Source organism: Cotesia typhae, unplaced genomic scaffold (genome assembly GCF_013202065.1).
Source record: "Cotesia typhae breed Kobodo isofemale line unplaced genomic scaffold, CoteBio_Ctyphae contig_5, whole genome shotgun sequence".
Classification (NCBI taxonomy): domain Eukaryota; kingdom Metazoa; phylum Arthropoda; class Insecta; order Hymenoptera; family Braconidae; genus Cotesia; species Cotesia typhae.
This window is the reverse complement of record NW_027423757.1, coordinates 7483723-7949617: the sequence shown is the minus strand read 5'-3', so window position 1 is coordinate 7949617 and position 465895 is coordinate 7483723. Positions and strand designations below refer to the sequence as shown.

The 465895-nt window shown below is 29.6% G+C and overlaps 59 protein-coding genes and 1 long non-coding RNA gene across 123 annotated transcripts; 33 read left to right on the top strand and 27 right to left on the bottom strand.

The window, feature by feature from the left end:
• Positions 1–12837: 12837 nt before the first annotated feature.
• Positions 12838–33417, bottom strand: So (SIX homeobox 1 protein sine oculis). Of its 2 annotated transcripts, none has more exons than XM_074247606.1 (5): positions 31888–33417; positions 29293–29575; positions 28969–29203; positions 15576–16047; positions 12838–15420 (listed from the first exon to the last, which is right to left on the bottom strand). In XM_074247606.1, the coding sequence occupies exons 1-5, from the start codon at positions 32182–32184 to the stop codon at positions 15139–15141; spliced, it is 1569 nt and encodes a 522-aa protein (XP_074103707.1). In that variant the 5' UTR covers positions 32185–33417; the 3' UTR covers positions 12838–15138. The 2 variants fall into 2 exon arrangements, with proteins under 2 accessions (XP_074103707.1, XP_074103708.1); XM_074247607.1 differs by having other exon boundaries at positions 29293–29554.
• A 13789-nt stretch (positions 33418–47206) lies between these two features.
• On the bottom strand, positions 47207–49316 carry LOC141531397 (CLIP domain-containing serine protease HP8-like). The gene is made up of 5 exons (XM_074249201.1): positions 49232–49316; positions 48786–49023; positions 48399–48589; positions 48148–48246; positions 47207–47750 (listed from the first exon to the last, which is right to left on the bottom strand). Exons 1-5 carry the CDS (start codon positions 49293–49295, stop codon positions 47431–47433), a joined length of 912 nt encoding a protein of 303 aa, XP_074105302.1. The 5' UTR covers positions 49296–49316; the 3' UTR covers positions 47207–47430.
• On the bottom strand, positions 49295–51149 carry LOC141531398 (UBL fusion protein SDE2). The gene is made up of 2 exons (XM_074249202.1): positions 50984–51149; positions 49295–50695 (listed from the first exon to the last, which is right to left on the bottom strand). The coding sequence occupies exons 1-2, from the start codon at positions 51083–51085 to the stop codon at positions 49937–49939; spliced, it is 861 nt and encodes a 286-aa protein (XP_074105303.1). The 5' UTR covers positions 51086–51149; the 3' UTR covers positions 49295–49936.
• A 318-nt stretch (positions 51150–51467) lies between these two features.
• On the bottom strand, positions 51468–53374 carry Sgf11 (SAGA associated factor 11kDa). The gene is made up of 2 exons (XM_074249198.1): positions 52983–53374; positions 51468–52692 (listed from the first exon to the last, which is right to left on the bottom strand). Exons 1-2 carry the CDS (start codon positions 53197–53199, stop codon positions 51920–51922), a joined length of 990 nt encoding a protein of 329 aa, XP_074105299.1. The 5' UTR covers positions 53200–53374; the 3' UTR covers positions 51468–51919.
• Positions 53375–53649: 275 nt separating this feature from the next.
• Positions 53650–56825, top strand: LOC141531394 (uncharacterized). The gene is made up of 6 exons (XM_074249197.1): positions 53650–53800; positions 53864–54303; positions 54380–55187; positions 55375–56018; positions 56102–56210; positions 56527–56825. The coding sequence occupies exons 2-6, from the start codon at positions 54168–54170 to the stop codon at positions 56750–56752; spliced, it is 1923 nt and encodes a 640-aa protein (XP_074105298.1). The 5' UTR covers positions 53650–53800; positions 53864–54167; the 3' UTR covers positions 56753–56825.
• Positions 56826–56963: 138 nt separating this feature from the next.
• LOC141531396 (3'-5' ssDNA/RNA exonuclease TatD) lies at positions 56964–59041 on the bottom strand. The gene is made up of 2 exons (XM_074249200.1): positions 58909–59041; positions 56964–58500 (listed from the first exon to the last, which is right to left on the bottom strand). The coding sequence occupies exon 2, from the start codon at positions 58475–58477 to the stop codon at positions 57539–57541; it is 939 nt and encodes a 312-aa protein (XP_074105301.1). The 5' UTR covers positions 58478–58500; positions 58909–59041; the 3' UTR covers positions 56964–57538.
• A 741-nt stretch (positions 59042–59782) lies between these two features.
• LOC141531393 (uncharacterized) lies at positions 59783–61212 on the top strand. Its single transcript, XM_074249196.1, has 3 exons — positions 59783–60048; positions 60126–60299; positions 60377–61212. The coding sequence occupies exons 1-3, from the start codon at positions 59882–59884 to the stop codon at positions 61146–61148; spliced, it is 1113 nt and encodes a 370-aa protein (XP_074105297.1). The 5' UTR covers positions 59783–59881; the 3' UTR covers positions 61149–61212.
• A 322-nt stretch (positions 61213–61534) lies between these two features.
• Ltn1 (E3 ubiquitin-protein ligase listerin) lies at positions 61535–67559 on the bottom strand. Its single transcript, XM_074249195.1, has 7 exons — positions 67297–67559; positions 66980–67189; positions 62698–66737; positions 62270–62618; positions 62016–62207; positions 61789–61956; positions 61535–61699 (listed from the first exon to the last, which is right to left on the bottom strand). Exons 1-7 carry the CDS (start codon positions 67336–67338, stop codon positions 61640–61642), a joined length of 5061 nt encoding a protein of 1686 aa, XP_074105296.1. The 5' UTR covers positions 67339–67559; the 3' UTR covers positions 61535–61639.
• A 364-nt stretch (positions 67560–67923) lies between these two features.
• Positions 67924–72711, top strand: LOC141531207 (uncharacterized). The gene is made up of 2 exons (XM_074248812.1): positions 67924–68159; positions 68389–72711. Exons 1-2 carry the CDS (start codon positions 68040–68042, stop codon positions 71758–71760), a joined length of 3492 nt encoding a protein of 1163 aa, XP_074104913.1. The 5' UTR covers positions 67924–68039; the 3' UTR covers positions 71761–72711.
• LOC141531208 (uncharacterized) lies at positions 72440–75470 on the bottom strand. 2 transcript variants are annotated; one of them, XM_074248814.1, is made up of 9 exons: positions 75304–75470; positions 74541–75197; positions 74271–74461; positions 74096–74195; positions 73847–74017; positions 73505–73713; positions 73237–73425; positions 72965–73153; positions 72440–72699 (listed from the first exon to the last, which is right to left on the bottom strand). In XM_074248814.1, exons 2-8 carry the CDS (start codon positions 75048–75050, stop codon positions 73006–73008), a joined length of 1518 nt encoding a protein of 505 aa, XP_074104915.1. In that variant the 5' UTR covers positions 75051–75197; positions 75304–75470; the 3' UTR covers positions 72440–72699; positions 72965–73005. The 2 variants fall into 2 exon arrangements, with proteins under 2 accessions (XP_074104915.1, XP_074104914.1); XM_074248813.1 differs by lacking the exon at positions 72440–72699 and having other exon boundaries at positions 72781–73153.
• A 438-nt stretch (positions 75471–75908) lies between these two features.
• On the top strand, positions 75909–78306 carry Tim23 (translocase of inner mitochondrial membrane 23). Of its 2 annotated transcripts, none has more exons than XM_074248820.1 (5): positions 75909–76070; positions 76438–76702; positions 76777–76946; positions 77202–77292; positions 78095–78306. In XM_074248820.1, the coding sequence occupies exons 1-5, from the start codon at positions 75992–75994 to the stop codon at positions 78102–78104; spliced, it is 615 nt and encodes a 204-aa protein (XP_074104921.1). In that variant the 5' UTR covers positions 75909–75991; the 3' UTR covers positions 78105–78306. The 2 variants fall into 2 exon arrangements, with proteins under 2 accessions (XP_074104921.1, XP_074104920.1); XM_074248819.1 differs by having other exon boundaries at positions 75910–76070; positions 77202–77325.
• Positions 78307–78459: 153 nt separating this feature from the next.
• LOC141531209 (uncharacterized) lies at positions 78460–81045 on the top strand. 4 transcript variants are annotated; one of them, XM_074248818.1, is made up of 4 exons: positions 78460–78833; positions 79684–79975; positions 80232–80439; positions 80732–81045. In XM_074248818.1, the coding sequence occupies exons 1-4, from the start codon at positions 78830–78832 to the stop codon at positions 80960–80962; spliced, it is 735 nt and encodes a 244-aa protein (XP_074104919.1). In that variant the 5' UTR covers positions 78460–78829; the 3' UTR covers positions 80963–81045. The 4 variants fall into 4 exon arrangements, with proteins under 4 accessions (XP_074104919.1, XP_074104917.1, XP_074104916.1 ...); XM_074248816.1 differs by having other exon boundaries at positions 79626–79975; positions 80232–80436; XM_074248815.1 differs by having other exon boundaries at positions 79626–79975.
• A 3049-nt stretch (positions 81046–84094) lies between these two features.
• Nak (Numb-associated kinase) lies at positions 84095–95844 on the bottom strand. 3 transcript variants are annotated; one of them, XM_074248809.1, is made up of 14 exons: positions 95560–95837; positions 95270–95451; positions 94280–94395; positions 93788–93921; positions 93478–93589; positions 93188–93391; positions 92997–93100; positions 92780–92912; positions 92076–92703; positions 91635–91989; positions 91406–91544; positions 90865–91114; positions 90733–90780; positions 84095–87111 (listed from the first exon to the last, which is right to left on the bottom strand). In XM_074248809.1, the coding sequence occupies exons 2-14, from the start codon at positions 95382–95384 to the stop codon at positions 84965–84967; spliced, it is 4485 nt and encodes a 1494-aa protein (XP_074104910.1). In that variant the 5' UTR covers positions 95385–95451; positions 95560–95837; the 3' UTR covers positions 84095–84964. The 3 variants fall into 3 exon arrangements, with proteins under 3 accessions (XP_074104910.1, XP_074104911.1, XP_074104909.1); XM_074248810.1 differs by having other exon boundaries at positions 91415–91544; positions 95270–95844; XM_074248808.1 differs by having other exon boundaries at positions 95270–95836.
• A 1698-nt stretch (positions 95845–97542) lies between these two features.
• Pbp95 (proximal sequence element A Pbp95) lies at positions 97543–100805 on the top strand. The gene is made up of 3 exons (XM_074248915.1): positions 97543–97631; positions 97699–97757; positions 97896–100805. The coding sequence occupies exon 3, from the start codon at positions 97929–97931 to the stop codon at positions 100641–100643; it is 2715 nt and encodes a 904-aa protein (XP_074105016.1). The 5' UTR covers positions 97543–97631; positions 97699–97757; positions 97896–97928; the 3' UTR covers positions 100644–100805.
• A 412-nt stretch (positions 100806–101217) lies between these two features.
• Positions 101218–104929, bottom strand: LOC141531247 (lipase maturation factor 2). Its single transcript, XM_074248920.1, has 10 exons — positions 104795–104929; positions 104533–104636; positions 104028–104211; positions 103840–103941; positions 103370–103563; positions 103062–103240; positions 102723–102972; positions 102201–102647; positions 101894–102110; positions 101218–101811 (listed from the first exon to the last, which is right to left on the bottom strand). The coding sequence occupies exons 2-10, from the start codon at positions 104624–104626 to the stop codon at positions 101532–101534; spliced, it is 1947 nt and encodes a 648-aa protein (XP_074105021.1). The 5' UTR covers positions 104627–104636; positions 104795–104929; the 3' UTR covers positions 101218–101531.
• Positions 104930–105084: 155 nt separating this feature from the next.
• LOC141531263 (ubiquitin-conjugating enzyme E2 J1) lies at positions 105085–107376 on the top strand. The gene is made up of 5 exons (XM_074248959.1): positions 105085–105843; positions 105957–106162; positions 106243–106433; positions 106625–106745; positions 106844–107376. The coding sequence occupies exons 1-5, from the start codon at positions 105807–105809 to the stop codon at positions 107075–107077; spliced, it is 789 nt and encodes a 262-aa protein (XP_074105060.1). The 5' UTR covers positions 105085–105806; the 3' UTR covers positions 107078–107376.
• Positions 107377–107514: 138 nt separating this feature from the next.
• LOC141531266 (uncharacterized) lies at positions 107515–109997 on the bottom strand. The gene is made up of 8 exons (XM_074248963.1): positions 109603–109997; positions 109445–109531; positions 109330–109378; positions 109193–109239; positions 109073–109106; positions 108901–109007; positions 108723–108832; positions 107515–108426 (listed from the first exon to the last, which is right to left on the bottom strand). Exons 2-8 carry the CDS (start codon positions 109498–109500, stop codon positions 108164–108166), a joined length of 666 nt encoding a protein of 221 aa, XP_074105064.1. The 5' UTR covers positions 109501–109531; positions 109603–109997; the 3' UTR covers positions 107515–108163.
• A 313-nt stretch (positions 109998–110310) lies between these two features.
• On the top strand, positions 110311–113262 carry LOC141531254 (ectonucleotide pyrophosphatase/phosphodiesterase family member 5). Of its 2 annotated transcripts, none has more exons than XM_074248942.1 (9): positions 110311–110448; positions 110590–110808; positions 110876–111119; positions 111251–111349; positions 111424–111787; positions 111954–112163; positions 112238–112489; positions 112587–112686; positions 113151–113262. In XM_074248942.1, exons 2-9 carry the CDS (start codon positions 110690–110692, stop codon positions 113221–113223), a joined length of 1461 nt encoding a protein of 486 aa, XP_074105043.1. In that variant the 5' UTR covers positions 110311–110448; positions 110590–110689; the 3' UTR covers positions 113224–113262. The 2 variants fall into 2 exon arrangements, with proteins under 2 accessions (XP_074105043.1, XP_074105044.1); XM_074248943.1 differs by having other exon boundaries at positions 112913–113262.
• Positions 113263–113583: 321 nt separating this feature from the next.
• On the bottom strand, positions 113584–115915 carry LOC141531255 (KICSTOR subunit 2). Its single transcript, XM_074248944.1, has 9 exons — positions 115868–115915; positions 115689–115788; positions 115250–115396; positions 114966–115117; positions 114722–114862; positions 114527–114665; positions 114253–114446; positions 114009–114159; positions 113584–113930 (listed from the first exon to the last, which is right to left on the bottom strand). The coding sequence occupies exons 2-9, from the start codon at positions 115767–115769 to the stop codon at positions 113640–113642; spliced, it is 1296 nt and encodes a 431-aa protein (XP_074105045.1). The 5' UTR covers positions 115770–115788; positions 115868–115915; the 3' UTR covers positions 113584–113639.
• Positions 115916–116554: 639 nt separating this feature from the next.
• Tnpo (transportin 1) lies at positions 116555–125761 on the top strand. 2 transcript variants are annotated; one of them, XM_074248913.1, is made up of 13 exons: positions 116555–116713; positions 117385–117460; positions 117583–117765; positions 117832–118764; positions 118839–119150; positions 119229–119466; positions 119555–119844; positions 119933–120031; positions 120132–120227; positions 121258–121333; positions 122077–122251; positions 122328–122454; positions 122924–125761. In XM_074248913.1, the coding sequence occupies exons 1-12, from the start codon at positions 116609–116611 to the stop codon at positions 122433–122435; spliced, it is 2691 nt and encodes an 896-aa protein (XP_074105014.1). In that variant the 5' UTR covers positions 116555–116608; the 3' UTR covers positions 122436–122454; positions 122924–125761. The 2 variants fall into 2 exon arrangements, with proteins under 2 accessions (XP_074105014.1, XP_074105012.1); XM_074248911.1 differs by lacking the exon at positions 122924–125761 and having other exon boundaries at positions 122328–122698.
• A 6031-nt stretch (positions 125762–131792) lies between these two features.
• LOC141530372 (uncharacterized) lies at positions 131793–135805 on the bottom strand. The gene is made up of 4 exons (XM_074247431.1): positions 135628–135805; positions 134999–135352; positions 132247–132495; positions 131793–132133 (listed from the first exon to the last, which is right to left on the bottom strand). The coding sequence occupies exons 1-4, from the start codon at positions 135803–135805 to the stop codon at positions 131793–131795; spliced, it is 1122 nt and encodes a 373-aa protein (XP_074103532.1).
• A 3416-nt stretch (positions 135806–139221) lies between these two features.
• LOC141531370 (uncharacterized) lies at positions 139222–142821 on the top strand. Of its 4 annotated transcripts, none has more exons than XM_074249161.1 (3): positions 139381–139520; positions 139588–140999; positions 141086–142816. In XM_074249161.1, the coding sequence occupies exons 2-3, from the start codon at positions 139635–139637 to the stop codon at positions 142592–142594; spliced, it is 2874 nt and encodes a 957-aa protein (XP_074105262.1). In that variant the 5' UTR covers positions 139381–139520; positions 139588–139634; the 3' UTR covers positions 142595–142816. The 4 variants fall into 4 exon arrangements, with proteins under 4 accessions (XP_074105261.1, XP_074105262.1, XP_074105264.1 ...); XM_074249163.1 differs by having other exon boundaries at positions 139382–139520; positions 139621–140999; XM_074249162.1 differs by having other exon boundaries at positions 139382–139520; positions 139598–140999.
• A 420-nt stretch (positions 142822–143241) lies between these two features.
• On the bottom strand, positions 143242–148374 carry LOC141531372 (protein rolling stone). 4 transcript variants are annotated; one of them, XM_074249166.1, is made up of 2 exons: positions 148218–148374; positions 143242–144710 (listed from the first exon to the last, which is right to left on the bottom strand). In XM_074249166.1, the coding sequence occupies exons 1-2, from the start codon at positions 148357–148359 to the stop codon at positions 143833–143835; spliced, it is 1020 nt and encodes a 339-aa protein (XP_074105267.1). In that variant the 5' UTR covers positions 148360–148374; the 3' UTR covers positions 143242–143832. The 4 variants fall into 4 exon arrangements, with proteins under 4 accessions (XP_074105267.1, XP_074105270.1, XP_074105269.1 ...); XM_074249169.1 differs by lacking the exon at positions 148218–148374 and adding an exon at positions 147310–147368; XM_074249168.1 differs by lacking the exon at positions 148218–148374 and adding an exon at positions 146061–146502.
• On the top strand, positions 148265–155588 carry Ca-ma2d (Ca[2+] channel Muscle-specific alpha2/delta subunit). 2 transcript variants are annotated; one of them, XM_074249158.1, is made up of 14 exons: positions 148265–148393; positions 149165–149697; positions 149779–149860; positions 150257–150522; positions 150593–150975; positions 151075–151394; positions 151599–151859; positions 152375–152503; positions 152817–153178; positions 153261–153465; positions 153554–154139; positions 154208–154563; positions 154651–154947; positions 155019–155588. In XM_074249158.1, exons 2-14 carry the CDS (start codon positions 149627–149629, stop codon positions 155316–155318), a joined length of 3618 nt encoding a protein of 1205 aa, XP_074105259.1. In that variant the 5' UTR covers positions 148265–148393; positions 149165–149626; the 3' UTR covers positions 155319–155588. The 2 variants fall into 2 exon arrangements, with proteins under 2 accessions (XP_074105259.1, XP_074105260.1); XM_074249159.1 differs by lacking the exon at positions 152375–152503 and having other exon boundaries at positions 155019–155587.
• Positions 155589–155658: 70 nt separating this feature from the next.
• Positions 155659–163823, top strand: Stj (voltage-dependent calcium channel subunit straightjacket). Of its 4 annotated transcripts, XM_074249154.1 has the most exons (17): positions 155659–155931; positions 156243–156429; positions 156500–157444; positions 157516–157839; positions 158034–158090; positions 159038–159118; positions 159188–159262; positions 159350–159454; positions 159525–159596; positions 159701–159845; positions 159945–160011; positions 160087–160253; positions 160335–160458; positions 160797–160829; positions 161354–161637; positions 161718–162061; positions 162141–163823. In XM_074249154.1, exons 1-17 carry the CDS (start codon positions 155849–155851, stop codon positions 162777–162779), a joined length of 3732 nt encoding a protein of 1243 aa, XP_074105255.1. In that variant the 5' UTR covers positions 155659–155848; the 3' UTR covers positions 162780–163823. The 4 variants fall into 4 exon arrangements, with proteins under 4 accessions (XP_074105255.1, XP_074105257.1, XP_074105256.1 ...); XM_074249156.1 differs by lacking the exon at positions 158034–158090; XM_074249155.1 differs by lacking the exon at positions 160797–160829.
• Positions 159015–165530, bottom strand: Mrf1 (mitochondrial translation release factor 1). Of its 2 annotated transcripts, XM_074249165.1 has the most exons (4): positions 165371–165530; positions 164931–165277; positions 163931–164854; positions 159015–159142 (listed from the first exon to the last, which is right to left on the bottom strand). In XM_074249165.1, the coding sequence occupies exons 2-3, from the start codon at positions 165244–165246 to the stop codon at positions 163959–163961; spliced, it is 1212 nt and encodes a 403-aa protein (XP_074105266.1). In that variant the 5' UTR covers positions 165247–165277; positions 165371–165530; the 3' UTR covers positions 159015–159142; positions 163931–163958. The 2 variants fall into 2 exon arrangements, with proteins under 2 accessions (XP_074105266.1, XP_074105265.1); XM_074249164.1 differs by lacking the exon at positions 159015–159142 and having other exon boundaries at positions 163864–164854.
• Positions 165531–166231: 701 nt separating this feature from the next.
• On the top strand, positions 166232–170567 carry LOC141531244 (scm-like with four MBT domains protein 1). Its single transcript, XM_074248914.1, has 7 exons — positions 166232–166418; positions 166560–166621; positions 167183–167598; positions 167689–167778; positions 167873–169244; positions 169331–169980; positions 170095–170567. The coding sequence occupies exons 2-7, from the start codon at positions 166576–166578 to the stop codon at positions 170254–170256; spliced, it is 2736 nt and encodes a 911-aa protein (XP_074105015.1). The 5' UTR covers positions 166232–166418; positions 166560–166575; the 3' UTR covers positions 170257–170567.
• Positions 170568–171112: 545 nt separating this feature from the next.
• LOC141530370 (neuroglian-like) lies at positions 171113–171823 on the top strand. The gene is made up of 2 exons (XM_074247430.1): positions 171113–171555; positions 171693–171823. The coding sequence occupies exons 1-2, from the start codon at positions 171495–171497 to the stop codon at positions 171821–171823; spliced, it is 192 nt and encodes a 63-aa protein (XP_074103531.1). The 5' UTR covers positions 171113–171494.
• LOC141531257 (neuroglian-like) lies at positions 171823–173191 on the top strand. Its single transcript, XM_074248948.1, has one exon. The coding sequence runs from the start codon at positions 171886–171888 to the stop codon at positions 173032–173034; it is 1149 nt and encodes a 382-aa protein (XP_074105049.1). The 5' UTR covers positions 171823–171885; the 3' UTR covers positions 173035–173191.
• Positions 173192–173695: 504 nt separating this feature from the next.
• Nrg (Neuroglian) lies at positions 173696–182544 on the top strand. 3 transcript variants are annotated; one of them, XM_074248889.1, is made up of 9 exons: positions 173696–174174; positions 175071–175141; positions 175378–175401; positions 175933–176059; positions 176509–177924; positions 178002–179776; positions 179870–180142; positions 180476–180568; positions 180755–182544. In XM_074248889.1, the coding sequence occupies exons 2-8, from the start codon at positions 175090–175092 to the stop codon at positions 180565–180567; spliced, it is 3759 nt and encodes a 1252-aa protein (XP_074104990.1). In that variant the 5' UTR covers positions 173696–174174; positions 175071–175089; the 3' UTR covers position 180568; positions 180755–182544. The 3 variants fall into 3 exon arrangements, with proteins under 3 accessions (XP_074104990.1, XP_074104992.1, XP_074104991.1); XM_074248890.1 differs by lacking the exon at positions 173696–174174 and adding an exon at positions 174539–174858; XM_074248891.1 differs by lacking the exon at positions 175378–175401 and having other exon boundaries at positions 173697–174174.
• Positions 182545–186279: 3735 nt separating this feature from the next.
• On the top strand, positions 186280–191273 carry Shf (WNT inhibitory factor 1). 2 transcript variants are annotated; one of them, XM_074248952.1, is made up of 6 exons: positions 186280–188131; positions 188260–188502; positions 188588–188782; positions 189045–189197; positions 190113–190208; positions 190745–191273. In XM_074248952.1, the coding sequence occupies exons 1-6, from the start codon at positions 187963–187965 to the stop codon at positions 190969–190971; spliced, it is 1083 nt and encodes a 360-aa protein (XP_074105053.1). In that variant the 5' UTR covers positions 186280–187962; the 3' UTR covers positions 190972–191273. The 2 variants fall into 2 exon arrangements, with proteins under 2 accessions (XP_074105053.1, XP_074105054.1); XM_074248953.1 differs by having other exon boundaries at positions 186281–188131; positions 188588–188731.
• Coq7 (ubiquinone biosynthesis protein COQ7, mitochondrial) lies at positions 189241–192328 on the bottom strand. 3 transcript variants are annotated; one of them, XM_074248970.1, is made up of 3 exons: positions 192310–192328; positions 189878–190043; positions 189241–189812 (listed from the first exon to the last, which is right to left on the bottom strand). In XM_074248970.1, the coding sequence occupies exons 2-3, from the start codon at positions 190035–190037 to the stop codon at positions 189376–189378; spliced, it is 597 nt and encodes a 198-aa protein (XP_074105071.1). In that variant the 5' UTR covers positions 190038–190043; positions 192310–192328; the 3' UTR covers positions 189241–189375. The 3 variants fall into 3 exon arrangements, with proteins under 3 accessions (XP_074105071.1, XP_074105070.1, XP_074105069.1); XM_074248969.1 differs by lacking the exon at positions 192310–192328 and adding an exon at positions 191735–191908; XM_074248968.1 differs by lacking the exon at positions 192310–192328 and adding an exon at positions 190760–190877.
• On the top strand, positions 192039–199294 carry Ewg (DNA-binding protein Ewg). 7 transcript variants are annotated; one of them, XM_074248925.1, is made up of 8 exons: positions 192039–192164; positions 194119–194457; positions 195162–195286; positions 195368–195793; positions 195894–196184; positions 196433–196576; positions 196668–196809; positions 198482–199294. In XM_074248925.1, exons 2-8 carry the CDS (start codon positions 194277–194279, stop codon positions 198808–198810), a joined length of 1638 nt encoding a protein of 545 aa, XP_074105026.1. In that variant the 5' UTR covers positions 192039–192164; positions 194119–194276; the 3' UTR covers positions 198811–199294. The 7 variants fall into 7 exon arrangements, with proteins under 7 accessions (XP_074105026.1, XP_074105029.1, XP_074105031.1 ...); XM_074248928.1 differs by lacking the exon at positions 192039–192164 and adding an exon at positions 192706–192875 and having other exon boundaries at positions 194119–194439; XM_074248930.1 differs by lacking the exon at positions 192039–192164 and adding an exon at positions 192706–192875 and having other exon boundaries at positions 195894–196082; positions 196436–196576.
• Positions 199295–200948: 1654 nt separating this feature from the next.
• On the bottom strand, positions 200949–202154 carry Cox5a (Cytochrome c oxidase subunit 5A). The gene is made up of 2 exons (XM_074248971.1): positions 201846–202154; positions 200949–201416 (listed from the first exon to the last, which is right to left on the bottom strand). The coding sequence occupies exons 1-2, from the start codon at positions 202057–202059 to the stop codon at positions 201166–201168; spliced, it is 465 nt and encodes a 154-aa protein (XP_074105072.1). The 5' UTR covers positions 202060–202154; the 3' UTR covers positions 200949–201165.
• Positions 202155–202584: 430 nt separating this feature from the next.
• On the top strand, positions 202585–209034 carry Zmynd8 (Zinc finger MYND-type containing 8). Its single transcript, XM_074248908.1, has 6 exons — positions 202585–202727; positions 202787–203583; positions 203654–203975; positions 204052–204232; positions 204349–206064; positions 208633–209034. Exons 2-6 carry the CDS (start codon positions 202919–202921, stop codon positions 208956–208958), a joined length of 3210 nt encoding a protein of 1069 aa, XP_074105009.1. The 5' UTR covers positions 202585–202727; positions 202787–202918; the 3' UTR covers positions 208959–209034.
• Positions 209035–209134: 100 nt separating this feature from the next.
• Rps8 (ribosomal protein S8) lies at positions 209135–210386 on the bottom strand. The gene is made up of 4 exons (XM_074248964.1): positions 210271–210386; positions 209862–209992; positions 209516–209767; positions 209135–209415 (listed from the first exon to the last, which is right to left on the bottom strand). Exons 1-4 carry the CDS (start codon positions 210272–210274, stop codon positions 209176–209178), a joined length of 627 nt encoding a protein of 208 aa, XP_074105065.1. The 5' UTR covers positions 210275–210386; the 3' UTR covers positions 209135–209175.
• A 761-nt stretch (positions 210387–211147) lies between these two features.
• Positions 211148–218031, top strand: LOC141531260 (acyl-CoA Delta-9 desaturase-like). Of its 2 annotated transcripts, none has more exons than XM_074248955.1 (6): positions 211148–211486; positions 215820–216043; positions 216143–216273; positions 216355–216746; positions 216832–216901; positions 217173–218031. In XM_074248955.1, exons 2-6 carry the CDS (start codon positions 215851–215853, stop codon positions 217422–217424), a joined length of 1038 nt encoding a protein of 345 aa, XP_074105056.1. In that variant the 5' UTR covers positions 211148–211486; positions 215820–215850; the 3' UTR covers positions 217425–218031. The 2 variants fall into 2 exon arrangements, with proteins under 2 accessions (XP_074105056.1, XP_074105057.1); XM_074248956.1 differs by lacking the exon at positions 211148–211486 and adding an exon at positions 213308–213454.
• A 1359-nt stretch (positions 218032–219390) lies between these two features.
• On the bottom strand, positions 219391–221173 carry LOC141531262 (acyl-CoA Delta-9 desaturase-like). Its single transcript, XM_074248958.1, has 5 exons — positions 220850–221173; positions 220633–220763; positions 220348–220553; positions 219954–220139; positions 219391–219734 (listed from the first exon to the last, which is right to left on the bottom strand). Exons 1-5 carry the CDS (start codon positions 220989–220991, stop codon positions 219425–219427), a joined length of 975 nt encoding a protein of 324 aa, XP_074105059.1. The 5' UTR covers positions 220992–221173; the 3' UTR covers positions 219391–219424.
• Positions 221174–221967: 794 nt separating this feature from the next.
• On the bottom strand, positions 221968–227888 carry LOC141531258 (acyl-CoA Delta-9 desaturase-like). Of its 3 annotated transcripts, none has more exons than XM_074248950.1 (8): positions 227759–227888; positions 224625–224938; positions 223643–223773; positions 223350–223555; positions 223031–223216; positions 222871–222940; positions 222383–222419; positions 221968–222304 (listed from the first exon to the last, which is right to left on the bottom strand). In XM_074248950.1, the coding sequence occupies exons 2-8, from the start codon at positions 224884–224886 to the stop codon at positions 222078–222080; spliced, it is 1119 nt and encodes a 372-aa protein (XP_074105051.1). In that variant the 5' UTR covers positions 224887–224938; positions 227759–227888; the 3' UTR covers positions 221968–222077. The 3 variants fall into 3 exon arrangements, with proteins under 3 accessions (XP_074105051.1, XP_074105050.1, XP_074105052.1); XM_074248949.1 differs by lacking the exon at positions 227759–227888 and adding an exon at positions 226717–227002; XM_074248951.1 differs by lacking the exon at positions 227759–227888 and adding an exon at positions 225793–226544.
• A 5965-nt stretch (positions 227889–233853) lies between these two features.
• LOC141531256 (acyl-CoA Delta-9 desaturase-like) lies at positions 233854–241761 on the top strand. 2 transcript variants are annotated; one of them, XM_074248947.1, is made up of 7 exons: positions 233854–234166; positions 239796–240085; positions 240169–240299; positions 240377–240582; positions 240666–240848; positions 240920–240989; positions 241128–241761. In XM_074248947.1, the coding sequence occupies exons 2-7, from the start codon at positions 239803–239805 to the stop codon at positions 241407–241409; spliced, it is 1155 nt and encodes a 384-aa protein (XP_074105048.1). In that variant the 5' UTR covers positions 233854–234166; positions 239796–239802; the 3' UTR covers positions 241410–241761. The 2 variants fall into 2 exon arrangements, with proteins under 2 accessions (XP_074105048.1, XP_074105047.1); XM_074248946.1 differs by lacking the exon at positions 233854–234166 and adding an exon at positions 237292–238084 and having other exon boundaries at positions 241128–241760.
• A 1331-nt stretch (positions 241762–243092) lies between these two features.
• Positions 243093–247593, top strand: LOC141531242 (aminopeptidase A). 2 transcript variants are annotated; one of them, XM_074248909.1, is made up of 8 exons: positions 243093–243600; positions 244117–244555; positions 244630–244777; positions 244863–245136; positions 245313–245483; positions 245577–245674; positions 245736–245870; positions 245951–247593. In XM_074248909.1, the coding sequence occupies exons 1-8, from the start codon at positions 243375–243377 to the stop codon at positions 247397–247399; spliced, it is 2940 nt and encodes a 979-aa protein (XP_074105010.1). In that variant the 5' UTR covers positions 243093–243374; the 3' UTR covers positions 247400–247593. The 2 variants fall into 2 exon arrangements, with proteins under 2 accessions (XP_074105010.1, XP_074105011.1); XM_074248910.1 differs by lacking the exon at positions 243093–243600 and adding an exon at positions 243865–244003.
• A 63-nt stretch (positions 247594–247656) lies between these two features.
• Positions 247657–253637, top strand: LOC141531253 (uncharacterized). 2 transcript variants are annotated; one of them, XM_074248940.1, is made up of 6 exons: positions 247657–247886; positions 248442–249024; positions 250131–250586; positions 250817–250951; positions 251076–251334; positions 253457–253637. In XM_074248940.1, the coding sequence occupies exons 1-5, from the start codon at positions 247797–247799 to the stop codon at positions 251303–251305; spliced, it is 1494 nt and encodes a 497-aa protein (XP_074105041.1). In that variant the 5' UTR covers positions 247657–247796; the 3' UTR covers positions 251306–251334; positions 253457–253637. The 2 variants fall into 2 exon arrangements, with proteins under 2 accessions (XP_074105041.1, XP_074105042.1); XM_074248941.1 differs by lacking the exon at positions 253457–253637 and having other exon boundaries at positions 251076–251967.
• Positions 253638–256272: 2635 nt separating this feature from the next.
• On the top strand, positions 256273–268909 carry LOC141531248 (pyrokinin-1 receptor). 2 transcript variants are annotated; one of them, XM_074248923.1, is made up of 6 exons: positions 256273–258766; positions 259826–260232; positions 265397–265614; positions 265692–265937; positions 266019–266163; positions 266273–268909. In XM_074248923.1, exons 1-6 carry the CDS (start codon positions 258189–258191, stop codon positions 266524–266526), a joined length of 1848 nt encoding a protein of 615 aa, XP_074105024.1. In that variant the 5' UTR covers positions 256273–258188; the 3' UTR covers positions 266527–268909. The 2 variants fall into 2 exon arrangements, with proteins under 2 accessions (XP_074105024.1, XP_074105023.1); XM_074248922.1 differs by having other exon boundaries at positions 265692–266163.
• Positions 268624–273037, bottom strand: LOC141530369 (uncharacterized). The gene is made up of 8 exons (XM_074247429.1): positions 272962–273037; positions 272103–272249; positions 271835–272002; positions 271370–271673; positions 269925–270064; positions 269280–269447; positions 269024–269163; positions 268624–268897 (listed from the first exon to the last, which is right to left on the bottom strand). The coding sequence occupies exons 1-8, from the start codon at positions 273020–273022 to the stop codon at positions 268730–268732; spliced, it is 1296 nt and encodes a 431-aa protein (XP_074103530.1). The 5' UTR covers positions 273023–273037; the 3' UTR covers positions 268624–268729.
• A 1789-nt stretch (positions 273038–274826) lies between these two features.
• Positions 274827–276552, bottom strand: LOC141531268 (glutathione S-transferase-like). Of its 2 annotated transcripts, XM_074248967.1 has the most exons (5): positions 276394–276533; positions 276197–276304; positions 275688–275825; positions 275425–275592; positions 274827–275354 (listed from the first exon to the last, which is right to left on the bottom strand). In XM_074248967.1, the coding sequence occupies exons 3-5, from the start codon at positions 275818–275820 to the stop codon at positions 275044–275046; spliced, it is 612 nt and encodes a 203-aa protein (XP_074105068.1). In that variant the 5' UTR covers positions 275821–275825; positions 276197–276304; positions 276394–276533; the 3' UTR covers positions 274827–275043. The 2 variants fall into 2 exon arrangements, with proteins under 2 accessions (XP_074105068.1, XP_074105066.1); XM_074248965.1 differs by lacking the exon at positions 276197–276304 and having other exon boundaries at positions 276394–276552.
• A 1403-nt stretch (positions 276553–277955) lies between these two features.
• On the top strand, positions 277956–288942 carry LOC141531239 (uncharacterized). 7 transcript variants are annotated; one of them, XM_074248902.1, is made up of 15 exons: positions 277965–278109; positions 281557–281671; positions 281753–282133; positions 283328–284710; positions 285431–285606; positions 285691–285957; positions 286035–286631; positions 286707–286848; positions 286933–287111; positions 287210–287357; positions 287448–287533; positions 287863–287962; positions 288091–288260; positions 288351–288468; positions 288608–288942. In XM_074248902.1, the coding sequence occupies exons 3-14, from the start codon at positions 281857–281859 to the stop codon at positions 288444–288446; spliced, it is 3621 nt and encodes a 1206-aa protein (XP_074105003.1). In that variant the 5' UTR covers positions 277965–278109; positions 281557–281671; positions 281753–281856; the 3' UTR covers positions 288447–288468; positions 288608–288942. The 7 variants fall into 7 exon arrangements, with proteins under 7 accessions (XP_074105007.1, XP_074105003.1, XP_074105000.1 ...); XM_074248899.1 differs by having other exon boundaries at positions 288351–288942; XM_074248901.1 differs by lacking the exon at positions 277965–278109 and adding an exon at positions 280518–280653 and having other exon boundaries at positions 288351–288942.
• A 489-nt stretch (positions 288943–289431) lies between these two features.
• On the top strand, positions 289432–290569 carry LOC141531272 (activating transcription factor 7-interacting protein 1-like). The gene is made up of 4 exons (XM_074248972.1): positions 289432–289762; positions 289840–289936; positions 290019–290185; positions 290244–290569. The coding sequence occupies exons 1-4, from the start codon at positions 289736–289738 to the stop codon at positions 290337–290339; spliced, it is 387 nt and encodes a 128-aa protein (XP_074105073.1). The 5' UTR covers positions 289432–289735; the 3' UTR covers positions 290340–290569.
• A 669-nt stretch (positions 290570–291238) lies between these two features.
• Positions 291239–296648, top strand: LOC141531251 (uncharacterized). 3 transcript variants are annotated; one of them, XM_074248932.1, is made up of 7 exons: positions 291239–291488; positions 291561–292451; positions 292581–292691; positions 292827–293964; positions 294068–294230; positions 295437–295759; positions 295876–296648. In XM_074248932.1, exons 4-7 carry the CDS (start codon positions 293101–293103, stop codon positions 296158–296160), a joined length of 1635 nt encoding a protein of 544 aa, XP_074105033.1. In that variant the 5' UTR covers positions 291239–291488; positions 291561–292451; positions 292581–292691; positions 292827–293100; the 3' UTR covers positions 296161–296648. The 3 variants fall into 3 exon arrangements, with proteins under 3 accessions (XP_074105033.1, XP_074105034.1, XP_074105032.1); XM_074248933.1 differs by having other exon boundaries at positions 291239–291883; positions 292218–292451; XM_074248931.1 differs by having other exon boundaries at positions 291239–292451; positions 292781–293964.
• A 6081-nt stretch (positions 296649–302729) lies between these two features.
• On the bottom strand, positions 302730–304413 carry LOC141531274 (uncharacterized). Its single transcript, XR_012479894.1, has 2 exons — positions 303223–304413; positions 302730–302978 (listed from the first exon to the last, which is right to left on the bottom strand). It is a non-coding gene; the product is annotated as an uncharacterized LOC141531274 (long non-coding RNA).
• Positions 304414–304655: 242 nt separating this feature from the next.
• On the top strand, positions 304656–342626 carry LOC141531246 (uncharacterized). 4 transcript variants are annotated; one of them, XM_074248917.1, is made up of 4 exons: positions 304656–305478; positions 334176–334318; positions 336856–338037; positions 339330–342626. In XM_074248917.1, exons 2-4 carry the CDS (start codon positions 334237–334239, stop codon positions 340376–340378), a joined length of 2313 nt encoding a protein of 770 aa, XP_074105018.1. In that variant the 5' UTR covers positions 304656–305478; positions 334176–334236; the 3' UTR covers positions 340379–342626. The 4 variants fall into 4 exon arrangements, with proteins under 4 accessions (XP_074105018.1, XP_074105020.1, XP_074105019.1 ...); XM_074248919.1 differs by lacking the exon at positions 334176–334318; XM_074248918.1 differs by lacking the exons at positions 304656–305478; positions 334176–334318 and adding an exon at positions 329314–330849 and having other exon boundaries at positions 336856–337953.
• Positions 342627–354907: 12281 nt separating this feature from the next.
• Positions 354908–361763, bottom strand: LOC141531236 (uncharacterized). 2 transcript variants are annotated; one of them, XM_074248888.1, is made up of 4 exons: positions 361100–361759; positions 360597–360884; positions 355714–359800; positions 354908–355269 (listed from the first exon to the last, which is right to left on the bottom strand). In XM_074248888.1, the coding sequence occupies exons 3-4, from the start codon at positions 359771–359773 to the stop codon at positions 355250–355252; spliced, it is 4080 nt and encodes a 1359-aa protein (XP_074104989.1). In that variant the 5' UTR covers positions 359774–359800; positions 360597–360884; positions 361100–361759; the 3' UTR covers positions 354908–355249. The 2 variants fall into 2 exon arrangements, with proteins under 2 accessions (XP_074104989.1, XP_074104988.1); XM_074248887.1 differs by lacking the exon at positions 354908–355269 and having other exon boundaries at positions 355276–359800; positions 361100–361763.
• Positions 361764–362138: 375 nt separating this feature from the next.
• LOC141530368 (glycerophosphodiester phosphodiesterase 1) lies at positions 362139–363761 on the bottom strand. Its single transcript, XM_074247428.1, has 5 exons — positions 363693–363761; positions 363396–363571; positions 362766–362967; positions 362471–362700; positions 362139–362280 (listed from the first exon to the last, which is right to left on the bottom strand). The coding sequence occupies exons 1-5, from the start codon at positions 363759–363761 to the stop codon at positions 362139–362141; spliced, it is 819 nt and encodes a 272-aa protein (XP_074103529.1).
• A 1052-nt stretch (positions 363762–364813) lies between these two features.
• On the top strand, positions 364814–369515 carry Strump (WASH complex subunit strump). Its single transcript, XM_074248907.1, has 10 exons — positions 364814–365152; positions 365221–365323; positions 365390–365581; positions 365650–365864; positions 365928–366294; positions 366373–368110; positions 368168–368351; positions 368428–368648; positions 369026–369179; positions 369257–369515. Exons 1-10 carry the CDS (start codon positions 365031–365033, stop codon positions 369405–369407), a joined length of 3447 nt encoding a protein of 1148 aa, XP_074105008.1. The 5' UTR covers positions 364814–365030; the 3' UTR covers positions 369408–369515.
• Positions 369516–369755: 240 nt separating this feature from the next.
• Positions 369756–370919, top strand: LOC141531273 (uncharacterized). The gene is made up of 3 exons (XM_074248973.1): positions 369756–369966; positions 370266–370543; positions 370633–370919. The coding sequence occupies exons 1-3, from the start codon at positions 369949–369951 to the stop codon at positions 370691–370693; spliced, it is 357 nt and encodes a 118-aa protein (XP_074105074.1). The 5' UTR covers positions 369756–369948; the 3' UTR covers positions 370694–370919.
• A 126-nt stretch (positions 370920–371045) lies between these two features.
• Positions 371046–396142, bottom strand: Shab (Shaker cognate b). Of its 6 annotated transcripts, none has more exons than XM_074248895.1 (9): positions 396011–396142; positions 391495–392559; positions 386619–387465; positions 385991–386292; positions 381173–381256; positions 379843–380436; positions 378886–379120; positions 372197–372881; positions 371046–371629 (listed from the first exon to the last, which is right to left on the bottom strand). In XM_074248895.1, the coding sequence occupies exons 2-8, from the start codon at positions 392401–392403 to the stop codon at positions 372208–372210; spliced, it is 3645 nt and encodes a 1214-aa protein (XP_074104996.1). In that variant the 5' UTR covers positions 392404–392559; positions 396011–396142; the 3' UTR covers positions 371046–371629; positions 372197–372207. The 6 variants fall into 6 exon arrangements, with proteins under 6 accessions (XP_074104996.1, XP_074104997.1, XP_074104993.1 ...); XM_074248896.1 differs by having other exon boundaries at positions 371046–372881; positions 385991–386109; positions 386185–386292; XM_074248892.1 differs by having other exon boundaries at positions 371046–372881.
• On the bottom strand, positions 395919–398625 carry Tcs3 (Probable tRNA N6-adenosine threonylcarbamoyltransferase Tcs3). Its single transcript, XM_074248957.1, has 4 exons — positions 398365–398625; positions 397523–397964; positions 397272–397450; positions 395919–397177 (listed from the first exon to the last, which is right to left on the bottom strand). The coding sequence occupies exons 1-4, from the start codon at positions 398477–398479 to the stop codon at positions 396906–396908; spliced, it is 1008 nt and encodes a 335-aa protein (XP_074105058.1). The 5' UTR covers positions 398480–398625; the 3' UTR covers positions 395919–396905.
• A 147-nt stretch (positions 398626–398772) lies between these two features.
• On the top strand, positions 398773–402987 carry LOC141531252 (uncharacterized). 5 transcript variants are annotated; one of them, XM_074248938.1, is made up of 5 exons: positions 398773–398863; positions 400423–400486; positions 400924–401754; positions 401884–402041; positions 402188–402987. In XM_074248938.1, the coding sequence occupies exons 3-5, from the start codon at positions 400927–400929 to the stop codon at positions 402753–402755; spliced, it is 1554 nt and encodes a 517-aa protein (XP_074105039.1). In that variant the 5' UTR covers positions 398773–398863; positions 400423–400486; positions 400924–400926; the 3' UTR covers positions 402756–402987. The 5 variants fall into 5 exon arrangements, with proteins under 5 accessions (XP_074105039.1, XP_074105037.1, XP_074105038.1 ...); XM_074248936.1 differs by having other exon boundaries at positions 398782–398959; XM_074248937.1 differs by having other exon boundaries at positions 398782–398959; positions 400354–400486.
• Positions 402988–403755: 768 nt separating this feature from the next.
• LOC141531264 (zinc finger C4H2 domain-containing protein) lies at positions 403756–406102 on the top strand. Of its 3 annotated transcripts, none has more exons than XM_074248962.1 (5): positions 403756–403896; positions 404243–404414; positions 404502–404683; positions 404870–405070; positions 405248–406102. In XM_074248962.1, exons 1-5 carry the CDS (start codon positions 403838–403840, stop codon positions 405375–405377), a joined length of 744 nt encoding a protein of 247 aa, XP_074105063.1. In that variant the 5' UTR covers positions 403756–403837; the 3' UTR covers positions 405378–406102. The 3 variants fall into 3 exon arrangements, with proteins under 3 accessions (XP_074105063.1, XP_074105062.1, XP_074105061.1); XM_074248961.1 differs by having other exon boundaries at positions 404858–405061; positions 405248–406101; XM_074248960.1 differs by having other exon boundaries at positions 404858–405070; positions 405248–406096.
• Positions 406103–447169: 41067 nt separating this feature from the next.
• On the top strand, positions 447170–458648 carry Oamb (Octopamine receptor in mushroom bodies). Its single transcript, XM_074248686.1, has 8 exons — positions 447170–447690; positions 447857–447994; positions 449249–449347; positions 449864–450135; positions 452949–453243; positions 455906–456067; positions 456406–456716; positions 457033–458648. The coding sequence occupies exons 1-8, from the start codon at positions 447430–447432 to the stop codon at positions 457136–457138; spliced, it is 1644 nt and encodes a 547-aa protein (XP_074104787.1). The 5' UTR covers positions 447170–447429; the 3' UTR covers positions 457139–458648.
• Positions 458649–458784: 136 nt separating this feature from the next.
• Positions 458785–462157, bottom strand: LOC141531144 (uncharacterized). The gene is made up of 3 exons (XM_074248689.1): positions 462032–462157; positions 460508–460667; positions 458785–459939 (listed from the first exon to the last, which is right to left on the bottom strand). The coding sequence occupies exons 1-3, from the start codon at positions 462038–462040 to the stop codon at positions 459239–459241; spliced, it is 870 nt and encodes a 289-aa protein (XP_074104790.1). The 5' UTR covers positions 462041–462157; the 3' UTR covers positions 458785–459238.
• Positions 462158–465895: the final 3738 nt, after the last annotated feature.

The following is a 465895-nucleotide window of genomic DNA, read 5'->3' as shown; positions in this document are numbered from 1 at the left end:
AATTAATGAAAATAATTTATGCTTAATAAAATATTACTGTCCTTAGTTTGATAAACAGATAGAAATAAAAAATATTAAGAGTGTAAACCGTGAAGTAATTTTATCGATTAATTTGTCAATTTTTATTTTATTTTTTAGTTTCATTGAATGATAGAAGAAGAAAAATATCAGAATTTCTTAGACACCAGGTTTGTTGAAACCGAGAAAAATTCTCCACTGTCGCGGTAACTGGTGAGTGTTTCTTTAATTATTTTTAATAGTACTTAGATTTACAAAAATATAATTTCAGTATAAAATATTTGAAAAAGTAAAAACTATTAGGATATTTTATGAAATAATAAGATTAAGCGATAGCTGATAGATAAATGTTAATATTCAATTTTAGTTTTTTTTTCGCATGAAAATGTTAGGACACTTATTTATAATTTTATCTATAACACCAATCCTTAGACGTTTTACTTCTTCCTACTTAAATAAATTACTGCAAAGGATAATCGATCTGGTTATATACATGCTATGCGTAGTTAAGTTAAACGTTTAAAATTAAAACGATTAAATAGTAATGTTAAAGTGAAATAGAGATAGTTGATTGAAATGATTCCTTAGACGGATAGGATGCGATCATACCCAAGTTGAGTTAGAGAGCATCACGCTAGAGGATTATATTAGCACATGCACATATATCTATATAATATGGCTTTCTCTACACCTATCTTTATCTCTCTCACTCTATTTCTCTTGTACTCTACACTCAGTAAAAGCCGGATCGGATCGTTTAGTTGCTGTGGCAGGTAATTTGACGGGCGCGTATAATACGACGTTAATAGAATGGAGTATAGGTCCCTCAGGCGTGCCCATAAATCTTGGTTAATTTGGCAGAGTCATTGAATACGCTCCCGAAACCGCTGTACTGTGCACCATCGCAGTTTTATGTCCTTTTTTCTATCTTTCTGGTCATCACTATCTCCATTATCTTTATGCTAAAGTGTTGTTAGATCCAATCATTTTCCGATGATGAGATTCGCCAACTTAAACTTCAATAACCGCCGCACTAAATTCCCATTCCAACCTTCTGACTCCTGATTTTAAATTTCCAACTTTATTTTGTATATTATTGATTTAATTTTCTGGCCAGTCATAAATTAACTCAGTACTTTACCCTTCATTTACTGCTTATACTTTTTTATTCTACACTCACTTTAAGTATAATACAACTCAGACATTGAGAAATTTTATTTGACTTTCAACAAATTAAATAAAAAGGTACACTGATAAAAAAATGAACTTGACTTAAGAGCCAAAATCTTGAACCAAGAAAATCAATTTCTTCAAAATAGTATTCTTGGTTCAAGATTTTGGTTCTTGAGTCATGTTCATTTTTTTATCAGTGTATTATATCTGAAGTATTTGTTATTACGACATAAAATGCACAAACAATAAATAAAACATCTACATCAATGATGAGGCTTTCATACCATATTATTATTAATATTATTATGATTATCACTTTATACGGTCTAGCTTTGTTATTATATTTTTTGATTAGTTTCTTTTTGCGTCTTCGCTTTGTGACCAGCGTTCCACAAGCCACAACAAAAATCCGCCGTTAAATAAACTATGACGCAACGTTTCTCAGCAAGAGTTCACTTCAGATTTAACACCGGATATACCATGTGAATTAAACAAAAGCGATATTGATTATCTTCGCCTTTTATTTATACATTCATCGACTAGCGAATAAATATATAAATAAACAAGCGAAGACATATTTGTTTTAAATAAATCAAATGTTTGAATTTGTTTCTTTTCGGGTGATTTTATCTTTTATTAGGGGAGAAGACTACTTGAGAAGTCATAAGCTCCCCTTATAGCTTGCATGATCTATCAAGAAACCTATACTGATCAAATATGGATTTCATTCTATTAGAAAAATGTTTTATACGGTTTGATTTTAAAATTACATGTAATATTTGCTTTTTTAATTAATGCTCACTAAAATGCGGACATATAAGTGTCTTGTTTTTTAATTTGAGAAATTTTAATGTGTATAATGTAAAAAATTGAGCTTAAGAATGACTATTACTTCAAAATTATAGATTTTAAAAAATAGGAACTATTAAAATTTATGAGTATGGGTGACATCCAGAGGTTGTTTGATATATACATATATAATATGTATATATTTATGTGGCATATTTATATAATGCAGCGTATCCTTTAATTTGGAGTTAATTTACGATTTCGGCTAGATAATAATAAGCAAAGTTACTAAGAATAGAAACGTTGGGGAGGTCTCTATAAGAGAGAATTTATAATGTATAAAATTATAATGAAAATTAAGCAAATTACATGTTTGAAGAGTGAAGAGCACTTGGTATTCGTTATACTTTTATTATGTTGAGGGATCGATCTCGATCGGTTCTGATCGATTGCTCAGATCGCCGGAGATGGTGCCAGATGGTCTACGGAATATACGCGAGAATAGGGAACCCAAGCCATTACGGTTTTTCAAGCACCCGTAATGAAATTATAAAGTCACTAGACCGTCCTTCACTTCTTTTATTTTTAACCTCATTCACTTTAAACTGAAAATTTACAGTTAACTTACGAAAAAGGTTAGTTCAACGGCAATATCGGGATCAAATAATTTAGTATGTGCGATATTAAACGATTCGTCGATGTATTTTTATAAAAATGTTCCAGTTTAAACAAATAGTCCCTGTCTTCTGCTAAGAAAATTTTGTACTTATTAGAGATTCATTTTGATTTGACATTTATATTAGGTATACTGAAAAAATTTTATTCTAAAATTTTTTTTCCTCTTAAAAATCAATATTTTGAATTAATTGCTCAATTTTCAAACAAGGTGATATTTCTTGAAAAAAAAAACATAACAATTTTTATGGTTTTAAAAAAATAAATAAATGACTGAATAATGAAATTCATTTCGCAAAAAATAATAAAATCAAATATTAAATAACAAACAATTTATCAGTTTAAAAGTTAAAAACTGCAATTACTCTCAGAGTATTAATTGTAGAAACTTTACTTTATTTAATTAACGAGAACTTTTTTTTAAAGTTATTTATATTATTTACATTCGGTACATTGTTTTTAGAACTCATATTCTGTAAAGTCTAGCAATCAGCAGAATCACCACAAGAAATGCAAGTTATATAAAATAAATATACAGTCTACTTCATTTTGCCTAGAAATAGTGTCAATAATTGCAATTTTTACCATATAATTATACTGACCGACGACTTTGATGCCCAGAGACCCAGAATAAAGACGATATGTATATATATGTGTATAATACAGAATTTGATCTCAACTTGTATACACTCGACGGAGGAAGTGAATGTCGCCCAAGGGAGGGATTGAAGCAAGTTTAAGTATTAAGTAGCCGTTCCGTCCGCTGTCAGTCTACGCTCTAATTAATCATAATTGACGTCCGCGCGAAGCTTGACGCGCATTTGTCGCATAAGCAGTCGGTCGACGTCTTTCTTTTACCTTAAATATGTTCTTGCTTTAGGACACTCATGTTAATATTTACTATCAGATTTTAATTATGTCAATCTAAATTACTCCAATATTTACATACATACTAAACTTTTATAATGTATTTACAAGCAATTATCTTCAATAATATTTAACCTGAATAATTATCAAATCAATCTTTTACTTTTATAAAAAAGTTTGCATTGGTGTTGGTAAAAAAAAATTTTTAAGCAATTTAGAACATAAAAAATTGTTTCGTCTTTCAATTGATTAATTAAGAACAATTTTCTTGAAATATTTATAGAGTAAAAGAAGTATAATAAAAAGATTTGAATTATTTATAAAATTCTCAGCGATTAAATAATAAATTATACAAATTACTAATTTGAATAATAAATAATTATCTTAATTAATGGTATTATGCAATGCTACTAGTAATTAATAATTATTAATTATTAATTGTTGAAATATACAAATAAAGTATTGAGTAATATAATAGTAAATTATAAAGACAAATTAAACATCAAGATGAGTTGAGTTTAATTGCAGCTGCATAATCGCGACATAACCGAGTAAAGAGGAGCATCAGCGGGCCGTCGGACAAATATGATGACTGGGTAGTGAAGCTCGTCAGGATAGAGTATTTAGATGAGTTGACTCCAATTGGCGTGGTACCGTGAGAATTCCATATCAGTCATTCTCGCAATAATATTCGACGTGTGTGAACATCATAATCATAATCATAATCGTAATAGTCGTCATCATCATTCATACAATGTTTATAGCTTTGCATCAATGTAAACCTCCATCATCGACGTCCGTCGTTTTAATCATGCAAATTGGAGCTATAGGGACTGCTGTCTTTTCGATTCATCAGTTGCGTAATATTTTAACTAAAGACTTTTAGCTTTTTACTTAAAACTAAATCTAAATAACAAAACATTAGTGCACTTCAATCTTGACATAGTATTTCGCGTTTTTTATTTTGAGTAAAATGTTATTGTTCGTTGAGTTGTTCAAACGCGCATTGTAGTCTGTAACATACATGGTGATTAAGAAAATAATAATAATAATCAATTTGAAATGAGCAACTGGGTACTTGTACTGGGGCTGAAATAAAAAGAATTAAAACGATCAGATGGAGAAGTGTCAAACCGGAGTTTGTTTCGTCATAATGATATGGTTTTCGGTTTCTGCATTGAAACACGATTCTCAGTGGGATAGGTCGTGCCTTATACCTTTGACTCTTATTTTTCTGCCCAACTGAGTTAAAGAAGACAAACACAGCCTATTTATATTTCAAGTGTCAAATATACTGTAGATAAATGTTAAGTTTTTTAAATACTGCAGTTCCATAACAAAAAGTCACAAAAAAAGTTTCAAAGTAACATTTCATGGAAAAAAAAATTTTTTTTTTTTTTTTCAAATCGAATTACAAAATAAATTTTGTAATTAAAACAATCCATTTCACAAAAGTGTCAGATTAAAATTTTATACAAAAAATTAATTTTTATAAAATTTGAGTTTTTAAAAATAAAGTTTATCACTGTTGATATAAAATATGACTGACACACATTAAATACTGAAATTAAAATAATTAAATACGCTATAAAAAAATATTGCAAATGATGGAAGTTAAAAAAAAAAGCCTGAGAAAATTGTCTTAGAATCAATTGTTTTAGAAAGCCATTATTAAATTTGAAACATATAATATTTAAAACAAAGATTGTCTTTCAAATTGAATTATAAGTCGCATTACAAAATCCATTATTGATAGTCTATCCTTGATGTAAAACGTCTGTAATGGTAATAGATAATAGGTAATAGTATCGTATATATATGATAGCTTTTATTCAGAGTCTTTTCTATCTCTTCTCAGAAATAGCAATCATTTGTCTGGAGTCTATACCGTAAATTTTTCAGTAATTCAAAAAATCTAAATAAATAAAATAAAATAATATAAATCCCTCTGTACACGAGGATTCCAATTGCAGTATGTTGTTATAACGAGGAGGTAACTTTAACTCGGATTGGGTTGTATTTCAGCCAATCGTGTGTCGTGGAGTCTGTCTCCACGCGAGTAAGCCAGGTGAAAAAGGAAAAAGAGGTGGGTTTTTTATAATATTCTCTCTCTTTCGTGCTTCACATTTTGTATATCCTTCTTCTCTGTGCACTCGCTTCCCTTTTATTTGCTCACTCGCTGTTCCCTCTTTACTATCTTTGTTTCATTTTTATCCAGTGCGTTCACACATACACATATCTACACATATTATATTTTTGTTCTATACTTATACTCATGAATAAGCTCAAACAGACTTAGAAAAATACATGAGTTAAATGATGCTTTCTGTTGATTACAAATTACAAACAATTTTTTAAATTGTCATCTTTTCATTTTATTGATTGATAAAATTTACAGTACACATGTCCGTAATTGTATTTATATTGCGAATCAAACGGAGAGAAACAATAATAATTGATAAGAAACATTCCTCACTTACTAATTTATAACTTTTTGATTATGTATTTAACAAATTTTACCAGTTACAAGAAAAGTCAGAAACAATTTTCTGATATTTAAGGCTTTCTTTTTGGAGCTTGAAAAAAGATATATCTACTATAAATCTTATAAAATATATATGTGTACATAGAATGAAATGAAAAATAAAATAAAAGTGTTAGTACATATTATACCAAGTGCATATATGTGTGCTGTATATTGTTCAGCATTCTTGATATCTTGGATGCAATCGGTAGTTACTTAGCGCCTCTACCGCGTGCCCGTTCGATTGCTATCGGGCACAACCGAACCGGTGAGCCGGCTCTTCAAAATCCCCTACTCTGGCTCGGAGCGACGTATGGGGAGAGACCACCTCATTACCCCATCAATTTATTGTTTCCCCTTCCTGTTTCTATGGTTGAATGATAAAACATCTAGATTGTAAACTGAAGCAAGCGCAAATGGTACTTTATGATGACGGATTTACGCTCCAAAATAATAAGAATCATCGTTTTGATAGTGTCGGATTATTTAGATTTATAAAGAAATTATTATTAATTTTCTTTATTCATTTTATGTTTTTTTCTGTATATTTATGATAAGAGATACAACGTCTTACTTTGATATTAAAAAAATATTTTTAATTGGAATTGAAAAATGGAGAGTAAGTTTTTATTTCAAAAAGTTACACAGCGTGCTATATATACTTACGAATATTTTCTGTTAAATTTTATCATGAATATTCATTCTGAAGATAAGTATAATTTATTATCACTGCAGCAAAGATTAAACTGCAATTATCTTCAATTATGCTTTTCAAATATGTATAAATAATAAATGGGTAAAAAAAGTACAATAAATAAATTTCGGTCGGGCATTCGGCGAAATGTTTTTAACAAATACATAGAAATAAAGTTTTGGATTTTTTATAACGAGTTGATATGCTCTTGAATGATTTTGATGTAAACGCGAAGCGATTCACTCACAACGAGACAAACGAATGAAACGAGGGGAGGGACGAGGGCGTACAGAGACGTGTGGATGGGCCTGAGGGGCCCTAGTATGTAACTCGACACCCGAGTCCTTGTCGGGTAGTACCTCCCGTCTTCCATCTACCACGACTATATGTCAGGATGCCCCCTATTCACATTTCTCCCGTCGTATTCGGTCTACTCACTACTCACTACTCGTATCCTCGCGACCTAAACTAAATCATAACCATATTATGCTGGTAACAATAGGCTTACCAGTGAAAAGCCGGCTCTAGTCCGCCAGTTTATAAACATCTTGCTTGCTATACCACATATATATTCTCCAGCTAAACTTTATTCCCAAGTTCAACCGAGTCTATAATCAAGTATTGTCATAATCACCATTTTATTCTACGATTATCCTTAATCCGTGTAATCTCTTTAGAGACTAAATATACTCATGGATTTATTGAAAAAGTCGAATTATATTCATTGATTGGAAAGTTTATTAAATGTTTATAAATTAATTTATTTAGAAACAATTTTTTCATTTATAAAATGTAAATAATTGTTTTTCAATTTTTGAGGATGTTTATTAACAACTTATAAATATTTATAAACAGCTAACAAATATTAATTAAAAATAAATAAATTTTTTTGGAGTGAATGTGGAGTGAATACCATCACCTTTTACGATAAAATATTAATAAAAATTTTATTGAATACTTTAACGTTAAAAAATCATTTATTGACATTTAATAAAGCATGTTAAATATAAAAAAATTTCGATTCTTCTCTAAAAATTTATCAAATTTATATTAAAATAATTTTTTATTTAAATTTAGAGACGTATTTAAATATCAATGCATTAAAAAATGAATAAATAAATATGGAACTAATTATCAATTTTTAGATAACCATATTAATATAAATGGTTGGTAAATAATTTAAATAAATAATTTATCATAATTTTAAAGTAATTGGTAAGGTACACGAAGTATTCACATATACAAGTATTTAAATAAACATAATTATACTTTATCTACAAATAATATCTAGTATGTAATTATACATTGATAAAAAATGAATTAGTAAACATGAACAAACATGGTCATAAATAAATGGTTGGTACGAAAAAAAAATTGCCACTGAATGGCTGAGTATTTTTCGATGAAACTTAATCAATAGAAATTAATAAAAAAACTAATAAATAAAAGCAAATTAAATAGAATAAGAAGATGATAAAAAGTGAGGGAAAGAGCAAAAATAAGGTAGAATAATACGTGGTTAAAACGTCGAGGTCGGAATTTAAATTTCACAAATTAGTCCTTCCATTACACCCCTTCTCCTTTTGAGTGTACAATCGCGTTGTCTGATCTGCCCGGCGGCCGGCACTCACTTTTACCTCTCATCCTCATCCTATTCCAGTTATCATCCGTACGAGGGCATGAGCAGCAAGAAAACGAATGAACGAACGACCATCGGGAAGTTCCTGGAAAGCGTAGGTGCCCGCTCCACGCAGACAGGATCCAGGATCTAAACCCTCACAAATCATAACGCTCCCGCAAGCTACGTCAGGATCTCAGATGCGAGACAAAGATCATCTCGAGATCCTCTTCCATCCTCTCTCCTTCACTATCATCCAGCCCGACAAATTGTCTCCGCGTTATTATAACGTCCGCGTGAGCTCTAGACGTACTGATTACGTGGAAAAACGCGTCTTTATTTGTGCTCACAACTACAATACCATAGAAGCTGTTTACTTTTTTTTTTTTTTCATTTTTATTTTTATTTTTTAACTCATCTTTTACTTTGTAAACCAACAAAAGTATACATTACATTTTTTTCTCTTTCATAAAATATAAATGTCCTCGTAAATCATGTCTTCGTTACATTTTCTTTAACATTTATGTAATATTCATCTCATTATTTATTTCATAACTTTTATTTTGCAAAAGTTATATTATTTTTTCACAAATGTCCTCAAATTAGGAATAAAGTTTTTCAAAAATAGTTCTTGTTATGATAATTTAAGGAAAAAAATTATTTTTGACTATAGAATAATTTTTACTCAATAAAATTTGACAAAAAAATGAAGTATAAGATCACAAGAATAAAATGAGTGATTATTCGTATCATAAATAAATTACTTGGCAGCCTATGCACCGGCATAAATGAATTTCAGATGGTTAGGTCCATAAATATTCCTTCTCGAAATCACTCGGGGAGGTCGTACATATGACCAACACTACTACTACCACTACTACATATACTAACTACACGATGCGATCACACTTAAGACTTTCTTTTTTCCCACTACACTATCACCTTTTTATTTTTTCTTACCTTGTATGCAGCTCCCTCTCAATAATTCTTTTTAAATCCAAACTCTATCCTCGTAACTTACGTCGACAACCCAGTAAACAATACGAGACGTCAAGATTAACGCTTGCTCATCGAGATCCCCAGCCGCGATACATCGATAACAAGCTATTTGATCGAGATACCGCTGATAGGAATCAAACCGGCTGCTATTTGTCACATTTAAATTCACAAAATTCTCGATAATCGTTTCTTTTAAAGGAGAATTTTTTATAAAGTTTTACTTCTATATATTTAACGCTTTACAAAACAAAAATTTATTTTTTGTTATAAATTTCAATTCAAGACTTGAAAGTTTCCTCTTTATAAATTTTTTCTTTAAATTCAAGGGGTCTATTTTGATCCCTTGCCCTTATATAATAATTAAAAAAAAAAAAAACTGTAAGTTAGGGATATTTTTTTATTGGTGTGATCTAATGCAATGAAAGTAAGCTTATTATTATGATCGTGTTGAAGGGAAGTTTGTAGATACCGTAATTATTTTGGACAGGCTGAGAAGGGCGTTAATCTCTCGTATAGTAATTTCTATTCCACTCGGTACGGGATACTATTGTTGTTGATATTCGATCTACGCTGTTATGTGCTATGGTACAGAGTGTAGTACAGCTAAGCCGAAGAGAAGAAGAAGATGATGATGATGAAGAGCAAGAGACAGATGCAATCCATAGGTATACACACTTATATGCGGAACGGCACGAGGCTATTACTTGGACATCATGCCTCAGTGCACACTCATTACTCTACTGTATAATATACGTGATGGCCACATTGTGCTTATACATATTATTTTATTTTTATCTTTCTTGCATTCAGTAGTAAAATACATCGATAACAATCTCGAATAATACATACTCTATCTTAGATAAGCTAGATAACTGTTAGCAATATTTCATACATGCATTTTTCATTTACAATCTATAGAAATAAAACTATTTAAAGAATTTGGTGATAAATTATATCTAAGTATCGATATTTATTATATTTTAAATTATGAGATTAATGAAATGTGATGAAGACGAATTTTTATTCACTTAACATTTAGTTAAGCTGTAAACCAGAATCAGAATGAAGCGTAGGTTTCAGTAGTCAAAAACAATAAACGATAAATGATCCATTTTAGATTTATTCCATGTTAGATTCCCATTTTTTATCGTGAAAAAAATAGTTTTTCTAAATTATGATAATGATAAATTACATCTGTTAAATATATTTAAATATTTCTCATCCTAAATTAGGATTGCATTGATCAGAAAATTCGCTTTCGACTTTAAGCAATGGAAGAAACCTGATAAAGTAAATTACAATATTAAAAATAAATGACTACTCGATTAATACTAAAATAAAATTGAAACGATTATAAAATAATAATTGTAATCCCTTGACGTATTATACAATGCTGAAGAATATAATCGGTTGGGTGTTATTAGAGCTCTTGGAAGCTTCTTTAAAAGTAATCCAGCTGATGATAATCCTTAAGACATTTTTCTGGCCTTTCGCGTCCATGTAAAGAGTATTTGCTCATTTATTATTACCTTTTTTTATATCCTCTTATATACACTTTTATTATCCTCATTCTTCTATTACACAGCCTTATTTTCCATCGAAATAAGGGCTTGGGCTGAATAAGTGTTCACCGAGTTTTGGCGCAGTGCGCCAACAAGTAGCCTTTGTGAGTGCTTCGTGTCAAGAACGGTATACTTGACGTGGTCTATTCTCCTTAAGAGAAAAAAAAAAAAAAGTTGTAAAAAAAGGACTAGGAAAGGTCTTCTTCATCTCTGATTTTACTTCACTCGTCTCTTTATTCTCTTCCTCACATTATCCTATATCTTTTTCCATTCGACTCTGTCACACAACGCAGGATCTCATGAAATGAAAGGAGTCTGTGGGGTCCGGGGCGGCTTAACTTTACGATCTCTCGAAATCCCGGCCGATCACACACACACACACACACACACACACACACACACACACACACACACACACACACACACACACACACACACACACACACACACACACACACACACACACACACACACACACACACACACACACACACACACACACAGAGAGAGAGAGAGAGAGAGAGAGAGAGAGAGAGAGAGAGAGAGAGAGAGAGAGAGAGAGAGAGAGAGAGAGAGAGAGAGAGAGAGAGAGAGAGAGAGAGAGAGAGAGAGAGAGAGAGAGAGAGAGAGAGAGAGAGAGAGAGAGAGAGAGAGAGAGAGAGAGAGAGAGAGAGAGAGAGAGAGAGAGAGAGAGAGAGAGAGAGAGAGAGAGAGAGAGAGAGAGAGAGAGAGAGAGAGAGAGAGAGAGAGAGAGAGAGAGAGAGAGAGAGAGAGAGAGAGAGAGAGAGAGAGAGAGAGAGAGAGAGAGAGAGAGAGAGAGAGAGAGAGAGAGAGAGAGAGAGAGAGAGAGAGAGAGAGAGAGAGAGAGAGAGAGAGAGAGAGAGAGAGAGAGAGAGAGAGAGAGAGAGAGAGAGAGAGAGAGAGAGAGAGAGAGAGAGAGAGAGAGAGAGAGAGAGAGAGAGACATATACAAAGTATGTATTATATTATGTAAAAAAGGGCCCACCCGACCAAATGGAAACGAAATTATAACACGCCGATGAGCATGCGTCGACTGCTCTTATTCCGCCTCGTTGACAGGAAAAAGAATTTTGGACTCAGAGGTGCGTTAAAATTTTATTCAGAACTGTGTATTGATACGTCTTAGTTTCGAAGAAAAGTAAATAATTTAATAACAACTTGTTGATCATAAAGATTATTTTGACTAAAGGTATACTCTATAGATACTTTGTAAATTATATTTTAATTGTAAATTAACAGCAGATGAGATAAAGTCTTCATTTTTTAATGTTGATGTTCTTTTACTGGCACGGCTGAATCTATAAAAGATGTTATATGTATTTGGTGTGCTGAAACCCGGACGATCTCCGCGTGGATAAGATACGAATTGGAATAGATACAAAAGAACCGTCTGCCCTGTAGAGAGAAAACGAGCCAGATGCGCTTTTCGGTGCCCATTCAATCGAAGAGAATTCTTTTTAAAATGTAGTAAAGAGCAATCTTTATGAGATAAAGATATATAGATGTATACATACTGCTATCATTAAAGATCAGCAATAAATGACAGGTAGGCACTCTTCACCTGGTAATTTTCAAAGAATCTTTTGATTTTATCTAGTTATTGCTCTATTTTGGTGAATAAAATCCAGATTTCGATTCAATTATTAGACATCATTGGTACAATAGAAAAATTTTATCTTACTCAATATTTTTTGATCTCTTGGAATTTATCGGGAAATAAATATTTACAATAATTCAATTTTTTTCGGACATGAGTTAACAATTGGAAAAAAAAATCAATTAGATTAATTATTAACTCGAAAATTAGTATAACTGTTTTTTAATTAACAGCAAAATTGTGCTAATTAAAGACTTTAAAAATTATAAAGATTCGTAAAAATCTAAAATAAAGAAACAAATTTATATGATTTTAAATAACATCAACTTTATTTGATAGATTAATCATTACATTTTAATACTTTTATTCTCGACAATACACAAGTATTGTTTTCATTTATTTATTTTATTTTAATATATTTTTATTAATGTGTGCTTTATGGGATGTCTGTAGTCTATAAAGAACACGCTTCTTATTTATTTATTTTTTTTTTTTTCTGTTATAGAATACAACAGTTATATTTATAATTGACAAAAACGTAAGAACAGAAAATATCAAAATTATACATATACATTAGCGTATATATATAATGATAATTTTAATGCTGTCTTTATAAATTATTTGTTAAACATTTATTTATTATTTGGCAACTATTTATCCCTTTGTGCGAAAAAAGTATTTAACCACATTACAAGGGATCGTTAATACATATATTTACTATTCATTGTAGTGAATAAATATATATTGTTGTACAAGAAATGATAGACATGCGTTTCATGCCGTAGGTTTATTAATTTCGCTAAAAAATATTCATTCTTCGGAATGTTGTGTGTAGTTTTCATAAATTGTGCCAAACAGGGCCGTGTAAAAAATTGTTGCGCGTTAATTTCATAAAATTAAAAATTAATTTTCAATAAATAAATGATTGAAACAAACTTAAAGGTTTACGTTTTATCATATTATTACAACATTTTTAAAATGTTATTATTTATTTTATTTTTTTAATCGTAATATGCGTGTCCCCCTATAAGATAATATATTTATTTATATATATATATATATATATATATATATATATATATATATATATATATATATATTTATAATCATAAAACTCTGGCTTTCTACCCTGTTTTGTCCCATGGACTACTATCCTTGTTCCGATCATTTAATTCGTTAACTCGTATAGAAAAGTCCGGGACATGATCAATCTTTCATTTTATATTAATCGAAATCATAAATCATTTATTAGGATTTTTAATTACTAACTACAAAAAAAATCATATTTTAGATATTTTTTTTACAAGGACTTGGTTTTTCACAAAAAAAAAAAAAATCGGAGAATTTGTGTTAATTTTAAATAAAAACATATTTAATAAAAATTAAAAAATTTATAGTTAACTATTTTTTTTTATAAATTTCATTTTTAATGAAGTGAAAAAATACGGTCAAAAGTAATTATTTCTTAGCTGAAAAACCAAGTAACCCTATAAATAAATATTATACATTTTTTTTTTGAAAACTAATATAAATATTTTTAAAAAATATTTAAATTACGTACACTTGAAAACATTAAATAAATAAATTTTTCTAAAAGTATCACATTCTCTCTTACATTAAAAAATGATTAACTCTAATAATAAAAAGAAAATTTTTTTGAGCCTAATAAATATTTATTAATACCTATAATTGTTTTATCTAGCTCCGAACTTCTCTATTTAACGAATTCATTTGAATGTTTGATTATTTACACTTCAGATAACTTTTTATAGAGTATTACTTACTACATAAATTTATATTTGTTAATTACTTATCCACTAATTACGGGGAGATCTAAGTAGAACGAAAAAAAAATATAATAATGACCATGTAATAATAAATTGACGCGTCTAATCCAGAGACTATAAAACCTAATATCTACATATATACAGAAAGACTCGAAAGCTCAAAAATTTAGACAATGTCTTAACGAAAAATTATTTAATTATAAATTATTATTTGTTATAAATCATAATTTTTATGATATTCTAACTTCAATAAATTTATATTACATTCGCGCAATATAAAGGAACGATTTGAACACGGTTGTATTATCAAAAAAATGGACGTTAGTATATGTACTGATTACTTTGAGGAATAGAGTGCGTTAGTTGTGTAAACAATTATGCAACAATCATTTATATACACAACTGAATATGAATGTACTTGTAGTAAGCTTTTATTTGACCTGTATATTAATATAATAATCCAAAACGAAAATGCTATTTTATCTTTTGCTATAACTGTTGTCTATTTGTTTTTTTTCAATTCATCAGTTTAAAAAAAATAATAATAATATTCTAAAAACTGAACAATCGATCGCTTGTTCGATACAATATAACAAATTAAATATTATATTTTTATTCTGTTTGTAAGATTTTTTATTTTATTTATTTTTTTTTTTTTACTTTTTGGTATGTTTGTTCTACTAAACTAAATGCCGCGATAATTTAAAACGCAAATGCTTATAGTAGTACACATTAAAAAAAAAAAAAGCCAATTATTTATAAATGACCTAAGTCTTTTCTTGATTGTGCTTGCCTTGATTTCCTGGAACCCAGGGTCACAACGAGTGGTAATCACCCAGTACAAGTCCACTGTGATACCCAGCATGCGACGAGGCCATGCCCATTGAGCTCATGCCTTGATAAGCTCCCATCCCCATGTTCATCGACATTGCATTCATTCCATTAACGCTCTGCATTGAATTTGGTATCATTGATGACGGACCCATGGGACTCAAGCTGCCCATTGACGGCGCTATTGCTCCCATCTGCATCGACGTTGCTGTGTGAGGCAATGATTTTTGGATGTCTGCTGATGTAGGTGTGCCAATTAGGTAATCCTATGGACAAAATATTTTCAATTTATGTACTAACAATCTACAATCATTACATAACCGTCGACAATTCTAAATTATAAATAAAAGAAGAAAGGGACATCAAGATAAAATGAAAATTGATGTTCAATTTTTGTCTAAACACTACATCAATTAATTACCTGAGGACTGTAGTATTGCATATAATCCAGTTGGCTTTTTTGCTGCGCACAACTGGGCGGAGGTGGTGGTAAAGTTGCTGTAGGGTGAACTAAACTGTGACTGGAATTGTGACCAGGTTGTAAATGATGTTGCAGTTGATGATGAATATTTCTCTTATCATCACCGCTATCACTGCTGGTATCATGGTGCATATGATGAGTGGGCGTATGAGAGTGACTCAAACTCGAGCTCCCATGGTTTTGATGATATGACAAGGGACTAGGGACAGAAACAGGCGCAGGAAGTTGGTACATGCTCGACGATTGTTGATGATCAACCATCCGCGGTTGTTGTTGTTGCTGTTGTACTACACATGGGGAGGGCTGTTGAGGCTGTTGCGACGAATTTACAGATTGCCGTTTAGTATCATCTCCACTTTCGCTACTAGAGTCTACTAGTCCTCCACCGTGACCTTTGTCCTCTCTTTGACCACTGAAACAGATCAAAATAGGTCATCAAATTTCTGATTATTTGTAAATAGTTCAGAAATTTTGGCAACAAAATCGTACCATTGATTAATTGGTATGATTTTTAACGAATTTTCGATTTGAATATTGTATCATGTACTGAAAAAAACTACTTGATCCAAGAAAAATATTCTCTTCAAAATTTGATTCTTGTTACGAGATATTCAGTTCAAATTAGTTCAAGAAACTGATTCTTAAATCAAGAATATAAAACTCTTGGATTAAACTTTTTCATAAACCAAAAAGATAAAATTCTTAATAAAGAACGAAACAAGCATTTGATTGTATCTCACGAAGATAATTTACTCTTGATCGAAGTTTTTGAATTTTTTAAACCAAGAAAATGATTTTCAAGACAAAAATTCTTGAATCAAATAAATTATTAAATGGTTTTTTTTTTTTTTTTTTTTTTTTTTTTTTTTTTTTCGTGTAGTGGTGAGAAAAAAATCAATGGAAAGTTGTATAATTAAATTTATAACATAGTGTTGGATTAATCAAAGTTTATTGATAAAGTTATATCATCCATATATTTCGTTGTGGAGGGACGGACGAAGAAGCCTCAGTCTTGAATAACTTTAATGTATATACGGTGATTTATAACAAGGATATACAGTATGGGCGTGAGAATTACGTGCTGGTTGTGGAATACTGAAATAAATAGAATGGAATAAAAATAATAATAAAAGACAAACAAAGTTGAATAAAAGTGAGCTAAAGCGAGAGCATGCCACAACTCCCTCTCGCGGTGACGTCTCGTAAACTCAATTTAGCAGAGCAGACCTCCGGAGAGGACCTGCGGTGCTGCACGCGCAGCTATTTCCAGCCTGACAACGGGCTATCGTTAACCGCTTGTTTTACAAGTCGTTCTGACCCACGGGGCTTTGACACCCCGCGAATTAAATACGTGTACAGGGTGTGTTTTTTACGATGAATTTGCACGAACCAACACGTACTTTACTGAGCTTTAATTTAATATAACTATGACCGATAAACTATTTACAAAATACACACTATCGCTAATACCTTTGACGAATTACTCGTTTTATTAATTTTGTTTTTTTTTTTTTAACTAAATTCCTGTTATATTATACTTATCTGATTTTTATAAATATATGTACGTTGCTGATATGAACATAAACGGCCGTGTCGAAAATCACGTGGGAATCAGAAGTGAGATCGATAATGTCACTAGACAGATATCTGAAGAAATGACTCCCGTTATAGACACGATGGAATATAAGAATTATTTTCGTGAGACGCGATCAAGATACAGAGTCTTCTTCTTCTTCTTCTTCTTATTTTTTTTCATTATTTCGGACCTGGTCTGTTATATTCCTGGTGCCTTATTGAGAAAAGAGAATGACTTAAAAGCAGAAAAACAGTACATGAAAGAAGTATTTTGGTGCCACCCGTTGCATCCGGGGGGCCTATATAACCCGAATGAGGTGTCCACCAGGTATGTCTTATCCAAACATCTTAGTAGTAAATTTGTCCAGGCTCCTCCGCGACGGGACATCCCAAGAACCGCGACACGAGACTTTTCCCTCTCTTCTCCTCAGTCTTAGTCTTATTTTTATTTATATTTATATTTTTATTCTTATTCTTTTTCTGCGTTTTGGTCTTGGTCTTCGTCTCCTGTATCCCATGTTTCTACCGTTTTGATTAGAATTCTTGACACGTACCATCGAGATATGTTTATCGCTATTCACGTACCGTGCCACTTTTTTTTTTCGTCAACTCAACCATTTACTATTATTTTTTATTATATCTAAACTGTTTGTATTTATCGTAATTAATTAATTTTATTTTATTTATTTATTATTTTATCTCTTTTTGGACGAGGCTCTTGATTCTTGATGGCCCAGGGTAGATGGACCACCATCTTTATATGCATATGCGCGTGCGACCATTGAAGCTGAGATTTCGATCGGGTTAGTGTTGTGGATTTTATTAATCGCTTGGCACATAAATTAACCACCCGGACCTATACGAAATTCTTGGGCCAGCAGTCGGTCGTTGGACACTTCGATTCACTGAACGATAAGTTCCTGTGACTCTTCTTCGCCTGCTTATACATGGACACGCGTGAGATGTATAAGACAAATAATAGATGTGAAAAATTTCATTACTATACATTGTTTCACAATTTTTTTCCCATTGCTAATACCACTGTTTTGGGCATTATAATGTGAAGGTAGATAGATGTCTATCGGATTATAAAAAATGCTGATAAAATTTTTTTAGTTAATCCAAGATAATCGCTATAAAATTATTGAATTCGCGTGTGAAAATTCATTTAATCATTGCTGAAAACTAAATCATTTTACAAATACTTCATGATGACTTGATGTAGATTGTAACAATCCCTCTAAGTAATAACAATTCAAAAATTTTATAAAAATTATTCTGTATAAAAATACGATTAATATAATCATATGTAAATTTAAACTACTTAGTACTTTTTCTAAACATATATGATCGGTATATTAAAATGCCGATTATTGGCGAAATTATTTTAAACTACAAGTAAACATAACTGCATAACCAGCATGAATAATTAATGAACCCAAATTGAATATTTAAGCTGTAGTTTTATCATAATTTTTTATTAACCGTACAATTTGTATAAATAATTAACTACGTCCCTGATCGTATGCTTAGGTCAAAAATTCGATATAATAATTTAATCCTATAAAAAAAATATAAGCGAAAGCCGAATAAAAATTTCTAATCGGACTTCTATGCGTATTATACTTTTGTATGCTACTGAATTAATATGAGAAATCCAGTACGATATTTGATTGCACTTCAAAAGTTGGTCATGGTGTGAAACTAATAGCAGTGCACGGCGATGAAGAAACCGACATACGATATCACATCTATGAACATGAACATTATAGAAAAAGTTTTTTATTTGATTTGATCATATCAAAACATTTCATTTATTTTTAACGAAGAGAGACTGAAATCATTTAATAACAAAATTTGAAATTTTGGTTCAAAATTACAAATAGAAGCCTAAAATATTTATTATTTGTTGGAAAAATTTTAAATATTTTTAAAAGTATCCCTAGAAAACAATTTCAAAAGTGTACTTATATTTTTACATAACTTTCTTCTGTTACTTTATTAATATATTAAAAAACTCTTGAAGTTACTGTGGGTAAAACAGCAGGTGAGCCTTCAACACTTCTACTTGTATCGCGTCGGCTTTTAAGCTAAACGGTGAGCAAAGATACCAAAAGGCAATCTCATCGGGCTTGGCAGCTGGTTCTATAAGTTGATGGTTCGGTAATGGAAACATTATTATTTGACTTTAAACAATATCCAGATTTGTTTGGTCAGGTAAATAAAAAAAATTTTGTTTGTTTATCGATCTCAATACGTTAAAATAGGTCTAAAGAAAATATGCTGTTGTAGGAAATAAAATTTTTTTATTTACGTAAAAATCATTTTACTGTTAGATAGATTATTTTTGAGCTACTATTAAAAAGTAAAAAAATGAACTTAACCGTAAAGATGCGCGGGATCATACTAAAACACTTTTGGTGTTACAAAATTTTATTTAATCCGGATTACGGTGAACCTGCCAATATACTCAATAGTCCATATCCTTCTATCTTTTTAGCTCACCCAAAAAGATATACATTACAAAACTATAAAAATAAAATGTTAAATAAAAGTCGTCTGACAATGATAGAGCGATAAAAAAATTTTTTTACGAGTGTATATAAACGTTATGTGTTTATGTGTAGGTGTAGAACCACTGATTATCGTACTTGTTGTTGATCCAAGATTAGGGAACACCCACTGTGACTTGACGAACTCTATATTATACATATATTTACAGTCAGATGTATTATTGAAATCACTGATAGGAGTAATTAATAATTTTTTAGCTTCACTAAAATTTATATATTTTGTTTTACTGATATTTATTTGAATAACAGTCAATAAATTTCCTCTTGTTTCAAGAATTAATTTTTTTTTTTTTTTTTTTTTCAAATTAAATTTTTCTATCAGTAAATCAGTAAATAAATTATCCTCAAAAATTTAATTTTCCCAAAAGGATCTTTATTATAGTAATTTTCTTACTTAATCTGAAAATGTTTTCTTTATGTTAGAATGTTTGAAATCAGTTATAATAGAACAATAATTTTAGTAATTTTCTTCTAAAAATAATTTGATAAAATCAAATAATTTACAGTTTTCTAAATCGTTATTTTAGTACTAATCGAGTCAGAAACTAAATCTTTTATCATAAAATCAGTGAATTTAAATGCTCGAAAATTCTAAGAATTTTTATTTCCGTTACGGCTTCCAAATCAATTGTATTTATAGTGTTGACCGAATCTTTGAGCATTATAAATGTTCAAAAATAGCTTCAAAAATTTATTTAAAAATGTTCACAACTGTTTGCAATAAATTATAAAATTTTTTTTCACAGAAAGCGTGAGAAGACGGAACAACAACAAATTGCATATAATTCAAGTTCGAAAATTTAAATCCGCGTATAATTAGTCACACGTCCCAAGGATCAAAATTATATTCTCCCGATTATCAAAAGAGCAGCTTATTTAGCTTTGTATAAAGATTAACACTAAGACATAAAATAGTATGGGTACAAAAGTAACACAAATATAAAACGTGACCGTGAGACAAATTGTTAGTTAAGTTATTAGATGAGCCAGACGAGACAACCTCGTAAGAGTCTTAATCGTCTCATTACATAACGCCTAGAGACTAGACACTGTATATTAACAATTATATGTCTAATGTACGTATAGCATTATAATGTGTATAAGCATAAATTAATATATCACTAAATCAACATGTAACTTGCAAAACATCTTTCTTTACACTTGCTACTGCTCCTGCACTTAAAGTTCACTCAACTGTCGTTATGTTCCAGCAATATACTTATGATTTTTATCCAATAATTAATCTGTAACATAATAATCATTTAAGCGGACGATGATTAATAATCAAATGAGCTTTTAATTTGAGTGCAATAATCGGAATATTGTAATTAAATATGCGCGTATTACCGTTGTATTTTTTATGTATGCATTTCAAAAATATTTAACAATCTCATATACGACAATATATGTATATATGTGTGTTTATAACCACACTCATCATGTACACATGCATCATCTGCATATATAGCTTACAGTATATGCATGTAACTTGTATCCGTGAAACGTAACATAAAACTCAGACTTCGTTAAACGAAATAATAGGATCATTATCCTTGCCAATGGCCGTAATCGCAAATTGGATGCGTCTGCACGTGGAGGGTGTAGCTCTCTCGTTCACCCGGTTTCTTTATATTGAAACGCTTTTTTATTTTACGATGTTTTAGCGCACATGTACATCACACATGCTCATATTATACATTCTGACTGACATGACACATCGTAAAAAAAGAAAGATGTTACTGAGAACGCGTGCATGAATGAATGCCCCCTCTGTCCCCGTTTACATGTAGCTGCCATAAATGAATAAGAAACATAGTTTTTTGATTTTTGTAAAAAATTTACGAATACCGAAAGAGATTTAATTTTTAAATTTATTAATATCAATTATATATATTTATGGAGTTTAATTGATTTATCAGTAAGTAGTTTCATTGCTCGCATGTTTGCTATTTTTTGTTTACTAAGATTCAAGATAAACCTTTTTAAGTCTAAAATTGTAGAAAAATGAAGTATTTAAATTTTTTACGGTATTAAAGGTCAAGATCATTTTAAATAAATGTTTTAACATTTTATTTAAATGAAATGTTAAAAAAGTACTGAAACTTCTCGGATCGCCGAAAGATTGCAGTATATCCAACTCAACATGTACGCCCGCGTAAAGTTGTTACAACGCGAATTACTCTGAAACTAAGAGAATATAACAGCAAAGCTGTTTTTTTCTCCAAATATAACTTTCCTCGTCCTAAAGGTCCATTCACATTTTACGAGTTTTTATGTAATATCCAACAACTGGTGTAATAGCTCTCTGGTTTCAGTTACATTAATCTCTTTTGTTTTTTTAAAATAAACAGTTACGGGATTTTTGTGTGCAGATACCAATATACTGCAAGATGGTAAAAGTATTTACTGTTCATGTTTAATTACTAATAAAATTTGGTTTACATAAATTTTTTTGAATTTTAAAAAAAGCAGACAAATTCTTCAACTAAGAAATTCTTCTTTTCAGTGAATAAAAATTTAATATTGTTGAGAGTAATTTCTTCAATTATTTCTCAGTCTGTATAATTTTTTAACAAAGTAATTAGATTAAAACGAATTTCACTAGAATCGATAGAATATGATTGAAATAACATGAGATAAAAAAATCTATTTATGCGGAATATTTAAGTATAATTATTGAGTTAATACTTAGCAAAGTTTTAAGTCTAAATGGATATTTTTATCCTTGTGAAATAAATAACTCTTCATCGTAATAATTAAATTGAATATTTGTATTAAATTCACCATTGGTATAATTTCAAAATGGTGGTCTTTAATGTTGATACCGAGCACACTGGAGATAAGCAACGGTAAGCGAGGGCGTCGTAACGAGGGATGGAGCCGGATGGTAGTTGGTCGCTAAAAGCTAAGGGAGATTTCTACAAGGGGTGGCTGCGCCAATATTTACTCTCCAGGAAAGTCGTAAGAGCTTCAAGAAAATGTCAAAAGCGGTCCTTTTTTTTTTTTTTTTTTTTTTTTTTTTTTCAAGGTACATTATATGTGTATTTATATACTGCAGATACAACAAGCTTCCCCTTATTGTTCATCAAAATTAAACATTTTTTTAATGAAATAAGCAACCGTCATTTTTTGGTCAGTAAAAATTTGTAATTTTGTTATGGTTATATTATTGAATTAAATTCGAATGAGAGCCAGGTATGTTTTATGTTGCAAGAATAATTCATACGAAACATCCAGAGTAAGAGCAATTATATCTGAAGGAATGTTTGTAAGAAAAAAGTGTGTATTGTTCGGTGTAAAAAAAGAGAGATCAAATCTTTAGAGCCGGTCATATATAAAAGGGCCATATCCTCCTCTTTGAGCCCTCATCTTTAGCCTCGACATTCGTTCTATCCGTATTTGACGATGCTTTACAGTGCTCTTTACATTAAAAAAGGGAGTCAGTAGTGCCCAGATAAAGAGGGGCCTGTAAGTATAATGTGCACATACACAGTGACAGGATGACGGGAAAACAAATACGTTTTCGTATACTCACACGTGTCCGTAAAATTAGTGCACGCCCACGCGCAGAGAGTATGGTGGTCTTTGGGGTTGGTATGTACGCCATCAGTAATGTTTTGTTGACATACTACGCTACGAAGAGGCCATTACTGCCACCGCATTCACCCTCTTTTGTTATCATATTCAGAGGAAGTGAAGTAATATTGAGATTTTATCTTTATCAACTCAAATCAATACTACTCAGAAGTTAAAAGTTGTTTTAGTTTTTTCGCTTAAAAAATATTAACAGCAAACTATAAATTATTACTACAAAACATCGTTTTTTGTAGTCTTACGCAATTGATTTAATCGAGTATAGAGAGTGTGATCTTATTCGAAGTCAGTTTATAAATATTTGAAACTATTAGTACGGCTGTACTAATCCAATAGCTGCGAAATGAAATCAGTAGATGTATATTTTGAGTAATGGTGATTACTACTTGTTTGTCTAATTATTCAAAGATTTGAACTACTTAATTGGAGTTATTTACTAAAACTATTGTGAAGTTTTGGTAAAAATGTATAATTATTTAGTTAATGGAGATATTACTGCAATTTTAGAGTATACTCTAATATACTTTGATATTCTATAAAATTTTTTTGAAAGATCGCAAACATTTCTGTTTAAAGTGCAAAAGAAAATAATCATAGTGTAAAAAATTATTATGATACAAACAATAAAGTAATCTTTTAAGAAAATCCCAAACTAATAATAATCTTAATTTAATCATAAAAAAAATCAAATTTTGAACCACGCAAAAAACAAAATTTATTTGAACTATCAGCATTTTTGAGAAGACTCAAATTGTTTTTTAAATTTTTTCAAAATTTTTTTTCTGCATCAATTCAATTTTTCTGTCCAATATAATCGATAAGCATGATAATTAGAATGACAACAAAACTTATCACTACATACAGCAATACATAGATTTGTCAGCAGTTACTTATCTATATTGGAAAAACGATAAGCATAACACAAATAGTAGTAGTTTACATGTAATAAATGAGGAATTTCTCAGTAAAGATATCATATAACTGATACTGATGTAATACTCAGCTACTGAAGGCCTTCTCAACTTGATAAAAAAATGCTGAGGTATATTAAATAGAGTTTCTCATGAAATCATGACAGACATACTGCGCGAACTTTGTATTATATTTGTAAAAAGTTAACTCGCGTTGTATACAAATCGTCTCATGGGGCAAACCAGGTGTTATATAAAAGGGTACATATCTATGCTTGTTTTATTTCTCATGGGGACAAACGCCCACGAGACATTCATTCCCCCGTATTCTTTATCCCAAGAGAGCATTTGGCAGCCGCCCCCTGTAACATCCTACAACCGTTTATCTCGAAACTATATTATGTATCGCATGTCTGGTAGGTGTTTTCAGTCATTGAAAACTACTTTTACCTTTTACCACCCAATAAATAATATACACAGTCAAATCTAAGCATATGTTATGTAATCAAGTCACAAATCACGACCTATATTAATGTCTTTTAATGCAAACACGGATTTTTTACAAGCTCATATGACAAAAGAACTTAGGCTGAATGATTTTTTGATATTTAAAATACTAATATACGTAGTTTGAGTACTTATGAAGTAAATTTAAAAATAATATTGCTATGGAAAGATCAATTATCAATAATTTAATAGAAAATTTGACAGATTGAAATTTATAGAACTAATAATCTATTTGAAACTTCTAATATAGAACCAAAAAATATATATTAGGTAAAAAAGCACATATTACGTCCAGACGTTTCTAATAATATCAAATTTAACTTTAAAAGCCCTTTACTATCATAAAAATACGCTAGAGAGAAAATTATCCTTACTTTTAATTATACAGATGAAAATGTAAAAGGAATTTGTTCTATGTAACTTTTATAAAAAATATAACATATTTATCCATTGTAATGTAAATATTTTTCTTCAAATGAGCAATATCCTCATTAACATTGATATTTAGTTCATTCTTTGAAATTCAATTCTGTCAAAATAGATGGCTTAATATAATAAAGATGTAAAAAGTCCAAAAATCGATTTCAAACAGAAATATTCTGTAGGATTTCCTGTAATTAATATACCTATCTCTGGAAATACATATATTAGTATAGCACATGAAATTTGTGGTTTAATATATATGTGGAAATGTATAGAGGAGTGAGGACGCCGGCCACACGCTGCCATGGGAATACACAGAAGCCATAAGAAATTCGATACCGTTCCCGTCGACTTCGCGGCCGTTCCGCAGTGGTGGTGCTTCCCACTTCCTCTCTCTTCATTATAGTATGTATACAAACCAATCTAGTAAACATACATACCATGTCTAAGTGTAAGGATGCGATGTCTTATGACAACTTTTATATCTTTAAACTGCTGTACTGTGGCAGATTCGCACTAGGCATGATCGCGTCTCGGAAGTTACGATCGAGTGTCATACGCTCTCTTGCTGCGTGATTAAATTTATTTTCCCATACCACCCTCTACTGTCAAAATACCACTTTTTTTTTTTTATCCTTCCTAATGAAATTTATTTTACTGTCCATCAGCGCAATAAACTATGGAAACTTACAGATAAATCTTATTTTAAAGTAGTCTATAAGCTGTAACCCGAGGTCAAAATACTTATCTATTTTTTTGGAAATCTACCAAAATTACCATTTGTTAAAACACGAGTATCAGATTTTATTACATTGCAGTTGGCTGCGAATAACTTTTGGCAAGAAACCCGAAACTTTTCTTAATAATCATCTTTAAATATATCTTTCAATCAAGCTAACCCAAAATTTTTGACATCGATGATTGCATTTTGTCTACAGACAAATATAGATGCCAAGTTTTATGACTCAACAATTAATTTATAGTAAAATTAATCAAATTTGCAAGTTCTCAACTAATTAGTAGTGAAATTACTTCCATTTTTAATGGAATAAAGAACAAGAAATTGATCAATAACCTCTCATTAAAAAAAAATTGAATAATTCTAAGTTTATTATTATGCAATTATACTTTTTGAATGAAAAGTTCAATCTTGCAATTTCCTCTTTAAATTGAAAAAAAAACTTGACTTGAGAATTTAAACAAAAAAAGTGAAATTTTAAGAGGCTTCTAGACTCCTTTAAACTTTTGAATTAAAACTTTCAACTAATCCTTCTTCAATTAAAAGCAAAGTAGAGTTATTAAAAAAGTAAATAGTTAGGTCTTGTTTATAATTTGAAGCTAATACTCTTTGATGTTTAAATAATATTGTTCCGCGAATTAAATTTGATAAAAGTTGGGTTCATTTACCCCTTTGAAATTTGTTTCATAACATTGATTGCTGATTACGCTTAACTTCTGAGAAACGGATTGTTACTTGTTTAAAAATTCCTTTAGTCATAACAATGATAAATAGAATAAAAGTTTTAGGCGTATATTCGCATTGAAGATACTGATAAGAATCAATTATTGAATTCTTTTATTAGTACAACTTAATAAGACAAATTTTTATTCATTGAAATATAATATCAAAATAAATTTTACTTTTTCACTGAGAACATGAAAAATTATTGTTCTACGGTTTACAAAAATTTCGTATCACAGTTATATTTTACGCCACCCACAGTGAGTGTTGGTTCTGCATTTGCATTTACTAGATTACTTAATTAATGATTAAATTATTCATAGAATTTTTCTTCCATAACAACTATAATTGAACAATGATAAAATGTTAAGTAAAACCAAAGATAATTTGGTATTAAAATTCAGAATTGAGTCATTATATTTAACCTCAGTTTACAATTTCAAAAGACTAAAACATCTGAAATTCCTGCATAACTTTCCTACAAAAATGGAACACAGCAGTATATTACTCGAGAATCTCACCCAGTATAAGCCTATATATATTCTTAGTGCTTTTCCTGTGTCTCACAAGCAAACGCTGTGGGGGAGATGGTAATGCATTACGTTGGGCTCGACTCAGGTCTAAAATCGGATGTGGAGCAACGACCTTCGGGACAACACGGACCACAAGTTAAGTCTTGTGTTTTCAATTCCGACACTTGAGCACCCGGGATATGTGATAGTACTTCCGAGTCACTAATTTCATCAACGGTCAAGTGCTGAATGATATATTATAGCGAATGTATAATAATAATGTTTAAAAATATATAACAGTCATCAGCTCTTTGAAGTAACATCATGTTTCTGACCAGCAACATTCAAAACTTATAAATTTTATACCAAAAATAAAAAAAAAAGAAATTCTTTCTTTACTTAATCAACTTATATTACAAAAGCGTTTAAATTTTATATACTAACTATCTAAAATAATTACATTCACTAAATTTATTTGTTGTAATAAAATAACCGACATTTACAGATCAAGATAGTGAAAAAATATTTCAAAATTATTCCATTAAATATTTAATATATTCCTCAATTTAACGAAAATAAAATAAAATTTACTGTCATTTTAGCGCTTTTTTTAATTTGATCTGTTAATTTACTGAAACGAGTACAAGATAACATCTTTACTCGATGTTATTATTATCCATCGACACAAACACTCGTCAAATTAGTATTAAAAATTAAAAATGTAATAATTTATTGTAATTACTTGTAAACATTTTTTTATCAATGATTCTACTATCAAATAAAAATCTTAATGCAACAATAAACTGTTTGATGTATTGTCGTAAAATTCACCTGAATAGCAACTAATTTTTTAACGTTGATTGATTGATAAAACAAATAAGTTATCTACCAGAAAAACTTTTTTTAAAAACAGCTAAAGAATAAACAATATTTCGCTGAATATCAGAAAAAACTGAGGTTAATCTATATGCGTTGGATATTTTATAAAAAGTTATCCATCTGATTGAACTTCCATAGCGAGGCTATTTATTAAAATATATGTATTTTTATTTGGTTTTATTATTTTAAAAAAACGTATGCTAATTCAAAGCCTGCGGTCCGTGATCGCTATATTCATTGGCTCGAAAGAAAACGTGTTATTTCAACAGCGCTAGGTATACACTGTATTCGAAGATTAAAAATATAAAAAACTATAACCACACTTCAACGGTTTATGTTTTATATTTGTTGCTTTAATCTTCTAAAAAGTATGGAAAATCCAAATCTAAATGAAAGTTCAAAAGCTTCGACAAATTCTACATATTCTTTGGTTCAATCACTTCATTATTCCCAAAATGAAAAAAATAAAACTGGTTACCGAAATTAGGTATTCATTATTTCAACAAAAATAATTAATTTAGTCTTTCAATACTTATAATTTCGATCGTAATCCGTAAGTCAAGAACAAATTCTTAGTTGAAAAATTAATTGCTTGATTAAAAGTAATCAAAATCTCTAAAATGATATTCTTGATTCAAACTTTTTTTACTCTAATCAAATAAATTTTTTAATTAGTATACTAATGTAAGTAGTAAAAGTGGCATTGGTTTTTATCGTATCTCTTTTTATCATTGACGTCAATATTAAACCATAAGTTGTATTAAGAAGACTAAAAATCTAGATACACCCACCAATCCATTTTTATACAAAAATAAATAACAATAACAATGACTTGAAATATTATTAGGGAGTAGAAAAAATAGTATATTAAATTTAAAAATAAAAATTATGACAAACCTTTGCTCAGCAGCTCTATCACGTTGTCTTCTATTTTTGAACCAGTTGCTGACTTGTGTAGTAGTCAACCCAGTGCTTTCAGCCAGTTCGCGTTTCTCTCTTGGTGACGGATACGGATTTGAAGCGTACCATTCTCTCAAAACACTTCTCGACTTTTCTTTGAAACAATAAGACGTTTCTTCTCCGTCCCAAATCGTCCTTGGTAACGGGAACTTCCGTCTTACTCGATATTTTCCTACAAAAAGCCAATTTTATCATTAAATATAAAATTCAAAATTTACATTTTCATAAGCACACAAGTATGAAGAATAAAATAGAACTTACCAACAGCTCCAAGTGCTCTGCCACGAAGTCTTTCAGCTTCGATGTAATGAGCTTTCAGCCACAAGGCTTGGAGCTTTGGATGATTGTGGGGGCTGAAGGAGTTGCTTTCGAGAATTTGGTAAAGCTGCTTGAAATTACACCGATGAAAAGCGACAATTGCCTTGGCTTTTAGCACACTTTCATGCCGCTGAAGTCGTGCACACTGCGGTAATGACCAGAGAAACCTGCCAAGACGCTCTATGGAACCGGCTTGCTGGAGTACCTGGACAGATGACACCATCGCCTTGAAGACGATAGACAGGAGGGGCACACTGTTAGTCGGCAAAACTCATCCCGATCTCCTCTAACTCTAGTATATCTTGTATATATTATCATAACCGTCACTATCTCTATCGATTACTGATAGTTTATAGATCCTCTACAACCTCTTAATTAACCTCCTGTTATTTTATCATTATTATACTACTATACTATATCTTACTCACTTTGAATTTATTAACAACCTCTATTCTTTATCATCTAAAAAGGATTAACCTTTCATTATTTTATCGCAATACAAGACAACTAGCGCCCACATCACACGGATCATTAACAAAACAATTGTTTCATTGCTTTTAATATTTATATTGAGTCCATGGTTTATCATATAGCATTATTGCTAATTTAAATAATTAAGTGCTCCGTGTGACGAGAGCAAGGAGCTAACACGTAGCCGTTATAAGCGCTAATTATTTATTTATTTTTTATTCTTATTTAATTTAAAGGGTCTAAGAAGTGATTTTTAATATTAGTTTATTTTCTTATTTTAATATTTCGTAAGGAAAATGTTTGTCATGGCAAGCTCAAAATTAAGGAAAAATTCAGAGAACTTTTTATTAAAAAATGTAAACTAAAAACTATTTTTGATTATTTCGTAAATTTTTTTTTTTTTTCGTTTTTTTTTTCTTTTTCTATTTTCTTTAAAAAAAAAACTTTCAATAAAGATTCAAAAAATGTTAAAATAAAAAGATTAAATAAAGTCCTAAACTTTAAAGAATTTTGAACTTGATAATGACGAAACATTTTGAACTTTATCGAAATGACTTTATTTACATGGGACTAAGTTTTATTTATTTCAAAAAGTAAACTATTTTTCTTTAAAAAATTATGAGATACTTTCATTCATTTGAAAAATAAAAATATCTATTAAAGTAATTTAAATTTAACGTAATGATTTTATTTAATAATAAAAAAATATTTGTGTGAAGTTATTGACTGATACGTTGTAAATATTATATTTTTCCAATGAAGAAATAAACCTTTTGAATGGACGTATTCATCCGCCAACGTCGGATCACTCGCTGACAAACTTAGCGGCTCAAAAATAGTCATATGAAGATCTAAATGATATAATAAAAACATTTATTTTATTTTTCGTTTGTTATTGGACCGAGAAGTATTGACGAACCCATAAACTTTCATATAAAATTTTAAAATAAAACAAACGCTATTTCGTGTTACATAAATATTTTCAGTGTTTATTTTCATAAAATCAACGTTGATAATCTAACAAAAGAAATAAATAACAATGGATTATTATATCATTCAGTAATTTAATATTCATAAGATAATTTTGAGCAAAAAAAATGCATCCAACCAATTGTTTAATTTTGAGTGCATGAAGTGATGAAAAATATTAAAATAATTTGTGCTTCAATAATTCTTTTTATTTAATAGTTATTTACATAAAAAAATTGAATTTTACTGTTTTCTATTTTTTAAATTATAAAAACAAAAAGAAATTTAAAAAATTTTAATTACTCACTCCAAACGCTCAATGTTTTATGTTTATATGAAAATCGCCAGTTCTAAAATTTTTTTTTTTTTTTTATCAAACTCGCGTTAATGTGAGAGAGACACTAATAGGACTCATAACGAAACTCGACTGTCTGATTATAATTATTAAAAAAAAAAAAACCATTTTTTCAAATGAAAGAATCAAAGAGCTGTCAGATGTATATCATGAAGAGAAAAAAATAGTTTTGATTCCTATGTAGAATGATAACTATTACTATGTAATATGGTAACGAATATTTGAATGAATCCTCACACCAAAAGACATAAACAAAATTAAGAGTCTCCGGTACCGAGCGGCTGCTATCGTTATCTAGCGTCGGCGCGCCCGTGTGACAAAATACAAATCATCAAATCAAAACTATTATTTTCTCTTGTAATTATCTTTTTTTATTATTCCATCAAATAGATATATTTTTCTTCAAAGTTCAAATTGATGCATTTTTTTAGATTACATCATCGTAGAAATAAAAGTTTTGCCAAGATTAAACTCAAGAAAATCATCAACAAAATTATAACGGATCATAAAACAGAAAGTGTTTGAGGTGTGCAATAAAATGACTAACAAAAATCCGTCTATAGACCCAAAAAGAATTTATTAAATATGAGTGTAACTCTCGAAATAGTTTTCCCAGTCAAGTCCCAAAACTATTGACATACATATGTATATTTTTACGGAGCCTACATGAGTCAGTCGGCGACCGAATTTTCCTGAGCATATATGAAGAACAAAACAAACAAGCCAAAAGAACAAGGACTAACCTCACAAACGCAGGCAACTTGCTCCTGAGTAAACCCGAAGGTGGGCAGCTTTTCATTATTATTGGCACTGGCTCCAGCAGAGCTGGCAGGACTGTCTTGGGGGCTGTAAGTGGTAAGGGCCCCGGCACTCCCGGGTATATTGTAGGTGCCAGCAGGATCGACGGACCCCGTAGGGTGACCACCCAGGGAGTTGGGGGTACCCTGGGGACTGTAATCACCAGTTGAACCGAGCACATCAGCTCCCGAAGAGGGTCCCATAGCGCCACTGGTCCCCACGGTACCACCGTAGCCCATCATCACCTCATTGGGGCCAACGACGCCCCCAGGTACACCGTTACCTCCACCCTCCACTGTGAACTTGACACCTTCTCCACACACTCTCACCAGCACTTTGTTGTTTCTTTACTTTATCAATATTTTGTGCTCTTTTTTTTACAAAATTCCCAAAAATCTCAAACTATTTTCATTCTACCTTGTATTCTTTCAACCCTTTAAAAATTCACTACCCAAAGTCCTTATTTTCCATCAGTGAACACCCAAAATTTCAGCATTGTTCACGACATAAATGTGCATGTTCACATATAAACAAATGATTTTTCAAATTTTTACAATATATTCTCAAAAAACTTTAGCGACATTCGAGAAATAAAATAATAATACTAGTTTAACTTTATATAGAGTTAATATAAGTATACACGAACTTTTAAAAGGTGGATATTTTTAGTCGAGGCACTGGTGCTGCTGGCTCTTACTCTGTATCTGCCTACTATCACGTATTCTAATACCAGGGATATTTCTCGAATTACCAAACTACAGCGAGGTCAACTACAATTATTGTCTAATCCGTTGGCCTCCTTTGCTTCTTATTAAAAACATTATTTCACTCATGTACGATTTAATTGTCTTGTATTACTAGTGTATTTCTAGCTGATTAATCCCACCGGATTTAGTGTCTAGCAACAATCTAGGATTTATACCTTTTTTTTCCCTTACAGGAGTAATAGGTTATTTTACAGGTTGTAATAAGAATATATATGCATATATACAACCCCAGTCGCTTGAGATGCGAATACACGGTATTTATAGACTCATATTCTCGTCTCTCTACTTCCTAAATATATTTTTCTCAAGCGAACCAGCACTCTATTATTAGTTCAGCCACTAGCGAGAATGTGATATCCCAACTCGAATATCGAATTAAACATTTTGTTTTCTTTACGAAAAGCTCTTTTAGATCCACATGTAACACTTTTCATAACGTTCTTTGATATTTATTTTAAAGATGATTTCATATGCGATACAATATTTTAAACACACCAAATAAATTCACAAAATAGAACACTAATCTATTAGTATTGTATGTTCAAATTAGTGATTTTTGGTAATTATTGATTACAAATATTAGGCGTCGTCATCACAATTGTGATTATTTATCATTACGATAATCATCCCTGGCTAGTCCACTTTGGGCGATGATAAAAACAGCACTTTACTGAGCCTTACAACACATAGAGTCACCACTGTGATGACGTTCGCTAACGCACGCATGTGAGACGACTGGTTCGCGCACAACATCTTAACTGCTCCGCTTCAGCATCCGCGTGCCTCCACCAGATCACACATTGGTGGAGGCGGCGCATTTCAGCATGTTCAGGGCCCAGGAATAAAAATTTCCATTGGTTAGCAGGCGTGGTTCGCTTTGGAACGCCTCTGTACTATTGGCTACTGACAAAGGTTACCGAGTAACAAACTTGTTGTTAAACCCACTATTTCACCCTTTCGCAAAAGCGAATCCTGATAAAAAGTTAAGGGTATGAGCATGTGACTCAGAACTTTTCTATGTGACTCCAACCTCTGCCTTTTGTTCATTTACACCAGGATGTTTTGTTGTTATTGTAGATATTTTTGTACAATATATTTATGGACCAATTTTGTTAACTAACATTGTTGTGTTTGTCAAGACAATACTTATATTTATAAGAAAAGGTGAAATTTTAATTTTTTAATGTATTATTGGAGTTTTTGATTGTAATTCCAACGTGAGGCAGGTAACAAGTCTGATGTAAAATTTATTTGTCAGTGACTTTATTAATTGTAAAAATTTAACGTGAAATTCATAAAGCTTCACACAGAAAAAAAATTTATTTGGAGCGAAAAAATTTTCTTTGCTCCAAAAAATTTTCTGACTTAAAAGTAATTTTTACCTTCATAAATACTTTTTTTTTATTCAAGAAAATTTTTTTATAGAAAATAAAATGTACTTGGCACAAAAAATACTTAAAAATTTGTTGAAATGAATTGGAAACTAGTCAAATTTACATAAATAAAACAATATTAACATTTTCAGTAAAAATCAAGAAATAAAATGCGCTCCAAATGAATAAAAGGCTTTACATATGTTGAATGAAAACTAAAAAAATAACTAACTAAACCAAGAAAATGGAACATTAAACGTCATATTTTTAACAGTGCAGGCAACTGTTCCAAAGAAATATAGAATCTAGTAATGGAAAAACAAGTTCCCGAATGATATGTGTACTCAGCTCGCGACTTTTCTGCTCCACAAACACAGAATATTTTTTCAGATTAAAGATAAAAATTAAAAAAAAAAAAAAAAAAAAAAAATATGTGTCATGTCGGAAGTTTTCAAAATAAAAGCTTATCTAAGTTTTCGGGTACCCAGTTGATGGGTTAAAAACCAGATTTCAGGGACTGGAATCCTTTCCGCCGGCACAAGAGAAAAGGAGAAAGAAGGGAAAACATCAGGCCCTGACAGAAGAACAGTCGAGCCGTTTGTTTTACGCATGCAACTAAACCTTCTTCCCCGCATTGAGCCAGTTTGATTGACACGGGACGACGTGGATGTCTGGTGTCACTGATGGAACTTATTCCACGTGTTAAAGATTCAGCCTCTTCATCGGTTTTTTTCTTTATTTCATTTCAAGAATTCATCTTTAAAAGTTTTTATTTACAGCTCAATTTTGAATGCATGACTATTATATCAATTAATGGGGCATTCCAAGCTGAATCGAACACTTTTGAACTCGAGTCAAAATTTTGAAAAAAAAGCCCAGTTAAGTCGATTTTTAACAAATCTTAGATATATAAAAATAAAAAAGGCTTTCCAAAAATTCGTAACTTTTTTTTAGTTGAGTAAAAAAATTTGGAATCAAAAGGGCTCGTGTTCATAAAAGACCAATTTGGCGTGGAATACCCCATATATAAATATAACATTTAATTACAGTGAATATATAAAAAGTTTACTCGAAAAACATAAATAGTTCGAAAAAGTATGAGGTAAAAGCAGTAGCATATGTTTATTTATTTTTTTCCACAAATCACACCTGAATAACTGACATATTTTATATCCAATTTGTGTTCAAAAAACCAAGACCACTGCATTGGGATATCCTGCTGTGACCTCTTTCAACAGAGCCGTCAGACAGAGTGCTTCTGAAATCTCTTCTGCTTTCTTTTATATTCTTTATACATATATATGTATACATAATAACTATATAACTCACATATATCATAATCTTTCAAAATTTAAATCCAAACTACTCTGACCCTTGAGCGTTGGGCAGAGGAGCATATGTCAGTTGATGATAAAATAAAATTGGATTTAAAAATTAAATTATTATAAAATTAGTTCATTATACTAATTCTCTACAATAGAAAGATTTTCAAGTGTTAATTTGTTGAAATACCGAACTGAAAACGGTTTAAAATTCCGATTGTAGTTTATTTACTTTTCCTGACAAATTCAAATTTAATTTTCAAAATTTATATATTGTAAAAAATTTTTTGTACTCAGTGTGGGATAATTACTTGTGAAAATTTTGGATTCTTATGATGTGAAAATTACATCAAACACTGTATTAAATTTAGATGGTTTCAATTTACTTATTTATACCGTCAAACGTATGAATGTATTAGTGATTATAAATTTATATTTTGAATATAAATATTGTATGATTTAAATATTTTACCATTTCGAAGTCTACATATTCATGTCGGATGTAGCCATCTAAAATTGCGCTTTTTGATTTAAAAAAAAAATATGTTTAAAATTTTGACTCGAGTTTATTTGGTGAAAAAACAATAAATAATAACGAAAGATAATAAATCCATGAATACATAATACATTAAGTATAATAGAAGCAATAAATGATGAACATATGTACATTAATTCCCATGTTATTCTGATGACCAACGGAAGAAAAATCCATTCGATATTATTGCACAACAATGCGAACTAGGGAACAGTATCCCTTTTTAAAAAAAAGATAGAGGATATAAAAGAATGAAGCAAAAATGAGTGAATAGCAGATAGAAAAACCGTAAAAGAGAGCATCTAATAAAGTAAACGTAAAAAGTACAATATGTTTACATGCGTATATACACATATATTGGTTTCCCATGTAAGAAATAAGAGCGTAGATCTGCTACGAGGAAATACTTTGGGGAGAAACTCATCACTACAGAAGCAGTACATGTTATTTCGCTTGTCAACTGCTATCGTTTGTCTACAAAAGCTTTACAGAGGCGCCAGGTATACGGTCCGGTTTTGAAGGGGCCTCATGGCGAGTCTGAATACCCACGTAATTGCGCCACATCCTAGGACCTATTCACGTCATTGCATTTTCGACTAGCTTAAATATATAATATAAAGCAATCCTAGCATTTACTTATGCGGTGTATATCCCGCTATGAAATAACCGAAGAACAACCAACGATTCTTATTGTGTTTATCTCAAAAGTGTTGAGGTTAACTACATTGTTGGTGCCTGTCAAAGATTCAATCTCAAAATCATTACAAAAAACCCATATCATCGCAAAATTATAATCGAAGAGCCTACGTTCTGACACATTCTCTCATAACTATTCACTACATCGTTTTCTAATGACGTCATGACAAATTGGTTCTGATACTTCAATTTTGGAATCATAACTATCAACATTTTTTAAAGAATTCAATTATTTTTTCAAAGCACAGCTTGTTGTTGTCAAAATTGCACCATATGACTTCTGTCTTCTGACATGCAGCCTACATCTTAAAGTCAGTTTGCTATTTCACATATTGAAAATGTAACAGTATACCTGCTTCATAATTTTTGTGTGACAATTTTCTCTGAAGCAGATTTACATGTGCTTACTGCTATTCGCCGATTAGTGATAAAACGATGATATAGCGTTACCTTTTAAAAAAGAAATTACTAAAAAATATTATTGATAGAAATAAATTTTAACGATATGCAGTTTGTTTCTAAATATAGCCCAAAAATATTGTAGATAGTTAGAAAGAAAGAAAAATAAATAAACATTACAGTTATACTATTCGATCTTGACATGCTACATGGTAGTATTATTCAATACAAGTAATAGCTTCTGCAATTGAAACATGAGCTAAAAAGGATTCACATAAAAAGTTATTTTTGTAAATTTTAATTGAAATAAATTTTTAGTGTAGAAAAAAAATTTGATAATGGATCTAATCTTAAATAAGATTTCTTAAAAAAATTAAAAATACTTTTTGATTCACATTTAGTGATGAGAAAAATTACTTTTAGTTTAAAAAAAAAAATTAGATCATGACGCAAATATGTGTAACTTTATTTTGGCTCAAAAACTAGTTTTGAATAGTGATTAACATTCCTTTTAATTGATTTTTTTTCATGATTTTATAATAAAATTAAACACAATTCAATGAAGAGTAAACGAAAAAATTTAATACGCCAATGTCAAAAAATCAAAAATGTGGTGATTTTTTTTTTTTTTTTTTTTTATTAACTTTGTTTTCTACCGTTAGAACAATGATACGTTTCTACAATTATAAATATATATCTAAAAACAAAATGGAAGTCAGAGCAAAACGGTGCCCGCATTTCGCATGCTCCGTAAAGCTGACAGAAGCCGTGCGACGAGCAGATCGATTTTCACTCCGTGGTAGAAGCATCCATGGAAACCAGGGACCAATGCGAAACGAACTTGCCATTTTTTTGTCTTTATTTTGCAAGTTTAACGATTTTTCACCCATATTGAATGGTACTGGAGAATTCAGTTATTATCCTGCTGTATAACTTTATATGTATATGATGGAAAAGTTATATCCATTTATTGTCGCACACCCTTCTGTAATGAGATCATCTCGATCCCCATGAGTGCAGAAACACCATTCGTTGAAAACCGAAACCTCAAGAAGTAAGTCACTTCCGAGTTTTCTACACCACCTAGCCACAGGGGAATTTCTATCGCGATTGTTTTGTTCTTTGTGTCCTGTTACTCTATTTAGGATAAGTAATTCTTTGTCACCTCGACATTAAATTGAATTAAACAAGCTGTCAATTTATTTTTTTTTATTACTCTCGTACAGCCATGATAAAAATCTGTACTACTTAAATTTAAAATGATGATTTTTATTTCAGAATAATGAATTTCACGGTGACATTTTTTCATTCAATATATGAATTCACGTAATTAATTCTTAAGTGAATTAATTATATTAGTATTGATAATAATTATCTTATTAAAATTCATAAGATTTAATTGTTCTAATAATAAAAAATTTTTTTACAATAATTCAAATTGGAAAATTAGAAAGTAGTTTTTAAAACTCGAACTTTTCAGACAACAAAAAAAAACTTTGTTAGCAAATTTATTACAATTTAACAACTGTTTTTTGCTAAAGTTTCGATTAGAGTGATGGAAACTTTCAAAGTCAATAAATCATATTTAATAAATATTAATATTAAATTAATGATCAATAATAATACAGTAATAAAATGTTTTTTAATGCATTTTGCATTACCATGCTTATACATGTGTATATGTGTATATATTATGATTATAATATGATAAAATAGCTGTATAAGAGTATTGTGTATGATCGAAGTTGCGTTCTCTATTTTCCCTTTGGGATGTCTGTATGGAAGCCGTCTGCGGGACATGAATACTAACGCTCTTGATGTATCAAATTACCGACATCATCGATTCTGTCGCACACGAAGATAGTATGATCGTATTCGAGACATTTTTTTCGATATTCGACCACTCGACAGTCACGTTTATGAATTTTTTCAACATGTAGCTTCCCGTATTTATATTGTTTTATTTTTGTACCTGGAAAACATGGATATAAAAAACTAATCGTTGTTTTCTGAATATCTCTATCTCTTAAACAGTATTCCAATTCACAGTAGCATGCGATTTTTCAGAATTATTGACCGTGGAACAAAGATAATGATTAAAAAATATACGTCAGCTTGTTTATTCTATTGCAATTCTAATCAGAGATCGAATTTCGCGCGTTATTAAAAGATGACGTTAACTTTTGAAGATAAACTGGTATGATGAAGGATATGAGTTGTTTGAAGAACTACTCTTAAGAGTTCTTAGTATACTTGTGCAATAAATGTATGCAAGTAATTCATTATTGTTATCTATGCTATAGAATTATACATGATAGAATTTTGAGAACTGAATAAATAGTTATCAAATCTAAACATTGCATACAAACTTTATGCTGCTGATGATAACTTAATTTTTATAAATAATTTTCAAGAGTATTTCCAAGTCAAAACATTAATTCAAAATTTTTATAGAAATTTATAACTGATTTTTATAAAATTTATAAATTTATGACTTACTTAAGCTGCTACCAACGTAATCAGTCTTTAATAGTCATAATTTGTTTTCTTTAAATCAATTATATTATTACTTGGTTAAAATCATTTAAAAACACCATTTATTCATAAATTGTTTCGAATTATTTACATCAAAATGATGTCATTTTTGTATTAGTTGACGGTACAGTCATAAAATAAAAACATCCGTCATTAATTCCTTAAAATAGGTATATTTCCTAATTGAATACAATTTGTAAGACAAAAAATATCAATGATACCCATTTTTATTTAAATTAACTCGGCAATATTTATTCGTATAAAAAAATAAAAAAAAAATAAAATTATCAGAATCAGCAAAACTTATTTAATAATCAAATATATTTAAGATGTTTATCACTGATATCAGCAAACATTTGTCCAGCTCTCACTCTATAATCTGATAATGAAATACATTCCTTTTATATTATAAAAAAAAAATAATTGAAATTACTTCTTCATAAATAAATATTGGTAAAAAAGGTAAGAAAACGAAAGGCTTGATATAAAATTCATTTCGATGGATATTACGTACATTCCCATGTGTAAAAGTCAAAGCAAAACAGAAAGATAAAATCACGAGTGTGAGTGAGAAGGGAGCCTGAAAGTTACGACCTCGTAGACTTTAGCTAAAGAGAGAAGAAGAGAGAAAGAGATACAAAGTATCTAGTGTGAGGGGTCGAGAGACTCGAGTCGTCGTGTCAGACCGGTCTATAATTTGTCGGGGTGAGTTACCGCCCTTGTCGTTGCTTAGTGTTGGGCGTTCGTTCCGTTGGCTCTGCTTCGATGCTATCGGTGCATACCACACTTGGACAGGTGGCCATCTCGTGACTCCCACACTCTCAAACCGGGAAAAACACGCTCAATCTTCTCTTTTTATTTTTAATTTTTATTATTACTTATTTTTCTTTTTTTTTTTTTTTTAACTTATTATTTTTATTCCTGACTTATAATGGGTGCGTGAGACACGCGTGTTTAACCGCAGCGTTAACCATGTTTAAAAAATCAAATTTAGTTCATAAACGATCAGGATATGCATCCTTTAATTTTATTACTCCTACCCACGCATTTATGTTGGGACATAAAATTACATTGACATTAGTATCTAATTTATAAACATGTCGATTATTTGCGTAAATTTAAACCCCCCAATTTTAGCGATTATTTTTTATATTATAATTACAAACCTAACAAAAAAAATAAATATAATTTAACAGGGATTTAAACAAAAATTAGATGATATTGTCTTTACATAAGACCGGCAAAAAAAATTTTTGATATGGAAATATACGAGGCTTGTATAAGCTCTTATATAATTTTTCCACCAAAAGTAGTATCAAAAGTCTCCGATAGAGAGCGCATGATTGCTGAATTTTCTCACTACAAGAGAGTTAAGTCCACGATTCTTTAACTTTAAACGATTCCTTAGTTTCAAACTGTTAAACTAAGTTAATAATTTTATTAATTGGTCAATTGTCACTTCGTCAATTCCTGTTAGAGTCGTATCCTTAATCTCATACTTCTTAAGAATTTATATTTTTACACAGGTGTAATTTTTAGTTAAAAAAAAAAAAAAGAAAGAAAGAAAGAGTTATCATTAGAACGATAAGAGGACGGAAATGGGAAGAAATAATTTAAAATGGTAAACATAACACCAAATAAAAATAAATATAAACAAGAGGAACAAATGACGGGGCATATAGCAGCAGGTTTAGTTTAGGTAGTACATGCGTTGGACATCGGGCACCACGTTGAGTTTATGTGGCCTTGGTGTTCATCGCCCGCCCACATCGACGAACCTCCCGATTCTCCAGACACGATAAAGATCCCGCGTGCTGCTGCAAATTTATCGTTCATAATTTACAGAGTGAGAGCTGGCTCGTTAGTCCCTTCGACTCATTTTTCTTCCATTACCAAACAAAACTATCAAACGGTCTTTTGTTTACACGCTAACTAATTTTTTAGTCGCGCGCTACCAATAAACTTGACATTGATTTTTATTTCACTTAGAAAAAGACTTCGAAGTTTAAAAATTTTGAAAAAGTCCCGCTCCAGTAAATTTGTAATTTTTTTTTTTTTTATCAAATTTTTCTAATGCTCAAGTATGATTTTTTATAATGTCACTTAAACATTTTAAAAATAATATAAAACGCAAACTCTTTTCTCTGATCATCTTCCTTGGATTACCGTCATGCATATACGTACGATGTCCAAATTTTTACTCTTTTTTCATCCGTGCACCGAGTCCTTTCCATATCACGTCGTCGTCGACGTTATAACCACCGCTACGTTCACTGCTAGAAGACAGGACAAGTAAAGAGCAAATTTCGGAGGGAGAAAATACTCGACGTAATACAACACCGGAAGCGTCTCGAGCATGACGCCACCCTGAAGTTACAGAACACACGGAAGACTAGAGGGCGGACGAGAGAGAATAAGAGAGATGGGTGTATACAAGTCAAACTTCTATTCTACAACGTCTACGACTCGGTGCTTTTTACTCTGCATTTTATCCATGTACTTATTCCATTTACCTGTAGAATACTACATACTTATGTAGATTTGTTGTATAATTGTATTGTACATTGTATATGCGTCGATGTGGCGCGTGGATGTGACGATTGGACGCATACCCACTCAACATAAGGATTGAATTACCTGTATATCATTGCGAATATATAATATGCCAACTCTCTTTCTCTGGTGATTATAATCAACACATGCATACATACGATACACTCATTATATTGCTTAATAAATCTTTAAAAGTATGGAAAATCTAAAAGGGCACGCCTTGAATGCTCGTTTTTTAGGAATTGGAAAATCTAAACGTTCACTATCATTGGAATGATTGGTTCCATATTTTTTGAGGCGTGCAAAATAAACCTTAGTATGAGTTTAGCAAAAAATATTGACCAACTTGAGTGTACGAAAATTGAAGCAGAAAAAAGACGAATTTGTTTTTAAAATTCGTGGGTGGCAAAAAAGCGCAAAAATGAATAAAGCGAGTTAATGGATACTTTAAGGAATAGAAAAAATGTCGAAAAAAAATTAGCAGTCAATTCTAGACGATCCGTCGAAGGACTAAAGGCTCCTCAGGAAAAAGATGCCCAAGCTGTTACGAAGGAAAGAAGGAATAAGAGTACTACGTATATATACCGCATGGACATTGCGCGGTGGTGGCAAACTCGCGGAGGCACCGAGAGGAAGATGAGGTCGGGGTAACCGGACACCTGGCCACACCAAAGGTAACGTGAGCCCTTACCACTCGCCAGGCCACCACCATGCACTTTTTCTTTCTCTCACTTTTTGTTTTCCTTCTCTGTATATACTGATGATCGAGCTCCCTCATTCTCGTTGTATGTATAAATATATATATATTATATAGGTGGATATATAGATATATGTACCATACTCCTGTCTGTGATGTAGCCCATCCAAATATCTTGGGCTACAAATGAGGCTGTGAAATCTCTAAAGGCTCCTTCATGAATGCAGACGATGGACCAACGAAAAATAAAACAAGCTGAGTGATAAATAAAAAGGAGACAAGCCTACTACTGAAATGAAAATGTCCAGGTGATGAGACAAATGTGTGGAAGGAATGAATTGAAAGATAAAAATATATTTTATCAAAATCTTAATTTAAATGTATTAAAGAAAAAAGATCTTTTTTTTTTTGTGATATAAATATTGAAAAAAGATAACTGTCAGGTTTTTGACAAAAAAAATTTTTTTAAGGATAAAAAAGTTTTCAAAGAAGAAACATGTTTACTTACATATTTTGTTTAGAAAATAATTATTTTTAATATATTTTATAATTAATTTAAGGAAAAATTACAATTTTACCGACGAATTCCTTAATCTACTCTTAAATGTTTATAATTCTAATTTCGTGGATAAATAATTTAATAAATAACAAAAATGTAGGAATAATTTCCCATTTATCGGATACCTAAACCTAATTATAAAGTATCATCAACATCAGCTCACATAATAGGAAATTTAAAATCCAGCTCTATAACACTTTTTGTAGAAACGTGAGATCGCACGTGCCGTTGTTTCGCATTAGACATTTAGATATTTTGTTTTCTCACGTGGTTACATTAACAATGTGTAATGGAGCCAGTATACAAGGTACCGGGGGGATGATGACGCGTGAGAGCATTACCGTATACTACGACACGTGCACTCCCCTCATACGTATTACTGTAACGACTATCTCATTATCCTGTCCAATCAAATTATCTCTCGCAGTACAGATTCTTTATACACTTCCTAATTTGTATACACAACCACTAACATAAGCGCATTATCAAAAAACGTTGCAAAAAACTAAAAAATTTTTAATCAAAAGATTTTATTCTATCCCGACTTAATAAAGTAGAAAGTTTTATTACTTAAGTTAAAAAATATTTAATCAAATAAATTAGTGCCGAGAATAAACTCCATAAATATATATTTATATATTATGCATATATTTTATAATGTGTTTAGCATATCTTGTTTTTAACATAAAACAATTGTAATGAAAGTTGTTCTTGATACCAAATTGTGATCACCGATGCTTCTTCTCTTACACTTTGAGCGTCATACATAAACATAAGCATAAAATAATAATCTTTCTTGGTTATTCGGAGTTGAGTAAAGGTAATATGTATAAGAAGAGACAGTAAGTGCGTGCTTGGCAAGGGAGGTAAAAGGCGTAGTTCATAAATACGCGTAGGTTCAGCAGTAAATCTTGCCACCTAACCGCGAGCGAGTGCCTGAGAAGGTGGTCCCCGTCGTTCTCGTCCCTCTCTGCAGTCATTCTTGTTGTTAATTGCCGTGTTTTAACACCTATCTCTCTTCTATCGATTTTTTTATATGCCTGAGGTATATGTTCTTACCAATGTTTATTTTTATTTGTTTATTCTTATACAATTTATATACTATTCGTAATATTATTATTATTATATTCAAATTATTATCATTAATTGATTATCTACCTATTAAAAATATTGTAAAACAATTTTATAATGAGATTTTAAACAGCTAAATTAATTTGCAATAAATTATTATTATCAATAAATTTTATAGAAATATTATTACACAGAAAAAAAAAATTTCTTGAACCAAGAAAATTATAAGGAAGACTGAAATTATTTTGGAGCAGCAAGAAATTTTCAGTCTTCCTTAAGATTTTATTGATTTAAGAAAATTTACGCTTGACTCAAGACTTTTTTTCTTTTTGTGTACTTCATTTATCTTCAACCTCAACTTTTGAAAAGTTTTTCTATTTTCTAACTTATCAAGTTGAGTCAGAAAATACATCTGGTTTCTAAAGTTTACTTTTCCTTCTCCTTTTTCTAATTTTTCCTTTTTTTTATCTTAATTTATAATATATAGTAGTACTTTAAAGCTACTTAAAAATTGATAAATTCAAAAAAAATTTTGAATTTTACTATTTTTTTGTTAGCAATAAGCAGTGAAAAAAAAAAAAAAATGTAATTTTTTATTTTTAAGATCCCAAGTATAAATAAACTTGAGGATACTTCGAATGAAAGGTGAAGAGCAGAGCAAGGAAGAAATGAAACAAACTACAATACATCATCATGAAAATATTATTTAAAAAAATGTTAATGGGAAAAAAAGCAAAGCAAAAAAAGTAGAGATCGTTAAAACGTTAGTCTTTAAACGACAGTAGATATCGATGTGAGGAGAGAGCAGAAGTGCCAAGAAGAGCCTCGGGGTCATCATAAACAATAGGAACAAGTAATTGATTCTCTAATAACTTAACGCGCTTGCGCGAGTTAACATACGCCAACACTAACTACTTTGCTGTTACTTCAAATTTATATGTATTGCACCCTGATGCCATTATCTTCGGTTCGGGTATTGTATATACATTATATACTTAAAATTATTATTGTGGCATTAAAAATCAAATAATCAGGTCGTTTATTTAAGAGTCTGCTCATTTCAGTTGATAAATTGCGTGTTTTACGATTACACTAATTGGTAAATTAACGATAGTTACGTTGCTTTAATGGTAATATTTCAATTTAGCTGTCGGTATATAAATATTTGAAAAAATATAAGCGTTCCCTTTAATATTAATTAGCATTTTGAAAGATTGAACAAATTAATTATAAATAATAATGATCAACACATATTTAGTCAAAAATAAGAGAGCAAATCTTTAACTAAATCCGCCGAATACAAATTGATAAAAATTTCAAATCTTTACATATTTTTAAAATATTTTTTTATTAAAAATAATTTCAGCTTTCTTAAACAGATTTTTGATTTAAATCTTCAAGTAAAAATTTTATTTTCTCTTTTTACATTAGATTAAATTTATATGAAAATATTTCAAAAAGGTTAATCATAATTTACTGGTAATACTGAAGAGGATTTTTATTTATAAATAATGTATAAAATGATGATCTCTGTATATAAAGACTGAAGAAGAAGCACGTGTCTGATGACCAAAACTGTTCTTTCAAAGTGTTATGAGTCGGTAAAACATGGAACGTGACTAAAAAGGACCTCGTTACAATAATAGTTCAGTAATGTGCCAGCACCACGATTCATTCTCCGTGGTATATTCTTAAAACAGGCAAGCCAACACCTAAAGACGGTTATTACGAACGAGCGTCATAATAACGATCTCATCCAGCCGACTCGAGCTTATATCAAGGAGCCCTTATGACCCTAACTTTACCTTTTGTGAGAGAGCCCTCATCATACATTGTTCACTAATGTAATGTTGTACTTTGCACTGGAAATTCTCCAGTTAACGCACGCAGTTAACTCCTGATTCATGAAACTCCTGAGATAAGATTGCTGTTAAAGCTACAAGTTATTTATATGTATATAACCGCTGTTTGATTTTTTCACATACCTACGGTTCAATCTTTTACAGATAATTTATCTTATTATAAATGAATTTTTTAAAAAATTGCATATTGCATATTGCAGCTATGAAAAATTCGGCTGGAAATTTGAGCATACCTGTCAATGAAATTAATAAAACATGACAAGTGATATAATTGTATAGAGTGAGTAGAAGCCACAAAATAACTAACGCTCGCTCAACGAAGCAATAAAAACAGAGGCTTCGCCTAACAACACTTAATTGTTGGCAAGTGGGGGATATAGGAGTTTTTTATGCATAGTTTCGATAATTAAAAGTTACAGGCCGGATAGTTGATATATTAAAGTAGCTAAGGCCAAACTAGGGTGAATCAGATGAGGGCTACCAACGTATAAGGCCAGGTGCCCCTTTTGCAAATTAATTGATGTATCGATCGTGAGCGATATGCCTCAAGCAGCCGGAATTTGATTACTCCCTTTTATTTTTAACTATTGCCGACAGACAATATACTTTAATTCTTTCGATTCTTATTAAAAATTTATTCTTACAATATTTCCCGATTTTAAAATTAATATGTCATATTTCATGTTATTTAATTTTGTTTAAAATTTTACATTAATAAGTGTATAGAATAGTATATTACATACCTAGCGCAGTAAAGTAAGAAATGTCTCAGATCATATCAAATTTTTTAAATCTGTCATCTCGGATAACGTTACTGAAATAAACCTTTTTAATTATCTTATATATATTTATTTTTTTTTTAAATTATGACATCACTTATAATTATTATCGTTATTCTACGAAAAAAAAAAAAAAAAAAATCGAAATTTCGTAGGTTTTATTTAACTCTGTAAACTAAAATACTTTTTTTTTTTTTGGATAATACCTTGAAAATAACACCCTATAAGGATATCAAATTGTATTTCTGAGTAGACTGCAAATTATTTAAAATTTCATTATAAACTAAAGAAATTATAAATTGAATAAATTTTTATCTGAGTATAAATTTAATAACTTTTATTAAGGTGAGATATTTTCTAAAATCCAAACCAAGTAGCGTGTAAGTCTAGTGTACACAGCAGGCATCGGAGATTGGCCACAATGTTTAGCTCCAAAAGACACAATACCAATTAAGTAATATTTAGGAATATCATTTAGAGCTTCGACTTTCATTAGTGGACCGCCGCTGTCACCAGTGCAGGAGTCCTGGCCAACTTTACCACCAACACACAATTGCAATTCGTCAACTTGAGCTTGATTTTTGAAGGCATTTACACACATGTACGTCTCCAAAATCGGTAATTTTATTGTCTGTAAAATCACACTCGATTTCGGATGATCTGTCAATTATAAAATATTTTTTAGTTATCAATATCTATTTTTTCATTTTTTATAATTAAAACAAATTGAATGTTTGAAAATATAAACTAAAACAAAAATATTTATTTTTTCACATGAATCAAATAATATAAGGTTTATTTTATTTTTTTTTTAATGAACTGTTATTCAATAAAATTGGTTTGATATTTGATTGAAACAGATATTCCTTTATTCTGTGTCAGAAATTTGTTTTTTGAAGAGAGTTTTATGTATCGAGTAATTATTTAAAAAAACTCAATAATTCAATTGAAGCATAGAAAAAATATATTAAACGTTATTCTATTCTATTGTTTGTTATAAAAAAATTTTATTACACAAAAGCTGCAAATTAAATGTGAAAATATTTTAAGTAATTACCGATGTCGAAAATTCCCCATCCCGCAGTTTCAGCTATTCCTCCTGTCAGATTTTTTTCTAATAATTCTCCAACAGGCATGCATATAGGCATCACAAATCCTGTATTGACAAGTAATTTAATAAAAGTGATATTAATAAAATAAATTTATTTTTTATGAAAAAAAAAAAAAAATTAAAAATTGAATAAAAAAATTTGTACGGATTTAAAGTCGGATAATTATGCAATCAATAAAAATAATAATAATACAAACCATTATAATCTACAGGTCGGTCTAATCTGATTAAAGCTATATCATTTTTAAAATGCGGTATATTGTATCGCTTATGGACTAGCATTTGAATAGGTTTAAAGTCTTGAACAGGTTCCGAACAGTAACCATTTTCACAATCTGGATTAGTCTCCGAATTATGTTCCCCTAATCGTATTCCCGTTACTCTGAAGCTAATTGAGTAATAATTTTTAATCAATAAATAAAATGTAGACATTATATTCAGAATTGAAGACATTTGATATTTTAAATAGAATAAAATTCACAGTAACACTTTCAATAATTCACGTCTTCAATTACCTTAATATTTTTTAAAAATTATAAATTAAATTAAAAAAACTGTGATGCATTAAATAAACAATATAATACCTGCCAGGTAAATTAGAGACACAATGTGCCGCAGTTACAACATAGAGTTTATTAATTAAAGTACCGCCGCATCGATATGAAATTTCAGACCCAGTTAAATCACTACTGTATCCGATTCTTGCAATCCATGGGTACATTCCCAATGAAGCATTTTTTCCACCAATTATTCGATCAGTATTCGATATTCCACATTTTTCATGGTCCAAAAGCATCCAACTGGGATGTTTTGTGATATCAGCTTGGTTTCGGTCAAATTGTGTTCCAATAGAATAAAATAAAATACTATTACATATCTTTTAATTATGAAATTTTTTATCGAAACTATATTTATAATTTTTTTTTAATTTTTAATTAAAAAATATGAACTCATTCAAATGATTTAGCCAAAAATAAAATGACTCACTTTTTAAATTTAATTATCTAAGTAAATCAATAAATCGGCTTACCAGTATTACAAGACAGCACAAACTGAATAATACAATGGATAAAAAAATAAATTTGACAGTACATTTTATTTATAAGTAAAATAATAAATAATTTTATTGTTATTTTTTAAAATTGATGGTACAAATACGCTTATAACTGAGTGAACACTACACTCAATCTGTAGCTCAAATCTCAACGCATTAGCATCAAGGTCAGCTTATCTCATTTCTTAAGAACAATACAACTACGAAAGAGTAATTTAAAAGTGCATTCTATCAATAATTGGCTCTGTTGCTACTAAAATGTCAAGATAACAACCTCGTTAATTTAAAACTGAGCTAGTTTGTTATTAAAAAATATTATATTCATTTTCTTATTCAACAAATATTGCTATAAAAAAACTTTTTCAACAAAAATTCTTTAGCTTTGACGTAATATGACAGTGACAGAAAAATACAAAAATTAAATAAGCTATTTTGATAATTATAAATCAAAATTTATCAGAAAAAAATTTTTTTATTTAAATATTAACATACGGTAATTTTTAATTAGATTATTTTTTTTAATTTACATTTACATATTTCAGTTTTACAGTTACTTTATTTTCATTTTAATTCTTTCAAACTTTTTCAGCTATTACGCATTTTCAATCATAATCAATTTTTATTCTAGAAATAGAAAAAAAAATCAATAAATAAGAATTATAGCTTGATAAAATATTCAATTTATTGCGCAGATATTTCTTTTAATTCTTTCGATGAATCTACCGTAGAATTAATAATTTCTTGATCAGCGTCTGAAGATTTATCGATTGAGGATGAATCGTTGCTTTCTTCTGTTGCTTTTTTATCGCTGTTATCATTAGATTCATCTGAAGAACTAGACTGCTTATTATCCGCTGAAGAATCATTACTTTCACACGCTAGCTTTTTCTTTGGATTGACATCAGCATCGTTATCAGAGCTGTCCGACCCGTCGGAGTCATCACTATCATCATCATCAAGAATAGTTTTTCTCTTGACACCTTTAGCAATCTTGACTTTTTTCTCTTCTAACTCCAAATTGTTTACAACAGCAATTTTGAAACCTTGTTCGACAGCGTCATCAATTTTTTCGTCGAGCACTGACCTTTCGTGTTCATAATGTTTGTCCTTGAACTCGTGCTTAGGCTCAGCACAAAGTCTTTGCAATTTCTTTTTCTTGCGTTCAGCAGCTTCTTCTTCCCTCAATGCCTGTTTTTCAATCCATGTTTTTAGACGCTTTTCTTCATTTATATCTCGCAGTCTACGACCACTTAAGTCTCTGCATGCTTCGCGATTTGTTGTTTTCTCAATTTGAGCACCAATCGCCCTCAGCATAGAACCAAATCCTCCCTTGCCGCCAAGAAGTCGTTGAATTAACTTTGCGTTTCCAGAGATAATTGCATTGTCGTCATAGATAATACGTCCATTGTTCAAAATATAAAAATCACTCCGTGATATACCCTAAAATAAATAAATAAAGTGAAAATTAATTATGACATTAAATTTAGCTGTCACTTTACAATTTTTTTTAATAAATAAATTATATCAAAAAATAATTATTAAAAAAATGGACTTGGAGAAATTTTAATAAATTAAAAATGCAATTTTTTAGAACAAATTTTTTTATTAAAGAAAATTAAAAAATCGTCAAGTGACAGCTAAATTTAATTAGCTATAAATAAAATTAATTTATCTGTCACACACGTTTTGTAAACGATTTAAAATTGAGGTTATTTACAAAATACTTACTTTATTTTCAATATCACTCCATATTTTGCTTATAGAAATATCTTCATCATACTTCATTATTGTTAATAAACAATTTACACATTCTAATTGTACTTCCAACATTTTTAGTTAATTCTTATTTATAAAAACTTTCAGATAAATTTTCATTTTATTATTTATTATGACTTTATTGCTTGTGAATGTAAATAAATACCTATACTTACATGTTTTACAGAGCTTATAGCAAATGAGGAATATACCATATTCAACATCTTGTACCGATGAATCACAAGCCCGCTAAATTTGAAAATGTTTTAAAATTTTTATTTATTTTTTGTCATTAAAAATTTTATTTTAAGATAAAAACATTTTAAAATCGGAAAAATTGTTTTTAAAATGAAAATATTCAATTTTTCAAATTATTGAACTTTTTATTAGCAGTGAGATATAAAAATAAACTTTGAATACAACTTTATGATCGTCTTAAATATCTTGATAATAAAAAAAAATCTTGTTTAGTAATCAATTAATTTTATCCTGCAGAATACATATAAATAAAATAAACTACAATGTTAAATTACAATATAAATAGAAAAAAAAAAAAAAATTTAATTTTAATCAATGTAACTAAAATTTTCATGATTGAAACCCTTTTCACCAAAATACATAATTTAATATTCATTATAAATGACGTTTAATGTAACTATAACATTAGCGATAGTGATTAATCTACAAATCTTTATTAATATAACATATTATTACTTCCAATACTTAGTATTGATAAAAATCAATAATTATTATTTTCATATGAAATGAAAACCTGACACTATATTATCGTCGACCAATAAATAATTATTTACACTAAATTTAATTTATAAATTATCAAACTAGGCTATTTAGAGTCATACCAATAAAACAATAACTTAACAACTATGATATGAATAAATAATCAATGAATTAGTCCCCTTGAGAAATAGGGGACACTCGGTCTCGTTTTCCGCCTTTGCCTTTGCCCTTGGATTTCCCCTCGCGTTTTCTCGTGAACGAGGAATTAGAAGTAGTCGACGCAGAATCAGCCGGACTAGACTGATTAGAGCCCTCGCACTCCCATCTCGAAAGAGTTTCTCGCAATTGCTGTCCATCATTTTCATCAAACATGTCGACGTCTATCTGAAAATTATCTTGATTAATTCGTGTGCCTTCACTGAGCTCCAAATTCGCTCTCATTTCTTTCCGTTGGTCGTCAGAATGCTGAGGACAGCGAACAGAACGCGTGCAAAGTTTTTTTGTATGCTCCGAAATAACTCCGCATATTTGACCCAACAATGCTCGTTTATCCTCTAATGACATATTGTCGTAATTAGACGGAGAATTTTCGTTACTCATCTGAAGCTCGCCAGACTGTGCGTCACCATTTTTCTGGGAGTTTCTTGGCTGCTTTGATTTTTTAATCCCATTGCGATCTTTTCTGCGCTTCCTTTTGTCATTGGCGACACTCCAATCAGCATCATCGTCGTCGTCACTGATAATACCACTAAAATTACTCATATCTTTTGAGCTATTGGCTATCCTTCTTGACGCTATTCTCGAACTGTTTCGGCCCATTCCCATGCATTTTTCTAGATGAGTTGCAAATCTGCATGCCGCGACTCCTCGGTCGCAATTCGGACAGTTGCACTCTTGGGTTTTTTTAATTGGATGCTGACCAAACACATCCAATCCCGGTGAATCTAAATAATTAAATTATAAATAATTTGTTACTTATAAATGAAAATTAACTTAGCTGATAGTTGATAATTTTAAGAATTTTTGTAACGAATAAATTATGGCAAAAAAAAATTGACATTTAGAAATTTTGAAAAACTAAAAATGCAATTTTTTTAAAATAATTTTTTGGAGCAAATTTATTTGTTAAAAAAAATTAAAAAATTTTCAAATGACAGCTAACTTTAATGTCATTACTTATGAAATTAAATTTTATTTAAATAATCAGTAAATATAATAATACATAAAAACATACCAACTATAGCATACGACTCATCATCTGGGATACCTTCTTCAACATCCGAACTACCTGTTTTTATAGTACGATGCACATCAAAGACAAAACCCATTAATACTTCGTCCAAAAGATCGTCATATATTTCTTTAATTGCAAGATCAACATTATCAGTCTTACTCATAAATTCTAAAAAACTCCTATCAAGCTCTTGAACTTTTTCTTCCGTCACAGACATTTTCAGTTTATTATTTTTAAGTACTTAACACTGTTATTATCTTGAATCTTGGTTGTTTATATTTACTATTTTTAAATAATTAACTAATGATAGAAAAATTTATCAGCTGATTCACGTGACTCGTTGTTTCCAATAATTTTTTAACCTCTCTAATATGACAGTTTATAAACAACTAAATGGGTGTGTGTCTAGGTGTAAGCTGGCCTAGTCGCCAGGTGACCGTTACCTCGAAATAATCGTCTTCGAGTTCCGCCAGTTTTCCATAGATGTCACTAGCAACTTGTTTTTTCGGTAAAAATTTATTAAATTTATTATGTAAAATAAAAGTTTAATTTTGTAATTATGCGGCAAATAAACAACTCATGTTATAATTTACAATATTTACATTGTTTCAGGAAGAAATTAAAAATAGATTTTATAAAAAATAAATTTGTTTATTTATTATTCATTATAAAAAATCTATTTCAATATAAAAATTCAATTTAAAGTTAAAAATTTTATTTACATAATTGAGGAAAACACTTTACTGATAGAACAAAAAAGTTGCGTTTAAAAATTTTATAAAAAAATATGTTTTAATATAATTTTTATAAATTTAAAGGTACGTTTAATGTTGATGTAAAAAAATATTTAGATTTTTTTTTTAAATCTGAATTCTTTTCAGTTTGATCGGTCATACAGGCTGCGAGTTTCGGTAAAATTTTTTATTTATACACGTGTGAACATTCGTTTATTATTTAAGTATATTTTATGTTTTAACAAAGCTTAATAAAACATAACAAGAATATGAAATCTACGACAATAAACAAAAGAGATTTAAAATTTTGTTAAGTTTATTAATATCAACAATCATCCACAAAATTTTCCTATCATAAAATCACAAACACTTTTGAGGTTATTAGTGGCTATCCGGCTTGATAATAATTATAATTATAAATATAAAATATAAAAAAAAATTATAAATATAAATGAAAAAAATGGCACTGAGTATAAATAGGATATTTAATATGACAATGACAATTAGAAATTTTCTGGGGTCATCACGTTTTACCACTTCTGTGAGATTAATACAAAATTCTAAGAACAATTTTATATCAGAAAAAGGTAAGATCAATTAATAATATAGCTATGTGATATTTATTTAAAATGTAAATTTTATAATAATTTTTATAAAATACAGGCACTAGTAATATATTACAACCACAGCCATTTTCGTTCAAAGAAACGTCAGACATAATGAAGCAAAGAAACCAATTTAAATGGTGCGTATCTAGTTCACAAGTTTTTGAAATGATAAATAATAGCAAGAGTATCTCTGGACACGAAGCCGTTAATGCTCTAAAAGCGTTATGTAGGATTGATAAAGAGAACAAAGGAAGTATCGAATCAATTAAAAAGAAAAAAGAGTTCATAGCATTGTGCGAAGTAATTAAAAAAGAATTACGGAGTTTATCAGAAGGACATGTCGTTGATGCTCTTAAAGTACTATTGCATTTTGATGTACCAGTAACATCTATTATCGTAGAATCATTGCTTCAAATGATACGGCAGTCATTGAATACCCTGACGTTAGAGCAGATGAGTTTTTTACATTATTTATTGACAAGAGTAAAAGTTAAAACCCCACTAGTTGAAACTTTGAAACTGGCACTACCAATTGTATTTGAGGCTCAAATAAAAACAAAACTTGACACTGAAAATATTGACACAATGGTAAATGCTCTAAAATTTCTGTATGTATCGAATAATCGTTATAACGAGGCAATACATTTTGTTGTGAATGCTCTCAAAGAGCATAGTAATTTAAAACTTAAGCATCCTGACCATGCTGTAGATATCCTAATAACTCTATATAATATAAAAGATAGCAAAAAACATTCTGAGTTCACTGAAAAAATCCAACAAATAATCATTCAAAACGCAGACGATATTGATCTTTCAAGATTAGAATTTATTATACGTAAAATGACACTAAAACTTAAACATTTGTGAGTATTGTTTTTTTTTTAATTATTATTATTATTATTATTATTATTATTATTATAAATTATAAATTATCACATGGAGAAAAAAATAAAATTTAGTGGATAGTCATTTTAACAATATATTTTTCTCCGTGCAAAATAAATTTTATTTGTTATAAAATAACTAAAATATATGCTTATTTATTTTTAGAGATCACGATGTTTATAATGAAGCATTAATAGAATCAATTATCCAAACGGTAATATCAAAAAATGTAAATGTTGATTTAGCGTTAAACATTTTGGGGAATTTGAATGAAATGAGATTTGCGTCAACATCATTATTAGATTACGTTGCCGCTAAATGTTATGAAGATAAATCTATAATTAATGAATTTAATGAATATCAAATAGTAGATATGTTGTGTGCGATGTCATTAGCTGACTATAAACCCATATTTTGGGACTCACTGAAAGATTTGCTGCTCAACAAAAAAATTTTTCAATTAAAATATTCTTTGATGGTTAAAACAGCATTATTTTTAGCCTCATTGGATTGCTATTGGCCAGAATTAATAAATCGAATATTTACAGATGAAAATTGTCATGATAAAAATATAGCAACGGAGGCTTTCTTTGAAATTGGAAAAAATCTTTTGCTATTGCATTACACAGTATCAAATTTTAGTCCCGACTATACGGGAAAATTATTATCTGATGATATTCTCGAAGTATTTAGAAATTCTGCGATACCTTCACGGCATAATTATCAATTGAAATCAGCGCTCGAATTATCTCTCGGTGGTCCGCAGTATGTTAAAACTCATGTTGAGACTGAATTCAAATTTTTTATCGGTAATTTTAAATATATTTTTCATTGTTTGGAGCTTCTGTTAGATCTTATTGATAAAAAAAAAATAATTTTGTTAAATTAATAGATCACGTTGTTATTATGAGGAAGGGTGGTTTTCCAATTGCTATCAATCCCGACAATGAAACATCTTCGCTAAATCTTTCTGACCTCCATTTGATTCCAGATAGTCAAGTGTAAGTATTGATTTAATTTAAATGGATAATCATATCATAAAAAGTTAGGAAAATCAAAAAGTGCACTTAAAGTTTTTAAAATTTTCTACAAGTTCAATTTGTCTAAGGACTTTTTTCAATAAAAAAAATCATAAAAATTGTCCGATATCTGCTAAATTCATTTTCATAATTTATAATGTAGAAAATTTATGCTCTATGTTCATAGACAGCACTGACATTTGAATGTTCTTTTGAATTAAAAAAATAGAAATAAATTTATCCCATTAATGAATTTAAAATTTTATAAAAGGGAATTAATTTCAATTTTATGTTGCAGACTTCTTTTCATGTATGTTTCACCAAGTCGTTATGCTCGCAACACTTTACGTTTGACAGGAATTGAGTTACTGAGGATAAAGCTGTTAAAAACCAAGCTAAATTATACAGTTATTCCAGTTATATCATCTATGTGGGATAATTTCACTGACTTGGAAAAATCGCGATACATTTCGCAAGCAATCAAGCTCAAAAGTGAAGAATTATCAACGAGTATCAACTTTTAGATGAATCATGGTTTTATACTTATTAATTTTTTGCAATCTGTTGTATATGAAAATATAAATTCTTTCCTGTTTATCTTCTAAAGTTTTTAATTTTTCATATGAAAACAATCAATTTGGAATTAAAATAAATATTTTTAATTAATGGCGAGATTATATTTAGATGATTTTATTATATGAAAATAGTTGTTAATATTTTTTAACAATAAAATATATTGACTATTTGTAAAATTCATTTAAACTAAGTTGACAGTAAATTTTTATAATTAACAATCGATTGATATTGATGACGGAACTAACTACTGAGTATTTAATTAACAAAAAAAATAATAAATTTCACATACAAAATACATACTATATTAAAAAACAAGTTAGTTATACACAATTACCACGCTTTCAAATGTTTTTAAAATTTGATTAAAAAAAAAACTTAGAATTTACATAGTTTATTGGCGAATTATTATATACTTCAAATATTAAAAAATATAAAACATGTTGCGTTTTAAAATTTAAAAATACAATACGATACATTGATTAGTTCCAAACGTATTCAATTAACATAAAAATCAACAAATTTATTAAAATAATAGCAGCGAAAAATAATATTTAATTTAATGTTGTTCGATTAATTTTTTTTCTTTTATATCACCAGCATTCAATTGATAAGCTGCCTAAAAAATTTATTTTTATTAGCACCGACGAGCACCCCTTGTAAAAGTTTTACAATCATATATCAATTATTAAAATAAAAAGATAGAAGATTTAATATAATTTCAACTGTTAATGAAATCATTGAGTTAAGCCGAAAAGCTTAAGAGCATTGAAAGCAGTGGCTAAAGCTACTTCTTCGGGTGATTTATTCATAAAAGCAGCTATCATTTCGACAATTGCCGGCAAGGCACAAGGTTCATTACGTTGAAAAGTGCAATAACGATGAAGAAATGTCATTGACCTTTCGGTTAATGCTTCTTTTACATGACTTGGAAGTTTGCTAGCTCTAGTATTAGGATACATAAATGGTGCATCAGTCTCAACTAATATTTTATCCAATGGCACATTGCCAGTCTCAAGAATTTGTCGAACACCGCTGTCCGATTTATCTTTACACAAATAACCAGTGATACCAATGTAAAAACCTTGATCGATATATAATTGTGCTTCATCAGCCATCCCGACGAACGAATGAATCATTACCGGTGGCAAACGATTTTTGTAATGACTCAGTACCTCTAACACGTCTGCTTGTGCCCCACGCTCATGAACAATCAGCGGTTTGTTTAGTCTGCAAGCTAATTCTATTTGTTTGTGAAAAACAGCGCGCTGTGTTTCTGGATCTGAGAAGTCTCGATTGTAATCAAGACCACATTCCCCAATAGCGACACACTCCGGATTACTGGCGATGCTCTCGAGTTCATTCAATGTGTCTGAATCTTCCCAAGACTTTGCGTCGTGAGGATGAACTCCAGCTGTTGAATATAGTACACCTGGGTATATTCTTGTCAAACGTAACGCTTCCTTACTCGAACGTACACTTGCTCCAATTACCATTATTTTTTGTACTCCAGCGTCTTTAGCTCGTTGAATGACACTGTCTAGATCACGACTGTACTTTTTGTTGGTCATATTTGCGCCCACGTCAACCAGGATATAATTTTCGTAACATTGACTCATTGGTGACTTGTCTACTGGTTTCTCCTCCCCGCTTGAGCTGCTTTTATTTTCTGCCATTTTTATTTACTTTCATAAATTATCTGAAAATTTTATTAACATATTAACATTCATTATAAATATAATAATATAATGATACTGAAATTGAAAGACATCTGATAATTTTAAGAATTTTTTTAACAAACAAATTATAGCAAGAAAATTTTAATTAAAAATTTCATCTTTAGAATCTCTGAAAAATTATTAATGAAATTTTTATAAATAATTTTTTATGTCCAGTTTATTTAAAAAAAAAAATTAAAAAATTGTCAAGTGTCTGCTAACTTCAACCTCATTAAATATACTGATGTTTATTCACATATGATTATGTCAAATATCATAAACTCATAACCTACAAATACTTATCGCTAATTAATAATGTCATTTTTTTAACGTCTTAAATTTTTTATTAATAAGCACAATTTTTTTTTTTAGTCAAATCAAAAACTTACCTATCATTTAAAATTAATTATTAATGTAAAATAAAAAAGATTTACAAAATCTAGTTGGAGCTGATGATAAAAAGTCTGATATTGTGGCTACTGTACTCATGCGCACGCATTTAAGGGGAGTTTCCTTTTTCTCATACTACTGCATATTTAAACGGCGCGGAATATTTAAATATTTAAATTGACACGTGAGTAATTAATTTTAAAAATATAAATCACTTAATTAAGTATTTTTAAATATTTAAATTGACACGTAAGAAATTAATTTTAAAAATATAAATCACTTAATTAAGTATTCTTTTTAACCTTATAAAATTTTCAAGCACCTATCGACCTCTTTAAGTTGTTGCTGGATCTTTGAAAAAATTTAATTTAAATAGTTTAAAATACAGATAAGTATTTTTCTAAAATAATAAATTATTAATTATTTACATAAACGTAATTAGTGTATTTTTTATTCAAGTGTTTCCTTTAAAAAAAATTAAATTTGCTGCTTTTACTTTTCTGCAATAAAAAACTTCAATAAAATACGTGAAAAAATAATGAAAACAAAAAAAAAAGAGAAAATTAGTAAATTTTATTTTTATTTTACGCTACAAATAATTTTAAATCAGAACTTACTGTATTTATTAATTTTTTTTACTCAACAATTAAAAATTATCAGTATCAAGTAATAAAAACTCCTTAATTATTTATTATTTGTGTTATGTTTTCTTGCACTCTCTGTCAAAAATTGAATATTCGTATCTCTGTCACTCCTGTCGACAATCAATTACAAGAATAAAGATACAACTACTGTCATTTTATACAGAAAGCAATTCTACTTGCAAACAGCAAATAATAGCCCATCTGGTAGTCAGCGCTAGCTGTGGCGAGTTTGCGTATTACCTATTGGAAATCATCTGATACATAACCAACCACATTGTAAAAGCTTATCATCAACTGCAATATTAAACAATTTTATTTACAATAAACAATGGAAGAATATATATCAGCAAAAAAATTTCGTGAATCAGGCTGTTGTGTACCTGGTTGCAGAAATTATGGGAAAAAAGTAGAGGGTGTGCATTTTTATTCATTTTCTAACGTTAGTTACAAAAAACCTCAAACCGAAAAATGGATTAAAGCAATAAGAAGAATAAAGTATGTAATTATCTATTGTCTATAATTAAAAGTTGTCTTTAATATTTTTATTTATTTAAATTGATTATTTTTTTTAGTGATGATGGAACACTTTGGCAGCCGAACAAAGGGTCTAGGATTTGTAGCGAACATTTTATTGGCAACAAGAAATCAGTACATCCGCTTAGTCCCAGTTTTGTACCTTCAATTTTTCCAGAAGCATATTATGGAAAACAGATGAACAAAGCGACTCAAAAACTTCTTCTCAATCGGTAATTAAGCAATTACATTTGTTTATAAAAAGTTGATTTTAAGCATAGTTTAGTAATACGCATTAATTTTCTTGCAGATTTCAACGGACTATGAAGCGACAAATAGAAAAACAGATGAAATCTTTAGATAATAATAATAAAAGAAATAATAATTTGATAGTTATCAAAAGTAAATTAGACATTAGAGATAAGTCCCTAGCAGTTTATTCGGACAAAGTAACACAAGTGGATTTCTTAGAACCCCCAGACCCAGCTCCACTTACATTCATTTGTAATAATTATTTTAATGATTCAAGATCTGATGCTTCAACACAAGCTTATATTCCTTTAATAAAAAAGTATTATATAGCTAAACGACCAAAAATAAAATTAGTTGAAAAAGGATGTGGTACCAGAGAATTGGGGCCTGACTTTGAAAAGTTAAATAGTCCGGTTATTTCTAAGGCTCCTGACGGTTTTCTCGGAATGTCTTCTGTATTATGCGATCAAGAACTATTAGACCTCGCTGGTTTAAGGTTTGACGCATTTAACATTATCCTTAATGTTCTCAAAGAAGCTGAAAGAGGTTATGGCCAGAAAATATCACTAGACAACAGATTACTAATCTTCTTTATGAGAATTAAAACTGGACTATCTTTTTCTGCACTAAGTGTCCTTTTTAAAGTTCATCGAACCAGTATTTCGAGAACTTATCAATCTATTTCGCAAGCTTTGATGAAGAATTTTAAAGATTATGTGACATGGCCTAAAGAAGAAAATGCAATGTCGATATCTGATTTTAAAACAGTATTTCCTGAATTGGTAAAAGCTGTGTACACTAAACATAAGCCTGGTCATTATCATATTTAAATTATGATATATTTCGTCTATGTTTAATTAATAGTAATAAATGATCAGTATTTTATGATATAAATTTCTATTGTGGAATTTTTTTAATTTTTATTTTGACAAATTTTTTCTTTGAAAGGAAAAAAAATTTTCTACTTAACACTTTACTAAGAATACTGGCAAGTCTCATAAACGCGACGAGTTTATATCAAGTTCGTGCAAGTAAAAGTGGTGGAAGTTTAACAATTTACCATCACTGTATCCCCACTGAAAAGAAATACCAGCCATTCATTCAATGACTCCTTTAATCTTTTTTAATCACGTATAACGTAGTAGATTTAATCATGTGTTGAAATAACATTTAGAATGAATTATTCAATGGAATAAAGTTATCATCTATTAATCGATTCATATTATATAATAATATTTATTATCATTATTTATACACATACTTTTTAACATAGTAATCAATAATCGATTTTTATACAAATTTTTTTTATACTTATTTTAAATTAAAATATATTTCGGCATATTGGGCAGGTTGACTTCTGACTTGTGCTGAACCATTTGTACTAAAATGAAATAATTTCTTATAAATTTCTAATCACATTTTAATATTTAATTAACACCTTCCTTGTAGCAATTAGAATGTTTTACTTACCAGACAAGGAGCATGGAATTTTTTTCGGCAAGTATGACATGAAAGCTTTGGTATTTGATAAGTATTGATATGAAATATACTGAAACAAATGTAACACTCTTCAACGCCCGAAAACTTTTTATCTAAATTATTTTTCCACATCATCAAACCACCCCAGATTGATCCATTCTAAAAAAAAAATTTTTTTTTGTTAATGAAATATTTTAAAATAATTTATTTAATTTTACCTGATGATTAAGAAATATTGAGAGCTGCATATGACTATTTTTCCAGTTAGCCGCACCACCAGCATGCTGTCGAGGTTCAACAGTAACAGTACCTAGAGGATAATTTGTCGGTAAAATCATTTTCAATTCTAACTTCGAGTCATCCATCCTATAGACAGCGTTTAACTCTCGTACCGTTGGATAAACAATAATCTATAAATTGGAAATTCATCATTATCTAAATTATAAATTATTTCAAGTATAAATATATTTACCGTCAAATTAGGTACGTCGTTAAGCTTATTCACTGTCAATTCTTCTCGACATAAAATAGGACTAACATAAAGAGTTGTAATTTTTTCCATGGTACTTCCTACACGGGATTCAACTTCACTCCACCACTGTCTTGCTAACACCGGCATGTACCTCAAACAATTGGTATAAACCCAGCAAACTACGTGGTCTAATGTAGAGCTAGTCAAACTATCATTTAAGTTTAACAAAGGTTGATCTTTGAATAAATTTACAAACTCGAACAATGGAGTTCGTTTATCTGTGAATTTAAGCATCTTTGCCGGCATCAATCGGAAGATGTTGTTCATCAATGATGAGAAGTAATCATTTCTGCAATATTAAATATGAAAATTTAGTTTTAATTGATTAATTTACAATTTAGTTAATAGTAATGGTATTAAATACTTACTTGAGTATTTCTCCGTATTGATAACGCAAATCAGCATGAGCATAACTGCACATTTCCAAAACATTAAGCCAAATCAGAATATATCCGAAAGTGTAAGTATAAGAGTCTGTATACAGTTTAACAGTACAAGTTATTGTATCACATAATTTGAAATCTAATAATATTGTATCAACTATTTTTTGAGTTTGTAAAATAATATCTTCAAATTTGTAAATATTCAGTGTTGTAGCGTCAAAGTTTTCTTGTTCAATTGTATTTTTATCATGTTCTACGAGTGTTGGAATCAAACGGTTCAGAGCATGATGAGCAGACAGTTGAAGACTTGGAATTGGTGATAATATAAGTTTCAGAGAGAATTTTATCAAATCATCGGAGGTGACTGTAATTGGAGCATCAGTAAGTTCTTTAAAGAAAATTACTCCGTCGAGTAGCTTAATAGCATTGCCTAGATAATTCAACATAAGAATTGGAGTTAAAAATTCAGTTTCGTTGCTGAACAAATCTGCGTAGTACATCCAAGTGTTTGCTATTTCACAGTTGATGTCATCGGCAAAAATATTATGCCACTCATCCACGAATTCTGTGCGTATTTCTTCAAAATCTTTCTCTGTAACCCTACTTAATAAATTTTTTACAGCGCAAAATAGTTGACTGAGAGCTACGACAAAGCATTGTAGTTTTAAATCTTTGTGGTGAGCTATAGATTTATTCAGAGACATGAGCCATGATGACAAATAAATTACTGCAGCATCTCGCATCTCAGTGGTCATTTTTGTTGGAACTTTTTGTAACGATTTTGTTAATAATCGTACTAATTCAAGTGGCAAAATAAATTCTGACCACGAAACAAAACCAATGTCTCGGTTAAATAGCAAGAATTCTTTGTCCACTTGGTTACGTTTTATTATTTTTTCCAAAACATTTAAAGAAAGAGTGTTACTTTCATCATCATCATCATCATCATTCAAAATAAGTTGCGCTAATATTACTGCATTTACATCTTGTATCAAGCTAACTGAATTTTCACCTTCTGTAGTGTAATAACTTAGTATTTCTTTAGCCTGTGATTTTATTTCTGAAAAATAAATTTTATCATCGGCGTAGTATTGCAAAAACAACGAAAAAGTACTTCCCCATTCAGTCCAATACTTGTCGATATCTAGTGAATCTAAAATTATTTCTTTCCAAATATTGAGTGGTATTTTTTCACGCAAACTCTTACACTCGAAATGAAGTGACACGTAAATTTGTTTGATTGCGTCGGCGTTGCAGAAAAATTTATAGTGATCGTTGTACAACTTACCAAGACTAGTTATCAATAAAATATTTCTAAATTGCTCAGAAGAATTATCGAGACTACTTTTAATAATTGATTCAAATTCATCATCTTCATATTCGTCATTTAATTGCATTATTAATTTATTGATAAGCTTGGTAGTAAATAGAGACCACTTTAAACAACGCATCATTTTTTCTGGCATTCCTTGTTCTTCTTCTTCTGGTTCACTTGACAGTCTAATCGGACATTCCAATGACACACTTTTGATTGGATTTACAGAATTAAAATTACCGCAGACTATTTCCGTATGTAAAATAAAATTTTTCACTTGAGGAACCCACTTGTCCAATGAATTATTTTCTACGTTATTATTAAATTTAATCAAGGACGCCAGAGCCTCATCATAATTGTAATTGTTTGAAGTTTCTAAGAAATTTAATATGAAATCTGTTCCATCACTTGTTTTAAAATCACTTGAGTACATTTTTTCATACATTATTTTCATACATTCCTCTTGAAGTTTAAACAATTCATTTGGAGTTATTTTATGATAAATTGAAATCAGTCCGGTTGTCCAACTAGTCTGTACTGATTCTTTTAAATCAAGTGACAAAGAATCTTTATTACTTATTTTAAATAACGTTTTAAACAGTTTTAATGTTGCAGCAATTAATTTTTTATAATTCCAAATGAGCAATGATAATTGCGATGTAAAGGTGATCAATGATTCCGCTATTTCTTCAGATTGCGTCAAGTAATCACACAAAACATTTAATACACCACAGACTGCTTGCTCGCTGATACAAAAATCATCACCACACGATTTAAAAAATTGCAGTAATACTTTTTTACTCTCTTCACAATTATCGCTGATAACTTTCTCTGTAAGCTGAGATAAATATTCTGAAGTATAATCGGCTTTACGCCAAGATTTAATTACTTTATCATTCATGTTTTTATCGTTCAGTGCACAACTAATAGCACAATTTAATACTTTACTATTATTCATACTCGTTAACGAATTTAAAACACTATTTTTATCTTCACCCTTCATATATTGTAGTAAGGTGAATATTATTTTAACAATTTCATTTACTTTAGCATTATTATCTGCCAGCCAAACTTTAAAAGTTTTATTATAAAACTCCAATAAATTATCACCATTGGTGTATACTTTACAAACTTCTTCAAATAAAAATTGACTTTCAAACTGACAAATTAGTCGGCTCAGTGGATCAATAATGCTTGATGTATTTTTATCATAGTTATTAATTAATTTGATGCACAACTTAGTGACAAAATTATTGATTTCTTTTACCAATACATCGTCTGTAGACTGCTGACTATTAAGTTGTTCCTTTGATTCAGCCGCATCCGTATCTTCAAATTTAATACGCAAGCTTTTACGATTGACATTAGAAGAACATTTTAACGCAGTCAATAATTTAATTTGAGCATCCCAAATATTATCAACAATTACTTTTTCAAATGTTTCACTCTCCCTGTCCATAAAACGATTAAACATTAACTCAAGTTCGTTCCAAAAGATAATTATCAACTCTCCGTAAGATTTATAATCCTCAGAATTACGATTTTTACTCCAATACCTCAGTAGCTCAGCGGCCTCATTGAACAATACTAATTTAACCGGCGTGTAATCTGTAATGAAAGATTCAATAGCTGGAATCAATTGTTCTTTAACAAGTTTTCCGCATAAATCAATGTCATTATTATTCAATAAAATAGTGTATCGAAGACATTCGATGTATGACTTGATTACTGCTGTAATTTCAGACCGACTGACTAAGACATTTTTAGCCATAAATCCTTGGCTCATGTTATTAAAAAAGTTGAAAAATAAATTCTTCTTATCCAAGTCAAACTTTGGAAATTGGCTGATCAGTGGTAACAAATTTGGATAGATAATACTAGCACATCCTTGTCCCCCACTGCGTAATACTCTCCACAATTTCGGCAAAACTAATTTCTCAATACTGACATGAGTGTACCAGTCATCAATTTTGTCAATAGCTATTAACATACACTCCCATACCGCCGAAATAACTCCTGTTTCGTTTTCATCAAGACTGTTCATTATCGATGTTATTGTTTTTTTCTCAGAATCTTTGAGAATATCTTTACAATTTTCAATAAGCGACGTGATAATATTAAAAAATGATATTTTTATCAATGGAATTTCATGCTTGGCTAACTTCCAAAATTTATTACCATTTATAATTTGGTGATGACTGCTAGATGTCTTATCAATTTGCTGATGAGGAGCTTGTTTCAAATAAGAACAGTAACCCTGTAAGCTACAGATCAATATGCGTTGATATTTAGCCTCCAGAATTTCAGGAGCAAGATTCATGGACTTGTGTGTTATGTTCAATAATTGGGGTGTTTGAACATTTATATTGTAGCAAATATAGGATAAAATCTCATCCTGACAGTAGACTATTGCATCGACGTATTTTTTGTCTGGAAAAGTGTCATGCAGTGAATTACTTGCTGCTGAGGCTGCTGGTGGAAACGGATCAAACTGCGATGTAAACCAAGGTCCAGCTAGTTGTTTAAGATAACTGGCGATGCTTTTTCCAACTTTTTTGACTAAAACTCCGTGGGTTATTTGAGCAGCATCGCGTACTCTGTGCTCTACGTCGACAGCCAGTGTGCTGTAGAGCTTTGGCCAGAATGGTAAAATAGCTTCTACCGTTTGGGGTGGAGATTCTTTAACCAAATCAGCAAACTCTTGTAGTGCCTAAAATAAAAAATTGTTTTAATTTTTTTTTAACAAATAAATTATAGCAAAGAAAATTATTAAAAAAATGGACTTGTAGAAATTTTAATAAATTAAAAATGCAATTTTTTTTAAATAATTTTTTAGAACAAATTTTTTTGTTAAAGAAAATTACAAAATTGTCAAGTGACAGCTAACTTTAATGTTATAAAATTTATTCATTTGTTTGTTTAAAACTAATGACGCAATAAAAAATTACATACTTTAAATTTTGTAGTAGCATCTTTTTTATTCATTTTCTTGAAGACCACCTGAAAGTTTGAGTCGATGGCACTTATTTCGACTTCATTCAATTGGTTCAGCGATAAGCCAGGTAAAACCGGTACATATCCACCGTCTTTCACTGCTGAAAATCCCACGAAATTCGGCATTGCGCTGCCCAGGAACTCGGCACTCCGAGCACTATTTGAAGGCTGAATTAAAAATTTATAATTAATTTCAATTGATAAGAAAATTTAAACAATATGTTAGTTCTAAGTCATAACCTATAAAACATTAATATATATAAATTTATAAATACCTTGGCATTATTTTTAGTACGCTGTGCTTTATTTTTCCCCATTTTAAACTAATTTTTAACAATATCACAAATAAAATATCATTTATTACTGCAATTTAAATAAAAATTAAAATTGGTTATGTTTAATTTAAATTAAAATTTAATTTTCTGACAATTATTAAGAAAATATATATAAACTATAAAACAAAAAAAATTTTTATGCGCCCTATTAATTATTAGTCATCAACAATTATATAAATTACGTATCGATGAAATAATTATTTTTCGTGTATTTTTTGGATAAATAAATTGACACACACTATCGCAATTTTTTTTCTAGTTTTACTACACAAAAAAAAAATGTATAAAATTTACCATCCAATGATAAATTTGTGTCAGAATAATGTAACAGTGCCAAATTTTATAATAAATATTTTTTTTATAATTTGAATGGATCATGTGCTAAATGATAATTTATTAATTTAATAACACAAAAAGTAAATTTAAATAATTTATTTTTAATAATTGTTTTAAAAAAAATTCTGAGTAATTGTTAAATATTTTTGGCGGCTTTATATTTTAAAAACCTAGCCAATGATAATTTTTGTTAGCGTCTAAAACACTGTTGCCACGTTTTTTGTTAGAAATCCAATATGTCTGAACGCTTGATGCATTGAGAGGGTTGTAAAAATCTAATGAATATTATTTTAAGAATAGGATTTAGTAAATCCAATTACTTTTAATGATTACTATTTTAAATAACGATGGAAGTGATACCACCATCGATTAGTGATGAGGTGGATACATCCATTGAGCCAGAATCAAATAAAATTAGTGATATAGAAACAAACAATGTCGTTACTATAAATACCGCTGAGTTTCAGGTGAGTTTCGTTTACATTTCAACAGGTTTCATAAATATTATTTTTAGTACGCTAATATATTTACTTATAATTTATGAGTAATTAAAATAAATATAATTGCCATTATTTAAAAATTTTTATTCATTCATAATTTTTTTTTTTTTTTTTTTTTTTTTTTTTTTTTATTTCGTAAGTTTAAATTTTATTATATTGATTGCTTAGCTAATTTAATTGTATATTTTTTATTCAGGATCCGCTGGAGTTGTCACTGGAAATAGAGGCAACATACGGATTAAAACCGTGTTTTGTTGAATTAGAAAGATGCGATAAAATATGGGAAACAATACAGCTGATACGGGATCTTCAGGAAGATCCTAATCCGGAGACGAGTGACGAAGAAACTGGATCCGAGATGACTGGTGACTATTACAATTACGACAATGATACTGCTAATAACCATGACGCTGAGACGATTAACGGTGATTTTGAAAATAGTAATTCCACCCTAATAAATGACGACGAGCCTAGTTCATCGCATCATGATACTGAATCGTGTTCGTCGACCCACAATAATCCTACGGCGCCTTACATAAAGTACCAACCGGTTTTGGGCAATGGAAACACGGCTTTACCGAATTTCCAATTCTCCGTTCAACGAACACGTGTCCTTTATCCATGTGTAACATGTGGTAAGCAGTACAATCATATAAGGTCGCTAAAAGAACACGAAGAGCGTATACATAACATCATCCAGCCGCCGGTCCGTAAAAAATCTGACCACAGTAATAAAAATGAGACTAATTCATCTAATAATCAGGAAAATGAAGTTTCCAATAAAAATAAACCAGTTGAAATTCTTCCTGTCAAAAATATACGCAGTGACGATACAGCTGTTGTTGATATAACCGAGTTCATAAAGTCTGTTATGGCATGTGAACCTGGCACAAAAATAACTTGCTGTTACTGTGACAGAATTTATTCTGACAAATACAATTTGAAGAAACATGTGGTAGCTATTCACGGTGGAGCTCCTGAATTGATTCGAAGTTACAAACGTAAACAGCCTCAACAGAGTCTTGCTGATGAACCTGAGCCGGCAGTTGAAGAAGCAGTTGAAGAACATCAAGAACCGCCACTGAAAAAACGACGTCTGGAACGATCACGAATTTTGAACGTCTATCGTTGCGAAACTTGTGGAAAACATTTTTACTCTCTTAAAAATAAACGGGTACATAATCGAAAAGTTCATGGAATTTATGTACGGTCACCAGCAGGTAAAAATATTAATAAACAAATAGGAAATAATCACAATAATAATAGTAAAAAAATTAATGAAGGAAATAAAGTTCAAACTAAGTTATCTTTATCATCAAGTTTGTTGACATATGAGTCACCGACTAAAAACAATACACCTGAAAATCAAAATTCAGAAAATGGTATCCTTAGAATTTGTCCTATTTGTAATGTAAAAACAACGAAATTGAATTCTTTTAAGACTCACTGTAAAAATCATGGTATCACTATTAAGTTTGATAATATTTATCCACGTGAGCAAGATAAAACTGAACTTGATTGTAAAGTATGTGGTGAGACTTTTATGACCTCTAATCATGTTGTTGAGCATTATTGGAACATTCATCGTCGATGTTTACGTTACAAGTGTTATATTTGTGGAGCACTGTCTCATGAATCCGAAAATTTAGTTAAACATTTATTAAAGACGCATAAAGTGTACTTTTTATTACGAAAACCTATTTATAATTTCCAATGTCATGTGTGTATGAAAAATTTCTCCAGTAAAAGTGTTTATCGTATGCATGTAACGCAAGGACACGGATTGGATTTAAAAACTAAAGAAGTTGAAGAGGTATTGAAAAGTACTGGACGAATAGATGATGATGCATCGCCATTATTGCCGCCACCACCACCACCACCACCATCATCATCATCATCATTATTATCACCAAAATCAGCATCAGCAAAGAAACGAGCCATCAAACGTGGTTTAAAAAGACCGACTCCAATGGAACGGCCAGTTAAAATTGAAAAACCTAGACCACCGTCAACTAGAAATGGATTACGAGAAAAATCAAAGTTTAATTACAATGAAAATATTTCATTATTAGATACCGCAGTGAGTTTGAGTAATTCGTTGTTAGATGATCTTCCCATTGCTCAAAAAAGAACAAGAAAAAGTAGCACTTTATCTCATGATAAAAGTAATAATTTAATTAGTGATGATGTGCCGACGGAATCAAAGCCAAAAGAACCAACTTACTGTATATTATGTTTTAAACATGGTTTTAAAAATTTAAGAAAACACTTTTTAGAATATCATAAAGTACGTGATCCTGAACCGTTGATTGAACAGTCCTTGAAAATGATGCCAACTAGCCCAGAACCTGTTGTAAAAGCTGAAAAAACAACAAAAAAAGAAGTAAAAATAGAAAAAAAAGAAGTTGCTTCTCCAGTTAAAAAAGCAGCGATAAGACGTCGAAGTAATCCTGAAGCACGTAAAATAAACGCTCAAGTAAAACAGCAAGTATCTCCTATAAAAGAGCCATGTATACCTGGACCACTTCGAACATTTGCAGCTGTTAGAGATGAGGATGGTTCACTCAGATTTATATGTAAATATTGTCCACTGGAGCTGAAAAATTATGAGAAGATGCGTCGGGATGAGTATAATCATAGAAGAGAATTTAGCAAACTCGGTGGCGTTGAAATAAGACCATCGAATCCAAAGTACCTTAATATGGATCCAGATTTAATATTGAAACAAAAAAATCGCAAAGCTAATGCAGCATCATTACCAAAATCTAATTTACTGATGGATGATCAAGAATCCTTGCTGCGTAGATCGTCATTTCCACTAGAAAAATTTAAAGAAAGTAATAATTATCTAACACAAGAAAGTATAAAACAATGTCAAGAACCGATAGAGCACAGGTGTTCAAATTGTTCTCGATTATTTCGTAACGGTGATATATTGGCTTCCCATAAAATCTCATGTAAAGTACGTGTTGATCAGCAGCAAATAACAAATGAAACAAGCGATACGCGAGAAAGCAGTGATCGTGATTCTGGAATTGGAATAAGTATTACAATAAAGAAGAAAAATGATTCGTATGAAATAGTAAGTCGTGATAACAGTGACGATAGTAAATCACAAGATTCGGAAATTCGTCCAAATGACTTACTATTAACTGATACTCCTTCTGATGTACTTCTCAATGGAATCATCCCGAATCAAAAAAATAGTGAAGAAGTTTCTACCACGATCAGTAACAACAACGTCCTTGAATTAAGTGAAACTCATGAAGAAATAAAAATCCAAAAAATCGACGATGATGAAAAAATGATTGTAGATGCTGATGACCAAAATGCTATTCCTGTACCTTCTCCAATTATTGTTAAACCACAGGTAACAAAAAGAAAAATGTCTGCTGGTGGTAAAGTACGTCAACTTCCGAGTTTAGTCACGTTGTGTACACATGCACTGGATCGAATACATGCTAATGAATCTTGTACACGAAAATGTTATATTTGCAACACAGATTGGCCATCGGCAATTTCTCGTGCTTCTCATATGACTGGAATTCATAAATCAGGACGTAGGTAATCAAACATTGATAGTAATGTCTTGACATAACTTGTGAATAGATTATTTATTACTTATAGTTTTACTAATTGGATAATTTTGGATAGAAATATATTAAAGTAAAATAATTATTTATAAATAATCTTTTTTTTTTTTTTTTTTTTTTTTTTTTTTAAATTGTAATAGACTGACAATGCCCAATTTTAATTTAAAATAATTCATCAAATTTTTTTGAAATATTTAACATCAAATACTTGAGGTGAAAGATTACTATAAATTTTGCTAGCCTGGCCCTAATAACTGTAAGAAATATGAATATTTGAATTTATTTGTTTTTATATGTTGTGTAAGTGTAAAACATTTGTAATGTGGTCATCATAAAAATCATTTGAAATTTTTGAAAAATTTCAAATAAAATAATTGAAAACTACAGCAAAGAAATGCATAATACAACTTATGTATTATTTCAACAAAACAAGTTTAAAAAAGAAATTATTTAAATTGTTTGTAAATAAATGTATGAATATAAATAATAATTCCAGAATAAGGAGTTATAATTAGACAGTGTTATAACTTTTTACTATAACTGAAATATAAGAATCACATTAATTTTTATTATAATTGTATTTTTTTAATCAACTGGATAAGCATTTATTATTTGTTTTAATGCATTATATTTGTTTATTGTCTACATAAAAACTATTTTTGATTTTTTTTAAGGGAAAATTTTTTACAGTTATTGTTTTTATAATTTAGATGTTTAGGTATAAATTTTTAAAAAATATGACAAACTACCATAGACAATAATATACAAAAATTTTTTCTGTATTACTGTTTTTTTGTTATTTAGACTGAACATTGCTTCATACTTGTCGTATTTATTTTCATTTTGTATGATAATTAAAACGAGATTTATGTCGTTAAGCGTGTAATTGCTAAGAGATGTAAATAAAGAAGAACCTGGAAATGAAATCACATATGCTTATTTATTTTCCTAAAATTAAAATTTTATCATTGTAAAAATTAGTATAGACATTGAAATAAATTTTTAATAATAAGAATAATCGTTTATTTTAAAATTTTGTGATTGATTATAAAGAAATATTTTATTTTTTTTTTTTTTAATGAATCATATTTAATAACATGAAAATACTTTGAAAAAAGAGTCATATTTATATAATAGTATAAAATATTTTTAATTTAAACAAAATATTAATGTTTTTACTTTAATCGTTGTACATTATAGTAAATTAACTTTCTCTATATTTATGCGCGGATTTTAATTGGCAATTTCATTCCACACAATTCAACAAAACCGGCTTCCACAGCTCGCTGGGCAGAACGAGCTTCGACAAAATTAATAAAACCATATCTTTCACCAGGTAATACGGCAACATTGTTAACTTTGCCAAATCTAAACACAAAAATTGTACATATATATTTATAAATATTTAACAAATTTTAACAGTTAAAATTTAATTACATCGTTTAACTTACTCTGAAAATTTCTTAAGCAGCATGCTATCTTTTATTTTAGGAGTCAAACTTCCGACCCACACAGCCTTAGCGTCAATCGTAGTAGTTTTTTGTAAACTTTTTATTGCGTCAATTATATCAGCGGTTTTTACTTTACCACCACTAACTTTAGATTCAATTTTTTTTGCATTTTTAGCTCCTTTTGTTTTTCTATTAAGCAATTAAAATTTTTATTTAATAAAATAACATATTTTCTTGAAATATAATAAAAAATTGTAAGAATACTTACGCTTGATATTCTACTTCAATATTAGTTGATGCTTGCCAAGAATTATCGTGATCATTATAATCAAATACTTCTTTAAATATACTTGTATTACTCGGATTGTCATCACTATCCGATTGAAATATTTCCGTCTCAATATCACTACTTATATTACTGTCATCAAGTTTTTTATCATAATCATTACTCAATTCATACAAAATAGCAATAGCATCCTAAAAAAAAAAAAAAAAACAAAAAATATATATTATAATAAATAATTAATTTAATTAATAATAAATCTATGGATAAAATGATAAAAAGCTAAACGAACATCTAATAGCCTTCAACTACTAAAATAAAACATACCTTTACATTAATCAATGGTGTTTTTCGAAATACTTTCAAAATATATCTCTCAGAAAATCCCATATTAATAAGTTGAACTATTTTCATCCTATAAAGTTCAAATTTAACTGGCAAACAATCTGGAAGAACATTTAATGCTTCTTGAAAACATTTTTCGGCTTCATTAAAATGCTATAATTTAATTATGCATTGATTATTTAAATATATAATATTATTAAACGATAATGATTTAATTTTTTATTTATTTACCTCTAGTCCCATAAATGCTTGTGCTTGTCTACATTTCATAATACTTATTAATACTGGATCATCTGTACGAGAAATAACAAACTTTATATCACTTAGAGCTCTGAAAAAATAATTAATAAAATTTATAATTAAATTCCATAAACCGTAAAATTATAATCAAGATTAAAATACTTACTCAATATAACTACCAACATTTAAATAACAATAACTTCTATTAATATAATGACGAATATCTTCTAAATAATCTAATTGAATAGCCTTTGAAAAATAATATATAGCATCAGCCTTTTGACCTTTCATAATTAATCTAAAACCTTCTTTTCCATACCCTTCTGGGGTTTTATCCCAATCTCTATTGTTTTTGTCCTGAAAAAAAAAAATGTTTAAAAATTAATTAAATATTTTAACCATGCCTAAATTATTAGATAAAATAAAAAAAACTTACTTTCTTAACGATAGTAAATCCTTGTAAATCATCCGATGAATCAAAACTATTGATATTATTACCATCAGATATATTTTCTAACGAATTTTTAATATCTTTGACAATATAGTTATATTTTAATTTATTTCTTTGTTTAACAATTGACTGAACGAAAGCTGATTGCTCTAATGATAAATCATCTATATCATTTTCTATAATTGAATTACTACTATTATGACTATCTATATCATCTATTGTATTATCAATATCGTTTTTTATATTTTTTGAATTAGATATTTGTTGGCTATTTTTATTTGTATTTTTTGATACACGTGAACTTTTATTAGCAGCTTCTAATTTTTTAGCACGTTGCCTTTCTTTTTTTAATTTTTTTTTTGATATATGCACAGACATATTATTTATGTCGATGTTTTCTTGTTGTACTGAATTATCATCATTAATATTTAGTACTTTCAGTATATTTTCACATTCTACAACACTATTATTTCTATCACAACGTTCGTTGTCCATTTCAACTTCTTTTTATTTTTTATTTAAATTTAATTCACAACGTACCGTCAAATAATTTTTTTTAAATATTTATCAATATTATATGTTTGTCGGTCTTGCGTTTGTTATATTTATACATGTATTTAAAAAACAATTGCAGTATTATTTCTGTAAAATATAATAAAAAATGTTAGTGCACGCGTAATACCTTTATCAGTTGCTAGCTAATAGATAATAGGTTATAAATTAATAGAAATAATTTGTAAGTACGTACCGTTGATGACTTGAGATGATCTAAAAATCAAGATAATACAAAATATTTAAAAATATACTTCTTGTGGAAATTAGTGTGCTATCAAACTACTAACTACATAATTAAATATCTCTTGTTTTCAAACATAAGACTTGAAAGAAAACGTTGCAGATTAATTTCTCTTCCCACATTGATAAATATACAAAACAATACTCCATGTGCATTGAAATTTTTTACAGATTCCTGCTATATTATCAGTTGATGTTTAATTTAATTTTTTAAATATTTTTATAATAAATTTAAAAAATCAATCAGAACAAAAAAAAAATGCTTTAAAAAATTCCCAATAATAATTTTTTTAATTTTCACATGTGAAATTTTTTATCAATTTTTTTTTATAATTTTATTGCTAAGAAATTCTAAAAAAATTTTTAATATCTGTCAACTTCAGTGTCATAAAATTTTTCAATTTAACTCAACTCTTATAAATAATATCTCAATTAATTACAGTATATTGATTGATTTATAACATAAAATTTAAAGTAAATTTAACTTTGAAAATAATGTATTTATTACCAACAGAGTAAAATCCATAAAAAATAACTTACATGATATTGAATCATCCGCTTTAGTCACGACCACCACGACCTTTCGCTACCTTCGATGAAAATTTTTGATCTACATCGTGCATTTGTAAATTAGAACAAAGATGATGGGATTTAATAATAACGACTCGAACGAATCATCGTCAACATCCGATTATAATAATGAAAACCTCGATATTTCTTGTAAGTTATAATATATTTTTATAACATGTAATTTATAATTTACTTCAAATTTATATTCTAACCTATCTTTACCATTGATCACATTTATAATTAACTATTTTATTATTTATTATTTATCACATATATCATATGACACTAATTTAGAAAAAAAAAAAAAGTAAAAATGAATACCAATAATATTTCTTTCTCAATTTTTTATTTATTTTCAAAGAATTACACCTTCAATTGAATTAGTCTGATATTTACAAACTATTACAATTAATTTATCATAAAATTATTTATTAAACTCGAATATTTTATTAAACAGTCTTCTCATATTTTTTTATTTTATGAAAATTGTACAATAACTTTTTTTTCTTTTTTCCAGTATCATCGCAACGCCTAACTCCTTATAGTCCGTATTTAAACTTCGATCCGGCATTTTTACCAACAAATCAACCAGAATTCATTACCTCCGATGGATTAGTTATAACTGATGGAGCAGGAAGATCCAGAGGTCGATTTGAATTAGCTTTTGGTCAAATTGGTGCTTCTTGTATGATAGGTGCTGGTATTGGAGGCATGAGAGGATTTTACCGAGGCTTAAAAGCTACCACAATGGAGGGACAAACTGGAAAGCTTAGGAGAACTCAGTAAGAAATATTAAAATCAATTTGATTGCTGAATTTGTAATTAAAAATAATAAAAATTCATATTATTTTTTCAGATTACTTAATCACGTTATGAAAAATGGTTCTTCGGTAGCAAATACACTTGGCGTAGTTTGTGTGATGTACAGCGGTATAGGTGTAGGTCTTCAATTAATAAGAGATACTGACGATTCGATAAATACTATGATTGCTGCTACTTGTACTGGAATGCTGTTTAAATCAACTGGTTAGTAATAAAAAAATTTTTTTATCATTACAAAATCAATTTCTATATTTTAGATTTTATCCTACCAAATTTGATAAACTCACTTTTTTCCAGAACTAAATTACATTATTATTGTCTGTGAAAAAATCTTAATATTATTTGTGATGATAATAATAACTAGCAACCTTGCAGTCACTATGTGACTGCCATGACTTAGAAACTATAAATAAATAAACTTTTGCTTATTCCTTTGATAATATAGATTATTTCTTACAGCGGGACTTCCAAAATGTTTGATGGGAGGTGGTGTAGGATTGGCGTTAGCATCCATGTACTGCTTGTGGAACTGTCGGGACTCATTAACTCAGTTAAGGCATCACAATATGAATCCAGCGTAAGAGTATGTGTGAACGAGCAGTATCTTTAACCAAAACCATACCATTAATATTTGTATCCTTGACAAAACGATATTTCTTAAGAATGAACAAAAATAATTGACAAATATTATACACCTTCAATTATTACTTTACGATTTTTAAATAGTTGTAATTATTGAATGTATTAAATATATATATATATATATATATATATATATATATATATATATATATATATATATATATATATATATATATATATATATATATATATATATATATAGTTGCCATTATATTTCACTAGTCGTATTAGGGTTTTTAATTGAGATTTATAATTTTTTTTATTCATGCTAAATGAATGAAAAAATTGAATTACTATTTGTTTATTTATCTTGTTTTCAAACTGTTGTATAGACTTTGACCTAAAAAAATTAATATCTCTGCGGTAGCTTTAATTGTTTAAAGATTATATTAATCAAAATTAGTACTTCATAAAATCATGGATTTTGTTTTGGTTAAATTTGAATATTGATTTAGAATGTTTTTATATATTTTTTAAGTAATTTAACATGTAATCTGTTTCAAAAATTGAATTAATAATAAAAGATCCCAATGAGATCTAACATTTATTTGTACTGTCTTTTACCTAGTGTGTTTAATTCATTTTTAATTTTTTGAATTATTCATTCGATCAAAAAAATATTTAAAGAGAGCTTAATTACTAATAGTAATAGTAGTTTTAGTAATGTCAATAAAATATAACAATAATTGAATATATAAATTTTATTTCAGATCCAACTGAATGACTTTCGTCGATCAATGGGCTAGCACCAAAATTCTTCACTTTTTTGTAAATAGTTTTTGCCCGTAAAAAATTCACTGATTAAATATCCAATAAATCCAATGCAAACTTCAGCAAGCTATGTTCATATTAAAATACTGTAAATTATAATAATTAAATCATTTATTAAAATTAAAATATATTTCATTTAAAATAAATATAATTTTTCATTTATAAATTTTAAAAGTTAATATGAAAGTAAAAACTGACATTTAAACTTTACATTACTTATCAAAAATCTAACAGTTGAAAAAATTTTATCTGCATAAATTATTAATAGATTCTTGATGTGTTTCAAAAAGTTTCATAAACAATCACAATTATCAACAACACAATTTAATAATGTAGTACACTTTCAAACATGTATTTTAATCTTATCGCATCCTATCTGCGTCAACTTGATATGTAATACACCAACGGAGCCATCAGTTCTATTCACACTTTGATAAGATCAAGACTTATCTCGTGATAGGATTTTGAAAAACTAGTCAATAATTATATTTTAGCCTATACGTGAAAAAGAAAAAAATAAAACATCAATTTTAGTGTAGTATAAATTTTTTTATCAAACCAATAATCAAGTAACTTAAATTAATGTGACCTGTAATTAGAACATTTTTATTACTCGATATATAATTTTCATTTGTGATCGTGATGAGTAATAACAAAAGCTGTATCGTAACAGAATGTGTACGTTACAATTGATAACAAGTGTGATAAATAATTTACTTTTTTACGTGAATCTATTGTATCGTAATTAAAATTATAATTCATATAATCTCATTAGCATATTAATTAGATAATATAATATTTTACTGTAAAAATTGATATTATTTATTTAAAAAATTGAATAATTTTAACTATTGAGTGTACAAATGCTTTACTGACCAAATATTTAAATTTCGCTCTCACAATTTTACACCTCGTTTGACCTTAAATTTTTCTATTTGTTTTTATAATTAGCGTTTACTTTTTATAATAGACATTTCTTCTTTGTTTATAAAGTAACAGTGTGGATTATTACGTCAAAGATGTTATTTAGAAAGTATTAAATTTAAATTAATGGTTTTTAAACCGGGCTGACCAATCTGTTCCATTTTAACTTATCCAAACAAAGACTATTTATAAGTATACAGCTTTTACAAATAAACATATCTGTTGAAAATTATTCAAAATTAAAATTTTCAAATATTACAATTTATAAAAAATAAAAAAATAATAACTGAATAAATTTAATAATAAAATAGAAATAATGGTGTAAAAGATAAGTGAGAACTCTTAGAAAAATTATCAGTCACCAGTTCTCCGGCAACTTTTGTGTAGTTCATATGCGCGAAATAGAGCTCAATACAAAAATTATAAAATTTTTCATCTGAGTTATTTAAATTAATAATTTAACACACTTATATTATTATGGTAAAAAATAATAATTGGATCACATCTGAAAAATAATAAAATAAAAATAACTTAGTATTATTTAAGAGTATAAAAATGAATAGTGCAAAAGCTGAAAAACGTCTGGCAATTCTTTATTCTGCAGCTGCATTGCTCTCAGTGATATCATTTATTTGCATTATAACTACCTGGCAATACTGGGCTTGGACCTTGGACAGTTGTTTTGAGACTGACTGTAATTGTATTTTTTATGGTGTTAATGCATTTAGCAAACTGAGAGGTGGAGACGTTAAAATTTGTCACTTTGCGACTTATGCCGTCATTCCATCTGTTTTATTTAGTATTGGATTCGGTCTTTATCACGGTTATAGAACTTGTATCAATAAAAAATTAAGTGAACCTAAAATCATAGCCAGAAGATCAGTTAATTTTAGCAGGTATTTATTATTCAATTTTGTATATTATTATTTTTAAAAAATTTTTATAAATAAATAAATAATTTTGTGTCCATCATAATTTTCTATGACTGTATTTGAAGACAATTTTTTGGCTGTTAAAATAAAAATACTTTATTAATGATAAGATACTAAATTAAACTGAAATAATGGATTTATTTTTAATCGATAAATTAATTGATGTAATGGATCATCACCCACCTTTGTAATTATTTTTTTTTTTTTTTTTTTTTTTAAGTGATGAAATAGACGGAAATGTCGTAGTCGTAACTCCTAAGAGCCGATCCCCGTGTAAACATTGGACGCCAACAACTTTCTTAGCAGCATTAATCACATGTCTGTCTCTAGCTCACGCTATCGTTATCACCGATGGTTATTACAAAACCTGTGAACAATATAAAAAAAGAATAATTCACGTTTTGGGATCATCAGGACGCGAAGCTGTGGTAAAATATTTCTGATTATTATTAATTTTAATTATTTTAGGTAACTATTATAATGACATTAAAGTTAGCTGTCACTTGACAATTTTTTAATTTTCTTTAACAAAAAAAATATTTTTAAAAAATTGCATTTTTAATTTATTAAAATTTCCACAAGTCCATTTTTTTAATAATTTTTTTTTTTGCTATAATTTACTTATTAAAAAAAAATTAAAACAATTGTGAAGTGACAGCTAAATTTAATGTCATACTATTATAACAATTAAAATTACTAACTTTACTAATTTCGGTGTAGGCGGTCCACAATCGTTTGAGCTGTAGCGCAATATTTGATTACATGGATTACATTGAGCCTGATTCGAACAATTGGAGGCGAGGTGACGAAATGAATACCGGATTAGCATTACTTTTTGCTCTCATTTCTATTTGGTCGAATTTTATCATTTGGATAATTATTTTTATAATTAATTTCGTTATGGCAAGACAGAGGCACAGAAATTCTAGTGAAAAATCTTGCTGCTGTTAATATTTTATCTATAATAATAATTATCTTAAAAACTATAATCAAAAATAAACATATATATAATAATTAGAGTTTTAAAAAATGTATATATTAAAAATTTATGAATTACTTCAAGACAAATCGTATATTTTTTACTCTGTAAGATGTTTTACATATTTCGGTATCCTATAGCCTGAATTATTTTATTTCATTACTAATTTTTTTACATAAATACATTACAATTTATTTTATTTACATTATCATTATTATAAATTTATAATTAATTAACTCACTCATAACTAATGCATCACAACTTATTTATATTTTCATAATTAATACATAAAATTAGATAAAGTCGCCTTAGAAAAAATAACAGAAAAAACGGATTGACACACAAAACAATGTCAACTTAGTTTAATTTTTTTTCCATAATTATTTTTTTATGCTGCTTATGTTGTATACAAATATATTATTTCATCTCTTTTTTAATTAATTAATTAGTTAATTAATATATATCAACTATACATCAGCTATTTATTTTTAAACATTTGTGCATTTCATTCACAAATTCATTTTTATTGTTATTAATATTTAATAATAATTAATAATAATAGCAATCATTTCATAAAATATACTGTTTAACAAAATACAATGTAACAACTCATAATTTTCTACTTATTATTTGTGTAAATAAAACACTCACACAATTATCAAAAAAAATATTACTTCTTCAGACACTACAATTGTTTTTTTATTCACTCTTCATTTATTGTTTTTTATCGCTTGAAAAAAAATATAAGTACTTTTAAAATAAATTTTTTTTATTAAAATAATACGAAATAAGTGGAAAATTAAACTAAAAAAAAAAAAAAATGCACTTGAGTTGAACAGTTGACAAAAAAAAAAAAATATTGCAATATTTGGTAAAGGCAGTGAATAAATCCAAAATAAAGCGATAAATGAACAATAATGATAATGTTAATAAGAAACATAAAAAAACGGGCATGAATAAAATACTATAAAAAATTATTAATTGTAACTGTCGAGGAATGTTAACAAATTAAATTATGTAATAAATAGCTGTAATTTTTGAAATTATACTATTTTTTAAATATTAAGTTAATTTTTTAAATAAAACTTTTTTTATAATTCATAAAATTACGCTGCTTTAAATGAATGTACTTCTTGAAATAATTAATGACAAATAATAATTGAGACAAAATAACTGAAGAAATAACTTTTAGTGTAAGTAACTCTTCTTAAGACTAAAATTGTATTTTCGATCATTTAAATACACTTCGGTTATTTTATCTGTTATTTTGTTAATGTTAATCTTGAGTTTTGATAAAAACTTTTAAAAGTATATTTTCAAAAAATCTCACTGACGTCTTTAATCAATTTCAATATTGGTGATGTTATACGATTGTTATTATTTTATAGTTGCAACTGATTTCTAAATCACACACTACTTTTATAATACAATATAATAAATAATTTATGTAAATAATATTCATCGAGCAGCAGTTTGATAAAAAAAGGCACCTAATTACATACAATTTATGTACTAGTTTTTGTATATAAGTTATACAGAAAATCATTTTTTTATTACAATTGAGATTTTTTTTAATTTTTAGCTACTCTATAAATTTATATATTGTCTCTTTATTAAATTAAACTGATTAAAAAATTTATTTCACAGTCAATTGGGTAAAGGCGCAGTATAATGGTGAATTAAAAAAAAAAAAAAAACAACAATTAGGTCAAGGAATATAAATTTATACATGAATTAAATAACCATTAGAGATGATTATTTTAATTAATGCCCATTTCAAAAATATTGAGTCTAAAAATATTGTTTATAAATAATAGTTTAAGCTCTTAAAAACAGCTTTATTCATTACAACTAATTCATTTTTTTTTGTTATGCATACAATGCTCAAATTTTAGTAATCAAAGTAAAACTTTTAATTTAACGTTAGTAAAATAATAAATAAACTTAAAAATTTATGTTAAATAGCTAAAATTTAAGAAGATCAGTCTTCGATGAAAAAAGCACTTATTGAGAGACTAGATATTTAAAATCAATATTTTTTTAACCATCACTGCGCCTTTTGATGTTAAGTTTTGATGTTTGTTTTTACAGGTATATCTATTATTATTCTATTTAATTTGTTTATAAATAGTTCGACCAGGTGTTTATCGTTAAGAAGTGATTTCTATAAGCATTTAAAAATGTACTCAAATGTATTACAGATTTTTTTAAATATTTACATAATTCTTTCAAAAATGTTTTTTTTTTTTTTTTTTTTTTTTTTTAATTTAATAAATGGTGAGCTGCTTGTAAAATTTACTTTTCATATTTAAATACGATAATAAATACAATATTTATCAAGAAATAGTTAATACAATAGAAATTTACAAATCTTAAAATGTATAAATGTTGTGAAAATGTTTAGCTGCAAAAATAGATGCCTGTATTTACTTTATTACTACTATTATTTTAATAACTAATTTTTTTTTTATTTTTCACTTTTAATCACACTCATTTCTGTATTGATTAACTTGTTTTTGGTTTCTAGATGCCGAGTTTTTTTTTTTTTTTTCTTTAATTTAAACATAAGCACAGTTAGTTTTTAATGAAAACAATTACCAGCTTTTATATTTTATTTAATTATTTTATAGATAAATACTATTTTGTTTTTAGTCATAATTTAATGCACCATTCTAGTCAGGTATTTTTAGGCTCACGATACAATTCGTGAAATATATATATTATTAGAAATAATATAATATTTATTTTTTAGCAATTTATCGAGGTAATAAGATGAAAAAGCGGTGCTTTTTTAATGTTAATATAGCATTATAAATTAATTAACAGAATCTTAACCGAAGAGAGATATATTAATATATTTCTTTTTAAATATTAAAAATCATTATTTTCAAAATTTTTTTTAAGTTGTGTGAGCCACATACTTAAAACAAAATGAGACTCGTTGACTAAAAATAAACAAATCAAAAAAATTTTTTATTATTTCAAGACCGATATCATGGTTGTCAAATGTAGTTCAAAAAAATATAAAAAAGTCGAAAAAAGTGTGCTAATCTCGGTAAAAAACTAACAAAAAAATATTTTTTAAAAATATGAAAAAGGAATGATGAAAAATTTTTATAAAAAAAAAAAAAAATTTTTAATAACTGGAATAAAAATTTGAATCTTTGAATAAAATGCAGTTGATGGTTGATTAAGTCATGGCGTTAAAAGTGATGTACAAAACTTTTTTTGGTAAATTAATTTAATCATAATAAAAGAGTTTAAATAAATGTAATTATAAATAATTAAGGTAAAGTGAAAAAATGGCAAGGTAAAGGTTGATTCGAAATGTCTTTTTTGCAGTCATTGAAATGAAAAAAGTTTTAATATTTAAAATATAATATTGTGATATTCGATTATCTAGTTCATACCTTGCGTAATTAATCAGCAAAAATGTGAATTCAAGTTTTTTTATCCTAAACATAATTTGGACCAATGTCCATATAGTGTCTCTGATGTACTGTATTAATCTCGGAAATAATCAACAAGTGGAAAGTTAATTATGAAATTTAATCAAAAAGTACAAAGTATCATTAATTATTCCCTTTAGTATTATTATTACCTAAGTTAAATGAATGAAAAATATATATTTGAAATATATTTGTATACTCTACGAACTATTTGATAGTAAATAATTTTTGTACATTTATTGACACTTTATATTAAGTATTTTCACACTCGTCTTATAGTACTTGGTATGTAATTTTTTTTAAAAAAAATTAAACAGAAAAATCATTAGCTTTCGTGATCGTTAGATTTTTTAAATATTACTATTACAAAGTAGTAATTCTGTAATGTGAACTACAATTCGAAGACACATGAGATATCGGTATTATAATTAAATAAAGAAAAAAAAATCTTATAAATAAAGAAATAAAAATAATATAATAACTTACAAACAAAGTAGCTTAAATACAACTATCATTGGTGGTTTTTCAAGTAAATGGATTGCTTCTTCGTTTAAGTGATCCGAAACGTTTTTCCGGTTCACGAATAACTTCGAAAGGCGTAACGGCAGATCCACTTACCGTTTTTTCATCGTTTTCATCACTCGGAAAGTCTTCAAAGCTCATATTACTGAATCCAGCAGTAACTGCGCCTTTTTTCGACTTGGGTGTCTTTTTATAAGAAACGCCTTTGGACTTGTGAGGCGTTTTAACAGATAATACATTAATAGCATCGCTACGATTTTCGCCAATGAGATGATACTTGGATTTATCTGACGATTTGGCCTTGTCTTTTTTGTGTTTCAATGATTGATCAGTAACGACTAGGGGTTCAGGTGACATAGGTGATAGAATATCCGGCGATATATTTGATATCGATACACTGTTGGTCGCATTGACAATTATTCTCGCTGTTTGAATCTGTTGTACTTCGGGTTGTTGTATCACATAAACTGATTGAGGTGGTAACTGCTGCTGTTGCTGTAGCTGCATATTCATAACTGATGAAGAAAATTGACAAGAGTGCGTAGACTGGGCACTGCTTGACAAAATGGTATTAAGTGCATTATCTACAAATCCGGGAGATTGTGATAACGGCAATGATGTAGGTCGTTGTTGTTGTTGTTGTTGTTGTTGTTGTTGTTGTTGTTGCTGCTGCTGCTGCTGCTGCTGCTGCTGCTGCTGCTGCTGCTGCTGCTGCTGTTGCTGATGTTGGTTGTTAAGAGTCAAAGTTGCAAATTCGTCAAAAGGAATTGATCCAAAAAGATCTTTAGGTGTTGCATTATTAATAGTTATAATATTTGTATTAGCTGTTACTTGTCTGTAATTAAAAGCTGGAATACTATTAATAATATTTACTTGACTATTATTCTGAGATGTTATTTGACTCGTGTTATTCACACTGAAGTTTGAGTACGAATTAGTATGACAAGGTAAAGACGCAGTTTCAGTCTTTGTTTGGTAATTACCAAGCTTATTAAACGGATTTGTAAAACTTGAATTAAATGGCAATGACCCAAAAAGATCTTTATCTTCTCTAATTACTTCACTTACAAATTTAACAGGCTGTGGACTCATAAAATTATCATTTTCATAATTATTCCAGCTTTCTAGAGGTACATTTGACAATCCAGGAGTTTTTAATACAACGTTTGAATCCGTATTGTCGTCAATGTCAACTAATCTACCAGAAACAATCGGAGAATTCGTTATTGGAGATATTAAATTGATATTTGGTGGACTATTAGGTATACTATTAGTTGATTCAATTATCTTAATAGTATTTTCTTTACTATCACTAATTTTAAGTGAACTCGTTGGTCTTGGAAAAGGTGCTAAAGCAAAAACATCCTCATCAGTTTTAAAAATATCATTTTTAACAATATTAGTCTTATTTATTTCATCGGAAGAGCTGCCATTATCAAGCAAACGAGGCTTTGAACCATACTGATGTCCAACAAAAGGGTCTCCGTGTAACTGGCCAGGTTTAGCTTCAGGATCAAGTTCATCATCAAGTAAAAGAGGTTTTTCACCATACTGGTGTCCTACCACAGGATCTGCATGAATTGTTGGTAACGCTTGATGTTCACGGTGTCTTTTTGGTTTTCTAATTCTGGGATCATCTTCGTGAGTTGCTACTGATTCACATTCTGCATGATAAGCCGAGCTGCCACAAGTGCGAACACTTTCTGAAATAGTTTCATCTATTTTTCGACGATCATCGTCATTTTCATCTTGGTCATCATCCAGTTCATTACCATCTTCGTAATTCATTGCTTTAAGATCACTCGCTGATCCTATTGAATCATCGGACTCATACTCGACAGGCGCTTGACCAGATTCGAGAGACGACACTTCTTTTTTTCGTTTACTTAAAACACCTTTTACACGGCGACGTTTTTTCTTTAGACGCTCTTGGTTTCTTTGTGCTATTTCTTTATCACTGTCACTTGACACATCGTCGGCATTGAAAGCCAGCTTTTCATATTTAGACCGATCTTCAATCGGCACACGCACAAATTGGGGTGATATTGGACTAGATTTTGTTAACAATGATGCTTCATCATCAGCCGCTGGCGGCTCTGTGTCAGGACTCCAGTGAACTGTTGCTAACTTTCCACTTCGTAAATCTGATCCTGTAAAATAAAATTTATCGTTAGATTATTTTATTTATTTAAATAACTATTGTTAATTGAAAATTTTTAATGATAAATTTAAAAAGAAGGAAAGAAAATGTGTAAGATTATTATATTGTCAAGATCGAGCAGGAATTTTTGAGATTATTGTATTGGTGATTTTATTAGTCGGCGAAGCGTTTTTTATTTATCAAGTTTAATTTGTAATAATCGGCGCAGTAATTTATAATCTGGATTTAGATGGAAACTTTAAATACTTACCTAAATAAGTACTGTATTCCCTTACCAATAAATTCATAAATATAAACAGTATATTTACATTTTTTTTTTTCACATTTTTAAATTGTTTTTATACCAGTAGAAATATGTAATAAATTAAGTTATTATATTTTATTAAAGATTAAAAATAAATTACATATTTATAAAAAGACGATTGAAGATTTGAAGTTAAAAAGTTTTTTAATAATTGAAGTATCAGAATAAAATAAAATTATTTTACAAAAATAATTTTAGTTAAAGAAAAATAAACTTTTATTTTATTCTGCGCTGAATTTTAAGTAATTTATAAAAAAAAAAAAAAGTTAATTTTATTAGATAAAAAAGATAGGAAATTCCGATTAGGTCTGTTACAGACTGTGCAATATAAAATTTTGTCATTGATGTGTTTTAAAATTACTTTATAGATGAAAAGATAAATAAACCAAGATAAAGAAAGAGATTAAAAGTTCTGATTGTAAGATATAAAAGTCAAGCAATTGTTTAAGAAGCAAAAAAAACATTAATTTAAAAGTATGAGCGCTATCACTTCGTCTGGAACAGTCCTAATCAGATTTTTGGGGTTGGGAAACGATTTGCAAAACGCAGTAATCACTTTCAAATATAATTTACTTTTGATAATTGTAGTATGTTTAATTTTTGAATGAAAGATATTTTTTAAGTTTATGAAAGTGAATGACGAATAAAGATAAAAAATTATATTAAGAAATTACTGCGTTCTATTGAGAAAAATGATTTGACAAACAAACATTTTATGTGCTAATGTACATTTTTATTGCTTTATAATAAATCGACAAAGATACAGCGAGAACAAAAGTAGACAAAACGAAAAATTAAAAAATTTAATCCTATTGTTTCCTCGCCATTCAGTAACAACTATTAATAATTAATTAAACAATTAATTGAGTGATATAAAATATTTTAATTATAATCATCCGAAAGAAAAACAATAAAATCTGTATATCTTTAAATTCATGTGCGTCTCACTCACTTATAGAAATTATTTATTTTTAATAATATAATTGATTTAATTTTTTAATTATTTATCTTTCTTTCATTTTATTTATTATAAACAAAAAAATAATGTTGACCTTTGCAATTGTTTCTTTTAATCAGGTATTTTATGACACTGGAATAAGGGCACTTTAATAGCCCATATAATTTATAACATAATCATATTAATAGGAAGCCCGAATAAATTAAAAAAAAATTATTTTAATCGCCTCCCAAGCTCATTAGGGTGTTCCAGACAACAGATAGGCAAAAAATTATCAACGGACCACCTCAATTTAAAATTATTATTAATTATTACCTAAAAAATTTATGCTACTGAAATAAATCATTTAAAATTAAATCCACCCCGATTGAATATCTCTGTGCAAAATATTTTTTATACATCGAGAAAAAATATAATACTTATTATTACACTATCAATCATTATTGTTTTTTTTTAATTTTTTTAAGTACGATCTTATCGTCTGGTTATAGATTTGAGAAAGACGCAATACAGTACAGTTTTTATAGATCAATAATTAAATGGTTTGTCATACTCTTACTTTGTTCCGTTCTTTTTTTTTTTTTTCTATATTTATTTATATATATACATGGTTAATTAATTGCATTAATTATTAATTATCTATTAAAGAAGAAAAATGCTTAATATGTTTTTAATTTTTTTCAAAAAGAGCTAATTAAAAAATTTTAGCTCTCAATAATTTTTTATTTTAAATGTTAGTTGATTTTTTCTTTGTAATTTTTTAATATTTAATGTTATTATTGATAAATATATTAAATATTTCGAAAATTTAATTTAAATGCTAGTCGAGCAAAAATCTTTCCTGCCGAGACAATGTATCACAAACGGTATTACCCAGTATACTGTTTTATATAATTATTATTCACTATGATCCAACATTGCAAGTACTTTCTTTTTACTCAAGTATTCTGTTGTTAAAACATATTATGGAAATTTAATACGTATAAAATAATAACTTTAGTGATGATGTTGGTCCATAACGTTTATACACGAAAATCAAACGATGATAGACACGCGATGACAATAATTATTAAGAGGAATAATTAGACAATAATTATAACAGTTTAAAAGCATATTTATGTAACATTTATGAGAAATGTGAATTCGATGTTTTTTTCTTTGATTTGATTTTTATATCATACTATAAGGAATCAAAGATAAAATTTATATCGATAATATTATATACATATATATAGATATATATGAGTATGAAATATATTTTTTAATTTCATTTATTTCATTGAGCGTAACAATAACTGAGCAAAAAAAAAATCACAGTATTTTTTGCTTAAATGAAAATTTTACTACTCCTTTTTATTTATATCGATAACTTAAATTAATTTAAATTTGACGTTTTTTCTAATAATTTTACCGCATTAAAATGTTTTAATAATACTATTTTTTATTAATAAAAATGGAAATAAAACTTGTGATGATTTCAAAAGAAAAAGTAAGACTAGATAATCCATACTGAATTTAGAATTAATCAAATTGGCAACACTTGACTATCATTAAACTTATTCACAAAATTATTTTTTATCACTATGTAAATGTAACATCTATTTTATACTTTTTAATTATCTTTGGTAATGCATAAAAGTGATGTGAAGTTGAGTAGATAATTTCGCAAATATAGTTATAATTTCTTGCCAACAGTGAAATGCAACGAGTATATTATTTTCGCGCAAAAAATTTCTTGATTTATATGTTTGATGATCAAACAAATAAAGTTGATAAACATGGAATGATTCGGTATTTGTTATTTTAACTTTTCAATCAATTTCAATCAAAAAATACTCGGCAGGTCATTTTTGTTGCAAGTAAACGTTAATTGAATGTTAAAATAAATGACCATCTTTACTATATTTGAACTTTACATTTCATTAATTATTTTGTTAATTAATTATTTAATTCCCTGCGCTAACAAACTATTTAACCAACAGATGAATGTCTTTTTTTTTTTTGCTAAGTCTCTCCCGCGTTATCACAACTATACTTTTTGTTTCTTTTATAAAAGACGATTGTTCTAAATAAATTCTAAATAAATTCTAAATAAATAAATCATTAGTAAATTTCAATTTACGCGTACCTCGGGGAGACATTTATAAATACATTTATAAATGTATTTTGGTCTACATAAAATGTTAAAAGTATCACGTCTACTCATTTTGTTTACGTGAAAGACGTTCAACAAGTAAATTCGAAAAGTATTTTTTTTTTTTATTTTTCTTTTCTGATTTTTTTTGTCTTTTTTTAAGAGGAAGAAAAGAGGAAGGATAGAATATACAACGAAGAATCTCAAGCATTACCTCCAGCGATTGCAGTCGTCCTGGATCCAAGTTTTGATTTTTTACCCGCTGAAATTAAAATTTATAGATTATAAATTATTTATTAAATTAAAATTATTAAAATATAATTTTGTGAATGTACAATTATCATACCAGGCAATGAAAAAGGAGCTGATTCAAATGGATCTTCTGGTACTTCTGAGTAAGACATAACTAAACTTTCTCGACTCTTAACACCACCAATACTGCTGTTACTACCCCGTCGAATTTTGTCAAATTCAGCTCCAAAAATATGATCTTCTGTTAATTGGTTAAATGGTTGTGTATCTTCAAAAGGATTCCAAGTTGATACATCAGCACTCAAAGATCGACTTTCTGCACTTGACACACTAGACAATTCACCCTATACCACGTATAAATTTATATTATTGATTTGATTTATTTTTTAAAATTAATCTACGATCTAATTGTGCAGTGCAAAATAAAAAAAAAATTTCTATAAAAAATAATGTTGGAAAATCTAATGAAATGATTTAATTTAAAAAAAAAAAAAAAAAAAAAGTACATAGAACTTAAATAGAAGTTACTCTTTTTTAAACACTTACTAATCCTTGGGGAAATTTTATTAAAACATAGTTTTAAGTACAGAGAATGAGAAAATAATAAAAATAAAATCGTGCATTTGTTTACTTACAACACGTACATGGGAGGCGCTCGTGCCGATGCACGGCCTTCCGTCTGTTTTAATATCTGGTAATGTATCTTCTTCTGAATGCGGTCTCACTGAAGCATCATAAGGTGCCAAAAATTGAGATGTCTCATTAGCAAAAACCCTTAAATAATAATAAATTTTATTTTATAAAAATATTTGACTAATTTATTTTATTTTTGCAATAAAAATTTACTATGCATAAAATACGTACTTATTGAAAGCACTTGTGTCACTAACATTTCTTCGATGCCTTGATGATGACGCTGTCGGGCTATCCGGCGGTGAAATATTAGCACTAATATTTTGACTTAAACTCTCAGATTTATTGGTTTGCTTAGAAGAAGCTTGAGGTGGGAAAGTGAGTGGTGCTTTAGCTTGGGATAATGGAGTATTTATTTTTTGTGGTACTTGAGTTGGTGAAGCAAATATCATAGAAGATCCACTATTTGTTGGAGTCGTTAATTTTGGAAGAACTTTGGTTGATCCTGACTTGGAGGATCCTGAAGCTGGCATTTTACAAGGAGGTGGCATTGACCGAGAATCGTCTTTAAATGGATCTGGATAGCCTAAAAAAATAACAAAAATATTTGATGAAAAAAAATGTCTATACCAATGGAATCATAATCACTAGGTAAAACGTTGATTAATTTACCGGAAGATGGAAATAAAGCTTCTAATTGTTCATCAGCAACTCCTGGTCTTATTTCATGTTGCCTTACGTCAAAATAATATACAGTTTTATCTTGAACTGTTACAGGTGATTGTTGAGTCAGTTGGGATGCATGCCCAGATACTAATGGGCTCTGAGACTGACTAAATGGAGAAGTTTGATTGGGAACAAAGGAGGAAACACTTTGACTTGGAGAAGTAATATGTGGTGAGACTTGAGCGAAAGAGGACTGCATTGATAACTGCAAGGGTTGTGATGGCTGATTTGACGGCATCGTAGGTACTATTTGCACACCTTGAGCTATATACGGTTGTTGTGAGGTATTAACTGTTGCCGATTGATTAACTTGTACGTAAGACACTGAAGTTCCACTCTGCTGTTGTATTTGATTTCCTTGGCCAGATATTTGACTAACAATCTGACCAGTTAAACTAATTGGACCTGTACCTACTCCTTGCCCTTTTGGCCTTTGTCGTGGTGTAACGGAAGTACCTTCAACTGTTGTTGCTACTGGTGTTGGTTTTGAAATTTTAATCGACGCTGATCGTTTTACACTTTCAGATTCGAGTGGTGCACTAGGTAAACTATCAATAGTGGGCGTTGCAACTTTCTGCAAAATTGTTTCCAGCGATTAGCAAGTTTAATAGTGTAAGTCATTTAGGTTCATTGAATAAAATAAAACTCACAAATAAATTTTGTACGGCACATTCTTTGCCTTGAATTTGAAAAGCCACGGACGACACTTGAAAAATATCAGGTCGTAAATCTGGATCAGGTTCTAGCATATATCTTATTAAATTGTGTAATGCTTTACTATATCTGTTGATACAAATTTAAAAAATTAATAATTAGAACTTGAATTAAAAATTGTTTATATTTAAAAGCATTTGCATTAGAATTCACCTTGAATTATCGGGAATAGTAAAATTTCCTGATTGAATTGCAAGTGTACTTTCTCCAAAAGGTAAAGTAAAGAAACACAGTTTATACAATAAACATCCCAATGCCTAAATAAATAAATAAATAAACAAATTAGATAAAATTAATTAGATTATATTGACTTGTGAATTAAATAAATATTATTATTTTATTACCCAAATATCAGCTTTAGTAGTTATAGGTTTTCCACAGTACATATCAACCATTTCCGGAGCCCTGTAACTCAAGGTCGTATATTTTTTTATTTCTTCTTCTACAATTGCTGCACCTTGAACACTTGAATTCAATACTTTTCCCGTAGCCGAACCAAAATCACATAATACATAATGTCCTGAGTCAGCAAGTAATATATTTTCCACCTTAAATAATTCAGCACATTGATATTATTTGAAAACAAAATAAAAATACAAGTCATCATTTTAAAATAAAATAAAATGTAATTTACCTTCAGGTCCCTATGAATAATTGGCGTTTGACAATGATGCAATCGCGAAACTGCTTCACACACATCGCAAAATATTTGTAGCACTTCAGATTCACTAAAACCCGTTTGTAACCTTGGAGAAAAGAAATATTTATCATAAACATCTGGCACGTATTTAGATATCAATTTACTCAAAAAGTAATTTATCACTTAAAATAAACTTAAATCTAATCCAAGTGTTTCTATATAAAATAGCCTTGAAATTACAGATAAAAAAATCGATAAATTATTTATTTTGATAGATATGAGTATGACTTTTTTTTTTCTTTACCTATTATTCATCATTTGAAGGACTTGTGATTTACAATAGGGCATAAGAAGTAGGAGTTCATGGACTCCACCTCCTATATGAGTAATACTACTATCTACATATCCTATAATATTTTTATGTCCACTCAAATTGCTCTGAAAAAAAAATTTATTAAATTAATTAGTATCTTTAATTTAAAAAAAAAAAAAAAAAAAAAAAAAAAAAAATCACTTAAATAAATTTACATCAATTTTTAAAATTAAATTTAATGTTTTACTCTACATTAAAATTTTTAAAGGTCTAAACGATATAACTATTGCAATAATAAGATTAAAGTTAAATAGAAATAAATCAATGGAAAGAAAAGACACTAGACCTATCGAAGTGACCTTGATATTAAATGTAAAACAATACCTACGTAATTTATAAATATTAATAAATAATTTAAATCTTTGAATGAGAAAAAATTAATAATAAATTCTATTCTATTAAGAATTCAAGATAAATACTTACTGCAATTTGTATTTCTCTTTTACATACATTGAGATCATGTTCATTATTGACATACATGCGTTTAAGAGCATATCTACCATTTGATGACTTAACCAAAAATACTATGGCAAATCCTCCTGTAATTTAAAATAATTATTGCTAAAAAAATAAAGTCTAATAACATCTAATTTAACAAGTTTGATCATTAATTGCTAATTATAATTATTAATCTACATTGACCATTAATTGTAAATATACGTAGTTATCGTAAATGTTACGTTAAATTAATAATAATCTAATTTGTAAGATTAAATACATTCTAATTCTTATAAATTAAAGATACATATTATCCAGACATATAAGTAAGATAGCATGCTTAAAAATAATAGATAATAATATAATATAAGCTTGACTAGTAGCAATACAATTTCATTCAGTTCGCAAACAATGATGTCATGAATCAATCATGATTAATTAAGGGACAATGGTCGGTTACACACAGACAATATGACGTTTAAAACATATATCATCACATGTTTACATCTGCGTCTCTTTAAAAAAAAATAAAAATAATAACAATAACAATAATAATGAATAAAGAAAAATAATAAGAATAGAAAATTGTAAATAAATAATTAACATAAAAATTTGAGTAAGATTTTGAAACAAAAAGAAACATTCTTTCGTTATCATATTTATTACTGATAATACAATACTCGAAGCGATAAATCAATTGTTAAAAATTAACGTCGGGACTAATAAGTGTTGAATATGTAAAGAAATAAATTAATTAATACAAGAATAATTAATATTTAAAAATGGATTAATAATGTCCTAAATTATGATTGAAACGTTAATTAAATTAATAAATGAGCGTTGATATAGGTAATGAGGAAGCAGATTAAAGAAATAAGAAGTTAAATACACGTATGGAAAAAAAAAGTTGTAAAAAAAAGATACATAATGAATATTATGCATGTACATATAGATGTTATCTTGTGATGATTTTACCTTCAGCAAGGACTTCCTCAACGGTGACTGTGTGTCGACCGACAACAAATATTTTGCCCAGGTAACTATTGGGCTCTTTAGATGTGTTGTCAATTTTCGAAAAAAGCTTCTTCATGTTGGCACTTGGTCAATCTGACCGATATCGTACGGGGATTGACATAAGGCCTCTTACGGCCGGTTATCTGGAGCACGATTGCGCGTGAAAGCCGCGCGATATATTATTATAATTACTCGTGATCCGTTATTTCCACAGTTTTTGTTATTATATTCTATTGTACAATATTACTCACTTTATTTAGATGAAATGTGATACTAAAGTGCCTTTTGTAGTAGCCAATAAATATTAAATATTTTTGCGATAACTAATCGACGTATTCTTTAGCCAGCCGACATTTTCGGGGCTGTGTAATTTTTTATTGCGCATGCGCCAATTTTACGTGATATACTTGTGTACAAATATATCTGTATGCGTATACATACTTGTACTCATAAAAATACAGAATGCGTATATGTACATTTTACACTTGAAGGAAACATATGTACTATAATAACTGTCATTTCCGGTTATATGTCAAAAATTATAAATTATTATTACTTGTAGCTAATTAATTAAAAATTACTATTTATTAATTTTTCTTTGCATTATTTATGTTTTTTATGGTTTGTAATAATTGAATATTAAAATTATGAGAATTAATTTAGCAGATATTTATTAATTTTTAGAATTTTTTAATAAATAAATTATTATAAAAATAAATGAGAAAAAAAAATTGACATGTAGAAATTTAAAAAAATTATAAATACAATTTTTTTAAAATAGTTTTTCAGAAGGGATATATTTGTTAAATAAAATTAAAAAATTATCAAGTAGCTGCTAACTATAATATGTCATGTTAAAATTGTTTTATTGTATTTGATTAGATAGAAAATGTTAATTATTACATTAATTAAATTTTAAATCTTAATAACATTATGATAGAAAAATAATAATATATATTTTTAGGTCATTTGATTTTATTTTTTTATCAAATTAAAATATAAAAAATAATTCTATAAGAAATTACATTAAAAACTTTATAAAAATTTTTGTTCTTTTCATATTTAATTATTCTACTTCATATAAAAGAAAAAAAAATTTCTAAATGTACTGCTACTAATTCTTGTATCGTGTATTAGCAATAAGGTTTATTTATACTTTTCTTTAGAGGCCTTTGCCTTTTGCGTTAATTTTTACGTTAGTGAAAATTACTTCATTGATTGTTCTATTAATAGTTGCACGAATTCAGTTATTAAACTAATTTACTATTAATTTATTTTAAGGATGATTCAGATGATGAATTGAAAGGGGCGTGTTAAACACGCAGATAAGATTATTAATTTTTGATCAATAAAAATTGTACTAAAAATAATACACGCTTATTTTATTTAAGATAAAATTTTTTGGAAAAAAAATTCAGCTTCTCTAGCTTACAAGAAAACAAATTTTTCGATAAATTTTTCTATATATTAAATTATTATTATTTAATTAATTGTTAATTATCAAAGTTAAGTAGAAAAAAAAATCTAATAAGGATTTTTTGGATTACCAAATGCAGCGTTTCAGCCAAATCTAAAAAAAGAAATATTTTTTAACAAAAAAAACATTTATCGTCAACGAATATACTAATAAACATAAGAATTTTTTTCTCTAATAAATTTTATCCGCTCATTTATATATGATTTATTTATAGAAGTATTAAAACTGTCAGATGTCTACTGTACTATTAATATCATCAATCATTTTAGTGTTTTGAATAATTAATCATTTTTAATTACTTTAATGCTTGAACTATTTTTTAGGTATACTAAATAATTTCTCAATGACAGCGATCAATAATAGTTTTGTCACCATTTTTGTAACTAAATTTAATAATTTCTTGCTTAATAAATTATTTTTATTGTTCATAAAAGTTATTAAAAAAAAAAAATTAAATTGATGATAATTGAAAAAGAAAATACAATTTTATTTTATAAATTATATTCTTGATACTTGATGGTTTATTGAATTATTTCATAAAGAAAGTTAATGATCAAGAAATCACTATTAAATATTAAATATGTTAATTTTTTGTTATTTGTCACGTGTGCTAATTAACATCTCTATTTCTCATAATATAATAAATACAAAAATTCAATGAAATAAAACGGCTCTATTTTGAATTAGCGACTATTTTTGAAAACTAACCTTAACTATTGACAGTAATTATTGTTTACTCAAGTACAGGTTAAACAGTTCATGTGTTTGTTAGTGTTTTTTTTTTTTTGTTGTTGAACATTAAATAATAAAATGTCATTGATTTTTAGAATTATTTAATAGAAATTGGTAATTGAATAAATAATTTTATTATAATATAAATATATAAAATATTCTAATACTTATTAATTTATAGGTTTTCAATCAAAAGATTTCTCTTGTATAGGATACATGCCGGGAGAAATTCAGGTTGTGGTTAGTAATTTATTTAATATTTTATAAAAAAGTACTGTAATAATAGTTTTTAAAAGTTGAATTAAAAATTTAATGACATTCTCTATCTTATCATTGGCATTCTGATATTAAAATATTTTTTTTTCTTGATTATAACAGATTTTTTTGAGTAAACGTGGATAAACATAAATAATGTCTGACAACGAGGATACTCTCGAGGATATCAAGGCTATACAAGAGGTTTTGTCTCAAGATGACTTTGATGATTATGATGATGATCATCATTATGATAATGATGATGATGATAAAAGATTTGATCGTAAGCCTTCAGTTTCACACAATCCATATTCCACGTTTGATTCTGACGATGAATCTCCGGACGATGATGCTCATAAGCTAGCCGTTGAATCATTAAAATCCGTTGAAAATCTTATGCTGCTTTGCAGGCAAGCTGAGCAAGCTATTCAAGCCAAAATCGAAGAAAATGCAAAGAAACGCCAAGAAGTTGATTACCAAATTCATTTATTGGCAAAAGGAGGCAGAGCTAACTGGAGAGTGCCATATAATAAAGCTGGTATGCCGTATTTCAAAGATGAAAAACAGTTTCCAGCTCCGAAAAACGAAGATACCAAGATGAAAGAGAAAAATAACGAGCTTTTAATATCACATTTACGGAGGCCAATCAGGTGGACGTACAAAGATCGAAATTATTTAAGAATTGCGATACGTAAGCAAGCAGCTAGTGACACATTTGATAAAATGATTCGAGACAGCAGCAAAAATGATACAACTAGTTCGGAGTTACAGCCTCCCAAGGATCTGCGTACGATGGTAGGACCTTTGGGAGCGCGTGAATTTGACTGGATGAAAATATCAACGATTGATATGAAGTGTCGTCACACTCCTAATGAATGTCGCGTTATGTGGAACATATTGCTTCATCCAGATATTAATGACAGCCAGTGGAAAACTGATGAAGAAGAATTACTTAAAGCCAAAGCTCGTGAACACAAACTACAGGATTGGGATACCATTGCAAAAGAATTAAATACTGGTAGAACAGGGTATGTTTGTTTCATAGCGTTTCACAGGACATTAGAGAATTCGGTTTATAATGATCGGGCTTGGTCATTGCATGAAAACAGAATCTTATCCGAATGCGTAGAAAAATTACGATTTGGTGATTTTATACCTTGGGGACGTGTAAGTACGTATTTTAATGATAGGACGAAAACCCAAATTTATGCACGTTGGAAGTACAATTTGGATCCATCGTTAAAAAAAGGAAGGTTTACTTCTGAGGAAGATGATTTATTATTAGATAGTGTTGCCAAGTATGGACAAAATTTTCCTAGAATTTCCTCAGACATAATGCCATATAGGTCTAGTGTTCAATTGAGTGGTAGATTTAAATTATTGATGCTAAAAACAAATAGTTCTTATAATTCATGGTCTGTGGCTGAAGATCGAAAATTAATCCAACTTTATGAAGAATTTGGATCACAGTGGAGTATGATTGCCAGCATTATGAAAAAAGATCGTACTTATTTACGTCATCGGTATACTATTGTAACACGTCATATGTCTAAAGGTGTTAGATTGGCAAATATACCTCGGAAACGTCCGATTGATGAGGTTGATTATGAGGATGATGATGAAGTAGATGATCCTGATAGTAGAAATGATAACATGGGTACTGATTCTAGCATCGACGCACAATTGATGAGATATTTTCAAGGTATACAAGCAACAGAAAGCAAGCCTGGACGTAAAGCTGTATATCACACTCCGGATCAACTAGAACTTCGGACTAAAAAATTGGACCAAATATTTGAAACGCTTAACGTTAAAATTGAGATTCCAGATAATTTAGATGGTTATGATTTAAGTGAGAAAAATAAACAATTGTTATCTTCTTATAAAGAGTATATTAATCTCAAGTCATCAGTAAAACCACAAGTTATTGAGGAGTACAGACAGAAAATGTTTGGTGATTTTGATTTGAATGATTTTAGTGAGCCTTTCATTCCACCTGCACCCTTTGGTTTGTTTCAGAATGGAGCAAAACGAATTAATCAACGTAAAAAAGCTAAATTTGATGGCCGTTTAGATGCTGAACCTGTTCAAAATTTACAAATTGTATTGGATATGAATATGGAAACGCCTTCCAATGTGTTGGAAAAATTAAATGAAGAAGAAAAAGAACAATTTGATAAAATATCTCAATTGGTGGCCTCTAAGTGTACACGCTTACAATTTGCTGGTCGATTTGAACAAGCTTATGTTCCATCGGTGGAACTAGCGAGTAAATCGGCTAAAAAATTAAATCCTTCTGATAAATTGAAATTTAAACCGGTGCCAGATTATGAACCTGAAAGTTGGAGGCACGCTTCTTTAAAAAAAGATCTATCTATTTCGCCGAATTATTCAACTTTACTTGGCTATCAAGCGTTATTAAATTTCAGAGAATCACAGTCAATAATGAGAAATAGAACTGATGACTTAACGACTCCGGATCTTGTTAAGCTTACCGATGAGGGTAAACAAGCGTTTCATTTATTTAAAACTCGTCTTCGACGATTGTTCAAATATCCTATCCTCATGTCACGAATAATTCTCAAGGATAAGAAACTACCGGATCGAACTATTCTTAAGGAGGGAGAAGGTATACAGATGGATAAAAAAAGAATTAAATTAATGAATGAAGAGGATAACGAAAATGATCTAAGTAGCGAATTAAATGAGGATTATGAACAAAGTAGTGATTTTGATAATGAACCTGATAATTTACAAGACCCATTATCACAACAAGAAATTAAATGTGAAATTAAATATGATATTAATGAAAATGGGCAAGAGCAAACAAAACGATTTGTTTTGTCGGTAAAATTAGATCAGGTTAAATAGAAAATAAAATATATAGAAGTAGGATAAGAAATAAATGTTATTTTTTTATTTTTTTGTTACCCAAATAGTATAATTGGTATTATTTAATTTTTTAGTTAATATTTATGTAATAATAATAATTTTCATTTTAAATACATGAATACTTTAATAACTTTCAAACAATTTATTTATTTATTTTATTTAATTAGTACAATGCTATTTGAAAAAATAAATATTCATTTGTATAAGTATTATTAGTTTTTGTACATTATAAATGTTTTTAACAGAGTATTTTCAAAAAGTCATGTATGAAAAATGATCTTATGTAATAGGTACTAACAATTTATCAAAATAATAATTAAAAAATGTATTTATATATTGTTATTAAAAATTACCAAACACAAGTTTAGTAAAGACAAATGAAAAAAGATTTACGTTTTATTTAAAGATATACAATGTATATCTAAGAGAATATTAAATACATAATAGGATATTTTGAATAAAAAATAGGCCGCATATAATAACAAATTCTTGTGATTACTACAATGACTTATATCATGAATATGATTTTTAACACATAAAAATAAGGATGGAATTAAATATCTTAGTATAATATTCTACAGCTATTAATATAATTATTATGTGTTATTAATTACTAATATTTATGATTATATTATATACTTTAAATGGAAGAGCCGAAAAAGAAATTATTTTTTAATTATATGTACTAATAAAAAATATTACTAGTGTCGACAGAGATTCACGATAGATTTAATCTATATTAAAGTCTTGATTTATGATTACACACTGATTCAACGATAAGTATTTAAGAAATGCAGTTATATAAAGATATATTATACATTTAACATCACTTTTGCTTACTTAAATTGAATATTCAACTTAAGAAATTTATTTCTTCTTTGATTGAGGAGTTGTTTTAGTCGTCATAATTATTGCACACCCTGCGATGAAAATACTCCACACAAGTAAACTGGGTTCTATTTTTTCAGTTACCATCCTCATATAATCAAGTACTGTCTTCAACATTTTATTTGTTATTTTAATAGTCGCCTTATCTTGAAGAATATTTAATTTCTTAAGGTATTCTAATAGTGGTGGATGGTCGCGACTGAATATTGGGAAGTATTCTCCTACTTTTTCTCTAGTCCACCAGCTTTCTCTGTTCCATCTGTACATAAAATTATGTTATATTAATAATTAATACTCGGAGGAATTATTTAAAAAAATTAATTATTCATTTTAATACTCACGAATTCTTCCACGGTACAAAATGATAATGATAGAGATTACCACGGATATATTTTGGAGGCTTATCACCAAACGGTTTCTGTACAGTATTTAATAAAGATAGTACTTCTTTTTGATTGGTCAGTAATCGATAGGTAAGAGACATAATCCAAGGGTTATTATGATATGTTCCAAGTGCGGCAAACCACATTTGCCAATCCAAACGAGGTGAGTGAGGTGCTGTTATTTAATGAAAAAAATATTAAAATAATATCAATCGATATACTTTATTATAATTATTCAATACTATAAAATTATTAAGAAACTTACCGACAAATGGAAGTGAATGGTTAACATTTCCCGGTTTATAAAGGAATTCATACTCTCTCCATGGTCCTTCGATATCATTACTTCCTTCAATTATTATTTCTGGACGGCCATCAATTCCTGTCATACGCCGGAATAAAGTATAGCTATTAGAAATACGATAAGGTTCAACTTTCATATACATTTGTTTAATTTGCGGTGGAATAGTTATGTTGTGAGATGGATCCAAGCTTGAAAATGGAACCAAACTGGTACCAAAAATCAGACACACAGCAACAGTATAGAACACAGTAGTGATAAAAGTTATTACTGTGTTCATTGATCCCTTGGTTGTTAAAAGTGAATGGGTAATTGAATCAGCAACCGTAAATCCTAATGAAACTATACCGATGATAAATGAAGCGAGAATCACTTTATTGAGATAGTAAGTGAACTGCTGTTGTGTGAATCCTAAAATAAATTTTTTTAATTAATATATACATATTTTTTTATAATTTTTAGTATCTTTGATAAATAGATTATTACCTATTTCAGCATGAATAGTCCAGTTGTCGAGTAGTCGTATTTTGTATAAAACGATTGTTGCATATACAACAGCCGCATAAACTACAAAACATACAAAAGTGGAGAGATAATTTTTCCAACGTGAAGATTCTTGCTTTGATTTTCTCTTGTAGAAAAATTGGTCATCCAATAATCCAATGGACAAACAAATCACCAACAAGTCACGGAAGTTCCAATTTCCTGTAGCCATTATATGGAGATATTGGCAAATCTATAATAAAAGCATAAAATAATTACAAAAAAATAAAATTTTTTAATTAGAATCGAATGTATTAAAAACGTGAAAGTAAATAAAAGTACCTGGATGTAAAAAGCTACCAGATGAACTTTTCTGTTAGGGAAAAAGTACAAAAATGGAATACCCAATTCGAAGACATTAGTGGTGACTGTTGTTAAACGAAGATACCATGATGGTAGATGATGGACAAACCACGATAATACTCCAGGAAGGCATTGAACTTCAAAATGATGAGACAGAGCTGAAATTAAATTTATTAGTTAAAATATTATCGAGGAAAATAATTTATAATTTATTGAACCACTTTCAATGCATATAACTGATGTAAGTAATCGTTATTTATTTCAAAATAATTATATTACATACATACCATCAAGATTCCACCAGACAGGGCATCCTGAAGCTAATTTAGCTACTCCACTTGAGAACATAAATCGGAATAGAAGCCAACGTACACACCAAAATGTAACAGTATCACTGGGAGTGCTAATTTTTGCCTTTTTCGGGACCCAAAATGGTGCAATGAGTACAGACAAAAAACCTGCTTCTAGTAACAGAGTGTCCCTACAACAGATACAATATAAAAATTAAAATATAACTATGAACTAGCAATCTTGTGTTTATCGTTTACAATATCATTGATCTCAAACGTCCTTGATTGTCACACCTGATACTTGTTTAATTTTAGATTAATTCTTGGTTTATCTATCATATTACAAATGTACTGAAGATTATGCAACTAATATCCATTACAATTACCATTAAAAAACATGTAAACATAAGGATAAACCGTAGAATTCAATATTTTATTCGTAAAATAATAAAATTAAAAATAATTACCATTGATATTGCATAAATGTTTGTCCAACTTGATAAAGAGAAAAATAGAGAGCCCATAATGACATAAATGTTGGCCATACGCAAAATCTTTGAGAAATAAACCTGAAAATATTTAAATTATAAAATTTATCAGCTATTATATAATTGAAAGAAAATTAGAGATTAATGAAATCAAGTGGGATATTTACCCTAAGAATGATAGCACAGCTCCACTCAAAGCGATTAAATCAAGAGTATATTCAACATTTAATCCTATGTAAGAAGCAATCCATACTAATGTTGGTTTTTGCTTAAATTTCTCCAAACAGGGCGATTTATCTTTGAGATCTACCTGAGTTCTTGCTGGTAATATCCCATTGTCTCCATAAAGTCCTATTACATTAATAAAAATTTATATTTAATTATGTAAAACATTTCATGAAATATTAAATATTTTTATCGAAATACTCAATTCGTATTGAAGATAATAAAAAGTATTGAGTTTAATTACGATAAAAATTCATGAGTTATCACCAATAAAACAAATTAAAAACTATTCCAAGACATAATACAGATAAAAAAAAACCAGTTATTAAATTTGTATCCAATAATAAGTAAAGAGACATTGATTAACATAAATATAAAGTAGATAAAACTTAAAAAAAATATATAATAATCTATAATAATTAAATTTTTATTTAATAATCCGCTTACCTGGTATCTGAACATAGAAGCTCACAAATGCAAAAAGATAAATGATACAAATTCCACGTAGGAATAGATTACGGGTGTACCGTACTTCGATCATCCTATTAGATCTAATTATCAATGAAACATAAATATATTAATAATAGTGTCATGAAAGTGTTAAATTATTGACTTAAAAATCTCATAAATAGTATGGATTGTTAACTCAATAATTTTATCAAATATTTTCAACAAATATATACAAAATAATGTGTTGCGTTGTACTTACATTAATTACGCTACCTCACTCACTGTTTAGTAGCGAACGAATTATATATAGTGGAACGGTGTTGTACTCACTTCACTTGTGATTTACCGACGACGACGCCGGTCATGCCTTATACACTTCCAACTCTCCAGCACACATACAAACATCGACAAGCTTCGAGTCCTTCTATGAGAATCATCAAGGTACCTTCACAGCTAATAAATAAAGTAAAAGAAATAAAATTTCAGAAAAAAATGTAGCGCGTTTCAGTCAGTGATTGGGTGAAATGTGATGACGTTTAATTATTTTATTCGTGGATACAGCGGAAATCTTTCATGATACTAAAATAGCTGGCATTTGATAATTTTCATGTTATTATGTGATAATGACATGTTATTAGAAAGGATTATTTTAAAAATAGAAATTTTTCAATTTTTTCTTCGTGTGCATAGTTTAAAATTTTTTTGTTGGCTGAAATTTGTTTAAAATTAAATAAATTGTCCAAATAATTGGCGTATTAAATTATATTTTCAGTATAAAAATACACATCCAGAAATATATTGTTAAGTAGTTGTGACAGAAGCTTTATCATCATAAGCTTCATTTTACCAAATTGTATTAAAAAAATATACACACATACGTCCGTAGTCCATATACTTACACTTGGAGATAAGAACTGTGTAGATATATGCAATAAACTTCAATACATATGTACTTACTTTAGTTTTTCATTTTGTTATCTACGTGACAGGACACGTACAAGCAATATTTTAAATTATTTGTTTATATTTTTACAAATATAATATTAAATTTATAGTATTTATAATTATCTAGTGATAATTAAAGTTTTAAACAGCTTTACGTGGATTGTTTTATAAAATCACTAATTTGTTAACTGTATGGACAGATCAATTTTTTAGAGTTAATGTATATAAAGTATATTATGCCTATGATAGTGTCAAGGTCTTGTCGTTTGTATTAGAAAAAAATAAAACATTGTATCAATAAAAACACATTCATAAATTAAATAGAAATGTCATTTGAAGGAAAATATAACACCAAAAGCCCAGGTAATTGCTCGATTAAATTAAATTTTTTTTTAAACAAATAAAAAATGATGATGAAATAATAACTTAATTCTTGTTTGCTAAATATGTCTTTTTTCTTCTTTTTAATTTATTAGCTGTCAAGAGGTTGATGCGAGAAGCTCAAGAACTTAATGAAGCTACTGATGAATATCACGCCTCGCCTTTAGAAGATAATTTATTTGAATGGCACTTTACTGTACGCGGACCACCATCGACTGATTTTGAGGATGGAGTTTATCATGGAAGAATTATTCTACCACCTGAATATCCTATGAAACCACCAAATATTATTTTACTTACTGTAACTATTTATTTTAATTAGTTTTGATTGTGAAGATAAATTTTAATTTAGTGGTGAGTTAAAACACTATAAATTTTTAGCCAAATGGGAGATTTGAAGTTCAGAGAAAAATATGTCTAAGTATTTCTGGACATCATCCAGAAACTTGGCAACCGTCTTGGAGTATTAGAACAGCTTTATTGGCTCTTATTGCTTTCATGCCAACTCCAGGAAATGATACTATTGGTTCATTGGATTATACCGCTGAAGAAAGACAAAAACTTGCTAAAAAGTCATTATAATCACATATAATATATTAAAAAACATGGTTTGTTGTTGCAAGTAAATATAGGCTGGTTCAAAATAATTTTTATTTAATTTTATAGAATTTTTATTAGAAAAATGTATTTAAATGCAACAACGAATATTTATTGAGTGTTTAATTAATTAAATAATAAAAATTTTATAATAATTGTTCAATAGATCGCAGAGCTGGGAATGTAATATTTGTGGAAAAATTGTAGATTTATTATCCAAAGAAGATTCATCAAAATGTAACAAAACTAAGGATAAACCCATGTTTAATTCTGTAAATACATTAAAAGTAAGTGTTATTCAGATTATAAATAATTAACATTTTTTATTTTATTTACAGTAAATAAATTTTATTAATTATCAAACATACAATTTTTTTATAAAAAGGATGAAGAGACTCCATCATCATCATCTAATGCTACAAGAACAGCTATTAGAGAAAGTCTAAGGCAACGTTTAATTGACCCAAATCGTTTAGGAAATCCTGCACATCAAACAAATTCTGTCAATCAACAATTTTCAAATTTATCGTCTAATGATTTCTTTTGGACTATCATAATTGTTTTCTTGGTATCAGCTATTGTTTTCCTTGTTTTCCGACGAACATTTTTAAAATTTTAAACATAAAATATACTAAAATTTAACTAACTAATATAAAAAAATGTAAAAATGTTACCATGTTGAAAAACATCTTTTTGTTTTTATTCGTTTATAATTTGGCAAACGCGTAAATAATTTTATTCACTAAAAATTATTTCTATAAAATAGAAAATGAAATATTTATATTTAAAAGTATTGTTAAAAACTTTTTTTTTAATTTTATGAAAAATATAATTCACAATTAATTCTATTCAAATGAATCACATATAATTTTATAATTACCAATTATGTTATTCTTCTAATTGACTTTTTGATTTACAAAGCTATTATTTTTGATAATTAATTCATTTTATTTGATGTTATATGTATTATATAATATTATCTTACAAACAAATTGGTGCAAACATACAGTAGACTGTTAATTGATTCAACATTTAAGTTTCTATTTAAGCTTTAAATTTGTTTATTTTTTTTTTTTTTTTTTTATTTATATATTCCCAGAGATAAATTAATTTTATTCTATTGAGCGATGGCTCCAATTCCTTCAACATGATTTGTTTCTAGTTACAAACCTTAAATATTTATACATACGCATACATATATTTTTTAATTTTTTTGACCAAAAATATTATGCATTTATTACAGCTTGTGTATTAATATAATAATTTATACAATTATATTGTAGTATCAAAATAATATTTTATTTAATATTGTAATAAGCATTTCAAAATAAATAGTTTAATTGTAAAGTTATTTGATGAAGACGTATTTTTTTTTGTTTAATTTTGAAATTATTTATAAGTGCATTTAACAAAATAAGCACTGTCTTTAAATTGAAAAAGATTTAATTAATAATAATAAATAATGATAGACATTCTATAAATTCGGCAGAATTTTTTTCACAAAATTCAACATTCAGTATACTGATAAAAAATTTTATAAATTCATAATACAATCGAATCATCAGTCATATTTATATTAAAAATAATTGTGATGTCAACATTTTATATTCATGTGCACTTATTAATAGAATAAATAATTCCATACAACACTATGATAAAATATAAAAATACAACCAACCATTTCATAACAATTACTAATTATTAATCATCTAGCACCACTCCATTCACCAGTTTCTTTCAGTGTTTTATTTGTCAATCTTTCAATTTCTGTTAACAATTGTTCTGTTTCAATGTCAACACAAGCCTCATTATCTCCAACCGAATCCCATTCTAAACTATTTGGTGTAGATACTTTCGACCAAGGAGACGCAGTTAAACTGGACGGTTGACTAACATTACTTGACGATTTCGATGGTGAATTATTTGTACTTTTTGGTCTATCGTGATCATCCAAAGGTAATGGCATAACTTAAAAATAATAATAAATTAATAATACTGAACTTAGCAGTCAGCTGTTAATTAAAAAAATTTTTTTAATAAATTAATTACAATAAAAAAATACTTCTAAAAATTTTCACTTGTAATTTTTATTAATTTTTACATGTGAAACTTTTTAATTTAATTTTTTTTTTTAATAATTTAATTGCTATAAATATCTAAAAACATTTTTATATCTGTCAACTTCAGTGTCATATAAATTATCAAACAACAGTTGTATAGTATTATTTCTTTAAAGTTTAAATAAAAAAAAAGTCATTTTTTACCTTCATGTTCCCATTCAAGATCTAATGAAGATGCTGGAGTTGACGAGATACATCCTGGATGTTTTAGTAAAACTCGCGCATCAAGAGTTTGCAATGTATTTAAATCAGATCTATGAATTATATTAATAATTATCAATCGGAAGCAAGATAATTGAATTATTAATAAACAATTAATTACCCAGTTGACGCATTATTTCGTGATTCAAGTCTTTGATATTTATTTGATTTTTTCTTCCAAGTATCTTCAACAAGTTCCAAAGACACTGGTACTCTTCCATGTCTTTTCTAGAGAATAATGCGTTAAAATATTAAAATTCGTTATTTATGAAAAATTAAGTATAAATAGTTACCTTTAATTGTTTTAACGAAAATAATGATAATATTCTATCAATGCAGCAATAAATATTGATAAAAAATTTATAAATAAATTAATAAGATAAAAAGTTATCTTTCATTATTAATCGACTCACTTTTTTGACGAATTTCGATCGTATTTTTGTGACATACAAGGATCCAACTAAATTAATAATAACAAAATGTACAAGTGGTTACGTGTAAAAATAGTAATAATTTATAAATAAATATCTTGTTTACAAATATACTGTACCTCAACTTGTTCTTTCTCGTGGGTATGGGAGCCAGTGTGCCTGAAGTATCTGTAAGGAATAAATATATAAATAAACAATCTATAAATAGTTTTATAAGCGAATAAAATATTTAACCTGAAGGTAAAAGGGTCGGTGACATTGGAAAAACAACGACCGAAACAGCTCCCCATTACCTGTCTTGCTAAAGCTCAGTTGTGTCATCTAAATATTTAAAATAAAATAAATTAATTAATTCAATTATTTAATTTGAATTTTATGAATCATATGATCACCTTGTCTAATAAGTGAATTATTCAAGAACATTTTTATCGATTGCCCACGGCATTGACAAAAATTTTACAGCGTCTACATACATCTACCTATTAATATCTATGTATGTAAATATTTATTTTTTTTTTAATTTTAATTTCTTTTTAAATAGTATGTTAATTTAAACTTTTACATAATCTTTATCAATTGGCAACGAATTCATGACTGAGAATGGAGTCTGGATGAATTTAAAACAACTATTGCAACAATAATGATAATAATACATGCGTATACATTATTATTATTATTATTAAATGTGTACATAACATTTAATTTCACAACATGTATTGGCTCTGTATATCGTAAGTCGAACTTGAAATTTGCACATGGTAAAATCGTAGTTTGATTATAATTTAGTTTACTTGGTAGTGAAAGAGGGCATGAAATTCTTATTGTTTTAAATTATAAGATCCCTAGATTTTGAATTACAATTCATAATAATAACATTCTAAACCAATTACATATTTGCTCGTAATGTTTATTTTCAAAAGCTTAGTTGTTATTTGTTGATAATCAGTCAATTGAAACAAAAGTAATGTTACTAGTTCTATTTGTCTAGCCAATAAAATTGTTTATTTTTAAATTAGCCCTCTCATTATTCCGGGTTATATAAACCAGCCTTTAGTCATAAATTTCATAACACACTGACAAGTATGTACTAAAAAATTGTATTATTAAATTGCACTGAATACTTTTAATCATCAGTGTAAATATAAAATTTAAGGTCGCTAGAGTATGTTCAGGTGCTAAAATTTCATGTTAATTTATTTAACTCAATTATTAATCCATTAAGTAGGCATGTAAATAAGGTAATAATTATTTAGTATTTTTTATTTTTATTTTATATTAAATGTTAAAATTTTTTTTATGTGAAAATAAAACTTGTTTATATTAAAAATTAACTTAGTTGAAATGATATGTTAAAAAAATTTTTTTTTTTTTGTTTACAGAATGCTACAATTAAATTTGTACTATTTATATTATTATTACCACTATTATTATCAAAACATTTAAAAATTTAGTAAAAAAGCTTATAAATTTCAAGTGAAAATGAATAACTTCATCATGAAGTTATTGGTAATAGTAGTTTGTTTATTTTTAAACTTTAAAAATATTTTAATGGTTTCACCTTTTCCTAAATTACTTATTGTGTCTTACGATGCATTCAGGTATGTTATTATACTACATTAATAATATTAATATAATAAATAATTACCATAAAACGTAACTTTTTAGATTCGATTATTTTAATCGTAATTTAACTCCATTTATGAAGCAATTGAAGGAAGAAGGAACAGATGTTGACTATATGATGAATGCATTTGTTACAAGAACGCTTCCAAATCATCACACCATGGCAACTGGTTTTTATATTGAAAACCATGGTGTTTTGGAAAATCGTATGTTTTATGAAAATGGAACAGTATTAGAAAAAAGTGCAGACGTTTTTCACTACAATAACAATATACTTCCTATCTGGGTAAATAATAGATGACTTTATTTTCATTAAACATTAAAAGTTGCTTATTTTATATAACTTCTTTAATGAGCTCTTTAGTTGACTTGTGAACATAAGTCAATATATCGATCATAAGGTGAATTTTTTTTCAGACAATCAACGAGAAAAATGATAATTTGCGACATAGCGGTAGTATGATGTGGCCCGGTGGTGAATTTGATTTTGATGGTAGAACCCAAACATTTTATATGGTTTGTAAAATTAAAATATTTATATCGATTTTTTTATTGTTATTTTATTCAACAATTTTTTTTTTTTTTTTTAGCCGCTAAACATATCTAAGAATTGGGAAGATAGGTTTGATGTATTATTATCATGGTTTCTTCATCCGAAAACACCAATAAATTTAGGAATCTTATATATTGAAGAACCAGATTATCATGCTCATGCCTATGGCACTGATCATCCTGTAATAAATGAATTGTTAAAAAAATTAGATAACTTTACTTACTATATACACACCAAGCTCAAGGACAATAATTTAACTAGTGTAAATGTTATTCATTTGAGTGATCACGGAATGACGGAGGTTAATTTATCTAGAATTATAAATATCTCACAAATTATTGATTTATCGGAATGTCAATTTTTGCCTACTGCTAATACTATCTTCATCATACCACATCCAGGTAGTTTTATTATTTATCAAGTGTTCAATAGTTAGAGAGTACATTATTAATTATTAATAATGAGTAAACAAGAATGAAACTTTTTTTTTTAGTAGTGTAAAAAAGGTTTTTTATGATCAATTGATTTTTATTGACACTTATCAAAGTAAATACTGCTTATTTTTAGGCAAAGAAGATATTCTTTATGATAAATTAAAATCGGCAGCTAATGAAACATCAACGTTTTACGTTTACCGTAAAGAAGAAATACCAGAGAGATTTCATTACGGTAATAACACACGTATGACACCAATATTTGTTGTTGCTAAAAGTGGATATGCCTTTGAATTCCTACGCGATTCATTTGATTACTATCAAAAAACTTTCAATATTACAAGTAAGCATTATAAATTTCATCGATTATGATGTCATGAAAATTTTATTATTAAACCCTAATAAATTTTTTTTTAGTTGATGATAAGTCGTTATTTGGAATCCACGGTTACGATAATGAAGATAAAAATATGCATCCAATGTTTTTTGCTAAAGGACCAGCGTTTAATGCTCATTGTAAATTAGAACCTTTTCACAATGTCGATTTGTACCCTCTTTTCTGCAATATATTAAATATCCAGTGTCCAGAGACAAATGGTACTCTGAATTCGTTTAAAAAGTGCCTAAAATTATTTACTGATGACGATCAAAATAATTCTCACTCTATGCGTAAGTATTTTTAATGATTAATTTATTACTAGGTATTTTTTTAACTTAAAAAAGATTTTAATTTTATACTAATTTACAAATAATTCACTTGCCATAGTTGTACCAGTTTTAGTAGCTTTAGCGGTGGTCGGAACTATTAGTACGTTAATAGGTCTGTATCTAAGAATGAAACGACAAAGGGAAGAAGTTCTTTATCGGTAAGTTAGAAGACTTAAAATAATTTTTCATTAAGTGTAATGTAACTAATTGCTTTAGTGGATTACTAGATTTCTTTCCTAGGTTTAATAAAATTTTTTAGTACTATTAATTATTTAAAAGAATTTTTTTTACATCTAGAGTAGCTTCTTAATCAGTAGAATATAGATGATTTATTATTATTTAGTATAAAAATTTATAATATTGCTTTGAAATGTTTATTTTCAGGAAAGACTATTATCGATGAACTGGACAATTCATCCTCGAATCAGTTCATTTTTGCTTTTACGAATGAGTAGTGCTTGTATAATAATTTTTAATGGCTGTTTATTTCTTCATTGATTGAACTCTAACTATTAACTATTTTTGAATAATAATTTTTTTTTTTGAATTGTGATAATATTAAAGATGCGATATTATATTTTAATAATAGTACATATATATTAATTAGTAAAGTAATTTTCAGAAGAATACTGGATGATGCGAAGATGGAGCAATTATGGGATGAACATCAAGACTTAGAGAATATGTGGCATTGAAGTAGAGTCAAGGCAAAAATACAATCTTTTCGAAAATTATTATTTATTTATTTTCTTTTGATAAGTCATACAAGAAAACGTAAGTTCATGAGTAGACATTTTATTTGTAATTTATGTGCCGTATTTGATACGTAATATATTTGAAGACTACGGGGTGAAATTTAGCTTTTGTAAATCCTTAATCAAAATTAATTATTATTTTTCGAATTTTTTTTTTTTTTACTTAGCCGTTGATTCAGACTTGAATACCCGTGAAAATAATGTATAGATATTTTTTTCATTATTTATTTCTTGTATATTTAGAATACATTTATACTATTAGTCAACATAAATTCATGTAGAAAATAAAACAACATCAAATATGCAAAAATTAATATATTTATATATTTATATATAATTATAATAAAAAAACAAAGTTACTTAGATAATTTCAAACTCTCATAAATTTTATTACACCGAAGTTGTGTGGACAAATCAGTCATAAAAGTGACAATATGAGAGTCTTTATCTTTTTGTTTTCCACTTTCATATGCAACGACTAATGTCATTTTAGGATCGATGTTTGTCATTGCATAAGAACATGAATTTGTATGTACATTTTTCGCACTTTTAATATAAATTATTTTATCCATATTGACAAGCTCACTGTGTTCTTTTATTCCTTTTTTAATATTATCCCAATGTACCGATGGTTTTTGTAAGAATACCTATAAATTTGATAATTCGGACTTTAAATTTAATTATGTATAAATAATCTAAAATATAAGATATTAAATAAATCATACACTTGGACAGCCAACAACAATAGGAAATTCTTCAACTGATTCAGTTTCTCTGTTTGGATGTCGATATCCTGAGCCGGAATTTTCAGCATCTCTTGCGTCAAATATAATTAAAACTGCTAAGAGATCCCATTTCCTTTGGAAGCTCTGTATTCTTTAATTGAAAGTAAAATTGATCTAACAATAACAAAATCCTCAAAAAAAAAAAAAAAAAAAAAAAAAAAAAAAAAAAAAAAAGTTTACTTACTTATGATAGTAATCGATATTTTGTTTGCTCATTATATTTCTCATTTCTCCTGGACTGGCTTGTTGACTCAAAGTCGCGTGAAAATACAAAGAACATTTAGCTAATGTCGCACTTCGCAATTTTACAAGCCATTGATACAATGCAGGTTGTTGATTGGCTTTAAGAAATGTTGCTCCAAATCCAAGTTTCCAAGACTGACAAAAAATTTAATTAATATAATTTGTTAATTAAATAAAAATGTACTTTTAAGAAGCTTTAAAAATTATTTTATTACTTCTTTACTTTGTAAAGTCTTTTCCCATGCAGACATTCGGGCTTGAGCGCCATAAAGTGCCATTAATGATGATAAAAATCGCCAATTTTGTATTTCAACTTGCGCACTTGTTAGTTGAAGTAATATTTCACATTCTAATCTACAAATAACTTGAATAATCACACTGTCTTACAAGTAAATAGTTATGAAACTTACGTGAGAGCAGCTTTGATAGCAGTCAATGCCAAATGAGAACACGATAGTGAATGTGTTTCTACAATTCCTTCAATAATTTGTAATAATTCATTATATTTCATTGCCTTATTACCGATACTTGAATGATACATTTTTTCATAACTTTAATAAAAAACAATTTTAAAATTAGATAAGAATTATTTTACAACATTTTTTTGCAAATAGTTAAATTATAGAACTATAATAAAGGAAAAAAAATACGTACAATTCAATTAATTGAATTCTCGCAGTTATAAATTGACAGAGTTGACTAGAAACGTCAGCTACTGTAGCACCGATTATATTAGTACCTCGTGTCATTTCCTCGACTCTTTTTAAATCGCCTTTCAGTACTTCATAAATTGTTTTTAAAGAATTCTGTAAATAATAATATTTATTATTATTTACAATAAATAAATAAATAAACAGGTGTCATAAATTAGTTTTTATCGAAGAGACAACCACCCCAATGTATCTAATAACATAGAAATAATAATTAATAGCACTTACATCTTTGCGAAGGAATCCTTTGTTTTTCGTATGTAAAAATCCTAAGTCTGCGTAAGAACGTTCTGCAACAACTATCTGAGGTAAATGCATCAATAACATACCCCATGGTCCCATTTGTGTTGAACGACATGATTCGCGTTCTTTTTCCTAAAAATTATTTACATTAAAGGACAATTTATTTTTATGAATTACTATAATACTGAAGTTAACAGTCAGCTGTTAATTTGAAAATTTTTTTTAATAAATCAATTACAATAAAAAAATACTTCTAAAAATTTTCACTTGTCATTTTTATTAATTTTTTTATGTGAAATTTTTTAATTTAATTTTTTTTACAGTAATTTAATTGCTGTAAATATCTAAAAAAATTTTATACATCTAAAAAGATTTTTATTAATCAAATAAAATAATGAAAAATATAAAAAAAGTTAGAAATTACCACTGATTCTTTTGCTTTTTCAAAACACAACTGAGTAATTAGAGTAAAAAATGTGCTTAAAAATTCTTCTTCATGATCCATTTGTTCTCACGATCAGCATCTAAAAAAAAATTTATAACAATTGTAAATAATAGTTATAGTTATACTGAATAATGAATGGTGAGTAAAGATTTATTTACTTTTGTTATTGCTTATGACTGTTTTTGCTGATTGATGTGCTCTCTAGTAGCCAGTAGTGGCATTAAGAGAAAGGAGCGCAAAAAGAGAGAGAGAGAGAGAGAGAGAGAGAGAAAGCTTTGATCCTCTGATTTCGAATAATTTTATAACTTCGTCTATGCAATAATCTTTGCAAGCGTCAGCTGGTAATATAGTTGTGCCTCTTAAAAACAGCAACTATACTCATCAATTAATCAATAACCTAACCTCATCACCTCAATTTAATAAAAAAAATTTTTTTTTTACTTACTAATAATTAAAAATACCATAAAACATTGTCATCAACGATGAAATCATAAAACATCTTACAAAAAAAGTTGCCAGGGTTACCGGAAGTAAGCGACAGTTTCAGCAACTTCAACATTCAATTGTCTATTTCAAAATCTGTCAAAATTAATTAACTCTAATATTTATATAACAATGTTTATTTAAATATAACTTTATAATTATAATTTGAATAATAAATAAAATATATTAATATCATTAAGTAGTATTAATAGATAAAAATTAGTAATAGTAAAATATAGAAATAAATAAATAAATACGTAATGTTACTGTGGTCATGTTCATGTAGTGGTAATGCCATCAGAAGTGGTGGGGAAGAGGTAAACCGAGAAGGGGAGAGCGGCGATGGGAGACTTCCGTTTGTGAAGAATCTGCGACGAGAAAGCTGGTTGCGTTCGGTGGTGCTATTGAAAAACACGATGAAAATGGCGTGGCAACCACAAGAGGAAGGGCTTAGACAAATTTTAACACTTTTACGTGAATCGCAAAGTCCTGATACAGCAACACAGCGTGCTGTACAACAAGTATCCTTTTTTAATTAATAATATTAAATAATAACTTGCTTGTATTACCTATTATTATATTTTTTGTTCATGCTATCATTCACCGTATAATTTGGCTATACATTTGCTCTAACTGGGCTTAGGTATTATATCTAAGGGCGTGCAATTATTGTCAAATAAAATAGACATTTATATAATTATTACTATTAGATTATTATCCGTCACATTATTATTTATATAACTATTTTATAAATTTCATTTTTAATCAATAGTAACACTTATTCTGGCGGCAATTGATAACCTTGAACTGCTTACTTGTCAATACTCATTTACTTGTCTTTAGTATCATAAATCTAATAAAAAAAAATTATAATAATTACATAAATAATTGTAACGTTCAATCAGATTGCTTGTCAGTCGATTGTCCGTTGAAAATGACAGTAATTTTCGACTTCGCAATCTTCATTTAATATTTTATTTAAAATCAATATTTTTTATTTCTTACATTCCGGTGTTTATCTTGAGAATGCGGCTGAAAAGAAAAATATTTATTATCATGTTAATAATAAACAAATTATATTTATGTCCTTAAATTTCAACATTGTTTTTATTTTTTTTTCCTTTTTTTAATACAATACTATTGTTTAATAATCATCATAACAATTGCTATTATCCTTAACAAATGTAATTAGAAATTGGAAGAATTAAATAAATTCCCGGACTTTAATAATTATCTTATCTTTGTATTGACCAAGCTTAGATCAGAAGGTAAGATTTATTTATTTATTTATTAGTCACGTTGCAAATGTGATTCAATAGTGTCTATTGTTTAATTTGTTATCAGGCGTATGACTTATACTGAAAATATTTATAAAAATTTATTATTGCAGCTGATGTGCCGACTAGGTCACTTAGTGGACTGATATTAAAAAATAACGTGAGGACTCATTACCATAAATTTTTGCCAGAAGTTACGAATTTTATAAAACAAGAATGTTTATCTGCGGTTGGAGATCCGGATCCCATGATTCGAGCTACTGTGGGAATATTGATAACAACTATTGCATCAAAAGGTAACATATTCATTAAATAATTAAAAACTACTTAAATTAATATCAATGTTGATTCTTATCATGCAGGTGAAGTATCAACATGGCCGGAATTACTTCCATCATTGTGTCAAATGTTGGATTCTCAAGATTACAACGTCTGCGATGGATCATTCAGTGCGTTGCAAAAGATATGCGAGGATTCAGGAGAATTACTTGATTCTGACTCAATAAACCGGCCTTTGAATGTATTTATTCCGAAATTTTTGCAATTTTTCCGCCACTCGAGTCCGAAGATACGTTCACACGCGATTGCATGTGTTAACCAGTTTATTGTGAGCCGTTCACAAGTTCTGATGCTGCATATAGACTCATTTCTGGAGAATCTTTTCCACTTGGCGACTGACGAAGATCCAGAAGTAACTAAAAATGTCTGTCGGGCATTTGTAATGCTGTTGGAGGTTCAAATAGATCGTTTAATTCCTCATATGAACAATATCATTGAGTATATGTTGGTGAGAACGCAAGATGAAAAACCGCCAGTTGCCTTGGAAGCCTGTGAATTTTGGTTATCTCTTGCTGAACAAGATATGTGTCGTCAGGCATTGGCTCCATATTTACCTCGACTGGTTCCTGTGTTAGTTAGCGGTATGAAATACTCCGACATGGATATAATAATGCTGAAAGCTAACGTCGAGGAAGATGAAATGATTCCCGACCGGGAAGAAGACATCAGACCGCGTTTCCATAAAACTAAAACACACACACTAAATCCATCTACAAACAAACATTCTGATGAAAACGGTGGTTACGACTCAGACGGTGACGATGGATGTGACGATGATTCGAGTGTCAGTGACTGGAATCTCCGAAAATGTTCAGCTGCTGCTTTGGATATGCTTGCTGGAGTATTTAGAAATGATTTGCTACCTGTTTTAGTGCCAATTCTTAGAGAAACATTGTTCCATCAAAATTGGGAGGTCAAAGAATCTGGAATACTTGCACTTGGAGCTATTGCTGAAGGTAATTTATTTTTAAAGTTATTAATTGTGAATATTGATTAAAAACAGAATTATTTAATTAAATGTATTCAATAGGATGTATGGAAGGGATGGTTCCACATTTATCAGAGTTGATCCCATACTTAATCAATAGCTTGAATGACAAAAAAGCGTTAGTACGTGCCATAACATGTTGGACTTTGAGTAGATATGCGCATTGGGTTTGTGCTCAACCTCATGAAACTTATTTGAAGCCTCTGATGGAGGAATTACTCAAAAGAGTATTGGATGGTAATAAACGTGTTCAAGAGGCTGCTTGCTCGGCATTTGCAACCCTCGAAGAAGAAGCTGGTACTGAATTGGTACCATACTTACCATTCATATTAGAAACTTTAGTTTTTGCATTCGGTAATTTATTTTATAAACTTTAATTACCTATTTTAGCAATTCATGAACTAATGTTTATAATTGACTTTATTTTTTTAGGAAAATATCAACATAAAAATTTATTGATACTTTATGATGCTATTGGAACACTAGCAGAATCTGTAGGACCTTACTTAAACAAGCCAGACTACATAAATATTCTAATGCCTCCATTAATAAATAAATGGAATATTTTAAAAGACGAAGATAAAGATCTATTTCCCCTTCTTGAGTGTCTCTCTTCGGTAGCCACAGCACTACAATCTGGATTCTTACCCTACTGTGAACCAGTTTACAGGTGAATAAATAATAAATTTTAATTTTAAAGTACTTTTTTTTAAAAGTAGCTTTAAAAATTTATTTATATTGATTGAATTTATTCTTAGGCGGTGTGTGTCACTAGTCGAACAAACACTGAATCAACATATAGCTAATACACAAAGTCCTGAACAGTTTGACGCGCCGGATAAAGATTTTATGATTGTTGCATTGGATCTTTTGAGTGGACTAGCTGAAGGCTTGGACGGTCACATTGAGCAATTGGTCATGAACAGCAATATTATGCAATTACTTTATCAGTGCATGCAAGATCCCATGCCAGAAGTAAGGCAAAGTAGTTTTGCATTGCTTGGTGACTTAACGAAAGCTTGTTTCCAGCATGTACTTCCCTGTATACGTAAGTATTTTTCTGTAGTCAATATTCGTTTACCACTGACAATTGAATATTCAATTAAATTAAATGTTTTATTTGATGAATTCTCTAGCTGACTTTATGCCGATCCTTGGAGACAATTTAAATCCAAGCTATATATCAGTATGTAACAATGCTTCTTGGGCTATTGGTGAAATCGCCATTAAACTAGGTAATAAAATTAAGTATTCACATAAAATAAAGTCATTAAATTTTTAATTTAATTGAAAATAACTTTGAGCAATAAATATTTGTTTTTATTTACTTTCAAGGGCATGACACAAGTGTATATATTCCATTGATAATAAATCAACTCATTGACATCATTAATCGGCCAAATACACCAAAAACACTTCTGGAGAATACCGGTAAGTCAAAAAAATTATTTAGAATTTATCGCGTGCAAATACGTGTCTTTCTCCTTGAATGAACAATTGATTAATTTAAATAAATTAGAATGGAAAAAAAGGACCCGAAGAATGTTAATAATAAATATAATTTATTCTACGTTTCTCACACAGTATCATCAAAATTTTATATTTTCAGTACCATTTGGATGAAATATTTTTTTCTTAATCAACAATTAAATTATTTTTAAGGAAAAAAACTTATTATTTCCACAGCTAATCATGTTAGGTACTAAAGTAGACCAATGGTGTGGGAGGTCATACACCTTATTTAACTTTAACAGAGTCTCCAAACCATACAAGCAAATTTAAATAATTTTTAACAAACTTTGTACTTGAATATTAAAATTTTATTTAGTGGTGTGCGAACGCCTCGATGTCACGACTTCGTTTATATCAATTTAAATAGTATAATCGATATAACAATTTAACAATTAAATACATATAAATTCGTCGTAAGTTTTATACGACTGTAATACTACAGTACTTAATAACAATGACAACGACTATTACAACTTAAACTTTCAACAATAAAATAAAATCATTGTCATGCTGTAGTTATTAAATAGTAGGCTCGCACGCTGCTATTTAATTTAAATTATTGTTTCAGCAGCTACGATAGCACAATAATAATATACTGCCTATGTTTGACTGTCGGTATCCCATACGTTTTACCTGTGCTTCACATTGTCTATTATTATTATTATTATTATTATTATTATTATTATCATCATTAATATTATTATTTTATTATTGCTATTTTTATGATTACAGTTATTGTTATTATTATTATTATTATTATTATTATTATTTATTATTAATTATAATTAGTAATTATTTAATTAAAGTTTTATTAAGCAGCATATATTCACCTAAGTTAATTGTTGGTTGGCTATCAGTTTGTCTTATTGTTTGTGTTTCCGGTTCACTTCACTACACTACTTCACTTGTCTACTTACTGATACGATAAATACGATTAATTATCGTATAGCCATTACGATCGGTCGCCTAGGTTACGTGTGTCCCCAAGACGTCGCCCCCATGTTACAGCAGTTTGTCCAACAGTGGTGTGTAAATTTTATTATTATTATTATTATTATTATATATTTTCATATTAAATTATGATTATTTTTTTTTTATTATTGTTATTATTATTATTATTAGCACTTTACAACGTATTATTTAAACATCCCATCTAAATTAAAACCCAATCATTAAACGTGCAATTATTATTTAACCCAATATTTACAATTGATAATTTAATTATTTGTTTGTTTATTTATTAATTACTTTGCACATTTAATGTGAAGGTTTTTATTTACGTTAATTATTGTCTATTTAAATTAATTTGTCTCTGTAATTTAGGTTTAATTATTTATTTACCGATAGTTTTTAAATGCATGATTTATTTATTGTCTAATTATTATTGAGTTTTTTTTTTTATTAACAAATGTTCTTATAAATTTGCTACTCACGTTATTAGTTAACACTTAGATGTCTAACCTTATAATGCTTTTTAATATATTTATTATTTTTCTTATAAATTTTTTTTATTTAAAAATTTACTTTCTTAAGAAAAAAAAATGTATTGGGGTTGGACGCTATGACTCGAGGGCTACTTCTTCTTCCCTTTAAACACTTGTTTAATATTATACAAGACTCAATAAATTTAATGGCAATTTATAATTAAGCATACTCAAATAAGGAAATAGCTTTTTTACAATACTTATTAATTATTGTTACTGTTGATTAAAATTAAAAATCTAAGTTAAATTTGCAGTAATCATTAAGATTAATTATTTATCAATAGGTGTTCTTCGTTGAGAAATATACGTGATAATGAGGAAAAAGACTCTGCATTTAGAGGTATGTGTCAAATGATAACAATAAATCCTGGTGGTGTAGTTCCTGATTTTGTCTTCTTCTGTGACGCGGTTGCGTCTTGGGTAACACCTAAAGATGATTTGAAAGAAGCGTTTCAAAAGGTAAATGACTCGTTAATTATTTATAAAAATTTATTGTAGATTATTATCTATAGATAATATTAATTTTTATTTTTAGATATTACACGGTTTCAAAAATCAAGTTGGCGCTGATAATTGGAAAAGATTCTCCGATCAATTTCCTATACAGTTACGCGAACGTCTTCATACTATGTACGGCGTCTGAATGATCCCGCCTGCTTATTGTAAGTAAAAAATATTTAAAGTAAATATTTGAGGGGGTTGAGGCCGTACATCGACATGACAATAGCAACAATTTAAATAAGCTCTGACATGAATTCCAGTGAACAAAATCATCTACTCATAAAATTCACCGTAAAATATAAATTATAATTTTTCAAAATTTCAAATCTTTACGAATATCAAGTTTTGTAAGCAATTTTTACTTTTAAAAGACGTTGTAAATAAAAAAAAAAAAGTGAATGTTAACGTGGTTTTCTTTTTTTTTTTCTTCAATATTTTTTTTATTTTTCATTTATTAAAATAAAATTTATGTAACTGGTTCGTAAAAATCTAATACGCTTTTCATAGTTTACGATACACCTAAAATTTATTTAAATGCCTCAACTATCTTGAATATTGACATAAAAAAAGAGTAATAAATGTAAAAGATAAAATAATAGAAGAAAGTTAAAAAATAATTTTAAATTACAGGCGGCCATTTCTTAAGCAAGGCCGATTGGGGATGGGCGGGGAATAATAAAATGGGTGAACAGGGTGGGTGGGTGAAACCACGGCCTCTTCTCATCAATATCATTTACTTGGTCGTCGTAATCGTATCATGGTTACTGACGAGTCAACGTTCTGGCTTCGTCCTCGTGCTTGAGCTTCGAGGGACGACAGTAGTCATGATGATTGGCTACGGCAATGGAACTGGGTGAGAAATGGATGAGAATAAATAACAAACATAACGAACGACTTAAAAGAAAAAAAAAAAAGGACAGATTTAAATTATTAAAATAAATAAATAAATAACAAGTGGATAATTAAATAACAAACAATGGCCGAGTTACGTGGGTGGGTTTTACGGGTGGGTGGGGAGGGCGGGAGGGAGTATAATCGTAGGAAATAATTCATCAACGATATTCACTTAAAAAGAGAAACAAAGGTATCACAAAAAAAAAAAAAAAAAAAAAATGTTGCAATCTTTTAATCACGATACCTTTATCTATCACTCTATTTTCTTTTTAATTACTTTAATTATACCTATTTTGATTTACTGAAACACGTCTATGGTGTTGAGTATCCTCGCGTTACACCTAAGTCACCACTCCAGCAGCTTAATATCTGATCCAATGTTTTTTTTTTAAATATTTAGATCATTTTAAAACTATTATAACTAAATAAATTGATAAATAATCAGAGACGTCACGTCATAGACTAAAATAATAAACTGTGAGATGCTGATGTTCGATTGAAATTATTAATATTATTTAAGATTGTTGATAAATTAAGTTTTTTTTTTTTTATGTATTTGAGATGAATCAGAGAATGAATGTCGTAATGAAGCAAGATAAGTAATTAAATAAAAATAAACCAAAAGTATATGAGTAATTTATATCTTTTACGTGAAAAGTTGTAAAATGATAATGGACTAGATTTATTTAGTTCAATATTAATAATAATTAAATAAATAATAATTATAAACAAAAGATTATTTAACTAAATAAATTCCATATTTTTGCACGAATAGCTGACTGGACACGTCCGTACAGTGCCATTCCGTTCACAAATTTAAAACTCCACGTACATTGTGATACTAGGTTACTTGATATTTATATTGTTAAATTAAATTAAATGAAACAAAAAAATGAACATTAAATTCATATGTCTTTTTACAGTGAGATTTAAATTATTTTTTTGTATTTAAACAACTAAAAAGGTGTAATTTATTGATTTATTTTTCTCTAAAATATTCACAGATTATTAAGTCTATGACGTCTAGTCTATGGTTAATAGATTAATTCGCGTGGCAACGATCTAAATTTGTTGTTTGATGCTGTCACTATCATCTTATTGAATGTATTTAAATTTAAAAAGAAGAAAAACATGACATGTGATTATTATATTTTTCAACGAGGTTTATTTACTAAACTTTATTTAACGTAATGCAATGGACTTGAGTAATAAATTCCAAATGAAAATGAACATTGAAAAAAGTAGTAATGAACAAGCATTAGATTATTTAATATGTGAAGATGAAGGATTAAGGCTGATTTAGTGAAAAAATTAAATAAATAAAAGCCTTAGTTTTTGTAACATGTAAATGAATTTTTATTAATATCATTATGATTTTTACTCTACTATTATTTTTTATTTTTATTTAACTAGTTGATATTTTATTAAAATTAATTATACAAGCAAGCTCAAGTAAAGTGATTTAGTTCAAGTTTCTGTAGTAAATGATATTAAAAAATAACCGCTGGAATTATTGAAATCAAAGGCGTAGACGAGGACTTGGCGAACATTATTAAAAAAAAAATATTAGTCTACTTGATGAAGTTTGCACGTCCTAATTATTATTATTATGTTATATAAATAAAAGAGAAAAAAAGTAAGAAAATTGATATAATAAGAGAGAAGGGAACTGTTAAACAGAGAATTTAAATATACATTATTCGTGACGCTCCTGACTTAATCCATGTCAATTGACAATTACATTTTTGTCAATTAATAATTTAATCCTTATTTTTTTGTCCTTTCCTTGCTCTGCCTATACTATTTTGTGATATTAATATTTTTTATATATTATTACTATTATTATTATTATTACTATTATTATTGTCGTAAATGTTATTTCATTTATTATTTTAAGAAACTTAACGAACTTGTATGAATTTAAAATGAGTCACGTGTTAAAATTAATTAAGGAATAATTTTTTTTCTTCCGATAAAAATTATTAAATTTTTTTTATTTATCTCGCGTCAAAACAATCGCGTATTTTTTATTTTATCGAATGTATATTTAATTAATTAATTAATTAACTAAATATCTGTAAATATTATTAATACGTTATACACTTTTTATCTTGCAATTAAAAAATAGATTAATATCTTTATAGCAAAATGTAAAAAAATTGAAAAAAAAAAAAAAAAAAAAAAAAATCAATGCGACTATTACATCGACTTGTAATGTATTTTTTTTCTTTGTAGTAGATAAGACAATAGATTATTTCATCAATTACAAGTACGATAAAGCTCAGGTTTTTTTTATAATAAAATATTAAAAATAAAAAAAAAATGCAAAAACAAAAATATTTTCACACAAAATAGATACAAGAGACTAGTGAAATTTTTTAATACACATTTAATGTAAATATTATTTCAAATGATAAATTTATTCGTCACATAAAATACATCCAAAATAAACATATTAATTAATTTATAAATGAATCAAATGCTCGTTAATAAACATGTGACTCATAATCATCAAGCTCAAGTTTCTAATACGATATAAATTAATTAATAAATAAATAAAAAAAAAAAAAAAAACACGTGGCTTTGTCTATTGATACATTTGAATTTTTAAAATGTATTTAAATATTAATTGAAACTGAAATTGATTATTTGATAAGTCAATTCCATAAATTTATTTTGTTTTAAATAAGCGTGTGTTGTGTATGGATGAATTGAATGTGGTTGAAGAAAAAAAGGAATTAATATTAAATAATAACATGATAATTAATAATAATAAAAAAATCAATTTAAAATAATTATTGAAATGAATCTAAAACTATAAATTAAATGATAAACACACGAATAAATATATTGTTGTATTTTTATTATTGTTGTTGTTGCATGAAGACTAGCGTAATAGACTGAGCCTATTACATGGTTAAATAACTATATAACATAATAATTCTTAATTAACATTTTATATTATTATAATTATTATACGGTGGGTATTATTATAATTAATCGTAATGTTTCGTGCGGACAGTATTCGGAGTGGGTTCTTATCCTTTGAGACAATGCAATATAATTTTTTTACACTAAAATTTATTTTTTATTTTGTTAATAATAATTTAGTATATTAAAATGATTTAATTTGAATAATTCACAAAATTAAAAAAAATAAGTGTCTTTTTTCTATATATATACTGCCATTTTTAATTTATCGCTATTTTATTTATTCTCAAAGGATCAGGACTCGGGCTGTTCCTTGTACCTGATAATCCTATCCCTGTGGCACGAATAATCTGATTTAAAATCAAAACGAGCAAAGTATTCATTCCAAAATATTTAAAAATGAAAATTAACAATAAAACTCTGTCAAGTACTCTTGTCTCTTCAATTTTACGCCAATAAAATGCAAAATATTATTTCTTAACCAGTGAACTGCATTGTTTAGTTTTTAAAATATTATTATACCTAGGTGTATTTAATTTAAAACCTCGGTCACTTTACTATTTAAATTTTAAAAATGAACTAACACGTCGTTGTATTATATTCTAAACTAAAAAATTCTATATAAGTAAGCTTAATTTTTCTTCTTAATTATTTTTTTTTGCCATACTCATACTTCCAGACTTTTTTTAAACTATTTTTTGCGCAGAGTTATCTAAATTATAATTACCATTATAATTATAAAATAATAATAATGATAACAATGAAATATATAAAAATAAATATACAAGTGTGTTGCACGTCAATCATAAAACTGTAAATTCATCTTTACAAAAATAATAATTAATAATTAATGGTATAAATATAATATTAAATTAAGAATAAAAATAAAGTATATATGCTTAAAATGACAATTGAGTAAATGATAAATTACTAGGTAATAATCCTCTGACATTATTATAACCTCGATGTATCAGCAAATAAATCAGCAATTGATTTATAAGAATGTTAAATCGTTAAGATGTTACATTGTCCTCACATCATTACACACAAGCTAAATCTGTATTATAGAGATAGAAAGTGAGCGTATTCTTACATACAGACACAAACTAAGTCTGGTATGGCATACTGTGAGCTGGGGGATGAAAACGACTTGGCTAAGTGATTGCTTCTCTTCATTAGACACACTCTCGTTTCGCTTTACTCGCTCTTTATACTCGTGTTATACTACTGGGAACGAAACTAAAGGGACAGGTGTGGTAATGGCCCGTGTCCTATCCCATCCGTATGCTCTGCTAGTCTTCGCTACTCTACGTAAGAGGTACGGAAGAAAAATAAGAAAAAGAAGAAATATAAAAGTAAGATGAAGATGAACTGGCCAACAGTAACAAAACAATAATAGCAACAACGTTAACCCTGGTGCATAGTATAGTCGATTTAACCCTCGAGACCAATATAACTTCGACACTATTACGTGAATTGATTCGGCATCCCATCCACCGTATAGTAGAAGCGTAGGGGTGGAAACATCGCTTAGCTCCTCGTTTCTTTTCTTTATTTTTTGTCCTTGTAACACTCACATACATTTAGCCAAATAAAACTACCCCGTCTATGTACATCCACTTGTGCACTTTCCACTCGGATGCCCATCACAGCGCATCACCGAAAGCTTATACTCAATCGCTCCTCGTGCTAGCACCGTATGTTCCATCACCAAAATTTTTACAGCTTTGATTTTAAATTTAATCTTGTTTACTTGAATTATTAATTCATCAGTATACTATATTTATTTCAGATAAGTCGATTTTGATAAAATAAGAAATTTTATTGCTTTTAGATCTTTAACTTAATTTATTTTAATTAGATAATAATTAGATCTTTAGCTTAATTCATTAAGCCTAATGAAAATGAAGTTAGCCGACATTTCAAAATTTTTAGAAATTTTTTTTTTTTAAGAAATTTCCATTAAATAATTAAAAAAAAAAATGTCATGTAAAAAACTTGAAAAATTATAAACGCAATTTTTTATAAATATCTTTTTAGTTGTAATTTAATTAATAAAAAAAACCAAAAAATTTTAGACGTTTGCTAACTTCAGTTTCATTAAGCCTAAGATTATTTTCTGAGTTTTCAATTATAAATTTTTTTGAAAATTTTGCACTGGAATTATACAATACGAAAATTTCATTGATTCTGAGTAATTTTAGAAAATTATACTGATATAGTATCTTGTAAAAAATAATGTTAGTACTCAGATAAAATAAATTTGTGCCTTTTCACGATTTTTTATATTTTTTATTGATATTTTAGTGAAGTTAATTTTTTATGTTATTCTTAAAAAAATTCAATAGATTATTTTTCGGTAAGTTTATTCTGTCACATTTTCAATTAAATTTTAATAATTGATCCTTTCATGGCAATTTTATTTTTCAAATTTATTTCAAAAGAATCCAAACTAGTTTAAAAATACCAAAAGCTCATAGCTAGCTGTTTATATTACTATCGCGTATCAAAATCAATAAAAATTCACATGGAACATTCAAACATTTTATACATCTGTATAAAATAAAGTTTATTAATAATGATTTTAATACATATATCTAATCGTTTAATATACTATCCAGTACAACTCTTCCGTAGTATTTTCCGCCCCTTAATCTAATCCGAGTATAATCTAAAATTCATGACACACATAAATGCCAAGCGATGATATATCTGGCGGGGAAAGTGAAGGCCCGGGTTGGCCTCGGCCACCTACCCATCCCCATTTCTGTTCTATCTGACTTGACTTCCACCAACTTACCACCACGGGCTCGGTGTGTACTTCGCGCCATGTCCCGGCGAATCTTTCCATATATACGTATGGAAAGAAATACAGATATAGATAATATACGTACTCACGATTGCAAAGATAAAATTTAACTTAAACTGAAATCGAGCAAGCGCAGTTTACTATTATTATTTAATAGAACGTGAGTTACTCTAAATCACAACATATTTCTCAAACTGGTGTAATACTATTCACCGGTATGAACATGGAAATCGAATTTATTTAGACCGTCTATTTTATTTCATCGCTTTTCATATATAACTATATCATACGAACACACATTACATGTCAAATTTTAAGTACATACACTCAGAGAAAAAAACAGTAGCTGCAACTACAAAAAAATAGTAATTTACGAGGACAAATATTTTTCTTGAGTTACGATAACAAAGTAGTTTTAGTTAATGTAACAATTAAATTTAATTTCAGTTACTATTGTGTAGTTAATTCAACTATTTTGTCGTTAATACAACTGATAGTTGTAATAACTATTTTAATTAGTTACAACAACAACTAAATGAAAATAGTTGTTCCTTTTTAGATGTTACAACTATTGGAATTTCTCTCAGTGCAACTAAATAATAATTACATAAAAATACAAAGGCTTTTTGCTCGTTTTAATTTAATTTTTTGTGTTTATGACTAACGCATTAATATTTAATAATATGTATGTATATGCGATTTCTATATATTCTATTCACCCAATGCAATTAATAACCGTTACCACGGACAAGTGGCGAGAACCCCCGTCGAGCAAAACTCACCCCATCGCAACAAAACTAGACTGGTGTATTACAATAGTACTGTACAAGTAATTGATAGTCGTGGATGGTTTTCGCGGGGTATCATTTTGTCGTTACCACCCCTAAATTATAATCTATTATTATACAAGATAGATCTGTGTTTCAACACTGAATTCATCAAGATAAACTATTTAATCATAATTTAAATCCACCTTCTTAATCTTATATCTACTGTGGTAGATTTTAATGCTGGAAAAAAAGTAACCAGTTAACGTGGATGATAAATTAAAAAATAAGGAACGAAATAAAAATAATTATGATGGAATTTTTAGTTCCTCAACTGGTGAATTTAAAATCCCTGAGGAGAAATCGCCAAACGACAGCCAATTTGTGCCGCGCTGAAAAAACTTCTTAAAACTCGGATTAAAATAAGTATAAAGCGAAAAGAATTCTTTAGCTCTTCCTACTTCTCCAGTAGCAGGACTATCACCACCACTGGCAATCTACCTACCTCCTTTCTTTCGTTCTCTTTATTCAAAATTATCCCGAGCGCGAAAAACGGGGAAGTTTTATATTATTCAAGTCTCTCGGGTAAAAAAAGGCGTCTCACAAATCTCCGCGCGATTGCCGATTTTTTTTTACCCTGTCTTTTTAATCGTCCTAAAAACAATTAAGCTATAAATTATAATAAATCTTGACATAATATAGTGAAAATTATATAAAAAAAAAATAAAATAAAATAAAATAAATACAAACCAAAAATTTGTTTGTAAATAAATAATATATCAAAATTTCAATTAGCTGGTGAATAAATTGAGCTTTGAAATTTACTCGTGGGTTTCTGGCCGTCGGCAATTGTCAATCGCATTAAGCTCATTGACTACAACCTAAATACACTTAACCCATCCGTATAAAGTCATTATACACTTAAAAGTACCTGGTGCAGAGTTGCTGTATAAACATACGGTATCTAGTTTAGTGTACAGTGGGTTCGGTGTATAACATAGTGTGTAGTAGTCGAGATATAACGGCGCCCAAGAGACTGGGAGGCTGGTAACGCGATTACACTCTGCTTCTATCCTATCCTATCCAGTGGTATCGGTGTTGCCGGAGCAGAGCCTCTGAACAAAAGCCCAGTTGCTTTTGCAGCTTGATTTATCCGCGTGGTGTTGCGTTATTGCATTAGCGCCCTCGATGCTCTTGCGCGTCGTCTCTATCTTCTGCTCATCCCTCATACTGAACTAAAACTCCGAGCTACTGGATCTGCTGAGCTTACTCGAAAAGTCCAGTTATAAGTGATGTATTTTGATTTCTCTCAAGAATACAACCTATTTCATCTTAACGCGTATAAATATTTTATATATTAACCAATATACTCGTATGGATGAATGATGAGTACGTTTACAACCATAAATTAGAATAATATAAATTAAGAAGTAGAAAATTGAACAATTGATACACTAATTCATTACTCCAACGATATTTCAAATTTTTATTTGTCTGATGAAGATTTAATGAAAAAGTTAAAATGTTTTTAAATCAAAATAAATTAGTATTTCAATTTTATTGCTCTCCTTTATCAAGAAAAGCGAGTTGGTAAGATTATAAATAAAAAATTTCGAATACTTTTTAATTCTTCTAAGAACTTAAATTTTTAAGCATAAAATACTTTTGAAAAGTTTTAAATCATTAAAAAATATAAAATTTTTGAAAATAAATTTGTGATGATGTAAAAGTAATTTTATTTCAATACTTTTCATTACTTTTCAATTTTTATGAAGAATTAAGAAAATAAATATTATCAAATATTCAATTTTTTAAAATCTTTTTTAATCGCTTCTCTTAATCAGAGACTCAATTTTTCTTCTACTTAATTGATATTTAATATAGAAAATGCGAGCACAGTCGAGAAATTATAATTATAATTAATTAATCAATGATAAAACGCATCAGTTATAATCCTAGAAAAATCCCACTCCGAACTCCTGCCTATAATTTTATACAATAATATATGTAAATCATCACAGTACCGCTGTCTAATAATATTAATCGTTATAATAGGTAATAATATTGAACAAAATAAATTTTTAAAAGTAATTAAGTCTTACGCAGGCCTATCAAGTCCCAGGGCTTCTTGATGTCGTCTTGCTTTTAGCCTGAGATCGGCGATGCTGCTGTTTTTGGAGCGCGCAGCGGCCGCTGCGAAAGAAGCTGCTAAGCTCAGCGGATGTACTTGAGGATGTGAAGGCGGTAAACAAAAAAGACCACCAGCTGCTGCATAGTGAAGTACCGCTGGATCAAACGCGGATGAAGCTGAAGTATTTGCACTGACATTCGTTGACGATTGTACTGATGGAGGATGGAGTCGCAGTGCTGGTAAATAAGGCGCTACTCTGCATGGTTCTAAGGAAGTTGGCGGACTTCTTGGTGCTAAGACCATTCCACCTAGTTACAGAAGTAAGAATTGGAAAATAATTAATTAATAATTAATCAGGTGTTATGTCATAATTCATAATTATTAATCATTATGGTGATATAAATTTGTGGATCGAAATTACCTTTGTGTAATTGACTCTCGTGCTTGCGACACTTGGCACGACGATTTTGAAACCAAACTTGAACACGTGCTTCACTCAAGCCCAATCTCTGGCTCAATTCTTCTCGCATAAATGCATCAGGATAATGTGTCTCGTCGAAGAGTCGTTCCAACTCAGCTAACTGCTCTAAAGTAAAGTTTGTCCTCGATCTTCTCTGTTTACCATTCCCACCTCCACTGCCAGTGCTTCCACTGCTACGACAGTTGGAACCTTGATGACGGGTATTAAAAATTCATATGAATTACCAAATAATACCTTCCAGTCTATTAAACTTTTTAAATTCTCTTCACAGATCATTTATTACGTCTCGACAATCCCCGTAAATTATTAAAACTTTTGTTACCAATTCAAACTATTTCGTTTTATCTGAATATTTAAGTTACTGAAACATTAAATTAAATCTCGCTATTTTAATTACATTAGGCGACATTAGTAAGTTTTTTTTTTTTTTTTTTAATTTTTACTTGTGATTATAAATGATGGGTTTGTTTTAACATACAATTAAATTTTGAATTTCTATGAAAATTTTAGCCTTAAATTGTTTATAAAATTATCAAATATTTTATTTGAGTGTTTGAATTAACAAATATTTATTATTTGGTAATGAAATATAATTAATGTCACTGTCAAGTGGTATTCAATAATTACTCTTCAAACTACCACGAGTAATATTGCCTGGAGTTAAAGTACCACTTGAGCAATTACCAAAAGAGTTAATTAATGGACGTTTAATGTAAAGTTAGTGAAGGTAAAGTAAAGTAGGCATACTTTAATACTTGTAAATCCATGCCAAGAGATATATAAGCATACGAAAAGCTAAAGTAAGATACCAACACTCTGGGATTAAGTATATATATATATATATATATATATATATATATATATATATATATATATATATATATACATATATATATATACATTAAAGAGCTCCCTTACTTGACGATGGGCTCGTGATTTATATAATTTAGCAAAGTGCTAAGGTGCGAGTATTTTATACATATATACAAGGTCGTTAGTCACCCCTTCGGGGATTTCACCTTAATCACCCTATGAAAACCATATCCTAGATAGTTAGATACACACTTATAAAAGAGTGAAGAGAGAAAGCAAAAGGAGCTGGAAAACGAGAACCAGTAGAAAATTCAACAGAGCTTTAGAACGTGTATTGCATAATGTACCGTTTTAATCAATTAACTGCCGAGAGTTAACTTGATAAAAATGAAATAAACTTATACGGTGGTTTAGTTTCAGTTTAAGTGACTAAACTAAACGTCTACTTTAAAAGCAATATTACCAATAAATATTATGTATTATCGTTAATAAATTCTGGCTTGTCTGAATCGGCAACAACAACACATTGGCAGTTAAGTTAAACGGTAACTTTAGTTGTATTAGAGAATGAGAAGGAAATACTCAAACTCTGTATAAAAGAGTATTCACCCCTATAACCCGAAGAGCAATCACACTCGGACACGAGGGGTCACTAATTCGATTACCCTACGCACCCTACGGTATTTTTCTTCTCTTACGAAGGTTTACCAGCCCCAGCACCCAGTACCAGCTAGTAAGACCTTATAACCGTAAGACCGTATACCAATTGCATATGCCGCCTCATCGTTGGTCTCATGAATAATCAAAGTCAAGCCACGAGATTTCAATTGAATACCAATGACTTTATTTTTTATTTTAGATTTTTAATTCAATTACTGATACTACACCAGTATTTTTCGGTCTTTAGATTTTAGTCCCGTCCACGAGCAGAATAAACGCCAAAGTGATGGAGATCCGGGTGTAAAAGCGAATCCAAGTGTCGAGACATAAAACACATAAGCTGTCAGAAAGAAAAAAGACTTTGATAAATAAAAGTGCGAGTAAGATAAAGAGATAGAGAGAGAAAGAGAGCGAGTGAAAAAAGAAAGAATAAAAGCTAGGACTGGTCAGTCGAGGACTGATGTACTGCGGCACTTGGTTTTCTTACACAGCCAGGAAAAATGATATTTATTGTTTTACTTTTGTGTAACAGTTTTGCCTGGGAAAGGGGCTGGTTATGTTATACTATGTTTATATATACCTACGTATACAGTGATACGTCCCAGAGCCAGATTGCTTTTTGATTTGCGCTTAATCGGGAAAAGTTATAGACCTGTGTGTCAAGTGACGTTTAATGTTTTAGGGGCGTGCAAACCGTTGTGTCGTAGTGTGTAAATATTAAATAATAAATCTGTGCTGCATGCTAACTTTAAACTTCTATTTCTTCCCCTATATCATCAGTCACCACTCATATCATCCTATAAAAAAAAATGAAAAACGTATTGTCATATATTGTCAATAAAAATAATGTAAATAAAAATTTATTAGTTACTAGGTACATATGTCGCCAATCATGTCATAAACCATTCAAATATTTTACACTAGGGATGACTTGACTGTTTTAAAGATCATCATGATATCTAATCTTTGTCAGAGGCTATTAAGCTTTGGATCAACTCACAGCAGACGAATCACTTCTGAAGGTTATTGGCCAATCTAATGAATTATAAAGAAGCATCGAACCCTCTTATCGTGATGGCTGACCTTCAACTATCAAGTGATGCGAGTCTGTATCGAGTTGAGCCGTCGGATACAGACAGACACTCTTGTGTATTTATCTACTCTCTACTTATTCTATTTATTGTACAGTAGTCGTTGGATCGCCAGTGATAACACTCACCTTTTGTGTTGTCCTCGATGAGGATTTTCCGAGAAGATTTATCACTCCTTGAATCGAATGGCTGAGGCGAGGATACCTTGGTCTCTTGAACGTTGATTGGACTACTTGGTGATGTATCTCGTGAGACCGGCGGCGGCGATGGACTGCAGCCTAGCAATTTTCTCACCGACAATTTGAGCTCTGGAGTCTTCAAGGGAGGCAATGATACCTCGGTATTTTGTTTCGTCGACTCCTTGGTGACTTTGGTGGTGACTGACAGGTCTTCAGGCTGCAGTCGCGACTCTGGTGAGGATGAGTGATGTCGTTCCTCGGCGGGTGAATCGTCTGGCGACTGATCCGGAGCTGGTTTACCATCTGGAGATTATCAAGCAAGTAGTTCAACAGTGTCAGTGTGTTTGCACAATTAGTCAAGACGTCGGATCGAGAGTTTATTTTTAAATCATTTTTTAATTATCTAGAAAATTATTTTAAGTCTTTTTTTTTTTTTTGTGGTGAATTTTTGTTAAACACTTTAGTGAATTTTAATTTTATAAATTAAGCACCGTCACCTGCACAGAATTCCTCTCGACCCGATTGGTCCATCGTAAGAGTAACTTGAAAAATTTATTAAAAAAATAAAAAAATCATACTGGAATCAGTAGAAGACGCATTGTCAATGGAACCAATAAGATGAGCAACACTAAGTGTAATGGTACCAGAAGTGGGACTACAAATAAGATTGGCGGTACGTGTATTATTCCTGATGGACTCCCGATTCGCGTTCGCGTGGTCAAAGCTCTTGGAGACGAACTGGGTTAGCTGCTCCATCCTCGGGGACTCACTTGCCAACGGGGGCGAACATTGCCCGACCAGCGGATCCGGCCTGGCCGGTTGGAGAGTAAAGCTTCACGACGCCACGCGCCCCCTCAGGCCGCCATTCGCACGCCCGCCAATCCCACGATCGGAGGCGTGGAAATTCCGCCCTGTTTTCATCCCCTAATACGCCCTGATGACTGAGAACTCCGTGAATCCTCATTAGCATTTCCACCCATTTCCACGTTCTTGGTGCCAACTACCAGCACACTCCAGTTCCTCCTCCACAAGTTTACGCGGATTCTCGCGTGCGCGGATCCCCCCGTTAAAGCTATCTCTAGCCCCACGAGGAGTCTAAAGGCTCGGCTAACACGACTAAATCTACGATGTATCATCGAGTACTGTACTCATGTCATTTGTTTCTTTATATTTTCATTTTTATTCTATTTTTTTTATCACTTCTCTTCTTCTCCTCTAGTCTTCTTCTATTTTTTATTTTTCTCCTGCATCCGATGGATCAGAACCTGTTAATAAAAATAAATCTATCATCAATAAAATTACTCCAGATTGATTTTGAAACAATAATTTGAATTATACGTACCCAAAATGAAAATAAAATATGGAAAACATAAACTACCACCAGGTTGGTGGGTTTAGTGCTATCAGAGGGTAAAAAAATGAAAGAGTGCGACCCTGGTACGTCATAGTCATAGTGGTGATGTTTGCCGACACCAAACTCGGGAATATTTAAATGCGATTGCATTCGGGAATGTAATTGCCCGAGCAAATATTCCACATGACAGCCCACGGTGGGCCTCGTTGGCTAGTCATTCCATCAGCGTACCACCAGCACCATCACCAGCTGCAAAAGAGAGACTTTTGTACATACGTTCAAATTTAGTGGCAGTAAAGTGACTGAGTGAGACGGAGGATGAAGCAAATTTGTCAGTCTAGTGTGTGTTATTACTACAAACCAAAGCTAGCTAGCTAGCTAGCTGCCTACCGGGTGAAGAGACAAGTGTAGAGTTTGGATAAAGCACAGCGAGAAGCGGATAGTAGACAGGCGATAGGCGATAGGCGACAGTAGGTGCCCATTGCCCACAAGAAAGACACTGAGTTATTCCATTTGATGGACAAGGACATAGACAGGGACAAGGGAAAGGAGAGATGAAGAGGTTGTGTGTGACAACCGAGTAGCAGCGGCCCGAGCCAGGCCAATCAGGACGCAATGCGATTACCTTAACGAGAAATCCGATTACTTATTCATTCCCCTAACTCGAAATCAGTTTAACTAATCGTTTAATTCGGTCGCTTCGTAACTGGGCGAGTGAGACCGAGACAAGACGAGGATGCTGGACGTGGGAAATTGGAGAGAGTGAAAATTGTTACCCGCCAACCCCGTCTAACCCCGGAATGCCAGATCGGCAAGCTCACCGGTGTATCCCACCACCACCACCACCACCACATTAACAATTTAACAATACACTGAGACTACACGACAACTATATCGGTTGGATAGACGCCACACTCTGTATTGCTGGTGCTGGTGTTAGTGATGGTGCTGCTATTGCTGCTACTGCTGCTGCTGCTGCTGCTATTGCTGCTACTGCTGCTGCTGCTGCTGCTGCTGCTGCTGCTGCTGCTGCTGTTACTCCTGTTGAGTAAACGTATATATGAATAAGAGAAACGTGTCTTGTGTGTAAGAAGATAAGGATAGAAATACAGACCGAGGCCTCGTTCAATTCAATTACGTAATGAATTGTCGTGCCTTGAGTAAACACCCTTCCTCACCGCGACTCGTTTAGGGCAAACTACACGGGGGATGAGACTCTGAAAAAGACTTAAGCTCTGCTTGGATAGGCAACATCCGCCACCCGAAAAGTAGGGATGGTGACCCAAGCTGAATCAATCTACACCACCCGTATGTTTCTTCGTCTTCGTTTTCTTCTCAGTTCAATTTTTATTCTTCTTCGTCGCATTTTCAAACTATTTACTGGTAGTATAACCGTGTCGCTGTCGCTTCACTGGACTCATGTCCACACTCTTTATCGGATACGGCATTACCATTTTTTATTTTTCTGTAAACCAACAAAATAAAATTAGAAAACTTTTACAAAATATCATTCCAAAGCTGCTGAGTTGTCAAATTATATATTTGATTTAAATGACACAAAAAGTAGCAGATAACTAAAAATTTTTTTCTTTAAATAAATAAATAAATTGAATATGAAAAGTATTTGATTTTTTTGTTGTCATTTAAAATTTTAATAATTTTTTACTATACAAATGAAGAAAAATAATCGGTACTTGAATTACCGAAATTAAAAAATCAAATAATTAGCAATTTGTTGATTGAATTAATTAATTATAATTAAAGAATTAAATAGACACACAAAATCAATATTTATAATGTTTAATTATACAGTTTACATTTAATTATTTAATTATTTCAGGTGAAACATTTGGGGAAATTAATGAAAAGCAGTAATCGATCGTGTCGGTTAGGTGATGAAAGTTTATTTAAATTAGTGTGATTTTGATCACCAGGTGGCACTAGCTCCTAGAACTAGATGGAGAAGAGGATGCATGACAAGCTGTAAAAAAAGTGAAATTGTATAATTACATTACTAATTACGATGGCAAATTTGTTATGTTCTACTATAGAATCCAGATGACTATGAATTTTACGATAATTGATTATTAAAGTCCATCCTAATTATGATTATAATAATGTATTATTAGAAGCAGCGTTAATTATACAATAATTTCATCAAGTATCATTGATAAATGTAATTAATTATTAACTGACGCTGATTATATTTATTTAGCGTTATATATCTAAGTTGATGTTTTATCATTTATTCAATTGAAACATACACCCATTCAAAGTTTTTAAAACGTGTCTTTTTATGAGTTTCGAATTCAATTCTTTTGTAGTAGTATTTCAAAGTATTTTATTAATACTAATTTATTTCATATATAAAAGTAAAATAAATGTACTGCTTATATATGATAGTGAAATTAACAGACATCTGTCAATTTTTTATAATAAATAAAGTAAAATTAAAAAATTCCACATCTAAAAATTAAAAAAAAAAAATTACAAGTGCAAATTTTAAATAAATATTTTTTTTATCTTGTAATTTTTATTAATTTTCGCACGTGAAATTATTTAATTAAATTTTTTTTTAATAATTTAATTGCTACAAAATTCCAAAAAAAATTTTAATACCTGTCAACTTCAGGATTATTTATATTAGATAATATGTTTATAAATGAGAAAAGTAAACCAGGTGGGTGACAGGTAAATTTAAACTTACCGCGTAATTTACAAACAGCGCCATCTGGTGAAAATTGGCAAAACAAGCTGGTGGTGCCAATTGTAATTTGAAAAAGAAAAAAAAATAGAGTTGTCGTTTTATTGCGAATTCGACTAAAAAGTGAAGGAGGTTAAGTATTTATAAGTACATAATTATTACTACAGACTTATATATTATTTTATATACATAATAATATTAAATAACAATATACGTAAATTTAACCGAATTAGCCTACAAGGCAATGAGACGATCAAATGTCTCGTGACGCTCGTGAAGATGTTGTTTTCACGTCAATAAAATCAAATTTAATATCGGGGATAAATCAATATCACAGAGAAATTATAAATGTTGAAAAAATATTCCAATTTCCAGCTGTGAGTGCTGATATTGACAAGGATTTAACGTATCAGGTAACGACTAATTTACATCAGTTAACTAATAATTATTATTATTGTTATAATAATAAACCAAAGAAAGACTTTAATAGAATAAAACCGTCTGTCGATGAAGGAGCCATTAATTTGATGGAATGGAGTTCGTTTGACCAAGCAAGTTCTGGTCCAACTTTATTACACGAATTGTTAACCCAAGACAAGCACGATGACAGCGACCAACAAACACCAGTGCAAGATGATACTGGGATGGAGACAGTCGATGACATTGAGAAGTGGTTAGAAACATGTACTAATAATTCTCCTGCTATTTCAATTAAAGAAATGGATCCGATAAAGTCTCAGCAGCTCGAGGTCGTCGATACGTACCTAGGCGATGAGATGCCTCATGCGTTCATGGAAAAAGATCCCCTTTCAATAGACATTGATTTGACGGATAAAAAACTGAGTCACAGTCTTGGATACGATCCGATTCTAGAAGAGCTGCAGAGTGAAAAATTCCTCGAGGTTTGTGAAAAAGATGGTTTTACAATGCCGGAGTTTCAGCTCGACCAGTTGGAGCCTTTGACACTTGATCCCAATGACATGATGGTAGCCGGTGAAATGTTGCCATCAACCAGCATCAACAATCCATCAACGATTCTGGCTATCAATGGGCATCAGGATATTTACTCTAGTGATATTAAAAAAGTCAGTTGTATAGACACTGATGATATTTGCGAAAATACGTCCCAAGTTTATGATTTGCATGATAAATTTAATGAAGACGATGGAGCTAATGTTGAAAATATCGTTCATATTATCAACGAGAGTGATTTGAATGACTATGAAGAGGAACGTGACAATGATGATGGTAATATAGATATCGGTGAAGAAAATAAAATATTGGAGGATATTGAAGCGGTTAATGCGGTAATGATTGACACAGTTGATACGTCGTTGTCAAATGCCGATGATAATATATTCAAGGAGTGTAAAGCTATAAGTTTATTGTCCGAGAGTCATAAAGTACCTGATAAAGTGGAGGCTGGTGATGTAACTGAACAGCTTGTTGGTCAGGAAGTACAAGAACAGGACCAGGAAAAAAGCAAAGAAGAAATCATGGCTGTAGTGGCAATTTCGACAGACAAGCGCTCAAATATGACTCAGATTGTTATCAATACTGGAAAAGGCGAACAGATATACAGAGGTAAAACCTCTGAGTTAATGGAAGCTACTGGTTATTTTTCAAAAAGTCCTAAAATCAAAACTAATTTGAGTAATAATACAGTAGAAATTAATCATACTGAGGTTAATGGATCGTTGAGTAATCAAGAAGCTATTATATCAAAGGCACTTGAAGAATTGGGGTTCAGCGAAGAAAATTTAATGTCTGTGACAATGCCTGATAATGGTAAAATGTGGATTTGTCCAAGGGAGGATTGTCGCAGAGAATTTAATCGCTTGTATGCATTGAAAGGTCATATTTTAGCTCACTATGGCGTTCGTCCCTTCAAGGTAATTTATTTTACTATCAATAATAATTAATTAAAAAAAAAAATTTAGTAACTAACTTATATGTGTGTATTATTTTTATTTTTCAGTGTGATCAGGAAGGATGTACATGGGCATTTCATTCGGAATTTAAATTGAAACGACACAAAGAAACCCATTTGAAGCGTAAAGATTACGTGTGTCAAGTTGAAGGCTGTAATAAACGTTTCACTACTGTTTATAATTTATGGACACATGAGAAGTTACACACAAGGCCCAATCGGATTGCGTGTCAAGTGCCTGAATGTGAGGAAAAATTTCAAACTAAACGAGCGCTAGAGTTACACATGAAAACACACGATCAGAGTCACGCGCCATATGTATGTATGCATGAAGGCTGTGGTAAGCGTTATTACAGCAGCAATGCGCTGACATCTCATCAGCGGTGCCATAGTTACAAGGAAGCTGATATCAAATGTTCGTGGCTGGGCTGTGGGAAGATATTTGACAAGCCTTGTCGGCTTAAAGCACACTTGCGATCTCACACTGGGTCCAAACCGTATCTATGCACATTTGCTGGGTGCTCCTGGGCATTTACGTCGTCGAGTAAGCTTAAGAGACACGAAAAAAAGCATACTAATGACAGGAAGTTTATTTGCGATGTTACAGGATGCAACAAAGCCTTCATGCGCTCGGAACATTTAAAGGAGCACAAGCTGACACACTCCGAGGGTCGATACTTTCAGTGTTATATTTGTGAAGCGAGCTTCTCTGCCAAAAGCAGTTTGTATGTACACATTAAAAAACATCAAAATAAAATAGCTCCTGAGTATGCACCTGAGAGTATTCAGCCTTTGGATACCAAGTTGATATTCACCAATGGTGATAACAATTTCTGCCATGGCTTACCAATGGACTTGGAGTCAGAGATGGTAGATAATGACGTACTACAAGAGTCATTTATTCCTGAAAAGTATGTCAACTCTTCGAGTGATAGCGTTATGATTGACAATAAGACAGTAGTAAGTGAAATAATTACGGCAAAACCTAAATTTACATGCCCAATTAACAATTGTACGCGGACTTATATGAAAAAAGTATCATTAAAGTCACATATTGTTAAATTCCACGGTTATTCTATTGAAGATAATGAATTAAGTCAGTCCTCAGAGACAGATTATGTATTGTGTGCTAATAATACTAGTGTAAGTAATAAGGTAGAGACGACAAGGCGTATCAACGTCAACGTAGATGGAGTTATTGATATTGTTGACACAGTAGCAGAGATAACGTGTTTTCCGGAACCTAAGCCGCCACCAACGAATGAAAAATTATTAAAAAATATTAGTAATCGTGGTACAGAAGCTAATAATCATGGATCCGCAAGAACTGGACTGACTTGCGCGGATATTTTGAAAATGAAACGTGATAAAGATGAATCGTTTGATGACTCAGTGATTGGGGCATCTGATGTCGTACTCGGTACTGCAGATTTAGCTGAAAGTTTATTACTGCCAGATGAATTATCTTCGATGTATTTTCATGATGACATGGGTAGTGAATGTCAAATTTTGTTACTTGACTCTACTACTGCTGATTCAGAGACAACTGCATATTAATTCAAATGATCTTTAATTATTATCATTATAATTATTATTTTTACTTTTTTAACTATAAAATTAAACTACCACGTTGTATAGATAATAATCAATACAATTGCTACTGAAATGATTGAAACAAATTATTTTAAATCAAGTATTTATAAGTACTTTTACATTTTGATACTCTAAAACGTCGCAATTAAAAAATTTTAGTGACAAATACTAATTATGAATTATTGGTGTCATTTATTATAAATATTGTTATAAAAAATAATGATTATAAATAAGTTTTAATCCAAAGAATATATATATTTTGTAATTAAAAAAAATTTTTAAATCCAATAATTGCGATGTTTATTTTGTAAATTATATTATATAAATAAATGTTTCAATCTCTTCAATGTTTATACATAAAAATAATATTAATTATCTTTGTAAAACGGCCTGTGATCAAAAAAACTATTGATAATGCATCCATTAACCCACATATGTTAATAATCATCTCATTATTTTAAGAAGGTATGTTTTATTAACAAATAAAAAACAAAATGTTGAATATTTTTTCATAAAAGTGTTACTTCAATTATTTACTTAATTTAATAATAATAATTATTATGATTATTATCATTATATTAAAATGCATCTATGAAATTATCAATGTCAAATAAATTTTTTTACGTCATTCACAAGTCTTTACCATTTATAATAATAATCATATAAAAATTACTACATACAATAATCAATTAAAAGTATTTTTAAATAAATTTTAGCCGAACACAATTTAGCAGTAATCACTTATTAGTTATACACATATGTCTCAACAGAACAAAAACATTAAAAATAATCATACTAGGTTGCTATTAAAATAAATGGAATAACAATTTTATTTTCTAGCTAAATCTATATAGCGAACAGTAATACTTTCTTTGGAATAATATTTATTTGGAATGATTTATGTAAAAATACTAGCAATAATTCACCACTACTTCTTTTTAATCTTTATAATTATAATTCATAATTAATATTAGAATGACAAAATAACAATCATACACATGTTCCGCATTTATACTATTGGTATATAAAAAAATTATTATGTACTATTACATACATCTTACTATGAATATTACAAATTGTAACAATTGCTATACCAACGTAATTATCAGTTATAATTAATATCCATTAATAAAGATGAGCATATTACTATTATTTAGCATGAAAAAAAAAAAAAAAACTAAATTAAATTATTAAAAATAATTTCAAACAATTTCAACATCTCTAACTTTAGTGCTCTGTTCATTATTAGCTGACGATAATGGTGGCTCATGAATACTCTTATCACTGGGCTTCGTAATACGTTCTAGACAATTCGTTAGACCAGTAAGTAGGCAGTGAACTATAATTATAAATCCAATACCACCTAATGATACTAATAATGAGATACCTGGCTTTTTCCAATCTAGAATTTTGTAAATATAGTGAAAGCCCTTTCTATCAAGGCCACCAGCAGCGTAATAAATAACAGAAAATATTAAATAAATAACAATAACAACGACAATCCACCAAAAGCAACGCAACTGTATCGGTACGGCACAAATAAATAAGTCTACTATTATAAGTATACTGTTAAGAGCATGTTGCATTAAATTAACACTGTCCACGAAGTGAATTTTCGGATCGTAAATGGCAACCCAGTAGGCTACTGTAACACCAATAGCCAGCGATGCTGTCACGCTATATAAAAACCAATAACTTTTTTCCAAGCAGGTGTACTTGATATTGTACGGATTGAAATCAGGATATCGTTGATGTAACCATCGTCTTGTTACCAGCGTTGCACTAAGTATCGTCTGGGCAACTCCAAAAGTTAAATGCCAGTTCGTTAAATAAGCAAACCATTTACGAGATCCATATTTGCTTGCTAATGGGTCGACGCTTCCTATCTCCCATACTGAACAAATAACTATTGAAATCCAACCAAGACTCATGAACCAACGATAGTAGACATACCACCAGGGCGCGTAGGTTCTGAACCTTAATTCTGTCAGCAATCTTGGATGCGGAGGTGTCTGCTTTGTTTCTAGCCATGCCCGACTTATTTTTCGACACCAGAGTTTGTTTACCATCGCTCGACGTCCTGAAAAAAATTTTTTTGAATAAGTAAGGAGATTTTTACTCACTGTTGTATATTATTAGACTAGTCAGGTGTCAATAACAAAAACGGGAATTTTTTTTGAAGGCTTACTGTTATCTGATAAGAGATTATTGTCTGAAGAAAAATAAATGCTGTGAGTAGATGATGTGTAAATGAGATTAATTTGAGCTTATCAATTATAATTAAATTAATTTGTTTTACTTTTTTTTTTAGAGGAAAAATATTCGCAGAAGAGATTTGAATAAATAGAAGTCTTACGAGTACATAGTTGGATCAACAGAAACCATAATTCCTTGGTGGATAGTTTCAACATTCTGAATTATGACAGAAAGTTTATTGACACTTGGTAGATGCTTATGTAGATCTGTTGTTAGTCTACATATTTCTTAGATCTATATAATAAATACATTTTTAATAGAAAATTTTGGAGTACTCAAGAATAATCACAGCCACGTTTTTGATTATTTTTAAATGTCAACATTTCACAGCTGACATAATATCTAAACCCCAGTGCCCTCTAGTTGAAACTATTTAAACTACAGCAGGTTATTAAATTTCGCGGCAAGTTTTTATAAACATTTATTAGCTTTGTGTTAAAGTTTTTTTTATTTATTTTGTTACATGGATGACAAGTTAATAACTGCGATTATTTCAATTGATTTATTTATTCTTCAGAGCAAGTAAATTTTAAACTACGCTCCGAAAAAGTTATTTCTTTCAGCGTGATTTATTTATTACTGATAAAGTATTTTTTTTTTTATTTTTTTTTTTAAATATTTTATGAGGTTAGAATTTTTAAACTAAAAAAATTCTTACATTAGCGATAAAAAAAAACGGTGAATAATACTTCTGTTTATAAAAAAAAAAATCTTATGATCAACTTTCGGAGTAATTGATAAAAACATTTTGTTTGCAGAAAGATAAAAATCAATTTTCATTAGAAATTGCAAGAATAATCTACTTCAATAGAATTTGTTATAAAATTTCAGCGATAAAAAGTTTTTTTTATTTTTTTTTTTTTTTTTTCATTGAAAATATTCAAAATTATAATAATAAATTATTATGATCTAAAGTTAATAAATTATTTTTAATGTTTTCAGGACAAGGTCGAATTTTATAAGTTAATAGTGCATTAAAAAATTAAAAGGTATCAAATCAGGTTCACAACATAATTTTTTTTAATCGAGAAGGTCGTGGCTATCATCTAATAAAGTTAATTGACTTCCAATACTAGAATTATTGGAAATAAAAAAAAATAATGTCTATATTTTTCGGTACCAAGAAGAATTATTAATAATTTAAAGATTTTAAAAGTCAAAAAATTTCTATTACCCAACAAATATTTTTCGCTGAATTTCAACCTCGCCGAATATTGTAATTATTTTAATAACAGTGATTATAGATTGTATTAAAGGGTAAACCGAAAGAATATAACGGATGTGGTAAGTATTTTTTTTTTTAAACAATTCTCAATTATTTTTTAGCACAATTTTCAACAACTGTTATTCAACTATAGCGTGACACTGCATTACTAAACTTATTAAATTATTAAACGAATTAAAGATCAGATCACAGACTTTATCTATTTATCTATCTATCGTGTAACGTTTTAAGAATTTTCATTCTTTCACAAAATAATTTTATAGATTTATCTTTTCAGGTTGTAAAGATACACTGAGATATCTATCTATCACTTGTTCACATTTTCCCGATAAATTACACGTTTATTTATTCAGATGAATCATTGTGTACCGTTAGAATTTCCATTATCATTAATTAATGAGCGAAAAACTCTTTTGAATACCTTCAATGAAAAAGGAATCTTATTTAACCAGAAAATTGAATTCCCGGGGAAAAAAAATTGTTTTATCCATATAAAAAGAAGTTCAATGAATGCGGTGAGAATGATTAATCAACTATTTGAATTTAAGAACATTTAGTAGTTCTTAAATAGATATCCCAGAACTAATGTAATTCAATTAAGGAAGAATTATATTAATAATAAAGATAAATTTATAAAAATAACTAATTCAATATAACCTAAGTATATTAATAAAAATAACGAGACAGCAAGAAGTAATTAATAATGATGGTTTGCGGCTCTGAGGTTCACACGACGCGCGACTCACGCCACAAATGTATGTATCAGAGGTCGTGGTCATACGGTCAATCAATCTATACTAATTTAACGTTAATTTGTGACAATCTTGTCTTTATTATTATTATTAACATTCGGTCGCGTGAACGCAGGTAATTTATATTCATATTTGTATGGAATTTTTGCATTCAAATTATTTGTCTCACGATCTCTATTTTATAAATTTTATAATTTACACTCCTATTGTACTCAACCTTATCTTTACTATAAATTTATTACTTCTTCAATTTCTTTTTCTTGTCCACTTGACTTCACAACAAATTTTTATCTTTATTGTTTCCGTGTCGATTTAACTATTACATTTTTTATCAATTTCTCTACTATACAACTGTTCGTAAACAAACGAATTTTTATTATTCTCGTATTACTTCATTTATCAAGTACGATTTAAAAGTACATTTAATTTAGTCTATCACTACTGACCTGGTATACCTGTTATGTGTCTATTCAGTGATTATTAAGTTATTTACGATAATTGAACGAAACAACCTTTTATAAGCTATAACTTCCCCTTTTTTTTCGGTACTCTTTAAACAACTTCCCCTACTCTTTCATTCTTGTTCACATTTGATCTTCAATACTTTTTATACATATAAAAAAAAAAATTTATATATTATATATCATAATCATTGTAAAATATTTATAAACTTAATTTACCGTCATTCAATTTTATTGCGTAGATATTTAAGAGTAAAAAAATTTTTAGCTTGAGAATAATAATTGGGTCATATTAAAAAATCATTAAAAAATTATTTTCAGTAAAAATCTATTGGAATTTTTAAAAAGTAATAAAAAAAAAAATATCATAGTATAACAATTTAGTATGTAATTAACGAACCTCCAAAGATTCTTATCTTCAACTAAGTAATTACACAAATTATATGTAATAAACTGTAACTAACGAGATTTAAAGCTCATTATCTCCTTATCGTTACTTTAAGCTTATCTTAATCAACAAAATTAAAAAAAAAAAAAATACAAATTATAAAACTCGCGTTGAAGCCTTTGGGGAATACAATTCATTTTTGAAGTATATATTGAAGCATGTTATTGATATGGATTAAAAAAAACTTTATCAAATCGTACGATTTTACTATCAAGCCGTCAGCATTTTCGTCACAAGGAAAATTAATTCCACGTTTATTTCTTCCCACTTACCGGTTGTGAGTTTAATAAAATTTAAAAGCAATTAATAAAAAATTAACTGTCAGCAAATAAATTGCTGTAAGCGTAAAGTAATAATTTTCTTTTATCGATTATAAAAATATAAAAAAATTCAATAAATAATTTTCTTCATGCAATAATTTATAAAATAACAATAAATCACGCACCACAAAAAGACGTTGATAAACAAAAGCTATCCTCTTTTTTTTTTTCAGTTGGATTAATACATAACTGTACAGAACTAAACTCAGACGTATCGATATGAATCCCAGGTGGGATTTGTTGTTGCTTGTTAGACTGTCTCTCCATGACTACTACCAATTTAAGTCTGAAGCCCCTATAAGTATGTAATATAAAGGCCTATACCCTCCCTTCTGTAGGTATAGATTATACAGTGCATAGGTATGGTTTACCGCCATGTACTGTATGCGTGGACTTAAAATCAATAATAACAATATTAGCGATAATGTTAATTCATATTATATTATATTACCCCCATTAAAATACGTCAGATCGTGGACATTGAGGACCTGGTCAATTTGATTTGATTGATTTCTTCTTTCAATAGGTCGTTGGACCTTTCTCAGTATGCACGTTGATGCACTGTAATTATTTAACGTACACGCCATGTCACCATGTGCAAGTGGACTAGACGCATTATTTTATTATTCATTATTTTTTATTTTACCATTATTCCTATTATTATTATAATTATTATAACTTAACAATACAATACTTTAATAATAATAATATGCTTTATATTCGAGTTACTTTTTCCGTCAAGGACTGCGTTTAGTTGATAACGAATAGTCAGCAATTTATTTTGTTTATTTTTATGAATGTTAGTAGACTTTTTTTTTTTTTATTTTCTAAATAATAATTATTTTTACTTGTTTACATAAATATTGTTATTAAAATTTTATTACTGCCTTTTAATTCAACACTACTCTAGATATTTTCAAATAATTAATTTGAATTTTTTATCGTCTTCTTTAGTTTCAATTATTCATTTTTTAATTTTATAATCTGATATAAATTTTAATTTATTAAATAGTAATAATAAGTTTTTATTAATTGAAATAAGAAATTTAATTTAATTAATTTTTTTTTTTAGGAAGAAGAAGAAGAAAAAAATGCATAACTGAAGATGGAAAAAAATAGATTGGGATAAATTTATTTTTCGACGCGGAAGCGAAGAAAAATATTTAAAAATTATGTCAGTGGAAAAAGTGAAGAACCAAAATAATACATTTAAAAAAAAATACAACAATCATGAGGGTAGAGAGTATGTGTAAGCTGAACACGTGAACTAAGATTTTATAAATATATCCACTGAGAGAGTAAGAAGACTACGTATACTCCAGCTCTCTACAACCCATCGGGTTCCGTGCACCAAAAATAATCAGAACGAATACGAATGGCTGTAGCCGATGTTTTACTGGTGGTCAAAAAGCAATGACAATGATACATTGTCGATCGAAAATACCAGTTATTCTAATTAACTTTCATTAATTAAGTTATTATTAATAAAATTGTTGATGGTAAAAAAATTAAATACATTGTGGTGTTATTTATTATGTATTATCTGCTGAGATACTTTTTTTTACTAATAATAGCCGGTGTTTGTCTCGCTCGCAACGCATATATGTAAGTAAATATATTTAATTCCCTTTTATTTATAAAACATCCACCAAAAAATAATACATTTTTTTTATTTTATTATTTTAGCGTCAATCGGTGGGCAGAAAACCTCGGTTCTGAATTATGGGAACTAGCAAATGCTGTCGCTCGTCCAGATGAGCTCAAACTCGTACGTCACATTATTTTTTTTTATTGGACCTGTAGTAATAAAATAATAACCGTAAAATTATTTAACGTAACTCTTAATCTTAAATTGTTTTATTTTCCGGTTGCAATAATTATAATGAAAAAAATTGAAGAAGAAAAGATTAGTGATTGCCAATCATAATTATAACAAAAATAATTTTAATTGAGTTTATCAATTAGTATGTCACGAAATTAATTAATCATCTTGGGATTAAGAGGAATGGGAGGTCATCAATTATTTTTTTTCGTCTCCAACAAAAATAATAAACATACGATAATAATTAATTGTTTGCCGCTCACTTACATACACTGCATAAATATATTAGAAGATTTTTATTATTATTACTTAATACTATTTTTATTTAATGTTCACTTTCAGAAATATAAACTAATGAATGCACGTGTTGAGGATAAATCCGGAGAGGAACTTATCGATATTATAAGTGAGAGCGTAGGTCGTATGCTAAGGCGTAAAATGGATGCAGTTAGATGTATTCTCAAGGTAGCTGAAGATGCTGCCGAGGAATACAATTCTACGGCAGCTGGATTTAATATCACGTATGTATCGGGTAAATACAGCACGGTTGAAGATGAAAATCCTCCAGATATTCCTAAAAATATGAGAAAAAATGCTTCTATTTACAGGTAATTTATTTATCAATAAGATCATAATTTACAAAGTTATTAATAATTAATTATATAATTCGGTCCGTAGGAGAATAGAGTTAAATCCAGACTCTCACTTTTATAATATCCCAGTGAATACAAATTTTTCGTCAGTTCACATCCCGACAAATGTTTACGACCTTTCACCAACAGTAAAAAATACAATAAAATGGTCAGAAGCTTTGAATGACGTATTTCGTCAAAATTACCGATCAGATCCAGCGTTATCTTGGCAATACTTTGGTTCGATGACGGGAATTCTCCGGCAGTATCCCGCTATGCAGTGGAAAACGACTGGAAATAATCTTGAAGTGCCAGATCTTTACGACTGTCGGATTCGCAGTTGGTACATTGAAGCGGCTACTTGCAGCAAGGATATGATTATCCTCGTCGATGCCAGTGGTAGCATGGAAGGAATGGGTTATACTATTGGTTAGAGTTTTTGATGTGTCATACTATCTAATTTGATTTTTCTATAAATAAGGAATTGTTAATTATTTGGTACTGAAATGTAAATAATTATGATTATAGCTAGAGCGGTCGTTAATTCTATTCTGGATACTCTTTCAAACAACGACTTTGTTACTATTTTACAATACAACAACGAAACAGACCATGTAGTTCCGTGTTTTGAAGACAAGCTTATTCAAGCAACCCCAGAAAATTTAGACACATTCAGAAAATATATGAAAGACTTGGATCCTCTGGAGAATGCTAATTTGACGAATGCGTTTACACGTGCATTTGAAATTTTGAAGTCGTATCGTGAAACTCGAGGATGCGGTCCAGAGACACCTTGTAACCAGCTTATAATGCTTGTCACTGACAATGTTGCTTCAAATATATCCGAGGTCATTATTAATCATAATTCTTATCACTATCATTATAATTATATAATTGTTACATTCTTATATGACCTATCACGCGACAGTTTTTATCTAATGAATCATATACTTATTTATTTTTATATTCGTCTATTGATTTTTTATTAGCTTTATCATTGGCTTTTGTTTTTGTTATTTTTTGTATTAGTAAATATTTAATTTGACAAATAGGTTTTTGATTTGTGGAACCGACAAGAAAATGGAACACGTATTCCAGTGCGTGTCTTTACATATTTACTAGGAAAAGAGGTCACTAACGTACGTGAAATACAATTGATGGCATGTGAAAATCGCGGATATTACACACATGTCCACACTCAAGAGGAAGCGCAAGAACAAGTACTCAAATACATCCCAGTTGTTGCACGACCTTTAGTTCTTCAAGGTTACCATCATCCAGTAGTGTGGACTCATGCTTACACTGACGTTTCGGTAAGAATTTATGAAATGTGCTGATGTTCTGGCGCGACAATGAGTTGCGGAATACGTATTTATATAATTTTACAAGAGATTCAGCTAATTTAATTGATTATGCTATTAACAGAAAAAAATAACTCAATAAATACGAACTATCATCTTAAAAAAAATTATGTTAGTAATAAATTAATTTTATTATTTGTTATAATATCAGTATAAAGTAATTCGTAGAATTGAGTCTTGCGTGCATTGTGCGTGTCAAAAAAAAAAAAAAAAAATAATAAAACGACTATAATAAGAATGACGACAGACCACCGCATAAGGGAATTGAATTACAAGATAACAAGCAATTTTATGTATCATAATCAAAAGCTAAATTTTTTTATCACAAACTTTTGACGCAAATTGAAGAAAAAAAAATATTAATTTAAAAATTTTTTTTTTTTTTAATTATTCAACTAATTATTTTGTTTTATTGTATTATAACTTATTTTAATAAGGAAGAAAAATAAATAAATAAATCCCATTAGAATCCAGCACTTGCCTCGTGGCTGTGGCTGGTGATGGACCATCCGGAGCAAAAGTCACGGCTACAGAAGTACCTCGAAGGGAAACGTGAAGGCGTGAGAATAAATGAAGATGCCATCTACATCAAGCAGGTTTTAATTAATTACCCCGAAAGATTTGTTTGTCCAAGTGTATTTTTGACACTTATCCTTTTAGGTGCACACACGCTTGGTGGTTTAGATAAATAACTAGTTATCACAGCTCCTTAATTTATTAATTTACCGTTAGATTAGATTAAATCCTTTTTAACGTAATGATTTTTTTATTCCACGCACTTAATTAATTTCCAAAGCACACAGAGTTACATCTCAAAATAAGTACGATTGAGATTTCCATTGGTTGTAATGTTATAAAAAATTAATTGTTAATTAATTAATGGTAATAATGAACATTTATATTTCACAGCGAGCAAGGGGTGAAGATCCACGACTGGATGCGGGACTTTTTAATTCAACTTTGTGGCAAGAGTACCGGCTCCTTACGTCAGTAAGTATCCCAGTGTTTGATCGAAAAGGAAACCGTAATAACGAAACAAAACAAGCAAATTTACTGGGTGTTGTTGGTACTGATGTCCCAATCGAGTCGATACAAAAGCTAACATTACCATTCAAACTTGGCGTTAACGGGTACGCATTTATCGTCTCCAATAATGGGTACGTAATATTACATCCTGATTTACGTCCAGTTAGCGAAGGAAGACTGAAGCGAAACTACAATAGCATTGATTTGACGGAAGTTGAGATACTTGATGACGGACGGAAGCCTAGGTGAATTAATTGTTATTGATAATTAGTTATTTAAAAAAAAAAAAAAACGATCAATTATGTTTTTTTTTTTGTTAATTTTTAGGGATCCAGGACCGGAAATACTTAATTTACGTCAAGCTCTAGTGGATCATCAGTATGGCAGTATGAAAGATGTTCCTGTTAAATTTCACTATGATGACAATAGAAGAGTTATGTTAGAAAAACGGGATTATTATTTTGCACCATTACCTGGCACGCCGTTTGGAATTGCCGTTGCAATTCCTAATTACGGAAAAACTTGGATCAAGGTAAAATTAAAAATCTAGTTTTACAAATTAATCAATTAATTATTTTTGAAGTAATATTTCTTTAAATTTATATTATTCATTACACCAGGTTACTAATGAGATTGAAAAAAACCGTCAAGCAGGAATTAATGTTTCTGATTTTTTTTTAAACGACCGTTGGAGGGTACACCCAGGCTGGGTTTACTGCAGATATCATTATCTAGAAGGTCATGAGTTCCCGAGTCCTGAAGCAGAAGTCCGTTACTTCCTCGGGCGACTCGGTCAGCCTGGCTGGAAATGGTCTGATCAGTACACGGCTTATGATATTAGTATGGAAGAAGAAGAAGAGCCAGACTGTGGAAGACAAGTTTTGGAAGATGATGATTACTACTGCAATGAAGAACTGATGCAATTGTTGGTATTTGATGCGAAAGCCACGAATCAAAGTTACTCTGGAGATTTCAGGTACAAGGATGAGGACTCTAAAAGACTTGCGGAACTTTACAAAGTATTTTTGAGATTCGTGGCAACGCAGAGTGGCTTAACAAAGTGGCAGTACATTGAGTCGGACTATTTGGAGGAAGTTAGAGATCCATTAGAGTTCGGTGATCTTCATAGACGCGCTGTCAATGAACCGTGGTACAAGGGAGCTATTTTTCAACATCAAATCGATCCGAATAGTATTTTACTGACAGGTAAATTCAATAAATTTTTCTCTTTGGTTTTATTATTTCTTCTTTTTATATTTTTAAATTAAATTTAGTACCTTGGAATGCTGGACCTGAAGCTACAGTAACGGCTTCAATGGCAATATTTCCACGTGACGGAGGCAAAAATGCATCAGCAGCTGTCGTTGGTTTTCAGATGCCCATGACGGCGTTTTATCAAAGATTCATAGATATAACTTCAGTCACGAGTAATCCCGATATGGATTGTTCGCACGCTTGGATAGACTGTTACCTAATCGATCAAAATGGGTTTGTTGTTGTATCAGAAGCACACAACGACACGGGTCAATTTTTGGGTGCTGTCGAGGGAGCTGTTATGAAATCAATGATTATTCAAGGTTTTTACAAAACCGTTGAAATTTACGATTATCAAGGTTTATGTAAAACAATTGTATGTTCATCCATTTTTTTTTTTTAATTTTTTTTTTCATTAACTTATTTAATTTTTTGGTACCAAAAAATGATAATTTTTATCCAGGCGCTCGAAGGTGCAGCAAGTTTTTTGAGTAATCCTTTTACCAATATTTACAATCTCATTTCTTGGTTTTTTGTACGTACACTCTGGATAATGTCGCAGTTTGTAAATATACCCGAGACATTTGCAAGGGTGCATTCGGACGAAGACCTACCGGAGAAACCAAAGCCACCGCACGAAATAGAAGTACCATATTCGTGTGATTTAAAGAGAACTCTGTATATTATGAATCAAACTTTGGCTGTGAATCAAATAACTAATACACCAGAACAGTGTTCACGCCCGTTTTTCGCTCAATTAGTGAGTATTTTTATTTTTTTTTATTTTGATATTGATTAATAAATTATTTTATAAAATTTAAAATATTACAGGTACCTAATACAAATCTTCTTCTCGTAGTCGTCGATACATTGTATCCCACGTGTTACGAGCGCTTAGAAGTACTGCCCGTTCATGTAGACCCTAGTGAATATACAAATGACACTGAACCAAAACCATGTCACAAAAAAAAATTAAACGATTTGCCTCGAAGACGTCTTGAGAAATGTTTTACCGAGCACCCAGAGGAAGATGAAATAGACCAATGTGGACGAGGAACAAGACTGCATAATTCAATTCATATTAATATATTATTATTATTTATTCTAGTCACTCTTAAAATTATTTTGTAAGCCCTTGCGAGTGGTAAATTTTATTTAAACTAAATTTAAAAAGTATTTTTACTTAAAATTATATTGACCTCAGTTGAAATTTAATTTTATAATTAATTATTAAGTGTAAGCTTTTTATGTTGATCCGATCATCTGCGCTGTCCTCTGCGTAACATTTGTTGTATCAGCTGTGCTCTTCAGTAAAGAAAAGTTATACAAAATACGTCGGGCATCCCCCAATGCATATTGTTACACGCGCAAGCTCGAAAAAACCGACCCCGTGATCGATAATGGAGTTGGGGAGGCCACACCGTGCTCCTCATTCTGTCATATCACTGTTCAGTTAATACAAGTCACACATAAAATATCTTCAGTGCTCTTTTTTCATCATTACATTTATTATTATTCTTATTCTTATTATTAAAATTAATATTACTATAGTTTTTTTTAATTTTATCATTACTGTGGTAATTTTATTAAAATAAAATATTGGCTTAATTAAAAATAACTGAAAACAAAAAATAATAATCAAAGTGGTTATCAGCAGAGGGATGAAGGAATGCTTACTGCCCATTTTATTTGTTCTAATTGTACTTTCAACTCCAGGAGAAACCAATATCGTCTCTTTTGCTACGTAAGTTACGGTGTATATGATTTTTATATCGCATTATAAAAAAAAAATTGTAACACGAATTATTGTAAATAACTGAGTGATAGTAAAACTTGTTGTGATTGTGGTGCTACTGATACATTTTAAGTAGATTATCAAGGGATTACATGACACGTGATCAGTGAAATTCTTAATAATGTAAAAAAGATCACAGTTTATATTATACTGACAATTTATTATTTTTATAAATTGTCACAACTCAACGTTTTGATTTCCAGTTTCTATTTTTATAAATACTCATTAATGGCGTTCTATTTTTTTTTTTTTTTTGACAGTGTGAAGACATGGGCGCACAAACTGGGCTTCGAACTCTCACAGCTGGGAAAATACGTGACGAATGTTCAAAAATTCGAAGAGAGTTACAAACAGGCTGACGTTAAAGCACATGATGGCAGTGCTCTTGTCCATGAGATTGCCAAAGATATTAAAGAAATGATGGAGTCTAAAATATCAGCCATTAGAGTAAATATATTTATTTTTTTTTTTTTTTTAATAAAATAAATTACTAATTATAATGTTGATTTATTTGCAGAGAATAATGGACATAGCAGAAACATCAGCACTGTCAAATAATGATGCAATACCTGGGCAAGAATTCCAGTATGTCAACGCGAAGAATAATTCTATTGAATATGAATTCAGTCGACACTTTGGTGGCGAAGTAAATGTCACTAAATCAGCAGTTCATGTGCCAACGAATGTTTACGATCGTGCGCCAGATGTAATCAGAGCGATAAAGTGGTCGGAAGAATTGGATCAAACGTTTATCAATAATTATGAACATGATCCTTCAATATCGTGGCAATATTTCGGTAGTGTTACGGGTTTCATGCGTCAATACCCAGCTACAACGTGGAATCCTAAGCCAGTTGACTTGTTTGATTGTAGGACACGTGGCTGGTACATTGAAGCTGCCACAAGTCCTAAGGACATTCTAATTTTAGTCGATGTGTCGGGTAGTATGACTGGAATTCGACGTGAAATAGCGCGGCACGTGGTCAATAATATTTTAGACACACTCGGGAATAATGATTTCGTAAACATTATTCTATTTTCCAATGAAACTCATGAGGTAGTTCCCTGTTTTAATGATACTCTTGTGCAAGCTAATTTGGCGAATGTTCGTGAATTGAAAGAAGCTATAGAAACTATTAAAACAGATAGAATCGCCAATTTTTCACTTGTATTGACGCAATCGTTTAGATTACTCGAGCGTTTTCGACTGAATAAAGAAGGAGCTGCTTGTAATCAAGCGATAATGCTTATAACTGATGGAGTACCATATAATTACAAGGAAATATTTCAAGAGTGGAATTGGAATAATACCGACGAACCAGACAAAATTGATATGCCTGTAAGAGTGTTCACTTATTTGATAGGTAGAGAAGTTACTGATGTCAGAGAAGTTAAGTGGATGGCATGTGCTAATAGGGGTTATTATGTGCATTTGTCTACTTATGCTGAAGTTAGAGAGCAGGTATAATTAATAGACTAATTTTTTTAACCCTTTTCAATAATTATTTACAATATTAACGATTAAATTTTTAGGTATTAAATTATGTACCAGTAATGGCAAGACCTCTGGTATTGCGCAAAGACGATCATCCAACTATATGGACACCAGTATATGCAGATATAACTGATCCCAAAATGACAGACTGGCTTTGGGAACAAAAAGAAAGTGAAATACAAAAAGAATTATTCCTAGCTTATCGTAGAGATAGAAATTTATTCAATTCTAAAGATCAGAGAGATCGTCGGTTTGCTCATAAACCTAAAAAACAGTATCATGATCGTAAAGATACTGATTTACAGGAGTATCAATTGATGACATCTGTCAGTATTCCTGTATTCGACCGGAGGAAAAATGCGGTAAGATTTATTATAATTATTATCATTGTTTAATGATAAAAAAAAATTTTTTTGGAGAGATTAATAACCAAAGGATGGATGAATGAAAGTGAAAGAATTATAATTATTTATAATTAAAGATATAAAAATGAGGAGATAGATATAAATAATTTGAAGAATATTTTGTTTGTATGCAAGTCCATATTTGTCCACAGAATATCACCGAGATGGTGCTGATTAAAGAAGCTTACTGGGTGGCTCAGACAAGAGAGGTTGGCAGCCAAACAAAAAACAACATTTTTTTATTTTTTATTATTTATATTTATGCATAAACGTTCCCTGTCAATTTGAGAATCTTGGATTTTATTTTTCATTTTCATAGATATGGCGTGTAACCGACGAGCCTATAACTATTCTGTCCTGTAATTAATGTCTGATCTACGCTGATAACTCAAATTTTTTATTTTATTAAAACTGACAAAAACAATATGAAAAAGAGTCACGAAAATTTTTTAAAGGAATGAGGATCGTCGGCTACTTACGTTAATTATTTTATAGGTCTACGCTCGTCTTTCTGCTATCTTTTTTTTTTTTTTATTTATTTATTTAAATCAAATTTAAAATTAGTTATTTGTAATTAGGTAGGTTTAAAATTACAAAGCTAGTGAAACCCATTGTCAACGAGTAGAAGATCCTGCCTGGATACTATTGGATTGAAGAGCGAATATATTTATTTTTAAAAAGCTCGAAGTGGTGATTAATTTTGCGAGATATTAATACATAATAAATATAAATAACGCAACCTTTAATGAATCACACTGATCGTAAATAAATAATAAGTTTTTATAAATGACTGATTGTTAGAAGTATTAGAATAATTTTAATTAATCTTTAATATACACATTAAGTTTTATAATGAGAGTGTCATTAAATAGATTTATTAATAATAGGATAGCGTCTGCTAATGATTTTAAAAAGTAGATATTTATGTAATTAAGTATATCGAATTATTTTTAGTATTTATCATTATTAATTAATATTAAATGTACTACATTTAGTTTATTTTTAAATAGACCAGTCTTAGATTTATTGTAATAATAGTTATTCATTAATATTAATTACAGTAGATTTGCTTAAACTAATAACACATGTAATTAAACAGTTGTTTTAATAGTTAAGTAATTTTTTTATTTTACTAATCTTTCAATAATAATTCCAGAGTAGAGTTGCTAATTTGCTCGGAGTCGCTGGGACGGATGTACCGATAGAAGAAATCCAAAAACTTATGATGCCACATATGGTAATTTTATATTTAAAGTATTATCTGAAATTTAGCGTTCAAAAATTAAAGGTTTACTTTTAATTACAGTTGGGCGTTAATGGGCATGCTTTTATCGTGACTAACAATGGTTACGTTCTTATTCATCCCGATCTTAGACCAGTGGTAATTATTTTTTTATTTTACAAACAAATTCTCTTAGAATAAAAAAAAAAAAAAAAAAAAAAATTAATTAGAAAACTTTGATTAAAGTTTCAGAGCATACTAAAGCCATCATACAATGCGGTCGATATGGCCGAAGTTGAATTAATGGACTCGGGTAGAGGTCCACGTGAATTTGACGAAGGTATATTGACGGTAAGTATTTTTATTTATTTATCAAATTAATTATTTTTATGGAAGTTTAATTAATTGAATAATTTTGAAGTTCCGAGATGAAGTTATTGATCAGATGAACGGCAGTGTAATACTACACACAAAATATCACTACGACGACATGGTAATTTGAATATCATTAATATTTATACTGTGTTTATTTTATTGATTATTTTTTTTAGATAACTATATTGTGTGATGGTTTAATGGATGCGTTGTTATTTTTAGAAACGAGTCGGGAGAGTTAAGAGAAAATATGATTACACTGCTATTGATAATACTCCCTTTACATTAGTGGTTTCTTTGACAGAACACGGTCACGGTAGCTATCGTGTTCATGCCACTGAAGAAATACATCGCGCTCATGTTAATGGTATTAGATTAATTACTTTAACCCCAATTACAAATTACAAAGTCGGGTGTAATTGATAAAAAAAGTGATTAAATTAAATAAATTTATTTTATTTTTTAGGACAAAATGCGACAGATTATTTTGCGGATAGCAACTGGCGGATACATCCAGATTGGATCTATTGCAAGTAAGTTCATTAAATTTTAAGGTATCACTGACTTAAAAAATAATTTATAAAATTTTTCAATTTAATTAATTACAGGTATCATTATGAAGATGCACATAAAGACAAATATAATTCTTCAGAACAATTGCTTGTGCATTTTTTGACACGTACCCGCCAGCCGGGATGGTTTTGGAGCGACAGAAAGTTGCCATCTCAACCACCGGAATATTCTGTCTCTGGTTCTGCTAGTTCAGGATCACATTGTAAGAATTTTAATTATTTATAATTTATAAAAAAAAAAACAATAAATTGATAAATTAATTAAATATAATTTTATTTTTTAGCTAATCCAAATACTTCGGATAAAAATTCATATTACTGTGATAGAGTACTTTTACAAAGTCTGGTTCATGATGCTAAGGTAACCGAATGGTTTGCAAACATCAACCAGACTCGCGAAGAAAAAGGGTAAGAGTTAAAATAATTAATGTAAAAGCACTTTACATTACGCGTTTATATAATAAGAATTTTTTTTTTAAAAACAACCTGCAAATATAAGATTAATAAACTGAAATAGTGACAAAAAAATCATGTTAACTCGGAAATAATCAGTAAGGACAGTTTGGAGTCCCATCAAACACACGTCATTAAAAATTAACAATTTAATAACGACGTGGATATTTGAAATAATATTTCAATTCAATATTATTATAAGTAACACACTTTTTATTTTAAAATATCGAATAGTCATTATACACTAGAATGCACTTTTATTTACTAATATTTACAACTTTAACGCCATGCAGACCTTTAGCTAGGCTGATGAACCTCCTGCCCAGGTAACGCCTTCACATCGCACCTTATGTTTTTTAGTAATAATTTATCTTTATCATTAATAATTATTTATTCCTATGATGACATCGTTATCCAAATTTCCTAACTCCCTTAAACAAAATTTCTTTTCAATCCATCATCATTGTTTTACTCCCAATTTCCTGGATAATGGTCAATCTTCGATTGACTGAAGCACATGTATTATTTTACATCACCACTCCATTATAAATATTATTTTCGTATAGAGGGTCCACCGCAGATAGGTTTCAAGTGTTTTTACAGGCTCAATAACCAAGTGATTCGGAAACATAATACAACTACCAAAGAAGCTAATTCATTTTATGTAGTAAATATGTATTGGATTAATCGATTGATGTATTGTAATTCAGTTAACTCAACAATCCTCATTTCACAACAGACAACATTAATTCGACATTGAAAAATAAATTTATCAATTATTGATTTTATAAATTAAAAAATAAATTCGTTTGTTTAATATGAATAAAAACTAATATTAGTTTCTTTGTAGGAAACAATTCCAACAACGTTTTGGATTTACACTTGCATTTATGGCAACTCACAGTGGCTTAACCAGATGGCAAGATTTTCCATTGGATGACTCGGAAGAATCGGCAATGCCACCCGATGAACATTTTAGCAGACTATATCCACGTGCTATTGATGAAATTTGGTACAAACGTGCTGTTGAGCAATACTATGTTCAACCAGACAGCTTTGTATTCTCGGTGCCTCTTGATGAAAAAGGAGCAGACAATACAACTCTCGTCACAGCTAGTAGAGCTATTTTTATAGGTAATTTATTCATCTATGTTTCAATAATTTTATTGTCATGGTAATGAAAAATATTTTTTTTTTTTTTTTTTTTTGATTAGGTCAAGGAAATGCCAAAGCTCCAGCAGCAGTAGTTGGATTTCAATTTCAGCATACAGCTCTTCGAAAACTTTTTCACAATATTACATCGACTTGCGACAAAGCAACGAATTGTCCTCGTAATTGTAATGACAGCAGCTTAGCTTGTTATTTGATTGATAATAATGGATACATAATAGCCTCGAAACTTGAGGCAGATGCTGGAAAATTTTTTGGTCAAGTTAGAGGTCCTGTGATGAATAGCTTAGTTGATGAAGGTATTTTTAATAAAATTAGAGTATTTGATTATCAAGGTGTTTGTTTTAAACAAATTGCAAATCCAAATTGCGGTAGTGTATTTTTTACGGTAAGAATTTTTTTTTTTATAAAAATTTTTTTCATTCTTCAATAATTAAATAATTGAAATAACAATCAACGTTTTGCAGCCAGTAAAAATGATTCAAAAAGCTGCAAGTTGGCTGCTGGCTCAATTAGTATGGACATGGGCTAAAGTAGGATTTTGGCAATCTAATTATGCGTATGGACATACTTTTGATTATGAAAGCGAAGAAGAACATAGTCATAATGATTATGAAGACCATGATGACAGATCGTCGGAAGACAAAGGGGAAAAAAATTACGACGATAGTCGAGTGATTATAAATAAAACTAAACCGCAATCTTGTGATAAAGAAGTTTACCTTTATTTATTGAAAAACGAGTCGACAAAGGTTTATGACGTCGACCTAGACACGGGTAAAGGGTGTACTCGACCGTACGTTGTACAACCGGTCGATTTCAGTAACATGTTATTAATAGTCGTCGATTTAAATTGTCCTAATACAGCAGAGCCATATGTGGATATAGAACCTGTAGAAGTTATTTATTTCAATACCACACTGGCTTGCCAAAAAGCATCTACAAATCTGAAACGGCGGAGACCGTTGTCTTGTATCAGAAACCATCCTCAAGAAAGTGAAATAAAAGATCAGTGTGGTCTCGCGTCGACGATACGACCTAATTCAGGTCTTCTTCTAATAACTATTATTTTGGTAATTACCATCACGAGGCTAATACGTACTTAAACATTTTTATTAATAATTATAAGTATAATTATAAAATTAGATTTATAAATTTCCACAAACGGTTCAGAGCCGATGTCAAATTTTTGATAAGGTAAAATTTAATTTAATTTAACTTGTATTTATTGCGTCGATCGCAAGAAATATTAGTTGCTAAATTCGGATCCGAGTGCTTTTTAAATAAAAAAAAAAAAATAAATAAATAAAAATATATATTAATAATAATTGTTCAAAAAAATTAAACGTCACGGTTTAAATAAATTAATGATGTACAGCGTAAAATATAAGTATTCTATAGAATAAAATTTACAAATTGTTGTACGTATTATGTATAAAAAAGGAAGTAATTTTGTGAACGCTAATGTAACTGTTAATTTTCTTACAAGAGTATATTATTAATTATAATTAAATTAAAATAATAGATAAATAAGAATAAAAATAGTAATTATTAAAAATTAACAAATTTAAAGTCCGCTCGGTATAAACCTGATGTTTTTATTAATCAAAGTACTTTAGTGTACTTATAAAAACAAAATTAATATTAATAATAACGATGATTAAAAAAATCCTTCAATACTAAAATTTAAATGGACCATTAAATGGATATTCAATTAATTAAAAAAAAATGAAGATTGTACAGAATTTAAATAAAATTCCGTAAGTTTCTTAATTAATTAACTAAAGTATTAATAAATACATTTGTCACTTTAACTAATATTTCATCACGAGTTCATCGGATATTGCATTCTCAAATCAATAGATAGGATTTTATAATAACATAACTTTAAATAATATTAAAATCAATTATTAAATAAATAATTACTTATGTTGATATTCTCACTTTGTAAATTCATCGATTTGAGATAATTAAAACTTAATTATTCTTATGATAAATAATTAAATAACAACTAATGTTAATTTTGTAAATTATTGTATCATAATATTTAAGATGGTATGTAAAATTGTGTGCCTTCCATTTAAAATTATGTGTGGCACGCGGTTAAACGATAATCTTGTTGTATGTTTTTCAAAATAAATCATTGGATCCTATTGTTGTAAATTAATTTAATAATTAACTACACTATCAATACTATTATAATATAATAAAATATAAATTTTTAATTATAATTAACAATTTATTTATTTAAATTTACCTTATGTACAGCATTAAATAATTCGTCATTATTTACACTTCTCAATAGTTTCTTGTAAAATTTTAAGCTGGAAATGGTTTTGTAGCTTCTCCTGTAGATCTTTCAAGTCTTCACCACCTTCCATAAAAACCTTTAAATTATGCATCGTGCCATTACTTATCCGATGATCCGTAATACGATCTTGACTGAAGTTATAGGTACGTATTTTTTCATTTCTTTGGCTCATACCACGTTGTTTTTTACGCATTGCAGCGGTCGTTGATTTTTGGTCATTCAGTTGCATTTCATAAAGTTTTGATCGTAATTTAAGTAACGCTATCCTTTTGTTTTGTATCTGGGCCCGTTCAGACTGCGCTTCGACAGCAATTCCCGTTGGAAGATGGACAATCCTCACAGCAGACTCAGTTTTATTGACACTCTGACCACCAGCACCAGTAGAACGTTTTGTTTCTATTTTTAAATCTTTCTCCGGCAAATTGATTTCTAGTTCTGTAGGTTGTGGTAACACAGCAACAGTAACTGTTGACGTATGCACTCTGCCAGCTCGCTCTGTCGCTGGAATTCTTTGAACCCGGTGAACACCACCTTCGTGTCTCAGTAATTCGAAAGCACGATCACCAGATACTAAAATAGTTGCGTGTCTTATTCCATCGATTCCGCTCTCCTTGTCAACATCCAGTGGCTGGTAAGTGAAACCCTGGTACTCAAAGTATCCTTGATACATTTTAAATAAATCAGAACAAAATAACATTGCTTCCTGACCACCTACACCAGCTGTTATCTCAAATATTACATCCCGACAGTAATCTTTACCAATACTTTTCGCCAGTGCTTGTAATATTTCTTCATCTAATTTATTCAAGCTTTCTTGATATGCAGTAAACTCATCTTGACCTAACTTTTTCATTTCTTCGTCATTTTTTCCTATAAATTAACACGATATATTAATTAATCATTCATTAAACATGTTGCCTTAATTAGCTGTTAAAAAGTAAGTTACCAAGTTCTTCAAGACTTTTGATATTTTCTTCAATAACTATCCTGTTGTCTAATAAATGAACTACTTCTCTTTGATTAATAATCGTCATCAGCATCTCGTCATTTTTTGATCGATGTTTATAGCTTTCGGTAAGAGATGTTATATATTTTTTAACATTTTTTTCAGGCAGCGCTAAATTTACTTTCATACAAAAAGTATTGCATTCTAAAATTCTACTATTGAGGTTAATGTTTAAATTCGTCCTCAAATTATTTAAATCTAAAATTTCACGGAACCAACGTCGTCCGAATCTCCATCCATGTACAAAAAATAACATTTTTGTAAATTATTTATTTACTCAGCAGTTACTGGAAAAAATTAAGTATCAATTTAAAAATATAAATTCCAATGTCAACAACTTTTATTTTTTTTATCATCTCTATAAAATAGTTATTACTTACCCACAATTTAAAATTTATTAATAGAAAAAACATTTCTCTTCAATATTTTTTTTTTGTTGTCATTTAATTACTTAATATTATGTGAGTAATTTATTAAAAAAACATTGTTAAATTTGTCCAGAATAGCTATTTTGCTCTTCGACTTTTTCATATTTCGTTCGTTTCAATTCCTTATTCCTGACTTTCTATCATTCCTCCCGTCCAAGAAAATGTTCAACTCGCGCAATTTTATTTGAAAATGTTGACTTTTGTTCCAATTAAATTATTTACTTCGAATTAAAGCTTATTTATATGGCTAAAAAAATATACGTGGTAATTTTTTAATTGTTTAGTTTATTATTCATTTAGAGAAATAAAAATTTCTACATTTCTCTTTTGTATTACACACAAATTATTACCTAAATTTTATTAACCTAATTATCTTAAAGTTACTAAAATTTACCCACCATTTATATTTTATAAAAAAAAAAAATTATTCATTAATGAAGGATGAATTAGTTCTCATTAAAAAATAAGATGATTTAATAATATATTGGATGAATTAAAAAGTGCAAAATAAATAAATCATACTCATTACACTCGGAATTATTCGCTCCGAGCACAATTAACACACACACATATTTTTTGTGAGTTTCAGTGTTGAGTATATCCGTGATTCATCAAGAAGTTCCACATTTTTAAACAGAGGTCGTGTTTCATGGAAAATTTCATGTAAATTATTCGTCGAGAAGTTCCCAAAACGGTCACCCTTGGCGCTAGCTTCGATCTGCTCGGAGCAAATGCACAGAACACACAGAATAAAGGAATGGTGAAACCGGAAAGGATTCAAACCTTTTGTTGGCCGTTCGAGTGTTTCACAAGCGCAGAATAACTTGCGCTGTTAACATATCCATGCCTTTATACTTATATGTGACTTGAAGTAAAAAAATAAATGATAAAAAATCAACATTTATATCGTGCAACTTATGAAAATTTAATAGTAAATTCATTAAAATTATTCATTGAAATTCAATTGAAATAGACAAATAAATTGTTAGAGGGATTTTCGGTGAGTAAATTACAAAAAATAAACTTTATTTTCTCTCTCTTGTAAAATTAAAAATAAGAAATTTATGAATGCATAAAGTTATGTTTCTTTAAGATTCCTCATAATTTTTATTAATTGATTTGCGCTTCTGTTTATGTTTAGATTGTGATCCATTATCATGGAATTGAACAAAAATCAAATGCAAGACAATATGTTGGACGATGGTAATTTACATTTTTGTTTTAATTTTCATTTTTTTTATCATTATAAATTATTATATATGTATAATACATTATGCGCTACTATAGATAGTTATTAATACTCATTAAATTTTTCAGATTATGTAATTATATGAAAATTGAAGAAACTTTTTTTTTTTATTTAATTTTTAAAAACTAGTTTTTGATAATTATTTGATGTATATTTCTACGTCATGCATTTTCAAAACTATATATATCTATACAAAGATATATCTATATATTTTTCCCCTTTTTTCGTTGACTCATTAAAAGTTTCTTACCATAGGTTTTGAGATAACTAATTACATTAGTTTTGAATGACTCGTTTAAAGGAAAATATTTGATTTATTGCGAAGGATTAAAATATTTAGAAAAATATTTTAACTCAAATTTTTTTGTTTAAAAAAAAATTATCATTTTTTAAATTGAATTATTTATAATAAAAAAATTTTTTTCCATTAAATAAATAATTAATACTTAAAAAAAAAATAAAAAAAAAACCAATGTGGTTATTGATAAAAATTAAAATTGTTTATTTATATACAGTTATAGATAATGGATTTGTATGGCAAGATTATCTGGATGCTACAGAGAGCATGGAAGTACCACAAATAATGTTTCCACATGTAGAATTAACTCTTCAAAGTGAAATTGAAATAGGAATGGCACTTGAAGTTCCAACATCTAAAAGTACGAATGAAGAATGTTCATACTGGATAGCCACGATTGTTGTAGCCTGTGAATCCTTATTAAGACTGAGATACTTTGGCAGCGATGATAAATCACTTGAATTTTGGTTCAACCTAAAAAAAGAAACCGGCCATGAGCTGGGATGGTGTCTGGGAAATAATAAAAAATTAGAGCCACCAGATGTAATTTTACAAAAGTCTCCGGATTGTTTAGAAAAACTTGGAGATTTTCTAGGCTCTGCGAAATCAATACCCGTGCAAGTGTTGTCCGGGGTAAGTTATTGATCAAAGCAACCTTTATTAAATTATTTATTTATTTTCATTCTATTAAATTAAATTGCTAATTTTATTTTCATTTTTCAGGAAGAACTGAGTATGGCAGATAGAATAAAACAAGGGATGAAGATTGAAGTTAGTGATTTCTTTCATCCCTATAAATTATGGATTGCTACTGTAAGTACACGACATTTAACAAAATAATTATTAAATAAAAATTTCAAATTTTACAACATGTAATCAATACTATTATTATTATTTTATATTTTAGATAATAAGAAATGTTGGAGGACGACTTTTGCTACGCTATGATGTACCAAATAATTCTAAAGCACCAATTAAAGATTTCTGGGTATTTTGTACTTCAGATTCTCTCCATGAATTCGGTTTCAGTGTTCAATCAAACTCGAGTTGGTTTTTAGAACCACCAAGTTCGATAGTAGACACTCATACCTACGAAGAGTGGAAAGAGTTGATAGAAAGTGGATTACAAAATCAGCCAACTTCATTGAATTTATTCAACAACACACCATCTCCTCCTCGTCATAAATTCACGATTGGTATGAAATTAGAGGCAGTCTGGCCTGCTACTCGTACCAAGATATCCCCAGCAACCGTAGTAAAAGTATTCGACGACTTATATTTCCTCGTTGAATTAGACACATTCAGCCCAAATAAGAAGAGTAATTGCTACGATCCGATGTATTCATACGATGAAAAAACCACATGGCTTTGTACAGCCAACCATCCTTACATATTTCCAGTAGGTTGGTCTAAAGAACATGACTTAAAATTAACTGCTCCCAAAGGCTGGGGGTTGCACAATCCCAGTGAGTTTAATTGGGATGTATATTTGGCTGATACTAATACAACAGCTGCACCTAAAGAATTATTTTATTCACGAGAATCTGCAATTGAAACAGGCTTTGAAGTAGGTATGTATCTTGAAGCCGTTGATCCGCTGAACGACAATAGAATTTGCGCTGGTCACATCAGCAACATCACCGAAGATTTATTGTGGATAACACTTGACAATCATAAAACACGCGCTGTGCATGTTGTTCACATGCACTCGCTAAAAATATTCCCTGTTGGTTGGTGTGAATCTAATCACTATCCTCTGAAAGCACCAAGAGATTTTAAAGAAGTATGCAAAAAATTAGAAAGACCTGAGAAAGAAGATTTTAAAAAAACTATCATTGATTTACCCATACCCGAATCACGATCCTCTTCGTGGTGTCCTAAAATTTATTTCAATTACCGTTGCTTCACGGGTCCAATGATTTCCAAAGGAAAACTTGCTAATTTACCCAAATCTGTGGGTCCTGGACGGGTTAATCTTGTGATGAAAGAAGTACTTTCAATGATTGTATCCGTTGGTTATCGTAGTGCTCGGATTTTAAAAGTTCTTCAATGTGATACCAAGCCTGAACCTGGTTATCATCTAGAAGTTTTAAAAGCTAAACATAAAAACAATACTTACCGCGCAAGTGTTGCTGTTGTTAGTTCTGGTGAAATGGTGTCAGAATTTTGTAGAGCTGTTTGCCAAAAATTAAGTGTCTGTCCCAATTTATTTGGCCCAAAACAAATTCCTGAGGATGACTGTCCTGATAGATGTAATCGATCAACTAAAACTAAATACTGTGAGTAAAATTTTATATTTTTATTACTAAAAAAAATTCCCCATGGAATGTTAAAATAATTTTTTTTTTTTTTCTTTTAATTACAGTAATCGGTAAGCGAGGAAAACCTAAAGGATATACAAGTATTATGGAAGCTAAAACAAAACCGTGGGGTAAAAAACGACGCAAGAAGCGTATTGACGGTAAACCAAAGAATTCACCTGAACCTGAGCAAGATGACGAGGTGCCTTATTCATCTACAGACATGCCTAAAGAAGAAATTGAAGACTTTGATAGCAAACCTTCTTTGTCTGAAACAGACGTAATTATTGAAAAAGATTTACACAAGTCGGACAAATCTGATGATATCAAAACTGATGTTCCTTCGAGCAATGCTTCTGATGATTCTCGTAGCTCGTTTAATGATCGCAAGAGCAAGAATAGTGCTGATAGTCCCATCAGTGATACTAATAAAAGTAAAAATGGCAATACTGTTGCTAATAACAATAATAAATACAATAAAATAGTCAAAAATAAAACGAAAACGAAAAAACGTGAACGTCACTGGGAAGATTGTAATGATTGTAATGAATCTGATAACACTGATCCTGAAGCAGAGCAAGCCAAACCAGCAGCTAAACGCCCAAAAATTCAAAAACTCAACACAAATCCATTATTTTGGAGTGTTGATGATGTATTTAGGTATCTTCGTAAGACTAATGACTGCAAAGATATTGCATACAGAGTTAAACAAGAGGTAAATATTATTTTTATTTAAAAAATGTATTGTTATTGTGTACCATTATTGTCACTATTTTATATTTCATGGTCGACAATTTCGAATAATTAAATTCATTTGTTCGTATTACAGGAAATTGACGGCTTGGCATTTCTATTATTAAATTTACCTTCACTTACGGAGCACATGAAATTACGCACGAATATAGCAATGAAATTATGTCGACATATCGAACAAGTAAAGGTAACCTTTTTCTTGAAACACATCAACGAAGAGAAACAGGAGAAACATTAAAATTCGACTTTAATAGTCAAACATCAATGGCTTTAATAGGCAATCACTGACTAACTGACCAATTTTTTTGTATATAAATAGCTTAAGTGTATTTTATCATTCCGTTACTATTTAGATTATTAAATACACAGATAAATATTACAACTTATTCGTAAGAGTAATACTTCGTATTAAATTATTGTACTGATTGACATACTTACGTATCAGTTAAAAAATATTTATTACCTGTCTTAATAATTATTAAATATAATATAATTGACCATGCGAAATTATTGTGTACATATAGATCTATAATAAATTATTTAAGTATATTAATTAATACTTCATTTCAATTTATAAATTATGTAAAATTAAATTTTTGTTTTTAATTTTACTTGTCCATTAAAAATAATAATATTGTAAGAGCAATTTTGTTCAAGAGAAAAACTATTGATTTTATTTTAATAGCAAAAATTAACATAATATTTAATTATTTATAAATAATGATAGTATTACCAACGGTTGGAAAGAATATAATTTACATATAACTGTGTACAGATAGGAATACCATAAAAAATTAAAAAATTTTGGTTTGATTAGCGTATACATTAATGTAATTGTTGATAAAAAATTTTTTAATAAAAAATAATGTTTTAATTTGACTTTGTGTTAATGCCTTATCATTTCTGTTAGGACCTAAGTTATTTCTAAGAAGAATTCTTTTTAAATAAAAATCTATTTTTGACTTATAGTAAAGATAACTATAGATGATAAGAAGTTTCTTTTTAAAAATAAATATAGATGAAAATAAAAAAAAATTTTATTTTATTCTATTTAAAACTGTTTACAAAAAATATTAGTTGCTTAAAAAGTTTGGATGAGATAATATCTCTAATAACGGAAGTAATAAGGAAGTATAAAACATTGATTATCTATATGATTTCAAGAACTATCAATAATATTAAAAATTCAAAGTAAAAAAAAACAAATGATTCAACAACTGTTTGTGTTTTTAAAATAAGAGATTATCTTAACTGACTGATCAGTTATCTTTGTACCAATTTGAATATAAAAGCAGAAGACCGATGGGTCCGTTTCATTAAGAAGTTGAGCGTATGAAAAGAAGCAATTACCCAACTCGATATTCATTGATCAAGAAGAGTAACTGAATAGAGTAAATTTCAGTATTTAGAAAATTTTTTCCAAAAATTTATAATTGAAAAATAATTGTTTTTTATTTACAGATAGCAAGAAGAAAAATGAAGCGTTCAATATTTATGCTGCTGGCGTTAATCGCCATCGATGCATCCTCCAGTGAAGGTAAGCGTAAAAAAATAACTAAATTTGTTAAATAATTTATGACTAAAAATTGTGTTTAATTTCTTCATTAATTTTTTTGTTAATTACTGTTTCTTCTTCTGTGATTTAAATTAAAAAAATTTTTTATATTCATGCAGAGCTATCACCTCCACGACTGGTAAAGCAACCACCGAAAGATGAATTACTTTTTCAAGTAGCCCGGCCTGATGAAGATCATAAGTCACTTGTTATTGAATGTGAAGCTGAAGGATACCCTGCTCCTGCGTAAGTAATTTTATGTATTAAATTTTAAGGATTTATACTTACAGTTTAAGGATTTAAACTTACTCAATGCTTGTCAATTTAATTTTGGAATATAGATACAAATGGACTAAAAACGGAAAACTTTTCAAGTCATTCCCAGCTGGCAGTGGTAGTCTAGAAATTTTTACACCACAAGATGATGATGAGGGACAGTACCAGTGTTACGCAGTAAATGAGCTTGGAATAGCGACATCCAACTCAGTATTCGTAAAGAAAGTAGAATTGAATGATTTTCAGGATACTGAGATAATAGCAATGACTATTAATGAGGGTGATTCATTTTATCTGACTTGTACTGCACCTGAGGGTTGGCCGAAGCCAATTGTTAGTTGGATACTTCAAGACTACATAGGTAACATTAAGAATATTAATGATTCCCGGATAACCATCGATCCAGAAGGAACTTTGTGGTTCAGTAACGTTACCCAAGAAGATCTATCCAACGACTTTTACTACAGATGTATGACTACGCTTCCAATTCGCAGTGAATTTAAGCTTGGCACCAAAATTTTGTTGAACGTTGTACCTACGAAATCTTCAAACAGCCAAAATAAGCGTGAGCCAGTAATACAGTATGTAACTAATCAAAATGAAGTTGCTTACCGTGGGAAGACAGCTGAATTATTTTGCATATTCAGTGGTACACCTCTCCCAGAAGTTACATGGAGCAAAGATGGTGAAGCTATCAAAACTTCAGACCGTGTAACTTATCGTAACTATGGAAAGTCATTGAGAATTAATAATATTGATTTTAACGACGAAGGTGTCCACACTTGTGAAGCTTCTAATGGTGTTGGGCGCATCGCTTCTTATTCAATTAATTTAAAAATTATGTCAGAACCTTTCTTCACTGTTGAACCTGAAATAGTAAACGCTGAAGCAGGTCAAGACGTGAAGATTCATTGCGAAGCTCATGGTGAACCCAAGCCAGATATTAAATGGACTTACAATGGTAATTCTATTTTAGAAGCACCCTACAATCCTAGACGTGAAATTACTAAAAATTCAATTCTTATTAGAGATGCAAATATTTACGACATTGCTAATTACGGATGCAATGCAACTAATACCATTGGATATATTTACAAAGATGTATATATCAATGTATCGGCAGCAAAAGATGAAACATCTCGACCACCTATAGAGATTTTTCGTGAGGTGCTAACAGAAAAGTAAATACATTACATTAATGTGTCGAGTAATGTATTTTTATATACATATCAAGCGGATCTGATAATTGACAAGATATGTGTAAAATATTATTAAGTATGACTGCAAATTGCTAGATTTATAAAAAAAAACTACATTTATAATTACATTATAAATTATAAGGTTCATGAAAAAAATGTGTAATTATTATTTTATTTTTAAAATAAATAGATTTTGATAAATTTTTAGAATAAAAAATTTTTTAATTTTTAATTTCTTACCAATTCTATGTTTGTTCTAAAAAAAGTTAATTATTGGAAATTTTTATGTAGCTTTGGTAATAATTATAAAAATTATTAAAAAAAAATTAAGTTTTTTTTTTTTTAATTTAGATTTAGATAAATGTTATTAGTTGTTTTTATTGATATTTAATTTCTGTAATAAATGCAGTGTGCAATTTATTTATGAAGAGAAAAAATTCGTCTGATGATTTTTATTTAATATCATGAAAATTAAGTTAGCCGACATTTAAAAATTTTAATAAATTAAAAATGCAATTTTTTAGAACAAATTTTTTTGTTAAAGATAATTAAAAAATTTTGAATCGACAGCTAACTTGAATGTCATAAAAAAGTCAAAAAATTAAAAACGTCGGCTAACATTAGTGTTGTTTAATATCTTATATTTTAGGGATTAACTATTAAATATTAGTTAATTTAAAATTAAAACAAAAATATATAAACACCATGGCGAATCGACCTATGATACCAATTGGGTTATCATAAGTATAATATTATCGAAAAAGATGGCGTTAACAGCGGCGCGAGCGGGCTAAAAAACGATGACATCGACTGGCGCGCTGATCCCGGGAGGGGCTTCGCGTCTTGGATCTTTGGATATCATATATGTATGTGTACGTTATAGGTACAAGTACGCGTGAGTTACCTACACTCTTATATTATTAAATTCTGTATACATGTGTCCACGGATTCGTCATCACTTGAATGTGTAGTTGTAGTACACCGAAGACCGCGAGTGAGACACCTATATCATCTAACTTCATAACGTACGGTACTGTTGAATAAAACGGTGGATTTTTTTAACAATGACATGGTGATACATTATTGAAAAAGTTCTTTTTACCACTTTTAAATTAACTTAGACACGGTGAGTTTGTTAATTGCAATATTGGGTAATAATTGTGTGATATAACAGTGAAAAATTTTTTTATTTCATGTATAAATGTGTAAGAGAAGCCAGTGACAGGATTCTCGATCAATGCTACTGTCGGGTGTGCCCGTTCGCCAAGCCTACAATATCTTATTCCACCGTGTTTGATGTTTATACGTATACATATATATACATCGGGTATATTTTAGCTAATGACTGATAGTATTATTTCCGATAACATTATCAATTAAACAAATATTTTACTTTCTAATTTAAGTGACAATAATATTTAATTTAATTTCATCCGAAATATTTTTATTTTTTTTTTATCTAACAGGACTATTTTTGTTCGATGTTGTCATATTATTCATTTAATGGAAAATTCAACCGCGAGATTAAATGAGATTGAATGAGATCATCCTGAGCGAACTAAACTATCTGTTTCATCAACGAATCCGCGTGTTTAAAATACGTGCCAAGCTCTTATTCCGCAATTACACAATCGGACTGAGTACATATAATACAAATATATGCTCTACAGTGTTATATTAACATCTATGACCACTATATTTCCTCTACATACTCATCAGTGCGGTTTCAACAATTCTCATTCATTTTTAAAAATTCTCTTGGCTGGGTTGATGACATTAAATTTAATACATCTAAGTAACTAAGTACTTTGTACGTTATTACATTGTAGATAGACAAAAGATACATTATTACTATAATTTCTTTTTTTTGCATCTTAACGCGTCTCCAGTAGCAACCGTTATTCCAAAACAGTATGATTGCTAATTATTATATTTAATCGAATTCTGTTTATTTTATTAAGTATTTTAATAATAATAATTTGTACTGCAATTTAAGGATAATTTTTTTTTTTTTTATTCTAGTTTCATCAATACAGGGACCATGAAGTGTTCAATATTTATTCTATTAGTGTCAGCGCTTTACGTATCAGCCGGTAAGTTTAATTACTAAACTCAATCAGTTCATTAATTATTCTATTAATTAAATGAGAAATGAGATAATTCTTGAGTGAGTTGTTTCATCTAGTTATTTAACAATAAATTTGATGAGATTATTGTTTTTAACTCAACTGTTAAATGACTGGATGTTTTAAGGAGTAATTTTCTTTACATATTACTTTTAAGATATTGAATTACAAATATTAATAGATTGTTTTATTTTGAATTATAGTTCGAATACTGGGCTATATGCAAGGTGAAAGACAATTAATGACAGAGATGTAGTCTTGATAAATTTTTGGCTTTTTCTAATCATTTAGAATTATTTAGAAAATGCTACAATATTCATTAAATCATCAATTAATGTCTAAACATATTCCTCAAATTGTCGTTTTTTTTTTTTTTAATAATCTCACGCATACATATAATTAAATTCATGAGTCATGAGTCATAATCCAACTAATTATCGTGCTATTTTTTTTATAAATAAAATCATATCATTATCCACAAGATATATTTTTTAATTAATGATTGTTAATAGTTTTTAGCATAAGATAGACCTAACTATATGTATTTTAAATTTTATTAACCAGTGTGATATTGCCTTGTTGCATTATTGTCATCATCTTTACTTCATGTTTTTATTATTAAAACATATGAAACATAATTCTATTTATAAACACACATGAATACATGAGTGTAGTTTTTCAGCAGTTTGACTGTTCATTTAATTTATTTATCAATAAATGAGATATGAAAATGATAATAATAAATTTATGATTTACAGGTCCATCGCCGCCGCGCATGATAAAACAACCACCGACAGATGAATTACTTTTTCAAGTAGCGCAGCAAAATGAAAATGAAAAGCCGTTTGTTATTGAGTGTGAAGCTGAAGGAGATCCAGCACCAACGTATGTATACACATAAATCGTAATTGTTCTTATTATTTACTTTCTTTTATCAATTCTCATGATAAATTAATGGGGCAGACAAAAATGCAAGAGAAAAATTATCTTAATAATAATTTCATTTATATCACGACATTTGAATTGAGAGGAAGAGAATGCATTAAAGCTTTAAGTAACTAGTCTTAATCAGTTGGATGACCTCATCATAGTCTCGAGTATAAAATTACCACGCCCGGGTGAGAGAAAGAAAGATAAAAAATATATTGCGTATTGACCTTAGTAAATTGTATGACTAAACTTTTATATCTCCACTTTTTTTTTTTTTTTAATGAAAAATAAAATAACTATGATATTTATTATAATAAACTATTTATATTTTTACTTAGAAATATTTTTAAAAACATGATATTATATTATAATATTGACGTCATTTTTTGCCTTTCAATGTTTAGCTATCAATGGATAAAAAATGGTAAATTCTTTAACTATGCTGCGTATGATGACCGTATGTCAACCCAACCTGGTCGCGGTAGTCTTGTGATTGCTAAACCACGAGACGAAGATGTGGGACAGTACCAATGTTTTGCAGTAAATGAGTGGGGAACAGCTACGTCCAACTCGGTATTCGTAAGGAAAGCCGAGTTGAATGGATTTCAAGAGACTGAAATAAAAACAGTGACTGCTAATGAGGGTGATCCGTTTCATCTGACTTGTTCTTCACCTGATGGTTGGCCAAAGCCAAACGTTTATTGGTTACTTCAAGACTATCAGGGTAACATTAAGTCTATTAATAATTCCCGTATGACCCTTGACCCGGAAGGAACTTTGTGGTTCAGTAACGTTACCCGAGATGACGTATCCGAAGACTTTTACTACATGTGTATGGCTATGCTTCAATTTCGTAGTGAATTGAAGCTTGGAAACAAAATTTTGTTAAATGTTATATCAGCTGGATCTTCAAACAGTCACAACAAGCATGAACCAGTAAGACAATATGTGACTCGTAAAAATGAAGTTGCTTATCGTGGGAAGAAAGCCGAATTGTTCTGTATATTTGGTGGTACACCTCTACCAGAAGTAATTTGGAGTAAAGATGGTGAACGCATAAAAACCTCAGACCGTATAACACATGGTAATTACGGGAAGTCATTGATAATAAAACGTGTTGATTTTAAAGATGAGGGCGCGTATACATGTGAAGCCTCTAATGGTGTTGGGCGTGCTACTTCATATTCAATTAATTTACAAGTTAAGTCAGCACCATATTTTACTGTTGAACCGGATATTGTAAATGCCGCTGAAGACGAAACTGCTACTTTTCATTGTGAAGCTCATGGTGTACCTAAACCAGATATTAAATGGATTTTTAATGGTAAACCTATTGCAGAAGCACCTGACAATCCAAGACGAGAAATTATGACTAACTCAATCACCATTAGAAATTTAACAAAACATGATACTGGTAATTACGGTTGTAACGCAACCAATTCTAATGGTTATATTTACAAAGATGTTTATGTCAATGTACAGACTATACCAGCTGAAATAAATCTACCACCGATTGATAAAGAGACAGTTGACGGTAAAAATATTATTATGACATGTAGAGTAACTGGCTCCCCAAGACCAGCAGTCAAGTGGATACGCAATAATCAAGAATTAACTGGTGGACGTTACAAGACTATAGACAGTGGTGATTTAAATATTACTAATGTTGGTTTTATGGATTCAGGTGCTTATACTTGTCTTGCTACTAATAAATTTGGAAAAGACGAAAAGAGTGCTTCACTGGTCGTTAGAGAACGAACAAAAATCACAGATGAACCTGAGGATTATGAAGTTTATGCGGGATCTCCAGCAACTTTCAGGTAATTCTATATCAATGTTTATGTTTTTATTCATTTAAAAAAATGTAAAGATAATTTAATTAAAAAATTATTTACAGATGTAATGCTATCACGGATTCGACTCTTGAGTTAGAAATAGAATGGCTGAGAAATAATAAAACAATTGACTTCGAAGTTGAACCTCATTTTGTACTCACAAGTGATCATTCTCTTACAATAACTAAAACAAGAGAATTAGACTCTGGTATTTATACTTGTGTAGCCAAGACAGAATTAGATGAAACTACCGCCTCAGCAACTCTCACTGTTCAAGACAAGCCAAATGCTCCAGAATTAAAAGAAATACGGTGTTTTGAAAAAGAAGCCCGAGTAAAATGGGCATCTATGGGTGATAATCGCGCACCTATTTTACATTACATAGTAGAATACAATACCAGTTTTACACCTGATTCCTGGGAAGTCGTTCGCGATGATATTCCTGGTACTACTTTAACTTTTGAAGCACCGATGACACCATGGGCTAACTTTACATTCCGTGTTATTGCTGTAAATAAAGTTGGTAAATCACAGCCTTCGTCACACAGTCAAGCTTGTACAACTTCAGCGGATAGACCACACAAAAATCCACTCAATGTTATGGGTAATGGAACAAAACCAGATAATATGGTTATCTCTTGGACAGCAATGCCACAAATTGAACATCATGCACCAAGATTTTCGTACCGTGTTAATTGGAGAGAAGATATACCTGGTAACGAATGGTACAATGTAGATATTCCTGATTGGCGAAAAAATCGTCACGTAATAGAAAATCTACCAACTTATCATAGGTATCAGATAAAAGTTGTTGCGATTAATGAGATTGGAGAATCTTTAGAAGAACCTAAAATAGTTATTGGTTATTCCGGTGAAGATGTACCTACAAAAGCACCGGGTAATTTTACTTGTCAAGAAGTACGTTCGAGTACAACTGCTTTTCTTACATGGACGGCAGTACCTATAGAAACCGTTAGAGGTGAATTACGAGGATACAAACTCCAAACATGGACAGAAAAAGATTCCGAAGAAGGCATGCGTGAAATAACAATTCCGGGTGCTAATACTACACAAGCAGTTGTCGATAAATTTGTTCCTTACACTAAAAATTATGTTAAAATTTTAGCATTTAATGGCAAATATAATGGCCCGCCATCTGAAGCTGTTATTTTTGATACACCTGAAGGTGTACCTGGTACTATACTGAGCTTAGAAGCATACCGGGTCGGCTCAAGTGCTCTTTTCCTGAAGTGGAATCCACCAATCGAGTCAAATGGAGTTTTAACGGGCTACAGAATTTATTATCAATATGTAGATGGTACATCACTGGGACCTTTATTAGAACGACAGCCTCACGTTACCCGGCCAGAGGTAACTTCTGCTAAACTGGCACGTCTTAGGTCGGAAACGAAATACCGTGTACACGTCCGCGCAACAACACGTGCTGGTGAAGGTGGTGATCTTTACATTGATGCTAACACTGAGCGTTCCAAAAAGCCTGATGTTCCACAATTCCAATATCAAGTTATTTCTAAAGAAAGTGGATACGTTACTATTAAAGTAACTTGGTTATCTAATATTCATGGCTACCCAGGAAGTCATTTCTTCGCCAAATATAAGCTCAGGGGTGAGACTATTCCACTCTTAACAGATCCAGAATTTTTGAGCCACGAACTTGAGATTAGAGGACTTTTGAGTGGTGAACTATATGTTGTATCTATTATTGCTGTTGATGGCGATTATTTGACTGAAAGTGATCCTCAAGAGATAGAAACTAGTATTGAGGGTCCAATTATACAACCAAAAGAAAATGTTGCTACTGCTGGATGGTTTATCGGTAATTAACTAAGTTATTTTTTTTTCTTTTTTTTTTTTTTGCTTATTAAATAAACTCAAAATTGTATTTTCATTGTTATTGTTATTACCGCAGGCATGATGTTGGCCATTGTCTTTCTTCTAATGGTGCTGATAATTGTTTGCATAATAAAACGAAACCGCGGCGGTAAATACGCGGTCCATGAACGTGAATTAGCTGCAGGGCGAGGTGATTATCCCGAAGAAGGCGGATTCCACGAGTACTCACAACCTCTGGATACTAAATCAGCCGGAGGCCGTACTTCACTGGCATCATCATCTCATCACGACGGCAAGCATCCGGAATCTGATACCGATTCGATGGCCGAATACGGCGAAGGTGATACCGGTAAGTTATATCGATTCCAAATTATATAATTTTTGTTGTACATATAGTATATTCGCACAAGCTTTTCTGGATTTAGAAAAACTTTTAATTTACACTAGTTTAATCTCCACAAACCACTGTAGAAATTTTGTCTTTATTACTATTACATTTTTTTTTTTGTTAGTTAATTTTTATTAATCATCCCCGTTTAATTTTATTTTTGCAAATTAAGTTTGCTGAAATATTAGATTATCAAAATTTTATCATTTTTTCGGTACCATAATTATTAATTTTTTTATCCATCCAATGTATTGTTTTTATGTTTTTGTTACGTTTCGTTGTAAAAAAAAACAGAAGGTATGAATGAAGATGGGTCCTTCATTGGTCAATACGGACGTCAAAGGAAGCAAGAGCCAAATGCACAAGCATTCGCGACGTTAGTTTAAGGTAGGTACTGACGGGCTATTTTTCATTTTTTATCTCCAAAATTTTTTTTTCTTTTTTTTTTATTTATTATCAGTTTTCTTGATAGTAAGTAGATGTATAAATATTGATGTAAAAAAATAAAAAATAGTTATAGTGCAGTGGTATTGTAAATAGTGTTATTAAATTATGATTTTTGTAAATTCACAGGACGTTTCACAGAAGACGGATCGTTTATTGGTCAGTATGGACCAAAAGGAAGGCCTGATGAAACACCGTCAATTCCAACAGGTTCGATGGCTACTTACGTCTAATTGTCATCGTGTCTTCTATCGACAACTTGATCTTCGTATGTTAAAATTTTCATTATTGTGTATAGTAATAAATATAAATTAAAATCGTGGTCATATTAAATATGAGGCCGGGAATCCTTGCCTGCCGATGCAGCTACTCTGTAAAACACTTTTGCGCCGTGCGCAACGTCTATTCTTTACTGCCAATTTAGATTTTTTATTTTTGGGTTTTATACGTACTAAATCATCTCTAGAGACATTGACTGATCATAAAAATTCATATTTAAATTTTTATTAAATTAGGTTAATGGTAGTTATTAATTTACATGAACAACAAATAAGTATTCTAATGTCGTTTGATTTAGATTTAAAAATAATTTTTTCACTATTATATTTCACTATCAACGATAATACTTGTACAATTTTTATACTGTATACGTAGATTTATTGAAAGCAGAACAAAAGAAATGATGAAAGACTATTTAGAATTATCCTATTTTGTATCAGTCATTACTACTAAAAATTGTCTCTTTATAAAATTAGAAAGAAAAAATACATAAAACCCAAATACTTTATATTGTCCCTTAACCGGTAGCATTCACAACTAAATAAAAAATGGAAATATTTAATGATATATATATAATAAACAATTAATTTTAATATTAGAACAAAAATACTTTCAATAATTAGACTCTAAATAAAATATTTATCCAGGCCAAACATGCCGTATGCCAGCTTTTTATAATATTGTTGTCGATTTATTAATAATTATAGTTAAAAAAAAAAATTTATAATAATTGGTTAATTATTTATTAATCGGTTTCATATGAATTATTGTCGCATAATAATTTAATTATTAAAAAAATTAATTGAAAACGCCTTAATAAAATTTTTTCATTTATTTTCACATTTATAAAATTTATATTTATTACTATTAATATTTAAATTTAACAAAGTTACTAGGGATTATTTAAAAAGAAAAAAATAATCCCACATAACAGGGTAATTGTGCGTTAAAAATTTTTAATTAATTAATCATTTTTAAGTAAGATCTAAAACAAAAATTCTTGAAGACTGCACTTATATAATTCATTATTAATAATCAGATGGTGCATAAGTGCAATCTTAAAGATAGTATTAAGTAAAAAAAAATAAAAAAACAAACTATTTTATCTATTAAGACATTATTAATTATAATGCTAAAGCTGGTGTGACATAATTTGGCCTAGACTGAATTTCTTTTCTTGAATGTCAAAACAATAATTATTATATCTTTCAATATAAAATTTAAAAAATTTTAACAATATTGGATTTAAATGTTTAAAATAGAAGTTGACGAAAATCGATTCTTATTTCGATAATAATAACATCGGTATATAGCAAGTATATATAATATTTGAATAAAACGAAGACGAAAAATAAATTAAATACATTTTCATAAAAATGTACACAGAGGTTTTTTAAATATTACTAATAGTATATATAAAAAGATAGATTATCGTGATTAATGATAACAAGGCCTCTAATTGTTGCTTTTTGTATGTGAAACACGCTTTCGCTAAATTTATTTTTGAAAAAAATAAAAAAATAAAAAAATAATTGATTAAAATTAAATGAAAGTTAGCCTTACTTATAGATTTTTTTTTCGTTTAATTTTCGCTATTAATTTTTTTTTTTTTTAATCATTGGCGCGCTATTATAATTGTAGAGTAATTACAAACATTAAATATTATATATAAATTTATAAATATATATATATATATATATATATATATATATATATATATATATATATATATATATATATATATATATATATGATTATTTAATATATTAAATCATTGAATATATATAATATGAGTTAGTGTTAGAAATTTCGAGAGGAAATGATAACACACATGAGCAGCTATTATATTATGATGGTAATAATTATTATTACCATCGCTAATTATCTCTTATTAAATAATTGCGATAAAGTTTAAGTATATATATTATTATTATTACTTATTGATTATATTTGCACCAAATGCACGTCCCTGTAGTTAATTATATAATAGGTTGCGATGCGTCTGTGTATAGACCAGAAAATGAGAAAATGATATAAAAAATTTTAAAACTGAAAATAAAATAAAAAAAAAAGGGTGCGAGTGAATTGAAATATAAAAATGAAAATAATATTACATGGCAAAGATAACGTGATTAATAGTCAATTTGCTTAAGATTCATCGAACTTAGATCTTTTTTTATTAATGAAAAACCATTAAAAAAAATATATAAAATATTTCATTTTAAAAATAAATAAACGCTCGTGAGAGCATTAAAGTTTGTAATGAACAAAATAATAAAATAAAGACTTATTAAATGCTTAAGAGAAAAAATGTCTGCGCACATTTTTGCAAATTTTAGAATCAAAAATAAAAGATGATTAATAAAATTAAATCTAATAATTATAAATATTAAAGAAAAAAAAATGAAAATAAATGATTCGACTTCCGAGACACTATCACATACTTATCGGCATCAATTCCATATATTTTTCTACCGTAAAATCTCGAATCATTGATAATTATTATGAAAATGACTAATAAATAATAAAAATAAATAATAGAAAAAAAAAAAAAAAGAAAAAAACCTCTTGTCCTCCGTGAATATTTAGAAATTTAGATCTCAGTTTAGATGAACATAACTTTATCGTCTTAATACTATTAATCCTCCATGTTAACTTCCAGTATTTTTTATATTTATTTATTTTTTTTCTTTAAATATATACTTTTATTTTTTTTGTTCAAGTCATGTTGCATGAATCTCACTTTTGATTAACAAAAATTTATTTATATTAAAAAAATTTTTGCCAATTACTTATTGTATATTTAGATACGTCTTTTGCAACATAATTTATATTATGAATATATTTTTTTATGTTATATTTAACTATTATTTCGAATCGCATTTAATTACTAAATGAAAAAGAAAAAAAAATCAAACAAAAAATACCTACTAAGTATTCAGCGTTAATTAACCAACGGTACTCAATTTATTTGATAGCAATATTAACATAATGATATTCAGAACTAACAAAATGAATTTATCATTGCAATAGAGCCATACATGTAATAAATTGCCACAAAGTCTTGGAAGGTCATAGATCTAAAGAAAGGAAAGAAGAAAGAACAAAAAACTAAATGCTTAAATGCTCCGTTGTATTGTTAATATAAATTATTGTTCAATTAGCTTTTATAATAGACAAGTAAAAAAAAAAAAAAAAAAAAAAAAACAAAAAAAAAAAAAAACTGGTGTCATTACGTGAACCACCATTGATTAATAATTTAATTACTTATACTTAAATTATACATATATATATATATATATATATATATATATATATATATATATATATATACTATATAGTAATTGATACGATTTTATTGCAAACATAGATTATTAATCAATGTTGGTTCATTATCAATGGCTTTCATCGTACGTTCTATTGATTAACAAATATAATTAAGATGCAAAAGTAATTTGATTGATATTACTAGCTAAATGTAGGTATAGTTATTTATTTGACTTTTAAATAAATACTATATTTACATTTATGCATTAATAATAATAATGAGCACTGTTTTTTATAAATAGAACTTTTTTTTATACCATATCTCTGATAATAATTTATTGTAAGAAATATCGTTACATAATTTAAAAACGAATCTCAATGCAACATAGGACAAAAAGAATAAAAATAAATTATCAATTCGTCCGAATTTAAAATATATATAATATATTTTTACTTTTATTACGTTGCATAATGTTAAGAAAATTATAATTACTATTACATTATTTTATAATTATAAATTATAAATTATTATTATAATTACTTTATTATTATTATTTTTTAATTATTATTTTGTCTGTATTTACTGTCAATTTTTGTAACGCATTCCATCATACGTCCATGTAACATCTCCCATGTCAATAAAAAAAAATAAAAATGATAAAAAAAAGCATTAATTACTGAAGCTAAATATTTAATAGAAGATGATGGAATAGTTGTAAACTAATATACATATTCGTAGGATCAATCATGAGGGTGTTGGCGTGAAAGAGGATAACGAGACGACTACTTGACCCCCTGCGGCCTCAGTGTGGGATCCTCAGATCTCTCTTTTTGGAGTCTTATTAGTTATTGTGTGTCTTCTCTTGATCTTTGCTATCTCTATACGGTTAAGCTTACACAACTACACTCGTTAAAGAAAAACAAGGAAAGAAGCTAAGGATTAGAGAAAGAGAGAGTAATAAGAGACAAGAGTGCAGCTTCTTGGCCTGGTCGAACGGGTCCAGAGAGTCTGGACAGAAGTCGTGCGAGATCTGACCGATAATGTAATTATGCGGGACAGGTTTTTTGTGGTGTACATGGGCCTTTGCAGCTCTCTGTTGATCTCACGGTATCTCTCTCACTTTGGGGCCCTTTCAACGCAGACAGAGATGAAAATAACTCTCTTGTATACTTCTGTACATCATATAGAGAAAGAATGGAGAATTGCCGATACGATGAGATGGAGATTAACGACGTGGATACAAAAATGTTTATCGCGATCTGCGCACATAAAATTTCATGATGTTGCTTACAGATTAATGTAGACGTATATACACATATATATAGAGTGTATTATTTATTCTTAGGTATACTTAATTTTTTTTTTTCTTCCTTTTTATTCTTTTTTTTACATAAAAATATATAATGTTATGTATTGATCGTATAAATAGCCATGGAAAATATTTTGTATCAAATATCTCGTGTTGGATCTTATATTATTATACGTGTGATCCATCCCACGGATGTATGTATATTATTATATTCGACTTGGGATCAATTGTGCGGTACTATACGTTATACCGTGATTGATATTATTACCAAACACCGAATACATCAAATGATTCGTTTATCTATTATAATTTGTTTCAATTTATATCATACCGTAGATAAAAAAAATAAATAAAGTAATAATGAGTAATAAGCATCATTAATTACAATGAATTAAAGGAAAATAAGCCGACAGACAATAACGTAGGCGATGGTGAATAAGACACAAGAGCCGCGGAGTGTAACATTACCGTGGTTTTCGCAAAAGAATAAGAAAAATAAATAAAAAAGGAAGAAAAGAAAATGCAAGTTATAACAATGAGCCATTTGTTAGGTAAATCCATCCCTCTCAATACTTGGCGAATACAATGAACACTATTATCAACTATTGATCATATGTGCTCTCTTAAACCTGTTGCTCGCGGGCGTACCCTGTGCATCATTTATTACTACATTTAATGTTGTTTATATATATATATATATATATATATATATATATATATATATATATATATATATATATATATATATATATATATATATATATATATATATAATATTCCTTTTTTTTTGTCATCATTTAATCTTGACAGCATTTAAAAGGCCTTTAGGCTTGAGTGGAAAGATGAAGATATCTCTCCAGTCGGCTAGTCGTGTCTCACGAACTCAAGTAGAAGTTATTAAAAATAAATTATGTCTCTGTATGTCGCTAATTGGATTGATTATTTTATTTTATCCGAATTTATTGATCTCGTGTTGATCTTTTAGAAATGATCGTGATTGATCACAATTAATCAATAATAATATTTGTGTATGTATATAAATTTGCCAATTTTATTTATAGATATTAATATTATCTTAATCAACAACAGATCGTTTGCGGAGTTTGTATTGGTGATTATTTTGTGCGTGTGTATCATATGCGTGACCTGAAAATTATTCGATTTGCTAAGTAGCCTCTCACCTACTAATAACTATATAGTAGAGTATATATACTACCGAAGACATCGTGAGAAACAAGGTCGAGGGACGGCGATTTGTGTTGGTCGAGAAGTCTGATCTTCTCTTATTTTATCTTCTTCTCTTCTCTTATAATACTAAATGCAAAGACGAAGGAGACCGAAGAACCAAAGGTGACGTTAAAAACTGGTTCCCTCCTCTCGCATCGGTTACCTCTCCAACGAGCGCGTAAATCCGCAGTCACTTCGCAGCCGGATTCTCAATTTCCCGGACACCCTCTTCTCTTTATATACATTACATACATTTATATATATACATTTATATTACGCATCACCACCACCATCATTATCATTATTATCATCATCATCATCATCCAAACAGTTTCATATCACTATAATTACAATCAACTCATCTTGTTACACGCGAACTTGTTTAACAAATTTCAATAATTTCAACATAATTTTCATCAATATATTATTATTAATACTCGTTATAATAATACCAGTAATGCATACACGCATATTTATGTTTTTTTAAACAAGTGTGAAAAGGTTCAAGTCAGGTAAAAAATTTTCATAATAAGAAAATGTGTCTTGTTGACGTTTAATAGCAGAGGATACTTTTTCTTCTTCTTCTTCTTCTTTGCCTTGTTTTCTTCTACTTCATATCCTTATTCTTTCTTCTTCCTCTTCTTGTTCTTCTTCATCGTTGTCGTTTACTCTTTTATCTTGTCTTGTCTTGTCTCATGGGACTGGTGTATCGCAGCGGGAGTTTTTCGCCGGTGTGCAACAGTGTGCACACCCCCTTATCCCGATATATTGGATGGAACTGGTAGATAGGGATCTCGTGCGGTAAGAGAGCACGAAACACAGCCTGCAGGCCTTTTCTCATTGAGTCAGTCAGTCAGTCAGTCAGTTACTTAGCCGCAGTGAACGTGTCGACACGCTCCCCATTTCTTCATCATCTTCTGTGGACCATCCACTGTGTATTTAGTATTTTGTATCTCCCCCCCCCTCCTACCCACCCACCTTTTATTACCAGTCTTTTGGCTCAAGATTCCACTTCTTCCTCCCTCTCCTCTTTCTTGCTATCAGCACCAGCTTCACCACCACTTCTACTTCTTCTCATTATCATTATTACCATTTTTTTCTTCTTCCTTCAACCGCAAGGTGAATAAAACACCCATGAAATTTTAAATTTTACGCTAATTGAGTAGCTTCACGATAAAATAAGTTAATCAGTCATCATTAACATCTTTATTATTAATTGACTCCCGCTGATAAAAACACCTGTTGCAAAGAGATATGCCGTGGGTTTCGCACGTCATCTTTGCGGCTGTCGCTGCTAGTTTTGCTTCTGTGATTCTTCACACTGAGCAAGTAATTGCTAGGCATCATCGAACAGGTAATCCTCATAAACCTGAAGGTGACATATCACTTTGGATTGATCGGCAACAGATTAAAATGTTTAGTGGTGAGTTCGTAATTTTATTACCTAAAACAAAAAATAAAATAAAAATAATACCAACTACATTACTTAAAAATTAAATTTATTGATAACTTAAACTCTGAATATACTTATCAATTTGAAAAATTTTCCAGGATTAGAGATGGAAATTTATGCGATAAGTGAAGGAAAAGTACTGTCATATTTACTAGATCCAGAATTGGAAAATAAACTGCCAATAATACCTAGTGAAGTGTCTTATGTTAATTTTACGTGGAAATCTGGAGTTAAAAAATATTATTACCACTTTAACCGGTTGAAATCGCTTGACGAGTCAATATTAAAAACACCATCATTAACTATAAAAACGAAAGGTCGTGTACCTAAAAGGCCTAAAGGTAATTTTATCAATCACTGTTGTTATTTTTTTTATTAGTTATTTCCAGTAAGTTAAGATAAATTAAAGGTGATTATTTGTTCCAGAATTCAGCATTTTATTAACCTGCTCTGGCAATAGTTCTGGAATAGTACAATTTAGCATTGGACTGGTGATTGAGACGCGCAAGGGTAAACCTCTAAATGGGACTCCCCTACGTCTCAACTTGAGAAAAGAATGCGCCGTGCGCGGTGAGTGCGTCAGTCGCGCCCAAGATCACCACTTCTCCACTCACACATACAGTTCTGTATCACCAGTAATCATATCACCACCAATTTGTTGCATGCTTTTTGATCAAAATTTATTAATCAAATATTTCTTTTGAATTAGTATTATTATTATCATAATAAATAATAATAATGATACTATTAAATTATTGCATGTTTTACTCTAATGCTAAAAAATATAAAGAAAACTAAATATTCCCACACTAGTTATGGTTTGTTCTTCTACTTGCTGCAATAAATAGATGTATTTAGCTAATAATAAATTATTTTATTTCAGAACCTAATCCAGGACCATGTCCTGATGGTTATATGGGTCCACCGCATTGCAAAAAAGCTCTGTGTTATCCAATTTGTATGAACGGTGGCAATTGTACAGCACCAGGAATCTGTTCATGTCCACCTGGATTTCAAGGACCTTATTGTGAAGGCGGTAAATATATTTAAACTTAATTATTTCAATAAGATAAACATAATTTACTTTATCTTGTTTGTTTTAATTTATTTTCATACTTTATAAGTAATTTGAATACTATATACATTATAATATTTTATCAACGCCAGTCTTTAGTTAGTATCAATTAAATAAAAATATAAACAGATGCAAAAATTCATACGACCTTAGATATCGCAATAGCAGTTTTACATCCTGCTTTGATAATTTTTGTCAGCGCATCATAAAGCGGAGCTTGTTCAGCACCAAGATCTATTCCCGTATCATGATGCTCTTGTTCTTCGTCGCGAAACTTTTTAATCGTCTCCAATAATTCTTGATCAACATCATCTTGATTTTTTTCTTCCATCAATGCTCGTAATTGATCATTGTAATGTTCAACAATAACCGTTTCAACAGCTACTGTGCAAGCCATAGCAGCTTTCTCACCCATAAGCGCAGTACCAGCACCCAAAACAAATCCCGCAACATTCCATATTGGAAGCAAGGCTGTAGGTCTTGCTCTGTACTTTCGAATTAGCTCTTCGAATTTTTCTCTGTGTCTTTTCTCTTGGTCCCACATGTGTTCAATTGTTGGACCCACTGATGTTTTTCCTAATCATCGATCAATATTTTTTAATATAATAAAATTTTTGTAATTAAAAATTAAGTCATAATACCTAAAACAGCCATTTGTCCGGCGTAAATTCTATCAGCTCCTAATTCTCCAGCATGATTTACTCTTATTATCGAATCCAAAAGTTTAGCTGCTTTAGTATCTGCCGTTGCTACAGCTGTTGAACTGGTAAAACGTACTCCGCCACGTCCCAAATGTAACATTTTCTCCTGTAATAAAATAATAAAAGTTATTTATTTATGTATAGTAATTAATAATAAATTTTTTTTTAATTATAGGAATTTGTACAGAAAAATGTTTGAATGGCGGTAAATGTATTCAAAAAGACACATGCGAGTGTCCTAAAGGATATTTTGGTTTACACTGTGAATTTTGTAAGTATTTTTATCTAACTATATCTCGTGAAAAAAAAAAAATCAATATTCTGAACAGTTGGATACTTATTTATAAAGATTATTATGACTTGACTTTAATCGCGATCAGTAAAGGCAACTTTTAAAGTAATCACAAAAGCATTACCACTTTATCAGATTACTATTTATTGACTTTCTCATTATTGATTTAGCTGACGTTCCAGTGGCTTGCCTATCATCATCAAACCCTACCAATTCATACGCTTGAGGCTTCCTAAATACACAGTCCTTTTATATCCTTATCGGGCATCTACCCTAAAAGGTTCATGTGTCAATACAATCCTTTTACATTATTTCCCCTCGTTCTTCCCCCAATCGATTTTTCCCTACTTTTTTCTCTCCCACATTATTCAACATCCAAAGTTCAAATAAAACTTTACGATACAAATTATGATGAAAGTTATTTAAATAAATTTTTTATAAAATTTATTTAATTAAATAATAAAAATTTTTAAAAATAAATTAATAATTAATGTGTGTTATAAAAATTGTTGCAGCAAAATGTGTAATACCATGTTTAAATGGTGGTAAATGCAAGGGAAACAACATCTGTAGATGTCCAAATGGTTTCAAAGGAGATCATTGCGAAATAGGACGAAGATCTCCCCAAAGATCAGCATGTACACGAGCATGCAGAAATGGAACTTGTCAACCTGACAACAGGTGCCTCTGTGATGCCGGATGGTTTGGCAAATTGTGTAATAAAAACAAACCGTGGGCTTAGCATTTTGTTTAATATCGTTTTATTCCAAGTGTATAGTTGTAATAATTAATTAACTCTCTCAAGTCTCCAGTATTTTATTTTTGTACCATCAGATGGATAAAGAGGAGTGTGAGTAACTTAAAAAAAATTTTCGTCGATATTGAATTTCTATAAGAACAAACATAATAATAACAAATATTATTATTAATTATTTTTATTATTATTATTATAGTTTTTAATTATAATTTTTTGTGATGTTATCCTGATCCAGATGTGATATGTAAAGCTGCTTTACACCATTTCTTTAATTAAGATATTAAAAATAAAAATTATTATTAATTTATATATATATATATATATATATATATATATATATATATATTGTTAAATTAATAGATGTAAAATAAATAAATATTAGTAGCATAATAAAAAAAAATATATTTTTTATGCACTTACAATTAATGATACCAATTGCATTAAAAAAAACATAATTTTTTTCAAAATAAATATTAATTTAAAAAAACATTTACATGTAAGTACTAATTTTGATAGTTAAATAATAATGATACTGAAATTGAGAGACATCTGATAATTTTAAGAATTTTTTTAACAAACAAATTATAGCAAGAAAATTTTAATTAAAAATTTCATCTTTAGAAGCTTTGAAAAATTATAAATAATTTTCTATGCCCAGTTTATTTTTCAAGAAAATTCAAAAAATTGTCAAGTGTCTGCTAACTTCAACCTCATAAATAATAATAAATAATAAAATAAAAATGCTTACAATATTTGTTCCGAGAAAAATGTATCAAAAAACGAACAATTTATAAAAATAATAAAAGAGGAATCCTTGACATAAACTTGAGCGTTGGAAGAATGTTATTGAACTGACGAAATATTATGATAGAATCGTGCAATTAAACAGAATAATAATTGTGTTATTGGATTATTTAGTACTGGTGTGATACTAGAGAAAAATAAAACGTTAGGTTAGTCTTGGTCAGTAGTTTTATTTACAACGGAATAAGTTGTATGGCTGACATAATGCGTCACGTGGCTCTTTGGCCAATGGAAAATCGAATAATGAGGACGCCATGACGCGTACCCGAGAGAATATCAACCAATGAAATTATTCCAGGCCCGTATACATGTATATAGTGTTAGTGTGTTCTGTACTGGCTGTTGACTATTCGAGAGAATTGAGGAGTTGTCCGGTAAGTTTTTAATAATTATTAACCCTAAAAATGAAATAAATATAAAAATAATATCGCGAAATAATTGTTTAACAATTGTAGATAGAGTATACAGTGGATTTATTGGTGTAGTAGTATGGTGGGTGGTTTTAATGCGCAGACTCACTCAAAATGGCCGAATACCGTGTATAACCCCGCGTTTGTTGTTGGTTGTGTGGTATGAGCTGTGCAATGCACTAGAGTGTGAGCTAGAGCGAGGCAGCGAAGAGTAACTCCAAACTGAGGGAAAAAGAACGAGGAGGAATGAGCTAGCTCCGCGGCGTATATAGTAAATAGATGGAATGGATGAAGGGCCCGCTTCATCGATCGATACATGAAGCCGCTGACGTTGGCAAAACTGGCCATGGTGTCTGTTGTGCGCGTTGTGTTGTCGAGACGTTGTTACAGGGTGCCGCGTTTATTTCTCCGCGGCTCTAGGTTACTCTTATAATTAATAATTTTTGTTGTTAATTATTAGTGTAACAGTTTATTACTGAGACACATATTCAACGAGTCAGACCCAGTGAAATGTGTGTGCTCCGAGGACGCGGACAACAAGAACAACGTGGTTAGGGCGTGGTGTAAAGTTTGCGCGTTACCGCGAGCTGCTGCTGACGACGGCCTCTCCGCAGACGCAATACCCCTGAGCTTCTGTGCTTCTGATCGGTGGTGACCACTCACGGACCACACAAGGTGCGTACGCAACTCCCGATTTCAACTGGGCCTGCTCCATGGGTTCGCGGCTTCCTTAGTCATGAGCTTAGCGGCCCCCGCATGATTCTTTCAACTCCGTTTACGTTTACTTTTAAACCAAACGTGTGCCCTGCGCATTTTCGTTGCCCCCCATTCTTCGAATAAACGCGCCGTTTCACGTTCGCTTAATAATCGTGCGCGCGATCATCATACTCCAAGTACTCTGTGCAGTGACTATACTTGAGCTCTTTTATTTTAGTTTTGCCAGGACACCAAACACGACGAGACACCAGACAGTAGCCTGTCGTCATCGGGCTCATCACCATCATACCATCTTCCAAACTCTCTAATAACACTATGATTACGACATCCAGACCGCTATCATTGTCTCTTGGTCTGCTCTGTCTTTTCTTGTTATTATTATTATTATCATCATCATCATTGTCATCAGCGACGTCATCTTCTGGCAGATGGTATTTCCCTCAACATCAAGTTACCCTATCACCCCCAACGCACCCCTGTTATTATATTATAATAACTCGCCCCTTGTTGCTGAGCTGAGTCTTAGACATCACTCGAGCAATGAGTATAACTTCGGGTGCTGCTTTTCCCTAGCTAGTTCATCGACCCTTATTGCTCTCAGCCCTCCTGCGACATGACATCGCGTGTTATATTTTCCCTCACAAAATTTTACTTTTTTTTTTTTTTTTTTTTTTTTTTTACACTTTTTAACAGATAGATTTATTTATTAATAATACAATATCTGACTCACTTTGTGTCCTAATTTATTAATAAGTTGACTAAAGTATAGGTCCATGTTTGTATACTTATTAATTAATAATCAACGTACAGAGTATTTATAAAAAAAAAAAAAAAAAAAAAAAATTATAATGCACGCACCCCGTAGGTCAATATTGTAAAATATAATGAAAAGTATATTATACAAAGGAGGGATCTGCTTACGTACAACATATGTTAGGGGTTCTAAGAATGACTCAGAGAAACCATAGGTATCAAGGTTGAACACTATTAGCCCAGTACTGTAATCGATCACGGATAGATAGAAATAAAAAGGGAACTAAAATCGATAATTTAATTATTTAACAGAACATGTAAAGTTGTAACGTTGTTTTATTGCGATTGATTTTTTTTTTTTTTTTTATTATTATTATTTAATAGCCTTTATTTATTTTTTATTTTTATCAGTTATTTAATTTTTATTGTTTTGTTATTTTCTCAACAGGGCCTGGTGATGAATGCTGTCAGTAACCCAAGGCTGATATAGAGTTTTGGTGGGACATTGCAATACGCCAAGTGAAAGGAGAAGAAGACAATTGTTGATTTTAAAATAAATATTTTAATAAATAAAACGCTACGCTGGAGGTGACAAAGAGAAGGAGGATGGTTTCCTTGCCGAGCACTGAATCAGTTACCATGGAAAGAATGGATCGGCTAACCGATGACGATGATGATGAGCCCAGCAGTGGATCTGAGACCTATGAGGAGGGTGATCTGTTATCACACGCTCTGGGTGATGATGTTACGGCCCAGCTTGCCGCTGCAGGTTCGAAAAACGCTAATGGTGATTTCCATTTTTTCCTTTTTTTCACATATGACTTTCTCTAATATCATATTTACTTTGATTCTAAAGTACTAAAAAAATACTTTAATTAACTTGTCAAAATATTTAATCAAACATTAAATTTTAATTGATTCAATCGATGTTAGATGACAAAAAAAGCAAATTTACAAGAGATCCAGTAAGAATTTTTATGTATCAATATGTAAACAATTTTAATTGTTTACATAAATTTTTTGTATTTACTAAATTATTTTTAATTTGTGTGCATTTTTTGTTAAGTTTATTGCATATGTTTTTTATTATTTTTTTTTTGCAATTATTATTGGTAATAGTTTGCTAGATTACTTGTAATAAATTTATAATTTTATTTTTTTTACTTAGATGCATTGCAATTTTTTTTTAACTGCATTTAAATTATCTATTGATGTTTTTTTAATTCATTAGAAAAATATTATTGATTTTTATATTCATTTCGGAATCATTTTACAATTGGATACTTTTTATTTAATTACCATTATCATTATTATTCAACTGCGTGCACGTTCTGTATCACTTCTTGCTTATGCTTTTTCTTATTTTCAAATTTTTTGAATGCATTTTTCTTCATCATTATATTAGCGTGATAATTTTATTATTTTCTTAGTGTCACTATTGCATATTATTCAAAGTTTATTAATTAAATTTTTTTTCCTTGATAAATTTAGGACCTATTGGTGTTGCCGCTGCAGCAGCGATCGTATCTGCTAAGAAACGAAAACGGCCACACAGTTTTGAAACAAATCCCAGCATCAGAAAACGCCAACAAAATCGACTTTTAAGAAAACTCAGAGTAAGTTATCAGATATTTTAAAATTTATATTTGATTGTTATGTATTTATTGGATTAATAATGTAAAAAATTAATTATCCAGCAAACCATAGATGAATTTGCGACACGAGTTGGTCAGCAAGCAATAGTATTAGTAGCCACACCTGGAAAACCAAATAGTAGTTACAAAGTATTTGGAGCAAAGCCTCTTGAAGATGTAGTTAAAAATTTAAGATCAATGATAATGGAAGAATTGGAGAGTGCATTAGCACAACAAGCACCACCACCTGTTCAAGATGATCCATCATTATACGAATTACCGCCATTAATAATCGATGGAATACCGACACCAGTTGAAAAAATGACACAAGCACAGCTCAGGGCATTTATACCGTTGATGTTAAAGTATTCTACAGGTAGGGGTAAGCCAGGTTGGGGCAGAGAAAGCACACGACCGCCGTGGTGGCCAAAAGAGTTGCCATGGGCAAATGTGCGTATGGACGCAAGGTCTGAAGACGAAAAACAAAAGGTAAAATTTATTATTCATAATTCAATTTAGCATAAATGCGAAACAAACCAGTAATAAACACAGCTATTAATTTTTCTACATATGTGTGCATACGTTTTAGATTTCTTGGACGCATGCGCTGAGACAAATAGTCATAAATTGTTACAAATTTCACGGAAGAGAGGATCTTTTACCAGCGTTCAATGACGACGACGATAAATCAAATATTTTGGTTCAGCAAACGACACCTCATTCGTCGCATGCATCATCAAGCCAAGGACAAAATGAACAACAGCAGCAGCAACAAACGGTGGGAGTTGTTCGACTTAGCAGCACGGGTTCATCTAAGGGAAACTCTTCACCACAACAGATTCTTTCCGCGTCACCTACATCTCTTGCCACTGCCACTCAGGTGCTAGTGAGCGACTTTTTAATGAATAATTGCTCTTTTTCCTTTATTTTTTTTTTCATTTTATTTGAGCATTTATTTTTATTTTTTTTTATTATTTTCTTTTATTTTTATTTTCATTCAGTTTGGTGTTTAGTTTCCCAATGTTGAATTTCGTTTTTTATTATTTTATTCTTTTTTATCAAAAAGTTTTATATTGTTATTATATTTATTTTACAAGAGAAAAATAATTTATTTGATAAAATTTTCAGCAGATGACCACACAGTATCCAACAACTGTTTTACAAACGATAACAAATCAAGATGGAACAATATCAATAGTTCAAGTAGATCCAAGTAATCCAACCATACAATTACCTGATGGTACAATTGCACAAGTTCAGGGTGTTGCTACTGTATGTTATACTCTTAAATTTGATAAATAAAGTTTCCTGTTAGTTAGTTGACAACTGAAGATGTATTAAATTAATAATTTCCCTAATGCAGATTCACACGAGTCAAGGCGATGTTCAAACACTAACTGAAGTAGGAGGTGCTGAAGGCAGTGTTTCCGTCGATATAAACAGTGTGACTGAAGCAACATTAGGACAAGACGGTCAAATAATTCTCACAGGAGAAGATGGACATGGTAAAACTGTTTTCTATACGCTCTGCACCGTCGCCGGCCAGGAACTACTCGAGCAGTGATTCACTTAATTGGTTCAGGACCCCTTATTATTTTGCATGCTGCCTGCAGCGATCTATTTTAGAATGAAATATTTTTCAATTTAATTTTTTTTTTTTTTTTTTTTTTTTATATATATTAATTTTATTACTTCATTCAACGAAGTAGAACTATTCTATTCTTTTGTTTTTTCTTGTTAAGTAGTCGTTTTTTTTGTACTGTATAGACCATCACGTATTGGTACTGAGTAGAAAGTAATTTGCAATTACATGCTCGAAAGTTTATGGTCTCATTGAAACTTACAAGCCATATTAAATTAAAAAGTAATATCACGTGTCACAGATTAAATCTTTTTATTCATGTGTTTTTTCTTTTTTATATTATCAGTTCTTGAAGACAAAATTAGGTATTCAGGATTTTAAATTACGCGATAGTGATACAACAGAAGAAAAAAAGATATTTTAAAGAATGTCATAATTTTACGAAAAATAGCATTTATCGATGTGTATAAATGAAGTGTACATAAATATTACTTAAATGATAATAAAAAAATAATAAAGTGTACAATGTTAAAAACCAAACAGTACAATCAAAATGTTTAGTTAGCCTTGTCAAACAATTATTATTTTTTATACATGTTTAAATAGTTAATCACAGTAGAATAACAGGCTGTGGATCGATATATGAATTCTTCTTAATTTAACACTGATGAAGTAAAAGCATAAGAGGGTTAAAACAGTAAAGTTAAATAAATAAAAGAAACCAGATAAATTATATCTCATTAGATAACGAGACAAATTAAATCGTTAATATAATACATTATTAATTACAAAAAATGTATGATATCGTACAATTAAGAGCTAATTTGATAGCTGTAAAAGAAATTATCATCGATTTCTTTTTGGTATATTTACGGATTTTTTTATTTAGTTAGATCAGATAATCAGTTTTGCATGCAGTACCAAAGAGTGTTCTAGATCACAAAAAACAAATACAGGCTACTTTTTTTTTTTTTTTTTTTTTTAATTTTTTTATTTTCATTTGCCATCGTAAATCAACCAAAGTTACTCGGGTCACTTTCATCAGGAATTTATAATCACATTAAATAATATTAATATATATTTTTTTTTTTTTTTTTTTTTTTTTTTTTTTCAAAACAAATTTAATTATTATTATTTTTTTTTTTCTATTAAGTTTATTCAGGCATTAAATTTATTATAATCAACATTTATTAGATTTATTATTAATCAATGATGTGTAATTTTTAATTTTTAAGTGTTTTATTTAATTAGTACCGTATTGAATAATTGCTTATTGTTATTTGATAAAAAATAAGTAAAATAATAATAATTTCTTTTGTGTATTTGTTTTTATCAAACAATAGACTTGAATTGTTTATAATTTATGTGTTTAGTTATCAACGTTATTTCACGCATGATATATTATTATTATTATTATTAATTATTACCATTATTATACCTAGTATTATAGTATTACTTATATCGGGTCCAAGTCAGGCTTATTATAAAAAAAAAGCTGGGTAAAATAATAAAAATAAATTAAAAAATAATATATATAAAGAAAATAAATCCTTAAATCGCGGGTAAGACAACGGACGGTAATTTCGGTGTTTCAGGCTATCCAGTATCAGTGTCTGGCGTGATCACCGTACCAGTATCAGCAAGTATGTACCAAACGATGGTGGCTAATATCCAAAGCGACGGTACAGTTCAAATGGTGACACCAATGGTACAAGTTCCAAAAGTCGAACCAGGAAACGGAGAAACAATTGAAGCTGTTACTATTCAGGGTCATCCGATGACAATGATTAATGCTAATGGTGAACATCAGGTATTACAAGTGATATCGCTTAAAGATGCTAATGCATTAACTAAAGCAATGCAAGGTGAAGTTATTAAAGATGAAGATAGCCAGCAACAGCAAACGGTATCAAGTCCTGAATGAAGCGAGGTTTACTCTATAGTCTTGTCGGAATGATTATTATTATTATTATTACTATAATTAATAACGATTATTAATAATATAATTACTTCAATGGAAATACGACAAATGATTATAGAAGTACGATTGATACTCAGTACTGATTTTGTGTTTTTAACACAATAAATATTCCTTCTTTTAAATTAAAGTTGAGAATTAAAAAAAAACTAAAATAGATAATGATTAAATTCAATAAAAGAAAAAAAAATTGAACTATTTGACGAGTGTGTATGTTAATGTGTGATTAGATTTTTTTGATTATATTATAATAATTAGGCAAAAAATAAATGTATTGAATAATGTGTTTCAATGATGATCAATGATAATGATGATGATGAAAAAGGATTAAGAGAAGTGTTGGGTTTTTTAATGATTCATTCAATTATATATTAAGAATATTATTATTATAATTTTAATATTATTAAAATTATTGTACTTTATTATGAAATGTTGTTTGAAAAAATTTTAAAATCAACATTATTATTAATTTTTGTTTTATTTTTTATTTTATTTTACCGTTCTGTTTTTTGAGTTGTAATTTTTTAAGATAATAGTTAAGCCACGTAAATTTAACGTCCCCTTGTTAAAGTAAACTAGTAAAGTTAACATAGGTCTAATTATTTAATCTAGTCAGAAGTTATATAATTAATTAATTAAATAATAAAAATAACCGAGGGAACGTATAAAATATAAATGGCAACGTGTGAATTAAGTATATTTAAATAATAATTAATTGATACAGTGAGTCTGCAACAATTTAAGTTGAACAGTCTTCGATAAATAGATTAACATATTTTAAAATATTAAATGAATTATTAATTAGTGATGACAGAAGAATAACTTGTTAATAGTCGGTGAATCACTATTTAAATCAGTAGACTTCAATATTGAAGAAAAATATTTTTACTAGTTTAATAATTAATCCAGAGTATATGTTGGGAATATGGGGCAATGTTATAAATTCTATATCTAGTGCATATATTCTATTACTCTGGATACGAGATAATTTATTGGTTTCTTTTTAATTTTTTGATTTATTTCTTCGAGTACTGAAGAATAGAGAAAAAAATTTTTTATAGTTGTAATGATAACTATTTAAGTAAATATATTTAAAAAAAAAAAAAAAAAAAAAAAAACTTAGTTTATTCGTAGACAAAAAAATAAAATAATTAAAAATGTAATACACTATTATAATAATTACGTTAACAATAAGAATTTCATAATCTGTTTTATAGCACCGATAGGAAGACTAAGCATTTCTGACGGGTACAAATAGGATAAGAGTTTTATTCTGATATTTTTTTTTTTTTTTCATTTTATTTATTATTATTATTATTATTATTATTTATGAAAATCCGTATTCGGTAAAAATTGTATCTTTAGTCTTTTTTTATGAGACAATTTTTCCAATTAATTTTTAAGAATTGTGACTAAGAAACCAATAGAAAATAAATGAAAGAAAAATGTAAATGTTTTTCGTTGTTTAATTCTGTGCAATTTTACTTTATAATCACTTTTGATTACGTTTACGTCTAAGACTAAAAATAAAAGTAATTTAATAAAGTATGAGACTAATTTTTCGACTCACATGAATCATTTTCTGTTAAGAATTGATAAATTTGATTATGACTAATAATATGGATTATTCAACGTAAGCCTGTACATTCAACTACTAATAATTTAAATTTAGTATCAATATATCTTGAAATATTTATACATATTAATAATTATTATACGATATAATAATAAGATAAATAATATGTATGTTTACAACTATAACGAAGTAATCGTGTATTCATGTAATGAAAATTGTAAATACTTTGTGTGTCGCCCACTCTGCTTTTGTTATTTTAAATGTAAAAAAAAACAAATATGTAAGAGAAATACCATTAAAGTACGTAAATAATTAAATACATCAACTATCAAATAATATATTAATTAAATAAGTCAGTAGAAGTGAAATAGCAACAAGTAAAAAAAAAAATGAAAGAAAAATAAAAATAAAAAACTCTGGACATTTAATTTAATTTTGTTACTTTTTATCAATAATCAATGTACAACTTAAATGTAAAAGGAAATTTAACTGTAATTACTGTCTTAAATACCTTTACTACTATTAATTTATTGATTATTTATTTGTTTATTAAATCGTTATTATATTTACTCACAATGATATTTTAACAAGAAAATATTACAATGAATTTATTATAGCATTAACTAACTCCAATATATGTTTCAGTTTGACAACTGTTACTTAAATAAGACTAATTTTATCTTTTGGTTGTTATTATTTAAGCAATTATTTTATTTATTATTAATTTACACTTCGTATGGAGAAATAAGAGCTAATTCTGGTTTATCGTATCCCATTTCTTCGGGAGTGAGGATTCCCAGCTCATCGAGAGTTGGTCTGATTTCCTGGACGATGTATGGCCAAATAACATGAGCTTGGTCACCACCTTTGTATCTGACAACTTCAAGAAATCTGACAGCTAATGCGTAATCGTTCAAACGACGACAAGCTCTCAATGCTGCACTTACAATTCTGGGTTCAGGGACAAGATCCATACCTGTAACGTATATGCATTTTATTATGAGGCTAAAGTTAGCAGACACTTAATAATTTTTATAACACTGAAGTTAACAGATATTAAAAATTTTTTTAGAATTTTACAGCAATTAAATTATTAAAAAAAATTTTTTTTATTGTAATTAATTTGTTAAAAAAATTATTAAAATTGACAGCTGATCGCTAACTTCAGTATTATCAATTTTTTGAGTTTTGAAAAATGAACTAGGCATAGAAAATTATTTATAAAAATTATCAGATGTCTCTCAACTTTAGTGTCATATATTTATAATTTGTACCAAAGTATAGAAAGTACTAAAAATTTTTATATAACTGGTGAGAGAATCATAACCTCTTGCAATGATAAAAGCATAATGATTACTGAATTAGTAAATTATTTTACTGATTTAAAATAGTGCTAATGACTTACCAGTTAAATCATTCATTGCAGTACGAATTTCCCAGTGATCAATGTCCTTGCGGTTGAAGTAATTCTCCATTCTAGTATCAAATTCTTCGTCAGTTTCCTCAGGACCATGAGAAGAATTTCTAGTTGAAGTAACTCCAATAGCTGCGGAAGTCTTGGGTACGGCAACAACACCGCGAACAGCTGATCCAATACGTCCGGAAACAAATCGCAACATTGTTACAACTTTGTTTTTATTAATTAACAATGGATTTGTTAATGCAGGCCTGGTCGGGCTGCTTGAAAATTTTTTCAATGGACTATTGCGTAAAAGATATTGATGAAGAGACTTGGCCACCAGAGGGGGATGTGGGGCAATGAGACCACCTGAAGTTGTCAGTTTTAGCTTTAGTTTAACTTCAACTCGTTGACAGTCGGTGTGCTTTTGTAAATGAGACAAGAAACAAGTTGGCCAATAAAACAAAAATAAATTTTTAATTGTTGCCAATTCTAAAAACTACAACCATTGAAGCTTTGTTGCTTGGATTATATTCCAAAAATAATTATAATAAAAAATAAAAAAATATAAAACTAGAAAATTTAGTGAAATTCGTTAATGTCAATCTGCTGACGTTTATAAAAACCTTTTTATCAGTTTTTTTTTAATGGTTATAGCCTTATTAATAATATTTTTTATTAATAAAAAAAAATTGTGAATATTCAAATAAATAATAATAATATTTGGATTGGATAAATAAAGTTTTTGAACTGATTAGTGTAAATTTGTGTTTTTATCTTTTTTCTTTATTTTTTACCGTTAATTATAAATTATAAGTTATAAAACAAGTGCTTAATAAATATCACAATATATATTTTATTACTTTTTATAAGTATTATCAAGTTGAGGTAAAAATAATTTCAGCATAATAATATAAATAATTAATTGTCGGCATTTTATTTTTCAGGGTTATCAAAAATTACAATATAATTGGATATGAATTTTAAATTGTTTTAACTATAAGGAAATATTGGTAATGAATATACACCGCTAATTTTATTGGAATATTTAATTAGTTATATAAATATATTGACAAAAAATGGAGTCGACTAAAAGCGAGAAAATAGAATCTGTTGTTAAAACAGCAGCAGAAAATGATAAAATTAATGATTTAAATAATAAAGCGGTAATTGATTCTGTAAATCATGAAGTTAATAAAAATGGTGTTAAAAAAGTTGATGATAAAAAAATACATGATGTTAATATAAATAGTGACTCTGATGCACAGTGCTGTACTAAAATAAATAACACAGAGTCTTTGGATAAGTTAAATGAAAGGAACACTGATGTAGGGAGTAAAGACAGTTGTGATTTAGTTGATGATGAGCGTGCTGATGAACCAATAGATGACAGTAAAGAAAACGACGAAGCAGAAGCTGAGGAAAATACAAAGAAAAATGAGAATTCAGAAGTAGACCGAAATAAAGATGTTGAAGATGAAAAGGATAAGCAAGAAAAAATAGTTAAAAAAAAAACCGAGGTAGAGGAGAAGAAAGAAGTTGATGAAAACACAAAAATAGATGAAAAGAAAACAGAAGTAGAAAAAAAAACAGGAGCTGAAAATATTGTCGTTGATGAAGAACCTGAAGAAAAAGATAAAAGTACTTCAAATGATTCTCGTGCTCTTTCTGATGTTTCTGTGAGTAATGATGATGGTAAAAGTAAATCTATTGCAACAGAAAAAGACAAAGGCAAATTATCAACGTGAGTATATTTTAAAATAATTAAATTTTTCATCTGTTGAATTTATTAATTGAAATTTTTTTTTCTGTAGTGATGAAGTAGCAAAAAAGGTGGACGGTGATTTGACTAAACCTAAAGTTCGTCCTAAAATAACTAACAATCGAGACATTTACTGTTGGAGATGCCACAGAGATGGTGTGGAAGCTAACTGCAGGGCTTGTCCACGTGCTTGGCATCGCAAGTGTATCGGTGGGACACCTCCAACTACAGACAATTGGATCTGCGGTGAATGTGCGAGTATATTGCAAGCTGAAAATGCATCAACTCGTTCGCCAACCATGGCTCATATTACTGTAGATCAGCTTTGCTTGGTGCTGAAATACGTCATCGGGTGTATGAAACACTTACTCGGTGTAAGTTGATTATTAATTAATTATCTTTAAACTTATTCAAATTACAAAAAATTTAATTAAAAAAAATTTTCAACAGTCGGAACCATTCTGGAATGCTGTTGACTTGAAAGAAGTTCCCAATTACATGGACTATGTGGTGAAGCCTATGGATTTAAGTTTATTGGAAATTAATGTTGATGCTAAGCTTTACGGTAGCACTGATGCATTTATGGCGGATGCTAAATGGATACAGCATAACTGTATCGTATTTAATACATGTAAGAATAGTTTAATAATTAATATCTAAGTTACTGCTCGGGTCCATACTTAAAATTAATTGGAATAATTCAAATTAAATCGCCATATATTTAACAATTTAATGAATTATTTTTAGGTGGTGGAGAGTATACAGACTCTTCAAAATTAACGAATGCAGCAAAATTAATTATAAAAATAGCACGGCAAGAAGTATCTGAGTATGAAGCATGTCCTGATTGTTACTCACGTGGTCGTAATATACCACGAGCAAATCCGTCCTGGTTTGTAGAAGCATGCAGCAAGCCTCATCCGCTTATTTGGGCTAAGCTAAAAGGATTTCCATTTTGGCCAGCAAAAGCTTTACCACGCATTAATGCACTGGGTCATGTTGATGTAAGATTTTTTGGAGCACACGATCGAGCGTGGATAGCCCCTAAAGATATTTATCTTTTCTCTAAAGAACCGCCAACATCTTTGCCTAAGAAGAAACGATATGAAATGATTGACTGTCTCAAAGAAATAAGCCGTCACACTAAAAAATTAGAAATGGCATTTGGACCATTTACTTATGCTCCCAACAGAACTCTTTACAATCCACACGATGAAAATCAGATAAAACTTTTACTTCCACAGTATGATCCGACGTGCTTTTATGATTTGACGTTGATTAATCAAAGCCATCCGATACAGCAGCAATTATCGTTAAATGAAGATACCTCACCCAGAAAAAGTTCGGTGCCGGTGAGTGAAAAATTGTCTGAGAAAGACGTGAGTTCTTCAATTCCTGTTAAAGATGTTGTTCCAATGATAAAAAAAAAAGGTGGTAGAAAACGTAAACTAAGTGAAGATCCGAATCAGGTTGACGCTAAAAAAGTTGTTAAAACAAGAGGAGGTCGCAAAAAATTTTCTGAAAATAAAGGAGATGATAATGGTATTGAAAAGACAACACCAGGGTCTGAAAATTTACCAGCTCAAGAAGATACTCCCCCAACTACAGAAGAAGTAGAACCAGCGGCACCAGCAGTAAATAAAAATAACACTGTACCCGAGAGCAGAGTTAAATCACGTAAATGGTTGTCTAAAAAATTTATGCCTCCTGAAAAACATTTTTACAAAGTAAGAGCTACAAGATTAGGAACTAAAGAGTATTATGATAAGCCTAATAATTTACGGAAAACAAACTCATCAATAAATACTCATGGAAGAGGAGGACGAGCTACTATCGTACGGCCTTATAAGCACAGAGCTGCAAAGATACAAAACTCGGAGCAAGATAAAGCAACTGGTCCAACAACAAGATCAAGTGTGGAAGAAGTACAGGACAAAAAAAAAAGTTTAAGTGATGAAAGTTCAGCTCCTAATCGATCAGAAACTAGCCCCTCTAAGTATTCATCTTCTTCTGTTGATTCAATACGTCCAGATGTAACTATGGAGATAATAAATAATTTATTTGACAATTCATCAAATTTAGTTCCGGGAAAGCGACAGAGTAAAGCAAAAAAATCATTCCCTAATAAACCACCTCAAATTCCGACTCGTTCATTTTTAAGACCACTACTTGCAAATAATAGTAATGAAGTTGATGATAAAAAAATCGACATTCCAGTCCTCAACAGCAATGGAATGGATTATACTTTGCCTCCACCTGAAGCTGGTCCAGTGAGCACTCAATTAAACCGAAGTGCGAGTGAATTGGTGCGGCAAATGGCTAGACTGATGGAGGAAGCGCTTAAAGAGACGGTGAGGAAGACGAATAACCAAGAAGAAGCCGGCAAATTTATGTTTGAGTTGGAAATAGAACGTATGAAATGGGAACATCAGCAGCATCTTGCTGAAATTAAACACAATACAGGTAAATACATATATATACTAGGGTGGGTCAAAAAAATCGAATAATTTATTTTTGATTTTATACTCTGAAAAATAGGTTCGTAGACACCTAAAAAGAATTCTCTCCAAGTATAAGCTCTTAATTATAACGGGAAGGTCCTCCGCTTTGCGGGTTTCTATTTTTTTCGAATAATCAGATAAAAAAATTTATATCTCGCTTCCAACTGCTTGGAAAAATATTCCGTGGCATAGATTTTGTGAGAAATTGAATGCTTTACAAAAAAGGTCTCTTATGACTTTTTCAAAAACTCAACCGATTAAAAGATATTCATAGTTGAAGTTTGGCTATTTTAAGGAAAATATTCGTTTTTATTATGAATTTTATAAGTCGATGAAAAAAATTATTTCGGATTGCGGAACTCATGATTTTGTAGGAAATTTACTGCTCTACAAAAATGGTCTCTTATGATTTTTTGATTAAGTGAAGCCGTTACGAGATATTCATCGTCAAACATTAACGAATATCAATATTTCCAGTTTTTGATCAATAATTCGATAAATTTTAATTTAAACTATGAGTTTCAGGAAAAAATTACATAAATTTGAGTTTCGATCGATAAAGAAATGTTATAATAAGTTAGATAAAGAATTATTGGAATTATCATTGATTTTCCTTGGAGAAATGCCTCAAGAAAAGATTTCTTTCAAACGTCCTGGTGCTGTTCATCATGCTAGATGGATGGCTAAGGCCATTTATAGTTTGAAAATGTATCTATTCAGAGATGAATTCAAACTCTCTCAGAAAGAATTGCATGGTCTTCGTCATTTCTGTATTTTTATAGTCACATTGTATTTAAAAGCTTGGTTTTCATCAACTTCTGCAACAACTGCTGCTTATCATGACTTGCAGTTTATGAAAAATTTATTGGAGTACAAACATATCAATCCTTTGATTTCTTCAGCTACGTGTGAAAAAATGATTTCGCACTTATGGTATTTGAGCGATGAACTTGCCATTTTATCACTGTTTGACGATGGCGTTCCATTAGAAGTAAAAAAAGTATTGTTGAAGCTGTTAATACTCGTGAAGGTACAGATTCTAAAGCTAAAAGATTTGTAATTGCTAAAAAGATTTGAATTCATTGGCGCAGAGAACTCTGAGTGACTTTGTGTCTAAAAAGTCATTAAATCTTTTCAAAATCTTCGATCTACCGTATGACTTTCTTGATGTCGATGTTGAATTATGGCCTACTAATGAGAGTTATCTCGAAAATAAAGAATACTTTCAACAACTAAAAGTTGTCAATGATTCAGCAGAGCGAGCTGTTGCATTAGTCAGTGAATATAATCAATGCTTGACAAAAATGAAGAACAATTCCAGTACTTATTGAAAGTTGTCAAAGAACATCAAAAACATTCCCAAATTGTAATAAAAGAAATTATTTATAGTAATAGCGTACTGTTATGTTAAAAATATAGACAATTATATTGCAATTGATAATTCAATAAAAATTTATCTATAAAAAAGTTAAATACTGGTTGTTTCTCACTTGATTCAATACTTTTCATATTAAATTGGACAAAGAAATATGTCATTCACTTCAAATTAAACTAATCATTGGCTATATGTCGAAAAAAATGCTCTAATTTCTTGTTTTAATGCAATCAAACAAGCTCAAGACTGAAAACAATATTAAAAAAATTGTTTATAACATTTCTTTATCGATCGAAACTCAAATTTATGTAAATTTTCCTGAAACTCATAGTTTAAATTAAAATTTATCGAATTATTGATCAAAAACTGGAAATATTGATATTCGTTAATGTTTGACGATGAATATCTCGTAACGGCTTCACTTAATCAAAAAATCATAAGACCATTTTTGTAGAGCAGTAAATTTCCTACAAAATCATGAGTTCCGCAATCCGAAATAATTTTTTTTCATCGACTTATAAAATTCATAATAAAAACGAATATTTTCCTTAAAATAGCCAAACTTCAACTATGAATATCTTTTAATCGGTTGAGTTTTTGAAAAAGTCATAAGAGACCTTTTTTGTAAAGCATTCAATTTCTCACAAAATCTATGCCACGGAATATTTTTCCAAGCAATTGGAAGCGAGATATAACTTTTTTTATCTGATTATTCGAAAAAAATAGAAACCCGCAAAGCGGAGGACCTTCCCGTTATAATTAAGAGCTTATACTTGGAGAGAATTCTTTTTAGGTGTCTACGAACCTATTTTTCAGAGTATAAAGTCAAAAATAAATTATTCGATTTTTTTGACCCACCCTAATATATACCCACATCAATTTTTCACATATATTTATATATATATTACATATATGTATATATGAAAAATATATGAAAATGCATGTGGGTACTCAAATGAAAGCTCTTGATGAGTGTAACATCAGGATGAGCTTATATCTTTAAAAAAGTCGATAATTAAAAAATTACAGTGCAATTTAAAAAAAGTCATTATTTAATAAAGCAAATTTTTTTCATTGGTCGTTCACAAGTCACGGTAGTCACATAGTGACTGCAAAGTTCCTAGTTGTATTTTAATCAATTACGTTAATTTTTAGATCGAACTTTGAGAGAAATGCGAGCAAGTTTGGAAGTCGAAAGATTGAGAGCGGTTGAAGAAATTCGTAAGGAGACAGAGGACGAAAAGATTCGGTCCATCCAAGAGACGAAAACAAAACAATGGTGTGCTTCATGCTGGCAAGAAGCCTTGTATTATTGCTGTTGGAATACATCATACTGCAACCCATCGTGTCAACAACAACATTGGAAAACTCATATGAGTAAATGTACCCAGAAATCATCACAATCTAATCAACAAGAACCTGGAATGCCGACATTATTATCAAGTGCTCAATTGAACTCGTCAAATGTACGTGGAGCTTAGATAAATGAATTTTAAATAAAATAAAAATAAATGGATTATAAATATATGCCAATTATACATTTTTGTACTGCTTCAATTATTACTTGTTTTATTATCCAATCCAACTGATAATCTTTAAAAGTGAATGAGCTATTTATATTAAAAAATAAAGACGAAATAAAAAAAAAAGTAACACGTTTTTATTATTTTAATGTAAAGTTATTTATTAGCCGTTACATTACTTGGCCTTTTTGCTTTTTATTTTACGCATGTAGAACTCGAGTTCTTTGCCTTCCAAAATATATCCATCAGCGCGACCACATTGACCTGGTCGACTAGCGATGCAGGCTAATACACGTCCAGTGGCGAACTGTTCTTCCAAAGCTTGCTCAACTTTACATATCCGCTGTCTCGCCTTGTATTTGTTTTCGGTTTTCTTTGATCTTTTCTTGTTAAAGATCTCTTCTTCGGCCTCACCCTAAATTAATTTGTAATAAACAATTAATTAATAAATAAATAAATAAATCAAATTATTTATCACCCGAGAAAGTTATACAATAAAGAAAAAAAAAACTTACAAGTTTAGCACCGCGTTTGCGACCCAACGGTACGATGTAATGACTTTCGTACCATTGTCTGAATGGCGTAGCATCAATGGTGACAATGGCATTTTTCACCAATGTTTTGGTTCTAACAAGCTCGTTGTTAGAAGCATTGTAGACTACATCGATGATACGGGTTTTGCGAGTGCTACCCTCACTTGCCCAGGCAAAGTTACCGGTATCAAGACGGAGTGCGCGGTATTTTTTGTTACCTCCACGGGTACGAACCTAAAAAATCAATTATCTTAATTACAACCATATCAAATTAGAATTTAGGATGTCATAAATAAATAAATAAATAATTTGTAAAAATAAAACTTACGGTGTGGATTCTTTGAGCACCGAGTTTGGTGTTGGCAGCAGGTCTACCTAATTCAAACTTCCTCTTCTTCCTGATGGGCTTGCGTTTACCCCCAGTGGGCCGCCGTTTGTGATAATGATCCCGCGAGATACCTAAAATATATCAAATCAATAAATAAATTAAAAGTCACTGATGACAACACTGAATTTATAAATCGGAAGCACACGCTTGACAAAATGAGTCCATAACCTCAACAATCGTTAAATAATGTCTAGCAACAATACTAAGTTGAAATTATTAAAAATATGAAAGTCATTTAGTAAATAATACATTGCTAAAAATGTCTGATTAATTTTGCGGATAAAATATTTAATTAATACTCGGATGGAGATTGATAAAATTATATAAATAACATTAGTCGAATACGCACCCATAGTGGCTTACGATAAAAAGGCCAGGTTGCAAGAGTATTTTACATGAATCACATCAAGTCTGTAGTGACTGGAAATCTTACCGCACTGCCATCTTGCATGTACCAAAAAACTTTGACATAATAATGAGCGACACCAGTCGGTACATAGGATGACACTGAAGTTGGTAGACATTAAAAATTATTTTTAAATTTTATAATAATGCAATTATTATAAAAAAAAATTTAATTAAAAAATTTCATATGTAAAAATGAATAAAAATTACAAGTGAAAATTTTTTGAATTATTTTTTTATTGTAATTGATTTGTTGTTAAAATTTTTAAAATTGACAGCTGACGGCTAACTTCAACATTATTACATAGGTACATACCTATCACAAAACAATTCGAGTATAAAAATAAATAATTAAAAATTCAATCGCAATTATTCGATAACTAAATATTTATTGACACTGTATTGACTCACCGGGAAAATAATTTATTACTCGTAATAAATTATAACAATAAATATTCGAGGTAATAATTAAAAGCGCGGGTTTTCTAATTGCATTTAAAAATGTAACTAGACGTCATAACTGTTAAAAGTGTGAATTTCGACAGCCCGTAGTTACGTTAATTAAGCAATAAAAATGTGTCACGATTGAATTTTAAATGAATAAACAATTGAAATAATTGACGACATCGTTTTATCATTTTGCATGATTATAAAAATGACATCTGATCTCTAACCTTTTAAACTATCATGCCATCTAGTGTAAAAAAAAATCTAAGCAAAAAAAACTTTGTCACTCTTTTTCTTCGGGCTTTTATATACAGAAAAGAGCCCTAAGATGCCGACTTGTATTTAATCTGGCGCGTATTGTCTAGTTTTGTTAGTTCCTATCAGAGCTTCAACACGTTTACATTTATAAAAGTAAAGCACGGTTGTTCTTTATTATTTCAATAGACCAAGTAGAGTCAGTTTGTAACCTTCAACGTTATATTACTTTTATTTATATTATTTCCAAGGGTTGTATATAATTACAAAACCATCAGCGTTAAAGTTATTAAAAATACTAATATCGCTCTCGAGGCCACGTGGATATTTCCAGTATATATATTAAATAATATAATACATATATATACTTGATATACATACTCATACACATATACAGATACAAGTTTGAAGCCTAGAAGCCGGTAGACGGACTTTTTACGGCGTCATCTCAATCCTAGGTAAGTCGGATTATATTTTTTTATTTTATTCGATTACGAAATTATTACTTTTTTTAATTGAATTCTGATTGAAAAATTTATTTTATCTTTTTAATCATTTTTAGATGAGAAGTGAAGGAATATTTTTTTTAAATTAATTCGACAGTTTTAATTTTTTTTCTTCAAAGTCAAATAAAAATATATTTTATTGTAAAGAAACAGTTGCTTGAGTTTATCATGTCAGCATTCAGGTAGAACGTTTCAGTCTACATATATAGTCTATTGTATTACTCTTACAATTGAGTAAACTTGCTCGTAATTTATATGTTCATATTCTCATATATATATATATATATATATATATATATATATATATATATATATATATATATATATATATATATATATATATATATATATATATATTTATATTTACTTGACACCTTATAAGTACAGTTATTTAATACTATGGCACAGGTAATATTTATCGTGACAAAGAAAAAAGACTGCAAGTACAATTTTATAATTACCATTCTAATAAAAAATTGAATAATTAAGAAAAATGTGTTCAATAAAGTTTAAATAAAATCTGGAGTTTTGTCAATGCTATAAAAACGTGAATCGAGCTGTATGAATATTCATAACTATGAATTATATTAACATGTAGAAGCAATGAAGGAAGTGATTGAATATAATAGAATAGAATAGAATAGAATATGATACATAATGTTTTATAAGAGTTTTAGTTGTAAACTTATGTTTTTATCTAATATGAGAAAGTCGTGATGGCGGTATTGTCGAAAACTTCCGGGGAAATTAATGAAATAGAAATTGCTTTTTTTTTTTTCTATACGGGAAATGGCCACATTTTATATTCTATAGCATACTATTAAAAGTATATTTTGTGTCTCATAAAAATTTTCTAATTCTAAATACTAAATACAATTTAAAAAAAATTTTTTTTTTTTTTTTTATAGTTCACATTTATATGTCGAACAAAGCCAAAGATTAGCCATATATCTTTGATTTAAGTATCATAAATAATAAAATTTATTTTATGGTTGAAAGTTATGTAAAAATCATTGAACTCCGGACTAGAGATAATATTTCTCTTCCTTGTATTAAGTTCGCACAATATATATGTATATATGAGTACATAACTGATAAATTCAATGACACGTTAAATACTTTTAGCTACAAGATCAAGGTCACTGTGATTATTATTAATTATTACTAATATTCAATAATATTTCTAACAATAATTACTCCAGTTAAGACTGATGGATAGAAATGATTAGTCATTTGTAATTCATATAAAAAATGGAGTTGGCAAAAACAAAATCATTAGAAATTCATCATCTTTTTAGCATAATATTAGCATTTTTTTTTATTTAAATCAACGTCAATCTTTGGTACGTAGTCCACGTGCCCAATTTAAGTCATGAATTTTTTATTCTGTTCGTTTTTTTTTTTTAGCATCTAGTGGAAATAAATTAATGAATCACAATTGCGTAGATTTAAATTGCATATTGAAGAAATGAATAAATAAATAAACAAATGTTAAATAATGATGAAGAAAGATTGAGGAAGTAAGGAAGGAAGATTGTATACGTGACGTTACCATAATACGCGTGTAACAGCTGTTCCGGTGTGCTCTGGGATTCGTTGATTTTGGGTGGCGCGAGGTACTGGCTCGTCTTCCTATTGGCCGGTTTTGCTTTAACTCTCATCTAATACTAATATTCCCCCGTGCTTGAATAATCTACTCTGGTGATGATACACACTCTACATAGTTAAGTTGTTCCTGCACTTTCGCACGAACACTTTTAAATGTCATTTTGTGTATATATACATTGTTAAAGTATACTAACATACAACATCTAATCATCGTATGATTCTGTTCTCAACTCAACAATCTACACCACAAGATAATATAATTTTATTTTATATTTAACGATAGTTTTTATTCCAATACTCGGTTGATAAAAGGTTTGAAATTTTATTTTTATTTTTTAAATCTATTTTTTATGTTGTGCTAAATTTACACTTTAAAACTAAAATAGTGAAGAATACATATTCATGCGCATACAGATGTATATGTAAATTAATGTGTGCATATATAATTTTATGTTTGTAGTAGTAAGAACCTATAGCGTGTACCGGCTTTTATGACACAACTTATCGGTTACCATGCTTACTTAATAAAACACGTTTTCGACTTTAGACTAAAAAAGATTTAAATCTATTCATATAATATATCTCACTAATTTATCATGTCCAAAAAAATAAAAATTAAGAGAAAAAAATAATTCTATTTACACGAAAAAATTTTTTAGATAAATATGTAATAAAAATTTCAATTTGTTGAATTTCGCGATAAACTGAGTTTATTTTGATAAAATAGATTTGCTTTGTCGTGTAATTATCTACTTTGATAAGAAATAATTTCGGCCAATGTTGGTTGATAAAAAAAAATTATTTTAATACTCTAATTTGGCAATTTTGGTTTTTGATAAATAAGCTTGACGTTAAATTTAATAATTAATATTGTATTTTATATTTTATAAAAAATAGTCGGAAAATTTTGAATCAACTTAAACATGATGAAATAATTTTTTGTTTACAATAAAAAATAAGTGAATCCGATCACGTCGACACAAGATACAACGTACCCTAATGCCACGTAGTATCACGTCGAGTTCGCATGAACGATTTAGTAATGATAACAACTTAATTCACGTACGATAATTTTTTACATGGATAAACATATTATTTCAATGGATTATTTAACCAGCTAAATAATTTAAAGATACAGATTAATTTTTATTTATCAATTTAAAATTAAATAATTATACTAATTTCTCTTTACATTATCCAATTAATTGCTCTGGGTATCATTAAACTTTATTGATCATCATAATTAGCAGTTATCAATTTTAGCCCCCCAACAATAATTGTTTTACCTGAAAATAATCAACAATGAGTAATTAAATAATTAATGAGTAATAATTTTTGTTAAAAAAAAAAAAAAAATAGCTTTAATTAAAGAAGAAATCATTTTTCTCGATATTTCTGGATACTTTTGTTATTTTTCTATGCGCATAGGTATATATAGGTATATTGAAAGGCAGTTGAAAGTACCATGCGTGCTTGGGGCGTCTCATTGTAAGCCTGCGCTCCTCTATTCCCATCAGGATTTATCAGTCAGTCGATAGGTCGTCTCTACAATGCTGAACACGCTCCTCTTCAGTGAAAAAGTATCTCGATAGGGTGATTAAATTTTAGTGGGTTATTCATTCTTATCGCTGAAAAAAAAAAAAAAAACACAATATATCTCAAAGTGATTCTGTATTTTTTTTTAAATTCAAATAGAATAATTAAATTTATTTTATCAGTCGTATCTTTGTCAGACGACTTTTTTTTCTTTGTTTATTTATCAATGGTGAAAATCACCAATCAATTTTCGGATTCTCTTACAAATACCTAGAATATTCTTTATCTATTTATCATTAAGGTAAATTCGCTACAACTTTTTAATAATAAAAATTTATAATCACATTTTTTGTGACATTATTACTTGATAAACTATTTGCGATGGCAATTTGTCAAAGACACGGACACGAAATCCATTCGTGTTTTATATTGCGCAATAATGTAGTTTGTTTGTCAAAGTACATTTGACTGTTTGCATGGCAAAGTTTCTCGATATTATTGTTATCATCATCATAATTGATTTTGGATTGTAATTTGTTTTTATAATATTGTTTTAATTTACAACAACAACAACATCCCATCTTATTTATAAAACAATATTTCACTTTAAATTGTATAACAATAACTTGTCTTATTAATAATTATTATTTAAATATGATTCCGATGATAATGATGCATCAGTGACTTGGTTTTTAATCATATTAACAATTATAATCAATCAATAATGAAATTCAACACGTGATAGATTGATTTAAAGTGTAATTTGCACAAAAAAATCTCTATGAGAATAAATTTATCATTGGTCTATGTGTCTAATTTTTTTGTAAGAAATAAAAAATTTCGCTGATAAACCCATGAAAAATAATATCAGTTGAGCTCTTATGTCACCTGTTATTTAACCAAATTTATCATTATATTAGCAATTAATTTCGTCTTTTTACTATCTTAGTGGTGGAAAAATTTTTATTTTTGGAATAAAAAAACATTGTGCGATAGATAATGTTCCCTTCTTTGAATTTGATAATATCTTGAGTTTCAGATTATCTTATGACTATATATAGATACTTGCAATTATATATAAGTTATCGCCTTCAATATTAATGAGTTCATTTGATGATCAATTTTCATATTAATATTACAGTGAATAACGGACGTTTGACAGTTGAATAACAATGGCTCCAAATGTAACAACAGCGCTTACAACTCTTTGCGAAGAGGATTTAGCTAAAAGTCCACCTTCAAAACCAGTATACAAACGAAAAATAGTTTGGTTCAATGTTTACGCTTTTTGTGTACTTCATGCAACTGCTTTTTATGGAATTTACCTCGCATTTACATCTGCAAAACTTATAACTACTTTTTATGGTAACTATACATTTCTTTATATTGAATTTAATATTATAGTTGATTTTTAAATTTTAATCTAATTTTTTTTTTTTTTTTTTTTAATTATTATTTTCTCAGCATTCATACTGTATCAATGCGGAGGTATTGGAGTTACAGCCGGAGCACATCGATTATGGTCACACCGCGCTTATAAAGCTAAATTGCCACTAAAGATTATTCTTATGATTTTCAACACACTTGCTTTTCAAGTAAGTATAATTTTAAAAAATATCTGTTAATAATTTGATAAATTTGCTTTTACTCATATAAAAAAATCTTGAATTTTATAGAACAGCATATACGAATGGGCAAGAGATCACAGAGTGCATCATAAATACAGTGAAACAGATGCTGATCCGCATAATGCCAATCGTGGTTTCTTTTTTGCTCACGTTGGATGGTTGTTGTGTAAGAAACACCCTGATGTTAAGGAAAAGGGTAAAGGAATTGACATGAGTGACCTGGAAGCTGATCCAGTTGTTGCTTTTCAACATAAATATTACTTAATCTTGATGCCACTCATTTGCTTCATTGTGCCTGGAATTGTGCCCGTTTATTTCTGGGGTGAATCATGGTCGAACGCATACTTTGTTGGTGTTTTCCTCCGTTATGTTTGGACTTTACACATGACGTGGTTGGTCAATTCGGCCGCCCATTTCTTCGGGCACAGACCATACGATAAGTAAGTTATTTATTAGATTAATATTATTTATTTAATACGACATAATTTTCTCATTAAATAATGCTTTTTATTTTTATTTCTCCAGGTACACTAACCCTTCAGAAAATCTTTTGGTTGCATTCGGAGCTCTCGGAGAAGGATTCCACGATTACCATGTAAAGTTTTTTTTTTTTTTTTTTTTTTTTTTTTTAATAAATATGTTACATAATTTGATTTTATTTTAACCTTAAATCATTTTTTTTGACTTGGATTTGTCGTTTTTAGTATATTTTTTGTTGATTTTTAGCTCCTACTTGTCAATTTTATGTTTCTTTAAATTAAAATTACAAATATATTTTAAAGTAAATTAAATTTAATTTAAACTATAAAATAACTGTTCGGTTATACCCAATTCATATTAACTAATATCAATAAATATATTTACAGCACGTTTTCCCATGGGACTACAAGGCGGCCGAATTAGGAAAATACTGGGGAAACACTACAACAGCATTCATCGACTTCTTCACGTTACTTGGATGGGCCTATGATACCAAAGTTGTGAGTCAAGATATAATAAAACAACGTGTCCTGAGAACAGGTGACGGTTCACATCCTGTATGGGGATGGGGTGACAAAGACCAAACACCTGATAACAGAGAAAGTGCTGTAACAACAAATAAATTACATTCTCAATAGAATTTTTAGTAAAAAAAAACGATTATGCGAATAATACAACTCAGGCATTAGAAAAAAAGAAAAAGAAATGAAAAATAAAAGAGTTTAAAATCTCAAAATAAACAGGAAGTACGAACACAAATACAAGGATGGTTCTTCAACCACAGACGTACTTTTTGATTAACCATTTTTTTCTTCTTTTTTTTTTTTTTTAATTATTCATCTGTAATAGTTTCATTAATTCATCTCTCATCAATCAATTTGTGTCAATCGTGTAGAGTATTTTTACGTCTAAGAGTTTGATATCAAGTAATAATTTAGCGATGACAATTATTGATTATGTTTATAAATGCAACATTCATTTCATCTTTATATATTCATCAATATATATATATATATAGTTCAATTCACATGGCATATTATTTAATTAATTACTGTATACTTGTTGTGCGGTACCTGAATCCAATAGTTTTTTTGTTTATTTTTTTTTTTTTTTTTTTTTAATCAACCCATTATATTTTATTTTTTTGAATTAAATTTTCAGTAAATTTTTTAATATTAACAAAGAAAGAACACAATATGGATGTAATTAATAATAATAACTGTACAATGACAACTGATAACATAATAATATTAAAATAGATTAATAATTTATAAAAGTAAAAATAATATAACACAGATAACTTAGTTGGTGTTGATAAATAATACAAACGAAATAAATAATCGAAAGTCGAGAAATAATAATATTGATTATTATTATTAATATTAAAATAATATCATTTTTTCAAATGGATGATTATTATTATTATAACTTTGTACAATCATTTAATTTCATTTACATTGTGAAAAAAAAAAACACTTTATTGGTATCGTATTACAATGAAACAAATAAAATATAAGTATTTAATAATATAAATATATTTTTGATTCAAGTTGTTTTTTAACAGAAATTTTCACCGATACAATGGTCGCATTTTTATTGATGTAAAATTTATTAAATAGTTCAGATCTTAACACAGTTATTTTTTATCTTAACTTGTAAATTAAATAAAATACAAATTTTTTAAAAAATGAATTGACTTTATTAAACAAAACATTTTAATCTATAATGCGTTACAATTAAAAAAAATGTTAGATTTACCTACTAACTCAAGTAACTAAATCTAATTACATAATTGTATGGCCTTGGATCGTAATTGGAAAATTAATAAATTTTTCAAAGTGAATTCAAATAATTTTTTGTTTTATTTTTACATAATTGATCGGTCACCCAATCTTGTGCTTGATGAATTGATTATTCTGACAAGAGTTATTTTCTCATTTAAATTTACAATTTTTTGATATTGCTTCATTCAAAATTACCATTGGAAATTTTCGTTCTTCTTTAGAAAACACTAAATTTAGACAATTTATTATTCAAAGATCCTTTCCATTTATTTTACATAATCGATCTTGAAAAATTATTAGTAATATACTCATATACAATATAAATATAATTTGTTTACTTGGAATTATATTTGAAACAGAATTATTGGTAATATAAATAAGTACATGACTTTGATCAAGTGATTATTTAAAATTTTTTTCTTACTTAAAAATACAATCTTCAGACATTGTTTTATTTTTTTTATTAATGATATCCTGTAATTTAAAATTATTATTGAAAATGATTGTTATATTGGAAAACGCTACAACAAGTACATTATTTACTTGAAGTTTCTTTTTATTTGTTTTATATAATCTTCAACTTGAAGAAATAAATAATTACACCCATATGGAAATAATTTATACGCGGGTAAAAAAAAACAAATAAGTGATATATTTCATAATGCGACGTACAAATTTTCTCAGTATGAGCATATAAATATATAAAATAATTGTTTTTTTTTTTTTATTAATTATATAAGAAACTTTTCCATTATTTCTTCTTATTAAAATCAACTAGAAGCATTAAAGGTACAGAGGTTTTTAAATAAAAAGAAGAAAGTAAAAAATAATTATTATTAAATCAATACATTTTATTAATGATGGTAATGAAGATTTATTTTATCAGCTTCTACAGAAGCTATTTCTTTGACTTCATCCATTATTTCATTGAGAGGTTTCTTCGAGGTAGAAGCTTTAAATAACGCGTCGCGTATACTTTCTGAAGATGCTGTTTTCATTCTATTAACCAAACCAATAATATTTAAAATTTTAATTGTATTCGTAGCCCATCCTCTGTCATAAGAACCATATTCGCTGCACTTCCAGTCCCATGGCAGTAAGTAGTGATAATTAAGCCAGTAAGATTTGTTTATTAAAAATACTATATTGTCATCGGGAGGATATCTAAAAAAGAAAAAAAAATAAACATTTAATCTTCACTGTTAAATTTTTATTTATTTATATGTTAAAGATGTAAGTAATAACAGTCATTAATTAATTAATTATTAATAAATATATTGACTGTATACTCCATCTTTATCAATTACAACAGTGCTATGACTGCGTGGCCGATTAACGAATAATTTAAATATTAATGAATAAGTATCAAGAAGCGATTTTAACTTTTCATGTGGTTTGAGTCCCCAAATGAGCGTTCCACTGTGGATGAGCCAGGTCATGTTTGACAATACTGCAAAACGAAAAAATCCAAGGACTAATACTGAATTAACTATCGATTCTCCCCAGTATTCAGCGGGTGCATTTATTGGTAACAGAATTCCTATGATTAAAAATAATGGCCAATAGAATCTGAAATAATTTTTTAATTTTAAAATTTCTTATTTCTTCTTTTTATAAATGTATTTAATTTTAAAATTTCCTATTTCTTCTTTTTATGAATTTATTTAATTTTTAAATTTCTTATTTCTTCTTTTTTATAAATTTATTTAATTTAAATAAAACTGAAGAATTATCGAATTCCTGATTTTAGTATTTAAAATATTAAAAATAAAATTACTTGTTTTGGAACCAAACGTATCCATCGAGATGGATATCTCGCATGTCTATAGCTTTAACAGTTTGTTCATAGTTTGGTGGTTTAGTCATTGCATTAGCAATAAGATGACAGTGAAGAAATCCTTTGTTTGGATTGAAGGGATCTTTTTCGGTGCCATAATATTTGTGGTGAATTCTGTGAGCCAGAACCCATTCGTAAATTGGCCCCTGAAGAATAGTAAAATTAATAATTATTAAAATTTTAATTATTTTATGTGGTAATTTTAGGATATTTAAACAAACTTACAACTCCAGCTAAAGTATGAGTTATCACCAAAAATAATCTAACATACCAAACGGTTTCATAAGTTTGATGCGCCCAAAGACGATGTGCTCCGATCGTCACTCCCAATCCACCGATATAAATTATCAATAGCGCTAAAAAATAATTTTATTAAAAGTAATAATAATAATACACCACAAAAGAAAGAAGAAAAGTTTATAATTATCCAAAAAATTCATACTGAAAAAGACTGTCATCCATGATGTGTAGAACAAAAGTAAATATGCACCATATAATCCTAATGCGTACAAATGAATATACCAAAGTATAATGTGCCATTGCATTTCTCCTTTTTCAGATTCTGCTTTTTCCGGCTCAGACATTTTTTTTTATTAATTAATAAAACTGTTTTTACACTATTTATCTAAACTAATATTTATTAAAGTCTTAAATAAAATAAAAAATAATTATCACACTAGAGTAACACCAGATCCACAACGTTTTCAAGACATAAATGTTACCTGAATGAATTACAAGAATAAAATAACTATTGAAACGGCTCAATAACGACTGCTAAGCCTCGTATAATGTTTCCTCACAAACCTTCGCTACTCTATTTAACCCTTGTGACCCGCTTTTGAAACTTGATTAAATTCGTACTCCTCAGTATTAATTAACATTGTCATTTCCTTTCAAATGCTTTTTAAAAACAAAAAAAAAAATAGTACAACTTTACAATAAATATATATTATTTAAATAAATTTTTATGACCGACATATATCAATTATCTTATAACATTTTATTTTTATAAATAAACATTTTATTTATTTAATAATATTCACTTATAAATTACACAATATGTTATTTTTGTATTTATTAACTCGAAGAATTAACAATAAAAATAAAGTTTAAATATTTCCAGCTAAATTAATTTTACTCAATGAGTACTGCTGTCGAGTGTTTAAATTGATATAAATATTTAATTTTTACTACTATAACAGCCATTAGTAATAAAAAAATTATAACAAGTATAATTAATATTTATATTATATTATTAAATTGAAAGTATTGTGTACTATCAGTAAAAAAATACTAAAACTTTTAATACATTTAGTTAACAATAATATTGATGACATTGCGATAAATAAATATTTTTTAATGAAGTGAAAAACCTAGGTCATTAAAAGCATGGCTTCAAGTATCCTCGACTCAAATCACGTATTAACTAATATAATAATATACAGTGTAAAAAAGCAAAAAAAAAAAAAAAATTAATGAATAAATTTACAATCATGAATTTATAATATCCAAGACGTTACCTACTTACGGGTTTAAAAACGTTAATGAGAATTGATTCAAGTGTTGAACGGAAAAAAATTTCATTACAATAGTAAATACCCCGTATTTTTAAGCGATTTTTTTTTTTTTAATTTTAAAAAGTACGTAATAAATGATAATTATTGCTATAATTATGATGAAAGACTATGATAGCCCATGGTGTCTATGTCTTTGAGATCATCGCTCGTTAAATCTTCGTCGCCATAGCCCCAGACATTCGGATCCGTATGGCTACCATCACCCGTACGATTGGCACGTCGGCGGATCATTTGTTGTGATGCGTATTTGCAATCATATGCCCATCCAAGGCGGGCAAATGCATCGATAAAACCAGTTGTCAGGTTAAATGTGTAGCTACCTAAAAGTTTGTTAAAAATAAACTTGATTTTAATAAATTCTTTTTAAGATAATATTTTTAATAATTGTGAATACTGACCTAGCTCGCTAGTTTTGTAATCCCAGGGAAAAACATGCTGTAAAAATATTTTTAAAAATTAAATTGAGTAATTTTGTTATTATTAAAATAGTAATAATGAAAAATTAGAAGATAAATTATAAATAATTCACAATAATAATTTAAAGAAGAAAAAATGAAAATAGTAATTGCAATTGAATAAAAAAAAACTTTAATGATAATTTTTAAAGTAAAAAGATGATAAAAAATTTTGATGTAAAGTGAAGTAATAAGTAAAAAATTTAATTTAAAATAAAAAAAAAAGTAACTTATAATTTTAATTTGAAGTGAGAAGAAATGTAAAACTTCTAATTCAAAGTTAAGAATCATAAAAGAATGGAGTTTAAGTGTAAAAAAATACTAAAAATGTTAATTTAAAGTAGATTGCAGCTTAAAGGAAAAATAAGATATTTTACTGAGAAAAAAATTTTAATTTTTAATTTTTGGAAAAAAAAAAAAAAAACGCTTACGTGGTAATTATGTGCGGCTTCGCCTAGCGCTAATACTGATACAAAATTATTCTCTGCTGGAGATATACTTCTGCAATAAAAAAAAAAAAAGTTTGTAAGTTTATTGATTAGGTCATTAAACGGTTCTAATCATCGATTCAAAGAAAAGATATTTACTTACTTATCATAAGGCCTATGACCCCACATATGCGCTACACTATTAACGAGAAATGCAATATTCAAAGTCACGCAGAAGCGAAAATTGAAATTAACCCAAAATGATGTCCACAATGACTCATTCCAAAAGTACCAAGGCACTATAACTGGTAGCCCTATGCAAAGTAATGCAAATAGTGGAATATAATACCTATAACAAATAAAATTTATAATTTTTTTAATAACTTGCTACTAAAATAAAAAAATTCTCCATTGATGTTATCATAGGTGATAAATTATTTATTTCTTAATTCTCTATTAATAGATGTGATAAAAATATTTACTTTTTTTGCCACATGACAATAGGATCAGCGATAAGATCGCTCATATCAACAGCTTCGCGTTTGGCGACAGCGTCTGGATGAGGTGTGATGAATAACCAGCCTACATGAGCAAAGAAAAATCCTCTTTTTGCATTATGTGGATCAGCATCTGTCTCACTGTATTTATGATGAACTCGATGATCCAGTGCCCACGCGTAAACATGCCTCTGTAATTAAAATTGATAATTTATTATCAATGAAATAAACCTTTTTTTTTTTTTTTTTAATTAGTATTAATTTAAAAATTTACTCACTTGGCCTGCTATTGTAAACAAAAATATGAGCAGCAATCTCAGTGGCCATTTAGCTTTGTATGCTCTGTGAGACCATAGTCTGTGTGCTCCAGCAGTTATTCCAAATCCAGATAATTGTATCATGATAAATACTTTGAAAAAAATTTTTCAATTAGTATAATACAAAAGTAATATTAAAAATTTAAATAATTTTCCTTTTGAGGTGTATAATTTTTATATTGAATTAAAAAACTGTAAATTTTAAGAATTTTCTGTTTTTTACCTAAAAAATATAAAATTAAACTTTCTTCATTAAAAAAAAAAAAAAAAAAAAAAATAGTTGAAAATAACTTCACTTGTTAAAAAGCATTAAAATTGATTTAAATAATTAGAAAGTATTTAAAATAATTTTTAATATTCTTTAATCATTCCGTTTAATTAGAGGTTTGAAATTCAAATGATAAAAAATTTAAATCAAGGTTACATATTCATGAATCAAGTTAATTTCTTGTGTCATGTGCTTGAAATTACACACCCTAATATAAATAAAATTTTTATCATTATTTCTTCCAACACACGCAAGTTAAACAACTTAGACTTGATTTATAAGAGATTAAAAGTATCCAAAAAGGTGAAAGGTTTCGAATAACATTAAAATATAATCTATTTATATCTTTGTATTAATAGTAATTTTATATATTCGAAATAAAAATAATGTTTTTTCTGAGTACGGGGTTAAAAGCATATTCGTGACCCTCGTGAGATATTTAGCCTTAGAATATCCAGCATTTTAAGAGACCGAATGAGTCAGTAAACACGCGAGATATTGATTTGTAATTCGAATAATGTTCATGTAATGTCGCCTGTTGAGCAGAGAACTACTTTTTTATGGTCATTTTCTTCTTTTTAATGAATGCAAAGTTTACGTAGACGAAAACATTATTGATTAAACTATTTACTGCGGGGCGAGAGTTAGTGGAAAAAAAAAAAAAATTCAACTTACCCCATAGGCCCGTAAGTAATTTCGCTTCTGTTAAAAGTAGGTAAAGTCCATAAAGACACCCGGTGTGAATAAATATCTGTGCGCTCAGGTCCAGCCATTTTATTTTCGGTGTATAAACTATGTTATTACTGCTATTGTTATTAGTAGTTTTTTCTTGTTTGTAATTATTATTGTTCTTCATTTCATTACTTGCATTACAGTGTATATCATCATCATTATCACTTAAAACAGTCGACTGTGCTTTCGGTTTCCTTGACGACATTGTAAAATATTATATTATTTTATTTATAAAGAACTTTTTACAACTTTAGGCTCTAGAAAAAAAAATAATTAATTAAAAATATAAAATGTGTAAAATAATGATTTTTCACAGAAAAAAAAAATTCTAGACTCAAAAAAATATTAAAAAATTTCTTAAATTAAATCAAAATTTTTTGAATCAAAAAAATTTCTTCTTTTCTTCAAAATAATTTTGATTTTGTTCAATTATTATAAATAAATATAAATTTTAAGTGAGCCGAATTGGTTAGAGTATCAATTGCAATATTATGTAATAATAATAAAAGCGTGATGATATTTAAAATTTGTCATCCGGTATTTGTAATAAGTACGTCTAGTGAAAAAGTAATAAATAATTAAAAAATGACAGTACAGTGCATTACCGTACTGAATTGTGACACGCCACTAGCCTTGGCTATACTCGAAAAAAAATATTCCAGCTATCTGGGAAAAAATTAAAAATTAGTGAAAAGATAATAAATAATAATTATTATCACCAAGGTCGTATCAATTCTTAAAATGGATAAAAATGTGACGAATGTTTTCGGTGATATAAATCAATTTAAATCCTAAGCGAGACAAAAAAATAAATTAATAAACTGTATGCAACCAAGTGTTCGTTCGTTAAATTTATTGGCAATGATTATTGTCAATTTGTATATATTTATCAATCCATCAAACACATCAAAAGTTATTAATTTAAATGTGATCTAATTTAAATGCCACGTGACGCATCTTAACACCGCGATTGGTAAATATTTCCGTGACCGCTCGGTTTCGCTCGTGAACCGCGAATAATAAAATAATTATCTAATGATAAAAAAAAAACTAATTGCACTGAGATATGCAACAGGTGTTAGTAATAAATTTAAAAAGTTGTCAAACTTACTAGTTATAAATTTTAACTAATATTCAATGCCTGATTTAACTGTGACGATTTCGATTGTAAAAAAACAATTATTAAGAATTGATAAAGCTAATGATAGTACATATATATATTTTTTTTTTGATATGATAGTTAATGACAGTGAATCATGGTACGCAAGTGTCACAACACTTATGATTTACAAGGTGTAGAATAGATCGATCGTTATAATCTTGTTTGACGATAATCTGTTAAGAATTATTGTTGTACACCTGGCTGGGACGCATTAATATCTATCGGCTTATCTTTACTGAAAAATTCTTCTTGATAACGATAAACCAACAAATGAATTATTAATTTTAAAATAATAATTTTTTTATAGTAATAATTAGTAAATAATGATCAACTTTTTATATATTTGGGTATCAAATATTATTTGACGGGTAAATGATAATAAACTAGACAATTGGAGCAAAAATAATACGCCGCGCCCGTTTAACTGAAGATATATAATGAAATGTATATAAGCGATCACAAATATAAATATAAAAGTCTTATATTTGTTCAATGACACATTATATGTACTTGATAGTTAATGGAAATTTGTACGTCAGTGATCGATTTTTTAGTAATTTACAGAATTAACATTAGAATTTTAATTTTACAAATTGTGTAATTTTGTATGCATACAAATAACATGTAATTTAAACTGATAAATTGTAAAGCGACTTGAGAATGTATTACACAGCGATTAGACGGCAATGAACGCGCCGAGAAATTTTTCTCATACTTTTATTTTTTTTTTTTTTTTTTTTTTTTCACTTAGAGCTATTGTGCTGATGACACAACAGGAAAAGTAGCTGAATAAAAAAATAATGCCAGAGTAAAAAAAAAAAATACACAACTTCACCGTGATATAATCGTGAATTTTAATAAATATTAACATACTTTTTTTTTTTTTTTAATTCAAATCACTGATTGTTTTCTTATCAAAACTTTTTTTTTTTAATTAAAAAATTTTCACTAAAAAACAAACACTTTTTTTTCAAAATTTTAAAGTTTTTCTTTCAATAATTTACGTTTTATAAATTATTAAACTTTTGTTTTATTGATATAAAAGTTTTAAATAAAACTTGTGAAGAAATAAATTTAAATGATGATATACTTCTTAAAAGAGCGAGAGCACAAGCGTGTGTCAACTAAACACATTGCTGGCATAAACTAGAAGACGAAGGGAACACCCAAGTCCCCCCTTACTCACTAGCTACGTCTCGCCAAGTAAACTTTTATATTTGTATGTACGTTTTTATCCGTATTATAACATGTCAATGTAATTCGTTGTATCATTCTTATTTATAAATAAATATATACATGTATTCATAACTCATTGAGTCAAAAATTAATAGCAATTAATCTGGAAATTTTAATAGCTATTTTAATTTATTGGTCCGCTAATTCTTTATCGGCAAATGGTTTTGTTTTGATGTTTATTGGCAATTATTAAGACGAAGAGATGAACTAATTTGTAATTTTTATTTAAAAATGGGTGAAGCTATTGAAACGATAATCTAGAGATTAAAACGATTACACTGTACGTGACTTTAAATAATTACATGTACACCCCAAGGACAATTGTTATGTCTCTCATAAAAAAGCGAGACGTCAGTTAGCTCGGTAGTTCTCGGAAGAAAATTGAGTATATATTGAATATTATGGTAATGGAAGGAATTGTGAATTATAAATGTTAGGATACCGGTATAATAATAATACTTATTTATTTATAATGAGTTATACGATATTAATGTGTAGTTAGCTTCACCCGGTAAATATTTATTATTTCATTTTGATTATCAAATATTGTATTTCGTTGATATTAGTAAATTTCACAGAATTAAGTTTGAGTTTATTGACAGTTTGACATTTTATTTTTACAATTATTACTCTAGAAATAATTATTAGTAATGTTACTTAATAGATATTTGAAACTTACTCGATTTTAAAATAATTGGATTAATTTTTACTAACAAAGTAATTTGAAGAGTCTTGAGCTTAATTATACGTAATTTAGAAATTAACATACTGGGTTTTTTTTTTTATCTAATTATTCCAGATGACTCATATTTTCTTGTCTAATTTAGAATTTTTTTTTTTACTTCTATTTTTAAAATCTAAAAAGCAAATGATTTTCTATGTATCGGCGTTTGGTATTGTAGTTTTTGTCGTAAGATGTCAGTACAGAATAGTTCATAAAAATATTTTTTTAATAAAAAAAGTTTTTTTTTTTCTATCAATTAAAAAATTTAATTATTTTTTTGAACTTAATTTTTTTGTAATCTTTCCTTTTTTTTCATAATAAAAAAATTATTTTAATAAATTTTAGAGGCTTTATAAAATATGAAGAATAATTTAAAGTAAATTTTACATTTACTTCAAAATAAGTAAGCCCTTTTGTATGTAATTACTTCTTTTTTTTTTAATTAAATAATATTAGATTGAAATTTATTGCAACAAAACCTTCAAAGTAAATTAAATTTTAATTTGAGTCTTTGAAAGTAAAATTTAATTAATTTGAGTTTCTGAAAGAGTGTGTAATTATAATCATTACTTTTCTTCTTTTTTATGCTAATAAAGAATTAATGAAAACAATATCTCAATAAATTATAGAGACAAGAAAATTTTTTATTAAATATTGATAAAAATTCGATTCAATTTTGTTGAAAAAATTTCTAAGTTAATATTACAACAAAAATAAATAACATTTATTATTTACGAAGATAAAACATTTAATCCATGGTCAAATAAAAATACCACCGATAATTAGATAAAAATTACTGAGTAATAATTGAAATATTTATATTTTTTCAAGAAAAACCAGTTTTAGATTAAAAAGGTGTTTTTTGACTAAATTTTACTCTATTCAATAAATCTCATATTTGAAACGTAATAATGAATTGTTATGTCGGACTTAACGTCCGACATTTTTATTTTATAACAAATAGAATTTAATTATTCATAAATAATTTTATGTTCTTACAACTAATTACATACATTTATTTTATTTTTAAAATTTTGTTATCTTAAAATTTATCAATAGTATTTTCAAAAGAAACTTATTTGAAAAATTTAGTTTTAGTTGGGCCTGACTATACTAAGGGATTTGAGCATGAACAAATACCCTAATGGAATTTTAAACTTTGTCGAGATCCGAAATAGAAGTTTTCGATAACAAAATAAATGTATATATAAACAATAGTTTAAATAAAATAAAAGTAAATAATGATAAAAGAAAAAATAAAAAGGAATGTTATGATAATTCTAGTATCAACAGAAAAAAAAATATATGTTGATAATTTAAGGAACAAAATTTAATAACTATAATTTAAGTTTAAACAAAAAAAAAAAAAAAAAATGTTTTCTTTTATTTTCGAATAAAATAACGACTTAAATAAAAAGAAAAATTTAGATCTAAGAAACTAATGATAATTTGTAATCTATGCACAAATTAATTTTTATCTAACTAATTTAATATAAAAATTTGGTCACAGTAAATAATTTAATGTAAAATAGTACACATGTATGTCTTTGTCTATGCATAAATGCGCTTACGTATACACAAACACATAGATGTATAATAGAGCATAAGAGTAAAGGAGAAGCGATATTGTACTCTGACCCAAGTAGAGGGGACTCATGCAACATTATAGAAAAATCTAAGAGAGAGGGCAAGGGCTCAAGGAAATAGAAAAATAATTGGACATTATTTCTCCCATCTAGTAAAAATAAGTAACGCCCTAAAATTCGACATCTTTACGATTTTTCAACAAAAATATCTCTCGTTGTCCTGACGTCCTAGTGTTAACATCGAAAAAGTTTTTATAAGTTTCAATGAAACCACGCGTCAGATTAAAAAAAAACAATTGTTAGTAAAGTAAATTTCAATTATGTAAAGAAACGGTAAGTTTCTTTACATAAGTGTTCATTTAAGTAAGTTCTTAATTGAGATTTTTATGTTTGTTTTAATAATTCAAATCTTTGTATGATAATTTTATAATATATTTATTAAATTGAATTCATTTTTTTATATTATAAACATTAACCCCTTCCCATAAAGCTTCAGATCCTTATCTATTAGCCTAACGGCTAGGATAAAAATAATTAAATTTTAGTTGCGTTTTCGACGTAACAGAATAATTACATGATATTTAAACTTAAAAAGAAGAAAAAATCATTTTAGAAATTAAAAGTAATTGAAACATATATTTTAGGGTGGGTCAAAAAAATCGAATAATTTATTTTTGATTTTATACTCTGAAAAATAGGTTCGTAGACACCTAAAAAGAATTCTCTCCAAGTATAAGCTCTTAATTATAACGGGAAGGTCCTCCGCTTTGCGGGTTTCTATTTTTTTCGAATAATCAGATAAAAAAATTTATATCTCGCTTCCAACTGCTTGGAAAAATATTCCGTGGCATAGATTTTGTGAGAAATTGAATGCTTTACAAAAAAGGTCTCTTATGACTTTTCAAAAACTCAACCGATTAAAAGATATTCATAGTTGAAGTTTGGCTATTTTAAGGAAAATATTCGTTTTTATTATGAATTTTATAAGTCGATGAAAAAAAAATTATTTCGGATTGCGGAACTCATGATTTTGTAGGAAATTTACTGCTCTACAAAAATGGTCTCTTATGATTTTTGATTAAGTGAAGCCGTTACGAGATATTCATCGTCAAACATTAACGAATATCAATATTTCCAGTTTTTGATCAATAATTCGATAAATTTTAATTTAAACTATGAGTTTCAGGAAAATTTACATAAATTTGAGTTTCGATCGATAAAGAAATGTTATAATAAGTTAAATAAAGAATTATTGGAATTATCATTGATTTTCCTTGGAGAAATGCCTCAAGAAAAGATTTCTTTCAAACGTCCTGGTGCTGTTCATCATGCTAGATGGATGGCTAAGGCCATTTATAGTTTGAAAATGTATCTATTCAGAGATGAATTCAAACTCTCTCAGAAAGAATTGCATGGTCTTCGTCATTTCTGTATTTTTATAGTCACATTGTATTTAAAAGCTTGGTTTTCATCAACTTCTGCAACAACTGCTGCTTATCATGACTTGCAGTTTATGAAAAATTTATTGGAGTACAAACATATCAATCCTTTGATTTCTTCAGCTACGTGTGAAAAAATGATTTCGCACTTATGGTATTTGAGCGATGAACTTGCCATTTTATCACTGTTTGACGATGGCGTTCCATTAGAAGTAAAAAAGTATTGTTGAAGCTGTTAATACTCGTGAAGGTACAGATTCTAAAGCTAAAAGATTTGTAATTGCTAAAAAGATTTGAATTCATTCATTCATTTTAGCAATTACAAATCTTTTAGCTTTAGAATCTGTACCTTCACGAGTATTAACAGCTTCAACAATACTTTTTTACTTCTAATGGAACGCCATCGTCAAACAGTGATAAAATGGCAAGTTCATCGCTCAAATACCATAAGTGCGAAATCATTTTTTCACACGTAGCTGAAGAAATCAAAGGATTGATATGTTTGTACTCCAATAAATTTTTCATAAACTGCAAGTCATGATAAGCAGCAGTTGTTGCAGAAGTTGATGAAAACCAAGCTTTTAAATACAATGTGACTATAAAAATACAGAAATGACGAAGACCATGCAATTCTTTCTGAGAGAGTTTGAATTCATCTCTGAATAGATACATTTTCAAACTATAAATGGCCTTAGCCATCCATCTAGCATGATGAACAGCACCAGGACGTTTGAAAGAAATCTTTCTTGAGGCATTTCTCCAAGGAAAATCAATGATAATTCCAATAATTCTTTATTTAACTTATTATAACATTTCTTTATCGATCGAAACTCAAATTTATGTAAATTTTCCTGAAACTCATAGTTTAAATTAAAATTTATCGAATTATTGATCAAAAACTGGAAATATTGATATTCGTTAATGTTTGACGATGAATATCTCGTAACGGCTTCACTTAATCAAAAAATCATAAGAGACCATTTTTGTAGAGCAGTAAATTTCCTACAAAATCATGAGTTCCGCAATCCGAAATAATTTTTTTCATCGACTTATAAAATTCATAATAAAAACGAATATTTTCCTTAAAATAGCCAAACTTCAACTATGAATATCTTTTAATCGGTTGAGTTTTTGAAAAGTCATAAGAGACCTTTTTTGTAAAGCATTCAATTTCTCACAAAATCTATGCCACGGAATATTTTTCCAAGCAGTTGGAAGCGAGATATAAATTTTTTTATCTGATTATTCGAAAAAAATAGAAACCCGCAAAGCGGAGGACCTTCCCGTTATAATTAAGAGCTTATACTTGGAGAGAATTCTTTTTAGGTGTCTACGAACCTATTTTTCAGAGTATAAAGTCAAAAATAAATTATTCGATTTTTTTGACCCACCCTAATATATTTGTATATTTCACAAGTATCTTCATGACATTATTACAACTAGCAACATAAAGTTATTGGATGGTAGCTTTCTAGGATAATTATAATTTTAATGATTCAACATTAACGATCGGGCCCATGTTCATTCGCTGAAGTAGGTCCACTTGACCTTCGCCGTAGTGGGCATAACGTAACTTTTAAAGTATTTATTTTTCGGATCTCTCACCTTTTTCATGAGAGATTCTATACCTCTTCATACGACATACTTTCCGTATTTTCAATCAACCCAATTTTATTCCTGTTACTTTTTTTGTACTTAGCTCCGGGCGACATCACGGTAAATACAACAGTTTACATATGTGTGTACAAAGGGTTGCAAAGATATTGGTTCAATGCAAATGTAAATATTCATATCTGATTGTAATACACTTTCATAAGTGTTATTCATCTTTGTTCGATGTCAATGTTTAATTTTTAATAGAAAACGCGTACCATTTTATTAATAGTATCTATTATCGTTAAATAGGGAATTTTTTTTTAATAATTTCGGTAAATATGCTCATTATTTTATTATTAATTTATGATTATTATTGTTCATTGTAATACTAAATAAGATTTAATATTGCATGAAAAAAAAAGTAACAGAAAAATTACAGTTCCTTCAGTAATAAAAGAAGCCCCAAATAAAATCCCAAGTATTGATTTTTACAGTTTAAAATTTAATTTTACAGTTCTTAAAAATGCATTTCTTGTTTAAGTAGTAACAATTAAATTTCTAAACAGTAATTATTTAATTTTTTCACTCGGAGCAACTTGCTTTTATAAATTGTAATTTTTTCTGTGTAATTTAAAAAAATGTATTGCTTTTATAATTTTGATGTTAAATGTAATGTCAAATTTAAATTTTCTTGTGACTATATCTTCGATAAACAACAATCATGTGATGAAGAAATATTTAAATTGTCTACCGAATCATTTGAACTGTCTATCTAGGCTGCAAAATGAAATGTTTAAGAAAGAATGAGCACACTGGTTTGAATTTATCGAGAATTATCATAATACTTTTTCTATGGAGTTGAAGTTTTATTAAACGTATTTTTTTAATGACATCATCTCAGTTTGATTTTTTTTTTTATATTCAAGTTAAATTTTATACAAATAAATATTTTAACAAATAAATCATGTTTAATTTTTTTTCTTCACTCCAGAAATTCTTTATTGTAATTACTAGAAGAATATAATAAAATTAATTTTTATAAAAAAATAAACTGCTAATTTTATCTCTTTTTAGTACAAAATTTTCCATATTCTTCTCAGCTTAAATTGCAACAAAGAAAAATATAAACCACACAACGGTATAAGCTTCAAAAAAATAAGAACACTTCTGCGTATTTTACAGGTAAGTTTTTATTCATGAAAAAAAAAAAGATCAAACGATTTTTTAATGTTTTTTTTTACTTCAGCGTTAAAATTTCTAGCTAAAATTCTTCAATACTCCTGTAAATATAAAAATTTAAATGTAACATCAACTTCTTTATCAATAAAAGTGTATTGCGCATGTTACATGTGTGAAGTAGTCAGGTTGTAGAGCTGTAAAAGCAGTAGCGCCGCTTGACTGCTCGACAGGCCGGCTGATCGGGTACGGACTGTATCTACTAACAAATATTTTTGTTACTAAAAACTTCAGAATACAACTTTTTACCAATCATCTTCTTCCAGTGACATCTAACTAAATAAATACATAAATAACAACAATATCTAATCAATAAAAGTCATCGCAGGACGTGAAGTTTATCGTAATAAAGTTCACCGAGTAAATGCCGGAGCATTGAGAGGACACCATCATTGATCAGCCGAGGGTGGTTTTTGGTTCGGTATTAATATCCGAAATCGTATTACATATATTGTTAATTTTAATTACTCTATAAAGCACACAGCTAATAGTATCATGTAGTTTAGGTAATTGGTAGAAAATTAATATTTTTATTTATTATAGCAATTATTTAAATAAGTAGAATAAGTACCTAGAATATTTTTTCAAAAAATTACATATTATTATAGGGCATTTTAAAACGTCATGTATGCTAGCAATTTTTATATTTACTTTTCTTCTTTAATAAAAATAATAGTAATTTTTTTTTAGAAGTACTTTTGGAAATAATTAAAAAATGTTCCGTAAAAAATTGATTTTTTTTTTTTTAATTATTATATTTATTAATTAACAAAAAAATGTGAATGTCTGCTGTGAGTTTTCGATAGCAAGTACCGTTTGTCAGCCTCTTTTGCTCCGAACTGGGTGTATACTGAGCAATTCACTCAGAACGGTGTATAGTATAATATATAAGCACAAGTATCATTATCGAGCTGTAGCGCATAGAATATAACACGATAGTTAATAGTTATGGTAGAGTAAGAGGAGATGTCCCGCATTGCGTTCGCCTTCGATTTCTCCTAGTTAAAATGATTTTTATCTTACCACGAGATTGATAGAGTTTTTTGCCTTTAAAATCACTCATTTGTTAAAATTTTATCACAACTCATTCCATGATTCTCATTTCCTTTAGATTAGGTGTTACCACCGACGAAAGAATAGTAAGAGGCTGAAATAAAAATAAAAAAATAAAAATAGTTTTTAATTTAAAACATTTTAATTTTTTTTTTTTTTTTTTTTTTTTTTTTTAGTTTGTATAAATTATAAATTCCCACGTGTACTTTGCGTTAAATATAAATATAAATTTTTTTCGCAACGGCTCATTAATTCGCAGGATACAATGAACCCGAACGTGTTGCCTACAGCGAGATTAAACACTCGAGATGAGATTATTATAATTGAGTTACATTATAATAATATAAAAAAAAAAAAAAAAATTATGTCCTCGGCCGTGGGCCCATCATTTGTGTATCCAAGGTCAAGCTTTTAATTTTCGTGAAATAAATTAAAGACTGATTAAATAACTAGCACAGGCTGTAAACCTAATTGTCTTTTACAATTAAACAATCACATTAGTTTTGTTTGAAATAATTGGGATGAGGTGCAGATAAAAGTGTTTGATGAATTACCACAAACGAGGGAAAGTTGGCCGGAAACTGTCGAGGCCTTGAAGAGATTCGAGACGATGACACGGATGGTTAAATATTGCAGAACGACTGTATGCATGGTACTAATATGTATAAATAAACGTCTCTGTAAAATATGTAAGAAATAAAATAATTTAGTTTAACAAAAGATAAAATAATAAACTGGTAATCAGTGTTATTCATTTTTATTTTTTTCGAAAGAGATCATCTTGCTACGACATTCGAAGACTGGCTTACGTGATGTTAGTCACTCTTTTTAAAATATATTCGTGTCGTATTGTATAAATTAAATGCTAATCAAAACAACTTTTAATAAAATATTATTTTTAGGATGGGTTTATACGAAAGTTTTATTATTTTAACAATAATTACTAACAAACAAATGAAAATTTCTTCATCTTTTTCCGAGAAATTCAAATTTTGATGGACTCATTTATCATACTTTGTGTTTTGTTATAATTATTTTTAGATTTGATATTCAAATTTATATTAACTTTCTTCATTTTCATTTTTTTGTTTATTAATTTTATTAGTCTTTTATTCAATCTTTCTAATTTTGTTTTAAATATTAACTTTTACTATTTAACTAAACCTTTTTTTATTAAATTCAATTTTATCTTTCAAGATTTTTGTTAAACATTTTTTCACCTTAAACGAATCTCGGTACATCAGAGTGATTATTTTTAAAAATAAAACCTAAGTGAAGTTTTTAAAAAAATAACATTCAACACCATGAATATAAAAAAAATGTTTAACATTATTTACAAAACAAATCATGGACACTTTGCTGATCTTAAAAATGTTCAATTACACTCATACTAAAAATTTAAGCTCAATATAAATATCATAAATCAAGTAAAATAAAAAAATTAATTTTTTAAAATTAAAAAATTATTTCTTCTTTTCTTCATTGATAATACAAATAAAATATATCGAGTATCGAGACTTAAAGTGAGGTAATACTCATACTTATAACTTAAACATTGTAATAAATAATAATTAGCGTATATACTGTAAAATTGTCCATTTACATACAGCTATTTCATATTCGTCAATGAGTCACAGCAGCAAAGCAAAATGTAAAAATAAAAAGAAGGAAGAAAATGAAAAAAAGGAAATGCAAAAAGTTTTAAGTAATCGAGAAATGAAGGTTTATAAACGCTCCAATTAATAATTGATGATTTCCGGTGATGATTTACAAATAAATATATAACAATAACAGGGAAACGCAAACAATCGTATTGATTTCAAAATATTCAAACTGCCGACCGTAATATAATTAAAAAGCATACATTCATATAATTAAAAACTCATTTGTAATGAACCCGACAGTTAGAAATATTAAAATTACAAAGTCATATTAAAATAAAATTACAAAAAAGTTTGTGAAATTTTTTTTTTCCAAGTATTGCCTTAAGCGTACATTGTATTATTTATTCTATTTTGTCTATTTATTAAATTACGTAATAAATTTATTTAATGAAATATTCTCGGGACATTTATTTTGAAAGATATTATGTATTAAATAATATTTTAATGCCTATCACATTTATAAATTTATTTGAGTACGCTCCGAAACATTTTTTTTTTTTTTTGAGAGTTACTATATATATTTGACGAAATAAACGTGATTACGAAATAAGTTGTTAACATTGGTGGATGTTAGTGTCCAAACAGGTTTGCCCTTTAAGATTAAACAGCACGTAATTTTTCTAATGGTACTTTTTGATTATAATATTTCATCGGGATAAAAATTTTAATATATTTAATTGCTCTTTATTATTTATAATAATTATTATTAACTTTAAAAAAAATTATTCGTTAGAAAAGGTGACTACATAAATCATTTAATGTCGTTTTTTAATAGTTACATTTTTTTAACTACATAGAAATGAGGATAATGGTGATTAATTTTGAACAAAAACCATTATTTAACTGTTTGCTAAATAAATAAATATTTTAACCCATTTATTTTATTATTAAAATTTTCACGGTGTGAATAAGATGAGTGACTTTTTCTCCGTCTGATTATTATTTACGATGAGTGATAAATGAGGAATTTGAAAAACAATGACACACTTTGACTTTGTTGAAAGTTTATACAAAGAGTTAAAACTTAATTACATGGATTTGAGTCGTATTTGTAAAATATGTTAAATTGTGACGTAAAAAGTTAAATTTATGCTAAAAAATTTTTTACAAGAAGAAAAAAAAAACTCAAAAAATTCTTTGTAAAATGTAAAATTTTATCACATTTTTTCACAAAGAAAACTTTTAACCTTGCACATGCCAATGTTCGATTTATCGCAATTACTTCGCTCTTATCGTTGTTATCAACGAAAATTGTTCACCGTTTGACGAAGGCAAACACTAAGAATATAATAAAAAATATTTACCCGTGGAAATTTTTCTAAACCAGATCATCGGCACTTTTCTTTGGAAAAAAACCTTTAAGCACCAGATATACATCTTTATATCTATATAATTTATCCATGATACCTGTTTACGTATTTTCGAACCAAAGGAAAGATCGGGAATACCGTGACCAGGTGGTGGGAGATAGTTTTGTTAATGTTTCACGGGAGACAGAGTAATTCCCATAAGTGGAACATACACTCTAACATCTCCGTATTTCGTTGTGAACTCGCGATCAGTTCGGATCGTTTTACTCACCTCAAGTGAATTCAAAAAATTAATTACAAATATTTTATAAAAAGAAGAAATATTACTAAGCCGCTATTGTAACAAAGGATCATTGGAATTTTTTTTTTCTTCATTTTGAGAATACGAATTTTCATTGTAAGTTTTATTTTTTATTTTAAATACTAACAATTTATAAATTTAATTTATTAATTAACAGGGTAAATTAATTAATAAAAAATTTTTTAATGTATAAGCCTGATAAATTTTCTTCTTAGTTAATTATTTATTTTTAGTTAGTAAGTCATTAGATTTATAGCAGCTATTAGACTATAAGTAGGCTTGTACTTATTAATTAATGTTTTATTACTAATTTTAATTTTTTAACTATCAATCACTAATTATTATCTTTTATGAGCTGAGAATATAGAAAGCTCTTGTAATTTCAGTTTTTTTTAAGTACCTAGACAGCCGATTCTTCTACGGTGAAGAACACGTGTAACTAAACCCATCACGCATCACTCTTTCGCCCGACATACTTTCATAAATATTAGAAATTTATCTCAAGATAGATCAAATCAAATGATTAAGCAGTTTTACTGTTTTTTAACCAAAATTAACTATTTATGAGCGTGTGATTAATAAAATTATTAGGCAATTTTATAAATTACTAATTCAAATTTTTGACCGTCACTAATCGAAAATAAAAATGTTTTAAATAAATAGATAATTTATATAATCGTTAAATTTATTAAAACGACTTTTTCATAATTTACATATTCGATTTAATTATTCTCTCTCTCTTCTCGAATAATTTATTTAAATATTTATATTCGAATTATGTTATATATTATTATTTTCTTTCAGTATTATAATACGTAAGTTTTTATTATCAACTATACAGCAAAACGAAACAATTATCAATAAAAATAAAAGATAGCAAAAGTTAATTAGACTTGTTATCGCGAAAAAGCACGTATGCTTGTTTGGTTTTCCTCGATGGATAATTAAAAATTTTTGTTAAAAATTTTCTAAAGATATAAATTAAAAGATTTGTAAATAATTACATCTAACGGAATATTTAAGTAGACAATAATTTGCGACAAAATGAGATAGAAAGTCAATAAAAGTAAAATAACAATAAAGAGCTGTCTGATGGAAGAAAAAATTAATATGCGAATTAAGTGGAGATTGACCTGAAAAGCGCCATTGACCTCGATCTTCACTCAGAGTAGAACCCGTTTACGTTCTTGTCTCTCTGTACAAGTTCTCTTTTCTTCTTTTTATACATAGAGATGTGTATACATTATTGTACGCTGTCTTTACTTCTTCCTCATTTCACTCCCGGTCCTCCCTCCCTCCGCACCATCACTTGATCACATCTCGTGCTCGATAATATAACGGCAAGTCCCGTTTACTTCGTTCATTTATATTATATTTTCTCTCTAATTCCATCCATGCAGATGACGTCTTATCATTTTTATTTTCACCATATCCTTTTAATGTCAATAAACAATAATTATATCCGTGGTATTTATGTTTTCTATTATTCTATAGCAAGTGTCGTTATTCTAAAAATAAAATATTAAAAATATATATATATATATATATATATATATATATATATATATATATATATATATATATATATATATATATATATAATTATTCTAATATAATGTTAAATTATTTTAATAAAATAAATTCAAGTAAAACCATTAAATTGACCTTTTTTTTTTATGATTATGTTGAAATAAATTTGAATATAAATGTAGCCACCAAATTTCTTCATAGAATTTATAATTGAATTTGTTAAAATATCTAAATCAAGAAATTTTTTACATTAAATATAATTTTATATTATTTACAGATAAATAATGGCGCCGAATCTTTTTGGCAATTCGGCGACCCTTTTTTTGGAGGCATCACAAAATGTTGCTCAAGATAAAAAAATAAATGTAGATATTAAAAACAATAAACCAGTTAAAGTAGCAACCAAACAACCAAAAGCAAGTGATAAAAGTAGTAATAGCGATAATAAAGATTACAAATGGAAAATTGTGTGGAGAAACGTTATCGCATTTGTTTATTTACACGTTGGAGCTCTGTATGGCTTGTATTATTTAGTTACCAGTGCTAAGTTTGCAACATTCGCCTGGAGTAAGTACCAAAAAATTGCCACAATTATAAATTAATTTAAAATTAATTATGAATAAATAATAAAGTTACTTGAATTATTCCAGTGTTGGGGCTTGGATTTTTTGCCGGAGTTGGAATCACAGCAGGTGCTCACAGATTATGGGCACACAAAGCGTATAAAGCTAAATGGCCCATGAGAGTTCTTCTCATGATTCTGCAAACGGTTGCTTTTCAAGTAATAACTTTTACCATAATTATAATAATTAATAATCATCATCATCTTAATTTTCTAATATCAATAATTACTTGCAGAATCACATCTATGAATGGGTAAGAGATCACCGTGTGCATCACAAATTCACCGACACAGATGCTGATCCACACAATGCCAAACGGGGATTCTTCTTTTCACACATGGGCTGGCTTTTGATTCGTAAGCATCCAGATGTTATTACCAAGGGAAAAACAGTTGATATGACAGATCTGGAACAAGATTTCGTTGTTGTTTGGCAAAGAAGGTCTGCGTTGTATTTAAAATTAATTATCAATCAACTTATTCAATACTTGACCTCCAAATCAATTAAATATTTTTTTTTTCTAGACTCTACCTGATTCTGATGCCAATCTTCTGTTTTTTGATCCCGACCTGGATTCCAATTTACTGTTGGAACGAAGTACCTCTGTATGCCTGGTACGCAACTATATTCAGGTACACATTGTCGCTCAATCTCACATGGTTGGTCAACTCCGCTGCTCACATCTGGGGAATGAAGCCTTATGACAGGTAAGTCGCCTTAATAATTTCAGTAAAATTAACACTCATTTATCTTTAACGTGTTTCTTCTTTTCTTCCAGCTCAATTAGTCCCACGGACAATTTCAAGATTGCTCTTGGAACCTTCGGAGAAGCTTGGCACAACTATCACGTTCGTACTTTTTTTTTTTTTTTTTTTTTTTTTTTTTTTTTTTAACATATTTTGAGATAAACATACTTTGCACTCTTGCGCTTCTTGAAGTATATATACTCATTATTTACAGTATTAAAATTTTAAATTGTTCTACAGCACGTTTTCCCATGGGATTACAAGGCGGCTGAACTCGGAGATTACAGCGGCAATTTCACGACTGCATTTATAGACTTTTTCGCTTACATCGGCCAGGCTTATGACCTTAAAACCGTCCCGAAAGAAATGATTGAAAAGCGTGCTGCTCGTACTGGCGATGGTTCAAGGATCACTCAAAATCACAGTGAACATTCCCACGAGGGAGCGATCTGGGGATGGGGTGACGCCGATATGTCGGCTGAAGACATGAATCTAGCTCAGATCATTAAAAAGAGTGATTAATTGACTTAAGATTATTAATTATCACTTTTATACTAATAAGTAATAAGTAAATAAATTATTCATTAAAAATTTTTATCAAAACTACTTTTCGGTACAAAGTAGAAAATTTTATTCAGATAAATATTTTTAAGTTGTGAAGAAATAATTATTATTACTATTATAGTAACACCAAGTACTTAAAGTCTGCGATATATATTACTTAAATAAATTTCAGTGCGCAAAATTTTTTAATATACTATTACATGAGCATGAATTATGAAGATAAAAAATTCATCACGTCTTCCGGTATATTATTATATTTCTGTTATTGATATAGATGTTTAAATAATGTATATTTAATAGGGAATTATTTTCCTAAAACTTTTCAATATTATTTTAATAATAATTATTATTATTTCTTTTATAATTATTCTTATTGTTACATTATAAATATCAATTTTTTTTTCACTCTGTGAATAAAATGTTGTAGAAATATATATATAATAATTTTGTTAATTAAATTACAAAATTACATGATTGTTTAATTAAATTTTTGTTATTATGTATTGTATATTTTTTAACACCCGAAAATGTGAATATAAAAACATAATAACTTTTACAATGTATTTATGAATAAATTATTACTATAAAAATTAATAAAATAATCCGATTAGCTTTTTATTACCCATAATTACTTGATACTTTTTTAATTTAATAAACTTGGCATTAGTTTATTTTTATGGAGTTTTATGGAGTCACAATCTATGTAATACATATAAAAAATGATAAAATATTATCATTTGCTGACATTTATATATAATTACAAGGAATTCATCTATAATTATATAATGTAAATTTGTGTAAGACATTAAACTTGATTCTTGACAGTTTATTTTTATGTGCGTGACCTTCACACCGTATCTACTTAAATAATCTCGCATTTTTAAGAGCCAATAACGATGTTTTCAAAGATGTTGAAAGTAACCAGAAACTCGAGCTAAATAAATATTAACAATTTAAAAATTATACAAATAAACAATTTAAATACGGAAGAAAAATGTTTAAATTCACCGATTAAAGTATTCGCGATTGCCGACGTCATCTTCATGATAAATAAAAATTAATTAACTCATTACTCTATTAGAATTGACCCTAATTACATTCAATTCAAATTTAAGATTATAATTATACAGAGTAAAAAAATGTTATTTAAATATTTTTATCGAAAAATTTATCTGATTTTTCATCAAGCTGTCAAAATATTAAAGAAGAAATAACATTTAATTCAAGGCGTTTTTCAGCGCATCAACAATCACTCAATTTATCTTAAAGACATTTTAAAACCTGTTTGTAAGCTTACGTTACGTGCATTAATAAGAATAGTGGGATAATAGAGAACTAGATGCGAGTTTAGTTGAGTTTTCTATTCGTGTCATAGCCAACAGGTTTCAATTTCGTTTGGCAATTTAATTGTTTATATCGATGTTATTGTTAATAAAAAAAAAGTTTCAAAATAAATTCTAACATTTACAAGGAATAATTTAGTCGACATTAGTAGATTTAAAATAAATTATAATATTAAAAAAAAAACGTGAGAATTGACAGAGAAAGTGAAACTTAGTGTAATTTATACTTGCGCTTATATTACAATATATAAAAAAAAAAAAATCGTGACATGACTACAGACGAATGGCAGTTTCACTTTATTTAAGCTAAGAGTGTTAATACAAATATAATACAGAGTAAATTTACACTGAAAAATCAAAGCCTATTCATCAAATATTTGTTTAAAAGTGTTGCTAAATTAATTTTTAAATAAGGTAAAAAAGTGGGTTAAAGTTACTTAATGATTACGTGAATTATGTAAATTTATTGTCAAAAAAGGTGATAAAAATTATTTGTGTTATAATATCGAGTATTTTTTAAGTGCGTATTTTTAAAAAAAGCGCTAAATAAGCGCGTAGTTACAACGCGTGCGCAATAAAAATGACGACGAATCATGATACAAATGAGGAGGACAATGAATTCCAGTGTGACAACATACAGAAATTACAGATTGAAAATATCCGACTCCGAAGAAAAAGTTCGCGTAGTAGGTTACTTATAGGTTGCTCATTTGGTTTCTCAATATTTCTTACATTTCTTTGCTGTATTTTAATTAGTATTATTTTACTAATTTATCATAAAAGTGATTTTTGCGCTTACATTCAAGGTGAGAAATTTTATTTTCACATTAAAATCTATTATTATTGATAATTTAACTTTACAATACAACAATTGTTTGCCGTACGGCTGAAGATTTTGCTACGCGCATGCCCGCCGAGTATTTTATGGCGCGAAATTTGAATTATCCAATCATTTGTTTCTTAAAAATTTATTTCTAATAGTTTTGTTGCGTTTTAAAATAGTAAATAGAATTTACGTGTGTTCTTTATGAAAAAAAAAAATTTATTTGTTCAGAATTTCAATTAATTTATTAATCGTAATCAGAATGAGCGCATTATTATGTCGGATTTTAATTGCAAGATTACCTCGAGCGATAAGATTGAAAAATTTGAGGTTTTTATCTGTTTTAAATAATAAATGTATATCTAAATGTTATCACAATATCATTGGTATGTATAAGGTATATATTTAAGCATGGTACTCTGATACATTTAAATAAATGACTAATTGAATTTTTTAATGTAAATTTTTCCTAGTATAATTTTTGAAAAATTCTTTTCAGATCCAAGTAACCCCGACAGGTACTGCAAAATGGCTTACAAAGAGCAAGAACGATCGGAGCTGTCATTCCGCTTGCCGAAACAAGTGAAGCCACTTCATTACGATCTGTATCTCCATCCAAACTTAATTGATGGGACCTTCAAAGGCCACGTGACAATTTTAATTGACGTTATGGAGGTGAAAAATTACGTCGCTTTACATCAGAAAGATCTGAACATTACGAAAACAACACTAAAAAGTTACGACCGTAATGAAAACTATGAAGTACCGATAAGAGATACTTATACCATTGAAAAGCTGGAGATACTGGTTGTTAGTTGCAATGATAACCTACCGATTGGTGTCTATCAGCTGTATTTTGAGTTCAATGGGGCATTACAGCCGGATAAAATCGTTGGATTTTATGCTAGTACATATAAAGATGAAAATAACGCCACTAGGTATTATTTATTATTTTCTGTAGAATAGTACTTTAAAGTAAATTAAATTAAATTGGCTTTTATTTTTACTCAAGAACAATCGCTACTTCAAAATTCGAGCCGACTTACGCTAGAAGATCATTCCCGTGCTTTGATGAGCCGTCATTTAAGGCTGAATTTACCGTCAAGCTTGTTTATCCTTCCACTGATAGCTATGGAGCGCTTTCCAGCATGAATCTTGAAGTAATTTACATTCCTTTTTTTTATTATCCAATAAAATAAATTTATTCAATCTTCTGATATTTGATTGATACTTATTTTTAAACAGAGCACGGTAACTGATCAACCAGAACCGGGGATGACAACAGCAACATTTGCCAAAAGTGTGCCAATGTCTACATATCTGATGTGTTTCATCGTGAGTGATTTTGTAGCAGTAACCGCGCCTGCTAAAAAATTAGACCCCAGTAAGAGTTTTCCAATCAGCGTCTACACTAGGAGAGCTCAAAAAGAACGCGCTGCTTTTGCATTGGACATAGGAGTTCAAATAATTGAAAATTATACCAAAAAATTCAGCATTGACTTCCCCTTGCCCAAATTAGGTATGTCATTTACTTTTGGTAATAATTTGTCAGTCTGCTTCGTAATTTGAGGTTGATTGTAGCTTTAGTATAAATAAGTATCAATTATCTTGATGAAGTGGGCTGACACTGCGGTTCAATTAAAGATTACATTCGAAACTAATTGACAAACTAATTTAATTATTATGCGAAAATAGATATGGCTGCAATACCAGACTTTGTATCCGGTGCGATGGAAAATTGGGGTTTAATAACATATCGTGAAGCGCGACTGCTCTATGATGATAAAACAAGCTCTTCAGATGATAAGAAGAATGTTGTACTAGTTATTGCTCATGAGTTTGCGCATATGTGGTTTGGAAATTTAGGTAAAGTAATTACTTTAAATTAATGATAAATTATTATTGGTATTAAATGTAAATTAATTCATGATTTTTGATAAATTTTTTTTTATATTTCAGTAACTATGAAATGGTGGAATGATTTATGGTTGAATGAAGGTTTTGCGAGCTATATGCAGTACAAAATTTCCGATCAAATTCTTCCAAACTGGAAATTAGTAAGTACAGTATTATTACTTTTTAAAACAATTATTTAATAATTATACTTATTGTTTACAGATGGATAGTTTTTTAACTTCTACACTTCATAGTGTACTTGTGACTGATGCTAAATTAAGTTCACATCCCATAGTACAAACTGTTGATAATCCAGATGAAATTACAGCTATTTTTGATGTTATTACTTACAATAAGGTACTGAAATTTTTCTAAATATTTATTTTAAATAGACAAATATACTTAAGAATTAAAAATTAATAAATAAAAAATTTTAGGGTGCATCTGTGTTGCGTATGTTGGATAATTTTATTGGAACAGAAGCATTTGACGCTGGTATAACGAAATATTTAAACCAGCATGCTTACAATAATGCAGAAACAGCAGATTTATTTAAAATTCTCCAAGAATCAACAAAAAGTAACATAAATATAACAGCAATAATGGACACTTGGACTCGCCAAATGGGTTTTCCCGTAGTTAATGTTGTCAAAACAGGTTTGAACATTACATTGACGCAAAAACGATTTTTGCTCGATCCAGAAGCTACGTGTGATCCACAAGAGTCAGATTATGGCTACAAGTGGACAATTCCGATAACATATGTCACCAGTAAAAACGACACGCCAACTCTCGTGTGGTTCGACAAAGATTCTTTGAAGTTGACGATCAAGTTATCAGAACCAGTCGAATGGATTAAATTTAATTACAAGCAAATCGGTTATTATCGTATTAATTACGACAAACAGTCATGGGAAAATCTTTATGACGTACTGCGCTGGCACCACAAGCGCCTAAGTATCTCCGACCGTACGAATTTGATAGAAGATGCATTCAGTTTAGCCCAAGCTTCCGAGTTGGATTATTCGGTTGCGCTCGATATGACTTCATATCTGACAAAAGAGCGCAATGCAGTGCCTTGGGACGTCGCCTCCTCAATTCTACTTACTATTGACAAGTTGCTATTTTCAACAAGTATATCGTCTAAATTTCGTGATTACGTTAGAAATTTGGTCGAAATACCTTATCACGACGTAACATGGCAAGTTGACAATATCGAAGATCATGACATGCTGACATTACGTCGTATTATTTTAAATTTAGCCTGCAACGTTGAGCACGTCGAGTGTTTGGACGAAGCTGGGGTGATTTTCAAAAATTGGATCGATGATCCCAATGACATTAGACCTCATCCTGATATACGTGGGTTCGTTTATAAATATGGTATGAGTCATGTCGGCAAAGAAGCTGATTGGGATGTCATGTTTAACCGATTCATTAAAGAAACAAACGCCGATGAGAAACTTAAATTAATGAGAGGTTTGGCCGGTGTTAGATCAAGTTATTTGTTGAACAAATTTATTGGAATCGCTGTTGATCTTAAGTATGTTAAGTCACAAGATACCTTCAATTGCTTGCTGTCAATTGCGGCTAATCCTGTTGGCGGACCTCTGGTTTGGGACTGGGTAAGAGAAAACTGGGAGTTTTTGGTTAAACGATACACATTGAATGATCGTTACTTGGGTCAATTGGTACCTGGAATTGCCAAGTATTTCGCTACTGATGCCAAACTTACGGAATTGAAAGCTTTCTTCGCCAAGTACCCAGAAGCTGGCGCAGGAAAAACTCATAGAGTTGTTGCGCTAGAAACAGTTGCCAGTAATATCAAGTGGTTGAAGAAAAATAGCGAAATATTAGACAATTGGTTAAGCTCACATGTTAAATAAATTTTATTTGTAATTACTTTCTGGTTACATGTAACATTGATGTAACATTGCATTTAATCGTTTATTTACCAATATATTATTATTACTACACTGCACTGATTAATATTAATCAATCAATTATTTGTTGATTTAGTTTATTAAACTTCTATTGTTCCATTTATATTAATTAATTATAATAAAATAAATTGGAAATATTTATGTCTTTTAATCTTATCTGAAACGTTTTTGTGATAAAATATTTATAATGTAGAAGAATGAAAAATTTAATATCTTATCAGTGTTTCTCGGAGGTAAAAGTATATTTTTATACGCTGTATCTTTCTTGTCGTACGTGTTTATTTTATAATAAATAATTTTATTTTATTATGTAGCTAAATTACAGTTTATTGTTTTTAAAATGACTTGTTATAAACTATGGACGTCTAAATATTTTAGAATTATAATAGGTTGTTGTCTTCTTGGATTCGTGCTCTTTTGTACCAGTTTCGTAAGTAATTTATTATCTTTCAATAAAACCATTTATTTAAAGGCATTTTTTAATAATTATAAATAATTACGTCAAAAGTTTTCAAATGGTTTTAAATAAATTTCATTAAAACTTTAAATAAAATTCATCTTTTAAACAAAATTTATATTTCTTCAACCAAATTAAAAACCTTGGAATTTTATTGATTAATTTATACTGATAAGAATTTACTTAAGTTCCAATTAAATTTATTTTTATTAACGATGATCGTTTGTGTTAGTTTCTAAAATAAAATATTAAAAAATTTGTATCGATTGTATGAATAATTTATTCTAGTTCCTGACGTAAAGATGAGTGTCAAAATATAAATTTATATACTTGTTTTTAAAAATTCGTCACTAAATAAAAATATCATCAGTGACAAAAGTTAAATTTAATTATTATTTAAAAATAAATTTTTTATTCTTTATTTTAAAAATATTAATAATAAATTTTAAGAAGAAGTCTTAAATATTATTTATGATATAAAAGATGCCAAAATGTTTTATTTTTAAACAAATAAATAAAATTTAACAGAAAAGAATACAACTGCTGCGTGCGTACAAATTTCAATCATCAATAGTCGACATAATTGATTTGGAAATACAGTACATGTCAAATGAAATTTATCCAGAATCAGACCATTGGATTTCAGTTCAGTCTTTAAATGGTCATATATATTCTGCGTACTTGGATATGCGACCAAAAGTCATAGTCAATAATAATTATAAATCTCACATGAACACTGTTTGGGCAACGATACGAGTTATTGCAATTTTACCCTCCGACACAAAATCAGACGAGGTAGTTTGCGTATTTAAATTAGAATCTAAGGACCGTGAGTTTTTTTACGAAAAAGTCACCGCAAGCGAAGTTAAATTCTTCGATGATAACTGGAAATTAAAGTATTCAAGTGCATTTATTACTTGCGATCTAACTCACGTGAGTTATTACAATTATGATCTTCTTTATGAGAAGCAGCAGTTACCTCAGTCTGTTGGAATTATTCAAAAGAATGCAGATAACTCTTCACTACAATTCGTAGATATAAATTACCCGCCGAATGGAATCAGTCAGATGGACTGGCCTTCAGATAAATTTATGGCCCTTTGTGTTCCAGGTTTGTTTGCGAATCTCTATCTCTCGCTTAAAACTTCAATATTCAACTCAATATTTAACTTTCATCAGCTAATTTTAATTAAAAGTGAATGAATTTATGATTAAATTTCTAATAGTTATTAATTTATTCTTTTTTTGTATGATACTGAAGTTAGCTGACAATTATATGGATTATATATCACGTTTCAGATGCCATAAGGGCGTATACCGGCAAAAGCTCCCGGTGAAAAGCCAAAAAGTCGTATAAAAAATTTTTTTTTGGGAATCAGCGTATTTTTGTCCGAAATGTGCAGAAATGCAAAAAAAAAAAAATTTATACGCCTTTATGGCTCCTAGGACCCACCTCGGATGCCATAAGGGCGTGTATTAAAAATTCTACTATTTTTTCTAAGTCCAAAAAAAATTTTTAGTTTGAAGAAAAATTTTTTTTTGCATTTCTACGCATTTCTCGAAAAAATACGTCGGTTCCAAAAAAAAAAATTTTTTATACGCCCTTATGCTATCCGAGGTGGGTCCCGGGAGCTTATAAAGGCGTACAAATAATTTTTTTCTGTCGGGAATTACTTATTTTTGTATGAAACATGCATAAATGCAAAAAAAATTTTTTCTTCTAACTACAAATTTTTTTAGACTTAAAAAAAAAAACGGAATTTTTATTATCGTGCAATTTAAAAAAAGTCATTATTTAATAAAGCAAACTTCTATTAATTTATAGTTCACAAGTTACGGCAGTCACATAGTGACTGCAAGGTTGGCAGTTATTTTTAATTTTCCCATGTGGAATTTTTTTATTAGATTTTTTTCAAAATTTTATTTATAAAAATTAAATTAGCCGACATCTGAAAATTTCTATAATTTTTTTTATTGAAGAAATTATTATAAAAAAATTAAAAGAAAAAATTTCACATGTAGAAGATTTGAAGAATCATACTTACAATTTTTTAAAAATATTTTTTTATACTCACAATTTAATTGTTGAAAAAAATAAAACAATTTTTGAACGTCAGCAAACTTTAGCATCATATTTCGTTGCTATAAAATAATAAAAAAAAATTTTATTAATGTCTGTTAACTTCAGCATCTCTTTCTTCTTTGTATTTTCATCAGTTTTGCATCACAAATTTGATCGCCCGCTGGAATTAATCGAATTCATCGAGTACTATCGATTGATGGGAGTGAATAGATTTGTTTTTTACAACTCATCAGTGTCACAAGACGTCAGTAAAGTTTTAAAATTTTACCATACCGAGGAGTATGATTTAATAAAAATTCAACAATGGAACTTACCTGCTTCGTATATTTATGAAAAAACTCTCCGACTGGAAGGACTGTATGGTGCATTAAACGATTGTCTCTACAGAAATTCACTGCACAATTATTTTAGGTACGTCGGAGTGTTTGACGTTGATGAATTTTTAATTCCTAAAGTTCATAAAAATTTCACTGATCTTATGAAGTTCTTAGATCCCTCAGAAAAAGATTATGATTATGTGTCTTTTTTATTCCGCCATGTTTATTTTTATACAATGTACCCTGACGTTAAAGAAAATTCTGGCAAAAAAGGTAAATAAAATTATTTGAGGTCAATTAGCATTAATTGGTGTTATTTTCTAAAATTCTAAATTAATTAGTGGTGTTTTAATTAAATTAAATTGTAGCAATTATTTTAATCAATTATTAATTTAATTATTTTGTGCTCGGTTTAGAATCTAAAATAATTGGCGGGAATTTAATGAAATATTTGGTTTTAAAAAATAAAACAAACTTAATTAATTAATTATTACATTTTCTAGATCCGTATCTTTTTACGAAAGCAAAAATTCAACGATTACGAGATCCACACCCAGCAGGTGTTAAAAGCAGATATATCATTCGAGCTCGCGATGCAATTGAAATCGGCAATTATAAATCTACTAAATTGCTCAAAGGTACGTTTATAAATTTTACAAAGCGCTAACAAATTGAGTTAAAAGTAATAAAATTAAATTGAGAGTTTATTCGTTTAACACAATTTTATTAATTGCTTAGAGATTGATAGTTTTTAATTTATAGATGCATCGGGTGAAATGATTGTTGAACCTGATGTAGCTCTTTTACACCATTATGCTCCATGCGAAGCAGAAGAAACGGGATGCTATTTGAAACCAGTTGAAATCGATAGAACTGCACTTAGGTTCACTAGTGAGCTAGCTAGAAATGTTGCATTAGCATGCAGAAATATATTTAGCAACCACAAGTGTCCTTCTTCTAAAAAACGTATGCCTGGTGAATTAAATTCTTGAAATCGAATTCACTGTTTTATTTATTTGAGGTAAAAATGTTCTAAATATTTATAGAAAATTTAATTGTATAATATTCATTCATATTTCATTATTTTGTAATATTTAATTTGTCTCCATTAAAACGTGAAGTTTGATATTGAAAACAATTAGTGTAAATTATTTTATTTATTTTCTTTGATTACAAAAAAAAAAATTTTTGTTTCGTATAAAAATTCATTAAACGCATAAGGTAACAGACTGGCCTTGTTATTGATACTTGCAATTTTATTTTAATTAAAAAAAAAAAAAAAAAAATATAATTTTTGATTTATAAATTTCAAGATAATTGTTTTTTTGAGAACATTTTAATTTTTTAATTAGAATAAAATTGCAGGTGTCAAACAACTAGGCCAGTGTCAATAACTGGGTCTTTTACCTTACATTGTCAACAGAAATTTAATTAATTTGTCTAATTTATAAGATGACTTTCAAACAAACTGTTTTATTAAGAGTAAAGGAATTTTAATATCGTTTAGTTAAAGTCAAGGTAATTACTTGCCATTTATGGATTATATATTTATATTGTTTGAGCGTTAGCGTCAAAATTTAAATTTCTAAGTTTGGCACCTAAAATATTGATTGTATTTTATACAGAATACAGAATAATTTACTTAATTATATAACCATTTTTTTACTATAATTATTTAATTTATAATAATTAGTTAATAGAGAATCTTTTTATAAATATAATTAGGGTACTTTTAAAACTTTTAACTAAACTATCTATTGTAACGATCTTTGAGGAAAGTTATAAATACAAGACTTAGCTTATAAAATTGAAATACTTTTAAACTATAAAATGAGCTATCGCTCTTTTTTCTATAAAAAGTTTGCTATTAATTATAAAAATATAATATATGAAATATATAAAGTATAAAATTTTTAAACTAACGTATTGTTGATAAAATAAATTATACTGTAAAAAAAAATTTAATTTTATCAAATATTAACTGAAAAAAGATTCCGGAATTATTAATCAATTGCTCTGTATCGCGACATGACCTATTACACTTTACGGATCATATTTCACAGCAAAATATTTGACCATGAGATATTATTGAATCATATTGCAATTAATTGATTGAGACCACTGTCTGAAGAAGTAATTAAACACTAAGCTGTGTATTACTCACGTAGAGTTTATAAAATAATAATTAAGTGTAGTATCGAGACAGTCGAAACGATTGGCCTTTATCTTGAATCTTGAACTATAACTTATGTGACAAAAAATTCAGTATTTTAAAATTTAGATTTTTTTAAATTTACATGTCAATAAAGGTTGAAATTTTGAACTTTAATCAATTCTAAAGATAAACAGCAACGGAAGAATTTCTATTAAAAAATTCAAACTCTTAATATTTTGATTCTTTTACGAGGTTGCATTTATTAGTTCAATTAAAATGTACGCTCTACATTCGAAAGCTTTCTTTATATGCACAGCAGTTTTTTTTTATATATCCGAATCTCATTGATTTCCAACAATAAACTGGAAATAAAATACGTTATGCATGGTCTTTAGCGTTTTTGCTTTATTCCAGTTTATAGTCGCATACTTACACTGCGCCAAAAAATATACCCGTGAGCGTGAGCAAGAAATCGATTGCATAACTGTCTTGAACCAATAATTTATCTCATTAATCGAGAGTCTTTTTAAGTATTACCCATATGGCCAAAAGAGGTAAATCTTATTACGAAATGTCCGATAATTTACATACTTTATATAAATTTTAATGATTATTTATATCACAATTTTTTTAGCATTAAAATAGATCGTCTTCATTACATTATCTACTGTGATATTTTATATTCTTCCTATACTTTAGATTTTCTTCTATACTTAGGTGAAGAAATCAAAATTTTTCTCCTAGTAACTTTTTTGTTAAAAAAAAGTTTTCTAGATTAAAGAAAACAATTTTAAATAGAGAGCTTAGTAAATTGTCATCCAAAACTATTTTTTTCCAAATCTTGAAAAATTTTTTTCAACAAGAAAGTAACTTTGAGAAAAATTTTGATTACTTCACCTAAGAAATAAAATTATTTAAAGTTTTTAACGAATTAATTTTTTGTTACAACAATATCCATTTTTTTCAAAAGAAATTTTTTTTTTTTCAGTGTAAAATTGGGAAAAATTAAATGAATGTCTTCTTCATATCTCTTCAAACCGCCATAATAAATTTTGGATAAAAAAATATTGTTTTTTCTTTTAAAAAGGATTTTTTTGATAATATTAGATTGAAAAGACTTTTATTTTTTGCCACCTCCTACAGTCACTGTTAAAAAACAAAATTCATAATTTATAGCCAAAATATTAAAATAAAATAAAATTTATATTTGAAAGATTTATTGTTATCACAAGAAAAAAAATAAGACGTTTTTTTAAAAATCTTTACACTTTTTTCCTCTTTGGTCTTACCATTTATTTGGAAGATCTCAAGGATCTAGACTATGGCCGATTAGGTTGTCGACTTGACAAAATCCTTAGCATTCCCAATGGACGTGTGGATTTTCTCAACTAAATTCATGACATATGTGCAATATATAGCTGTATATTATTTTTTTCTTACCAAACAATTGGATGATTTCCAGCTCTGATTGGCCGTCGCTTGTAATATATAATTAAAAAAACTGGGAAATACTAGTTTGGAATAGCATTAAATTCAGTGTTATTGTTCTGGGACAATACCTGTAATATTTTACAAAGTCAACTATCGAAATTTTTTTAATAAACAAGTTTAAAAAACAGATAAATGAGTTGAGCGCAGTACATAATAATAATTGACTAGGCGTGCAATTGTGAGAGAACAATTGGTTTCATAGATTCGGGAATTTTATGCATGAAAATAATTTGTGGGAGATATTTATCTGTTGATACGCCTACGCGAACTATAACTAAATATATATGAGTTAAAATTGTATACACAAACAATAATACACATGAAAATATTTACCTCTGGTTATTCATCATACTTTTCTACGCTATCTCTTGTGGAGAAAATAAATTTCAATTCAATCCTCTCGGGAATCCGTTGGCGCACTGTATACAACAAAATAATAAAGTCGTAGGGTACAAAAAAAAAATAAATTGTAGAGATAAAAAAGGAAAATGCGTAAATCGAAACGGAAAAAGATAAGATAAAAAAATAGAAAAATTTATTAAATTTTATCCTACAGTTTATAGTTAAAAATAGCAAATAAATATGTCAATTAACATAATCGTCCATGTGAAAGTTTTTTTATAAATAAAATAAAATATGATGTTGATTGTGGACTAGCGAATATTTTATACCAACTTGAAAAACTTATAGAAAAGTACAAACAAAGAAATAAACTTGTTTTCTTCTTACATCTTTATTTTTATTTTACTTTTATTCTTCTAGTCTCGATTTTTCTAATTATCTGACTTGAATTTTATTCGGGTACGAAGTAGAACGAGGTGGCTAAAGGGAGTTGAAAAAAAGTTGAGCCCAGTGTATATAATCTAGAAAAAAGTTTCCTGAAACTTTTTTTATTTGCCAACCAAGATTTTCTTCCCAACAATATCTGAAAAAATACATCGTTAATTATTCTTTTGCGGAAAAAATGTTTTTTTTTTTTTTTTTTTTTTTTTTTATACGTGTCATCCTAGTAAATAAAAGCCAGCGTTATATTTTACTATCAAATAGCTTCTGACTGCCGGTTTAATTTTTAATCTACATACTGGACAAAAATTATAATCTGGTTTTATTTTATACAGATGAATTACCAGCATAACTCGAAAAATATAATGTCATTGAAGTTCTTGATCGGACTCATTGGACAAACTGCTCAATTAAGTGCTACAGCACAGATTAATGTAAAAGCCGATACTCTGACGACATATATTAATTCGTTTTTGTGTTAAATAAAAAATTAAGGCAATGATATCGTGTTGTGTCCAGAATTTATAAAAATATACTATTTTTTTTTTCATCAATAATAATAATAATTTCAATTATAAATCAAAGCCTTCTCTATCCTTGTTTTAACATTAAATTTATTAAATTATTTGCACAACGGCTCGGTAAAAACATTTTGCACTCTTCAGGTGTTGCTTACAATTGACATTTTAATTTAATTTACAATTCAATTTAACAAAATAATATAATACCAGTTTTATTTTACCAACCCATTATAGCATCAATGTCAAATTAAATGCTATTATAATTTTAAATCAAAAATTAAATGAATTAACTCAACCGTAAAATAATAAAATAAAAGTTTTCATTGAAATTTTGGGCAAATAATTTTATTAAATTAATGTCAAAACAAGTTTTCGAGAAGGTTTTGATTTATAATTAAAATTACAACTTTACCAATCTTTAAAAAATTAAAAAAAAAATGATACAGTATCAATACAAAGTATTATGTTGTGATATTTCATAATAATTTATTATTTCTTCAAGCTTAAAATTTTCTCTTAATTTTTTTAAAATATTATATTTATTATTATTAATAAAATTATCTTCTTTAAAGATAAACCATCTTCACAAATAAAAAATAACATTCAAATTTCTTCTTTCTCGATTTACAATAATATATTTATTATAATTATCGAACCTTTAAACGGCGATAAAAAAGTGACCTAAAAATAATAATTTTGCCATATAAGCATCCATAAATATTTATGATTCAGGGATGCCTTAAGGTTTTGTATATGTATGGTATTGTATTGTGCCGAGGATCGCGAGTCAATGCGTATTTATCACCGGACACGAGAAGTGCTCGGGGAGGAACTGAAAGTGATAGTATGATGATGAGAAAGCTGAATAAAAAAGGGGATAAAGAGAATAAGAGTTCGAGTATATCGTATAATACTATATATTACATAATATATATATATATATATATATATATATATATATATATATATATATAAAATAAATAAAAAGAGATTCTGAGTTTGCGAAGCAACAGCAGCTGCGGCAGACAGCCGAGTATGTGATGAGAGTCACTCGTTGTTAGCGCTGACGCGAACTTTTCCCACTACACCCTCGAACTCCAAGTCGAGTTCCTCCGACACGCAACCAGTCAGATATTGTAACTGACACGGGATTCAACCGGTGAAACTGTGCCGACTTTGTCAAAAATCGAGACTAAAATTCGCATATTTCTTCTTTTTATTATATTTTATTTTATTTGAGTTTTTACTCCATCTGTGATTTAAATTAAGCGCGTTGTTTCAAGTTATCGGTAAGATTTTAAAAGAATGAATTAATAAAAAAAAAAAAAAAAATTAATTTCTTCTTTAGAAGAAATCGGAAAAACAAATAAAAATAAAAATGAAAAGCTCTTGAGCTTCTTACATCAAATCGGTTCTTGAAAACTTTAGATCAACTTAAACTTGTGCAACAGGTCACATCAAACTGATGGTTAAAAATCTGTTAAATAATAATAACTTTAAGCTGAAATAATTTGTAATCGATCGACATACGCGACGTTTATCTAATACTTACATACGACTCTTGGAATAAATTTTTATACCACGAGCTTTATTAATTTATTATCCCATCAAATGAATAAAATGTATTTTTTATTATGATTAATAATAAAAAGTGATTGAATTTAGCAGATAATAAAATGTCTTTTATTGCAGAGCATTTTTTTGAGAAAATAACCGACGAGATTCGATATCAATACAAGCAAAGATTCGAATGAGATTAGTTTAACGACTTCTATCACTCGATACCTGAATACGCACAAACATATAGATCCATACTCCCTCTTCCATTGGACAGCTTCCATTGGAAGTGAAGAAAGAGCCCTCGATCTCCTGCAAGAGAAGCGGATCTCGCAGTTCACGTTCAAGTTGTCCTATCACACCGATCGGCACGTACGAAACCGCGACATCAGTACTGATGTAACGAGGGAGGACACGAGAGTTAACTTCCAGGGATGGAATTTCACCTTATCAAAAAAATAATTCTTTGTTCCTTCGAGCCAGCATTTTCCTTTTCTTCATTTACTTGATCCATTATTTTTATATTTATTTATATTTTCATCTCAAGCCGGTCTCACTACCTTTTTTCTTCTTATTCTTCTTTGAAAAGAAATATTACTACCGAGTGATAAAATAACGCAACAGTAACAGTAACAGTGATCCGAGTGATTGAATAAAGTCACGGAATAAATGAATAAAGAGGATTTTTTTGTTCGGGATCCAGCTAGCGGTGCAATTCTTCTATAAGAGAGTAATCGTATACCAGAAAAATGATCCAAATTGAATGATGGTAATTCAATTCACTTGTGTATTTGTGGCGAGGATATACTGATAAATGTATTGACTATTTTCCGTCCGATTTATCAACGCACTTTCAACGATTGTTTAGTGAACGTTGAAATAAATAAAAAATAAAGTTAACTCAACTTTGGAGTCTCGAGTGTCGGATTTAATGGTTAAAGTTACTGATTAAGAAAAAACTATTAATAAAATAAATAAAATACTCGTTTATTTATTTAATAAAAATATTTTAAAAATTATTGCGATTTGAAGTTCAAGTTTGCGTGTAATCTGCAAATAAATGTAGCTCGTCATAAAAGTATTTATATTACATAAAAATAAAGTTTAGTTAAGCTTTGAAAAAAGTGTTAGACATTTCTTCTTCTTCTTTTTTTTTTTTTTTTTATATTTCTTCAGCTTCCCTGATTTACTCTAAATCCAGTGTATACATCCATGAAATAAAATATATCTCTGGCAGTGACATTGAACAGCAAAAAAAATAACACAAAATGATAACAAAATTTATTAAAGAACAAAAGTCATGTTTTATTGTGTTAAATCGATAGTAGTGAAGAGAAAAAATGTTAAAAGAAAAAATAGGGTTGTAAGATGATTGAAAACGGAAAGACTTGGGTGGGTAGTGCACGTGAGGATGATGATCGCTTTAAAATAGATTCGTTTATGTTCGAAAAGAAAAATATTAAAACTGAGACTGGTATCGAGAGTGTTGCTGTGGATATTGACATTGATATTGGCAGTGATTTTGAGTGGGTATCCTCGATGAGATTCAGTGACAATTATACGAATTCATTGACGGGAATGCTGACGGCAAGTGTTGAGGCAAGTTTTAATCAGTCGACCACGGAGAGAAGAGATGCTCTTTATGTCGTTATACCGGTAACCATTATTTATGCAATTATTTTCTTAACCGGTCTGGTGGGCAATGTCTCGACATGTGTTGTTATTGCGCGAAACCGCTCGATGCACACGGCCACTAATTACTATTTATTCAGCCTTGCGATTTCCGATTTGCTGCTACTTGTTTCGGGATTACCGCCAGAGATGTATTATATCTGGTCCCACTTTCCGTATATCTTTGGAGAGTCTTTTTGTATGATCCAGAGCTTCGCTGCTGAAACATCTGCTAATGCAACTGTTCTTACTATTACTGCATTTACTGTTGAGAGGTAATTTTTTTTTTACAAGTATTGAATTTTTTTTTTTTAATTGTTTTCGAACGAGGGATGTGCTAAATTAGGACATTAGGGATGAATAAATTATTTTTGGGCTTAATTACGGTTAGTTTTCTTCTTTTTCCTTGTTATTTCAAGAAAAGTATAATTTAACGGCAATTAAGGATTTTATTAATTAAATTTTATGGTTATTGTTAAATTAAATTGAAAAATTTTGATTAAAATATTTTTTATGAAGAATTTATTTTTTGAAATTGAAAGAAGAATATTTTATTTTTATGATCAATTTAAGAAGAAAAGTTAATTATTTTTTCTCTGATTTAATAAAGATAATTTAAATATGGTAACATATGTTTTAATTAGTAATAAAAATTCATGAAGTTTCTTATTTTACTTCACCAAAACTCATTATCTTCGAAGTATTTTAATTGTATTTGTAAATTTTTTAAATTATAGTAATTAAATTTTGAACTAAATCAACAAATAATTCAAAAATGTAATTATTTTTTTTTTTTTTAAATAATTTATAAAAATATTTGGAGCTTAGAAATTGTTTAAAATTAATTTTTAAACTAGAAACATATTTATTTATTCATTGAAATTTTTATTAATTTAAGACTACAATTTTCTGAAAAAACTTGAATAAAAAATATATTTTATATTAAAATACTCAACTTGAGAATATATATTAAAATTAAAAGCTTCAATTCATTAAAAATTAATTACAAAATCAATAAAATAAACATCAATTTTCCAGCCCTTTTATGAATATTTCTATGGAAGAATGGATAACTTTAATAATTAAAACAAACATTAATAATAAAAAAAAAAAAAAAGTGTCTCACGAATTAATCCCACTTACTTTAATAGAAAGTATATCTAAAAGAAAAAGTAGCTTACAAACTTAATCGTTTGAATGGAAGCTTACAGACTAAATAAATATAAAAAAAAAAAAAGGAACTCTGAAGTAAAGTAATTTTAAAGAAGTAAGTGAGATAGTATTTTATAAAAAAAAAGAACTGATGGAAAAAAATATTTACATTGTTTGTGTAGATACGTAGCAATTTGTCATCCTTTCCTGTCGCACACAATGTCCAAACTTTCACGGGCTGTCAAATACGTAGTCGCGATTTGGCTTCTTGCCCTGTGTTTGGCCATACCGCAGGCCATTCAATTTGGGGTGGTTTATTCACAAGAGATGAATGGGACGATGATAATGGATACGGCAATGTGTTCCGTCAAGTGGGTAATAATTGAACACGCTTTTGAAATATCAACTATTTTATTGTTCGTCGGGCCGATGACTATAATCACCGTACTATACATACTCATTGGCATCAAGTTGAGACATTCCAGAGTGCTTACCACTATCAAGAGAAATCCTTTTCCCGGCTGTCTTAATCACGGCGATAGTGGCAGATCACGAGGCCTAGCTCAGCGTAATGTCATAAGGATGCTTGGTAAGATTTTTTTTTTATTACTTTATTAGCTTTTTTTATTCCAAATCAACCGTTGATTAATCTCTTTTTTGTTTCTTCTTTTTTTTTTTTTTTTTTCCATTAGCAGCACAAAAAATTTATTCACCTCTCGAGTAAATAAATAAAATTTTTTAGCTGAACAAAAATATTTATAAAAGGATTGATTTTTAAATACCATCCAGGTATTTACGGTTTCATTTTTTACTTTTAAATAACTAAAATCTGAAAGTCGATAAATAAAATTTTTTTTTAATCTACGGCCTTTTATAAAAAGTAAAAAAAAAATTTTTAGCCGTCTATAATATGACAACTTTTTATAAACATCAAAATACCTTTTGTGAAATATGTCAAAAATCTCTGGAATTTTTCCCATTACGGGCAAAAGAATCGATTGAACTTTGCTTCAAGTTCCCAGAAAAATTTTAACGTTCCTATTAAAAATAATTACCTGTCATTTCTTCTTTTTTAGTTTACAAAAAATTTATCCGTAAAATGGAAGTCTCAAAAATAATCAGAAAATCCAATAATAAATACAAGTTACAGCTGCAAAATTTAAATTAAGAAACTCGAGCAATAAATAATGTTATTGATTAATTTTGAAATAGAGCTTCGGTATTTTCTTATGACTGCAATTACGAGTCTGATGTGTCGTAACAATGTTTATTTTTTACCCGGATTAAATGCAGCTTAATCGCAACAGATGTCTGGAAGTAATCAAGTTCCCGTAATGATAATGATTGTCATAAAAGCCGAGCTAAATATATTATAGACTTCAACAATGCAATAAAATAATAAATCCGAGGAGTTTGTTATGGACATAAAAGTGTTAATTTTAAAGATCGAGTTGGTGGCGATCGCGACATTGCATTTATATAAACTGGTTGACATTTTTTTCGCAATCAAAAAAGACCGCGCCAAAGTTGATTCGCGAAAAACCGTTTATGGGCAATGGACATTGAACATTAAATTAAGACTTCTGCACATTGATTTCTATGAAAGATTACTGCAAGAAGTTCAAGCTCATCTATTTATCTGTACCAAGTACTTCTGTAAAAGAGCAAAGAGCTTTTAGTTTCAGAAAAAACAGGAAGCGCTTAATTATTTCTTAGAGAAATTCTTAATAAACATTTAGTTCAAATTCTTATTTATTATTTATAGATGAGATGACTCGTATAAATAAAAACAATCATCTTAGCTCAGAATTCCATTCCAAGAGTCGTAATGATTAATTTCAATTGAACTTAACGAAACTTAATAGACTTAGATTGAATTTAAAATTTTTTAAACTAAACAATTTCTGCATTACTAAAAATTAAAATAATATTTTTCTTTTTTTAAATAATTAAGTAAATTATTTAAATTTTATTCATTTCAGTGTTATAAAAAATTATAAAATCCGGAAGAACTTCCTGCTGAGTTATAATAATTGAGAAAATTTTTTTAAATCTCCCTAATAGCTGCGTAATAATTATCCAAGGAAAGAGAACTCGAATATTCATTAAATCGTAACTAATTCTTTGTGAAGTATAAAACCACCCGCGTAATGAATTTGAAGAAGCTTAACATTAAGAATGAGTGATTATAATTAAAACTCTCTGAAGAGATATTTACATACTTTAATGACTAAATTATAAATTTATTATTTGCTTAACTGTCACAGTATTTATATTTCTATAAGAAGTTCTGATTTTGACATATGTCACGTACAATAAGTCCGTCGTAAAACAATGTTTTTATGGTTTTTTTTTTTATTTTTATTTTGCTGATTAAATAAAGAAAGTCATAAGGAAACAAAGAAGAAATTTCATTGGTAAAGTATTTGGAAGAAAAAAAATAAATTCAATGGTTCGGAAATATTTTGTTCAAGGTCAAAAGCTTACAAATCTTATGTTAATTAAATAGTTTAGTAAATTTTCATAAAACCAATCCTCTTCCAGCGAGCCACTTTTTTAATCAAAAAGAATCGTCTTTCCCAATTAGTGATGTATTCAATAAAACTGAATTAAAAATAAAATTATGTTCGTACAAGGACATCCGTATTTCAGTCTCAGGAATAAAATTTAACTTTATTTTGTAAAATAACAACCGAAATGTAAATAAATAAATAAACAGAAATAAAAAGAAATTGTTTTGGAGAATTCCGCGAGTCAGATAGCTGATTTTAGTTTTATCTTAAAATTCTTGTACAGAAAATCGTTACTTACATTTGAGCAGTGGTATTGCGAAATGTACTTCCGGCAAAATGAGGAAATGCGACGATTCAAGTTTATTTACTCATCCAATAGCCACACACACGTCCTGTATCTACAAATGTAATCAACCGGACAGTAATGATGAGTACGTCTGTCAATGTATATTCTGAGATTTAGATCTCATCTCTCCTTATTTTTATAGTATATATAGTATATAGTATATCTTCAATGTTCTCTTCGCTGATTACTTGATTAACAAAATATTGTTTATATTTATTTGTCTATCGTCTTCTTCGTATCTTTTCATTAATTTATTTACTTCGATAAAAGCAATAACTTGCATCTGACGTAAAATATTAAATGCAAAATTGTTGCCTGCAAGTGAAAAAGGAAAAAAAATTGACCGTTCGAATAAATAACGAATGCAAATTACGTGTTTATGAAATCGATACAATAGAAAGTGGAAACAAGAAGCTTATTATGAGATTTTTAGTCACATTTTTGAAGAAAAAACTCGATGATTTTACGTAAATTTATATTTTTATTATGAAAAATCTTGTTATGTATATAATGTAACTTTGTTGTTTAAAAAAGTTACATAAAACTTTAAATAAGTTAAGGAATTAAGAATTGTTCACGTAGATGAGACTTAAAACTTTTGTCGAAATTTAAGATAAAAATGTGATAAGATGATGTGTGGGCTAAAATTTTTATCTCACCGTCAGCAAAAAGGTTACAAAAGAAAAATAAAAAAAAGATCTTCGCGCTATTTTAAATTTAAAAATACATTATTTATTGAATGGTTAATAAATATGAGTGGTATTTTTAAACACGCAACAAATGTATTCGGAAATGGAAATAATTTAAGAATATAAATATATGGATTGATAAATGGGATGCTCATAAAAATATTTTGATTAACTGAGATTTTTTTCACGTATTTTAAAAAATCTCTGGAGGCTACTAAATCTTAACCCTCATCTTTCCATTCAAATAATGAGATTGTGTACCAAAGTCTATCTACTTGATATTTTTTATACTTTGATTCATGACTAATTTTTATGATTTTTTTTAGCAAACAAAATTTATGGCCGATAATATCTGACTCAAAACTTGTAAACTTATTTCAATATATTCAATTTTTAATCAAAAACTTTTTATTTTGTACTGCGGATATAACTTTACTCTTTTTGTTTTCTTTACTATTACGCTCACTGTTATCTGATAGGAGATAATAAGTTTCAAGAGAAAGGAAATTAAAGATCTTTGAGGTTTTTTTCTTATTTTCTCATGAAATCCTTTATTCTTTTAAGAAACTTTTAATATATTTGTAATCAACTCCTACTTAAAATGCACTCATTGTCGGCAGTTTTTGTGGAAAACTAATTATATCAAATTCAATTATTTTTTGACCACTTACTTTAAAAAAGATAAGATTACTTTAATTTAATTAAACTTTAAAATATTTTTCAAATGATAAAACTTGAATTTTAAAGGAAAATTTAAATTTAAAATTGATTTTAAGCGAGTGAAGAAATTTACTAATATAAAATTAGCAGAAGTAAAGAAGAAGAATATAAAGTACTGTATTAATTACACAACAAAATAATAGTCCTCTTTTTTAATTGAAAGAATAATTTTTCTAGACTTCAGTAATAACAGATTTTTTTTATACTTAAGAAATTTTATTAACTGTTAATAAATAATTTAATAAACAATTATGTAACTATTAAAATTAAATGAACTTTAATATTAAAAATAATAGAAATAGCTGAGCAACATTGAGCGTGGTTAGTATTTAGATGGGTGACAGCTTGGGAGCACCACGCGCGGTTGGCACCTTCTTTCGTTTATTATTATTCATTTGCTGCTATTATTTATTTATATCTAATAAATATTTTTTATTCGTCAACAAACATTTAATTGGACCCTTTAATAAAAATGCACTCATAAGTGTCACAATTTTATTTTGAAACGTTTTATAATCCCAAAACTTGGAATGAATAAAAATATTCCACAATTGATTAGGCAGATTTATAGTTTTGTTTTTTCTATCGCAAAAAATTCTATATAAAATAAATAATAACGATGAACTGTAAAATATTTTGCTCGAAAGTGTCAATTATCAATATAATGTTTTTAATAAATGTTTTTTTTCTTAAAAAACATTTATTAAAAATAAAAAAAAAATTGCTCGTACTTAATAAATTGATAAATTGTTTTTAAATAAAAAATTTACTTGGTTAATAAATTCTTTTATCACTGTTGAAGAAATATGAATAAAGGCAGAATCACTTCAGATCTTTCTAATTTACTTTTAACTTCAAAACAACTCAAGTTTACAATTGGAACTTTAAATTTCACTAAAAGTCACGTGAAAAAAAAAAAAAGTTATTATCTTCTTTATACTTATTTATATTTTTCTAAGAAAAAAAAAAATAATTTAATAATTTTCTTTAATAAATATAAACCCGAGCTTTAATAAAACAAATGTTCATTTATCAAAACAGTTAACTACCTAAAACCATAGACGGTATTAGCAATTATTACGAGGTGCATTTTTCCAGTCATAACAAAAACACACAGCCCTATAAAAATTAATTTACCACACGAGTAGAGAATAAAACGTAATAAAAGTCAGTATGAATATACTGAATATACTCCTGTACTGTATAATGAAAAAAATCTTTTAGCTGGCCGAGTGTAAGACGTAAATGAAAGCAAATGGGCTGTAGTATATTGAAGAGTAGCTGGTAGTACATCAGTGTCGTCTAATAATCTTTTGTACAAAATCCTTTTTCATTAACTTTCTGGGTCGTTTAACAGCACTTGGAACAGACCAGCATTATTGAATTTTAATTGAATGCTATATGCTTTTATTGCCGCGATAAATCCATCTAAAAAATAATTTAAATAAAAATTAAACTAATCCATTATAATATATTTTATTGCAGTTGCTGTTGTGGTCACATTTTTCATCTGCTGGGCACCGTTCCATGCTCAAAGATTGCTAGCAGTTTATGCCCAAAGTACCGGGAATGAACCTCATGCTGCCTTAGTTACTGTCTATACAGTATTGACATATATATCAGGAATATTTTACTACCTCTCGACGACCGTTAACCCGCTGTTGTACAACATAATGTCCAATAAATTCCGCGAGGCATTCAAGGTAACTTCAACACAGCGAACCTTAATAAACATCTCTAATAATTAAATTAATAATAATAGTAGAGTATTTTTTTTTAGACCATGCTGGCGGGTCATTGTCGTGCTGGAAGATCATTACAAAATCGCAGCCCCCAGTTACGAGCCTATAGCAGCCTTTCAAGACATCAAAAGTCAACTCTAAGAAGACGCGAACCCCATTCATCCTCATCCGCAAGCGATGATACCCACCAGCTAGCTCCGCTGACACGACACAATAATCAGGGGCAAATGATGATGGAGCACTATATTGATAATATTGGTCCGTCAAATAATTCTGCAGGCAAAGTAATTAATTGGCGGACGAAAAAAAATTTTAATAAAAATTATAATAATAATAATAATAATAATAATAATAATAAATTTAAGTCGAGGTCACGGCCAGAAGAAATAACTTTAGTTACGTCTCTGGCAAAAGGTTTCAACGACAGCTGTAATAATAATGGAGGGATTTCTCATGCTATCAATAGATGTTTCAGCAAGGACGAAAAAGCTATTAAACCGGTGACAATTGGTAAATATACATACATACTAATAAATTTATATTTATTTAAAATTAGATTGGTTGAATTGAGGGGTTTATTTAAAACTCTAAATTCATTATTTTACTTTTTTTTTTAAAGGTATTTTTCCTGACGGTAAAAAAGCTGATGGTCTATTTCTTCAGTGTAATACTGAAGAGATTAAGCAAAAATTTACGGTAGAAAACGAACTCGTATCATCGAGTCATCAGGCTAATAAAATTCAAAGTCATACGAGTATTGATAGTACGAGTACTTTAAGTAATTCAAGCCTTAAAGATCTGGATAAAACGGAATTCACGGGGAGTGAGCTTGCAAGGTATATGGGCGTATTGAATTTTGATCCTGTTACTTGATCAAAGGTACTACTGGATTGATGGTAAAAAATAGGTTTATAAATGTGTAGATAGATAAATGATAAAAAAAAAAGATAGGACTATATACTGTATATCTGGAAATATGACACAAAAATCTGTATCAACGATACTTTAAAAATTGTATACGATTGATACATGTGATAATTGAGATTGATCGCGGTACACTTTGATTTGAATATTTTATAGATCTGTATTTTGTTTTATTGTTGTAATTATTCTTTTTTTTGTGGCGCGGATTCACACGTCTGTGTATAATTTAGCGAATTTTTTTTTTTGTGATAAGAGAGATAGGGAAATAGTTTTAAGGTACGGGGACGTTGATAAAGCTACTCATTATTATTTATTTATAATTTTAAATTAGCTTTTTTTTATATGTGTTCGATAAAACTAAATATGACGCATGTTCATTTTTTATGCGCTGCCTGTGATTTAATGCAATTTTAAGAGAGAGAAATCATGACAGTAGAAATTAGAAATTAATTAATAAGCTTATCCAGCGGCAATTAAAGTAAAAATTTTAAATATTACAGTAAATATATTTATAAGATAAAATGAAATGGAAAAAAATTTTTTGTAGATTTTTTAAAATCAATAAGAAATTAACTTTCTTAAATTAAGTGAAAAATTTTGAATTTTATCAATTTTATCAATTTAATAATAAAATTATTCATAATTATCAACTCTAAAACCAAAAACTAAATTAATATATTAATTGTAATTAAAGATTATCGCTTAAATATTGTGAAAAAAATTTAGTATCAATTTAGATTATTATTTTGGTTAAGAAGATATTTTAAATTCAATGACTTCTTGTTCAAAGTATGCAGGTATAATAAGCATTAAAGTTTGTAAAAAGAACTACGTACAAAGTCGCAATTATTATTTGGGAGACATAAATCAAGTATCGTGTACATAATAAAATTTAATGTGCAAAAAATCAGAGCACCGTTAGGTGCCATGTAGAATTGTATAGCTCAAGTTTCAGGTGGGTATCCAAGTACGCCTTTATAGCAGGATCAGCTCGAATCCTACCCACGAGTTTCTTGAGTTCTGGATGATCTGTATAAAATAAATCCGCCCAAGAAATCTACCGAATGATTAACGTACTTAGATATTTGATGTGAAAATAAATAAAAATAAATGATAAGTATCAAAACTAATATCTACTTTACATTTTTGTGATAAATTATCGCATGTTAACATTTCTTCTTTCGTGTTGCTAATTTTACAAATTTTATTCCATGATTTAATTCTCAAATACTGAAAATTTTTTACTTAATCTATTAAATTGTTGTAGTAAAAGCAATATGATAATTTATTATTGCACAAAGTAAAATAAAAGAATTTTAGTGACTGATAATAGTTTATATTTAATTTCTATCGCTTTGTTGAGTGTTCTACAATGATAAGTGATAGAGAAATATCTTTGTAGTAAAAATTTTTTCATGATTATCTTCTTTTTTTTTTTTTTTTTTTTTTACGATACATCGTAATAGTGATAACGATATGTAACATTTAAAGTGTTATTTTATCTCAGTAAACAAAAAGTACTTTGATGGTTATACAACAGGCAAGAGAAACTTCTCAGAAAAATATAAAAATAAAGTTTCTTCAAGTTGATGAAATTCAAAAATGTTCAAGTTAGAAAAACTTTTCATATATATATGAAAAGTAGTTGTAACCTTCAAGCTTGTGGATGAAATGAAGCAACGGAGACTGAAATTGCACGGTATATTGATTTTTGATCATTGCTTGATTTACATACTAGAACTGGATGACGCAAAAAGGTATTAATAATATCGAGGATCAACAAGTTTTTTCCAATGATGAAAAAATATAATTCATAATAAAAGTTTCAATGATGTAAATTATTTTTATTTAAACACTCAAAAAATATTGTAATTTTAAAAACAAAGCTTAGATTTTAAAATGTTGTAAAAAAAAATAGTTTTTCAAAGACAGTAAAAAAGATTAGTGTAAATTTATATTCTTTAGTTTTATAAAATAGATAAATTTAATACCCTTCAAAAAATATGTAGGCTTGAATATAAAAAAAAAAAAAATACGCAGACAGAATAGTATGCAAAGTAGTAATTATTATTTGAAAAACATAAATCGATTATAGAAGACAATAAAGTTTAATGTGCAAAATATTGAACACCATTCGGTGCGATTTAGTATTTTACAGCGAAGTTTTCGGGCGTTTATCCAAATAAGCCTTGACGCCGGGATGAGCTCGGATTTTATCCACAAGTTTCTTAAGTTCCGGGTGATCCTTATTTAAATCGTGACCGAGAACATTAGAAAGATAGTCGGTATAGCCTGCATAAAGTAAATCCGCCCACGACAGCTATTGAATAAATGAACAAATAAATAAAATAAATAGAGCCCACAGCTAAATACTTAACATACATAAATTAGAATAAATAATTGTTTTACCTATCTTAATTGAAATAAGACTAAAAAAAAAACATACCTTTTTATTGACAAAAAATCCTCCGTTCTTCTTCACCTGCTCTTCAAACTTAGCCATCAGCATTTCCTTTTTCTTGAAAGCAGGTTCCTTGAGTTTTGCCTTGAAGTCTGGATTCTCTTCCCAATGGTAAGTCGACAGAGCTGACAAAAAAATGATTTATAAGGCTATAAGCCGGTGTAAAAGGGTAGTAAGTATATAATATATAAAAAATGTATACATAATAATAATATTAAAATAAAATAAAATTGCATCTTACGGATTCTTAGATCATCGATTGCATCTGCAGTAGCGTCAATTTCCCATGCTTCTTCATCAGATGAACCATAAAGGCCAAATTTCTTCGCCAAGCAACGCATTACCGCCTTTGATTGATTATACTTTTTCCCATCGATTTCAAGGACTGGCATCTGACCCAAGGGCATTTCTACAATATTATTATACTTTGTTAGAAATAAATTTAATAAATACCCTCCAATCACTTAAAAATTTTTTAACTTTTATGAACTTTGGAATAACAAAGTAAATAAAAATATGTTGAATTTCTTTGAGCAAAAACTGAATCTTATTTTATAAATTATTTTTATTTTAGTATTTTACTCTATTCTTAGATTTTATGTCTAAAAAAACTTAATATTTAGTTGAAAAATATTTTCGAAAGGGAAAAGTAAGTCCTACCTCTGTTTCATGATCCCGAACACTTGGGTCACACAAAGAACTCTTTTACTTTTCGGAGTTGTAGTAGTTTTTAAATTAGTACAAACCGACTCTTTCAAGCGTAAAGACGCTTCTTGAAAACGTAGTCTTTTGATTAAAGACTAAATATATGAATGTTAATTTAATTTATAAATATAAAACCTAATAATCACGATTACCTATCCATAACTTCCAAAAAAATACTTACGATCTTTGTACTTTGGCCAATCAGCAAATTCTATCCGTTTGTCCTCAAACGGAATGTTGTTGTAGCTCAACATTAAACGGATAGGCTCACCCAAACCGGTAAGATTGAAATACCAGAGCTTGTAAGTCGGCATTTTCAATCACAATTCAATTATTCAATCTACAAAAATAAATATTTACACAGGATTAATAAATATTTTTAATTGAGGAAGAAATAATTTTTATTAAAAATTTTATTATACAACGCAATAAATGTAGTCGCGTAAATTGCAAAGTTAAGTGGGCAAAGCCGTGATACGTACATGGAACGAAGGATATGATTAAATATCCGGGTTTCAGCGGAGACAGGAATGGCAGGTCTTGATGTGAGAACACTTCAATTCCAACTGACTCGCGTACTTCTCGCAGTCTGAGCATAGAACCCGGCTTTAGCTTGTTATTGAATACAAACTAAAACACTAGTTGTTACATCACCATTGGCATATCGTCCTTATTTTTACTATTATTATTATTATCATCATGTCATCTTCTCTAATAATCCCCTCTATACTTAAAAACAGGGTATAATTGTTTCGCACAACGCTGACTCATTGTCTTTTTTTCATTTTGCATGTTATAAGCTTTGTTCGTGTCTATTATGTATATACTCTGTGCTATATTCTGCATTCACTAATCCCATAGCAATCTACGGCTGTATGATGATCATAATAATAATATAAATAATCGTAATATTCAGAGACAACGCTTATTGTTCGTTGTCAGTTGGATAAAAATTGATGCTTGCTATAACTTTTTTTTTTTTTTAATCAATATTCAATAATTTTTTATAGAAAAAATTTCATTTCTGTTCCAGATATTGATATGAGCTATATATAAGATAAATCATGAAAATTTTCTCGACCAATGCCATTAAAAAGTAAATGCTAATTACAGAGTTGAGAAAAAATTTAAACTTGTAACAATTACACGGCCTTTGTAAGTGTAATTATGGAAAAACAAAGTACATTTATTTTATTATGTTGATTGAAAAATTTTCCCTTTCGATAATCACGTAAGGATGTTGTAATTGTACGTACATTCAATATAAATGTATATGTATTGAATAGAATAAAATACTTCTATTCATTTTGCGCAGAGATGTATACACATATTCTTCGCACGGATGTTGAAGGTCTGAAATAATTGATTAACATTTTATAGCGCGTCATTACATTAATACTAAAGTTAAAAAAGCAACATTTTATTGATATAAAATATTTATTTATAGTTAATTAATGAGGTCTGTAAGTGTATGCGTGTGTGAGTGTAATAATTATTTGTACTCTTACAAATTGCAAATTACAATATATTAATATTAATATTAATATCTTAAGTATAATGAATGTAAAAAGGAAATGCAAATATAGTCTTCCGACTTATGTAATTATGTGGTACATAATTTATTGCTCAGTTTGGGGCCGCTTGCCAATCCAGGATTTAATGTTTGGAATATCAAGAATCTTATGCTTGAGAGCTGTCAGATTTTCATACTTTTCTGTAATATCAAACTTTGCCATATAGTTTAAATAATCCAACAAAGCTACGAATACTAAATCAGCCCAAGTTAATTTTCCGTCTATCATAAATCCGCCATTGTTTTTTACTTGAGCGTCCAATTGTGACAAATAGAACGGAAGAATTTCAGTAACTAATGGCTCATATCTGGCTTCTTTAGCTTCAAGATGAGGTTCATAGTGATATGCAGCTATCTCTGCAATCAAATAATTTTTAATAATTATATTTGTTACAGTTCTAGATAGATAAGCATCTTTTTAAGTTGGAATTGATGATATCTATTTAGGGTCATGCATTGTTGTTCAAACATTTCTATGCTGGTGTGGATAGTAAAAAGAAAATGACTAATAGACTTACTTGCACGAATATCGTGGATGGTTTCAACAGTAGCGTCTATTTTCAGATTCTGCCAATCATCTTCACCCGCAAGGTCATATTGTTTCGCTAAATAACGGCAAATAGCTACTGATTGATTTATTTTTTTTTCATCTATCTCGAGTACCGGTACTTGGCCATACGGCATCGCTATTTTAAAAGCGAATAAATTTTCATTAATTACATTTTTTTTTTTTTACAATTAATTATACTCTATAATTTTTTATTTTATTTTTAGATAAATACTCACTGGGTTTAATATTTAACCAATTGTCTCGCTCAAAGCGGTGGTCCTCGAACTCCACACCCGCATAGCTAAAGATAAAACGAATGGGCTCGGCCAATGCTTTTGATGGAAAATATGTTAGCTTAAACTTCGGTTGTGGTTTTACTGCAACTATCGAAATAAAAACTTACTGAATTAATTCAATTATCTTAAGCGAACTTAAAATTATCTTGAGAAAACAAAAAAAAAAAAAAACACACTATTTGCAATTGATAAGGTAAATGCAATCGAACTATAAATATTTTTTTTCTACTCTGATAAGTTTAAAAATGTTAAAGTAATCAATTATATTACTGTTTATTTTTTTTTTCAATTTTTTTTTACTTACCACTATTATAGATTGTTGCAAAGAAGAAAAAATTTTCATTTCTTAGAGCAGTTTCACAAAAAATAATTAGTAGTACACAAGGATATATTTCAAGTCATTCCTATTTTAATTAAATTGTATTTTGGTGGAATCAAGGAGGAAACAAAAATAAAATACCATTAGATAAAATCAATAATGATGAATTTAAATTAAAATTGAAAATGCAAAAAAAAAAAAAAAAAAGGGGAAATATTTCATTACAATTCAAAATTTAAAGTTCATGACAAAAATATTCTTTTACAATTACTCATTCATGTATAAATTACAAAGACTTTTTTTTAATTTTTTCATTAATTAAATTCTGAATAATTTTTTTTTTTTAAATTAATGTTATTTAATTTTAAATCATTTCTATTGATATATATTGTTGATTAATAAATAATTAAATTTACAGATAGATGAATTTATCAGAAAACTATAAGGAATATGGCGAAAAAATGAGGGTCAACAACCTACCAGCAGTGTACGCTATACGTTGATAGCGCGTAGCAACGGCATTGAAAACTTTTCGCAACATTATTCTTGTAAAGTATTAGTAATTAATATCTATTACTCAATTAATTAATTATTTAATTAATCTTGAAGCTAATCTGTAGTCAGTAAGTTTCAACTAATTACTGACGAGAGTACAGATCGATCGGTACTCACTGGATTGAAGCTCAAAAAATAACTATCAGCAAAATCTCCTTTAAAGGCCGGCTGCAATTGCTATAAAAAAACAAGACAAATTTTAGTATTTGAGCTAAACTTAGAGTACGAATAACTCTAGTTGAATAAATAAACGTCAGATGACTCGAATAGTGCCAGAAAAATTAACGCCCATTATCAAGTACATCTGTGAACTAATTACATATCTAATGCGGTAAAAGTCTAATAACTACGACATGTACGTTAGATTTATGATTTACAATTATATTTTAACTCAAATTCCACACACATGACTTGCACAATCAAATCAGAATTATATAAATGTTTGTAGACTGTTTATCGATTAAAAATTTTTATAGTTTTTGAGATAACTGTTGAATTTGCTGATTAATTTTTTAAAACTTATGATAAAAAATTTATCTTGGCGATATAAAATGTTTTGTTATCGCTAGAGTAATTTGTAAATAGTAAATTAGAACTGCAATTTGTATAATTATGTTTTATAACAATGGCTGTTATTTAAAAAGCAGTAATCGTTTTACATAGCAGCTCATTGTATATTTTTTTAAACTGCTATTCTATATTATACTCCCACAACAATCATAATTTGATGTTATGACACTGCCAAACAAAAAACACATTGTTCCCGCTCGATTTAATGGAGATTAATACTCTAAACTATACCCATTTGTATAATAAGACCGAATTATCAAGTAGTTTTTATTTGTATTGATTTTTTTCTATCTCAAATAAAAAAATATAAATATAATATTATACTATTAGTCGTTCTATTTAATGTCGTAATTTATTGAGTGTTATTTTAAACTACGAATATTTTATTACTTATGATATGCTTATTTGGCTTTGAAGGATCTCAAGATATGAAATATAATGTATTAAATATGATTGAATCAATATAAAAAGTTCTTCATACCCTACACGGAAGCTATTACAGTAAGCTTCTTATTTATTTATTAAAAGTATCTATTACATCATTAAAAAAAAAAAAAAAAAAAAAAAAACACTTGTTAAAAGTTGTTTGAATACTTACTTATAAATATTTAAGTAAATATATTAATTCAAAAAAAAATATAGAAATTAAAAAAATTTAATAAATTGCTTAGCATTCTAAAGGAAAATTTTTTTTTAGGTTTTAATTTCTTCTTTAGGTACATTCAAGTTACGGTACTTGTTGGTTAGATTAGTTGACCAGAAACTAGTCGACTCACGTTCAAATGACGACAAAACATAAACCTATAATTTCCACCAAAATACATATTTTGAGGCGGAAGTTTATACTTGGCGCTTTTGTTCTAGATAAGCATCTTAATCCTAAGGACAAGTGATTATCGTTAACAAAATTGGTAAATATTATTTGTCTGAATCTATATTTGTAATCTGATCTTTATTCAATTGCTTCGATAATCGAATTGTTTCTGAGAAATTATAAATTCCAATGAATACACGACCTCAAAAGAAATAATTTGAAAAAATAATTTATAATTGGATAATCGACAATATGAATCATTCAATTGCTTGTCTCGAGAAGTAGCTATTATCTCCTGTTTCTTTTTCTTCATCAAAGATCTCGTGAGCTATCAATATAAATGCATTGTAATATATCTTCTACTAGTATAAAATCAGCTTCAGGATTACAGAAGAAAATAAAATGATTATTGGTATAAAATATTTATTGAAATATACTCTAAATAATTCAACATTGGCCAATACAAATATTATTTCTGTATTAATAAGTCTTTTGGAATATAATTTTAGTCTTAAAATAGTGCAAAATTCATAACGAAAAAGTACGAAATGGAAAAATGCTAAGCCTGATGTAGCAAATATTACTCAGTATCAAAAAAAAATTATTTTTTTTCTAATAAATGCTTAACACTCAGTCTGAGGGCGCTTTTCAACCCAAGCCTTGATTTTTGGCAGAGCAAGGACTTTTTCTTTGAGAGCTTTCAAATTCTCATGCTTTTCAGTAATATCAAATTTAGTCATAAAGTTCAAGTAATCCAACAAAGCGACGAATACCATGTCAGCCCAAGTCAATTTACCACCAACGAAGTATCCTTCGTTTTTCTTGACTTGTTCGTCCAAGCGATCTAAGGCGAATGGAAGAAGTTCCTTCATCAACGGTTCACGTTTCGCTTCTTTTGCTTCTGGGTGTGACTCATAATGATAAGCACCAATTTCTATGATTAAAAATTGAGCATTAGTTGCATTCCTTTGATATAAAATACTTAGTATTTTAGAGAAGCTTACTTGAACGAAGATCATGGATGTTATCAACAGCAACATCTATTTCAAGGTTCTCCCAGTCATCTTTACCAGCAAGACCGTGTTGCTTAGCCAAGTAACGACAAATCGCTGTGGATTGGTTTACTTTTTTGCCGTCAATTTCGAGCACTGGTACTTGACCAAATGGCATAGCTAGAAGGAAAATTTTTCTCTGTAGTAATTTTCTAAAATACTATTAAATGTGTATAATTAAAATATTATTAATTAATAAATAAATATTAACTCACTTGGCTTGATTTTTGGCCAATCATTTCTGTCAAAACGATCATCTTCAAACTCCACACCCCCGTAGCTCAAAATAAAGCGGATGGGCTCGGCCAATGCCTTTACTGGGAAGTAACTCAATTTGTAGCTTGGCATTATTGCTGTAATTATAACAAAATGTTATCAAGATTAAATTATATCATTAAAAATTAAAAAAATACAATTAGTAATACAATGATTTCATCAGTTCTTTGTAATTGTTTTAGATAAGAATGTAATGATAAGGCTTTTCGAGAATAAAATGAATTATATAAACTTATTTATTTTACAAAAATAAATTAATTATGAAAAATTTCACGATGAAAACTGTCAAATTTTCGCGATTATCAGAGAAATAAAAACCCGACAGAAGTATTATAATAATCATAAGCTGTTATTAGTACAAAGAAAAAAAAAATAAATATCTAAAATTCAAGACAGGTCAATTAGTTATTAAGACACAAAAATTAAATGAGATGAAAATATTGATTACCATAAATCAAAACAAAATTACAGTAACGATCAAATGAGATCAATGATCTAGATGTATCAAATATACCGGCATTACACTAAAGCGGAGTCCAAAACTGAAAGTCAGAATCTAAATAGTTGTTCAATAAAAATAATAAAATAATTAATGATCAAGTGTAGACTTCTTTTTAATATCAATTAAAATCAATGAGTACTTACAGAAATATTCAACAACTCTTTACCAATAATTAGCAAAACAAATGTCGCTTTGCAAAAACGTATTACGACGGCAATCAATGACAGGATAAACTGAAGCTGAAAAAAATTGTCGGCTAGTTTTAACTATACTATATCAGCGATCGATCGTCAAGTGACTCAAGTAGTACAGCAGACACCCATAGAGGCGCACGAAAGCATCCCCTCTCGCTGTTCAACATGTACGTTCGGTGGTATATGTATTGGAGTTGTTTTTTTGTCTCTCACAGCACCATTCAAGAGTCACTACCACATGCATATTTGAAATCCAGTTAACTTGTAAGGTTCAGAAGACAAATACACCAGCGAGAAGCCGCTAGTTGTACTGAGCCTCACTGACGTCACCACATTGTAAAATGTACTGCTCAGCGATTCTCAGCAAGTCCCACAATCCTATCCATGCCTGTAACTCATTCTAAACGCTATTCCTGAAAGCTTCAGTCAAGGCTGTTGCTACAATAAGCTCTGGAAATTGATCATAGATTCAAAGTATGAATATGCATATAATTTTAATTAATTTTTTTTCAGCTATCGAGTCAACGGATTACTTTATACTATCACCAATTAGTTGGTAATTAGCGCTCAATTGTTATTGAATTAAATGATAATTAATATTCAAAAATTTTTTTGCATGAAATCTTTAGATCCAAAAACCCCGACTAAACCTAGTTATTTTTGCAGAAGTACAGCTATAAATATATATGTAATTTCCAAATAATTAACAATTATAAAAGACAGAAAGTCGCGCCTGCGCTATTCTGCGATTTATATATTAAAGTAAGAGAGCAGATAGCGCCACCACGTTTTCCTTGGATACTACACATTTTTTCTTAAAAAAATGTTTCCTTACTGATCTAATAAATTATTTTTATGTTCATTTACTTAATTTGCTGAAAAAAAAATTATGCTACTTACATGCTGAATTTTTGCATGTAAACATTTTCCTACAGTCAATGATACCTGAAATTATGAGTCAAAAAACCGTATAGTATCCAAAGTTGAACATATCGATCTTTCGTTAGGTTGAAAAAACGACAAAAAAATGTTTTAACAAAAATAAAGTTCACAAATTAAATGACTTTAAGTTACTCGTACTTCAGCACTATCGATTATTAGATTATTTGCTCAAAATTGCTGGCTGCAAGCTATCAATACGGCAAAAAGTAATGACATACTTTTATAATACCGGTATGAAAATACTGCTGTAATGTAGAATTTTCATGTGAATAAAAAATTGTCAAAATGATAAAATAATTTTCAAAAAATTGATTGCGCATGCGCGAAAATTATAGGTGGCCAAAAATCGAACTTGAACTTTTGGAAAATATTAAAAATATAGAAAAAAGCAGTCGAAATGTAATGAAAACTATTTAAAATTATATATATGCTCATATAATATTCATAAAAATAGTTGAAATTATTTATAATAATAAGCAGTTAACAGAAATATCGAAATTCATTGTGAGGTAAATCACATTAAACAATTGCAACGTTGTATAGTCTGGCAACGTCGCATCAGCCTGTTCGGATTTTGCTGAGTTGCGTAGATGGTCGGATACAGCACATTGCGCGTCCAACTTGGCTGAAACTTCATTCACCGCGTGTGAAATTTTTTTATTTTAAAAATAGTTTTCAAATACTCGTATTGTTAATATTAGGTCTACAGTCTCCTGATTTAACGTAAGTATCATTTATACTTTTATTTTACTAATATTGTACTAATAATGATTATTTCGTAAGATCTCATTGGACGGCGTATGTTATAAGACTTATCGGGTAGAGGTGGAATGCGCATACCCTTGAACTGTACATTTTTCATAATTATCACCTATTTTTAACAACATTTACTAAATTGTTATCATTTATTTTATCAAAAATTAACATTATCGAAACAAGGATAAATATTATTTTAGCTCTTTATTTGATATCGCATGATATTACAAATTTTTGAGTTTTTTAGGTTAGGATTGAGCCTCAACTTGATATCAATATATGACTGACTCAGGTTGTAAATTTAAAAATCTTATTTATGCTAAAGCATATTCATAAACAATTAATTGTTTATTAGTATGCTCTAGAATGAATTTGAACTTTTTGATCCTCGAATATCTATTAATATCAAGGATAACATAAGCAAAAGCATTTTTAGATATTTATCCGATGTAAATTTGGAATCAGTTCAAAAAATTTATGCAAACCCATGAGAAATAGATAATAAAAAATTGTAAATTTTTACCGTTCGTGATAGTATATATCGTACAATATATAGGTATATAATATTACCACAAAATATATGCATAAACTTGACAGTGAGAGCCCAAAAGAAGTTTTCGTCTAATAAAAAATTTTGACATTAACTTTTGTTATGTTAGAAACTTGATTCAATTTGAAGATCAACTACATAATTGAGGACAAAGTTTTATTATTAAATGAAACGTGCATTACATATGATATATTATAACGAACTTCAATTATATTCAGCAGCATTGTAATTAACTGTGAATAGAAGAACAGTAGAGTAAATAAGATGGTTAAAATAGATATCCGTTTATTTTTGGAAATCCATCGATTGATTATTTGAGCCTATTCAATTATTTAATACATGTTTTTATAAAAGCTTATCGATTTCTCACAAGCTATATTGTAGTGTGTACAAATATCGCTAGTGGGGCCTTCTACAGTAGTTTTTCACTACCACGTGACCATTATCAAATGGCGCAAATCCATATAAATATGAACGCTGATATTATAATCAAAAATTTTGCAATAATCATTTTATATATTACTTGTCCAATGTAAGACAATTTAAAAATATATCAATAACTTGACAAAAAGTTAAATATCAATGTACACATTGTATCAGATTATGCAAAGCGTAATTTTGTGAACGCGCAGAATCGATTAGTTTACGAATTGTACGCAACACTGTTCATGAATACAAGTACAAAAAATTCACCATCAAAGTATTTATGGAAGGGTGGTCTGTACACCATGATAAAAATAATTTCTTATAAGTATGATAATCATTTATTTTATGCATATGGAATAGTAAGACTTACTACTCACGCATACACGTGTACATACATGCATACATGCAAACATACATAAATACGTAATAACATACAGTTACGATAAAAAATTATTATGCAAACATTCATGAACAACGTATCAATAAATCATTGGAAGCATATACGCGGGCGCCATCTATAGTTCATGTACGCCTACTAAAACCGTAATTCATTCTGATTCGAACAGAATTTTTTGGCAACGATCGCCTATTGCTAATAAAATTGCTTTAATTATTTATTTCGTCGAAATGAAATTAATTAATTTGAATATTTGTTTATTTAAGTATGAACAATTGAGAGATAAATTATACTCAAATTTTGAAAGTTAGTTTAAATTTTCATTTTGAGCGCCAATATTAAATACGAAACACAGCGAATTCCGAAATACATTATGAGCAGCTGTACTGCAGCTTTAAATTAATATAAACTCGAGTTTCAGCGCCTTTCACGACTAAGAGAGGCGAACAAAATTTTTATTTGACATCAGAAACTCTATTTTCAGCGCCTCTAATATTTGAACGAAAAAATTTTTATCTGTATTTTTGACCCATATAAAAGGCACTGAAATTTATCTTAATTTTTGGCGCCTAAAAATATTTGAAAATTTTTTTTCATCTTTCTTAGCTGTCAAAGGCGTTGAAATTTGAGTATATAAATGGAAATACACCCACAAAATTTCTAAAATCTTATTGAAGAAATCAGTAATTTTTTATTTAATATTTGCCCTTAATTGCTCATGACGTAATTCCTAGTTTTGAAATTGAAAATGACCCAACTACTCATGTGCTGATACGTATTGATTTCGTGAATAATAGAAAAAAAAAAAATTATCATTAGGGAATGCCGTATGTAATTAAATAATAACTACTAAGTTAATAGTTGATTAGTCAAAAATAAATGTGCCTATATGTACATTAGCACTGGATCGAAATGGATCCTTTTAGAGAGTATAATAACCGCCATGTTTTTTGACTTCGTGTTTACTCGGTAGAGTTCGGTTTATGTGGTACCCCGGGGCCTAGGTTCAGTGTTCTACGTTAAACGTGCAATGCCGTCGATAAATTCGCTTTGCTAGCATTGCTATACGTTATTTATTTTTAGTAGTTTATCTGTGGTTAATTGTAAATAGCTGTAAATACACATGGATGACTTAAAGGTAAAGAATTTAATTATCTCAATAATCTTTCATTTATTTACCCTGATCTTTAAATAATGGAGTATACATATATTAGCACAGTAGTTCTGAAGTACAAGGTAGGGTTGTTTGTCGTAGTGAGTACTTGTGCTCCCCACACAGAGAAAGACGCCACGAACACACGCTCAACTTTGCCAGACTTTTACTTTCAGCTGTTCATAAACCAGGGCCGGCACATGTTCAATTGATTAAAAATTTCCATTCAAGTTCAAAATGTTTAATTTTTTCAAAAATTATTTCTCAAAATTTTTAGTTGATTATTTTTGCGATTAAATTCATCAATTTTTGAGATCGAATAATTTTTTTTCTCCATATTTGAGTCAAAACTGACGAGTGATATTAACCTAAAAATTTGAAGTTCATTACCACTGAAAATTTATGGCAAAATTTCGTTCTCGTAACAATCTTTAGTGGGAAAAAAAAAAAAAAAAAAAAAAAAAAAAAAGAAACATTGATCAGTTTTATAAAACTAATTGCTTGAATAATTTTGCTAAGTTTTAAAAATATATTTTGTGTTCTATTATTAGCATTTAATTATTTGGTTGAATAAATGAATAATTATTTGAGTATAAATTCGAAAAATTTTAAAGAAATAAATGAGGTTAGAAATCTCGAAATTGAATTTGAATCGCCTTCGATATATAATTTCGACCATACGATCGATTATAAAATATTCAGTGTGTTTCTACCCTACTCTTGGTGAATATTCTTAACATGCGCACATCGTCTCACGCATTAGCGATTTTTATTTACATACACCTACAATTAATAACGTTTTATAACAATTCTCATAAAAAAATAAATAACTTTATTTTTTTTAATAACAACATAAAGTACAATTTTGGTATTTCTTTTCTGTCGTAGAATTTGAAGATCTTCTGTGAAAAAAGAAACAGAGTCATCTACAATGTTAAATATTTAGTTTCAACTTTATTTATAAACAATTAAAGATTAAATAATAATCACTGCCCTCTACGAGGTAATTCATCAGCCCATCTTGATCATTACTATTGATAACTATTTTAAAATCTCAAAAATAAAAAAAAATATACTATTCTAGAGTCTTTTGAACCAATAACGAGCATCTAGTGTTTCTGGTATCATTTTGTATACAAACTTCGAGTAATAAACCGGTATCGTTTTAAACAATTGAATTAATAGTAAATGATGGAACCAATAAAAACGGCTACAATGCATGTGAACGAATCTAAAGCCCTTTGTTCGCCTCTATCGTGCTCTGGATGTGGAAACGACGAGATAAGTAAAAAATTAGAGGAAGAACTGTTGTATGATGCTGGTGAAGATGGAGATGAGGATGATGCACTTTCCGATGATAGTTTGCGTTTGAGGCTGTCTGATGATGAAGCCGACGCTGACGATAGTGAAAGATCATCTAGTACTTCTAGTAATCAGCTCAAAACTTTAAAGACTGAATCAACGGGTGAGTCATTAACCCTAAAATTCATATTCATGTTTAGCCCTTAGTAGATTTTTATTAATCATCCACTAACGAATTTTTACTTTTTTCTGTCATTAATAACCTGTTGGTAATTAACACTTTATAGAGCGACCAATTTTTTATGTAACTAATGAATTACTGACAAATCCTTGTGAATGTGAATGTAAACAGCTTTTATAATGACATCTAAGATCCTAGTCTTGATCAGAAGTTGGGAAGACCTAATTATGTGTTAAAACGTATGAATGTAAAAATTCAAAAACTTTTAAATCATATTACTGATTAATCTTGGGTAAATTGATGCTTACTATTGTTTCGTCTAAAGTCTCAAAAATAGTACAGTTAAATTTTGGTCAAGATTAATCAATGGTATGTAAAAATTGGTAATAATGCGGTAAATGATTTTATTGTACAAATTATATAGTTTGGTAATTTTACTTTTTCTTTTCAATTGTTTAAAATATTATATTTGTTTGTGAACGTCACGTAGCGTCCACTTAGAAAAATTAGAACTTTGTACTTTTACAAGCATTAAAAAATTTGTGGTGAACAAGTTCATCATTGATTAATCAATTGTTCACGATTAATCGTTAGAAAATAAATATAATATTATAAACAGAAATTATATATATAATTCAGTAAAAAGGGTTCAGGCAAAAAAAATTTGAGGTTATACCTTGTTGGTTACAGACTCGGGATCAGATGTTGATGCTCCGGATAATGATAGCTTAATACATCACCAATTTATCCGAGAAATTTATTATAATAATTATTTTCATTACTATTATAATAAAGCTTACAAAGTAGTTGATGATTTTGCAGATGATTATGACTTAACGGAGTATAAAATGAGTGATGACAGTAGAGTGCAAACCATGTTTAACATACATACGGATCAAACACCCACCGCTTTCAAAAATTCATTTCCAAATAACAATAAATTAAACCCACATTACAATAATAAAATTAATTATAGTGATAATTTTAGTAGTTTATTACACTCTGATTCATGTGGTCATAAAAAATATTATTACAATAATAGTTCCTATTATGGAAGACGTAGAAAAATTGAGAGTGGACGTTGTTATTCGTCGTTTAAGTCAGCATCGCCGTTTTCGATTTATGATAAAAAATATAATTTTAAACTAGGGTTTAATTCCCAAAAAAATGTTTCAGTTACTGCAAATTCTTCAAGTGTTGATGGTCGTTTAAATGGAATGAATGACACTCGTAACAATTTGGATAACCAAGAAGAAAAATTTCAACCCTCAAGTGATAGTCACACCAGTGTCAACAAAAAGGAAAAGCCAGATGTTAAACAAGAGGGAGCTGTTGTAGAAGAAACTAAAGTTAATGACCAAGCAGAACACGAGGTGGAAAATAACTCTGATCTTAAAATTGAAGAAGATCAATCCTCTTTGGAAAAGGTAAAAGACAGTAAATTGGATGAATCATTATCGGTTAATGGTGAAAGTGAAGTGAATAAAAATAAAACGACTAATGAGAATCATGAAAAAGATTTAATTGTGAGTGTTGATGAGCAGGATAGTGAAATAAACGACGATATTATTACGTCAACATCATCATTGTCATCTACATTAACATCGAAAACTTCATCGTCAGCTAAGGATTCGAGTTCTGTTGAAGAAAGTAGTAGTCCTGCTGACGATTGTGAAGACGAAAATAATTGTGATTCATTAACTTGCGAAGAAGTACTTTTAGAAATTGAGGACGACAAACTCGACGACGTCCACGTGGTTGAAGAGTTGGGAGACGAAGAAATTGAAGAGGAAGACGATATTATTCACATAGAATCAGCAAAAATGGAGACAGTTAAAACAACTTCTAGCGATCGTCATTCAGAAAAGAGTAAACCCTCTAAATCAGCTACCAAAAGTGGCGATGATAATCTTATAGAGGTTGATGAAGACATTGATAAAAGCAAAATCAATGAATCAAATGCAACTAGCCAAACTGAATCGAATAAAGATAAAAGTGTTGAAGATAAGGTTAACAATATTATTGTTGTTAAATCACTTACTAAACTTACGTCGAACAGTGAACCGGATACTACTGAACCTGGAACTAAACGTCGTTTAATCAATCCGGAAGATAGCCTTGAAAGTCCTAATAAAAAAATTTTCCGTGACAATAACACAATATCTTCTAGTTCATCGTCATCGACCACCACGAAACAATCTGAGAAAGATCAAACTGATACCGAGGATATTGATATTGATGAAAATAATGCAAGTGAAGACATTGTTGAGATTCACAATGATGTTGCAGAAGTTGATGATGCTAGTAAAAATGATAGCCCTAAAAAAACCCCGAAGAATGGTGAAGTACTGAGCAATGTCGATGACAGTGCAGACTGTACTACACAAGATGTTACCAATGGTGTAGAAACGCAAAATAACGATAGTTTGATAACAGAAATGGATACTAATGAACGATCTAGTACCGAACGTCAAAGTGATGCCCATCCAAGAAGAAAACTCAGAAGGAAGAAAAGAAGAAGTCCTTTATCTGTTAAGATGGCCGTTCACCAAGGACAAGGTAAAAAAAATTCTTAATATAAACTTTATTTTTATTTTTTTTTATAATTATTATTATTATTATTTTATTATTATTATGCTTCTTAAATAATTAGTTGAAAAAACTATCTTTCTTTTTACTAACAAAGTTATTAAATAATTTTTCTATCACTTACCTTAATTACTTTATTTTTTCTGTTGTTTGGCAACACCTTGTTGTTTAAAGTTAGTTGTGAAGTATGCTGATGTTGGCTTTAAATTATACTAATTTATTTGATGTTTTTTTGTTTGTTTTTTCATTTTTTTTTTCATTTTTTTTTTTTTTTTTTTTTATGTATATGAAATTGAAAAAACAAATAAATTCGGTTGTTATAGTAAATAAAAATGTATTTGATTATTGAAAGTAAGTTCAATACTAAAAATATAATATTAATTACAGAAAAAGAAAATGTTCGTCAAAAACGTGAAACAGCGCAAAAAGCTCAGGAAATAATTCGTAAATATAATGATGAAAGTGATTCCGAATCTAGCGAACAATCATCGTTGATTCAATACAATAAACCTATTAGTCATAATAATAATAATAATAATAATAATAATAATAATAATAATAATAATAATAATAATAATAATAATAATAATAATAATAATAATAATAATAATAATAATAATAATAATAATAATAATAATACACGATCAACATCACCACCTGCATTGAAACGTAATCATTATCTTGATAAAGACGAGTCGCTTAATATTGGTGCTGTATTAAAAAAACCAAAGAGAGAAGCAGAAGACGACGACAAAAGTGAACTCCGGCATATTCTCACATCGGAAATCAAACCAAAACCTTTAGAACATGTTAGGACCTTTTTTTTGCGAGATTGTAAGCAAAAATTATCGAAATTCACACAGGAGGTAAGCTTTTTTTAATAATATTGATGTACTATCTAGTTTAATATTAGAAAAATAAATTCTGAAGATTATTATTTATTTTTCTAGGAACTGGAAGAGTTATTGGTTCAAAAAATTGTTGAGACAATAACAATGCGTGATGAAATTGGAAAGCTGCGTGAGCAAGCTAAAATATCAGAACGCAATCAAGAAGCAACGCGATCGAGATGCCAACAATTGGCTAAACATGTTAAGGATTTTGACATGGTAATAAAACGTTACGAGAGTGATCGTAAACAAAATGAAAAAACTGATAAGCCCATAGTCCCTATTAAAATTAATAGATCCGTTGGATTACAAGTTAATTTTGTTACGGTAAGTTTAATTAACTGGATTACGATTCATAAATTAAATCATTGAATGAATAAATAACTTTATTTTATTTATAATAGGATCAAGGAGTGCAAAACTTGCGACAATTAGCACTTAGTAAACAGCAAGCAACTCCGGTTATGAATGGTGTAACTACATATCCCGTCAAGCAAAATGATGAACCAGCTAACAATGTTTCTACTACCGTGAGTCCAGCTCTGAGAACTATAAAAGGAATTAAAGTACGATCGCCGCGTAAAATTGAAACTTCTGGCAATTCACCAATCGTATCGACAGCATGCTTAATGCCGATTCAAAATGCTATTCCAAGTCAACAAGCTCAAGTAGTTATACCAGCATCAGTATTGCCACTACAGCAACAGCAACAGTTCCAACAGCAGCAAAAACAGCAGCAACAACAACAGCAGCAGCAACAACAACAGCAGCAGCAACAACAACAACAACAACAACAACAACAACAACAACAACAACAACAACAACAAAAACAACAACAACAAAAACAAAAACAGCAGCAACAACAACAACAAACGCCTATTCAATTATCACAGCCTGTAACAAATGTTACACCAGCTGCTTTGGTTGTTTCTAAACAAGTTGATTCTCGACTTCCATTAACTTCAAACGCACAACTTATTAATCATCAAATATTGTCTAACGTAAGTATTTTTTGTAGTAATAAATCTGTAATTTAATAACGGCTTGTTCTAATTGAACATTTTTATTTATTTAAGCAAACTATTACGTTTAATGGAGTGGTGACATCCACACACAATACAATCAACCGGTCGGCGAAGGTTCTCAATGTAAGGAGCAATAACACCAACAACGATAACACGTTGATCGATCTTACTGGAGAAGAAGAAAAGAATAAAAGTATGTTTATATTTTTTTTTAATATCTTCGAATAGTAAAAAAATGTTTAATGGTGTATTAATGAATCAATTTTTGACTGTCTAGAACCACCACCACTAGCAGCGATTGCACCAACACCTAAAGATCCTTCAGCGACAATTATCCAAAAAGGTCCGCCACGTTTCCAGAGGATAGTTCAATCAGCTCCAGCTATGACAATAGGACAGCCTACTAATATTAAAGTCATTCAACCTTCCGAACGTCCTACACCAACTGCATTAGTTGTAAGTATTTTTTTTCTACTATTAGAAATTATTTTTGACCTCTAGGTATTCTCAGGATTAACAATGAATCATTTTATTGATTAATTTACTTTTTTCAGAACAATATGAACATGAACTCGTCTAAACAATTATTTGTCATGAAAGGCAATGGTACGGGACAACAATTATTGATAACTAACCACCATCAGATTCGGCCAGCGGTTACAACGAATGCCAGACAATCATTTCCTAGTATTGCGTATTCGGGTTAGTACTTGGTGCTTTATATTACTACTATTGGTTGGTGTTAATAACACTTGAATAAAATTAACAGATTTTTTATTTATTCATTTTTAGCTGTATCAACATTAGGAAATGCTTCAACATTACGAGTTGTAACAACTGCTCCAAATAATGTAGTATCAGCCGCCCTGAAAGCCAAGGTATAATAAATTATTTATTTATGTATTTATTTACAAACAACTAAATCCAACAGCCGTAACCATTAACAGGGTTAATAATCTTTACAAAGTAATTACTTTTAAATTATTTTTGTAATGACAAGATAACTAAAAAAATTAAGGATTAAATTTAGATTGCATCAATCGCTTCATAACTTCTCGAGTAGATAAACATAAAAAATAAAAGATAACAAAACAAAAAAGTAACAAATTTGTAAAAATAATAAAAAAATTAGAATTTTTAACAATTATTATTTCAATCGTGAAATAAATATTAATATAAAATAAAAAAAAATTTTTTAAACTTCCAGCATCCAGCACCACTTCCAGCAACGCCGTCTTATACAATAGTTGCGGGATCGAAACTGCCACCACCTGCCCCATCATTAAAAATATCCAAAGTTTCTACTGGTATGTAAATTACTGTTGACTAAAATAATACATTTATCAATTGTTTATATTGTTCTTTGTACAACAAGTAATTAAAATTTTAATATTTGATAATTAACATCAAGCAATCATATCAAATTTCATTTTAGGAATTGTTTTATCTTGGAATATGACAATATCAGATAAATACGCAGAAATAGCCAGCTATCAGTTATTTGCGTATCAAGAAGTCGTGGGAACGGCTCCTAGTACGTCTATGTGGAAAAGGGTCGGTGATGTTCGGGCATTAGCATTACCAATGGCTTGTACATTGACCCAGGTAATTTAATATGTATATTATTCGATTTATTATTTTATTAATTAAGTGATTAAGATTGTATTACTACTTATAATTATTTTTTATTTACAGTTCTCCGAAGGTAATAATTATTATTTTGCTGTTCGAGCTGTTGATGTTTTATCTAGACTTGGGCAGTACAGTCAACCAGGCAGCATTTCTCTGTAATAAATAAGTGATAAATAATTAAATTAATATTAATTGTGTTGAAAAACTTATATATTACTAATAACATAATATTAATAGTATAACAATTATAATTTTAGTACTAGTTGTAGTAATGATGTTAAGGATGTTTTATATCTAATATTTGTTTTCAACACAATTAATTATGTTAAGATATTAATTAAGTTCTCATAACAATAATGATAATAGTCCATCACATGTGGTTACAATTTTATTTACAAAAATACTAGGAACTGTGTTCTCGATATGTTTTTATACTCATACGATGTAAATATATGGCTGTAAGTCTCGTTTTTTTAAATAGAAGTAATGGGTGAATGATAATTGCATTCTCTTTTAATTGGTGAAAAAAAAAACTATAAATTTGTTACATTTGATGTTTCTCTAAAATGAAATTAAAAATATCATATATTTCATTATTTTATGTTCAAAGTACTGTCAATTATGTTTTGTTTGATTAAAAAAAAAAAAAACAAAACATGTTAAATTTTAATTCTTTTTCTATATATCACTATTAACTTTATTTAATTGATTTTTTTTTTTTTTTTTTTTTTTTTAATTTAATCATTGTTTGCTATAATCAATATCTACTGTTTATCGTATGTGAAAATTAAATGAACTTATTTTTCACGTGTTTAATTTATTGTATTATTTTATTGTGTACTTGAAACAATTCGCAAAAGAAACTAGTAAATCTGATTTCTTTTAAATTGAAAATGATATTTTTTAAAGGACTGTGTAAAGTCAAAAATAATTAAGCGAGAAAAAAAAATAGAACAAATTAATAATTTTTCAATTATAAAATATGAGAATGAGAATGTACAATATTAGATAATAAACAATATTTATTTGATGAACAAATGGAAATAAATATTCATAACAATGAAACAATCATTTAAATATTTTATACCCTCCTAAATTAACATATGATTTATTTTTTTAAATTGAATGTCATCGTTTTTCTATTTTTAAAATTAAATATCGCCACGGTAAATCGATTTTCATGCACTTTATAACTCCCTGGAGGTATAAATACAGAAAACTAGGTTTTCGTCTAAAATAAACTATGAATTTTAAATAAAAACTTAAGCTTTTATTTCCTGTGTTGGTAACATTTAAATGTTTGTCACAGATACTAGAATACGGTTTTTTTTTTTTCAGTAAAATTATTGTCATAGGCTAATCGTCACGCGTTGTTAATTATTAACAAATTTTGTATTTTTAAAAATTCAAATTCTATAATTTCAAATTAATTAATTGTTGAGCTAACAATGGTTGTCTTGACGCAAAAATACAAGGTAAATTAGATTATTGAAGTTTATAATTACATCAATAACACCTACATATATTTATGCTTGTATTTTATTGATTTTAGCATCCGGTACCTCTTCCAGAAACAATAGTTTACTCTGATGAGACATTAAAATTACCACCATCTGTTCCATTGGTAAAAGTTTCTAAAGTTAGCCTTGGTATGATCATCTGAAAATTAATATAGCGATCAATCAATACTTACTACTAATTACTCATAGAAAATCACATTATTATTATTAGGAATTGTCGTTTCTTGGAACATGACGCTCGATAATCAATATGCAGATATTGAAAGTTATCAATTGTATACATATAGAGAAAATACAAAGGCACCTGCTTCATCAATGTGGAAAAAAGTTGGAGATATCTGTGCTTTAAAATTACCTATGGCTTGTACTTTAACTCAGGTAATTAATATAATTCAAAGTTGATCAGACAAATTTTCAATAATTTATTTGCTTCCAGCTTTCAAAGGGTATTAAGTATTATTTTGCTGTAAGAGCAATTGATAAATACTCCAGAGTTGGACCATTCAGTCAGCCAGCTGTAATTTCTTTATAATTAATAATTATTAATAGATAAATTATATTCTTGTTAAAATAAAAATTTAATCTCTACATTTATATCTCAATAATGTGAGAAAAAAAATTAATTGTATTTTGTTATAGGACTTAAAAGTTTAAGAATTTAAAAGTGTGTTAAATAAATAATTTATTTTAAAAATAATAAATTTTATTGTAAATATTTATTTTAATCAATTTTGTATTAGAAAAAAACAATATTAAAGTTAGCCAACGTTTTTAATTTTTTTTTTCATTTATTCAATTATAACAAAAAAACATTTTTAAAAAATTGCATGTGTAATTTTTAAAATTTTCTACATGTGAAATTTTTTCAATAAATTTTTTTTTAATAATTATTTCAATAATAAAAATTTTTAGATGTCAGCTAACTTTATTGTCATTAAAAAAAATCACTATGAAAAAGATGTCGCGATTGTTTTTCTTTAAACAAAGAAATGTAATATCACTGAGAAGACATGTTATGAATTTTCGAGATTGTGTAATTTAAAAAAAAATTATTTTAATGAAATATTAATTAAAAAATGAAGAAATTTTAATTTATAAAAATGTAAAACAATATTTTTTAACAACTCGATTGTTTTCCTAAAAAGTCACTAGAACAAAGTAAATAAAAAAAAAAAAAAAAAGTGAATCTAGGGATTTATAGTCTTCTGATGTTCTCACAACTGAACAATTTTCAATGAACTTCAGAATACCCGTGTCATTTGATCGCTACCGTTGTTTTATTCGTTAAAAGTTAACGTTTTACCGTGGAAGGTGAAATCAAGAATTGCCGGATTGAGGGTGAGTCTTTAAACAAGCTGCAAAGCAAAGATACTATATACGATACAACTTATATCTATATATTATAATATTATTATATATTATATTATATGTGTATACAAAAGTCATACAAGCAGCCATCGAGTCCGCGAATATACCAAACCCGTATATCTATATATAAATGTATACATAATACAACACATGCTGGAAAAATCTCCCACTCAGTTGTATATTGTATATTTCTAAGTTGTTTCTCTCTCGTTTCTTATTCTTGGTAGTTTGTGTATCCTTAGCGCATTTAAAACGTGAATATAAAATGAGTCACACGGGGACGGGCGTTATGTTTAATCCAAACAAAAACAATGTACGTAAAGCTACCGTCATTATATATAATGTGTCAATCATTTGATAGAATTAATATTAATATTATTAACAGCGATGCAACAATGGGTCGAATTAAAGTAGTAAATAAACACTGAAGAAGAAATATTATCTAGACAAACAACAAATATAATAATAATAATAATAATAATAATTATAATTATTATTTTTTTTATCACAAGTGTTGAGTATTTATAAATAAATAAATAGATAAATTTAATTAACAAAATATTAATATTTATATCAACAATAGTGATCTTATCAAGGCATCTGTAATTAATGCGCAAATCACCCAACAAAACAATAAAAATGTTAAATACTTTTACAACATATAAAAATAAATTAAAACGTTAAATAACGAAATAATCAGTAATAGTTGTAAGTATATTATTTTAAAAATAAATAAAACTAAAAACGGTGAGTTTAGTGTATACACATTGGTGCCTCTCTAGCTTGACAGTGAAAGTTGAAGTGATTTTACCACACAATATCTACATTTATATACTTATATTGTATATATACATTTAAATTCAAGTATGAATCAGTAAATGTATACATACATATGTATAACACATAACAGCAATCGCTGCAGTTATGAGTGCGCGGAGTCAACTATGTCAAGCACTTGGTGTAATGGAGAAAAACGAATTAGCGTGTATTTTAACAGTGTTACCACTATTATTAATTAAAGTTATTAATTATTCAATTATAGGAATAACTGGAGTAAAATGTATTGGTACAGTAGCAACAGAGAATCATCAATTACTTGTACACCGAATATTGTCATCAATAAATTTAACGTAATTTTTGTCACTCCGTATTCATATAAAATTTTTTTAAGAAACATTATCAAAAAAAAATTGATATTATTAAACAATTATTTTATAAATAATCGTATTTACAACGAATTTTGGAGTAATAATAATAGACGACTATAAAAATATTAGTGAGTGGATTTTATATATATATATATATATATATATATATATATATATATATATATATATATATATATATATATATATATATATACATGGATTATTTTATTTAATAATTACGATTGTGATTATGATAGTGATAATTATGATTAACAAATCTTGATCTATCACGAATGGATGGAAAGATCTGGGTGTTTTAATCACATCTTACAGCACCAGTAAAACTGTTATCTCAATAACGTGAAATCGTGAGTGTCTCTTTTACTTAAAACATATATATACATATATACATATATAAAAAAAATTTTTTTTATTAATTTCTTTATCATTACTACAGTTGGTTGCTGGTAGTATCGTTGATGCATCGAATTTTATTTTTACAGTGGATCAGTGTCATTGAAGATTGTGATAATACGTCCAGTATGTTTATTTTGTGGTTTTGATATACAAAGGAGTGTACAATGACTAATAACTGCAGTCAGTGATTTAAAAGTATATTATACAGGAGACATTTGGAACTACTATTATTATTATCTTGATAATCATAAATATTACTATTATTATTACTGCAATTACATAAAAGAAACAAAAAAACTAATAATAATAGTAATAGAGTGCAAGTTGTAAAGTGTTGAAACACAAAACTCTAATCAGGGGATGCCTAGCCTACAAACGCTCGTCGTACGACGAGCTCCTCTCATGGATATGGGTACTGCTACCAGTTCAGTAACTTCTGTGAATCCAGCGTCATCAAAAAATGGAACGATACACAAGAAACTAGATAATAATAAGACTTCTAATAAATTGAGCAATGTTGGACTTAAATTACCGTTGGTTAAACAAGAGCACACTGGTACTGGTATTGGTACTGGTACTGCTACTGGAAATAGTGGTAACAATTTTTTATTAACTGAGAGAACAATAATTGGTAAAGGTGGTCTAAGTAGCTTAGGTTTAAGTAGTTCTGTAATAGCCACTGGTGGTTGTGATAATGGTAATGGTGTTAATAGTAGTAATGGCGTTGATGTACCACTTCTTGGGCGACCAGAGAGCAGTACCAGTCTTGAAGCACGTGCTTCAATGGGTGCTGGAGCTGATGTAGCTGTTGGTGGTATCCAGGGTGGTAGTTGGGCAAACTTATCACCAGGGAGTAATTTACGTAAATGTGAAACTGCTGTCGGTCTCAGTACGTTACACCTGGAGAATAGACCCATCAATAAGAGCCGAGTGTGCTCAAGATGCTCTAGTTTACTGTCCCTAGCGTCTAGTTCGAGGTACAGTCTTGCTGCTGGTAATTTTGTTCCGGCTACAACTACCAATCAACTTAATCAGCAGCAGCAGACTCAACAACAACAATCACAACAACAACAACAACAGCAGCAGCAACAGCAACAGCAACAGCAACAACAACAACAACAACAACAAACGTCAAGTCAATTTCTTTGCAAGCTTTGTCTTGTTGATGTTACAGTCTCCAAGATATTTAGGATCGAAGGCTGCGGATGTTTTTATTGTAAAGATGTAAGTAAGATGTCACCGTTCATTTTATTAAAATGAGGATAATATTTATACATTTATTTATTTATATTGAGATTGTTTTATTAATTAATATATTTTATTTCAGTGTATGAAAGCGTACGTTGAGTTTGAAATAGAAGAAGGCGCTTATGAAATTAGCTGTCCGGATGCACAGTGTGATTGGGCGTCTATTCTTACGTTAAAAGAAATATCGACGCTTGTTAGTTCGGAATTAATGGAAAAACATCAAAAATTCCGTCTCAATAGAGGTTTGTATTTTTTAAAAACAATTATTTAATGAGTATTTTAATTAATTGAACAAATTAAAAGCTATAACAACTGCTGATTAAATTATACTTTTTTTACGTCACCAATACAAAGTCTAAAAGTACTTTTTTATAAATCTGTAAGATTAAATTATTTATTTTTTCAATTGCTGAGGAATGTAAATTAAGCTGCGAAGATTTATTTGGACAAGCTATATTTATATATGCCATTAGTCGTTAAATAATATAAAAAAGTAATAGAAAATGAAAGAATAATATATTGATGAATATACTGTTTGTAATAAAATAATTTATAGCGTTTGTTTTCATAAATATAAATAAGTTATTAGTTTGTTTATTTTAAAATATTTCAATGATTTTGTAAAACACTGGGTCAAGTTCTAATGTATATGACTCATCTGTGACTTTATTGATTTTGAGTTGTTTCAATAAATTACAGATACTTCGTAAAGTTACTTAAAATAGATAAGAAAAATTACTCTCAGTCAGTGGCAATAATATTTAGATAAATTTTTTTTTAATTTGATTAAATTTAAAATTTATTATATTCCAACAAATCATGAATATTCAGATTTAAAACAAACTATTAATCTTTATGCAATTAAATGCTCGTGTGAATGAATTTAAAAATACATTTTTATTGATTAATTGTTACTAATGCTTATTAATAACTCTATTTAATAGAGACTGATTGGTATGTTTAATTGTACATTAGAAATAAATTATAAATGATGTATAACGTCTGAATTAATTGGGAACAATAAGATATTCATTAACTGTTTTATTGATTGTTATGTAATTTAGATAAATCTATGATAAGCAATTCAGTTTATTCTAATTTTTACACATTAAATTCTTTATTATTTTAATAAATTCAAATACTTTTGTTTATTAAAATACTTTTGGATAAAAAATATGCAGAGTTATTTAAAAAAAACAATACATTAATATGACAAACAGTTAAAATATTTATTCAAATAAATAAATCCAGTGTCTGCTGATAAATTGGTAATAAACTGTCGCGAATAAAAAAAAAAAAATATTTATTTATTTTGATATTAAAAAAAGTGTTAATGTGTGATTTTATTCAAAGAAATAATTTCTAAATTATAATATAATTAAATTAAAAAGAAAATTTTTTTTTTATTGTCTAAATATATAATTAAAAATTGTATGTTTTATTTGTAGATGTGTCGATGGATAAAGACCGCGCATGGTGTCCACGTGCTGGCTGTGAGACGATATGTTCCATAAATAGTTCAGGAAGTAATGGTATGTCACCGGGACCGGTGCACTGTCCAAATTGTTCAACGGATTTTTGTTCAGTATGCCGTGAATCATGGCACAATGGACCATGTCCAAATCTTCCTTTGGGTATACCATTTGACAATGATCATATTAAATGTTGTCCAATGTGCTCAGTGCCTATTGAAAAGGACGAAGGCTGTGCCCAGATGATGTGTAAAAGATGTCAACACGTATTCTGTTGGTATTGCTTAGCATCATTAGACGTATGTTTATTTTTTATAATTTATAAATATTTATCTCTGTTAAAATTATCACTGAGTACTTAATGTTTATGTTATCATCGTCAGAGTTAAATTAATTATAATTGTTTATTTTTCAGGATGATTTTTTACTGAGGCATTATGACAAAGGACCATGTAAAAATAAATTAGGACATTCTCGAGCCTCTGTTATATGGCATCGAACACAAGTGATAGGTATTTTTGCGGGTTTTGGCCTTCTACTTCTTGTAGCGTCTCCACTATTGTTATTAGCTGCACCATGTATTGTATGTTGTAAATGTCGTGTGTGCGGATCATCACGACTTGAACATGATAATAATAATGGAAATGGTAGTAATGGTGGTGGTACTAGTACTGGTAATCATGACGATTCCTCGACGTAAGTTTTAAGATTTGTTATTTATAATTATTTCAATATAAATACAACGGTAATAAAATATATATTAATTAGATATTTCAAATAATTAATTAATAAAATTAATTAAAATAAATTAAGTCGCGATGTATCGTTGTATTTGATACATGGCTTATATCAATGCAGTCAAAAAATAATAAGTATCTTTGTTGATTTTTAAATATTATGATTATAATTATTACTATTTCTATTTTGTTATTATTATCAATTTAAAAAACAATAATATATATAGAGAGATTTTTGTTTTTTAATATTTATCTTGAGGTGAAGTACTACTTGCCATATGTTAATATTTAACTTTGATGTTTCGATTGTAACAACTTTCAATTTAAAGATCAATTTTTTTATTGAACAAAGTTATTGCTTAAGAATTATAACAGGTTTAATTTATATAACAAATGATTACGTGTTAATATTAAAGAGCGCATTCCTAAATAGTAATAATTAAATAATAAAATAGTTTCATTTTGTAAAACTAAAAATGAAAAATAGTCTCCAGTATAAAAAAAAATTGTATACTGTTAACAATAATTATTGTTATTATTATTATTATTATTATTATTATTATTTTTTTTTTTTTTTTTTTCAATTTTACGTAATCATATTTTTTTATAAATATATATATATATATAGACAATGTAAATTACGATAAATATTTATTTATTATATTATATTTTGACAATATTTGTAGATTTTTTGTTTTTTCTATTATTTGTAACGATATGGGGATATGGATACTTCAACATAACTAATTATTAATAAATTATTATTATTAATTAATTATTAATGCATTTTTGAACATGTTTTGAAGCATGTGATATGTATATTATTAAATGTGGATGTTTTACACTTCACTAAATAATTGTTAATGATAAAGAAAAAAGATCAATCAACTTACCATTAAGTACAAGAAAATTAAAACAAAAAAATGCAAACAGATATAAGTCCATTAAATTAATAAATAAAAACAAATTAATGCAAAGTTACCACGGTGATCTTATATACATTTAATAATAACGATTGTAATTATTGATGTTTGTAATAAGAGAGGAAAAAACGTTGAGTAAACGATAAACAAAAAATTAATACGATAAATGGACCAGAATTATTTACGTTAATGTTTGATGATAAGAAAAAAAAAGTTCGGATATACATTTTACAATACTGACTAAATAGTACTAAGGTGAAGGAAAATAAAATCGTTGATGTTTTGTTGTTTGTATAGAAATCCTCTTTTTTTGAGAGACAGCACTGTGCAGACACAATTATTATTATTATTAATATTCTTATTATTATTATTATTAACTGATGCCTCTAATCAATCTAATATACATTTGCATAATATTAGTTATTATGTGTAATTAATAAATGCAGTAGCTCCCATTCTTTATTAAACGATCGGATATAAATCGCAGTAGGATAGATGACCAATTAATGTTTTAAAATATATATTGAAATAATAAAAGCAGATACATCGATGTGTGAATTAGGGTGTAAGCATTTTACGAGCCGCGATGCTTTTACTATGTTCTACTTTTTTTTTGTATTTTTTTTTTTTTTTATTTTCTGAGTTTATCTATACCCGTTTGTACTATTTTAATATTTATTATTTACTGTTACTATTACTTTGTTTATCTTCAAAACTAAACAAAAACAAACTTGCATTTTCTTGAGTTGTCATGGTAATTATTTATTTTTTAGATTTCTCTTTTTTCTTCTTCTTTACTTGTTAAACTCAAATTCTTTGTGCCGTATGATCTTTTTTACTGTCTTATAATACCAGCTTCCTTTTTTTTTACGTCGTATAAATGCCAAAGAGGTTGTATATTCTCATTTATCAGTTAAACGCGGCACGTTGATAAATGACGATGGTAACGTGCAACTAATCTATGATTAGAAAAAAAAAAAAAAGTAAATAAAAATTAGAAAAAAATAAACAAACATTGAGAAGTTTATTTTATTTAACAAACATAAAAATGCGTCCCTTTTACCGTAAATTGTGGTAAATGTACCAAACAGAAATGTTTGTTTATTTTATTTATTTATTTTCAATTTTAAAAATTGTAATCGGAGTGATAAAAAAAAAAAAAAAAAAGAAACAACAAGAAAATAAATTATCGTAATTATTACTATTAATAATGTCAACACATTCCACCGGAATGTATAAAAATCTCAATGCTCTGCATAAAAAAAAATAATGTAGGCATGTTGTACATAATAAAATTATTTAGGAAAAAAGACTTTTAAAGTAGTTTTTCGTGATTAACTTGCCACACACATGCACACATGTTTTTCCTCTTCCATTTTCCTATTTTTAAAGACTAAAAACGAAAAAAAAAAAATTACACACATAATAAAAAACTAAATTGAGGAAATTCATTAAAATTTCTCTCTTGATTTTTTGACGTACTAGTTTAGAGTAACCCTTCTTCGTCTTCAATCATTTTATACCCTCGTTTACCGGTACCTTGATTTTTTTTCTTATTTTAAGTTTTTTAAATTTATTTATTTTTTAATTAAAAAAAAAATAGTATATTACACACCGAGGGAAGTAAAGTAAGAAATGTCTCAGATCACATGTAATTGTTGGCCGAGGCGAAGCCGAGGTCAACAAACATGTGATCTGAGGCTTTCTTATTTACTTCCCGAGGAGTGTATACTATTTTTTTCCCTGACGAAGGTGTAAAGCGGAAACTTTGTTTAGCGCAGCGGGGCTAAAGTTGACGCTTTACACCCGGAGGGGAAAAAAATATATACATATATACCCATACATATTTTTTTCGCTATTTTCTCCATCGCATTTTTTTGTGTTTTTAATTCTCGTTGAATTTTTTTTTCCAGCCAGAGTCGTCGGGGCGTGAGTATTTTTCGGTGGAAAAGGAAAATACGTGACTGATTGTGTGAGTGCTCATACACACATAGAGATTTTAACACACACACACACACACACACACACACACACACACACACACACACACACACACACACACACACACACACACACACACACACACACACACACACACACACACACACACACATATATATATATATATATATATATATATATATATATATATATATATATATATATATATATATATTTATACAAGAGTGTATGTTGACATGAGCGCAATAGGATGGCTGGTGGCTTGAGGCATGCTCGGCACCCCCGCGTGTTGGACTCCAAATAGGTGCAGGTGTATAATAGAGAGAACCTCTGCCCAACTCCCCACGAGTAGAGAAGACTGCCTAGTATAGTCGGATGAGGAAGAACGGAGAAAGAGCTTGGCGGAACCTTGAGGGAGCGAGAGCGCAAAGCTTCTCCGTGAGTACCAGAAGAGAATGAGAAAGCGATGATAAAAAAGAGGAAAGGAGGTTGGAAAAAAGAGTTGGTGGCAGCGGGGGTGGTTGGTTAGGAGTAGGTCCGGCCGGTCGATATATCAGGGCTCGGGTGCAGCTGTCTGTCAGGCACGCGGACTCCACGCTAGACGACGTCGGGCCGGTGAGAAAAAACCGCTCACTGGTGCTTCTGGGTAATTTTTCATCGTTGTGCAGCGGACGACAGAAGCGCCGTGATGGGATATATATACATTTAACATATACATATATCACACACATATATCCATGAAATCGTAGGGGCGACGTTGCCACAGAGCATGGCATACCAAGTAAAGCGGGTACTGCTCTTCCACCCCCGCTTCGGTTGGCGTGCCCGTCTTTTTCGTCTTACCCTACCCTCATCGGCATCAGCAGTAGCAGTAGCAGTAGCAGTAGCAGTAGCAGCAGCAACAACCCCAACCCCAGCCCTAGTCATGCCCATGCCCTACCGCCTCTTCCACCCACCTCTACCTCCTCCTCCACCCCCAGCCTCTTACCCTCTACATACCTCTCAACTCAGTACCTCTGGCTGTGCTTCCACCAACTCAACTCAACTCACACTGATGCACCCGTCCACTATCGCGAATTCTCCCCCAAATAAAATCCTATGTACTATATACTACATATATGGATGTATATAAGTTTTACTTGCACAAATGTACATACACAGTGGAGTAGACGTCGAACAAGGCGTCCCGACGCGGCAGCGAACCCTGCAGCTTCAACCACCCTCTCAATCCCTCGCGTTCCCCAATCCACCATTCCTGGGGTAGTAAAAGTATAAAAGAGTGGGGTGGATCGATTTTTACTGGGGCAACTGCTGTCCCCCTATGCCCCCTACCTGCATTCGTCCACCCCCTGATGGTGCTTCTTTCCTCCGAGCCACCTCTTTTTTTCTCTTCCTCTTCCTCTGAATACTACTACTACTTTTACTACTAATACAAATACTACTACAACAACAACAACCACCACCTCCTCATTCTCATCCTCCGGTAGTTGGCCCCCTGTCCTCTCTGCAGGCGCCCGCCTGGCTCTTTTTCCTCTACTTGCTTTTTCCACCATCGCACATACCCTCAAAATTTTTTCTCGATGCTTTTCGTAGGCACTTGCCTTGCCGTCTAACTACTACCTTCTTATACATAATATATATATGTAGTTATATAGTGTAGGTGTAGGTGTACTAAGGAGACATGCACCCTCTACCTCTAATAACTATCGCACCCGGTCATGTTCTAATGCACCATCGTCTAGCTGGGAACTCTTCAAGGGGACACTCAATGTACCACCTTTCCATCCACTCATCTACAATTTTTCTTAATAACCCTGCTGAAATTCCATCCCAATGATTATTTTTTCAGCTCATATTTTTACTTATTTTTTATCGCTCCCTTTGTTCATTCACTTGAGCGTTTTTATTTTTTATTTCACCTTGTAAAATAAAAATACTTGAGTAAAGAAGAGTAAAACAGAGAAAAAACAAAAAAATAAAAAAACTAGTAATTTTATTAGTACAAGTTACAAGTGACAATGGTTTGAGGGCGGAGAAAGGATGAGAAGAAATGAAAGTGAGGAAGCCAAAAGATGAGGTCATGGGCACCGAAGAAGTTTGTTGTTACTGGAGGTCTGGGAGGTTCGAGTAGAGTGAAGGAACTCTCTTGGTACAGGAGGAACAATGCGAGAAAGTACTATATAGGATAATAAAAGGAAGAAGAAAACGAGAAACAAGTAAAGACGGTACGAGCAAGAAGAAGAAAAAGGAGTAAAACTGGGAACTGGGGTGCGGTTATGGAATTCAGGGGCGCTTCAACTTGTTTTGCTTGTTTGTATTTTTTTAGTTATTTTTCAGTATTTTTTATTTTTTTACTCCAAGAAGTAAGAATCGCGTCGTACACCGGGCAACTGGTCTGAATGGACCCAACGGTAGTCGCTTGCCCCACTAGTGCCCTACTCTACTCTTCTTCCTCATCTTATTCTCTCCGCTTTTATAATACTTCTTTTTCTTTAACCGCCAGAGCTCGTTCACTTGCTAGTCCTCTTCTTATTCTTATTCTTATTTTTCTTATTCTTATTACTTATACTCTACTACAACTGCTACTCCCGGTGATACTTCTGATACTCCTCCTACCGCCTCATTCACTTCTTTCACCTTTGTCACTTCCAAATAAGAGACTACTTTCCGACACGAGCAATTGTCACACTCTCATTCCATCTGTTGTCTTTCCCGCCGAATTATACATTCTTCTTACACCTGATGTATTTCTTCCTACATAACAGAGTGTGTCTTTTCACAAATGCAAGTCTTTTACAGATTTTTTTTTTCTTTATTTTTTGTTTAACCAAAGTTGACATAACAATGCGACTTTATTGATAAATTACATTATAGTTTGTTGCACGATATTAGGTGTACAACAATAATAGGGTGACTAATAGCGCCCCATTGGCCGTCGAATAATAAATTAAAGTAAAAGTAACAATAGCTGGTGTTTAGTGTTGTATTTAACAATAGTCACAACAAAGAAACTGATGGTGTATTTTTTTAAACCAGTCATCTGTGGTTGAAAATTATTCCACCTGGCCGAAAGTTTTCCAGTTTGACACACAATCAAGTGTTGAAGCGATAATTCATATAATATACCAACGATGACCCAACAAACATTTTATTAGGTGTTTGTATACACCACTGACGATTAGACACAATATATCGGCTCATTGATTTCAACTTTGTTTTTCTCCTTTATTTTTTCTCTTTTTTTGTTCGTATTCTGTCTATCTATTACAATATCATCCACCGTCTATTTTTATATTCAATAACTTACATTGACTTTTTTTCATGTAACTCATTTACACTTTATTTAACAAAGTCCGCCGGTTCTGCATGTTTACCCCTAGCTCAGAGATATTTTTACAGCATACACAAACTATTCGGTCCGCACTAGAACCATCCGACAAAACCATACATTTTTTACCTTTTTAATTATTAGCAAATATTTTTACAGTCCTCTAATTGGGATTGCGTGGATTCTGGGATGTTAACTCTTCTTGTTTTTTTGTGATGATAGTTTTTTCTCAGTATCCACAACTCAGAGCGAAAATTTATAAAAAAAAAAATATGTCGTAAAAGAAAAAATATTATATCTCTATTAAAAACAGTGAATCTAGATATTTAAATATTTATATTTTCATATTTATACAAAAATACCAACCAATATTTTAGCGCGGATGTAAACATTGTAGAATGGTGAACGTAAGTGAAACTTTGGATAGATTGGTACAACTTTTGAACAGTAGCTGAACAAGTAGTAGATACTCCGTGATATTTTCTTGGTGATATCTTTCACCCGTCAAGTCCAGTGAAATATGTATCTGATGCTCCAGGACAGGAATTGAAGGATGAAGCTGCAAGGCCTGAAATATATATTTTTTTTTTAGATTTTACGTATGTATGTATAAAAAAATATCTACGTGGCTAGATAGATAGATAAAAGCTGGTTCCATCACAACCAAAACAAACACAGGCATGATAGGATAAAATGGAAGGAAGAAATGGAAGGGACGGGGTTTTTCGCATCATCAGAGCCTGCAGTTGCACTCTGCAGGAGCAGAGATACACATTGGGTTTCCTTTGCCAACTTTCCTCTCTGAAACTCACATTTACTCTCTTTAATTCCGGAGGTCTCTCTCTTTCGGATCCTCACAGGCGGTTCCTCTCGCTCTGACAACCGGGCGGTAAACAAAAACTCGGTTGCAGCGTTGTCGGATCTTCCCGCTCCTCGTCGACTCCACCTCCCATTGGCTACCGGATTTTTCTTTCTATTTTCTTTTGCCTCTTCCAACCTACTCTACGACCTCCCTCTTTTTCTCTTTCTCTTTCTCTCGCTACACACCTACTTATAACACTGGAATACCGTAGTTTACGGTGCAGTGGTAGTGGTGGTAGTGGTAGTAGTTGCAGTACATAGCACTGCATGAGTACCGAGAATACAGTACAGTAGTACACTGTCTAGAGGATTTGCCAGCAAGGATGTCGGATCTTCAAGCTAGAAGGATGCCAGCGCTGAATTTTTAGCGTACTTGGAGGATGTTCTTTTGGAGGAAAACGAGCTAGCTCCATATCAAGCACCAACTATGTACTTCCTGGCGGTACATACTGTTATTGCAGCTACTCTGCCTTGTACCTTATTTCTGGACCTGGACAACCAGCTACCAGCCATACGATTATCATCATTATATACCAAGACGAGTATGACTAGGACAACAATTGCCGGTGGTGAGACGATCAAGGCGACCAGAAAACAAGGATTATGGCAGACCAAGAAGAGTAAAGGACGTGATAGATGCTCAGGAATTCCCTTGGCCTCTCATCGTACTTCCAGACAACCATAGTACTGAAAATAAAAGATAGAAGAGCTAACAGCCCCCACTGCCTCCATTTTGTTAGCCAGCAATGACGTCTCGTTTCATCCATGCACCTTCGTGACTCGCCTTCTTCTTTCTTCTATTTCTCAGCCCCTTTTTTCACCCAATCTTTCTTACTCCCTCTTAGACTCAACCGACAAGTATCCCTCATTTTTTTCCCCTCCTTTACATTCGCGAATTGCACCCAGAGTCAACAGAGCCAAGACGGATGAGGAGAAGTAGGAAACTAAAAAAAAATAAAAAGAGAAAAAAAGAGAGACAAACACGAAAACACGCGAGTCCTCCGAACTCCCCGTAAATGTCTCGATGACTTAGCTCACTGATGTCCTCTCGCCCTTTTTAATTTTTTTTTATTTAAATCCTTCTTTTCTCTCTCTCTCGCTTCAGGATTTTTTTTATCAACAAACTCACGTTCCAAGTACCCCGGCTTACACTTTTGTATGTTTAAATTAGGTTGCGTTCTACAATCGGAGCGTTAACTGAATCCTTAATTACTATTCTGATTGCATTCTCTCGTTGGTCCCTTGTTGGTGTACCTATAAAATATAAAAAGGTAAAACCAGCCCAGCCATTTCTCATTTAAACGTCAACATTACACGAACCAGTACTCTCAGTACTTTACATACTCACGAATTATTAAATATTAAATAATTAATAAATTACCTCAACTCTGGATAAAATTTTTTGTCATTGTTAATCATTGATAATTAATTATATTATTACAATTAAGATATAATTATTATATGCATTAGTCCTCTTGTAATAGTTTCTATAGTACTTCACAATATATAATTTCAGCAGCTGGCGTGACGTCGCGTCGTAATCATGCGTGTTGCCCGTCAAATCTTCTGGTTATTCTCTGCTCTATACCATTCTCCTATACATACCTACACATAGAGATACATATAAGTAATACTAACGTAAGATAACATAACCCAACCGCGAGCCGTAAGCCATGAGCCGTAAGCCGTGAGTAGAGTCAGGCTGATCCGTAGAATAGAGCTTAAGTTGAGCGCGACAGCGACAACGACAGTTCTACAGTTCTCTTTGGATTCGCGTGTATCCTTATAACACATAAACGCGTGAGCGACACGAGCGCGACGGGATAGTGGATAGTATAGCTTGGGTTGGATGTCTCGACAGTGGATCGCAACGCCGGCCTAAGGGACGTACGTACATATAGCAGTCGTCGCAGTCGGTCGCACCGCGGAAACCAAACGCAAACGACTGGTTATAAATAAAGATCGCTAGAGCCATCTTGCGATATTTAAAGAGATTGACCGCACGTAAAAAACAGTATGGCCGAAACTGTTGATCTTTCGATTGTTAATTGTAACAACATTATCATTTTTATTGTTTTGTATTTAGTATAGTATATCATCATCATCATCATAGTCATCAATCATCGTCATCATAGGTCCCAACATCAAATGTGCAATATCATACCGTTTTAACAAGGAGCCAAATGAAATACAATTATTTATATCAGGTAATCACACATATCCTTATATTATCAATTATCATATATTATCATTACTTTCATTATTTTTAATATTTTTACACTCCTATTGTTATTATTATTGTTATTTGGGTTAATCTAGTTTATTTAACTGCGCTAATCAATTGTATTTAATTCGCGCTTAGTTCGGCAACGAAATGAGAGGTTAGCCGAATAAACCGAATCATATGTATATATATTATATATAGATATATAAGTTCAATGCTAAGAGCGTTTTAGTTTAGTTGAATAGTATACTATCAGATAATTCACATTTACAAATGATATGTGTATGTGTATAAGTACAAGTATATGTATATGTATATGTATATGTATATAGCAATGTAGCGTTCAGTTGAACGCGGGCTAACTTTGAAATTGGTTTACGCCTCTTGTTTTACCTATTCTGTTTGGCAAGCTATGACCCGAAATCTCTCTACCTCGACTGCACCCTTCTTGTTCTTGTTCTTGTTGGTATTCTTGTTCTTGTTCGTTTTGGTGAGCTCTCTGGAGCAGAGTCTTGCATCAACCCTCTGACTCTGTCCTCCAGTCTCTCTCTCCAGTTTTCCACTTATCTCTTTTCCTCTCACACTCACACTCTTCAGCGTAGCTCTTTACCCATGTGCCATAAGCTGGCTCCATGCAACTATTGCGTCGACCTGTTGCGCTTCATTCATTTCAGTACTGATTCAGTACCTGACCCGTCCCTTTACTTGGATGACGCGTTTACCCGCGCGAAACTGCTAAACTTTCGATACTAACAGCCCAACTACAACAAAACCTCGACAACGCGGAACGACCAAACCACATCACCAGTATCAGTACCAGTTTGACCTGCCTGCCTGCCTGCCTTCCTTTCCTTTTCATCATCCCTTACACTTACACCCTCTGTTCATAAAAATCTTCAATTATGTAAAGTTTTACTCGGCCAAGTCCAAACCATTTGGGTATGTATATATGTCTCTTTATGTTTTTATTTTTATTTGTTTTTTTTTCTTTTTCAACAATAACAATAACAATCGTTGACTTTTCAGACTAGACGCGTGGTAACTCCCAAGTATTTGCACGAGTAGTGTGGTATTATTGTATTGGGGTTCAAGAGAAGAAGAAGAAGAAGAAGAAACTATTTATGCACCAGAGTTTAAATAATCCAATACAATAGTCTTTATCACGGGTTTGCTTTAAACAAATCCCACTGGTAGAAGTGAAAATAAATGCATATAATGATGAAGAAAAAAAAAAAATTGTTTAATTGAGCAGAAGAAGAGTAAAAGAAAAAAAATACCCTCTAAATTACTGGTTAAATGATGCGGTGATAGTTTACTAGTTCTTTGTTTATTTGGTATTTATTTATTTGTTTTTTAAAAAGTTATTTTGTATATTTGTATGTAGGAGTAAACAGAAGTTAACTTGAAACAACAACAACAAGAGGAACAAAAACAGAAACAGCGGTAGCAACTCATATCAACTATCTCTACTCTCGTGGAATTGTATGGTTAGTATATGGCTGTGATTTTGGGGCAACAGGTGTACACAATACGTGCATGCATAATGCAAACACCACACACCACACGTGTTATTCGATGCGCTGCACGCGTACCACTAGTAGATGGCTCTGGTGGTGGCACTCGCAACACCAAAGGCATCACCCACACATTAAATCGCCGTTATTAAATTTACATATCCGAGGAGAGCGTGCGAATTAAGCTATTTGTTTGCTAATTTTATGTCGACCCTCGCGCTCTATGGGTTTATAAACGTCTCAGTACTCTTTACTCCGGTAATACTCTTATATACATACTTTATTAACATCTCCATGTATTTTATGTGTCTATCGACTCTTATTGTCTATTTATACTTTTAACTTTTTATCCTCGTTATTTTTACGCATAACACCTAAGTAATGTATGTAATAATAACAATAATAATAATACTAATGTACACGGTAATGATAATGATGGTATAAATGTATGAATGTCGTGTGCAATAAGAATGCCGGAAAAAAACCGCGAATTTATTCACGCAGGCACGTGTTTATGATGTTTGTACAGTCATACAAGTACAAGTACATACATTACGTTATCTTCATTATTATTATATTATTATAAGTACATTATATTATATATGTATATAAATAAATATATAAATATATAAAAGAGATGAGGGTGAACGCAAGTTCATGACAAAGACACTACCGGATAATTAAAACTTAGCACGAGTAAAGATAGTTTGGCGTGTTGCCATCATCCTGCTCGAGTAGTGTATAGGTTTGTTTCGTTTTTTTCTTCAGCTTGTCGTCGCACGTTCACCTTTCTTTTCTTTTGATTTTTCATCTCTATTTACTCGCGTTACTTTATTTTATTTTTTTTTTTTTATGTTATTTTTTCAGTCTTGTTATTTTATTTTTTTGCCGGGTGATTCGCTCGACCGTGGCTGCCAAACTCTTGACGTTCCCCTCGTTGTTTTCTTCGGTCTTTTATTTTTTTGTATTTATTTTTATTATTTTCTGTTAAAGTCTTTTTCCGTGTGTTGTTTCTTCCTTTTTTTTACAACTTGATACACTTTTCGCTTGACTATCGTGCTCGCGTAGCTCTGCAGTGGCAAAGACGAAAGAAAAACCTTGGTGTATGCGGTTCAGGAGGTCGTCCAAACTAGAACGCTCTACGACTTTAACCTTCTCTCTTTTTATATATCCATTTACATATATATATATATATATATATATATATATATATATATATATATATATATATATATATATATATATATATATATATATATATATATATAAATAACAGACATATGCACCCTTGAGTTTTGGTCATTACCAACAAAATTAACTTTAAACTTGAAATTTAATTAATACTTTCTTATTACTCTTATTTTTTTCTTTCTAATGATATTATTCAGCATCAGCAAATTTAATATTAAATGCTCCAGCGTTAAATTTAAATAATAAAATCCTAAAATTATTATTAATAGCAACAATAATTATAAATATAAATTATAAAATACCGGGAACAATAAAAAAGGTAAAATTAAAATTAAAAATAAAGCAAACTCGAGCTAGAATGTAGATAATTATTTCGCAAAGAAAATGAGAAAGTAGCGCAATTTCGTGCACGAGTGATTAGCTCGATTTTCTCATTAAAAAAAAAAGTACAAATAGTTGCCAAAAAAAAAAAAAATTATACTGTACTATATATATAAAAGTAATTGCAACAAAAACCAGGAGATGTGCATTAAATCAAAGAAGAAAGAATGCAGCATGATCGAGGAATTATTTTGGTGCATAGAGGCTGGTGGTATCCCGCTGGCATTAACCAAGGCAAATGTTGGCTTACAGACTAAGGCGTAGAGGTGCGGCCTTATACCTCGTACCTGACATAACAGTGCTTGGGTCTATATGTATAATGTACAGTGTAGTAGCAAGTAGTAAATTGGCTGGACTAGCTAGGTATGATAGGCCAGGTAGGCAAGCTGCATCAGGATGGGATAATATAACAGGCTGTTGGAGGAACCAAGGAGCCAACTAAAGAGGGAAAAAGACATATACTTAACCACATACTTATACTTATACATATACATAACGAGTTAAGAGTTAGGATCGCAACAGTAGACTGGTGTACTAATACACAACACTAGGCACTAGGCGATGGATGATGGCAGTGAGCTTGACCGAGTGGCGCTTGGCGAGGCCGGCCGACGCCCTTCCTCATCTCCTCTCCTCTCCTCACCCATCACTGCACGTCTCTCTTCAATTCTGCAACACACTCTACCTCTACCTCTGGCTCTACATCTAACTCTCTACCCAGTTTACTCGCTCGCATATCACCCTCAGCTCGCCTCTTCTTTCTCTCGTTTACCGGTACGGCGAAAAAAACTCCTCTCGATCCTCTCTTCCATTCCGCGTCTCACTCTCGCAGCCGCGAATCCGAGAGCTCGTCTTTTTTAACGCTACTTGCTGCTGCTGCTGGTGCTAGTGCTGGTGCTGTTGGAGCTGCTGCTATGTTGGGTGTACCTCCCACCTATGGCCTATACACTCTAGTTTCTCTTCTCTTCCTCCACAGTGCACCAGCAACACACTGAGCTCTCTTCACTTCTCTTCTCCTCTCCTCGGGTTCGCCCCTCAAAGCCGTTCTTCCGCCTCCGAACCTCTACCACACCTGCATAGATTTTTCTATTCGCGATCGCGAGTATCCAGGCAGCTGCGCCCGCCCGATGCTAATACCCACCCGAGGCAAGGCTTCACTCTACTACCTTTTTTTTATCCTCTCTTTCTATTGCCCTCTTTCATCTCTCTTTCATCTTTCTCGCACTTTTTATATCTCTTCTCTTTCTTCTTCTTCTTTCCTCATTCCCTCTTTCACTCTTTCCGTTCGCCGGATTTACCTCCCGTTTTTTCACTTTGGTAAAATCACGCGCTAATCGAATGCACTGGACTATGTGCTTCTCCTACTATACTATTTTATCCTGAAACTTCACCCGGACTTCTAATGAGTTTTCTTTCATTATTATCATCATTATTATTTCATTGTATTTATTATACATTTTTTCATTATTATTATTATTATTATTGTTAATAATAATCTCTTTATTTATTTATATTTATTTATTTATTTTGTTAGATACTTGCACTGCTAAGCAAATGTCCGTTTATTCGCTTCATAGAAGTTTTAACGTCTAAATATTATTCAAGCTCTTCTTTTTATATTCTATTTCTTTCCATTTTATTATTTAATATTTTATAATATGTAGACGTTATAAGTTTATTAAACGGATTAAGCTTCTTTCTTTTGTAATTTTGTCATTTTTTTCCTCTTTCGACATAAATATTTGTTTAGTTTTATTATAAACCACGCGCATATTGCGCGATATTTGTAGTTATGAATTGGAGATATAAGATAAGACTCTGCCATGTGTTTTTTTCTATACGTATACACATTTTTGTGATAGCGTATTAATTTAAATCGTTATCTCGTGATATTGAAAAACTTTAATTTTATCTCGAATCTCCAGCTACCTAAGATATTTTAACTAAAATTCATCCGCTTTAATTTGTTATATTTTGTTATATGTGTATATCTTTATTAGGGTGGGTCAAAAAAATCGAATAATTTATTTTTGACTTTATACTCTGAAAAATAGGTTCGTAGACACCTAAAAAGAATTCTCTCCAAGTATAAGCTCTTAATTATAACGGGAAGGTCCTCCGCTTTGCGGGTTTCTATTTTTTTCGAATAATCAGATAAAAAAATTTATATCTCGCTTCCAACTGCTTGGAAAAATATTCCGTGGCATAGATTTTGTGAGAAATTGAATGCTTTACAAAAAAGGTCTCTTATGACTTTTTCAAAAACTCAACCGATTAAAAGATATTCATAGTTGAAGTTTGGCTATTTTAAGGAAAATATTCGTTTTTATTATGAATTTTATAAGTCGATGAAAAAAATTATTTCGGATTGCGGAACTCATGATTTTGTAGGAAATTTACTGCTCTACAAAAATGGTCTCTTATGATTTTTTGATTAAGTGAAGCCGTTACGAGATATTCATCGTCAAACATTAACGAATATCAATATTTCCAGTTTTTGATCAATAATTCGATAAATTTTAATTTAAACTATGAGTTTCAGGAAAATTTACATAAATTTGAGTTTCGATCGATAAAGAAATGTTATAATAAGTTAGATAAAGAATTATTGGAATTATCATTGATTTTCCTTGGAGAAATGCCTCAAGAAAAGATTTCTTTCAAACGTCCTGGTGCTGTTCATCATGCGAGATGGATGGCTAAGGCCATTTATAGTTTGAAAATGTATCTATTCAGAGATGAATTCAAACTCTCTCAGAAAGAATTGCATGGTCTTCGTCATTTCTGTATTTTTATAGTCACATTGTATTTAAAAGCTTGGTTTTCATCAACTTCTGCAACAACTGCTGCTTATCATGACTTGCAGTTTATGAAAAATTTATTGGAGTACAAACATATCAATCCTTTGATTTCTTCAGCTACGTGTGAAAAAATGATTTCGCACTTATGGTATTTGAGCGATGAACTTGCCATTTTATCACTGTTTGACGATGGCGTTCCATTAGAAGTAAAAAAAGTATTGTTGAAGCTGTTAATACTCGTGAAGGTACAGATTCTAAAGCTAAAAGATTTGTAATTGCTAAAAAGATTTGAATTCATTGGCGCAGAGAACTCTGAGTGACTTTGTGTCTAAAAAGTCATTAAATCTTTTCAAAATCTTCGATCTACCGTATGACTTTCTTGATGTCGATGTTGAATTATGGCCTACTAATGAAAGTTATCTCGAAAATAAAGAATACTTTCAACAACTAAAAGTTGTCAATGATTCAGCAGAGCGAGCTGTTGCATTAGTCAGTGAATATAATCAATGCTTGACAAAAATGAAGAACAATTCCAGTACTTATTGCAAGTTGTCAAAGAACATCAAAAACATTCCCAAATTGTAATAAAAGAAATTATTTATAGTAATAGCGTACTGTTATGTTAAAAATATAGACAATTATATTGCAATTGATAATTCAATAAAAAATTTATCTATAAAAAAGTTAAATACTGGTTGTTTCTCACTTGATTCAATACTTTTCATATTAAATTTGACAAAGAAATATGTCATTCACTTCAAATTAAACTAATCATTGGCTATATGTCGAAAAAAATGCTCTAATTTCTTGTTTTAATGCAATCAAACAAGCTCAAGACTGAAAACAATATTAAAAAAATTGTTTATAACATTTCTTTATCGATCGAAACTCAAATTTATGTAAATTTTCCTGAAACTCATAGTTTAAATTAAAATTTATCGAATTATTGATCAAAAACTGGAAATATTGATATTCGTTAATGTTTGACGATGAATATCTCGTAACGGCTTCACTTAATCAAAAAATCATAAGAGACCATTTTTGTAGAGCAGTAAATTTCCTACAAAATCATGAGTTCCGCAATCCGAAATAATTTTTTTCATCGACTTATAAAATTCATAATAAAAACGAATATTTTCCTTAAAATAGCCAAACTTCAACTATGAATATCTTTTAATCGGTTGAGTTTTTGAAAAAGTCATAAGAGACCTTTTTGTAAAGCATTCAATTTCTCACAAAATCTATGCCACGGAATATTTTTCCAAGCAGTTGGAAGCGAGATATAAATTTTTTTATCTGATTATTCGAAAAAAATAGAAACCCGCAAAGCGGAGGACCTTCCCGTTATAATTAAGAGCTTATACTTGGAGAGAATTCTTTTTAGGTGTCTACGAACCTATTTTTCAGAGTATAAAATCAAAAATAAATTATTCGATTTTTTTGACCCACCCTAATCTTTATATCATATATAAAAAAAAACTTTTTGACAGTATGTGTGTGAGTAAAAAAAAGTCTATAAGTAAGTAAGGAATCTCTCGAAATACGAGACTGCAAAAGCTTTCGCTCAGCTATTTTGAGCTTTGCAACTTTTAATGCACGGAAAAATCATCCATGCAGAAATACGTGAGGGAAGCCTTAATAATTTTCGAGGCTTGATGCGCCAAGGTTTTTAGTGTGAATTCCTTGTTAATAAGGAATGCCAGAAACCTTTTAATCTTTAAGGACATCCGGCCCTTTATAAATCGTTACTTTATTAAAAGTCTGCTAGCTTTTTATTCATTTAATTAATTACTTTCGTACTTTTCTGTGTCAACACGAGTACGAAAGAAAATTTAAAAACTATTTACTGTTTGATAAAAAATATTACACGAGTTTACTATTATTTTTTTTTTTTTTTTTTTTTTTTTTTTTGAAAAATGGATTTATTTGATTTTTAATTGTAATTTTTATTGAATTCAAGTTGACAATTGATTGCATGACAGCTGATTGTCGTCTTCAATTTATAATAAAAAAGTTCAAAAGTTTTTTTTATTTCATTTTCTAAGTATGACATTGACGCGAAAATATTGAAAAAAATAATTAATTATTATTAAATATAATTAATCAATTAATTAAAATTAAGCTTTAACTTGCTTTTCATTTTTATTAATAAATTTTAACATAAAAATTTTAGATGTAAAAAAGAAGTGAAATTTTTTTTGCACTCATGTTATATTTAAAATTTTTTATGGAAAATAGAAGATAAATTCGTTTATTCTTCATCAAAAATTTTTAATTGAACAAAACATTATTCAATACAAAAATATTTAACAAGCTAAAAAAATTTTTGAAAATAAAAAATGAAGCAGTCAGAGATAAATGATAAAAAAAAAAACAATGACCAAACTTTTTAATAAAGGATTGTAATAAAATAAGTGTAAATGTCAATTACCGTCTCAATTACGTGAGAATGGTAACAATCTAAAAGTTTTACGACAAACAATATATCAACATATAAAACAAAAGCCATCAGCAGCTAGCAATACCATATCAGCATAATAATATCGCGAAACATTTATTAATGCTCCGATTTATATTTATTATTATTATGATTATTAGTATTAATACATATATATATATATATATATATATATATATATATATATATATATATATATATATATATATATATATATATATATATATATATATATATAATAATAATAATAAATAAAAAGATTACAAGAAGACATCACATAAAAAACTCGTTTAATCAACTACTCAGAGTTATGATGATCTTTATCGCGTTATACGAGTATATATTTATATATCAGTAAAATATGATCCAGTAGTTAACTTAAAAAAACAAGGCTTATAGCGCATACAGCGTTATTGCAAACACTTTTGACTTTTAAGCACCTACCGCGTCTTAAGTTCTTACTCTTTACAGAAATAAAATAAAGTAAATAGAGAAGAAGCTCTGCCCAAGCAATAGAATAAAACAAATAAAATAAAAAGACTTGAGGAAATAAAAATAATATAAAATAATAAAAAAGGAATAGAAGAAGAAATAAAAAGAAGTAATACTATAAAATAAAACGATGAAAGTTTACTACTGGTATAGCAACCAGCGACACTGACTAACTCATTTCTTCGAATCAACAGGCGTCGTTACGTCACCTACTCTCAGACTCACCTTCGATTTATTGTAGACAAATAACATACACATTATAAAGTCAGACAAACACGCGCCAAAATACTATCGTCTTCATTATCATCATCATCATCACCAGCGTCTTCTTCATCTCAATCTTTTTCCTCAAATACCATAACCTACAGAACCGGATCATATGCTATTTCAGTATCTATAATCTTTAAATTACCGAGTTTCAAGCTCGTTGCTGCTTATAAGTCAAATTAAGTATCAATTTCAAAATTTTATTTATTAAATTTAAAAAACTTATTCATATTAAACTGTTAACAAATTATTCTTCTTGTTCAAGTCATTCAAAATTTAATCTGATTCATTACCAAGACAAAGAAACACTTGTTGAAGATATTTCTTTAATTTATTGCCGATGTTTCTTCAGAGCTCTTTAATGAAATAACAAAACTATTTATTATTAGTAATGCTACTGAACTTAACAGATATTTTTATAATTTTTTTTTATCATTTACATTCTTATGAATGAAATTTTTTAAAAATTTGATTGAAAAATGTTAAAGTTTTTTTATTTTTAATTATTTAGCAGAAATTTATCCTCTTAATAAAATTTACGAGAAATTTCTACTAATTTTATTAATATTAATAATAGAAAAATTTTTCTATTTTCTATAAAAATTTTAATAAAATTCTTCATTTTATCCAAAAGAAATAATTTAATCTAATTAATAAATTTTTTCTTCAACAAGAATAACTGAAATTTTAATTCAATATAAATGTCTAAATTTAAGTATTTTTAGAGTTAAAATTATCAAAAATTTCCCATGCAACATCAAAAAAGTTTAACGACAATATGACTCAAGTAATCAGAGAAAAAAAAAATCAGTTTTCATCTTCATTCAATTCAAGCAGCAATTAGCCCTCGGTACCACCGAAAGTCTCTGTCGTCTCTTATTAACCAAAGCCAAAATTATAAATAAAATATTATTTCTATGCAACAATAATAAATTTAAAAACTCCATGTCATGCAGACAAGCATCAGAGGCACTTAGATTGCAAAGACCGTGGAGGTTTATAATGTAATGTAAGAGTGGCCGTGGCGGAGCAGGTCGACGGGTACATGACGGATGGAGACAGTTGTTGCATCGCACTCTCTGATGATGGCTCTCCCAAGAATATCTTTCCCGCTACGCCACACTCTGGATCTGGATGCAGTCTCTTCCATCCACATATACAATATAAAACCATCCACAATCCACAACTACAATAATAATAAAATAAAACTAAAAACAACAAACCATCATACTACACACGCCATACTATTTTTCTCCCTCGTCATTTCATCTCATCCCTCTACTCACACTCTTTACCGTCTTAAGGCTAGTCATCTTTCATTTATCCTTTCTCTCTCTCTCTCTTTCTCGAGGTTATTTTTATAATTTTTCTTCAGCAATTGCCCGCATCATTTAATGTACAAGAGCAAAAATCCGAGCGCTCATCAGCGTGCCTGGTATCGTAACGAACCTTGCTCTGCTCTAATATATTTAATATATAATTATTGTACATCTACCCATATGTCGATCTACATAAACTTGTACTCTTAATTTACAAATTAATTCTAACTACTCAATTTTTTTAATTTATTCTGCTGCATTGGGTCAGTGCAAAATAATTTTTATTCAATTTTCTTATCAGACATAATCTGCGCAACAGCTAATACATATTCATGTGAAAAGAAGAATTAAAAAATAAAAATTTGTGCATTTCCTTGTGCATTAGCAAGTGTTAAGATAAACTGTTTCCTTCTTTGAACATTATACATATAATAATAAATGTGAAATGTGTATGCATTTATGTATGTAATGTACCTTTCAAGAGAGATTTAGTTCATAAAGCAAGATTGCCAGTTATCAACTTTAAAACGACGAATAGCTGAGGAGCATAGCAAGATTGTGGACTAAGAGGACAATCTGAGATCATTTACCCGACTTTCCTCAATCACTGTGCAGGTACGCTTTCTCGACTGACAATCGTGTACGAGTTATTAAAGATTATTTAGATGAAAAAAGGCATGCATTAAAAAGCAATAATAATAAACTGGCATTAAATATTGCAGAGGTACCTGAAGCAGAAAAAGAAAAATAAGAAGAAGAGTAATAAGAAATAGACACATACGTGTGCGTTAAGAAGGATGACTGCGTAGATAAAAAAGGCATTGAAAGATTTGATATAATTTTTTGATACGCCGCTCGATGATCGTTTGATCGGTCTATTGATAGACCGATATTGAGAGCACACCTGGGGCCGTTTCTTCTGCGCTGAATATCATCAGGCTGCGACGGCTGGATGGAAAGGAAGTACATAAATGAAAGAGCCTGAGTGTGAGTTTGGTTCTTGAGCTAAGAGATAAAAAAAAAGAAAAAAAAGAAGCAATGTTTAAGCAAAAAGGTGCAGAGGGGCGAAGAGAACTGCCATAGAAAAGAGAGAAGGACTTAACTTCTTCGCTGGATAAGATAGGAGCTTCGGTTGGATTGAACGGCCCGCCTAACCTAACGGCTTTGTCATTTTTATCGGATTTTATCCATCGAGATGCGGTTGGTGCAGCAACACCACCACCAACGGGAACGGCGCTTCGATCCTCAGTAGTTTGCATGGATAAAAACCCAAAGTGACTAATAAAAAATATATTGTTGAAATAAAAGTTGTAAAACAACAACCAGCTAAAAAATCACTGGCTTGCTTTGCTTGATCTTGCGGCTTCCGTTAACTTACACGGTAGGAGTTTGCTAAGATCTGAAGATTCCTCATCCAGAGCTCGATGATACACCACAGCGAACCGGTTTTATATGTATATATATATATGTATATATATCTTTCCATTCGTTCAGTCATGAAAAATTATGAATCCATTTTTTTAGCGCCCTACTAGCTCACGCATCCTTGCTAGCACATCCTATCGGATTAAAGATTCAAGTTGAGTGTATTATATGTTGGGTGTATTGAGGCTTATATTAACTTCAGACACTTGGGCGTAGGCCTGCTAGATTGCATTAGACAACTTTTCTCGTTTGCAAGAGCGGCGAGGTGTATATGAGGGTACATCCACGTCCGTACCATGAGCTTGATTTAACAGATCCACTGATACGGAGGATAGCAGCCGATTAATGACAGTCTGGATTGTAAAAATAATCCACCGGAAGAGGGCATACTGTAAAATAAGAAGAAATTATTGAAATAAAATATAAAAGAAGAGTATAAAAATTTTTAGTTCCTGGATCGCGTAACGCTTTTGTAAGAGTAGCTCTTCTGACGTCTGTATCTAAAGCATAAGCACACGTTATATCAGCTATAACTATAACTACACACATAAAGAATTGAGTATAATGTATTACATAGAACTAGATCTGCTGTCGACTAATTTAAAGTTGAGAAACTAAATTAACATCAGATATTTATAATATATTAATAATATTTAAAATAAATATAGCAGGATGGGAAACCAGTTGTAAGAAAATCACACCTACAAAATATATATCTCCTCTCGAATGGAATAGAACCGAACCAGTAATTTTTACGTCACGAACAGACACGTGAACAAATCAACGCCATGACCATAATTACCGGGATTCATTTCCGCCCCTATACATTATACATTATACACATACAAATCCACTATCGAGTATCCACTATCCACTATCCACATATGCTCCCAATCCTGATGCTGATGGTGATGCCAAGTGTAGGATAGAAAAATAACCAGCTGAAAACATGGATGATTACCTGGCGAATGGCGACTAGCTAACGTGCATGATAATAACGAAAAAAATATGTAATAAAACGAGTAGTAAGCCGAGATGACGACGACCTACGATCGAGAAACGGCCTAACCTTCACCACGCTGTAAGTTAGTGCGAGTGGACGTAGAAAACACGCGAATGAGTTATTAATTGCACTTGTCTTACTCAGCGTATTCCTCAACGAAACCCAATCATTGATTTTGCTCGTTTATGTGTTGGTTGAGGATACAACAAGTGTTGCGAGTAACTTTATGCATGTATGAACGAACAACAAACTCAATACTAACAACGTACAGAATAACGCCGGCCATTTGCGATACAAACAACTTTTTGCCTTTTGCCTTGCCTTGCCTTTACTCGCGCTTCTTTCATCTGTGTCCGTGGTCAAGGTCGTCCAGACTCCGGACGAGCGAGCAACCAGTAGATATAAGAGGAGCTGCTGCTGCTGCTACGTTCCTTCGTGTATAATACCCAGTAGAGATATACATACTCATACTCATACTCATACTTGTACTTGTGTATTACTACGAGTCAAGAGAAGGTGATTTAATCCTCAGTACATACAAACTACGTCTGTATAAATGTCTATATATTGTATTTATATAAAGATGAAGAGTGAGACAAGAACGGAGTTGAGAGGAAGGCGCCAAACGTATAGCTTTATGTTTATGTCTTCCATCTTTTACGCTAATAACGTTCACCTAAATGCTTCATATTGCGTGCATTGGATGGTACTGATGCACTTAATCTCTGCTTATTCATTTTATCTGTATTGCCTGCAAATGCGGTAGAATTAACGAGCCTTAATGACGTTACAAGTGCTCGACAAAGTGCTATTGTTTTTCAAAACGACAATGGTAATGACAATGATTATTAATAGGAGAGAAGAAAGAATAAAAATTCAGACACTACGCAAAGGTGATAATGATCTATGGAGACGGAGGCATACATTAATTACGTTTGGAAGAAAATTAACGCAAAGTGGGTGACGAAGAAAATGTGGTGAGAAGCGAGAGTCAACCGCAAGTAGACAGATATACTGGAGTTTGTCAGCCGAGGGTCTGCTCACACCCAAACAGCTAAACATAATAACATACAAGTCAAGAGTTTATTGTGTGTATATACAGCCAGGGAGGCTGTATTTTATATGTTATTTGTTGTGTATGTATATGTGTGTGTATGTATGGGTACAAGAGAAGTCGAGTTGAGATAAAGAAAAACGAGCAAGAATAAGAAGAACAAGAGAAGAGTAAGGGGGACGGACCCGAGGGCTAACCTATCCCGTGAATATTCACTTTTGAGAGTTTACCCGTACACTGGCTCTTAATTTTAGTCTTGCCATTCTCAAGACTTTGCCACTAGAGAATGACCCACAAAAAGTAACAGAGTCCATGTCAACGATGTTTTACTCTTTAGCGAAATAACTTTTTATCTTTTAACATTCTCGATAATAAGAATTATGAGCGAGTTTATTGAGTTATTTCGAGGGTAATTCAATGGTCATTGCTGGCGATCATTATACTTTTTTATTATTACTGTGAATTTTTTTTTTACCAATATGATAGATAATATGCCGAGTAATGCAGTATAATAATATCTTTTTCACCTGTGATATTTTTTTTTTTATTAATGTTGTTATTATTATTATTATTTAGCTCGCATACAGAGCAAGCGATAAATGAGTTGTAAGATGAGAAAGATGAGCAAAAGAGTATAATTGTGGCCCTTTAAAACACAATCTCTTCTTTTTTTCACCAGAGAGTGTTACAATTCCGAGCGCAGTTCTCGCGTTTTATTTATCATCATCATTATTGTTATTATTATTATTATTATTATTATTATTATTATTATAATTTTATACATTATTTTTAATAACTTTATTCTTTCTTCTCTATTACTCTTGTTATATTTATTATTTTATTAGATTTACTTTTTGTTGTTATTTCTCGTATATTTATATATTTTTTATTATTCGGTTTAATTTTTTTTATCGAAATAAAGTTTGTTGACCTTGCATCGCGCGAAACGCCAAGAATACAGCGAAGTCGAGGAGCTCGAGAGAGGGAGCGAGAGAAGTAGTATTAAGTGAAAAGAGGAAGACGGGCTGGATTGAGAAGGAGAATAAAGTTTGTACGGGCTGGGTTGGCTGAGAAATAGAGACAAAGATACAGACGGCTGGGACGACGTCGGTGGGTGACGGTGGCGGCAGTGAAGGCGGGGGTGCGGGTGCACGAGTGCTCCCTCGTGGCCAGGGGGGATGAAAGGGGGATACACTTGCCCCCGCGCTCTGACGTCGAGAGTGGGATGAATCGTAGGGCGACGAACTTAGCCCGCGCGAAAACGCCGCGCATCGACCGAATTACTCGACTTTTTTCATTTTATTTAACGTTTTTTTTTTCTTCTTTTCTTTTTTTCATCCCTTGAGATTTTTTTCTTTTACTTTATTTAAACTTTTTTCTTCCATTCATTTTTTTTTATCCTCTTTCTTCGTTTCTTGTTTCTGCATTTTTATTTTTTCTTCCGTCTACCTATTTCTCATTTTTTTTTATTTTATTTATTTCATTTTCGTGATGCTTTTTTTTTTTCTATTTATTTTTCGCTTTTCGTCTTTTTTATTCAACTTGATCCCTTTTAAAGCTTCCCGATTTTATTCCACCCAATTTATCATCGTCATTGCGATACTACGAGCTGCACCCGATACCTATAATACGTGTATTGGTGCATCAAAACGCCGTTGTACATTTTTTTATCTATCTATATAGATATATTTATATATACAAACAAACGGAGTACAGTATACTGTACTATAAATATAAATCCGTGTGTGCGATCTATCCCAAGCACGAGCACGAGTCCGAGTACGAGGTTTATAGCGGGTAACGGGCTTTGTAGGCTTTTCTGTGTGATGGTTTGTGGGCTCGCTTTAAAATTCAATTTTCATCAACTAAACTGGCCGCCGCTATGCCAGTTTGCCCCGTGCCCAAGCCCCCTCTTACCCTTCTCAACCTCCCGACTCCCATTCGGTTCACCGTCATCACTCGGTCCACTTTAGCACGCGCAACAAGTGTCATTTTTGATATTTGGCAATACACCGAAGAGCACACCGACCAAATGAAAGTGCGCAACGGGCTGCCACCGTCATTTGCACCCTCCTCGATTCATTGGTTATATATATATATATACATACTGATCTGTACTCAAAGAGTAGAGTGTGAAACAGCAACACCGATAGTGATAATACCGTCACCAAACGCGACAGAGACAAAATACAGTACTCTACCCTCTAGTTAAATTATTTTATTATCCCCGTCATCATCTTCATCATTTCATATTCCCAATTATTATATATTACTACGCTTTCGAAACTTTATTTATTTTGGTATTTCGTTTTATTTATATGATTTTTATTCGTTTCATTTTTATGCAATATTTTTATAAATAAACTTTCATTAAAATTTGAAAATTAATCTTGATAGATAATTTTATAAAAAAATTAAACTGGCATTTTAAAAGTTTTGGGATTTCCTTGACAGCTAAATTATTATTTTAAAAATTCTACATGTATCTTAGAAAAAAATAAATTGTAAATTCTATATAATTTTTAATGTTTTAAATAGTAATTAGAACTCCGAGATGGAATTTTAACTTTTTTGACATTTATGTAGCTATTATATGACTTTTATACCATTCAATTTATAAATATTACAAATTAATTACTAAAATCACGTATTAATTATTTATTGTAGTTCATTTTTTCCGTGTAGAAATTAAAGAAAAAAAAATTGGTTAAAGTTCTTGCATTTATTGTTTTCATAATAATTTATGTTGGTATCAAAATCTTAAGAATTGTTAAGTACATCCTGATTTTAGTATCATAATTTAGGTCGGTGAATGTTATTGTCAAGAAAATATGGGACGGTCTAAACTATTATCCAAACATTAAATCTCTTGATTATATGTCACGTGTTTTGTGTAAACTTTATTAAAAATTAAACTGTTTTCGCAGTTTCTATAAAAACAATATGCACGTTAATGAAAAATTTGTATCAAATAAAATTAATTTAAAATTGAAAAATTTATTGATTCAAGAACTTTTCTGTCTAGTTAGAAACAATGAAACCCTTGAAAAATTTTCTCTTTGAAACATTTTTTTCCATCAATTTAGATATCACAAATATTTTAAAAAGTTATTTGAACTTATATAATATTTAAGGATTTAATTATAAATTTTTTATTCAATATCAAAACTTTTAAATCCGAATTAAAATTTATCGTTTGATTAAACAAAAAAAGAAACTCTTTTGGTAAAATAAATTTTCTTCCCATGAAAATAATTACCAAGATCACAATAAATTTTACGACTTAAAATCTATTTAATTTAATTCTTTATATTTAGATTCAGCTCTAAATTTAGTTAAATTGTTGTTCAGAAAATTGAATTAATAAAAATATCTGTTACTATTTATCAATCAAAGTATCATCAAATAACTTCTTCTCTCCAAAATTTAAAAAAATTCACAATCAATCATAAAATTTCCTCAGTTAAAATTCTTCATTCTTAATGTTACTATTTCAAATTTATGTACTCTATAAAATTCAGTACCGCTAAGTAATTACTGATGAATTCTCCATCATTACTTCTTTTTTTTTTTTTTTTTTTTTTTTTTTTTTTTTTTTCCATAAAAATCATCAAATAAATAAACTACTAATACAAATATCCTTCAGTATACTATTTATCAATCAGAGTATCATTAAACTGTTAGTCATTGAGCGAAATTCATCGGGGGAAGATAATTCAAAATTAGGTCAGCCGTATAGACTTTTGAATAACCGAGAAATGAATGGTTATACATTATCTTACGCTTACCAACTTTAGCTTATATATTTCAGAGTTCACAATGTGTATGTGAGTACATAGAGTGTATAAAGAGTGTGTGAGTGTGTAATGACGATAGTTTGTATGAAAGAAAGTCCAAGAAGCGCGTCATTGCTCATGAATTATCGGCGGCAAAGAGGAAATGTGAGGTAAAAAAGTGCAAAAGGAGAGACGCTCACTGGAGCGTAGCAAGAGCTGCTGCTGCTGCATGGTGCTCACTGCAGCAGCACACGAGGGTGCGTCCGGCACGCCGTACCAGCTTCTCGCGGGATAGGATAGGATTCTCTTCTCGAGCTCTATATATATATATATATATATATATATATATATATATATATATATATATATATATATATATATATTTTTATATACATATATGCATCCACTTTAAACGTCTCTCCATCTACTTTATCTGCTCTGGCTCTTGCTCTTTCTTCTCTTGATCCTCATTAAGTCTTCTCTCTTCTCTCTTATTCAGCCTCCATCTCCATCTCGATCTCCATCAACATCAACATCTAGATCTACATATATAATACCTACACACTACACTCTTCTTCTGGCGTGCAGCTTTACTTCTCGGTCCGGCAAACGAGTCTGATGCACATTCGTTCTTCGCGCTGCCGCTCGTTAGATATAAATACGTCGCGACAGAGGGCAAGGAACCACGCCTGCAAGAGCGACGCTTACAAGAGCAAGACCATCCAGCTCTGTCTCATGCATATACATATATAATATATAAATCCAAGTGCTAAGACTCCTTCTAACTTCTTTCTACCTCTGCAATCTCGCACTCACGTATTTACACACTCTAACATATTTACACATATGCATCCATACATCTATCACTTCTTCCGTCCATGGGGCAATGGGGTTTAGTCGCTTAACTCGAACCAGACGACCACGTTCATGTATTATGTATGTCTATGTTTCTGCAGATCCAAATATTGCATTCGTCGGATAAATATAGACATCCGAGGCTTTACTTCACGTACACCCTGCCGTAAACTACTAAAACTAAACAACCAAGAGCTCTATCTTAAAACCGGCGTTTAAGTTTTAACTTTTATTTTACATTTTCACACTTATATTTTTCATTTTTTATATGCAGATTCATCGTTACAATTGAACTTGGAATTTTTTTAATTTTATCAATATCAAAATTTTTTATCAAGAATGAAATTTAATTAATTTTTAATAAAGATATTTTTTAACAAGATTGAAAAAAATTTAAGGAGCAAAAATATTTAACTTGATTTTAGAAAAAGAAATTCTGAAAAGTTCTTGAATTGAATAAAATTTACCTAAACCAAAAAAAATTTCTTAACAAAATAATTTTCTAGGTTCAAGATTTTTATTTTCTAAACTCAACCTAAATATTTTTATCAGTTTCAGAAGTAATTTTTATATTTTATCACAAAATCAAGTTCAAATTTCAAGGATCCATAAATATTATTAATTTTATTCGTTGTCATTGAACTTTTTACTTAACTATGCGTAAGAATTTTTCGCCTGGTTATTTTAGAAGACAAACTTCAGTATAAAAATTTTATCTATTTATCCATCCAAATTATAATTATTTATACAGTAAAAAACTTCTCATAAAATTAACAAACGAGATAAAAAAAAAATTCTCAACAAAAATCTTCAACCTTTAGTAACTTATATAATAATTAAAAAAAATTTTCTATAACCGGAGTTTGAAATGGAGCAGCCGTGAAAAATAAAGGATTTTAAGAAAACATCTAATAAGTTGCACTTGGCTTGTGTTGTTCTTGGGTCGGAGTCATCATCTCGTCTATCTTTATACATCTCCCTTTGCTTTTTTTAGTCAAAGTCTCTTCACTCTTACCTTTGCAGCATTTTCCATTTTATTTCGTTGACTTTACCTCGACACTTTTGAGTTTCATCAATATTATATGTAGCTATATATACATGTAATACACATATATATCCATATAGAAGCACCCATCCATCCATCTACCCATCTATCCATCCATCCACCGATATATACCTATAGTATATAAAAGAGTTGCTCGTTACTCTATAGCTTGGCGAAGTGAACGTTTGCCTGGTCCAGCGAATTGAACGTAGAAAAAAGGGTATGGAGTAAAAAGTGTACGAGGATGGTGAAGAGGAAGGAAAGCGAGCAGGATGAGGACGAGGACGGGGAGAAAAGAGAGCGAAGGAAAAAAAACGCAAACTCGCGGACGGGACTCGGGCGAGAGAGCGTTAGTCCAGGCAGGTCCGGATAGGTTGCCAGAGGAGGTGGGGGACGTAGTGCGAGTCTCGCGCTCCGATCCGACAGGAGTACCAGAGAGAGGAAGAGAGGAAGCGAGAAAGAGAAAAAGATAAAAAGAGAGAGGTAGAAGGGTTTCCAATGAGCGGCCATTTATCTCCCGGGGCATCCGCCGACGTTTTTCTTCGCTAGTGTATCGATTTTAGGTTTAGGCCATTACACCCCGGTTGCAGGCGTCCATCCTATCAGTGCCCAGCACTTGCAGCTGCGCTTTAAACTCATCTGCGCAAGATATCTTACGTTTAATTTTCATTTTTTACTTTACAACTTTTATTCCAAGCTCAAACAAAAAATTAAAAAAAAAATATTTTCTCTTTCTTCTCAGTCATTTTTTCCGGCATGATGTTTGTTTACATCCTCGCGACCTTGAGGAGTATCTTATTGGGATACACCGGCTTATTGTAGATATGTATGTTTGTATACATATATATGTATGAATAAGGGTATTAGTAAACGTACATAGTGAACTAAGGGGATGTTGTGGATGCAGTGAGAGTCAAAACTTGGAGGATGTTGAATATGTTTGTATGTATATATATGTGTGTGTGTTTGTACATAATACCGAGAAGTTGAGTTTTGAATTTAGGGCAGTGGTCGTTGCGACTCATCGCGCAATGACTACACTCAACAACTTCCATCCACCACCTCTTTCACCTTCTCCCCTCCTCCCTTCGCCCCTTTGGGACTCTGACTGTTTACTCGGGAATGCTTGAGAGGTCTAGGCGACACTCGACTCCAAGTTCACTCACCAATAAACTCGTCAAGGTTACATATTGTCTCCTATATATCTTCACCAATGATCATTTGCATAATCTTTTCCTGCCTTTTTGCTTTTTTTTTTGTTTTATTTTATTTTATAAGATTTATTTATTTATTTATTTATTTATTTATATATGAGTATACTACGATGGACAACGAATGACGGATCGGGGATTAATAAATATACGGAATACCGTATAATAAAACAATACGTAACAATTAATAAACAGGATTGACGAGGTGTTAGTAGATACAGAGAGGGCTGTCGATGGTGAATGAGAATGATTGGATAATGAAAATTGATTCCTCTATGGCAGTTTGATCTGTTGTTTATGCTATTGTTGAAATTTTTCAGGTAAAACTATTTATTTGAGTAATTTATGGCTACCAGAGTGGAGAAATGCGAAAATTTATTTATTGCTTTTATTTTTCGTGAAAAAATACTTTGGGATTATTATTAAATTTAGATTTTAAAATAAGTTAAATTTTCTTATAATGATTTATGGAATTTTTTTACAATAATAATATTGCAAAGTTAAACCTTCTACGGGAAAAACATTTATCATTAAGTTATTTTTATGTTATTAATATATGAATAAAAAAAAGTTTATTATTCAAGAAATAAATTATTGAAGCAAAACAATTATTTTGATCTTATTGAATTGAGAATAATTGTTTAATAAAGTAAAATTTACTTAAATCAATTTACTTAATTCATTATAACTTCATAAAAAAATTATTTTTGCTCCAAAATATCAATTTAAAAATAAAATTTTTTTGCAAGTATTATTTCGAGATAATATCACTTTTGAATAGTAAAAAATAGTTAAATTCTATTGATAAAATTTAGAACCTTAATTATAATCTGAGTTTTGTATTAAATAATTCGATGAGCGGTGAATTATTCAAAGGATTAAATTTTGAATGTCGTATTAACTGAAGAGAAAATGAACCGGGAACTTAGCTCGTATAAATTCCAGATTATCAATGAAATTTTCTCACGGTTTTAATTCAATGAAATAAATAATTTTTTAAATAATTAACCATCCACATCTACACAGAAATTTAAAGTTGTCTGTTGAAAATACGTCCATGTGGTTAAGATTTTATCGGAGACATCAGTAAAATTTAATGGCATCAGTAACATTTACGGCAGCACCGGATCTTATGTAAATGTTACACATATTGTTGAGCTTAAATTTATTGCAGTATTCAAAAGAGTTTGGTCAGTTCTCAGTTCGCTGGTATTATATATAACATAGAAGCTATAAGAAGAATAACCATTTTTATTTTTATTTCATCATTTTATTTCGCTTAAATAAAACCTCGAGCTACTACGCAGACTTGAGACGCGAGTCATTCGATATTATTCCGAATAGATTATTAATAATAATAAAAATAATAAAAACAAAACAAAACATTTAACGTTTAGCTAAACGTCAAGTTACAGAATTTAACGATATAAATTCACTCTAAATAGAAATATCCATATATAAAATAATATATTGGCAATGGGAATGGGCAACGGACGAAAAATTGCCGGGCAAGAGGTTATCGATGCAGAGGATAACATTGAAATTAATCTGAAAGAAAATAAAAACGGCAGATAATAATAAAACCTAAAAAAAAAAATATTTTCTAACAACAAAACGAAAAATTCACAAAATATCTGTTCTGGAAATGAATTTCAGCGTTGTCTGCATTGATGGACTATCTCGAGTGTATCTCCTGGCGCATCTGTGGGCATCAGAATCAGAGAGTATACTTTTATCCTATCCACTCTCTACATACTACATACTATATTCATATTATATACATATATAAAGTGATGGAAAAAAAGCAGGCATATTCCACCTTGCCGCAAGGTCGTAACAAACAGCACCATTCACGCAACGTCTATATACCATATACTTGCTCTTTACATACAAATGTATATCTATATATTTATACATATAATACATAAATGTACATACATACCATAGGAGATAGAATCGAGTGATCTGCCGAGGGAGAACAGAATGGAAGCACAAGTAAGAGTAAGATCGTCAGTGGAAAGGAGATAGACAGCCAGACATGTATGAAGAAGTAAAGATAATGTACATGTATGTATTAAATATCTGTGCTGGTTGACGACGGCGGGAGTCGCGAACACTCTTACACCAGGGGAAAGAGCAAGAGAGTAAAAGTAAACCGTATATCTATAGATATCAAGTATGTCTGTAAAGGTGAACGCGTGGTGATGAGAATGATTCGTCGTGTAGGTATACACTCGAACGGCCGCTCGGTGAGCCGCGTGCGTTTCTATCCCTCGTGCCTCAGCTCAGCTCAGCTCAACTCAACTCAACTCTGGTGTGCTGCTCGAGTGTAAACGACTAAGGAGAGACGCAGACGGGGATGTGCTGGAGAACCCAGTCTGAGAAACTGGCGGGAAATACGTGCCTCTAATCCGCCGGCAGTAAACTCTGAGACTATACCACTGTGTACCGGGTTATATCCACCCTCTATATCTACCCTTATACTCTCTATTCTGTCTATCAACATACTAACATTAGATTCCTATATATGACCAGAAATTACTTTCTATCACTATCAAACAATCGCTCTTATTAAATATCAAAATTAAAAATTGCAAGACCAATGCCTTTTACAAAACTCCAAATTAATCCTAATTCTTTTCCAATCTCTAGATCTTGGATCTAGAATTAAAAAAAAAAAAAATAATTATTTAATAAAATTCTTTTCTCTGGGCAAATTCATTTCTCTCTCAGGTTTAGTTCTCTTATTTTCCTCTCCTTTTTTTAAAACGAGTGATATTGATTTGGGAGAGGCTTCGTACTCGTGGCACGAGCGTACCATGTGACTCGTAGGTAGAGAATCGCGATGCATCAGCGCATCAGCGCAGCGCGCATCGAGGGGGCAATAGTAGTCGCGGCTGGGAAATCCCTCCTGCTGTTTGCGAAATCCCCCACCCCGGGGCCCGTCCTCGCCGCGCAGATACAGACTACAGACTTGAGTCTATATTATATAGTAGATTCTCGCTCCCCTGTCTGGAGTACACACACAGACACATACAAAAGCCCCTCTTGGTCGACATACCCTATCCGCGGATCTATCCGCGAGTGCCCCTCCGCCCTTCACTTGGCGAATCCCTTCTCCGGTCCAACATAATACACACAACGAGAACGGACAACTCGCTTGACTTGCTTCTCTTCTTTCTCCTCTTCTCTTCTCTTCACATAAACATCTACTTGTACATCTACATGGACGTACACCCTCTCAGTGTTTCCTCCGTCCGCCCGCAAGCTCCTCAGTCGCCCCTGGTGTGTCTGCCTCGACAACAGTGGATAGTGGATGGAGAGTGTTCTTTCTCCTCTTACGACGGGTTTCTCGTCCCACAGCCTTCTTCAGCGGCACATGCACACACGTAGAGACTGTTAGTGCGGCGAGTGGTGGTAGTAATCTTCTACAAGAACAAGTTCTCCCTCTCTTTATCTGGTGAGTGGTATCGACAGCTCTAGCTCTCGCTTCAACTCTTGTATTCCGCAACTAGATGCTCTCCACACACGAATTCGCCGTCTGATTCTTCCCACTATAATCGCAACAGTGAGTGAGGTTGTGAGTGAGGTAGTGAGGCAGTGAGTAGTGGCGGTGGCGGTGGCGGCAGCAGCTCCATCTCGATTCTCCATCCTATCCCGTGTCTGACTCGACTAAACCCACCGTCCTGAACCCATACCATAGCATGCCATACCAATCGGTGGAGAACAGAAACTGACTCCCGACTCCCGACTCCCCACTCCGGGGTATGCCGGCGACGGAAGTGCGGCAACAACGCGGCGAGCGTCTCGGTCTTGGCGAGTACACACTCGGGGGGCCAGCCGAGTCTACCGAGTTTGTCTACCGGCGCGGGTACCAAAAGAGAGTAAGACCGAGTAGAGTAACACCGGATAGGACCACCGGACGATAAGTCGTGAGTTTTTAATATAAAACACGGCATGCCGAGACGACGACGCGTTGCGTGAATTTAACCAAGAGAGACCCGAGTGCTCGTCGTCGTCGTCGTCGTCGTCGTCATCGTCGGAGTCGACGTCGCGTCGTGCTACCGTCGTCTCTCTGTCTCTCTTAATCTTTGTCCTAACATCAAAATCCTTGACAAGATTCAAAAATTATAAATAAATTATAATTTTATTAATTGTTAAATTATAATTATTTTTATTGTTTAATTATTTTGAACGTCCTATTGGTGTCCTACGAGGTACAATACAGAGAGGAGATCCCGCCTCGTGTTGTATTTCTCTCCTCTCCTCTTCTCTTGGACTCTCTCCTTTCCTCGTTCCTCGTTCCTCTTTCCTCTCCCGAGATCCGCGCTCCCTCCAACCAACACAATCCTACTCTCAACCCAACCCCGCGTGCGTGAGACGTCGCACGCAACACAACGTCGTCCAGACATTTTTTTCGGCTCGCGATATTACCAGTTGCGAATTAAACACGGTGTAAATGGCGCTCTCCGCACAGAATCAGTCAACGTCGTATGTCAACCTCTATTACTCTATCGTCCAACGCGCGGCGACACGTTATTTTAAGGAATATTACAATTCCGGTGAGTATTTCATTATAAAAAAAACACACACACACACACACACACACACACACTCAATCATCAAATGTTACATACACTCGTTAATTTAAATAATAAACCAACTCCAAAAGTTTATAAGTTTTCTTCTAATCTATCGCGAGTGTGGTGATGTATTTATAAATCTATGTATGATTAATATTATTATTATCATTAAATACATATATCTGTATATACATCTGCGTGTATGTGCCGAGTGACTCCTAAATCTGTGTGTGTGTGTATGTGCTGGAATTTGTGATCACCATACCAGTGTATTATAATATTAATATTATCTGTAATATACATATTATATACTCTTCCCTCTTCCCTTCAATATTTAATACATCCAAATCTTCTCCCTGGCTTAAATATTTTACTGTTACTATTTTTTATACTCATAAATCCCGAATAAATCGAATAGAAGCGACTTAATTAAATTACATACGTCCAATAAGAAATGTTTTATCCGTCAGTACATTGCGTTGCGTTATATTAGTTAAATTATCTGAAAATATCGCGTGGTTTTGAACCTCCCGCCATTGCCCTTTCCCCTTGTTGCCTGCCTACAGTCAGCCACTAACGCCACTGTCGCCGATTCTCGCTGATCGTTGCGACGATAAGGCGCCTACATTGCCCGCACCAATGCGGTACCTATGTACATTGTGTTTTATATATTATAAAATAAAAAAATATATATATCTTCATCCTATATCTGTATATATATATATATATATATATATATGTACATTTAAAATTGATACAGATGTGTGCAAAGTAATATTCTCAGTTGCGTTAGATTATAACTCGGTGTAATTTTTAAAATAAAATACTATCATTTTTAATATTTATATTGTCTGGATTCTACTTGGCAATCTGTTTAGTGGATACCCAGCCGCAAGAAGACAAGCTATACTACAAGACAAGACTCCAAACCGCGCTTTCTTTAACGCGACGCCAAAACCCACGTGCTCGTATATGTGTGCTCTCTTAACACCCATCATTATCATCTTCTTTCTTTATTATTATTGTTATTATAATACCGTTTATAATCAACGTGTGTTAACTGGTATCACACACTATTACACATTACAATTACAATTAAAATTACTATTACATAGACGGATTTTAATACAAACATCTACACACCTCAACGCTGTGACAATACAACACACGCACGGAAATTAAAACGATTGTAAATGTATATGATAATAAGTACTAGAAAGATACACAGTGCTGGTGGTAACAGTGAGACTTGCTTTTGCTCAAGACCCCGGATAATATAAATAATGATATACATACTATGATATATACAATATTAAATAAAACAAGACGACAAATAACCGCGGGTATTCTCAATAACTCGCGGAGCGACGGACTTTTATATATTTAAATTTCTTCTAATAATAAATAAGAATATTAATAATAATTATAATAAGGAAAATAAGAAGAAGAAGAAGAAGAAGAAGGAGAAATAGTAGATTTATTTAGGATTTTGAATTGACCAAGTAAAAAATAATCCTCGGCGAACGATAGTGGGTCATCGGTCAACCGAAATCACGAGTCAGTAGTCAGTAGTATCATATAAAAGCCCGCGTATTTAATAATCAGTGGACGTTAATGTATATCTACACAATTATGTATAAAGAAGACGATAGATAAATTGTTACGGCAATAAAATCAGGCGTTATCGAATAAAATGGTGAGCTCTTAATGAAAACTCAGTATAGTTATAATAAATATAAATATTAAGATATGTATTTGTAATATTTAAATTTGTATGGCCGTATATGTTGTTAATAATGTGTGTATGGATGTATTTTATATCTATGTATGTGTGTAGCCATCACGATGATCGACGATAGGAGGGTTCCTTATATACTCTTAACAAAGAAAACTTTGTACGGAGGCACGTCGTCTTATAACTGTAGTTGTGCTCTCGTACTCGGTAATTCGCCATGTGGCATTCGAAAATATACTACATCGTTCTAAGTTATATATTTAGATACAAGAAACGAGAAAGCTAGAGCGAAATAGTTAGATATATAAAAGAAACGAGTTGAGATTACGTACGTTGAACTTTGTCGTCAGTGCAATGTATTCTGTAGCAATATGCTCTCGTGGGCATGTAAATACACCTTTTTATTTTATTATTTATTGTTTATTAGTTGTTATGGATTATTAGTATGACTTTGTACATCTCTATCTTTTTCATTCAAGTAGAGTTCAATTTAATGAATTTTTTTTTTTTTTTCTCGAGTCTAGCCGGTTTTTATGTTTTATATCTATGGATCTATCGCAATTGCTAAACAATTATCCCGGTGAAGAAGAGGAAAAATGTCATATCGGTGATTGTAATTTCATTCAAAACCGTCAATGGACGATTGGAGAGAAAGGGACGCCAGTTGTGTTACGGTCTGGAGGCTAGCTTAACTATATTGTGTTATGTTGTATTATTATGTCCGTCTGCGAGCTCGAAAGTACTTGCGATTAGAGACACTACACCGATGTTGGATATTGTATGTTGTTTGTTGCGTTATTCGTACAGTAAAGGCCACCAGAAGGTTGCCAATCCACTCGCAATTACTTATTATATTTTATTTAAATTTTACTAACATCATATCATAATAGTATATGTTATGCATACTTAATTTAATTTTACTAAATCATAAAATAGAAATTTAAATAATTTATTTTAAAATTTTAAACTATACCGCGGTAAATTTTTATCTTAATTCCGGTGATTTATTCTCAAGTATTTTATAATTTTAACTATCAAAAATTAAACTTAGATAATTATAAATTAATAAGTAAATAAGCAACTTATCAATCTTCTTGAGTTTAACAGAATAAATTTTTGACTGATATTTTATAAATTAGTAACACGTGCTAACATAAAAAGTAAATATACAAATAAATGAAAATTTTTATCAGTATTAAAAAAATAATTATTTATTTGATTTTATGTAGCTTAGACTTACACAAAAAAAAATTTTTTACTTAAAAATTTTTCATATTAGAAAATTATCCAAAATATGATTTGAATTTTTCTGATAAAAAGTTTTATTAATTTTTAATAAATTAAAGCGCTAAATGTTTCCTAAAAATAATTTTTAATTTTTAACGGAGCCGCATACTCATTATTGTTATTTATAAATTTATTTTGTATTGAAAATTGAGGATAATATAGTTTAAATGATATAATTTGAATAATGAGGATAATATGATAAAGATAAAGATAAAGTTAAAGATATATTTGTTTGTTATTTTTGTTTGTTTACTTACGAGTGCTGTCGGTTGTGTGATTTCAGGAAACGGTAATATAATGTATATTGTAATTATTTGTGGTTAGTTGGTTACACATTGGGATAAATGGAAGAAGAAGAAGATACACGTACAAGTATTAGCAGCAGCGAGGACGAGGACGAGGACGATGTATTCGGTAGACCATCAGGTACTTACTAATAATAATGACGAACCGGTTTAAAACGTCATTGCTTTAGCAAATCGCAAGGGAATACCCGCTCGTTGCGGCTGATGGTTATTTTTCTTTCTTCACTCACCGTCAGCCCTTTTATTTACTAACAGTTACAGAAATAATAACAACAGCACAACTCAAGAACAAAACAAAACTAAAAGTAAAAAAGGCAACGAGGTGGTTTATTATTATCCTTTTTCCCCTTTTCTGATAAACTTTAAAACCCTGTTTTTCTAACCCTTCGCGGTGGTAATATCAAGTGTATTAAGACGTAATGATAGCTGCGCCGGTTTAGTTACAATGTTTCATTCTTTGTTGTTTATTACATGGTTTGATGCGGACTCCGGATAAAATGTTGCGAGTTAGACCAGACTAGTACAAACTTTACAGTTTATTATTCAATATAATTCAATTGAATGAGTAATAGTAATTATACAGAGGTGTATTTGTTCCTTCAATTTATTGATATATATATATATATATATATATATATATATATATATATATATATATATATATATATATATGAGATTCCTATCTATATAGTCACTCATCACGATATCTCGGGAACCATCAGACCTAGAAACTTGAAATTTGGTAGGAATATTCCTTTCGCCGAGTAGAGGTCAGCTAAGAACGGATTTTACGGAATTCCACCCACAAGGGGGGTTGCGGGGGCGTTAACAATGAAAAATTCCCGTTTTTAAACTATAGCTCCTATCGACACCAAATTTGGTAGGAATCTTCTGTAGGAGATGTAGAAATAATCTATGAATGAATTTCACGATATTTCACCCCCCCCCCATGGGGGCTGCGGGGGTGACTTTGAACAATGAAAATTTTTAATTTTCAAGCTAAAGGTCCTATCGACTCTAAATATGGTAGAAATCTTCTGTAAATGATGTAAAAATAATTTATGAACGAATTTTACGATATCTCACCCCCACAGGGGGTTGCGGGGGTGGCTTTTAACAATGAACATTTTTAATTTTCAAGCTATAGCGCCTATCGACTCTAAATTTGGTATGAATCTTCTGTAAGAGATGTAGAAATAATCTATAAACGAATTTTACGATATCTCACCTCACAGAGGGTTGCGGGGGTGGATATTAACAATCAAAATTTTTAATTTTCAAGCTATAACCCCTACAGACTCCAAATTTTGTAGGAATTTTCTGTAAATGATGAAAAAATAATTTATGAATGAATTTTACGATATTCTACCCCAAAGAGGATTGCGGGGGCGTTAATAATGAAAAATTCCCGTTTTTAAAACTATAGCTCCTGTCGACTCCAAATTTGGTAGGAATCTTCTGTAAGAGATGTAGAAAAAGTCGATGGGCAAATTTTATGATAGCTCACCTCACAGGGGTTTGCGAAGGCGGGTGTTAACATTTAAATTTTTTAATTTCCAAGCTATAGCTCCTATAGGCTCCAAATTCTCATTTCAAATTTTTTTCTTCGTGTCAATTATTATTCATCTTTGAAAAAAAGCCACGCAAACATTATAATGATTGCACATTGAAAGTTACAATGAATATTAGCTGGAATAATTACATGGATAAAAGGTATATGCTAATTCGATGAAATTTGAAATTTGTGAAAGTCAAAACAATACTCTAATTAAATTTCAAGTTTAAATCTAAAAATACAATTCTATAAAATGCCCAGCGAAGCGGGCGAATAACAACTAGTATATATATATATATATATATATATATATATATATATATATATCGCAGTTTATAATAAATTATAGGTTTTAAAGTAGATGTACATATGCACTTGAAATTTTTTTTGTTTTACAAACTACCTTCGTGATTTATGAATATTTAATAACACTGAAATTTTTATCAATTCGTCCTGCTTTGCATCTTCCTCCTCATCCTTCCTTACCGTCAACCATTCAATCATTTATTTATATTAACTTTATTATTATTTAAATACTCTTTTTATTTTATTATATGTCGAGTTTTTTTTTTTTAAATAACGTTTGGCTGGTGTTGAGATCAAGGTAAAGGATGTTATGAGTGGGGATTGCGTTTTTGGTAATGTTTTCTAACTTTTTTTTTTAATTTAGAGGATCAGTGAAAAAATTTCAAGTTTATAATAAAAACATATTTGAGTAAATAATTTCAATTAATTTAAGAATTTTTTTTTGAAAATAAATCACAAGATTAAAAAATTAAACTTTTGAAAATTTAAACAAAAAATTTCCAAGGATTTTCAATTAGTTTTAGTAAATTTATAATGATGTTAAGCAAAAAAAAAACATTCAATATTTTAAATTAGTTTCATTAACTTTAATAAGTTTTTTTTTTTTTTGTAATAAATTATATAAAAAAATTTTGTCATTAATCCATCGATAAATAAAACAAGTTAAAAAAAAAAAAATATATAATACTCCGACTTGATCAAAGCCAAACAGTCAGAAGTTATTTTTAAAACAAAACAAAAAAAAATGACATCAACAATTGTTGATTTGTGTTTTTGGTCTTTGGTGTTGATTGCAGATACTGGCGCGCCGTACGTATTGTACAAGGACAACATGGAGAGACCCCAGGGCCAGTGGGCGCCGGGGCCAGGATCTCTCCAAGATGGTGGTCTGTATGCACAGCAGCAGCAACAGCAACAACAGCAGCAGGCATCATCCTCGTCCGGTAGCCCACAGCAGCCTTGTGGCCCACCGGTCGAAGGTGGTGAAACGGGGCCTCCGCCAACCCTGGCGTCTCCTGTGCCCTCACCATACCCATCAGCACCACCCGAGCCGCAGGCATTGACCCCACCCGAGGACGACATCCAGTCCGGTCAGCCTTCGGCTCAGCAACAAGCCCAACAACAACAGGCCCAGCAGCAGCAACAGCAGCAGCAGCAACAACAACAGCAGCAACAGGTCCAGCAACAACAAGTTCAGCAACAGCAACAGGCGCAGCAGCAGGTACAGCAGCAGCAGCAACAACAACAGCAGCAGCAGCAACAGCAACAACAGCAACAGCAACAGCAACAACAAGCACAGCAAGAGCACTCGCCGCAACAGCAGTTGACGCCCCACGAGGTCGACCGGAGCGATTGCTTTCCTGGTGCAGGTGAACTTCAGCAATATCCCCAGCACTACTTCAAAGAGACCCGGCCGCATCCGTCGCCCTCGGTGCCGCCTCACATGCTAACCCCGGGGGGTTTTTCAGCGCTGCACTACTTAAAACAGCCGGGGGTTATGCTGACGTCCCTGGGGCAAGGCGACGGAGGCGCGAGTCTTGAGGCTCATCAGTACGCGAGTCCCGGCGCCCCGAATATGTCGAGCGTGTTACCGGACATTGTCCAGCAAAATGGCAAGTCCTCAAAGGGTGGTGCTAACAGTGATCTGCGGTTGTTCAAGTGCTTAACGTGCGGAAAAGACTTTAAACAGAAATCGACGTTGCTGCAGCACGAGAGGATTCATACGGACAGTCGGCCGTACGGGTGTCCAGAGTGCGGAAAGCGGTTCAGACAACAGTCACATCTCACGCAACACCTTAGAATTCACGCGAACGAGAAGCCGTATGCTTGCGTGTACTGCGAGCGCACATTCCGGCAGCGCGCCATCCTCAACCAGCATCTGCGCATCCACTCGGGTGAGAAGCCATACCAATGTCCGGAGTGCGGAAAACACTTCCGTCAGAAGGCGATCCTGAATCAGCACGTCCGCACACACCAAGGCGAGCATTTCTCTCTGCCTCCCCAGACTCCCAGAGGGCGTCCGCCACCACACTGACCCACCATCCACTGCTTTTTACTATCGCTGATGCGCTGCTCGCTATTCTTACCTTTTTACTTTTTTATTTATTTTATTTTATTTAATAGATTATTAATGTCTTAAACAGCTCCCCAAAATGCCAAATCCACCAATTTCTTTTCTATTCTCTGATAAGACACATAACACACTCTTTCTCTACCTATCTATCTATTCATCTATCTGCCTGTCTGTCCCTGTATCAGTACCACCGGACAAAATATCATCAGAGCACCATGGATCCCCTGACCCTCTGCTCTCTGTTACGTGCCAATTAAACTCAATCTATTTCTACTTATTTTCACGGAGAAAACTTGAAAAAAAAAATTTTTTTCTTATTTTTATTATAATGTTAGTTAGTTATTAACTTACTTTTTTTTTTCTCTGAATCTGCTATCTGCTGTCTACTACCATGGCATTCCTCAGCAGACTATATTATCTTCCTGATAGATGTTCTTGTCTTTATTTCTTTATATTCTCTGAACACTCTCTGTACACCCGTACCCAATGACTCCTGTTCCATATCGGCGTCCCCTGTTCGGAGGCCGGTTCCCCTGTCCCCTCTCCAAGGTCGAACGTTTTCCGTTTCCGCCAAGGACAAGAGGGCAGCAGTATTATGCGGCGGAACGGCTTATCTCTCGCCACCTTTTTTTCCGCACTTGGTTCCTGACGATCGTAACGGGCGGGAATGTGTTTTCTAATTGTCCGAGTATTATCGATTTTACAAAACCTTTAAAAAAAAAAAAAAAAAAATATTTTAATATATAAATATATATATATATAAATATATATAAATATATTAATAAATAATAATAATTATTTAAACAAAAACATGACGCGCTGAACATATAATGCTTTTATTATATTTATTATCCAATCAAATAAATAAATAAAGTTATTTATTATTATCATCATCTTTGCAACTAATTTTTCCATCAATATCAATGATATTTAAATTTAAATAATTTATTAATTAACTTGGAAAAAAAAAAATTTAATATATATAAATATATACTGCTGGATATATATTTATGTGTATATTAAAAAAGAATTGATAAAATAAAAAATTTATTTTTATTTTTTTATTTGTTATAAAAAAAAAAAGAAAAAAAAATGAAATAATAATTAAAAATAATAAATTAAAAAAAAGAAATAATAAATCCTTCACCTTATTGACCATCAGCCCGTCAATCCTAAATATCTAATTGTTAATTCCAGATGTGAGTCCGCATCTGATCTTCAAGAATGGTATGACTCCAACATTGTGGCCTCAGGACGTACCATTCCCTCCAGAGGAAGGCAAAGAGGAGGTCGCCTCGACTTTCGGGGACACGGACACTCAATCGGGGGCATTCAGTCCATCACCAGACGGTAATTCCATCCAGTATCCAGCCTACTTCAAGGACCCAAAGGGTGGGAACCACGCAGTCTTCGGAGCCGGAGGACCTGGGAGCTTCGGGGCCCTCCAGTACATTAAGCAGCAGGGAGGCGGCGGCGGGGGAGGAGGAGGAGGAGGAAACAGCGGTCCCAACGGGAGCAAGTCCTGCTTACCAGACGTTATTCAACACGGGAGATCAGCGGGTATGCCTCTCTACGTTAGGTGTCCAATTTGTCAGAAGGAGTTCAAACAGAAGAGTACCCTTTTGCAGCACGGCTGCATCCACATAGAGTCAAGGCCGTATCCATGTCCAGAGTGCGGCAAGAGATTTCGTCAGCAGTCCCACTTGACGCAGCATCTTCGCATTCACACCAACGAAAAGCCATACGGATGTGTCTACTGCGGGCGGAACTTCCGCCAGAGGACCATTCTCAATCAGCATTTGCGCATTCACACAGGGGAAAAACCCTACAAGTGCCAGCAGTGCGGCAAGGATTTTCGTCAAAAGGCCATCTTGGATCAGCACACACGCACACACCAGGGGGATCGGCCCTTCTGCTGTCCCATGCCCAACTGTCGGAGGCGCTTTGCGACAGAGCCAGAAGTAAAGAAGCACATCGACAATCACATGAATCCTCACGCGAGTAAAGTCAGGAGGAATTCCAGCAGCGACGGCAAACCTTCCGGCACTCCAACTGCCCTCGGACCAGTACCAGTGCCACGGGGGCTCACACCTACAGTCGTTAAGCCTGAGCTTTACTTTCCCCAGTGCTACGCACCTGCATTCAATCATCAACCACCAGTATCATCGTCGCAGTTCCCTGGTCAGACCAACGGAGTCGCCGTTACTGGAGAATTCAAACCACCGTCGGCACTTCCACCACAGTGACTAACCGTCCATCCTGCAGCCTATTAGCAAGCAGGAATCCCGCTAAGGTATCAGCGTTGCTTCACGCCCATCGGTAACAATAATCATCCAACTGGAACTGGAACTTCGTCAACTACTTCAGCTACCAATGATGATCATGATTCAGCTCCTACGTCTGACGTTGTATCGTCGCATTTGTGCCAGCCGCTCCAGCAACACTACCCGTGACATTTATCGTGCATTTATTAGCATTTCGTCTTTCACATCTTTCCGGTTTGTTTTTATTTCATTTTGGTTACATTAATGTCATCATTATTATCATAACTAATATTATTATTATTATTATTATTATTATTATTATTATTACTATTATTATTATTATTATCATTATTATTATTCCTACTACTATTAGCTTCGTTTTTTACGTTTTTTAATGTTATCGTTAATTGCTACTACTTTTATTAATATTCTTTCATTTTTGTTGTGCCGATTTGTTCAATTACGTTTAACGTTTATATATAAATATATAAATATAATAATGACGGTTACTCGATCCTCGTCTTCTTTAAAACGATTACGAGCGCGTTGTGAATTTAAAATTCGTGTTCTCAGCGATTCATATACAGCGTAACGTATCGTGAAATCGTCAAAGGGAAGAAAGGCAAAAAATATCAAATAAAAAAAAGTGAAAAAAAAAATTATAACAATAAAAAAAAAGTAACAAATGGGTTCGTACTTTTTGCTAAAAAAAAGAATTAATGAAACTCGTACTATGTAGTTTTTAAAAACCGTTTAAATAAAAAACGCGTTTCTTTCCCTAAATGGGTTGAAAATGTTCGATTTCGACCAGACTGAAACGATTGTGATACAATATTTAACTTGCCTATGTTTTAATGAATTGTTGATGATGATGATGATGATGATAAAAAAAATTAAAAAAAAAAAAAAACGTCAAGTTGAGTATAATATTGTGAATCTTGGAAAAAATTTCAAGTAATGAATAGTAAGATGGAGGAAATATTTACTCCGATATGAAATGGCGGTGGAGGACGTCTGTAAATATGTAAAACGTGAAATAATTAATCGTAAAATTTTAAATTTTAAAAATGAAATAAATTAATAATAATAATAGTAATAATAAGAATAATAAAAAAAATAATAATAATGTTTAAAGTATAAAAAGAAAGAACAAAACAACGGTTGGAAAAAAAAAAAAAAAAAAAACAAGTAACATCTAAACAAAAACGGTGGTGGATGAGAAATAAGATGCGACGGAAAAAATAGAGGGTGTTGAGGCAAAGGGAACCAGGAGCAAAAGGGGTTGCTGTTGATGTTAAAAACGATGATGCGAGTGTGTGGTAAACACGAAAGCGAGAACGTGAGAGAGTGTCGGTGAAGATTTAAGATGGCCGCGAGTGAGAGAAAAATCGTTTAGTTTTGCAGACGAATGCAAGAGACGCGAACAAAAAAGATGTATTGTATATATATGTGTCCATGTGTGTGTGTATATATATATATATATATATATATATATATATATATATATATATATATATATATATTTATGTACACATCTGTACATATATGTATTTAAAACCAAGTGAGCTGATGGGGAGTGGTCATGAAAGTTGCGAAAGAATGTGCGTACAAAGTAAAGAGTAAAGAGAGAGTGAGGTATAAATAAAGAAAACCATAAAGAAAATAAATGATAAAGAAAAATCTAAATTAAGTAATTAATTGACGTAATATAATGGAAAAAAAAAAAAAAAAAAAAAAAAAAAAAAATTGGTAAAAATGTAATAAAAGCGGACGGATACCCCACTGTGCTACGGATACGAAGATTACACGTCACAACAGATTGACAATGATACGATGTACGAAGAAAGGTATGACTCTTGTATACTATTACAATATTTGAATTTGAATGTATATTTATACGCCAGGTAATTTACAATCTATACGACGATATTTTGATTGGTTTATAAATGAGATTGGTGCTGATAACTAACTTAGGTAAGCATTTAAAACAACAAATTTTTAAAATAATAATGATAATAGAAGTGAAGAAAAAAAAAATTAATAAAATAATACAGACTCGAGGGAGGGAATTTGTGGACGAAGGCTGAGACACTGTAGAGAATTTAAATCGTAAGTTTTTAATAAAGTATATAAATATATTATATATTGTAAAGTAGACAGGCGGCGTGGCTCAACTCGAAGACCGTGTTTTGCTGTCCGCTCATCAGATTTATTATTATTATTATTATTATTATTATTTTAATTAATTAATTTAATTAACTAATATCATCAATCCGCAAATTTCGTGGCAATACTTACAGAGGAAGCAAATGTTTTATGTACTCGAAATAGTCTTTTAAATTGAGAAATATTTAAGACGTGTGATCTCTCTAATTATTGTACATTACATTGATCTATATCTAGGTATTCAGATAATAAGTAACGTTATTATTATTATTACTATTATTAATTAATATGATTATCGATTGTGTATTAAGTATTCTTTACTTAGTCTTATGATTTATAAAAGTAAAAGATAACAATTAAAAATAATAATAACAGATTTGAAGATGATAATTGTGCGGCCATATTCGTTATGGCCTGTTCGTAGTGCCTCGGAATTGCTGCTCGCGGCAGTGATTTGATCATATTTTAGGAATGGTATATTATATTGAAAAATAAAAAAAAAACCGCAATTAATTATCAGTACTCTCATACAAGTACTAAAAAATAAAAAAATATAAAAAACAAAAAAAAATATAAAAAAATATTGAAAAAATAAAAATAAAAAAATTCGTGTCATTTAATTGTCACGTTAAACTATTATATATAAAAAAACAAAAAGTGAAAAAACAAGAAATTTTGGTTTGATATTGTCGTCGTACGATTCGTGCAACCGCCAAAATGCTGTGCTTGACGATGTGATCGTTTTAATATTATCATTATTATAATTATAATTATTATCTTATTATTATTATTATTTTATTCTATATATTATTATCATTATTATTATTTTTTAATAATACTATTATTTTATTGGTACGGTAATGCATTATTGTCCAATTAAAAAATAAAAAAAATGCAAGAACAAAAGTAAGAGCTCGGCCAAAATGAAAATACGTAAAATTTGATAAAATTATTAAAATTATAAATCAACACGAAAAAACTTTAGTAGTTTTAATAATGTAACGAAAACTACAAAAACAAAATTCAATTTATTAAACTATCAAATAATTTTTTAATTTTATTTAAATAATTTAAAAATAATAATTCTATTTAAAGTGCCGTTTTTTTTTTTTTACAGTCGATACAAAATTTTATTTTTTATTATCAATATAATAAGTTTTTTTTCCTGTGGACTCGTGTACAGATAGTGATATATATGTTTATATCAAATAAAAAAATCAAAATTACAAAAGTCAAAAACTTTCGCGAATAAACCCAATGAAAGCAACATAAACATTAAAAAAAATTTTTTTGAATAAATAGATCACAAAGTTACTAACAATAAAGTAATAAAAAAAAAACTGAAATGAATTGCCATCAAATGCCATTTTATAAAATAATTAATTTATACATTGATATTTTTTTTATATAGAATATTAATTATAAATGTTTCTATTGTACATTTGAATAATATATATATATTATTAAATATAAATATATATTATATATGATATATATAATAAATAGATACATATATATATAATTTAAATGTTCATTTAGATTACGCGTTGTAATAAACAATAGCAATTTATTTTATTTAAGCAATCGAACAAATTTTCGTATCAAAAATAATAAAATAAAATAATAATGAAATGAAATAAAATAAATTTAAATTCACGCACAATTCACGTGTCGCGTTATCAACTTCACTTACGCTCTCCGTTCTCCATAAAATAAAACTGTTGAAATAGCTGACAAAACCATAAAACAAATTCTAAAAACAAATAGTTACATATATACATAAATATATATAAATATATATTACATACATATATATTTTTCTTCTATAATTTAAAACTGTTATCAGTGAATAGAATTCGCTCAGACAAGTTAAATCTCATACACCAAATACGTACTTATTTATATTAATAACTTCCATATCTTTTTTTTTTTATCATCCACTACGTTAATTGTTTCGCGTTTTTTTAATTATTACATACCTTTAAAATCACTATTATTTATTAAATTTATTATTTCGGACGTCCCCGTGGACAATTGACAGTGACTCTTGCCAATAAGTCAACTCACAATACAAGTAATATGTCTTACTTGAACAAAAATATCTGATTAAAAAAATGAGGCCTACGATGTAGAAAAAAAAGTGTATAAAATACATTATTGTTTTTATAATTTTTATTATTATTATTATTATTATTATTTAATTATTAATTATAAACAATGTCGTACTATGCGTTTTTTTAATTATTAATTAATTAGGTTATGTTATGTTATTAAATTTTAGAGAGATTTTGCATACAGTGCAGTGGTTAGTTTTTATACTAGAGTTTTCAACTTTTATTACTATTATTATATTATATTATATTATATCTTTTTATTATTATTATCATAATAATATTATTTTGTATTGAAACCTTGTAGATGCCTTTTAGTGTTTATTATTAGTGATTACTATTTTATAATGAATAATTACCAAGTCTTTAAATCTCGCAGTCACAAAAGTAATAAATGAATAAAACAAAAAAAGTGAATGTTTTTAAAAAAACTACGTCATGTGATACTTGAGCGATATGACAATATTTGGTTGTTTTGTGTTTAATAAGTATATTATAATAATTATTAAAAATAATTAACATGCCGCTCTTAGCAGCTATAAATTGTAACTGCACTTTTAAAAAAGGTGCTTTTTGTTTTTTTTTGTTCTTATGTTTATTTTTATTCTAAATTTTCTTTATTTCAAAATTGCTTTAAATTAATTAATGTATAATTAATTTTTTACACATGTATAGTAAAAGAAAATTGATGTGTATGATGAATGCGTAAATTTTTGTTAATTATTATTTTATGCCTTGTTTATTTTTTAAGTTGCGGAACAGTGAACAAATGAGTGCAAGAGTGACAGAATACTCTATATTTAAAATTTTTAATTTTAAAATAGTGGTCCAGTGATTAGAAATTTAAGTACGACTAATTTTGGGCACAACATCCCCCACAGCTAAACTAAATGCTCAACGTTATAATTATTATTAATTAAATAATTATTACAGTAGATAATAAGAATACTATTTTTTTTTTTTTTTTTTTAATTTCATGTATCAAAATATGTAAATTATTTTTTTTTTCACTATAAGACTCAGTCAACTGGCCTTGGAGAGCCTTTGACTTTCAAGCGACGGGATGATGCGCCCAACAATATTTTCTTTTATTTACGCCATTTTATTGTTTTATTATTATTATTATTATATTATTAAATAATTAATTATTATTATTTTCTGTCTCTTCCAACCGTCTCTTTTGTGAGCGTGAAAAATTTGTGTTAATTATTTTTTATATTTTATATATTTTATATATATTCAATATATATATATATATATATATATATATATATATATATATATATATATATTGAATATATATATTATTAAAAATAAAGTAAAAAATAATTATAAATTTTTTTAATATCGAGAAACGTTTCCTCGTACTTATACTTAGCAATTTCATTTTTGTCTTTCGGCGGCTGCGCTTCTAAATTGAGCTTTAATTAAATAAATCAGTTATGAATGAACAAAACTATTATATATATATATATATATATATATATATATATATATATATATATATATATATATATATATATATATAAATATAAATATATTTGAGTATAAGTGATAAATAATATAAATGCCTCAAACAATGTAAGACATAGTGCAATAAATATTCTATTATTGGGCAGCAGTTTTAACAGAGCCGTCTTGCGCCGTTTTCACTGTCGTTAAACCATAAGTGAGCAAGGTGCCAAGTAACTGGTCTAAGCAATTAAAAAAAATTAATAAATAAAATGAAGTAAATAAAAATATGCATCAAATGATGCGTGACTTTGCCATACATTAACATAAAACACTCACACACACAGAATAAAAAAAAAAACTGCAGTTTAAAAATTATAAAATGAATTTTTTATAAAACTGTAAAGAAGAAATAATTAATTTTATTTTTTTAAATATCAAATATTAAATTGTACAATACACAGTATGATATAAAAAATAAAAATGAGTAAGCTCGTAGATTATATTATATTATATTATTACAATAAAGTCACGCAATAATTCGGTGCTTTTGTAATTATGTCAGAGGCAACTCGTGCAACAGCAACAACTACGGAACAGAACCTGGTTCCTATAATAGTGATTTAACAAGTGGGACAAGTGGAAGAATTTATATTAATTTACGTCTTATAAATTTAAATATATATATATATATATATATATATATATATATATATATATATATATATATATATATATATATATATATATACATTAACGCATAAATATATATGTAAATATATAAATATATATATATATATATATATATATATATATATATATTAGCTGTTATATTTTGTGACTGACGAGTGTCTCGTGTGCGAGTTCTAATCAGCGACTTAACCTCGTCTCCAAAGATCCAATTAACGAAAATAATAATGATGATAATTATTATTAGACTTTTTTAAGTGTAAAAAAATAAAGTATACTTTTTTTTTATAGAAGATGCGTTAAAGTTTGTCGTGATTAGAGCTCGCAGTGGAGCTTGTTTTCTGTTTTTATTTCTTCTTTTTCATTCTTTTTTATACGAAACAAAAAATATCATAATTAATAATAAAAAGAATCAATTATACTTAGACGGGTTTTAATGTCATTTTGTTGTTCTTTTTTTCATTTTATTTTATTTTTTTTTAAGTGTTACTTTTATTTACTGTAATTATTTTAATGTACTATCATTTATTTCTTCTTTCTTCATATCATGTGTGTATATATAAATATAAATATAAAAAATGGGAAAATAAGTGGCAATGTCGGCGAAATAAGCGAGTTAAGATTGTGAATTCGGGCGTCCCATACACTATACACTTAATAATAATTATGATATTATAAATATATATCCATCGAATGGTCGTCTCTATTCTACTCTGGTTGTTCGCTCGCAATTGCTGCTCACTCTTGTAGTCCCCGAATCCGGTCAGACCGGTTAAACCGGCGGTACGGCGGGACGTTAGATTTTCGCGTGATCGCACTTTCGGTTTCTCAATATTCGCCCGTAGTCACTATGTACTCAGGATTTACCAACACCTGGCTTTTAAGAATCCTCCCAGAATCAGTACAGCCCCAATTGCATATTTATTATCGCCGTCAATAAATCTTTATCATTTATCTTTTATTTTTTATATAAATTATCATTCATTTAGTAATTTATTCATTTTTATTAAATGCCGTCGTTCTTTGGGGAAAAGTAATTAAGTTAATTTGGTAGAAATAAAAAATAACTAATTTGTTATTTCTTCTTTAATGAACAATTAATCAAATATAAAAAAAATAATATATATATTATTTTATTCAGAATAATAATTCTTTTTGTTCAAATTTTAATAAAAATTAAATTTTTTTTTTTTAAAAAAAATTTTCAAAATTATAAACGTAAATTTTTTCAACAATTAATTTGTTTTAAAAAAATAAATTTTTTATCATTCTTTTCTGACAAATAATCATAAAAAATTCTAATTAAAAATATGTAAAAATGAAAATTTCTTGACTTTTTTTATCATAATGATTTATCTAAAAAAAATTAAAAATTGTGAGATATCTTCTATAAAAACTAATGTTGTAAAGAAATAATTTTATAAAAAAAAAAAAAAAAAAAAAAAAAAAAGGACTTTATAAATGAATTTTCTCCTAAAAACGAGTATATATTTGTACATTATACAAATACAAATAACAAGTAAATAGATATATGAACGCAGTTATAGAGTATCCCCGCGTGCGTGCCGGATACTCATTGAAATTATTTTTGTCGACAGTTTAAAGCGGCATCCGTGAATAATTCTCGCGGTGCAAGCCAAGCAAATTTGGTGGTATGCTCACTCACTAAATTTATATATACATACATCCATACATCCATACAGTATAGTACTGTAGGGGAACAGATTAAATACACAGAAGAAAAGAGGGAAGAAGTTATTCACGTTCGAGCAGTGGCGCGGAATGCGGCTTACAAGCTGACATGCATTTGCAAAACCGAAGCATTGACGTCGCCAAAAAATATATAAATAATTACTAAAACCCTGGAACAGTCATTACATCTAAAATAATTATTTCTTCCCGCAGCCTAATTACAAACCTCTCCGTATAGCAATTTTGTAGCCGAGTATTTCTTAATTTCAATTGAAATTAAGTTAGAATAAAATAAAATAAAAATAATTTTCGATGCACCAAAAAGAGAAGTGTAGAAGAAAGAAGAAGCAGAAATAAGAGGTAGAGGTAGAGGCAGAGGCATTGACTCATATCATCAAGCTCAGGGATTTCAGTCGCGATCCTCCGGGCCAGCGATGGCGAACGGGCCCCTTAGACTGGAGGGGGTAGACGGGCCTTGCTATCGCGGGTGAGTGGGGAGGACGCCCTTGATTCCGAGTCGCGGTCGGCGGGGGAGTGGGTCCGTCATGTGGCCTTGAGCCGGCATGTCTCGGTCCTCAGCCAGCGTTTCTCAATCTACATTCGCGATTTATTTCTTCGCGTACTCAATAACTCTATTTGATAATTAAATCCACTATTCATTATAATTTTATTTTATTAAATAATTTATATCTCATATATTCTTCGCGGGTTCCAACCTGGAACCGACCTTTCTTCTTCAGAGTGTAATTAATTAATTAATTGACTCATAAACCGAATTACGATCGGAATTAATTTGAAGCAACAGTAACCAGCAATTGAATGATTGCTTTATATACAACACAAGTAATTAAATGAGAAGGTGCCGAAGAAATGAGAAGATACTCAATGGTTTTTTTTACTCCGAATGCATTTGAGAACCGACGAAAGTCGGGTATGGTATAGAGTAGGAGCGTCTACGGTTCAAAGGCGAGATTGAAAAAAAAAAAAAAAAAAAAAAAAATTAAAGAAAAAAAAAAAAGAGCTGGGACAAAAAGCAATAAAACGAGTTGAAAGGAATAAAGAAATGAAATAAAAGAAAAAAAGAGATTGAAGACGGGGAAAAAAGAGGCTGTGTGCATGAGGACCGTCTTACATAGATGTGTCGATGTATTTGTTGTACAGTCTGAGCGCAAAACCCTTGGACTTGGACGAAATGGGATGTATATATATTTATATATGTATAAAAGAGTCAGTGCTGTTCTAGCACCGTGTTACAGTGACTTTAGAGCCGCAACAGATTCTCTTTTACATTTTATTTGACTCCGTAAAATGGCTCGTAAGTAAGAATGATGAAGCGAGAGAGTGAGAGAGAAAGAGAGAGAGAGGGAAAGTTAGCAGACGTCTGAGGCTCTGAGCTGAGGAATGAGCAGCAGGGCAAATATAGTGTACAGTAAAGAGGAAGAAATAAAATAAATATAAAAAGCAAGAGAGACAGCCGAGGAATGGAAGAAAGAGAGAGTTTGGTCGCGGGCAAAGAACGAAATAAAAGATTCCGCGGAAGTTCCTTCCACTTGGCCTACTACTCCAGTCCGGGTTGAAGCCGGTGAGGGAGTAGAGGGCTTTTCTTTTTAGGTACCCAGGTACTTCCTGCTTTAAACTTTGTTTTTCTTTGACTACTCGTCCAGTTATACACCAGGGCTTTACTGTTGTCAGACTTGTCTCGCCCGGTTGATCGCTGATGCCCGATCGATACTTACTACTTTTCTTATTTTATTTTATTATTTCTTCTTTTCTTCTCATTTTATTATTTGGTCGCTCCTATTGTTTGGTGTCATTTAATCTGGAGCTTATAAATAAATAAATAAGTCAAGGAAGAAATTTATCAATGATAATTTATTTATAATTGATAATGTATTTTGAATCTCGGGAAGAATAAATTTACGGATTTAAATTTATTGAAAAGGAATAATAAGAATTAAGTAAAGTAAGTGCAGTAAGATTCGAAAACGGGACGGTACGTACTACTCCCTGCAACGGCTGTACTGGCTGGGTTAGTCGGTTTTATATTGTATATTGTATAGCGTTAAATCTACGCCAATGTTCCTACCCGGTGACCTTCGAATCGGAGTCTGACCGTTTTTGCGTCCCATACTTTTGGTCCCTGAACGGTGTAAGCTAGTGTATATAGTGTATAGGAGGGATTCAGTCTCCTCATCTCGTCTCTTCTCAGGGTTTACTTGTATTACTGTATACACACACACATACATTATAAAGTCAAGCTGTTAGCTGTTTGGTATGGTCTCGCTTCGCGGTTCGAATCGTTCCTAAGTTAGCCATTCCGCCGATACGACCAACGGACTAACTTAAGAACCCAAGAGGAAGAAATAAAAATACTTACATTGATTCATATGATTTTATATATATGCACACATACTTAACAGCTCGTTAATATATATTTGCTTAATTTCCGTGATTCATTTACTTTTCATTTTTTTTATTTATTGCTTCATTCAGGTGCTTTAATTACTTTATTTTTGATTGATCAATTTTGTCGTAGTTTTGTAATTGATCAAATTTTAATTATTTCTTCTTTTAATGTAAATTAGTAATTAATTATTATAATTGAATATTGAATTCTTGATAATAACAATTTTTAATTATTTTGATAAACTTTCATTCATTATTTGGTTTACTCATTTCTTCTTGTGTTTGATTTTTAGTAGTATTTTTATCAAACATTTTTTTTATAAGCTTGATAATATTTTTTTTTACAATATCATCCTTAAAAATTATCAATTGATATTATATAAATTACTTGATAAGTAATTTAAAAATAATTAAAAAATTTTGCATTATTAACTCTATAATTTTTTTTTTATTAAATTATTCATTCTTAGTAACTATAAATTAATATTCCAGTTGTGAGACTTGGTAAAATTTCATAAATTATTTCTTCTTAGATTTTGGTCTTGAAAAATATTCGATTTTTATTACCAAACGGACAAAATTTAATTTCTTCCTTTAATAACTTATGAGTCATTGGTTTTTTTACAATTTATTCATACTTAATAATTATTAATGAGTTTTTTTTACAAAGATCTTGATTAACTGTTTTTAAAGAATAAAATTTTTTGACATATGGGCAAGAATCACATTTATGCAAAATATGATAGATGAATCATCCCAGTAGTGATAATAATAATAATAATAATAATAATAATTATATAAATAATAATAGTAATAATAATAATAAAACTAACAACAATAATAATAATAATAAATTGTAAACGACCTTGATAACCAAATTGAATCCCAAACCGTCTAGACTTTCGTCTGGCGTCTACTGTTATACCTAGGTAAACCTATAAGATCGTGATACTCGAGAGACAAGAGATTTAAATACATAAAATGCATTCGAGAAAGTTTTTAACCGTTAATACTAAGAACAAAGAACAGAAATATAAAATAACAATAAGTATAATTATCGAATGATTAATAGCCATAATTGTCCACACGAAAAATTTCTTATTTCGTTATATTAATTATTAAATTATTAAATAATTAAATTAAAAAATATCAACAGACTAGCAATAGGATTATTTTTATTTAAATAAATAAATAAATAAATAAGTACATAAATGATGATGATGATGATAATTAAAAATAAAACAATAAGTAATTAACAAGTGTTGATTTGATAGTTAATTGTTTATTAATTACCGGTGATAGTTTAAGATTTTGTTGTATTCGTTACACTGTAGGTACAGAATAAAGTATAATTAAATAAAATAATTATAATGAAATTAAACACAATAATAATTATAATAAAAATGAGATTTAAATTTAAATAATAAATAAAATAATTATAATGAAATAAAGTGATTTAAAGAATACCGTAATATCCATAGTTGACGCAAAACAGCGACAGTACATATATTAAATGAAGTCTGTAATTGAAATGTTTTATATTTTTACACCGAACAAACAGTATAATTAACGTACAATAAACAATAAACAATGTCCTTCCAAGTGCAACCTCAAATAATAGCAGATGTTATTTATTATTAATAAAAAAAAATAATAATTAAATAACAATTACAAATACAAATAAATTAAACAATTTATTATTTTTAAATAAAGTAAAATAACCACTTTCACTTCCGAAATATATTCACTGGATTATACGGTATACTTATTGACAAAAAAAAAAATTTTTTTTTTTTTTTTTTAATTTATTATTATCAAAAACAAAAATGAAAAATTGAAAATTAAAAAAAATGAAAATTATATTGAGCGATTAATAAAATTAATTTATTCTCAGAATAATTAAAAATTTCATTGGCAAAATTATTAAAAAATTACCAAACTGTAATTAACTATAATAATTAAAATACAGAAACAGAACAAATAAAATATATTTCGTGTATGTATATATATATATATATATATATATATATATATATATATATATATATATATATATATATATATATATATATATATATATATATATATATATAAAAATAAAATAAAAAAAAATATATATATATTATAAATAATTCAAAATAAATAAAATAATAGTAATAAATAATATATGTTTATAATTGGATAATGAATACGTAAATTTTTTATACCATTAATTGAAAAAAAAACTATCTTATCAATGTTTAAAAACATTATTATTATAATTAAAAAGTAAATTATAATTATAACAATAACTATTAAAAGATAAAATATTATTATTAATGATAATAATAATAATAATGATAAAGATTAAGAAAATAAAGTAAAGTAATAGTGTAACGATTGTTGTCGTTTATTTGTCCATTTAAAACAGTGACAATATTAATAAGCGCAATAAACGTGTACCGATTCATCGAATCTCCATTATACATAACATCATCATTCTCTAATCAATACTATTATTATAATTATTAATAACTATTAATAGATATTATTATTAAATATCGAATCAAAAATTATTAATTAAATTATTTTAATTAATTAAAAATTATGTAGATATTCAAATATTAATGTAATTTAATTAGGATATAATATTAGTTTATTAATAAATAATAATAATAATAATAATAATTGATAATATGTATTAGGCAAGTGATATTTGTACGTAATTGCCGGGGTAATTTTTTCAATATTTAAATTTAAATATTAACTAATAAATTTTTATCAATATTATTATTATTATTATTATTACAATAATTATTATTATTATTAATATTATGATTATGCCATTATTACGTTTTAAACTGTAACGTTTTATTCTGCCTGAAGCTCTGATATGGTGATGATAATTATTATGATTATCGATTTAATCAATAATGGGCAGTTTATAAAAAACAATCGATGTCAAATATAATAACAATAAACAATAATTAATTAACAATTATATTATTCTTGACGGTAATGATGAAAATTTAATTCAATTGTCAAATTCTTGATATTTGTATAAAAAGAAGAAAGAGTTAATTAAATTAATTATTATTATTATTGATAATTCGCGCAAATTGCTATTGTAAGCTTACTTTGACATCGATTGTTACCTATATGTATATGTACATATATGTAGATCAAAACGATATATATCGCTGTACATAAAGAAAAAAAAAAAAAAAGAATAAGAAACAAAATAAGAAAAAAAAGTTTTTATGCCGTAAATTATCAGTCCATACAAAATAATTTTTTTTAAACTATAAATCTCCCGCTTTTTTTTATGCAAAAATCAAAAATAATTTTTTTGAAAGTTTTTTTTTTGGTTTAATTTTTAATTGAATAAACTTAATTTTAATTAATTTATTATATGTTAGTGATAAATGGTTTTATATATTGAGATATGAATAACGATTGTATAGAGTGATTTAGTTGACAGTGAGCTATCATTTGAAATATTTTTTTTATCTCTCAGCATTAATAATTGCGTGGTATTGATACTTGGAATTTTTGAGTGTTGTGAGTGAGATTAAAATTGACGTCGCGTCGATTTGTGGTCATCGCGCACACACATTACACATTTTAGAGTTTTTTTTTGCTCATTTTAAGTTCCCCGTTTCCATCCTCTTTCTTCTCTTCCTCGGTGTTATCCTCGGGCTTCTTCTTTGTCTCCTTTACGTTCACACTCTCATTTATTCTCTCAATAAATTTTATCTCAAACTCGTAAAGCTATCTTTAAACTTTAAATTTTATTGACGATTAAATGTTTAATAAATATATATTTATATGCTCCATAATTTAAGTATCGTGATTTAATTTTACAATTACATCGTTAATTCATTAATAAATTATTATCAATATTTACATTGTTCAACTAATGTTAGAATACCTTTAAGTTAAAATTAAGATGTTTTTTACATTAAAAAGAAAAAAATTCAATCATTTTTATTTTGTTGATTTATTTATTATTTCAACATACATAAATATAATTAATTAACATATTTGTAAATAAATAACTATCACAAATTTGTAAACAAAAATTTGTGGTCAATAAATAAAATTTTACAGGTAAGAATAAACTTAATTAAAATTTTATTATATTCAAAAAAAAAAAAAAAAAAAACAGTGTGTAGAAATAAAAATTTACAATATTTATTTTATAAATTTCAAAAATAAAATAATAATTAATTAATAATTTATAAATATTAACGGAATAACAATAAATAGTAAAGTAATTCCAACAGTCCGTTGTGAAAAATTCGACATAAAATACACCGGTTGTTTCGTATATATATTTACGTTGTTTTATAAATCATCATAGCGTAGTTTCTCGACCTGCGACATATTTATATACAAAAATGAAATATTTTATTTAGTAAATTACTTTAAAAAATTTAATTTATAATTTATCGTGCAGACAATTACTAAACATCAATTTCATAATTTTTTTAGTGAAAGAAGAAAAAAAAAAAGTAAAAGAAAATAAATGAAAATTTCGTGTAGAAAATAAAAATAAACAATCAAGCGGGCAAGTGAAAATGAAATTGAAAAAATAAATTTTCATTAACAAAAACAGCGGCAACAAAAGAAAAATTTAATATATGCACACATAAACATAAATATAAATTCACAGTGCAGCTATTATTGTTATCAACAGTGTTAGACACAGGGACCACAAGGCAATAGAGTACGTCGAGAAGCAGTTAGTAGAAAAGCAAGCATTAATTATTGGTTGGATAAATGCCTGGGCTAAAATGCCGGAATTTCCAGTATTCTCACCTCTGCAAGTTTTTTCGGTGTCATCTTTTTGGCCAGCATGAACCTCCAGCTCACTGGGATTAAGATCCGTCGTCTCTGGTTGTTTCAATGCGGGCGGCTCTTTTTTGTCATAACCAGCTGCAGCAACGTCTACTCCATCATCTATATTGGTATGGCTATCAGAACTAATCAGATTTTTAAAATCATTATCAAAATTATTATCATTATTGAGCTTGTTAGAATCACATGATAAATAAGGCACTTGTTTATCCAGATGAAATTCTTTAGCGTTTGGTTGTTTATCATCATCACAATCAACATCATTATTACAGGCATGATAATCAACGTGACTGTTATCATAATCATCGGGGCTTATATTATCTTGAGCGTCGTTTGATGGCACTAACTTAACAACCGACTCCAGTGACTCTTTGTTTGAATTATACGACTCACAAGAAGCTTCTGTATCGATCACTTTTGTCCCCGTTTCATCGTCAATGTTTAATTTTAACAGTTGATCGGGTTCTTTATACTCGGACTTTGTGTCATCCTTTATCTCCTTTATCATTTTTTCTAGTTCTTCTTTATCCATCCTAATTTTCTCCTTCACTTCGTTTCCTTTTCCTTTACCTTTTGCTTTACCGTCTTCTTCATCTTCAATCACCTTTTTGTTAATCTTAAGACTTTCATCCTCCCCCAAAAGCTCTTCCCACTCGATGAATTCGGAAAGAGAATTTCTGTTTGACCCCAAAAGCATCGCATTGCTCTTTGCTTCCTCCACGCTCTTTTTAACCTTCTCCGATGTTTTTTTGATAAGACTCTCTAAATTATGACAAAGTTGCTTGTACTCTGATAATTCTTGATCACTAGACGGTTCAATTACTTTTTCATTTGTATCAACAACCTCACCACCATCATCACCCTCATCAACATCTACGTCAAAACTTCCACCATCATAGTACGGAGATGACAAAGTCCTACATTTTTTATTAAACGTTTGACAATTTTCCATTTCCATAAATTCTCTCTCACATGATTGCCTTCTTAAAACTTTACCGTCCTCTTCGTTGGGCACACAGACTTGAATTTTAGCCTGATACAAACTCTTAGGCCGATTTCCATTAATGTCCAATTCCGAATTTTTATCCTTACCATCAAAATCATTATTATTATAATTTCCAATTGACAAATCTCCAACGCTGCTGGAACTAATCAAAGCTCCATCTTGTGGAAATAATTTTGAAGAATTAACTTTTGTAAATTCTTTGTACCAGGCATGATGATCATCATTGCTTTTGTCAATAATTCCATACAAATCCGCAGAAAGTGATCGTACAGCTCGTTTCTTTTTTAAGTCACAGTTACCAGCAAGAATATTTCTACTCATAGACTCTCTGGTCGGCACAAAGGTTATGTTGTTCATAGAATTAGCAAATTTATTTTTACCATTGGTATCTTTACGCAGATTACGAAACGCTAAATCATCAGTAACAATATCCGGTTCATTTTTTGGTATATATAGTGATGAGCGGGTGTGTTTAATTTTCGGCTCAACATGCAAATAATCACTTTCAGCAGCTGCTGTAACTGGTCCAAGTGGTATACCAAATGGTGGCTGTGGTTCAATAACTCTCAGAGTATTATTTGCATGGGTTATATTCCGATAAACAACGTCATCAAGCGTTAAATCCGGTGTACCACGTCGTTGGTTCTTTGGTTTTTCATTATTACAACTAACATTAATATAGTTACCTAGCAAATAATTGTTGTCAATTTGATATTCACGATCCCTGTATGAGAGTAAGCTTGGTGAGGCAGCCAAATAACTGACTCTTGACAATGAACTTTGACTGGGATCCACCGAAGCCGAGCGTTCCGGTTGATGCATTCGTCTATAAGCCATATCGTCTTTAAGTCTCGGTTCATCATCGTTATTATTATTACTATTATTATTATTATTATGACTATGACTGTTATTATGATTATTATTATTATTACTGTAGTTGTCGTGACGATCGAAATTCACATTACGCCATAAATTTAACTCGTACGACGACGCTGCGGACGGAGACGGGGACGGCGAAGACGACGACGACGTGTCCAATGAACTTTTTATTGATCCACCTATACCTGCTTTAGCTGCCGCCGTAATAGCAATTTTATCCCTGTATTCTTCCATACTGCGCTGCTCCGCACGATCCAACAGATCCTCGTCTTCATTTAAATGTAAACTATTGTAAATAGTCTCTAATTCAATTAGCGCTTCTTCTAAATTTTTCGAGTGTCTTCGCTTTTCCAATGGCTGCTCGTAAATACTTTTATACCCTTTCATTTTCGGCACGATTTTCTTCTTTATTTTAGGCACTATCGGGTCCTCGGGCATTTTATCCTCGGCTTCGTGACTCTTCTTGCTAAAAGTATTATTATTATTATTATTATTATTATTATTATTATTATTATTAATGCTACTACTATTATTATTTTTGTACAACAAAAAAGGCTCGCTTATCGGGTGCCTCACAACCCGACGATTGCAGCAGCGATGTCTGCGTTTGGGTGTCGCATAAATACGATCCAGCGAATTATAGTTAACATTACTCTCACAGGGTAGCAATTGTTGACTATAACTATGATTATGATTATGATGATTATGACTACAGCCACTGCAAGAATTAGTTTCAGTAAAAATATCTAAATCCAAGTGGTGAGAGTGTCTAGCACTAGTAACTAGGTGTAAACGGGACACAGAAGTCGATCGCGGTGGCGGTTGTGGTGCTAATACAGATGCAGATCCCGGTGATACTGACGATGATGCAGGTGCTGGCGGTGGAGGACTTTTGTTGTCTACATGACAATTAATCCCACGTGATTTATTATAGTTACTCGTTGCCGTTGTTAGTTTAGCTTCGTGTGGTTGTGGCCAAGCATACTCGTTGTTAAATACTTCAGTGTCATTTAAACCATGTAAATTGTCACTTTGATACTTAATGTTATCGTTATAATTATTCGGATACACGTGTAAGAGATTCTGTTCACTACAAAATGCTTGATAGTATGGCGGTTTTAACAATAAATTATTATTATTCGTTGTAGTCCATAAATTATTTGTTGACGGTAGTGTATCAGCCTTTTTTTTAATAATTCCATTATTACTATTGCTATTACTATTATTATAATTATAATTATAATTATTACTATGACTTTGTAATACAGGCGATAAATGATGGTAAATTGGATGAATTCTAACATCAATATTACCATCATGATCATCAATGGTATCGTCACGATAAAATCGTTTCATATATCTTACAGTACGAGCTCCACGTGTTTTTTTATTAATTTCAATTAATCTACGATGATAATAATAATTATTATTATTATTATGGTGATGATGAAGATGATGATGATGATGATAAATACTATCTTCACTTTGGATTCTCATTAATGAATTATTAGGATTAGAAGCAGCAGCGGGTGCGGTGATATTTGCATTTCCATTAACGATTGAGTTTGTATTGATGTAACAATTGCTGTTACTATTATTACTAGATTTATAATGGCTGTGTTCATCGTCGGTACTACTGTCACCGTAATAACGATCACGTTTGGCTTGTATGCGTGCCTTAAGACGATTTCTACGGCTGTATTTACTCCCGGTATCTGAACTTTCACTGTTACGTGACTGTATTGTTGCTGGTGGTGCTACCGCTGATGTTGAAGCATTTGATAAATTCATTGAATCTGTTGATTCATGTTTCTTAGTAGCGTTACCAGTAGTTTGTTTGTTGTAATTATTATAAGATTTATCTCTATCTGCTGCTTTGGACGGGTTTGTCTGAACATTCTTAACTTGCTCACTGTAATAAATAGTTGGGTTCGGCGTTAAAGACAACAATGAATTTGATTGCTCCGACGAAGTTGTTTGTTTTGATTTACGTTTGAGTAACCCAGCGAATGTCCATTTTTTTTCTTTTTTTTTTTCCGGTTGCGATTCGGTTGATGATTTTTGCGGTGCTGCATTTTCTTCCGTTACTTTTACTTTAGCTTCTGTGTTTTTTCCTCTACATCGCCACTTTTCCATTGATAAATATTTATGACTGATTTATTTCTGAAAATATACAATAATACTGAAGTTTAGCAGTCAGCTGTTAATTTAAAAAATTTTTTTAATAAATCAATTACAATAAAAAAATGCTTCTAAAAATTTTCACTTGTAATTTTTATTAATTATTGCATGTGAAACTTTTTGATTTAATTTTTTTATAATAATTTAATTGCTGTAAATATCTAAAAAAATTATTGTAATAAGAAGTTTAATTTCTTTTTGCAATAAATTAAATTAAAATTTTTTTACTTCCTAAATATTTCACTAAACAATCTTATTTTTTTATCAGTTATTTTCACACTTTGATAATTTTTATTTGTCATTTTTTTTTTATCTATTCGGCTATTTTATCAGATTTATTATCAAAACATTGATTTATATCCTATTATGACTCAAAAGTTTAATTATTAAAAAAAATCTAATTTTTATAAAACTAATAAAAAATTTTTTATTTAATTATGGTGCTTCCTTAATAATATATACCATAAATATTTAAATAAGAGAAAAAAAAAAAACTACATAAATACGCTCCAGATTTATAAATATATATTTACTCCAAAAAGAAAAAATGATGAGTGACATTAATGACGGTATGAATCTAGAAAGATAAAAGTATCTAAAAATAAAAAAAGAAAATAATTACCTATAGAAATATATGTCAATAACTATGTAGTAATACACAGTGTCTATTTACGAGGAAATATAATATAATATAACATAATATAATATACAATATAACATAATGTTAACGTATAATGTATAATAATGCAGGTAAGACATTTAAGTAAATATAACTTACAATATGTAATGATAAATTTAAAAACCCGTGGCCTTGAGTTCTCATTTATAGGTGTTGGTATGTATTGAAAGTGACCTCGAAACAAATAATTTTTTAACAATCCTCCGGGCTACGGATCTCCCATTTTAAATTTCCTTACTTTATTTTCGAGCGTTACTCAAATATGATACAGGTAGTGGAGTACAAACTCATCAAAAACTCATCCAACATACTTCTCGTTTAAAACCCGTCGCATATATACTGTTATATATACCTGCCGCCAACCAAGTATATAAAAATAATCACAACCTAAATACAAAAAAAGAAAACAGTTGTATTATAAAACGATTAAAAAAAAAAAAAAAAAAAAAAAAAAAAAAAAAAAAAATCCGAGAAATAAACTCGGAAATTGTAAATTAAATTATCATTCATATCGATTGACATGACTGAAATGCTTTGGAGTACAAATTTATAAATATAAATTTGCTTGTACTTAAAAATAAATTCATTGATGATTTACTTACTTATTGTTATTAAGTGACGATTGTTTTTTTTATATATAATTGTTGTAATGACGTATTGAACACAAAAACATACTCTCTTATTATTTATACCTGTACGTATGTAAATATATAACCTAACTATACATATATATTTTTGTTGGTAAAAATGTAGGTATAGAAACGTAACCTCTTTAGTTGGAGGACGGTAAGACACTGAGAACCGAGACCTGACGGCTAAACATTGAGAACTGGGGAAAAAAATGAGAATATAAACTCGAATGGAGTCAAGACGTGTTGAACCGAATGCTGGTGAAGAACTAACCAGAACTAACTACTGTGCGACCGTTGTCTCCTCACATGCAGTCTTATGTTTACGTCATATTATCAACACAACTCATGAGTTTTATTTTACTTGTATGCATACGTAGGAACAACAACCGAAGCACTTTTTCTTAATATACTAGTTGTGGGTGGATTAAATTTGTAACACGATCACCATTTAATAATCCTACACGTATTTAAAAATTAATTTCTAGAAAGAAGAAATTTTTATTTCTCTTTAATGCACATATATTTATTCTCATTGATTGAACTAATCTTGTATTTAAATTCATTTGTCCTCAATCTTAATTACAATCAGTATTTACGCTTTTTATTAATTATATAATTTTTTTTTATTAGTACGTCCTTAAAATTATTTTTAATACACTTTTTTATAAATTTGTTTTGTTATTGCTTGTACAATTGATTATTTGTTAGAAAATTTACAAATATTTTTCAAATAAATAGATAATACTCATATTTAATATATGTTTATAAAGCAATTAATATTTTTTTAAAGCATTTTTTGTTTAAATAAATTATTAGACTAGAAGATTATGTAATAAAAATGATAAAAAATATTTTTTATGGAATAATTAAAAAATTGTATGCTGAAGGTACAATTAATACTGTTAACACTAAATGTGCAGTTATATATTAATATATAAGTTTTAAAAACTTATAAGTAAAAAAGCTAGTGACGGAGCTGCTTTATATAATTATTAATTATTAATAATTATTATGTAATTTTTTCAGTTAGTAAAGTATCTGTTAAATAAGTTACTTTGAGTATCTTTGTATAGTGAATTTTTTCAGACGGCAAATTGATAGGCCATGCGATTACTCTCACTCCTCGGCTCTTCCATTCTTCAATTATGTGCCTGTAACATAATTCAAACATTAATTATTATTTAATTCGCAATTTCTCTGTACATTCATTCGCTCGTTAAATGATTTAGTTTAAAGTACTTGATTTATATCATTTAATTCTCAGCATTTAATGGATGTACTTATTTACTATCATTACTATTATCATTATTCTTTTTTTTTTTTTTTTTTTTTTATACGTACGGACTAATTATATCTTTGTGCAATAATACACAAGAGATCCCGAGTATGAAATATGTAAAACGTGTTAATGCCCACTCGTGTAAAATATCGAGTGTAAAAATGAGTAAATTTTTGACAAAACTTTTTGTGCGTGTTAAACCATGTTCTCTTGAACTTTCTTCAGCAATTCCCAAAAATACTTTTGGTTCGAATGCTAAACATGTCACAATTTTTGGATCGCGTCTTCTTATCTGTAAATAAATAATTTAATTTAGTAAATTGAATTTTTTTTACATAATATATTCTAAAGACTTACCATATAAATAGTAACAGGAAAACAACTTGTTATCCACGCCTTTTCATACAGCTTTGGATATTTTTTATAGGCATCTAGTATTATTTGAACAAAGTCTAAATTTGAATCTTTTACGTCAATAACAATATTAAGATCGTTGTTTAAACATTGTTCTATTGCTTCGTTTAATGATAATATTCTTTCACCACCTTTGAATGTTTCTCTGTAAATAAACCCTCATCATTATAATTATTATTATTATTTTATTGATACATGTATTTGTTTTGTAGTAAGACCCCTTGACCTTTTATATATATAATGTTTACTTATTTAATGAATTAAAAATCGTTATCATTAACAATAAAACAAGAACAATCCATATTGATACAGCTATTTATGAATTTTATCTTATAAAAATATGTAAATAATTTTTTACGTCATTATTGACGTATAATTGTAAATATTTATTCATATAATTTGTTTACTGACTTATTAATTGACTAAAGATTTTTTAATAATTATTCAGAGATTAAAAAGTATAAAATTAGACTAAAAGCTTTACATTATTTATTTTCAGTTTAATATTATTGATATGTGTTAAAAAAAAATGTATTTACTTATATCAATGACAAATTCATTTTATTTAATTACCTGAGTGGATGATTACAACTAATATCTAAGTCTTTTAATTCATCCCAAGTCATGTCTTTAATAACACCAATTTTGCCGGTAAGTCTTTCAATGGTTTCATCATGAAATATGATAGGAATGTTGTCCTTTGTACGCCTTAGGTCAATTTCAACTGTATTACAGCCTTTAGCTTTACACTGAAAAATATAAAAATTAATTATTCAATTGAATAACTTGTTAATTAATCAATTAACCAAGAACAATTAACAGAAAGTTAGTAATATTAATATAAAAAATTAAGTATTAAAATAAAATTACATTATTGAAAGCCGATAAACTATTTTCTGGATAATCGTATCCTCCACCTCGATGGCCAATTACTCTCATGCAAAATTCATTATTTGTTAATTTATCACCATTATTTATAGAATTATTATTATGATGATGATTATCTGACAGTAACGTCAACTTGTCATCGGTTGTTTTTAAATTACTAGGGTCCACACCCAATACTTTATTAACTATTTTTTTGTCAGGTGGTGGATTTTTTAATACCCACGATAAAATAACAATTATTAATGTGCCCCATAAAATCCATGGAATTGAAAAATAATAGAGTATACTAATTAAAATATACCAAAATGCTTGGAGATAGATCCATAAAGCTGCACTATCGAATAATGTTTTCAATATATCAGACATTTTTTCTTACATAAGTTTTAATTATTAATAATACTTTAGTATTTGATCAAAATTTTAAATGAACTATTAGTTATTTTAAATCATTAATTAATAATTTCATCTTTTGTTTAGTATTAATTAACATTCAATTTACGTGTGAAATTTTTAATTACAATTCACAGTAGGTTACTTCAATATTTTTTAAATTATCAACTTATTCAATGTTTTAGGCAGTAAATATTAATTTTAAAAATTATAAATAAATAAAATTTATATAAAAATAATTTGAAAAGATAAATTATAACTTTTTTAATCACTAAAAACACTGGGGTAATTTCTTTGTTTTTTAAAGCTTACGTTTGTTACTAGGATACGAATCTAGGGAGAATTTAGGGAAATTTTTTATTACTGAAGTTAATGCTGAGCTGTCAAAGTTAAATTTTATTTGTGTTTTGTAAGATTTTAAGTATATTCAAAAATAATAAATAACTCACTTGTTATTTATTAAATAAATTAATTAAATAAATGTAATATATAAAAATAATAATAATTATTTAATATTTACACACAACGACGAATGTTTTGAATTTGAAATGCCTCCTAGTGGTTATTTCTCACACTTCTCAAATTATCCAATTTTATCAACAGTGATAAAATAGAAATAGAAAAATGAATTGACAGATAAAAACAATGACACTGAAGTTGACAGATATAAAAATTTTTTAGATATTTATAGCAATTAAATCATTATAAAAAAATTAAATTAAAAAGTTTCACATGTAAAAATTAATAAAAATTACAAGTAAAAATTTTTAGAAGGATTTTTTTATTGTAATTGATTTATTAAAAAAACTTTTAAAATTAACAGCTGATTGCTAACTTCAATATTATTAAAAACATTAACAATGTTATATTTTTTTTTATTGTTAATAATTAATAATATTCGTAAGTACAGTGATTAAATATTTATTTAAAATGAGTGACTTTTTAACCGCAAACAATATTTGCGGCCAAAGTTTGCTGCGACTTGTATCGCGAGGTAATGCCATAATTGCTGAATTGATGAGATTAAAAGATTATGTTCCGCCAGTATTTAGGTTTGTAATTATTTTTAATTGACAATTAAATATATTTTTTATTATTGAAACATGGTTTTGTATTGTAGATTGGAATCTAAGCGTCACCTCCAAAAGTATGGGTCAATTATTATGGACTTTGCTTATTTCAAAGCCGCCAATGTTAATGAACAGAAAATTGAAAATGATAATGTAAGTTATTCAGTAATTTCTAAAAATTGTAAAAGTGTAATAATTATTTGAAAATTTTGATTTCAGACTCTTCAGGAACTTGACGAAAATTTAAGAGACAATTACACTGATGTACTAACAAGAATTTACTTAGCTTTTGAAAGTATCCACAAATATATTACTGATTTTAATGCTTACATAGATGAGCTAGATGATGGCCATTATATTCAGCAATCTGTCGAAACTGTGATGCTTAACGAAGAAGGAAGGCAGTTGATGGTTTGTCATTTTATGTTTTATAAATTTCAATAAAAGAATCATATTTATTTTTATTTTAAACTTTCTAGTGTGAAGCAGTCTATTTGTACGGAGTGATGTTGCTTTTGGTAGATCATCAGTTTGAAGGTCACGTACGTGAGAGACTTTTGGTATCTTATTACCGGTATAATGCTCAGAGATCATCATCAACTCGAGTAGATGACGTCTGTACTCTACTAAGATCAACAGGATTTTCTAAATCATCAGCTAAACGTCCTCCAAACTATCCTGAAGATTACTTTGGGTATTTTAATACATATCACAATATTTAATAATTTTTTAACTTAATACTGTTATAATATTTCAGGAGGGTGCCAATTAAATCAAAGTTCATAGACTTGTTGATTGGTCGTTTAAGATCAGACGAAATTTATAGTCAATCTTTAGCATTTCCTAATCCAGAGCATCGTAGTATAGCTTCAGCAAATCAAGCTGCGATGCTGGTTATTATTTTATCATTTCAGCCGTCAATTTTGCACAATAGTTCTGCAGCAATGCGTGAAATAGTTGACAGATTTTTTCCTGATAACTGGGTGATAAGTATCTATATGGGAATCGTTTTAAATCTTTGTGACTGGTGGTTACCCTACAAAGCAGCACGTACAGCTTTGAACAATACTTTAGAGACTGCTAACATCAAGAAAATAGCTCAAACTTATGGACTAAAAATAAAAGTAAGTAAAAACAAGCTATTGTAAATTTAATAGATTATTATTATTATTGTTCAGGCAATAAAATTACTTAATTTATAGAAATTGATAACAGAAACTGAAAAATTACAACTAGCCGTGACGTTAGATGAGAATGAAATAGAATCAGTAATAAAATTGATCCGTGAATGCAATGTATCACTCCATTGGATGCTTTTGCATACAACTGTACCAACAGTTCTACGAGAAGAATCAAAGCGTTCTCGGCTATTACGACAGCAAGTGATCAATGAAAGTAAATATACTCCTGAAGAATGCTTGAAACTATTATTGAGCACCGCTCAAATAGAACAAGACGTCAAACAGATTTACAAACAGTTGTTGCATGACAAAGAGTCCAAATGGAGTGAGAATAAAAACACGTGTGTCGAAAGAATCAATGACCTAGCACAGGTATTGGAGACTAACAAGCACGTCGACAGTGCAGAAACAAATGAATGCTTAAAAATGTGGTTCAAAGAAATCAGCGCTCACGTGAGCTCACTTCAGCAAGAGGACGGTAGAAAGATAGCTCAGTTACTTCAAGCGCTCGAGGAAGTTCAAGAGTTTCACCAGCTTGAAAACAATCTACAGGTGTCTCAGTATTTAAATGACACACGCGAGATTTTACACAACATGCTACGAACCGGTAGTATAACGGAAGACACGATGATTGCCTTGAATATATTGACGGACTGCTGCTACGCTTGGAATATCATGGAAACTTTTATTGATATAATGCAGAATAATATCAAGAAAAATCCTCCTACTGTTATTAAATTAAAAGCGTTGTTCCTAAAAATGGCTTCGGCTTTAGAGATGCCATTGCTGAGAATCAATCAAGCACGCAGCGCAGATTTGTCCTCTGTTTCACAGTATTACAGTCGGGAATTAGAAAGTTATGCGCGTCGAGTGCTGCAAATTATTCCAGAGACTGTTTTTGGATTACTGGCGCAAATAGTCCACTTGGAGACGAATGTTTTTAAAGAGATACCTATGAAACTGTACAAAGATAAATTAAAGGACTACGCGCAGCTGGATGAACGTCTGCAAATGGCCAAATTGACTTACGCTGTTTCGGTATTTACTAAAGGAGTTTTGTCACTGAGAAGCGTCTCTCTAGGAGTACTCAGAGTTGATTCCCACAGATTATTAGAAGACGGAATTCGCCAGGAATTGGCTAAAAAAATAACAATTGCTCTTCACAATGGTCTGACATTCGACAATAAATCCAAAGCTAGCCTCGTTGAAAAATTAAATGACTTGGCTAACGTGATGGATGGCTATCGCAAGTCTTTTCAATATATTCAAGACTACATAAATATCAACAGCTTGAAAATATGGCATGAAGAAATAACGTTTATTATCAATGCAGCGTTAGAGGATGAGTGCAAGAATTCAACGTGGATGCCGAGTAAATCCTGGAAGATGTTGATTACCGATGACAAACAGGATTATTCTAGTCTTGTAGAGGCTAATGGAGGTGGTACTTTTATGGGTAGACTCGCCAAGGAATTGATACGCGTGACAGATCCAAAAACTACTGTCTACATTGAGCATGCGTTAGCATGGTATGATTTGAAAAGCCAGAATGAAATTTTGAATTACAAAGTTTTCTCTATGGTACTGATGGCAATAGGCACTCCTGGCTTGCATGGACTCGATAAATTATTGTCGCATTTTATTACGATGGAATTGAAAAATTTATTCAAATATGTTGACCATGGGGTACGAGATAAAAGCTGGGGAGCTATGATCGATGAATGTGGAGCTATTATTCAAAATATTGAGTACTGTAGAAGTAAGTACTTATTTAGTTTATTTATATTAATAGATATTAATTTTTTATTCCTTACAGATAATCCAGGGAAACTTTATTCGAGTGTAACGAATCATTCGAGCAAAATATGGCCTTATATGATAGAATGTTTGTTAAAAATAGGCCACTACCAATTATTGAGGAATAAAATTAGCTATGAATTAAATACTGCTTGTAAATTTGAGGCCAAACACGTGGAATCAGCACTGAGAACATTAAACCTGTAAGAATTTTGAGTAGTAGCTATTTATTGGTAATTAAATAGATAAAAATGATTATTTTTGTACTGATATTTACAGAGCGGTACTTGATGAGTTACGTAAAAAGCCTGATGATTGTCTGACAACTCAAGAAGAGCGTGATTTTATTCATGAATTGAGTATTAGACTCGACTGGACTGGCATCAGCGATCCTCTTAATAAGACATATTTAAAATTATCGAGTTTAAATAATTTGGATCTTTTATTATTTTTGTTCACGATTTCGTATTTGCACAAGCTTCATTACTGCAAAAATACAGGTATTTATTTTTTGATTACTCCATTAAATAAATTAAGTAAATTATTTATCGGAATTATAATTAGGTGAGTAGAGTAATAGATTAATTAAGATGAGTAGTGTTGTCAAGGTCAATTTAGTCTAGACGCAGCTTACTGAGAATACGCCTAGACAGACGTCAGTTTGACGAATAATATAAATAATCAGATAGGAATTCATTTTGAAATAGAATTTATATTGATCTATTTGTAGGTATGGTATCATTCAAATTCAATTTACTGAAAGTACTGAAGATACAAATCATGAATAAACCAACTGATTTAAATTCATAAAAATAAAACTTACAATCATTCATTTCCTATCGTATGGTTTTATTTTATTTTTATTTATATATTTCAGCTAGTCTTCTCAGCAAGAAAACTCAAGATTCCATCGATGCTGTTGTTTTTACAATAGGCGTTCAAACATTCCTGCGGCAATTTTCTAATGATATTTTTAATAATTACATAACATATCTCTGTAAATATGTCTTATCCTTTGTGTCAAGCGACAGGTATAAATTTTTAAATTAAAAAAATTTTATAACATTTCAATTTCATTATTAATAATTATTATTATTTTTGTTTTTAGTGGAAAAATGGGAAGTGAATGGGAGTCAGAAGGCACGACTATTTTGTACTACTTGCAATTAATATCAAAGTATGCAAACATACCAAAATCGGCAATATTTGAAACAATTCCGGTCATCATTTTAGACCAGTACAAGCAAGTGATAAAATAGAATAAATTTAGTTATAATAATGAAATAAAAATACAATGAAAATATGTATATAATTATGATTTATATTTTATGAGAGTCAAAATAATTAAATAATATATAAAATAATTATTGGGCAATTTTTCCAACTATTTAATTAAATTAAAGTGATGAGTATATGGATATTAATATGTTGAGCAGTATATGGATGCGCGTGTGTGGGGAAAACATTAGTTGCCACAGTAGTTAAACTCTGCAGAGGATCAAAGTGGGTATTGAATGAAATAAAATGTAACGAAGATGTAGTAGGCGTGATACATAATCGAGTACATCGGCGGCAAATGCACCAGCGGCTGCTTGCGGTAGGCGGCTGCACGCCGTTCATCGGCGACAACTGCGGTAGCCGCTGTACACAGTTGTTGGTTCGTCCTACAAAAAGGACTCACTATCGAATCGGGTTCTCAGTTGCAAATAGAATAATTCCAATACCGATTATTTAAAAAAAAAAGTGTAGTTTTTATATCACTGTTCAGTATCTATTAGTTATGCTGTATTCAAATTCTCAATGAAGTCTCGCAAAAAGGTGGATATTTATTTTTAAATATATTATTATTGATAAATAATTAATTTATTATTTGTATGTTCAATTATTTTAGTTGACATAGAATGTTTAAGGTGTGACTGTGCGTGTTTTATGTCATACTAATTTCTCCGAAAAATAGTTTATTACTTCTATGTAATTATCGAAAATTATATAGAAGATATAGGTTTATTATTTATTTTTATTATACTTACTTTTGTATATAATTTTATTTTTTTAATTATTTATTATAATTATAAATGATGGAAATTAATTTATAATTTTTTTTTTCTTTAATTCAGAAAATAATGCGTTTAATATTGGTGATTACAATTGCAATTTTTGGAGGATTTACTGTCGCATCACAAGACATCAGTTCATTTCGTGATTCATCATCTTACATTATGAGAGTTCGTCCTAAGACACGTATGGGTAGTTCACGGCCATTTCCTCTAGTAGAACTTCCACTATCGACAGCAATTGGTTTTGGTAAACGTAATAAAAATTACTTGACAACTAATTTAGAGCCAAAAATGAAGCGTATTCTTCGTGGTATTTCCACGCACAATAACTCTCGCCAGTAAGTATTGACCTTATCATCACTCTCATAGCAATAATAAAAATAAAAAAAAATTTTTTTAACAAAAAACAATGATATTGTTTTAATAGAACTCCAATTTATTGGCTTGCCAAGCTTGTAAGAAGATATTCGGGACTCGAAACAGAATAAAGTGTCAAGTATTCAGTTTTCATGACATTTAACCAGCTTTCAACTAGTGAATATATATTTTCAATTTAAATTACCATAGTTATCAAGCGTATTTCTGTATGTTATATTTTATAAGTATTAAATTTTCGTTTTAATTATTATGATTGTAATTACTCTTTATTTATCAATCTACATGTACTTTAATAAAGGTTTGCGGTTAATAAATAAATTGTACGTGAAATTGAAATTTCATTCAATAGTATTCATTAAAATTTATTTTTTAAAATCTCAATATTTTTTACTAATTAAAACATTTAAATGCTAGTGATATTTTTCCTAACATACAATAGTTACTTTAATTAATTCAATTTTTAATTAATTATTAAACTACATACTATAAAATATTTAATATTTAATCAATAGATCAGTGATAATATATCAAGCAAGAAAAAAGACTTGCAAATAATATAAAGATGCGCGAAGCATATATTATAATTGTATAATATATATTAAATAATTAATAAATAGACTATTAATCATAAATTGTTAAAATTTAAAATTTCATCAAATATTATTAAATAATCCGATGTAATTTTGTATCACAGAAATACTCATTTTCAATAGGTCTTGTTAATAATTGTTATTATTATTTTTATAATTTTTTCTTTCTAATATATAATATGAATATTAAATACAAGCATTACAGATACTTTGAGCTATATATTGCTTGCATACGTAACATACAAGGCACATTCTTGGATGCAAAAACACACGTGTTAAATGATAATTCACCAAGCAACATTGCAAAAACTTATTTCATTGTTTCTTCTATTGCTTTTGTTAGTAATATGTTTTAATTCAATACAACAAATGTGCGTTGTCTATCCAATTGTAACTTTCATACACGGAGAAAAATACATTTACAAAACAGATACATATTCTTCTTGATAATTAATTCTGTAAAAAAAAAAAAATTAATGAATAAATTATCTACTTTTAATTGAGCATTAAAAATTTTACATGTATATAAAAAAATTACTTTTATAATTGTATTATTAACTAATTAAAAATTAATCTAATTTATTATTTAGTTAATAGTTTGTATTTTATGATCTTTAAAATATAAAAAAGCTAATAAATTTACAGTCGCATTCTACTTTAATAATTTAAAAAATATACATATGTATTTAAACTAACTTTCAATTATTTTTGTACAATTTATACAACGGTCGTTAAAAAAACTTGTTAAAAAGTCGATCTGTAATTGCAAATTATTTTTCTCCGTGTTGTTTAAATAATTGTGCGACTATTGACAATAAATAACAAGATATTGATTACAATAATAATTATTATAATAATAATAATAACTAAAAAAATAATTAATAATATTTATAAACCTTTATAATAAACTATATCAATTATTTCAAACAGTTTTACGCTGAGCTAAAATTATGCTAATAAATTTAACAGGGAAACTATCGGAATTATTTTATTAATTATTTACTGTAATTAATTAATAATTACTCAATAAAATTTTATGAGAGACGTCGATGCGATTCGTGAGGAAGACGATGCGAGCTGCTGTCAGTAGAGCTTTCGCCAGCGCTTGATGCTTTTTTCCTCTCGTTAATGACGTTACGCCGAGACTTTTTCTGAACTTTTGATGGTCGTGTATTTTGTTGTTGTTGCTGGTGTTGTACTGATTGATTGTCATTAATTGTTTGCGTAACGCGTGAAGTTAAATCTTGATTATTCACGTCGATTGTCGTCGTCGCCATCTGCTCTTTATTTTTGTTTCTATTATTATCAATAGACATTATTGATTTTAATTGACTACGTTTTGTGGTTCGTTCACCTGATGCAGGACTTAGTAATAATTTAGGCGAGCCGTTGTTGTTACTGTTATTGTTGTTGTTGTTATTGTTGTTGTTGTTGTTGTTTGAGCGCAAAAGCGCGCCCAAAACTTGGCCGGAAAAAAATGTCGGCGCTTGACGGATGCGAACGGTGTTCATATTTGGACTCGCATTGTCCAAAATTAATTTTTCCGTGTCACCGTCCAGATCACTGCCGTTGTAATACGCGTTCCGAGTGCTTTCTGATTTTTTTAAGATCGATTTGGCGCGGTGATGCCGATCTGTTAGGTACGACATCATCGATTCGCTGTCTATTGAATCGACTGACAGAGACAGTTTGTTTCCACTTGTTGGGCCTGAAATTTTTTTTTTTTTTTTATTTGATAATAACATGTTTAGACTTTTTGTTGTAAATTAACTCATAACAAAATTTTATGTTTTTTTAATTTATGAAGAAAAAAAATTATCAATTTTTTTATATTATTTATATTTTTTTTTTTTTGTGTATGTTTAAATATCGAATGGAAAAAAATTCACTTGATAATTTTTATAATATTAAAGTTAGCCGACGTTCAAAAATTTTTTTATTTTTTTTTTTTAACAATTAACTTGCGAGTAAAAAAATATTTAAAAAAAAATTTTTTAATTCTTCTACATGTGAAATTTTTTCTTTTAATTTTTTTATAATAATTTCATCAATAACAAAAAATTATAAAAATTTTCAGACATCGGATAATTTTGAATTTTCATTAATTTAAGTTCTTCACATGTAACTAAAAAATATTTCTTTAAATCATTGAATTTATATTGAGAAAAATATTCTTAATTCACTAAAAAATTTGATTTTCTATTTTTACTTCAATACTTAAACATACATTTAACTAAAATCATTTGATAAATATTAAAAAAAAAAAATAGCAGTATTTTCTCTTTCTTTAAAAAAAATTTATTGCAAATAGTTAACTTTAAAATTTCTAATAAATTTTTATAAACTTGCATTTTAAAAATTACAATGGTAATTAAAGCTTTAAAAAAATTCAGCGCAACTATAATTATCAGAATTTTATTTTATAACTGCTAAAAATGATGTATAGAAAAGATATAACGATTAAATTAAATCTAGTATTGCATTATTATTTTTATTTGAGATTGATGAAGTAAATATAAGATTTATATCGTTTCTATACGGATTGAAAATAAAATATAGAGAATGGGATAATGAATGATTAGTGCAGCATTTTCAATATCATAAATTCCGAGTGAAAATAAAGCTTTCATTCGTTATTACTTTATTTTTTATTTAAAATCTCTCTTCACCTTCATTGCGGTTCTGACTGTATCATGTGAATAATCTACAATCAGATGCATTTTGTAACAATAAAAAAAAATAAATAAATTATTTAAATATATTAATATCATATTTATAATATAAGTTATTCAAATAAATAAATAAAAATAAATAACTTAAATTATGATAAATCCAGTCCAACATAATTTTATAATATTATATATAAATAACAATAAAACTTACAGCGCTAAATTAAATTCGTACTTTTTCTATTAATCTTTTCATTTATTTTATTTTTTTTTTTTTTTTTTAATTGTATTATTGTTTTTTATTAATATCGACTCAACGATGATAAAAAAATAAATTTATTTACAAGAGCGTGACTTGTTGCGGAAATAATTCGGAACCAGCCAAATAACTTTCGTCTTTATAAAAAAATCATTATTTTTAATTAATAAATTAGTTAATAAATAAATTAATAATACCATTTTTTCGTTTTTCTTCTTTTTCCCATAGATTTTTTTTTTTTTTAAAGTTAAAAACTTAAGGCTCTCACTCACAGTAAATATTTATCACGTTTAAATTTAATTATTAATTCCTCTTACTTAAATTAATTATTAAAAATGAGCAAAAATTTCCTAAAGTGTCATTGAGCGTCTAAATAAATAATATATAAAATAATAAAATCTACCGCAACAGACACTAGATAAAACTTCAAAATTTGTATACTTCATTAAAATTTTCATTATTAATAGATATAATAATTTTTATCTTTTCCCTTGAAATTTATAATAAATTCACATAGACAATAGACTTTTTAATAATTAATTATTGATAAGCTATGACTCGCGTGCACAGCTGCTAGCTATATTTACCTACAGGACATTTAGACCTTTGCTCATTTTTTATTTATTTATTTTTTCTATCGTTTTCGCTTGCTTTGTTTATGATACGCGGGCAATATTCTAATAATAATAATAATGATAATAATCATGTATATATAGTAACAAGTTAATAAAATTTACATATATACATATGAGAATTTGCATGTCGTGATATAAATCAAGTGTACATATTATTTCAGCTAGTGTGTGATAAAAACTAATAATAATAAAAAAGCACGGCCTATTAGCATTCGTGCCATTCATTCCCAACAACTATTATAAATATCAATTTGTGCCTAGAGCTTGCAATTAATGCAATGATTCAATGTATGTAATGTTTCTTCACTATATAGTCTTCTATCATTAAAAAAAAAAAAAAAAAAAAAAAAATTAACAATTCATTTCCTTTACCAATAGTCAATTAATCAATAATTAACCGTGTAATGCGTGAACAGTGCGTGCGTAATATTACAACTTCCTTTAAAATTTATTACACTAGTCACAAAAATTAAGGGATATAAAAAAAATTCCAAATTTTTTGGTGATTTTCAGCGAGATGTAACTCCGAGGAAAATGATCGCACAGAAAAAAAAAAAAAAAAGAAAATTGTAGCTCCAAGTGTCTAGTTTTTAGATATGACCATGAAAATTTTTTGTCATCGTCAGGTCTGAAGAAACCCTAAGAAAACTACTGAAAAAAAATTTTTCGAAATTTTTTTTCGTCTTAAAAAAGGTCTACGGGCTTCAAAAAATTTTTCGATTGTTTCGTTTAAAAGCTCTTTTAGTAAATTTAATACCCTTTAATTTGACGTAATCAAAAGCCTGTACGATAATTTGCCGCGGAGTTATCGTCAATCAAAGCAAAAAGTTTTTTTGACTTTGGAAATCAATAACTCTGGAAATAATGACCGTATAGGAAATCGAAGGAGGGTTTTGAAAACTACACAATATTCTCTATAAGAAAACGTAAACCGCTTTTGAAGAAAAAATTTTTTTGAATTGAAAACTCGGACTGAAAAAAGACAAAAATTCGCATAATTAAGGATATTTGGATAACTTGGTATAACTTTGGATAAAATGGATGAACGAAGGATATCGTTGGTAATTTTTAACTTCAAAGTGTCCCCTAAAATCCCTAAGAAATTCAAAGCGCTGCGATTTTTTGTTCATAGTGCCCAGAAGCTTCAAATTCTGTGTTTTCGCAAAAATCACCATTATGAGCAATTTTGTGATTTTTATTCATTTTTCCATTGAAAAAATTTTTTTCAAAATTCTTTATTTTTTCGATCAAAGAGATTGATTTTTCAAGAAATTTGAAAAAAAAAAAAATTTTCAATTTTTTCGAAAATTTTTTCGAAATTTTTTTATCAAAAATTTTTTTTTTTAATTTTTTTTTTTATCGTCTTCAGAATGCTTCACTATTGTCAAAAAAATTAACTCAATTTTTTCTGTCCGCTACAACTGCCTTAGTGTTAAATCTCATTTTAAAAATTCAATAAAAACAAATTGATATACCCCCGCGGAGTTCGGCTTTTCCTCACACAAAACTTGAATTTTACGTTTTCTTTTTAGCCTAAATTCCTTACGTGAATTTTATGTAAGCTTTTCTTTGATAAGCACCTTTTGATATGCCTCGTCGACATTTAGCTGCCACAGATGTGGCTCGCATTGTTACCCTCCTTCAAGAGGGCTACAGTCAGGTGGAAGTAGCAGCTTCTATGAGAGTGAGCCAGTCCGTTATCAGTCGGGCCTATGCCCGATTTAACGCGACTCAAAGTTACGATCGTCGTCCGGGTCAAGTAGACTACGAATCACTACCGAGCGTGATGATCGAGCTATCATTCGAGAAGCTCGTCGAAACCCTACTGCGCATGCCCACACGATCGCTCATCAATTTCGCAATCGTCGACAACGTCCTCCCCAACAACACATATCGGCATCGACGGTTCGAAATCGCTTTCGAGAGCAAGGACTACGCGCTAGACGCGCAAATCGCTTGCCTATGCTCACTCCACGACATCGCCGAGCCCGATTGGCCTATGCTCATGATCATCACCATTGGGGTCGTAGACAGTGGACCAGTGTATTATGGACTGACGAATCTCGATTTTGTCTTCATGGCAGCGATAGACGATCTCTCGTTTGGCGCCGTCGTGGAGAACGAGATCGGGATGGTTTTACGAGACCAGTTACAGCTTTCAATGGTGGATCAGTCATGGTGTGGGCAGGCGTGTCCTTCAATACCAGAACCCCGTTGGTCATCGTTCGTGGGACGTTGACTGCCGATAGGTACGTCGACGAAATTCTGGAGCCACACGTCCTGCCTATGTGCACACGCATGGGGGCAAGACGGTTCATTTTGATGCAGGATAATGCTCGTCCTCACACTGCAGTTCGTACGCGAACTTTTCTCCGCGCCAACAACGTAACAACGCTTAATCATCCAGCGATGAGTCCTGATTTGAACCCAATTGAGCATGTTTGGGACATGCTTGGGCGTCGATTGCGGCGAGACTATCCGCAACTGCACAATCTTCATCAGTTGACTCAAGCGTTGTTACGTTGTTGGCAAGGAATTTCGCAACGTGATATTCGACGATGCATCAACATGCAAGAGCGTTTACGAGCTGTGATTCGGAACAGAGGTGGCAATACACGGTACTGAGCAGTTACTGCCGTGCGTACAGAGGTCATTCGGCAGCTGCAAACAGACAAACACGCAGACAAAGACACACACACACACACACACACACACACACACACACACACACACACACACACACACACACACACACACACACACACACACACACACACACACGTGTGTGTGTGTGTGTGTGTGTGTGTGAGAAGCGTAAATCCGACCGAGCAACCTCCACGTGGTACGCTTTGGGTAACGCTAATGCCGGCGGTAAAACAACAGTCGAAAAAAATTGAGAAAATTTCGAAAAAATTTTCGAAAAAATTGAAATTTTTTTTTCAAATTTCTTGAAAAATCAATCTCTTTGATCGAAAAATAAAGAATTTTGAAAAAAATTTTTTTCAATGGAAAAATGAATAAAAATCACAAAATTGCTCATAATGGTGATTTTTGCGAAAACACAGAATTTGAAGCTTCTGGGCACTATGAACAAAAAATCGCAGCGCTTTGAATTTCTTAGGGATTTTAGGGGACACTTTGAAGTTAAAAATTACCAACGATATCCTTCGTTCATCCATTTTATCCAAAGTTATACCAAGTTATCCAAATATCCTTAATTATGCGAATTTTTGTCTTTTTTCAGTCCGAGTTTTCAATTCAAAAAAATTTTTTCTTCAAAAGCGGTTTACGTTTTCTTATAGAGAATATTGTGTAGTTTTCAAAACCCTCCTTCGATTTCCTATACGGTCATTATTTCCAGAGTTATTGATTTCCAAAGTCAAAAAAACTTTTTTGCTTTGATTGACGATAACTCCGCGGCAAATTATCGTACAGGCTTTTGATTACGTCAAATTAAAGGGTATTAAATTTACTAAAAGAGCTTTTAAACGAAACAATCGAAAAAATTTTTTTGAAGCCCGTAGACCTTTTTTAAGACGAAAAAAAATTTCGAAAAATTTTTTTTCAGTAGTTTTCTTAGGGTTTCTTCAGACCTGACGATGACAAAAAATTTTCATGGTCATATCTAAAAACTAGACACTTGGAGCTACAATTTTCTTTTTTTTTTTTTTTTTTCTGTGCGATCATTTTCCTCGGAGTTACAGCTCGCTGAAAATCACCAAAAAATTTGGAATTTTTTTTATATCCCTTAATTTTTGTGACTAGTGTATTTATTAATATTAATAATAATAATAATAAATTTAATTAGACTATTTAATATTCTAACGTGATAAAATTGCATTTATAATTATTCATCTATCATTCAACAATTCTAGAGGAATAAATAATAATCTATCATCTATCGTTCTCCTACGACTCAAAGCAGGGAATGATATGTCATTATAACTTGATATCTTACATTAATAATAATAATAATTAAAATAAAATCTATTTACAACAACATTAATGATGAATAAACTAGCCCTAATGAAATATATCTGAATAATTAAAATTACTGAGCGTTATTTCTATAAAATAGGTGACTTATTAACAAAGCGGTGGGCTGATGGCATCCTCGAGCACGTGAGTTACTATTGTTGGTTCATTTACCATATTGCTTAGTACCACCGCTATTCCCAAACAGATGTTGGTTTATTAGTCGAGATGCCGATGCGAAACTCGTCAGCGAAGTATTTGACGTATTCCCAGGAACAGTCCCGCGACCACCTCGCAGACCTACGTATGAATTATTGTTGTCTTCCAGGCCATCCGGTGATTTCGTTGTGTTACTTTGATTACTGCTTTGCTGGTCGCCAATTATTGTTGGCCTACGTCCTGATGCGCTCTGAAATTTTATTTATTATATTAGTAATTTAATTTTATATTTTAAATTAGTTGCTAATTATAAAAATTAATATTTTGGACTTTACTAGAGATTATTTTAAGTATAGTGAATTTTTTGTAAAACTTTTTTACCTTTAAAAGTTGGAAAAAATTTTGGTTCTAATGTTTTTTGGTAAAACTTCTATTTTATCTTTTTTTTTATGTATATTTTTTTGAAAAATAAATAAAAAAACGAACAATTAAAAAAAAGTTGAATATCACAATTTTATAAAAAATTTGTTAAAATTGTAATAATTAACTTCTTTTTTTTTTTTTTTTAATTGTTCATTTTTTTTATGTATTAAAAAAAAATATATCAACAAAATCAAGTAGAAATTTAGTTAAAAAAAAAAAAAATGAAAATGAAAATATTAGATCCCACTTGGAAATATTTGATTCTATTTTAAATAATATTCTGTCAACAAAATTGAAGTTTTAATAAAAAATAGTTATTAAAATTTTTTTAGTTTAATTATAAAATCACAAAAAAAATTTAAATATGACATCTGACAGCAATCTTCATCTTAAATAGTTCAATATTCTATAAAAACTTTATTTTCTTCTTGACTTTAAAAATTCTTGTTTTAATTTTATCTGTTTAAGTAAAAATAAAAATTTAGTAAAAGTAATTTTAGAAATGAATTGGGCATTAAATAAATGAAATTATAAATAAATATAAAGTACCTTAGCAACACGGGTTTTTCGATGTTTTGGCAAAGTATCAGTGTTGACACTGGCCTTAATCGAGTCGTGCTGAACTTGAACGCTCTTTGAAAATTCTGTAGGATTAGTATTAGTGGAACTGGGTGAAAATAATGCAGACTGATGATCTACGGTGGGCGATTTGTCGGTATTTATTTCTCGGCACTTGTTGTCAGCACCTTCCAAAGGATTTATGTACAAATTGCTGTCGGCCTCGTTGGGGGCATCACCGTCCAGTAATTCTTGGGAATTGAATGGATGAGTTTGACAGGTCGCGTACGTCTCAGAACTATCAACGCTCCCGCGTTCATTGTACGATTTCGAGGGATAACTCGTCGCCGGAGTGGTCGCTGGTTCTGTCGGCGGTGCTGCAATAGCTGGAACTGATATTGGGGCTGATGATGCCGCTATTGCTGTTATTTGTCTCAATGGTGATGAGTATGAGAATAAATCACCGAACGCACTGGTATCAACACTGTTCTCCCGCAGCGAGCGCATTTCTTGGCATACTGGATTACGGAAATCACTTGTCGCCAGTGGCATTATGTCTTCAGCGTCTCTGTAATCTTTGTATTCCTGTGTAACATACAAAACAAACGAGAACCAACGACAATCAAACATATCATGATAATTTTTGCTCCGATACATTTCATAGTGGATCACTTTTACTTAAACTCTACAAAAAGTCAAAAAACTTTTTATGGCTCGCTTGAGTTTATTATCATCTGAAAGAATTATTTTAAAAAGAATCGTTATCATTCTGAAGAAATAACTTTTTAAAGTTTTTGTTGTTTCAACAAAGTTTGTAAGATAAATATTTATCCGTAGAAAAATATTCTTCTTTATAAATAAATTCAAATTTTAATTTAAAAAAAAGGAAGAAAACGCAACAAATACTAAAATCTTTTCTTCAGCATGAATTTAAAAATAATTTAACTCTTTTTCTTCTGTGTGATCCTTTTAGAAAATTTCTTCTCACAGATTGAAAAAAATTTTACTTTTCTTCAAATGATATATCTGTTAAATATTAAACAAGTTTTTAAAGAATAATAATTAAAAAAAAAAAAAAAAAAAAAAAAAAAAAACAAACATTTTTTCTAAATACACATGCAATAAATCTGATGAATTCTTAAAAAAGAAGAATAAAGTAAAAACATTAGAAAGATTATTTTACTCGCTACTGAAATAAAATTTCCAATAGGTTTTAAAATCAACAGGATGCGAGATAAAAATAAAGATATATAATAATAATAATAATCAAAGGGTAAAATAGTTGTTTTGGCTCTAAAATATTGTTATTGATAGTAAATACCTTAGTTGTACAAAAGCAACACTCAAATTCACTAGGGATTTCATCGAATTTCTCGGATTTTTTGCTGTCTTTTTTATCTTCATCCTAAACACCACACACAAAATACAACAAAAAAATTATACTCTCCTGTTTTATTTGTCTATTCATTTAGTCAAGACCTCCCATCGTAAACTATTGAACCTTTTGACGACCTTCTATTTATTGACGTTGTGTCATAAGTTTATTTTTTGACTTATATAAATATTAATATTACAAATATAAATACAAATACAATTAGTGCGAATAGATGAAACAGCATTTTTTATTATTAGAAATGGTTCAAGTGTTTCCAATGAGATGAATGCATTCAAATTAACAGACAGACAAAGTATAATAAAATCAAACAAATTGTATGGTATAAATGTTTGAGTGAATAAACAAATACCAATGAATACAAATACAAATACAAATAAACTTGTAAGCTTTGTATGAATAAATGTACTATGTGAAGTATGAATAATGAATTATGAATTATGAATTACGATGGCATTTTATTTTAATTATCTTCGGAGCCTGAGAGACATTTTAACTTAATTAAAAATATCTTTATATCTTTACACTCTACAATATAATAAATCATTTTATAATTTACATCAAAACTGTTATTAATATCCATCAAATTAAATGCATTTTTTAATAAAAAAATTCTCGGAAGAAATGATAAATGTTTTAATTAAAAAAAAAAAAAAAAAAAGGAAAAAAAATTTTTAATCAATGAAGTGCCACTTTGAGATGCGAATTTACTTACCCGTTGTTCAAAAAAATCATAATAAATGATGATACAGGATAAAATAATTAAAAATAAAATATTAATGATAATATACATATAGACAATGAAAAATAAATAAACAATGTCAATGAACAAAAAAATTATTTATTGATGATAATGATTTTACAAATTTGCCTGGCCCTCATATGTCTTTATTGCTATTTGTTTAAACTCAGTTCCAATGAAAATTTATTGATTTATTATTATCTACATCTACAACTATGTATTCACTATAAATATAAATTTATGTAATTGTGAATGTCTGAGTATGATTATGAACTATTTTTAAAAATAATATTGACAAAATTATAAAATTATTTTAAAATAATCAGCTTCTCATCGATACTCTGGAATGTCGTCTCCAAATCTCCAGTTCCATTTCACATTTGTACATTGCGTATATCAGGCGCCATTGTCTGAAAAATAGCGACAAATACTATTGATATATTTAAATCCTTAATTATAATCCGGTGATTGATGTTTAATTTAAAGATTTAACAGCAGTAACTTAAATTATTTGCTCTAATTATTATTCTCATTCTTAATCAAGATAAGTATCATTTCTTCATTAACATAATTAATTTTGAATTATCGTATTACGTGATTGCAAATGCTAATGGTAATGAGAAAAATAATTTAAAACTATGTTTCAATTTGTCGAAGAATTATAACATGATAACATTGTAAAAAATAATAACGATAAATCATTATTGATAGTTATAATACTTGGACGTTAATTCTACTTATTATATTGATTGTCTTTACTCTATTATATTTTACCAGCGAATCTAAATTGCTTGTTTTTATTGGCATTGTTTCAATGTAATATATTTTTTAATCTTTTCTTTTTAGATAACTATATATATATATATATATATTTGTAACTATAACATTATATTGTATATCTGTATGTACCAAAACATATAAAAGCATACTTAATTTATTGCACTCACGTATTTATAAAATAAACAGAATAAATAACATTTGTGATAAATAATAAATAATACTATTAACGATTATGACAAATAATTAAATATTAAGCAAAGCTTATTATTTATTACATTTTATTTTATAATAATAATAATAATATGTATGAAAAAATTTTAATAATAAAATTACAATAAAATCGTACTATTGTATTTTGTATTGTACTACCGAGATAAATATATTTCTGTCATTGGCTTAGTCACGATGAAAGTCTGAGTGATTGTATAAAAATAACTATGGGCAGTAAGCCACAAAACGCTTCGACATTTGTCTCTTATGACAATTGATATTATACAATTCCGTATAATAAGTATACAAAAAAAAAAAAAAAAAAGAAGAAGAAATGAAAAAATTTTTAAAAACGTAATCGATAAATTTGATAAAAGCACAAATAAAATAAAAACTCTTACGCAAACAGTAAATATTCAATAAGAGTAATATAAAAAATAAATTTATAAAATGCTATTTACAATTTTTAGTCTATATAAACTTAACATACTTAAATATTTTACACACAACATAACAGATTTTAACTTGTCAAGTGGGCTCTTTGTTTATATAAAATTCAAAATAAAAACAACGCAGACAAAGTGGCACATTCTTAAAATTACACATGAAAAATTAAACTGCTAAGCGATCCCTTGTTTTTTTTTTTTTTTTTTTTTTTTTAAATAGTTAAGTTAAATTAATAAAAATGTAAAAAAATGATCATACATTATTAATTGATCATTCTTGTTATCAGAATTAGATTACAAAAAATATATATTATTTATTAGTGTCAAGCCTTTCAGTATTAATCTTATTAATAATTAACTCAGAACCTTGCTATGGCTGGTTATATTAGAAACTATACCTTACACAATGCCGAAGGATGATTACTTAATAACGTCTTAGCAGTAGCTCGAAAATATCAAGAATTTATTAAAAATTAAATAAAAAAAGTTTATAAACAAAGTTATTTTTAACTTTGTTATTTTTAAAGTGTTTTATTAAAAGTAATTTTGATAATTAACATATAATTAAATTCTGTGTATTATACTCAACAAATATAATTATTTAAATAAGCGCTAAAAATACATTCAACAATAGTTTATTAAAATTGACGTGTTTGAATATTTCAGTGCTTAAATTTGAGATAAAGAGAGCATGAAAACGCCGTATTGATTTTATATATTTTTAGATTTTCTATAAATGCACATATTAATTCGTAAACTTTTATTTTCCGGTTTGTTTAAAATTCAATTGAAATTTTTGACTTATGCTTTTTGTTTTATTAATAAAAAGTCTATAACAATAATAATAATAAAAAATAATGATAATATTATTGTAAATAAAATATTTTCAATTGAAATAATTCAATAACTTAATACGATAAAAATTTAGTGACAAAAATTACAACGCAATAAGCAGATATTAGTCTCAGGCTCCTTATATATAATGACTAATGACATTTTAATAATGATTAATGACAATAATGACAATGATTTCATGGGCTATTACAATAGAAAGCTCTTGTTACTATTATGTTAATAATAATAATAATATAAATGACATGATAACGTTTGAATTGTGTTGCTTTGATAAAAGCTTTCAAATAAATAATTCAAAAATAAATTATCCTTCTGTAGCATCAATAAAATTTTCTTCCAAATAGATTTAACATTAAATAAAATTTTTTTTACAATGCTCAAACGTTACCGGGTGTGGCTCTGTTCTTATTTACTCAACACTCGAATTATAAAACTCGATAAATTTCACCCAGGAACGTTCATTTAAACAGTAATTATTTAATTAGCAATTCAAATAATATTTAAACGATTGTAGAAAATTAATTACCCATAAATGGATGAAAATAATCACGAGTAAAATAACGAGAGAGTTCCATCTTTCTCTTTTTTTTTTTTTTTTTTTTTTTATATATATTTTTTGATCAATATGAATAATAGATTTATTATTGTAATATTTTCCAATAACAAGGAGCCGTAGCACTTTAATTATTCCTATCCGTCTCAGTGAGTCTTGATAAATAACTTTATTATTAAAGTACTTTTCTGCAAGTAATGTCGGGAAATCTATAACCGTTTATCAGCTAAGATATTCAAGATTAAAAAAAAAAATTATGATAATAATTTTAATATAATATGGTGTATAATTTATACTTTCAATTCGTTTTAATACTTATATATTTGGCGACGTACCATGGCAATTCGTTGTATGTTATTGGTATTATTATTCCTTATTTAAAATAGTGCAATTAAAATTTAAATCTCTCTACAAGCTTAGTGTCTTTTACAAGCTAAAATTATTAAAACGTGTAGATAATTTTAAAAAATTATTCAAATTGGACGGTGGTCAGTGAAGTGTATCGTGTAATGTGATTAATCAATTAATTTGTAATTTAAATTTAAATTTAAATTAGTCCACTTATTAAAACACACTCAATATTAGTATTATTAAGTAATATCTTCAGTACACTATTTACACATAACACTATCAGCAGCAAGAATTACACTTGAACCTGAAAAAAATGAATATAAAAACTAGCTGGGTTGCTTAGTGATATATCTACCTTGGTACACATTTTAAAAAATAATAAATTTAATACTTTTTAGTTTTCTAAAACTGCAGTTGGCAAAACCTAAAAAACTATTACCTATTCTCATAATATCGATAGCTAATTATAATTAAAATAAATATCATAATTATTACTATTATTAATTACTTCAACAGAGCCACATAAATGTTGTTAGATAACAAATAATCAATAATTAATTAACAAGAGGGTGTCATCAAACATTATCATATCTTTGATTAACATAAATATTATTAGACAGACATTTCCATTCTACCGATGTTACGTGAATAGACTTGTGTTAATGAAGCTGCGATTAAAAAAAAAAAAAAAAAAAATTAAATTATTATAAATTGTTTAAAATAATAGTTGATAAAATAAAATTAAACAAAGAATAATATTAAAGTAAAGGAAGAATATAGTAGCGAGTAAATAATGATAAGTAACTTACGCTAGGTGTTGTATTGCCTTGGTTAGAGTGTTGAGCGAGCATCTCATCCTGGTAGTAATCCTCGTTCTGGGAACCCGGTAAATTTTGCGCAAAGTCGAGCAGCCGACGGTTAGGACTGTCTGGAGAAGTAGGCATATCATTAGAAACTTGGGGGAATGATGAAGAGGCACTTCTACGTCGTCGTGATATATTACTGTAATGCTCGTAATTCCGATAGCAACCGGCTCCAGTTTGCGCTGGTCCACGTCCGCAAGCCGATTCGCCCTCGGTACTGTTACCATCTGCACCTGACATGTTGTGACCTACAAAAGTTTGAGATAAAGACAAAAAAAAAATAAAAATAATTAGGACATGAACAACATAAGGGGACAGGATTGAAGTTATGATTCAATTTTATTTATTTTTTTTTTTTTTTATCTAATCTAATGTCAGAAAAAGGAAATTGAAGAGGAAATGAGCTGTGGCGAGGAACTTATTCGATTGAACAAATGTTTTAATTGAAGAAATGAATCGATGGAAGAGAATATAAATAGTCATAAATTTTGATTAATAAGTTGCATGATGAAGTCGATATAGAAGAACAAGAAGATATAATTGCAGAATAAGTTCCTCGCTTATATTATCTTACCAGTGTCGACGATGACGTCAATGAGATCCATACTCTTGGCAAAGGCATCCCTCAAATTGATATGATGGAATGATACAATACTGCCCTCACGCTTGGCACGCTCCAAGGCCTCACGACGTTTTAACGCTTTTTCACGTCTCATCTGATTTTTGTAAAACTCAGCAAAATTATTGACAATAATGGGAATAGGCAACGCAATTACCAGGACACCACATATACAACATACACTGCCAATCACTTTGCCAAGAGGAGTCGTAGGATAAATGTCTCCGTAACCTACGGTCGTCATGGTGATTCCAGCCCACCAAAACGTCTCCGGAATGCTTATAAATTTGGTCCCGGGCTCTTCTTTCTCCGCGAAGTATGCAAGGCTCGAGAATATCAGAACACCCATCGCGAGAAAGAGCATAAGCAGCCCGAGTTCTTTGTACGAATTTCTCAGTGTAAAACCGAGACTCTGGAGTCCCGTTGAGTGACGCGCTAATTTCAGGATCCTCAGGATTCGCATTATACGAAATATCTGAACTACCCGTCTTACGTCTTGAAACTGGTCATTTGCGTTCTTGTTTGTCTCTACGAGAAACAGGGACACAAAATACGGCAATATTGCTAGTAAGTCTATTATATTCAAGCCGCCTTTGAAGAACTTCCACTTGTCTGGCGAAGCACTAAATCTAAGCAAGTACTCCAGGGTAAACCAAGTTATGCAGACCGCTTCGACCATTGCTAGTTGAGGATTGTCTTGAAAGTTTCCCTTCTCATCGTTAACTTGCATACTGGGAATGGTGTTGAGTGTCAGTGCAATCGTCGATAGCACAATAAACAATATTGATATCACAGCTATCACCTGAAAATTTATTTATTATCTTCAACATTATCATCATCATCATCATCATCATCATCATCTCCAGTTTGATCTTTATTAATATATATTATCTCGTCTTCTTTTGATATTTATCTTCCAAAGTCAGAATTCATCGACTGGAAACCCTCAACTTAAACTCCTATTAAATTATTACATTTGATTTATCGCCTTGACATAACTTCGCGGAATATATTTCCATCAAGTACACTCGTCCCAGGTACTAATTTATAAGTTTTTAGTAAATAGACTTATTTACTTATTTTTATTATATATTTTTTATATTTTTTTTTGTTTTGCAGCAGAACGTAGTATTTTTTCTACGACCACCTCCCACTTTCTTCACTTTTTTGTCCTAACATAGCTTCGTGGAGCGTTTAACGTCACTGCATATTACCTCAACGTTTATTTCTAATTTATTCTCATTATAATTATCATTAATATTAATCTTAACTTTGTTGTATTATTAGATACAATAATAAATATATAAACACAAGACAAAATGCCAAGCGTTTAAGCAATAGACAGCCGACCAAAATTATTCATTCAGTTTTTTATGAAAATAACGACTTTTATTTTTATTTTTAATTTTTAATTTTTTTTTTACATTATTTTTAATCAAAAGACGTGACGTAAAATAACAAACTAAAAGCGCACGATGCACATATGGATATTAAATTATCAATCGGATATTCTATGCATAAATCCATTATTCATAGAGTAAATTCTTTCTATTTCTATGCATCGATTTGAGAATGAAAATTTTTTTTATCAACCAGTTTATTAATAAACAAATACTGAAAGCAAGAAAAAGCCATTACACAATATTATTTATAAACAAAATAAATAATAAATTTAAATGTAAAATAAATTTAAAAGCAAGGCTTTTATCTGGATTTTGTATTTATATAATATAAATGAATAATCTTGGAAGAAACGAAAACGACTCTCATCGAAGCTTTGTTTAAAAAAAAAAAAAAAAAATATAAATAATTTAAATAAAGTTTTGATACAATGAACCTTCAACAGGCACACTAACCCAGTCTTGACCGTTCATTCACATTCAGCGATCCATATTCTACAAGTAACCGGCACAATTAAACGTTATTTGTCAGCACACGTGTATTCTCGATGACACTTGCTCTGACATTCGCCAGCGTGCCTAGCAGTCGTTGATAATAATCACGTGTGAGAAAAGTTTATCGTTTATTTTAGTGCTTTTAATTGTAGAATATTTGCTTTCATTTATTTACAGCAGGCTCTTGCATTGATTATTAATTTTGAAAAAATTTTTTTAAGAACAATATATTAAATTTTGTTCAGAATTTTCATTAAATTGATCTGCAGCATTATGAATAATCTAACGCAAATCAATTTAAATTTTTTTTACAGTCAACATATCAATTAACTTATTTTTTTTTTTTTCAGCTGGATTTTATAAAAAATTGTCTCGAGGCCGGATTGACGAGCCAATACAAACACATCGTTACTGTCCCTTCAAGATACCGTTCCTTGTACCTACAAGTAATCATGCGCTCATCGTATTGATTTTATTTAATGAAGAGATCTCAATAAAATAATTAATAATAGAAAATAAGGTAAAGTATGATATAATTGATAATTATTAATGAGATTATATCATTTCATTAGATAACTTAAGCACCTGCAGGGATCCTATTGATAGAAAAGCAGAGGAAATCAGATAAATAAATAGATACGCGTGATTACTTTCCACAGGGAGCGGGAACGAGAAAGGACTTACGTGATACCTGGTAATCGCGTATGAACCCTCCCATCATTATCACCGCGACATTTACGTTGGTTTTATTTGTTTTGTAGAACCAATTTGTCCTTTAAATATTTGCCGAAATAAAGGGAAAAAAGCTGTTGGAAAATACAATTATACATTTATAACCAAGGTGGAATATTATTGAACAGCACCTAGAAATTAAAGTACACATTACAGTAAACGAACAATATTTATATTTACAGTTGTAAGCACCTGGATTACATTTACGATTATAATTCAATTTTTTAAGCATTAAATTGATTAATAACGATCAAGTTTATGATTACGATTATGATTTATGATTATCTGTAAGTGTGTATTAATATTATAGTAGAGAGTTGAGATAGTAATAATTATGTTCGCTATAAACTTTTTATTAACTAAGCTCAGTCACTACTTTCTTCTTTTATACAATAATAATAATAATGATAAAGAGAAGAAATATTGAAATAAAATGAAGTACTGGACTTTATCGGTTTAGAGATCATGAAGATTATCGTGAGCGTAAAATAAAGACGTTGTAAAAAAAAGATAGTAAACTGAATTGTTATACTCTATAAATTTAAAATATAAAAATATTTGCGTTTGAAATTAATGGGTGATTTTACAGTGATATTTTTATTATTGCTACAATTTATGAGTTATAAGTAAACATACCTTATATTTTATATTTTATAAGGATAATTTTGGGCAAGGCAACTGACTATTAATCTCAAACGATCCTCCCGGTGGCTACAATACTTCTAACTGATGTGCTCAAAGAATTTATAATCCCTATAAAGTTATTTTATGCTAAGATTCATTAATCCCCTCTCTTGAAACAGGGAAACAAAAATATTAACCGCCCAAATATCTATATTTGGAAGGGGAAGAAAAGTTAAGAAGAAAAAAAAAATATATATATATATATATATATATATATATATATATATATATATATATATATATATATATATACGTCTGAATGAAAAAATGTTAATAAATTAATACGAAGGCGGTCAGGTTATAAACCTTTACTTGGAAACAAAGTTTTAAAGTAGCCTAGAAACGTCGTGTTGAAGCAAAACTTTGGCGTTTAATTATTCGAAAATTAGATTTATAAATAACTCGCTTATAAAAGTTGTATTACGTGGCGATTGATATTGCTTGTTAACTTTAACGTAAATATTAATGCCCTTTTTTTACGTAACGTCTTTATATTTGTTGTCAGATATTGATCTCAGTAGATGATCTAAACTGATAAAGTTTCCTTCTGTTATAATTCACTTATATTAATTGTTTTTTGATTAATTATCATTATTATTATTATTATTAATATTGTAAAAGCCGTGGATTATGTAATTTATTAAAATTACAAAAAAGGAAAAAAAAAAAAAATGCAGCGTGAGTAAAATGTATGGCGATAAAAGCCTGGCCGGAACATAATTATTGTATACTACTGATGTGCTGAAAAATGTTGGGTAGCAATGTGTATGCAGCAATTATTCTGGCGAGCGTACTTGACATTATTGTTGCTGCAAAGTGTACAGCAAAAAATGAAAACAAGGAAGCGGTAAATGAAGTCAAAAGAATATTTAATTTAATATGGATCATAAAAGAGTGTGCAAGCAACAGAATGTTTTAATAAAGCAGAGAAAGACCTTTTGTTTTAGCATAGTTTTTCGTCATTAGCACTGAAGATATATACATGTATATGATATAAGAAATATATATCTTACTCTTGTTGAGTCATATTGTAACCACCATAGTGTAATTTTAGATTTTACAACAACCTTTGTGTAAATTTCTCTTTAATACGTTCACGCTGGTTGTCTGATTTCAGCCATTAACGTGAACTTGCATTGGTGATGTCAGTGGAGTGGGAATTTGTGAATCGCCAAATGGAATTTAATGCATGCGCGTTTTAATAACAATCGTTAAAAAACGTCTGTGTATTTACATACTCGTAAATTGTATCATATACTCGTATATTTGTTATATAGATATACTGTACATACACAAATTTATGCAGTTATCTATAAAGACATAAAATGCTACGTACTAATATTTTTTCTTTTTTTTTTTACATGTCTGCGTGATGGATAAAAACTTTGCGTGGAACTGGAGTGTTGATAATGTTGAAGATGTAAATACTTGTTATGTGCAATAAGTTTAATGTTAAATGTTATGGTTAATAGTTATTAATTAATTTTTATTATAAAATAAAATGGTGAAGATAAACTCACCCTGGCGGCAATTGATGTGGTAGGTTTTTCAAGTAAATCCCATAGCCACTTTTGGTATTGCGCACATTTACCGTCCCCGAATTCCTCCTCCTCCCTTTGCCGCAACGACTCAGCCTCCTTCCTCATCTCCTCGTGTACATGCTCTTTTCTCTGATGATATTTGTGCTGACAACAACTCTCTAAGTACAATTCATCGACTCCCCAATACTCAAGATCGTCGCTAAACGCCAATACACACATCTCGTCAACGAGATGGAGTTTTCCAGTACGATAAAAATTTAAAATTGAGCTAAAAGATTTCGGGTGACGATCAAAAAAATATTCATTGTCAATAAGCGAGTAGTCGTCGCATAATTCTGTTATTGCCTCATGAGTGTTACAGTCTCGAAGACGTCCGAGTCTCGTGTGCGGTAACCTCTCCAACGTTCGCCACAATACTTCGTGCTTAACGCCCCCGACGTTTATCGATACACGTCTATTCAAAGCCTTTGATCTCATTATCATGAAAGGCTCTGGGGGCAGTGAGGTCATGGATCGGGAGTAAGTCCGTTGCTGCATCTGAAGAGGAAGAGGAAGTGGTGGTGGCGGCGGTGCCGGTGCCGGTGCCGGTGGTAATGCCGATGGTAGCGCCGAGTTGACACTCGCAAACGGTGCGTAACGTACTTCTTTGCTCCACCCGACTCCTCCTGTACCGGCACCTCCAGCAGTTGTTCCCGTTCCTGCTCCTGCTCCTGCTCCTGTTCCCCGACCACCTTGTCCAGAGGATGCCATCGCGCTTGAAGTAATTGTCCTGTCACTTTCAAAGTTAAACCCCTCGAGCCCTGATGCCTGGTGGTATGGGAGATAGCCATTGCCATTGCGATCCGCATCCACTCCCGCGTCTTCCTCGTATCTTCGCTCGTTCAGCATCAGATGAACCTTTTGTATTTGTTTTCTATTGTTATTGCGGCTCAGGATAACCACACAGATCGACTAGCGGCTAGCCTGATTAGCACCTGGCTCTCATCCGTCGGCGCAGCACCTCTCCGCCACCGTCAACAGTGTAGCTCTGAGCCACCTCATAATCTGTAATAAAACAACAATATTTCAGCATTAATCATTTTTTTTTTAAACTACTTTAAGATTTTTTATTTAAGTTCAATCGAAAGAATTTTATTTCAGTTTTAAAAACCTTTTCATTAATTTTTTTTTTTTTAATTATAATTATTGTATGTATAAATTAATTAAAGAAGAAAAAAATAATTTTGCTTTTTTTTTATCTTGAAAATTATCTTTAATTTATTAATTATTATTTTAATACCTAGACTTTATAATTAAAAATTGATTTAAAAGTTATCCTATCATTTATCTCTGAGTATTCTTTACACGTTATGAAAAATTTAATCTCATTGAAAGTGTAGTTGATTAGTTATAAAGAACAAAGATAAAAAACTAAAGAGGTTTATATATTAGTATATAAATACCCACTAACAAGTCTGTTCATCTAACCAAATGTTATTCAATTTAATTTTATTACTCTTTACTTAAAGTTTCCCGAAAGTACGAAGCTACCGGAAGAATATCAAATACACTCTTAAGAATTAAAACATGTATATAAATGTTAACGATTATTATTTAATAGTGACGTTAGTCTATACTTAAATTTAGTTGGTCAATGCAATAGCATTTAGAACGATCAATATCCTCTACAACTCTGTTTACAACCTTCAAATATCCCTTGTTATATTACTGGGAAATGTTACAAGTTTATACACCACCACTCCCTGTTATCTGATTGCTCGTGAACAAGCTTTGTTATAAATTATAGCTACCATCTTTGAGCCTACCGTACTGTATACTGTATATTGCATACTCAATTACAACTGCTCTACTATTATAATAATTATATATGCTTTTTATTGTGAACTAGACAGCTTTTTTTTTCTTAACACCACGAACTTGGTTTCCTAGCCACGTACTCTCGATCTAACAGAGCGTACCCTTGAACTAGTTACCTCTAAATCACGTCATCAGATTTGAATTTGAAAAATTATTTTATAACAATCTTGTAATCTGTTAGATCAAACTCTTGAAGAAAATTATTATTTTCTTGAGTACATAACATAACAGGTATAATTTAAAGATCCTTTAATCGCAGATTAGTCACGAATGACCTTGTCGAATTACACTAAACCCGGATGTTATTTTAAATCTTCATCTTCATGTTTATTAATCACGCTCCGGGTAACTTAACCGTCTCTAAAATTAAAAAGAAATAACTAATAAAATAAACAACCAAATAAAATTTATCGCTACAGTTAACATGGAAATATCAGTGATGTAAGATATAAAAATCAATTATAAAAACCGCTCCAAATATTAATGTTTTTTCCAGTTGACTCGCAATTTGTTCTACTCTCATCGGTAATTTTTTTTATAGCGCATGGATTTTGGCGTTGCATCAAATACCGACTGCTAGGTTTTCGGGTCGTAAATTTCTTAGCTTGACATTACGCTACGTAGCTACTATTATACTACTTTATACTACTGCAAGCTGGTATTGCTAAAATGCATATACCGAAGATAAGAAAAAACTTTTTTGTTTGACAGTTCATTGCCAGTTAAGTTGAGGGAATAACTTGCATATAGGACTCAATTCCGGTCCAATTGGCATTTGTAGCTACGGAAATCAGCCCTCGAAAAATTCGAGATAGATATTTAGCCAATGTAACATATTATTGACGTTTCTTAAAATTACACACAATGTTATTTGTACATACTCAAGGCTATATAGCACTCTGATGACCGTATGATAATTTTATCCCAACGGTTTTATTTTTATTTTTAGAATCTTAGATGTGCTCTTGAATTTTCATTGATCAATAACAATAAATGAATAGCTGTTAAGTGACTTTATGACACTACTAAACGTTTGACTTCGTACTCTTTTTATTTTTTCTTCTTCTTCTTCTTCTTCTTGGTCTTATTCTTACTCCATTCGTCTTCTACTTCTTCCCCGTGCTCTTCCCCGCCACTCAAAGGGGATTAGCATAAATAAAACGATACACGTAACGGCTTCCATTCACCAACACATTACACACGAACCAGCGTGTCGTCTAGATAAAAGCAAAAAATGAGATGAACGGTGAACAATAGGAGTTGATAGTAAAGTCATAACGACTGCTGTGATATTATTCTACAGCTTTTACTCCAACACTTAAGAGGAAATTTCCTCTTATCTATTTACCCTTATTATATACGTGTCATACATACCTACAGATCTATCTATATGTCTCATCTATACGTATAAGTTTAACTGTATATAGAAACATAGACAGACACAGAGACACTGTAACAGAAAAAAAGATATAGACAGCCGCAGAAGATTAGGGGTGGTGCTCCACTGCCCTAAATAGAACAGTGAGTTTAACGATTCGACCCCCACAAGGCCAGAGATAGCTCGGTTTATACTTCCGAGGACTTTCCTGCCCTACATGCTCACAAATCAGAATCGTTATCTCGAGGGTAAATGCTACTGCTTGACACGGTCACAGTTTGAATGACAAATTGTTAAAAGTTTCGCTTAAATAAATGAAGAAAAAATCAACTCTGACGTAAAATTTTTTTTATAAAGATCGGGTGGCTTTGGGTAAACAAAAGTTTAGCACTAAAACTCTTTATCAAGTGATGAGAATGATCCATCTAGATATCTAGATATTTTAGGGGTGTATAGGCTGACCAAAGCGGATGTGTACATACCTGAAAGTTCACGACGACGCGATTGGTTCTCATAGCACAATCGATTTTCACCCTTATTCGAACGTTTACCCACGAGGGATACGATCCACATGATTCGGATGTAGAATTACTAACTAGTACTCGTTGTAAATAATAAATCAACTCAGTGTCAATACATCCACATAACTTTTCATCGATCGTATTGTTTTATGTGTATAACATTTGTATATACGTATACGTCTATTTATATATATTTTTTTTTATATTTTACATAAGTATCTATACTACACTATATACTCTACGATGATTTGGTAACAGAAAAAAAGCTTCGTGGTTACGTTTCTTTATGTGTTCGTTCAGTACTGCGCGATCGCCGTGACTTAAAATCCACTTAAACTTATACTCTTTTTTATTTATTTCAATATATTATTTTTTGTTTAAATCAACTATACGCTCTCGTAGATTAAACCGAAGCGAAGAAAAAACAAAAACTTCCAAAATAGAACGATGGGTTGCTTTTAAATTTTTCCTATAACCACATTAATATTGTCGTCTAAAATTAAAAAAAAAAAAAAAAAAATAAAAAAATAAAATAAGTATCAAGAAAATGAATAAATATAAATAGACATGAAAGTTTTATTTTTAACACTAAAAAATTAATTTTGTTTTTTATACTTTAGTTTTTATTTTTGACTTTCTTATTATAATTTTTTTTTTTTATTTAAAATATTTATTTATATATTTTTGGTTTGTTTTATTTTTTTAGTATTAAAAACTCGGATTATCCTGGGTCTCTCACCTTTTTAAGAAATACTAGTTGGTTTCTTCTTTAGAATCGCATTCAACATCACGTCACACACTCGTAAGCCCAACATTATTTCGTCACGAGTAAACTATCAACGCTCTAGTCGACGGAGCTTGCGAAACGTGCTTTACCACTTGTTTCATGGGCGCTGCGAGCAACGACGATTTGCTCCACTATCGATTGCCATGTGTGCCCCTTGAAACGGGTCGCGTCGCGCGCTTTCTTAAGCTCTCTCTCTCTCTTAAGCTCTCTACTTCAGTCTCTTTTTAGTTTTTATTTCTTCTTTCCGTACTATTATCTAAAATCTCTTTAAACTTGTTCTTCTTTAAACTTCGACTCTCTCTAATATGTTTTTTCCGTCCATCAGTTAAACACACGACGTTTTCAATTTAGTATACGAAGCACCCTGGATGACAGATCTGAGAAACGTCGAGAGTTAAATTAAAAAAAAGTTTTTCAAAAAAACAACTTATAAATTTATATATATAATACATTAATTTATATAGATATATAGATACATATCAGCCAAGCAAACACTTTTAATTTGGTCAAGGAAGCGGAGCTCGTAATCCCCGAGGACGGGACTACACGACTAAACCGCTCAGCTGGTTCTACTGTTGGCTTCATGTATGTTCATGACGAGGCGCTCACTTGGACAACTGCCAGCAATGCGCTTGCCTGGCCAATATAGTTTACTTTCTACACCCTACTCTTTGCATCTTTGATCACATCGGACATTTTTCTGAATGACAGTTGATTACCACGTCAACCAATTACATTTATATTACGTTAAATTAATTTAAACATCGATCAATCTTAATCTCAATTCTTACTTGACTTAACTTCATGAATTCGTTTTAACAAAAATTATACTTTATATAAATATTATTTATTCACGCCACGATACAAAAACATCATCAGTGCGATATCTTTGAACGCAGGTGGTCTCGCTCCAGGGAGTCGGTTTCCCCGTTTTGTATTGCAGCAATCCAGCTACTGCAATCATCACTCCATTGTCGATGCAAAATCGCTCGTCAGTTGCATATAATTTTCCATTCCGCTCTTTACACATGACGTCCATCATCTCTTGGAGTCTCTCGTTGCAGCCAACTCCACCTACGATCAGCACTTCTGAAGAACCTACATGAGCCATTGCTCTTTCTTAAAAAAAAAAAAAAAAAAAAAAAAAAAAAAAAAAAAAAAAATCACTATTAATTTAAAAAATTTATCATCAAAATAAACCATTTATCATTACCTGTTATTTCAATAAGCATGGCAAAAGTTGTTTCTTGCAATGAAAAGCATAAATCTTCTTTTGTATATTTTCCAGTACTGAGCCAATCATCCAATCGTTCTTCAATGTGAGATAAAATTCCCGAGAATGAAACATCCATTCCTTTTACAACATATGGCAAAGGCGCCAATTTTTTTCCTCTAGAAAATAAATTTAAAATGAACGTTTCAATATTTAATAATAGTTTACCATTAATATTAAAATAAAATTACTTTTTAGCCATTTGTTCAATGTTATACCCTGGACTAGGGTCATTGGAAAGCGTCAAAAGTCTGGCGAATCTGTCTAGGCAATTTCCGACAGCAATGTCAATTGTTTCCCCAAAAATTCTGTATCTCTGCCGTGAGTAAGCAATAATCTGAGTATTACCCCCCGAAACATACAAAATAGTTGGATCCTTGCTTCCGGTGATTAATCTTCCCATTTCAATATGCCCTACGCAGTGGTTAACCGCCACCATGGGTTTGTTATACATCTGTGCAACTGTTCGCGCGACAAGTGCTAAAACTGTCAGCGGGCCTCCCATTCCAGGTCCTTTGGTGTAACAAATTACATCAACATCCTTCATGGTTAACTTAGCATCACTTAGCGCTTGCTTGAGAACTTCCAGCACGTGGGTACGATGATGGATTGCTGTTTCTTTCGGTAAAAATCCTTAAAAAATAAAAATAAAAACTAGCAATTAAAAAATGATATAACAGTTAGCAGTCACTTGAAAATTTTTAAATTTTATTTAATAAATAAAATTACATTTTTAATTTTTTAAAATTCCCACTTGTCAATTTTTTTGTGCCATAATTTATTTGTTAAAAAAATTCTCAAAATTAATAATACTGAAGTTAGCGGTCAGCTGTCAATTAAAAAAATTTTTAACAAATTAATTACAATGAAAAAATGCTTCTAAAAATTTTCACTTGTAATTTTTATTAATTTTCACATGTGAAACTTTTTAATAAATTTTTTTTTTAATAATTTAATTGCTATAAAATTCTAAAAAAATTTTTATAAAATTATTTTAGAATTAAAAAAAAAATTAAATATTAAGATAAATTACCTTCACCGGGTGGTGTAATGTAAGTACGTCTGACATTTGAAAGTACTTCATTGTCACAAATTATTCCAACAGCCAATTTATTGGCGCTTCCTTCAAACCCAATTGCAATCACCATTTTTAAAAAATAATTTCTTCAATTATATTACAACTATTAAAATTTTTATAACCTGTCAAACGTATTCAATTTGAAGGCAATAATATCAACAATAACACTATCACATGATTGTAATAACAACAATAATAAGCAGTATGGCGGATGACAACAGAATGAGACTTGAGCGCCACGAAGAAACTGTCAACAATTTAAAAACCCAGGAATAAAAATTTACCGATCGTAGTTAAGACTTTTAAGGTTCTATTTTGAAGGTTTAAATCAAAAGTAAAAGCTGATTGTCATCTACAGTAACAATATTATCCTTGACGTTGGACGACAAGAGTTGACGTAAAAAATCCTGGTGATCCTTGATTGTCATTGTTTAATTGATCTCGCGGTATACTGGTCAGTATAAATAATACGCGAAGTTTATGTCTATAAACAGCATTGTCTAATGCTACTCAGATTGTTGCTGTAGCCGGAGTGATAAGTAATTAAAACGTGAGTGCAGTAACCAACAAAAAAAATATTAACACTTGGCCCCTTATGTGGCTCGTCGCGAAGCTATATATAATGCACATATATATACATATCTAAGTATAAATATATATATTTGATAAAATGAAATCAAATATATATTAATATATGTATTTATATTCATATTCATTTTTATATTTATATTTATATATATGTATATACATGTCATTTTTACATCTCGGGCGTCATTAATTTGCGCGTCACGGGTCTTTGTGCAAAATTCACAAAAATATGTAATTTAAAAAAAGTTGAAAAAAAAAATTTTTTTTCTGAGCACACATCACTCTGGACAATTCATTTAGTTGCATGCAAGTTTATTTAATGTATAATATTGTTTACGATATTAACAATATGTATTATAAATATGTAAACTGTTTCTGGTGACAATAATTAACGTTAAGCTTCACGCGAACAATGTTGTGTTTACGGTTAATTACTTATAAATTAAAAATTATCATTTCTCTACACTATCCTACATTTTTTATTACTTTTAATTAAATGTTTATGTATATATGGATAATTGAGTTGCTTGACATGCCTTAGTTGCTGATACATGATGTACAAGAGATAAGAGACACTGTAATATCATTGATTGGAAAAAAAAAAAAAAAAAAAAAAAAAAAAAGTCAATTTCTTCGGAAAGAAAAATAATTTTCTTTAAAATTGACAAATTAATTGATTTAAATTATGTTTTTGCTGTTATCAATGTCATCGTCGGCGTGAAAATGGTGAGATTGTGTCAGTACCTCGGAACCATGATAACATACGGGACTTGACCGCGGTAAGAAAGAGCGAGCAGGTCAAAAAAAATTTTTTTGACTTGTTCTGACGAAACAAAATAAAATAAAAAAGTTGTGCTTTCTTCACAATTTTTTTTTTTTTTTAAATTGACAAGTTTGGTGCCAATGAGATATTTTGGTACGCTCGTGCTATTTCCGGATCAACGGGGTGATGAGAGTCGTTTTGTTCGCGAGCACATTATCCGGATAATGTTTCAGTCGTTAAGTTAATTGTAATTAAAATTACTAATTAATTATGACCGCGTTTACCGCTAAACTCTCGTCGAATCGCCGGTAGCCGGTCAGCCGGTAATAATTTGTATTAAAAGCATGGAATTTCATGGATCGCTGATAGACAGGCTATGTCAGGCGACCGGAGGTGTTGCATACTCGTAACAGTTAATAAATTAAGATAAGGATTTATACATATATAATAATATTGCTTCAGTAAGATAGAATCTAGAATCTTTAGTCGCGTTTAAAAATCAAAAATAAAAATATATAAACTAATGTATCTATGGAGGTAAAAAAAACCTCTACTCTGGAATGAATGATGATTCTGTTCTATGAATTATAAAGCAACAATATTATCGTTTTGGATGGTCAATCGTGTAATGAGAACTAACGTCTACTTCACTACTCTCGCAGGCGTTTTGAAGAAGGCTGATTATCTACGCTACATCTTCGATTCCTTCTATTCATCTCATCAAAGGTAATTTTTTAATTAATATTCATTAGTACTAGAAAATAAAAAAAAAAAATTTGATTTATTCAAGAGAAAAATTCTTAAACCAAGAAAATTATTTTGAAGAGTTTCATATTTTTCAATCAAAAAAAAAAAATTTTGAAATTAAATGAAATTTAACGCAAGAAAAATTATAAACCTAAAATCAGCAGACTTTTTTTATTTTTGTTTAAAAATAAATTAGTTCTAAAAAATGATTTTCTTGGTCGAATAATTTTTTTTTTTTTTTTTTTTTTTTTTAATTGCAATAAAATTTTTTTTTAATAGAAAAAAAAAATTTTTTAAAAATTATGAATGTAAATTCACAGAAATATTTTCTTACTACTAAATTTCAATATTATGCTTAATTAATAAAGGTATAATGATAATGAATTTAAAAATTAATATAATAAAAATAATTACAGAAGATGTCACGAGATTACGACAGTAGGAGACGCGGCAACACCAGTGGATCCAGTAAACTACGAATGGACGCGAGTATGTCTGGGTCACGACCTCACATAGAACCATCTTCAAGTAAACGTAAGGAACTGAACAACGTGATGCGGAAAGCCCGTGAATCGCAGTCGACGAGCTATTGGAACAAAAAATTACTCGAAGTGGAAGAACGTGATCCGAATCGTTGGCGCCACAGCGGTTACAAAGAATTATATGTCGGTGGTAGCGCACCAAGTGGCGAGACTAGCAGCAGTCGTAACCATCCTCGAAGTCCTCGGAGTCCTCGACCAAGAAGCCCACACAGTCCTCGAGGCGGAGGTGGAGGAGGAGGAGGAGGAGGAGGTGGAGGTGGAGCACGAAGTCCAAGATCACCGCGAGAACGGACTCACAACAGCAAGCAACGTCCGGCGCGTAGTCCGAGCACCGGTAGCACCTGCTCAGATCGCTCGTGTTCGGTCTGTTCACCGAGGCAACGTCGTCGCGTTGTGCCGCAGTCACGATCACGATCGAGGTCGATAACACCGGTACGACAGCGAGCACACCCGAAGGAAATACCCGCGTCGAGTTCGCGGGCCGCTGTCCCGTCACGTGCCACAAGACCGGCGACAAGGCCGCCGCCTCCGATGCCGCGACCGCGTACTCCACCGCCTGAACCCCAGCCGCCTTCCTCCAGACACCACAAAGAGTACAAGGCCCTCAAGGAGAAGGAAGCCAAGGAAGCCAGGGCACGCCGCAAAGAGAAACATCACAATAGTAGGGTGCCTGAAGATCCACGGGTACCTGATCCTATTCCTTTGGTAATCATCACTTGGTTCCATGACCAAGGGGATGTTCAGAATTAAAACTTTATTTTTCAATTGATTTTTTATAAATCATTTCGTTTGAAATTTTTTATATTTAATTATATTTTTATTCTTGATTTATAGATGCGGAGACCTGTTAAAGTTGAAAAAACACATTCAGCACATCCAGTGTCTTCAGTTCTTGTCCATCCACCGCCAGCAGAATCTTCTGGTAGTGAAGATAGTGATAGTTCATCAAATGCCTCACAGACTGGTCCTCCACGAATGACTTTGTCAGAACGGTAATTATTAGTTACATTGCTTTTCTAACAAAAAAAAAAAAAAAAAAAAAAATTGTCAGATGTCTGTTAACTTCAATGTCATAAAATATTTGACAAATATAAATTATCAAACGATTGAAGTACTAATAAAATTTATTTTGCAACAGATTTGGTAAAATGGCACAATGGAGCGTAGACAGAAGAGAAATGGAGAATATGCGTATCACCAAAGACGGTGAAAACGCGATGAAAGTTGTCATAGAAGGTGAAGAAAGAATTGCCAGATTAGGATATGATTCACCGCCACCTGGACATTACCCAGAAACTTTACTCGCACAAGGCCCACGTGGACTAGACTGTTGGGACGACGTACGCGTCCGATATGACTACTATAAAGCCCGCGGATACTTGAGAGACCTGACTCTCGATGACTACGTAAAGTGGGAAGAATGGTGGTACAAGTATCAAGAATGGTTGGAGGCTGAGCGTTTCTATGAGCAATGGGCTACAAGCGGCGGACGTACCAATGACGTACCTGGTCGTGCTGGAGGTCATCGTCACGGCAATCGAGGCGGTCTACGTAGTCACCTAGGCCGCGGAGCCCCTGGTGGACCCTCAGATGGCCTAGGAATCCCGATCTCAGAACGTATTGGTACTACTGAACGCGGCGGTATAATTACTGGCGGAATGAGGCTGCAAAAACGTCGCGGAAGACGTTTGAATGTTGTCCACTAATTAAATTGCTTTATTTTATTATTAATTTTTGTTCCGTTTTTATTAATTAACGAATTGATAAATATTTAGCTCGCGATGTCATGTCATTTAATGACTACAGCTCAAATTTCATCATGAGACCCCTGTTCTTATAAAATGCTTTGAAAAAAAGAAATTAAATAAAATTATATCATTATACATAATGAAAATACAGATGTAAACATTATATTATAAATATATGTAATAAATATAACATGTCTTATAATTATTCTTTATCTTAATTTTCATTGAAATTTATAATTAAAAAATTATATTTATTAATTTATTAGAGTTGATTTTTTTTTTTTTTTAATTAAAATAAAATTGCAAGTGTCAATAACTGGGTCTTTTACCTTTTCAATATTAATAAAAAATTTTAACAGTAGTAAATATTTAGCGTTGAAGACGATAGAGTCGCCACCGTGTGGCGAAGATGATCATTACTATCAAAAATAAAATGGTGATGGTTGATAAAATAACTTGGTGAGTTTATATACTCATTCACATATAGTTGGTGCCTGGACCCTTTAATGCAAACTGCATGAGAATGAGATAGAGAAGCAAGATGAGGATACAAAAGTACACAGAAAAAGAGAAAAGAGGAGGTAGCTTTATATTGTTAATGGTTGCGTCGGGTCCATCGTATTGATGCTGCATCTTGACAAATAATCTCAGTACAGATGAAACTTGAATCATCGCAACTCCAAAAAAATGAATAATTACTTGTAAAAATTCATTATTTAATGTATTGGTGAGTTACTATAAATATTTTTTAATATTTATTAAGCGATAATTGTGGATTATTTTTTATTAATACGGTGTAAATTATATTTCAGAGACAATGAAAATATACTTACATCGCGTTTAACGGGAGTGGAGATTAACAACTGAACTTGTTTTATTGTTCAGTTGATTGTTTGCAGAAAGCGCGATTGTTTAAATTGAATTAAAATAAAATTTAAGTTCCTGACATTTGGCTGAAATTTTTATTGATTTAGTAATTAACTAAAGTTTATTTTCGAGTTTGTTTATTTGATAATTGGAAAAGTTTTTGTAGCGTTAAAATGTCGGCTGCTGAGACAACTGTAATTTTTGCAAAACTTGAAGCTCTCAAGGATATCAGGTAATTGTTTTTAGTTTTTATCATATTATATGACATTGTTTTTATTTTAAATCTTTAAATTGAAATTGAATTTACAAGGAGAAGGGGAAATATGCCCCTCCCTTTTGTCATTAATTTTATCTCGAAAATAAGTCACCATCTGTTGAGAAAATCTTTAGGATTTTAAATCAGTATAAATTAAAATTTATTTTTTATTTTAAAAATCTGAAAATTTATTAATATTCAAATAAATCAGATGGATTTAGATTTTTTTTATTTTTTTTTTTATGTTTGTTCATAAAGTAAACTGGATTATGAAATAGTTATACAAAACATAAGGCCGTAAAATAAAATTTTTTAATTATAGATCGAAAACAGTACAGCTGGAGAAGATGAAGCAAAGAATTATACAAGAAGTTGAGCAAACAGAGCAAGAAGATAAGTGTTTAATGGAGTATAAACAAGAAATGGATTTACTTATGCAAGAAAAAATGGCTCATGTTGAAGAATTGCGTCAAATACATGCTGACATTAATGCGGTAAATATTTTATAGATTGACATAAAACTGTCAGTAAATAAAAATGAGAATAAAACTGAATTTTTATAATAAAATGTCTATCTGTAGATGGAATCCGTAATAAAACAAGCAGAAGAAGCTCGAAACCGCGCACGAGAACATGCCAAATTAATTCACAACAATGAGTACCAGCCGCTTAAACATGACATTGATCGTATGCGACGAGAATACTTAGGTTTAGAGAGACTGCCGGAATTATATGAGACTGAAACAGATTTAATTGCTCCAGAGTATGTATAATTACTCGTTAATTATTAGTTGTAATTAAATTTAAGTACACTATCATCAGATTCATTATAATTTAACTTTCGATACTTATTTGACGAAATTTTTTTTTGAATTTTAAAATTAAAATTTAATTATTAAAAAAAAAAAAATATTTAATAAAATTTTTTTATTAATAGTTATTTTGACAGACCGATGCAAAAAGCTGAATGGCGAGTGGAGGTCCGTGGAGAAGACTTAATGCAACCGTTAGGTTTACATGGTCATCCTGGACATCCTGGTGGTTCGACGCCATTTTTGGCACCTCAGCCACTCCAGGGGCCTAGTAAACCTGAGCCAAGACCATTGCCTCCAGCCACTGGTCCACCCGCTCCAACATTCAGGTACCACTGGTATAACTCAATTTTTTATATAATTTATTTTCACTCTAATATCCGCAAGCTTAGGCATAATTATTCTCCACTTTTATACTTATATTTATTATTATTTTTCAATTATAAATAATAATGCCTGACAGCGGATAATTACTAAACAATCAATTAATTTGATAATTAAATTATTTCCTCCAGGCAACAACCGCCACCTATGAAGTCTTGCCTGTCTTGTCATCAGCAGATACATCGGAACGCGCCAATTTGTCCATTATGCAAAGCTAAATCACGTTCGCGTAATCCCAAGAAACCAAAGAAGAAGGATTAATTAGAAATTCATAATTGAATTTCACTTTTTTTTTTTATTTTATTGTATTTAATTTAATTCTATCTCCATTTTTATTTCGAGTTTATTTTTTAAATATTCTCTGACTTTTTAAATCAAAGCAATCGCGCTAAGTACTATAATTTTTTTATTTTTTTGATACTTTTTTCTCGGTATAATTACTTATCAAGTATTACTTTTTTTGATAATATTTTTGACTACTTAATTAATCTCACGATCTCACTGACAGTTGTGAGTAATAATAACCGATAAATTAATTTTAACGTCAATTAAATTAGTTAAATTAATTAAAAGTTATGTCTTCTAGTTACTCGAAGATTGATATATCAATGTATATATATATATATATCTAATTATATATAGATATGCATTTATACAGAAATAATAATAATTATTATAAAAATAATTAGTAAGATAAAAATGTTAGTGAAAATTTTTAGAAATCCGTAGCTTTTATATAATTTTTTATGTCTATTAAATCAAACAATTACTGACAACAGTAAATAAGAGTAAATTTCTTTTTTTTTTTATTTATTTTTAATTACATTAAAATCAATAACAAACAAAAGCAATGTAAATGTACATTATAAATGACTAATGTTTATTTATTAGCGTGATAAATTACTTTAAACGTATAACACTCATCTAATTGTTTCAATTGTTTCATTTTCAATTGAATAATACATAATACATAAGTATTCAATAACTGTAAAACACTTATCATAAATCTGTTTTGTACTAAAATAAATAAATAATAAAAAAAAAAAAAAAAAAGATAACTCAAAGAATGTAAAACTAGTCTAATAAATCAATTGCTTTTTAATAGATCATTAAATCGCGTTCATGCTCCTTTACTAAGCTCGAGCTTTAACAAAGAATATAAAATTCTTTTATTTTTATGAATAAATTTGTGTTTAGTAGTTTACAGTGTATGTATGAATTTTCTCAATACTACAGTAATTTAGGTATCTCACTTGCATATCACGCGATGTACTTGCACGTAACAAACGCCGATAGCGTTGCACCCGGTTTTTAAGGCTCGATATCGAATTACTTATTATATATTATATATTCTATATATGGTATATTCCGTGTTAGCTTGAGCGGGTGTGGGGTAATAATTAACGTTTGAATTGGTGTAAGGCGAATTAGGTCTGGCAAAGACGTTAAGGGTGAAAACTTGAGGGATAGACCCTTAGAAACTCTAGTAGTATACCTGCAGCGAGTGTGAGTAAAGAGTTATCGAGAGAATAATAATGGAACAAATAAGTACTCGGGTTTATTTCTTCAGATGAGGTCAAGGACGTTTCTTCTTTTATTGTATTATACTTTGTATTCTTCTTTTCTCGTATATTTTATATTCTGTTAGTATTATTATATACAATATCACTTTCATGCCTTCAACCGTGCAAGCGCACTGTATACACTGCAGTTAATTTGTTAGATCTAGATTAGGTATAAAATGGCACGCAAGATTGTCGCCTTGCTGCAAGTACTCTATATATCAAAACACTGATGGTTACGGTTTAGTTATTTTCGCGACAGTTTGTCGTGAGCACTCCTTCTGGGTAGACTTGTATGGAGATTTATATTAATATGTTAATTATTGTATTAGAGATATCAGTATATTGCGTTAACTAACACTGGCGCTAATTATAATTACCTTAAACGGGAAAAGCGGCGTAAAATAACTAAAATATTAATTTTATTTAGTGTTACAATTAAAAATTAATCATCAAAAGAAGAAGAAGAAAATTTAGTTAACATTAATTAATTAAAAAAAAAAAAAAAAAAAAAAACAATTTTAAATAAAATTTTTTTTGTTAATTAAAACCAAACTCCCGACAATCAGCGAGTAAATGATCAAAAGCTTTTGTTATCGTAAACTAATTTTAATTTATTTTTTAACGCGGGTGTGTTGAAACTATTCGTGTAAATAACGCATGTGGAAAATCAAAGGTCGCGATAATGAAAATAAGCTAAATGAATCGTGAAGCTGAAATTTAAGAGAGTGTAATTAATATGCTAATAACAAACAAAGTGCATTGATTGTAAAGCGAAAACCTCTACTAGGTGTTGTTGTGGCCAGCGGCAACTAAAATGACGAAAAATATTATACAAAATGACGTTGATTTATTCGCTTATAAATATGCTCGTTGCGGATATATTAAGTGTGGATAACTTGGTAATGTGTGTAATATAAACAACGCAGCTCGTCAGTCACCCGATTAAATTCTCGCCTCTTATATGGTAATTCACCGGCGATTAAATAAAAACTGAAAAATCGTAAGGTAAGTTTACTTTATTTAATTAAGCTGGTTGTTTCTTTTTTTTTTTATTTTCTCTTCAGTCATTATACGTTGAATAATGTAGTTTAAGAGGTATTAAAGTTTTTTTCATCTGATAATTGAGTATCAATAAATTTATCGGATAAGCGGGGAGTTCATTCAAGTGAATAGAATCTTTAGGAAAATACCAATTGAAATTATATAAAAGAAGAATACTCTAGTATTATGGATAGAAAAGAAGAAATAAAAGATTTAGCTTGCAAAAGATCCGTCCATCCATTAGATTTAATAGTGGATTGTGATTATTAAACTTATTGAATGTGTTCATTTCAATAGAATACACTGAAAAAAAAATTATTTGACTAAAAAAAAAAATTCTCTTCAAAATTTCACTTTTTTCCAGGAAATATTTTCTTTTAATTCAAGAAATTAATGAGTTTGAATCAAGAAGGTAAAACTCTAAGATGAAGAAAAGAAAATTCTACTTTTAAGAATTTTACTTTTAAACGAAATACTTTTAAACTTCTATTTTCAAGTAAGATGCACCGAGAGAAAGAAAAGTTACTGGATAGACAAAGGTTTTTTGGCTCAAGAATTTCTTCAAATGAAACATTTTAATTTATTACTTCATTTATTCAAGAATGTTAATATCTGTCTTCATTAGATTAAGTCAACATATGAAAAGCTTTATTTCAATTAAGTAAGAATTGTTTTGATCTATTCAACCAATTTTTCGGACAAGAAAATATATTTTTTAATAATTATGAAAAGTACAGAGGAGTTTTTTTATGAGTCCTATTAATGTCTCCCTCATATTAATGCGAGTCTGGTTAAAAAAAAAGATAACAAATAGAACTCATAACGGGACTTGACTTATATGTTTTTTTGTTGAGGAATTTTTTTTTTTATCAAAATAACTAATTTTTTTTTTTGCTTTTTTTAATGAAGACACTTTTTTTCAACCAAAAATGTGAAATTCTTAAATAAAAACAAAATTATTATTAGTTTTTAAGAATTTTCCAATTTCAAATTTTATTGGAGTGATCAAAGATGCACTAAAAAAAATAACTTGATTAAAAAAAAAAATTCTTGAAACAAAAAAATCGCTCTAAAGAATTTTATTATTTTTAAGTAGAAAAATTTTTTAACTGAGAAATTTTTCTTGATTTAAATGAATTTTACTTGACTTAAAACAATAAAACTCTTAAAAGCTATTTTCTTGGTTCAGGAATTTTTCTCTTGAATCAAATAATTCTTTTTCAGTATAAAAATAACTGAATAGTGAAATAGAGATAAATTTGCTAATTGTTTGAATCCATATATCCATTGTATCATCAATTCGGTTTCAATCGTATCACTCGGATATGATTACGGCACATACGTAGGTGGTTACCTATGTAGGTAATTTATCAAGTGCGTCAGTAACATAACGGTATTGATACGTTTCGAATGGGATGTCTAAATGTTTTGCTGAAGCAATATGTCGTATTAGATGTTGATGTTGAATCAACTCTCTCCCTCTTCGTTTTCCTCTAGCTTGCTCTCTCGGTTACAGAGGTATGTTTTCTTCGGTTGTGTGTATTAGGAAGGATAAATGTGATATGCTGTATATACGTAGGTATATATTGTTGATGATAGAACATAACATGATGGGTTTAAGGGTGTGCAGTTATAAGGAGAACAGAGTGAGCAATAAGAGGAGCACTGATGATGAGGATCAGATGAGAAGTGCCATACGAGTTGAGTAAGTACATAAACTAGTTGTTTGTCCGCGGTTAATTCACTTTACGTCCATTCACGTATAACAAGCCTCTGAAATTCTCAATAATCGATTTAAATGCTCGCTCATCCTTTACTGTTTATCAAAAATCAGCCTTCAGCTTTCAGCTTTTATTCAATCGATTCACCAACCACTTTTGTGTTTGTGCCAATAAATAAGTGTTAATAAATAAATACAACAAAAAATATATAAAACAAAAGTTAAAAGTAAGTGAGGATGCATCTATCGTTTAAATCACCGAAATTTATTTTCTTTTAAAATAATAAAAATATAAACGCGCGCTATTAAAGTATATACATATTTATGTCTGTGGATAGTTATAATAATAATAATGATGGTAATAAAAAAAGGAAATAAATATTGTAGAAGTGTTATGAATAAATTCACAGAGATTCATCGACCCGTTATTTATTCAATCATGCGCGACATCGATCGCCTATGTTGAATATTATTTAATAAAAAAAAAAAAAAATATGTATATATTTAGATTTCAAAAACAATAAAGTACACCGTGTTGTCAAAAAAATTGGTGAAAACATATATAAATAAAATATATAATAATGTATTTGAATAATAATAAAACCCGAGGGAAATTTTTGGTCACAGTAACTGAAACATTTTTAGATTTAGTTTTTTTTTTTTTGGTATTGTTGAAAATTTTATTAATTTAAATACACAATTTTGTGTTGTTTTTTCTTTACGATTTTTTTTTGTCAATTTATAATTTTTTAATTATAAAAAAAAATTTTTATTAGTATGAAGATTAAACTTTTTATTATTTACAAGGAAAATTTGAAGCAATCTAAAAAATTTCAGTAACTGTATCTCGAAATAAATTCAATCGAACAGTATTGAATTAAACTTTGATAATTTATTACTCACTGAAAATTCAAAAAATGAGTTTATTGTCAAATTCTTATTGATTCAATGATTACATTACAATAATTTATATTAAATTCCATCCAACCATAAAAAAGTGGTACAGCTATGTCAATTATTGAATTGAAAATTAGGCTTATAATTAATTTAAAAATTTCATTAAAAATTAAAAACCGATCTTGATAATAAAAAATAATTGTAAAGAATGTGTTTTGAGTTGAAACGAAAAAAATGTGTATTAAGTTTTAATGAAATGCAGATACACTACAAAGACGATTGCTATGTAGTTATATTCTTGATAAATTACACGACAGACAATACGGCATCCAATTGAGAGATCAAAATAAGCGAGGCAGAAACTGAGATTACTTGTCTCTCTACTCAGCATCACATTGTTTGCATCGAAACAATGGTTTCTCTAGTATAGAGCCTCAACTACATATTTATACACATATATATTTAGAATAAATATTCTTGTTTTTCTCGCAATATGATGCAATTCAACGAAATACAATCCATTTTAAATGACAGGATAAAGAAGATCCAATGTAGTGCATTGGCCGAGCTACTTTTGTGGAGTAGAGGGACCGAGAGTTATATTACTATACGAGCATACTACTATATTACTACATCACGAGTGAGGAAAATGGAAAAAATAGGTTTTGTACCCGGTATGCCAGCACACCAAAGCCACTATTATATTATAGGTATAGACTAGATAGAGAATAGAAGGGTATAGTAGTCTAGTCTGGTGCAGTATTGTATGAATATACCTATACTATATTATATATCATATACAGAGAGTCCGCTGCTGAGTGAGTTATATCACCATCGACGAGGATATGGCATCTACCAGCCACTCGATTTTATATTTTATATTTTATACTTTATATATGTACCTTACTCCTATCCACTGTACTCAGTATACTACACTCCACAACACTCTATAGATATATATGGATAAAAAATAAATCGTATTTTATTCTTCAACATTTTTACCTCTGCTTTTACCTCAACTCTGCACTTTTGACCTCTGATCCTCTTTGTTTCATCCCGGCAACATTACCTAATAATATAAATCTAATAAAATAATGATAAATTCAATCTAATAAAAAAAATTGTATGGCTCAACTCGAGATCAAATAAAACTATTTCGTAAGGAAAATTTTTTATTTGCAAGGGAAGGCAAAAACTTATAATTCATTTCTGGTACTGACTGTGCAAGTTAACGACCGGATTATTAATGAATTACCCTTTTCCGAAGGAAGATAAAGCTCACTGTAATAAGACAGTGTTCATTAATTTATCAAAATTTTAAATGGAATTTAATCAATTTTAAGCTTTATAAAATTATAAAACTTTATTCCATATTGATTAATATAAATTTTACACCATTCTGGTAAATCCAATTAATTTTTACAAGCTTTATTTTTTATTCAAAGTTTCATAAAAAATATTTTGCGTCTATTTTAAAATTTTTAAAAAACTTACTTTAGATAAATATCTTTTTTATAAAACTATGAAAAAGTTTCAAACATTATCATACGATAATTTTATATCGATTTCTTGGGATGTACAATGAGAGAAAGAAAAATTATTTTTCAAAAAATAATTTCTTGGCTCAATTTACATTTTGTGTCAACTATTTTTACATAAATCCAAACTTGAAGTTTGTCAATTAAATTTTTCTAAACAAAATAATAATTCAAATTAAGTATCAATGTCGATTTGAATTTGAAAATATTTATTAGCATAAAAATAATTAAAAATAAAATTTGAACTTGCTTTTTTTTCGATATATAATATCAGCAAATATAATTTAATAACGGAACTGTAACAAGAATTTTTATATAAATATTATCTCAATATATACTGAAAAGAGTAAATATATAGAGGATGTAGAACATAGAACGTAAAATGTAGGATGTAGGATGTTGGATGGAGATTCGAAAGACCAAACGTCCATATTATGGATGTTTGTTTTATTTAAAGCCGCCCACACGAAATCCCGGAACGCTTTTGTATGAAATTGCTTTTTTCTTTTCTCATCTCTCTGGTATTATTTTAAAACACTCATATATCACTAAATGTTCAGTGCAGTGCAGACCGTTTTTCCGTTTTAGTAATCTGTATCAATCGCTCTTTGCTTCAACCCAATGACCTATCTGTTGTATTCATAATAATGATAATGACAACAACAATAATAATAATAGTCATGACCTTTTCCCATCCAATAGCGCGTACTGTGTCGTTTTTTGTCTCTCCTTTATTCTTATTTTCCGAGCGCTATGTAGTATAGCAGTTTTTCCGACTTCAACAGGTGTTACCGTATATAGCCGCGTATACAAATGAATATAAAAGAGAAAGAGAACAAGAGAAAGAAAGAAGTCAAGTGGTGTAGGTAGGTATTACAAATACGTGAGTAAAATGGAGATGCAAATGCAAATCCAAATATTAATAGTGATTAAGTGAAATTTATGAGATTAACGATAAAGTTTTAGTTTCGATGATACTCACGCCAATCTTCATCAGTTCCTCGGTATTGTTCCTTTGTCTACTGGCTTACCACTTGATCTTCGTTTGCTTCGATTGAATGAGCATTGCGAAAGGATGGATGATATTGATAATGGTGATGATGGTGATGATGATTACGAAACGTTATATGAATTCAATACTCACAGAGGTTCTTTGCGCTAATCTCCGGGCAAATGTAGAAAAGGATTTACTGATCTGGATAATTTCTAAGTGTATTCAAATATTCATTATATCGGAGAATAAGAGATAACTTGATTGTATGTATTGGAGATAAAAAGCAGTGGAGAATGGAGCTGAAAGGCAAATAGGCCACTTCAAAAATTCAATAGACGTTCTTATCCAATTAATATAATAGATGATTGGTATTTTCATAAAATTTCAAGTTTGTGACTTATTATTTTTTTTTTTTTACACGAATGAAAAAATTGACTTCTCAGGAGGAAAAATTTTGAGTCAAGTAGAAGAGTTCTTGAATTGAGAAATTTTTCTTCGCTTGAATAAATTTAGCATTATTTATCAATTTTACCTTTTTATTTGAGATAAATTTTCAAAATGATTTTTTTTAATTTTAAAAAGTTTGATTCTAAATAGTTGAGTTTTTCACAATGATTTTTTAATTAATATAAAATTTCAATCAAATTTAAAAAGTGAATTTTGTACTCAACTCAAAATAAATTTTTATTAAAGATATCCCCCATAGATTCATTTTACTTATATATTAAAGCTCACACGCATCTTACGCTTGAGCTTTCGCATCGCTTTTTAAGCCACTTATCTCTCATATTTGTTGATTGAAGAACCCAGAAAACTCAGGATCCTCGATTAAATTAACCCACACCTAGTTCAACAAACCAATACAAAAAGAATCTTCTTTATCTCCCAGAACCAAAAGCCAAAAAAGGAAATTCATCGGCATTGGAATAAAAAAGTTTATTATTTTTTTAGTATCCTCGTTTTCCCAAGATCCAACCCTATGTGCCTGTATATATTATATATAAAAAGAAGAGTAAGAGTGTAAAGGTGAAAAGTAAAGAAAGTAGTAGAAATGGTCGGTGGTATAAGCGGTGGATTTGAATTAATTTAATTCAAAAAGAGTTTTCAACATTCAACCTCACTCAGTTTTTTTTTTACCCTTTTTTTTCTGCCCTCCTCCTCTCCTTTGCAACTCTTTATTTATTCTCTACCGACAATCGTGATATTATTCTCTCTAACAATGTTTATGGGATTTAATTCATCTTACGAGGGTTCAAGAGCTAATTGGCATAATTAAATGAAATATAATAGAGAGATGAAACGACAGCGGTAGAGATAACGAGTTGAAAAAAAAAATTTTAATTTTTATCTTGTTATAGCTTAGCTGTATTGTTATAAATTATAATACATAATATTGTACATTATATTACGTTATACATTATGTTATGTAGTTGACAAAGAACGAGCTATAACACAGCGCGGTGGGTCGCCGTATGTAGATGGAGATGTAGATGTTGTACTGATGATATTATTCATCGAGGCAAAAATATGACGGGAGTTTATCGCCAATGAATCTACGGGCTACGTGACTTAACAAAGCACAAAATTTCAACAAAAGCTCAACAATAGACTCAGTTGCGATTCAATCGTTCCTTTTTTGTTTTTTCTTCTTTTTAACTTTTAGTTATTTTTTATTTATTTTATTTTTCTGATTTTTTATACCTTTTTCGTTCGATTCCGCGTGCATTGAAACACCGAGTTTACATCTATTGACATTCGTGTGCTCTATTCACACATAACGCAGATCCGTATGTGCTGTGTGAGTTGTGTATTATGCGGCTGTGCTACTGCAAATGGATTTGCGGTTGCGAGGTCGTTGCGATGACGATTCACCGGGATTAACAAACGGATTGTCAACGAGAAATTATTGAAAGTGAAGAAATAAAACTCTATTTAAGAGCTTTTATAATCTATCCAAATTTTATTTTCATTCATTATTTTTGTTGACATTGAATTGTAATTACTTTTGTTTACTATTAATTGCAATTGGAATTTTTTTCATTATTTTCTTTGGAAAAATTATAATGAAAAAGGAAACGGCCGATTATTTATACAGAGAAAAATAATTTTTAGTTGCAAGTAAATGAATCATTAGCTGGAAATTTCTTGAATCAAGCAAAAGCTTGCTTGAAAGAAATACATACCTATTGCATTTGTGAGATTATTTACTTTTTGACGGAATTTTACACTTTGTAAAATGTTTACTGGAATGATGAAGTATTTACTTGTAACTGCGTACTATTTCTAGTGCGAATAATTGCTTACTGCAGTATTAATTTCGTTCCCTGTGAATTTTTTAATTGAATTTAATCAGAGCATGAATCACAATAACAGAATTTTCATGTTATTCTATTGTAACTCGCTTGCGTAAAGAAAGATAAAATGATTTGATTTTCCATCAAATTGTAATTTTTTAAAGACTTAAAGGTATTGAAAACAATATTCGTATTGGATTAAATTTACACGATTGTGCGAATATTTGGAATATTTTTCAACAGTAATGGAAAATATTTTGTAATTAAATTTATATTTGAATGTTAATTTTTTTTTTATTAAAAATAATGAATAGTATTATTTGTTTTTTAAATTAAAAAAATTATTTGAGTTGAAATTCTTTACAATTATTTAAAATTTTATTGGAATTGTTGTAATAAAGTTGAAATTCAAAATTAAAATAAAAATTGATGAATCCATACACGAAATGAACATCATGTACATCTAAAATCTAAAATGGGATTCTTTTTTCCTCAGAATAAAAAAAAATAGTGTACCGTGCCTCTAAAAAGTTTAATAAGTAAGCAGATAAGGTAGTTTGAAAAAAAAAAAAAATAAATTTTTATATACATCGGATTGAAAGACACAAGTAAGTTTGTAGTTTGAATTTGCAACGTCATCAGGTCACTACCGACACCGTCACCGTCGACCGTCACCGCTGCGCCGTCGACCGTCAAGATACACGATTGGATGGAGTTCAGTAGTTGAGTTTGGTTGTTCTAAAATTGAGGGTGCTTAACACGCGAGTTCGTATCGTGTGGTGTGTTCTGTTCGTGAGTAAAGAGCAAAAGATTGAGAGCAGAGTTGAGCGAGGAAGACAGAAATTCAGAAACCGAATGGAAGAAGAGCAATACAAGCAAAGAGAGTATAGTGGGTTGTATGTTCTACGTGTAGCTTGTATCCATCCGAGACGTTAGGAGTATAGTAGTCAAGTCGGATGGAAAAGCCATTTCATAAGCTATTAATTTTCTCGCTCGATGCTGTCAGACGACCTTGCACACACTACTTATACTGATAAACAAAACTCTTCATGTCTACTTTCTATTGACCCTCTTGCCAATCGGTTTTATGTAAATTGCCAATATTATTATACCGTCGCAATATAAACCAAATCAATTGATTTAATTCAATGCTAATACTAATACTTTGCTAATTTTATTTTATTGATTTTAGTATCGTGTTGCACATACATATTTTTAAACTCGTGTTTGGATTTTTAAAATATGTTGACATGTATTAATACAGAAAAATAAATTATTGATATAATATTTCTATAACTTTATGAATTAATATCACTATCAGAATCATCTGTTACTTATTGTTTTATCTAATATAATAATATTGGAATAACTCTCATTTGAATAAATTCTAATACAAAAGCGAAGTATAATAATTAAGAAAATACATTGCGAACAATGCTCTCAAAATTACAATGAAATTACAAATAAAAGATTTCAAAGTTTTTGACACGATATTTAAATTGCTTAATTGAATAAATTAAATGTATTGCTTGAGTTGACATGTGATATTTTATCTACTTGTTTAAGTTTTTTCTTTAAATTTCACATGGTCAATAATAGAAATTTTTTTTAATTTAAAAAGATTCATTTGAAAGAAAAAAATTCTAAACCGTGGATAATTTTGATAAATTTTAAAGTCTTCTATTAATCAGGAAAAATTTATTCCCAGTTAAAAAATTGAAGTAAAATTTATTTAAATCACAAACTTTTCCGGGTGTGATTTTTTTTTAATCAATTTACTTTTATCAGTATAAATAAATAAATCAACAAATTATTAATGTCGTTGTTATGTTTAACTAAGTAATAAAAATACTACTCTAAACATTATTAAAATAAAAAAATGTGATTTTATTACAAATTTTTTTTTTCTTCCCAATATTGACAAATTTTTCCTGGTAAATAAATTAAAATAATTAAAATACAAGCCAAATTGAGTTGATAATTTAAATTCTCTAATTGCTACTGTAACTCTAGTTAAATAAAAAATGAAACTCTCAATCCATGATATTGCCAGCGGTACAACCTCTTGGTCATTACTTTATATACTTCACCATTTAAATTCACTAGTTTATGTTAAGGAATAAATAATAAATGAGGAATGAGGTATATAAAATAAATATATATATATATATATATATATATATATATATATATATATATATATATATATATATATCGAGGATTGTACGGCGCAGCGAATAACGATGTATATTTAAAATATATGGATAAGAAATTTTCTCTAAAGACATAAATCAGCTGTCTTTTTATCCAGTAGATCTTTAGAGAAAGAAAGATAAGGATAGAGATTAAGAAATGCAGGATGAGGCGCATGCCATTATCGATATATACCGATACACCCTACCCTACCCCACCCTATCCTATCCTTTACCCAACCCGGAAAAAACGCACGAACGACATGCCCTTCCTTCTTCCCTCTTTTTTTCTTACTCGTTCTTGTGCTTCATACTCTAGTGAATAGTAACTAGTGTGGTGTGTATTCCTATATAATATAAATTTATCATTTTTTAGTGTGCCTCGAGCAACATCACCATTTACCCGTGAGTTATGTACTCATAGTAAAGGTTTCACCGGTGGGGTTTTTATCAACCTCTTACCTCTTACTTATACTCCTTATTCCGACTTTTATACTACTGTAGTCTTTATCTAACGTTCGTACTACTTCAATTTCTCTCATTTCCCTATACATATACGTCAAATCGGTTATTTTTATTTTATGCTTGCGATTATTTATTTTTTTTTTTTTCTTTCAATCAACTGACTGAATAAGATTCGCTTTGAAAGCTTTTTCATAAATTTTAGTATATATATATATATATAAATTGTAAAAAAATATAAAAGAAGAAGAAGAAGAAGAAGAAGTTGGAAAAGAGAAAAAAATGCAGCATAATGTAAGACAGAAGTAAGTGAATAAAGTAGTACAGAAAGGTACATTGTTGATAGTTATTTGAATCAAATATTCAATAAGTCTTACCAAACAACTTGTCTCGGCAGCTTTTGTCATTGATGAATATCATTGATCGGGGTAACAATGCAACCAATTTGATTTATATGGATTTTATTTCCCTTATTTACTATTTATTATTTTTTTACATACAAGAGTAAAATCCAAATACGTGTATCATGTACTAAAATATTCCGCTCGAGGATATAATACATAAAAGGAAACATTGAAGCCGAAGAAAGTTATGATACGGAATTATGTTATATAATACGTCTGTCTCAGTCGCAATCTTAGAAGTGCAACTGGAAACTGGATATACTGGACCCGGTTTTTATGTTTTCAGTTCACGATGAAATCTGTCACGGCGAAGGAAAACTCAGCTGAGCTTTAAACGTGATCGGACTTCAATTAAGTGCCCTTACGTGACATTGTTTTGAATTGTATGGGAACAGGAAAAGGTTTAATAATTATACTTATACTTATAATTGTAACTATAATAATAACAGTAACGATGGAAGTTCAAAATAAGGGTTGATTGCGTTATTTCATGTTCTGTTTTCAAAAGTTTAAAAGGCATCACTTATCGGAGACAATGAGTGTGGGTTTTTTAAAAAATTAGGAAAATTCTTTGTAGAAGGTGTAATTACTTATTTTTAAATTTATTGATAAAAAAAAATAATTTTGAGTGAAGAAAAAAACTTTTGAACAAAGAGAATTATTTTGAAGAGTTAGGTACCCTTGAATCGAGCAGAAAATTCCTTTAATTAAAAAACTTCTTTTGTTTCGAGTAAATTTTACTTAGTTAAAGAAATTTTTCTCATGATTGAAAATGATAAAAATATTTTCTTGGTTCAAAAATTTTGACTTCTTTATGAAAAAACAATAATTTAAATAACAATAATTTTGAACAGCTTAGAAAATGTATTTCTCAATAGACGTTTGAGTTTTTTTTTATACTCGTTCAATTTTTGAGCTCGAAAATAACTGAAATGTTAGGGGATGTCCTACATAGCCCACAGTTTTACAGACTTTATTTTCTTAAATTTATTTAATTTTTTTTTATCAGCGTTGTAGTAAAAATATTTCTGGTAAAAAAAAATATCTAGAACAATGGAACTTTTAAGAAACTAACTCACAGATTTTTCATAATAGTTATTGTATTCATGAGTATGCAGAGAGTTTCAAGAAAAAAACTCAATAAATTTTCGATACTTCTACCTGAAAAATCCGCAAAAAGTTTTAAGAAATATTATTTGTTTTCAAACTCTCCAAGTATACATAAAAGATAGATATATTGAAATATATTTCTTTGGATTTCATAAAAACAATATTGTATTTCATCTTAATTCATCTCTTTTTCTTTTTGTCCTTAGTTATTAGAATACTTTGTTCATTTATAATAATTAAATATAGAAATTTTAGTTTATATATTAGAGTTATATTTTTACGTAAGTTTTTCACTCGGTCCAAATTTTCAACTTTGTAAAATTGAGTAATCCTGTTATTGGCCCTTTGGGCTGTTGGATTTAAGTAAAGACAAATAAATAAATAAATTTTAGATTTTTCGTCGATTCCAAGATCGTATTAATATTTATGCAGTTAAACTTTTTTCGAAATTTCTCATTAAAAAAAAAAAAAAAAAACTTTAAAACTTAATTAAAAGATAAAATATCATTTTTACGCGCAGAAGTTAAGAAAATATCATTCTAAATAAAAATATCACGCGTTCCGTTAATATTCAAGTAGTTTTAAGGTTAAACAAACAACTTTCCTATTGTTTTTTGACTCAGTTGTTAAATTAAGATAAATAAAGTTAGGCGGTTTATACTCCGAGAACGTCGATACGTAAAATATGGTAATTTTGATGTAAATATTTATGTAGTTAGAAAAACAAATCCTCAAATGTTTTTGAGCGATGGTACTTTTCAAAATACAGTAAGTGCCATTTCGTAAATTTTTCTCAAGTTTTCGTCATGACAAAAAAGTTTACAATTTAATTGATTTATAAATAAAAAAATATAACACTGGAAAAAAAATTAAAAATTTTGCAAATATTGTGTTTTGGAATAGAACAACCAATTTTATGCAAATATTGGTTCAGTAATCTTAAAAATTTTTGCTCAAAAATTGATGGTATTGTTCTTCGTCTATTAATTCGAAAGTTTATCTGCGATTTCTGGAATTTTGCGATTTAAAAAATCACTAATAACATCGCTCTAATAAAATTCAATTAACTATAAAATAAAGTAATAATGATGATACTCTTGTATATAGTTTAAATTTAGAGGCAATTGGTCTTCTAGTACGGTCTACTTATAAATCTCGTCCAGATTGCCGACGAGAGGAAATTGAAGATCGTGATATCGAGTCATCCACTAGATTACTCTGCCAATCGAAGAATTCCTTGGATTTACTCCCAACATTTTTTCTTCTCTCCTTTTATTTTATTTTTTATATATCCTTCTTGCTCTTAGGAATTCGTGCAATCCCGATCCACAGCTCTTACATACATACCTATACCTATATCTACAACTACTCCTACATACTTACAGAAAAATCACGATTAGTATAATACCATCCTTTTATTATCTTTGTCCTTTTTATCCTCTTTCTCTCAGCAGCATATACATAGCATTTTTCTGCATTAAGATTTATCTTAAATCCACATTTTATGTCGAACACGAGTCGTGAAATTCTTTAAGTTCTTCATTTTCATCATTATTATAATTTACAACATATTTTTAAAAAATTTTTTTTTTTGTTATTCACTTACGCCTCGTGCTCAGCGGATCGTGAGTAATGGAATAAACGTCTCTTATCACAATAACGCCGTAACGTTATTCGCTAATGAGTCACATGCATTCATTTGATTAACGTATAATATAATTGTTTATCAATGAGGAACAATGAAAAGTCGGTTTACTCGATTATTAAACCGCAAACTTGTCAATTTAGTCTCGTTATGCACTGCTTTGGTAAATTATCTATTAAAATTGTTTGATGATGAGCACCATTATCATTATCATTATCTTCATCGCTATATTTATCGCTATAACGATTATTTTGTAGACGCTAAAGTTCAACGACAAAGTCGAACTAGGTTTCACATTAACCATTAAAACAAACACCCAAGCTTTTCTTGTAATCTTTAACCGGTATATATAATGTCATTATTAATCACATGTACGCCATCATACGTACCAGCATCAGTTTCACCATACAAATACACATTTTCGAGGGTTTAGCACTAGACATGTCTATGTAATGTAACGCGTTAATTCCGGAGGCTTCAGTCTGTACCCACCTTTTGTTCTACAGGTGCATTATCATCATACTGATTTTCTCCCGTTTATTATTATTATCATTATCATCATCAATATCAACATCACCCACTCTACGAGCGACATTATACGTTATCATCATTATTTCTATCACGGTCACTGTTATCTCTGTGAGGATCACAATTGTCAGCTGGACGATTATAAATACTGGATGTTAAAGTAAAATCCGTATAACTACCAGGTGGCAATTATAATCAGGGGATTTTGAGCAGCAGATAAAAAAAAAAGAAAAGAGAGTTTTGTTCAGGATGATCGAGCAAGAGGGCGAGTTTACCGGAAAATAAAGGAAAAAAAAATAAATAAAAGGAAAGAACTGCTCTTTACTCAGTGCCTTTTATTTTTTCCTTTTTCTTATTTTTTTCTTGTATATTGTGGATGTATGTGGATTGCGTGGGTGAGGGTGCGAGTATATGTGGGAATAGACGAGAATAAAAGTGATCTTGTGTAACATCGGTGCACTATCTATTCTCCTCAGAAAAGTCCTTCTCTCTCTCCTCTTTCCTCCTCCATAATATATCCAGTAATTTTATTCTCCTCAGGCAGAATTTTATTTTTATTTTACACTTTATATTTTTTCTTCCATTATTATTCTTATTCAGCTCAAAGTCGAAATTTTATTCCACAGGCATACCGTAGATCTCGAGGCAACGGGCCAGGGGTTACCTGTCATCGAGAGTGCACACCAGTGTGACATTTCAGTGCGAAAAGCAATTCGTCACGTCGCACGTCGAGCGGTTTTTTTCTAACTTCCTCTATCGTTTCTTCTTCTCCGTCTTATTTTTCGTTTGCACCTTCTACCTGCGATTTCTTTTTCTCGCGTTATATATTATCCGACTTCTCCGTGTTTTTTATTCAGCTTCTCTTTTTCTCTTTTTTCTTAAACTTTTAGTTTGCACAGCCGCGGATTCTTTGGTGCATTTATCTATACGTCATTCCAGGAAATGGAAAAAAGATTTTTAAAACTCTATGACTCACGTTAAAGGTTAATCGATAAAACTACCATTCATAGAAAGTATGCGATTATTGTGATTCAAGAACATGGATTTTAAATCAAAAAAATTATTTTTAAAAATTAGATTATTTTGAGTTAAGCGGAAAATTTTTTGGATTGAAAAATTTTTTTTTGTTCGAGTAAATTTCAACTGATTCAAGAATTTTTTCTATCCACTTTGCTCGTTATACTTTTTATTATAATTTTTTATTCTGTTATTTTTACAGATTAGATCATGTAAAAACTGCATACTCTATCTGTAATTTTAGATTAGTTTTTTCTGTGCAATTAATCACAAAAGTGTTTCAAAACAGCAACATAATTAACAATAGTTCCCGATTCGAATTCCTAGATCAAATCAGTTAAATATCACGGTGACTATTGAGCTTAACTGTAGATGTATATGTACTATCAGTAGACGAGATGGTGGTTGATCATACGCCGAGCCGAACTACTGGCAGTCTCTCTGATGGGAATTGACTCAATGCAGTACATGCTGGTAGCAACATCATGAATCATATCTATTTCACTTGACGCTTTACTTGCTGTAGTATTATGTGTATAGTGTATATATATATATATATATATATATATATATATATATATATATATATATATATATATATATATATATATATATAAATATAATCGCTTCTCGCATTTCCCTATCATTATCTGTGCATATATGCTCTATGCCCACGGCTTCTACTTCTCTAATTAGCCTTGTATAGTTTATGTCCTCACTCTTCAGCCCTCAGAAACTCAAAATTGACAGAGACATTCGCACGGTTACGACTGATCATTGTGCGTATGGAGATGTCTGTATTGATATGTATCGCTAAGTAGTGACTTCACTTATTGAAAACGTCACAAGTGATGATATAGTACCTTGTTGATATGCAAGGAGACTCTGTCTAAACTATAAACGATCGACGTGTCAACCAAGAAGGGACAAATAATTCAGTTGGATGTTTGACTTGGATGTTTCACGCCAAATTTGAATTTGATTGTTGGTTCGCTTAATATGTTAATTGACTTTACATTCTACCTATATTTTATTCGTAAAATTGAAACATTAAATATTTTTAGTTTTTGATAGAAATGATTAAATACTTTTATTTGAAAATCTTTTACTTATATAATTTTGAAATAAAGTATAGCTAAAATTTTTTAATTTTTACAAAATTGTAAGAATAATTTTTTACAGACAATTTAATTTGATTTGTAAAAATTTGAATAAAATTTGAAAGATATGCCAAAATAATTGTTTTTATAATCTAATTTCAAAAAGATATTTTTGAAACAATTCAACTAAACAAAAAAAAAAAAAAACCAACGGATCAAAACTAGAAATTGTCTAAATAAAATCTCTGTCCAAAATACCACGTCCCATACATATCTGTCTACTTAAATAAAACACCTAAAGAGCAATGAAGTGTCGAGGGTCAAGAAGTAATTGATAAAAATTAAACAGTGTCTTAACTTTTGTTGGCAGAGGCTTTTGAGCTGAGAAAGGCGAAATATATGGGCACAATACAGACATACTTTATATACATATATAAGAGAACAACTGGCAAAGTGGTGAATGAGTGTGTGAAGCGCGAGTGCCACGAAAGGACTACTCGTCTAAACGACTGGAACTTTTATCCTGGTTCACCGCCCATCGTGTACTTTTCAGCATTTCAATTTTCTTCCCTCTATATTTACCTCCTTTCTCGCTATCTCCCTTTCCCTTTGGCTTTAAATTTTCACTTTTTATTCTTCTTCAATGACAAAAGCCATTCTCTTTGCTTTACTCTCTTCACTTTTCAGTCACTTGATCTCATTTTCCCATCTCTTTTATCGCTATTCTTCCAACCCTACTTTTTTACTATACTTTAGAATTCACCTCTCAATTATTGTATCATTTGTATACATGTATGTGTTTAGACATAATAGAGAAGAAAGGTAAATCATAATATCTCTAAAAACGAAGTAGAGGTATAATAAAAAAAAAAATTTATATAAAAAGCTCTCATACACATTTATTATTCAGTATTGTTGTTGAATTTGTCTTTGAATTGATCGGATGATGGCACTAGGATAAATAAAACTTTTCGTTGTTGTTATATATTATATTATGTAAAGTATAAAGTATAAAATATATAATGTATAATCTATATGTTTATGTTCTTTGTGAGTTATGTGCAAAAATGAAATAATATTTTTTTATCTAAAACTCACTGCTGCAGTTATCGTTAAATATACATTGCTTGCAGTATAAGGTATATGCACCCATATGTAAGATTGATGTTATATGTTTACCATAAATATATATATGCCTGCATATAAACTGAAGGAGAAAGAGGTGTGTGTGTGTGTGAGTGTGTGTATAAATGACTATGTAATATCAATTTTCTTGGCTATTTCTTTGACGATAAAGTGTGTCGCTTTAAAAAGTACATAAGCTACTTACGTGTAGGTTGTCACGAGTCTGTACAGTATTGAAGCTTCCGTTCTATCGTTCGTTCGCTCATTGCTTCATTTTTTCCATCTACTCTTCCAATGATAACTTTTTTCCTCGTCAACTACGGCACTCGTTACACAAATACTCTCATGGAGTATGACTGTAATAAATTGACAACAGTAAACGTGACATAAAAATAGGAAAAAAAATTATTATCAAATAAATGAATAAAAAACTTATGAAAAAAAAATATAAAAAAAATACGAGCAATAAACTCGCGTAACAGTTGGGACATTGATGGTTGTTAGTTGGTAACTGACAAGTTTAACGCCAGCGGTAATCCAACAAGTTAATTGATAGATCGATTTTTATTGAATTTTATTATGTTCCTTTAATTATTTGTGACATTGATCTTGTTTCTACCGGCAATTGTACTTGTATTTACATATTATCTTAAAAAAAAAAAAAATTTATTCAAAAAATTATGACGGAAAAATGTAAGGAAGTATTTAATATTTTGATGAGAATTATATATACATTTTGATACTTATTTTAGAATACTTATGAAGACAATAATTTGACGATTAAACGAACTTACCTAAGTGAAGTTCTATCGTAATTGTATTACGCGCCTCCTCCTCAAGATCACCAAACGTAGATGTTTAAAGACAAGTATCGGGAGAAGTAGAAAATAAAAAATTTTTTTTTTTTTTTTTTTTAAAAAGAAAAGAAATTAACATTTTATTAACAGAAATACGAAGATATGAAAAACATAAATTATATATATAATTAATTTGCTTTTGTACTTAAAATAGTTTTAGCGAAAATAGTACGGTCTTCAACAACTTTGCAGTTATAAAATTTTGCAAAAACTTTTGAAGATTTTATCCAACCTGCAGTTTTTTGAATTAAATCAATGGAAACTCCTTTCTTGTTAGCAGTAGACGTTGAAGAATGTCTTGTACTATAAGCAGAAAATTTTGATGTATCTAAACCACCTAAATGGAGTACTTCTTTAATCCATCTACTTAAAGACTGTTCTGAAACTGCTTTATGAGGTTTTTTCCAAGAAATAAATAATGATGTTTCATTTCCTCTGATAATTTCTGTGCGGTTAACATACTCAGAGAGTGCTGAAGCTACGCAGATGGAAAAATCTTCATTGAAGAAAGGAAGGACTAAATTGGATTGGACTCTATTAGGCCCAGAAGTTTTTAAAATTTTAGGGATTTTTATATCAATACGATCAATTAAATTTTCAATATTAGACACATTAATTGCTGCCAAAGTTTGCATTCTTTGACCAGTTGTGAGTGCCAATAATGTCACAACTTTGAGGGTTAAATTTTTTAGAGAAATTTCACTATTTGGAAACCATTTTGAAATGAAGTCCAGGACGATTTTTGGATTCCAAGTACTGTCATATTTAGGACGAGGTGGTCGAGTTTTTGAGACACCTTTGCAAAAACGTTTAACATCTAAATTTTCACCTAACCCCGAACCCAAAATTAATGAAATAGCTGATCTGAGAGAATTTATAGAACCGTAAGATGCACCTTTGTCCACTTCACCTGTCAGAAACCTTAGAATATCTGGAATTTTGGCTGTAAAAACTGATGTTTCTGTAAGATGACAAAAATTCCACCATTTCTTGAGAGCTGAGTCGTATTGACGTATGCTTGAATCAGATAAAGAAGCTAAACTTATATCACTAGTATCAGAAGAAAGTCCTCTTGCAGCTAATGATTGTTTGATAAGAGCCCTCCCACCAGGGAAAGTTGGGAGTGAAGAGGATGAGGCTTTCTATCGGAAGAAGAAAGGAGATTTAAACTTGGCTTAAAAATTATCGGTGACGTTTCAAACATCAACATACACCGAGGGAACCAAGGTTGTGATGGCCAATATGGAACTATTAATAATCCTCTAGCGTTATCATTTTCAATTTTCTTTAGTACTTTTGGGATTAATGAAAAAGGAGGGAAAGCATAAAAGAAAAATTTTTTCCAATCTAAGGTAAAAGCATCAATAGCAAAAGAACCGGGATCTTTTTTCCATGAAAAATAACTATCGCATTTAGCGTTAATGCGACTAGCAAACAAATCAACTTCCGGGTAACCAAATTTATTACATAACTGATTAAAAGCATAATTAGGTAAACTATACTCAGTTTCTGGTTCTAATCGACGCGATTCATAATCGGCGATTTCATTTTCTTTTGAACTGATGTAAGAGGCATAAATAAAAATGTTTCTTTCCTCGCACCACTGCCAAATCAATTTTGAAGTATAGCTAAGATTTTTAAATTGAATTCCACCCATCCGATTGATATAAGCTATAGCTGTAGTATTATCAATACGCAAAAGTATATCACAATTTTTTAAATTACTGGCAAAACATTTTAAACCAAAAAATGTAGCCTGTAATTCCAGTAAGTTAATTGGATTATGACGTTCATTTTTATCCCAAAAACCATGAGCTCTACTAGTGCCACAACATGCACCCCAACCGGTCAGTGAAGCATCTGAGAAAATTTCCGATACAAATTTAAGACTTCTAATTGGCATAAAAATTTTGTAAATTCTGTTTTGGACCAACATGGTTCCTTTGGTATAAATGATTGTTTGGGTGTCTCACTAAAAGGGATTTCATAACCATTTATCCAGGATAAAATGCTAATATCCGGAAATAATTTATTCCAAACAGGCAAAAAATATTTTAACCTTCCTGCGACCGCACTTACCGGTTCGACTATCGGCGTTTCCTGGAGGATACTGACCCCCCTTGTTTTTTCATCGGCTGACGGTAACTTGAGCTTTTCGGAAGCTGACTGTACGGTTTGCGTTGCCCCGACGTCGAAGGCGGTTAATTGTAAGGTTGACGACGGGGACCCTTCAAGTTTTTTGAATTTCGTGGGATAAAATTCGAAGTTGATTTTGATGGAGGTTTAAGATCTTTAGAAGAACGTTCGAGAGACTTGGCGGTCTTCAGAGTTTCACCAAGATCTTTTCCAAATAACCACTCATCAGCAGTAGTAGCATTTAATGTTTCTTTCATAGATGTATTGAGATTTGAACAAATAATCAAACGTCTTGTTACGGTTTCATCCCGTTGAAGGTCTACAAGAATGCATCCCATATCACTCAAATTAGAAATTAAAGTGAGTGAATCTAAAGTTACACCTTTAAGGAGGTTAGACAGCATAGAACCCAATGTGGATAAACAAACGGAAATTTTACGTTGTTTATCCATTATTTTGTTATCTCTTGTAATAATTGGTTCTAAAACCGAAGCTTTAATTTCAGCATTCAATTTTGGAGGTTCAAAAATAACACAATTTTCTGGAGTGAGATGTTTTTTGAAGAGATTTTTTCTCTCTTCTTCTGGTAAACCTTTCTTGATAATATCTTCCCAGCGAACAACAATGTCATTATGAAGAGCAGGAGCACGTTGATTATCTGAATCTAGACGTTTCCCCATAGCCTCCAAAATTTCTGGAACAAGAGGTGGCTCACTTGATTCTTTTTGAGTAACAGCAGAATTATCAGTTGCTGAATTAGCGACAGGCGGAGTGGTTGATTGAGCATTAGAAGATGATTCATTGAGTGGAACTCCCGAATCACCAGTTATTTGGGCACTAGATGAGGTAGGCTGTTGAACAGTTGTTTGGGAAATCGTAGTTGGAACAGCTGATGAATTATTATTTGACGGATTAATCAATGGATTGTTTACAATAGGAATTGACTTGGAATTTTTTGATAATTGAGAAGACAAAGTTGAAGAAATATCAATAACAGGAGTTCTTTTAGGTCTATTTCTTGATGAAGACCTAGAACGGCGACGATTTCGAAGAGAAGAGTCATCACGATTGCGATTAGAATGATGGTGAGAACGGTGATGAGAGCGGCGGTGAGAACGATGATGAGAGCGGTGGTGGGAACGGACAGTTGAGGTGGACCTGTTTCTATTGGATCTTGAACTCATTTTTGAGCGAGATCGGGTTCTCGATTTACCTGTAATACCAAGTAAATACTATAGGAAATTTATTCCAAACCAAACTTATTGGTTAAAATTAATTGAGTGTACTTGACACTAGTTAACTTTGTGAAAGAAAATATTTAGTGACTTGCACAATATTTTAATGAAAACTTGTTCATTAGAAGCAATTAAATATATTAATATGCGTTACTTGAACGTAAAAGACCTTATTTGAAGGATATAGAAAAGCAAAATTTATTTGCTAAACTAAAATGACGTAAAACATAACCAGCCTGTCACTTTTATTGAACTTACGTTGCTTTCTTCGTAGATAATTAATTTCATCATCTTGTTTTTCTAATTTCCTTTTTAATCTTCGTAATTCTATAGCAAAATCTGAATCTTGATAATTATTATTAATACTCATTATATTAATAAATAATTAGCAGATGTAAAAAATACGTAGCTTTCTTTGAGCACAAAGAAAAGGAATGAAGATCGAGACATCTGAATACCGTAACAGAGTTAAGTAAGTAACTTCAATATTTTAAGTTTCTTACTTTAAATATTGTGGCATTCTGGGCTAAAGTCAGGGTACTACGTTTGGTGATCTTGAGGAGGAGGCGCGTAATACAATTACCTTGAATGAAATCAAATATTCATAAACGAAGAAAAATTTCTTCATCAAGATAAATTTTAATTGTACTAAGACAATTTTAACCTTCCTTGTAAATATTTTTGGTTCAAGTAAACCCAAAAAGTTTTTTTATAAAAAATTGGATTTAAAAAAATAATGATATATATATAAAGATAATAAAGTAAATTTTTTAATAAATTTTTCAATTTTTCATCCTCAAAAATCTTTGACTATTCTTTACGTTCTAGATCTATGACTTAACAATTCTTATTTAGCACTCCTCACGATTCAATAAAAAAAAAACCTATTCACCTCCAATAAATCTCTCTGTAAAAATAAACCATTTATTGCTCTAACTCCCCAGCAATGCTATGAAAAATTAATTTTGTATCCACTCTAAATTCGGTAACAATCAATCAAGAGTGTATCAAAAGATGTTAAACATTCATAGAAAAAAGCGACAGTGATCTCATGAGCGCTTCGTAACCACAAAAAATGAATAGATAACTAGGTTGATAAGAAATATAATAAATTAGGGGACTTAAAAGGATACTTTGCATCAAATCTTTCCATCAAATATCACGTACAATATGCATTATAATATTATACGTCAATTTATTATTTTTAAACGCGAATCATAGCTTATTAAATCAGTTCAAAACTCTCTTCTTGAAAACAAACAATGAATTAATTAAAAATTTTTGAAATAATTCAACAGCAAAGCATTTGTATACTAAAAAATATCTTAACTATGTGGATTGTTCCACTTTGTAATGGTTTAATTAGTCGAGTAATTAAAGTAGAGGTTTTAATGAATGTATATTTAGAATATGAACTTTGCTGAAGGCGTTCCATCACCTGAAGAACAATTAAAGAAGATTAATTTTTCATTAAACTTAGTTAAAAAAATAATAAAGTAAAAATATTAAACGTATATATATATATATATATATATATATATATATATATATATATATATATATATATATATACGCACACTTATAAGAATTAAATTATTAAATCATTTAATCAATGACAAGTTCCGCTATCGTTCAAAAGTTTGGACAGATTTATACTGCGGTAGCGTTTACAAATGTCCAGAGATCACTATAACAATATATCGGTCACCACAGCACAAGTCGGAGTGTGAGTGTGTATTAAGTAATAAATCCAGCGACAACGAAAATAACTTTTATACATATATGTTTATAGATCTGTATTTATATACCGATTATTTTATTTATATTGTAGGTACTATTTTATATTTTATTCTGTAGAGTTTAGCAATAATGATGAAGCTATTAACTCACTTTGATAAACGTTATTTAAATTTTAAATGTAAAATTTGAAAATGAAAAATAATTACAATAATGAAAACAATTTCATAATAATAAATAAAATAACTTCATTTGCTAGACAGTTGAGTTGGCTTTTGATTAATTTATTTCGTATTCAAATTAGTCGCGTTATATAAAGTCAGAGTTTATATAACAAGTCTATAAATATTCAGCATAAAAAATCTCAGCAGGTATTAAATTAATATTTAAGAATAATTATTATTAGATGATAAATAAATTTAGTCGGTATTGAAACGGTATCTTCATTAAATATTAAATAATGTCAATTAAAATAAATGTTTATCTTTCTATGTTAGTATGATTTAATCATGTCAATTTAGGTGATAATTTTATTGCGTATTTTATACTTCGTTATATATTATACTTTTGCGGTGCGGTTTGTAGTGTTATTTGTTGTATTGTATTTTATTATCATCATCTTTGGCATTAGGAGGTCAGGAGAGGGAGATCATTTATATTCTGGTTGACTGGCATGAAACGGCCACTCTGCGGTGCAGATGACAATAAAAAAAATTATTTATGTCTTGGGTTACTCATCGTTGAGATTTTCTGGTTTTTCTTCTATAAATGGATCGTGTTGATATTAAGAAGGGAATTCGTCATTTTTTTCACACGATATTTGTCTAGGTTGTATAGTCGAGGGGCCGCTTCTAGTTCTAGTTATTATGTTTTATTTGTGGTGTAATAAAGTTGAAGATAAAAAATAAAGAATAAAGAATGTAAGAGTATCAGAATAAAAGCAGAAGAGAATATAGGGAGCAAAAGATGAAATAGAGTGAACGAGTAACGAAAATGATACGAAAAAAAAAAAAAAAAAAAAAAAAGGTTGAATGAGAGTGCCGTCGAATGTTGGTGAGGGTAAATCTATAAACGTTAATGTATCGATTTACCGAGTAAGCGGTCACTGTTTGAGAAATATAAATAGCTACTGAGACTGAGGTTAGTAATACTGGTGACAACATCAAGTCAACTGGATCGTCCAATTTTCTTTATTTATTTTTATTTTTACTAAATTAAAATATACAGTATTGTTGAACAAAAATTCGTCCTGAAAAAGTTTTTAATACGTCATTTAAGAAAATCAAAATTTTTCTTAATAATCCAACTTTTGGAGTTGGATTTTTATTTTATAATTCATTGAAAAGAGAATTTGATTAGACAATTTAATTTATTTTATAAGAATAAAAATTTTGATTTACTTTTTTTAACGACGTTGAGACTTGAACTCTTGTCCTTTGTCTTATGCAAATATAACATATTCTTTTTTTAATTTTACTTATTTAAAAGGATAATTGAATATTCAAATTTTCAAGTCACATAATTTTTTATTTTTTGATAAACTTTATGGAAAGAAATTCACAAAGATATTTTTAGCACTTTCTTATATTGCAAATACCTGGGACACTATTTGTCGGAAAAAATTGATTTATTATAAAAAAGATTTTATGATTCTGTTCCATATCCAGATTTATTCTTATAAAAGGATATTACTTAGAGTTAATACGACCGCATCATTAAATTTTAACCCAGGCAGTGATATATATTGCCACGGCTTTACAGTTTTTGGTGATAAAAGCCAAAAAAATGATAAAGTTTTAAATTTTTATCCCACACGGTTCATAGTGCCAGTTTTGTATATATGAATTTACAACAGTAATGAAAAAATAATATTTTACATCCTTATATATTCTTGGATCTAAATAAAAATAAATGTTTCATGAATGAATTTATCAAAATTTTTCGAGGTATTCTCACATTTTTCCATCGGCCAAATCAATTCAAATTTAGAAAAAAGTACCAAGTTTCTTTACATTAACCGTCGAAAAATATACCTCAAGAAATTTTTTTTTAAAACTAAAAATTGTCTTTAAAAAATAAAAATTTTAAAGTCTCATCTATTGCACTTTTACTTTTTCCTCTATCTCTTGAGTATATATAACGTGATATTGTGTTTATCATGCAGAATTTTATCTATCTCTACGATCACATTTAAACGGGACAGACAAGCGTGAAAGTGACCTATGTACTTAGATTTGTGTTAGATAAATTAAGCATGCTTCGAAAGACACCGATGATGATTACGATAATAATAATAACAACAACAATAACACTGCATCCACGTATTTACATTTTTAGTTATATCAATATAATATGTACTTTTAAGCTCATAATATACCAACGCGCGATGAAATCTCCAGTTACATCTAATTGTAAATGACACTCGTGAAAAAAAAAAAAAAAACTTGCAGTACTTAAATATTAATATTATTATCCTGAGTCATAATAATTACTTAACTTTCCATAAAAAATAAAATAAAACTCAAGTGCTCACGTAAATTCGATATAAGTTCAATTACATAAAGAATTATTATTTTTTGTCGGTTTTTTTTTACCGATTATTTTTTTTGTCAGCGCTGGAGCTTTTTACATTAGCAAAAAAAATAATTATACTCGAGATGGAAGACAGAAAAAAGAGTAAAGTAACTCGTAAAAAAATTTTAATTACACTTTACTGTCACTGTTGAAAATATTTCTCTTGCATTAAATGTAATGCACAACGCGTTTTAATATTAATATTTATAATTATAATGAAAATGATATTTGTTGAGTTATCGAATAATTAAATATGTTAATGGTTTATATATATATTGTAATTAAACGGAAGAAATAGGAATTCACACAATACAACAATATAAATTTTGTTTAAACGAAATTAATTTGACAAGAGCAGTTGATTATTTGTAATTGAATACTAGTATCGCAAATTTACAAACTGTGATTGAGCTTTATTTAATATTCATATTTCTGTGCTGTACTATGTACGTGGGCGTTTGCGTGGAAAGGACTCACTTTGTGGGCATCAAGTTATGCATATAAACATGTACGTTTTCGACAGGATTTCAAACATTTCATAAAAATATAAATAATGAATATGAAATGTTACGGTTTGAAAATTTATAAAACTTACGCTTAATATTTCAACTTGACATTTAACTCGCTTTTTATTTTTATCATTATTTTCATGTTATCGTACTAATAAAATAATATTGGTTGTTTCTCATTTTTCTTTCTATATCAAGTATTTCTGAAAATGATATGATGTGCTCCCACTTGCCGTTATTTAATTAATAACGATCCCTTTTCATCATACAATGAGAAAGGTTGAACATGTTATAACTACAAACGGGCTCTAATTGTATCGTAAATAAAAACAAAATTGTAATAATCAAATGCACGAAGAAAAGTTGAAACAAATATATACGGGTGTTGTGTTTAATTATTCAAGCCATTACATCCCCAATAAATTTAGTATTAGTACTTGGGTTGGTATATAAAGAGAATACTTAAGCAAAAGATAAAAAATCAAGTTTATGCAGCGGTGTAATGCTGATAATGGATGAAATAAAGGTAAAAAATAAATAAACTGAGTGAAGGCGTGAAGTAAAAATATTAGTTTGCCTGGAAACTCGAAACTAAAGCTCAGTAGACCAGTGGTAAGCTTTTTCACACGCCTTGGCATTAATTATACTAATGCACTGTCTTCCTTTCTCTCCATTCTATGTATCACATTCACCGAGTCCATCCAACCGCAAAAATTCTTTTTTGCTTCAACTTTTCCTTTTTTTCTAGTTTATTTTTACTATTCGTATTCCTTATGCTTTTTTCTCCTATTATATATACATATAGATGGCTTTTTATCCTTTTCAGCAAACACTCGAGGATATTTCGGTACGGTTTCAATGAAAGCATTCAACTTTTATTTATCAATAAAAATTATCATACTCTGAATCTGCTTGTTTGTTTTTATTTTTAATTTTTATGATTGAAAAGCTTTTTAGTTTTTCGTATTTTTATACTGTTAATTCAATGAAATTTGTCATAAAACTCAAGTTCTGATTTTGCGATAACTGATTATTTGTAAGTGATAAAAGGATTTGTTTGGAAGTAATAAACTAGATTTATTAAAATTTTTTTTTCTTTTTTAGCAGAGAAACATTTATTACAACTTAATTAATTCCTGTTTTATTTTGAATATAAATTTCAGTTAAAAAAAAATTTTTTTTTTCAGTCAAGATGATTAAATAATTTTATTAAATATTTTCTTGGACCTAAAAAATTTATTTCACAAAATTTAGATATTTTTTGTTTCCGTAATTTTTCTTCATAAAAATTGTATAATTGTTAAAAATAATTTTTATGTAAATCACAAAGTAAAAATAATTAATTTAAATCTTTAATTCACATTAAAACTAAAAAAAAGATCCCCTAAATATTAAATTAAAAAACAATGCAGTTCAGATCTTGGCTAAAACTTCCCTCGACATTAGTATAATAATATATATAAAAAAAAAAAAAAAAAAAAAAATAGTTTATATCTGTCCGAAGGGCACATCATTCACAAATAATGAATATGTATATGGATATTATCACGGTGACAAAAACCCCAGCGGAGATATTATTACAAATGAAATCAGATGTTGTTGAATGTTTTGTCCGTGAGACAATGAGTGGTAAGGACGAGGACGGCGGAGTAAATTTTCTACACACATTATTCTAGGTACCTCCGTATATATATATATATATATATATATATATATATATATATATATATATATATATATATATATATATATATATATATATATGTATGTATATAATGTACACATAATATGCATAGAGTGTCTGGTGGAAATAGAAGACTGAAAAGCAGATAATCACAGTCGCTTTTATGGTATGTCATATGTAGGCAGGCGTGTAAAGGAAGCTAAATCTAACGCGTATTCGTCCACATTTAATTTTCCAACTACCATTTTGTATATAATATACAATCCTAGTATTCATATAAATGTTTGCATCAAGTTTGTATGTATAATGCTCAAAGTCTATCCAGAATACGACTTGGCCACTGGTACGGAAATGAAATTCACATAATTGGATGGTGTGAGAATGAGTAGTTTTACCTCACTGATCTTTGCTACTCTGGTGCTTCTCTTCTTCTGCTCGTCATTGTCTCACAGAATATTGTCATCTTTTATATATACATTTATACACTAGTCACAAAAATTAAGGGATATAAAAAAAATTCCAAATTTTTTGGTGATTTTCAGCGAGCTGTAACTCCGAGGAAAATGATCGCACAGAAAAAAAAAAAAAAAGCAAATTGTAGCTCCAAGTGTCTAGTTTTTAGATATGACCATGAAGATTTTTGTCATCGTCAGGTCTGGAGAAATCCTAAGAAAACTACTGAAAAAAATTTTTCGAAATTTTTTTCGTCTTAAAAAGGGTCTACGGGCTTCAAAAATTTTTTCGATTGTTTCGTTTTTAAGCTCTTTTAGTAAATTTAATACCCTTTAATTTGACGTAATCAAAAAGCCTGTATGATAATTTGCCGCGGAGTTATCGTCAATCAAAGCAAAAAGTTTTTTTGACTTTGGAAATCAATAACTCTGGAAATAATGACCGTATAGGAAATCGAAGGAGGGTTTTGAAAACTACTTAATATTCTCTATAAGAAAACGTAAACCGCTTTTGAAGAAAAAATTTTTTTGAATTGAAAACTCGGACTGAAAAAAGACAAAAATTCGCATAATTAAGGATATTTGGATAACTTGGTATAACTTTGGATAAAATGGTTGAACGAAGGATATCATTGGTAATTTTTAACTTCAAAGTGTCCCCTAAAATCCCTAAGAAATTCAAAGCGCTGCGATTTTTTGTTCATAGTGCCCAGAAGCTTCAAATTCTGTGTTTTCGCAAAAATCACCATTATGAGCAACTTTGTGATTTTTATTCATTTTTCCATTGAAAAAATTTTTTTCAAAATTCTTTATTTTTTCGATCAAAGAGATTGATTTTTCAAGAAATTTGAAAAAAAAATTTCAATTTTTTCGAAAATTTTTTCGAAATTTTTTTATCAAAAATTTTTTTAATTTTTTTTTTTATCGTCTTCAGAATGCTTCACTATTGTCAAAAAAATTAACTCAATTTTTTCTGTCCGCTACAACTGCCTTAGTTTTAAATCTCATTTTAAAAATTCAATAAAAACAAATTGATATACCCCCGCAGAGTTCGGCTTTTCCTCACACAAAACTTGAATTTTACGTTTTCTTTTTAGCCTAAATTCCTTACGTGAATTTTATGTAAGCTTTTCTTTGATAAGCACCTTTTGATATGCCTCGTCGACATTTAGCTGCCACAGATGTGGCTCGCATTGTTACCCTCCTTCAAGAGGGCTACAGTCAGGTGGAAGTAGCAGCTTCTATGGGAGTGAGCCAGTCCGTTATCAGTCGGGCCTATGCCCCGATTTAACGCGACTCAAAGTTACGATCGTCGTCCGGGTCAAGGTAGACTACGAATCACTACCGAGCGTGATGATCGAGCTATCATTCGAGAAGCTCGTCGAAACCCTACTGCGCATGCCCACACGATCGCTCATCAATTTCGCAATCGTCGACAACGTCCTCCCCAACAACACATATCGGCATCGACGGTTCGAAATCGCTTTCGAGAGCAAGGACTACGCGCTAGACGCGCAAATCGCGTGCCTATGCTCACTCCACGACATCGCCGAGCCCGATTGGCCTATGCTCATGATCATCACCATTGGGGTCGTAGACAGTGGACCAGTGTATTATGGACTGACGAATCTCGATTTTGTCTTCATGGCAGCGATAGATGATCTCTCATTTGGCGCCGTCGTGGAGAACGAGATCGGGATGGTTTTACGAGACCAGTTACAGCTTTCAATGGTGGATCAGTCATGGTGTGGGCAGGCGTGTCCTTCAATACCAGAACCCCGTTAGTTATCGTTCGTGGGACGTTGACTGCCGATAGGTACGTCGACGAAATTCTGGAGCCACACGTCCTGCCTATGCGCACACGCATGGGGGCAAGACGGTTCATTTTGATGCAGGATAATGCTCGTCCTCACACTGCAGTTCGTACGCGAACTTTTCTCCGCGCCAACAACGTAACAACGCTTAATCATCCAGCGATGAGTCCTGATTTGAACCCAATTGAGCATGTTTGGGACATGCTTGGGCGTCGATTGCGGCGAGACTATCCGCAACTGCACAATCTTCATCAGTTGACTCAAGCGTTGTTACGTTGTTGGCAAGGAATTTCGCAACGTGATATTCGACGATGCATCAACATGCAAGAGCGTTTACGAGCTGTGATACGGAACAGAGGTGGCAATACACGGTACTGAGCAGTTACTGCCGTGCGTACAGAGGTCATTCGGCAGCTGCAAACAGACAAACACGCAGACAAAGACACACACACACACACACGCGCGCGCGCGCGTGTGTGTGTGTGAAAGCGTAAATCCGACCGAGCAACCTCCACGTGGTACGCTTTGGGTAACGCTAATGCCGGCGGTAAAACAACAGTCGAAAAAAATTGAGAAAATTTCGAAAAAATTTTCGAAAAAATTGAAATTTTTTTTTCAAATTTCTTGAAAAATCAATCTCTTTGATCGAAAAAATAAAGAATTTTGAAAAAAAAATTTTTTTCAATGGAAAAATGAATAAAAATCACAAAGTTGCTCATAATGGTGATTTTTGCGAAAACACAGAATTTGAAGCTTCTGGGCACTATGAACAAAAAATCGCAGCGCTTTGAATTTCTTAGGGATTTTAGGGGACACTTTGAAGTTAAAAATTACCAATGATATCCTTCGTTCAACCATTTTATCCAAAGTTATACCAAGTTATCCAAATATCCTTAATTATGCGAATTTTTGTCTTTTTTTCAGTCCGAGTTTTCAATTCAAAAAAAATTTTTTCTTCAAAAGCGGTTTACGTTTTCTTATAGAGAATATTAAGTAGTTTTCAAAACCCTCCTTCGATTTCCTATACGGTCATTATTTCCAGAGTTATTGATTTCCAAAGTCAAAAAAACCTTTTTTGCTTTGATTGACGATAACTCCGCGGCAAATTATCATACAGGCTTTTTGATTACGTCAAATTAAAGGGTATTAAATTTACTAAAAGAGCTTTTAAACGAAACAATCGAAAAAATTTTTTGAAGCCCGTAGACCCTTTTTAAGACGAAAAAAAATTTCGAAAAATTTTTTTTCAGTAGTTTTCTTAGGATTTCTCCAGACCTGACGATGACAAAAAATCTTCATGGTCATATCTAAAAACTAGACACTTGGAGCTACAATTTGCTTTTTTTTTTTTTTTTCTGTGCGATCATTTTCCTCGGAGTTACAGCTCGCTGAAAATCACCAAAAAATTTGGAATTTTTTTTATATCCCTTAATTTTTGTGACTAGTGTATATACAAATAAATAGTGATTATTAAGGATACACAGTGTGTATTGAGAACTGTATAAATGAACTCAGACCCACAAATTAATAGTATTTGGTATTTAATCATCTCTTACTCTCGTCGGTGTATACATATATGTATCTTTGACGTCTGATTTGTATTTGAATGCCTCAAGGCCTTTATTCAACGACAAACTATTTGCCGTCGTCAGATTGCGTACTAAGTCAACGTGAGAAATTGTGAAAGTATTTTTGTTTGTTTAATATCACCGGGTTATTCCCTCAACTCGTCAACTTGATAAATATACGTGTACTACACAGTACATTGCAGTAGTGCAGTCACATCAGTAATAAACACGTGCGTCAATTCTCGCTCGCAAACTTATCATTTATTTTTTTAATGCTTCTTTAATTTTTTTTTTGTACCACTATCAGTAAATTTAATATTAAAAAAAAAAATTGCTTTGTTCACCTTTTATAATCAATCAGGCCGAACGACTCACGAGGAAATCGAAATAGCTTTTACTCTTTTTTCATCCTCATTTTCTCTCTTTTTTTTTTTAATATATATTTTATTGCATATATACTCGATTTCGTCGTAAGAAGTATAAGGTGGGTCGGCTTAATCAATCGCCCGGGATTGTTCAATTTTCCACTTGACAGTATATGCTATTTCCTCAGTCCTTTTTGCGAAGATCCGCAATTTTCTTTATATTGTATTATTGTCCTCAGTATCGAGTCCTCAGAATATAAGTTGAGGTAAATATCTATTTATATAAATATACATATAGATTTTTAAGGATATATATGTACATACATATATGATAAAATGCCGACTAGTGAATTTTTATTCGCGAAACAAAGCCGAATTTGAAACTAAACGATAAGTACTGATATTTGATTTGTCAGAGTCAAAATAAAAAAAGGTACAGTTTGATTTCCAAGATTGTTTTACTGAAAGCACACACGTCTGAAAAAACTATGACATTTATAAATAATTCAATCTGCGGCCCTTTGGTTGCTAAACACAATCAATACATTGAAATAAAAGCGTAATATGCAGTGTTTATTTTAGAATATTCTGACCATCTTTCTCAAGCCACATTGAATATGTTTATAAAAATATTTTTATAAATATGTATATAAAGGTAAGAAAAGGAGTAACGAGTAAGGAGTATATAGGTGTTAGCATTGATTCTTGATTTACTGATAAAATTCAAGTCAGTTGAGTTTTACTCCTTCCTTATTTAGAGTCGCTCTGGTTTTATTACTTGTACTCGTTCTTATGTAATAATAATAACAACAATAAAAATAATGATAATTTTCATTATTAATACAAATTTATTATTTTTATTAATTATCATGTTATTAAAAAATTTTACTTCATTAAAAATAATTTGGTTTTTCTTAAAATTTTTTTAAATCAATAATTTAGTAAATTAAACAAATAAATGATAATGATACTAATAATGATAATATGGACCAAAAAATTCTACTTTGTTCAAAATAATTTTAATTTTTAGCATTTACTTTCTTTTTATCAAAAATGTATTTTTGCGCTTTAAAAATTTGGTAAATTAAAAAAAAAAATAAATAATAATAACATACATCGATGAAACTTCTTTTTATATTAAAACAGTTATATCTCAAATTTAGTTGAGATTTCTCAAAGTTGGACCGTGCAATTAAATCTTATACACCTCAACTTTTGATCTACATAGGATCTATATCTTTAACTACATCTCCATCTAAATCTCAATCTCTCCGTATCCTTATAATATCTTTCCCTATCTCTATCTATAACTATAACTATATTTGCAGGATATATAAAGAAGATATAAAGTCATTCGGCTTAGAATATCGCATATAGTTTAATACCTGTTCGCCCGTAATGTTCTTCCGCGCATCCGTAATCGTGTAGTGCTTCACTCGGTGTTACCTCCACTTTACTGTGCGCGCGTCACTCTCTGAAAGCTCTCTTACTCTCTCCCTCTCGCTCCTTATTCGCTCAGTCCTTCCTCTCTTTTACCCTTCTATTCCCGGGATCGCGTAGTACAGCTCATGTCGGTAACTTACAACCCGGCGTGTTGCTGCCAGATGCCAGTTGATCAACCTATCAACGTTCGTGCATTACAAACCATGACTTGAGCCCAGCTTTATTTCAAATCTTAAATAATCTCTATCCTTATTTTTAACTTTTCTATTAAAATAAAATAAAATCTCTTACTTTAATTACTAAACTTAACTATCCACTTCTTCATTTTATAATCACTAGAGTTTATCACACCATTCCTTCTATCCGTTTGCTGTTACATTACCACCGCTTGTCCCTTAAAACCTGCCTTGTCTTTTCACATTACGCCCAAGCTTTTACCCTCCGGACTATATTTAGCAACTTGTATACTGTGATTATCACATTGTGAAAATAACAATAAAAATAAATAAATAAATAATAAAAAAATACAACTAAAAATCTCCAGAGCCCTACCCTTCACTTTTACTTCTACCCGAACAAAATCCAACAGCAGCAGCCAACCAACATAACAACTTGTTCTATATGTACGACACAACGGTCTACTTTTCCCGCTACTCGATGAATGACTACCCCAACATCGTGTCTTACTTCTATCCTCCGGGCTTTTCCAAAACTCCATTCTGCTCTATATACCTATAATGTATAATAATACTATATCTACATCTACTCCTCTCTAAAAACTTATCTCTCAACATTATTTTTTCACCATTTTATCTTAACCATTTTTTACGCTCTTTAGTTTTATTTAGGGTTACATGTTAATTTTAAAGCATCTGCATCTATATCTTCAATCTCGAATCTTCAAGGCCAGAAGCTAATCACTAAAAATTTATTACTCTTTGTTATCACATTTATTTATTTCAATTTTTATCTTAATTTTTTTTTTTTTCAAATTACCATCTCATTGTCTCCTAATCAGTATAAAAAATTTCAAATAATAAAATCTCACACACCGATAAAAAAATTAAGTTGATTCCTTAAATCAATTATAAAAATTATTGAGTCAAATAAAATTTATTATTTCAAGAGTTTCCTAGATTGATTCAAGAAAAGAAATCTTCAAAATGATATTCTTGGTTCAATTTTTTTTCTCTTTAATTTTTTGCCAGTATGGACCTCATTATTAAATAAATAAATGATTGCCACATTTATAAATAATTCTATGGTAAATGTGTATAATGTAAATAATTATCGCAAACCTTAACCTAAGACATGTAATTTCGATAACAAGATCTGATTATCGGGTGACGGGGTGTGTTAATTGAAATAGAAATGCCAGTGACTAAAAGCAGATAAATAATGTATTCAAGCCAACCGACAGTGTAACGGTATCAGTTGTATTGATAAGAAACGAACCGGAATGAAAGGGGATGAAATAGATGAATCCCAGCCCGGCTGGTCAATGAAACTGACGTCCAGAGTGAGAGTAGATACGCGATATATAGAACATGTAGTACATTATCTGTCGCTAAAAGGATAGTTGGTTATAGAAAGAAGGAAGAAGAAAGGGCGCGGGACAGGAAGTGAGAGGTGGAAAACCGATGACGACGAGGAAGGTGGAAGTAGCGTTCTCTGATGATATTTGCGGCCAGGGAGACTAGATTCAACCACTCTCCTCTCTCTCATTTTCCCTCTACTCACTACTCTCTACTCGGAGTAGAGAACGCGATAGGACTGCTTTTGCTAACAAACGCGCGAGTCAACGAGGACGTCTACTGATGCGCATGCGAATACACCGTTCACTACCGACTCACTCACTCACGTTTATTCTCTTTGACTGTCTTGCTCCGTTCGTTCATCTACACGTATATATGTATGTATACATATATATATATATATATATATATATATATATATATATATATATATATATATATATATATATATATTGTAATATATATATATATATATATATATATATATATATATATATATATATATATATATATATATATATATATATATATATATATATATATATATATATATGTATACATGACTATAGATATATATTTTTTTTCTTTCTCTCTTTTTTCCGAACGCCCGGATCTTGTCAGTGCGCTCAGCATCGTTGCCGCGACGACACTTACGACAATCACCCAGGTCATTTAAATCCGATCAGTGGTTCTTTTGCCTGGGCATGACTAAGAGTGACGACAATTTTTATTTACAATTGTTTTGTTAAATTTTTATTTTCAAAAATAAATTTATGTGAATTTTAATAACAAAGTTTGCTTATTTAACTTTCAGTGGTAAAATTAAATTTGTGCTTTAAAATTATGCTACTGGTAGGTGTCACGATTTATTTCATTAAATTCACTTGGAATTTGTTGTTGTTATTGTTATTGTTGTTGTTGTTGTTGTTGTTGTTGTTGTTGTTGTTGTTGTTGTTGTTGTTGTTGTTGTTGTTGTTGTTGTTGTTGTTGTTGTTGTTGTTGTTGTTGTTGTTGTTGTTGTTCATGTTATTGTTTTTTAAAAACTCAATAATGGAATTCAATTTAATTGATATAATAAATAAAAATTTGATTGTAAAGCGAACGCGGGAAAATGAAAACAAAAAAGCTCGAAGATTGAAATGAAACGAAACGAAAGGTAACACAATAAAAACTGAAAAAAAAAATATACGATAAAGAGATAAAAGTAAACGTAGGAAAAGCAGCTTTGTAAGTCATTTAAAAGTGACCAGTTAAAAGAGGCAGGAGGCGAAAGCAGAAATAAAAAAGGTTGAAAATTTTTAATCTAAATTTGTGATATCTGTAACAAGAAATACGAATAAGGGAAAATGTATTGTATCTAAAAATAACAATAGATCGAGGACAGGCTTTAGAAGAGACTGGGCCAGAACAGTATAAAGAATCTCTCTCATTCAATAAGTTAACTTTTTTTGTATTCTATTGACTAGAGAGTTGAGAATAAAAAAAAAATAATAATAAAATAAAAAATAAAGTTTAAGAAGTGAAAGAAATAAATGAGAGTACAAAAAGTTTGGTTGCCCGGAGCGTTTTCAAGTAGGAAATTCAAGTTACCAAGAATTTCGCATGCCGATGGTTACCGCCGAGCTTACTCTTATTACTCTTTTCCTATTGTATAGTATTGTATATTGTATATTCTATACAGTACAGAAAAGTATTGTATTTTTATTCCTTTCCTCAGCTCCTATCCGCCCTTTTAACATTCTTCTCATTTTAGTTCCTGTCATGGTGTAGTAGGCTGTAGGCGGAAGAGCCGGCTCTGCTCCCGATTTTTTCATTCCTCTTATTCACGCTCGAAAAATTTACGCAAAGTATTATTGCGACTATCATGCCAACAGATAATATAAATAAAACAAAAATAAAGAAAGGAAAAAAGTAAAACAATGTAACTACCCTGAATACATTGTCGGAGTAAATCCGAGGGTAAAATGCGCAGAATCATTTGACTTTTGAGATAACGTGGGCACAAATTAATAAGTTACTATAGACATACAATTCTCAAGCTCTTCGCGAAGAGGAGTTTCAGCTGCAGCATAAGTATAAGTATAAGTATATGTACTAGGGTGTGCCAAAATGTAATTTACAGGGATTTACAAGGTTTTAGATAAGTGAATGAGGGAGTATGAAAGAAACTGTCGAAAGTTTATACAGGAACAAAATTTTATTACCGTCAACTAATTCACTCGAATACTCGGCAACTTTCTTTCTGACATATAAATACATAAATTTTTATATATATTTATAATTATTAATGAAATATAGAACCAGAACACGGATGATATTAATCGATTGAAGCTTCTGTCTTCGGCTGGTAGTTAATAAAATTATCAATTCTGAGATTATTTAGAGCCACACAACACACAACACACTATACTCATCTACATGCAACACGCTCGGGGATGATAACCACCGTGAAACACAATTGGCTCGTTAGAGTCATTGATGCAAAGTTGTCTCATTCGTCACAAGCCTAACTCATCAGTATCAGCCAGCTATGAGAAGAGAAAGAGATACAGACACAGACTGGATTGAATACGAAAACCAAGAAATTACGTATGTATATCCCACGGATCCAGTGCAGAGGTTGCGTTCTGAATAATCTCAGAATCTTTTCAACATCTAAGTCAGGGTTGAGAACTGAGAATGCTGGTGGGTGCTTTTCATTTCATCCCCCTTTTGTATAACTGTATATTTAAAACGATAAGGGGATCAAGTTTACTCTGACTCAGATATTGGTGATCGGGATAACTTATTACCCAGGACTATATAACTACATCGTCGGAAACGGTTAGGCACAGGGCAAAGGGCATGGAGGTGATAAAGCGATAAGTTTTAGACCTCGGCTATTGAGGAAGATATATAATATATAAATGGAGGGCTGAAAGGGATGACAGGATATATAAGCCCAGATTTTCGATACTCAACGGTCAACACAGGACAGGGTGGAATATCTTTTGGGTGAGAATGGAATGGAAGGATTGAATTTAATTCGTCGGTCCTGATGTTGATGTCCATTTATGGGATAATCGGCAACCTGTAGGATTAACGATCAATTTTGATTCTTTGTATGTTACTGATGGTTTCTCGTTTCTGGTTTCTAGTAATTGACAGTTTATTTTTTCTATTTTGAGATAAATACTTTTATGTGTTGATGTGTAATATATATGTATGACCGGTACGCTATTGAAGTTGTCGACTCTTTACTTTGGAATAGACTTTTTAGACTGATAAAGGATTTTTAAAAGAGGTCGCTTTAGAAAATTTTTCCAATGAAAATTCATACGAACTCTCTTCTTTTACACTAGGCATCAAATATCCTCGAGCTCATTTGGAAGCTCTCACTCTTCTTGTTTTCTCTATTTTATGACTCGTCTGTCTTTTTTCATTGATTATTTTCGTTCTATTTTTTTTTCCACGCAAACATTTTTTTGTTGGTTGTTTTTTATTCACTCTTTTGCTTTCAACTTTATCATTAAGATGATGATGAACTTTTAACTTTTTCAGTAGATTAATTATGTGAAAAATAAAAATAATAATAATAATAATAAATGAGCGAAATATTAAAAAAAAAAAATATTAAATATGATGTATTATTACTATTTTCAGAAAATGGAAAGCCGAGATTTGCAAGGAGAATACTCATGAGGCGACAGTTATTAAAATATTATTTTAATAAATCAACTGGAAAGTGGAAGATTTCTGTTGCGTCTTGGTGATAGTATTGTCGTTGTAATGACGATATTAATAAACGATGTTAAATCACATAGACTTTCAAAGAGTATCTTAAATATAAAAATATATTTATCTATTTATTCATTTATTATTCACAAGTTTTCATGCTAAAAAATAGCCGAAAGTTCAGCATCAACCAATTACCTCGGCAGCTGCGGTAAAAGTGCCAGAAAAACAAAACAAAATAATAATAATAATAATAAAAATAATAAATAAAATAAAATATGCGGTATTTAACCGAACAAAAATAACCGGGGAAAAATCAGAAACGTTCATATAACACACGTGAGTGACAATGTGTAATGACAAGCGTGTTAAGAGAGTGAATAGGCGGCTTGGAATGCCGGTAAGACACCACCGACGATATCGAAAGTACCGGAAGATCCTCTGATTTATTTATTCTCCCGTGTAATTAATTTATCTTAATTATACTTAGATTTATTATCATTATTATTATTATTATTATAATTATTACTAGATCAAAAGAAACGTGATTTTTAATCATTTACAAGTTAGATTACTTTGTGATATTTTAAAAAGTTAAGTAAATAAGTAAAACAAGAAAATATATATATATATATATATATATATTAATTAATAATTAACCTGACGCTCAAGCGAATAATTCAATAATAATTATAATTACCGTACCTACCAAAGGCTGATTAATCTACGTATATATATATATATATATATATATATATATATATATATATATATATATATTTACCTCGTTTTTATTAAAAAAAAAATATAAGTAAAGATGATTTAGTGGGCTGTTAAATTAGCCAATTGATTAAAAATAAAAATAATAGAGCAAGTGCAAAGTGTGAAAGTGCGTAAAAAAAATAATCGATAAATAAAAGTTACATGTATAAAGTGATAGATGTAAAATGAAAGGATGGGAGAGAAGACACGGTGGTCAAAGCCGTCGGTGTTCATCGGTCGTCGACGTGCAGACAAACGGACACTGGGAGGTCCGACGATAAGCGTCGTCGTTAACGATGCGGGATCTAAACGCATACAACTGCAACAAATTGTACGAGGACGTCGAGTGGTCAGGACCGGGTATCGTTGGTACCCTCGTCGTCCTCGCATTTGTCGACATAATGGTAATTCTTGGCAATGTACTTGTCATACTCGCCGTTTACCACACTACTAAACTCCGCAACGTCACCAACATGTTCATCGTTAGTCTCGCGGTTGCTGATCTCTTGGTCGGGGTGGCTGTGCTTCCCTTCAGCGCTACCTGGGAGGTCTTCAAGGTGAATACAACCATCTAATAATATATTTAATTAATTTTTATATTAAAAAAAAATGAGAAAAAAAATAGGTTCAATTTAAGTACCGGTGTCTTGACGTCATTTCTTATCTCGAGACACCCCTTAGCTTCCATTGTATAATTAATCTACCGTTAATCGATGTCGCAAGGTCTGGATATTTGGGGACCTGTGGTGCTCGGTGTGGCTGGCGGTGGATGTGTGGATGTGCACCGCGTCAATATTGAATCTATGCGCGATAAGTCTCGACAGGTACTTGGCTGTTACCAGGCCAGTCAGCTATCCTCAGGTAAAAAAAATTTTTTTTTCACGTAAAAGTTTTTTTTTTACTTCGCTTGTGGGTATCTTACATATGCGATGCATAAAAAAATATTGACCAAGTTAAATTGAGGCACGACAGCTCTTTTCGATACTTTTTTAGATAACTAATTTACGTACAAAATCAATATATGAAGGGTGTACGACCGTCTATTGCTTAGTTAATAATATAAAATTATCAAGTCACTACTTAGTTGAAAAAAATTTTTAAATATAAAGTCAATAATTTAATTATACATTTTATTATTGAGAGTATAAAATATCTAAATGAAAAATAATTCAGTTGTAATAAAAAATAATCAGTTCTTAACTTTAAGATCTTGTGAGATCAGTTGAAATGATTTACTTTTTAATGCGTATTTTTAATTAAAATGTCAACTATTGACATAAAAAAATTTTTATAGTTCGTTGTTAATGTATAATTAAGTAACTACCACTAAACTTGTGATTTTTTATTGATTAAAACATAAAATATTGTCAAATATAGGTGTTGTAATTTATTGCACGATAATATTGATTATTTAAACTAAAATTGTCAAATAGAGCCAATGAAAAGGATATTTAGTTTGTATAAACTGTTTCTATTGACTTTCGAAATTTTTATCGATAAAGTTATTTCGATTCAATCTAGATTAAAATTTTTGCTGATCATGATTTATACAAGCGTCATTGTGTTATTGATTTTTAAATTATTAAAAAAAAATTTTTTTTAATTCTGATACTCTCCTTTTAAAAAGATTTTTTTAAGTCAGAACAATTTTTTTTTCTTTAAGAATTACTTACATAGTGAAAATTCGTCATGTGGGAATGAAATTAACATATGTAGAATAATTAAAATAAACAAGAATAAATTATGAAATAAAACATGAACATATTTACTCTAATAAAGAAAAAGTCGTCGTGCATGAAAATTTTCTTGAAAAATCACGTCAAATATAAAATTATGAAAATTACATTTTCAAACATAAATCTAAAAATTCATACTTTTTAATATTTTTTTTTTTTTTATTTACTTCATAATAAATTATTCAAACAAAATGAGAAAAATTTTTTGAATTTCTGACTACGCGATAAATTACCGAAAGAAGCGTAGTTTCCGAGTAAACCGTATATTTACACCTATAATTAATTAACATATAGATATGTAAGATACACATTAACGTTAGTTCATGAATTTCCATGGGAGGTATCTCTTGCTTGACTGCTCGAAGCTGATTGCTTGCAGATAATGTCACCAAAGAGAGCCAAGCTGCTGGTTGCAGCTGTGTGGGTGCTGAGTTTCGTCATCTGCTTTCCACCTCTTGTCGGCTGGAAAGATCAAAGGGTATGGAGCTACCTATTGTTCATAGAACATGTAATTCAATAATTACATATGTCATTGTCGCGATGTCTCTTTTATAAGGATTATCCATCCGTCCACGCTCGTTTTAAAAACTGCGTCACATATATACGCGGTAATTGTTTATGAAAAACTTGAAACAACAAAACAACAAAACTGTTTTTCAAACGTTTGCTAAGTAAATAAATAATTGCATAAAATCCACTTATTAATTGGCTTCAATTATAATTACAAAAGTTTAGTTAGCGAATAAACATGAACAATTAAATAACGAATTTAATTGTGATGAAACTTTTAATTGCAACGTCGAGTAAACAATAGATATTTCATAAAAAAAAACTTTTAGTTTTAGTCTGAATAAATATCTATGAAGTATAAAGTGATATTGATCAATTTTGCGTGTAAATACTATTTTCGGTTCACTTTTAAAAATAAAGCAATTTGCTAAATAAATAATAGAGTGTGTGGATGTGCCCGTTTTTTTTTTTTTCTGTTTGACAGTCAAATCCTCAACGAAATGACGTATCGACGCTGGATGATAGTGGGCCGTACAATGAAACGCGAATTATAGTACAGCCAAAACCGTGCCCCTGGATATGCGAGCTTACCAATGACGCTGGGTACGTCGTCTACAGCGCATTGGGTTCATTCTACATACCAACACTAGTCATGTTATTTTTCTACTGGAGGATATACAACGCGGCTGTATCGACGACCAAAGCTATTAATCAGGGTTTCCGGACGACCAAGGGCTCAAAAATGCTCGGATCAAGGTATCTATGATCTATAATACAATACATTTATATATTTACGTTCACGGCATGTTATGTTTTTATTTGGACAAATAAAATGAAAATTACTACCAAACAACTCACTAAAATCACAAAGTCAAAAACTGTACTTGGTATTTATTTTTTTTAAATTGATGATAAATTCAACAAAAGGCTCAACTTTGTGATTTTATTTCACTACTAGAATTCATGACTAGCAATCTGTAGACACTATGTGGCTAACGAAAATTTAAAACCGCTATTCATAAAATTTTGGTTCAATAACTTTTGGACATTTTTAATTAGGTATAGGTAAATTTTTTCTGTGCATAACTATACGTTCAAAAATAAATCTTTAAATTAGATTGCTAAGATCGATGACCAATAATTTGATGGAAAATGTGATGTAACCGTTATATTCAATTAAAGTCATACTCTTTAATCATTACGAAAACAGATAGAATAGTCAAAAAGATCTACGAAGTTACGTCAGAGTATCCTCGATAACTTTTATAATTTATTTACTGGAATAATTGGAAATAAATAAAAGAAAATTCATTAGTTTTGTTTTTTCCAAAAAATCCGTTATTGTGAAATCTCTTCAAAGTTTTACGAGTTATCTTTTTTGCTCTTGTTAATGACTTTTAAATTATTAAAATATATAACTATGGAACTTTATACAGATTTAACTGTACCAAATATTATTTTTTTCTTCACTTCGTTCTGTTATTTTTTTTACAATAATTTAATTTTCAAAAATTGTTCTCATCTTTTCCAAAAACTCATCAAGCTTGGCGTAAGAAATGAACTAAAACTCGATTTTCCAAAAATCTCAAATTTCATTACAAAATTTTTCTTATCTTCTTAAATTTGTAGATGATAATTTTTACGATCTTAGTTTTGACTCTCGACAAATTAGAACCATACCGACGACATATTTACACTTTAATAAATATCTCCATGTATGCATCCATAAGGTAGTATTATTAAAAATTACTGTTAATTAAGCGTTAAAGTTGTTGTAGACTGCAAAATATTAAGTACAGAGTACAGAGTGTGTATGTACAATGATAGCGAGCAATTATTTATTTGTTTGTCTTGCACGCGGTCTTGAAGAAGATAATTGTTAGTTGATTGCCTTACCAAGGTAGGCAAACGAGCTTACATTTTCAGATAATGGCATTTAACCATTTAAAGTATATTAAATTTATGAAGCGCCTACAGCATAGTTCAACAGGACGAGACAAATTAATGATAAAAAAACGGGAAATGGTGAAAAGCTCGAGCTACTTGTATTGATAAGCATGTATGTTCAGGCATCACCATGACGCCCACGAAAGAACAACAACAAGAACCAAGAACCAACAACAGCAACACCGCCTCGTTCATCGTTACCGGAGTTATATATTTCTCTTAGCGATACAGGCAATTTATAGCGCGAGTATTTGTCTCTACTACCACGACTTTAAATGCCTCCGGTAATTGCTTTAAGTCCGCCGTAACTTGTCATACTACGCGTGTAGTCATATGCGGTTTTTAGAATTGTTATGATTTGTATGTATGTAAGTTTATAGTTTAATTTTGTACTTAAACTGCTATATTTATTGTAGTTATAAATACAACGTTTAATGCCAAGTTTATATTTCAAGGGATGTGTTTGCCGGAATGATTAATGGACTAAGTATTTTTATTATTTTTTTTTTTTAACTAACCGCAGAAGAAAATTCGGAGTTTCGTAGATTAACAAAGTTATTAGAGACATCCGGAACTCGTAATTTATCAGCTAAATATTCTGCGAAATATTTTATGCATTCAAAAACTTGAAGAATTTTAGGGTTTTGATGATAAATTATTGGCTAAAGTTTATTAGATTTTATTTTTTTAATTAATTTTACTTAGTTAATTTATTGACTGAAAAAAATCATTTTTTTTTGTTGGTGAGATTTGTACAAATATTTCATACTTGTATAATGAAAGAGAACAGTTTTTTATTTCTATAATTCTCAAGAAACTTTCTGTTACATTTTCAGTTAATTTTAGTCTGAAACTTTCGTAAGTTATTGTAATTTAAATGTAAGTAAATTAAATTTATGAAAGTTTTTCAAGTTAACATAACTTTAGTACAAGCTTGTTATTTCGACTCGGTCCAATTTTTTCGATTAAAAAAAAAAAAATTAAAGAGTTATTGCTGTTTTTGAATTTAATATTTTCAGTAGTTGTCATATTTATCTAAAATTACATCCAGATTATTCTATTATTTTAGAGCAATCTTAAAAAATAGTCTTCAGGCGTCGATATTTCGAGATCCTGAAGAGGTTTTACGAACTTGTGTGTAACTTTTTATAGCTCGTAAACGACTTGACCGATTTAAGATTAATCAGTGAAGTAGTTCAAGCTTCTTGTTATTTTTCAATGCCTCAAGAACTATTAAGGCAGTCAATTCCTAGATCTTATCATCTCTAGAACTTATGTGAAGCTCTCGATAATGACTTTGCCAAGTAAATTCTAGTTTAAATCTAAAATTTTTCTACATTGATAAAAATATTTCATTTATTTAATATAAAAATCTTTAATCAAGAAAAATTATTTTGAATCAAAGAGAAAAAATTCTTAAATGCAGTAAAATTTATTTGAAAAAAACAATTTCTTAGTTCATGATTTTTTCTGCTTGATTCAAGATGATCAAACTTTTCAAAATTATTTTCTCCCGTCAATATATTTTCTCTTTTATCAAGTTATTTTTTTATCAGTATGAATTTAACGTAATCATTACATTTTTTCATGTCTATCATATTCAATTATTTTTTTTTCTACAGATTTGATGAACAACGACTGACACTAAGGATACACCGCGGACGTGGGAGTGTTTATAATGGTGGGGCAAATCATAGTAGCACGAGCCCAAAAAGCCCAGAATCAAACCGTAGTGCGTCAGTACGTAAAGACAAAATAAAAATATCTGTTTCTTATCCAAGTACTGAGACTCTTAATACAAAGTGTAATACTCTTGAACGTACACCGTCAAAGTGTTCCCAAATTTCTGTGCACTACAATAGCAATGGACAGACACTGAGTCATCTTTGTCCGTCTACGAGAGGTTCTCATCTCAAGGTAATTGTTTTCTATCAAATCATTTTAATTATTATTATTTAATATGTTTTTGTGATGTTCTATTTTAAGGTAAAGGTACAGAAGAGGCCACACGAATGTAGTCGACTGTTAGTTGGGAGAATGACGAGTGAACAGAATATAATAACATTCGGGATATTGGACAGTCCAACTGACGGGTAGTTCATGAAAATGACATTTATTTTGTCTATGGTTTTGTTGTATCTATGTACTATGTACACTGTATGTATGAAAGAGTTGATCAACTTGTGTGGTTATTGCTGTTGTTGTATCGAGTGAGATGAAAGAAAGAGAGACAGTAATAGAGACAAAGAGAGCAATGCAGCGGCAGGATTCATTCGTGTGGCTTAATTACCAATGTCTATATATGACTGAATAAACCGGTCAATTATTATGTTCTATCCATCCACCCAACACACAGGAAGTGTACTTGCCAGCGTTATAATTCTGTCAATAACAATTATTTATAATTTATTTGCATTATTTTTTTTTTATATTCTCACTTGTATAATTACACTATTTTCACTCAAACTACTCGTTACAATATTCATTTTTTGTATTTTAATCTCTGATGCATGATTGCGCTTATGGTGGATCTCGATATGCTAAAATAATAGGCATCGAGATCTCGTGTTAATTATAACTTTTACATATTCGTTTTGCATATTCATCAATGAAATTACTCAATTATCCATTTTTAGATATTGTATACAAAAAATTTAATTTGATTAGATTTAAAAAAATTTTTTATGTACTGCTTTGAAATTTTTTTACTAATTAATTTATTGGAGCAATGAAAATAATTTTAATAGGGAATTTAGTGAATAATTCTTTGAAATTGATTAATTTTACATTTTTGGGTTCAAAAAAATAGTATGAACTACTTTGAGATTTTTTTCACTAATTAATTTATCAGAGCGTTTAAAAAAATTTTTAAAAGGATTTAGTCAAGTAGAAAATAAACTCTAAATAAGTGTAAATAATTTTAATGGCATAAAAAATACTTCAATTTTTGCATATTTAGTTTTTCGGTTCGTTCCACCTAAAAAAAAAAAAAAAATCTCTAAAAATAAATATCCAAAATAGTAAAAAAGTGCTCAAGATCTCTCTAGAAATGATTTGGTATTTGAAACAGCAATTTTTGTGGTTCGTTAAAGCGATTGGTACTTCACAAGCACATTTATTAAATGAAGTATCGATTTTTCTAACAAAAATATTTTTTTTAATGAACTAACTATTTAATTCAATCTCAAAGTAATTCTGTTCATAAAATAATTTCTTGTAATTTAATGATTCTACATTATTTATTTTAAAGTTCAAATTTTATATAGTTTTATCTGAATTTATTAGTAACTTTAAGACGCTTCTTTCACCAATAATAATTACCCAAGTTGTAAAAAAAAACTAAATAAATGAGCACAATAGCGATCACGTATTACACTTAGTTTGGTATAGAACAAGATTCAAAGCTTCAAACACTGTGTACAAGAGTAATATAATTTTGAGCTTTATTACCCAATAAATTTCAATAAACAACTTGGGACATGTTTCCTTTAAACTTAAATGTCATTAAAATTAAAAGTAAACTTGTATACTGTTGAAGTAACTTACTTTCAAACAGTTTAAATTAAATTAAAGAAATAATTCAATGTCGTTGCGTTCGCCTGATATTGTTGATTGAAAATACTAATCTAAAAACTATGCTCCTTTAAATTTGAATGGCTATTATTCTTGAATGGTAATAAGATCGAGATCTTTTGATAGCGCCACCCAATAACCAGAAAAGTGTTGATTCCACCAGAGTTTAAATTTTTAATTGAAAATTCAAACTCCTAATACGAAATTCCCAGCAGGCTCTACTTTCTGATAAGTTAATTCAATTAAATTGATTGTTCGATTTAATTGTTTAAATTAGTGGTTACTCTAATTGTGAACTCTTATAATTTCAATCTGACTAAGTCTTTTTGGTTAATTTGTTTCAATATGTCTTCATTTATATTACTCAATCGAATCAAGTACAAGTATGTTGGGGTTTTATTTTATTCAGCAACTAAATCACTCGAAAGTCGTTTTCATTTGTTGAAAGATTTAACGTCGAAATAATCCCTCTGTATTAATTCAGCATACGGGCTTTTATTTTAATTGGAAATTTAATACGGTTTTTATTTTTTCATTACTTCATTTAAAGTCTGATTTTAACAACTTATTTTTTTAATACAAAAGTTAGTTTTTTGACTCACCTAAATTTTGAAAGATCAATTTATTATATCTTTCAATATAAAAAATACTTCATTTTTTGTCATATTTATCATTCTTTAAACAGAATTTTAATTCAAACTTTAGACAAAGAGTCATTTTTAAAAACATTTAGTACCGTAGGTAAAATTTACTTCCAAATAAAATTAATTATTATCATGAATTCTAACAAAAATTATAATGATCCACAACTGAGCACAAAATCTGAAGATGATAATAACCCCTTTACAACGATAGATGGTAGTAATTATTTATCATAAGTTAACTAACAAAAACAGTATTTTAAGGCTGTCCAGTACAATTAAAAGTTTTAATTAATAATAACAACAACAATGATGATCACGATCAGTAATAATTATATATTGTTGATACAATTTGCCGAGAACAGGTCGGAGGTATTAATCGAGTAGGAAGCTCCAGAAGACCAAGCCGTAGAAGCAGTTGTGAGAGTCAAGTAACCGGAGACGAAGTTTCACTCCGCGAATTGACTCCTGGCGGCGAAGAGAAGCCTCGGGTGATGAGAATGGGCAAGAGGAACATTAAAGCTCAGGTATATTACTAATCTTACACGATGGAACTTTGCCAGATTGTTTAACTCCTTTTTGGTATTTTTGTTGTTTTTATATTTATTTATACTCCAAGACATTGTTTTTTGTTGGCAAACTAAAACTTTTTTTTTTTTTTTTTTTTTCATCTGCTAATAGCGCTCGGTTGTGTTTATGGCAAGACATTATAGTCATTGAGATAATCACGAAAAAAAAGTAGAGGAGATAATACTCATTCTGGATGTACTACTAATACCGTACACTTTATAAGAGCGAATATAACCAACATTAACGTTTTTTAAGTTATAAGTTAAGTTATAAATACAACCGATAAATTTTTTAGGTAAAGAGATTTCGAATGGAGACAAAAGCTGCTAAAACATTGGGAATAATAGTTGGTGGTTTTATACTTTGCTGGCTACCATTCTTCACAATGTACTTGGTACGTGCATTTTGCCCGAAGTGTATACATCCAACAGTATTCAGTGTTCTGTTTTGGCTTGGATACTGCAATTCAGCGATAAATCCATGTATCTACGCTCTCTTCAGTAAAGACTTTAGATTCGCATTCAAGCGGATTATATGCAATTGCTTCTGCAAACGAAAGAAAAATTCATTGCGACGTGGGAGCGACGGCAGCCAATTGGCAACGAGGTTGTTTATCGATGATAAAAATAATAAAAAATACATAGTACTACCAAAAATGAAATCCATTGATATTAAATGATTAAAACAACACACATTACATGCTATTATTATTATTGCTATTACTACTACTACTATTATTATTATTATTATATTTATTATTATTTATTATTATTTATTATTTATTATTATTAAAAGAAAACATTTTTTTGTCGTAAAAACTGCTCAATGACTGTCTTATTATTTTTTAGTTTCTTAAAAAACTAATTTAATATAAATATTTTTTTTTTGTTTTTTTTTTGTTTTTCTCATTTTTAATCTGCAGGAGCGACAGAAGTCCCAACTATTCTAACCGGACACAGCACCACGGTGTGTCAATAGAAGATTCTGACCCTGAGCACATCGTCCACTCGGGAAGCGACTCGAGATGACTCTAGCGAACACGGGGCACCCACCGCGTCGTCTTCGATTCATGATACATGATACTAATGAATTAATCAATACCAGCTGTATTATGACCTATGATGTATGATGTGTGAGGAGTTCACACATCATCAACAACGAATTACCAGTGTCGATGATGAAAATAAGTATTTGTTGTATTAAAATATAATGTGTAATTGTAATCTGGACAGTTTGCAAAACCTTTGATGCCATTGATTTGATTACGATCATTATCATCAGTTATCATCAACATCACCATCTTATCTACCTCTGTGAATCTTTCGGCTGTTGTGTGTCTCGTTCTGCATTTTATTCCATTTCTGGACTTATCTGCAAAAGAACTGAACGCTTATCAAGAAATTTGATCATTCATCAAACCAGAGACGAGTAGAATCTCTCTAGTCAAACCGCAATCGCGACTACTCAGTAATCATTTTCAACACGAGTATCGAATCGTGCTGTGGTGTCGAATTTCAATGTGTGTCATAAATGTTACTTTAATTGATGAACGATTTAATTATTAATGATTAAATAACACTAATAATAACTATATAAATATTGAAAAAAATAAATAATAATAATAAATTTATCAATAAATTTAAATGAAGTATAACAATTATAAAAATAAATTATGATTTAAATATAAAGGGTGATATCAAAAGTATCGATGTGTATTCAAACGATGTGTAATTACACGTGTATATAATAATATTAATAATTAATAATGATAATGATATTGATATTGATATTGATATTAATAACAATAACAACATATATGTAATATTTAAGTCGGTGTTTAAAGATATTATCGAAGACTACACTGTGTGTGTAGATCTTATTAAAGCGATTCGATGTGAGCAACAAGCTAAACCAAATGTAGAAATAAGACAACAAAGTTATAATAAATAAAATGTTTAAAATACGAAAATTAATCTATTTTTAAACTTTATTTTTCTTGTTTGAAATAGTAATGAGTTAAAGTTAAAAAAAAAATGTTTTTCAATTTAAGAGTCAAAGTTCAAAAATTTGCCGTAAAAATAAACAAAGTAAATAAAAATTAAATTTTTCCATTTTCTAAGGTTAAAAATGAAGTGGAGCTGGAAAATTATTAATATTTTATTTTTAAAAATCATGTAGATAATTTAATGTTTAAATGATGATATTGTTGGTAATAATAATAATTATTAATAAATGAAGTTATCGGATGAAAATATCTACAATGTTTGAAGTATTAATACAGTGTATCTGTTTTATTATTTAGCAGTATGCAAATGTTCCCTTTTGATCAAGTGCTTTTGAAATATTTGAATGAAGTGATGATGATTTACGGTACGAGTGATAATAAAATAATAATGATTCTGTTGAGACTCATTTGAGTCCTAGCACCGCCACTAAACTATCAACATGTGTGTATCATAAAATGATAATTAGATTAAGCAACAGTAATTTGCATATCCCTCTGCGTTTACCTCTCATCATTATCCATTTGCATACAAGTTAATAATTTAATAATAATAATAATAATTTAATAATAATAATAATAATAATAATAATAATAATAATAATAATAATAATAATAATAATAATAATAATAATAATAATAATAAATAAATAACTATCAGCGAATAATGCATAACTGTATCAAAAGGGAAAAATTACGGAATCAAAACACACATATACAACTATAATCGTATGAAGTTTAATGATTTATTTAAATCGCATGTAATATGCGCTTAATACAGAAATACTAAATGTGAATGCCAGTCAAGTGTATGGCATGCTCGCTCAAACGAGAGATTATCTCTATTGAACCCACTCAAAAGGTATTCAATCATTAAGTCCCACTACCTTTAAAAAACCTCCACACGATATTTTTTTTATTACGATGATAATCATAATTATGATGGTGATAATAATGATGATGAAGAAGATGATACTGACAGTGATGTAATCCTCAGAGTCTGTTAATCTGACGGGTTTAATTATAAAGGTAAAAAATTTAAAGATAAATGGATGTCGGTTTGAGACGGTGACAAGATAAGAGGTTTTTAAAAAATTTTAGTAATTAGATTTCTTGAAAGTTTTAATCAAGCTTCTGGTAGATTCGTTGCGAGAACTCGGAACCCATTATGGTCTGCGATGTAGTGAACTTGCTGAAGCAGCCCGTTTGCGTCGATATAGCTGTAAGCTCCGCGAGTTGTGCCGTCTAATGATCTGGACTCACTTTTAGCGCTGGTGTCACCCGTGTAGCTGTAGTCGTACTGACCCAAGGAGTCTTGAGTGTGTCTTAGTGATGAGTGGACAGGTCGCTGGGAAATCACCACCGAGTTTGGTGACGGTATTGCTGACGAAGATCGTATTGCTTCTGGTGGAACGGGCACTGGATAAGATCCTACACCAATAGCTACTGGAAATTCGTTGTAATACGACGGGAATAATGGAGAAGATGATGGTCTTTTATTTAGGTAAAATTGGTCGAACGCTGGCTTGGGAATTTCAATACGTGATGCTTCGTCCTTTGATAAAACGAAAGGATTTTTGGAGGATGATTGCTCGAATTGATCAATGGCATTTGAAGTTTGCGAGATTCCAAGTGAATTTGCTATTCTCGTATACTCTGCCAAGTGATTCCGACGTGCTTCTGCCACTTCAGGAGTTTCGTTTAATGCTACCAAAGAGTTATCTGGCTGTTGCGGTAAATTACTCGCTCTAACTCGAAATCCATTCACCGGGTCTGCAGTATAAGCTACATTCTGTAGAATACCATTTGCGTCTACGTAAGAGTATCCTAAAATCATTAATCAAATTATTGGATTTACACAGAAAATCTTATTGTTATGGAAAATTGTTTTCCTTTCAATGTAAAGTGTTCCTTATACTGAAAAAAAAAATTAACTTGATTCAAGAGATAAATTTTAGAATCAAGAAAATTATTTTAAAGAGCTTCATCGTCTTGATTTATGTTGAAAAATTCTTCAGTGGATAAATTTTATTTGATAAATATTTCAGTAAGCTGTTTTTAAAACTCAAAATCGATCGACCGATTAGATTTTTTGTAAAAAAATTTTCAAATATTTTTTAATCAACACCGAATAAAAATTTTTTTAATTCAAAAAATTATCTTGATTGATCTTGACAAAATATAAAATCTCAACATTGTAAAAAATTTTTCCTATAAAATTTGCTCTAAATTCATTGAGCACTTGAATGTTTATTTATTTTCGCTGTTATTACTTTTTTAAAAATAGTCACGCAAACACATCATTAGTCCTTCTGAGGGGCATATATTTTCGTGACTTCAGGGGAGAAAATAAAATATTGTGAGTAGTATAGATATATATTTAAAGGGAAGCTACCTCCTTGAGTAATGCCGTTCGATCTAGATTCCATTTTTGCATGATGAGGCCCTTGATAACCGTAACTATATGAGCCAGAACCATCTTGATTGTGGAATTGTAAACCAGGCCAAAGTGGAGTACACGCTGTAAAGCCTACGAAGCTCACGAAAAAGCTCAACTATTTAAACAGACAATTTTATAGTTATTTTAGTATTTACACAAAATACTCTATCTTCTAACTCTTTCCATTTAATTAAAAGCTAAATCTTTTAATGTACTCGTTGGGTAACCCGCTTGAGACTACGTATTAATAATGATTAAATATCAAGTATTTATAAAGCAAAATTTATCTTTTAGAGATTGGGATGAAAAAAGTGTGTGCATAGTTTTTTTTAAATTGGATGTTAAATTGATAACGGAGCTGAGTAACGATCAAATAAGTATTTTTACAATGTTAAATATACTCTGCGTATTTTTAAGAAAAAAAAAAATAAAAAGACTTTATTACGGAGTTTAAACTCAAGTTTAAATGCAAATATACAATAATGAGTTAAAGCTCTCTGTGACTTTTCCATCAACCAACTACATTTAAAATCTACGGGAGCATAAATTAAATGCCATTTATGAAAGACTAAGAAGATTAATTATAACATGGAGCCGACAGTTGTACAAATCAATTAGTGAATGAAAGTTAATTAAAAAAAAGCAAACAGAAACGCTATTAATTATTATTGTTTATAAATTGTTTTAATTTTTTATTTTACTTTTGTTTATTATTTTTTCGTAATAGAGATGAAAGGAAAATTATAAACACATTGTTTTAATTAAATTGATTGTAAAAAGAATATTTTTGATAAAATTTCAATTTTTGAAAAATTATTAAATGTAAAATTAAACAAATTGTAACATTCAAATAATTTAATCTAAACTTCAAATATTAAACTATAATTTTTAGGCATTTTCAAAAATATTTTATATGAAGAGCTTATTTGTCTTGGAGTTTTTTATTGATGACTTTTTAATTAGCTTTCATGAAAATAGTAATAAAATAAAATAAAAACTTTTTGAATTTAAAATTTTTCTATTAGATTAAAGAAAATTAAAATTTTATTTTTAAATACTTAAGTGAAAAACTATAAAAAATCAAAGGTCTAAATTTTTTAAATATTTTTTTATGATCATTCTTTAATAAATAAAAATCATCAATTTCGTTATTTTAAAAAATTTTCAAGAAAAGCCTACACTGCACAAAAATTAACTTGATTCAAGAAATTTTGGAGAGTTTCACCATTTAAATCAAAAAAAATTTCTCAGTTCAATAACTTTTCTGCTTAATTCATAAAAATGAATTTCTTCAAAATGACTTTCTTGGTTTGAAAATTTTTTCTTGAATCAACTCAACATTTATTCAGTAAATTGATCTAATAATAAAAAATAATAAACAAAATAAAAAATACGCTCAAAAATTGGATTAGCATAAATCCCAAACATCATCGACATTACAATAAAAATTAAAAAAAAATGGTAGCACAAATTACTCACACGAAACATGATAAATAACAAATAACACAGTAATAGAGATATTTAAATAAACAATCACTTAGCAGGTTCAAATATAATAAAGTCAACGTAGGTTATATGAGAGAGCGAAGAAGTTGAAACCGGCGCGTCACATCTTCTTATATAGGATTGCCCGGATGCGCGGGCTCGTGCGCGGGCCATAACAGTGTATGGATACATGCAGGATGTACCATGCATGCATACATCGACAAGTACCAATCCGAATGTGCAGACCGAGATAGAGAGAGCAAAGGGAGATTATTTTGCCTTTTGCTTGTTTTACCCAACTGTCCTCAGGACAGCAGTTTTACTGATAGGATACCACCGGCGGGCCCTATGGAATCCTCCCTACTGCCAACTCCGTGACTACAAATCACCCGGGATTCGATTTTCACCTCGATAAATCATAGTTTATTGCTTTCAGCACGAGCTGCCGCATCGTCATCATCCTTGTCGTCCTCTTCGTCCTCATCCTCATCCTCATCTTTTTCCTCGGCGTCGCAGTTCCCAGTTCCAGTCATAACATATACAACCGCAATCTACTATGCAAGAACGCGTTTCTTCCTTCGCTATTGCTATTTTTATACTACACCAATAATTTTTATTTTAACGCGCATACATTTCATATTTTAAATCCTTTTTAACGTCCATCCTTTATCTTTTTATTACATTTGTCACACCGTATTCGATTAGTAAAGCTTTACTCTCTCTTACTCTTCTACTTCAGGCCACAGCTAGTGGTATTTCAAATTTTTTTGATGTCGTTATTTTTCCGCTGAATAATCTCTCAATAAATTTCGCCGCTAATACATTTATTTATTTGTTAACAGCGTATTAAATTATATTATATTGAAATATTAAAGTAACTTCCAACAATAATTCTAAATTTAGCAATAAATTTACGGCTGTAATCAAATCACAAATATCGTAAATGTAAACTAAACGTGCGCGCCATCGCACTCAGTAGGCACGTATACCAGTAATTCCATTGACATTACTCATGTCAGGCAATCCATGATGGAACAATAGATCACGTAGGTGCCCTGCGTTGGATTTGACATTGGCACTAAAATGTACTTGAAACCTTCGGAGAGATATTATGCATGTCAAATACAGAAGATAGCCCACATATGATCAATTATTCTCATCCTAGCTCTCTAAATATTACTATCTCAACTACCTATAGCGTTGTATTACCGGATTATCTAATATTGTTAACATTTAAAGATTTATTTACACTTTATATACCTACGCACAATGTGTATCATATTTTTTATATTATTTTTAAGGAATTTTCAAATTTTATGAGGACTTGGGTCAAAAACTTGGTGTTAAATATTTAACACTTGCGTGTGTAAATTTGACATTTAATGTGTTAAATCAACACAAAAAAATTTGAATTTTATCTTGGTTCAAGACATAGAGATTGTTTAAAATGGTCTGGTTCCAAAATTTATTTTATTGGTGAGAATTAATTTTTTATCAACCTAGAAAATAGTAAAATTTTTGTTCAAGTAAAAATCTTCTCTCTGCTCTAAAAAATTTCATAAAAATTTCCTTGATTCAAGAAAATTTTACTTTCTACTCAAAAATTTATTTTTTCTAAGTGAATATTTGAATTTGATTTTATGGCAGTTGATTGTAATAAAAAAAAAAAAAAAAAAAAAAAAAAAAAAATTGATGGTTAAATTAAAAAAATATCGGTTTTATAAAAGTTATTTTCTCTCTAAATACATTTGAGTCCCTCTTATTATTCACAGGAATAATAACTCACTTATAAGTTCGTTATATTAATTAACAAAATTCATCAGCATATTTAACAGAATCGTTAATGGTTGTTATTGAATTTTGATAACCAGCAATTTATTTCAAATTATCCCATTCAAATTTAGTACGAGCTATGAATAAATATGCGTATGAGAGTAGATTGTAGATTGCTTTTAAAATTCAATTGACTGATAAATTTTTCTACGCAAGTTAAATTCAAAGTAAAAATAAAAAGAGAAAATGAAGACGAGGAAGCGCGATAAATTAAAACGAGAGCTTTTACTGTAAATAATAATAGACGAAAACATTAATAAATAAAATAATAATGATAATAGTTGAACACATATTATCGGAGGGTACAGTACGCAATAAATAGATAGATAAATAGATAGTTATAAGAAGGAGAGACCTTGTAAATGAAACAGTTCCAAGTCGAATGGTATCGGTGTAACCCTTTTGGGCGTCCTTTTCTACAACGGGGCATCTGTTCCGCCCACGCATTACTCGCGCAAGAGCCACGTAACTTCTATTGCTATTCCCCGGGATGAAATGGTAAAAATAATAAAAAGAGAATAAAAGGGAACGAGTTTTGCTGGAGCTGGAACAAGAGTGCACGCCAAGTCGTTTTATGCAAGGTATCCGCGTCGAGTATTTATATGGAGCTATGAAGATCGCGCGTGAGAGCGTGAACATTCTTTCTTAGCGTTAACATATACATACCTTTTGGGAACCTTTAGCTAGTTCCCGACAACAAGCTACTATAAACCTAGTCGATCTAATCTTTACTCACCGCAAACCAGAGTTCATTGCCACCTCATGGAATTTATATTCTTTTTCAATTATTTATTTTTGCAATATCTTTTCAATATATATATTATTTAAGTTATTATATCACAGAATCGCTGAAAAATACCCTAATTTTATTTTTGTTTTTATGAAAATTTATTTGGTTAAAAAATTTTTGAAAAAAAAAAAAAAATTAAAATTTTTTTTTGTTGTTAATAATTTTACTGACATAATTAAAAAAAAATCTTATTTTTTTTTTTGATTTTGAATATTCATAAAATTTTTTTAGTACGAGACAACTGAGTAATAATTTTAATTTTTACACCATGTATTGTGTTCATTATTATTTGATTTTATGTATTTACAGTAATTATCGCCGGTATTATTTTTACAATTAAAATTGAACTTTGATGAGAATAGCTGTGTTGTATTGGGTTTCATGCTCGATAACTCTGTTCCCTCATCATGTGCTTGATTTGCGATGTAATAAAATAAACAAAATTATGCTGTGAAAATATTGGCTCGAAACCGAACTGCTCGATCACCCGTGTTTCCACCGTAGCATCTGAACCCCAGCTGAAAAATGTCAACGGTCAACTGGGACAAAGATAACTAAACTTGTATATTAACCACATAAACTGATCAATAGTCGAAATAACAGAAAAACAGTGCAGCGATTTTTATGTCTACCGGTACGGGGGTTGATAGCAAAAAAAAAAATTCTCCGTGCGCTAATACCTATGTGTATCAGTTAGGAATGTGTGCACACTGTAAATGTATAGGAAATTTATCGACGTCCATTCATTTCAGTAATTTTCATTTGGTTTGTTTGTTGCGTCATTTATTTGTGAGTATCCGATAAAGTTTAATGAATTGATCGATGATACTGGTGTAATAGTGGCTCTGCAAAAGTTGTTCAAGTGAATATAACATCCGGAGATTTTCATTCATGTGGATATTAAATTCATGGTGAAATACGAAGCATTTAATGTATAGGTTCAGTTGTACTTGTCTATTTTTCGTCGGAGTGGTAGTGAAAATGAAAAATAAAAATAAAAAACAAAAAAAGAGATTAGAGATAAAAAATAAAAAAAGTAAAATTAATATTTTTCAAAATATGCAATGAAATTTCCGTATGAATGGCTCAAATATATTGTTCAAATAGTACGTTCCCACGTATGTAAATATTAACTACTAACGAAGGGTTTGTTGGTGTGTGTCGTAAAACCTCGTATCGCCAACACTACAAATATGCGAACAAAAGAGTGCATACACATATGTATATAGTTAATA

Coding starts and splice junctions, on each gene's coding strand:
- So (XM_074247606.1), bottom strand. CDS start 32,184: ATGATGGGCTACGGTGGTACCGTGGGGACCAGTGGCGCTATGGGACCC. Junction 29,204..29,292: donor CAGAGCACTTGGAGCTGTTG/GTAAGTTCTATT, acceptor GGCTTTTTGTAG/GAAAATATCGAGTAAGACGG. Junction 15,421..15,575: donor TGCAATACTACAGTCCTCAG/GTAATTAATTGA, acceptor TTTTGTCCATAG/GATTACCTAATTGGCACACC.
- LOC141531397 (XM_074249201.1), bottom strand. CDS start 49,295: ATGTACTGTCAAATTTATTTTTTTATCCATTGTATTATTCAGTTTGTG. Junction 48,247..48,398: donor CCGACCTGTAGATTATAATG/GTTTGTATTATT, acceptor TTGTCAATACAG/GATTTGTGATGCCTATATGC. Junction 47,751..48,147: donor ATGGGGAATTTTCGACATCG/GTAATTACTTAA, acceptor TATAATTGACAG/ATCATCCGAAATCGAGTGTG.
- LOC141531398 (XM_074249202.1), bottom strand. CDS start 51,085: ATGTTGGAAGTACAATTAGAATGTGTAAATTGTTTATTAACAATAATG. Junction 50,696..50,983: donor GGAGTGATATTGAAAATAAA/GTAAGTATTTTG, acceptor TATTTATTTTAG/GGTATATCACGGAGTGATTT.
- Sgf11 (XM_074249198.1), bottom strand. CDS start 53,199: ATGTCTGTGACGGAAGAAAAAGTTCAAGAGCTTGATAGGAGTTTTTTA. Junction 52,693..52,982: donor TGAGTCGTATGCTATAGTTG/GTATGTTTTTAT, acceptor TTAATTATTTAG/ATTCACCGGGATTGGATGTG.
- LOC141531394 (XM_074249197.1), top strand. CDS start 54,168: ATGAAAAAAATGGCACTGAGTATAAATAGGATATTTAATATGACAATG. Junction 55,188..55,374: donor ACACTAAAACTTAAACATTT/GTGAGTATTGTT, acceptor ATTTATTTTTAG/AGATCACGATGTTTATAATG. Junction 56,019..56,101: donor TGAATTCAAATTTTTTATCG/GTAATTTTAAAT, acceptor TTAAATTAATAG/ATCACGTTGTTATTATGAGG.
- LOC141531396 (XM_074249200.1), bottom strand. CDS start 58,477: ATGGCAGAAAATAAAAGCAGCTCAAGCGGGGAGGAGAAACCAGTAGAC.
- LOC141531393 (XM_074249196.1), top strand. CDS start 59,882: ATGGAAGAATATATATCAGCAAAAAAATTTCGTGAATCAGGCTGTTGT. Junction 60,049..60,125: donor AAAGCAATAAGAAGAATAAA/GTATGTAATTAT, acceptor TATTTTTTTTAG/TGATGATGGAACACTTTGGC. Junction 60,300..60,376: donor CAAAAACTTCTTCTCAATCG/GTAATTAAGCAA, acceptor ATTTTCTTGCAG/ATTTCAACGGACTATGAAGC.
- Ltn1 (XM_074249195.1), bottom strand. CDS start 67,338: ATGGGGAAAAATAAAGCACAGCGTACTAAAAATAATGCCAAG. Junction 61,957..62,015: donor CAATATTTCTTAATCATCAG/GTAAAATTAAAT, acceptor TTTTTTTTTTAG/AATGGATCAATCTGGGGTGG. Junction 61,700..61,788: donor AATTCCATGCTCCTTGTCTG/GTAAGTAAAACA, acceptor ATTTCATTTTAG/TACAAATGGTTCAGCACAAG.
- LOC141531207 (XM_074248812.1), top strand. CDS start 68,040: ATGGAAGTGATACCACCATCGATTAGTGATGAGGTGGATACATCCATT. Junction 68,160..68,388: donor TAAATACCGCTGAGTTTCAG/GTGAGTTTCGTT, acceptor TTTTTTATTCAG/GATCCGCTGGAGTTGTCACT.
- LOC141531208 (XM_074248814.1), bottom strand. CDS start 75,050: ATGGACAACGAACGTTGTGATAGAAATAATAGTGTTGTAGAATGTGAA. Junction 73,426..73,504: donor ATTGAAGTAGAATATCAAGC/GTAAGTATTCTT, acceptor ATTGCTTAATAG/AAAAACAAAAGGAGCTAAAA. Junction 73,154..73,236: donor CTGCTTAAGAAATTTTCAGA/GTAAGTTAAACG, acceptor TTTTGTGTTTAG/ATTTGGCAAAGTTAACAATG.
- Tim23 (XM_074248819.1), top strand. CDS start 75,992: ATGATGGGATTTAATAATAACGACTCGAACGAATCATCGTCAACATCC. Junction 76,071..76,437: donor TGAAAACCTCGATATTTCTT/GTAAGTTATAAT, acceptor TCTTTTTTCCAG/TATCATCGCAACGCCTAACT. Junction 76,947..77,201: donor AATGCTGTTTAAATCAACTG/GTTAGTAATAAA, acceptor TATTTCTTACAG/CGGGACTTCCAAAATGTTTG.
- LOC141531209 (XM_074248815.1), top strand. CDS start 78,798: ATGAGTAATAACAAAAGCTGTATCGTAACAGAATGT. Junction 78,834..79,625: donor GCTGTATCGTAACAGAATGT/GTACGTTACAAT, acceptor GTATTATTTAAG/AGTATAAAAATGAATAGTGC. Junction 79,976..80,231: donor AGATCAGTTAATTTTAGCAG/GTATTTATTATT, acceptor TTTTTTTTTAAG/TGATGAAATAGACGGAAATG.
- Nak (XM_074248809.1), bottom strand. CDS start 95,384: ATGAAGAAGCTTTTTTCGAAAATTGACAACACATCTAAAGAGCCCAAT. Junction 90,781..90,864: donor AGCTCCTTTTTCATTGCCTG/GTATGATAATTG, acceptor TTTTAATTTCAG/CGGGTAAAAAATCAAAACTT. Junction 87,112..90,732: donor GACGACTGCAATCGCTGGAG/GTAATGCTTGAG, acceptor TTTATTTTACAG/GATCAGATTTACGAAGTGGA.
- Pbp95 (XM_074248915.1), top strand. CDS start 97,929: ATGTCTGACAACGAGGATACTCTCGAGGATATCAAGGCTATACAAGAG.
- LOC141531247 (XM_074248920.1), bottom strand. CDS start 104,626: ATGATCGAAGTACGGTACACCCGTAATCTATTCCTACGTGGAATTTGT. Junction 103,241..103,369: donor TGTCTGGTGGAATCTTGATG/GTATGTATGTAA, acceptor ATTTAATTTCAG/CTCTGTCTCATCATTTTGAA. Junction 102,973..103,061: donor TGGTAGCTTTTTACATCCAG/GTACTTTTATTT, acceptor CTTTTATTATAG/ATTTGCCAATATCTCCATAT.
- LOC141531263 (XM_074248959.1), top strand. CDS start 105,807: ATGTCATTTGAAGGAAAATATAACACCAAAAGCCCAG. Junction 106,163..106,242: donor CAAATATTATTTTACTTACT/GTAACTATTTAT, acceptor ATAAATTTTTAG/CCAAATGGGAGATTTGAAGT. Junction 106,746..106,843: donor ATTCTGTAAATACATTAAAA/GTAAGTGTTATT, acceptor TTTTATAAAAAG/GATGAAGAGACTCCATCATC.
- LOC141531266 (XM_074248963.1), bottom strand. CDS start 109,500: ATGGGGAGCTGTTTCGGTCGTTGTTTTTCCAATGTCACCGACCCTTTT. Junction 109,379..109,444: donor ACCGACCCTTTTACCTTCAG/GTTAAATATTTT, acceptor TATTCCTTACAG/ATACTTCAGGCACACTGGCT. Junction 109,107..109,192: donor GATCGAAATTCGTCAAAAAA/GTGAGTCGATTA, acceptor CTGCATTGATAG/AATATTATCATTATTTTCGT.
- LOC141531254 (XM_074248942.1), top strand. CDS start 110,690: ATGAATAACTTCATCATGAAGTTATTGGTAATAGTAGTTTGTTTATTT. Junction 110,809..110,875: donor GTGTCTTACGATGCATTCAG/GTATGTTATTAT, acceptor GTAACTTTTTAG/ATTCGATTATTTTAATCGTA. Junction 111,788..111,953: donor CTTCATCATACCACATCCAG/GTAGTTTTATTA, acceptor GCTTATTTTTAG/GCAAAGAAGATATTCTTTAT.
- LOC141531255 (XM_074248944.1), bottom strand. CDS start 115,769: ATGGATCATGAAGAAGAATTTTTAAGCACATTTTTTACTCTAATTACT. Junction 115,118..115,249: donor AAGGATTCCTTCGCAAAGAT/GTAAGTGCTATT, acceptor TATTATTTACAG/AATTCTTTAAAAACAATTTA. Junction 114,666..114,721: donor GCTATCAAAGCTGCTCTCAC/GTAAGTTTCATA, acceptor AGTTATTTGTAG/ATTAGAATGTGAAATATTAC.
- Tnpo (XM_074248913.1), top strand. CDS start 116,609: ATGAAAATGGCGTGGCAACCACAAGAGGAAGGGCTTAGACAAATTTTA. Junction 119,845..119,932: donor GCATGTACTTCCCTGTATAC/GTAAGTATTTTT, acceptor TGAATTCTCTAG/CTGACTTTATGCCGATCCTT. Junction 122,252..122,327: donor TGAAAGAAGCGTTTCAAAAG/GTAAATGACTCG, acceptor TTTTATTTTTAG/ATATTACACGGTTTCAAAAA.
- LOC141530372 (XM_074247431.1), bottom strand. CDS start 135,805: ATGGAGCAGCTAACCCAGTTCGTCTCCAAGAGCTTTGACCACGCGAAC. Junction 132,496..134,998: donor CATCGAGGACAACACAAAAG/GTGAGTGTTATC, acceptor CCCGTCATCAAG/GTTCCAACTGTCGTAGCAGT. Junction 132,134..132,246: donor CGAGAGTCAATTACACAAAG/GTAATTTCGATC, acceptor TTCTGTAACTAG/GTGGAATGGTCTTAGCACCA.
- LOC141531370 (XM_074249160.1), top strand. CDS start 139,365: ATGTCTCGTGACGCTCGTGAAGATGTTGTTTTCACGTCAATAAAATCA. Junction 141,000..141,085: donor ATGGCGTTCGTCCCTTCAAG/GTAATTTATTTT, acceptor TTTATTTTTCAG/TGTGATCAGGAAGGATGTAC.
- LOC141531372 (XM_074249166.1), bottom strand. CDS start 148,359: ATGGAGAGACAGTCTAACAAGCAACAACAAATCCCACCTGGGATTCAT. Junction 144,711..148,217: donor TTTATCAACGTCTTTTTGTG/GTGCGTGATTTA, acceptor AATTTTTTTCAG/GACGTCGAGCGATGGTAAAC.
- Ca-ma2d (XM_074249158.1), top strand. CDS start 149,627: ATGTATTATCTGCTGAGATACTTTTTTTTACTAATAATAGCCGGTGTT. Junction 151,860..152,374: donor ATGCTTACACTGACGTTTCG/GTAAGAATTTAT, acceptor AAATCCCATTAG/AATCCAGCACTTGCCTCGTG. Junction 154,564..154,650: donor AAGGTTTATGTAAAACAATT/GTATGTTCATCC, acceptor ATTTTTATCCAG/GCGCTCGAAGGTGCAGCAAG.
- Stj (XM_074249154.1), top strand. CDS start 155,849: ATGAAGGAATGCTTACTGCCCATTTTATTTGTTCTAATTGTACTTTCA. Junction 159,119..159,187: donor AACTTATGATGCCACATATG/GTAATTTTATAT, acceptor TTTTAATTACAG/TTGGGCGTTAATGGGCATGC. Junction 159,597..159,700: donor AATATCACTACGACGACATG/GTAATTTGAATA, acceptor TGTTATTTTTAG/AAACGAGTCGGGAGAGTTAA.
- Mrf1 (XM_074249165.1), bottom strand. CDS start 165,246: ATGTTATTTTTTGTACATGGATGGAGATTCGGACGACGTTGGTTCCGT. Junction 164,855..164,930: donor CAAAAGTCTTGAAGAACTTG/GTAACTTACTTT, acceptor GTTAATTTATAG/GAAAAAATGACGAAGAAATG.
- LOC141531244 (XM_074248914.1), top strand. CDS start 166,576: ATGGAATTGAACAAAAATCAAATGCAAGACAATATGTTGGACGATG. Junction 166,622..167,182: donor AGACAATATGTTGGACGATG/GTAATTTACATT, acceptor ATTTATATACAG/TTATAGATAATGGATTTGTA. Junction 167,779..167,872: donor ATAAATTATGGATTGCTACT/GTAAGTACACGA, acceptor TTTATATTTTAG/ATAATAAGAAATGTTGGAGG.
- LOC141530370 (XM_074247430.1), top strand. CDS start 171,495: ATGAAGCGTTCAATATTTATGCTGCTGGCGTTAATCGCCATCGATGCA. Junction 171,556..171,692: donor CGATGCATCCTCCAGTGAAG/GTAAGCGTAAAA, acceptor ATATTCATGCAG/AGCTATCACCTCCACGACTG.
- LOC141531257 (XM_074248948.1), top strand. CDS start 171,886: ATGCTTGTCAATTTAATTTTGGAATATAGATACAAATGGACTAAAAAC.
- Nrg (XM_074248889.1), top strand. CDS start 175,090: ATGAAGTGTTCAATATTTATTCTATTAGTGTCAGCGCTTTACGTATCA. Junction 175,142..175,377: donor AGCGCTTTACGTATCAGCCG/GTAAGTTTAATT, acceptor TTTGAATTATAG/TTCGAATACTGGGCTATATG. Junction 180,143..180,475: donor ATACGGCGAAGGTGATACCG/GTAAGTTATATC, acceptor AAAAAAAAACAG/AAGGTATGAATGAAGATGGG.
- Shf (XM_074248952.1), top strand. CDS start 187,963: ATGCCGTGGGTTTCGCACGTCATCTTTGCGGCTGTCGCTGCTAGTTTT. Junction 188,503..188,587: donor TGTACCTAAAAGGCCTAAAG/GTAATTTTATCA, acceptor TATTTGTTCCAG/AATTCAGCATTTTATTAACC. Junction 188,783..189,044: donor CTTCTCCACTCACACATACA/GTTCTGTATCAC, acceptor ATTTTATTTCAG/AACCTAATCCAGGACCATGT.
- Coq7 (XM_074248968.1), bottom strand. Junction 189,813..189,877: donor CGGACAAATGGCTGTTTTAG/GTATTATGACTT, acceptor ATCGATGATTAG/GAAAAACATCAGTGGGTCCA.
- Ewg (XM_074248925.1), top strand. CDS start 194,277: ATGGTTTCCTTGCCGAGCACTGAATCAGTTACCATGGAAAGAATGGAT. Junction 196,185..196,432: donor CTCTTGCCACTGCCACTCAG/GTGCTAGTGAGC, acceptor TAAAATTTTCAG/CAGATGACCACACAGTATCC. Junction 196,810..198,481: donor CACAGGAGAAGATGGACATG/GTAAAACTGTTT, acceptor TCGGTGTTTCAG/GCTATCCAGTATCAGTGTCT.
- Cox5a (XM_074248971.1), bottom strand. CDS start 202,059: ATGTTGCGATTTGTTTCCGGACGTATTGGATCAGCTGTTCGCGGTGTT. Junction 201,417..201,845: donor TGCAATGAATGATTTAACTG/GTAAGTCATTAG, acceptor TATACGTTACAG/GTATGGATCTTGTCCCTGAA.
- Zmynd8 (XM_074248908.1), top strand. CDS start 202,919: ATGGAGTCGACTAAAAGCGAGAAAATAGAATCTGTTGTTAAAACAGCA. Junction 203,584..203,653: donor GACAAAGGCAAATTATCAAC/GTGAGTATATTT, acceptor TTTTTTCTGTAG/TGATGAAGTAGCAAAAAAGG. Junction 203,976..204,051: donor GTATGAAACACTTACTCGGT/GTAAGTTGATTA, acceptor AATTTTCAACAG/TCGGAACCATTCTGGAATGC.
- Rps8 (XM_074248964.1), bottom strand. Junction 209,768..209,861: donor GTGCTCAAAGAATCCACACC/GTAAGTTTTATT, acceptor TTGATTTTTTAG/GTTCGTACCCGTGGAGGTAA. Junction 209,416..209,515: donor GCAAACGCGGTGCTAAACTT/GTAAGTTTTTTT, acceptor AAATTAATTTAG/GGTGAGGCCGAAGAAGAGAT.
- LOC141531260 (XM_074248955.1), top strand. CDS start 215,851: ATGGCTCCAAATGTAACAACAGCGCTTACAACTCTTTGCGAAGAGGAT. Junction 216,044..216,142: donor ACTTATAACTACTTTTTATG/GTAACTATACAT, acceptor TTATTTTCTCAG/CATTCATACTGTATCAATGC. Junction 216,274..216,354: donor TCAACACACTTGCTTTTCAA/GTAAGTATAATT, acceptor TGAATTTTATAG/AACAGCATATACGAATGGGC.
- LOC141531262 (XM_074248958.1), bottom strand. CDS start 220,991: ATGTCTGAGCCGGAAAAAGCAGAATCTGAAAAAGGAGAAATGCAATGG. Junction 220,554..220,632: donor CTCATACTTTAGCTGGAGTT/GTAAGTTTGTTT, acceptor ACTATTCTTCAG/GGGCCAATTTACGAATGGGT. Junction 219,735..219,953: donor GGACTCAAACCACATGAAAA/GTTAAAATCGCT, acceptor TTTCTTTTTTAG/ATATCCTCCCGATGACAATA.
- LOC141531258 (XM_074248950.1), bottom strand. CDS start 224,886: ATGTCGTCAAGGAAACCGAAAGCACAGTCGACTGTTTTAAGTGATAAT. Junction 223,217..223,349: donor ATTGTCATGTGGCAAAAAAA/GTAAATATTTTT, acceptor TATTTGTTATAG/GTATTATATTCCACTATTTG. Junction 222,420..222,870: donor AAGCCGCACATAATTACCAC/GTAAGCGTTTTT, acceptor ATATTTTTACAG/CATGTTTTTCCCTGGGATTA.
- LOC141531256 (XM_074248947.1), top strand. CDS start 239,803: ATGGCGCCGAATCTTTTTGGCAATTCGGCGACCCTTTTTTTGGAGGCA. Junction 240,300..240,376: donor TGCAAACGGTTGCTTTTCAA/GTAATAACTTTT, acceptor AATTACTTGCAG/AATCACATCTATGAATGGGT. Junction 240,990..241,127: donor AAGCTTGGCACAACTATCAC/GTTCGTACTTTT, acceptor ATTGTTCTACAG/CACGTTTTCCCATGGGATTA.
- LOC141531242 (XM_074248909.1), top strand. CDS start 243,375: ATGACGACGAATCATGATACAAATGAGGAGGACAATGAATTCCAGTGT. Junction 243,601..244,116: donor TTTTTGCGCTTACATTCAAG/GTGAGAAATTTT, acceptor AATTCTTTTCAG/ATCCAAGTAACCCCGACAGG. Junction 244,556..244,629: donor GATGAAAATAACGCCACTAG/GTATTATTTATT, acceptor TTTTTACTCAAG/AACAATCGCTACTTCAAAAT.
- LOC141531253 (XM_074248940.1), top strand. CDS start 247,797: ATGACTTGTTATAAACTATGGACGTCTAAATATTTTAGAATTATAATA. Junction 249,025..250,130: donor TATGGCCCTTTGTGTTCCAG/GTTTGTTTGCGA, acceptor TATTTTCATCAG/TTTTGCATCACAAATTTGAT. Junction 250,587..250,816: donor AGAAAATTCTGGCAAAAAAG/GTAAATAAAATT, acceptor TACATTTTCTAG/ATCCGTATCTTTTTACGAAA.
- LOC141531248 (XM_074248922.1), top strand. CDS start 258,189: ATGATTGAAAACGGAAAGACTTGGGTGGGTAGTGCACGTGAGGATGAT. Junction 265,615..265,691: donor AATTCCGCGAGGCATTCAAG/GTAACTTCAACA, acceptor ATTTTTTTTTAG/ACCATGCTGGCGGGTCATTG. Junction 266,164..266,272: donor TATTAAACCGGTGACAATTG/GTAAATATACAT, acceptor TTTTTTTTAAAG/GTATTTTTCCTGACGGTAAA.
- LOC141530369 (XM_074247429.1), bottom strand. CDS start 273,022: ATGTTGCGAAAAGTTTTCAATGCCGTTGCTACGCGCTATCAACGTATA. Junction 272,250..272,961: donor ACGTATAGCGTACACTGCTG/GTAGGTTGTTGA, acceptor TTATTTCGATAG/TTGCAGTAAAACCACAACCG. Junction 271,674..271,834: donor CATCCACGATATTCGTGCAA/GTAAGTCTATTA, acceptor ATTTGATTGCAG/AGATAGCTGCATATCACTAT.
- LOC141531268 (XM_074248965.1), bottom strand. CDS start 275,820: ATGCCAAGCTACAAATTGAGTTACTTCCCAGTAAAGGCATTGGCCGAG. Junction 275,593..275,687: donor TTGGCCAAAAATCAAGCCAA/GTGAGTTAATAT, acceptor TTTTCCTTCTAG/CTATGCCATTTGGTCAAGTA. Junction 275,355..275,424: donor CATCCATGATCTTCGTTCAA/GTAAGCTTCTCT, acceptor TTTTAATCATAG/AAATTGGTGCTTATCATTAT.
- LOC141531239 (XM_074248902.1), top strand. CDS start 281,857: ATGATGGAACCAATAAAAACGGCTACAATGCATGTGAACGAATCTAAA. Junction 286,632..286,706: donor ATCATCAAATATTGTCTAAC/GTAAGTATTTTT, acceptor TATTTATTTAAG/CAAACTATTACGTTTAATGG. Junction 287,112..287,209: donor CTACACCAACTGCATTAGTT/GTAAGTATTTTT, acceptor TACTTTTTTCAG/AACAATATGAACATGAACTC.
- LOC141531272 (XM_074248972.1), top strand. CDS start 289,736: ATGGTTGTCTTGACGCAAAAATACAAG. Junction 289,763..289,839: donor TCTTGACGCAAAAATACAAG/GTAAATTAGATT, acceptor TATTGATTTTAG/CATCCGGTACCTCTTCCAGA. Junction 289,937..290,018: donor AGTTTCTAAAGTTAGCCTTG/GTATGATCATCT, acceptor TATTATTATTAG/GAATTGTCGTTTCTTGGAAC.
- LOC141531251 (XM_074248932.1), top strand. CDS start 293,101: ATGCCTAGCCTACAAACGCTCGTCGTACGACGAGCTCCTCTCATGGAT. Junction 294,231..295,436: donor AAAATTCCGTCTCAATAGAG/GTTTGTATTTTT, acceptor TTTTATTTGTAG/ATGTGTCGATGGATAAAGAC. Junction 295,760..295,875: donor ATTGCTTAGCATCATTAGAC/GTATGTTTATTT, acceptor TTTATTTTTCAG/GATGATTTTTTACTGAGGCA.
- LOC141531246 (XM_074248916.1), top strand. CDS start 330,747: ATGGCGCTCTCCGCACAGAATCAGTCAACGTCGTATGTCAACCTCTAT. Junction 330,850..336,855: donor TAAGGAATATTACAATTCCG/GTGAGTATTTCA, acceptor TGTTGATTGCAG/ATACTGGCGCGCCGTACGTA. Junction 338,038..339,329: donor GCACGTCCGCACACACCAAG/GCGAGCATTTCT, acceptor TGTTAATTCCAG/ATGTGAGTCCGCATCTGATC.
- LOC141531236 (XM_074248887.1), bottom strand. CDS start 359,773: ATGGAAAAGTGGCGATGTAGAGGAAAAAACACAGAAGCTAAAGTAAAA.
- LOC141530368 (XM_074247428.1), bottom strand. CDS start 363,761: ATGAGAGTAATTGGCCATCGAGGTGGAGGATACGATTATCCAGAAAAT. Junction 362,968..363,395: donor AGTTGTAATCATCCACTCAG/GTAATTAAATAA, acceptor GTTTATTTACAG/AGAAACATTCAAAGGTGGTG. Junction 362,701..362,765: donor TTCCTGTTACTATTTATATG/GTAAGTCTTTAG, acceptor ATTTATTTACAG/ATAAGAAGACGCGATCCAAA.
- Strump (XM_074248907.1), top strand. CDS start 365,031: ATGAGTGACTTTTTAACCGCAAACAATATTTGCGGCCAAAGTTTGCTG. Junction 365,153..365,220: donor TATGTTCCGCCAGTATTTAG/GTTTGTAATTAT, acceptor TTTGTATTGTAG/ATTGGAATCTAAGCGTCACC. Junction 365,582..365,649: donor AAGAAGGAAGGCAGTTGATG/GTTTGTCATTTT, acceptor TAAACTTTCTAG/TGTGAAGCAGTCTATTTGTA.
- LOC141531273 (XM_074248973.1), top strand. Junction 370,544..370,632: donor ACGCACAATAACTCTCGCCA/GTAAGTATTGAC, acceptor TTGTTTTAATAG/AACTCCAATTTATTGGCTTG.
- Shab (XM_074248892.1), bottom strand. CDS start 392,403: ATGCTGAACGAGCGAAGATACGAGGAAGACGCGGGAGTGGATGCGGAT. Junction 379,121..379,842: donor GAAAAACCCGTGTTGCTAAG/GTACTTTATATT, acceptor ATAAAATTTCAG/AGCGCATCAGGACGTAGGCC. Junction 372,882..378,885: donor CGGTGGTACTAAGCAATATG/GTAAATGAACCA, acceptor AAAAAATTTCAG/GCCCAACAAGTGGAAACAAA.
- Tcs3 (XM_074248957.1), bottom strand. CDS start 398,479: ATGGTGATTGCAATTGGGTTTGAAGGAAGCGCCAATAAATTGGCTGTT. Junction 397,451..397,522: donor ATTGAACAAATGGCTAAAAA/GTAATTTTATTT, acceptor TTTATTTTCTAG/AGGAAAAAAATTGGCGCCTT. Junction 397,178..397,271: donor CATGCTTATTGAAATAACAG/GTAATGATAAAT, acceptor TTTTTTTTTAAG/AAAGAGCAATGGCTCATGTA.
- LOC141531252 (XM_074248938.1), top strand. CDS start 400,927: ATGTCACGAGATTACGACAGTAGGAGACGCGGCAACACCAGTGGATCC. Junction 401,755..401,883: donor TACCTGATCCTATTCCTTTG/GTAATCATCACT, acceptor CTTGATTTATAG/ATGCGGAGACCTGTTAAAGT. Junction 402,042..402,187: donor CGAATGACTTTGTCAGAACG/GTAATTATTAGT, acceptor ATTTTGCAACAG/ATTTGGTAAAATGGCACAAT.
- LOC141531264 (XM_074248960.1), top strand. CDS start 403,838: ATGTCGGCTGCTGAGACAACTGTAATTTTTGCAAAACTTGAAGCTCTC. Junction 404,415..404,501: donor TACATGCTGACATTAATGCG/GTAAATATTTTA, acceptor GTCTATCTGTAG/ATGGAATCCGTAATAAAACA. Junction 404,684..404,857: donor ACAGATTTAATTGCTCCAGA/GTATGTATAATT, acceptor TTTTATTAATAG/TTATTTTGACAGACCGATGC.
- Oamb (XM_074248686.1), top strand. CDS start 447,430: ATGCGGGATCTAAACGCATACAACTGCAACAAATTGTACGAGGACGTC. Junction 453,244..455,905: donor CGAGAGGTTCTCATCTCAAG/GTAATTGTTTTC, acceptor TGCCGAGAACAG/GTCGGAGGTATTAATCGAGT. Junction 456,717..457,032: donor GGCAGCCAATTGGCAACGAG/GTTGTTTATCGA, acceptor TTTAATCTGCAG/GAGCGACAGAAGTCCCAACT.
- LOC141531144 (XM_074248689.1), bottom strand. Junction 459,940..460,507: donor GAACGGCATTACTCAAGGAG/GTAGCTTCCCTT, acceptor TAATGATTTTAG/GATACTCTTACGTAGACGCA.